Source organism: Saimiri boliviensis, chromosome 1 (genome assembly GCF_048565385.1).
Source record: "Saimiri boliviensis isolate mSaiBol1 chromosome 1, mSaiBol1.pri, whole genome shotgun sequence".
NCBI lineage: Eukaryota > Metazoa > Chordata > Mammalia > Primates > Cebidae > Saimiri > Saimiri boliviensis.
This window is the reverse complement of record NC_133449.1, coordinates 56,321,555-56,898,270: the sequence shown is the minus strand read 5'-3', so window position 1 is coordinate 56,898,270 and position 576,716 is coordinate 56,321,555. Positions and strand designations below refer to the sequence as shown.

Here is a 576,716-nt window from a genome sequence, read left to right as displayed (position 1 = left end):
TTGCCTCCCAGTCTTTCATTTAAAGATGAGTCAGATGGGTAGGGGAAGTAGTCTTTGTTCTTCAATTACATTCTGATTTTGTGTTTCTTAAACCCTTCAGCTAATGACTAAAAAACAAAGTGTGATCTTGCGATTAACCTTTCTATGCCTTATTTTCCTCATATATAAAATAAAAATAATAATAGCATTCACTTCTTAGGGTTATTTGAAGTAGTAAACTAGTTTATGCTTACATTTATAATAACAGAGCCTAGGAAGAATTAAGGAAGTGTCAATAATTGTTATTATGGCCCACTTGTGTACTTCGTGAGATAGCCTCTACTCCAATTGCAGCCTCCTGTCTTTATGCATTGTGTATGTGTGTATATGTGTCAAAATCACTAGATAAAAATAGAAAAAAAATATATGTTTTTCTATTATTAAGAATAGGCTCATCAGCCCTTCCCAAATGAAGAAAGATATTGAAGGCTATTCAAAATCAATATGATTGTCAACATACTTAGACAGATGGCCAACCTGCCTTGTGAGAAGCACAAGGAACAAATCAATGAAACTCATTAGAAGGCACTTAAGAATAATAAGTTATAAAGGAATAAATAATAATTCAGCAATGGCTTGGTTCCAGGAGCTTGAATTGAGGGTGTTAGTACTGGAAACCACTTGAATAATCACTATATAGGTTAGGACAAGGTAAAATATATGAATCATTTATGAAACATTAAAACTTACCTGTATAAACAAAGCGCATTGGTCAATTTGTATTTAAGTCTTCTGTGAAGTGGCTTGAACATGCATCAGGAGCACTATTTTCTGTCTTCCAGTACAGTCACCCTCCATCCCACCTCCTAATTACAGTCATAAATGAAAAAACATTGGTTTAGGGTACTAAATTGTCATTACCACAGATGCATAAACAACACAGAAAACTGCCCTGAATTAGTGGTTAAGAATAAATCTAGCATTCTATTTTAGCATTATTACATTTGGCTGTTTATCTCTAGTTATGTTCCCATATCCTTTATGGTTAGTATCTTAATAGTAAAGGATCCAAGTCTGGGGTCAATGGAGAAGCTTATGCCACTGTAGCTAATTAGAAAGGACCTAAATAGTCATTCATATTTAAGTTGTCAAAGTTCTCAGGAAAAGTTGCATGTAAACAAGGGATAAGCCTTAAATCACAGAAATGCATCAGTGAAGAATCAGTTGGAGCTATAGAAGTCTGACCACTCTCCCAAAATTATATATTCTATTCAAGTAGCAGTTTTCTTTCCTACATACAGCTGGAGTTACCCTGGATTTTGGACAAAAATGCTGTCAATCTGCGCATTGCCTTCTGGAATTTTGTAACCAATTAAATCATGTGTTAGGGCCCTGGAGCACACCCATCTACAAGTTTCTCAGCTAATGAGTTGCTTGGTGGTTTTAGTAAAAGTGTTTCTCCTTGAGGACCATGCCTTACCCAGTTAAAAAGCCTGCAATACATTCCTAAAGCATAGAGAAGTACAAGAATATGTACTCTTTCTACATTAAAAGGTCAATATCAAACAAGTGTGCAAAAAGTGAGTAAGATCAGTTCAGCAACTGGGTGATCTCTTCACAGCTTCTATAAGTTTATCACTCTTTAGAAAGAAATTAACTTAGTCCTGGAATAAGTTTTTTTTGGTAGACTCTGTCTTCTTTGATATTCCTGAATAATGTCATTAAAATGCACCTTCGAATATGATCAGATTCTACTTACTGCTAAAAATTTACTTATGATTCATAGGAACCAGGCAGACAATGGAGAAATTATTTCCTAACCTATTGTGTGTGTGAGAAACTGACACATTGCTGGGAGAAATAGTGAGAGAGAGAGGTTGAGAGAGACAAAAACAAAAAGTAAAATCAAAAAACAAAAATCCACATGGAGTGAAAATAGCCATTCTAAATAGTCACTGGCCATTCTAAAAAAAGAGAAAAACAAAGATTAAAAAAAAGGAAGACAGAGAAGAAAGGTATAAATAAAAAAAGACTGAAGGGACAGGGAAAAAAGACTAAAAAAGGAAATCTTTTCTTTAACAAGTTACTAATTGAAGCTTTTGTTATTCTAGAAGTTTTTATACGTTTGTCTAGAAGACATTTATCTTATATTTAGCCTCAAGTAGTAAGGTAATTTAACAAATGTTTACAAGCATGTTCTCCCAACACATGATAGCAGATTATTTCTCAGAGACAGGTTTTTCTATATGCCAAGTATTTAGCCTTATCACTTTCTCTGCTAAAACTAATAGCATAATCAGTTCATAGGGTTAATGACTCACAACTGCCCTGGTTAGAGAAGAACTTTGTGACCAAAGAAAACTTTTCTGTGACAGGCTACATATTGATATTTATATACAGATTTTTCTTATATGCTAACTCTCAGAAATAGGCAGTAATAGGTAGTAATAGTCTGGGTGCTGAATTGAGAAGGTGAATGATGTCAGAAGAAAATGTGTGACAAGTCTTCCATGGGTACAGAGGAGGAATTGTATTATACATCTCACGTATGTGTAATCTGTATCCTAGGACTACATGGTCTAACAAAGTAGCCACTAATCACACGTGTCTATTGGCCACTTGACAAATGCTTAGTCCACAATGAGATGAGCTATATAAGTAAAATATGCCCTGAATTTTGAAGACTCAGTACCAATAACATATAAAATGTTTGGGTAACAGTATGTACATCCATTATAGTTTAAATGGTTTTATTTGTTTGTTCATTTGTTTGTTTGTTTTGAGACAAGTTCTGGCTCTGTTACCCAGGCTGGAGTGCAGTGGCACAATCTTGGTTCACTGCAACCTCCACCTCCTAGGCTCAAGCCACCCTCCCACCTCAGCCTTCCTAGTAGCTAAAACTACAGATGCATGCCACTACATCTGGCTAATTTTATTAGAGACCGAGTCTCACTGTGTTGCCCAGAATGGTCTCGAATTCCTGAGCTCAAGTAATACCCCTACGTCAGCCTTACAAAGTGTTGAAATTAAAGGCATGAGCCACTGCACCTGGCCTCAGTTTAAGTTTTTAAAAAATGTAATTGCTCAAAAAATTTTTTTCTATATATATGGATCATATTTCTGTCATGCAGGGATGGTTTAGAACAGCAATTCAAATAATGACCTTGTTGATGATGAATGAAAAACATGTTTTTAGTTTTGCTTGATGGGAATCTCACAGTACAATATACTTTGACAACTTGTTTTTTTTTTTTTTTTTTTTTTTTTTTCCTTTTTATTTAAAGACAAGGTTTACTTCTGTTGCCTAGGCTAAAGTGCAGGTGCATGGTCATAGCTTACTTCAGACTTCAAGACCTGAGCTCAGGAAATCCTCTGGCCTCAACCTTCTGAGTAGCTGGGGCTACAGATGCACATCAGGACAACTGGCTACTTTTAAAATTTATTATAAAGACAGGATCTTGCCATGTTGCTCATGCTGGTTTTGAACTCCTGGCCTTAGGTGATCCTCTGGCCTTAGCCTCCCAAAGCACAGGGATTGCAGATGTAAGCACCTGCCTACATCCAGACACTGCTGACTTATTTTTGTGCTAAGCAGATCTGTGTACAGAATATAAAAAAGTAACAGCAGTAAACATTTGCTAAGCATTTATGAAGTCCCATGAAGGATATACTATTATCCCACCTTATAGATGAGAAATTGAGACTTAAAGTACTTAAGGAATTCACTGAAGTTTATAGTCTTATAAACAGAGCAATTGTAGTTTTAAATCCTGGTAGTTTGACTTAACCATTGTTTCATACTCTTAGTCTTAGACTTACACAATGTGTAATACATGCAGAATTTTAAGAGACTCTACAGAATCCTTAATTAAATACCTCAAAAGAGGCACAACTGAGGTAAATCATGATTTCCTTCTTGAGGTATCTGATTTGTGAAGGACTTCAAAATATTATGTAAACATTCTTCTCAAAGGATGTTTACCCTCTCAGTGGATTTTTTTTGTCCTCCTGGATACCAAGAATTTCCTCGTGTTCAGTTTTTACTTATAACCAAAAGAATGGTACAGGATGACAATTGCTATGAAGAAAAACAGAAGTATCACTAATGCTTCTGGGTGAGTGTCAATTCCATGTTTATAACAATATAAGAGTAAGAGAATCATAAAACACAGTTGGTATCTCATTTGCTCAAACCCGTTGAGGATTGAATATAATATGTAATTTATGCTATAAAGAATTACAGTATTCTCATTTTAACCTTTTTTTTTCTTCAAAAACTCATCCCTAGCTTTTCCCCTGTGATATGGTCTGAATATTTGTATTCACTCCCTAATTCATATATCGAAACCTAATCCCCAGTGAGTCAGTATTAAGAGGTAGAGACTGGGAGTAGAATATGAGGGAAGAGCTCTCATGAATGAATAATGCCCTTATAAAACAGGTCCAGAGACTGGCCTCGACCTTTTTTACCATGTAAGTATGCAGTGAGATGGTACTGTCAATGAAGAATGGTCCCTCACCAGAAACAAATCTGCCAGCACCTACAGTATTATGCTGTAGCAGCCCCTATGGACAAAGATACCCTTTAAGCATATCTCACTGAGCATAATCTCTTGATGAGTAAATTAACACTTATAAGTGTCAGATGTTTCTGTGCACTGGCATGTAGGTAACCCTCAGGATAGTGTAAAATTTAGTAACATTAGTATGTCTGGGGATCGCACCTATTTTTTACTAAAGGTAATGGGATTGGAATTTAGCTAACAGAATAGGATAACTTTCTAGCTTTTTGTAGTGTGATAAGTTGCCCTTGAAATTTCCCCCCTTACCATGTATATGTACACACACACACACACACACACACACACACACACACACAGGTCATGGTTCAATTTGAGTATCCTACTTCTTATCCTTGACTTGGACTTACTATGAGATTATGGACACATGCAGAGAAGTTCACTATTCAATCATCTTTATATAATAGTATGTGTATACAATGGTTTAAACTCTATAGTAAATTGTGTTACACTCATTCCACTCACTTGGATGTAATTATGTAGAAATAAACCAAGGGGCATCTTTTCAAATTGCTTACTTACCACAGAATTATTCAACACACCAAAATATTATCCAGTATAAAGTCACCTAACCTACCTCAAATAAGCCATTCTCTAACTCAGATATTAATTTGCAGCAAGAGAGGAAGGACATGATCTCTTAACTCCTAGGTGAGTCTCCATGATGATCCAGGAGATGTGGATTCTCATTCTTTCCTAGGAAGCAGCCCAGGCCATCCTTGTAGATTAGATCCTGTACTAGGCTTCTCTCCATAACAATGTCAAACCCTCCCTCTGGAGCATCAGGGGAGGTGTGGATATCACTGCACTAGGAATAAATGTCATAAATCTGGAAAACTTCAATGTGGAAAACTCAAATATATTGGTTTTTCAGTGAAAACAGTGCACACATATTGAGTCTGCTCACCACACCTGTTTAGCTACAGGTTTTACATGTATGTACTCATGCAGTGCTAACACTTTGACCTTGATTGTTGCATATATATAAGCATTATAGATAGATACTGATAAGGTTCTGTGTCTAAAGCTGCAACTTACGGTCAGAATTTGTATACATAAACACTATGTATGTGTCTAGAGCTTGTTAAATTCCCACCCTCAAGTTCTATTCTAGCTGATTGTATTATGTTTTTATACTTTTGTCATCTCTTCTTTTTTCTCACCTTTTTCAATAGATTTCAACATATTCTTTAAATCTTATGTTTTCTTTTAAAAATCTCTGCTTTTGGGAAAGGGATCAAGATGGCTGACTAGACACAGCTGTGGTTTATGGCACTTATAAAGGAGAAGAAAAGGGTTGAGTAAATACAGCACCTTCAATTGACATATCTAGGTGCTCACATTGGGCCTGATTGAGAAAACAACTCAACCCACAGGGAATGAAGAAAAGGACAAGGCGATGGCCCATTTGGGAGTGACATGGAGCCAAAGGAACCCCCTCCTTCAGCCAAGGGAAATTCTAAGTAAATGTGTGACCCTGGGTAACCATGAATTTCTCATACATCTTTTCAACCCATGGATCAGGAAGCTCCCCTTCTGACCCCACTCCACCAGGGCCTTGGCTTTGTGTGGAGTCTCAGCAGAGCTGTTGCTCAGGAACACACAGAGACCTGGGAGTTTTACATACTCTAGCCCTGGGATCCCTGACAAAGGTAACTGCAACTCATACAAGGTGAGAGGTTTCTACCTATCCCTACAAAAGGGGCCGAATCCAAGAAGCCAAGTGGTCTCAGTTTGTAGGCTCCATTTACCAGCTACTACAAAAACACACTGAAATACACAGACCAATGATGCTGTGAAGCAACCACATAAACAAATCTACAAAATAACTAGATAGCATTGTGATGACAGGACCAAACCCACACATAACAATACTAACCTTAAATGTAAATGGGATAAATGCCCCAATTAAAAGACACAGAGTGGCAAGCTGGATAAAGAACTAACACCCATTGGTATGCCACCTTCAAGTAACTCATCTCACATGCAAAGACACAGATAGGCTCAAAATAAAGGAATGGGCAAAAATTTACCAAGCAAATGGAAAACATAAAAAAGCAAGGTTTGCGATCCTAGTTTCTGACAAAACAGACTTTAAACTAATAAAGATTTTTTAAAAATAGAAGGCATTACATAATGATAAACAGTTCAATTCCACAGGAAGAGCTAACTATCCAAAATATATATGCACCCAATACAGGAATATCCTAATTCATAAGGCAAATTCCTAGAGACCTTCAAACAGACTTAGACTCCCATACAGTAATAGTGGTTGACTTTAACACTCCACTGAAAATAGTAGATCATCAAGAAAAATATTAACAAAAATATTCAGGACTTGAACTCAGCTCTGGATCAAGTGGACATGATAGATATCTTCAGAAATCTCCACCCAAAACACCAGAATATACATTCTTCTCATTGCTACATAGCACTTAATCTAAAATTGATCACATAACCAGAAGTAAAACACTCCTCAGCAAATATAAAATAACTGAAATGATAATAGTCTCTTGAATGACAGTGCAAACAGTTAGAAACCAAGATTAAAAAAATCATTTAAAACCACACAACTTCATGGAAATTGAACAACCTGCTCCTGAATGATCTTTGGATAAGTAATGAAATTAAGGAAGAAATCAAGAAGTTATTTGAAACCAACGAAAACAAAGAAAAATGTACCAGAATCTCTCTGACACAGCTAAAGCAGTGTTAGGAGGGAAATTTATAGTACAAAATACTTGCACCAAAAAGCTAGAAGGATCTCAAGTTAACAGCCCAACATCACAACTAAAATAACTAGAGAACCAAGAGCAAACAAATGCCAAAGCTAGCAGAAGACAAAAAGTAACCAAGAGGAGAGCTGAACGATGGAGATGGAGGCATGAAAAACTCTTCAAAGATCAATAAATCCAGAAGCTGCTTTTATTATTTGAAAACATATGAAATAAACTGCTAGACTAATAAGAAAGGAGAGAAGATTCAAATAAACATAATCAGAAATGATAAGGGGGATATTACCATTGACTCCACAGGAATACAACCACAGAGAATATTAAAATCCTCTGTACACATAAACCAGAATAAATAGATAAATTCCTGGACACATATACCCTCTAAAGACTGGACCAAGAAGAAATTGTATCCCTGAAGAGACCAATAACAAGTTCTGAAATTGAGGCAGTAATAAGTAGCTTACTATCCAACAACAAAGCCAGGACCAGACAGATTCACAGATAAATTCTGCCAGCGGTACAAAGTACAGCTGGTACCATTTCTACTGAAACTATTACAAAAAAATTGAAAAGGAGAGACTCCTCCCTAAAGGCTGGTGTCATTGTGATACCAAAACCTAGCAGAGAAACAACACAAAAACCCTTCAGGTCAATATCCTTGATAAACATTGATGCAGAAATCCTCAACAAAATACTGGCATCAAAAAGCTTATCTACCACAATTAACAAAGCTTCATCCCTAGGATGCAAGGTTGTTTCAACAAACACAAATCAGTAAATGTGATTTATCACATGAACAGAACTGAAAACAAAGACTACAAGGTTATCTCAATAGATGCAGAAAAGACCTTCAACAAAATTTAACATTCCTTCATGTTAAAAACTCTCAACTAGGTATTGAAGGAACATACCACAAAATAATAAGAGACATATGTGAAAAATCCACAGCCAATATCATACTGAATGAGCAAAAGCTGGATGCATTTTCCTTGATAATCAACACAAGACAAGGTTACCCTGTCTTATTTCAACATGATATTGAATGTTCTGACCTGGGAAATAAGGCAAGAAAAATAAATAAAGGGTATTCATATAGGAAGAGAGAAAGTCAAATTATCTTTCTTTGCAAATGACATGATAATATATTTAGAAAACCCCATTGACTCAGCCCAAAAGCTTTTTAAGCTGATAAGCAACTTCAGCAAAGCCTCAGGATACAAAATCAATGAGCAAAAATCGCTAGCATTCCTATAAACCAGCAGCAGGCAGGCAGAGAACCAAATCACGAATGGACTCCCATTCATAATTGCCAGAAAAAGAAAAAACTACCTAGGAATACAGCTAACAAAGGAAGTAAAGGACCTCTTCAAGAAGAACTACAAACCACTGCTCGAAAAAAAAAGAAAAAAAAAAAAAAAAAAAAAAAAACTTCAGAGATGATACAAACAGATGGAAAAACATTCCATGCTCATGAATATAACTAATATTATCAAATGGCCATACTGCCCAAAGTAATTTATAGATTCAGTGCTATTCTCATTAAACTACCATTGACATTCTTCACAAAATTAAAAATAACCATAAACCATTTAAAATTTCACATGAAACCAGAAAAGAGCCCAAATAGCCAAGGCAATAGCTAAGCAAGAAGAAAAAGCTGGAGGCATTAAACTGTCTGGCTTCAAAGAATACCATAAGACTGCAGTAACCAAAATAACATGGTACTGGTACAAGAACAGAAACATAGGCCAATGGAGCAGAATAGGGAATCAAGAAATAAGGCTGCATACTTACAGCCATCTGATCTTCAACAAACCTTACAAAAGTAGCAACGGGGAAATGATTTCCTATTTAATAAACAGTGCTGGGAGAACTGGCTAGCCATATGCAGAGGACTGAAACTGTACCCCTTCCTTACACCATATACAAAAATTAACTCACAATGGATTAAGGACTTAAATGTAAAACTGAAATATATAAAAATTCTAGAGAAAAGTCTAGGCAACATCATTCAGGATATAGGCATGGGCAAAGATTTCATGATGAAGATGTCAAAAGCAATTGCAACCAAAGCCAAAACTGACAAATGGGATCTAATTAAGCTAAAAAGCTTCTTCACAGAAAAAGAAACTATCAATAGAGTAAACAGACAACCTAAAAAATGAGAGAAAATTTTTGCAATCTATGCATCTGACAAAGGTCTAATATCCAGCATCTACAAGGAACTGAAACAAATTTACAAGAAAAAACAACCCCATTAAAAAGTGGGCAAAGGACATGAACAGATACTTCACAAAAGAAGACATACAGATGAAAAAAAAAAAAAACTTATAAAAAAAAGCTCAACATCACTAATCATTAGAGAAATGCAAATCAAAACTACAATGAGATATCACCTCACAGCAGTCAGAATGGCTATTACTAAAAAGTCAGAAAACAGCAGATGCTGGTGAATTTGTGGAGAAAAAGGAACACTTTTACACTGTTGGTAGATGTGCTAGCTAGTTCAACCATTACAATGTAATAATTCCTCAAAGATCCAGAGGCAGCGTAACATTTGATTCAGCAATGCCATTATTGAGTATACACCCAAATAAATATCAATTGTTCTATTATAGACACATGCACTCAAATGCTCATCGCAGCCCTATTCACAGTAGCAAAAAAATGGAATCAACCTAAATGCTCATAAATGATAGACTAGATAAAATGTGGTACATATACATCATGGAACACTATGCGGCACTAAAAGGAATGAAATCGTCCTTTGCAGGGGCATGGATAGAGCTGGAGACCATAATTCTTAGCGAACTAACTCAGGAACAGAAAGCCAAATACTGCCTGTTCTCACTTAAAAGTGAAAGCTAAATTATGAGAATACATGGACACATGGTGGGAAAAACACACACACCGGGACTTGTCAGAAGGTTGGGGTTGGGAGGAGGGAGAGAATTAGGGAGAATATTAACAGCTAATGGATTCTGGGATTAATGCCTAGATGATGTAACAATCTGTGCAGCAAACCACCATGGCACATATTTATCTATAACAAACCTGCACATCCTGTACATGTACCCCGAATGTAAAATAAACCTGGAAATAAAAGATCAAAAATAATTTAAAAACAAAATTATCTATTTTTTAATTTTACAACCTTCTTTATCCTATGTGACTGTCACTTAGACTAGCACTGAAAAACTGAAACAGACCAAAATACAAACAGATAATAAAGCCTACAAAATCTTGAACTGCAATAGGCTGTATAAAACCAAGATGCTTAGTTTGAAAATTTGGAGATGGCTCACTTTCTTACTGATACCTGTTTTCTTTGATTGTCATTGCTGAAAATATTTAGGTTTATTTTTAATGTTACCAGTATTCCTGTATTACTACTTAAATTTCAATATCTTCAGTAAGAAGATTGCTTGAGAGTTTCACTGCAAGAAAACTCATCTCTTTCTTTATGAAACCAAACTACATTTGGATCCCGTTGGATTCCTAATAGTGTTCTTAAAAGGAGTTTAGCCAGCTGAAGCTGACACCTGTCTATATTGTACAGTTTGAAGGATATAAGGAAAGACTTTTCTACAAAAAAGACTGCTTTGATATGATCTCAGAAAGTATGCTATCAGTGATTTCTTCACTTTGTATTAAGTATTATGCTTTGTGGGCTCCTATTTTGAATGGAAAGAAAAATAAGTATATTTCAATTGGTATGAATTCACTGTTTTCTTCAGAACAGGTATACTCTAAACTGGTTGAAAGTACTGGTGCATACTAGGGGAGGGAACGAATGAATTGAATTTAGCTGCCAAAAAAAGGTTCCAGATCATTAGATACAATTCTTTCCATTTTACAACAAGGCAAATAAGAAGGAGAGAAGAGAGGAGTTGCTTTAGCTCATATGTTTGTCCAGCCACATGCTCAGCAGACATTGCTTTCATGGGCAAGTCTTTGTTTTTTTTGTTTTTGTTTTTTGTTTTTTGTAATCACACCAAATCCTAAACAAATTGTCCAAAATAAGAGTTTTGAGGTAAGGACGTGTCAATTTCACCTTACTTCCCCCCAGCATTAAAAAATAATAATAATAAATATCAAATTATAACTGAGAAAACCTTCACTTTAATTTTCTTTGGTACTATAATTTCTGTTGATCAGGTACTTCTGCTTCCCTTTGAATGTGCTGATTTATTTCTAAACTATGACTATCACCATCTGCTACTTTTCCTTTTGTCTAATTTATTTTCATCTTCAAAGCATCCTTACAGTAAACTCACTAGTAAATATAAAGCAGACACTGCCCTGTTGGCTACAATCTTGCCGCCTTTTTCCCTAGCACCTAAAGAATTGTTGTGGCTGTTTTCATTACCTTTCATCTCTGCTGAAAGTGAAAGTAGGAGGGGAGACAAGAGATGGTTCCATCACAGGCTCCACTTCAAAAGAGCCTTGATCATGAAAGGAGGTGAGGGCCGTATGAGTTGACTTTCTAGCACACAATTATCTTAACATAAGTAATTTACTCTGTAATTATTATGAAATCTTATGGCCTCTAAGACTAGGAACACTCTTAACATGAATAGATTCAATTCAAATTTCTTTCCACTTAAAACAAACCTTATACTGAGTTCATATCAAGGTTCAGATATTGTGATGGGAACCAAGCCTTCAAAGATTAAAAAAAAAAAAAAAAAAATCTAGTGCATTCTTGCAAAGAATTCATAATCTATTCTGTACCTCAGACAGCAAAGATATTTAGCATAAACACAAACACATTGGAGAAGAAAAAATATATATAAGTTTTGAATTTTACATATAGGATACAAATTGAGACAAGTATTTGGAAGTAAGTATAAAATGCATGGAAGTTCGGAGAAAGAGGTCAAACACAGCCTACATGTTTTTCCTTGTGTTTTTAACTTAATTCCTTAAATCTCCTTCTGACCTGGACACTCCCTGACCATTCTTGCCCCCAATGTACATAAAAATCCTCTATAGACAGAATCATTCTACCACAAGTCATTTCACTTGAAAAATGTGTTTATAAATTTGTTTATACTCTATCAAGTGGCCAATTTCATTGAAAATGAGATACAACTGGTTACTTAGATAAATTAGCCTTTTCTCCCAGAGGTAACCTGTGTGGTTTTTATTATTCATAAAGACACCTACCTCTCCTGCAGAAAATTGATGATAATCAAAGAACCTGGAACTCAACCCACTAAGTTAACATTCTGTGGGTTAGATTCATTTGTAGTATGCTGGACAAGCTATAAAAGGCTAGTGTGAGTTTGCAAACCTGTCCTTACTTCCTAGGTATAAGATTGTACAAAGATGGAGTACAAAAGTTACATGAGGAAAATAACAAGGCAGAAAGTGTATACAGCTCACAATGCCTCTCTAGCTCCTGACAGATGTGCAATTGATTCTGTATTCAGTGAAGCCCATGCAGGATGAGAAATTTACCAATGCAAAGGAACTAAGAAACCATAGACTCTCTCTTTAAGACAATCAGATAGAAGAGAGGTGAAGAGTATATTTACCTTCAACTATCTAAGACAATTTCTTATGTTGTCACACCATGAAAACAGATTAAACTGAGACTAAGAGACAATTGAATGAGATTCAACAACTTTATGCCTTTCAAACCTCTTATCCATTTTGAGATTACAGGTATAAAATGGCTGAAAGTTGGAGATTTAGAGTGAACCGATCCTGCCCCTCACCTGAAATTCAGGAAAAAGGAGCTTTAAGCAACCATTCCATATAATTATGTATTCGATCATTTTTCTGAATATTTTCAAAATACTTTTCGAAAAATGCACAAAAACAACAGACAGGCACACACACATGAGGGGGAAGTATACTAGCTTAAACATCTATAAAATTCAGAGTACTTTAGGAGATGATAGCCATAGTTGGCAAGATATGGAAGCAATATTAGGTGAGAAAAGTAAGGAGGTGACCACTTGACCCCTTGCCAAATTCAGTCTTCTCTTTAGCATTAAATTTCAGCTGGGGCAATGAACAAGTTTGAATTCTAATTCAAGTTTTAACTTTGAATTGTTATGAAAAGACATTTTATTTGCTGAGTTGATACGGTAGTCTGTATCTTAAAGTGACCAGTAAAACTGAATTACCTAAGCATCTAGTTTTTATACAGGGTATGAGGAAAACCTAGTGCCCACAACTATATGCAAATTGATAGAAGAAATCCATAATACATGTCTTATGATTCTATCTCATAAACTTGACTGCTTAAATGTAACAGTTATAATGTATTACTGCATGAGTAAGCCTACACCAAGCTGGCCATAACATACCACACTTAGTAACATTGATTTATTGAAGAGTCTCAACTCATGACAGATTTAAATGAGAAAATATTTTATGTTTCTGCTAACTGCTTGACAATTCTCCTATATAAACAGATCTCTCCATCGATCTTTTTATAATATTTTGATAGATTCCACACTAGTCACTTCAGTTTATCCAAACTATGTCATTTCTGTTTCAAAATCTAGTTCTGTTCATTTGTAAGTTTCATTTAAATCACTTCTCCTTCCCTCCCTGTTTTACAGGCTACAACTATCAGTGGAGTTAGCAGCTTGCATTCTTAGGATGGGGCGGACGTTGGGTGGGTGGAATGATCTCTTTACTTCCTTCACCTATTCACTTTCACATGTGTCTTCTCTGCTGTTGGGCAAGAAGGGAGAGTGAAACAAAGGTCTAAATACTTGGCACATTTCTTTCTCTATCAAAAAAGAACTGATTGGGCTTACTGCATAATGGGAGGGTACGCATCAGTTATTTTGAGGACCCGATGGTTCTTATTTAATGACCCTGAAGATCCAGTTTCATTTCATCTTTTTACTGTTTTTCCTGGTTCATGCACTAAAGATAAAATTGAACCATGACACCAAAACTATGTGTCAGTCAGATTCCCAAAATAGAGCAGATGGACTCAAAGAAGTAGTGAACATATTTAATGAATACACTGTTTACATAGCTGTGTGTTGAATTCAGTGAAACCACAATGGATGACGACATACCCAGTGATATACAGAAACCACTATGGATAAAGTCCTAAAGAGCAAAGTGAAGAAACAGAGTTACTGCATTTCAGTAAGAGCTGAAGTAGTTCAGGTGGATTTGTCTGGCAGGATCTGGATTTAGTTATTGGAGAGAGGGTCCTTAACAGGAACTGTGCTTACATAGAGGAACACAGTCATATCTTCTAGAGTAGAAAAGAGTAAAACTTGCATCTGGAGAGTGGACAGAGAATACAGAGCTCTCGGCCGCTTTTTGTCTCTTTCATTCCATAGGTAGTTTGCTTGGAAAATTAAAGGAAGGTGGTTCAAGTTTAGCTACTTTCACTAGTGTACAATTCACTATGGGGAAGACGCATATTTAAGCCATATTAAAGAGCCATTTGCTTTTCCCTGATGCTGTACCCTCTCTCAACTCCATTTCTCTATGCCTCAGAAGCTTCAGGCACTTTGAAGACCCAGACGTGCAGTAACTTTCAGAGTCGGACACTGAGAATTGTCCCTGATTTATCCCCATATATTACAAGTGATTCTGCTACATCACTGAAGAAGAACAGGTGAACAGGTCTGCTATTTTCTCTCTAAAAGGAGGCATAATAGGGTGGAAGAACCTTTCCCTAGGAATCTGCACCCAAAATTATTTGACATCTTTCTGAATACTGTTCTTATGTGAATTGAGGCATAATGGAGGGACATGGATGATATGGCATCTTTTTCTAAACTGGAACCACTCAGTAAACATTATAAACAATGTTATCCCCTGTTGGTGATTCTCTGTATTGTAAGTACAGGAAATTTAACATCGTTGTTCTTCAGGTAAAATGTTTAGACATCAGGAAAAGAAGAGTACTCTATAAGATATTACAGATTTAGAGATAAGCAGGAGAGATCTAAGAGCTGATAGTCTCAAAGGAGTAAGATAGAGAAAAAAAGGAAGAGGTGGGTGAATGCAGAGCTTTGGACAGAAGCTAATCTTTTCTTTTCTGATGTGTTCCATACCACTTGCTGTGTGTGAGCAGCCCTGATCCCACTGCTGTTTATATAATCACATAAAGTTAGAGCTTGAGTGCCCTTAGGGATACTCTAGTCTAAAACATTTTTAAGACAGATACTTTTAAATAAAAAAGAATTGTTTATGTTTGTGTTATTTCTCTGATAGATGCAGACCCTCACTCTTAAATAGTTCATTCTTCTTTTTTTATGTATGTGTCTTGTATTCCAGATGCAGACCCTCACTCTTAAATAGTTCATTCTTGTTTTTATGTATGTGTCTTGTATTCCAAATATATCATAAAATTCCTGAAGGAAGGACCTTCTTTTCTGTACATACTATTGTCCTTAGCCTCACTCTGGGGAGTGTAGTACTCAGTAAAAGCTGACCAACTGAATGCAAAGGAAATGAATAAGTTAATAATCATCCCAGCTTATAAGACTTTAGAGAATCATTTTTTATTAAATGTATCCTAATGGCCTCATCTTGCTTTACCTGATTTTAAACATTTGCTCTTAAACTTGGGATTAGGGAACATTCTTTTATGTAAAACCTTGCATACTTATCTATTTTTGAGGGGCAGATATTTATGTCTTGATTTAGCTTGTTTTATAATTAAATTTTCAGTGAGATTATCCAAAATATATTGACAATTTGTTGGTGGACAAACATTTTAGGGAGAGGAAACTCTACTAAAAATTGAGAGACTGAAAGCTTAAGATTCTATACTGGTACTGCAAGTAGTTAGTAGTTAGCTGTGATACTGGATTTTCTTCTTCTTCTTTTTTTTTTTACTTTCTTTTTCTTTTTTTTTTTTTTCTTTTTTTTTTTTTTTAGACAGGGTCTCTTTCTCTCTGTCACCCAGGTTGGAGTACAGAGGCATGATCATGGCTTAATGGAACCTCAAACTCCTGAGCTCAAGCAATCCTCCTGGTTCAACTTCCAACATAGCAGAAACTACAGGCACACACACCACCATGCCTGGCTAATTATTTTTAAATTTCTTTCTTTCTTTTTTTTGTTTTTTGTTTTTTTGTTTTAGACAGAGTCTCACACTATCACCCAGGCTGGAGTGTAATGGCACCATCTCAGCTCACTGCAACCTCTGCCTCCTGGGTTCACACAATTTTTCCTCAGCCTCCCAAGTGGCTGGGATTACAGGCACACACCACAACACTTGGCTAATTTTTTGTATTTTTAGTAGAGATGGGGTTTCACTATGTTGGCTAGATTGGTCTCAAACTCCTGACCTCATGATCCGCCCACCTCAGCCTCCTAAACAGTTGAGATTATAGGCATGGGCCACCACACCCAGCATAACTTTTCTTTTTTATATATGGTATCTTGCTATGTTGACTAAGCTGGTTTTGAATGCATGGCCTCAAGTGATTCTCCCTCCTTGGCATCCCAAAATGCTAGGATTACAGGTGTGAGCCACTGCAGTCAGTCTGGAATATATTTTGTTAAATAATGGTATTGTTTCTGCTGATCATTTAAACTTCCCAACCTATATTCTCTCCTCTTGGAGCATCACTAAGAGATTTGCTATGATGATTGCACATTCCTTGATAGAAGAGTCAGGGTCATTGTCATAGTGTTATACACAAAGGTTGCTAACTCAAGTCCTGACTCAGATTGAGGTGCTCTGCATTAAATGTTTACAAACTTCATGGCATAGAGAACTCCAAAACTTCTCTAAACTTTCATTCTTCTAAGGAAAAACAATAATGACTTAATACAGTTCTTCATTATCATAATCCAAAGGATTAGTACTGTAGAAGTTTTAGGTTCTGGGTTAGGATACTTGAACAGCATGAGTTCTACAATGTTGTGCTTTCTTCAATCCCCAGTTCTGCCTTAGCTATGACATGTACAGAATATTTAATGTCTCTGCTTCACTTTAACCTTCTATAAACTGAGATAACATTATAAATAATACTGTTATTTATAAAATTAAATAAATTTGGGGTTTTTTTTGAAAATTTTTAAAAAGTTAATAATGTAAAATATGTTAAATTGTGTCCAGGAATAGAAAATGCTCAAATGATTTTAGCAATAATCAGCTATATAATCATGGAAGTCTTTGGTTGTTCCAAAAATAATGTACCTTTACATTTAAGCACAGAACTAGCTTGGAAAGTCGCATTAGCTTGAAAAGCATGTGTATGATGAAAATAGAGATATGTCAAGAGTAAGTAGACCTAATGTATTAGTCCGGTTGCACACTGTTGTTAAAGACCTGCCTGAGACCAGGCAACTTATAAAACAAAGAGGTTTAATGGATTTACAGTTCCATGCGGCTGGGGAAGCCTCACGACCATGGCAGAGGGCAAGGAGGAGTAAGGCACATGTTATGTGGAGGGCGGCAGGGAAAAAAGAGCTTTTGTAGGGAAATTCTCATTTTTAAATCTATCAAATCTCTTGAGACTTATTCACTCTCATGAGAACAGCATGGGGAAGACCAACTCCCATGATTTAATTACCTCCCCACTGGGTCCCTCCCACAACATGTGGGAATTCAAGATGAGATTTGAGTGGGGATGCAGAGCCAAACCATATCACATAGGTTCGCATTTTAGAGATTTTGATCTTGCCATTTGTTCTTTAACAGTATGCCTACAGGTTCTCTCAAGCAGCGATTTACACATAGGTAATGGGTAACTATAATGAGTGGGTTTGGCTTGGTGATCTCTGTATAGCAGATTCATTTACACATCTAAATTGTTTCTCTTCAAACCTGTCTTGAGTCAGATGAAATTTCTTCAATGTGCCAGGCAGCGTGTTGGCTGTCTGTCATCATTAGAGTGCTAAATAGTTCCCTCTTAGGTCTCTTGGAGCTGTTCCTCTTAATAAATAGGGTGTTATTCCCATCCTTCCTGTCTTCCTTTCTTTATTCTCTCTTTTTTTTTTTTTTTTTTTTTTTTTTTTTTTTTTTTTTTTTGAGACGGAATTTCACTCTTGTTACCCAGGCTGGAGTGCAGTGGCGCGATCTCGGCTCACCGCAACCTCCGCCTCCTGGGTTCAGGCAATTCTCCTGCCTCAGCCTCCTGAGTAGCTGGGATTACAGGCACGTGTCACCACGCCCAGCTATTTTTTTGTATTTTTAGTAGAGACGGGGTTTCACTATGTTGACTAGGATGGTCTCGATCTCTTGACCTCGTGATCCACCCGCCTCGGCCTCCCTAAGTGCTGGGATTACAGGCGTGAGCCACCGCGCCTGGCCCTTTATTCTCTTCTAATATGTCTATAAAGAAGTGTGTGCCTTCTCTTTTATCTTTTCTGAAAACTTGAAGTCTTCCTTCAACTAGTGGATTTCTTACACATAAGTTTGTCAATAAAATTCAAAGAATTTCTGGACTGACATAGAGATTTCTTGCCCCCCGCAAAATGTACGTATAAGGAAAACTTTGCATTAAATACTCTCTTTTAAAGAGTGTCTCTGTGTCTCTCTGTTTTCTTTTGGTTTTGGTTCTATTTTCCTTTAATCTTCAATCATTTGTCATATACCTGTTTTTTACACTTCTCCCAAGGCTGTACTGGGGCAAAAGAAATTTATGGCAGGGAATGACACAAAACCTTAAAAGCAACCTCCGGGGGCAGTGAGCCAGGAAACGTGTACAATACAGTCAGGAAACGTGACTTAATTCCCAATTTGACCAGAAGAAGGCCAGGTCATTTCAATGAACCACTGACACTCTTTGTATCAGGGTAAGAAAAAATTAATCTTCAAGAAATAAATAATAGAGGAAAACATGGAGAAGAACAAATAGAGTGGTAGCATGTTTTTAAAATGGAGAGCAGTCAATACTGCTCCTCTTTTCACATGGTTAACCAATCAATCAAATTATCATTTTGTCTAGCTACAGGAAAATGTGAGAATTTTACTATTTTAGTAAGTTATGATTCTCAGTCTTTACCTCTCATTCACATCTGTATATTCTGCAAAATAATTTCTTTGCATTTAGTTGGCTTTGTAGAGACAATGGCTCTGTGTCTGTCCTCTCACCATAACCTCATAACCTATCCCTAAGACACAAAATTGAGAAATAGTACAATTTAAGCATTCAACAGTGAATCTATTTGCATATGACTTATGTACACTTAAAGTATGTCAATTTTACTTCCTATTTCTATTATTTTTATCAGTTTAAATAAGATAATCAGATTTTTTGTCAAACATCTTCTTCCTTATCTTTTATAAATTGAAGTCAATGAGCATAACCGACTATGAACCATAAACTATATTTCTTGTTCTATTAGATTTATAGCTGCATCCAATAAGAGATAACTCTGGGTTCAGTTTTATTGCAAGATAATATTTTTTTTTGTTTTAGGATTAAAGATAAATAGTATTCCTGCTCATTATTTTTCAAAAAGCAACTTAAGTGTAATAGAAATTAAAATATTCTTACTGTCAGACCAATTAAATTATGCATGATTTTTCCATTATGCATATCATATACAACATTCCAGTAATTTCTCATTAAAGATAGAAAAGTAGATAGCTAGATATAATGACTTACAGAAATAATTGAAAATATATCCAATATAGAATTTTTAAAAATGTTTAATTAATTCTAATTTCATTTTATGGAAGAAATAGAGAAAGATGCTTAATTGCTGAATTTGAGATAAATATTTCATCTCAAGGCATATTCTAAAATATATTTCTAAGATTAAGACAGATATATGATAGATTAAATATGAGTTTTAATTTTGAGTGGAACCCATTGATTCCCTGTGTATTAGTAGAATAATCATTCCCAATATGGTGTACATCCTAATTCCTAAGGAATGAGGAATTAGAGATGAAGTTAAGGTTGCTAATCATCTGAGCTTAAAATAAAATTATCCAGGATCATCCAGGTGAGCCTAATGTAATGACAGGGTGGTTAAATGTGGCAAAAAGAAGGCAGAAGATAGGGAGATGGAGAGAAAGCAGTGCCAGAAGAACTTGGGCTGATGTTGCTGTCTTTGGAAATAAGAATTTGTCTGAAATTTTCCTCATGATTAGCCTGGGGGTAATGTGTTTCTGAATGTAAGACAACAGAGGTAAGAGTTGTTTTATTGCATGATATCAAGGGAAGAGTCTATCAACATGACTTATTATTGATGTTAATCTTGATCAACTGATTGGCCAGGTTAACCCTGCTAAACTGTTTATTAGGTTTCCTTACTAGAGTGATTCTTTCTCTCTTTCCAAACTATTCTCTTTGGAAGGAAGTCACCATGCACTGTCCATACTTGAGAAATCAGGCATCATGCTCCTTAAAGGTGGATTGTCTACACAAATTATTTGTAATGCTTCTGCCTGGGAAATTTGTCTGTTTTTGGCCATTTTCTTATTTATTCGAGGATTTATATAAGTATGGACTCATGGATGTTTTTCTGATTCTATGAGTTTTAATCTAATGAAACTTTATTTTGTTCCTTTAACTGTTCTTTCAGTTGGCTCTTGTGGTTCTTTGACATATTCTCTTCTGAGTGTGTGTGCATGTGTGTCTGTGCCTGTATCTCTGTATGTGTGTGTTAGTACTTCCTTGCTTCCTGGAACTATAACATATTACAGGATTATTTTGTATGTTCTCTACCTCAGTCCTAGGATCAGCCATTCTCAAAGGAACAAAGGTGCTTTTTATTAAAGAATGAAATTAAAAACCAAGAGGGGGACACTGTGTATACTCATCGCTCCTGGGCTGTCATTGATTCTCCACTCAGTAAAGTGGCAGGAAAATGAGATATATTGTGTACATATATGTATATCTATAAATACTTCTGTATGTGTTCATTTGTGTGACTATATGTATGTGCATGTTTGCATGTATATGTTTCTGTGTATGTGCATTATATATATATATATATAGACACATATATACAAAGCTAAACATGAGTTTATACTGGTCTCCAATGTTAATCCAGCACCAAACAGACTATTCTGGCCTTCCTACATTGCTTATGTGTAACTTTTCATTCTAACATTGAGAAATCTGGATCCTGTCATCCCATCTCTTTGCTTGGTGCTGAATTCCAGTTGCATGTATAATGGTTTTATATTTACTAACTGCTATTCCCTGGGAAAACCCCTTTGTCAACTACAGTATACTGTTTTTGTATAGCTCCTTTTGCCTTTAGTATTATAATCTAAATGTTTTTCCAAAATTGCTTAGCAGAGTAATTTTTTCTACCTCCTTTAGTAAAGACATTTCAAGTACGTGTTATGTAGTTTGAAGGTTGTCATGGAATATCTGAGGCCAGCTGATATTGTGTCATGTTTGTGTTGCTTTCCTTTTATGCTAACTGCTTGAAATATACTTCTTTCAAATTTTTGGATCATTATGTTATCCACAGAATGTCTCATGGGAGATTTTCTATATTATTTTTAATTATGACATCTCTAAAATTCAAAATTTTCTTTCTTTATTTTAGAGATTTTTAATTTGGTTGTTATCGTATTGCATATGTCTTACAATTTGCCACAAAGTAACTACTAAACTTTAGGTATCAACTTATGGTATTAAAATATTTTTCATGTTTCATTTAAAGTACATCTTCTTTTAATCATATCAATTTATAAATGAACCTCTCAAATATTTGGCCTCATTCTCATGACTGTATCTTTCTCACGATTGTCCATTTGACTGTTTGAATGTTACTGTGGTTTGAATGTTAAATGTTTTTGTCTCCTTTACAATTCATATGTTGGAAGCTTAATCTCCAGTGCAACAGTGTCAGAGGCGGGGCTTAATGGGAAATGTGTAGGTCATCAGGGCTCTGTTTTCATGAATGGATTAATGCTTCCATAAAAAATACTTGTGGGAAAAAGTTTGCTCTTTTCTGCTCTTCTGCCATATGAGGACATAGTTTTCCTCCCCTCTGTAGTATGCAGTGTTCAAGCTGCCATCCTGAAGGCAGTGAGACTGGACTCTAACCTGTTGACACTCTGATCTTGAACTTCCCAGCCTCCAGTGCTGTGAGAAATACATTTCTATTCTTTATAAATTACACATTTTCAGGTATTCTGTGATGCAACACAAAACAGACTAAGATGAATGTTCTCTGTACTAAGCTGTTAACCTTCTGGCATGATTACTTAGTGGAAAAGTCTATCATTTTTATTAAGCAAGGACTTAGTAAGAATTTGGGCAGCACTGGTTCCTGAATTCTTTACATATTTTTAGTAAAGTAACTTCTGTGGTATGAAGCTCACAGTTCCATAACTCTGCCAGATAGAAATAAAAGCCTACAACTTCTGGGGATAAAGTCAAATACTCTCATGTTTCACATCCCTGGACATCCATTACCCATCTAGCATAATCCCGACTATCACTCATGGTTCTAACACAAGAGTGACTACTCTTGTTTTTAGAGAGGAATGTATGTATGTTATAGTTAAGATCGTTGCTGTATCATTAAATGTAGTTGGGGTAATGTCCTATGCAGTAAGAAGCTGACATGGAACAGCTGTTATAGATGTCTTACCTTAGCACAGTGTTTGAGGATCCTGTATAAACAGGTCAAAAGTAGAGACACTTTCATCTATCAGAATGTTCCAGAGATGACTTTTTTGTTTACTTACCAGCTCCTACACTGGTGCCCTTGGTTTACTTGGCTAAGGAATGTTGTGAAAAGTTACTGTGAAATTAGCACCTCAAATTACTCAGAATGCTTTTGTATATTTATATATATATGTAATATATATATACCATAAACTTACTATTATATATACTTTATTATAAACTATTATATACATATTCTATATTATATACTTACTATATATTATATATACTTCATATATATTATATATTGTACTTTATGTAGAAAATTCTGAGTAACATAACATGCTAGTATCTATATTATACGTGTATATATATATATATATATATATATATATATATGGCACAATATAGTTAGTATCCAAATACATTTTGAATAATTTGGCATCAATCTTTATTCAAAAAAAATAAATAAATAAAACAGAGCAGCAGTCTTCCTTTTGAGCCCTAGGAGCACTAACATATAGTGGAGCATATAGATAGTTTAGGAAAAATAAGATGAATAAAATGGAAAGAAGGAAAAGGCAAACCATTTTTTTTTTTTTTTTTTTTTTTTTTTGAGACGGAGTTTCGCTCTTGTTACCCAGGCTGGAGTGCAATGGCGCGATCTCGGCTCACCGCAACCTCCGCCTCCTGGGCTCAGGCAATTCTCCTGCCTCAGCCTCCTCAGTAGCTGGGAGGCAAACCATTTTTTAAGAGGTACAGAAAGACCAGTTTAGTTGGAGCAAAGAACTCATGTAAAAAAAATGATGACTTATGAAGTTTTCTTATTTCTTTTAAGAAATTGGAGACTGTTGTGTGAGTATAAATATCAGTTCTATTTTGAAGTCTGTGGGACTGAACTAATCCTGACACTGTTATGGATACTCTCTTTGAATTCAACCCTACCACTTAAACAATTCTGGGACCTGCATATTATAACTGTACTTTCTATAAAGTGCTTTTAGTTTCATAATCTGATTTGATGCTTCAAATTTCGTTAGGAAATAGGTATGGAAGGATATTGCCTTACCAATTTTCAGATGAGGGATGCAAGACACAGAGACTAGCCTATGATAACTGAATCCTGAAAAAAATGACCCTTCCTCCTAGGTCTCCCTGGCCCATATATATATATATATATATATATATATATATATATATATATGTCTTTCATATATATATATATGAAAGACATCATAAATTTTGAATTTTGGAGATATATATCTATGTTACCTCTCTCTCTCTCTCTCTCTCTGTATATATATATAATTTTTTTTCTAAGTTGTGTTCCCCAAGGCCATTTCTCTGGAAAGTTCTTCCCTATTGTTCATTGTTCTAGGTATTTGTGCCCATTCTTTCTCCTCAGCCAGTTATGACATAGAGTCCCTATGGAAGCAATATTTATAACACCAGAAAAACTACCCTATTCTAAAAATGTGCATCCTCATTCAGGACGCTGGTTTATCATTACTGAACATTTAACATGTGCAGGCATGGAGTATGTTCCACACTTATTCTGTCTTCCTGACCACTGAACACTGCTTGCTGGAATTCCACAATTTCTCTCTCATTACTTCAGTTTACAGCAGGGTCCATAATGAAATGGGAATACAATTGGGAGAGTTAATCTAATTAAACATCTAAACATTGTCAGTTATTTAAACACTGTCCAGACCCTATCTTGAAAAGAGATGTAGATAATGGGATAGAGAAGAGAGTATAAGTGCCTTAATCTAGCCTGATTCATTCATGACCATTCTGCCCTCTAGCCTGTTAGAGGAAATTCATGACGATGTTAATGTATGCTTGTTTGGAAATGCCAGTCTGCTCCCTCTTCTCCACAGTCTTCCAGCTGTAGCCCAATTAAATTCAACAGTTCACAGGTGTTCAGAGAAATGTTTTCAACATAAAACCTTAGTTGTCTTTGGGGCTCTTCACTCTTTTTAGTGCTCTTTAAATTTGAAATATTCTTCCAACACAACAAACTACATTTGCAAATTTAAAAAATACAGTGGATCATGAGGAAAATGTTAACAAATGTAAAAATATTGTCAGTAACAAAAAGAAAGATTCTTTCAGAACTAGAACTAGCTGGAAGATCCATGCATTTAACTCAAATATGAAGCAAAACAATATTTTCTTGACTAAAGAAGGTAAAGATGAGAATGGGATACCATGGTGTAACATGTATCAGGAAGGTTAAGAAGAAAATATAAGAATTTATGTTCCATCTTTTTCTCACATATTTATTTAAAGCATTAACCACCACTCCCTCTCGTACTTTCTATATTTAAACAAGTAGATATTATCTCAAACACACATACACTTTCCTATCTGATAATGACTGCATGAAGGACACACTCTCTCTGAGTATTATATCAATCTAGAGAAAGGAAAAACTGACAGCCAATGATTGTCTTTCTATTTATAATTACAAATACATTAACTCATTCCTAAAAATTTTGGAATAACTACAGATAACTAGGTTCCCAAAACATGGTAGCCAAAAAGATGTGACTCATACATTGTAAAAATCTGTTCATTGGGTAAACATATCCAGTATATGAAGCAGTCTTTGGCAAAGTCTGAATCTGGAGGGTTATCGCTGTATAAGAATTTATAAAATATATTTTTTTCAGGGTTAAACCAGTCTGAAAACCATTCATTTACTCATTCATTTAGCAAATATATAGCAAGTGCCTACTATGTGCCATACACTGTCCTATGGTATGACAATGAACAACACAGACTAAAAACCTTGCCCTAAGGAATCTTAAGATAGGTGGTAAACATTAAACATATTAAATAACTTAATAATCTGGTATGTTAAAAGTCAATACATACAACAAGGGAAAGAAAGAAAAGGAAAACTCTAGCAGAAATAGGGGAATCTGGAGTTCGAAAGCAGGGGGTAAGGGCGGAAAGGATGGGAACTAGCAAAGAGCAAACGTCATCTATTTCATTTATGTTAGAAATTCTAACGTTCGTTGGGTGAATCGTGCATTGAAAATAGACTTGAATTATTTACTGAAATTAGAACAAGGCAATTAGAAGTTTCACTTGGTGATGATTCTGATGACATTAATGATATTATTATCTTGAATACTTAATATGTGGCAAACATTGTGTTAAATCACTATCATATATGACTGAAAAATGTCATAGAATATCTGAAAAATAACCCTGACTTCTCTATGCTCTATACAAGTCCATCGAATTGAAAGATCACGAAAATATGGGTAAAAGAGGCAAAATAATTCACTTAGTTCCACATAGTGTCAGAACTGAGATAATCTTCGTCTGTATTTTAATCCCAAATGTATGCTGTTAATCATTACTTATGTTGCAGGTAGACCTGAGCCATGCAGGAGGGTGCTCTCCCCACTCTCACTAGGAATGTCGATGATGGCTCTGCAATTATTGCATTGCCACTCTAAAAATGATAATTTGGCATCGCGCAGAGAGAGGTCATTTCTTGTTGATCCACACCTATTAATATCAAAATGTTAACTGAACATGGACCCCAGGGAGAAGCAACTTCCTGGGTATGCATATTAAGAGACAACAATGGCAAAGCTGGGCACACTCCACCTGAAAAAGGAAGAAAGCCTCAGATGGGCATGCATAGAAGTTCCTAAACACGCTGTGTGTGCTGAATTCCAGGGAAAAGAAAAACACTGCACATGGGGAAAGCCCACCTCACGGGAAGCATCATGGGAAAGAAGCGAGCATATAAGGTCCTAGAGTCAATGTTAAGGGCCCCTTTTTTTTTTGCTGTCTCCTCCTCTTTCTTTGTCCTTCAGGCACCCACGTGGGTCTCTTCCAAGAGAATTTTCCTTTCTTTCCTATTCTAAGTATTTTTAAAATAAACTTTCACTCCTGATCTGAGGCTTGCCTTCATCTCCTTTTCTGGTTTATGCCCCTCAGTCAAATTCTTTCTTCTGAGGAGGTAAAAACTGAAGTTGCTAGGGACCCATAAGGACACACCGCTGGTAACTCAGGGTAACTCAGATCTCTGCCACCGCTAACACTTACATAAACATACTGTTTTATTAAGCACATACGACAGGCCAGAATTTGTTAACTGCTTTGGATATATTAATTCATTTTAATTCTCAAAGTAATTCTATATACAACAAACATTTAATGATCTAGAACTTTTCAGTAGACTAAATAATGGCTCCCCAAAGATATATTGTCTTAATCCCCAAACTTATAAACACGTTACTTTTCATGGCAAACGAACTTTATAGGTGTGAGAGATACTGCAATTGGGAGTTTATCTTGAGTTGTCTGTGTGGACTTGGCATAATCACAAAGATCCTTATAAAAAGCAAATGGCAGGGTCGGAGTGAGAGAAAACAATGTGAAGACAGAATTAGAGGTTAAAGTAGGTGGGACCATGAACCATGGAATGTCACCAGTCTCTTAGAAATTGTGAAAAGCAAGGAGACAGATTTTCCCCTGTGCCTTCCAGATGAAACACAACCTTTCCAACCCATTTCCAACTTCTGACCTGCATAAAAATAAAAATAACAAATCTGTATTGCCTTAACTTACCAATTCTGTAGGATTTTTTATAGCCACATTAGGAAACAAATGATTAACATGTAAAAATGGGGTGATGTAGCAAATATCTAAAATGTGAAAGTGGTAATGGATTTGGGTAAGGGGTAGAAGCTGGAAAACTTTGGAGGAGCATGATTGAACTGCTTTTTTTGGCTTGCACAGATAGTGTACAGAAACATGGATGATAATGACTTTGCTAGTAAGGTTCCGAACTGCAAAGCACAGTAGAGAAAATAGATATTGCCCTAGAGAATTCTTTAGTTATCAGAAACCACTGGTAGAAACATGGATAGAAATGGGTGAGGGCTTATAAGACAATGAAGAATGTTATTGGATAATGGAGGAAAAGGGACATGTGTATTTACAGTCAGAAACTTTGTTACATTGTGTCCTACAGGTATGTGGAAAGTACAACTTAAAGCAACAAGCATCAATTGTTAGCTGAGGAGATTTCCAAGCAAGGTGTTGAAATCAAAGCCTGATTTCTGCTCCCTGCTTATAAAATGTTGAACATCCCTAACCCAAAAGTCCAAAATCTGAAACTTTATGAGTAGCAACATGATACCCAAAGTGGAAACTTTAACACATAAGTACTGAACACAAACTTTCTTTTAGACACAAAATTATTGAAATTATTGTATAAGTTTATCTTCCAGTGATGTGTAAAAGGTATATAAAAAATATAAATAAATTTACTTTTTAGATTTGGATCCCATCCCAAGTTATTTCATTTTGTATGTTCAAGTATCGCAATTTTTTTTTAATCCAAAATCCAAAATAACTCTAGTCCTAAGCATTTTGAATAAGGAATAATGGGTCTACAGTAAAATCAAAAAAAAAAAAAAGAAGAAAAGAAAAAAGAAAAAAAAAAAAAAAAGGAGAGAAATTGAGAAAAGCACTGTTAAGCCAAAAGGAACTAAGACGTAATGATTTGGGAAATTATTCTTGGCCTGTCAAGATTGCAAAATATGCTAAACTTAAGAGATTCACTGTCAAGAAAACATGCTCTGGAGAAATAGACCAAAGACAGGATACAAATTTTGTTACTTCTTTGGAAGGATCCAAAGTTTATTTAGTCACAGGAAGGACTCTGAGAAAAATCAGGCTTGTAATTAATGTTTACCCTTAGCCACCTCAGTGGAAGACAAAAATAGAAGTGGAATTATCTACAAAGACCTTACTAGGCACTTCTTGTTCCTAGGCTGATGTTATATAAAATATCTATTATTAATAATCAATAAATCAAAAAGCAAGTATGTTTGAGATAGTGTGTTATGTGCTTTGGCAAATAGGGAAAAAGAATGTTTGATGATAACTTCCAAGGAAATTATAAATTGTTAAACATTTTTTAAAAATTAAAATATAAGAGAAAAGTTAAGAAAAATGATGTTCAAATGCATGGTGTGGTCTAACTTTACAGTAGGACTTGAAAGAAATAAATATATGTGAAGCAGTTGAGTCTTCCCATTGGGAGGTAATACTAAGCTAGACATTTAAGGATAAATGTTATTGTCATGTTGAGCAAAATAGGAGACAAGCAGCAAAGGAAAAATAACTTTAGGGTAAAAGATATAGGTTGGTTTAAGTAAGAAAAATTGTCTACTTAGGAACCAGAGGTGGATTATGTTACAGATGTAAATTGTAATCAGAATATATTGTAGGTGAAATTTACAAAATCTATTTTTTATTTGAGTAGTTGGGAATCACTGAAAGGATAAACTTACTAGAGGCTTTAATCAATCACAAGTATGTTTTATTTTAAGTTTTAAAAGTTTGTCTTTTATATTTCACAATGCACCAATTTGAGCAGATAAATATGTGAATTATTAAATTGATAAAAGAATTAATTAAAAAAGTAGTCTTTTTTATAATCACACATATTTAATTACCTTTATGTGATACATATTTATATTCAAGTGCATGTGCATTTATGCACATAAAACATTAAGTGTGTAAGAATTCCAAGTCTGTTTATAAAAAAGTGCCAGTAATTATGTTGCAAGTTCTTATAAGGTTAAGTCAGTCATCGGCCAGTTTCTACCTAGAGGTGAAGTGTGTCCAAATTTCAGGTTTTATTTGCTCTCGTTAAACTCCAAATATTTTTTTTCTATTAGTTTCTGGTTTTGAACAAATTATTCCATCAAGTTATTTGTCTTCTGGGAGACTTATCTTTGCCTAATTATTGTATAATTTTTTTAAATACACGATATCTTAGGTTTATAGACATTTTGAAGTATATGAGACAACTTGGTATAAAGGGTTAGATAATAAGGTCATTAAGCTTTGTTTCTAATTTGGGATAAGAGCATTATTACTGCTTTAAAATGTACTAATTAAGCAGATTTTAGATTCTTAAGGAGTTGAAATCTGAATAATCTGATTTCATCATCTTTGTTTTCTACTTAACATATTTACTTTGAGGCCACTTCTATATAAAACAGAGCTGATCACTGAAGCTTCATCTGATGCTTTTACCTAATATAGATGCTTCACTACAACTTGAGTTTTGTTATGGTTACACATTTATTACCCTTCCTATTCCTATCTCTTTTCTTTGCTGATTTCACTCTGGCTGAACTATTCTCTACTTCTCTTCTAGTTCATATTCTTCAATATAACCATGTTCCCCAAAATAGCTTTCTGAAATTACTCTCATTTCTTTCTGTGTTCTCTTTTAATTGATATATGATGAATTCTCAAACATATTGAAAAATTTCTAAATATAGTTGACCTTAGGCAACATGAATGTGACCTTCACAAGTCCACTTATCTGTAGATTTTCTTCCACTTCTGCCACTCCAAGACAGTAAGACTAACAGCCCCTCTTCTTTCTCCTCCTCAGACTGCAATGGAAAGCTGAAGTGAATGAGGTTTTTTATGATGATCCACTGCCACTTAATGAATAGTAAACATATTTTCTTTTCATTTTAATTTTCTTAATAACATTTTCTTTTCTCTGACTTACTTTATTTTAAGAATACAGTTTACAACACAGATGACATATGTGTTAATTACTAATTATGTTATGGATAAGGCTTCTGGTCAACAGTAGGCTATTAGCAAAGTTTTAGTGGAGTCAAAAATTATATGTGGATTTTTTACTGCCCTGGGGGAGGGTTCTACTAACCCCTATGTTGTTCATGTGTCACCTATAGTGAATTTTCTTACCTATTGTTATGTGATCTGAAGTTCAAAATTTTCAGAATGTTCTGCCAGTTCTATCAATCTGCCCACAAAATAGTCAAAGAAAATGTCATGTAACCAACATATAGAAAAGGTAAAGCAGTAACATAAAATGAAAAGAAAAAAAAAAAAAACAACTATAAGTAAAAGCTAATCTATACTCTCCTTTCTCAACCACTGTGATCCTATATAATACTGAATGTTGAAAGAGATAAGTTTATCTATTTTAATATATGAGTTTTAAACAAAAAACAGGTGTTAAAAATAAAGAAGAACATTAAAGCCAGAGAGGTAAATACACTGGTTCATGACTGTCTAACTCAGAGAGCCTGGATATTTGAGCCTATGGACATATTGCCTACCTGAATAAAGAAACCAGTTCTTGTCCCCATGGCAAAAGGAAAAGTTGAATCAGAGCAACTCTAATACTCTCTGGCTCTGAAATTACTTTCCCCACATTAAAAAGAAGCAAAAGCTTATTCTTCTCACTGCCTAAGGAATTTTTAAAAATACTCTTTTGCTATTTGACACAGTTGTGAAAAATTGCTTTCTATAAGAAATCAAAATTAGTTACAATCTTCTGCTTGTAACCCAGATAGAATAACCAGGACTAAATTTGCTTCCTGACCCTAGTAACTGACATAAAGAGACAGGCAAAATGTATGAAACAATTGATTTCAGACACTGAACATCAGGCAGCAAATGGTAGTGAACACTGAAGGAGAGCAAAACCAATGAGGGGAGCCATCTGACAGCTGTAGCTTACTGACTAGAGAGTTTCCAAAATGCAGTGCAAGAAGTGGAAAACTCGTTGGAGCTTGGCAGTCTCTCCAAGTTGAGAAGACAGATGTGGAAATCCAGATAGATCAAAGTCGCTCAAACTCACAGGGTAAAATACTGAAGAAAAGAGAGCAGCAGAGAGAGAATGGAAGGTTTTGAGATCTCCAGAAGGTCCCCCTTGATGTTGAAGCTGAGCATTGATAAGGACATTTATATTAAAAAACTACCCGAGAACTGAGAAATACCTATCCAAAAGAAGCAGATGAAACAATTCTCAGGGAGTCACTCTCCACCAGGACTATTTCATGTTCCTATCAGCCAGAGAAGACCTTAAAATTTACTGGGCATTGGGTGGAGTAGTAATTCCAAGGGAATTGACTGTATAGTAAGGCAAAGGTGGACCTAGATTAACACAATTCTGATTCTGTGGAAACAAGCTTAAAAAAAAAAAAAAAATTCTTAAAGAAAATAAGTTGCGTACACGTAACTTAACTATATCCCAGAACAACGCTCAATAATTTTTACCTAGGAATACGAAATAGGAATATAAAACTATCTAGGACACAGCAAGATAAAATTCACAATATCTGACACCTGGTCAAATGTTGCCAAGCATGAAAAGAGGCAGGAAACTGATCCATATTGCAGAAGAAAATAAATCAACACGAAAAGACACAATAATACCACAAACTTTAGAATTAGTATGCAAGGTCATTAAAACAGTTGTAACTCAATTCCATATTTTCAAGAAGACAGAGAAAAAAGTAAATATGTTAAGTGGAACATGAAAAAAATTTAAAATCTTGAATTGAACTTCTAGATATAAAATCCACAATATCTGATATCAAAAATACATTTGATGGTATTAGCCACAGATTAGATGATGAAGAAGAAAAGGTATTGACAATGTATATATATATATATATATATATATATATATATATATACATACATATACACACACTTATGTAATCATACATCTATAGTAGAAAAGATATAAGGGATAAAACATCTGCATTTTATAGTAATAAGTCTTATATAACTGAATGCATACAGGGACCTGGAAATGCATGATACTTATTTAAATGTTGCTGTAAATGTAAGTAATGTTCTTGCTGAAATAAGATTCCCCTCACCATCTCAGAGTTAGTATTCAAGAAATGTAGCAAAGTTGAAATGTAACACAGTGCATATAATCTATTTTGATAAGGCTTATTATTTTCAATAAATGGAGTGAAGATAAAAAAATAAATAAATAACAATTCTAAAAGTGTATGTACCTAATAAGATTACGTATTTTATGTTAAGCAAAAATTTATTGAATGAAGACATATATAATTCTACAATTTTATTCAGGCATTTAATATAACATTGTAATAATCAATACAAATAGAATATCAGTAAGGATACTGAAGACTTGAAAAACACTATCAACCGTAAAACAATCCTAAGCAAGTCCAAGAGTTAAATCATAACATGATATTATCTGATCAGAATGGAATTTATAATTAATAACAAAAAGATTTATAGAAAAATCCCCAAATATTTGAAAACTAAACAACATATTTCTAAATAATATCAGGGAAAAAGAAGAAATCAAAAAGAAATTAGAAACTAATATTAACAGAATTAAAATAAACTTTAACATATCAAAATTTGTGGGAGCCAAAAAAAGCAATGTTTGAAGGAAATTTGTAAACACAAAAACTTGCTGGAATACATATAAGAAAAGTCTCAATGTCATTACCTAAATTTCCATTTTAAAAAATTATGTAAAGAGGGGCACATTAAATACTAAATGAGTAAAAGAAATAAAATAATAAAGTTAAGATTATGCATTAATAAAATAACAAAAAATTAAAATTAAAATTAAAGCAACCAAAGGCTGATTCTTTGAGATGTTAGCAATACATTAGAAATAGCAAGAATATGAAAAAGAGAGAAATTACCAGTATCAGGGATGAGGGAGTTTGTGAGGGAATGTTATAAGTAACTTTAGGATAACAAATTTGACTAATTAGAGAAAGACCCTAGAAAGAAAGAAACTACTAAAGCCCATGCAATGAAAAATAACCCAAACATATTGTGTGTATTAAATAAAAATAAATTTTTGTTAAATACCTTTCCATAAAGAAAATTCCAGTACCAGATAGCTTCACAAACAAATAAGAAAAATATGAATATACTAAATATTAAAATGCAAATATAAAAATATTAACTTCAAAATATTTGTATTTGAGGCTGTACAGAACCTACTAATAGACAAAATAAGTATGAAAAACTTTAGCGTATAAAAATATCTTATTTATCAAATAGATAAATAATATAATTAATTAGTAAATAGTATTTCATACATCCAAATGGTCAGTGTCATTGTTGAAATTCAGATGGTGCCACTGCTCTCCAGCCTGGCCGACAGAGGAAGACTCTGTCTCAGAAAACAAACAAACAAACAAACAAACAAACAAACACAAAGAAATTCATTTATCTGGATTAATAATGTTATATTTTTCCAGAGAGCCTCTTTAAAATATCACTTTGGGTGCAGTGGCTCACGCCTGTTATCTCAGCCTTTTGGGAGGCCGAGGTGGGTGAATCACGAAGTCATGAGTTCACAACCAGCCTGGTCAACATGGTGAAAGCTTGTCTCTACTAAATATATTAAAAAATAAAAATGGCAAGACATGGTGGCAGGCATTTTTAATCCCAGCTACTCAAGAGGTGGAGGCAGGAGAATTGCTTCAACCCAGAGGTGGAGGTTGCAGTGAGCCTAGACCATGCCACTGCACTCCAGTCTGGACAACAGAACAAGACTCTGCCTCAAATAAAATTAATTAATTAATTAATTAATTTTAAAATATAAATATAAATATCTTTGCAAATGGAAAGATAAAATAGTCATTAATAGTTTAGTCTACATTAATCAAATTATTATCTGCATGAGCAAAAGGCATACATTCAAATTGCTATATTCTATTGCCATCATAGTTGAAGATTTTCTGTTGGATTTCTTTCCTCTAAGATAGATGGAAAAAATCCTAAGTGTATTGGGGAGTTGGTGTAAATTCCTAAGGTGGCATCCATATTATACAGTAAGCTAGTAAGCTTTTGATTTAAAATCAAGCGAAAATAGCAAGATAGTAATAACTTTTGTTCATTCATTTCCAATTTATTAAATGACCTTGCCTACTTTAATCTTCACTTTCTTGCAGAGTCCAAAAGAATAGAATGCATAGTAAATGTTACTAGACTTTTCACTCTTCATTCTGAGTGGTAGTGTGTAATTTATTTAAAAGATGTCATCTTCAAGTCTCTCAGGGTTTTAATTCTGGTTTTGCCTGGTTTTGTATCTTTGGACAAAAATATTCACCTTTCTGAGCCTCGGTTACTTCATCAATATAATAGGAATGAAAATAGAGGTTGACTCAAAGGTAGATTGTAATGATTAAAAAACAATGTGTACAGGACTTAGAAGATTTCCTGGCATATCTAAGCAATTACTGAATCTCAGTTGTGATTCTGGTTATCATCATAATGAAGCACATTTGTACCCTAAGTCAAACTTTGAGTCTATCTTCATTTTGCTAATCACTGGTCTACTAGTCACATCCAGTTAAATAAGTAATATAAAAAATTAGGTTCAAAGCCAGTATTAATCAAATTTTGAAAATCATCCTTTAAAAAAGTAAACATTCTTGAACATTAAAAGGAAATTGAAATGTAGGTTTCATATTGCAATTGATTGCTATAATCATATCAGCTAAGTCCCGTCAAAATCAGAAGTTTATTGTGTTTTTGGTAAATGTGAATCAGGTAGGTGAAAATCTTAATGAAAGCCTTGCTCAAGAGGTTTACAGAGTTATTTAATTCAGAAGCAGCAGGCATTGAAGCCCTTTTTAAATTGAGAAAACTAAGTCACCAAACATATTTACACATGTTTTAATGTAACTTTATCTGTTTGGGGATTGTATAGTATACACAATATATTTTATTATTTAATCCTTTCTAATTACCTAAAAAAATCATTTGGGGAATTATTTCGGCTATTCTATGCTTTCTGTGCCATTGGGGATAGATGTGTAACTTGTCTCAAATACTAAGTCAATTATAAATATCTGTGTTGTTTGAACTGTATTTTATTAAATAGTTGTTTAAATGATGTTAGGTAATTTATTTAAAAAGAAATAAAAGCCATGATATTCTAAATGGTACTGTTACAGCAGGTAGCTAGTCAGTTACGAGCAGGGCAGAGAGGGACCCTTCCCCGCCTATCAGGAATGTCAGGCAACCACCAGGTGATGGTCAGGCAGTTGTTACACTGTGTCTTTAAAATAATTGGTTGAAGCTGGCACAAAGGAAAGGCAGTCTTCCAATAGATAGAAAAAATCTGAAATTGGTCATCAGCAGCTTCCTGATAAGATCTCAGGAGTTGGATGAGTGAACTCAAGCATACACACTAAGAGACAACATGATGGATGCTTCTAGAAGGTCATATACCTTCCAGAATCATTCAACTGGTAAGGGAAGAATGCCTCAAGTGAGCATCCGTGCAATTCCAGTAAGCACACCACACATACAGCCCCTTCCAAGTGCTAGCAGGCCACTGCACATGCAGACAGCCCACCCCAAGGGAAGAAACAGGAGAGAAGTAATGTAAGAACCTGGATGCATGCCAACATATAAAACCCTAAGTCAAAAGTCAAACTGTGCACGTCATCTCTCAAGTCGCCCACTGGGCCCTCTTCCAAGTGTACTTTATTTCATTTCCTTTCTAAAGGTTTTTAATAAACATTCCCTCCTGCTCTAACACTTGCCTAAATATCCCCTTCTGCCTTCTGCCCCTCAGTTGAATTCTTTCTTCTGAGGTAGCAAGAATCGAGGTTGCTGAACACCCATACAGATTTGCCACAGATAACAGTCCTGGACTTGTCCTCCTACTTTAAACAACTTAACAACGCTTCAAAATATATGAAACAATTGTTTCTAGACAATCGGTGACAAGCAGCCCTGACTGTGATCCCTGAGAGAGGGCAAACAAGTTAATTACATGAGCACTGTCATCACACTAATTTTTGCCTTGGTATTTCTTTCAGTATGATAGAGAGCAAGTATGGAGGTCTTGTTGAATTGAGAAGACAGATAATAGCATTGGGGAAGTTTGAGATGGATAGATTTTACGGATTTTAGCAGGGCTAAAAAAGTCAGCTTCAAGGTCCCCTGGAGTCTTTAAGTACTAAGTTGTGCATGTGTCGGTTGACTCCATGGTACCAGGCAAATAACAGTTACTAGAGAAAGAACAACTGTCAGGGAGCTGCAAACCGATCGATTTTCAAAGGTCATCAGTTTACATTTCCTCCAATAGGATATAACAATTGTGTTGCCACACATCTTTGTCATTTGTTATTTTGACAATTTGGAAAATGATGCTTATCTAACGGGTATGATATAGACACATTATGTTATCAGCTATAATGGAAAGATACCGCTAAACACCTGTGGTCTTCCGTAGCATCCCCAGAAGATCCATGCCTTAGTAGATAGAATTAGAATAAAAATACATTAAAAATCTATTATAGATCTATTCAGTGACTTTTTTTTTTTAAAGAAAAACATGAACATAGTTTGGAAAGAAATGAAACTTATTTAAAAGAACCTGAAGTAGCATTAAAGTCTAGAAACAATGCAAAAACTAAAATGAAGTAACTTGACAGAATGGGCATATCCATGATAAGGGACATTAGGAGAGAACAGCTGAAGGAAACAACTTAGCTGATCAGGCAGCCAAGTCAGAGGCAAGAAAGCCTCAGGGTCTCAACACACTCAAAGCCCCTCTAATCTGGGAAGCCTTCATAGGAGAAATTAAGCCTCAGTGCTCCCTGCAGAGAGAGAATGGGCCATCTCTCAAGAGTACACTCCCTAGCCCTCAGGAGGGCCACTGTCACAGGATGGCAACTCCACTTGCCAGCCTCCAGCCAATGGAAAGTCCTTAGGTTCCTTCACCAAGCTTTTCCCTTGGGGAAGGATAAAACTTATGGGTGTGCCTAGAGATGGTTTTCAGGAGAGAACTTATTAGGAAAAACAGGTTATTAATGCCTGTGAAGTCTGTCTTAAAAAATAATCCCCTCAACAGGCGGCTCCTTCCTCCTCAAACCCAAAGGATGGTAAGCTATCCAGGGGAAGACTGGAAGATAATCTTCACCCACATGCCAAACATGAAGGGCATTCAATACCTCCTGGTATGGGTAGATAGTTTCACTAACTGTGTAGAAGCACTTCCATGCACACAGAAAAGCCCTCTAAGGTAATAGAGGTGTTAGTTAATGAAATAACTCCTGTTTTAGTCTACCTGAATACCTCCAAAGTGGCAATGGACCCTCTTTGAGTCAGCTGTCACACAGGGGGTCCAAAAGGCACAAGGCATACAGTATCATGTCCACTGTGCTGGGAGACCCCAGTCCCCAGGAAAGCAGAGAAGACAAACAGTATCAAAAGACACCTCAGAAAACTGTCCCAAGAAACTCACTTTACTGAGTCGCTCTTCTTCCCATGGCTTTACTGCACATAAGAAATACCTCTTCAAAATTAGTCTGAGTCCTTTCAAAATGCTGTTATTAATGGCCTTTTCTTACAAATGGTTTTCTATCAGACCAAAAGACCTCTGAATTGGATAAGCATGTAACTTCCCTAGCTCACGTCCAACAGGAATTAACACCATTAGCAGAAGCCCAATCCCAAGAAATAGGACCACCTTTATTTAACCCAGGAGATCTGGTACTGGTAAAGGCTCTTCCCTCTCTGTCTCCTTCCCTAAGCCCAAGCTGGGAAGGGCCTTTACACTGTTGTTTGAATCTTCTTGTTGGTAAAAGTTACGGGAATTTACTCTTGAGTACATCACACTGAAAAGCTGAGGGAGCAACCCCAGAGGGCCTAGAGGAATGTCCCAGATATCAATGCAAAGAGATAGGATATCTTAAGCTGAAAATTGTAAAAGATAAGTAAGTGAATGAGGGCTACTGGTCCTACTCATTCCCACACCTACCTTACCAGATACTTTCAGTCATTTCTACGTTTTCTCTCGAGATTGCCCATCAGATACGAGAACCTCTTTTTGACACCTACTTGCAGGGAGATTTTGGTTATCCATGGGATAACATTTGTGACTTCACAGTCCTTCAAAGGAAAATTCTATATCTTTGTGAGTAAATTTTAAAGGGGAATCGTTTATTATACTAGAGATTTTTATTATGCATGACATTACATTTGTGACTTCATAGGCCTCCAAAGGGAAATTCTATATCTTTGTGAGTAAATTTTCGAGGGGAATCATTTATCACACTACTTTTGTGAGACTGCTACTCTTACTCTACTGTTTTTAGTAAAACTATACACTGTGGCAACCACAATGTGGAATCCTAGTTGGAAAATTCTAAATGCTATAATATTCTGCCTAATTATCATCTTTATAATAGGATTAATAATTACAGAAAAGATTTTGTTGAAGTTAGCAATAAAGTTAATCTAGCCCCAGTCCAATCCCATGCATCCTATATTAAGAAAATGTTGCTTCTATATTAACAATGCTGATAAAAGTACAGCGACATCCGGTGGAGGAAACCAATATTACAATCCATCAAAATAGCTAACCGGTATCAAATGAACTCTGCTGTCATGGTTATAGCCTATAGCACCTCTGCTGGTAGTGGTGATCTTAATATTCATATTTGAATTCTATACCCTAACCTTTCTTATGAAATTAATCTTTTCTCACCTAGAAGCTATTAAACTCCAAAGATACCACAGATGGAACCATGCATGGACATGCTTTTCTTATGAGGACCCTTAGATTGACACCAGGAGGAGCCCATGCTGCTGTTCCCCACATGATGCCTCTCTGCAGCAGGAAGTAGCCAGAAAGAGTCATGTTCGACACCCACAACAGCAATTAGATTTTCAACTCCTGAGGAGGTAAATGATGAAGGAGGTAGAAAGAAATTACTTAGTGAGGGCAAAAAAAATCCTCAGCAGAATTTATTTTCTAACAAAAAGCAGCCCCCAAAAACCTGAATAAAAAATATACTGAAAAATCAAGCTGCAAACATAGATAAGAAAGCTGGAAGCCTGTACAAGGGGATGATGGCAGCTGTGCCAATAGAAAAGGGCTACCAGGGGCCCTCCATGTCTAATATGGAGGCTACCATTCTTCCCTTTTTATTTTGTTACCATATGTACAGTAATCAAGAAACAGGAAACATGGTATAGCTCAGGCAGAGAACCTGCCTGAGTAATAAAACATTAGGGTGGAGGCTACCAGAAATTTATATCTTATGCAAATGGCACACCTGGTCCAACCAGTCTTTCATGCCCTGTGTAAATTAGACACACCGTCTCTTCACCAGCTCAACTGTAAAACCCACTGCATTTCACTACAGAGCCATCAACTCAGTTTTCTGGGACTCCTGCCTGCAGCAGAGAACTGTTCTCTTTCTTTCGCCTAACTTCTGCTGTCAACCTCACTCTTTGTGTGTCCACGGCCTTGTGTCCTTGTTCTCTGTGGCCGTGAGACAATGAACTGCAAGTTTTACTCCAGACAAGAAGGCTGTTTATTAGATTTGACATGAAAGAAAAAGTAAATCAGGAAACTTGAAGACACAGTACAAAATCTTAATTATGAAGTACATGGAGAAAGAAAGCTTAGTGTGAGATATGCGTAGAAAGTCCTCAGCAATAAGTGGTCTAACATTCTTATAATTAGGAAAAAACACAAAAAAGAGGAAAGAAAAAAAAATAAGTTAAAGTAATATGTTCATACATACATACACACACTTCTTCATAAAGCACGCTGACTCATATTGAAATGCAATTTTACATAGCAAAGCCAAAAGAAAGTTATTACATGTTAAACTATCAAGAAAAAATAAGGCGAGGGCTCAGATTACATTTTCATTTAGAAATTAAGGGGCCATTTGTGATCTTAAATATAATTTCAATGTAGACATAAAAACTAAACAGATTAGAATGAGGAGTTGGAGAATATAAATTATGTGCACATTATAAATAAATTTTAAATAAATACATGTATAAAATTATACAATGAATACCCATATAATTAACCTATCTTAAACATTAAAATTTAGTAGTCCCTCTTAATATTAAAACTGCCTTTGCAAATATTGTATCAGTGAGAAAAATTATAACAGTAAGCTGAACTACCACCCTCATCCCCCCACATCTTGCCTCTCCTTTAATTATTCCTGAGCTATTGGACCAAGTTGCTCTTAGAGAACATTTAGGCTACAGTATAAAGGATAATAGGCCTTTCCCAAAATTTGACTGCTTTTGTAAAGCTAATGGGAGTCCATCAGGCTAGGGGGAGAGAGGAACCAGATCCTGGTAAGCTGCAGAGATAAACTATTGTCAGTCATTACTCCAGAGGTTACAAGGTCTGCAACTTCCCCGATTACTTCTGCAAATAGCAGCTGCTATTGTAGATCAGCTTTTGGAGACATTTTTTCTGTTTGTCGTTGTTGTTTTTGTTGTTGTTGTTGTTGTTGTTGTTGTTGTTTTGTTTTGTTTCATGTGTTTGACACTCATGGCTGCACCTGGACCAACCAACAAGCCTGCTCCTGTGGCCCCACCCAGAAGCATTTGGTCTAAAAAAGGACAGCTTCCACCCACTGTGATATCATTTCCACCCCACCCAATCAGCAGCAAGCACCTGTTACCAGATTTTTCTCTCACCTGTATATATAGAATTATTTAGCTCTAGGTTATACAAATCTCAAATTTGCTAGTTTCTTCCCAGTTGTAGGCTAGATTGGTTTAATCAATTAACACTTTCTCTAGAAGGGTGTAGCAGTTATGTTGCTGCATATCTTTGATACTTTTTATTTTTACAACTTAAAATGCTTGTTAGATGGGTATTGTTAAAAGAAAAACCTTAGCCAAATTAACTTTAACTGAGTTTGAGCAAAGAATGTGTCACAAATCAGACAGCCTCCTGAGTCACAGTAGGCTCAGAGACTCCCGCGCTGCCACATGCTGGAAGAAGATTTTTGGAAAGTAAAAGGAAAGTGACCTACAAAAAAATGGAAGTGAGATACAGAAACACTGGACTAGTTACAGCTCGGTGTGTGCCTTTTGTGAACATAGTTTGCACATCTGGCCACCTTTGATTGGCCAAAACTCAGTGATTAGCACAAGAGTAGAGTATAGTCTGTTTACAACTCCATTTACATTATAGTTCACAATGTACAGAGAAGCCTATAGGTCAAATTTAAAATCTGTAAGGAGGTAGCTTTAGGCTAAACTTGATTTGACAGTATGGAAGAGTATCTTTTCATGTTTTCTAATTAACAACTTACTATTTAATAGTGAAGCTGATCATCTCTTTTTTTTTTCAAAAATTTTCATCTTTATTTAAACATAAAACGCATTTACAGCATGCAAGTTAACTTAAAATTAAATGGTGTCTTCCCAAACCAAGTATTTCTGAACGTATCTTCAAGCACTGAAAATAAACCAACATATTCCACAGGTAGACTCAAACTGTCACCTCATGTAAAATGGAGTTAAGCACAAACTAAGAGTTATGCACAGTAGTTAGTTTTCTTAAGTTAGGGAAATAATTTAATTAACCACCATGAATAAATATTATTCTCTTGTTTCACTGAGTTTCTCTTCTGAACCATCTATCAATGCCATTCAGAGGAACGTTAATATATCCAATCAAAAAGACACTGCAAATCGAAATATGTCACTATCCTAGATGATCAGAAATTTTAGTTTTTAAGAGTAAGTGCTGTGTTTAATGATCTACTATCTTTATGTTTGATGGTAATTTAGTTATCTTCTTCTGTAGATTACCTATTTTCTTTTGCACGTATTTCTAAGTGTTTTGTCTTTGCTTTTTAATTTTTCTTTATAAGTAATATGGATTATAATTAATATTAACAAAAGTTGGTTAACTACATTGTAAATACATTTTCTTGGAATATGGTTCTATTTTAATTTTTCCCATTGACATTACACAAATTTTATTTTAACTATCAATTTAGAAATTCTTTTGATTTCAGCATTTTAATTTTGTGTCAAGAAATTATTTTCTTTCCAGAATTGGTGGATATATTATTGTATTTTTAATTCTAAAAGTTCCAACTTTATTTTCCATAACTAATAATTAATTTATCAGTAATTAAATTGTATATATGGCATAGAGGTCAAGGGAAAATGCCTCCTCCTCCTTCTGAAGGTTTGCTGAGAAATCAGCTGACAAAAGGCAGATAACAAATAGCATACAAATTCATCAGTGCGCAGATGAGCGAGAGCTGCAGAGGATTACTCCAACCTCCCCATTAGAGTGTAGAAGCTTGAGGTTACAGAAGCATGGGGACGTGGGTTGAAGCAAAATAGGTTATGGGAGAGAGAGAAGGGGAGGAAAAGATAACAAAAGTGTCTGTGTCATGTAGATACAATTTCACAGGTAGCAGCTTTCAAAGAGAATGAATGGTAAAATGTTTTAATTAGACCATTAATGTCTTCAGATACCTGGTTAATCTTTCTCAGACCTGAAAAGGGAAGGCCTCAGAGAAAGCTTGCCTTCATCAACACAGATTCTTTATGGATTCAAATCTCCCCCACAAAAGACAGCTTTGCAAGGCTACTTCTGTTTATTGGCTCTATGAATGGTCATCTAAAAATATGTCTAAGTAATATATTTGGGGATAAAATATTTTTATTTCTTTCATTAGTGTTAGGTGAGAGTTCAATTTATTTTATTATTTTCCCAGCAGCACTTATTGAACAGTTCATCCATCCCATGATGGTCTCTTATGGCAGATACATAAACTTAGGAGTCTATTTCCAAGACCCTTATTATCTTACTTCATGCTATTATTTTAGCTGAACATTACTTTTCTTTTGTGGGTCACTCCAAGTTAATGTCTAAGTGGAGGTATCTGTGACTACAAAAAGAAGATAAATGCAAATTATAAGCATATTTGAGGAATATAAGTGCCTCTAAATTCTCAAAAGATACTTTTTGAACCCATAGCTCATTTCAGGACCATCAATGACCTTGTCTTCTTTGCCAGTATGATGATTTTTCCACCTCATCCATGTGGTTAGAATTTCACTGGATGGGTTTCAGCTGTAGGTAAGGGTCCCGATTTGCCTTATTGCAGGGACACAACCCTGTCCTCTGCTGCTTGAACAACTGCTCCAGTGTCTCTGTAGGCTCCGGAGCAGCTTCCAATCTGCACTCCCTTATCTCCCTGGTTTTCAGCTCCCTTTTTCATCTGTGATCACTGACATTTCTCTTACTTTCTTGAGCATGAAGGACTGACTTAAAGCAAAACAAAACGAAGCCAAACAGAACCAAATAACTATAACCAACTGAAGAAAAACCAAAAACAGACATTTGCTATATACTCATTATTTGTGGGTGTTATATCATATATTGGGAGTTCTTTTTACAGGGCATCTAGTGTATGATACCAGAATTTAAAGTCCAGATGATTATTTGTAGGAGTTCTGATTGAATGGATAGTAGAAAAGGTGCTGGAGACAAGTCCTAAAGTGTGTGGTGGATTATATTTTTTACTGAGAACGGCAAGGAAAACTGAGGCAGCCACCAAACGGAAAACTGCTCAGAGCGTTCTAAAATAGTAAACAATGTATACATACCATACACTAGTTAAACCAGTTCTTTAAACATGGGATATGTGACCCTGTCCCCATTGCTCCCTCATGGAGAATGCTTTCCAGTTTGTCTTTGATCAGTGGTAAGCAGGCACCAGCTGTCTGCCTAGTTTATCTTTGTTCTATGAGAAGACACAGAACACCTCCTTGTTAATAATAATCAGCTGTTCACAGGGACTACCTACGTGGTCAGAGTCTGCTCAAGGCTCTCAGCGCTGAAGGCTGTTAGTCCCCTGATCCCACTTTACACTTTATTTTTCTTTTTCTTTCTTCATTCCTTCAGTGCTGCTGGGTTGGGATCTCCACAACTGAGCTAGTCTCAGCAAAAGGGAGCAGTCTCTGCATAGCATCTTTCCCCACACGATGTATGATTGCTCTTTATAATGGAATATAAATCCTTTCAGATAAGGATGTGCTCTCTATTTCCCTTCAGCTCCACACTCTCCCTGTTTTTTTCCCTATACTCTACGTGCCTCTTTAATTTGTTATCTTTCTGGTGGCTAAAGGCATTAAAGTTTGGAATACCTGATTTAAGCATTTAATTCTCTCTTTTTTATATTTATCCCACTCTTAAGTTTGAAGAGCTTTCTACTTGCTGGTGGTAATACAAGAAAAATTAGAGTAGGATAGGCTTCTGTCTCTTTGACATCTATTAAAATAACAGGACTTGCCTGAAGCAGTTGACCTTCTTTCTTGTTCATCCGTGCATTGAAAACAGTGCCTGAAGAAACAGTTTTCTGATGCTTATTACTCTCATAAGCCACAGCTCACTCTGAGCTCGCGTTCCCCCACTCTTCCACAGCTTTGTCACTCTCCTTTATTCTTCTATGGATATATTCATGCCTTTGAACCACCTATAATTAAAAAGGAAAATAAAGAAGAGGGGAGGGAAGGAGACAGGGAAAAGGAGGAAATAGGAGAAAAAGTGAAAGAAAGCCTCCAGAATTTAAAAAAAAAAAGACATTTTACATTATTTTTCTTTAAGTTATTATTCATGTTTCTTAATCAAAATTCCATTTTTTTACATGGTAATTATTTTGGAATCATTTTCCTATCAAAAGTTTCAAGTCATTGAATCATAGCTATACATAAAAATGTGCTTTCCAAAACTTTATGAAACCTGTCAATTGTTGAGCAATCTTTTATTTTGTTATTGTAAGCTCTCAAAGAATGTTGTCCCATCTAGAAAATGAATACATTACTCCTATTGATATTTTATTCTCCCTCAAAGTTTCAAATGATTAAATATATCTAAAATGTTTATGTAAGTAAAGCAATACTATCAAATCTACCTACATCAACGAAAGTTCCCAATTCTGGGAAGCGGGGGTGCTCAGAGAACAATAACCAAGTATAGTGCTATGGCAGGCTGAATACTTTTGAATTATGGAAAACTGGAAGGACTTAGAAGCTGATTCAGAATGAAGGCCTTGCCAACCTTTTTTTGTTTCTCTCCTGCCAAGTATAGGGAGGCATTCTCCCTGCAAGTTCCCTTGTCTGACTGAGAGAAAGTTTTTCCAAAAAAAAAAATAATGCAGTTGTCTTGAAACTTCCTTAGGAATATCACCAAATAACCAGAAAAGCTTAACCAACAGAGAATAAAAAAGACTAAAAGTCATCACCACGTGCAAACTTTTTACCTTTTCTTCTAAGGGCAGCTCTAAGAGATTTCTTTTGTTCACAGTGAAATTCCTCTTCTCGCCTTCTTAAGGTTAATTGCCACCTCTCCCAATGAGCTCAGAGAAACACTGTCATAGGCAATTGTTTATTCTTAAGGTCCCATTCAGTATTAAAAGAGAATTATTTATACACTACTGCCTGTTCTTTGTCCCAGATCAAGTCTTCTAAAAATCGTTTATCACCCCCTCAAAATTGCTTACACTCCTCCATCTCCCTCTCTTATGAAGAGGGCACTATTTAAGTTTTAATAATTTTGCTCTTCTCTGAGATTCATATTTCATATGGCTCCTGTACACATTTGTACATTAATAAAACTGTATATTTTTTCTCCTGTTAATCTATCGTCAATTTATTTCAGTAGACTTCAGATTTACCTCTGCCCTACCTTTTTCTCTGTGACAATAAAGCTTTTATAAAATAGTAGATGTTTGATATGTATTTCTCAATATTGAATTGAAACTAACTTGAATTGGGGAATTTATCAGAGTTATTGTTGATCTACTAAGAACAGTATCTTACAACCTTTCTTGCTACATCACCAATAGTGCAGCAAACAGGTGTTCAGAATTAACGTTCCTGTTAGAGTACATAGCTAATCAGGCATGAGCAGAACAGGAAAGGGTTCTCTCCACCCACCAGGAATGTCAGGCAACCATCAGGTGATGGTCCTGCAGTTGTCACATTGCTTCTCTAAAATGATAATTGGTCTCAGCTGGTGCCAGGGAGAGGCAATTTCCCAATAGTTAAAAACACCTGAAATTGGTGATTGGCAGCTTCCAATAAGATCTCAGGAACTGGGTGAGTGGGTTTGATCATGCACATTAAGAGGCAAAATGGCACAATATGACCTTCTGGGGGCATTGCACTGGAAAAGAGAAGAAAGTCTCAGGTGATTATGCATACAACTCCAGTAAACACATTGTGCATGCTCACCTCCTCAGTGCTAGCTGGCCACTGGGCAAGCGGGGAGGTCACTTCAAGGAAAGAATCAGAGAGAAAAGGATATAAGACCCTAGAAGTATGCCAACATATAACACTCCAAGTCAGAAGGTCAGATGTCACACTTGACCTCCAAGATGCCCAAGAAAAGATGACTTTTCTTTCTTTCCTCCTATAAAACATTTCAGTAAACTTTCACTCCTGCTCTGAAGCTTGCCTCAGTTTCTTTTTTCTGCCTTAAGCCTCTTGGTTGAATTCTTCCTTCTCAGGAGGCAAGAATTGAGGTTGTTGCACACCCATACTGATTTGTCATTGGTGACTTGGATATTCGCCACCACTTCTATTCAGAATGATGGTCCTGAGGACTTGCAGGACCTCAATCCTACAAGTTTGATCCTAAGTTTGATCAGTGATTTCATGACAGAGAAGCCACTAACTGGCTACCCTGGCTTTCAGCATATTAGGAAAAATGTCTATAGTAAAAACTTGTGTGTGTGTTGAGTCACCCCTCGGCTGATCAGAAAATTCATTTTTCTAGCTACTTGGATTTTCCAGATATTTTGATTGAGTATCTTCTCGTTTTTATATATGATAATTACATACATGTAAGCTTCATATTGTACTGATATGCATAAGCTGTTTTTAAGTCAAGAAAGTTCAATGGGACCTGAATCAACTGTAGCAATATCTTTATAAACTAAACTACCGATGTAAATTATTTAACCTTTTCTACTTATCTCTTAGTAAAAGATATTTTTAAAATGTCACTTCATATGCAAATCCCTTTGTATGTGGAGAATTTTAGTGTTGGCTTTCCATTTGAAATTTGAGGTTTGAAAGGCTAGCTCTCACCAGCTTCGGATTTTATTTACCTACCTATTGAGCCCTCATGTTTCAAGTTTGATACTCAAAATAAGTTACTAGGTAACTGGTATCAACTTGTTTGTGATTTTTAATGCCAAACAGGCTTTTCACAGTTGATTAGCTGGGTTAAATAAGCCATGCTATTTCATTCAATAGTTTGGGAAACAGGCCTAAAACAAAATACATGATCAAAATTACATACCATTGACATAGGAGTTATGGAGGAATTACTTAGGCCGATAGCAAGGGCCTAGGAGACTTTCGTAAGGCTTTTTTTTTTTTTTTTTTTTTTAATGAAAAGCAGCCTCAAATCATTTTCTAACAAAGAACAGCCTGCAAGCTGGAAGCTAGCACAGGTGAATTCTGGAAGGAAGTAAGGATTAGACGTTTTCAGATGGCAGCTTCGTCTTCCCTTCTCTGCCAGCCACATGCACAGCAAGAGGCGGACAAGATGGAACCAATTAACTGGAAATCCCATTTGCATAAGGAGATTAGGGCGGGTCCACCAGCCTTCCCCATGCACCATGTGAAGTCATGCCTGATCGAAGCAATCTGTGAGCCCTAGGTAAATCAGACACCCTTTCCTTAAACTGAACTGTAAAACCCGGTGCGTTCACTTGGCCGCCAGTCCTTTCTTCTCAGAGACCCCTTACTCTATAGAGGAAACTGATTGTCTTTCTCTTTTATTCTACCTATTAAACCTTCACCCCTAAAATCCTCATCTGTGTCTGAGACCTAAATTTTCCTGGCACCTGAGGACGAATCCCAGGTTCCTACCCCAAACAACGTAGCTACTTCGCTATTAAGAATATTCTAATTTAGTTGGCCTAATAGGACATTCTTATGTGAAGCAATACCTTTGAATACCTCTTACAAAGCAATATATTTCTTAATTTGCTTTATAACATATTCATACTTTACTAAGAAGTTAATAATATCATTTAATGAAGAGTGAGGTTAAACTAAACGGATACCTCTGCTTCATTTTCTAATACATTTTTAAATGGCAGTTTCGGCTTGGAGATGAACGGTTGTCCACAGTAGTGGACAAACTGCCATGGAATAGATACCCTAGGAACTAGCCACTTCTTATATATCTATTTAAGATATATAGATACATATATTTAAGATGAACATTTTGAGGCAAGAAAAAGCACAACAAAAAACGATAATGTGCTTCTTGTAGCAGCTAGCAGTCGTCTTATCAGAAGGAGTCAGACTTCAGGGTGAGGCTGGAGACAGCCAGCAGGCAGCCCACTTTAAGTAATTCCTGCCTGCAGCAGAGCTTTACAGCAATAGAGCAATTAGGAATCTTTTGCTTATTACATTTCCCACCACGTTGCACTGTCATTTTCAGGTCAGTCTTCAGGGAACTCTGTTTACTTACAGCAAGGATGGAAAGTGATTTCAGATCTGAAAAACAGTTCTCTGGTAGAAATATTTATAGACTATATTTAAACAAGAATTTGACATTGATTTAGATAGTCTGTGTTACAAGGCACCCCTAGGTTTTATAACTTCATGAATTTGGGTACTATTTGTCAGTTCTGTGGTTGATTGTTATATTTTGGTAAAGACAGATTTCTTCCTGTTGTCTAGTTTCAAACTCCTGAGCTGAAGCAATCCCCCAGCCTCATCCCTCCCAAAAGTGCTGATCACCAGGTGTAAGCCACTGTGCTTGACCTGAGATCATTGTTTTCTTTTTGGTTTTTTGTTTGTTTTTTGAGATGGAGCTTTGCTCTTGTCACCCTTATCTGTCCTTCCTGTCTCTCACTAATTTCCTGCTGACCCATCTCTAGCCATAGCATAAAAACCCTATTTCCAACAGTATGCTAGACATCACACCTGAATGTCACAAAAGCATCCAACTTAGGTTAAAATTGAATGTACAGCAATCCCACTTCCCGTGAATACTGATACTCATGTTTTTATACTCATATATATTATCTCTCATAGTTAATATTATTAACTGAGTTTCAATTTTTTTTTCTGACAAATTATCCTTGGGGATATTACTCATTCTTGGTGGAGTAATATTTTAATAAACCATATCAAATGGATGTGGGAACCCAATAGTAAAAATGTGGTATACAAGGTATAGAAAGAAAGGCTTGATCTTCAACATCTTGTGAATTTCACAGGTGAGCTCTGAAACAGAAACTGGAAGCAGAATTATATTATTCCACATTACAATTATTGAGTGATTAGAATAGCTAGAGTGAATACAGAAAAGAGAAGAGCCTCCAGCAAGATCATGGACAAGATACAACAAATTATTATTTATCCAAGTATTTGTTTTTAAGGAGTTTTCTTTTTTAAATATTAAGAGTGTGTATTCCAGTTTCTCTCCTTATTCTTCATTAAATCTTACACTTCTCAGTAATGCTTATGCAGAAGTGTATATTTAGAGAATATTTGATGAAATGCTAAATCCTGTGGCAATAATTATAAACTGTTATAATAATTAGAAACTATTAGTTATCTATTTTGTGCCAGTCACTTTAGGAGGCTAACATACATTATTTTCTGTTATTTTTACAAAACTTTATGAAATCACTATTAGGAGATAGTGAGACATCTCATAAAGAACTAACCAAAAAAGAAAGAGTGAGAGAGAGAATAGGGAACATATGTCTTCTCAATTATGCAACATTAAAATTCATCTAGTCTAAAAGGTTCTTTCTTTCTGTCTCTTCATCTTTCCTATCCAGCAAGTTACCAGCCACCATTGATACACTGCCATAAATGTTTAAAACTATCTCACAGCCACTGCCGTACTGTAGAATTTCATCATCTCCTTACCTGGTCTATTATGCGGTCCTGTGGTAGTCTATTTAGTATTGGGTATCAAGGGAATTATTACCATCAAGTCTGGTGAACAGTGACATACAGGGAGGCAATGCCACGCTGAGGATAAATTTCTATCTTGAATACAAAGTAGAAACAGATTTATGCTTATAAGTTTAAATTAGAACAGATTATACTCTCTCTTCTGCACTGTTGCCACAGAATATATAATACTGTGTAGTGAAGAGAACATGGGGAGCACAAAGAACACAGACATGTCATTCTAAAGAATTTATGGGGGAAAAAGTATAGCTTGTTATTAAGCAAAATAGGCTAACAGCAGTTTGTTAATTATATATAGAAATTAATTATTAGCCAGGCACAGTGGCTCAGGCCTGTAATTCCACCAATTTAGGAGGCCAAGGTGGGCAGGTCACTTGAGGTCTGGAGTTTGAGACCAGACTGGCCACTATGGTGAAACCCCATCTCTACAAAAAATACCAACATTAGCTGGGCATGGTGGAGTACACTTGTAATCCCACCTACTCAGGAGGCTGAGCCAGAAGGATCACTTGAAACCAGGAGGCGGATGTTGCCGTGAGCAGAGATTGTGCCCATGCATTCCAGCCTGGGCAACAGGCAACAGGGTGAGGCTTTGTCTCAAAAAATAATAATAATAATTAAGTATTTAAAATATTGTCCTTAAGCTTAATATTTACAATAAATATAAACTATGAACCATCTCTTTTGTACCAGTCACTTGAGTTTAGGAGGATAACATACACTATTTTCTGTGATTTTTACAAAGCTTCACGAAATCATGGTTATTATCTTTAGATTGTGGGTGAAAAACTAGAGGAAAGAGGTTAAATAATTTGCCTCATGTCTTATAACTGGCATATTCTAAAGCTGGAGTCTGAATGCAGGCCTGTCAGGTCTAAGGTTTACGCTATACCACCTCTCATAAAGTGACACAAAGGCAGGAGCCTTCTCATCCACATAACTTAACACAATTCTGTTGTATCAAGATTTATGTTTCAATGAATTTATTTCATTCATTTATACTTTTATCCCTTTTAAACATCTCCCAATCTAGTGAGTCTTCTATAGTGTTACCTGATTTATCTTGTAACAAATGTCGTTACATCATTTCATGTTTAAAACCTTCCTATTGATTGATTATAGCACAAAATCTATACTTCCTAGTCTGGCATTCATGAGCTTTGATAATGTAGCTCTAACATCTTCTGTGTATTCATTACCATGTCATAGTTGTTTATCCACAATTTCTCCTATTTTCTCATCCGAGCATGTCCTATCACAGTTGTGACTTTATGCGTGCTGCAGAGCTTTAATCCTTCAATATCAAGATAATTTTCTTTTTAAAACAGGGTCCTCGCTGGGCGCGGTGGCTCAAGCCTATAATCCCAGCACTTTGGGAGGCCGAGGCAGGTGGATCACGAGGTCAAGAGATCGAGACCATCCTGGTCAACATGGTGAAACCCCGTCTCTACTAAAAATACAAAAAATTAGCTGGGCATGGTGGCACGTGCCTGTAATCCCAGCTACTCAGGAGGCTGAGGCGGGAGAATTGCCTGAACCCAGGAGGCGGAGGTTGCGGTGAGCCGAGATCGTGCCATTGCACTCCAGCCTGGGTAACAAGAGCGAAACTCCGTCTCAAAAAAAAAAAAAAAAACAGGGTCCTTGTCACTTTTCCTTTGCCACAGACCTAAGTATCAGGTTCTTAGGTTACAGAGAACTCACTAATTGCCTCCAGATGTGTTTCTTGCCTCTTAGGTAAAACCTTTTATGTTTATTACTGTGGTTGTTTTGAATAATATGAATATGCTGTCTCTCTGCCTTGAACAGGATTTGAACCAGATTTGCCTATTCATACATTATTTAGGAATTGTGCTTAGCATTTGGTAGACAATGTTGGACTCGATAAAGATAGGCAAAACCTGCAGGTAGAATGGATGGTCTTAATGATACAAGAATATACATCACCAGAAGATCATGGAGAGCTTTCTAAGCAACACTGAGTAAATTAAGCTTCAAATTCAAAAATGCTAAATCACTAGAATGTTTTGAGTAGGAGTGTGAGATGTCAGATTTATTACACTCTGACTGCATTAGCCAGGTAAACCTGGAGAGTCATAAGCCTGGACTCTGAGGGACAAGTTAAAAAATGTTGCAAAAATCCTAGGAGGAATGGCAGTGGTTTGGACCATAATGACAATAAGGATGATAAGGAGCATTTAGAAAAGTTGGTAATAGGTTGCTTGTGAAAGTGAGTGCTTGGTGGTTGGATAGTAGAAATCATTTTCACACATTCTATAAATAATTCAGATTTATATTCTGATTTTCTTGAATCAGTATTTCAATAAAAGCAATGGTGACAATTTTCTAAAGCAGTGTATGGATGTTTCTTAGAGATTCTCAGCATCTTTTACTTTATAATCATTTATTTTTGCTGGTGAGGTGTCACGCAGAAATCTCCAAGGTGCTTTATTTTTCAGATGAGTTGTGAAAATATATGAGTCTTTGTTCCTCCACTACACAATTTTTCACTGAATTCATGATCAAGGTGAATAATGTTTTGCAAAGAAGTTTAATGTGGCTTTGCAGTTTCAGCATTCAGCAGCTGTGGAAATATGAGGTTCATTTTAATGATGCCTTCCCATTTATTTCTAAGGTCACATGCAGTCTATGGAAAGCCCCTACTGTCACTTCAGAAATTGCTCAATCTTCAGTTCTATCTTTCATTTATAAATATTTCTCACATCTAGCCTTCAATCTATTGGCCTCATACCCACATTATGCCTTATAATTTAGTTCTGGAAGGAGATAATTCCTTGCTTACGACTTAAAAACCAAAATGTTATCATTGCAGCTTCTTTCTCGGATTTTTATTATAAACTAGAGATGGAAAGCCTTTATGATGAAAGTACATTTCTGGAATATGTCACTTTAGTTTGGACCTCATTGATACTAGCTTATGTTAGTTTTTCTCTAAGTTTACAGCTTAGAACTATTAAGGAAGATTCATGATGATTCTGCATTAACATTTTAATAAGAGTTGAGGAGCCCAATCTTGCTACAATTCAAGATTAACTTTGAGTGAGAGAGATAAAGTGAAACTCAAAAACATCCTAAGAAAATCATGCTTTAAAAAATAGAATAACAAGAATTATAAGACCTATGTCCTGTAGATATTTCCTTCTTCTCTTCTCTTTTTTTACATTTGAGAAATAGCACAATGTGAAAATAGTTTAAGAATTTAGATTTTAGGAGGGCGGGCAGATAGTCTATATTTGAGTATGCACGTTATTTAAAAAACCTAAATGAAGATCCATATGCGGGCAACTGTTACTAGCGTGTACCTGTGGGCACATACAACCATGCAAATGGCTTAAGGAGCTACATGACCTAGGGATTTTTAATATTTAAAATCATGTAGAGCGTAAAATGTTTCACAATAAAAAGTGAAAGTTAATTCCTACAGATTAAAAAAAAAGGCAGAAAGATTCTACTTTAAGTAAAATAAAGACATTATTCCCTGTAAAATATCTTTTGACATTTGGAAACTTTTAAAACTCTCAAGAGTACATAGAACATTAACAGCAGTTTACACCAGTGAAAACTAAAGGATTAGCTCCATCATCACCTCTGGCCTGCTCAAACCTGGTTTCGTAAACAGACGGTAAAAGCATTCTTTGCTGGCACTCCATCTATAGACTGTTCTCTCACTAACAGCCCAGAATTTCTTAGAATCTGAAAGTGGGTGGTGATTTTGGACTTGATACACTAAAACCTCCTTCATCTTTTCAGTCTATTTAGAGAGAGAGAGAGAGAGAGAGAGAGAGAGAGAGAGAGAGAACTCGAAGAAAACAGTTTGCCAGAAAAATAAGCAGATCAGTGGTAAAGAGTTACATCTAGAAAGAAGGGAACTCACTGATAAAACTGTTCAGATAGAAAACTGATAAAATGAACTCAAATATCAGCCCATATTGTATGTTGCAGAAGCCTCATCTTTTCAAAGTATTATGAACTAATTAAGAAAGGGAGGGTGTAATTTTAGCTTTTAAGCAAAACTGCAATAAACAGAGTACAAGACAATTTGAAGCACTTGAATGTTTACAGAAAATCAACAAAAGGACTAAAAGGGAAACAATGATAAGCCAAAATGTAGAAATATTAAAGATTAAATTCTGGGCCGGGCATGGTGGCTCAAGCCTCTAATTCCAGCACTTTGGGAGGCCAAGGTGGGTGGATCACGAGGTTGAGACCATCCTGGCCAACCTAGTGAAACCCCATTTCTACTAAAATACAAATATTAGCTAGGCGTGGTGGCACTCACCTTTAGTCCCAGCTACTCAGGAGGATGAGCCAACAGAATCGCTTGAACCCAGGAGGTGGAGCTTGCTGTAAGCCGAGACTGCACCACTGCACTCCAGCCTGGTCCCTGGTGACAGAGCAAGACTCTGTCTCAAAAAAATAAAATAAAATAAAATAAAATAAAATAAAATAAAATAAAATAAAATAAAATAAAATAAAATATAAAAATAAACAAATTAGGAGTGCTCAATTCACCAAATTTAGAATATAATAAACAGTGAAATCAAGATACTTCAAATTATAAAAGCATATTTCAAAATATAAAAGCATACTACATATATAATATGAAGTATATATACTTCGTATGTAATATGTATATATACTTCATATTATATATATGTCCTTTTTTGTGCGGTTTTTTTTTTTTTTTTTCAGCTTTGTAAGCACTTATTTGCTTTCTGGCAGTAAAGCTTGCTCCAGGCTTGTCTAGAGCATTACCTGACCCATCCCTAAAATCAGCCATTTCTACAAAGAGCTCTTGTTCTTTTCATTGGATAATGGTATATAGAATACTCAATTGTTATTGCTTCTAGAATCTATTAGCAAACTAGGATAAGTATATGCATATATACTACTAACACACACACATGCACACACATACACACTATATATATATATATACACATATCTATCTTTATTTCTGTAAATATCCATCTGTAGCTATATTAAATTAAACCTAAATTTATACTGATGTCTCTTACACATGTCTAGTAACATCATTCATTCTAGGCTTCTTTCTTGCTTTTCTAAAACTTCTCTTTCCAAGACTGAAAAACCTGGGCTGGGCATGGTGGCTCATGCCTGTAATCCCAGCATTTTGGGAAGCCACGGTGGGAGGATGACCTGAAGTCAGAAGTTTAAGACCAGCCTGGGCAACACAGTAGAACCACATCTCTACTAAAAATACAACAATTAGCCAGGTGTGATCGCATGCCCCTGTAATCCCAGCTATTTGGGAGATTGAGGCACGAGAATCACTGTAACCTGGAAGGCAGAGGTTGCAGTGAGCCGAGGTCACGCCATTGCACTCCAGCCTGGGCAATAGAGTGAGACTTTGTTTCAAGCAGAGGAGGGAAGGGGAGAGAGGGGAGGGGAGGGGAGGGGAGAGAGGGGAGGGGAGGGGAGGGGAGAGAGGGGAGGGGAGGGGAGGGGCGGTCTGGCTCCTGTAATCAGCCACCTATTTATTTATTTGTCTTCTCCAGTACATATTTTAAGCAGGGTTAGAATTGTCTCACCATACCTCCATAGGAAACACATTTACCACTCATAATACAGTGTTTACGCACAGTTTCTTTTGTCTTTAACTTTATGGTTTTCAGTCTAAATATCACTTTTCCAGTATTAATTAGGTTGACCAGTTATCTCCACCCCATGCAGTGAGGTTATGCTGTGTTTTTTATTCAGTTAGATTTATTTATCATAGTCTCCATTCCATTTTTTGATCCTAGGAACCTGCTGGGTGTATGTTAATACATTGGAGTCTATCTTTAGGGATGTGCAATCTTATATAGGTTTCCACAAATGAATAAAGCCATGTAGCCAGCACTTCAGTGTCATACAGAATTGTTCCATTACTGCAAAGATTCTCTTGTGTATCCTTTTATAGTTAGCCATCTTTTCTCCACAACTAAGAAGCGTTGCTTTGTTTTCCATTTCTTAGTTTTGCCTTTTTTTTTTTTTTTTTTTTTTTTTTGAGACAGTTTCGCTCTTGTTACCCAGGCTGGAGTGCAATGGCGTGATCTTGGGTCACTGCAACCTCCGCCTCCTGGGTTCAGGCAATTCTCCTGCCTCAGCCTCCTGAGTAGCTGGGATTACAGGCACATGCCACCATGCCCAGCTAATTTTTTGTATTTTTAGTAGAGACGGGGTTTCACCATGTTGACCAGGATGGTCTCAGTCTCTTGACCTCGTGATCCACCTGCCTCGGCCTCCCAAAGTGCTGGGATTACAGGCTTGAGCCATCGTGCCCGGCCTAGTTTTGCCTTTTTAGAACGTTACATGACTAGAATAATACAATATTTAATTTGAGTCTGGCTTTTTTCAATGAGCAAAACACAATTTCATCCATGAATTCCAACACTGGGTGAGAATATATCCAAATAAGTCCAGAATATTTTGTTTTTGTAAAGAGAGGATGCTTTCACAAATGCCTACAATAACTTTAAAAAAGTATTAAGAAGTTGCCCTGTTGGAAAAATAAAAAAATACATATTTATTATAAATATAATAAACATTTATAGCTAACTAGAACCAGTTAAGTTTGTAAGGAACCATCAATTCATAATGATACTCAAAGTGAACAAATAATGTAAAATATACCAGAGAAAAAAATTATACTGATACAAATTATTCATGTTTACTCCTTGCTAAAAAAAAAAAAAAAAGGATTATTGAATTTTTAAATGAAATGCCAGTTTAATTCATACACTCCATACTCCCTAATAAATTGTTCAAATACTTATCATAATAGTAATTAAAACTTGTTTCTGCTATTTTGCCAGAGATATGTAGACCTATGCAGCTTATGTTCCAATTAAAATGGATCATTGACAAGGAAATTAACTACAGAATTGAATTTAACCAGTCTGGACCTTTGAGAGGCTGGTTGGTTTTAGAAAGTAGTACTGTTTAATTCACCTAGTCTTAAAATACACTCTGGAACTATTTTATAGTTCATTGTACCTAGTGAGCTCAGAGTCAAATAGTCATATTCTCTAGAATGATTGGGAAGGGGATTAGTTCTGGAAAGAAAAATAACAGAAAACACATTTGAGCAAACAGCAGAAAGCCTATGGCACTGAGTACAGTCCGCAACCTATTTTTTGTGTCAGCGCCTGTGTGTCTCTGTAATGAGCTCTGGAGTTCATAGGGTGTCTTTGTCTCTATTGAGGTTTGTTTTGTGTGGTTTGTTCCCTGGAAAATAATCTCCATCAATTTCCATGTCTTTTACCATTAAAGTAACTTTATGTTCAACTTTTGCTTCTTTTATTCTCTCATTAAAAATCTTTGCATTTATTCCACCAGATGTAAATTTTGATTACTGTACAAATATTATTTTTAAAAACTAAAGATGATAAAAATAAAAATAAACCAAAGCAAAGGAATGAAGTCCTCAAGAGGTATCAAGGACTTAGGGAAGAAACAAAAGGTTAACTGATAATCTAATGCACTAGCTGATATTTTAAATTCACAGAATTGATCAACCATTAGGAAGACTAAAAAACCATAAAAAAGGGGAAAAAATGGATAACTTGCAGTAAATTAACTGAATCTACAGAAGACATAAATATAAAATTATTGTTTGTCATTAAACCATTAATTATGCCTCATTAAGGGACAGAAAATCCACACCTATAAAACACCTTTGAAGAATTTGAGGCAATTATCTAAGGACAAGACTCCATCTCATGCAACATGCTCCTATTGATTCATAGGTGAATTATTTTTACCTATTAAGAAACTAATGGCCAGGTGTGGTGGCTTGTGCCTATAATCCCAAGCACTTTGGGAGGCCCAGGTGGGAGGACGGCTTGAGGTCAGGAGTTTGGGACCAGCCTAGGCAACATAGCGATACCCTGTCTCTTAAACAAAACAAAACAAAACAAAAAAAAACTCTTTTTTTTGTTGTTGTTTAATTAGCCGAGTGTGCAGTGCTGCAAGCCTGTAGTTCCAGCTGCTTGGGAGGCTGGGGCAGGAGGAGCACTTGAGCTCAGGAGTTCAAGGCTACAGTGAGCCAAGGCTGATTGTGCAGCTACACATTAGCCTGATCAACAGAGTGACAGCCTGTCTCAAAGAAACCCACTAACAATTTTTACCTAACTTACTCCTAAAATGAAGAAAATTTTATATTTTTAAGCCAGCATAACATGTATAAACATAAATAACAAAGATTGGAAAAAAAAAAAAGAAAACAGGTATTATTTATTAATGATATACAATATAATAAAAACTGGAAAGCAAAATCAAATGCATATTAATGAATAATTTATTTTGATGTTTATTTTGGCAAAATGAGAGTAGAACTCTAAGAGGCCTATTAATATAACTCAAAATTGAAAATAAGAGTTTCCTTAATATATGCTAAATGTTTAATATATAAGAGATATTCCTTATGCTTTTAGAAATTTCCTTGTTTTTTAGAGATATGGTCTTGTCCTGTCACCCAGACTGAAGCGCAGTAGCTCAATCATAGCTCAATGCAGCTTGGAACTTCTGGACTCAAGTGACCCTCCCATCTCAGCCTCTTGCATAGCTGGGACTATAAGCATGTGACACCATGTCTGGCTAATGTTTTGTAGATTGAGATTCTCCCCTTGTTGCTCAGGCTTTTCTTGATTTCCTTGCCTCAAGCAATCCTCCTGCCTCGGCCACTCAAAACATTGGGACATTTTAGAAAAATATGTTTATGCCAGTATATATAGATAATTGATTTTAAAATAATTGAAAAGTAATAAAAAAATTGGGATTAATTATGAATCATAAGAAATAGTCTCATAAATTTTAGGAAGAAAATAATTTCCCACCTATGGCATAAATATTTAATGTTCTTTTGGCAGTGAATGGCACATGTCAAGAAATATAAATTTAAAAAAAAATCAATGAATTATTCCATTATTGGTTTTGGGAACCATTTGCCCATATATTTAGAGGAAGTAAATCTTGTTTCTTATTCATTCTATACGTCAATCATTCCATATGAATACATAAATGTAATATAAAAATAATATACCTATGCATTAGTCAAATAAAGTGTGCATGTTTTTGGAGTACAAATTTTTCTAAAGAACCACATCTAAAATCCATAAAAGAAAAGACTGATTGATGACATACATTTTTTTGCTTAAAGATAACAATATGAATTACAATAACAAAAATACCTTAAATATTTAAAAAATTAAAAATGCAATGCAAATATGAACCAGATAGTTAACACAGACTTTTCATTAAAATATTCAAAGAAAACAGTAACCTAGTAGAAAAATGGAAATTTATATAAAACAATTACTACAAATGACAAATTGGCATAAGAAAATATGTTAAAACTTTTCAATAAAGAAGAAAATAGAACTGACAATTACAGTGAGATACTAGCTTTTATAGATAAGATTCAAAATCCTTACCATTTGATGATACTCAGAAAAGTATATGGAAAAATAGCCACTTCCATTCAATGGCAATAAAATAATAAATTTGCTAATTTTAGGGGACAATTTGTGAATGTTCATCAATATTTTAAATATGTATGCCCTTTAACACTACAATTTCACCTATTAAAATTTGTCTTAAATAATTATATATAAAGATTATAATAGGATTTATATGAAGAATTTACTAGTAACAACTGGAATGTATAATCTGAAAATGCCTAATTCATTTAAATATAGTACAGCTTCACAATAAAATACAATACATAAAATACAATGTATTGTATTTTATTGTGAGAATATGCCATAATTAATTAATTATTCATTTTTATTAATTAACTTTCAAATTAAGGAAACAAAGCTAATTGGGAACTAGTGTGTAGTTTAAACATTATAAACATAAATATATGTAATAATGAATAGAGAGAATATGGAACACACCAAATATATACATAGAACTGTAACTCCTATGCAGGGTAGAATTGAAGAGGTTGCAGTGGGAAATTTTACTTTTCCCTTTAGAAATAATAAGGTAAGTACTTACAGAAAATAATTTCAGAAGTATATGCAGGACGTAATGGATAATGAAAGACCTCAGCTGATGAAGAGGCCGGTGAAGGAACAGGAGAGAGAAGAAGGGAGAAACAAAGAAGGGGAAAAAAATCAGGCTCTCAGATAATTTTAATTTATTTTTGGAATGTCCTCAGTAATCTGTTTTAAAATTAAAAGTTTTGCTTTCATGATTTTATTTCAGTGCCCCCATTTCATTTATTTTGACACGCTATTTAAAGTTCCCCAAAAATAATGAGCTAAAAAAAAAAATGATTACTAAAATGCCTAGATCTGCAACTTTATTTGGGTTTTCTTTGCATTTGTACCAGGAAAAGAGATTACTAGCTTGGCTGTTAACTTCCCTCATTAGCTGCAAAACTTAGCAAAAGAATGTCAAGTAAATTCACACTGACCATTACCTTTTTCCATTCCTTTGGCATACTGGGCCCATTTTCACTTGTTCTTTATACTTTCCATGCTTTGGCTACGAATCTCATTTTGATCATTTTTAGTATTTTTTAAGGAAGGACAACTCTTGTCACTTTCTGCAAAATTCTGTCAGCTATAAGATTTGGGTTCTGACCTACAACAAAACAAATACAGGCTCATTTGTAAATATCTGGAATAATCCTACAAACTTCTGTACCATAAGAATTATAAAATTAAACAAAGAAGAAAGAAAACCCCTGAAAATCTTTTTCGTAATCAAAAACTGGCAACTTGTTCAGCCACATTTCAGAATAATTTTTCAAGGCTCAAATTTGTAAGGGCCACTTTTAGTTTTCCTTTTATTCATTCACTTATTTAAAACAAAAAATGAACAAAAACTAATTCTCCTCCCCAAAATATTAATAATTTAATTGATTTGGGATCACCATATATAAGATGTTTAGAAAGTTTTACTAGTTTACTAAAAGAAAGCAATTTGTGAACAAAACCAAACAAAATGCACACTTTTTATTAAAGTTTCAATTCTATCTCTTCAACTTTAGCCTGAGAGTATTTAGGAAAAGAGTACTGATGAGTTTGTTTTTCACTTCCATTGAAAATGCTTACCATTTGATGACGCTCAGAAAAGTAGATGGAAAAATAGCCACTTCCATACAATAAAATAATAAATTTGATAATTTGGGGGGACAGTTTGTGTCCATACAATAAAATAATAAATTTGATATTATATACAATAAAATAATGAATTTGATAATTTGGGGGGACAATTTATTCCATAGCAATAAAATAATAAATTTGCTAATTTTGAGGGACAATTTGTGAATGTTTATTAATACTTTAAGTGCATATGCCCTTTAGCAATACAATTTCACCTATTAAAATTTGTCTTAAAGAAATAAATATGAAGATTAAAATAGAAATATTAAGAATTAACTTGAGAAAAAAAATCATATAAAATTTTAAGAGATTGCTGGAGGTTAAGATGAAGAAATGGTCCAAACCAAAGAGAGAAAGAACAATTTGTAGAGTTTTGTGATAATTTGATTGAAAAGGAATAATTGTCTCAAATAAGTAGAGACGGTGGGAAGGGTTAAGATGGGATGTTTTTGAGTATTAGTAAGGAAATAGCATTTACTGGACCTAGTGAATGATTAAAGATGCATGATAGAGAATTATTTAGGAGTGGTAGACGTCCTAAATTGGCTGTGTAACTGAGCAGATATTGTATACAGTATTTTTGTTGTATTAGGGAATAAATAAAAAGGATATATATATTTGTTGTCAATATGATACAGGAGACAGCTTAAGGGAGTGTGAGAGAAAAGTCCAAGATGATGTGAGGGACAGAAGTTAAGGACACAAGTGGACATGTTTCCGTCACAAAGGAGAAGCAGGTAGAATTCCCTCATGTCTCTTCTCTGAACTTTGAGAAAAGAAGAGAAAGATAGTTAAGAATATAGAATTAAGTTTAATCTTGGTAGGAGAAAGGGGGTGTTTAGAGAAATTATTCATGGAAGCTCCAACACCCCAACAAGAAATGAAAGAAAGATTTTCTTCTGTTTTCTGAGAAGGAGAGAATGTGCTTGAGTAAGAGTCTTTAAGAGAATATTCAAGTTTTAAACTATCGATGGTGAAGAGTCAGAGAAAAACAAAAAGCAATTGGCGGGTTGTACGGAAGCTCTTACGACAGTAAATGAAAATGGTGTTTTCCTTCTGAAGTTCACAGTAACATGCAAATAGAGAATCCAGATTGCCACCTTCATCTGAGATGTTCTGTTGCTAGAATGATGTGGCACTTAGCAAGGGCAGGTGGTGGCATGAGGAGTGAGAGAGTAAGTCAGAGGCATTACTAATTCATTTGGTAGAACAACTATTTACCCCTTCACTTTACACCTGATATGGGATGGTAAAGTGATATACATAAAACAATTACTCCTCAAATTGTTGGTACCTGACCAAAAACATGATACAATCTGAGCCCGCTGTTATGTCAGTACATGGCACAGTCCTTCAGGATCTCGCCCCAACTTAACTCCCTAAGAATGCGTCCTAATAAGTTCCCTTTTTCATACTGTTATCATAGTGAATTATTTTTGAATGGATACCAATTAATACATTATCAATCACATTTTATGTCACATGATTCCTACGCATGATAGCCAAATTGTTTCAATCCTTCATGTTTTTTCATGCACAGCTTCCTTCATACGTAGCTTTCTCCTTCTTCTTAAGATTCCCTTCCCCTATCTGGGGAATCATAGTTCACCATCCACACAATCACTGCATATCATTCTCACAATCAAACTTTCACTTCAATAACTTCAACAGACTTTGATCTGTTTAGTGAATCACTCTTTCCTTTATACAAATGCTGTGACTAATACATACTTCTAATCATAATTTATTTCAGTTGCTCATTTAAAAATGTTCTCCCACTAGATTGTGGGCAGATTAGTATCAATGCCTTTGTGATGCTTCAGTATTTAGGGCAGTGTGTGAAACACAGAAATTAATAAATATGTGTTAGTAACAAGACAGTATGGAGTTGAACATCGAGGGAAAGGTGTGTGTGAAGAGTGAATGAGGATCCCATGAGCAATTCTGAAAGAAAGATGGCGTATTAGGCAATCCTTGCATCACTATAAATACCTGGCTAGGTAATTTATAAAGAAAAGTGGCTTAATTGGCTCACAGTTCTGCATGCTGTACAGAAAGTGTGGTGTTCGCATCTGTTTGGCTTCGGATGCAGCCACAGGAAGCATATCACCACGGCAGAAGGTAAAGGGAAAGCATACATATCACATGGTGAGAGTGGCAGTAAGGGAGAGAAGGGGGACATGACATACACTTTTACACAGCCAGATCTCATGTACTCACTCAGTATAGTGAGCACAGCACCAAGGTATTCATGAGGAATCCACCCCTATGACCCAAATATCTCCCACCAGGCCCCACTTTCAATATTGAGGGTCACATTTCAACATGAGATTTGGAGGGGACACATGTCCAAACCCTATCACATGGGAAAGGAAAGACAAGGCTGCTGAAGTTGGAAGATAATGACGGATCTGCCTTTATAGACTCCTTCAGAGAATAGAAGATCGTATGAATATAAAGGTCAGAGGAAGCAAGATGGTAGAAAACTTTAAAAACCATATGATGGAGATAAGGTGAAATGCTGATAATAATGAGAATTCTGATGATTTCAAAGTTATTCCATTTTCAGGAAACATGGGTTTAGGAGGTGAAATTGTTCAAAAATATTCCATTATGCTAAAATGTTTACCATCCTTTCCTTTACCACAACCATATGTTAAAAGTATTTTCTTTATTCACTTAACTGAGCTTTTAATGGATTAAATTGTTCAAAACACCACTGTTATGCTTTGGGGCCTTTTAGTCACCACATAATTGCTATGTACTCTCTTCCAGCTGTATATTAACAAAAAAATGCAAGCATTATTTTTGTAAATATTGCATACCATAGCTGAAATTTTGTTTGATAATAGAAAAAAATCATGACAAAAATACTTTAGAGTGCTCTATAGTTCACATGATTTGATGGCTATTTACATATTTTTTAAACTTGAAGACCCCAATTTAATCCTAAATATGAGGTATGGTTTAAGACTTTTGCTAATTAAATGAAGCAAAATCTAGCATTTAAATGAGATGAACTGATATGAAAAGTCAAGTTATAACTTGACAAGTTTACTTCAGTTATCATTGCATGCATCTGTTTTCATTATTTTAAAGTATTTACACATTCACTAAGGTTTGGCAATTTTAGGACTAGAAAGAGGCACATGTTCAATAGGGTACCACTGGAAACTTCTAAAGATACTACACCAAGTATCCGTTTCAGGTTCACACAGGCTCTTAATGTTTCAGTATGTTTCATCTCAGTGCACATATACTCAGCTTGCTTTCTTCTCTCATAGTATACCATCACATCTTCAGTTCCCCCTCTGCCTCTGAGTAAAACAAATTCTAGTGGCAAACTTAAAGGTAATCTCCTCAGTTACCAATTTACTTAATAGTCTCAAACATTGACAGTTTCTACTTAAGGACTTTAACCCCCCAAGGGAAAAACCAAAGGAGGGGAGAGTAAGCTAATTATAGGTAATAAGAAATAATTACTGCATATTTTTTTGTGTGCCAATGAGTATACATGCTTATGTAATCTCCACCCCAACCCTGTGGGAGAGGTCCTTTTAAAATCTAGTTTTTCAAAGAAAACAAATGAGTTTTGGCCAAGTAACATGCTCAGAGATGCACAGAAATAGTGAAACAGAGATTAAAACCTAGGTTGTCTCATATCAGAACCCGAAGTCTTAAATTCTACATTACAATGCATCAATAAATAATTAAACATTAAAAAAAATCTCACCTGTTTCTCAAAGATAAACTTTATAGCTCCTGAGGTGGTAAATCTGGGGCATAAAACATAGCATTCCTTTGATATTGCCTTTGATTAACTCAAATTCTAAAGATGAAAGTTAAGTAAAAGAACAGATTTATCCTGTCTCTTGAGGTTTCAAAGCGTGACAACATTTCCCTTAGTTTATCTCATATTTCTGCTCTTCAGGAAATACTGTTTATACTTTTGCCTTTAAAAGTATGAAGGCAATTTCATCCCCACTCTGCCAAGAATGGTCAGTGAAATTGAGAAAATGCTATTGAATATTGATACTTAAGATTTCTTGGTCACCACATAGCTGTTGAAAGGCATTGTCATCTCATTTGTTAATCAAGTGGATGACAAATTTGCTCAGGCCCCTTGATATTAAGATATCTTAAAATCAGAGCATTGACGGGAACTGTTTTTCCAATAATTGAGGAAGATCTGCTTAAGCCAATCTTTCATTGTCTACACTCCAGTGCTCTTTGTAATCAAATAGAGTTAGTTTAAAAATTGATTTACCCTTTGTCTTCCAATAACAAGTATCAGAGATCCCCCACTTGCTGTGGTTTCTCCAATAGATGTCAACTGCTATATTCTTCATTACTGAATGAGATATTCACAGCTACTGTACCTGTCAGTAAAGCTGAATTATGCTAAGTAATGTACTATCCCCATTTTTTGTGCATGGTTTATGCAAGAATATATTCATTTTTGATACAGCCAAAGGAAGAAGAGCCTTGAATAATTATAGATAGAGGAAAATAAACAGAAAAATTAAAAATGGGTAAGAATGACAAAAATATCCCCCAAAAATTGTATCACTGGATCGGTAACCTTTGCTGACATTTAAAATTTTAATTTTGGAGAATTTCCACTATGGGAGATTAAGGAAGGGAATAGGAGACAAAGAGCTCTCCTTCGACATGGAGATATATGTAGCTAGATGTCACAGCTACAGAGTAATTAATTGCCTAATTCTACAAGAAGAACTCAGAGAAACAAGCAATCAGTATGGGACTGGAATAAAATGATGATGAATGACTTTTTGGAATCAGTAAAAATTCAAATAGAATTTATTCAGTGAAATTTTAAAGTAATCCAAAAGAGGAAAGGCACTACAGGTGGAGTCCACACAATAAATAAAGGCTGGGAGCCATAAGGAAATAAGTTACACAGGTGAGGATAAAGTTAGACTAGACTGAGAAAGTGACTGCTGACTTCCAGCCTGTGCTGGCTGGGTGCATTACTTTCAATTGGTTATTTTAATTCACTTTCTAAGCTGAAGAATGGAAGTGTTAAATTTTGACCTCTTTAACGCTACAATAGAATGACTTTTTTCTTTGTATTTTATATCTTCAGGACCTCATGTTTCTTCTGAGCAAGTTGCTTCTCATTTTTAGATGGCTATCATCTGATGGTATCTGAAAATGTCTAAATGCAGTGATGCAAAATGTGTCATTTAGCTGATTCCAAATACGACCTCTACCATCCTGATGCCAGCAGCATCATTCTGCCAGTGTGACAACCAAAAATATTCCCAGACATTCTCCAATTAAGGAAAATTCCTCCTGGTTGAGAACCACTTTCTAGGAACTTCAAGTATTTTTAAGCATCTTTATAGGCCTCTCAAATATTCCTCAGATTATATCAAATCTTCTCTAGTTACCTCTCACAAAATCTAATTATTATGATCAGTCTGCCTTCTAACTACCACTTGTAACCTGTTTTTCACAATCATCTTTATTGACCATTATGCTCCAAATGTTTTAGTAGTATTTCTTACCATCAGTATGGGAATGTAGAAGATGGCCACTCAGCTTCTCAGGAATGTGTGCATACTTTTCTCCAGCATTGGGTTAAAATCACTGTTCTCTAGTCCCTCTCATGGGATGTACTCAGCTGGTGGATTTTCCAGTCTGATGTTGTTTATCCATACCAGCATTCTTCTAGTTTCTTTCTTTTTTATGCCACATCAGTTTCAGCATTTCAATTTCACTTTGTATGGGTATCACCTTACCCAAACTTTCAAAAACTGTGTGTCAATTTCATTTCCTAGCACATTGCCAAGATGTTAAATCCATATTATGAGAGAGAGCTCTCATATCCACAAACTCTTCCTCTTTCAATTTTGTATTCTCTTATCTTCTCCCCTTAATAGAGCCTCCTCAGTATCTAACCCTAATTCTAACAATAAATCTTGGCTGAGCCCAGCAGCAAATTCTAGGTATAATCTCCTCCTTATGGTACACCCTGAACTTTCCAGCTTGGTTATCCTGTAATTTAGTTCTAATTATTGATCTTGCAGACTGAAGAATGGTCATGTGGGTAAATTCTAATGAGGGTTCATGGTTTCTCGCAAGACAGCAACCTACACATTGATGTCAAGCAAGAAGAGTGCTCTAGAAATAACAGAGAGTAGTGGGCCTTTACTGTGGGCCTAGAGATTTCACAAGTATCTGAGCATTCAACAGTTTGAATTGCATTTACCCAGATAACTCTATAATATGCCTTTGAGTCCCACTTTTATGTAATCCGGATCCTGGTTTTAGTAAGGTAGGCATTCCAAGTTTGGAAATTCAATCCTCTTGATAGCTTTGCTGCTACTATTATTCTTAAGTCCTGGGCTTTGTCTGTGTTTTGTCTGCTCGTCAACTGCAGTAAAAGAGAATTTCAGTAGAAGCAACTAAAGAGGCCCTCTAGCATTCACTTTTAGCTTTTAATTAGTGACTAACTACCCTTAGCCTTTTCTTTATTGAATACATCATAAGTCCTAGTAAGAACCATTCAATCCCACCTTCCTAATGAAAATTACTTCCCCAGAATATCTTAAACACCAGAAATATGCCCCCATTGATATGTATGCCCAATATTACTTTAGCGTAATGGAAAGCTTAATGAGTACACTGCTAGAGCACGCGAGGCACTAACAGTGTTACACATTCTACCAGGGATGGAGTTCTCCTTGCTTGAAATATGCTGGCTAATCTAACTCCAAATTTCCACTTTCGAGTAGGCTTCCTCAGTGATTTTTGACATCCCCTGTCTAAGGTAAGTTTCTCTAAGATACATCTGGAGCTGAGATTTGTATGAAAAATGATTAAGTGAGGAATGTTTCCGGGGTCGACAATCGTAGGAGAATGAAAGAAGTAGGATGGAGCAGAGAGGATGCTGAGTTGTGATGATGTCACCACAAATCCTTCAGACGCCTCTGTGGGGAATTCTGGAGTGAAACACTCTCACAAAATTGTTTATGTAAAGCAAGGGAGGCAAGCCCTTTAATTCTTACCTTTATCCATCCTTGGATTTAGGCTGTTTCTCATAAAGGTGGTGTAGCTCTGGCTAAGCCAGCTTTCTTTTGCACACTACAATTACCAGGGAAGGACGCAGTTGACATTTTTATGCTGCCAACATCTCCAGAAGCTTGGAGAATAAGCAAGTTGGTCCTTCAGTGGAGAGTGGCGTCTGTGTGTTACCCCACACTCATTAGGCTGCTTACACCAACAAATGAAGATGTGATTGTAGAACCTCCTTCCCAGCCTCCAGTGAACTAGATTAATTTTTTTTTTTTTTTTTTTTGGCAGAGAGGAAGGCTTCTTGGCATCTAGATGGATGGCTTCTTTTCTTAAGGGACTCAGGCTCATCCTGGCTTAAAGACAAGGTGAATGGTTCAAGAGGAGAGCTAGTGAGATAATTGGCTGTCTCCCCTCTGCCCCCGACCCTGCTAGTTTTGTTATTGACCTCATTGCAGAGATTGCAATTAATCAGTGATGTTTCTTCTGATGTCTGGTATAGTGACTTTCCTAAGTGGCATCTCAAGAACTTTTTATTCTGAAGTGACCTAAAAGGCAATAATGGGAGCTTGAGAAATATAGCCTGTGTTGTTGTGGCCTTGAGCATTTGCTACCATAAATAATACATGATACAGTCTTCCACATGCACTGTAAATTATTAAGTGATGTGTGATACTTCTGAATTTAAATAGCACTGCTAACTAGATGCAATAGACTGTGCGCGTGCACACACACACACGCACACACACACACACACACACACAACTTTCCTAATAACAAGTAATGTCTGCAGTAGGAGACAATGTGGTAGTAGATAAATCAAGATTTTTAAAAACGTTCTGTTTAATTTTATGAGAAACTTTTTTAAAAGTGAAAGTTCATTTAAATGGAATGTGTTACCATTTGTAATTTTACTGGCACTTCCTGTCTGTGTAGAGGAAATTAATGCCCATTTTCACTTTCGTATAGAGACCAATCTCTTAAACTAGACCTGGAAAACACATGTTATGTTACATGCCACTGTTTAATAGTAGTTCTGCCTTAGGGGGACAGGTCATGCCTAATTACTGATTTTTTTTTTTTCTCTTCTTGTTCTTTCTCCTCCATTAAATCCACACTACTTTTCTTATGCCTGGCCCTTTATTCTCCTTTTTCTCAATACTCTATTTGTCTATTTACTTTAATGGATTGATTAACAGGTAATAGTAGATAACACATTTGTTATCACTGTGGTAATTTTATGTATTGTGTATAAAATATTCTTGGCAATCCACATTTTTTAATCTCCTGGGCTATGCTCACCAAGTTCATAACTAAACACAAAACTTATGAAAATACAAAAAAGTGAAAATATAATCGCTGCCTTTTAATTTTTCATTCTTTTACAAAATTGCTAAATTTTAATGAAAATTTAATATAGTATAATTGTGAAACACTGTGGAATATTTTCTCACCCAAGAGATATTTGTATATTCTATAACCCTCATCCACTGAAGTAACAACAAGAAATTCTTTAGCTTCTCTAATATATAATTTCACATTTTTTAGTTGATTATCCCAAATTCCTGTACTATTTCCTAGCAAATTGTACCACTCATTGTTTTATTCATATATTATGCCTATGAGCATTTCACACCTTATTCATTCTTCTTTTACTCAATTTCCCTTCACTGTTTCTTCCTAAAGAAAACTTACTTAGCCTGTGAGAGTAATCTCTTATGTCACCTCTTACCAGATGGAAACCTAATTATCCTTTCCTCTGCACTTTTATAACCATTTTCTGATGTTTACTAATATAGCAGTCATTAAATTTTATTTTCTTCAATGTGTTTCTTTACATGCTTAACTTGAGAACAGAGAATGGGTCCTTCTGTCAAATTTCTTACAGTATTTTGTGAAATTTTTAAATAAATGGCATTTTTGTTTCAATCAGGGATGAAAAGTAGATGAGAATGGAAAACTCCATTGGAACGATACTCTTACTTGGAGAGATGCATTGTCTATCAGAGGAGTAGTAGAGCAAATGAGAAAGCCCTGGGCTTGAGATCAGGAGAAGTTGCTTGCAGTGATTTCACTAGTATTCTGACATTATATACTTCTGGGTTTGCTACTTTGGTCTTCTGAGCTTCATTCTCTTTATATGCTGAATATAAATAAAAATCCCCATATCATCTTTATGCTTTATAGATGGATGACTTAGATATCACAATTATAAAGTGAAAGCCATAAGTAAAGTGTGTGAGCAACTATACAATGCTTCAGAGCACAGTCTTTAAAGACATACCTAAGTTTATGTCCATTCTCTGTCACTTGCCTTAGGCAATGATTTTGGTCACTTCTTCCCCACCCCAGGTGTTGGGAGAGTCCACTGGAGCCAACCTGGTCCTGGGGAAGGGCTTCGAATCTGAATCTGTAGGGGCTGGCCTGGCATAGGGGTGGATCCATAGCCAGGGGCCTTGAGGTCAGTTCTGGTGGTGGGGCAGGCCTGAAGTCTCTGGATACCAGCCTGAAGTCTGGGGCCGTGGAATAGGCCAAGTGTTGGGATCTGAGGCAAAGCCTCGTGCTCAATTTCCTCTCTTTCCCCAATCAGATAGTATCTTCTCTCTGGGCTATGCCACTTGGAGTTGAGGGAGAGTGACATGAATAATGTAAAAACGTTCTTCCTATACTTCTGTATGCATCTTCTCGTATTTCTGTGCTGCACCCAAGTACTGTAATCTCACACTTCTTGTGAAGGTACTTTCCTGTGTGGATAGTTGTTCAAGCTGATGTGGCTTTTTTGGAAGGGACAAATTGAGTACTTGAGAGTCCTCTTCTACCATCTTGCTTTTTAAATGGCCTTGAGCATATTATTAACTCCACTGAATTCTAGTTTTTCTTAAAATAGGGATAATATGCTCATCATAGATTGTTCTAAGTATTAAATAAGACAATACATACAGGGCACTTACTAAGTGCCCAATAAATGACAGTGGTGTTTGAAGCAGGTGGTGATTGTAGGGTGTAATTTCAGATGACATTTGGCTTCAAGTAAATAATACAGGGATGAGTCATATTTATGTAAGAAAAACTCCTTTTGCCTTTATCTTTTAATTAAAAATAAAATTTTATTAAATGAAGGCATGCATAGCAAAACAAATATTCAAAAAGCATATTTTTAAAAACAAAATTTAAAAATGATGACTTAGTACATCTTCAAAAATCATGAAATATTATCAAACTTCTTCAAATCATCTGTTTTAAAGAGTAAAACCATAGGCTCATCTCACTTATTTTACTTCATATAAACATTCTGAAGTTTCATTTCTGAAGTGTTCTTCGTAAATAAGGCCTCTCTACTATCAATGATTGATCCCAAAGCAGAGAAACAGGAGAATGGGGGAAAATGACAGTGCCTATCTTTTGCATCCAACTGTTAGAGTTGCCCTTAAGTTGTCTTGTATTTTAACACCAAAAACTGAGAGGTGTGCATTATATTTGAATTTGCTTCAGCATCAACCTCATAAATCCTCTGCTTTTTTTTTGTCCAATAAGAAAACAAAGACTGTGTACTGGAGAAACATGTTGGTGAAAGGCTTTGTAGAAAGTAGGTTACTTTATAAGTTATAGCCAAGGACTCTGACAAATCTTTTTCTTAACTTCTTGTTTTACTTGATATGATAAACCAAGAACATATACTGATATCCTTGGCATTTTATAACTTGCCACCATGTTCATAAACACTCAGAGAAATTAACATAAAACTGTTACATACTAAGGAATACCAACCTAAAGATTACTAATCAGATTATAAAAGGGGGAATAGCTGGAAGTCAAATCAATACAGGGCAATTTAAGGCAAAATACCACCCCAGTGAAAGAGATGATCTGGGGCAAAATATGTTTTTCTTTTCTTTTTTCTTTAATTGCATTTTATGTTTTGGGGTACTGTGAAGGACATGCAGGGCGTGGGGAGTTAGGGAGAGATAGCATGAGGGGAAATGCCAGATATAGGTGATGGGGAGGAAGGCAGCAAATCACACTGCCATGTATGTGCCTATGCAACAATCTTGCATGTTCTTCACATGTACCCCCAAATCTAAAATGCAATAAAAAAGAGCTAATTATTCTAAATATATATCTGGCATTCCCCCCCACCCCATGCTATCTCTCCCCAACTCCCCACCCCCTGCTATCCCTTTCCTATTTCCCCCCAACAGACCCCAGTGTGTGATGCTCCCCTCCCTGTGTCCATGTGTTCTCATTTTTCAACACCCACCTATGAGTGAGAACATGCGGTGTTTGATTTTCTGTTCTTGTGTCAGTTTACTGAGAATGATGGTTTCCAGGTTCATCCATGTCACTACAAACAACATAAAGTCATCGTTTTTGAAGGCTACATAATATTCCGTCGTGTATATGTGCCACATTTTCCCTGTCCAGTCTATCATCGATGGGCATTTGGGTTGGTTCCAGGTCTTTGCTATTGTAAACAGTGCTGCAATGAACATTTGTGTGCATGTGTCCTTATAGTAGAATGATTTATAATCCTTTGGATATATACCCAGTAATGGGATTGCTGGGTCAAACGGAATTTCTATTTCTAGGTCCTTGAGGAATTGCTACACCATCTTTCACAATGGTTGAACTAATTTACACTCCCACCAACAGTGTAAAAGTGTTCCTATTTCTCCACATCCTCTCCAGCATCTGTTGTCTTCAGATTTTTTAATGATTGCCATTCTAACAGGTGTGAGATGGTATCTCAATGTAGTTTTGATTTGCATTTTCAAAAATTCTTAATTAGATGCTGTGTAGGTAATTACATTTTTACTTATAATTGTTTTTTTTGTTTTGTTTTGCTTTTTTTTTTTTGAAAGAGAGTCTCACTCAGCTGTCCAGGCTGGCATGCAGTGGGGCAATCATAGCTCACTGCATCCTCAAAGTGATCCCCTCCTGAGCAGCTGAGACTACAGGCATGTGCCACCACACTGGCCTTTCCTTCCTTCCTTCTTTCCTTCCTTCCTTCCTTCCTTCCTTCCTTCTTTCTCTTTCTTTTTTCTTTCTTTTCTCTTTCTTTCTTTCTTTTTCTTCTTTTCTCTATTTTTCTCTTTCCCCCTCTCTCTTCCCCCCCTCCCTCCCTCTCTCCTCCCCTTCCTCCCTTCCTTCCAACTGTGTCTCATTATATTGCCTACATGGGTCTTAAAATCCTAGACCCAAGTGACCCTCCCATTGGCACTTCCAAACTGCTGGGATTACAAATTAAAGCCATGGTACCTGGCCTATGGCATTTTTTCATAGGATGCTATCATAGCAAGAATGACAAAAATACCATTACTTTCCTAGGTAGAAAAATTTTGGTACAAATGATTGTGAGTTGTAAACATAGGCTGGGGCATTTGTATTATCACCAGTTTCTAGCTAAGCCTATGTACCATCTTCAGACATGTCTAATTCTAAAAGAGAAGAGGGTTAGTATGAGGGTCGATTACGGACATAATTGATTTTTGTAGGTGGTATAATATCATATGTTGCCCTTGGTATGTGTAGATGACTACATGGGAGCCACAGTGATATTTTAGCCTCTGAGATGTGCTTAAATTTTAACTTTTCTCAGACTTATGGACGATTCATTTCAGTTTACCTATTACCTCACAAATTAAAGTCACTCTTTTGATATATTCATGAAGCCAATCTTACGTACATCTGCCTTTCCATAATTATATATTAAAAAATAAATTGAGTGTTTTCTACTGGATTGTGCATTTTGATTTTAATTGAAGTAGGAGAAGGAAATCTGAGATGACATTAAAATGCTTAGGGACATTAGTGGGTTGGAATGGCAATCAAATGCTTCAAAATAATAGTATATTTATCTTCTTTTCTTAATGCATCTTCTTCTGCCATTGGCCTAGGCTGTTGTAAATATAGCATCCATTGAGCTGAAATAATACTTTATAACTCTTGTTTTGTCATGATTCAGGCATAGGCTGAACACATAGAGGATAAGCAGTACCAAGTATACATTAGATGCCTTGCATTGTCATTCAAATGAAATTTAAAATGTATTTTGCTAAATTATTTTTCATTTTATTTGCAAAACTGAAGGCAATTACTTAATATGATTTGCTGTTTTGGGGTAGAATTAGCCCCTTAATTTTGATTGTTTATACTTTGCTTCTAAAATGGAGGTTAGGTGTGAACTGGATCGTTTCTGGCTTCAATTTTTCTCTTCTTCCTTTTGGTTTGCACGGACAATCAGGTTCAATAAGAATTTTGGACAGTTTAAAAAATGCGAATACACAAGAAATTTTAACTCTGCAGACCTGGGTTGTTCAAACATTGCATATCCCAAAGAAGGCCTGTTTTCAGGGCTGGCTTTTGACTAGCTCCTGTGAACTGAGCTCCCACAATTTTTTATTTGATGAGTGCTTTCACAAGCCTAAGGCTGTGAACTACAGTGTGCTAGTATTTCCAGATAGTTTTTACAAACAATATGATATATGGTGAGCACCTGCTTTTTCTCTGATGTTCTGGAGCTTGAGTAACTGAGGTCAGTTTCACTAGTGCTGCATGCCTACAGGGCTGAGTCCCAGTAAAAACCCTGGATATCTAGACTAGGGAGAGGTTTTTTTTTTGCATGTTTTATCTTCTTGGTGGAAGAATTAAATGTGATCTATGTGACTCCACCAGAAGGCAACACTTGGAAGCTTGCAACTGGTTTCCTACAGACTTTGCCTCATGCACCTTTTCCTTTTGCTCATTTTCCTCTGCATTCCTTTGCTCTCACTGACAGTAAATAGGATTAAAACACATCTAGGATATCACGTAACCTGAGGCTGGTCTTTTGGACCCCTGACACAGTGGGCTATGCTCCAGTTTCAGCTGTAGCAGTGCGAATACACTTTGGACATCACAGGCTGTCAGTTTTAGATTTCTAGTCTTTTATGGCACCTAGTCCTCTTCCTGTCCTCTTTTCATAAATCAGATAAGCCTCTTCTCAGCTTCTTATTTTTTCCATTGTGCCATTCTAATTTACTCTACTCATCTACTCTAGTGAAAGCAATGAAGGCTACAAAAATAACTGAGAAGAAAATATCAGAATCAATGGAATACCCCAAATGGGGTCATGGTTAATAATTTCCACTTTTAATAATTTCCACTTTCCACTTTTGTCCCTCAATTCATTCTTTTTTTTTTTTTTTTTTTTAACATACCCTTAGTCTGTAAGAAAGAATACTCCATCCGAAATCGGCCAGAAGACCCTCTCAGTTTTTTTTTTTTTTTTAGACATAAGAAGAGATAATGGGGAGGAAAGGTGGGGCAGAAGAAAAGGAGATTAGATTTTTTTTTTTTTTAATAAGAAAAAGAATAAAGAAGAGGAAGAAAGAGAAAGAGGAGAAAGAGGGAGAGAGGATGGGGGTATTGCTTTATTGCCCAGGCTAGAATGCAGTCTAAATATGGGTATGTCTATAATTGTCCTTAATAATGGAGAGATAAAAGAAAATGAGGGAAGAGAATAACAAACAAGGAGCCAACCAACATTTCGTTTAAACTTCTAAGTTGATATGATGTGGTACTGATAAGAGTGTATATTTTGTGTATTTAAAGTGGAGAGTTCTATAAATGTTAATTACGTTTACTTGTTCCAGATCTGAGTTCAAGTCCTGGATATCGTTGTTAATTTTCTGTCTCATTGATCTGTCTAATATTAATGTTGAAGTCTCCCACTATTATTGTGTGGGAGTCTAAGTCTCTTTATTAGTCTTGTATGTCTGGGTATTCCTGTATTGGGTGGGTATATATTTAGGATCTTTAGCTCTTCTTGTTGTTGAATTGATACTTTTATCATTATATAATGTCCTTCTTTGCTTCTTTTGATCTTTGTAGAGTTAAAGACTGTTTTATCAGAGGCAAAAATTGTAACTTCTGCTTTTTATTTATATATTTTAGCTCTGTTTGGTTGGTAAATCTTTCACCATCTCTTGTTTTGAGTCTTTGTGTATCCTTGAATATGAGATGGGTCTGGATGCAGCATACTGATGGGTTTTAGTTTTTTATTCAAATTGCCTGTCTGTCTTTGGATTGGGGGATTTTGTCAATTTAAATTTAGAATTAATAATGATATATGTGAGTTTAATACTGCCATTTAATATTAGCTGGCTATTTTGCCCATTAGTTGATGTAAATTCTTCATTATATTGATGCTCTTTTTGGTATTTTTTAGAAAGGCTGATACTGTTTGTTCCTTTCTATGTGTAGTGGTTCTTTCAGAAGCTCTTGTAAAGCAGGCCTGGTGGTGATGAAATCTCTGAGTGCTTGCTTGTTCACAAAAAACTTTATTTCTCCTTCACTTATGAAGCTTAGTTTGGCTGGATGTGAAATTCTTGGTTGAAAGTTCTTTTCTTTAAGGATGTTGAATATTGGTCCCCACTCTCTTCTGGCTTGTAGGGTTTCTGCTGAGACATCTGCTGTAAGTCTGATAGGCTTCCCTTTGTGGGTAACCTGACCTTTCTCTCTGGCTGCCCTTAGTATTTTCTCCTTCATTTCAACCCTGGTGAATCTGACGATTATGTGCCTTGGGGTTGCTCTTCTTGAGGAATATCTTTGTGGTGTTCTCTGTATTACCTGAAGTTGAATATTATCCTGCCTTACTAGGTTGGGAAAATTTTCCCAAATAATAACCTGAAGCATATTTTCCAGCTTGGATTCATTCTCTTCGTCACATTCAGGTATACCTATCAAGCGTAGATTAGGTTTTTTCACATAGTCCCATATTTCTTGGAGACTTTGCTCGTTCCTTTTTATCCTTTTTTCTCTAATGTTGTCTTCTTGTTTTATTTCATTGAGTTGGTCTTCAACCTCTGATATCCTTTCTTCTGCTTGATCAATTCGGCTGTTAAAACTCGTGCATACTTCACGTAGTTCTCGTATTGTGTTTTTCAGCTCCATCAATTTACTTATATTCCTCTCTAAATTGTGTATTCTTATTAACATTTCATCAAACTTTTTTTCAAAGTGCTTAGTTTCTTTAGATTGGGTTAGAACAAGTTCTTTTAATTCACAGAAGTTTCTTATTATCCACATTTTGAATCCTGCTTCTGTAATTGGAACACACTCCTTCTCCATCAAGCCTTGTTTCGTTATTGATGAGGAACTGGGATCCCCTGCTGAGGGAGAGGAGTTCTGATCTTGGGTATTCTCAGCCTTTTTTGGCTGTTTTCTTCCCTTCGTTGTAGATTTATCCACCTGTGGTCTTTATAATTACCGTCTTTGTAATTGGGTTTCCGAGTGGACGTCCAACTTCTTGATTTTCAGCGCCGAAATCTGAGCAACCCACTGCGCTGACTAAATCAGCAGTGTTAAGATTGATGCTGCTTTTCTGACTCTGTACCGACAACCAATGCTCCGAGGCACCGGCAAAACCACCTCGCCAGTCACAGGAGTGGCGCTGGCAACCCGTGGGGCTCCTCCGCTGGGAATCTCCTGGTGCATGAGCAACAAAAATTCATATGAAGGTGTGGCGTCCTCTCGATCTTTGTGCTTTCACTGGGAGCTACAATCCCGAGCTGCTAGTGATCAGCCATCTTGGATCTCTCCCCTCCCCTCAATTCATTCTATTCTTGTCATCCTCTTTCCTGGCTCTCTCTCCCCACCAAATAAAACTGAAATCCCTTTGCCTGGCCTTCAAGACAGCAAAAATCTAGTTTTCCGTCACCTGGTCTATTTTATTTAACACTACTTTGCAATTATAACTTCTTTTGTGTAAGCTTAGTTTGTCCACGTTATAATTCCCAGACTATATTCATTATTAGCTCAATGATACACTCAGCAACTCTCTTAATAAAAGTCTCATTTATTTATTAAATTTGGTGTGTCATACAGAGTTAAACATTATGAATATATAAATAAAAACACAGATATCTTGCTTTTATGGAGTTTACAGCCATACAATAAATATACAAATAATTAACTCCTAACAGTTATGGGAATGTTTTGAAGAAGAAACATAGCTTTGCTTAAGTCTCCTTACCTATATTTTTATTATTTATTTTCCCATTATCCAATGTCCTTCTACCTACAATAAGAGAAAAACTATTAATAGATGTGATATTTGAAGTTATTCTAAGAAATACTAGAAAATTTGTATACTTTGGCAGTATAATTTAGAATGAGTTCTCATATATTCACCAAAGTGGGAGCTAAAGGAAATCTCTCTGAAAGAGACACAAATCTTTTCAGATTTCTTCTTCACTGTGGGATAATTCTTCCCAATTTTATCCTTTATCACATTAAATACAACCTAGAAAATACGCTTCACCCAGTGGCCCTCTTAAAAATAATAGTGTGAGTCACAATTTTTTGCTACATATGTATTAACTAAAGAAAATTAAGGTGTATTTTATAATTTTTTTTTTTTTTTTTTTTTTTGCCACAGCTTCTGAAACAAAGTGGGATCTTATTGTTTGTGTGTGTTTCTACTTTTTGTTCTTTTTGTTTTGATTTTCTGAAAATGTATTCTTTTGCTGCTTGTGATATTATTAGTGCTTATACTTAATGACATTTTACTTGCTATATAAGATCAATATTATCATATATGTACAATTCAGCAACTCAAATTCTGCTATAAAACACACATGCACACACATGTATACACAAACACTCATACACTGATGCCATATGTTTAAACAATTATTTCTTGTCTAGCAATAAGAGGACCAAGGCAACTATTTCATCATATTCCTTATTTGCTTCCCAAATTTTATATATTTTAAATATTTCCAGAATTAGGAACTTGGCTAGCCCTTGGCAATTTGGCAATTTCTCTGCATAGTCTAATGTAATTTTTTGTGTAATACAAAGATAAGGTAAGATAGGATTCAATTTAAAATTCAGATTAGGACCCTCAACCCTAATATTTGAATACTAAAGAGAACTTCAAATTTATTGATTTTTTTTCCTGTTGAACACTTCCAACAACAGTAAAATAGCAACTCTAAAGGGAAGAGACTTAGCTTAGTTCATGTGCTTATTTTTAAAAATTCATTTTGCAATATGAATAGGGCACCATTATCTAAATTTCACAGATGAGGAAACTGGAAATCCCCTCTGTGACACTGAATATTAAGTCCAGGGTCACAGCAAAGGAAATTAGAATAGATCAAGGCCACTAACTACAACATTAGTGCCCGTTACATCATATTACTCCCACTTTCAGGTTCTTTTCACCTTAACGATGGCATTTCTATCTTTATTTCCTACTCTGAGTATTTACATCCATCTACATATCACTTTAACTTTATAAAAGGAGTTTTTAGTAAACAAACTTGTTAATTTCTTGTAAAATTTTCTCAATCCAGCAGATAATTCTGTTAGTAAATGTTGAGTTGATGATTTAAAATTCTTATTGATATTATCATGTGTTTAAAAATAGTTGGAGATGGCTTAAAGAAACACAGACAATAACTTGAGGGAGCATGAATGGACAGTAATTAAAAGTTATTAACCGATAAAAGAAAATCTGCTTGTGAGTGTCCTGTCTATTAAAATAAGAAGGTTGAAATAAATTGATCATCTTTTAAAAAGTATAATATTTAACCACATACTTATAGTTCAGTTGTTAAGAATTTGGGAGTTCAATCAGATAATCCAGGTTCAAATTAGAATATCAATCACTACCTAGCTGAGGGATCTTGAGAAAGTCACAAAACATCTGTAAGCTTCAGTGGAGTATCTGAAAAAGGTAATAATAATCGTATATTGTGAGGATTAAATGAGATTATGAATGTTAACAACTTAGTTTCCTACCTGGAACGTAGTAAGAACTTAATTATGATTATGTGTTGTTTTAAAATTACATATAAAGTCAACCAGAATAACAATATTTACTATACCTGCTGCAAAAACCTGTTAAGTGCATTGTCTCTTTTAATTCTTTACAACTGCACCATAAAGGAATCATTAGGGTGAAAAAATCTCCCACTAAAGGCTTCATATGTTGGGTAATATATGGCAGGGTTGGCTGGTTACTGAAGTCAGCTTCATAAAATAGTCTTAAATCCTCTGCTCAGCTTCCACATCATTCACACGGAGGCAATGAAATAATAAATATATAAGTTCCTAGTTTTTATTAGTGCTCATTTAGATACATATAAATTTTCTATTTACCATGCTGCATTTACATTAGTGATTATTTCTGGCTAAATTAAATGCCACACAACTAATGTTAATATTAATTTGAAAACATATTTCAGTTTATTACAGGTATCATGGTGGTTTCTATGCACTTCGTGGGGAACAGGGGTGGGGAGAAGACTCACCTACAAATTAATTAGGCTGGAGAGAGATTCTGCTAAATTCTTGAAGTTAAAGAACTGCTGTCAAAATAGGATCTGAGACTTGTTACTTTGACATTGTGAAGCACAATAGTGAGCCTTGATGACCAAGGTCAGATTTCAGGATCAGCCAGGAAATTGCATAGTTTCCCTATTTAACATTCTCCAGAGACAGTAACTGGCTATTGTAAAGCTACGAATAAATGATCATTTTAGCAACTCTTTTCATAAAATAACTGCAAGATTCACACGTGATGAGCAAAGTTACTCAGATAGTATGACCCAATATAAAATTATTGGAAAAACATATTTTGTTGATTCTCACATTGAATAAAACCAATAAAACTAATCAATACTTTATTTAATACACATTTTTGTTCCTACTGGTAGTATACAAAGGCCCACCGATAATTTTGGGAATCTGGAAATGGATTAGCAAAGTCCAGAATTCAAGGAGGTTGTAGCTTTGTATGAGATAAATACAATAAACAATAATAATACTAGTGTAATAGAGACAGTGAAGGGACACTCATATTTGAGCAGAAAGTCATTCTGTGCTCAGAGTGGTGTAGAGATATCTTATTATGTAGCCATAGTGAAGGATGATCATTAATATTTGGAAGGCAGCAGAGGTGTTAACACAAAGGACATTCAGTTCTAGGGAAGGTTTTCAGGAATGAAGATTTCTCAGTGAATGGTAAGACATTCCACTATATTGGGAGTGAAATGCTCAAACTTAAGGCAACGTCACTACAAAATTACAGTTGTTCTAATGTATCTTGTGTTTTGATGATCCTATCCAAAGCTAAGTCATATTTCTGACTAACTGAAACTCTATCTTTGCTTCTCTCACTCAAGTTAGAATATCTCAATGCAAGTGAGTAATGTAAATCTACCCTACTTCATTTAAAAATAAGTAATACTTTTAATACACTCACTAGCAGAGGATACTTGGAAATATACCATTTAAATCTCACTCATGGCCATTTAGTACATCAGTCTATTAACACTGGCAATAATAGCACTATGCAGACAGTTTGCCTCAGTTGACATGTTCAGAAACAGAGCTGAACATGAGGAGTGGCTAATTGCACTGGTTTTCTGAACTTATAGCCTTCAAACTTTCTAAATGGCTCTTCTCTTTAATGTAGGGACTAATGTTCTTTTGCAAGTTGTCCTGTATATCTATAAATTGTTTTTCTGCCATGCTCACTAACATAATGCTTTCACATCAAAGTTGAAGAAATAGGCAATTCTCAGGTGCACTGTTATGTCCCAGTAGTGGGTCTTAGAAAAGAGAAACATATAATTACTTCTATTCTGGTGTAAATGTTCAAAATGATACACAATTAGTGAATTGATCTGGCAAACTCCCCTAAGGAAATCCACTCCTCAGAGTGCTCATTAGCTCTCCAGAATTCAGCACTGTTTCAGCTCCTTTTCTTACTAAATAGCAGCTCCCCTAGGGTGAGCTCTAATATGTTTTCTGTTCCTGAATTTCTTTAGCAACAAGATTTGTGTATGATAACCACTGAAAATCCCTCCCATCTCAGCAAGTAAATGCTGACAATGTTACCTTAACCTGTTTATGAAGAATGGGACATGGCATTTACTCTTGTAGTTAGGGCACTGCTAATTTCTTCCCTGTGACTGGTCCTCATCCTTCGCGGAAACTTTACCTTTTCTGTCCTTCTCACTCAGTCACTGATTTTACTGATTATCCTGATTACTTTTAACCATAAATATCTGTTACATCAAACTTGTGCAACCTGCGACCTGTGAGCCACATATGACCCAGGATGGCTTTGAATGTGGCTCAACACAAATTTGTAAACTTTTAAAAACATTATAAGTGTGTGTATGTGTGTGTGTGTTTGTGTGTGTGTGTGTGTGTGTGTTTAACTCATTGGCTACTTATTAGTGTTAGTATATTTTATGTCTGGCCCATGACAATTCTTCCAGTGTAGCCTGGGAAAGCCAAAAGATTGGACACTCCTGTGTTAAATGCTCCTCCTGTACTATTAGTCATATCCATAAACAGAATGTTTTCAGTGATACTCTTCCTTGCATTTTGACCTCATATTTATTGAAATTTATGCCAACACTTGTAGCTATGTAAGGATTGTATGTTTAAAAGAATAGATTCTATTTAATCTCAAATTAAAGTAATGATAATAAAAACTTGGCTGTATTTTGAATATACTGAAGTAAGGGAAGACAAATGTGGAGTCAAACCTCCTTCTCCTTAGTACAAAAAATAAATATTTTGAAAATCTGTTACATTTCAGGGGAGGGGAAACCTTCAAATATGTACAACTTGACCCTGGACTTTAAATGGCTGAATTAGCAAGTTGTACTTTCCAGAGATTCAAAAAAATCAATAATAATGAAACATAACTCACATACAAAAGAAAATAAAAATACTCAAATAAGAATAGTGGAGCTTTGGAAATAATTTTTCCACTACTAAAAACTCCTCAAGTAGACCATATATGTCCTTACCCAGCTGAAAGCTCAACATAGGAATATAGGTTTTTGAAGTTGAGGAGAAAATTTAAGGTGTTCCTAATCTGTTTTCATTTGTCATATGAAAAATTGACTGTGACACTACAAAGAATCTTCAGAATATCTAGAAATTTTTTCAATAACTAAAGTACCTGTCATGCAAAAACCAAAAACTATAACATAAAAACTGATGCATGGTTTGACCTGAAATATAACATTTGATTAGAATATTTCATAGAAGCTTGACCTAGAAAATCTTAGGTGGACAATCATTTAAATATGGTACAGATATTACTATAACCTACATAATTTAATAATTATGTGTATACATATATATTCACTAACAAAGAAAAATCTTATGGTGATACCAGTAGAAGCAGAAAAAGCATTTCACAAAATCTAACACCTATTCATAATAAAAACTCTTAGTAAACTAGGAATGAAGGAGAACTTTCTCAACTTGATAAAGAACATCTCCAAAAAACCTATAACTAACATACACAATGATGAGAAACTCAAAACCTTTTCTTTAAAATAATCTAAAGCTTAGTTTGGCTGGATATGAAATTCTGATTTGAAAATTCTTTTCTTCAAGGATATTGAATATTGCCCCCACCCTCTTCTGGCTTGTAGAGTTTCTGCTGAGAGATCTGCTGTGAGTCTGATTGGTTTCCCTTTGTGGGTATGACAAACTCACAGCCAATATTATACTGAATGGGCAAAAACTGGAAGCATTCCCTTTGAAAACTGGCACAGGACAAGGAAGCCCTTTCTCACCACTCCTATTCAGCATAGTATTGGAAGTTCTGGCCAGGGCAATCAGGCAAGAGAAAGAAGTAAAGGATATTCAGTTAGGAAAAGAAGAAGTCAAATTGTCTCTATTTGCAGATGGCATGACTGTATTTAGAAGACTCCATCCTCTTGAAGTAGGAAGGACCACAAACAAAACTCTTGAACACCAAGCTGTGAAGGAAGTGAGGATTTATTTGGCCAGGAGCTGCAGTGGGCATGAATACCCCAATGGCTGAGCTCTGCAACAAAGAAAATCCTTGCCCTTTTAAAGGCTTACAACTCTAGGAATTACATGTGAAATGGTCTCAATCAATGAAGTAGGCATGAGGTATGTGACTTAGGTGAGGGTCTGATTGTGTTTAAGTAAAAACAATGCCTTCCAGAAAGATTCCTCCATACCATATTCGTGTTCTATAGATGTGATTGTGGTTAGCAGTAGGGTTCTTATCCTCAACCTGGCCAGAGGTGCCAACTGGTTTCTCCTCTGACTTCTAAATTCTTTTGAGATATAATGTATAAGGCTGAAGGGGAAATGGCCTTAGAAGCTGAAGAAGATTAAGGGTCTCCTTCCTCACTACCCCCTTTGAGACTCTCACTGATAACATTAGTGAGAGGTCTTACTCTCATTCTCATTTTCATGATCCTTTGAAGAAACTGATTGATAATGATGCATATAATATGCTTGTGATGTGGTTCTCTGGTTAACTACAGCAATGATGAATCTTTTAATCGTCTGAAGGAATGGGGAAGCAAACAAGGGAGTCGCAAACAAACACCTATTATTATTACAACACTTATGAAGACAGTCTTGAATCCCCCCAAGGATGAGAACCAACCTCCAAACAAGGACTCAGTTAAATCCATGCCATTCCTGCACAGACACGTGCACCAGCTTGGTCATGTCTCTTACAGTATCCTCAACCCTGGTCATCTATGTGTAGGCTGTAGTTGATTAGACTGAATTTTCCAGACTCCTCCTTCAGCTGCTAGCAAATAATCTAAGGCAACTGGTTCTGATAAATTGCATTTCTCATTTGAGTTTTTTGTTGGGCCAGAGTGGACAGAATTTTTCCTATTTCATTAGTGAGTATTTTCAAAACAGCCTGTAACCCGATGGTTCGATTGAACATGTAAACAGGAGTCCGGTATCCCCATGAGCCATCCTCCACCCACGTGGCCAGCCCATAATACTCAATAATTCTGTCCAGTGGCCATTCATTATCTTTCCATTCCCCTATCTTCAGACTTCTTTTCTCCCAGGTGGAGTAGAGTGGATAACCTAACATCTCACCTGTCTTAACAGATAATAGAAAAAAAGAAGGTTTGATGATGCCTATGACACAGCTACCTGGCCACCTTTCGGGTGGTTGTACATGTGCTCTATGTTCACATATCCAGTACAACCCAGCTGGTGCCGTCCAGTCTCTCCGATACCCAGGATGATTCCAAGTATCATGTAATGTTGGAAATTTTAGGAGGGGGTTTTTCTCTATGTAATTTGAGCTCCACCAGGTTACAGTGTCCACTGTTCCATTACACAGCTGTTGCCGTAAGCAGCTAAGCTTTCCTACTGGAACACTAAAGTCTTTTACTTCTCTATCCAAACAGTATTGTCCAATAATTGAAACCTTTAAAACCCAGAAAGTGTTGGTTTGAATTGTTTGAACTGAGGTCAGGTCAGGGACAGGGTCAGAAGGTACCAAGTCATGGACTTCCCATGGCCATTGATCACCCATACTATTTCCTCCACATATATAGCAAAAAGTTACATTAAGGGAATGGGCCATATTTTCAGCAAGACGAAGGAACACATTCTTTGTCTTTGTTGGAAGCTCCAGCACTGGCTTATTTAATATATTATAGAAGGGCTGGTACACTGGCTGAGCTGAGAGTTTTTTGATTTTTCTCTGAATCTAGATACCGACTCCAGGGTCACATCCTTTTTCATCAGTTCTTAGCATTACACTCCCCACTTTTTCCCATTTGGGGTCTTGGTGGTTTGTGATTATTAATTCTACTGGATTACAGTGTCCTGAGACATGGGGGATATTACCCTGTGGGATGGTGTCCCTCCCTTTTACAAAGCAAATGTGATCATTTTTATCATTTTTCCAAGTGGCCCAGGTGACACATGACCAATAAAGGCAGTCATAGTACCAGTAGGTTTTCTGGCACATATACTTCTGCTCTTTTGTTCCCATCTGAGGGAACCACAGCACCCCTCCCCCCACTGTAAGGCTAGGCATCCATGGCTGCACAGGCTTCAAACTTTAGGGTGACCTGTTTTGGGCTTCCCTTCTCTGTTTTAGCTATTAACTTAGTAGGATTCTTCCATCACCCTGTTATGAGTTTAATTTCAAAGGTCTTATGCATAAGGGGTTCTGATGGACCATAGCAGACATTGGGTTGTCCATCCCCTGGTTACACACCTTATACTGAGTAACATTATATAAACAGGTTCCCTTCTGTGTCCCTGTACACTTATAATAACTGTAGAACAAAAGAATGGCGGTAACTTTCCATCGTACCTCAGTAACCTGGTGCACACACTGACAGCATTCTCTGAAATCAGTTAATGTTCCAACTGTATAAGTCCAAATTTTAAGGAGAATGAATCCCACAATGAATTTCCTCATGCTTCAGCCCTGTGTGGACCAGCCAGTTTCTCGGATGTGGCTGGAGCAAGGCTTGTTGTCCTTCTTAAGGTGATTCTGCAGTCATGGTCTGGGTCTGGTCTAGCTTCCCAGGTTTCAGCTGCTGCAGGCTTTATGCAGCTGTGGTGCATCCAGGCTGGGATTTCCTCTGCCTTCACACCTGCGGGAGTGGTCAGGATCAAGATCTGGGGTCCTTTCCACCGTGGCTTCAGAAGGAGTACATTCCAGTCCTTTGTTCACATGCAATCACCTGGTGAGAGAGGGAGTGAATAAGCTTACAGGGCATCTTTCATTTACCCAAGTATAAATATCCTGAGTGCCTTTTTTTTTCCTAAGCTTGTAGCTGTTGTCCTAGCTCAGTCTCTCCCCACTCCTGAGGAGTTCCCAGGAGGGTGTACAGTATGGGAGGGGGCCTATGATATAAGACTTTATAGGGGGAATATCCTGTTTTCTTGAGGGGGTACATCTAATTTTGAATAACACCAAGGGAAGTGCCTGCACCCACTTTAATCCTGTTTCCTGGCACATTTTCCCTAAGCTATTATTAATAGTCCAGTTTATCTACTCCACCTTTCTGGAACTCTGTGGTCAGTAAGCAGCATGCAGCTTCTAGGTAATACTCAATGTCATTGCCATTTTCTGGACCAAATATGCCACAAATGCTGGTCTGTTGTCTGATCTGACATCCCGTGACAGTCCAAACTTAGGGATGAGATCTTGAAGAAGCATAGGGGTTACTTCATGGGCCTTTTCAGTCCTAGTCAGGAAGGCTTCTACCCACCCAGAGTATGTGGTGTGACATGTAGTGCATCGCTGTGCCACAGTTTTGGTCAGGGCTGATAAGTGTGAGATGTAAAAATACCAGCCTAACAGCTTCTCAAGTGACTCTTGGCATGAATGAGTGGTTTCGTGCATGGCCTGTATAACCACAGCCCCCAATAGCTGCAGCGCTGCTACTCTTCCATCTGGAAGCCAGATCCATCCCTCCGTAATTAGTTGCCCCCCTCTGCTTGGAGAAAGTTCTTTTCCTCCTTAGAGTAGGTGGGCACCAAGTCAGGCATCTGAGGAATCGGAGGGGCTGCAACTGCTGCTCAGTAGCAGGTAGATGCCGCCTTATGAACTGCTGAATCAGCTCAGGAATTTCTCAGGACTGCGGAGATACGGGCCCACTGATGTCCTTCACAGTGCATGAATGCCCCCTGTCTTGGCCTCCGAACTGCTTCTAGCAACTGCAGGATTTTGTGTCGGTACTTTATTTCTTTTCACACTGAATTTAATAGTTCTTTTTTTCTTTGTACAATGCCCCATGTACTTGAAGAGTTAGAAAGGCATAACAGGAATCAGCACAAATGTTTACAGCCTTATCTTTACTTAGTGCTAGGGCTCGGGTCAGAGCAGTAAGTTCAGCTTTCTGAGCCAAAGTACCTGGAGGCAGGGACTTGGCCTCAATTAATGTCCAGAGTTACCACTGCATAGCCTGCATACCTTTCTCCTCGTGGATTAACACAACTGCTTCCATCCACATGCAACTCCCTGTCTACAACTGTCCATGGTCGATCCCAAAAATCGGGCCTGCTGGAATAAACTGAGTCTAACATTTTGACACAGTTGAAAACTGTGTTGAAACATAACACAGTTGTGTTCAACCAGGCCCTCTGACATTGGGAGCAGAGTGGTGATGTTTAAGGTGCTGCAGACCTCAATGATGATGTAGAAATTTTCACATAGCAGGCTCTGGTATTTGGTTAACCTAGTATTTGTCAACCAATGATGTCCTTTGGTATTCATTAGGGTCACTACTGTGTGGGGTGCCTTGATATTTGTTTTGCCCCAGAGTTAGTTTATCAGCCTCTTCTGCTAGCAGAGCAGTTGCTACCAGGGCCCTTAAACATGGGGGCCATCCCTTGGAAACTCCGTCCAGCTGCTTGAAGAGATAAGCTGCAGGCCTGGTCCAAGGTCTCACTCTCTGTGTTAGAACTTCAACTGCCATTTTTTTCTCTTTCTGTCACATACAATGTGAAGTGCTTTGTGAAATCAGGTAATCCCAAAACCGGGGCTGAAATAAGTTTTGATTTTAGTTAGTGATAGGTCTGAAGCTGCTGGGATCCCCATTCAAAGTGTTCCTTGTCTCCCCACTTCCTCACTTTGTATAGGGGTTTGGCCAGTACTGCGAAGTTTGGAATCCACAATCTACAGAAACCCACAGCCCCCAGGAACTCCCTCATCTACCTTCTAGTCTCAGGTTCTGGCAGGTGGCAAATGACTTGCTTCCTCTCTGCTCCTAGGCTGTGCTCTCCCTGCCGGATGGTGAACCCCAGATATTGCACTTACTGTTGGCAAATTTGGGTTTTTCTTTTAGACGCTTTGTACCCACAGTCCTCCAGGTGCGGAAGTCAGTCATCTGTTCCTTTTGCGCACCTGACTTCTGTGGGGTGTCTCAATAAAATGTCATCAGCATATTGGAGCAACACACAGCCTAGTCTTTAGTAGGAAACTTCTGGAGATCACGGGCTAGTGCCTCCCCAAAGATGGTGGGAAAGTTCTTGAACCCTTGGGGTGGCCGGTTCTAGGTATACTGGGTGGTTACACCTGTTTCTGGATTTTCCCATTGAAAAGCAAATAGTTTCTGACTCTCCATGGCCAGTCTAATGCTCAAGAAAGCCTCCTTTAAATTCAAGCAGGTGAACCAACTATCCTCCACTGGCAATAATCCCAATAGTGTATACAGGTGGGTACAGTTGGGTGCAAAGTCACTGTAGCCTGATTAACCAAATGCAAGTTCTGCACTGGCCTGTAGTCTTTGGTCCCTGGTTTAGGAACAGGCAAGAGAAGGGTGTTCCATGGAGACTGGCAAGGAACTATAATTCCATAGTCCTTGGACTAGGGATGCCTTCGAGAGCTTCCCTTTGGACAGGGTACTGTCTCTGTCTGATGGGCAATGGCCCTAGCTTTACTTTGATAACCACAGGGGCTTGGTTTACTGCCAGCCTTGGGGGTTTGTCCTCTGCCCAGACCCATGCCCATTGTTTGGCTAGAGCAGTGATTATTTCTCCTCCTCAGTTAGAAAGAGTCTCCATTTCTCCTCCAGAGGGACTGGGAGAACCATGATAATCCCTGCCTGAGGCAGTTTTAGCTCCAGGGAGCCTTAACAGTGAACATAATAGTAGCTCTTAGTTTGCTTAACAGGTCTCTCCCCAAGAGGGGTAGGGGGCAGTCCAGCATGTACAAGAACTGATGTATAACCTCATGGCCTCCCACTGAACAGGTCCGGAGTAGGCAAAAAGACTGTTTTTCTGAAATTCTAGTTGCCCCAATTATGTCTATTGTCTTGCTGGACAAAGGGGCCATGGCTGTGTACCTTTACCTAGCCAAGCTGACAAATTAAATTAGCTAGCACAGCCTAGCTACCATAGACAGAGGAAAGAATTTTGGCATTAATTAGTAAATAACAATAAGCCTAACTTAAAAACTTCCTTTTTCTAGCATACCTGTTTATTCAAGAGTTCAACTATTCTCTCCCCATGCTATTTTCCTCTGGTTCATGAACATATTCAATATCTCTTTACAAATCAATTCCTTTACATACACATCCTCTAGTTTTTGCTTGTTTTCACTTTCCAAGCAGTCAGTAAAACCATGTCCATAGAATGCACCTGCATAGTCTCGTACAGAGTAAGCCTCCAATAATGATTGGAAGTTATTAGAGTTCTTTCTATGATTTTAATAATTATAAAGATAGCATATATATTTCTTCAGATTATTATTAAATTGTCTTGAAATCTTGGACTTCTCATTCTTCCCTTGATTGCTGGCTGTTGCTTATGGCGAATTTTTTCAGTTTTTTTGTTAATTTGTTTTTAGGTAAAATTTGGAAGATTTCTTTTTACTGCTGGGAATTTCTTGCAGCCTAAGTTGTAAAAATGTCATTCCATTGTGCTAGGAACCGCAGTAGTATTAACCACTTGGGAAAACTATTTTTGGTAGTATTTTTGCTTGTGATTTTCTGCTGAAAGCATTAGAATAAATTTAAATACCTAATGTGTACGACATTTAGTGATCTTCCCTGGATAGTACATGAGTCATACAAGTGGAAGCAGAGACCTCCATAAAGCCAGCGTTGCACAAGGAAGGGCTGTACCCATGGTGAAACATTGGACTAGTCACCAGAGAAGAAAGTCAATTAATCAATATCTCTAAGTCAGTGGTTTATAAACTGGGCTGCACATGAGAATCACTTGGGCGGCTTTCATACAAACAAATGCACAATAAAGGAACAAAATCCAGGATGCATAGGTCATTTCTAGCAGAGTAATTAAATCAGAATATCTGTTGGCACTAACATTTATGTAAAGCTTCATAAGAAATTCCAATGTGTATCCAAGTTTGAGAACCACTATTAGAGGTAATCTGTGAGAATCTAGAACCCTAGTGTTTATTATACTTTTTGTTTGTGAAACTGTGGTTGAGAAGACACTAAATAATTTGTTGCTCCCTAATTATTACAGTGTTAAGATATTTACGACACGGAGGCTAGAATCTGTGCTTTACACCGCAGTAGCCATTCACATGTGGTTATTTTAATTCAACTTTAATTACTTGTTAAACAAATCAGTTTCTCATTCATGTTAGCCACATTTCAGAGGCTTAATAGACACATATGTTTAATGGCAACTGTATTGAATGGCACAGAAATAGACTATCCATCTTTTTAGAAAGGTCTATGGGACAGCATTAAGCTAGAAAGCTAGAATATCTTCTTGAGGCAGTCAGCTCTATTACTCTGGAAAATTACCCAAAGGAAATTGTTAATTCTCAAATGTAAGTTTTGAACAAAACTGTAATTAAGGCATATAAGACAAAATAATGTTAGTTTATGTCCTTTATTATAGAATAGTTACACAGGATTTTGTGTCTTAAGACTTTCTACATGATTGTATCACATTGAAGTTTCTCATTTTACAATTAAGCAACCCAAGAGAAGTTTCGCAGCTTCTCCCCAGATGGCTAGTTGAAATAAGAAGGGGTAAATTGCGATAGAGAGAGAAATGAACCCAGAGCCAGGCTACTGCTCCACAGAGTAACCATGTGCAGGTGGGTATACTAAAATTCACAAATACAGTTCCAGAGTACCTGGGGCTAAGACGCAAGGATGGCCTTTGTCCCTCTATAAGCCCAGCATGGTATGAATGATGTGTAGATGCAACATCTATAAAAAACAAGGTGGCATCAAAAATTCTGACTAGGCTTGCTGCTAGAGTAAGATTCTCGGGAGTCTTTGGCTTAAATTAGCTCAGTACTTGCAAAGCTGCAGCACAGTTACCTCTAGTGAACTATTCAGCGTGGCCATAAATCAGTGCTTCTTTGTTCCTCCAGTTCTCCACAGCCTCCATGGACTGAAGCAGCCCAAGATGTTTACATTCCATTCCAAATGCACATGCTTTTACACAGCTCATAGTTATGAGAATATCTTTAGATATTCATGGAGTTAACCATCGAGTAGAAGGAGTTAAATTCTGTTTTGTAATTATTATTGTAGAAATTCAAGTAAATGCCAGAATAGAGTTTTTAAAATATGCTCCTCTGGAACACTCTCTCTTAAGTTATCTGGGTCTTAGGCAAATCATTTATTTTGTAACTCACGTTTTTTATTGACTTTGACTCTTCAGTGATTTGTTTGAAGAAGCTCACTACAGAGACATTTAATATAATAGATATACTCCCACCTCCAACACACATATATATTTCTCCCTTAAGATAAATAATAGACTAGTAGTACTCATCAACAGAAAAAAAACTCAGATTTCTTTTTTAAAAAATATAAATCTATTGACTCATTTTTCAAATATTATGTCAAAGAATTGGCAGCCATCAATTTATTGAACAAAATTATTTATGTATTTGTTTTTCTATATATCGACCTATTCAGATTAAATTTGATTTGTTGTTAAGTGTGAAAGGTCCTTTCATATCTACCTGGAAACTTTCTTTAGGTGTTATGAGCCTCAGAATCATCTTTAAAAATATACTTACTCTCGGGAAGGTTACCATGTTAGTACAAATCAACATCAATGGCTTTCTCTTGGCACCATCCTTTAGATTACAAGATGAGGACTTTGATATAAACTAGACTGAAAACAATTCTTTTGTGTCTCCAACAGTTTAGCGCATACTAATTTGTTGAGAATGACATGCCATGATTCTCACAAAAACCTGTCTTCCCTAGTAGTACTCTCAGAAGATACAAAGTAGAAAAGATTATTTGAAATAGGTGCTTTAGCCATCCTTACGTAATGAGAAAAAAAAGGGCCTACGGATATATAAATGGTGAACAAGAGCACAAAAGGGATGTTCAGAATCATTAGTCAATTAGAAAAATGCCGATCAAAACACCAATAAACCTATGGTAATTGTATTTGGCATTTTAATTTGTTTTTGTTTTGTTTTAACGTTTTTAACAGTTCTCTGTCAAGTCCTCAAAATTTATTTTGAAAGTTTGTTGATCTGGTAAAAGAATCTTAACATTGCAACTCAATAAGACCAGAGCAAATATCTTTTTCTTCTTCAGCGAAATTTGAATATCATTCTGGGATTCATGACCTAATTGCTCTGTAACTAACTCAAATTAGGCAGTCACTTGCAGAACTATGATGAGACAAAAATAAAGGCAAACAGTTTCATTTTTTCTTCACACAGAGGTTATAAATTGGTAGCCTACAGTCCCTACGTAGCCCACAGGTATACTGTGGGCAACAGCATGGTTGTTTTAAAACTAAGTTTTACCCCAAATTGTAAAAACCCTGGAAGACAACCTACGATACTATTTAGGACATAGACACAGGCAAATATTTCATGATGAAATGGCAAAACCAATTGAAACAGAAGCAAAAATTGACAAATGAGATCTTATTAAACAAAAAAGCTTCTACATAGCAAAAGAACCTATCAACAGAATAAACAGACAACCTACAGAATGGGAGAAGTTTTTAAAACTATGCATCTGAGAAGGGTCTAATATCCAGCATCTATAAGCACCTTAAAAAAATTTACAAGAGAAAAAATAATCAACGCCAATAAAAAGTGGGCAAAAGACATAAGCAGACACCTCTCGAAAGAAGACATTCAAGTTGCAAACAAATATATGAAAACAAGTTCGACATCACGGATCATTACAGAAATGCAAATTAAAGCCATAATGAGAAACCATCTCACACCAGTCAGAATGACTGTTATTGAAAAGCAAAAAAATAACAGATGTTGGTGAGGTGGAGAAGGAAAAAGGAACATTATACACTGTTGGTGGGAGTAAAGATTTGTTCAATCATTGTCTACGAAAGTGTGGCAATTCCTCAAAGACCTAAAGACAGAAACACCATCTGACCCAGCAATCCCATTACTGGATATATAACCAAAGTAATATAAATCATTCTATTATAAAGACACATACACCTGTATGTTCATTATAGCACTATTCAGAATCAGTCTAATGACCATCAATGATAGACTGGTTAAAGAAGCAAAGACATGGAATAAACCTAAATGCCCATGAATGATAGACTGGATGAAGAAAATGTGGTACATATATACTACGAAATACTATGCAGCCATAAAAAATATGAGATCCTGTCCTTTCCAGGGTCAAGGATGGAGCTGGAGGCCATTATTCTTAACAAACTAACACAGAATAACAACAACAACAACAACAAAAATATATATATATATATATAGCACTTGTTTTTACTTATAAGTGGTAGCTAAATGATGAGAACACATGAACACATAGAGGGGAACAACACACACAGGAGCCTACTGTGGGCTACAAGGAGGGAAAGTATCAGGAAAAACAACTAATGGGTACTAGGCTTAATACCTGGGTAATGAAATAATCTGTATGAAAAACCCCAAGACATAAGTGGGTAATGAAATAATCTGTATGAAAAACCCCAAGATACAAGTTTGCCTGTGTAACAAACCTGCACATCCTGCACATGTACTCCTGAACTTAAAATAAAAATTAAATAAAAACAAGTGAAATAACTCAGGAATAGAAAACCAAACATCACAGGTTCTCACTTATAAGTGGGAGCTAAGCTATCAGGGCACAAAGGCCTAAGAATGATACATTAGACTTTGGGGATTTGGGGAGAATAGTAGAAGGAGGCAGATGAGAGGAATAATAATAATAATAATAATAATAATAATAATAATAAAAACCTCGCCTATGATTGCACCAAAATCTCAGAAATCACCACTAAAAAACTGATTATTGTAACAAATCACCACTTGAAAAATTTTTAAAGTGTCATCTAACTCAAAAGAAAACCCACAAATCTGAGTTTTAATGGCCAATTTTTAATGTAACATTTTACATTAAAACTTGCATTTCTGGATAATCTTTAATAACCCTGAACTCAGCCTGACATGGGCAAGAGCAGCAGGAATTCCATCTGATTCAGGATGCATTTACCATTGGACCCATTGCTCCCCACTTTCTGTCATCTCTTACATTTGTCCCACTTGACTCTTGTTTTATTCCTATGGCCCTCTGTCTTCACACCAGCTGAAATGAGATAGTTGGATTGAAAGAAAAATTCTCTAATTAAAGATATCTCCAGTTCATTCTTTTTCAATGCTCTTCTTAGCTTGTCTTACAAACACATTGATAGTGAAAATATTCCCTTACAAAAATAGAACAACTATTTTGAAGCTTTGTTTGTATTTAATTACTTACTTTTTCTTCTTGTTTTCTAAAAGTTGAATTCAGGACAAAAGAGGCAGAAACCTGTACTTTTGATTGTATAATTCAGCTAGTTTTTCAATATTTTTTTCCACCATACACCTAAAGGCCTATCTGCTTCCATTGGTAACAGTAGATCAACTGGGATGCATGTGTCTCTCACAGTAGAATGGACTTAGCAAGGAGAGGGGCTCTCAGGGTTCAACAGAAGACAGATGTTATATAATTTTTTTTTTAATCTCAGCAATTGATACGACAAAACTTTTCCTCCAATACCAAGAATTACTCCCATAGAGAGTTATTTATTTTGAGCCTTTCCAAACTTGTCTGGAAAAGCTTGGAAATCCCTGCTGATTGTTTAAAAATACATGAATGGATACATCTAGGGCATGGCTAATAAAAATCCATATTATTAAGAGCTTTGGTGAATGGGAAATTAAATTAGCACCAAAAATGGGATCAAGCGTCACAGTAAAAAAGAAAGAAAATATTTTCTTCTTTCTTCTCACCTCTCCTTAGTGACATTCCATTTCTTTTAACTCAGAATTCAATAAAGAATAGAATGATAAACTAAAAAAAGAAAAGAAAAAGAAAACCACCCTGAGTGAATTAATTCATATAACTTAAATGAAATGTTTTATATCCTGAAACATTGCCCCTTTTGTATTTATCCTGCTTACATTCTGTGACAATATTTTTTTCTCATTTCTTTATTTTCCTTATGGTTAAAATACCATTCTCCCATTTTAAGCCTTTTCAACATGTCTTTTCACCTATTCTCTTATAATACTACAAATTAATCACTTCAGTGAAAAAGATATAGCCTTGAAAATTACTATTCATCAGCCATACTTTCCCTCCAACCCAAATCAATATATTGGCCCATTTCTAACTTATTTTTGTTCCACTACTCCCAAACCCAGGTCAACTTATTTTTTCTCTCCCATTTAAGTCCTAAGTTTCAAACAATCTGGTTCCTAGAGCTGATTTTGCCTTTTAATAAGCTGGATCATGTCTTTGAGCCTCAGTTTCCTCATCTGTAATCCTCAAGTTTCACTCCGTTGCTACCTTTCTGTGACTGCCTAGAATCACACACCTGTCATATCAAATGTTTCCTGTACACTAACAACGTCCCAGCTTTGTGGAACTGGAAAAGATCTTGCCCTAATTTAGATGAGGGCACATATTACATTGTGCCAAGGGTATTATGGGGGTGGCCAGAAGCAACTTTAAATCTGTGTGGTACATATTATCTGCCCTTTCCATCTTCTCCATTTGAGCATTAGTTCTTTTTTATTTTTATTTTTTATCAATTCATTCTTTGAACATCCATTCTATGAATGCATACTATCTGTTAGATATGTTGCTAGGCACGCCAGATTTAAAGACAATGGCAGAGACAGATAATTTAAATAAACGTTGCCAATATTTCAAAATAAACAAAAAGCAAAATATTTTTGTTTACACATCACCTGAAATGAAGGGAAGAGATGATCTCAAAATATGAGGATGTCAGCCTTAAAAACTTTAAAAAGTAGATGTACATGGAAGTAAAACAAGTCTTATTTTCCCAAGAGTGGAAAATCTTTTCCAAATATATAAGCAAATTTTAAGTGGATTACTACGTGAAGATATGAGTATTTAGTAGTTAGAATAACATGGTGAAGACCTCTAATGTGGAAAGATGACTCCATGGAAAGCTTTCTTAACACCGTTTTCTTATGCCCTCATCAGATATAGTTCCTCATTGGTGGAAATATGAAACTTAGTTTTAAGGCCGTTTCTGATGCCAGAGTATACTGTACTTACATAGCCTCATTCTGCAACATTCTTCACTTACAGTTAATATTCCTGCTGTTGGAATCCTTTCCCATTTCCAAACACAACTTCTTGTCTCTTAACTCTTTGTCTTTGCAAATATTCTTTCATATGCCCAAAGTACCTGTTTTCTTTTGTCTACTGGGACACATATAACTCATTTATCAAGAGAACCTTAAAATTTCCCATAAGAAATTTTCATTGACCTTTAGTCTAAATAAATTGTATCCTCTGTACATAACAATAGCATGTAGTACATTATATTTCATTCCTTACATTATTGCTATAACGTAGTAGTCTTTTAACCCCTTCAATCCTAAAAAATGATGTCAAATTCACATTAATTTAAAATTCTTGTAAGCACTACCAGATACATATTTGTATATGTTTACTATATTTATGTGTGTGTGTGTGTGTGTGTGTGTGTGCACGTGTGGGTGTGGGTGTGGGGTGTGGGGGTGTGTGGGGGTGTGTTTTGTGAAAGGTATGAACAAATGAATGAAAAAATTAATTCAGTGTCTGCTAGAAAATTTGATTTTGCTGAATTTATTGACTGCTTTGATGAGAAAAGAATATCTAATGAACTTTTTGTTTGCTCTATAGACTAATTGTTAAATTGTCAGCTCCTCTTTAGTGCTTTTGCACTGAAGATAGGAATTATATTAGCTTTATGGAGAAAGATTTTCATCCGAAACTCAGAAGAAAATATTCTTTTTTTTTTCTCACTTATAAATGGAAGCTTTATATAAACATTTGCTTTTCTCCACAATCTCACCAATATCTGAAAATATTCTTTATGTTGGATTTGGGATTGGTAAATATTGAGTAAAAGAAAAACCAATAGACAATTATTCTTTAGTTTAATTAAACAAAAAATATCTCTTGCCTCACATAGTTGAGGCTTAATGCTTAGACATTCATAATTATACCACTTCTTCCACAGTCCTTTAAATACTTGAGTTTATTTTTAGCAGCTAGGTTGCTAATCTCAAACACCATCCAGGGAGAATAAGAAAAAAAATGGTTACTACTATGGGAATAATATCTCTTTGCATTCCTGACTTTTCTTATAAACTGGAACCATCTTAATGTTCCACTGTTGCAAAAGAAAGGGAATGTTTGCATATAAAATTACCTAGAGTTCTTTTAGCTGTCACTTAGGAAGACTTAAACATTTTATACAGCATGATTTTAGAGAACTTTTGACCTTTTAAAATTTTATTTTATTTTTAAAATTTGTTCCAAATGCCAGGAACCATCAAGGCACTTGCTTGTCTTAAAGAAAAAGGTCACCCCAAAGAAGAAAGTCCTGGGGTAAGTGACAGTGTTTCTCTCTTTTCTAATACAGGATGTCCAGTACTAATTGCAGTGTGCCTGAAATGATAGCTTATTCTCCAAACTGATCTCAAATTCACAAGGTTTCAGGAACTTCTGCAGCTATTTCCAAAGCAAATCTGGTGAAATGTGACAATTATCCAAATCCAGCTGTCATGGTAAATGTAAGTCAGTTTCTTGAAGTGCACATCTTTTTGTAAAAGCCAGTTCTATATTCTCCAAATAGAACCCATATTTATTTGAAAGTTATTCATCACTGGCCCAGGTTATCAACATGGAAGTAACACTGTGAAGTATATGCAGTGTAGGAGTATAATTTTTCCTTATAACAATATATACTTGATTGAATATCATTCTTACTGCAATTATATGATAGAATAAGTATATAAATGCACATGTTTGTTGCAATGAAATAGAATCACATTCAAGAGTTTTCTTAAATCACCAATTCTAAAAGTAAATGACGCTATGGTTAACTAAATATCATGAAATTATTATAAGTATTATAAAATGCTATGGTTGTGATAAACCTTCTCATCTGTTAGTAAAGAACAGTTTGTTCATCAGAATAAAGCATGAAGGCCAAAGGAAACTGAAGCGAAGCAACTTGCTAAGGAACTACCACTCATTACTGACAAACTTAGGGCTAGAAACCTGTTTCATATCATTTCTGAAGTACATTCTGTCCCTGCACAGTTTGTGTCTACTACAATACGCAGGCAAACCAGGCTTTCAACTTTACTATTTGTATGAATTGTAATGATCTACTGGTTTCAGAAAATGTTGGTGTCAAACCAACTTATGGTCATAGAAGAATAAGAAAAAGAAATAAAGATTGTAAGACAGAATTTATAATTCAGTTTAATATTCGAAATTAAAAAAATTATGATTTGTAATCTCAGAACATGTACTATTTTACTAAATCCATGTTGCCAGGTTTAGAAAGTAAGATGTCAGTATTATTTACAATAGACTCTATAGTCAAATATATGACAAAAATAAAGTCTGAAAGATTAAAAAAAAAAAAAAGGCCTGTAATAACCACTGGCATGGAGACTCTGCTCATGTTCAGGAATTAAGGAAAGTAGGAACTTGCCATCCAAATAATAGCCAGGAGTCACCTCAGCTACCTGAAGTAGCAAACTGGGTAAAAACAAGAAATAGCTAATAAAACCTTACTCCTGCCTTCAGTCAAAGCCCCCCGCCAACCCCGTATCAAAGCCTTCGTATCTGTTCTCTGTGGGCCAGACAGCTGCCTTCCACTGTCTGGAAAGTAATGACTTCCCTTCTTACCTGCCTTCCAACCCTTGTGCAAATGCTTCCCATTGCTGCATTTTCCTGTAGTGCAATCTACCATGCAGGAAGAGGGAGTCTGTGGAACCAGTTTTTCAGCCCCCCAGTCACTGGCGATACAGAGAACATGGCAGAAATTAGGTGGATTCACACCTAGATGCCAACAAGCAATATAGCATGGATTCTCTCCTAAAGAAGACATAACTGGGTGTAAGCATTTGTATTCTTTATTAGCTTTGGCCCACCTTTTTGGGAATGTTTTTGTTACGTAAATAGAATTCAGTCTTATATTGTCAGACGTTGATTTGTTTGATTTGTACAAAAGGGATCTTCATTTTGGCTTCATTACTTTCTCATTTAGACATGGAGCATGAGCTTGAGCAAAGACAGGTAGCAGGAAGTGGTTACTGGAATCAATTTATTTTTTATTTGTGAAGACAATAGTCTAGGATTGAATAATTCTTACCTCTTAAAGTGTTCTGGCTGAGATCTGCATGTTGTGACTTTATTTTAGAAAATGCAGGCTTGTCTGGGGAACTGGACCAATAGGCCATTCTTCAGAAATGTAACTTTTAGTCAAAGTTGTGAGTGCTGATATATCTATTTTATAGCAAAAGTCAAAGTTTACCCCGTAGCAGTCATCCTTCAAGTGAGGTTCCAGGATCAGAAACATCAGTATCACATGAAGATATGTTAGAAATTCAAACTCTCATGTCCCATCACATATCTAGCAGACTAGGTCTCTGAGTTTGGACTCAGATATCTGTATTTTAAAATGCTCTTCAAATAATTCTAAGCCAAGATCAATTTGACAACTACTGGCTTACATGATGAGGAATTGGGAACATTGCTTCAGGAGCTGAGTTTAAGAGAGCAGGCCATTGCTATTGCCAAGTTTGCTATGAGCCCTGCAGAGGTAACTATGTAGAGGATATTACAATGAATCAGCACTCGGGATGTAACTGTTACCACAATCCAAACTAAAATCTCCACTAAGATCCTCCTTTCTTTCTTCTGCTCTTTCTTCAGTCTCTCTCAGTGTTCAGATGCTGGCATTTATATTGAAGTGATTTTGTGGTTATGTTTTCCAACGAACTGCTATTGATGTACCCCTTTAATCCAAATTTCCAGGGTATAAGGATATCTGATACAGTGTGCAGATAAGCATAAGAATATTGTTTGACATGCTTGATTTCTAAATGATTGAAGATATTCAGTGGGAGACAATTTTTCATATGTCTTTCAGGATTCTGGACATCACACACATATATAAATTGATTCTTTGTTCTGGACTATCTTCCCCCCGCCTCCCCACCCGAGACAGTCTTGCTCTGTTGCAATGCACCAGACTGGAGTGCAGTGGTGCAATCTCGGATCACTGCAACCTCCGCCTCCCAGGTTCAAGCAATTCTCCTACCTCAGCCTCCTGAGTAGCTGGGATACAGGCGCGAGCCACCATGCCCAGCTAATTTTTGTATTTTTTAGTAGAGACGGGTTTTCACCATGTTGGCCAGAATGGTCTCGATCTCTTGACCTCCTGATCCTCCAACCTCGGCCTCCCACAGTGCTGGGATTACAGGCGTGAGCCACCGCACCCCACCCAGACTATCTTTTTAAAAATATGGTTACATAGTAAAAAGTTTTGGGATATATAGTGTCTCCATCTAGATCAAAATGCAGGTTTTCTTACAGTTTATGATGAAACAGATTGTGTCTCCCTACAAAGAAAATGGTAGGTCAGCCTATTCTCCTTTATAAAAATGTGAATTCCCTAAATTAATGAATCCTCTCCTGTAATACAATCCACTGCACATGCAGGCATTACCTGACCCTTTTTCTATCGCCCTGTCCGAATTGAGGTCCAAGGAACCGAGGTGAACACTGAGCCCTCTGGCTACTGATATCGTTGTGAATAATAAATCATGCTTTATCTCTAATGCAGAAGTCAATTATCTTGTTTTGGCACCCATAAACAACTTAACTTGCAATTAGGTGAAAAACTCTTAACAGTTCTTGGCAATGTTCTGTAATTTCAACATTCATATGGACCAGTGACTACTTTGTGCTTTCCAACTTTTCCCCTTTTGAATAAGAGTATCTGGAGCCATCATCCTAGGTCTGTTGCATCATTTCATGTTGGGCATGTGGAACAAATGACTTACCTGTGTATTTCACAAATCTCTGTACAGGAAAAAACAACAACAACAAAAAAAAGAATTCAAGTTGTTGGGCCTGATAAAATGTACCTAAGGAGCCTCATATTCACCTGGACTTGATTGAATGAACATAATTCTGGAACTGGAGCTTGATCCTGATGCCTACCAGGATATGATGGGGGCAGGGACTATCTTCAAAGGGGATAAATATGTTCTGTATTTGGGGAGGGCAGTTTTGATTTGCTGTGGCTGGAGGGCAAACTCTCACAGGATGTACTTTCCAAAGAAGGATATCACCATGTCTCCCATTCCACAGGCTCCTCGTGAACCTTGCCTGAGGATAATCAGCTCTAAAAACATTATTGTTAAAGGTCCTAATGGTTTTCATTTCAAACCTATAGAACCAATGACCTTAATTGCTTCTTACATATATATTTATAATCAATTCAGTAACAGTGTTTTCTCCAAAAATAAACAAAACTTTCTTTCCATCGGGGTGACTCAAGGCCCTTAGATTATTTGAAATACCAATTTATATTTCCATATGTAAGCCACTTAATTAGTCTTAGTGATTGAATTAGTGAAAATAGTTTCCACCATTACAATAAATATGAGGGAAATATGACAACAAGTTAAATGTGACTTATTTCAAGACCTTGCATAAGAATTCCATAAATATATAAAGTACTGCTATTAATGACAGCTCATCAAAGAGCAAGATAAACACTGGCTGGAATTGTCAGGGAAGAGATATCACTTGATGTGTGGAGATTAGGTGAGGTCTTCAGTGGTGATATATTATGAACAGTTTTCTAACTGTTAAACTCTTTCTTGGTCTTAATATATTGCATCACACTGACTAGAGAGGATTTTTCTTTTTTCTTTGATTCTTTAATGTCTACCATCCATCCTGGCTTGGAGGGACTTCCTTCTACCCCAAACTTGACAGCAAAACTTGACTGAAATACTTACCTTCACCACTCCCACTCCTTGGTGCTTATTTCCACTTCTTTCCTAACACTACAGAGTGGCAAAGCAGGCCTTTCTTATTTGCAAGATTTATCTCCAGTTACTGATGGTTGGTAGAGAAGAGAGTCTGAGAGTAATAAAATAAAAAATATGAGAGACATACAAAATCTAATGTCCATTCTTCTTTTCTCTCTGTCTGTGTCAACTGACACTTTTTTAGCAGTAGGGCTCAGAAGAATACTTTCTGATCTTTGTGTTACCTCTCTCTCTTTCCCTTCTCTCTCTCTCACATACACTGTGTGTTTCCTCCAAATTCACACATGCACCATACTGAGGTTATCTTCCTGTCATTACTATTAATTGGTTAAAAAACTTAAGAATCATCACAGTGAGCACTTAATAGATATTGAATAAAATTGAATGTAACTTGTATGTTCACTGTGTCTTTCCAAATAAATTGCAAATTTCTTGAGAGCAGGGTTCACATATCAAACACTATTGGTCCCATTGCACATACTCTTGGTCGTCATACACGTTGGTCCAGCATGGGGCTAGCAAGTAAGGATAGTTCATAAACACAAGCTGTGTTTCTGCTTACTTTCTGTTGTGAAGGACCCCACCATTCATTTATGATCATCTCAGCTTTAGATGAAACTAGTTCTCTCTCTGTGTAGCTCTGTCCTTGAGTGACTAGTTTGAAAATAAGATATCCATATTTGCATCTCACTACTGGAGCAAATAAACACATCTGTCAAATTTTACACAGAGAGCAAACTGAGCCAGAAATAATCATGAAAATATAATATACATTACGGTTAACTCTATGATGATTTTTCTCTCATTCTCTAAATATACATCTGTGTGTGTGTGTGTGTGTGTGTGTGTGTGTGTGTGTGTGTATGTATGTGTATTTGATGATTTTATGCTTCTGAAGTTTTGGAGATTTTGCTTGATTAGTTCCTAAAATCTTTATTAGCTAATACTCCAATTATTTTACTTATTAAGTAAATCATTTTTGATTCTGTTTTGAGTTATTCAGTAGTATGTAAAAAAACTTGCTAGAACACTCTAATAATTATTTCTCTGTGCTTATAGTCAATTATCAGTTATACTTGTTTTATTTGTATTCTACAATCCATGTTGAAATAGCATCCAACTGTTTTTATGCACAACCTGCATCTTAAATAGGTGTATGTGTATGTGTGTATATGTTTTGTGTGTGTCTAGACCCTAGACACTAGTCACTGCATCAGTGCTGTTTTATTTATCTAAATAACTGAACAAACATTTGTAATGCTTTTTTATATTTTACATACTTTGGCAATTATAAAATGAATGAGGTTTCCAGAATCATATAAAAAGTCATTACATACTCATTAAATTCAAACAAGAATAAGTGGTTTGGGATTTTGCAATCTTTCAAAAATTGTTAGGGTTTTGATAGGTGGAAAATAAAATGTTGGAAAAGAGCACTCTGAAGTTAAAGATATTAAACAATTAAGCTTTATTGCTTAGTCAATGAAGAGTAAAATTACTAGACTATCAATGTTTGACACTGAAATATATTTGTATTACAGTAAAGCTGGAAATACGTATCAGGAACCCAAAAAATATAAACATAGCTAGAGACATAGATGAAAATGAAGTGGCCATGGGAGAAACATAAATAAACAAGGAGGAGAGAGAATGGAGAGAAGTCTGAAGAATTTAAATCTTCTGAGCAGAAAATTAGAAGAAGCTGGGGAACAGAAGAGGAAGCAGCTGCAGCAGAGCCCAGTTAAAAGATGTCCAGATGCAAAAGGCAAGGGAAGGAAAACTGATTTTCAGGAAGAAGTGTGAGATTAAATAAAGTCAACGGGGGAAAAAAGGGGAATTGCATTTGTAAATTTCTACGTCAGCGGGACACTTTGAGGAACAGTCTGAGTGTAGAAAATGGGGATGAAGCTGGATAACAAATCTAGGAACTGATATCACATGAGTGGAAGTAGACCAGGTGGGGAGGTATACGTAAAGAATGAAGAATGCCATCATGGGAAGTTATTTTTCAGGAATGGGAAACCTTGACTGCATTTTAAATATGTTGAGAAAAGAAACCGTGAGGAAGAAATTGTAGATAAGATGGAGAGGATGACTGAGGCAACACATTTTCAGGGATGATGAGATGTGTGTACAATAATATCAAGGGTTCAGGTGGTAAATTTTTCAAAAAAGAGCAGAGATAATTATTCTGAGACAATCAAAAATAAATAGATATGATGGCCATTAGGAGAATTATTGAAATAGAAGGAAAGGTCGTTTTTAAACCGAGAATTGCTATTAAAGCTTTCCAGATTATTTTTAGTTTCTGGGGGGAAACTCAGTACTGGGAAGAGCTGTGACATGGAATCAACAATATCTGTTGTGATTTCCAGATCCATAACTTTCTATGAGACCTTGAACACATTTACTTCTCCTTACCGCTCTGGTTTTCATATTCTTCTCTTTTAGAATGATGTTATAATGGATGCAGAGACAGGATGCCCTGAATCTTTGTCAAAAAAGAAACAAAAATCTTGAGGCCCCAATTAGTGGTAGTAACATCTGCAGGCAGCATTCAGCTGTCAGCACCTTTAAAGATTGCCTCAGTTGCTGAAAGCTACCTTATTCAAGGCCAAGGACTTCAGGGAATAGCCCCATGTGCAGTGACTGATGGAAATGGACATAAAGGCCTGCCCATTTTGAGCCAAATGTGAATCAATCTGATGGGACACTTTTGTTTCAGAGCTACCTTGGGGTTGACCAACATTGCTGTTTGTGTCTGGTGTGCAGCTGGACTTCTTACAAATCTTGCTACCTCCTCCTCTCTTCCAGATGTGTTAATTCCACAGCAACCCCGTAATAAAACTTCCATCCTTTAAACTCTGCCTTAAAGTAACTTATAAAAAACCCAACTTGTCACCAAGTTTGCTGAGAGGATTCACGGTGGTCATGGCAAATATGAAACTGTTTTATACTGATTGATTAGATGCTCATAAATACTACAGATGATAGTTTATTTATAGCTCTTATTTCTTAAAAGGCAGGTCATATTCTTCTGAATATGCCAAAATAGCCTATTTTAACTAAGCCTTTTCTAAACACAGTTATCTTGTAATATCTATTTTGTAACATTTGCTAACAGTAGACTAATGTTACAAAATAGATATTACAAAATAACATAGCAAACATTATATAACAAAATAACATAACATTTTATAACAAATTTGTTACAAAATAATATAGCAAAACATGCTCGGTGGTGTTCAGGCAATTATTTTTCAGGAGTCTGAATGAGTAGTTTTGGAGGTATTCCTACATATTTATCCTTTGAGCATAGCTATCTATGGAAGGGGGCATTATACTAGTGTGTGGACATGCTTTAGGTTCAGTCTGCAGTTATAATAAGAGATCAGTCTCTACTAAGAGTTAGAAACCATTGTATCTGGGATACGGAGTTTTTCTGAGACATGACAAGGAATTTGTTTAGAGCTAGATACATGGGGGCAGCTTATGTCTAATGACAAAGGCAAGGAACTCAGGGAAGTTTCAGCCAAGTATCAATGACTATATCCCTTCTGGAAGGAAATGGTCAGAGGCTAATTACTCAGCCCTTTCTACTGGTTTCATTATCATACTTAGTATAAGCTCTAATTATTAAAACTCGTGGAGTTTTCTTTCTTTCACTCCTATTGCTAAAGATTTGCTGTCAATAGCAATCCATTCAGTGGCAGTGTCTAGTGCTTCAAGAACTACAGCGTCTCTGAAGTGAATGGAGATTCAGGTGATAGCAAACTATGGTCGAGAATGAGTTCACACCAGCAAAGCTATAACTCCATTCAAAGGACCAACAGTTCAGTCTGATAGTGTCCTCCTGAGAAGAATAGTTCCCATTTAAGAACCAGAATGTGATAAAAGGGTAGGAAATCATTGATTTGTCAATATTTCTCAATGGATTTACTTTGGATAGCACTGACCTACCTCTCCTTTATCAATCATCTCAAAAGTTAACTTTTGAGTTCATGCTGAAATATGTCTCTGCTGGGAATAATTTACCATTGATGTAAGAATTAACACAAAATATATATTTTTTCATCCTTAGTCAGGACCATCTCACTTCTCTTTAATATTTCCAACTATCTTTCTTGCCTTGGTCTGATTTCACCAAATGGACAAAGGAGTCGAGAAAAGAACCAGTTCAAGTAATGAATGTATTAGCATATAAAACATCATTTGGTTTTGTATGACTTAACCACAAAAGCCATCTGCAAGGATTAAATGAAGCAGCAACTTTGCTTTACTTTCCCTGGAGATGAAATCTTGAATGATGTGTACACAATTACAGAACAATTTGTCAAGTGAATGAATTAAGTTAATTTTCAGAGGGGAAAAAAAAAATACCAAGATAGATCTATTTAGTCTGTTTAGGAGGTTCAACAGTCCTGATAAAGCTAAACCTTGAATAAACCTAAAATTCTTGGCAGCAACTCATAGAAACCCCAGCCTGATTCTGCTCAATAAAAACCTAAAAGTTTATCCATTAATATCAGATTTTCTCTTTTTCTGTTTCCATCATAATTTGGCTGACTACATTGTGAACAATTACAGCCTAACAATTTAATTGAATAAAATTAGAATTAACATAGAGTAAAATTAATAGATTATAAAAGAGTATACTCTGAAAATTAAATCTCCCTTCTCTTCCTGGCCTAGGCCATACAATATTCCCATCAAAGGTACCCACTGTCATGGAGCTATTCTAGCATATGCACATTATGTGTGCATGCCTACATTCAAACACACAATTAATTTTTGTAAAAATATTGGCACATATTTTCTATTCTACATATTGCTTTTTTTTAAACTTACCAATATGTCTTTGATCACAGGATGGAAATTTTTAAAATGCTGCTATGTTGTTCATAAACATATTAAAACCGCTCTTGAGTGACTTTAAATTTGCAGCTATATCACCCAAAGTAAAGAAGTTTGCCACAAATAGAATTACGTCTCAGGTAGAGAAAATTTTAACTGTAACTGCTTATGTGCTTTGCAGATTTGTTGAACTACTTTGTTTAAACAATTCACTAATCAGTTTTACTAATCAAAGAGGCCTTCGCTAATACATCTCCACTCCAGTCCTTCCTTTGTCTATGATGTCAGTCCATGGCTTTATTCAATATCTGTTTGAAGAGTACCAGTCATACATCAGGCATTTAACTAAGTGGCCAGGATGTGAAAAACATGATGGACCCAGTCGAAGTTGGTGCTACTTTCGTAGAATTGATTCAAAGAACAGGAGGAAGGAGGATACCAGATTTTAAAAAACACAGCACAATTCAAGGTGATACACACACACAGACAGACACTCCACCACACATACACACTCCACACACACACACACACACACACACACACACACACACGTGTATATAAACATATATTTTATATATTTATTTATATATAAATATGTAAAAGATATATTGATCTCACAAAAGGGAGGAGGGGTTATTTTTCCTGAATAAGTCAGAGAAATTATGACAGAAAAAGCAGCACTTGAACAGAGTTTTGGAGAACGTTTTCTAACAATAAAAACAACAACAACAAAAATACATAAGAGTGGCATTCTAAGTGGGTGAAACCACCTTCAAAGAGCACACAGTTAGAAGGAGGAAGAGAAGCAGGAGCAGGAGGGGAGAGAATTTAAAGAAATAAGAAAGAAAGAAAAATGTGCTGTACATGGAAAGGTACACATATTTAGTAATGACTCGAGGTTAAAGTTTAAAGGTAAAAGACTGGAGAAGCAGATGGAGAGATGAGGAGAAGACAGCTTATTTAGCTAACAGGAAGTGTGCACAAATGTCATTTGATAGTGAAGTGTCCGACTGAAGTACTTTGAGCAATGGAGAAGGGATTGCTTTGTGTTTAAGTAAAGTAACTCATCTTGCTGAGTAGGGAACAGCCTGGAAGAAGAGACTCAAGGCAGAAAAAATATTTGGAGGATACTTGTCTTGGCTCCAAATAATGAAGCTCATAACCGTGGAAGCAGTGGGAGCATAGTGAGAAATTATCTGCAACCATATTTAACAAAAGCCACTGGGTTTGGTGGCAATTTACTGGTAATGGGAGTGAGTGAGTAGAAAGCAGTGGAAGATAACGCTCAGGTTTTGGCATTGGAAACTGGTGGGTGGTGAAGGCAAAAAAGCTTCTACTGCGAATACCACATTAAGTCAAATACATACTCCATAATTAGCATCAAGGTCAAACCACATTTTGGAAGGAGCTTTTTTTTTTTTTTTAATTTTTTTTCAGTAATTCTATATCATTCACTTTATTTCTGCTTTAGTCACTGTTTTTAAAAAATAAAAACAATAGCCAGAAATGATTGTTTACTAAATTATGACAGATATTATGCTAACCTTTTAAGTAATTTCTCTCAACAATCCTGTGGCCCTATTTTTTTATATTAGTTTTAACAAGAGCTGAAAGTTATTAGGCAATTTTCCAAGATTACACAATGAGCAAGTGGCTGGACTGGGTTTGTTCTGTTTTGTTTTGTTTTTGAGACAGTCTCACTCTGTCACCCACGCTGCTGTGTGGCGGCGCGATCTCAGCTCACTTTGGTCTCAACCTCCCCGGCTCCAGCAATCCTCCCACTTCAGCCCCCCACCAAGTAGCTGGGACTACAGGTGCACACCACCACACTCAGCTACTTGGTGTATTTTTTGTAGAGACAGGGTTTCACTATGTTGTCCAGGCTGGCCTCAATCGATCTGCCTGCTTCAGCCTCCCTAAGTCCTGGGATTACAGGTATGAGCCACCATACCTGGCCTGAGCTGGAGTTTCAATACAAAGTCCATGCTTCTAATCATTTCCCTAACAAAATGCCAACAAGCATTGATCTGGTGCCAAACAGAAAACAACATAAATAAATCTAAAAACATATCAACCAGATAAAATAAAATTATCTAATATCCTTAATATACAAAGTGATCTTACAAAGCAATAAAGTATATAATACCCCGATTAAAAAATACACAAATGACATAAACTGGCAACACATGAAAGAAAAAATAAGTTGAATAATTATGATATTTAAACTCAATAATTAAATAATAGAATTAAAACATGAATGACATACTAGGTTTCAAATATGACATGCTTCATAAAATAAAGAATGAAAATATTTATATTAAGAAAAGAGAGAATGGAAAAATGGAAACACCCATAAAATTCAGATGGAAATTAAATCAGCACAAATCTGGAAAGCAATTTGTCAGTAACTACTAAAAATGTTTATGACAAGACATGGAAGTACTCATTACCACTCCTATTCTGATTCTAAGCATTCTGTTTCTTAAAAATCAGAATATAAAGATCAAGTAGGTGACTTACTAAGAAAGAGCTATAATAAAACCCATAAAAGTTATTTTATACTAAATCTAGGTAACTCTTGATAATATGGCTTTGAAGTATAATGTAACACATAGAAAAAATTTTATAGATGGATGAGGTATTTTGTTAAGAAAAAAATTACTAATAATCTGGAAGCAAATTCTCAATTATTTTAAAGAAACTGAAAAGGCAAAAGAGAGGATAAGGCAAAATTACACAGTCATAACGCCACATAATGATATGTCAGTCAACAATGGAGCCACATACACAACAGTGGTCCCTAAGATTATAATGTCATATTTTGATTGTACTTTTTCTATGTTTAGATATGTTTAGATACACAAATACTTGATACTGTGCTACAATTGCCTGTAGTATTCAATACAGTAATATGGTATACAGATTTGTAGCCTAGGAGCAATAGACTATATCATATAGCCTAGGTGTATAGTAGACTACACCATCTAGGTTTCTATAAGTACACTCTGTGATGTTTGCACAATGACAAAATTGCCTAATAATGCCTTTCTCAGAATGTATTTCGATTGTTAAATGATTCATGACAGTGTGTATGTATATGTGTATGTATACGCACACACAGGGGCTTATCATATAAAACAGATTATATTTTTAAAAATATTCTTTAAGTATATAAGATTTATTTTTATGCAACAAACTGTCATTAGAAATTTGCTACACATCTGCCATATGAACTGAAAAATACAATTTAATTGAGTCAGGAAGAAAATAGTGTGCCTTATTTCATCCACTTAATTTACAGTAACAGGAAATTAAAATGTAGAGATATTATAAATGGCTTTACAACTACTATTAAATGAGCATATTCAATTGCTTACAGTCTTACAGTTACCAATCTTTGTATTGTATAAAATGCCCCAATACAAGCATATATTAGTTTATTGGATATTTGCCATGATTTTAATTTAGCTTTACCATTGGCTGATCAAGTTTTATATGACAAGTTGCCTAACTAATCTATATTTCAATTTTTTTATTATTTATGTAAAAGAAATAATAAAAACTTCCCAAGCTACATCAGAGCTCTGCAACTGAATAACTGGTAATACCATGGGAAAGAAACAAAATATTTGAGAGAACATTATTTATAACTGGCAAAGGCATTTTTTTCTGGTTATAGGCGTGTTAACTATGGGTCAAACCTGACAGTTATATAAACAAGGTGTTCAGTTAGCAGATTACTGATTAAGATGTCATTTGTTTTCAGTGTAAAAAGTATCTGAACCAGGAGGTGGTAGAAATTTATTGGAAGGAACTACAGGGCAGGAAAAAAATAATCGACATTAGGAAAACAGCAAAATCAAATATTTAACTCGATGTAAGAACTTTCTTGTAACTGGAAGGGATTTAGGTAAAATCTAGAGATCAACACAAATATTTCTTAAGAATTTGATAGTGGTTTCAGGAATAGTAGCAGACTCAGCTAAGATTCAAGGTCAGTCTCTAGTCCCAGAGGGTGTTTTGAATGTAAGTATTTCAGGCAGTAGGTACATTAAACAGATTGTGTATACGCAGAGTTCTGTAAAGAGGCAGCAAGTCAGTGTTCACGTAGCTACCTCTCCTAACATTTGCATTCAGCTGCCTGTAATAGAAAGTGAAAACACCAGAGACTTCAACAAGATAGGAGGTTTATCTTTTACTCAGATAACAAGATAAGAGATTTAGCTTTTACTCAGATAAGAAGATACTTGGGAAATAGATAACATAGGACTACTTAATGACTTAGGTATATAAAAGCTGGGACTATCAGCAGTGATATTCAACCTTTGAAACCACCAGTATGGCATGAGCATAGAACTAATCAGAATGGATACCTGGCCAATCAAAATGGGATGTGGGCAAAGGCAACCCATAAAACTCTACTAGGATATAGGAACCTGCTGTCATCTTTGTCTGTCATTCAAATTTTATATCAACGCTTCTGGCAGAAAAAAAAAATAAAATAAAACAAAAGGACATATGCTAACTGAATCAGTAGGCTTTCTAAGGCATTTCCCCAAAACCCTACCCAATGACTTCTGCAGATACCGCATGTGCCAAAGTGTATTCCAGAAAGAAACCCAGCTGCAAAAGAGACTAGAACATATACGGCTATTTTTGTTTCTGTTTAATTTCCTTGTTTATTTGCTTGTCTGTTTACTTTTAAATTGGGCACATTGCTCCCCACCCCTTGCCCCAAATTCAGAGGTCTCTTAATAAAGAAGAATTGGAGAAACAGATATTGGGTAAACACTTCTGAAATTTAGCCTTTTCTTCCTCCTGTGATGACTAGAGCAGAATCAGCCATCTTGACAAAATGACAGAAAATCTAAAAAACATTCAAACATCAGCCCTGACTCCTTTGAGTCACTGAATTAATGCCAGCCATCACTTATATGGGGATTTAGAGTAATACAAAAATAAAATAAATTCTAATTAATTGCTTTTGTTTGATTTATTCATGCTAGGAAGCAGAACACTGTCTCTAAGTAACAAATACACTATCTAAGAAGGGTGTGGTCAATTCCAAGAGTCTACAAGTAGGCTTCAGTATGCACATAATACCTAACTCCACCAACTGATATAATGCTAGACTGAGTTCTCCTTGTCTCAGGACAAAAGTCTGAGTCTTATAAACTAGGTTTTTATTGTCGGCTGCTAGGTGAAGTTTGAACAGGCAGAAGATGAAAAAAAAAAAAGTTTAAAACTTTAAATTCATGTGTAATCATGCACCACAGACTGACATTTTGGTCAATAATGGACTGCATATATGATAGTGATCACATATGATTATAATAAAGGTAAAAAAATTCCTATTGCCTAGTGATATCATAGCCACTTTAATGTAGTAGCACAACACATTTCTCATGAGTTTGTGGTGATGCTGGTGTAAACTACACTGCCAGTCATATAAAAGTGTGGCACATATAATTGTGTACAGTATATAATACTTGATAATGAAATGAACAACTATGTTACTAGTTTATGTATTTATATACTGTACTTTTAACTGTCATTTTAGAGTGTGATCTTTCTTCTATATATAAGAAAAGGTTAACTGTAAAAGTCTCAGGCAGGTCCTTCAGGGAATATTCCAGAAGAAGGCACTGTTATCATATATGAAAGATCCATTTGTATTATTTCCTCTGAAGACCTTCTAGTAGGGCAGGAAGTGAAGGTGGAACATAATGATATTAATGATGATGTCCCTGTGCGGACCTAGGCTAATGTGTGTGTTTGTATCTTAGTTTCTAGCAAAGAAAGTTTAAAAAGTAATAAATAAATAAATAAATACAAACAAAAGTGGAAAAATGTTTACAGAATAAGGACATGAAGAAAGAAAATATTATGTAGCTGTACAGTGTGTTTGTTTTAAGCTAAGTGTTACTACTAAAATGTCTAATGGTTTTCTTAAAAAGTGTACATGGTAAAAATATTATAATAAGCTAAGGTTAATTTATGACTCAAGAAATAATTATTTACAATAAATTTAGTTTCCCCTGAGTGTTCAGTGTTTATAAAGTCTACAGTAGTACACAGTAATGTCCTAGACATTCTCATTCACTCACCACTTATTCACTGACTCATTCAGACCAACTTCCAGCCCTGCAAGCTCCATTCATGGTAAGTGCCCTGTACCTATGTACCACTTTTTATCTTTTATACAATATTTTTCCTGTACATTTTTTAATGTTTAGAAACACTAATATCATGGTGTAAAAATTGCCTACAGTATTCAGGACAGTAGCTTCCCACATGTTTATACCATAGAGGCAATAGGCTATCACATATAGCCTAGGTATATAATAGGCTATCCCAACTAGATTTGTGTAAGTACACTCCATGATGTTTTCATGATGATGAAATCACCTCCTCATATAGTTCTCAGAATGTATTTCCATCATTAAGGGAAACATGACTGTATATTGTAAGGTCGGAGAACTGAAATTAGAAGCAAAAGATTCTATTGATTTGAAGGAATACAATAATACAATATGCAATAAAACAATTGAGGAGAAATATGAACTTCTAACATATAAATCAATTAATCATCAAAGATAAAAATATGCTGCTATATTTAGAGTATCAGTCTAGCCAAAAAAAAAAAAAAAAAAAAAAAAAAAAAAAAAAAAAAAAAAAAAATTGGTACTTGTGCAGTAAAAAGGACATTTAAAAGTGAGAGGGAAATTGGATTTTGGGAACTAAAAGACAGGAAAACTGGAATCCAGTGGCAGAATTTTCACCATTGAGAGCTGAGCCGAAGCAGTGAAATTTCAGATGACTAAGTATAAGGCAGAAATTAACAGAACAAGTGAAGGAAAAAAAGAAAAGAAATGTATTGAAAAATATAAGAATTAAAACGGAACCCAGTTGGTGTGGACTGGGATGCTAGGTTATATGATTCAATACCAAATACTCTTTAAGTTTACATCATGGAGCTCCTTGGCATTCTTTTTGAGTACCAGGGCTGACTCAAGAATTTCAAACAGTTGTCTCCAGATTTTTTAATGATCGCCATTCTAACTGGTGTGAGATGGTATCTCAATGTAGTTTTGATTTGCATTTCTCTAATGACCAGTGATGATGAGCATTTTTTTAATATATTTGTTGGCCTCCTGTATGTCTTCTTTTGTAAAGTGTCTGTTCATATCCTTTGCCCACTTTTGAATGGGCTTGTTTATTTTTTTTCTTGTAGATCTGTTTTAGTTCTTTGTAAATTCTGGATATCAGCCCCTTGTCAGATGGGTAGACTGCAAAATTTTTTTCCCATTCTGTTGGTTGCCAATTCACTCTAATGACTGTTTCTTTTGCTGTGCAGAAGCTGTGGAGTTTGATTAGGTCCCATTTGTCTATTTTGGCTTTTGTTGCCAATGCTTTTGGCGTTTTGGTCATGAAGTCCTTGCCTATACCTATGTCCTGAATGGTTTTCCCTAGATTTTCTTCTAGGGTTTTTATGGTGTTAGGTCTTATGTTTAAGTCTTTAATCCATCTGGAGTTAATTTTAGTGTAAGGTGTCAGGAAGGGGTCCAGTTTCTGCTTTCTGCACATGGCTAGCCAGTTTACCCAACACCATTTATTAAACAGGGACTCCTTTGCCCATTGCTTGTTTTTGTCAGGTTTGTCAAAGATCGGATGGTTTTAGATATGTTGTGTTTCCTCTGAGGCCTCTGTTCTGTTCCATTGGTCTGTATCTCTGTTTTGGTCAGATGCTGGAGAGGGTGTGGAGAAATAGGAACATTTCTACACTGTTGGTGGGAGTGTAAATTAGTTCAACCATTGTGGAAGACAGTGTGGCGATTCCTCAATGACCTAAAAATAGAAATCCCATTTGACCCAGCGATCCCATTACTGGGTATATATCCAAAGGATTATAAATCATTCTACTATAAGGACACATGCACACAAATGTTCATTGCAGCACTGTTTACAATAGCAAAGACCTGGAACCAACCCAAATACCCATCGATGATAGACTGGATAGGGAAAATGTGGCACATATACACCATGGAATATTACGCAGCCATCAAAAACGATGAGTTCGTGTCCTTTGTAGGGACACGGATGAACCTGGAAACCATCATTCTCAGCAAACTGATGCAAGAACAGAAAATCAAACACCACATGTTCTCACTCATAGGCAAGTGTTGAACAATGAGAACACATGGACATGAGGAGGGGATCACTACACACTGGGGTCCATTGGGGGAAAATGGGGGAGCGATGGGGCGTGGGAGGTGGGGAGAGATAGCATGGGGAGAAATGACAGATATAGCTGAGGGGAAGGAAGGCAGCAAATCACACTGCCATGTGTGTACCTATGCAACAGTCTTGCATGTTCTTCACATGTACCCCAAAACCTAAAATGCAATAAAAAAAAATTCAAACAGAAAAGAAAGAAACCATTCAACAGAGGTTAAATGGCTTAGTAATGTGAATGTGAGCAATTGAGTATGGAAATTTCAAGTAGGTCATTATGACTTAAGCATGATTTTATGACTTTCAAGATATTCAGATACAGAATAACCAAACATTTTATAATGCCTATAACAAGTTCTATTTTAGGTTAGCAGAGAAAGCAGTTGTATGTAAATTAAAAGATGCGGGAATTCATATTAGGATGAGAAACCTTAATGAGAAAGTGCTATACTATGTTGCTATTATCACTGAATTCCAATTTAATTTGATTTTTAATATTATTTTAGCAGTATTTATTAAGGCAAATAAAGCAGTAGAAATTGAACCTGTTAAGGTGTAATCAGAATTGATAACAGCAACAAATATAGGTCATGAAAGAATATGCCATGGAATGTTTCTATGCCCTTGTCTTAGAACAGTGGAAGAAATTATGGGAATGAAGAAAGTTAAAAAGAGACAGGAGTTTAACTATGGCTACAGAGAGATTTGTGTAAACAATATGAGATTGGGTGAATATGAAACAAGTATGTCATCCCCACTGTCTTTATAGTTCTAGTCTTTGTTATCTATTAGCATATTCTTTAAAGGTGAAAATGACCTTGAAAGTTTCACACTTTAAATTACAAGCCACTAATAGATCTGTGTGAAAATTACTTCAGTTAAATTCAGCCAACATAAATATAACAGTATGAAGTCACCTAGACACGCAGTTCCACCTCAGGCCTCTGTAGTATGCAGACTTCTAAAGTGGCCCACAACAAGAAGCATAACTTATTATTTAAGGCAGTCACTTTGTGTGTGGGCTGGCCCAAGTAACTCACTTTCAACCGATAGAATGAAGCAAAGGTGATGGATAGTCACTTCCATAATTACGCTACCAAAGCACTCTCTTGCTCTACTACCTTCTCGGCCTACGCTCTTTGATAAGCAAGTTGCCATGTTGGAAAGACTCACATGACAAGGAACTGAGGGCATTCTCTAGTCCAACAGACCTTGACAAACCAAATTCTGCCAACAGTTAAAGCTCTTGGAAATAGATACTTAGCCAGTTCAATCTTCAGACGACTTCAGGCCAGCAGGTACTTGGATTGCAGCTATGTGAGAAACCCTGAACAAAGGACCCAGCTAAGCAAGGCCCAGACTCCTGTCCCACAGAAATTGTAGATAATAAATGTATGTTGGTTTAAGCTGCTACATTGGGATCCTTTGTTTGCAACATTAGGTAACTAACACAGACTTTGAGGAGTAGAAAAAAGGATGAGAAAATGTCATCCAGAAATCCTCAGTGTAGGTGACATTACTGAGAACATCAATAACCAAAGTTCTGGCTAGAATAGGTAGATATGGGTCTATATAAATGTATATACACATTTATATATGTATATATGTGTATGTCTGTGGGTTTATTCGTACCTTTTGGAATCACTAAAAAGTGAGAATAAGCAAAAATAAGAAAATATATTGAGGGGTAGGTTTTCATCAAGTGTATTTAGATTTGTTGTAGAGTGAATAATTAAGAACTTGTCAAATGGGTAGAATTATAGAAGGGAAAGCACTTTTGGCTAAAGTGTGGGGTACTTAGTGGATGGAATAGTGGCATGCTAGAAAAGTAGGTCATGAAAGAAAATAGAACATCTTAAAGGTAAAATTGAATGGGTTAAGCCATACTTCTTAAGTGAAGATTGCTTTCCTTCTTGCTTGGTATCTGCAATCAGGCCAGGAAAAGAGGAATAAACAAAACTGACATTGTCTAGGCTTGACAAAATTCATACATATCAGCATGCAGAAATGAATGGCTCGTAAGTTTCTCAGTTGAAACTGAGAAACTAGAAACTGGAATAAAAGGACAATATAGTCACCAAAAAAGAATAAAAGTAACTTAAGGGATAAAAAGTTTGTATGGTCAGGCACGGTGGCTCACGCCTATAATCTCAACACTTTGGGAGACCAAGGCAAGCAGATCACCTGAGGTTGGGAGTTCAAGACCAGCCTGATCAACATGGAGAAGCACCATCTTTACTAAAAATACAAAATTAGCTGGGCATGGTAGCATATATCTGTAATTCCAGCTACTAGGGAGGCTGAGACAGAAGATTTGCTTGAACCTGGGAGGCGGAGGTTGCAGTGAGCTGAGATTGCGCCATTGCACCCCAGCCTGGGCAATAAGAGTGAAAATCTGTCTCAAACAACAACAACAAAAAAAGGTTGTAATCTATAATAAAATAATTCAGTAATACAAATAGAAAGAAAGAACATGTCTTCTCATGAAAATATTTAACTTTTCAATCTGCTTGTTGGAAACAACTACCAATGCCTTAGACTACAGACCAACACATTTATGGGAAAGATAATCTAATTGGTGGCACATCCCTTCCCAGTTACCCTTCCTCATTAGGGCACACACTTTTAGAGTAATACTAAAAAATACCATCAACATGATGAATAAACTCGAAACTGTTCCATCAGAAAAATTCATGAAATAGTATGAGATGGAGGGGCTGAATAACAAAAGATCAGTAAAATGGGGGACATTTTAAGTGTCCTTAAATATTCCAAAAGTTGTCATGTGTAAAACAGGTTAGCATTGGTTATGGGAATCCAATGGACAACGTCAGATCCAATGACACACATGTGACAATTCAATTTACAAACAATTAAAAGATATTTATGGCATATCAGGCCCTTGATAGATATGAGAATATAAAGATGAATGAGGTAAAGTTCTTGGCCTCAAGGAATTTACAACATAGCTGGATAAATGGCTAATTTGAATATGCAATAAATGAGAAGAGAGATTTAAATATTTACTGAAAGGAGAGAATAGGGTTGGGGTTAGATGTCATATTCCCATATACAGTAGACTAAAATGTAAAGGAATGGTTAGAAGCAGAGTTATTGCTTTGCAAAGCACAGAATCTGAGGAAGTAGCAGTATTCATGGTTAATCATAGTCCGTGTGCCAACTTCTTTTAGAGCAAAAGCTGTGAAGCAAATTGGAGAAATGTGGGAGAGGCCTGGAGACCCCTTTTTCTCCAGTTGGCATCAGAAACAGGTCATAAACAATGTGATGGGTCAACTTCTTGCTGCGGCAACCAGATAAAAGATTAGTCATCTATAAAGACTTCAGCAATAGTGAGAAAGGAGTATGGTGTATCATTTGCGTGTATCTCTTAAAGAGGCTGCCAATATAAGGTGTGATTTATCTGACTTAGCAAATCACCACTCTTTTCTCTCAGAAAGGTTGAATATATTAATAGCACTGTTTATATTTGGTGTGTATCTTAATCCCTTTTGTGTTGGTATAACAGAACACCTGAGACTGGGTCATTTATAAACAATAGAAGTTAATTTGGGTCACGGTAATAGAGGCTGGGAAGTCCAAGGACATATCACTGACATCTGGCCCTTGGTAGAAGACAGACGGCATCACATGGTAAGAAAGAGAGCATACAAGTCAGAGGAACAAAGGAGGGCAAACTCCACTCCTGTGATAACAGCATTAGTCCTTCAGAAGGTTAATGCTCTCATGACATAATCACCTCTTAAAAGTCTTACCTGTTAATACAATCACAATTGCAATTAAATTTCATCATCAGTTTGGAAAAGAATATTCAAACCATAGCAGTATGTATAGAAAGTTTTACCTAGGCTTCATGCTGAGATGACATGCCAATTCAACTTCTTCCCAAGGCTCTTTTCTCTAAGTCAAAAAGTACTTACTAGTACTAAAATGCTACACTTTAATCAGTATCCCTCTATTTTTTCCCAGAGTGAATGATTGGCAGCAAAATACTAAAACATCTCTGATATATGATAAAACTAATTTCAAAATGTCACTTTGATACCTATTACCTAACCCTCCTAACTCCATACCTGTTATCTACTTTTGAGAGTTAATACTAAGTAGACCCTGGATTAAACCTCCTACCCCAAATCTGATATTATTATCAGCTTCCAAGCTCAATGTCTACCCATTCTACAACTCTGCTATGCCTTCTCTCGACTCTGTTTTATTGCTTCAGCTTTGGGATCCTGAATCTATTTCCTTTTTCCACTGTCTGCCTGCCTGTCATCCAGAAACCATCATATCTATCTACTATAGGCACAGGAAAAACACTGGACTGTACAATCAGATCGACACTGACTTTAATCTCAACTTTTCCATTTCTATGCTGTGCTACATTGAGCAAGCCATGTAATTTTTAAACCTCCACTTTCTCCTGGGGAAATATCAAACATAGGGCACCACAGAGTACCTAGTAATTAGTAGGCACTTTATAAATGTGGATTATTTTCTTTCCTCATTTCTACAATATTATATAAATTAATCTGTAGAAAATGCTTAATGTGGGGAAGAAAAAGAGAGAGTAGTATCAAACAATTTCTAAAGAGCTCATCATTCTCTTGAACAATTTATCTGTCAGAATAAAGAATTGTGTTCACCACATTCTTTCATTCTGTGAAGTGGTAGCCCTCTAGATCTGGTGATGAAACATGCCTTCTTCTTCACTTGCACAGAACACCATGCCGCTGTCTGGCGAATGTTTCCATAGAAACAGCAGAATGGCTGCTGGGGCAGGAGGTATGCTGGAATTCTTTATGGAGTGTTTTTCTTCCCTTTAGCAGCCAGTGGCAGTCCTGGTTTGGTTGAGCTTATGAGCAGACAGACATTGATTTGAAGCTGCATGTTCAAGAAGAATCAAGCTCAAAGCAAACTTTCAACATGTAGTCGTCTAAGTTCAGGCAGAAAGGGGAGAGTTTCGGACATATGTTCTGCTGACACTAAATCAAAGAAAGTGTCAATCACCCATTACTCAGTTAAATTGATACTTGAGGCTAGTAGAACCAGCAGAACTGGCTGTGCATTTGTGATCAAATGATTGATTTAAATACTTTCGTACTTTCGTAGGTCTACCAGTCTATGAAAATGTCATAGGTCTACCAGTCTATGAAAGAATCTCTGCATTCTTACCAATAGATGACTGTACGAACTTCATCATTTCCAGGACTCAGAAGATCTCATTGTTAAAATAGTCAGTTCCACTGTTGGACAGCTTTAAGTCTGTTCTTCAATTTCACTGAAGTTAATTTTTCCCTCTATTTTTCAAGCAGAAGGATAACAGTAAAAATTACACCTATGGCCATGCTGAATTTAGAGGAAGGCATAGGTATGGAGTAAGAATTCTATTAATCTTAAATAGAGGATGTTGCTCAGATTTTTTTTTTGTTAGTTTCTATCATGAAAGAGGATTTTAATATTTTGCATTCTTCAAAATATTTAGGCTCTTCTGTGTCCTAGGATGTTGCTTTGCAATTTATGTAGCTCATTTCTTAAACAGCTTACTTGAACATAAACTGGGTTCTATTGAATTTTTGACAGTTTCTTATTTCTCACATTCTCACCAGCCTTTAGTAAAGAGAGATATAATGCAGACGTTTGGGGGGGCGGGGCGGTGAGAACCAGTTATGGATCAAGTGATTTGAAGAGTTTGAAAGATTTATTTGGGTAATCAAAGATAAATTAATTTTTAGAAGAAAGTGTCTGAATCAAGTGTTTCTGTACTCGTCTATATCAACTGAACATGCAAAATTCTAAGGGTTTTATTTCTCTAAAGCTGTGTATATAAATATAGCTATGTGTATGTGTGTGGGAGGCAGCTTTCAAATCATTTATTACAGAGAAAACAAGTTGAGTTACTTAGGAAAATGATACACTTCAAATAATTACATTGACTTTTCCTCTAAATTTTTACTTTAGTCACTTGCTTATCTGTAACCTGTCTCTGCAATAGTGAAAAATCTGGCTACTACCATTGTCATTCATTTACAATTGTTCATGTTCAATGTGTACATTAACACTCTTAACTGGAATATAGTGCTTATGTACAGCATCTTCTGTCTTTAATTTTAGATTCCTCCTTCCGAAGGTATTTAGGTTATCTGCTTTAAACCAACTTCATTTGGAAAGGTTGTTTGATATTTCTAATACTGTTAGATTTTTTTCATATTCTGTATTCCATCCTGGATTTTCACCAACCCTGTGGAAAAAAAATAGAAATATATCACATATATGATATATATTATATTTGAATATATACATGTGGAGAACTATCCAATATCACTAAGACCAAGGGACCATGCAACAAAAGACTCTAATTAATACAGTTTCCAAATTAATTTTTAGTCATTTTAATATGTTCAGAATAGTTGAGCCTCTTGTCATAAATAATTTTTTACTAGAATTGAAAGATTAAGAAGAACAATAAATAACCATTAGACCACCAACTCCATTTATCTCAATTTCAGAGTAATCTTTGGTAATAAGGTTTTATTTAATAATTTTGCATATTTGTGTTCACTATTTTCTTCCTCTGCACTTAGAAAGGTTTCCATGGATCTCAGGGTTTTTTTTCCCCCCATGAAATTAAATATCAGGTAACTACCTTGAATAATAATACCATTTTATTGTCATTACCCTCCTGCCTCTGACACCTCTTCTCTCTCCTTACCAAACTCAACCTCATTGTAATAATAGAAATAATAATACTGAGCATGAAACATGAATGAAATGAAAACACTTTTAGTAAGTAAAATAATATAACTTTGTATATCATAATTATCTGGGCTTGATTTCTCTATGCTTATATGTTTATACTCTTGAACATGGTCTTCTTTTCACCAGAAGAAAACAATCAAAAATAGATTACTTAAATTTAAAGTCATACTCTGTAGCCTGACTTAGCAACCATTTATACATGACTCAATGTGCCTAAATATGTTACTTTATTATAAAAAATAGTACATTCTTACTTAATAAAGATATTTAAATAAACAAAAAAATTTAATGGTATATAATCACATAATCACATGCCTGAATATTTTATTATTTTCACAAATAGTCTATGAAAAACATTTGTGTGATTATATTATGTATATGTGCTTATACATAAATTTAAATGAGTGCCTTACAAAATGCAATGATGTACATAGATATCATTTATATACACATACATGATGACATACATACATTACATATGTAAATTACCATCTTTATGTTGGCAAATAATTCGATGAAAATGCAATACCATATTTGTTTAATATCTATAGCTATTTAGATTTTGTCCCATTTTTTACAACTTTAAACAGTGATATACATTTTTGTATTAGTATTATTTTCCATTGTATTTTTGTTAATATAACTTACTATGTGTGGAATTTTGGAATCAACATTTGATCATTTTCTTATAACATTGAAAATATTTACTAAACAATTAGAAAGGATATATTTTACTGATTAGCAATCCTACTGGCAATGTGTGAGATGCCCCATCAATTAAAACTTTAAATTTTGACCAATCTAGAAGTGAGGTTTTTACATACCTCTTATTTTTGAGTTCTAATTCTGGTGATTTTGACTTTTTAAAATGCTAATTCAATATTTTTATTTCTTCTACACCACAAGCAAATTCTGAAGAGTCAGAACATATTAGAAAGAGGACATAACCTATGTATTACCTACAATATGTCACAAATTTTCTCCCCATATTAAGAAGATAACTAGTCAAAGTGCCTTACTGAGTGTGTGGAGAACCTGTTCCAACATATGCAATAAATGACATGTCAGACCAGGTTGACTTCATGTGTGTTGCAACAGGATTCATTTGGCCATTTTGAACTGACTTACTACCAAAAATATCTCCCGCTTTGTTGAGTCACTGTGCAGATATTTTTATTTTTTTACCATTCCCTTTAAATATATTGTAAGTAAGAAACTAGATAAGGAAATAAGGTAAGCAAGAATAACTCTGTGCTGCATTTAGCATGGAAATATTTATTATGCTTCGTGGAATATAACTTCTCTGGTACTGATGAAAGGGAATTCCATTTTTATGGTAGCTCTCAAATCAATAATTATGCTTTCTGAGAAAAGGAACAAAATTTAACATTACTGCTTTGATATATTAGTAAATTTTCAGTTTCTGTAGGAGGAGAATAGGTAATTTACTTTCTATTTATACTTCTTTACAGTAATACTAGAATTAATACAGTACTAGTAGTACTAGTATAACTTGTAATACTGTACTTCTAGTACAGTAATACTAGAAGTCTTAGTACAAATATTCAACTTATAGTACTTTTTGTCTTTCTTATAGGTTAACACCCTCCAAATAGTAAAACCAACCAATAAGTCTTTCACATCCAGTATTTTTTCATATATATATATATATGAAATATACATATATATGAAATATATATGTGAAAACAGAGACAATTTGACTCTGGCTTATTTTACTGGTATATATATTATATATTATATATTGTTATGTATATTATATATAATTATGTATATTTTATATATGTTATATATGTATATATATTATATATATTTTATATATATGGCAAACTGAATATATATTATATATATAATGATGGCCTTGCATGCAATAATCTTTTCAGATATTCCTCAACTAAATCCACACCTGGCCATAGTCTTAAGGGTTTTCAGGGCATTGACAACTTTAGATAATTTAAGTCTCACTAGTGCTACAAACTAAAGTCACTAGTATGAGAGATTTACTACAGTGTTGTAGATCCAGGTATTTTTTTCTCCTTCTAAAATGCCTCCATTTTAGGCAAACTTTCATATATATATATATATATATATATATATATATATATATATATATATATATGGTGTGATCTCTGCTTACCGCAACCTCTGCCTCCTGGGTTCAAGCAATTCTCCTGCCTCAGCTTCCTGAGTAGCTGGGAGTACAGGCATGTACCACCATGCCCAGCTAATTTTTGTATTTTTAGTAGAGGCAGGGTTTCACCATGTTGACCAGGATGGTCTTGATCTCTTGACCTCGTGATCCACCTGCCTCAGCCTCCCAAAGTGCTGGGATTATAGGTGTGGGCCACTGCGCCCTGCTAGGCATACTTTCTTAGTTTGAGAACAAAATATTACACAAACACATACACACAAACTTAAACACACATAGATATATGCAAGTGATTAAACCAATTAATATTCAGATTCTCATTCCAGATGAGATTGGGGTGGAGGCACAGAGCCAGACCACATCAGGTAGTATGATCGATTCACACAGTTGCCTCTTTTTGCTTATGTATGAAATGATTGTAATCTGTTCTTGCTATGATAAGTGATCCTCCAAACCCTCATTTTGCATTTTGGATGCTCCACTATCCCCTGTGTGGTCACTAGGAATGGAGGGAACCTACCAGAGTACACATACATTTGGGTTCAAATTAAGAGGCTTGTGTCAAGGAACTTCTCTTTCTTTAATTTTTAGTGTATTGTATTGACACCTGCAGACTTACTTTCAGTTTAGTAGAACCATCTTTGACTTAAAAAAATGTATTTTTCTAACTACCTATTGGGTAGTATGCTCAATACATGGGTGCAATATTTCCATATAACAAACCTGCACATATACCCTAATATCTAAAATAAAAGTTAAAAGCAAACAACATTAAAAAACAATATTGTTCAGCTTTTGTAGATGTTGTGTTTCACTGTTTTTGAGAACATATTGCTTCACATGTTTCTAGAAACAAATAGTAGTTTTATTAATTTTATAGAATTATAGCATCCTTATAAAGCTCTGATTTTTTTTTTTTTAATCTTCATATTGTTGAAGGTATAAATGTCTACACCGGACGGGCTTGATTTGTTTCTTGTAAGTAAGATTCTGAGGTCCAGGTGGAAAATTTTAAAGGAAATTAAAGACAGATGTTGGAACACACATATATTTATTTGCCTGGGTTTGTTGTGTGTTTGCTTCAACTAATCTATGTCTAGTCTCTTGTTGCATTTAATTTTCTTTTGTGGCCTCAGAGATATTTTCTTAAAAAAAATTCAGGATGTCATTGCCATGTGTTAAAAATAATGTGTTTTTCTTCTCAATCACCTGCATAATTAGTAGTCAAGATTGCATAGCATAGCCAATCAAGCAATTCAGTTTTGAATTCTCATTTTCTCTCATCCCTCTGTAGGCTGCAAATCCTGCACACGCTTTAGCCATTGTGAAACACAGGTAGGGTGAGAATCTGCGATTCTTAGTCACACACCTCTGTCTTTGTGCATTCTGTTCTGTCATTTGTAGTTTTTTATTGTGTTTTGTTTTTTTTTTGCTACTGAGTTGTGGGAGTTTCCTACATGTTTTGGATATTGATTCCTTATCAGATAAATGCTTTGCAAATATTTTCACCTATTTCATAGGTTATCTTTTAAATTTTATTATTATCATTATTTTGCTATGCAGAAACTTTAGTTTAATGTAATCCTACTTATTTATTTTTGCTTTTGGTGCCTGTGCTTTTGGTGTCATATCCAGAAAGTTATTGTCAAGACCAATGTCATGGAGCTTCTATATGTTTTCTTCAAGGAATTTTAGAGTTTTAGGTAATACACTTATATCTTTAATCCATTTGGAGTTACTTTTGTGTATAATGTAAAATAAAGAACCAATTTCATTTCTTTGTTGTATGTGGACATCTAGATTTTTAAACACTATTTGTTGAAAAGAGTAACCTTTCTTCATTGCATATCCTTGGTGACTTTGTTGAAGATGAGTTGACTATGCATTCATGAGTGTATTTCTAGGCTCTCTATTCTGTTCCATTAGTCTATAAGTATATTTTTATGCCAGAACCAAACTATTTTGATTACTATGCTTTTAATATAATTTTAAATGCAGAAGTGTGATGCCTCCAGTGTTTATCTTTTTTATTTTTCTCAAAATTGCTTTAGCTATTTGAGGTCTTTTGCGGAGCCATACACATTTTAGGATTTTTCTTCTATTCCTAGGAGAAAATCTTTGAAGTTTTGATAGGGATTGCATTAAATCTGCAGATCACTTTGTGTAGTATGACCACTTTGTGTAGTATGTTCTATTTATTGACACAGAATATATTTCTATTTATATCTTCTTCAGTTTCTTTCATGAATGTTTTATAGTTTTCAGTTTGCATATCTTCCACCTGCTTGATTAAATTTAGTCTTTAGTATGTTATCCTTTTTGATGTTATTGTATATTGGACAGTTTTTTAGATAGCTTGTTAGTGCATCAAAACATAACTGATATTTGTACATTCATTTTATATCCTGCAACTTTACTGAATTAGACTACTAGTTCAACAGGTTGTTTTTTGGTGGAATATTGAGATTGTTTCATGTAAAAGATGATTTCACCTGCAGAGGCAATTTAACTTTTCTTTTTCTGCTTAGCTGCTTTTTATTTACTTTGCTTGTCTAATGTCACAGGATCCTCTGGGTGTCGCTTCTCCAGCCTGAAATCACTGTGGCTGGCAGTGCCTCTACTTGAGTTTGCTTGTGCCCACTGGGCTCTTTCTGCCCACTTGGCCCAGCAGGCTGTGCTTGGCTCATGTTACTGGCCTGGATCCTACGCCCACCAAGTGCAAGCCAGGTGCAAATAGGTAAGCTGTGTGTGAGTGAGCGAGCTCAGGGTCAGGCCACCGTGCACAACCAAGTGCACCGGCTGCTGTGGCAGGGCAGGAAGCCCCAGGCACTGACACAGGCACTGGCTCTGTCTGAGGCTGCTGCTGGACCAGGCATACCATAAGCAGCTTTAGATGCAGGTGCCGGCATCTGGACTAAGGGAAGGTGGTGATGCCCCCAAACTCGGAGACACAGCAACTGGGGGGCCCCAAGGGGTGGGGGCACGTGCTACAGCTCTCTCATGCCTGCCACCCACAGATCAGCAAACCATGGGTGGGGGTTACGTTTCAGCTAGTTCAGTCTTGCCACCTAGCTCTGGACCTCAGCTTCTGGGCTGGCTGCAGCCCTGCCCCGGCACGTGGAGCAGCTGCCTGACACCAACGGAGGGTGAAGGATGTAGAGCATTACAGTTACAGTTCTAACCCAGGGAGTCCTAGGGTCTGGGCTTCCAGAAGGGTCGCGGCTCTTCCCTGCCTCAGTCCAAAGAACTCAGGAGTATGTCACCTCCCGCAGCTCAGGGAGCTGGCCAGAAACGTTACAGCCCCTTTGGCTCCTCCCGCAGCTGGGCGAGGCGGCCAGGGCAACGTTACAGCCCTTCTCATGCCGGCCATTCAGCAGGTCCTGACTTCCTGGGTCACATCCAGGAAGAATGAGGTTTCACAGACACCTGGGGGGTGAGCAAAGTGAAGCAGCCGCTCAGTGGAGAGACTGGAGTGGTTTCCCCTACCCGCAGGTGGGTCATCCCGACGCGTGGATTACCTGGGCTCAGGTTGGAGGAAGTGCATGCTGATTGATCCACGGGCTGGCCTGGAAAAAACGTTACTTGATTGGCTGAAAGGTATCCAGGAGGTTCTCACTCCGGCTTTCGGATTCTACTCCGAACTGTTGGCCTGGATTTTAGGCTTCAGGCTGTCTTTCGCTGGAAGGTTTCACTGGGGATGCACCCATTCCTCCTAAGAATTTGTCTGCCTCCTGCTCCTATCACTAAGTGTTTTCATTAAGACCGCAAGTACTACATTGAAAAAGAGTGGTGAGAGTGGACATCTTTATCTTGTTCTTAATTTTAAGGAAATAGTTTTCAGCTTTGCATAATTGAGTGATTTTAATTGTGGGCTTGTGATATATGGCCTTTATTGTGTTAAAATATATTCTTTCTATATCTTATTTATTCAATTTTTATCACGAGGGATAGCAAATTTTGTCAAATGCTTTTTCTGCATCTACTGTTATGACCGTATTATTTTATTATTCGTTATTTTGGTGTTCTGTGTATATTTGTTGATTTGCATGTGTTGAAGCAGTCCTGTATTCCAGGAATACATCCCACTTGATCTTGGTTTATGATCCTTTTAATGTGCTGGTGAATTTGGTTTGCTAGTATTTTGTTGAAGAATTTTCCATCTACATTCATTTTATATTGGTATATAATTTCCTTTTCATGTTGTCTTGCATTAGTATCTGGGTAATGCTGGCCGGAAAAGTGAGTTTGGAAGTATTTTCATCTTTTAAATTTTTTGAAAGAATTTCAGAAATATTGGCCGTTATTCTTCCTTACATGATAGGATGCACAATTTACTAGTGAAGCCATTTGTTCCTGGTCTTTTCTTTGAGGGAAGTTTTTGATTACTAATTTATTTTATTTTTAATTTTTTTTAAAAAATCTTTTATTTTGGTATTGGGGTGCTTGTGAAGGTCTGTTACATAGCTCAAGACATGTCATGGGGGTTTGTTTTTTTTTAGCAACTTATTCATTTCATCTAGGTTATCCAATTTTTGGTGTATAGTTGTTCATAGTAGTGTGTTAAGATTCTGTATTAGTCCATTTTCATGCTGCTGATAAAGACATACCTGAGACTAGATTTAAAGAACAAACAGGTTTATTGGACTTACAGTTCCATGTGGCTGGGAGGCCTCACAATCATGGCATAAGGTGAAAGGCACGTCTCACGTGGTGGCAGACAAGAGAAGAGAATTTGTACGAGGACACTCCCGTTTTTAAAATCACTAGATCTCAAGAGACTGACTCACTATCACAAGAAAAGCACAAGAAAGACCCGCCCTCATGATTCAATCAACTCCCACCAGGTTCCTCCCACAACACATGGGAACTAAGGGAGTTACAAGATGAGATTTGGGTGGAGAGGTGGAACCAAACCATATCATATTCTTTGCATTTCTGTGGTATCAATTGTAATGTCTCCTCTTTCTCTCCTTTTCTCTTAGTCAGTATACCTAACATTTTGCTGTTTTTGTTTATCTTTTCAAAAATTCAACTCAGTTTGTTATTTTTTTTTTTCTATTTAAAAAATTCTTATTTCTGCTCTGATTTTTGTTATTTTCTTCCTTCCACTAATTTTAGGCTTATTTTATTTTTCTGGTTCCTTAACATATAAAGATAGTTTGTTTGTTTTTTTTCTTTTTTTGAGACTTTTTATTTTCTTCATATAGGCATTTATTGCCCTATGCAGCCCCTTTAGAATTGCTGTTTCTGCATCCCATATAAGTTGGTAGCTTATGTTTCCTGTTTTGTTTCAAATTGTTTTTCCATTTACTTTTTGATATCTTAATTGACCCAGTGGTTTTTCAGAAGCATGGCATTACATTTTCACATACTTGTAAATATATTAGTCTTTTTTCTGTTATTAATATTTAGTTTTATAAAATTATGTTCAGAAAAGAAATTTTTCTGTTCTTAATCTTCTTAAATTTGTTAAAACTCATTTTGTAGCCTAACTCATGATCTGTCCTTGCAAATGTTCCATGTGTGCTTGAGAAGAATGTGCATTCTGGTACTGTTGGATGGAATTATCTTTATTTGTCTGTTAGGTCCATTTGGTCTAAGGTGAAACCATGTCCAGTGTTTTCTTATTGATTTACATCTGAATAATATACATATTGTTGAATGTGACATATAGAAGTCCCTTACTACTATTGTATCATTCTCTATTTCTCCCTTCAGAACTGTTATATTTACTTTTTATTTATAGATCCTTCAAAGTTGCATGCATTTATAGTTTTAATTATTATATTCTTTTTTATAAGTTGACTCCTTTATTTTTATATAATGACCTTTGTCTCTTTTTCAGTTTGTGACTTAAAGTCTGTTTTATCTAATATAAAGGCTATGGTTTAAATGCTGTTGTTCTCTCCAAAATTCATGTGTTGAAATTCTGCCCCCAAGATGATGGTATTAGGAGGTTGTGCCACTTGAAAGTGATTTAGTAATAAGAGCAAATCCCTCACAAGCAGAATTATTGCCCTTATTAAATAGATCCCAAAGAGCTTGTTCACCCCTTTATGAGGATGCAACCGGAAGGTATTATTCATGAGACAGAAAATACTTTGTTGTGAGGAAAATGGTTTCGGGTTGTCAGGACAAAACTAGAAAGTATTATTCATGAAACAGAAAATGGTTCCTCATCAGACATTAAATCTGCTGGTGTTTTGACCTTGGACTTTCCAGCCTACAGAGCTGTGAGAAATTAGCTTTTGTTACTTATAAACTTCCCTATTTACGGTATTTTATTATACCAGCCAAAATGCACTATAACAATAAGTATAGCTACTTCTATTCTCTTTTGGCTTCTATTTGCATGGAATATCATTTTTTTGTCCCTTTATTTTTAGTGTACATGTATTTTCAAGGGGGAGGTGAGTCTCTTGAAGGCAGAATTTAGTTGGATTTTTAAAAATCCATTCAGTCATTCTATTTTTTTCACTGCAGAATTTAATCAAATTACTTATAAGTAAATTTATCCATATCTTAGAATTATTGAAAGTTCTGTAGAGGAAACTAGATTTAACAACCTATTATATTTCATAAATCTCAATGTGAACATTTCAAAATGAAGCTTAAGGTGTTTATTTATTAAATATCTGACCTTACATTTGATGTGTCTTTCAATTATAATTTGCAACTTTTTGTTTTTTATTTTTCTCTTTCTCTTTTTATTTTCCTTTTTCTATTATGGTGGAATAATTTAAAATCAGTGGCTTTATAAGCTCAAAAAATTTTATAGTTTTCTATCAAATCAAATATATGTTTATATTTGTACATCTATATATGTTTACAAAACTGGTAGATAATGCCTGCTTGAAGAATTAGTTTTCTAGAAAATTATTGTTTTCAGTTATGTCCATGGGGATATAACATTCAATGCCTCCATTATTAACAAAGTTATCATATGGCCCAAGACTTTGATAATCAGCTGTAGTAACCAGCCTTTCAAATGGCTCCCCATGATCTCTGCCTTCTGGTATTCACATTCTCATGTATTCCTTCTTACATTTTACCAAGCTTGGTGGATGTGATCATTAGGATATGGTAGAATATAAATATAAGAAAACATTTTTATAACCTTGGAGATAGGAAAAGTTTTTAAAAGTTATAAGCAATACTCTGAAATGAAATAAAATATTTACTTGTCTAAATATAAAAGCATTACCAAATACTATGGCAAAACAAAATTAATAAGCATATTTTTCCATTTAAAGTTTAAACAATAGCACCACAATTTGAAGAAAATTTTTAAAAATATGTAAGAGAAATATAATATAGACAAATATACAAAAATGTGAGGTAAAACATAAAAACAACAAATGAACTAAAAGAAAATGAATAATTTCTTGAAGTAATGGCAATAAAATTGTATCAACAAATTAACATAAATGACCGTTCAAAATAAGGCAATAATAATATGTCATTTTTTGACCCATTTCAATAAAAATTAAAAATGAGAGATAGCAATTATCGCGTCAACTGGATGAGGAAAATGTTACATTATAAATAGCATAATTTTAAGGGCAATTTAGTAGGATATACCAAAATAACAAAGTGCATCTTCTCTTTTTAAAGCATTGATACTCTTTCTATTAACATAGTAATTTATACATATGAAAAAAAGACAGTGATATTTATTACATCAGAATTTATAAAAATAAAATGTTAGAATAATACAAATGTTCATTGATAAAGGAATGCATAAATTATTTTACATGCATGTTTTTGAACTCCACATAGAATTAAAAACAGTGATACAGATCTATATGTTGTGACCAGAAATTATATCTAATATTGAAAAGTAGATTATGTATACGATACCAAAAGTACAAGAAACTAGAGAAAAAATATACAAACTGAACATCATGAAAATTGAAAACTTTTGGCCAGCTTTGGTGGCTCACAGCAGCACTTTGAGAGGCTGAGGTGGGTGGATCACTTGATACGAGGAGTTTGAGACCAGTCTGGCAAACATGGTGAAACTTAATCTGTACAAAAAATACAAAAAATTAGCCTGGCATTGTGGGGTAAGCCTATAATCCCAGATCTTCAGGAGGCTGAAGCACCAGAATTGCTTGAACCGGGGTAGCGGAGGTTGCAGTGAGCCAAGATTGGGCCATTGCACTCCAGCCTGGGTGACAGAGCAAGACTCCATCTTAAAAATGAAAACTTTTGTTTATGACAGGACACTATGAATGGAATAAAAAAAAGCAGTAGCATACAGAATGAAAGAAAATATTTGCAAATTGTATAGCTAGTAAGAGGTAAATATCCAGGATGTACAGAACATTCCTAAAACTCAACAATAGCAACACAAACTCAATTCAAAAATGGGATTGAATAGACATTTCTCCAAAGGAAATACACAACTGGCCAATAAGCACAAGAGAAGATGTTCAATATCATTAATCATTAGGAATTACAAAGCATACTGTAATATCTCACAGTAATTAGAATGGCTACTACCAAAAGATTAAAAAAAAAAAGAAATAAAGAAAGAAAAGAAAAACCAATCAAGTATTGGCCTAAATGTGGAAAAATTGGAACCCTTGTACATTGCTGATGGAAATGTAAAATAGATACAGCTGCTATAGAAACAGTATGGTGGTTTCTAAAAAAAAAAAACAGAAAACTAAATTAGCATATGACCCAGCAATACCACTTCTGGATTGGGGTACATTTCTTTCTTATTTTTAAATAAATTAAAAGCTGGGTCTCAAAAAGATAGTCATATATCCATGTTCATCAAAGTATTATAGAATGATAGCCAAAACATGGAAGTAACCCAAGTGTTCATTGACACATGAATGTATAAACAGAATAGGATATAAACACCGATGGGACATTACTCAATTTTAAAAAGCAAAATTGTGACAAATTCTGCAACATGGATGAACCCTGATGATAATATGCCAAGTGAAATATGCCAGCCACACACAAAAAAATCAAATACTGTATGAGGTACTTAGAGTAATCAAATTCATAGCCCCATTTATTATTGTATCTAGATTAGTCTTACACAATTACCTAGCAACATGGAAGCTAACTTCCAAGTTGGAGAGAAAGAAAATAACTTCCTTTCCTATTCAAGCAACTGCCCAGTCCCTAATTTCCCTAGCCGTTTTTATGTTAGCTACCAACTGTGTTTCATCTGTAATCTTACCTTAAATAAACAAGGTGTATGGGAGTCCCCCAAACACTGTTATATTAATGAAGTCCATCCTAGTCTCTCAAAGAGGGGAAGTCACTCTGAAAGCATTACTGTTGGGCCTCAGTGGGTGTGGGGTTTGAGATAGCATTGAATTTATCTACAGAGTAAGTCCTGCACCTTGTTATAATGCTCATGCTTGTTCCTCTTCTATCTCATTTCAATATAGTCTCAATAAAGCCTCTTTTTTACGGACTATGCTTTCCAGAATAATTTGGACTTTTCTGTAAATAAAGTAACTGAGTTAAAAGGATATTAGCTAGGAGTGGGATATAAAATTTTTCTGAGAATGAGTATATTATTCATTTGAATTGAGCCTTCAGAACCTGTAAATCACAGCAGCTCTGTGGCAGTCAGGTCTACCAATGTACATGGCCTGCTAGAGCCAGGCAAAAAACATTACCATGTAGTATTTACATAATACTGATAATATGTTAATATTTATGAAGAATTTGCTTTATATCTTGTACTGTTTTAGGTGCTGTGCTTTGGAATTAGAGAGATCTACATTCTAAGTTTACTCTATCATTTCTAGTTGTGTGACTTGAGGCAGATTTCTAACTTCACTGACCTTCTACTTATTTCTAAAGTAGAGATATGGAAATACTTGCTTAGGAGAATTGTTGTGAGGATTAAACCTGTAATGCATTTCAAGTGTTTAGCAGAGTACCTAACACAAAATAAACATTTGCTAGCATTTTAATTACTTCCCATAGACTGGCCTCACTATGATTTTTGATATTCTAGTTTATGACTCAGAAAATCCAGCTATTTTGCTTCACTTTGGTCAAAGCATAAGTTAATGAAGTTTTATTTTCACACTCTCTTTAAAGCAATTAGATATAACTTCTGTTTCTTCTTTTCTTCTTCCCATTCCCTGTATATTTCTTAGTGGCATTAAGACTGACAACCAGGTGATGAAATTTCCATTTCAAAATGGAAAAAGCCATACTACTTACAAAGTGACAAAGAAAAAAACTTTTGATTCTATTATGTCAGATGCAATATAATTATTTCTTACTATTGTGATTTTGATGAAAATTGTGGTTCCACAACTTTCAGTATATAATAATGTCATCCTCCAATCCTCCTTTTATTAAAAAGTAAATGCTATGTGTAAATATAAATGATGAGCACATACACACATAATTTGTTCATTGATTTCCTAGTACCTGCGCATTCAGACACAATCAAAGCAGAGCAAAAGAAATTACCTGTAACCCAAGGTCACTCCTGTCCCTGCCACAGTGGGCTCTGTAAAATTGCAGACTAAGTGGCCACCTTCCTTGAGTGGAACAGATGGGACTCCTTAGCCTGAAAAACATCACCTCCCATTGTGCCTTGTAAGGTCATTGTTAGAATGCAAAACTACTTTGTAGGGGAAGGTATCAGATAAAGAGAGTTAAATAAAATGAGGGAAAAGGAATTTCCAGGACATAAAGGCCTAAACATTGTGATACTTTCAAATGTAATATGTTAATGTAAATGAGTCTTTTAGGGTCAGAAGGTGCATTTATGGCCGAATAAGGACTGAGATGTGATAAATGTTAAAAGAGATAATGCTCTGGGAACACATACTGTCTGTTTAAAATTAGTGCCCCCTCATTGCTGTAATATGAGTTATAAAGAGGGTTTAGGGTGAGATGGAGGTAGAGATTGGAGTGACCAACTGGAAATACATACTACTGTACGTATTTTCATTTTCTTTTGTTTGAATGGAGATACTGTAGTTTGTGGCCTTCATTGACCTCCTTATCACAATGCTTTGGACTCTGGTCACTCAGTAAGGTCTGGAGCACTTGAGATGTTTAATTTTATAAATCTGAAAGCTAATTACATGGTGATGTGGCTAGCTGATTTAGAATTGATGGTGTCTGTTTTATATAATTTCTACCACCTCTCAAGTAAAGCAAAGATATGTCACTTGACCCATTTTACTCATTCTATTTGATCTGTTGATGAGGATGCAACCAGGATCCTGAAAGCATATCTCAGGTTATTATTTTAGAAATTTTATAGTATAGCAAGGCAACAGACTAGATACAAGTAGAGTCATGTTCATAGTTGGTAATAAATGCATCTTTGTTAAAAAAATGAATAAATAAACAAATATCACTGCTACTCAGTTCAATGGAATATTATGTGGTATATTAGATGATATAATTCTTTTTTTTCTTGATGTGCATTGTGCAGTTTTGATAAAGACCAAACTTATATGAGACAGGAGGATAGGCAACTGCCCCATCATCTCTATTCTAAGGCTTTCAAGTAGTGCATCTACAAAAATCAAGAGCAAAAATAAGTTCTCTAAAATGATTCTTATGAATGACATTTTATCTCTAGAAGTTTCTATTCTTGGAATTCATAAACATCTTCTTTCTAATAGTAACTTTAAGTTCATTCAGTGAAGGTCTTGATTACATGTCTTGATAGATATTGAAAAATGTAAAACTGTAGTTTATGAAAATCATCAGCGAAAACGATATTGAAGTGATCATAACTTGTATAGGAAAATGAAAGCAAAAGGGAAATAATGTTCAGGTATTTGGTCATATCGGCCCAGAGAGAGAAGAGACCCTGTTTTATCAGAGTAGTCAAGTTGTATTAGTCCATTCTGACACTGCTATAAAGATAATTCCCCAAACTGGGTAATTTATAAAGAAAAGAGTTTTAACTGACCCACAGTTGTGCATGGCTGGAGATGCCTCAGGAAACTTACAGTCATAGGGAACGGGGAGGTAGGCATCATTCTTCCCAAGGTGGCAGGAGAGAGGAGAGCCGAGGAGGAACCTTGAAACACTTAGAAAACCATCAGTTCTCATGAGAACTCAGTCACTGGAACAGTATGGGGAAAACTGCCCCAGTGATCCAATTGTCTCCCTCCCTCAACTTGTTGAGATTACAGATCCCTCCCTCGACACGTAGGGATTACAATTCAAGAGGAGATTTCAATGGAGACACAGAACCAAACCATATCACAGCCCCCATTAGTAATTTAGTAATACATAAAGCTATAGATTTAACCGAATTCATAATTGCACACAAATTGCGACAGATCAATAATGAGTGCTGACAATTTTGTGCTTGGAACAATCCTAGAGTTACATTTGTATGTATCTTGAATGTCAATTATAACTAATTAATTAATGGGAAAATGGCAGCATAAAGGCTGTGTATACACTGTTGTTATAACCATGCATTGTAAGAAATGAATACGTAGTGTTAAGAAAAAGTTGACACAACTCCAGGCAATGGAATTAAAATGGCATGAAAAGGACAGCATAGGAAAGCCCAGTCTACCTTTCTGTCAGCTTTAACCTGTGTGCCCCTCCCTGGGCAAATGACAATGCTACAGATGACACCAGCCTGCAGTCTTGAGGGATATTTTCTGTGATGAATTGGCAGCAGAGCAGCAGTGTTCTCTACATTTTTACTTCTACATTTTGTATTAAATTGCACAACCTGAGGACAAGAATTCAGCTTTTTATCTGGATGTGTATTGAGGTTTGCTATGTGAAATGTCTTCATTATTCTCAAATAACCTTTCCCTTGAATATAGAAACTGTCACCCTCGACAAAACATAGCAGTCCAAAGAGATCAATATTCAGTCTCCTTTCCAGATGTTGTAAAGAAATGAGTGAGTTCCCAGAATGCTTTAGACTAATTTCACAGTGAGATGTAAAAGGAATAAATTTTTTCTCACCCCAGCCAGCAATCTGTTAAAGCTCTGAAGCGTAAGGCCCGGTATTTCTCACACAGTGGTTTCTGTCCTATTGACTATACATATGTGCCATTTTTATTCAAGGCAATGACTGACTCCAACCAGCCAACCAATTTTCTCTATAGAATCTTGAAGCTGCTAATACCTGATGGTGAATTTAACACCACTGGCAGGATACCTGCATTTATTCATTTTAAATATGTCTGTAAAATATGTGGCAATTTTAGCTTGGTGAGGGAATTTATCTTTTCTTCATCTGTGACTAACTTAACAACACACTGAACCACCCTCATGGCAGAGGTGGTACATCAATCCTGGTGTACAATTAGTCTGTGCCAGAAATTCCCAGTGTTAGTACCATCAAAGACTTCAGAATTCATCTTGTTGTCTTACTGAAACCTGGAGAGGTTATGTTACTCATAGGCTCTTATATAGCAGTACTAAATTTAATTGTAGACTAAGAATAATCTGTAATTATTCTTGATGTAATAACAGACTCAATTCCAGAAACCAAATCACCAAGTCAAATATTCTTTCTATTATATACTCACTGTTAACCAAAATCTCATCATCTAGTCTTTATTTTAAAGTAGGGAAGGGGAAGGAAGAGGAGAAACTACAATTTTAAAAATATTTATGGTGAATAAAATATTATGCAAAATATTTTCACACATATCTAATCCCCAGAATGCCCCTGCAAGTTATGCATGACTGTCACTAATTTTTAAATTCTAGCAAAATATAATCAGAATGTTTAATTACTATTGCCCAATGCTCTACTGTTAACTAAACATCGATGAATCTAGTTTGTACAAATCTGTTACTAAAGTTCAACTGCAAAAAATAGAAAGAAAGAAAAGAAAAAAGAATTGTCCTGGTTCTCTTTCAGGGTCACCCTGCAGTGTCCTCACTAAATACCAAAGATAAATACTGAAGTTATGTTTTCTGCTGCTCTTATTAGTCTACCTCCTGTTTCCCTTGCCCATATCAGTCAGGGGAACAAAAAGGAAATGGAGGTGAAATAGTTATGGAGAATGAATGTGCTTTGCCTCTCTGTCAGCTCTCCATGCCGTCACCGCAGAACCATGACTTCCATTTCAGTTCCCTCTCCTGTTTGTGATGGAGCTCACCTCTCCTCCTTGCTGGTGCTTTCTACTTGATTCCTCAAAGCCCTTCTCTTTCTCTTATGAATGTTCCAGGGTTACAAGTAATAGATTAAGCGTGGTCCCTCACTTTTGAGTCAACCTTGCTGGTTACTTTCTTAATATGTATGCTTACCTTTGCTGCCATCACTCTTTCTGCCTCTGCTATTGTTCATTTTAATACTAGCTCCATCAGAACTGCACCAAGGCTCACAGAAACACAAGAGTGTTCTCTGTTTCTTGGGTCCTTTCATTAGGATTTCACAAAGCTCTTCTCTTTCTCTTTTCTTATGGATGCTTCAGGGTTACAAATAGCATATTAAACCTGGTCCCTCACTTTTGAGTCTACCTACTGGCTACATTTTCAATATGTATGTCAACGTGGCAGAGAACAGTAAATTGATACCATAAATTGTTTCAAAGGAACACAGTTTTATCTTGTTATTGTCAATCCATCTCTCAGATCAATGTCAAGACCCTTCATCTCTTTTATTCCTTAGGATGAACGTTAAGGGCACAATTTCTGAATACTGGAAAGAGATGTGTGTACCAGGTTTCATTTGGGAGAGACTGTCTAGAGACTCACTCCACATTCCTTATATGATTTTTCAAAAGTTTTCCTAAAAGACTCGTTAAATGCTTATGCAAAGAAAACTCCTGTTATAACATCTGACTTCTCAGCATCTCTTTACAGTGTATGTCAGTTAGAATTCCTTCTGGAAGTCTCATAGCACTCATTCTGGCCAAAATGAAATAGAATCTGTCCTAGTAGGTTTTTTCTTCTTGTCATATATTTCACTAAAATTGTTCAATTCAACCAGTGACTACAATCACCTCTTAAGATAACACAGTGGTTTACCTCAGCAGTCACAATTACCCTGATGAGTAAATTTGAAGAGGTTGTTTAAATGAAGTTGCTAAGAAAATATTTCAATAATCAGAAGGGGCATGGGTCTCGAAAAAGCAGCCATTTAGGATGGATGTCATAACAGTGAGACTCAGAAAAGCATCATATGAAAGGATCGACAGAGATGATAGAGTCATGATAGAGATGATAGAATCATGAAAGAGATGATAGAGTCATGATAGAGATGATAGAGTCATGATAGAGTTAACGATAGAGAAATAAAAATGAAGTGAAAGATTGCAGGAAACTAAGAAAACAAGCAAAAGGACTCTAGCATCTAGATTGCAATATGTATGAATTTCAGTGAAGAGATAATATTGCTCCAGATGTGGGGACAGTGGTGGTCAAAGGTTACCACTTTCATGAATGGTCACAAATATTAATGAAGGCATAAGACGACAGGTTATTTTCAATTAAAAGTTGAAAATACTCCCAGGGTACATCAAGTTCATTGATTATTTTTCCTTCTTATTCTTTGCTCTTTCTACTAGTAGTCGTACTCTTGAGTATTTTTATGACTAGCTTATATCTTGCTATTGCTGTGGGCTGGATGACACTTGGCACCACCATATGGGCTCATTTACTTTCTGTTATTTTATTTTATCTTTTCCAGGTACCCAGCTTCAATCAGTGTCCAGTGTGTTCTAGATTATGAATATTTAATAATTATTCACTGGCAGCGGTTCTCCTACCATGCCGTAGAGAAGGCATGATCCCTGCCCATGTAGATGTATTATGAATTCAACTACCCTGCTCCTTAAATGGATCAGCATATATTCACACACCTGTCTGTAATGCTCGTTGTTTCTCTCCTGTCCTCAATCTGGTAGAAATACAATGACCACAGATATGGCCTAACAAAGCAGGGCTGAGTGTCAAAACATGCGCTTTTTTGCTTTTGTACATTTTTCACCCTTTGGTGAGAATGCTTATCATATCTACCACCTTCATACTCATCTCTTCTTCTGGCAAACTTTGTTCAATTTTGTGACTTATTGGAATCCTAGTCTGAAAAACCAGCTGGTTGACTGCTTATATGTTAATAATTTAATGATATACTCAATCCCCTTGGGAAAGCCCAAAGTCTTTTATAGTGAGCAAAAGAAGAGCTAATACCCTGGATCATTATGGGGTTAAAATCTAGGCCAGGCTATCAGAATACAATGGTTGGAAATGAGCGAAGAAGTCAGAAAGCTATCAATTCAAACCTTGCTCTTCTGCCTTCTCAATGAATAATATGACTTAGCTTATATGAGCTTCATTTTCCTGTTTATAAATACAGACATACCTGTGTATACAGCTGTTGTTAAGACTGAGTGAAAAAATGTATGTAAAGTTCTTAGCTCAGGCTCAGTACAAATGAGAACTAATTAAATCAAAGCTCTTATTATGATTAAGAATTTAACAGCATCCATTTTCAGGTTTTAGTGTTTCTCTGAATATTTGCTCTGCTTTCGCAAATACCCCCTTTGAATGTTGGTTTCTGATCATGGTTGGTGCAATCTAATATGATTGAGGCTTTCTCCCAACTGGGAGAGTACCAGTCTTAGGAGTGACTGAGCTCCTGTCCACACATGAGAGAGAGAGAGAGAGAGAGAGAGAGAGAGATTGAGAGAGAGAGATAGCCTTTGTGTGTGTGTGTGTGTGTGTGTGTGTGTGTGTGTGTGTGTTTGTTTGTGTGTGTAATTTTTCCCATGTTCTTTTTTTTTTAATTGTCCCCATTTTCTTCTAAGACCAAGAAAAACATGGATAGGTAAGATGAAAAGGACCAAGTAATAACTCATCCTGATTTATAGGCAAGCCCCTTTATAGAGCTTCAGAAAGATGCTACAAGAATTATAGAGCTGTTATATAGCTTACTAAACTACTCTGTTCTTCCGCTATGTCACACAGTTTTGGATTTAAGCCAAAGTTCTCAGCATTATTTGTCAGAATTACTTTTCTTTCTCTCTTAAGACCCTTTTAAAATTGGGTGTGATATTGTGTGTGTTTCATCACAGATTCATATTTCTGAAAACAGGATATAGTTCTAACATTTTATGATCAACAGATTGAAACAAAAGATTGTCGCTGAGCAAAATCAATGATAGTGGATTAAGAACTTTGTAAGTTCCTCCATCACTGGAAGTAATTGTGTTCCAAACAAAATCAAAGAGGTAATCATCACTGTCTCAAATTATGATGTTCACAGTTTTTTTTCTTAAGTTCAATTTAGGCTGAAACATTTGAATTTGTAATAAGCTAAATATCTTTGTGAAATTAACAGGCACTATCTAAGAAGATTTCACCAAAAGAAAAAAGAAAAGCACTTAAAACTTAGCATATGGCTTGAGATCCAGGAGCGAGAAAATCATTACCAGGGAACATGGAAAATATCAATTAAATTAAGGTTACCACCTGCCTGTTCTCAATCAGAATATTTCACAATAAAAGGTGTGTCCAATATCTTGATTGACTTTATTTCTATACCAATATTTTCCCTTGAGATTTGAAACTCTAGCTTTTACTATATCATTCAGCTTTTCTCTATACTTACAGCCATGCCTATCTTCAAAGAAACAATTTCTTTTTAGGATTGATAGAAAAAAATCTTTTTTTTTTTTTTTTTCTTTTGAGGCAGTTTTGCTCTTATCACCCAGAATAGAGTGGAATGATGAGATCTCAGATTACTGTTACCTCCATCTTTCACGTTCAAGCAATTCTCCTGTCTCGAGTAGCTTGGATTACAGGCACCCACCACTACGCCTAATTAATTTTTTTTTTTTATTTTTTTTTTAGTAGAGATGGGATTTCACCGTATTGACGAGTTGGTCTCAAACTCCTGGCCTCAGATGGCCTTGGCCTTTCAAAGTGCTGGGATTACAGGCATGAGCCACCACGCCTGGCCAGGATTGTTATAATGAAATTCTAATAGGACACCTACTTATAGTCTAATTAGGATACCTACTTATTCTCTTGTTCTCTTTCCATCTATCTACTGCATTTTTTTACAGAACAATTTTTCTAAATTGTATATATGATCATACCATTCTTCTAAATCATTTTAGTCATCCTGAATTTTCTTCTTGAAAAACTTCTAAACCCTTTTTCAAACTGTTAGTACAAGGCCTCCATTGGTTTTCTCCATATGCTGCCCCTTCTCCCACATGTACCTGTAACCTTGACCTTTCAGATCAGCTGCAATTTATTATCACCAGCATTCGATTTCTCTTGCTATTTTTGCTGAAGAGAATGTCACTCTTCTTTCTTCCCAAGTCTCTGCTAATCCCATAGGTCACTAAGCCATATGAGGGCAATGATAGTATGGTTTGGGCTTCCTATTTTGCTTCCAGCACTCATTAGAATGACTACTAAGTAGTTGGTAGTCAATAAATAAATTTTCTGAACAAATGACAGATTGCCCAATTTAACAATAACAACTTCCAGAAAATTATCTTTAGATTCTGGGCCTTACTCTTAGTATTTTGGTAACAGATAATGAATGTTTGTACTCACTGGTTGTAACTTTGTCTTGATTGCATACCACCACTCTCATGATTAAGAACACCTTCAAGATTGGCTACATTTATTTCTGTAACCCAAGTTTTAGCACGTGATTTATTTTTGGTCCAAATATTTTCATTCCATGTTCTGTACTTCATGTTTTTAGTTCTATCAAAGTGCAGGGGAGACAATTATTGGAAGTGCTCTTACCACATTTGGCAAAGTAAAATCTGTAGATGGGAAGAATTGAAGAAATAGCTCAGAAATAAAGAAGTCAGCTTATTCAGCCTGAGGCAGAAGTCAAAGTCAGGAAATGAGTTCAGACAACTCTAATCATAAAAAAAAAAAAAAAAAAAAGGACAAAAATGAATGGATAGTCACCTCACAAGCTCATTTATTCTTTCCGTGGTCATTTACTGAGCTCTTATCACATGTTAGGCATTAGTCTGGTGCTGGGACAAAGCAGTGATAAGCAGATAAAAATCTCTGCTGTGTTGGAGCTGACATTCTTGTTGGAGAGACTGATAGTAAAAAATAAATAAGTCAAAAATATAGAGCACCAGATGGTGAAGATTGCTATTGGGAAAAAAAAAAAGTACAATAAAATAAACCAAGGAATAGGGAAATTTATTACTAGAGAAAGAGGTTGCTTTTACATTAAAAAAACAAACAAACAAACAAACAAACAAACAAAAAAAACTAAATGTTGTCAGGGAAGTTCTTTCTGAAGTGACACTTGGCGGAAGAACTTAAGAAAATGTATATAATTCACAGTGATAGTCTGTGCTCTAGTAACAAATTAACTCAGCAGTATCAGTGGAACAATGCAACCAAAGATGATTTCTTGCATTTGTTGCATGTTCAGCAAGGGTTGGTGAGGGGTTCTGCCCCTCACAGTCAGTGAGGCATCAAAGCAAGTGGCAGCTCCACCTAATTTGGACTGCACAGGAGCATATGGCCCTAGATGTCTCTGTGCTGTGGGAGAGAAACTAGAGTCACACATCAGTTTTTATTGTATGTGCTTCAGTCTCAAAGTCATACATATCCCTTCTGCTTACAGCCTAGCAATCAGAACTAATCCCATGACTCAATCCTACACAAAGGGACAACCAAAGAAAACTTGTGGTATTATTTCCTCTGGCTGCTTTAACAAATTACCACAAACTTAGAGACTTAAAGCAGGACAAATTCATCATACTACAGTTCAAAAGATCAGACCTTCTAAAATGGGTGTTGGCCACTGTGTTTTTCCCAGAGACCCTGAAGGACAATTTATTGTATTGCCTTTTCTAGTTTCTAAAGCTGTCCTCATTCCTTGGCTTGTGGCTCCATTTGACATTATCTCTTCTCTCTCTGCTTTCATCATTGCATTGCCTTTTCTCCAACTTTGAGCCTTTTGTCTTCCTCTTACTGGGATGCTTGTGATTGTAATGGGCACTCTTGGATGATCTGAGATAGTCTCCCCATCTCCAGATCTTTAATCACTCTGCAAAGTCTGTTGTTATGCAAGGCAACATAGACACATGTTCTGACATGTTCTAGGGAGTATAATGTGGACAACTTTGGAGGGAGAGCATTGTCCTCTCTACCACACTTGATGTGATACAACAAAATGATCTTTACTTCCATGATAAACCTAGTATCAGTATTCTAGATCTGGGTCAAAAACAACATAGTTAATGGAGCAATGAATTCAAAAATCTCTGTGTTGAGAATACATTGAGGGATCACCAAGGACATGAGTTTGGATAAGCGGGACAAGAGGCAGAATAGCAGGAGACAAGATCTGAGAGGTAAGGGAGGAGTGAGTGGAAGGAGGTCATGATGAGCCTTCCCCGTAGGCCTTTATCTTAAGCAGGCTAGGAAGCCATTGAAAAGTATTTACCAAACGAGGAACATAATTTTAGAATGGACTGCAGAGTTAGAGTAAAAAACTGGAAAGAACACTCCAAAGTGAGTCAAAACAGAACATTCAAAGTGACAACAACAGCTGAGAGTGAGGTCCAATCCAACTAACAGTATTGACTGTGCCAGCTGATTTCTATTAAAATTCTGGTTTGTCTTTCAAGAGCCCTGAGGATTCTGGCAGCAAGAAAATTGTGTATGGAATAATTGAGACAATTTGCCTATCCAGCTATGTGGTAGAATATTAGGTCACAGCTCTTCCCAAACTTTTTATCATAATAATTATATATGCATAGTTATTTAGAACAGAATAAGTTTATTTAATGTCATATATATATATATATATATATATATATATATATACTTAGTCTAGAAGGTAAGTGAAGAAAGATTAATTCAACACTCTCAAGAGAAGGAATTTGTCTGTTATTTTTATTCACTAGACTCTAATTAATTAGAGACAACAAAGATTTTCTCCCCTTTGAGTTGATATTTAACCAACAGAGAACATAAGGGGGTTGGGGTATAAATAGCTTCACTAAAAGAGCTAACTTTTATAGGGTACTACTATTAGTGAGCACAAAATAGCTGCAGGTTATTATGATGCTAAGCAATAAATGGAAGAGGAGTAATCTTATCCTCAAGTTTATAGATGAGGAAACTGAGTTCAGAGATTAAGAACTGTTTAAACTCAACATCAACCACAGTGACTAAGTTGTAAAGCCAGAGTTCCAAACAGGCAGGCTGACCCCAGCATCAACCTTCTCACCACTGTATGTCTTCCATGATCTGAAGTCTGCTCCCATCTCAAATATACACAAGTATTTTCAGAATATTCAACCAATTATCATATTCATTAAATTAATCAACAATCATGAATTGGTAGCTTTTGAATTATCAAAGATATTTGATGTTCATATGTAATTCTGAGCCTTATAGAAAAGAACTCATTCGATAAATACCATATAATTCCTGGTGTTGTAGATATATAACACGATAAATAACTCATGTTTTATAAAGTTCTCTGGTACACCACAGTTGAAACACAAACTGTTTTCAAATTAAAACTCATTGTAACTTTTTATCCATAATTTTGTCTAAACTCTTAAAAAGAGTTTTTTTTTAAAAAAAGATATTTTTCTTTCTAGGTTCTTTAACCTCTTGGGAGTAGCAAACATCTTAATTTTGCTTTTTACTGTATAAAATTTGTGATTTATTTGACCTAATTTAGAAATCAATCTAGTATCTTGGGATTTTTATGATCAAGCTTATGCTATATCTCTTTTTCTCTCTTTCTTAATTTTATCCAATTAATCATATCCCCCTGGACTTCTTGTTTTCAGAATTCAGACTGCAATGTTTCTTTGATCAAGTGTTGGCATTTAATGTGCATTTGTGGAAGTATATAGGCATACCTGTCAAAACCACTTAAAATACTTAGACCCTCTCCCCCAATTACTCATGTACACATCATACCTGCCCATTAACATGGCAAAAAATATTTGACTAAAACATACCTCAGTGGATGTGGTATTGAACCTAACAGTAAATTTTATTTCTTGCTCTCTGTCCAAATATTGGAAAAATAATTTAGTAAGAAACTCCAGAAAAATAATGTAAGATTTTTTCCAAGTATATAAAATAATCTTTTGTGTGTGCATGTGTGTGTCTGTGTGTGTATGTTAATTCAGACCATTTTAAGTATATAAATTGAAGATTTAGAAAACAAAACATTCACTTTACATTTATGAGACAATAGGAAGCCTAATGAGAAAAAAAGAGTGTATATTCTGTTAAGAATCAGATAAATGTTTTCATAATTTTTTTATTATACTTTAAGTTCTGGGGTACATGTGCAGATCTTGCAGAATTGTTACATAGGTATACACATGCCATGGTGTTTTGCTACCTACATCCCCCATGTATTTCTCCCAATGTTATCCTTCCCCAATTACCCCATGCCGTGCTATCCCTCCCTTAGCCCTCCACCTCAAACAGACTCCAGTGTGTGATGTTCCCCTCCCTGTGTCTGTGTTCTCATTGTTCAACATCCACCTATGAGTAAAAACATAAGGTGTTTGGTTTTCTGTTCTTGTGTCAGTTTGCTGAGAATGATGGTTTCCAGAGTCATCCATGTCACTGCAAAGAAAATGAACTCATCTTTTCTTATGGCTGCATAGTATTCCATGGTGTATATGTGCTACATTTTCTTTATCCAGTCTATCATTGATGGGAATTTGGGTTTGTTCCAGGTCTTTGTTATTGTAAACAGTGCCACAATGAACTTATGTGTACATGTGTCTTTATAATAGATTGGTTTACAATCCTTTGAGTATATACTCAGCCATGGAATTGCTGGGTCAAATGGTATTTCTAGTTCTAGATCCTTGTGGAATTGCCACACTGTCTTCCACAATGATTAATCTAAGTTACACTCCCATCAACAGTGTAAAAGTGCTCTTATTTCTCCACATCCTCTCCAGTATCTGTTGTCTCCAGACTTTTTAATGATCACCATTCCAACTGGCGTGAGATGGTATCTCAATGTGGTTTTGAATGGCATTTCTCTAATGACCAGTGATGATGAGCATTTTGTCTTGTTTGTTGGCCACATAAATGTCTTCTTTTGAAAAATGTCTGTTCACATCCTTTGCCCACTTTTTGATGGAGTTGTTTGTTTTTTCTTGTATATTTGTTTTAGTTCTTTGTAGATTCTAGATATTAGCCCTTTGTCAGATTGGTAGCTTGTAAAAAGTTTTTCCCATTCTGTTGGTTGCCAGTTCACTCTATTGCTTGTATCTTTTGCTGTACAGAAGCTCTTAAGCATAATTAGATCCCATTTGTCTATTTTGGCTTTTGTTGCCATTCCTTTTGGTGTTTTAGTCATGAAATCCTTGCCTATGCCTATGTCTTGAATGGTATTGCCTAGGTTTTCTTGCAGGATTTTTATGGTGTTAGGTCTTATGTATAAATCTTTAATCCATCTGGAGTTACTTTTTGTAATACATGTAAAGAAGGGGTCCAGTTTCAGCTTTCTGCACGTGGCTAGCCAGTTTTCCCAACACCATTTATTAAACAGGGAATCATTTTTCCACTGCTAGTTTTTTCCCATTTTGTCAAAGATCACATATTAGTAGATGTGTGGCATTACTTATGAGGCATCTGTTCTGTTCCATTGGTCTATATCTCTGTGTTGGTACCAGTACCATGCTGCTTTGATCACTGTAGCCTTGTAGTATAGTTTGAAGTCAAGTAGTGTGATGCCTCCAGCTTTATTCTTTTTGCTTAGGGTTGTCTTGGCTATGTGGGCTCTTTTTTTTTTGGTTCCATATGAAGTTTAAGGTGTTTTTTCCAGTTCTGTGAAGAAGGTCAATGGTAGCTTGATGGGGATAGTATGGAATCTATGGATTACTTTCAGCAGTATGGTCATTTTCACAATATTGATTCTTCCTAACAATGAGCATGAAATGTTTCTCCATTTGTTTGTGTCCTCTCTTACTTCCTTGAGCAGTGGTTTGTAGTTCTCCCTGAAGAGGTCCTTCACATCTCTTGTTAGTTATATTCCTAGGTATTTTATTCTCTTTGTGGCAATTGTAATGGGAGTTTGCTCATGATTTGGCTCTTTGTCTGTTATCAGTGTATGGGAATGCTTGTGATTTTTGCACATTGATTTTGTATCCTGAGTCTTTGCTGAAATTGCTTATCATCTTAAGGAGATTTTGGCCGAGACGATGGGGTCTTCTGAATATACAATCACATCATCTGCAAATAGAGACAGTTTGACTTCCTCTTTTTCTAGTTGAATACCTTTTATTTCTTTTTTTGTCTGATTGCTCTGGCTAAAACTTCCAATACTATGTTGAATATGAATGGTGAGAGAGGGCACCCTTGTCTAGTGCCAGATTTCAAAATGAATACTTCCAGTTTTTGCCCATACAGTATGATATTGGCTGTGGGTTTGTTATAAATAGCTTTCATTTTTTTGAGATATATTCCATCGATACCTAATTTATTAAGATTTTTTAGCATAAAGGGCTGTTGAATTTTGTCAAAGGCCTTCTCTGCATTTATTGAGATAATCATGTGGTTTTTGTCATTGTTTCTGTTTATGTGATGGATTATGTTTATTGGTTTGTGTTTGTTGAACCAGTCTTGCAACCCCAGGATGAAGCCTACTTGATCCTGATGGATAAGCTCTTTGATGTGCTGTTTCATTTGGTTTGCCAGTATTTTACTGAAGATTTTTGCATCAACGTTCATCATAGATATTGGCCTGAAATTTTCTTTTTTAGTTGTATCTCTGCCAGGTTGTGGTATCCAGATGATGTTGGTCTCATAATATGAGTTAGGGAGGATTCTCTTTTTTTTGTGTGTTGTTTGGAATAGTTTCAGAAGAATTGGTACCAGCTCCTCTTTGTACGTCTGGTAGAATTCGACTGTGAACCTGTTTGGACCTGGACTTTTTTTGGTTGGTAGGCTATTAATTGCTGCCTCAACTTCAGACCTTATCATTGGTGTATTCAGGGATTCAGCTTCTTCCTGGTGGAGTCTTGGGAGGGTGTAAGTGTCTTAGGAATTTATCCATTTCTTCTAGATTTATTGGTTTATGTACATAGAGTTGTTTGTCGTAATCTCTAATGGTAGTTTGTGTTTCTGTGGAATCCATGGTGATATCACCTTTATCATTTATTATTGCATCTATTTGATTCTTCTCTCTTTTCTTTTTAATTAATCTGGATAGTGTTCTATTTTGTTGGTCTTTTCATAAAACCAGCTCCTGGATTTATTGATTTTTTGAAAGTTTTTTGTGTCTCTGTCTCCTTCAGATCTGATTTGATGTTAGTTATTTCTTGTTTTCTGCTAACTTTTGAATCTGTTTGATCTTGCTTCTCTAGCTTCTTTTTAATTGTGACTATAGGGTGTCAATTTTAGATCTTCCTCACTTCTCATATTGGCATTTAGTGCTATAAATATCCATCTAGACACTGCATTATAAGTGTCCTAGAGATTCTGTTACATTGTGTCTTTGTTCTCATTGGTTTCAAAGAACATCTTTTATTTCTGCCTTCATTTTATTATTTATCCAGTACTCACTCTGCAGCAGGTTGTTTAGTTTCCATGTAGTTGTGTGGCTTTGAGTGAGTTTCTTAATCCTGAGTTCTAATTTGATTTCACTACGGTCTGAGAGACTGATTATAATGATTTATGTTCTTTTGGATTTGCTGAGGAGTGATTTACTTCCAATTATGTGGTCAATTTTAGAGTAAGTGTGATCTGGTGCTGAGGAGAATGTATATTCTATGGATTTGGCATGGAGAATTCTGTAGATGTGTTATTAGGTCCACTCAGTCCAGATCTGCATCCAAGTCCTGGATATCCTTGTTAATTTTCTCTTATTGATCTGTCTAATAATGACAGTGGAGTGTTAAAGTCTCCCACTATTATTGTGTGAGTGTCTAAGTCTCTTTGTAGGTCATTAAGAACTTGCTTTATGTATCTGGGTCTTCCTGTATTGCTTGCATATATATTTAGGATGATTAGCTCTTCTTGTGGCATCAATCCTTTTATCATTATGTGATGCCCTTCTTTGTCTCTTATGATATTTGTTAGTTTAAAGTCCATTTTATCAGAGACTAGAATTGTAACCCCTGCTTTATTTTTGCTCTCCATTTGCTTGGTAAATCTTCCATCCCTTTATTTTGACTCTATGTGTGTCTTTGCACACGAGATGGGTCTCCTGAATACAGCACACCAATGAGTCTTGACTTTTTATACAATTTGCCAGTCTATGTCTTTTGATTGAGGCATTTAACCCATTTACATTTAAAGTTAATGTTGTTATATGTGAATTTGATCCTGCCATTGTGATACTAGCTGATTGTTTTGCCTATTAGTTAATCCAGTTTCTTCATTGTGTCATTGGTCTTTACCATTTGGTACGTTCTTGGAGTGGCTGGTACTGGTTGTACCTTTCTATGTTTAGTGCTTCCTTCAGGAGCTTTTGCAAGACAGGCCTGGTGGTGATGAAATCTCTCAGCAGTTGCTTGTCTGTAAAGAATTTCATTTCTCCTTCACTTATGAAGCTTAGTTTGACTGGATATGAAGTTCTGAGTTGAAAGTTCTTTTCTTTAAGGATGTTGAATATTGGCCCCCACTCTCTTCTGGCTTGTAGGGTTTCTGTTGAGAGATCTGCTGTGAATCTGATGGGCTTCCCTTTGTGAATAACTGACTTTTTTTCTCTGGCTTCCCTTAGCATTTTTTTTTTTTTTTTTTTCATTTCAACCCTGGAGATTCTGACGATTATGTGCCTTGAGGTTGCTGTTCTTGAGGAATATCTTTTGGCATTCTCTGTATTTCCTAGATTTGAACATTGGCTTGTCTTGCTAAGTTAGGAAAGATCTCTGGAAGAGTGTTTTCCAGGTTGGATTCATTCCCCCGGTTACATTCAGGTACACTAATCATACGTAGATTAAGTCTTTTCACATAATCCCATATTTCTTGGAGCCTTTGTTCATTTCTTTTCACTCTTTTTTCTCTGATCTTGCCTTCTCATTTTGTTGCATTGAGTTGATATTCAATCTCTGATATACTTTCTTCTGATTGATTGATTTGGCTGTTGAAACTTGTGTATGCTTTGTGAAGTTCTCATTCTGTGTTTTTCAGCTCCATCAAGTCATTTATGTTCTTCTCTAAACTGGTTATTCTAGTGAGCATTTCATCTAATCTTTTTTCAAGTTTCTTAGTTTCTTTGCATTGGGTTAGAACATGTTCCTTTAGCTCAGAGAAGTTTGTTATTTCCAACCTTCTGAAGCCTGTTTCTGTCAATTTGTCAAACTCTTTCTCCATCCAGTTTTGTTCCCTTGCTGATGAGGAGTTGTGATCCCTTGGAGAAGGGGAAGCATTCTGGTTTTTTTATGATTTTATCCTTTTTGTGCTGCTTTCTTCCCATCTTCATGGATTTGTCTACCTTTGGTCTTTGAAGTTGGTGAATTTCAGATGGGGTCTTTGAGTGGATGTCCTTTCTATTGATGTTGAAGCTATTTCTTTTGGTTTTTTAGTTTTCGTTCTTACAGTCAGGCCCCTCTGCTGCAGGACTGCTGGAGGTCCACTCCAGACCCTGCTTGACTGGGAATCACCCATGGGGGTTGCAGAAAAGCAAGGATTGCTGCCTGTTCTTTCCTCTGGTAGCTTCATCCTGGAAGGGTACCTCAGTTGGAAATGTAAAGATCACTTGCCTTCTGCATCACTCTTGCTGAGAACTGTGCTCCGGAGCTGTTTCTATTCAGCCATCTTGGCAGACTCCCTTCTCAAAATTTTTATAAAAGTATTTAAAAATTTTTAATATTTTTCAGAATAATATTATAGCACCTATGTTTTTATTGCACAAAACTTTTTATTATACAGAATTCTCATCACCAATTCCATATAATGGCACATATTCAAAACTACATTTTGCTTTTGTCTTTTTTTTGGTTGGTTGTTTGGTGTGTGATAATCTTAGTCTTACTTCAGTTTCTATGCCTGTTTCTTATACTAGCAGCAGTTAGATCATAGGTATACCCCTTTCTTGAATCCAATCCTATGATATGTGAAATTTAGACAGACAATTGTATTCCATGCTGTGATTGGTAGTCAGTTGCCAGTTTTAATCAGAGCTTTGCTGTTCTGCAAATGTTTCAAAATATTTTCTGAACAAAAAAATAAGGCCACATCAGGGCTGTGGAACTGCATATCTTTTGCCATATGACCATCCTATCTTCCTTCTTAGGCTATACAATAGCAGATACAAATCACTGACTGTGAAGTCATAAAAAGAAAAGGCGATTACAAATAAAATAGCTTTTTCTAAAGCTGTTCATACCCATATGTTTTCTTCATATTGATATATCTTTTCTTAGAGAAACAGGAACACAGGATTACTTTTTCTTTTAACAAATTGAACATTGAGTGAATAAGGGAAGAGTTCAAATTTAAATGTAATGGGGGGCCATGAGCAGATGTACCTAAACCTCCCCTCAGTGTTTTACATGTGAGAAATATCAATGGACACTGGAATGAAAGGAAGAGAATTTTCCAGAATCGCAGAATGACAGATCAGTTGCCCTGTTTGGACCTAAGTGATAGAAAGGGGTGAATTGAGAAATGAAATAAAAATAAACCAGTTCCACACACTGAATTAACTGTGCAAAGCCTATGGCTGAGCATTAATAAATTGCATGATGAAAAGCAAAAGAAAATTGTTATATCTAAACTAAAGGCCAATTTTTCAAAGATGTTAGAGAAAATTAAAAATAAGCAGGATGAGACAGTGAGAGACAATTGCCAGAATGCTGATAACTTGGAAGAAAAACAAACAATTCTGTAGTAAAGTAAAATCAAGGATTTACAGAATGTATCCCAATACATCTCTTATCTGGACAGAAGTTCAAATAATTTAGTAGATTCTGAAAATTTAGTTCTTTTTTAGTAAATTACCTTTCAGAGTAGGGGCTGTAATTTATTTCAGAAACTGTTCTGTGGATTGTGAATTAGAAAGGATTAGACTTTGCTCTTGCTGTCCATTGACAGCTATCTATTATTTTTTACTTTATAGTTACTAATACATATCAAAGGAAAGCAACCCAATTTTACTGAAAATATCAAAGTGAACGTTAATTTGAAAAATAACTACTGCTTCAGATTCTTGTATTTTTAAGTTTTCTAGGTGAAGGAATTTTGTTTTCCTACCTAGAAAAATGTTTTGACCTGAACCTGTTTGGAATTTAATATACCCACACATCCATAAAATTGCAACTTTTAAGCACTTCCAACAGATGATCCAGCTGATGGCAGGATGGCATTGATGATCTGTTTTTTTCAAATTAAACATTACCCCAGCTGCGACAGTTGTGCTGAATAGAAGGAAAAACTGCAAACAGTGAACCCTGAGGGATATAAAAATTAAGTATCTGTCTTCTTGAAGAAGAGGCTGATAATGAACCTTCTTAGCAGTTAGCTATGTGGACCATTCATTTGTCACTTTATATATAGTAGAATAAGCAGTGCTTTTACTGTTATTTATATTTCACATATGTGAATGACCTAGACAGCTAGACCAAGGGCTCGCAAAAGTAAAGAGTATATGCCAATGTTTATATGTTCGATGTTTGGCAAAGTTGCCTATGTTTAGTAATAGTGAGGTAGTATCAAACTCAAATACAGAAATGAATCGTTGAAATTAAAATGGTGTATTTGGGAGGGAAGAAATGCAATTCAAGGCATACACACAAACCAGGTGATCTTCTGTACATCTTCAGAAAAAAGCAGGAGGTTAAAGACTTTATAAAAAGAGGAAACCTTCAAGATAAAAGCATCAGTTGAAATATTCAGGGAACTATACAATTCTGCTTTTGTTTATTTAAATATATTAATATATATTTGTTGTGATGTATATTAAAATTAATATCTGAATTCCTTGAATTCTAATTTTGAATTTTATGCTTTTTAAAATAGCTAAACATGAAATATAAAGTATGTGAAGTTTGAAAATAAGACTATAGCAAAAGGAATCATGTATATATGACTCACCTCACATTAATGTGGTATATTGATAGCAAAGTAATAGACTTTATGACAATAAAAGATGTATTAAGAAAGAAAGTGATTGATGCATAAAAATACACAGTTTACCAAAAAATCCTCCAAACTCTTTTATGCCTAATAATATAGCTTCAAAAGACATAAAGCAAAAATATACCTAATAGGAGAAATTTCAAGAAAATATTATTGAATTTATCAACACAATGGAGAACAGTTTTCTAAGAAAGAAAAAAAAACATTACACACAAAAAGTGGTAAGGATATACAGAAGTTGTGAACAGACATTCTTGAACACAGAACTTGTAAATTAGAAAGTTAACATTTTTTTCTAACTCATACGTGACACATTTTCCTTAAAATGAAATATGTGGTACTTTATTATTGCTCAATAAATTTGAAGGATCGTATGTCATAAACTCATACTCTCTATAACTCATTTAAATGCTGAGAAACCAAAGATATTTTACAAAAGCTTTTATATTTGAGAATTATTAAAATTCCTTTTAAATAGGTATTGGATTCAATAATAAATATTGTACTAAATGTATTAGTCTATTCTTACACTGCTAATAAAGTCATATCCAAGACTGGACAATTTGTAAAGGAAAGAGGTTTAATGAACTCAGAGTTCCACATGGCTGGGGAGACCTCACAATCATGGCAACAGAGGAAGGCCAAAGGAACCTTTTAAATGGCAACAGGCAAGAGAGCTTGTGCAGGGAAACTCCCATTTATAAAACCATCAGATCTCCTAAGACTCATTTACTACCCTGAGAATAGTATGAAGGAAACCAGCCCCATGATTCAATTATCTTCACCTAGCTCTGCCCTTGACATGTTGGGATTATTACAATTCAAGGTGAGACCTGGGAGTGGGAAGGACCAGCCAGACCACATTACTAAAACATTTATAAATTTATTCAAAAGAAAAAGAAATGAAAATTCTACATAACATACCATGTGGGTGCAGCTAAAGTAGCCCTGGGAGATAATTTTATCTTAAATGCTTATTGGCATAATCATCTAAATTAAGAAGTTAGAATAAGGAAAAACATCCTAAAAACTGCAATAAGAAAATAAAGAAAGTGGTAGATATTAACTAAATAAAGAAAACATTCATATAGTAAAAAGGAGACACTGGCTGTAAGTATATTATTTAAAAGAAAAAAGTACATAGATAAGCCTTTGGAAGATTGACCAAGTAAAATGACCAAGTGATCATTATTAGAAAGGTCATATTTAGTTAGAAAAGAGAAGAGTTAGATACCATAAGAGGATAGTAATTAAAAAGAAAAAAAAAAAAGAAAACTTTGAAAACATGGATACTGGGTAATGCTCAGTAATTAAGGTGAGAGTGTTTTCCAGAATGTCCATTTCTATCATAGTGTCATCTAAAGAAAATGAAAAAGTTTGGAAAGAATACACAGGGCCTAAATTGCTCTATTCACAGTGTCACACAAATTTTAGGTAGAAATAATTCCTATATTATGCAAACTATTCCACTGAGTGAAAAGAGAGTAAAAATTCTTTTCAAATAGCTTTATAAGTCTAGAATAAACATATCCAAAATAGATAAGGACAGTAGATTTATTAGCTAGGGCTTTTTAAAGAAATAAATAAACAGGATGTATATATAGAAATAAATGTATTAAAAGGAATTCACTGTCATAATTATGATGACTGGAAAATCCCAGTATCTGCAGTGTGAGTCAACAAGTGGGAGCCCCAGGAAAGCCAAGGTTACAAATTCTAGTTGACCTGAAAAGCTTGAAGAACAGGTGAATAGATGGTTTAGTTCCTGTCCTGCGGGCAGAAAAGCTCAAGACCTAGGTTGAGCTGATGTTTCAGCTCAAGTTTGGAGGTAAGAAAAAGCCAATGTCCCAGTTTGAAAGCAGTAAGGCAGGAGGCATTCTCTTTTAGTCAGAAGAGGATCAGCATTTAGTTCTACTCAGGCCTTCAGCTGACTGAATGAGGCTCGTCCATATTAGGGAGAGTAATCTGCATTACTCAGTCTACAGATTTAAATGTTAATCACATCCAAAACACCCTCACAGACTCATAGAAACACTCAGGATAATATGTGGCCAACTATCTTAGCAACCAGTGCCCCAGTCAAGTTTATACATAGAGTTAGCCATTACAGTATACCAAAAAATTAGTGAACAATATTACTTATAAATATACATGTAGCCACTGGGCATGTTGGCTCACACATGTAATCCCAACACTTTGGGAGGCCAAGGCAGGAGGATCACTTAAGATGAGAAATTTGAGACCAGCCTGGCCAACATGGTGAAATGCCCATCTCTACTAAAAATACAAAACTTAGCTGGGCATGGTGGGGTGTGCCTGTAATCCCAGCTGGTCAGGAGGCTGAGCCACAAGACTCACTTGAACCTGGAAGAAAGAGGTTGCAGTGAGCAGAGATGGCACTTCTATGCTCCAATCTGGGCAACAAAGCGACACTCCATCTCAAAAAAAAAAAAAAAAAAAAAATTACACACATACACACACACACACACACACACACACGCAAACACAACCCTAAATTTGTAATCATCAAATCAAATCCATGAGGATCTATTACTGTATGTGTATATGTATATATACATATATATGTATATATAAATTTAACTTATTTATTTGCAAACAGTAGAAAAGCATATTATCATTATAAAATGCAGAATAATTGATATCATTTATTTAACATAGTTAAATATGTGTATAAATCTTTAAAAATTTAATTAGAAGAAAATATACACAGCCTGATGAAATACAAAATTAATCATCAGTTTTTATCTTTATGGTAAAATCTTAATGATTCTATGTTAAGAATCAGGAATAAGATAATAATAACCACTATTAATATTCTTTTTAACTTGTACTTTCCTAGATGTTCCTTAAGTGAACTGAAGCAAGAAAAATGAATGAAATATATAAAGATTAGAAAAATAGAAAATTCAATATTACTATCTGCAGGCATGATAATTATTTCTTCTACAAATTTAAACTAAGAGAATTTACCAATATTGAGCATGTAATTAGAAAACAAAATTATATTTTAAAAGAGCTAAAGCTATGTAATTGGACTCAAAGTTAAAATAAATATGAAACTAACATAAGCCTGAATGGATTTATGAAGAAAACTACTAAAAAAGGATTAAGATAAAAGAACAGATACCCCACATTCATGAGCAGGGTAATTATATTTTAGAAATGTCCATTATTTCTAAATTCTCTATAAATTTAATGCTATTACAACCAAAGAAAACTGCAAAACTAGTTCTAAGTGACATGTGGTTAAGTGCTAATAATATAGTGATTTTGAATAAGAGTAAGGTGCGTGTATCCTACTTTATTAGAGATCAAAATGCATCATTAAATGATAGAAATTAAAGGAAAATGACAGATACAAACCCATGTAACAAAGTCAAATCTAGAAACATTTTACATGCCTAAAACTTAATGTATAAATGAGCTGGTAATGCAGAAGACTGTAAAAAGAACATCGTTCAACAAGCAGTGCTAACATAATTGGTTTCCACATAAAAAATAATATTAAATTAAGTCATTCCCAACACACAGTAAAAATTCCATGTGAATTAAATAATAAATACAAAAATAAACTTCAAAATATGGGAGAATATCTATATATATTTGGGACATGAAAGAGTTTCTCAAAAAGAGACAAAAACACTTAGTATAAAATAAAACTGATTGCATTTAACATTAATAAAAAATAACCCAAATATAACAGAAAAAATGAAAAGAAAACCCATAATAGGGAGAAAATATTTACCACTTACTGCTATGAGGAAGACAAAATTCAGACTATATTAATACTGTCTACGAATCAATAAGACACACAAACAACCCAATAGAAAATACTCAAAAGATAGCAACAGGCTGGGCAAGGTAGCTCACGCCTTTAATCCCAGCACTTCGGGAGGCTGAGGCAGGCAGATCACGAAGTCTGGAGATCAAGACCATTCTGGCCAACATGGTGAAACCCATCTCTACTAAAAATACAAAAATTAGCTGGGTGTGGTGGTGCGCACCTGTAGTCCCAACTCCTTGGGAAGCTGAGGCAGGAGAACTGCTTGAACCCAGGAGACGGAGGTTGCAGTGAGCCAAGATCACGCCACTGCACTCCAGCCTGGCACCTGGCAACAGAGAGAGACTCTGTCTCAAAAAGAAAAAAAAAAAAAAAGATAGCAACAAGCAATTTATAGAAGCAATATAATTGGTTAATAAACACTTATCAAGATTCAGAACTTTAACAGTAATCATGGTAATGGAAAATAATAAAATCCTTCATAAAAATAAAACAACATGGAATATAATTTTATTATTATTAGATTTATAGTTTTATTATTATTTTTTAAGTATGCCAATTCCAAGGTTAGGGGAAGATGTAAAGCACTCTTTTGCACTGCTGAAGTGTAAATATAAAGAAATCCTCACATAAGCACTTCGGGAGAAATAGAAATAAATGTTCATACCCACATTGTTTTTAAAAGAAAAACGAAAACATCTAAAAGCGTCTCCCTAGGAGCATGGAAAAAAATAAACTGTTGTTTATTTTTGTAATGAAATGCTCTAGCATGGATCTCTCTCTCTCTCTGATTTTTTTTAAAATAATATTTTATCTCTTTGAGTTTAGTCACTGTATTAATTTTACACATTTTATATATTTTATAGTGATTATATTATGCTGGAAAAACAGAAAAACACAGCACTATTTATGGGAAACCAGGGCTTATATTGCACTTTTGAAGAGGCATGTCCTTCAGCTGAAGATTACTACCCCCATCAGGTAGCTGCTCTAAACAACTCTGTGTTCTCTGAATGCCACAGTTCCCAGAAAACAGCCATCCTAGGAGTACAATTCTCATTTAGTCATGTTTGTTTTTCTTCTGAATGGTGCCTGAAATCTGCTCATTCTTTTGATCTCTGCAGTCATCAGCTGCCATCGTTTTTCACCTGGATAACTAGAAAAGTTTCCTACTTGGTCTCTAGGTACCTATTTATGGTCATTTCTAATCTGTTCTCTACATTGCATTGCAGCTGAAGGGATAGTGTAGTTTAAAAGTCGACAGTTAGACTGTTAGGTGGCTTTCTGTTTCTCTGATAATAAAATATGTAATCTGATTTTACATGACTTTGTAATTGTATATGATCTTGTCTAGCTCTTGTTCACAGTACTTCCGTCACCACCACTATTTTAATTTTTAGTCTGCCATGTTTTCTTTGAAATCAGGACCTTCACACGTGCTGTTTTACTTCATGACTTTCATTCTCTCTTTGCTTCATAAATGTCTCATGTTTCTTCATTTCTTTACTCAGATTCACTGCTGAGGAAAGCCTTCTGTGAATCTCCAGACAGTATCTTTCCCTCCGTAATATGCTTTCATAGTTCCTTATCACTTTTCTTCATTGCACTAATTCTTTTTGTAATAATGATCCAAATATGTAATTGATCATTTGATTGATATCTCCTTTTCCCACTGTGTGGAATAACGATTATGTCTGCTACAGGCCTCCTGGTATTAATATCTGCTAGTACAGCACTCATAGAGCTGGTGCTCAATAAATAATTACTGTGTAAGCGATATAAAATGTTGACTTCATAAGAATTCCCTTTAGAGGAAGCCCTAAATTAAATAAAAAATAGAAAAATCTTTGAAAGGCCAAGGTGGGCGGATCACGAGGTCAAGAGATTGAGACCACTCTGGCCAACATGGTGAAACCCTGTCTCCACTAAAAATACAAACATTAGCTGGGCATGGTGGCATGCGCCTGTAGTCCCAGCTACCTGGGAGTCTGAGGCAAGAGAATCCCTTGAACCCAGGAGGTGGAGTTTGCAGTGAGCTGAGATCGTACCACTACACTACAGCCTGCTGACAAAGCAAGACTCCATTTCAAAAAAAAAAAAAAAGAAAAAAGAAAAATTTGATAAGTGTTCTGGGGTGAAACTCCTCTAGGGGTACCTGAACATAGAATATATTTCTATGAAGAAGGAGAAGACAGAGGAGAAAGAGAAGAAAAGAGAAGAGAAAGAACAGGAGAGAGAAAGGAGGAGGGCAAAGATGAGATGTAGAAATAAAATAAGGACTTTAAAAAATTGATAAGAAGATCAGTGAGGAAAAAGGCGAAAGAAGTGAAATATATATACTATTACTCACTTATTCATTAGTTCATGTATTTATTAATGACTTATTCAGCTAAGATTTATTGTATGTTCACCATATGCTAGCACAGGAGCTACAGCAATAAGGAAAACAGAATATTGTTCTCCCAGTTTATAATATAATGAATATAAATAATTTTAAAAATGAATACATAAGCAAGAGCATTTTAGACAGTTTTATACCCTGTAGAGCAAAACAGGATGTATTGCCATAAGGCTACATGGTTGATGGAGAAAGAGTGTGGGATGTACTCCCCTCTCAATACTGACTAAACTTCTTTTAGGAAGCCAACAATAACAACGTAAAAGCAGATTTCTGCACTTAAGTTATTATCAGTGAAACTGAAACTGTGCTAAATTAAAGATACATGAAGCAAAAAGGAAGAGAGAGCAGCAAGTCACGGGAAAGGTTAGAAACTGTGGCCAATTTTCTAGATGGACAAGGGATTAGAAAATGGAATTTGGCCAAGATCACCCATATTTGTAAGCAAAAAGCTAGCCTTAGCTGATTGTAAGTTCAACATTTGATTAAAAATAATATTTTAAATTATCTAAAATAAATCAAAATATTGTAATTCATCACTCAAGCTCACAGAAGAAAGGATATGGGTACATGTGACACAGAGGTTATGATTTTATGCTTTTTTTAACGAAACAATATAACATTTAAAAGCTGGATTTTGAGATCAGAGTTAAAGTGCAATATATTTAATCTAAAAGAAGTATGCTTTAGAGAACGTCTTATTATCTTGATCCTGTCTGTGTTTCATAAGCAGAAGAACAACAACAACAAAAAAAAACCTCTGTGGAAATTTAGAAGTAAATAATTTGTTAGCTGGGGAAAAAGAAGTACCATCTGTCGAAGATTCAATAGAAGAAGAAATGAAGTAATGGAGTAAGAAACAAATGAATTCATTGCTTCCTTATTTTTCTTTGAAATCAGTGAAAAAAACATTCGGTATAACAAACAGCTTCCATTTACCACTTCAGATGCATTTTTCCACTTCTCTACCTTGCTTTGTGTCCATTCTAGTTGCCCTATAGAAATTATGTCTAGAGTTCATAAGCCAGTAGGATTTCAGAAGGATTTGGATGATAAGGACCCTTCCATAAGATGAGAAATAAGGAGAGTGAGGTCAGATGTTTTTCACTAGCTCTCTTGCTGCAACACAACCTTGTTTGGGATTACCACACAATTTCCCTTCCAAATGGGAACAGACTTGAAAGTGAAAGAGGCACTGCTAATGGTTCTACTTGCACAAGGGATAAACCTCAACTAGCACAGGCAAGTCTATGCATATGTTCACCTTAGCTTACTTGGGCTATAATCCTCAGTAAGTCACATTGTCTACACAATTCCCTCCTCTTCTGGGCACCACCTGCCTCTGCTTCATCTAGTCCACTGTTTCTTAAACATTATCATGCATTGGAGCCACCTGTGAAAACAGAGTGCCACCACACCAATCTCAATTAGAGTTTCTACTTCAGTGGTGGATTCTTCAAATTTGCATGTCTAATAAATTCCCAGGTGAAGCTAATGCTGATGGTCCATGTTGCAAGCTTTTAGTACCCCTGTCCTCATTCTTTCAGCTTTGGTGCTACTAGCTATTGGTCTCTGCATGGTCACAAGGAGCCCTCTTATACTTGTTCATATGACCTCTTTTCCATATGACCTCTCTGTAAATAATTTTCCTTTATTTATTTAGGTTACTATGCAATGATGAAAATCAGAGCTTCATCATTATAGATTCTCAAAGTTTCTTTTAATGAAATGTTTTCACAGCTAACCCTCACCCCAGAGTGAAAAGGATGGTTGGTTGTGCAGGGCCTTATGGGATTCACAGACTTCAAGTATGTCCTCAGTGTGCTTGCTTCTTTGGAATAGACGCTACTGGAGAATTTGTAGTTTTTGGTCTGTCTGACTATATCTAGCAAGTCAAGGTTTATGAAACTATGATTAGGAATGATAGGAAAAACAGAGCTGTGAAAATAGATCCATACTGAGGAAAGGACTCATAGCCTTTGTATTATTATTACTAATTCTGCAAAGTTCATCCTCTTCAAATATCATAATCATCTAAGAAGAAACATATAGTACTATCAAGTTTTATCTGGTTATTTCAGTCACTTTAATGATCACCAGAACACCTCATTAAATGTTTCATTGATGTCTACTCAAACAAATCACTAAAACTTGAAAATACCTTTAGCTGAACCAGGGGCTTTTTTTATCTACTCAGAGAAGGGTTTGCAAATTTAAGCCCAAGTACAGGGAAAGAGGAATACAAAATATAAGGATGCACAATAATTTGTGTCTTCTAAGGGGCCCTGCTAATTGCCACTTCACAATGTGATTTGCATATCAGCCATAAGTAACACCAGTCTAAAATCACTTTGGGGTTAAATGTTGACTAGAATGGGAAAAGGAATTTAAATAATTCTACTTTATCTTCTTAAGGAAAAAAAACAAGCTCTAGAGCAATACTCAAATTTAATGATGCCAAATGAACTAAACCTAAACATTCATGTGTATAAGCCTAAATTATTTTAACATTACCTTTGCATCTCTGAGTGATGGGAATATCTTAATCTGCCATATAATTTCTAGATTGTCATAGATTTTGCTAGTACTAACATTTGCATGGTTTTCTGTAACTTGCTGTGCAATTTGATTGCATCAATGTAGTCTTTTCAGTGCTATCTTATACCTGTAATTCTTTCTAATACTCCTGTGCAGCTACGTTCTCAAGGCTAGCAGTAAACGACAGAACTGGAATTCAAACCTGGGTATGTGCAACTCCAAAGACAGAACTCCTAATCATCAAATGACTTTGTGTAACCATCAAATGATTCAGCCCCTATATGACTTTCCAGACCTCTTTCTTTCTCTTGTTCACATAGAATATGCATTCTATGTAATATACTCATTCACCTATTGACATAAAATTTGTGAAAATCATTCTAATGCCAGGTAGCATGTTATGACCACATCATCCAGTATTGTGAGCAAACAGAAAGACAACACCAGTTTTGAGGCCACAAACTCCTTGAGGGCACGGATGGGTCTTTTTTCTCTCTAAATCCCAGGTATCAACAGGACCCTCATAAAACTGTGGTCTAATCTCCATGACACCCAGGCAGAGGAGTCTTTGATGGGAGTAGGTCTCACAGAGGATGTGAGCTGTGAGTTGCAAACATGAATCAGGAAGGATACAGTGAGAACGAAACAAGAGAACTGACCACAAACACTGTGCTCTAGTTGGCACATCATCTTCTCACAGGGATGTAGGTTAGGAATTCCAAAGCCGTTTGATTTGTACACTGGGGTTGAATAAATAAATCATAAATAATGAAAGTAATGTTTCTCAATGCTGGAGGGAGAATCTACAATGAAGGAAGAAATAGGAACTAGAATAAAACTTGTATTTTTAGACTGGAGCTTAAGATATCAGTATAGACTGCATGAAAACATGCAAACACAGAAAGAGATAGATACAGATGTAAATATAGATGTGTATAGGTATGAGTTTATGTGTGCATATACATACAAATGAAAGTCCTTGTGGATACATTTGTCTTTCTCTAAAATGCCTTCCTGTGCTTCAAAAATGTAGTACTATCCACCAAGAGAGACTATAATTAGTGATATCCATTAGCAATGAGCAGAGCCACCACCCAGATCTTGACTTCTAATACCATTAGAAATAAGAATGTACTCAAAACAAACATCTGTGAGTTCATACTTATATGAATAAATGTTTAATAAATAAAAGTGGACAGGGAGGCTGGGTGTGGTAGCACCTGTAATCCCAGCACTTTGGGAGGCCAAGGCCAGCAGATCGTGTGAGGTCAGGAGTTTGAAACCAGCCTGGCCAACACAGTGAAACCCCATCCCCACTAAAGAAACAAAAATTAGGTGGGTGTGGTGGCAGGTGCCTGTAATCCCAGCTATTGGGAGGCTAAGGCAGGAGAATCTCTGGAATCTGGGAGGTAGACATTGCAGCAAGCTGAGATCGTCCTGCTGCACTCCAGCCTGGGTGACAGAGTGAGACTTTGACTCAAAAAAAAAAAAAAAATGGACAAGGAGATGTGACAAGTGTTTCTTGCAAGAAATTACAATTAATAAATATATAAATAATGAGGAAAATTGAAAATCACCGTGAATACATCACAGTAATAAATTCCTGGACAAGATCCACCAACAAATGCTAAAAATAAGTACGTGAAAGTTTCAGCAGAAACAGAATGTTTGCATAACCTCAAAGTATGTTGCCCCAAATGTTTAGTAATTACAAAGGGAAGAAGTATCTTAAGGTGGAGAATCCTGGCAGCCTTTGCCTTCGTCAAGTGCTTGCATTTCATACTGCCAGTAAAACACAACATCACAGACCCCCTTAAATGATGTGCACTGCACATCAGCTCTGTTATGTTCTTCCCACTAATGCATAGCTTTAAAACTCATAAAAATATGGTAAGCAATTTAAAATTGAAGGACATTCAGCATACTAACTGACCCTTCAAAAATGACTTGAAAAATATCAAAGAAGAAACCTGAAAAAAATGTTATGAAAGATAAGAAAGACTGATGAATTGTTATGAGTGGGAGACAGGACCACTAAATTTATGTGAGATCCTGGGTTGGATTTTGAAACAAACAAACAGTAACAAATAAAAAATTGATAGAAATAATGGACATTACAAATCTAATGACTATGAGTCACTACCTCACACCAGTTAGGATGGCTATTATCAAAAGTCAAAAGAGTGATGGGGGAAAGAAAGAAAAGAAAAAAGTCAAAAGATAACAAATGTTGACTAGAGTGTGGAGAAAAGGGAACTCTTGTAGTCTATCGGTAGGAATGTAGATTGGTACACCCATTATGAAAATAAAATGGAGGTTTCTAAAGAAATTAAAAACAGAATTATCATATGACCCAGCAGTCCCTCTTCTGCACATACATTCAAAGCAAATGAAGTCACCACGTTGCAAAATATTTGCACACTCCCACATTCATTGCAGCATTATTCACAATAACCAAGATAAACAACCTAGGTGTCCTTTGATGAACAAATGGATAAAGAAACTTTGTTACATATATTTAGTGAAATATTATACAGTCCCCAAAAAGAATGAGATCTTGCCACTTCTCACAACATGAATAAGCTTGGAGGACATTATTCTAAGTGAAATAAGCCAGACATAGAAAGAAAAGTATTACATGATCTCAATAATATGTGAAATCTAAAAAATAAAAGTCAAATATGCGTAGAAAACAAAACAGTAGTTACCCCTGTGAGGGTGGGAAGAGCAGAATTGGAGATGTAGGTAAGAGAATGCAAAGTGGCAGAAATGTAGAATGAACAAGTCTAGAGATCCAATGTGCAACATGAGGACTATAGGTAATTAAATTGTACTGTATATGGGATTCATGCTAGATGAGTTTCACACACAGATACACACACACACACACACACACACACACACACACAAATGGGTAACAATGTAAGGTAATGGATATGTCAATTTACTTTAGCAACCTTTTCACTATCTATATGTACCTGATAATATGTTGTGTACTTTAATTATACCCGATAGCATTTACTTTTTTAAAAAAAAAGAATATAAAAAAGAAAGAATGGACACATAGTTAACAGATTTCACCAAGTTTAATAAGGTAAATAAACATCCTGTGGTAATGTAAGTGGTTGAGTAAGAGAAACTGAATGAGAGATATGGGGCACTCTTTGTCATCCATTTGTAATTATTCGTGACAGCCCCACAGTCAGGACTATAGCTAAGAACTGTAGGACATGGAAAATTTAGAAATCAGATTTTCTCTTTAAAAGATACAAAGGAAGCATAAGCAAGACTCCCCATGAGAAGACACAAATGTACAGGGAAATGGGAATACACTTAATGCTCAGAGATCTCTGTAAGCCTGTTCGGACAGTCAGCAGGGAAAATGAAATCGTAAGACACTGTTTTCAAAGCCCTTATGATAGCACAGAGAAATACCCAAGCCAATGTTACAAGAAAACAAAAATAAAATATATGCTATATTATAATAACTGTGTGAAAAACAAATTTACTCAGCGAGGGGGAAAGATGAAAGTAACAACCACTGTTAACATTTCCTTATACATCTAGATGATGGGAATGGATGATTTATTTTCTTGTTTCAACTGTTCTGCATTTTATTTATAATTTTACCTTGTTCAAAAAATAAAAGATTTAAGGCAGCTTGATCTGAATTTTTCATTAATAAACATGGCATTTTTAAAAATGCAAAAAACAGATTGAGGATTTTTGAGGCACAGGAAGGCATTTTAGACAAACAAAACTTCATCAACAAAGATATGAAAACACACACTGCACATTTGGATAGTGGTAAACGGGTGTGATTGGAGCACAGGGTGTAAACAGGATAAGTAATGAGGCTCACAATGTAGGCTGACAAAAACTTGTGGCGAAATGTTCACAGACATATAGAAAAGCTCCTGGACAGATGTATTGGGTTAATTTTACAGTGTAGAAGTGATATAATCTGTATATTAGAAAAGAAAACCAAGGTGAGGGAAGTAGGGAGTAAATGATGTCGGGTGGGGATAGGACTCGTAGGCTGAGACCGGGAAGCTGTCTAGTGGCCTAGAATTGCCCTCTTAGACCTAAGATTCCAGCTTGAGTGCACCTCTGAACTTGGACTCATTAGTCTGAAGCAAATGATGCCATGCTGGAAAATATCTGATAAACAAATTCACATAAGGGCATTCAGGCATTCATTGTAGTGAAATTCAGTTATTACTTTCAATGACATTTCTTTAGGCTGACTTGAGTACCAGGATAACTTCACAAAGTCTATTAAAAATATCTTAAAATGTAAGTTGTCAATATCAACATCAGAATATTCTAAAGTATTACCATTGTTCTTCATAAAAAAACAAAATAGAATTACTATCATTTTTTAATTGGGAAAGATATAAGCTAGATGATATATTTTGTTTACTCCCCATAATAATTTCTATTGCCTCAGGCATATTAACAGCATTTAATCTTAAAAAAAATAGGAAGACATTTTAAAAATAGATTCTTATTTTAAGTATTGTTGATTGCTTGAATTAAATGAAACTGACATCACTGTGAATAAACATGGCTAATGTCAGGAAAGAAATATGACTTGTAAAAGGAATTAAAAAGTAGAATTAGTATGACTATATATTTTCTACATTAAAAACACACCAGTGATGAATTGAGGTCAGGGTCTTATGTATTATGTATTTGAAGTAGCTTATTTGCATAAATACGAAGCTCTCAGTCTCCATATATGCTGGAAATAAAATATACTTCACATCTATAAAGGGTGAGTTGATATGCCATTTGTGTACACAAGTGAGAATGATTATCTCCTCTAAAGTCAACACGTACTACTGCCAAATAGACAATCAAATGCCGGAAAAAGAAAGAAAATGCAAATTGAATCTAGCTCTAAGAAAGGGGCCGGATTTAGGAAAAAGAAGTGCCATTACCTAACTCTATTTTGCTAGGCTAGCTCTAGCTGCAGTTTTAAGAATAATCTGCATTAGTCTATCTAGGTAAAGAGTTAGGGCTTTTGTAATAAGTCAGGTGAGAGGCAATGGAAGCTTGGACTGGACAGTGTGTCAGGGTGATTCTGAGAAGCAGTAAAAAGATGAGAGGTTTTTTTTTTTTAGATAAATATGGCAAGATTTTCTGACAGATTGTATGTGAAATGTGAAAGAAAATAATGAGTCATTACTGAATGCATCTGGTTAAATTAAGAGACTTTGGTGGGGGGGAATAATCTGCATTAGAGAAACCGTATACAGGTACTTTCCCTAGGAGTCAAAATTAATAAAATTTTGTTCTAAAGAAGTGCAGGAGATTAAAATAATAAGGAAACTCGCTATTAATAGGAAAAGCTGGACACAAAAGTTTGATATTTTCTGATTCGAAATTTGATCTATGTCTGGCTTGATCAAAGATGATATAGATCATGGGAAATGAACCAATAATTAAAATATATATATATAAGTATTCAATGCCCAACAGTTGATAATGTTAAAAATATTTGTCTGTATTTACTTTAATTATAAACAGACATTTAAGTTATTAGTATTATTTTGAGACAGAGTCTGTTTCCTAGGTTGGAGTGCAGTGGCCTGATCTCAGCTCATGGAAACCTCTGCCTCCTAGGTTCAAGTGATCCTTGAGCCTCAGCCACCTGAGAAGGAATTACAGACACCTACCACCATGCCTGGGTAACTTTTTTTGTATTTTTTAGTAGAGGCAGTGTTTTGCCATGTTGGCCAGGCTGTTCTTGAACTTCTGGCCTCAACTGATCCATCCACCTCAGCCACCCAAATTACTGAATTACAGTCATGAACCACGGCACCCAGCCATTTAAGTTACTTTTCATGTTGATTTAATTACCATTTTTTAACTTAATATTTCTTAGATGTTTCTTACTGTTATTTGATATTATTTGCTAAGTTTAAACCTGAATCCTATTGCCTATTTCTTTTTTAAAAAGGTTTTGCCTGATTCCCAATTTGTCTATGTTTCAGACTTCTTTACCACCATAAATCTTAAAAGAAATAACTTCCAATCCCTGCTTCAGGCATAATTTACCGTGTTTCCTCTTAGTTCATTTTGCCTGAAAACTCAGAGAAGATTCACAGGTTTCCCCCGTCCACTGTGTGGGTGTTGAACTCTACTAGATGTTTGCTACATGTTACCCCTCTACCTGTGAGCCCCTGCCTCTTTCACCAGCCCACCCTTACGTTTTGTTCAGGTTTTTACAAGATATCTCCACTGAACTACCCTGAAAACTACACTTAAATAAAAGCATGTAACTCAAAAATTACCGCCTCTTATTCCTCCTTTTGGCCTGTTGCCATTGCAAAAGTACAGTCCTCCCATGAAAGGATAGATGTGGTGGAGGTTAAAGATCAGCATTCTCCTTGAGCAGCCCTTTTAAACCAAGCTGCAACTTTCTTTATACATATATATATATATATATATATATATATATATATATATATATACACACACAATTGCATTTTAGCATTTTAGGATCTGGGGTACATGTAAAAAATATGCAGGATTGTTGTATAAGTACATACATGGCAATGTGGTTTGCTGCCTCCATCCCCATCACCTATATCTGGCATTTCTCCCCATGTTATCCCTCCCCAATTCCCTACACCTCGCTGTCCCTCCCCTAGTCCCCTTCCGCACAGATCTCAGTGTGTGATGCTCCCCTCCCTGTGTCCATGTGTTCTCATCATTCAACACCCACCTATGAGTGAGAACATGTGGTGCTTGATTCTCTGTACCTGTGTCAGTTTGCTGAGAATGATGGTTTCCAGGTTCATCCATGTCCCAACAAAGACACAGACTCATCGTTTTTTATGGATGCATAGTATTCCATGGTATATATGTGCCACATTTTCCCCAGTCTATCATCAATGGGCATTTGGGATGTTTCCAAGTCTTTGCTATTGTATGCAGTGCTACAGTGAACATACATGTGCATGTCTCCTTATAACAGAATGATTTATAATCCTTTGGATATATACCCAGTAATGGATTGCTGAGTCAAATGGAATTTCTATTTTTAGGTCCTTGAGGAATCGCCACACTATCTTCCATAATGGTTGAACTAATTTACACCTCCACCAACAGGGTAAAAGTGTTCCTATTTCTCCACATAATCTCCAGCATCTGTTATTTCCAGATTTTTTAATGATCACCATTCTAACTGGCATTAGATGATATCTCAATGTAGTTTTGATTTGCATTTCTCTAATGATCAGTGATGATGAGGATTTTTTTCATATGTTTGTTGGCCTCATATATATCTTCTTTTGAAAAACGTCTGTTCATATCCTTTGCCCACTTTCGAATGGGTTGGTTTGTTTGTTTTCTTGTAAATCTGTTTTAATTATTTGTAGATTTTTGGGTATAAGTCCTTTGTCAGATGGGTAGATTGCAAACATTTTTTCCCATTTTCTTGGTTGTTGGTTTACTCTAATGATTGTTTCTTTTGCTGTGAGGAAGCTCTGGGGTTTAATTAGATCTATTTGTCTATTTTGGCTTTTGTTGCCAATGCTTTTGGTGTTTTAGTCATAAAGTCATTGCCTATGCATATGTCCTGAATGGTTTTGCCTAGGTTTTCTTCTGAGATTTTTCTGTTGTTAGGTCTTATCTTTAAGTCTTTAATCCATCTGGAGCAGCAATTTTAGTGTAAGGTGTCAGGAAGGGGTCCAGTTTCTGCTTTCTGCACATGGCTAGCCAGTTTTCTCAACACCATTTATTAAACAGGGAATCCTTTCCCCATTGCTTGTTTTTGTCAGGCTCCTCAAAGATTAGTTGGTTGTAAATGTGTGGTCTTGCCTCCGAAGCCTCTGTTCTGTTCCATTGGTCTATATCTCTGTTTTGGTACCAGTACCATGCTGTTTTGATTACTGTAGCCTTGCAGTATAGTTTGAAGTCAGGTAGTGTGATGCCTCCTGCTTTGTTCTTTTTGCTTAGAATTGGCTTGGCTATGCAGACTCTGTTTTGGTTCCATATAAAGTTTAAGGTAGTTTTTTCCAGTTCTGTGAAGAAGGTCATTGGTAGCCTGATGTCGATAGCATTGAATGTGTAAATTGCTTTGGACAGTATGGTAATTTTTATGATATTGATTCTTCCTAACCATGAGCATGGAATGTTTCTTCATCTGTTTGTGTCCTCTCATATTTCGTTGAGCAGTGGTTTGTAGTCTCCTTGAAGAGATCCTTTACATCCTTTGTTAGTTGTATTCCTAGGTATTCTATTCTCTTTGTAGCAATTGTGAATAGCAGTTCATTCTTGATTTGGCTCTCTTTAAGTCTGTTGTTGATGTATAGGAATGCTTGTGATTTTTGCACATTGATTTTGTATCCTGAGACTTTGCTGAAATTGCCTATCAGTTTCAGGAGATTTGGAGCTGAGACAACAGGGTCTTCTAAGTGTACAATCATGTCATCTGCAAATAGAGACAATTTGATTTCCTCCTTTCCTAATTGAATACCCTTTACTTATTTTTCTTGCCTGATTGCTGTGGTTAGAACTTCCAATACTATACTGAACAGGAGTAGTGAGAGAAGGCATCCTTGTCCAATGCCAGATTTCAAAGGGAATGCTTCCAGTTTTTCCTCATTCAGTATGATATTGGCTGTGGGTTTGTCATAAATAGCTTTTATTATTTTGAAATATGTTCCTTCAATACCTAGTTTAATGAGAGTTTTTAGTATAAAGGCTGTTGAATTTTGTTGAAGGCCTTCTCTGCGTCTATTGAGATAATCATGTGTTTTTTGTCTTTGGTTCTGTTTATGTGGTGAATTGCATTTATAGACTTTGGTATGTTTAACCAGCCTTGCATTCCCAGGATGAAGCCTACTGGATTGTGATGGATAATCTTTTTGACGTGCTGTTACAATCAATTTGTCAGTATTTTATTGAAGATTTTTGCGTCTATGTTCATCATGGATATTGGCCTGAAGTTTTCTTTTCTTGTTGAGTCTCTGCCACGTTTTGGTATCAGGATTTTGTTGATCTGATGGTATCAGGATGATCTCATAAAAAGATTTGGGAAGGATTCTCTCTTTTTGGATTGTTTGGAATAGTTTCAGAAGGAGTCGTACCAGCTTCTCTTTGTATGTCTTGTAGAATTTGGCTGTGAACCCATCTGGACCTGGGCTTTTTTTATTTGGTAAGCTATTAATTGCTACCTCAACTTCAGCCCTTGTTATTGTTCTATTCAGGCTTTCAACTTCTTTCTAGTTTAGGCTTGGGAGGGTGTAAGTGTCCAGGAATTTATCCATTTCTTCCAGGCTTACTGATTTATGCGCCTAGAGTTTTTTGTAGTAATCTCTCATGGTGATTTGTATTTCTGTGGAATCTGTAGTGATATCCCCTTTATCATTTTTTATTGCATCTATTTGATTATTCTGTCTTTTCTTTTTTATTAATCTGGATAGTGGTCTATTTTGTTGATCTTTTCAAAAAACCAACCCCTGGATTTATTGATTTTTTGAAGGATTTTTGTGTCTCTATCTCCTTCAGTTCTGCTCTGATCTTAGTTATTTTCTGTCTTCTGCTGTTGAGTTTTTTTTTAATCTTGCTCCTCTAGCTCTTTCAATTTTCATGATAGGTGTCGATTTTAGATCTTTACCTTCTTCTCATGTGGGCATTTACTCCTATAAACTTTCCTATAGACACTGCTTTAAATATGTCCCAGAGATTCTGGAACATTGTGTCTCTGTTCTCGCTGGTTTTGAAGAACATCTTTATTTCTGCCTTCATTTCATTGTTTATCCAGTCAACATTCAAGAGCCAGTTGTTCAGTTTCCATGAAGTTGTGTGATTCTTATTTAGTTTCTGAATTCTGAGTTCTAATTTGATTGCACTGTGGTCTGAGAGACTGTTATGATTTCTATTCTTTTGTATTTGCTGAGGAGTGATCTATTTCCAATTATATGGTCAATTTTATAGTAGGTATGATGTGGTGCTTAGAAGAATGTATATTCTGTGCATTTGGGGTCCAGAGTTCTGCAGCAGGTGCCTGTAGTCCCAGCTACTTGGGAGGCTGAGGCAGGAGAATCACTTGAACCTGGGAGGCAGAGATTGTAGTGAAAACCTCAGGTTTTCTCAAGAACAAGGGCTGGCTTTGTGCATGGATTGTCCTTTAGAACACAAAAACAAGAACAAAGCAAAACACAAGGATTTCCATGAGCCAAATATATCTCGGCATTTATCTTCATTGAATCCAGCAATTGTTGAGCTTCTACTAGAGGTCAGATACTGTGATATCCACATAAAGTCTAAAAACTTAGAAAGAGATAGCCACTTCCTTCAACTCACTATCTTCTAGTAGGGCAGAGAGTGATGCAAGCAATTGCAATATAAAATGCATTCTGCTAAGTTCCATAACATGTGAGAACCATGAAAGTGGGCAGGAAAAATGGGCTTCTTTTTTTCTTTTTTCTTTTCTTTTATTAAAATAAGATAGAGGCTGGAGTTCAGTGGCACAATCTCGGCTTACTACAACCTCTGCCTCCCAGGTTCAAGTGATTCTCTTGCCTCAGCCTCCCAGGTAGCTGAGACTACAGGCACCTGCCACCACGCCCAGCTAATTTTTTGTATTTTTAGTAGAGATAGGGTTTCACCATGTTAGCTAAGATGGTCTCGATCTCCTGACCTTGTGATCCACCCACCTCATCCTCCTAAAGTACTGGGACTACAGGCATGAACCACTGTGCCTGGCCTGGGCTTCTTTTCATTGAGAAAATCTGTCATGACTTTAATGAAGAGTAAGGAAAGGGAAGGTTGTGGTAAACCGAGAAAACATAGCAGGGAAATAGCATTCCAAGGAGAGTGAAAAGAAAAAATAGAAATAGAAACACTTATAAGTACATATCTGAGGAACTGAGAACAGTCTATAGTGGCTGACTTATGGAAGAAAGTAAAGAGAAATGACTATGGGTCATTTGGCACCTAAAGGAAACTTGTCTTCCACACGCGACATCCCTTTTCCTTTATCTTCAACCAATGGCATGGGCTTAAGAGTTTGGAAATGAGTTTCTTTCAGAATTACTGGTTAAATATGTTTTGTCTAGCTTTTTTTGAGGTGGGTGGCTCCCTATGAAGTGGCCCCTGAGTTTCTCTCATCTGAAGCTTAATTGATTATGTAAGGGACATGGTGGGTAGAAAACAGTAAGACAATTTGCTTTTTTTATAATCGATTTTTTTTTTATGATCTTGTTGTTCTGCATTACTTTCTTAGAAGAACTGAGGCAGATTTACAGTCCAAAGAATCTATGCACTAAGAATTATGTTAAACAATAATTTACCCCTGAAATATTTAACTCTATGTACCAGAAAATGCTGTAGGTCATAGTGGTATGCAAAATAATAAGACAGGCAGATCTCCTGCCCTGAGATGGCTTACACTGCATGCTTCTTATAAAAAACAGAATGATTATTGGATATTAGCATGAGTTCACTAAAATGTTATTTTTATGTAGCCTCCATCTGAAACACTCTGAAGCTTAGTCTCCTAAATATAAAACTCTTAGAAGCTTAATCTCCTGAGTTACAAAATGTATTTAATAAAGTTTGCTTAAAACATAAGGTTTTATTAAGTTGTATATTCATTACATACACAAAATATTTTACATGCTATAGAGTGTTATATAAATATAAGATATAATTAATAACACTATGGTTTATTTTTATTTTCCAGAATTTTATATTTTGACGAGTCATGGGCATCCCCTATAAAGTATATCTTAAAATCAGATAGATAATTATTTTAATAAAAAAGACTTCATCTTTGCCATTATGGAAGAGAAAAATCACAAATAAAACAACTAAAGGCAAAAGCATTGGAGTGAAAGTAGAACCATAGTATACACTGAATAAAAGTAAGAAGAATTTTCCAGAAAAAACAAGAGTAGATTCCATGAGGTCAATTAGTAGAAAACTCGCCAGAAAAAAATTTAATTAATATGTATTTGGACTGATTCTGTACCAAAATGGTCATTTCCATACCCACAAGTTCAGCAACAGTGTTTCCTTAAAATGCTTTCTCACCATGGTGAATCCCTGTCTCTACTAAAAAATATAAAAATTAGCTGGGCGTGGTGGCACGCACCTGTGGTCCCAACTACTCGGGAGGCTGAGGCAGGAAAATTGCTTGAACCGGGGAGGCGGAGGTCGCAGCGAGCCGAGATTGTGCCATTGCACTCCAGCCTGGTGCCTGGCAACGGAGCAAGACTCTGTCTCAAAAAAAAAAAAAAAAAAAAAAAAAAAAAAAAAAAAAAAAAAAAATGCTTTCTCTTTCTGTATCCATTGCCTTAAGTGTTTCCCTATGCAAAACTTGCAAATCTCTCTTCCTTCACCTCGGTCTCTTTTTTGTAGCCACTCGTGCCCTCTTCCCTGGGTCCAGAGGCACGCACTAATGTAGCTAATTTTCTATTCATCAAGGCAACCCTACTGTTAAATTGAATATTGTTTTGTCTACTATGTGCTCCAAATCACCTTTTCTTTTTATGTACAGTCCATGGTTCCTTCGGGAAAATTTAGACAGAATTACAATGTCTAACTTCAAATCCCCTATCTTCTAGAAAGGGGAGATGGGCAACACGGAACACTGCACTTTCTTACATTCAAATTCGTGCTTGCTCAGTGCTTCTGGATTAGGCTTGTATGCATAGACTCGTCAGTAAGCTTAATTTCTTCCTCATATACCTACCCTGGGAATTTAAGTTATGCTGATTTTTTTCCGAAACTGCTTTCCAAGCCCAGAGGCCAGATTTCAGCTCCAGTGTAGCTACTTGTACCCTTTTCTGGGCTGTAGTGAGAAGCCCGTACAGCATCTCCTGCCCAAAAACCAGGAGCAAACATCATGATGTTTAAATGTGTTCAGACCATCATTTATCTGGGACTGTGCTTTAACTGAAGTGCGTAGCATGCTTTACATGTAGTGATTTTCTCCATGTCATGTCGGATATACACATTAATTCATGCCATGTATCTAGAATAACATGGGGCCTTGGAATCAGATCCTCTGGTTCATTGCCCAGCGCTGCCACTTACTAGCCTATGATCTTACATAAATGAGCTCACTTTTCTGTATCCAATCCTGTGTCTTCTAAGGTGTGGTGGGGAAGGGCAGAAACTCAGCTAACAATTTAGGTCCCTCTAGATGAGTGAAAAGGTATGGAAGGAAATGAACTACAGGAAAGGGTAGCATAGGCAGTGCAGAAGAAAACCTGTGGTCAAGGGCTCACCTTAAACTCCCTGGAAACGGCCTATTGGCAGGAGGTGGTTAAAAATAGGTCCTAATACACCTGACTTCCTTATAATCTGAAGGCTTTCTTGACACAGCCCGTATGTTTGGATGGGAAGGAGTGGAAAGGGTGACAACATGAGTGGCTGACATTGATTTCTCAGTCGGCTTTTGCTAAGCCCTAATTCTACCCACTGCAAACCTAGGCTTTTGCTAACAATCTCTGTGTGGAAAAAGGGCCTGCACTGGCTCTTTTAAGGTAACCCTAGGAAGTGGTAAAAGCTGAACTTAACAACACCTCCAATCCCCTCTACTGTTTCCACCAGACCTCAACTGCAATCACCTACTACCGACCTCATCTCTAAAATACATACAAATTCAGGACAGCTATTAGTACCTTTCCTGCCTTGCTTTCTTTTTCATTCTCTTTCTATCCCTTTCTCTCTTGTTTCTCTTCTTTCTTTGCCCTTCCCTTCCCTTTTCCCTTCCTTTTCCCTTCCCTTCCCTTCCTCCTTTCCTTTTTCTTTTCCTTTCTTTCATATAGTTTCTCAAATCCATACCTCTCTTTTTCTCTTTAGTTTTACTGGAGTTGATTGTGGGAGGAGGAGCCAGCCACATGTATGATTTCCTCAACAAGAAATTGCCACTTGCTTTTCTAATTCTATGCACATGCTGCCCTGTCAATTTTATCTGAGTCCTTCTTTTTTGTTTGGAAAACTGCTTCTGATTTTTGCATCTCAGTGTATTTGTGATGTAGTCTTGGAAAGATTTTCACTGCAGATAAGTAAGTCTGTTTCTTCCTTGTGCTACTCCAGCACTTGATGGAAGACACGTCATTGCCCTTTTGAATTGTATTGCCATTTTTTTTCTTCATTTGTGTCTCACCAAGGTAAGAAAGCATTTGTATTTATCTTAGTATCCTGAATTAAGTATAGGACCTGACTCATGGGATGTATTTACTGTTGAAGTGAATTTGAGATGAAAACCTACATTAAAGTGTTTTATGATAGAAAAGCTTGGACTAGAACCTGGATCTCCTGCTTCTCCTGTCCATCTTCCTCAGAATGATTTATAAAGTCTCCAAAATGCTATCTTGAAACGCCAGTTCAGTTACAAGGGACAAAGCATGCCACAAGGGCATTTGGGTCCAAAGAGGCAAGCTGTGCCACACATTTTGATTCGAAAGAGCATCTTCAATATAAACAAGTATTTTAAGAACTTTAACAATTCACTGATAATGGAATTATAAGTATAAATAATTTACACAGAAGTGATAAAGAAATTAAAAGGATAGCAACCAATATGAAAGAGGTAGGGTAATTGACATTAGAATTCAAATTCACAACATATTGGAAAGGTAGATGGGACCCAGGGTCATAGACAGGCTGTTACAGAGTCTCAAGACTTTAGAGGAAAAGGCTGCTACTCTAAGTATGAAGAACATTTGTGGGCAGATGGAAAAGAGGCGAGTGCAAAGCAAACAGTCGAGATAAGAAATATCCTTCGGAGGCGAAACCAGTGAGCTAAATTCAATCTGGTTTTAATCTCTTTCTATTTTAACATTAAGTTTAATATCAAGTATTTGGAAGGCAGTTTAAGCAGAAAAAAAAAAAAAAACCCTGTGTATAGTTTTCTGCAAGTTTGTTAGAGGATAGAATAATGTAGTCACACTCCAAACTCAAGAAAACAGAGAATAGGCAGTATGTTTCTCTGTCTCTCCTCTAGAGTAATGAGTGGCCTTGTTCCTCTGGGCCTGAGTCACTCCGTTTATTATTAATCATTAAAAATGTGCATTCTATTCAGATTCAGTTGTATTAGTTTCCTGTAGGTTCTGCAATCAAGCTGGTCAGGAAAGAGTTAAAGATTAATCCTTACTTTATAGGTGAAGATGCCGAGCTGTGGAGAGTAGGGTTTTGAATGGTCTTGGACTTAGACAATTTTGGTATGACTTGGTTTTTTGGCATTCTGGTATTGTGTTCATTCACATAACATAAATCTATCTCTTAGCATATTTTGACATTGATGAGACATATGTTCAATGGCCAAAGCCTAAATCTATTAAGAGAAATTTAGGTCTATAAGTCATCTTAAGGTATAGCTGTACTTAAGTCATCAGTTAGAGATGAGGAAACTGAGGCTTCAAAAGGTTAAATGACTTAACTGTAATCTAATCAGAGTTGGTTTGTGGTACAATCAGGCCTAGAACTCAAATCTGCTGATTTTCAGTTCTGTTTTCTTAGAGACAATACTACCTCCTATGTCCTGATTAGAAAAGCATAAGTCACACTCCAAACTGACCCTCTATTATGACAAAGCTGACAATATAATCTGCTTAGATTGCTGTGAAGTAAGTGATGCTAAAAGATCTGTCAATGGAATGAAATGAATTATAAAATAAACTTTAAAACATAACTTGGCGTGCTTGGATTTTTGTTTAATATTTTAAATAACGACTTCAAAATAGCCCTTCCAAAGGAAAGCACTTTTTTTTTCTAGAAAAGAAACCCATTAGTAACTTAGAAAAAAATTAATTTATTGCATCTCAGTCATTGGCTCCAAAGAAGACTAAGGAGACAAGATTTGGCATTTGGAGGTGTGGAATCAAGAAAAGACACAGAATATGAAACATTGATGAAGAACAATATTTTACTAGCAGCAAAGGACTGTGACAGTTCTCCTACTTATGGATAAATAGACCCAATATTCTGATTTTTTTCCCATATTTTAAATTTTAGTAAACACTAATATTCTTATTTTCTAGCAATATTAATATCTTGAGTATCTTTCACTTAAAAGTTATTTCATGTGTCCTTAATCTTAGCCTGTACAGAGAAACACTATAATGTTAGGAATTATAGTTGTCAGCTTCCAAGGTGTCCCCCAATAATGCTAACTCTTGCTTTCTCTTATCTTGTGTAATTCTCTTCCAACTTGTACCTCACAGGGTTAACCTGTGTGACTGATAGCATATGGCAGAAGTGAAGATACTTCTGAGATTAGGGTATAAGAGCATGGCTTTTATCTTAGGCTGTTTCTCCTCTTCCTTCACTTCTTCTCCTCTTTCTCTCTGCTTCTTATTTTTCTTGTTCTTTGTCTTCTTCTTCTCCTATCTGTCCCTCTCCCTTTGACATATTCACTCCAAGGAAGCCAGCCTTTCTTGAGGACACTCGAGAAGCTCTGTTGACAAGGCTCATGTTGACAAGAACTGAGATTTCTAGCCACAGCCAGTGAAGAACTGAGAACTCCAGCCAACTGCAATGTGAATGTGTTAGTCTAGAAGTGTATGCTACCTGAGTAAAGGTTTTAGGAACCTCATGAGAAGCCTTGAGTCAGAACCATTCAGTCTCTGAATTCCTGATGCTCAGAAATTGTTAGTTAATAAATGTTGTTTTTAAGGCATTATATTCCAGGGTATCTTCTTAAATGCAGCAATAGATGACTATTACATAGGCATAGTGGGTTTGAAGAACTCATTAATATGTCACTCTCTACATAAATAAACATGTTGTAAGGACTACTTATTGGCCAAGGAATGCCTTCTACCTTACCCTATAGCAATAGTTTTGCAGCCTGAAACATAAATGCAATGGACTAAATGTTTGTGCCCCCGCCCCCCTACCCCGCCAAGCTCTGTGTTCAAATCTTATCCCCCATATAGTGATGATAGCAGGTAAGGCCTGTGAGCATTAATTAGATCATGAAGGTGGTACCCTCTTGAATGAGATTAGCACCCTTAAAAGAGACACCAGAGAGCTCTCTTACCCTCTTACCACAAGTAAAGATACAATGAGGAATCAGAGAACTTTCACCAGAACTCAACCATGCTCCCTGCTCCTGGACTTTTAGTCTCCAGAATGTTAAAAAACAAATTTGTATTTTTTATAATCCACTCAGTCTATGGTACTTTGTTATAGCTGCCTGAACTGACTAAGCCAATGCCTTCTCAGAAAAACACAATATTTCTTTGACTTCCCTTGCATTTAGATTTGGTATTTGACTAAATGTCGGGCAATGGTATATAAGCTGATGTGTGTATATATATATATATATATATATATATATATATAGCTTCTGACTCATCTTTAACTTTAACGTTTTGAATGTGGCCTGGACCAGTCTTTTCTTTTCTTTCCCATAAGATGCAGACTACCTGGGGATAGCAGAGTTTGTAAATGAATAGAAACAAAGTCACAGGATGACAATTAGGTGATCAGGACCAGCCCTTGAGATTGTTAGTGAGAAGGGAACAAGTTGCTTTTCTTTTTGAATTTACTGATAGTATTGTGGGGTACTAATTTACAGCAGGTTAGTCTTTCCCCTTATTAATAGAAGGTATTGAAAAGTTACCTAATGCATAAATCATTATAATCTGTAGGTATGAGAATGACAGGAAGAGCAGATGTCAAAGAGAACTGAGAAAACTGGCTAAGGTGGTCGGTTGAGGAAGGGAAACTACAAATAAGAGTGAAATTCAAGCTAACTCAGTACCTGGAGTACCCTATTCAAATGTAGGAGAAAGATCATGTAAAGTATATACTTTGGAGTACCACTTCCAGACAAGGTGACTTCCTCTGGAAATTTACTTGTAAAATAATCAACTGTTTCTTGAGACCAAATGCAAATAAGACCCTGAAATAGTCTCTTTTAAGTTAAGTCACTTCCTTTGAGAAATTCCTAATTCTCTTAAAGCTTCTGTCCTTTTCCCTTTCTTTGCCAACTTATTTGTACCTCCTTTATGCACCTAAAATGTTATGTCTTGTAATCAGCTCTGAGTTTAATACTGAGGCTGGCTAGTCCAGTGGCTGGATTCCATGGGTCAGCCTAGAATAAAACTGCAAAGTGGGTTTCTGTCTTCATGAACTACCACTTTACCACTTTTTGCTCTGTTTTTTTTATTTTTTATTTTTTATTTTTTTATTTTTATTTTTATTTTTTTTTGTAACTCAAGTGGGAGTATGGGAGTAAGGGTATTTTGGTCATCTTTAATGACAAACAGGTTAAATTAACTTAAGAGAAAACTAAAAGGTGCTGGAGAAGAAAATGATAATAGCAACTTGAGGTGCTGTAATTGGACAATAAGAGGCATCAATCTGACATAACCACAAGACTAATTGTTATTTTTCCCCTGAAATCATGTCTCCATAACTAAAGCCTGTTTATAAGGCATGTAACCCCAGGATTCGTTCATCATAGAATGTTCAGGAAGTACTGTAGTCTTCTTATTCGTTGAAACAATGAGAATCAAATCTCCAACTGTTACTGACTAGTAAAATCTACTAGGTTAATTATTATTTTTTAATTGCCTTCATCAGATAACCCATTATTTTTCTGGATAATTTGGAATTCAGAAGTAACCTTTGTTTCCTGGTTAGCAATTCTTAACATTTCCTTTTTCATTGTTTGTCTTTGTTTGAATATAGCAGCAGAACAGAACACAATTACTTCACACAGAGTGGCTCACTGTCACAGTGCTCTTAAATACAGAGAGCACTGTGACAGTCATGTCTGTCTCTGCTCATGTCTGCCTCTATTGAGAATCGTTGTTCTAGGACTTCCAGTCAGCTTGGTTATACCGATAATTAAGAGCATCTCGGGCTAGTAGAATCCCTTCCTTCATAGTTTAAATTTCCCCCAAGCTATTCAGAGCTTGCTCATCTTTTTGTTTTGGCAGAGGCTATGCAAACTCTGTAAAGTTTATCCCAGCTCCTCTTTTTTCCCATTTGCATTTCTCATGTCCAGATGAGTTTTGCTTTTGACCAGTGGTATGGATGGCATGCTTTATGAACTCTATGCTGCTTTTTATTTTCTTCTCATCAGTTCTATGACCCAAGGTAACAACACCCTGTCCCACATTTAACCTTTATTTATTTATTTATTTATTTATTTATTTATTTATTTATTTATTTTCTGGCAGGCTTTAAGGATAGTTGACCAGGGTGAGGAATACAAATATAATGTGTCACAGGGTTAAGTTAACTAGCTCACATTCAGGTGGAAGAAGAGAGTTCATTAGAACCAAGTAACATAGCTTTTTGGCTATGTTCCCTTGGCTCTGCTTTTTAAGTAATAACTCAACTGGTCACAGGCACAGTACTTACTAGTTGAATCTATAGGGCAGTGTCTCTCTAAGATGATCTTAAAAGCTTTTTTTAATTCCTGAGAATTAGGTGACTCCATTTTTCTGGTGGTTTTAATTATTTATTTATTTTAGATAAAGGGATAGAGTATCAATTTTCTGAGCCCTTATATGCCCTGGACTGTTTGATGTTCACTGTCTACTCTGACACTTCTACCTAGAATCATGAATCTTTAGTAAAAAGGACCCATGATATACCCTGTCTCTTAGCTGATTCTACATCCACTGATAAATGTTGTAAAATGCTCTTTCAAATTTAGAAAGATTATGATTAACATGCCCATCTGATCACTCTAACATCATTTCTGTGAATATCAAGAATACATATTTAATCTGTTTGATTAGGGCAAGATGGTCAGCCCATCTAAGCAGGCAAATGTAAGAAAGTCATTTTAATTAGGAGCGCATTAAAAGCAAAAAACAGAAATTTTCAATGGGCTAATGTCTCAAGCATCATCCGACTCCATGGATGACAGCAGGGCTGCTCAGACACCAATCATTCTTGTCTTTAGCTACAGCTTATTTTATTTTTCAGAACCATCTCTAATTAGACTTTTGAAATGAGACCCTATAAACAAACTCTAAATTATATTTGACAAACTAGAGATTCAATTCCAAATATTCTGCATGTTCTAATACACAGCGAGCATCCATAGAACATGACCAGCATAGCAAGTGAAGTCAGGAAACATGAACAGAATGCATAATGCAAAATCCATACTCAGTAGTTAACTATTTTGTTTTTGTTTTATAATTAATGTATACTGGAAAATTCTGTTTGTGAAGAAGTTGGATTAAAATCATAAATTATTATTGAAGCAGCTAGGTAGAGGTTTGACATTATTATGCACAGTGAGAGATGTTTAAACATTAACTGTTTGAGGCACCATTATCAAATAATTTTAGTTTGAATTTGTTATGTTTTAAAGATCCAGATTAACACATGTATTTCTTTGAAGGCCATCCTTATGTCATATTTTATATTTTCCTTAATAATTTCAAATATTATGCTTATATTACTTGGAATTTTAGCTTCTAGGACTCTTCTTTCTAAGAGTATAGTAGGGCTTCACCCACAGTCAATAGCTGCTTTAAGAAGTTGGTATTGTAGAGACTTTTTGGAGACATTTGGTATTGTAGAAACTGTGTTTCAAGTGTGGAAGTAACATTGTTGAGGTAGATTTCCGTATTTTTCTTTTCTTTTTCCTTGAGAAGGAGTCTTGATCTTGTTACCCAAGCTGGAGTGCAATGGCACAATCTTGGCTTACTGCAACCTTGGCCTCCCAGGTTCAAGCAATTCTGCTGCCTCAGCCTCCCAAGTAGCTGGGATTACAGGCATGTACCACCATTCCTGGCTAATTTTTGTATTTCTAGTAGAGATGGGATTTCACCGTGTTGGCCAGGCTGGTCTCAATCTCCTGACCTTGTGATCCGCCTGCCTTGGCCTCCCAAAGGCGAGACTTAGGCAGGCGGATCACAGGCATGAGCCACCGCACTAAGCGTAGATTTCAGTATGTTTCATATCATGTCATATAAACAAGCAGATTCTTCACTTGCTCACGTACTCTTTTGAAGAAATGAAATTTGATCAGAGTGGGAAAAATATTACCTGAGCCACGCGACTTTTGTGATTTTTTCGTATATTTCACAAACACAGGACTTAGTAGAATATTGACTAGGAAGCAAAAATCACTAAAATTTTTACAGCAGAATTTTGGAAATTCCAATTCCTCTCTTCATTTTGCAAGTGTTTATTATGTACTTATTATGCACTAGGCCATGTTCCTTGAACTAGGAATAAAATGAGCAAGAAAGGCCAAGCCCTTGTGTTCATGCAACGTACATTTAGCAGAGTTAAGCATATGATAAATAAGTAAGCAATAAAATATTGTAAGTTCTACTTCTAGTGAATGCTATGACAAAAAATAAGACAAGTGAAGGGGATGAAAAGGGTGAGTGGTGTCTATTTTATAAAGTGGTCAGAGGAGATCTTGTAAAGGTGAGAGTTAAGCGGTCTGACATCGTGGAGGGGGCATTCCATAACAAGATAACAATGGCAAACAATATTCAGCCACTTTCTCTACTTAGCCACCTTCTAAGTATCTTACACAAATAAAGTAATTTGATACCCATCACATCTCTCTGAAGTAGATGAAACTATTATCCTCATTTGACTGAGAGTCACAGGCACTAGGCAGTTTTCCAAGGTCATGTACTTAGCTGGTGTCAAAGCCAGGCCTTTAACCCAGCAAGTCAGGATTCAGCATCTATATTAGTAACTACTGCACTGCCTTGCTGAGAGAACATGTCTCTAGACAGAGAAAACAGTCGGTGTAAGGTTGTAAATATATCAGAGTTATAAAAGGTCAGTATACTCAATGAATGACAGGCATCCCAGTGTGGCTGAGAAAGGTGAGGAGAGAAGTATCAGATGAAATTGCAATACAGTGTAGCACGGTAAGTCTTTGGTGTTTATTTTGGGAACCATGAGAAACTTTGCAGTCTTTTAGGTAGAGAAGCAACACAACTGGTTTGAAGTTTTGAGAAAGTCACTTTGGCTGCTTCCTGACAGGCAGATTTTAGGATAGTATGTTGAGAATAATGAGGGGTGTACGGCTGCAGGACAGAGATGTTAGTGATTTGGGCTAGCACAGCTATATTAATGAAATGTGATGAGATTGAGATACATATGAAGAATGAGCTATCATGATTGCACAGATCATATGTGGGAGAAAGGCAGGTAAAAATACATCCAAGTGGAGTGGTTTACACATGTTGAACATACAAATTAAAGATTAAGACCATGGATTAATTTGATCCATGAATATACCAAAATGCATATTTAACAAAAGTCCAGGACAAATATTAATATATCATATTTCATCATTCTAATATGCAGCTTTTTCAAACTTTAATATATCTGGAATTCCTATTCTCTTATTATTGATAAGAGTTTAGATTCAATAGGAGAAATACCTAATGTAGATCATGGGCTGATGGATGCAGCAAACCACCATAACATGTGTGTACCTATGTTAACAAACCTCCATGTTCTGCACATGTACCCCAGAACATAAAGTGTAATCCTCATAATAAAGAGTTTAGGTTCAATAAAATATTATTAATTGCACTTTCCTTTCACATAGAAGAATTTGTTAGCATTTGCTAAGTTATACCTTTCCTTGATATTTCCACATTAATATTTCTCTTTTCCAAGAGTCTTTACCAGAATATATGGCAATTTGTTCAACTCCTTTACACTGTTTTTTAAACATGTGTTGCATGTATGTTATGCTTTCAATATTAAAAAAGAAACCATTTTGGAGCAGGAGTTTCTCTTCTGCGCATTTTGGAATTCCATAGTTGTACCCAGGCCTAAGTTAGAAATGAAGTAACAAGCTCAATAAATTACTCTTGAGTTGACTTGACAGGTGTCAGTGGGGTGCTACACTATTCAGAATTTCCTTTTCTACTGACAAAATTCAGCTAAATGTCTATTTTTTGAGTCTCTCTGTTTTGTTGGCTAATTGTCTATTAGAGTAAACAGAAATATCATCTGTATAATAAAAATTCCAACAGGACAGGAAGGGACAGGGAAAATGTTCCTTAAGGAAATGATGAATTAAGAGTGGAAAGGTTACTGAAGAAAAAGACACAGAGAAGAAATGTCTTCACTACAAACAGAGCGTTAATAGACATGAGCAGGACACGAGCTGCCTAAATAATGTTTATTGCTTTTCCTCTTCTAGATGAGCTCTTTCCTTTTTCTTTTCCTTTTCATACTAACTTATTGTATACCATGACGAAATAGGTAGAAAAATAACATAAGAAACATGTGAGGAATTTCAGAAGACCCACATTATATAATAAGATGAGTTAAAAAATACATTTTGAAATCTGCACATGTAAAACAAACTTGCCAAAATTCTACACTGAGTTTTCTTTTGACATAATAAAATATACATATATATTTTATACTGTCCAGACAATAATATCAGTATGCTGAAACTACCATCAGGAAGAGAACTTTTGGGAAAGTGAGTACCTGATTATTGGGAACGTGAGTACAGTGATTTTTCCATAGTGGCATGGTAATCAATTAAGGTAGTTTTGTGAAAGAAGTTGGGATAGACAGAAATTAATAAATCAAGAAAAAGCAGAATGTGGCCACAGTGAAATAGCAGTATATATATATATATATATATATATATATATATATAGGCATGAAACAACAACAGCATGAAACAACAACAGAGTTCTTTAGTCTGCATACTTAGCAAGTTGATTTAAAAATTTAGACTCTCAGACTTTGATCTGCAGAAGAGTGTCCTGGTCCTGGACATTCAGAGGTAGCCAGACCTCCACGCTTTTTGGACTTGGGTAATAACAGACAGCTGGAAACTAACCCTTCCCTAGAAAAATTATGTCTGCAGTTCCCTTAACACTTCTAATGTGTATACAAATCACATGAATTATCTTAAACGAATGGCCACAACTTGTATAAATAAATTGCCAGAAATGAAAATCAGAGACGTTTTTCATAAATTTATTCCTGTTAAATCTTTGGTTCAAAAACCATTGGGAATTTCAAGAATGTATCACGTAACATAGTCAGTACTATTTATAGTAATTTATAAAATACCGTACCTAAGCATATAATATAGGATATTACAATATAAAGAACACATCACAATATTTGCCATGATTCAAAACAAAAGGAATAAATGGAAATTCATAGTTTTTCCTTGTACAGAATTTGTCTTTCAAAGGCTCAGCAAAGGCACAACTGGTCTAACTCAAGATAGTGTCTGGAATTTTTCGGGAATATTTATGTATGGCACAGTTTATTCCAGAGACTATCACACGGAGCAAAATACAAAATAAATGGGGAAGCTACTCTGCACAGAGCTCTGTAAATTCGGGAATGCTGCACTAAAGAAATTCCAAGACAGCCCTCTGATATCCTGCCCCAAGAACACCCAGTTCAATCTGCTAAATGCAAATTTCACTCATAAAGGCTATATGGTGAAATGAGAAAAGATTAAGACAATATCTGAAAGGAAACCAAAAGACTAGGGAAGGAAATTAAACAAGTTCCAGAACAATCTGCAAACCAATGATTTAGGAACTGCTGCTACGTAATTTGGGTAGATATAAAAGCACAAGCTCTCTGGAAGTCAAAGGGAGACAAGGTTCAGAAATAAGGTGTGTGGAGACTTCAGGAAGGAGCACCTTTCAATTACTTCTTTTACTTTTTTTGAAATGGTGTCTTGCTTTGTTGCCCAGGCTGGAGTGCAGTGGCATGATCTCAGATCACTGCAACCTCTGCCTCCTGAGTTCAAGCGATTTCCAGCTTATTTTTGTGTGTTTAGTAGAGACGGGGTTTCACCATCTTGGCCAGGCTGGTCTTCAACTCCTGAACTCAACTGATCCACCTTGGCCTCCCAAAGTGCTAGGATTACAGGCACGAGTCACCCTGCCTGGCCTTAATTACATCTTTTATTTTGCTTTTCTTACTTTCTGAAGCCCACTGAAATGATTAAAAATTAAAGACACACACAAAAAATCTGTATTCATCTTCAAAATGTCCATAATTTCACACCATATATTCTGAAAAATATTGCCTGATAGATACAAAAAAATGAAATAAAGAAGTTAAAACATCTTTAAAAGCATCCATGTAGGCAAGTCCACGCTATGGTATTGTGAACTGTTTGGCACCCAGGACACCCTAAATCTCTCTTTATTGCATGAAGAACAGCATGATTTGATTTGGACTATATGTAATCCCAGAACAATGTAGCATTCTGGAAGTGTTAGCTCTAAGAGGTCTCATAAATATCTTCACGTAGGGTGCGAGAGACAGCTGTGGAGTCACATCAATGCAAAATGATGTTGCTCGGATTGAGACAGTTTTCACTAAGTCTAACTGTAGACAAAATGGGACTGAAGATGAGATCAGGCCATTTTTCTCCACCCACCACCCAAGTCAGAAGAGTTATCAGAGAAGGTTGAGGTAGCGGAGGTAGGAAAGAATAAGCCAAAGCTAGTTGGGTGGCTGCTTACAGTTAACTAGGCAGTCTCCTGACATTCAGCAAAAGGCTGGTCAGGCAACTTTAAAACAAAGACCTTCCAAAAAGAGCTATGTTGGCTAAATTATTTTAAAGTTTCAAGAAACAGATAACTTTCTTGCTATTTAAACTATTTCAATTGCTAAAATAGAAAGTGTTCCTAATTTGCTTCTTTACAAAAACATATCGTGTTAGTAAACCCCAAGCACAGTGATATTAACTCAATACCTGACAAAAAGCACTTAAGAAAATTAGCAGTCTTTTCTAGTGACAAACAAAATAGTACCTTTAAGTGATGGAGATGGAGATGGGGAAGATGTTGGGGTGGGGGAGGGTGGACATTTTCTTAAAAGAAAATAATATGAATTTTAAAAAAAGTTATCTTCATTGAGAAGCATTACCACCAAAGTATGGTGTAAGTATCCACTGTCATTAATACTACTTAACATTATTTTGGAAGTGTCACCAATGGCAACTAAGATACTTTGTAAAAATATATTAGTTGTATGTTGATGACTTCATATGCATTTTTGGAAAACCTAAGATATTAAACTAAGACAGCTGTTCATAAAATTAAAATGACTATTAGTATTGTTTCTCCATATATTTAACTGCTCCTATATAAGATCAGAGTCACCTTTTCACTACCAAAAATAGTGTAAAATGCCTATAATAAATTCTTAAAAGAAAGGCATGTACATAAGTTGTACAACGCTTCTAGGGACATTAAAAAAAGATGAATAAATAAAGGATCACATTTCATTCTTTGATAATAATCTATAATTCAAAAACTTTGTTAGCATATATTACATTTTTCTCTAAGCTAATTTACAACATCAATGATAACATCTACAAAATGTTACTGTGTGCAAGGTGGGTAGTTTAGTGATACAAGGGAATAATTGATAATATAATCCCCATATAATTATTTTGTAATTGAATTAAAATGTAATTATTTTAATGCCAAATGATACAAAAATCAACTTATGAAAAGTAACACGTTTTTCCAAGCATCTGTCTCCAATGTTGTGCTCTACACATAATCATTCCTGTTTATATTTTTAATTTCTATATTTAAAAAATAAACCCTTTAAACAAGGAGATTTTACTATTATAAGTGGACTCATCTGCTGAATAAACTATTGCCTTTTTACAATGATGGGTGAGAATTTAGCTCACTTGCTCAATATCACTAACATCCTATTTGTACTTCTTATATTGGTTATCAATCTGTAGCTTGGGCAACTAGTTTTCTTCCTAACATCTATTTTTCTCTCTTCCCTGGGGAAAAAGGAATCCCTTTTGTGATAAGAAAATTTTACTCCAGTCTGGCAAGAGAATAAGACTCAGCCTCAAAAATAAAAAGAAAGTTTTATGCTTTTTTTAACAAGAGAGTTTTATTCTTGTGACCTCTCCTTACCTTCTCCATTTTGACCGCCCAACCTCTGTAACTTGAATATTTATTTTCATATATCAAGGTTGATTATACTTACATTCAGTTTGCCACCCCAAGCACTCTATATTTAATCTATAGTTTTATTTTAAAAGAATAAAATCAATAATTAGTATTTATATTTTTATACTTCTGCAAATATTGTTTACTGTGGTTAAGTAGAACATTGTAATTACCTGTCATTTTCTTGGTCTTTTAATTTTTTTGCTGCATCTGTCTTTAAAACCCAACTCTCTTCAAATTTCTCAAACCTATCCTCTAGCTCAGAGGAGCCCCAACTTTTTGGCATCTGGAACCAGTTTCATGGAAGAAAATTTTTCCAGGGATGGTGGGTGGTGGGCATCAGGATGGTTTCAGGATGAAATGGTTCCACCTCAGATTATTAAACAGGCACTGGTTAGATTCTCATAAGGAACACACAGCCTAGATGCCTCATGTGTGCAGTTCACATTAATGTTTGTGCTCCTGTGAAAATATATGTCACTGCGGAATCAACAGGAGGTGGTGCTTCGGTGGTAACACTCCCTCCCTGCCACTTACCTCCTGCTGAGCGGCCAGGTTTCTAATGGGCCACAGACCAGTACTGATGTGGGCCAGGGATTGAGGACCCCTGCTCTAGCTCATGGCATGCCTTATTCTTCCAAGACCTTCCTTCTGAAGTCACTCTCAATGTGCCTGGATTTAATGCTCTCAAGTCCAGCTGCACAGGTGGCATCCTGGGTCTTCACTTAATCTGTGTTTAAATTCACTCTTCCCTGGATCATTTACAGTCAGTATCTTGATTTACTCTCTTCTTTCAATGATTTCCTATGACTAAGCAAATCTTTTAGATAAACTAAGAAAATTTGCATCTTGGTAAATTTCATGATATTGCTCTCAGACATCTAATAGTAGATTCAAACTAATCTCAAAATCGTAAGGGAATTTCCCCCATTACATTGTAACAACCAAAATATTCAATTAAATATCTAATCCTTGTCTTTATTTTTATTTTGTAAAGGTGTTCTCTATTTTCATCAGTATGCGAAATTTTAAAATATTGGAATATGGGTCTTTTATTATTTGTCCTATTTGAAAGTTGGTATAGTTCTTCCAATTTTTGATGTGTTTCTCCATTTCACTTTGAAAAATAATTTCACATTGAATCTTTGATAAATCTCTTTTTTTTCTGTTTCTCTTTCTGAAACATCAATAAATCCAATTTTGTGAATCCTGAGTTAATGTTCTTTTCTATTATCTGTTGTATATTTTCATTCTCCTTGATATTTGATCCACATTTTGGGAAGTATCCCCAAGTTTGCTTTTTAGATTTCTATCATTATGACTATTTTGAAAATTGTATTCAAATATCTAAGAACTCTTATTTTTTCTCTACTTTACTCATCACATTATATTTTTGTTGTAAGAATTTTGAACAATTTTTTGTCTGTATTTTTCTTACTTTCTCTGAAGATAAAATCAGAACTTTAAAAGTTGACCTTTTATTCCCTCAGTTTTCTGTTTCTTTTGAGAAACTTCATTTATCTTGGTCTTTTTCTTTCAAATGTCAGATTATAATCAAATATTTGCTAACTATTCATTGTGTATAAGATGGTGCAAATAAAGAATAGGAAATAACTTGACAAATTACATTTTTTTTAGGTGAAAAAGGAAAAGCAAATCAAGATGTGTGATTCCACAAATTCTAGAATATACGAGATTTTACTATAAGACTTATTGATTCACTTGGTATCAGAGATAAGTTATGAAATTTATATAGAAAGTAATATTTTGTTGCTGTTATCTCATAGATTAAACTATATTTATTTATTTGTTTTGTTTTGTTTTTAATGTGCTAGCCTCTGATCTAGTCATTGGAGATACCACTGTGATTATTAATAGACCAAATTTTCTGCTTTTATAAATAATAAAGAAAATCAGAATATATATAACACATTTGCTGCATCAAACTGAAAAGGAAAGAAAAGAGTATAAGAAATGTCTGTCGGTATGTACATTGAGGAAGTCAGGCAAAAGCTTTGTTTAGTTGTGTTTTACTTTTGCTTCTCATTGTTTGACAGATAGTCTTTGCTTAGGGAGTAAAGATTTGCCTACAGAAATTACTTCCCGAAATGCAGGTGGACAGTTTTTCATTAAAATAGACATTGACGCCGGGCGTGGTGGCTCACGCATGTAATCCCAGCACTTTGGGGGGCCAAGGTGAGTGGATCACGAGGTCAAGAGATCGAGACCATCCTGGTCAACAATGTGAAACCGCGTCTCTACAAAAAATACAAAAATTAGCTGGGCATGGTGGCGCGTGCCTGTAATCCCAGCTACTCAGGAGGCTGAGGCAGGAGAATTGCCTGAACCCAGGAGGCGGAGGTTGCGGTGAGCCAAGATCGCGCCATTGCACTCCAGCCTGGGTAACGAGCAAAACTCCGTCCCAAAAAAAAAAAAAAAAAAAAAAAAAAATAGACATTGACTTGAAAAAAATGGCAGTAGTAAAAAAAACTAGCTCAGAAAAGATTTACCATGGGTCAGATGCTATTTTAATAACTTTACATTTTCCTATAATTTGCTATGTAACTCATTTAATATTCATATTAACCTTATGATATAAGTACTATTAATTATTATTACCTTTTAACTGAGATAAACCTTAGATTGAAAACTAGCTCTATGAAGGGGGATAAGTACTTGAGTATTATACATTAGTCATACTCCCCTACAAATAAAAAATAACTCATCCTCATAAATATTTATTAGTTTATAGATTGCATACCTATGCTACTGTAATGAATCTACATGTTAAATGTTTCTAGTTTTATTAGATGCTAAATAAAATAGAAGGTTTTATTCCTCTTCATTAAGTCCACTTGTTTAATTTGTATACACACCCTGCTGCTATCTAGTACTTTAGAAAAAGGAGAAATATATTCAGGAAAAGTACAACTAAGTGAATCCCTGTAATCAGAGTTTTTTTCAGCTGTGTCTTGAAGAATTAGTAGTATTTCAATGTAGGGACATGATCAAAATGCCTTCTGCATTAGAAATGTATCATCAAAACCCTGATACAGGAAAATGAAAGAATTATTTGGGAAACACTAACTCAACCTGAACAGAGCAGTATTCATAGAAGAGAATAATGGGAAAAACCTGAAAAATGGATTAGAAAAATATTACTGAGGTTTCAGTTCAAGAGTATATGGATTTTATCCTTTAACAATGAAAGTTAAAGAAATGTTTTGTAAATGACTAGTGAGAGAATCAAATGATATTTTTAAAATGCCACCTCATTTTTCATAGTAAAAGCTGCAGTTATAAACCAACAGGGTAGAAAGAGATCTTTATTTATTTATTTATTTTTTCGTGAAAACAGCAAAAATGTATTTTAGACACCATGGGATGGACTCCTCTTCCTCCCTTGATTCCATTCTGTCTACATAATAGTTTTCTTTAGTAACTCCTAAGAAAAAATTTTCACGTCATAGATGAACATGTTTAATAATTGAAAGATGTGCCTCATCCCCTGCAGTGACAGACGCATCCTGGAAGTCTGGTTACCTGACTTCTAGTCCGGGACTTATCATATATTGTTTCCGACTACCTTTGCCCAGTTGAATAGTAAATGCAGAGGCCAGTTTGATATACAATAATGAAACCCCTGTATGCGTGCCCAAATCTGTCCATTTTATTTCTCCCTCCTCAGAAATTTCAACCCAAATATTTGACAAAAATATGTATTTGATAAAGTATTTGAAGTAATTTATATTTTTTCATATAATTTCCATACATATGAATTACAGAAATAAAAATTATGATTTTTTTATATATTGCTACATATAACTGGCTAATTTTGTTTAAGATTTTTCTTTCATGTTAATGGATGTTTTTTCCTTGTACTATCAATGGTTTTGCTGTCAACATTTTATAAGCATCATAACATACATTGAGTAGTATTACTTCTCTCTTCATTTCTTCTCATTTTTGTACATTGAGTACTATTTCTTTTTTCATTTCATTTCTCTCCTATTCTCCTATATGATTTTGTTTAAAACTGGAATTACCTGAGAACATATAGTTAAACTAAATTATAAAGCAACTGCTCCCTGTTGTTAATTTTCTTTTTCAGAGCATGTTCTACTTATTTTTTTTTCTTGTGTCAGTTGCAATAAGTTGTATTTTTCTCAGAATTTATGGATTGTATCTAAGTTTTCAAATGAATCAGCGTAAGACTTTTTATAGTATTTTATGGTTTTTAAAATTGTCAGTATTGTTTATGCCTCAATCTAGCTGACTGCTGTTCATTCTACTATTAATTTTTATGAAACTTTTGAATGTATTAGTTCCTCATTTGACTTTTATTTCAATAAATTCTACAAACTTATTATTTTATTTCCTTTCTCCCCTGTTTTGCTTCTTTGAGATGATTCCAAATTTTCTCTTTTTCATATTTGAAATTGGTTATTTAGTTTAATCATTTGAGTTTTTTATCATTTTGAATGCATATACTTGAGACTATAAATTTCATTTAATTCCTACCTTAGCATTATCCATAAGTTGTAACTATACTAATTTTCTTATCCCAATTGCAAGTATTTTTCATATGTATAATAATTATTTAATTCATGAATTATTAGAATTATGATTTTAAATTGATAACCATAATTTGTGTAATTATTAATCAAAATACATTGTTGTTAGACTTCTGATATGTAGAATTTCAAACCATTGAAATTTGTAAGATTTGTTGTTATAGCCTAGCATACAGTAGATTTCTAACAAAGTTTATGAATTCTACAATTGTTGGTTACAATATTTATATTCATTCACTAGTTAGGTTAGTTAAAATAATTGTTTAAATATTCCAGATTGTTTTTTATATTCTTGTTTGTTGAATCTATTAATTAGGAAAAAAGCTAAAACATGTATCATTTTCTCCTTATAGTTTTATCAGTTTGTGTCCCAGGTATTTTGATATGTGTTGTTTGTGTAGATTAGTTTGATTCATTGTTTTTAATCATCCAGGAAAGCTGAAGATTTAACATTATGAAGTAATATTCTTTATCTCTACTATTTAGTTACTTAAAGTTAATTAGCTAAAGTTAATTTAGTTAAATAATTCAGTTACTTGGTTAATTAGCTAAAGCTTAATAAACTTAAGTTTATTAAAATAAAGTTAATTTATTTTTGTTAAATAAAATAAACTCTATTTTACTTTTTACATATAAATATTTGTTTAATGACACCAACTTTTTTAAGTTAGTATTTGCCTAATAAATCTTTTTCATTATTTTTCTTATTATTTCTCTTTTTTATTTTATGTTTTAGGTTAATTTCAGCTGATTGCATTTAGAATCTCGCCTGCTGTTCCTATCTTTTAAACTAAGATTTTAGTTAAAGTCTATTATTAGTCTGTAAAAGCAGTCAGAATATAGAAGTTCAGAATTCTCAATCTTCCACTTATTAGCAGGTGCATGTCTTTGTGCAAAACACAAAGATTTTCTATGTCTCTTCATTATTTGTTAACTTAGATTTATAGTGCCAGTTCTCTCATGAAGATATTGTGAAAACTAAATATAGTAATAGTTGTACATTCTTGTTAACATTCTCTGGAATATAGTGGGTTCCATATGATGCTGTGTTACTGTATTTCAACTAAATTTCTCAACTTCTTTTGCTCATTATTTGCAGTAATTTTATACTTCTTTATTTCTACCTATGATTTTCTTCTTTATACCTTTTGTTGATTTATTTAAAAATATTTTAATCACATTTAACTTTTAAAATCTCTCCTTGCTTTATGATCTTTTTTCGAAGTTCATCATGGTTTTCCCAGCAAACAGTAAAAAAGTATATTCAAGAATGAAGGCCAGGCATGGTGGCTTGCACCTGTAATCTCAGCACCTTAGGAGGCCAAGGCAGGATGATTATTTGAAGTCAGGAGTCTGAGACCAGCTTGGGCAACGTAGCAAGACATTGTCTGTACAAAAAAAATTAAAAAATCAGTCAGGCATGGTGGTATGCACCTGTAGTCCTAGCTACTTGGGGAACTGAGTTAGAAGAATTGCCTGAGCCCAGAGGTAGAGGCTACAGTGAGCTATGACTGTACCACTGCACTCTAGCTTAGGCAGCAGAGTGACAGTATCAAAAAAAAAAAAAAAAAGACCAGCAGATAAGATAGGAAATCAACTAAAGTACACATTAAAATCCAACACAAATTATGGTTAGCAAATATCTTGTTTGGCAGTTTTCAAAGACTATATGTATAGTCATTTCTCTTTTACTAAAATTCAGTATAACTTTTTTTTCAACTGAATATTAGAATAAATATTTAAAATATAAGCTGGAGGAAGGAAAAGACATACTTCATGATGGGGGTGATACAATGATTCAAGTCAGAATTGACTGATAAGGAATTTTGAAAAGCTTTAGTTAGGCAATCGATTAGAGGTTGCCTTTTTGACAGAAATATTTTAGTTATAATACATTAATATAGGAAAGAAAGGACATTGACCATATTCCAAAGCTATCAGTGAAAAGGTGTCATATTTTCATTGATTTATGTACCGGGCTTTTCTGATTTTCAGATCAAAGGATTTTCTTTCTCTGTCATTTTTAACATGCTATTAATAAATTCAGTGAATCAAGTCTTCATCAGTCTGGGAAGCCTCACTGCTGTCTCCTGTGCCTTGGGTTGCCTGTAGGCATAGGTCACTTTCTTTCTAGGTGTTCTCAACATCCAGGCATTAAATGGTAATCCTGTTTAAGCGTCACAGAATGCTGGAAGGCTCTGAATGAATGTACATTTACCTTTGATGTCTAAAACCAAATGCTGAATCTGTCCAGACTCAGAGCTAATACTTGGGTATACTACATCTTAAAATGGAGAAATTAAGACTCAGAAACATCATTGCTGTGGATAGGATGAACAACTTCTGAAGATAGGAATATCAGTACTATCATGTGCTTTGTAATTCTGAATTACAGTTTTCCAGAGTTTGTGGGAACCTTGGATATTATTTGGTCCGATCTCTCGTTTTACAGACCTGGAGCCTAAGACACCAAGAGAGAATAAGTGACTCATTTATTGCCTTAGAAATATAAATGCCAGTTCAGAGAAACAGCATTCCATGTAGTTTCTTATTTGGCAATATTACAGGTTTGACATGATTAGCTATATTGATTGTTGTTTTTTGTTTGGCTATTTTTTGTAGGGGGCGCATTTATTACATACAGCTTTGCTGTCTAACTGGATTGTAAACTATTGAAGAGAAGGATTATATCTTGTTAAAATCTGTACAATAGCATCAAATGCTTTCTTAAATTGATGCCTAATCCCAAGTCTAATAGTTATTAAGAATATATTGCTGGCTGAATAATTCATTTCTGGAAGAGCAACTGTAGAAATTTTATGTTTTTAAAACAAAAACCAATAGAAACAGATAGTAATGTCATAAATGCTGGTGATAGAGGTGAGAGAGTAGCAAAACCATTTCAGGGAATACTGCAGAATTCATCCATAGTGCCATTTCATATACAGAGCTGCCTAACAGCAAAAATGCCCAGATGTAAGGAAAGAACATGTTAGGCTCATTTTATGAGTAATTAAGGAGAATTCTGCCTAAGGAAAACTGAGGCTTCAGTTAATTTCTTTTCTGAGAAGATGATATCAAATTAAACTTCTGTTTGAAAGTTGTTTTGTTTTGTCTTTTTATTTTTTTTTAAATACATATTTTATTGCATTTTAGGTTTTGGGGTACATGTGAAGACCATGCAAGATCTTGCATAAGTATATACATGGCAATGTGGTTTGCTGCCTTCCTCCCCATCACCTATATCTGGCATTTCTAATTCTTGGTTTTCATGTATCTTCTCATGAATCAGCTATTTTATAACTGTAGCATATATAAGAAAAAAAAAAAAACCAGCTGGATGCACTTAGTTTGAAAGTATGAGTCACTAATCACCTTTCTCAAAAAAAAAAGACGGATAGGCAGGAGGATACTCTGGAAGCTACTGGAGAAAGTGATTATATAAGTCAGGATTTACTTGCTTGTACCATGTAAACAAATGAGCTTCCAAATATCAATGATTCAAAAAAAAAAAAAAAGGCTTATATTTTGTACACTCTTACTGTCCAGATCAATTGTCCAGCTTGGAAAAGTGCTGCTTTCCACCTCCGTATCTGCCTGGGCTTTTGCAATCCTAAGAGCCCTTACCTCAATTGTTTAGAACTGGAATATTACTCCATATCCACTCAGATTTTACTAGATAAAGCACGTCATGTGATTCTACTTAACTTGAAGCTGGTAGGGAGGTACCTTTCCTTTTATGCCCTGAAATAGAGGAAAACTGAATATTAGTGAATAATGTATTGCCTGTGACAGAGATGCATGTATATTACTGATTTTATGTTTGCTCAGGCTTGAGACGAGAGATGAAGGCAACTATTATTCTCCTTAAAGGTAGCACATACCCTCACACGGTTAAAGAACAGCGACCTCAGATTGATTTTGAAATGAAGAAGATAGCCTTTCGTTTCTCAGTTATAGTTCAAGCCTGTTTATAATTTCATGGCATTTCTCGTGAAGATAAAAATTACTTTTTGCATGTCAAAGGCAAAGACTGTTGGTCCTCCTTTGCTCTAGAAATGCTAAATTACTTCAAAAATGGCAAAAGTAGGTTCTTAGTAATTTTTATGACTCTAGTTTCTCAGGTTTCCTAATATGATGTCACTATGGCTAGAAAGCAATCAACTATTAGAAATCAGATGAACTGAGTTTTAATATGGATGTCTGTGAGTGTGTGTATGTTAAACATGAACACAAGCCCAGGATCAATAAGTTTAAAAAAGTGTAAAGGAAGAAGATCTCTCTCTCTCTTTTTTTAATCACCCCATTAAAAAAAAAAAAAAAAAAAAAAAACTTGTCTTACACTAATACAATCAATATTTACATCCAATTTTTTTTTTATGGGTTTGCCTCCATCTTTCTAAGCTTTTTTTTTTTTTTTTCATTTTTTTATTGCATTTTAGGTTTTGGGGTACATGTGATGAACATGCAAGATTGTTGCATAGGTACACACATGGCAGTGTGCTTTGCTGCCTTCCGTCCCCTCACCTGTATCTGTCATTTCTCCCCATGCTATCTCTTCCCACCTCCCCACTCCCCCGCCCCTCCCCCATTTCCCCCAACGGATCCCAGTGTGTAGTGCTCCCCTCCCTGTGTCCATGTGTTCTCATTGTTCAACACCCGCCTATGAGCGAGAATATGCGGTGTTTGATTTTCTGCTCTTGTGTCAGTTTGCTGAGAATGATGGTTTCCAGGTTCATCCATGTCCCTACAAAGGATGTGAACTCATCGTTTTTGATGGCTGCATAATGTTCCATGGTGTATATGTACCACATTTTCCCTATCCAGTATATCACCCTTGGGCATTTGGGTTGGTTCCAGGTCTTTGCTATTGTAAACAGTGCTGCAATGAACATTCGTGTGCACGTGTCCTTGTAGTAGAATGATTTATAATCCTTTGGATATATACCCAGTAATGGGATTGCTGGGTCAAATGGGATTTCTATTTTTAGGTCCTTGAGGAATCGCCACACTGTCTTCCACAATGGTTGAATTAATTTACATTCCCACCAACAGTGTAAAAGTGTTCCTATTTCTCCACATCCTCTCCAGCATCTGTTGTTTCCCGATTTTTTAATGATCGCCATTCTAACTGGTGTGAGATGGTATCTCAATGTGGTTTTGATTTGCATGTCTCTGATGACCAGTGATGACGAGCATTTTTTCCTATGTTTGTTGGCCTCCTGTTCATATCCTTCGCCCATTTTTGAATGGGCTTGTTTGTTTTTTTCTTGTAGATCTGCTTTAGTTCTTTGTAAATTCTGGATATCAGCCCCTTGTCAGATGGGTAGACTGCAAAAACTTTTTCCCATTCTGTTGGTTGCCGATCCACTCTACTGACTGTTTCTTTTGCCGTGCCGAAGCTGTAGAGTTTGATTAGGTCCCATTTGTCAATTTTGGCTTTTGTTGCCATTGCTTTTGGCGTTTTGGTCATGAAGTCCTTGCCTACACCTATGTCCTGAATGGTTTTGCCTAGATTTTCTTCTAAGGTTTTTATGGTATTAGGTCTGATGTTTAAGTCTTTAATCCATCTGGAGTTAATTTTGGTCTAATGTGTCAGGAAGGGGTCCTGTTTCTGCTTTCTGCACATGGCTAGCCAGTTTTCCCAACACCATTTATTAAACAGGGAGTCCTTTCCCCATTGCTTGCTTTTGTCAGGTTTGTCCAATATCAGATGGTTGTGGGTATGTTGTATTTCCTCTGAGGCTTCTGTTCTGTATCATTGGTCTATATCTCTGTTTTGGTACCAGTACCATGCTGTTTTGATTACTGTAGCCTTGTAGTATAGTTTGAAGTCCGGTAGTGTGATGCCTCCTGCTTTGTTCTTTTTGATTAGAATTGACTTGGCTATGCGGGCTCTCTTTTGGTTCCATATGAAGTTTAAGGTGTTTTTTTTTCCAGTTCTGTGAAGAAGGTCATTGGTAGCTTGATGGGAATAGCGTTGAATCTGTAAATTACTTTGGGCAGTATGGCCATTTTCACGACGTTGATTCTTCCTAACCATGAGCATGGAATGTTTCTCCATCTGTTTGTATCCTCTTTTATTTCGTTGAGCAATGGCTTGTAGTTCTCCTTGAAGAGGTCCTTTACGTTCCTTGTTAGTTGTATTCCTAGGTACTTTATTCTCTTTGTAGCAATTGTGAATGGCAGTTCATTCTTGATTTGGCTCTCTTGAAGTCTATTACTGGTGTATAGGAATGCTTGTGATTTTTGCACGTTGATTTTGTATCCTGAGACTTTGCTGAAGTTGTTTATCAGTTTCAGGAGATTTTGGGCTGAGATGATGGGGTCTTCCAGATATACAATCATGTCATCTGCAAATAGAGACAATTTGATTTCCTCCTTTCCAATTTGGATACCCTTTATTTCTTTTTCTTGCCTGATTGCTCTGGCTAGATCTTCCAGTACTATATTGAATAGGAGTGGTGAGAGAGGGCATCCTTGTCTAGTGCCAGATTTCAAAGGGAATGCTTCCAGTTTTTGCCCATTCAGTATGATATTGGCTGTTGGTTTGTCGTAAATAGCTTTTATTGTTTTGAGATACGTTCCGTCAATACCTAGTTTATTGAGGGTTTTTAGCATAAAGGTTGTTGAATTTTGTCAAAAGCCTTCTCTGCATCAATCGAGATAATCATGTGGTTTTTGTCTTTGGTTCTGTTTATGTGGTGAATTACGTTTATGGACTTGCGTATGTTGAACCAGCCTTGCATCCCCGGGATGAATCCTACTTGATCATGGTGGATGAGCTTTTTGATATGCTGTTGCAATCGGTTTGCCAGTATTTTATTGAAGATTTTTGCATCTATGTTCATCATGGATATTGGCCTGAAATTTTCTTTTCTTGTTGAGTCTCTGCCGGGTTTTGGTATCAGGATGATATTTGTCTCGTAAAATGATTTGGGAAGGATTCCCTCTTTTTGGATTGTCTGGAATAGTTTCAGAAGGAATGGTATCAGCTCCTCCTTGTATGTCTGGTAGAATTCAGCTGTGAACCCATCTGGACCTGGGCTTTTTTTGGGTGGTAGGCTCTTTATTGCTGCCTCGACTTCAGACCATGTTATTGGTCTATTCAGGGTTTCGGCTTCTTCCAGGTTTAGGCTTGGGAGGATGAAGGTGTCCAGGAATTTATCCATTTCTTCCAGGTTTACTAGTTTATGTGCATAGAGTTGTTTGTAATAATCTCTGATGATGGTTTGGATTTCTGTGGAATCTGTGGTGATATCCCCTTTATCGTGTTTTATTGCATCGATTTGGTTATTCTCTCTTTTCTTTTTTATTAATCTGGCTAGTGGTCTGTCTATTTTGTTGATCTTTTCAAAAAACCAGCTCCTGGATTTATTGATTTTTTGAAGAGTTTTTTGTGTCTCTATTTCCTTCAGTTCTGCTCTGATCTTAGTTATTTCCTGTCTTCTGCTAGGTTTTGAGTTTTTTTGATCTTGCTCCTCTAGCTCTTTCAATTTTGATGATAGGCTGTCAATTTTAGATCTCTCCTTTCTTCTCATGTGGGCAATCATTGCTATATATTTTCCTCTAGAGACTGCTTTAAATGTGTCCTAGAGATTCTGGTATGTTGTGTCTTCATTCTCATTGGTTTCGAAGAACATCTTTATTTCTGCCTTCATTTCATTGTTTATCCAGTCAACATTCAAGAGCAAGTTGTTCAGTTTCCATGAAGCTGTGCGGTTCTGAGTTAGTTTCTGCATTCTGAGTTCTAACTCGATTGCACTGTGGTCTGAGAGACTGTTATGGTTTCTGTTCTTTTGCATTTGCTGAGGAGTGATTTATTGCCAATTATGTGGTCAATTTTAGAGTAGGTGTGATGTGGTGCTGAGAAGAATGTATATTCTGTGGATTTGGGGTGGAGAGTTCTGTAAATGTCTATTAGGTTTGCTTGTTCCAGGTCTGTATTCAGGTCCTGGATATCCCTGTTGATTTTCTGTCTGGTTGATCTGTCTAATATTGACAATGGGGTGTTAAAGTCTCCCACTATTATTGTGTGGGAGTCTAAGTCTCTTTGTAAGTCATTAAGAACTTGCCTTATGTATCTGGGTGCTCCTGTATTGGGTGCGTATATATTTAGGATCGTTAGCTCTTCTTGTTGCAGTGATCCTTTTACCATTATGTAATGTCCTTCTTTTTCTCTTTTGATCTTTGTTGCTTTAAAGTCTATTTTATCAAAGATGAGAATTGCAACTCCTGCCTTTTTTTTGCTCTCCATTTGCTTGGTAGATCTTCCTCCATCCCTTTATTTTGAGCCTTTGTGTATCCTTGCATGTAAGATGGGTTTCCTGGATACAGCACACTGATGGGTTTTGGCTTTTTATCCAATTTGCCAGTCTGTGTCTTTTGATTGGGGCATTTAGTCTGTTGACATTTAGGGATAGTATTGTTATATGTGAATTTGATGCTGTCATTTTGATGCTACCTGGCTCTTTTGTGGGTTAGTTGATGCAGATTCTTGATTTTGTTGATGCTCTTTTACCATTTGGTGTGTTTTTGGAGTGGCTGGTACTGGTTGTTCCTTTATATGTGTAGAGCCTCTTTCAGGAGTTCTTGTAGAGCAGGTTTGGTGGTGATGAAATCTCTGAGTGCTTGCTTGTACACAAAGGATTTTATTTTTCCTTCACTTATGAAGCTTAGTTTGGCTGGATAGGAGATTCTGGGTTGAAAGTTCTTTTCTTTAAGGATGTTGAATATTGGCCCCCAATCTCTTCTGGCTTGTAGGGTTTCTGCTGAGAGATCTGCTGTGAGTCTAATGGGCTTCCCTTTGTGGGTAACCCGACCTTTCTCTCTGGCTGCCCTTAGCATTTTCTCTTTCATTTCAACCCTGGTGAATCTGACGATTATGTGCCTTGGGTTTGCTCTTTTTGAGGAATATCTTTGTGGTGTTCTCTGTATTTCCTGGATTTGAATATTGGTGTGCCTTGCTAGGTTGGGGAAGTTTTCCTGGATAATATCCTGAAGAGTATTTTCCAGCTTGGATTCATTCTCTTCATCACATTCAGGTACACCAATCAGACGTAGATTAGGTCTTTTCACATAGTCCCACATTTCTTGAAGATTTTGTTCATTCCTTTTTGTGCTTTTTTCTCTGTTCTTGCCTTCTCTTTTTATTTCATTGAGTTGATCTTCGACCTCTGATATCCTTTCTTCTACTTGGTCAATTCGGCTGTTGAAGCTTGTGCATGCTTCACGAAGTTCTCGTGTTGCGTTTTTCAGCTCCATCAATTCACTTATACTCCTCTCTATGCTGTCCATTCTCATCAGCAGTTCGTCCAATCTTTTTTCAAGGTTCCTATTTTCTTTGCGTTGGGTTAGAACATGTTCTTTTAGCTCATTGTAGTTTCTTACTACCCACCTTCTGAAGTCTGATTCTGTCATTTCATCACCCTCCTTCTCCATCCGGTCTGGTTCCCTTGCTGGTGAGGAGTTGTGATCCCTTTTAGGAGGAGAGGTGTTCTGGTTTCGGGAGTTTTCATCCTTTTTGCGCTGGTTTCTTCCCATTTTTGTGGGTTTATCCACCTGTTGTCTGTCTCTGTCCCAGGGAGTTGGAGCTCTATGAGTTTCCGTTGCACTACTGCCTTTTTTGATTTTTCTTTCAGGTTGGACCGCCCAGCTAGCAGCACGCCTAGCCTATGCCTGCCCGCAGGGGCTTTGCTGAGCTGCTGTGGGCTCCGCCCAGCTGCCCTGAGCTCTTCCCTGTAGTCCTTTTTATATGGGTGTAGTTAGAACTGTCTCGGCAATGGTGGCCCCGCCTCTGTTATGGTGGACTCTCTCTGTTGTGGCAGGTTGCCTTGGCAACGGCGGGTTGCCTAGGCAATGGCAGCCTGCCTCCATAGCGGTGGAGAGTCTCAGTAATGGCAGAAGCCCCTCCCCCACAGAGCCGGAATGTCCCGGTTCAGCTGTGCTTGGTTTGAAGGGCTCAACCCAGAGGGTTTCCAATTACTGTTTTTGTTTTCATTGTTGTTGGGGGTGGAAGGGTGGGACCAACCCAGCCTGATCACCTGGCTCCCTGACTCAGAGTCTTTTCTTTTAAGTTGAAGGACCCCACATTCTGATCACTTGTTGAAAAGGCACCGGGATCTCCCGTGCTGCGACTCACGGAGTCGGCTCAAACTGTGGCGCCGGCTCCTGGCGGATTTTTTGCCTAGGAATCTCCTGGCCTGACTCGCTATTTCAGCTGAATGGGCAGCTCTGCCGTCTCAGGGCTCTGATCGCCAGCTAAGAGGGCTCCCAGACCAGTGGCTTTTGTCCGGAGAACCGCAGCAACAGGGAGTGGTCACAGCAGCCGCGCGGGCGGAATCAGCCCCATGGGGGCCAAAACAGCAGCACCGGCTGGGACTGCGACGCTGGCGACCCCTCTGCCTGGGTATCTCCTGGTCTGTGGGCAATAAGAGTTCGTCTGGAAATGCGGCGTCCACTCACCCTCTGCACTTTCACTGGGAGCTGAAGTCCTGAGCTGTTCTTACGCGGCCATCTTCCCAGCATTCCCTACATCCAATTATTAATAAGTGAACCATATGGTACACCTAGAACTTTTTATTTTTCTTCATTTTTGCTGTGGTTTTCTCCTATCACTTTCCCAGTTGTGTCTCAATGTGCTGTTAAATCCTTGCTATGATCTCAAATATTAATGTAGTACCTATAAAATAATAGAGTATATTATAGAGTGTCTCTTATTTGGGTCTATGGTCAAAATTCATAGTACAAATTTGTAAAAAATATATGCCAAATATTAATAAAAATAGTATGTGAAATATGCAGCTCTGAGAAATTACATAACTTGGCAGAAGTTCCTTGGGGAGTAAGTGGCAGAGTTAGGGTTTGAACTCAGATCTATGGCTGTATCTGGGAAACATACATTTAGGAAATATTGACTTCAGCTTGTTTAAATATTTTTTCCTTTTACTATCCTAAGACATGTTATACCTTTCTTTTCTAAAAATAAAATGACATATTTTAAAATCTTTAAAAGATATTTTCCTTGTATAATCAAATGGTTATTTTTTGAGCTGTGTAATTTTATATTTCTTGTCTTTATAATAAAAGTAGCTCTCACTGTATACTAAGAATAAATGCCTCCAAAGGACATAAAGAAGAAATATATATGACATGAATTTCTTTATATTTGCTACTTGTAGCCATCAGAGATTTTTGAATTTGTGGAATGAATATTCCAAATTCCAACCATTCATAAAGTAATGAAATTGTCAATCTAGTCGAATAATTCTCCTAAAGGGTCATAACATAATAATTTCATTCAAATATTATATTTTACTTGCTTCAGTTAGGTAAAAATGGGATATGAAATTTATTTACTTGCTCTTGCCCAATTACTATATATTGAAGTATATATTTAAGTAATTTAAAGAGACTTTAATTGAAGTTTTAAGTTACTGTGTGAAAAGAAAATATGATGACTATTTTTGGATGACAAAATCAATTTGACAAAGGAAAGGAACACGGCTTCATAAGTTTATTTTTGTGTGTTCTTCTCTGAGTAAAGACTTTGCAGGCAGAACTTATTTATGTGTTTGAAATTGCATCTCATTTCTCACCTCAGGTGTCTCTCCATAGGCTCCAACTGTAATACATCAGTAGCTGAACAGCTCACTGCCCTAAAGCATTCTTGCTCATGCGTGGCTGAGTTACTGAAGAAATTGCTCAAATCTCTAGCCCTTGTAGATCACTGGTCCTGGTAGATATTGTAAGTTTGGTTTCTTCTCAGCTCCTGTGTCTTCCATCAAAGAGCCACTGTTAGTTGATGCAAAAATAGATGGTAAATCAGTCAATTAACAATCTTTGCTGTCTATGTAAAGAAGAAAAAAAAAAAGACTCATTATTATCCCAGTATGGAAATCCCTACCATCTATTTGAATCGAATGATTCAAGATCCCCAGTACCTATTTTGTTGATCTTCTCAAAACACCAACTCAGGAATTTATTGATTTTTTTGAAGTTTTTTGTTGTGTCTCCTTCAGTTCTGCTCTGATCTGAGTTATATCTTGTCTTCTACTAGCTTCTGAATTTGTTTGATCTTGCTCCTCTAGCTCTTTTAATTTTGCAATAGGGTGTCTATTTCAGAGAATTCCTAGCTTCTCATATGGGCATTTAGTGCTATAAATTTCCATCTAGACACTGCTTTAAATGTGTCCCAGAGATTCTGGTATGTTGGTCTTCATTCTCATTGATTTCAAAGAATTTCTTTTTCTCTGCCTTCATTTCATTGTTTACCTACTAGTCACTCAGAAGCAGGTTGTTTAGTTTCCATGTAGTTGGGTAGTTTTGAGTGAGTTTCTTTCTTTCTTTTTTATTTCTAATTGCATTTTGGGTTATGGTGTACATGTGAAGAACATGCAAGATTGTTGAATAGGTACACATATGGCAGTGTGATGTGATGCCTTCCTTCCCTTCACCTATATCTGGCAGTTCTCCCCATGCTATCTCTCCCCAAATCCCCACCCCACACTGTCCCTCTCCTATTTCCCATCTACAGACTCCAGTGTATGAGGCTCCCCTCTGTGTCCATGTGTTCTCATTGTTCAACACCCACCTATGAGTGAGAACATGTGGTGTTTGATTTTCTGTTCTTGTGTCAGTTTGCTGAGAATGATGGTTTCCAGGTTCCTCCATGTCTCTACAAAGAACATGAACTCATTGTTTTTGATGGCTACATAATATTCCATGGTGTATATGTGCCACATTTTCCCTGCCAGTCTATCATCGATGGGCTTTTGGGTTGGTTCCAAGTCTTTGCTATTGTAAACAGTGCTGCAATGAATATTTGTGTCCATGTGTCCTTATAGTAGAATGATTTATAATCCTTCGGATATATATCCAGTAATGGAATTGCTGGATCAAATGGAATTTCTATTTCTAGGCCCTTGAGGAATTGCCACACTGTCTTCCACAATGGTTGAACTAACTCACTCCCACCGACAGTGTAAAAGTGTTCCTATTTCTCCACATCCTCTCCAGCATCTGTTGTCTCCAGATTTTTTGATGATCACCATTCTAACTGCCGTGAGGTGGTATCTCAATGTAGTTTTGATTTGCATTTCTCTAATGACCAGTGATGATGAGCATTTTTTCGTATGTTTTTTGGCCTCATGTATGTTTTCTTTTGTAAAGTGTCTGTTCATGTCCTTTGCCCACTTTTGGATGGGCTTATTTGTTTTTTTCTTGTAAATCTGTTTTAGTTCTTTGTAAATTCTGAATATCAGCCCTTTGTCAGATGAGAAGATTGCAAAATTTTTTTCCCATTCTGTTGGTTGCTGGTTCACTCTAATGACTGTTTATTTTACTGTGCAGAAGCTGTGGAGTTTGATTAGGTCCCATTTGTCTATTTTGGTTTTTGTTGCCAATGTTTTTGGTGTTTTGGTCATAAAGTCCTTGCCTACACCTATGTCCTGAATGGTTTTGCCTAGGTTTTTTTCTAGGGTTTTTATGGTGTTAGGTCTTATGTTTAAGTCTTTAATCCATCTGGAGTTAATTTTAGTGTAAGGTGTCAGGAAGGGGTCCAGTTTCTGCTTTCTGCACGTGGCTAGCCAGTTTTCCCGACATCATTTATTAAACAGGGACTCCTTTGCCCATTGCTTGTTTTTGTCAGGTTTTTTCAAAGATTGGATGGTTGTCGATGTGTGGTGTTGCCTCCGAGGCCTCCTTGAGTGAGTTTCTTAATCCTGAGTTCTAATTTGATTGCCCTGTGGTCTGAGAGACTGGTTGTTATGGTTTCTATTCTTTTACATTTGCTATGTGTGATTTAATTCTAATTATGTGGTCAATTTTAGAGTTAGTGCAATGTGGTGCTGAGAAGAATATATATTCTGTGAATTTGGAGTGGAGAGTTCTGTAGATGTCTATTAGGTCTGCTCAGTCCAGATCTGAGTTCAAATCCTGGATATCCTTGTTAATTTTCTGTCTCGATGATCTGTCTAATATTGACAGTGGAGTATTAAACTCTCCAGTATTATTTTGTGGGAATCTCAGTCTCTTTCTAGTCATTAAGAACTTGCTTTATGTATCTGGGTCCTCTTGTATTGGGTGCATATATATATATATATTAAGAGAGAACCTGTGAAATTTGGGAAACTGCAAAAAAAAAAAAAAAAAAAAAAAAGAAAAAGAAAAAGAGAAAGATAATGGCATACTATCTTTCAAAATTTATTTAAAATCAAAGAAAGTCAGAAGCGTTATAATTCTGTTTAGATGCTATTAACAGCAGGAAGCTGGGAACTCCATCCCAACTGGTAAATCCATTAACAAAACTTGTGAACGTGTGCAAGTATGAATACTGAGGTTGAAAGGGCTTCAGGGTGACTCAACCCAGTGTCTCTGGTCCTATTTCTTTAAGACTCCTTCTTTTATACTCTTCTGTCTAGATTTTGTTCCAACTGATGCTAGATTCTTCAAAGGGCAATAAATGGGTCTAGAATTCCACAACATCCAGATACATTTCCCTCACAGTATCCCCCATATTTCACTGGCTTAAATATGATTTTATCTCCATACATAAGCCAATCTTTTTATTATACAACACAGGGAAGTATCTTGTTGATCAGTCAAGTTGTTGGTTAGGCGAACTAATGATTATGATAAAGGGAATAGAATTAACTTGGGACTAATTAGGTAAACCTATTGATTGGCCAGCAAAGTGATGAAAGAAAATATTAGTTTCCTCAAACATAATAATATTCAGATAGAAGAAAGGGACATATAGAAGGTAATTGCTGGGAAGTGGGAGAGGGTAAATGGAAAGTGGACAAGTAATACTGTCTACTGCAACTCTCAGAAAATAAGTTGATATTTTCATTTTAGGAAGAGCACAAGGTCTGCAATGTGAAAAAATGTCCAGTTGAAGGAGGATGGAAAGGACTGAAAACAGAATATGTTAAGCCTTTTGCTTTGTCCACTTAGGAGTTGATGATACCTAAAATAATGTTATGAAAGAGATTGAGAAGCAATAATTAAACAATCAATTTTCTAACTTGCATTTTTTGCTGAGATACATGAGAGTGTCATGAATGTTTTTGGAACAAACATAAAAAAAGTCCTCTGTATCTAATTACATCTTTCATAAGATATGAATGTAGTTATTATTATATTTCCAAAGTATTTATACAAGACTATTGAAAAAAGTTTTGATATAGTTATATATTTCTATACAATTTAATCACATAAACATAATGTTTGCTGATATTTTACTGAAATTCTATTTAATAGGATTTCAATTGGTAATGTTGGATTATTAATATATTTTATTATATTCAATATTATACTAGTATTCCAGTTGTTTCTTTTCTCCTTTTATTTTTCCCATTATAATTTATCTTGAAAACATTTTCATGAATAATTTTTCCCTCCATATGCTTGTTTTCTTCATAGAGATTTTAAAAATTAATACAGTTCTGTATTTCTGCCTCTTACGACTCATTACAGAAGAATCCAGTTAATTATTTGGTAATTGTCCACTTGTATAAACAATTAGGGCCATAAGTATTGAATGCTCATATAACTGATGATGAGAATACATACTGACTTCTAGGTCAGTAAGCTATGAGGAAACAAGATTATTCCAGTAAATCTCAAGAATAATTTATAGTATTTTTTTTTCTCATATAAAAGTTAAGCTTTCTTGGAGAAAGAGATGTTTTAGAAAACAGTCCTCATCCCCCTTTCCAAGACTACTTAGTTTCTTGTGGCCTATAACTAACATTTAAATATAGTGGTTTTTTCCTAAGTGTTCCAAACAAAACATTTTACAAATTGTGTATATGTATATATATATATATATATATATATATATATATATATATATATACATATATATGTATATATATATTTGGAGCTGTATAAATTGCATATATATATATATTTGGAACTGTATAAATTGCATATATATGTGTGTGTATATATATATATATATATATATATATATATATATATATATTTGGAACTGTATAAACATTGTATGCCAAATTGCTTTCTGAAGGAGATATAATAATACAGGAGGTTTTCATCATAAAATTTTATATTCAGAAAGGAAAGCTTATCAATGTTTAAAAAAGCTGAGACTTAGGTAATCCAAAGAAACGTGCCATGATTCTTTGCCTTCCAGTATGACAGTTCAGAGTACTTGAAGAAAAAAGATATTTTTGTCTCCTTTCTCCCCACAAAAAATTAAAGTCCTGGTAAGACTGTCTGGTTACTGAGTGCAGACAAAATGTGGTAAGTAGAGACTCTCTAGTGCCAGTCAGCTGGTATGATCCTTCTTTCTCTTTAACAACCCAGCATAATTATGTTATCCTCCCCTTCTCTCTGGAGCCTCAGCTGGAGCTATTTCCAAAAGTTTATCTCCGTTAATTACATCAGTTTTGAATGTTGGGAATACAGTATGAATAGAAAAGTAACTTCAGGATCCTTGGGTAAGATGGCTGAATAGGAAGAGCTCCAGTACGTAGCTCCCAGAGAGATTGATGCAGATGGTGGGTGATTTCCACATTTCCAACTGAGGTTCCTGGTTTATATCATTGCAACTGGTTGGACAGTGGGTGCAGCCCAAGAGGGTAAGCCAAAGCAGGGTGTGGTGTTGCTTCACCAGGGAAATGCAAGGGGCCAAGGAACTCCCTCTCCTAGTCAAGGGAAGCCAGTAGGGACTGTTCTCTGAACTCCAGCCCAGATACTGAACTTTTCCCACAGTCTTCACAACCCACAGACAAGGAGATTCTCTCTGGTACCTACACAACCACAGGGCTCGGGGTTTCCAGCACAAGCACACAACTGGGCAGCTGTTTGGGCAGAAACCAAGATAGCCACAGCAGTTTTTTTTTTTTCTTGTACCCCATTGGCACCTGAAACATCAGTGAGAAAGAACTGATCACTCACCCTAGAAAGGGGGATGAAGCCAGAGAGCCATTTTGTCTGGCATGGTGGGCTCCACCTCCTCCAGAGACCAGCAAGCTAAGACCCACTGACATGAAATTCTCACAGATAGCACAGAAGTCTGAACTCAACTCGGGACATTTGAGTTCAGTGGGGAAAGTGGTGACTGCCATTGCTGAGGCTTGAGTAGGTGATTTCAACCTCACAGTGTAGAGAAAGCTACTAGGAAGTTTGAACTGGTTGGAGCTCAGCAGCTGCAGGCAGACTGTCTCACTAGATGTCCTCATTGGGCAGGGCATCACTGAAAAACTGTAGCAGGATGTCAGGGACTTATAAATAAAGCCCCCACCATCCTGGGACAGAACACCTGGCAAAAAGAGCAATTGTGGGTACAGCTTCAGTAAACCTAAACATTTCTTGCTGGCAGCTCTGAAAAGAGCAGCAGATCTCCCAGCAGTGTTTGAGCTCTGATAACAGATAGACTGCCTCTTTAAGTGGCTCCCTGACCCTTGTGTATCCTAACTGGGAGACATCTCCCAGCAGGTGCCAACAGATACCTCATACAGGAGAGATTTGGCTGGCATCTGGCAAGTACCCATCTGGGATGAAGCTAACAGAGCAAGGAACAGACAGCAATCTTTGCTATTCTGAAGCCTCCGCTGGTGATTCCTAGGCAAGCAGGGTCTGGAGTGGACTTCCAGTAAACTCCAACAGACTTGCAGCAGAGGGGCCTGACTGTTAGAAGGAAAACTAATAAACAGAAAGAAATAGTTTCAACATCAACAAAAAGGATGTCCACTCAGAGACCCCAGCCCAAGGTCACTGACCTCAAAGACCAAAGATAGATAAATCCACAAAGATGGGAAGAAATCAGCACAAAAAGACTGATAATTTCAAAATCCAGAACACCTCTCCTTCAAAGGTTCACAACTCCTTACCAGCAAGGGAACAAAACTGGACGAAGAATGAGTTTGATGAATTGACAGAAGCAGGATTCAGAAGATGGTTAATAATAAACTTCTCTGAGCTAAAGGAGCATGTTCTAGCCCAATGCAAGGAAGCTAAGAACCTTGAAAAAAGATTAGATGAAATGTTAACTACAATAACCAGTTTAGAGAATAACATAAATGACCTGATGGAGCTGAAAAATAGCATGAGAACTTCGTGAAACCTCCATACTGTTTTCCATAGATAGTAGCTTGTTTTCACACTGCTATAAAGAAATACCTAAGACTGGGTAATTTATAAATAAAAGAGGTTTAATTGGCTCATGTTTCCACAGACTGTACATGAAGCACGGCTAGGGAGGCCTCAGGAAATATATTCACAGCAGAAGGTGAAAGATAAGCAGGCACATCTTACATGGCCAGAGAAGTAGGAAGAGAAAGAACGAAAAGGTGCTTCACAATTTTAACAACCAGATCTCCTGAGAACTCACTCACTATCATGAGAACAGCAAGGGGAAAATCCTCCCCCATAATCAAATCACTTCCCTCCAGGCCCCTCCCCTCCTCCAACACTGCATATTATAATTTCACATGAGATTTGGGTGGGCACACAGATTCAAACCATATCAACACAGTAGATGCATCATTTTAATTCCCATTAACAGTACACAGAGTTTCTTTTCTTCATATTCTACACCTGTTGAAATTTAAAAAAAAAAATGCTATGGTTGTGGATGTGAAATAATATCTCATTGTGGTTTTGATTTAGACTTTACTGATGATTTGTGGCATTGAGCATTTTTTTAATAAACTTATTGGCTGTTTGTATGTCTTTGGAGAAACACCTATTTAATTTCTTTCCTCATTTGTAAATTGAATTATTAGCTCTGTTTTGTTTTGATTTTGGTATTTAGTTGTAGGAGTTTCTTATACATTTTGGAAATGGATTCCTTATCAAATACGTATTTTGCAAATATTTTATTCCATGATGTAGGTTGCCTTTTCCCTCTGTTATTTCATTTTTATGCAGAAGCTTCTCCATTTGATGTTGTCCTACTTGTTTAATTTTGTTGTTACCTATGCTTTTTGTATCATATGCATAAAATAATTGTTAAAACAAATATCCTGAAGCATTTTTCATATATTTTCTCCTAGGAGTTTTAAAATTTCAGATTTTACATATACATACTTAATTCATTTCGATTTGATTATTCATATGGTGTAAGATGAGGATCTCATGTTTTTCTTCTTCATATGGATATTCAATTTTCCCATCATGGTGTATTAAAATAACTTATTTTTTTTTATTGTGCATTATTAACTCCCTTGTGGAAGATCAGTTGACTATATCTCTATTCTGTTCTATTGGTCTATATATCTGTTTTTATGCCAGTATCATACAGTTTTAATTACTGTAGCACTTAATATATTTTAAAATTAGGAAGCATGATGCCTCCAGCTTTGTTTTTCTTTCTAAAGATTGATTTGGATAGTCATAATTTCTCAAGATTCCATAAGAATTGTAGAATTGTTTTCTTTTCATTACAATAAAATATGCCATTGAGATTTAACAAGGACTCCATTGAATCTGTTGATCACTTTGAGTAGCATATATATTTTAACAATACTAGGTCTTCCAATCCAGGTACACAGGATATGTTTTCATTTATTTGTGTAGTTTTAAATTTCTTTCATCAATATTTTATACTTTTTAGTATAGAGAGCTACATCTCCTTAGGTAAGTTTATTCTTAAGTATTTTATTCCTAAGTTGTTTATTCTTTATTCCTTCATTAGTGGGATTGTTTTCCTCATCTCGTTTTTCAGATTGCTTGTTGTTAATATACAGAAACACAATGACTTTTGTGCATTGATTTTGTAACCTGCAGCTTTACTAAAGTCATTTATCAGATCTTACAGTTTTATTTTTGTCTTTAATTTAGTCTTCAGTGTTTTCAATATATAAGATTATGTCATCTGAAAATATAAACAATATACTTTTTTTTCTTTTACATTTTAGAGGCTTTTCTTTTTTCTTGTATTTGCATCATTGCTCTAGTTAGGGCTTCCAGGACCATGCTGAATAGAAGTGGTGAGTGTGAGCATCTTTGCCTTGGTACTGATTTTAAAAGAAAATCTTTCTGATTTTCATCATTGAATATGATGATAGCTGTAGGCTTTTCATATATGTCTTTATTATGTAGAAGTATTTTCCTTCTGTGCCCAGTTTGTTGACAATGTTAATGATGAAATTGTTTAAATTTTTGTCAAAGATTATCCTGCATCTTTTGATAAAATTATGTGACCTTTTTTTATTCTTTGTTATGTCAATGGCTTAATTACATTAGTTAATTTTGTATGTTGAACCATCCTGTTATTCCTGGAATAAACCCACCTGGTTTGGTGTATTGATTATTTAAATGCACTGTTGGATCCTGTTTGCTAACAGTTTGTTGATGATCTTTTAAGATGTATTTGTATCAAGGATATTGGCCTATAGTTTTCTTTTTTGGTGGTGTCTGGCTGGTTTTTGTTTCAGAATAATCCTGACCTCATAAAATTAATTTGGAAGTTCTTCCTACCCTTCAGTTTTTTGGAAGAGTTTCAGAAAAAGTGGAATTTATTTTTCTTTAATGCTTGGTAGAATTCACTAGTAAAGCCATCTGATCATATCGTTTGTGATATACATTTGAACTAATCCAAGTACACTTTTGGATTTTGCAGGGTATAGAATTCTAGACCTTTTCACCCCCTTTCAGTGCAATTCACTCTACTTTTTGGCATGCATGACCTTTGAAGAAAAATCAGATATTATTCTTATTAATCATTGTTCCTCTATAGGTATGATTCTCCCCTACCTCTGGCTTATTTAATTTTTTTTTTTATATTTGATTTTCTGTAATTTGAAAATAACATGCTTAGATGTAGTGTTTTTGTTTTATTTTGTTTGTTTTGGCATTTATCCTGCTTGGAGTTTTCTGAATTTCCTGAATATATTATTTGGTGTCTGACATTAATTTAAGTAAAACTCAATCATTAATGTTTCAAATATTTTTTTCTGTCCCTTTCTGCCTTTCTTCTTTTTCTTAAACTTCCCTTCTGTGTATACCTTTTGTAGTTGTATCCTAATTCTTGGATATTCTGCTCTGTTTTATTTTTTTAGGTTTTTTTCCTTCTGTTTTTCAACTTTCATGGTTTCTATTGAGATATGTTCAAATTCAGAAATTCTTTCCTCAGCCATTCCTAGTCTACAACTACCCCCACAAAAGCATTCTTTATTTCTCTTACAGCATTTTTAATTTATAGACTTTATTTTTGTTATTTCGTCAGATTGTTATTTTTTCAGAAAGCTGATCTTTCTCTTGCCTATGCTGGTCTCAAACTCTGGCCTCAAGTCATCCTCCAATCTTGGCTTTCCAAACTTTTGGAATTATAGTATCTTTTTTTTTTCTTAATTAGTCTAACAAGCAGTTTGTCATTTTTTTTTTTTTTTTCAAAAGAAGTTTAGTTTTTTGGTTTTATTCATGTTGCTTTATTTTTATTTAATTTCATTCTGCTTAGCAGATTTCTCAGCAGAAATTCTACTCTCTTCAGATTTCTTAAACAAAACAATTATCAGTCAAAACTTTTGTAACCAGTGAAAGTAAGCTTCATAAATGAAGAAAAAATATTGTATTTTTCAGTTAAACAAATGTTGAGAGAATTTGCCACGACCAAGCCCAAACTACAAGAACTGATAAAAGGAGCTCGAAATCTTGAATTAAATCCACCAAAATAGAACCTTCTTCAAGCTTAAATCTCACAGGATATATAAAACACAAATACAATTTTTAAAAAACCCACAAGGTATTCAGGCAATAAATACCACCATAAATAGAATAGTACCCCATATCTCAATACTAACATTGATTATAAATGGCCTAAATGCTCCACTTAAAAGATACAGAATGGCAGAAAGAATAAGCATTTACCATCAAGTGTCTTTTGTCTTCAAGAGACTTGTCTAACACATAAAGACTCACATAAAGTAAAAGTAAGGCATGGAAAAATATATTCTATGCAAATGAATACCAAAAGCAAGCAGGATTAGTTATTCTTATATCAGACAAAACAAACCATGAAGTAATAGCAGTTAAAAAAGACAAAGAGTGACATTATATAATGATAAAAGGACTAATTCAACAGGAAAATATTACAATCCTAAACATATGTGCACCTAACACTGGAGCTCCCAAATTTATAAAATAATTACTACTAGATCTAAGAAATGAGAAAAACAGCAACACAATAATAGTGGGGAAACTTCAATACTCCACTGGCAGCACTATACAAGTCATAAAAACAGAAAGCCAACAAATAAACAATGAATTTAAACTATATCCAGCTGGGCATGGTGGTTCGCTCTTGTAATTTCAGCACTTTGGGAAGCTGAGGCAGGCAGATCACCTGAGATCAGGGGTTCGAGACCAGCCTGGTCAACATGGTGAAACCCTGTCTACCAAAATTACAAAACAGTTATCTGGTCATGGAGGTAGGTGCCTGTAATCCAAACTAATTGAAATGCTGAGACAGAAGAAGCATTTAAACCTGGGAGGCAGAGGTTGCAGTGAGCCGAGATTGCACCACTGCACTCTAGCCTGGGCAAAAAGAGTGAGACTCTATCTCAATATATAAATAAATAAACTATATCCTAGAATAAATGGACTTAATAGATATTTACAGAGCATTTTACCCAATAACAGTAGTATATACATTCTACTCATCAGCCTACGGAACATTATCCAAGATAGATTGTAAGATATTCCACAAAACAAGCCTCAAGTAATCTAAGAAAATTGAAATTATATGATATACTCTTTTAGGCCACAAGGAAATAAAATTGGAAATCAACTCCAAAAGGAAGCATCAAAACCATACAAATATATGGAAATTAAATAACCTGCTCTTGATTGATCACTGGGCAAACAATGAAATCAAGACTGAAATTGAAAATTCTTTTAACTGAACAATAATAGTGATGAAATCTATCAAAACCTCTGAATATGGCAAAGGCAGTGATAAGAGGAAAGTTCATAGCATTAAATGCCTACATCAAAAAGTATGAAAGAACACAAATAGACAATCATGATCTGAACACAAACAGATCCACCGTGATCAGGTGGGTCTCATATCAGAGATGCAGTGATGGTTTAACATATGCAAGTCATTAAATGTGATACACCACATAAAACAAAAGAATTTAAAACAAAAATTACATGATCATCTCAACAGATGCCAAAAAGGCATTAGACAAAATCTAGCATCACTGAGTGTTTACTAAAACCCTCAGCAAAATAGGCATAGAAGGGATACACCTTAATGTAAAAAAAGCTATCTATGACAAACCCATAGCCATCATAATAACTGAATAGGGAAAATTTAGTTGAAAGTATCCCCAATGAGAACTAGAACAAGACAAGGATGCCTACTCTTAGCACTTGTATTCAAATAGTATTGGAAGTCCTAGCCAGCACAATCAAATATGAGAAAAAAATAAAAGGTATCAAGATGAGTAAAGAGGAAGTCAAACTGTTACTATTTGCTGATGATATGATCATATACCTAGAAAATCTTAAAGACACATTTAAAAAGCTCCTAGAACTGATAAATGAATTCATCAAAGTTTCAGGATACAAAATTAATATATACAAATCAGTAGCTCTGCTACACACCAACAGCAACCAAGCTGAAAATCAAATCAAGAACACAACACCTTTCACAGTAGCTGCCAAAAACAATAACAACAACAAAAGGAAAATAAAATACTTAGTAATATACTTAACTAAAGAGGTGGAAGACCTCTACAAGAAAAACTACAAAACTGCTGAAAGAAACCATAGATGACATGAACAAATGGAAACACATCCCACGTTCAAGGATGGGAAATCGATATTGTGAAAATGAGCATATTGCCAAAAGCCATCTACAAATTCAATGCAATTCCCCTCAAAATGCCACCATCATTCTTCAGAGAATGAGAAAAAAAAATCCTAAAATTTATATGGACTCAAAAAAGAGCCCACATAGCCAAAGCAAGACTGTACAAAAAGAACAAATCTGGAGGCATCATATTACCTGAATTCAAACTATTCTATATGGCCTTCATCGCCAAAACAATCATCGTACTGGTATAAAATTAAGGACATAGATCAATGGAACAGAATAGAGAACTTGGAAATAAAGTCAAATACAGCCAAATGGTGTTCAACAAAGCAAACAAAAACATTAAGTAGGGAAAAGACACCTTATTCAACAAAAGGTGCTGGGGTAATTGGCAAAGCCACATGTAGAAGAATGGGACTGGATCCTCATATCTCACCATATATAAAAATCAACTCAAGATGGATCAAGGACTTGAATCTAAGACCTGAAACCATACAAATTCTAGAAGATAACATTGGAAAAGTCCTTCTAGACAATGACTAAGACAAAGACTTCATTACCAAGTACCCAAAAGCAAATGCAACAATAACAAGGTATATAGATGAGATTTAAACTAAAAGCTTCTGCACAGTGAAATAAACAATCAGCAGAGTAAACAGACTACTCACGGAGTGGGAGAAAATATCCATAAACTCTTCATCCAATAAAGGACTAATATCCAGAATTTGTAAGGAATTCCTACAAATCAGTAAGAAAAAAAAAATCAAAAAGTGGGCTAAGGTCATGAATAGGCAATATACAAGAAGACTTGTATACCTTCTTCTCAAAAGAAGATATACAAGTGATCAAGATACATGAAAAAATGCTCAACATCACTAATGATCAGAAAAACGCCAATCAAAACCACAATGTAATACCACCTTACTTCTGCAAGAATGGCCATTATAAAAAAACTTAAAAATAATAGATGTTGCTGTGGATGTGGTAAAAAGGAAACACTTTTACACATTTGGAGGGAATGTAAACAATTACTCCCACTTATTGAACACAGTGGAGAGATTCCTTAAAGAGCTAAAGGAAGAAATATGATTTGATTCGGCAATCCCACACCTGGGTATCTACCCAGAGGAAAATAAGTCGTTATACAGTAAAGATACTTGCACTTGCATGTTTATGGCATCACAATTCATGATTACAAAAATATGGAACCAGCCTAAATGCCCATCAATCAGTGTATAAAAAATTGTGATTACAGACAGACACACACACACACACACACACACACACACACACACACACACACACACAGGGAATACTACTCAGTCATAAAAAGGAAAGAAATAATGGCATTTGCAGAAAGCAGGATGGTATAGGAGACCGTTATTCTAAGTTAATTAACTCAGGAATGAGAAACCAAATATTGTACATTCTCACTCATAAGTAGTTGGTAAGCAATGAGAATGCAAAGGCATAAGAATGATATGATGGACTTTGGGAATTTGGGGGAAGGGTGGAACAGGAGTGAGGGATAAAAGAATACACATTGGGTACAGTGTGCACTGCTTGAGTGATGGGTGTACCAAAATCGCATAAATTACCACTAAAGAATTTAGTCATATAACCAAACACCACTTGTTCCCCAAAAACCTATTAAAATAATATAAAGAAGATAGACAATAAAAAATGTTGATGAGCATTTGGAGAAATTCGAATCATTCAATTTGCTAATGAAATATAAATTAGAGGAACTGCTTTGGAAAACAATTTGGCAGTTTCTAAAAACATTATACATAAAATTACACTTTGACTCAACAATTCCATTCTGAGTTATATAGCCAAGAGAAATGAAAACATAGGTTTACACAAAAACTTGTATGCAACTGTTAGTAGCAGCATTATTTATAATAGCCAAAAAGTGGAAACATGCTAAATGCTCTTCAACTGATCAATGGATAAAGAAAATGTGGTATATCTATATGATGGAATATAACTCACCTATACAAAGTGCTGATTCATGCTACAGTACTTGCTGCAGCATAGGAGAACTTTAAAAACATTATATGAAGTGAAATAAACCAAACACAAAAGGCAACATATTGTGGACTTCCATTTATATGAAATGTGTGAAAAAGGCAAATCTATAGAGAAAAAAAGTAAATTGGTGATTGCCTAGGGTGGAGCACAGGAAAAATGTGGGGATTGGAGGATGATAACTAAGCCTTATAGGACTTCTTTGGGGGATGATGATAATATTTGAAAATTGAATGTTGCGATTATGATTACACAGCCCTATGAATATACTAAAAACCATTAAATTATATACTAAAAACGGTAAAAAATAAAAAAATAATAAAATAATAATTCTGCTCCAATGTTTCTTATTTGATGCCTCTACAAACTTTAGGCTTCATTTGTTCGTGTTTTATTAGCTCCTTGAACTGTAATATTAGAATGTTTATATGAGATCTCTTTTCTTTTACTTTAGGTGTTTAGCATTATGAATTTTTCCTAGTACTACTTTTGCTATATCCCATGAGTTTTGACAGAACTTATTTTTTACTGTCTTGGGGTGATTTCTAATTTCCTTTTTATTTTTTTTTTCACGGAATTGTTCAAGAACATGTTGTTTAATTTATACACGTGTGAAGTGAATTTTCCAGTTTTCTTTCTACTCTTCATTTCCAGTATTACTACATTGTGTCCAGGAAAGATATGTAGTAGGTTTTTAACCTTCTTAAATTTTTTAAAATTATTTTGTGACTTAACAAGTGATCTATACTGAAGAAGTACTATTTGCAGTTGAAAAAACAGAATACTCATTATTTCCACTTCTGTTAAACAGTGGAAAACCTATAAATAGGTTATAGCCAGCACAGTACAGCTCAAAAGGGGGAAAAACTATGAGGACTGGGTAGAAATAAACCTGTCATTATTTTCACATGAAATTATTAGATAGAAAAATAAAAATCTACCCATAAATTAAGAGAGTTAATAAGTAAATTTAGCACACTTGAGGAAGACAGTTTTAATATAAAAAGAAACATTTTATATACTAAAATGTATTAAAAATTAAAATAATGTTGCCATTTAAAATAACATCAGAATTATAAACCACATAGAACCAAAACCTACCAAAGTTATGTGACAGAACTATACAGAAAACTATAATCAAACAAGCATGGTGACAAAAGTAATGCAGAGATATAGTATGTCCTTTGATTGGATGATTTAATATTGTAAAATATCAATACATGCTATTCCTTTCTTCTCCAAGTCCAAGAAGTGGAAACAGTGAGTATTCCTCAATGTTTCCAAACAGAAAGCGTTCAGCGATTCAAAAAGTGACTAGAATACTTGCTGTTTTTTTTCTACATTTTATGTAAATAAGACTATATATGTATATATAAAGATAAATAACTTCAATATCAAATTTGACAAATAGTTGAATTGATGTTGAATGTCTTTTAATTTTTTCTAGTTTTTTTAGGAATAGATTTTTTTTTTTTTTTAAATTTTGCAGGTGGGGTGCTAGGGGAGGGATAGCATTAGGAGAAATAACTAATGTAGATCATGGGTCGATGGGTGCAGCAAACCACCATGACACGTATATACCTATGTAACAAACCTCCACATTCTGCACATGTATCCCAGAACTTAAAGTATAATGAAAGAAAATAAATTTTTGAATGAGAAGAGACAGTTATTTAGAAGTGTAAAATAAAATTTGCATTTACGGCAAAAATGCAAATTATTTATATTATAATATTATATTTTAGATTATTATATATCATCTACATTGCTATCTACCTTAGTTCCTAATTTGGTTTGCTAATTTTGTATTTAAGAATTTAAAATACATATTTATATAGAGATTGTCATGCAAGTTCGTTGCTTATATTTTCTTTAGTTAGGTTTTGGTATTAAGACCATAGCATCAGAAAATAACGTAGGGAAGGTTGCCTATTTTATACTCTTTATATATGCTTCATAGAATTTAACCATTTGATTATTAATATTTTCTAGTGGCTACTTTACTATGCATTCAATATTTATTTATTTTAAAGAGCTTCCTGGATTTTTTATTTTTTTTCTTTCAGTTTTAGTAAATTTACTTATAAAGACAATTGTCAGTTTTATTTATTTAAATTATTGGCATAAATTTACTTATAATTATCCTATCTACAAGATTTCATGGTGATGTTCTCATTTTCATTCCTAACACTGTTGATTTGTGCCTCCTCTTTTTTTCCTCTTGATCAGTCTCATCATTGTTTGTCAGTTTTGTTATTTATTTTTTTCAAGTGAAGATAATTTGTCTTTGCTGATGATTCCTATTATATGCTTATCTTCTATTTTCTGTAGCTTCATTTCACCAATGAATTCAATTACTTATAATTATTTCATCTAATTTGTTCTTGTTTTCTAACTTTTCCTTTTCCTAAAGATCAAATATTTCTTAGCATTTCATTGTCACATTGTCTTTGATTAAGGAGTATTATTTTGTGGACATTTCTTAACTTCCAAACATTTAAGAAGGTAGGAAAACTTGCAATTTGTTTGATTTCTGAGTTAATAGCATTATGGCCTCAGAAAATTTTTTGCAGTTGAAATCATTTGATATATGTTAAGATTTATTCTATTTCCCATTAAATAAATAATTTTTCCAAACATTCCCTATGTGCATTAAATCCCTTTTCTCCTGAATTTGTAAAAATGTTTCTCTGAATTTTTCTGTAAGGTCAATTATGCTAATTTCCTGATTCATATCTTCTCTAACCTAAATGATATTGTTTTTCTGTTCTATCAGCAGCTAAGAAACATGTTAAAACTCTTCATTATAGTTTTACCTCTTTGGCTTCTTTTAAAAATTCTTGAAGATACGCTTCACACATTTCAATTTAGGTTATTAAGTGCATTCACATTTAAACTTACTTTAGCTTACTAGTAAAATATTTTTATAATGAACATGATTCCCTTTTTATTTCTAACAATGCTTTATGACTGAATGTTTATCTTATTAGATTAATGTAGCTATACCCCTGCTATCTTTTGCTGGTTGGGATAATATTTTCTGTCCTGTATTTTTAGGCTTTAACAGGCTAATGTTTCATATAGCTCTCACAGGAAACATTTGAGTTGAGTTTTATTATTTTACTCAATCTGATAATATTTGATTTTTAATTGGAAGAACTTAGTTCATCTACATTAAGGTGATTGCCAAAATTATGATTTTGAATCTATTATCTCAATATGTACTTTCTATTTCTACTTTCAGTTCTATATACATTTACCTTCTTGACCTGTTTAAGGTTGTGTGTTTATATGTGTGTAAGAGATTTTATTTTTCAGAGAAGTTTTAGGTTTACAAGAAAATTGAGTGAAAGTAAAAATTTTTCCATATACCTATTGCCTCCACATATGCATAGCTTGCCCATTATCAACCTTCCCCACCAAGGTGATAGATTTGTTACAATTGAAGTATATACATCATTGTCATCCAGAGCCTATAGTTCATATTAGCGATCATTCTTGCTGTTGGACAAATGTATAAAAACATGTATCTACTTTTGTAATATCATAAACAGCAATTTTACTGCCCTCAAAAGCAATTGTGCTTCACTTATTCATCTAACTCTCCCACAAATTCCTGGAAACCACTGATCTTTTTACTGTCTTCATAGTTTTATCTTTTTGTAGAATGTCATATGGTTGGAATTATACAGTATGTATTCATTTCAAATTGGCTTCTTTCACTCAGTAATATTCCTGTAAGTTTCCCTCATGTCTTCATATCCCATATCATTTTAATACTGAATAATATATTATTGACAGAATGTGCAGGTTTGTTTATCCATTCATTTCCTAAAGGACATCTTGGTTACTTTCAAATTTTGCCAAAATAGAAAAATAAAGCTTCTATAAACATCTACGAACAGATTTTTGTGTGGACATAGATTTCAACTCCTTTAGTTATATGTCAAAGGAATGTGATGGCTGTATCATGTGGTAAAAATACATTTAGTTCTGTAAGAAACTGTCAAACTGTCTTCCAAAGTGGTTGTACCAGCCATAAATGAGAGCTCACCAGCCATAATTGAATTCTCACCAGCCATAAATGAGAGCTCCTGCTGTTCCACATCTCTGCCAGCATTCGGTCGTTTCTAGTGTTCTAGATTTGGGCCATTTTAATAGGCATGTGGTGATATTTCATTGTTAGTTTAATTTGTATTTTTCTGAAGACAATGTGAAGAGTCTTTTCATATGATAATTTTGGCCCATTATAGAATTGATTTCTGTGTTTCCTTGTTTTTGAGTTTTAACAATTTTTTTATATATGTTGGATTGCAGTCCTTTATCTGGTATTTTGCAAATATTTTCCCCAGTCTATGTCCAGTCTTTTGATTCTCTTAGCAGATTTTTTAGAAATGTTAACAATCACCAGCTTATCAATTCTTTATAGATTATGTCATTGATGTTGCATATAAGTATATAATATATATTTGTATATTGTATATAATTTTATATATCTTATATATACAACTGTATATATTGTATATATAAATATACATAAGCTTATATATGTATATATAAAAATTTAGATCTGTGATTCATTTTGAGTTCATGGTTGTGAAGGGTGAAAGGTCTGTTTGTAGATTCATTTGTGTGTGTGTGTGTGTGCATGTAGATGCCAGTTGTTTCAGCATAGTTTATTGAAGATTTATCTTCTTTCCCTTGTATTGCCTTTCCCCCTTTGTCAAAAATCAGTTGACTATATGTCTGTGGGTTTATTTCTGAAAATTCTGTTCTGTTCCTTTTATCAGCCTACTCTTTCACTAAAACTACATTCCCTTGATTACTACAGCCGTATAGTCTGTTTTGAAGTCAGATACCATTGCTTCTTCCACTTTGTTCTACTTCAATCTTATGTTGGTTTTTCTGGGTCCTTTTTCTCTGTATATAAACTTCAGTATAAGTTTATTGATATCTGCAAAATAACTTCATAGGATTTTTAAGTCTTTGATACTTAATTGTATTTAATGTATTAATAATTTCATTTATTTATAAGTCAAGTTGAGAAGAACCAGTATTGTGACACTTTTGAGTCCCCCTCTCTATAGTGGGAATATAAAATATAGTCCTACTTATTTGGTTTCTCTTTAATTTCCTTCATCAAAGTTTTATAGTTTTTCTCATATCTTATACATATTTTCCTAGACTTATACTTAAACATTTAATTTTGGGGGTTAATAATGTAAATGACATTGTGGGTTTTTTATTTCAAATTCTCCTCATCTATTGCTAGTGTATAGAAAAGTAATTTATTATTTCCAGGACTGTTTTTCTCATTTTTTGGTAAATTTTTTATCTTCTACATAAACAGTTATTTCATTTTTGAAAAAAATCAGTTTTATTTCTTTTTTTCTCAATCTATTTACTTTTAAATGTTATTTTCTTGTCTTATTTCAATAGTGAGAATGACCAACACAACGTTGAAAAGCAGTGATGAATGGGGACTTTTGTCTTGTTTCTGATCTTAGCAGGAAAGTTTTGAGTTTCTTACAGTTAGGAATTTTGTCAGATTCAGTTTTTTGTAGTCCTTAACAAGTTAAGGAAACTCTCTTCTATTTCTATTTTACTGACAGTTTTTGTTATGAATTAAATTGCATTTTGTTAAATGCTTTTCTGCATCTATTGACATGATTACATAATTTTTAAATTTATTCACATCACTAAACTGTAGTTTAGTTACATTATATCAACAGATATGATGGATTACATTAGTCAAATTTTTGAATGTTGAGCCAGCTTTGCATAAAAGGAATAAATCCCACTTAGCAGTGGTGTACAAGTCTTTCTATACAAGTTGGATTCAATTTGCTAATATTTATTGAAGATTTTGCATCTATGTTTATAGTAGATGTCAGTCTTTTAGTTTTCATTTCTTGTAATATCTTTGGTTTTGATATTAGAGCAATGCTTGCCTCTTAAAATGAATTAGGAAATATTTTCTCTACTTTTATTTTTGAAAGAGATCATAGGAAATTGGTATAATTTCTTCCTAATATGTTTGGTAGAATTCACAATTGAACCCAAATGAGCCTCGTGCTTTCTGTTTTTACATGTTCTTATTTATTGGTTCAGTGTCTGATATAGTTGGGACGTTGTCCCTGCCCAAATTTCATGTTGAAATGTAATCCCCAATGTTGGAAGTGGAACCTGGTAGAAGGTGATTGGATCATGAATTGTTTCAGTACCACCCATGTAGAACCATACTTAAGTTAGTGATTGAGTTCTAGTGAGATATGTTTGTTTAAAAGTGTGAGGCACCTTCCTTGTTTTTCAGAATTTTTTCCCTTTGCTTTTCAATATTGTTGGTTTCTATTGAGATATCCCCAAGCCCAGAAATTTATTTTTCAGCCATTCCCAGTCTACCACTAAACCCACCAAAAACATTCTTTATTTCTCATACAGTGCTTTTGATCTCTAAAATTTACTTTTGTTATTTCCACAATTTTTAATCTCTATGTATATCCATCTGGTCTTGCATGTTGCCTCTTCTATCCACTGTGGCTCTTGGCATCCTAATCATAGTTATTTTAAATTTCTGTCTGATAATTCCAACATTTCTGCTGTATTTAGGTCTTATTCTCATGTTTGCTCTGTCTCTTTAACTTAAAATTTTTATTATGTCTTGTAATTTTTTCTTGTTGGCTAGATAAGATGTACTGAGTAAAAGAAAGGCTATCAATAGGTATTCAGTGCTGTACTATAAGGTCTGGGAGAGTGGAAGTGTTCAATAATTCTATAAGTAGGTCTGTCTTTTATTGAGTTTGTAGTTTGTACCTCTAGGCTGTGAACTTCACATGTGTTTCTCAGGGTTCTTCCCTTACCTGTTCCCTTACTTCAGTGGGACATAATCACTAGAGTATTTCCTTTTTTTTTTTTTTTTCCATCTAGATTGGTAATGCTGACTAGAGCTGAGTAATTTTCCTTCTCCAAGGTTAAACTTAAATAAAACTCCAGCAGGTTAGACTCTGGATAGGTTTTTTTTTTTTTTTTTTTTTTTTTTTTTTTTTTTTTTTTTTTTTTTTTTTTTCTGAGAGCAGAGCTTGTTAAGAACAAAATTCTCTAGTATATTTTTAAATGGTTCCTTTACACCTCTCCCTCTAGAGTTGCAAAGGTTTTGCTATTTTTTTTTTTTTTCAATATTCACTGTGACAACCTGGTCCATTTCTTAGAGATAAAATCTCAAAAATATGGGAGCTCCTGATGACTGCATCTCTTTAGAGATTCTCCTGCTTCGACACTCATTCCTGCAGAGGTTCATGCTATCAGTCTTTCTATTTTGATAGCATTTTCCCTGTGACCACTCGCCTCTAATAGAGCTAAAATTAGTTGATTTTTCAATTTGTTCAGTTTTCACTTGTTTTTAGAATGGAGCCACAACTCAGAGCTTCTTACATGCCAAACCAGGAAAAAAAAATGTGTGTCTGTTTAAATTAGTTTATTTTTTAAAGTTATTTGGGACATCACATACACTTCTGTTATCTTATTGATTACTCTGAATTTAATGCTCTGCAATAGAGCTTTATGCCATACAGAAACGCTCTAGGTCTGTGTTGTCCAATAAGGTAGTCACTTGCCACATGTCTACTGAGCACTTGAAATGTGGCTAGTGTGACTTATTAAAGTTTAATTAATCTTCATTCAAATTTAAATATATAGTGACTATTGAAAAGAATAGTGTAGAAACTATAACCTGAATCCTTGACATATCATAATCTAGTGCAATTTTGTTTTTTTTTAGCTTATTCACTGATAATACTTAGTCCTTCAGAAACTTTATTTACTGCCTTTCTACTAATTTAATTTATATATTTACATAAATACCACCACATGTGCAAACATATATATATATGTGTTTATAAGATAATTTTGCAGTTTCAATAGCATGTATATAAACAAAAATGTATATAAAGCATATATATGTATACACACATATGCAGATATGTATGTATATGTATATATATGTGTACATTATTATTTGCAATTTCATTGTGGTTAATTTCATTCTTCATCCCTGAACTTCCATTTGGTGTCATTTTTCTTCCACTTAAATAACATTTTATTATTATTTTTTTAATGAAATTTTTCTTATGGCAAAGTCCTGTTAACGTTTGTGTGCCATCTTTGTTCTGAAGTGATATTAGCCCTAAGTATACAAGTCCTGGGTTGGCAATCATCTTCTTTCAGCACACTGTAGACTTATGTTTTATATTCTCTGTTACAAAGTCTAAATATTTATCCTCTGAAGATAGTCAACAGTTTTTCCTTTTCTTAGATGTCCTACAAATTTTTAGTGATGTTTATGCATGTAGTTTCCATTTTTTTGCCTTGAGAATTTTTTTCATTTAGTTTTGTTTGTTTTTATTCTTGTTTGTTGTATTCAATATGTGCTTAGATTTCTTTAACAAATTTTGAAAACTTCAGTTGTTACTTCTTCATATATTACTTCTTTTCCATTCTCTTTTCTCATCTTAGCTCTTTGAATAATTAGACACTTGAGCTTCCTATTTTATGTCTTATCCTTTTAACATCCTCTACTTCATGCATTTATTTCCTTTGGCTTTATTTTGGATATTTTCCCCTCATTTATATTTCAGTTCACTAATCCTTTTTCAAAAATATCTATTATTTTCAATCAAGTTTTATTCTTTATTGTGGTTACTATTTTGTTTATTGTTCTAGAAATCTTACTTGGTTCTTTAAAATATCTGAAGTATTAAAAAAATTGTTTACCACTCCCTAAAACCTGCTTTAGTTTTGTGTTTTATTTTGCAAACATAGGAAGCATAGTTTTTCCAAATACTGTGTAGTATAGCTCTAATTGCTGGCTAGCTATCATTATTGTCTATTGTATATAATGATTCTTATTCATATTGCTTGCCTTTCTGTGTCTCTAGTTATTTTTGGTTAAGTTTGAAAAATTGTGACAAAACATATGTGTCCTATGATGCTGTTTGTTGAGAACTTTTATTTGTTCCTTTTTGGTCCCCAGATGTGCTAAAACCTTACAGAATACCTTAATCCAGTTTTGAAGATTGAACTATTTCTATGGTGCCCTAGAAACAAGTTGCTCAATATTAAGCTGAAGTTCGCACAAGTGCCTGCTTATTGCTATTTAATCCTGTCCCAATCATGTAATCGTTTGGATCTCTGTACAAGGTATGAGGATTTTAATAAGACACCACACAGGTGTGCCTTGAATGCCAACATTTATACCCCGAACAGATGACACTGTAAAAATCCAATCTCTCAGTTCTACTTCTGCAATGGCAAACAGTGAAGAGCAGCAGTAGCCACAAAAATCATGGATTACTAATCTGGGTGTTTCTCTTCTGCCTTCTGCTTAATCTTGGCCTGATAGCTTTGGAAACAAAAACAAACACACATGAACATATAAAACTTTACACACTCTTCTACTAAACCCTGTTGATGCTGAAGCCTGTACCTAGAACACATATTAGAATGGAATTATATTGACTGATGGGATACCAGCATAATCACTGGAGCTGGGAAAAAGATGAACTACCAAAGATTCCACACTTTCCAATTTTTCTCATAGTAATGGTAATCTAAAGGCTGTCAAGCATATGACCTGCGGGATGAATAAAATATCTTAGTGTCTTACTTTAGATTTCACTACTTTTAACATCTTCATTTATTTCTTGAGAAGATAATGATTCGTGGAAGAGACATTCCACCAATCTCACATTGCCACTATGATTTTGACATGAGACTCGTTATGCAACTTTATTAAAATTATTCTCTGAATGGATAGTAGACTTTTATTTTTCAATTGTCTGCTAAATCAAAATGTTCTTTCTTATTCAGACAAAAGACTTCTACAATTTATGTCAGATTTTTTGTGTTTTGCTGATGTCTCTTATTTTATTTCAAAAACAATTATATTCTAAATATAAAACAGAACTTATATATGTATATGTATAAATATGAAAACATTTTCTGTGCATCGAACACGTAGGAAATTTAAAACTAAACCATTTAGGAAATTATAATTTCAAAGACAAAAAATGTAAAATTAATGGTAAATCTTCCCTCTACCTTTTGTTGAAGCTCATTCCAAAGCAGAGACATTAATGATTTTAATTGGACAATATAGCCCACATAGTAAGAAATTATTATGTACAAAATTCAAATGAGTAATGAATTAGGAATTACAAAAATAAAACCAGAAAAATTAAAAAAAAAAAAAAAAAAAAAAAGAAAAACTTCTCCTTTGGAAGGACACCATAGTGAAGTCCTTAAAAATCCCCATAGTGGTGCATGCCAGGCTTGCTCCACTAAAATGCAGTTGTGATTAGATAATCAAAGCTTTGAAGATATTATTCTGCCAAGTGGGAAACTTTAATAGTATAATGATATAATTGATTTTCATTAATTATTTAAAGGTTGATCAAAAAAGGCAAGATTATGCAATCAGGTTTGAATTTTCTGAATGAAAGCAGCCTTTGACATATATCCTTAGCAAAGCAACATGTGTCAAAGTAATCCTGGGCTAGTCTGTCCAATATTTGGTCAGCAAACTATTAAAAAAAGGGCCTTTTTCAAAAAAGGGTCGGGGGGCGCTTTGACAAAGGTTGGGAAGCAGAGTCGAAAAAGCACTATTTGCTATGATTAAGGAGTTCCTACTTAAATATTATGAAAGAAAAAAGTTAATGTATGTTTGCAATAATGTGGATTATATAATAGTGTGGATTATATAATGTGCAGTTCTAGAACAAAATGCAAAGACAGTAGTCAGCCTCATGTATTCCAAAGTGTTGACATAGGTGGTAATTACAGCATTTATTGTGTAAAGCTATTAATGCTGATTAACTCATTTAATTTTTAACATGGCTCTCCTCTGAGTTAGAAAATGCTGTTCCTTTATTCTTATATAAAAATGAAAAACATAGAAGCTTAATAAAATTGTCTGGTGCCCTAAAGTTAACAAATACAAGAGCCAAAATTGGGATCCACCTAATCTTGCTTCAGAGTCAGCTGTTATAAAACTGCATTTAAGTTATTTTTAAGGAATAAGAAAATGTATAATAAAAGATCAAGAGAAAGCCACCCAGGCTTTCTTGAGAAGGGACAGCTAAGGTCATGAAGAAGTAAGATTCCAGAGAGTGGGGTCAGAATTCACTGGGCATCATCAGGAAAACATCAATGCTGCTTGAAGAAGGAACAAGCAATCTCCAGCTATGTGAAGCATTTCCTCAGGAAGGGTCGTCAAGGGTATAGGGGGACTTGGAGAAGAAAGGAACAGCATGAATATTCAATTGACTTTCTAGCTCTCTGACTAAGAAGCATACTTTGGATTTTTAGTATCATTTGGGAGGTTAATAAGGAGCAAGTTGTTAATGAAAGCAACCAATTTCTCTGAGCTTAACTTCACATAAACAAAACCTGATGCAGATGTAGTGCTACATTTCAGTACAGTCCCAGTTCATCTCCAGAACTCTTTAGCTCATTTGGTTATAGCGCAAACTCTGGGAGAACACAGTTTTTCTGGCAGAACAGCAGGTTACGCTGAGGTGAGTGCATGAACACAACAGAAATATATATATATATATATATATATATATATATATATATATATATATTTTTTTTTTTTTTTTTTTTTTTTTTTTTTTGAGACGGAGTTTCGCTCTTGTTACCCAGGCTGGAGTGCAATGGCACGATCTCGGCTCACCGCAACCTCCGCCTCCTGGGCTCAGGCAATTCTCCTGCCTCAGCCTCCTGAGTAGCTGGGATTACAGGCACGTGCCACCATGCCCAGCTAATTTTTTTTTGCACTTTTTTTAGTAGAGACGGGGTTTCACCAGGTTGACCAGGATGGTCTCGATCTCTTGACCTCGTGATCCACCCGCCTCGGCCTCCCAAAGTGCTGGGATTACAGGCTTGAGCCACCGCGCCCGGCAGAAATATATTTCTAACACACACTCACATCTGACTTGGATGAGCTGGGGGTTTCACTCATCATAGTTACTCTGGAATCTAGAATATTAGAGGCTTCATTTTGAAATATATTTATAAGACTATTGAACTAGGAGGATAAACTATGGAGAATTGCATACTACGTCTTAAAAGCTTCCATGTAGGAAGGAGACCCACAATTTCTTTGGCCAAAGGAAGTCATACGGTCATGCCTACCTTCTAAGGGGGCAGGGAAGTGAAATGCTCTAATGCTTGAAAATATATGGTCAATGATACAAATGTCTGTCACACAGAGAGTAAGTAGAACACAAAAGCCCTGGAGATTTTGTGGCTATTTCTCAGACAATCAGGCATTAAAAATGGGTCAGAAAGTGATTTTATTCTAGGTAGCATAACTTAATGGGTTTCCTTTCAGAAATAGCATATTATAATACATTGGGAGTCTTTTTTCTTTATTTTTAAAAACTGTAAAAAACTTATTTTGAAGTTTTATATCATTTCTACATGTAATATCTCCTCTAATACTTTGTAATTAATTTCTTCAATTGTTTTCCATTTTTGCAGATCTCATCAGTATTTTTTTAGATTTTTTTTTCTTTAATTTTACTTTAAGTTCTGGGGTACATATGCAGATCGTGCAGGATTGTTACATAGGTATACACATGCCATGGTGGTTTGCTGCTTCCATCCCCCTGTCACCTACATTAGATATTTCTCCTAATATTAACCCTCCCCAGTCTTCCCACACCCTGATATCTCTCCCCTAGCCCCCCACCTCCCAACAGACCGCAGTGTATGATGTTCCCCTCCCTGTGTCCATGTCTACTCATTGTTCAGCACCCACTTATGAGTGAGAATATGCAGTATTTGGTGTTCTGTTCTTGTGTCAGTTTGCTGAGAATGATGGTTTCCAGATCCATCCATGTCCCTGCAAAGTACATGGACTCACTCCTTTTTATGGCTGCATAGCATTCCATGGTATACATGTGCCATATTTTCTTTATTCAGTCTATTTTTCATGGGCTTTGGGTTGGTTCCAGGTCTTTGCTATTCTAAGCAGTGTTGCAATGAACATACATGTGCGTGTGTCTTTATAGTAGAATGATTTATAGTCCTTTGGTTATATATTCAGTAATGGGATTGCTGGGTCAAATGGAATTTCTATTCCAGATCCTTAAGGAATTGCCACATTGTCTTCCACAATGGCCGAACTAATTTAAACTCCCAGCAACTGTGTAAAAGCATTCTTATTTTTCTACATTGTCTCCAGCATCTGTTGTCTCCAGATTTTTTAATGATCGCCATTCTAACTGGCATGAGATAGTATCTCAATGTGGTTTTGATTGGCATTTCTCTAACGACCAGTGATGATGAGCATTTTTTCTGTTTGTTGGCCACATAAATGTTTTCTTTTAAAAAGTATCTATTCATATCTTTTACCCACTTTTTGATGGGGTTGTTTTTTTCTTGTAAATCTGTTTTGGTTCTTTGTAGATTCTGGATATTAGCACTGTATCAGATGGGTAGCTTGCAAATATTTTTTCCCATTCTGTCGGTTGCCAGTTCACTCTAATGATTGTTTCTTTTGCTGTGCAGAAGCTCTGGAGTTTAATTAGATCCATTTGTCTACTTTGGCTTTTGTTGACATTTCTTTTGGTGTTTTAGTCATGAAGTCCTTGTCTATGCCTATATCCTGAATGGTATTCCGTATGTTTTCTTCTAGAGTTTTTAGGTGATAGGTCTTATGTTTAAATCTTTAATCCATCTAGAGTTAACTTCTGTATAATGTGTAAGGAACGGGACCAGTTTCAGTTTTCCGCACATGGCTAGCCAGTTTTCCCAACACCATTTATTAATCAGGGAATCCTTTTCCCATTACTTGTTTTTGTTAGGTTTGTCAAAGATCAGATGATTGTAGATGTGTGACGTTAATTCTGAGGCCTCTGTTCTGTTCCATTGGTCTATATCTCTGTTTTTGAACCAGTACCATGCTGTTTTGATTACTGTAGTCTTGTAGTATAGTTTGAAGTTAGGTAGTGTGATGCCTCCAGCTTTGTTCTTTTTGCTTAGGATGGTCTTTCCTATACAGGCTCTTTTTTGATTCCATATGAAGTTTAAGGTCGTTTTTTTGTTTTGTTTTGTTTTGTTTTTGTTTTCAGTTTTGTGAAGCATGGCAGTGGTAGTTTGAGGGGATAGAATTGAGCCTATAAATTACTTTGGACAGTATGACAATTTTCACGATGTTTATTCTTCCTAACCATGAACATGAAATGTTTTTTCATCTGTTTGTGTCCTCTCTTATTGCCTTGAGCAGTGGTTTGTAGTTCTCCTTGAAGAGGTCCTTCCATCCCTTTTTAGCTGTATTCCTAAGTATTTTATTTCTCTTTGTAGCAATTGTGAATGGGAGTTAACTCATGATTTGGCTCTCTGTTTGTCTGTTATTGGTATACAGGAATGCCTGTGATTTTTTGCATATTGATTTGTATCTTGATACTTTGCTAAAGTTGCTTATCAGCTTAAGGAGATTTTGGGCTGAGATGACAGGGTCTTCTAAATATACACTCATGCCATCTGCAAATAGAGACAATTTGATTTCCTTTTTTCCTAACTGAATATCCCTTATTTCTTTTTCTTGACTGATTGCTCTGGCTAAAACGTCCAATACTATATTGAATGGGAATGGTGAGAAAGGGCGCCCTTGTCTAGCACCGGTTTTCAGAGGGAATGCTTCCAGTCTTTGCCATTTAGTATGATATCAGCTGTGGGTTTGTCATAAATAGCTCTTATTATTTTGAGATACGTTCTATTGATATCTAGTTTATTAAGAGTTTTTATCATAAAGGGCTGTTGAATTTTGTTGAATACCTTCTCTGCATCTATTGAGATAATCATGTTTTTGTTTTTGATTCTATTTATGTGGTGGATTACATTTATAGTTTTGCATATGTCAACCAGCCTTGCATCCCCAGAATGAAACCTACTTCATCCAGCCTACTTCATCATGGATAAGCTTTTTGATGTGCTGTTGTATTCGACTTGCCTGTATATAACTGAAAATTTTTGCATCAATTTCATAATGGATATTGGCCTGACATTTTCTTTTTTAGTTGGATCTCCACCAGGTTTTGGTATCTGGATGATGTTGGTCTCATAAAATGAGTTAGGGAGTATTCCCTCTCTTTGTATTGTTTTGGAACAGTTTCAGAAGGATTGGTACCAGCTCCTCTTTGTACATCTGGTAGAATTTGGCTGTGAACCCTAGACTTTTTTTGATTGGTAGGCTGTTAATTGCTGCCTCAATTTCAGACCTTGTTATTGATCTATGCCGGAATTCAACTTCTTCCTGGTTTGGTCTTGGGAGGGTGTAAGTGTCCAGAAATTTATCCATTCCTTCTAGGTTTACTGGTTTATGTGCATAGAGGTGTTTGTAGGAACCTCTGATAGTGGTTTGTATTTCTGTGGAATCAGTGGTGATATCCCCTTTATCATTTATTATTGCATCTATTTGATTTTTGCTCTTTTCATTTTTATTAGTCTGGCTAGTGGTCTTGGAGCCGAAAAACACAGCATGAGAACTTCACAAAGTGTATACAAGTTTCAATGGCCAAATTGATCAAGCAGAAGAAAGGATATCAGAGATTGAAGACCAACTCAATGAAATAAAACATGAAGGCAAAATTAGAGAAAAAAGAGTCAAAAGAAATAAACAAACCCTTCAAGAAATATGGGATTATGTAAAAAGATCTAATCTACATTTGATCAGTATATCTGAATGTGATAGGGATAATACATCCAAGCTGGAAAACACTCTTCAGGATACCCAGGAGAATTTCCCCAACCTAGCAAGACAGGACAACATGCAAATCCAGGAAATATAGAAAACAGCACAAAGATATTTCTCAAGAAGCGTAACCTCAAGGCACGTAATCATCAGATTCACTAGGGTTGAAATGAAGGAAAAAATGCTAAGGGCAGCCAGAGAGAAAGGTTGGGTCACCCACAAAGGAAAACCCATAAGACTCACAGCAGATCTCTCAGTAGAAACACTACAAGCCAGAAGAGAGGGTTGCCAATATTCAACATCCTTAAAGAAAAGAACTTTCAACTCAGAATTTCATATCCAGCCAAACCAAGCTTCATAAGTGAAGGATAAATAAAATCTTTTACGGATAAGCAATTGCTGAGATATTTCATCACCACCAGGCCTGCCTTACAAGAGCTCCTGAAGGAAGCACTAAACATGGAAAGGAACAACCACTACTAGTCACTGCAAAAGCATATCAAATGGTAAAGTCCTCGACACAGTGAAAAAACTACCTCTACTAATAGGCAAAACAACCACCTAGTATCAAAATGATAGGGCCAAATTCACACACAACAATTTTAACCTTAAATGTAAATGGGCTAAATGCCCCAATCAAAAGACACAGACTGCGAAATTGGATAAAATGTCAAAACCCATTGGTGTGCTGTATTCAGGAGACCCATCTCACATGCAAAGACACATATAGACTCAAAATAAAGGGATGGAGAAAGATTTACCAAGCAGATGGAGAGCAAAAAATAAATAAATAAATAAAAGGAGGGGCTGCGATCCTAGTCTCTGATAAAATGGACTTTAAAGCAACAAAGATCATAAGAGACAAAGAAGAGCATTACATAATTGTAAAAGGATGAATGCATCAAGAAGAGCTAACGATTATATGTATGTATGTATATATATATATATATATATATAAATTTCACAGGTTCTCTCTTAATTCAAGATGTTTGCAAGTACCACGACCTTTATTCTTAATTAAGTCCTACATCACCTTTTTGTTTAATCTAAGATTGTTTTTCTAATGCCTTATCTAACTCCCACTTTTCTACAGACTCTCATGGTACACTACTAATAAAGGAACATAAATGTTCCTTATTGAATCATTTAACAAGAAACATCATATGGAACTGCATTTTTACTGCAATGAGATGACATCAAGCTCTGTCATTCATTATCCTAGTAGTCCTGTTTCAACTATTGGATTTAGAATATAATATCTGAATAAATAATATGGAGTCAAATGTACATAAGTGAATGAATGAATAAATATATGCACATTAAATATTAAATTATGTAAGTTGTTGAAGCATGATGTCATTGTTAACTCAGAAGAATAATTACTTCCTTGGCATAGATTTATATATCCTACTCTCTTTGTCAGTGCTAGATAATACCTCGGATAGCAAAGAAATCAGTGCCATATTCCCTTCTCAGCCTTTTGTCAATTAAGTCTCCAATGGCAATAAAAGCACTTCAAAATTTTTAAGACAGTGACCAATATTGTCTGCTGATAGAAGCTCAGGGCAATATTATCAATAACATCTCCTGAATCTTCAGTAGTGATAGACAACTGCTCAAAACACAAAATGAGTTGTGTGTACAATTTATAAACGCGTATGTGATTTATGGTAGATATCTTTAAATAGCAATTTTATTCATTCTGTAATGCGTGCTTTTATTGAATGAATTTATATACTATAGATTGATTTGTAGATGTTTATTAGGGGAAAATAGTATAAACTGAACAGAACATAAGAAACAGACTTGGGAATTTCTGAATAGGAGCTGCTTGCTCTCTAGTATTTCTATTATGCATACCCTTGGGCATATGAATCTGTTTCTTCTAAATTATGAGCTTATGATTACTGTATGATTTTTCTAAGTATTAGAGATAATCTATGTAAAATATTTAGGACAGTTCCTTCTACCTAATGAGCTTTTGATAAATAGTAGAGTTTATGATTGTTTTTATTGCTGCTGTTGTTATTATTAAAGATCACCAATATGTTTAAAATTATTGCCAGGCTTACATTCTTTAATTTAATTATTCTAGAGGTTTTTAAAGAAAAAATATACAATGGAATTAAGCATCCTTGGTTGTCAAAGTGAAAACAACATTTATCTCTGTTTAGTTTCAGCTGTTTTGAAAACGTGTGAGGTTACAGGTTGAGGGGTGAGCAGTTTGCCAAAAAAATGTGAAGATAGGGTAACAGGAGTTTGAGGTTGCAGTAACCTATGATCATGCCACCTCACTCCAGCCTTGGTGACAGAGTGAGACCCTGTATCTGAAAAAAAGAAAAGGTGAGATGTAGGTGTGAGAGGGAAATAAATTAGCATTCAATTTGCATTGCCATGCATTTTACTTGTGCTTTTTCATAACATACTTCAAAATAAGAATTATCATCATGAAGAAACTAAGGCTCAAGCAATTAAAATAACTTTTCTAGATCACTCAGAAAGTAAGTGTTGAAATCATAAGTTAAACCAGGACTTTTATAAACCCCCAAAGCTGTGCTCTTCCTGCCATTGCATTTGTCTTCAAACTAAATACTAGCAGTCATTGTCCCTTGAACTTTCATAGTAAATGGAGATAAATGTATCAGAAATATTAATAGCTTTTCAGAAGTTAAACGGAGAAAGCAGTGCTGGCAGCCATCTTGACTAACTGCCCACCTAATGTAAAACTAATATAATTTAGCAAAAATAAAACTAATTTTCTTGATACCAAACTTTTCATGAATGTGTCTCTTACATAACAAAAACAAAATTTTCATGGAATAATTATTTTCTCAAATGAAAACACAAAACTATAAAACAAACTTATTTGTATATTATAATTATAAAAATATAAGCATATTGAATTTAAAAAATGAAATTGATGGAGTAGGACAAGAGAGCTATGATTTATACCTTTTTCTTCAAAACTGAAGTAAGGTTAAGATATTTCCTACATGATAAAAAGTAAAAGTAAAAACAAAAATGTTACAGAATTTTTCAAAAAAGAAACAGAAGAAAACTTACCAAACAAATCAAATTTCATGGGAAAAAATAGTATCTAATCCCCATATGGTAGCATACTTGCAGATGTCATAAAGGATGTCACATGATGGTCTTAACTCTTCTCTTTTATCTTTAAAATTCTGAAACAATGAAGGATAAATACGTTCAGGAATTTTCTCATTCATACCTTAGAGAACATCAAAACTAGCAACTGCTTGCAAATTGTTCATTCATTCACTTATTCTTGCATGTTATGATCACTGATTATTTTCTATGCACACAGCACAGTGCTACTCTCTGTTAGGACATAAAACAAATGCAAACTTGGACCAAATTTCAGAAGTCTAGGAGCCCATTGGAGCTGATATATAGGGGCCTGATTACATAAATCTAAGTGTCTTCTTGGTAATTAGATGAGATAGAATATTATCAGTGCTTAAAAGAAATAATGCAGATAATAAATTCTAGAGTAAGTCAGAGAATCAAGATATTGTTTTGGGCTAGCATCTTCAGAGACGGCATCACAGAAGTAATCACCATAAAAAACAAGCTAGACATCCTTGGAGAAATATCAATAACTCTCTTAACCAAAAATTAAAAGTAAGAGCTTTTTTATTGTCATTCCACAAAAAAAATGCAAACCTAGTAATGATCTTTCTGATACTATTCAAAAGTGAATTATTCAATTAATCATACTGTTAGCCATCCAGTAAGCCAATTAGTCATTCATTTCTTTCTACACATCTTTACTGGCACTAGTTTGGTTTAGGGTATTCTTCTAGGAGAAAAAGATTATGCAGTGAGTTACACAGACTAGTTTTAGATTTAGTAAAGTTAACAGTCTATTGAGAAATAGAAGATTTAAATAAATTATCAGCCCAATATATTACTTCCAATTGTATAAGGATTAGGAAGGAGAGTTACAGGCTGATAAAATGAAACATTAGAAGGAAGTTCTATCTCCTCAGCATAGCCTATGCAAGCAGTGCACTGCACAACTCTGGGGCATCTTTCATAGAAATTGCAGCATAAATGTCTTTGAACTTTATTTAAACTGAATGGGAAGTTACTGCTAGTAGTGACATAATCAGCTATGCACTTACGAAAGATGCTCTGGTCAAAGTGTGAAGAATGGATCTGAAATTGCAGACAAGGGTTGGTATGGAAAGACTAACAGCTTTTTTTAATGATCCATGAGAAAAATGGTAATGGTGAAGAGAATGGAGCCAGAGAGGAATAAATGAATATATGAATATATTTTTAAGACAGAATTGACAGGACTTCCTGCAGGTTGCATACAGAGGCTGAAAACAAGGAGGATGCAAACTTTACAAAGTGTTATTTACTGACAAAGGTCATGGTGTTAAGGACACTAATTTGGTGGAAATATTAAATAATTCTTTCTATTCACTTCGTATAATTTGTCATGAAACCCCTAAGTGGATAAATCTATTGGCATGTGGACACAATGGGCTGGAGATTTTTACTTGAGACTTTTTTTTTTTTTTTCCTAAGACTGGATAAGATGTTCTGAAGAGAAGTAATATTGACAAGAGAAACTAGGATTAATTTCACCTCCAGATTTTGCAGTGGATGGGTGAACTTCATCTGTCTTAGCACATTAGATTGACTCCTTAGTTTACATTCATTAACTTCATGGTTGATGCTGAAATCTTTTTCTGTTCTCAAGCCTGTAGCTCAATTCCTGAGATAGCCTCAGGGCTAGGCCTCTTGCATAATCTCAGCAGTCACTCATCATCATTGAGTGCCTTGGTTCTCCCTCAGGAAGTCCTTGTCAGTATCTGGGGAATCTTCTTATTTTCCTGTATGTTTAGCTCAAGAAAGTACCCAGGAGCTGCTGCTCTCTAGCTCTTGCTTTGATTTCATTTATCTGTACTGATAAACAGACAGACCCAGTTTAAATTCTGGCTCTACTTGCTTTGGATGAGAGATTCCAGCTATCTTACTCATCTACTTTGTGAATGTTAAATGTAAAAATATGTAACTGTGCCTAACTTATAGAAGGTACACAATGACTATTTCTTACCATTTTTCCCAAATGAACAATTCTTACTCTGCTTTTATTTCCTTCTAGTCTGTATTTCTGGTACCTGCCTTCTTTTTCTCCAGAAGGTTGCTCATGTTTGTAGTTTCAGACTCAGGATATCTATGGCTCCATCATGATACATATCCTGCATCTATTTCTAAGTGATCCTAGTTTGGGGAAAATGTGTGGTGGGAACAGTACATGCACATAGATTGCTGTTCGTTTACCATGTAGAGCTCTAATTGCTATGTACAAAAAATTGGGGAGGGCTCAGTAATCAAAACCCAGTTTAAGAAAATAGAGTGAAATAAGGATAATCTTTGATGCCACAGAAAGAAGAGGGCTCTGGGAGGTCATGCACTAACAATATTTCATATTAGTATGGATACTTTTATTTATCAAATGCTTCTCATCATGATTTTTGAAATTACTTACAATAAATGTATGAGGTAAGAATGGATGATATAATTCTCATGTTAAAGAAGAGAAAACAAAGCTCAGAAAATTGAATGGATTCAGGGGTAACCCATGGTGACTCCAAGATATCTGAATTATCGACCAGACTTATCAAACTAGCTGGGGCAGTATATCACTTACACTCTCTGAAGTGCTGAGTCTTCAGTGGTAACAGAGAAACAGGATTTCTCTAAGATCTATTCCAAACTTAAAAGCATGAGATGCTGTATCTTATCTAATATAAAGGGATCATTGGCAGAACTGAAATTAAGGAATTCTATTCCTTAATTCAAAGCATCTCCAATACATTACTTTGCCTTAAGACACTTCTCTGGACTCTGAATGGATAAGAATGACAATTTGATCCAAATAATACAAATATTTTAACAGCTACATGGGGAAAATGGAGAAGAGCAGACAAAGGAGTATTAAAATCTTCGTAGTCAAGTGTAAGAGCAGGTGATCAAGCTATTGTGTCAGTAAGATTAAAATTAAAGTAAAAGACTATGGCATACATACAAATTATAGTGGATAAAATATAAGAGTGGTCTCTATCAGTAGTTTTGGAATAGCTGAGACTTGTGTCAGGAAATTGAGTTAATATGGCCTTTTAAATAATCTAGGTGGATTACAAAGAGAATTATGGATGGCCAGGAGAGAGTGTGTGGAGATGAAGTGAAAGGATTAAAGTCTTGACTGGATGTAGAGGGATTACAGGCTGAGCCTCAGTTTTCTGGATTGTTGTGATTCTCCACAGTGTTCTAAGAAGGCACCATGCCAGTATCTTCTAACTGGGAATCTGTTGAAACTAAGTAACACTTTTGTTCACAAATTTGAATTACTGGGGTGAGGAGAGACACCAAGTTATGAGTAATATATTGTCAGGAAGCTAGTCAGCATGCATAAATCATCATATTTGCTTACTTTTACTCTTATGAAGATTCTAAGATATTTTCATCTCAGATTCAATAAATACAGGAAGGATTGTTTGGGTAATATAAATGGGTTCAGTTATGATAGAAATACATTTTAAAATCTTTCTGCTGAAAAGCTGTCACAGTAACAGAAGATATATATGATTTTATCAAAAATTTGTTTTGGTTTACAAAAGAAAGTATCAATGCTGAGAATCATTTGCAGAAAATCAAATTTGTTGTGTAATTCATTTAGCAAATATTTAAGTGCTTATATCACAGACATTTAGTTTGATATTAGATATGGATGTAGCTATGGATATAAATAGATGAATATAGATATAGACTAAAGTATTACAGTATAATGACGGGACAGATATGTAAAGCATAAGAGAAAATAATTCTGTAAGAAATTTTCAGATGCAAATTTTCTCTTAAAATGCAGGCATAAAAGAATTTACTCTTCCTGGGGAAATCAGGGAAGAGCTCATGAAGTGCAGACTTCACATAAATACTTCCAGAATGACCAAGAATGATCAGAGATACGCATGTGTAGCTAAAACACTACTGAATAAAAGAACATGTAATGGAGATTTTTCAAAAATCTCTGAGGAGTTTAATATTTCCGAAGGCTTGCACAAGAGATACATTGGTAGAAGAGAATTTTTTTTTTTTTTTTGAGGAGGAGTTTCGTTCTTGTTACCCAGGCTGGAGTGCAATGGCACGATCTCAGCTCACCGCAACCTCTACCTCCTGGGTTCAGGCAATTCTCCTGCCTCAGCCTCCTGAGTAGCTGGGATTACAGGCACACACCACCATGCCCAGCTAATTTTTTGTATTTTTAGTAGAGACGGGGTTTCACCATGTTGACCAGGATGGTCTCGATCTCTTGACCTCGTGATCCACCCGCCTCGGCCTCCCAAAGTGCTGGGATTACAGGCTTGAGCCACTGCGCCCGGCAGCAGAGAATTCTTAAAAGGCATAAAGATTAGAGCAGAACATAAAGTGTCTTATAACCTGTGAAAATAAATTCAAATTACATCTTGGAAGTCATGAGCAGACTGATGAAATTTAAGAACAGGAATAACATCTGAGGTGTCTTGCATAGTGCTTTTCTATAATGCTGAAATCCAATTAATTTTTAGATTAGGAAAGCATCTTAGAGATAGTGATCAAGTTGAGAGGTCTTTTATTCTAACCCAGACAAATAAAGAGAAAAGCCTGAGCTAGGGAAGTGACCATGAAACTAAAAAGGAGAAAGTATATGCAAGTGACACAATGTGTGTATTCTGACTTCCTATGTCTTCCCAAGACATTCCTGCCTTGGGAAATAGAGAGGTAAATGACACTATTTAACAGAGTCTTGATATCTGAGGCAGTGATGTGGAGGAGATGAGGCATTTGGATTTGTGGCTGTCTGGGTCTTGCCTGGAATTTCTTCCCTGATTTTCACAACCTTAAGTTAAAACGTAAGTACCAGAGGAAAGAGGTCACTGAAGGAAAAAATCAGATTTATTATATACTACAGATATGTGCTAATTTTAGATAAGGGCAATCAATTCATCAACTTAAATGTAATTTAAATTACTTTGGTATAAGGTATCATTTTTAATGCAAAGCTACATTGCATAGTTTGGCAATCACATGACTGTGTCCAAATATAAAATTGTGTTGTTTTGAGTATTTGGATAAAAAAATGTTTATTTCAGGGGACCTATTATATATTACTATCATTAACTATTATTGGGATGTCATCCAAGATATGCGTAATGTATACAACTATTACATTCAGGGACAGAACACATAAACAAAATCCACGATGTAAAACTTCTTATGTGGACCAAATGTCATCATGTTCTGGAAGTTTCTTAAGAGCAGAACCAGAGAAAGAGTTAACAAGTTGCCCTGAAGTTAAACAAACTTTAATTCCAGAACCCCTTGCTTGCCTTTCTCTCTTATAAGGAGCCCTAGCAATGTATTTACGTGTACTTGGTCATCTATTGTAGTAAAATTTGGCCAAGTGTCATACTTTAACCACAATCAGTTAAGCATAGGCTATCACATACGAGTGGCCTCATCACACGTGTCCTCCAGTCAGCTGTTGTGATGGCCACTGGCGTAAAGAGATGGACTAAAGAGAGATTGTCAGAAAATTCAGAAGCCAGTGAAGGCAACGTAAGATATATAATACACAACCACAATAAGACATCAGCAAGAAACTTGTTAACAAGTGACAGCAGTTGTGAGTATTCAGATTAGTCACTGGAATAAAACTTGTAATGTTGAAAAACTCAGAGCTCATCTGTAAATGAAGCTCAATAGACATTTTCCTAAATTTGACAAGCATACTAAAAATGTTTGTGATATCAATAAGAATGACTTGTGAAGTAGAAACAAATAGACTACAGTGAATAAATAAACAAGTACCATGGTAAAATAACTCATTATTTTCTTTTATTCTGTATAGAACTTGGTATAAATGTCTTGTCCTATAAAGGTGTGATTTCATGGCCAAAAATGTAGGACAGAATAGGAAGAATGGAATAGAGCATGGTCAGGCTATTAATGCATGCAAATATTATGTCTGTGGTGTGTGTGTGTGTGTGTGTGTGTGTGTGTGTGTGTGTAAGTCGTTGGTGACATTGGTTAGCTTTTTCTTTGACACCCAGGCTGGAGTGCAGTGGTGTGATCTTGGCTTACTGCAACCTCCGCCTCCTGGGTTCAAGAGATTCTCCTGCCTCAGCCTCCTGAGTAATGAGACTACAGGTGTGCACCATCACGCCCGGTTAATTTTTGTATTTTTAGTAGAGACAGGATTTCACCATGTTGGCCAGGATGGTCTCAAACTCCTGACCTCATGACTGACCTGCCTCAACCTCCCAAAGTACTGGGATTATAGGCATGAGCCACCACACCCGGCTAGTTAGCTTTTTAAAATTTGTAGTCTGTTGTGATTACTGATTATAAATATTTAATTTCATATCTGTTTAATCATTTTGTATAAAAAAGGCCTCTAAAAGTATTTAAACTTTATGCCACAAAAGCACTGTAATATTTCTCTCAAGATCCCTAGCACCAAGCTAAAAACTGTAGAGAAAATTGCCCGGTAAAGTTCACTGTTAAATAAACAAGAGTGTCAGAAGTAATTAAATGTTAAGCAAAGAACAACAGGGAACACAGCTTCTTCATCCTGCTGTAAAAGTAAGGCAAAGTGAATTTAGGGAAAGAGAAATCTCAAAATAAAAGTTTATTCTCAGCTCTATTCATGAACTTTGGACTGTTTACAGCTGATAAAATTACCTTCATAAATTACATGGGCATAAAGAAAAACCGACATAAAGATCTTGGAGATGAAGGACACTAACTCTTACAAGATAATCAACAATAACAGAATGATCTTTGCTCCTCATTTTAAAGAGCTAAAGGCAGAGGAGAAGGGAAAGATGAAAGAGGACACATGCATAGAAAAAACGAGAAGAATAAACAAAGATACATTGTGTAAGGTGGGAAATGATAGTAAAATTCCCCTTACAACATGGAGGCTGAAAACTATTTTAAAAATGGTGAAACCTTCTATTCAATTTGAAAAATATTTTGCTACAGTAAAAATATTGTAGCCTTTACTCATCCGTCCCAATTCCTTCCTGACTGAAATGTCAGCAAATTCTACTCTACTCATAATGTATTGCAAAAAAAAAAAAAAAAAAAAAATGTGTTTTCCCCTTTAACTAAAAAACTTAACTGAATTTTACATATGAGCCAGAATGGATAATTCTACAAGAAAGCAGAACACTAACAGAAAGAAGAATAAATGACAAAATGTGAAACTTGCAAATTGATAGAAATGATACAATAGGATCTATATTTCTGCAGGTCACTGAAGTGAAGAGCTTGACGTTCTTTCTAGATCTTCATAGACGTGGAATTGCCTATGTAATCTCCTTATCTCACTAGTCTGTCCTGTCTTCCTTCTTACTAGATGAGAAATAAAGAAAACAACAAAAACAAGGGAAGAGAGAAAAAAAGAAGTAATGCAGCAAGAGAGAAATAAAAGGAGGAGAAAATGAAATAAGTTACTAAAGGGAGAAAATAAAAAGAGAAAAGAGAAAGCAGAAAAGAAGTTAATCCCCTAGTGAATTTTTCACAAGCTATCTGGAACTCAGAAGCTCAATCTTTATCCATCTATCACTAAGTCAATTCTGGGACCTCTTCTTCTAAAAGCAGTTAGGGAAGCCACTGAAGGAGGGTTATAGGACAAAATATATTTTGGTGTGAACTTTAAAGAAATAATTTGTGTTTAAGGATGAAACTGTAATGGTTTTGCAATTGCACTAATCACATTTGATTTGAGCTTAATCAAAAGTAGAAAAATCAGAAACTTCTACATAAAAAAAAAAAACTAAGGATGAGGAAGAATAATCAATTCAGAAAATCTAGTGGAAAAATAATTTGATTAGTAATATAAAGATACAGAGAATTGATGATATTGGAGTTTACAGAAAGCATTGAGGCAATAGGTAGCTATGGAATTTGAAAAAAAAAATGGTTCATTTTTGGAAGATTACTTTGACAGTCATGTTAGATTAATTGAAATGAAAACTGGTGTTATAAGGCTTTAAAAATACTCCAACTGGAAATTATGAAAGCTTGAAAAGCAGCTTTGAAAAACAAAGACAGAGGGGAAAGGGATAAAGATAAATATAACTCAGATTTAAGATATAAAATAGCTGAAATCTGGAACTAATCAGCTGTGAAAATCAAGCAACGAGAAAGAGTTGTAAGTTATTTTAAAATATCTGGCTTGATCAATTTTGCCAATTTTAGAGCCAGTCTTTGCAAAAAGGGAAGACCAAAACAGGCAGGAAAGGGACATCCAGCATGCTGTGAACCCCCTTAGACTGGCCCTAATCTCAAATAATCAAAGTCCATCCAGGGAACCTTTTCTGAATCATAGCGTCAGACCTCCTGCTCTTTTCAATTCCCTTGTGGTTTTTTTTTTTTTTTTTTTTTTTTTTTATCTCTACTGTATTTCAGCAATCTACTTCCATGGACACATATTGAATGTTGACAGTACCCTAAATTGTGCCATTTATAAGATCTCTGACACACCATACACTCTCTTATAGCTCTCAATTATGTATATGACCTCTGCTTTTTCTAACATGCTTACAGATTATACACCCCTGATATTGATGGCAGTGGCTGCTGCTATCATGGCCTGCTGCAACAGGGAGGCTGCAAACGGGGCTGCACATTCCACGGAGCTGTTGGGATCCCTGCCCCTTCTGAGGCGGGAAGGAGCTCCCTGGGTGCCCCTGCATCTGCCCAAACTGCAGCCGTGAATTGGAGGCTCTGGGTTGGCAGGTTGCGAGCTTCCGGGTGCTGCTGCGACTGCCCTCCAAGGGCCCCTCCCAGGTGCAAGACCCAGGCATCTCTGCAGCCTCCACCCTCAGGGGCCCCGGAAAGACCCCATCCCTGTAGGCTCCGAGGTGTCTGCTCCTGCTGCCTGGCCTCTTTTGGATCCCCGTGCCTGCTCTGATCTCTGAGCGGGGTTGGTGCTGAGTCCTGGGGCCAAGAATGGCAGCAGGAGGCAGATTGATTCCTGGGCAGAAGGGGGCGGGTCCCCAGTAAGGCCGCACCTTCAAACCAGGGAGGCCTGAAGGCTGGGTTCCTGGGCTGCCAGTCCCACCGACCAGAGTGGGGATTTGTGGCCACTTTTGGACCACCCACGGCCACCCCTGGACCACTCAGCATGCACTTTCTCTCCTCTGAGTTCCATAAAAGCCCTGGGTTCAGCCTAAGCAGGGCAGAGAATGGCCCAGGGAGAAGAGGTCAGAGAAACAGCAGGACAGCCAGCTGCGAAGAGAAGTACTCCCTCTCTGCTGACAGCTAGAGATGATGGGAAGGCCAGATGCAGAGAGGAGCTACCTTCTCTGCTTGGAGCTACAGGGAGGAGCTACCTACCTTCTCTGCTGAGAGCTGCAGAGGACCTGCCGGCAAAGAGGAGCGAGTTCCAGTGGGTCTCCTCTGAGTCGCTGCAACACTGAATAAAGCTCCTCTTCATCTTGTTCACCTTCCGTTTCTCTGCATACCTCATTTTTCCTGTACGCAGGCAAGGACTTGAGCAAAGGAATCACCAGCCGCAGAGGTTTCTGGCCAGAAAATCGGCACCCCAAATTCCTGCAATAATATAATTCTAAAAGCAATACCGTCTTTTCTCTTCAGTGTAATTCTAAAATAATTGGGATTATTTTATTTAATTTCAGGATCCCTCCCCCCCACCCCCGAAGAAAATCAACTTACAAAGGGAGGCGGCTCTTAAGAAAAGTACTTAGCAAGTGCTGGTACGTTCTAGGCAATCGATATTTGTCAATGTTGACTAATTGTAAAATTGTACTAGAGAAAATAATTCCAGGGGCTTAAAATTATCTTATACAAGGATTCATTTTATTATTATTTTTTTCTTTCTGTTTGTTTCGGATAAATTACTGACTCCATATCTCATTTATGCTGTGTGTTAAGTGTTCACAGTGTAATTTTGTTTCTCTCAAGGGCTTTTGTTAGAGTTTTCAATGAGATACCTTAAAACCTCTGAAAAGAAAATGAATGTTATAAGTAAATAAAAATAAGTCTGAATGGCCAAAAATATGTATCTGTTTGTTCTTATTATTTATCACCAAGGACACCAGTTCATTGGTCTTTTTTTTATAGCAATGTGTAACTCAAACTGCTGGTTTATTTGCTTTAGGCCTGAAAGATACAAATTTATTTTTCCATTTACACAGCAAGTTGAAGTTGTAAGGACAAATACATTAGAATCTGTTGATTTCTACAGTCTCTAGAAACTGGCATTTCTGTTATTTCTCAGTTCAGAGATTTTTAATTCACAGTATTTCACATTAATGTTAGACTTGCTCTGGGGTTATTTCTTAAAATACCTTATGCCTTAAGGAAAACATTAGCTTGCTAGCTTTCTGGGGTATTACTCATTTGTACACTCAAAATGATGACCAATGAATATATCAGAATGGAGATCCATCGAGAGGCAGCATGCCATAATTCTGTAGTGACGGAAGTGTGTGACTAGCCAGCTGCCTTTCTTACTTATTGTTCTATAGCAAATTTTAAAGGCACTTGTGAGAATGATTTTTTTCAGATCACTCAAATTTGTGTATGAGCAAATGGAGTTTGTTTCAAGTGATCTAGGCACATGAAATCAAATTATGTTTTAAATTACCTATTGAGAATGTCATTCTATTCTTACATGTAAAAAAATACATGTAACTACATAATAATATATCCCATAGAACACTTTGAAAGTTATAAGGCTCTGGGATTGTAATATCTCACTATATTCTAAAAACAAGTTCAGTTAGGCAGGGATAGATTTGTAGATCTCCTTCCAAGAGACTTGCTTAAGATGTGTTGAATATATAGTAGGGGACAATCATGGATGTTCAGTGTTATCACTAAATCCATTTGAGATTAAGTAGGATCTGTCAATAAAGAGTTCTGTTAAGGCTTTGATGTAGCCCTATGGGATAATGTGAAGAACATAATCACTGTAGATGTTTTTATGATGCACAACACAATATTATGCCATGATATTGATGAATTTGTGATTATTACTTTTGTTTTTTTTGAGATGAAATCTCACTCTGTTGCCAGGCTGAAGTGCAGTGGTGTGACCTTGGCTCACTCTGACCTCCGCCTCCCAGGTTCTAGCAATTCTCTGACTCAGCCTGCTGAGTAGCTGAGATTACAAGCACCCACCACCTTGCTCAACTAATTTTTTTTTTTTTTTTTTTTTGTATTTTTTTTTTTTTTGTATTTTTAGTAGAAATGGTGTTTCATCTCTTGGTCAGATTGGTCTTGAACTCCTGACCTCGTGATCCACCTGCCTCAGCCTCCCAAACTGCTGAGATTACAGGTGTGAGCCACCACACCTGGCCTGAATTTGTCATCATTATAATTGGCGTGTCTTTTGTATTTTTTCATCATTTCAGTTATACATCAAATAAAATATCTGCAATGAATGGAAAAGTGTTGTACCTACTGGTATAAAAAATGCGAATATTGGGATTAGACAAAACTGGGCATAAATCTCCAGGCCATCACTTACTAGCTTTCTGTTCTTCAGCAATGTACAGTCTCTCACTGAGACTCCGTTTCTTATTCTTAAGGACAACAATGATTTCATCATACGTTGGCTATGAAAATTAATTGAAATAGCATGTATAAAGGGCAGATACAGGTTAAGAAATGTTCTTCTTTTCCTCTGCTATCTTCACCCTAGAGAGCAGCAGGGATGAAAATCACATGGCAGTTTAACTACATGTCTAAAGTTTCTATTCCTTTATTGCATGGCCCATATTATGCAACTCTTGTATACAGAAAATCTAAAACATTGCAAATTGCAAAGAGAAACTGTGCAGTAAAAGCCTACAAATATCAAATACATCATTCACTTAACGTTAACATTTTAAGAGAATCAGAGAGAAAACTTGTGTTATTGTGCTGAGCTGTAAAAATTATACCCTCTCTAAGCCTATATGGAACTGTAATAAAGTATTTCATTACTGTAGTCCATCTAGGTTTGCTTTCTTCTCATGAAAACAGTGGGTCAATGTATTTGACACTGTATAATGTAATTCAACCATTAGTTAACTTTTAATAAAGCAAAATAACCATTTTTTTCCCAGTTCAAGTGACTTTAGGTGAAGCAACACGTAATATTTTGTAACAACTGTTATACATTCATCTCTGATATTTGGACATTACTTGATAATAATCATGATTTTATAAAAGAGGTTAAAGATGTGTTTGTTCTGGAAAACAAGGGCAAAAATGCTGAATAATATCTGAAACTAAATTATTTAATATATTTAAAAATATTTCAAAATGCAGGCAGCTCTCTGTTTACATAACTCCAATTTGCATACATGTCTGTTACAACACTTTAATTAAATAACACCGGTTCCCAATGACATGGTTTCGGTAAACGTGCCATGTGCACTGTAATTGAATAGAAGTAAAACCTTCACTCCTGTAGCTTTTCAGTCCATGAATCACTACACAAATGACGATGCACATCACGAAGACTGACCAGTCATATAATTTCTTTCAAAGACTGTTGGTTATCAGTCACTGAACATCTGTTATGTGGTTTTCACATAGTCAGCAAAGTGTGTGCTTGTGTAAAAAATGCATTTGAAAATATTTTATGACATTGAAATTACAAGAAATTAAATTTTAGAAGCTGATCCAAACTTACAAAGGAACATGACACTTTGCCAAGGCATAGAAAAGATACCTGTCCTTTATCATGTTGTACAACAACAGGCAGGGAAGCAATGTTCAAACTATTCTCTTTTTTTTAAATCTTTATTTATTTATTTATTTATTTATTTTGAGATGTAATTTTGCTTTGTCACCAGGCTAGAGTGCAGTAGGGCAACCAGGTTTTTTCTTGGGTGCTGGCGAGGCACAGCTCCCAGTAGAGAATGCTGTGGTTTCTTGGCCTCCTAGCTCTTAAAGAATGGGACCACTGCAGGTGTGCCGTATGCTCATAAAAGTAAATATAAGACCCAAGAAGTGTTGCAGAAGGTGATTTTATTTAGGTAGAGAAAACAGAAGGAAAAGAGAAGAGAAAGACTTCCATGAATAATGTGGAAGAGGATTCCAGGAGGAAATCCCAGAGGGAGCTACCATCATGTGTGAAGGGATGCCCGAAAGCTGGAAATCTGGTGGGTGAATGAGCATGAGAATTTATCCTCGGAGAGATTCCCACCTTCCCAAGTTCCTCTGGCGAATGAAAGTAGTTCCTTAGAACTTCCCCTGGAGTGACTGACTTTTAGTTTCTTCCCACGCCCTGAAATTCAAACATAAAGCATTAAATCTCCTGGATAGAGAGAGACGGGAGGGGGGCATGGTGCTGTGAAATTCTTGCCCTTAAAACTAGGCCCCCTCATGGACCGGGAAAGAGAACACATTCCCTCAGTAGCACCATCTCAGCTCACCTCACTGCAATCTCTGCTTCCCAGGTTCTCCTGCCTCAGCCTCCCGAGCAGCTGGGACTACTGGCGCACACCATCACCCCCAGTTAATAGCTTGTATTTTTAGTAGAGACCGAGTTTCACCAGGTTAGCCAGGATGTTCTTGATTTCTTGACCTCGTGGTCTGCCTGCCTTGGCCTCCCAAAGTGCTGGGATTATAGGCATGAGACACCACACCCAGCCTCAAACTATTCTTAAACTTTAATTCCCATATTTCTAATATTTTAAAATATAATGTTCAAAAATATTAGTTCTTCAAATTTTTTTCTATAAATGTATAACTGACAGTGATTTAATATTTTGATAAAAGTTGTAAAAGTCATGGAATAATCAGAATATTTCACATTGATTATTAAGATCCTTTTGTAGATTTCAGGTTTTATTAGCATTTTTACAGTCTCATACTACTGTGCCAAGTGATGACTGCTTGTAATTAAAACATTAAAATTATAAAACAGAACCTATGCATTGGTTTCCTATTTTAGATGAAAGAGATGACTAAATCTAGGATTTTTTTTCTTCCATGAGTTATGAGAAAGCCAAAAATATACGTGGGTATGTTCATATGTTTTTATTTCTTCATGGTTATCAAATGGCTTAATTGAGGCAAAAATTCAATGCTAATTTTTCTTTTTATCTACAACAATCTTCGAACTTAGAAATAGAGCAACAATAATGCCTTTCATCTGAGAATGTGGTCATTTTCATTGTAATGCTCTGTCAGCCAGAGTTCAACCTTTTAGCAGCACATCTGTCCACGAATAAAGTTGAATATGAATGGAGCTGAAATAAATCCCAGACAAGCAAGGCTAACTAATTTTGTAAGTTCAAGACTTTTCACGGAACCTACTGATCTGGACTATTTCCTTCTCTTTACTCCAAGTTCATAGATTGAAATTTTAATTGGATGCTATGAAAACAATTGAGGAGTCACATTCTTTTTTTTTTTTTTTTTTTTTTTTTTTTTTTTTTTTTTATTATTATTTTTGAGACGGAGTTTCGCTCTTGTTACCCAGGCTGGAGTGCAATGGCGCGATCTCGGCTCACCGCAACCTCCGCCTACTGGGCTCAGGCAATTCTCCTGCCTCAGCCTCCTGAGTAGCTGGGATTACAGGCACGCGCCACCACGCCCAGCTACTTTTTTGTATCTTTAGTAGAGACGGGGTTTCACCATGTTGACCGGGATGGTCTCGATCTCTCAACCTCGTGATCCACCCACCTCAGCCTCCCAAAGTGCTGGGATTACAGGCTTGAGCCACGGCACCCGGCTCACATTCTTATATAAGTCCTGGAGGTGTTGTTTTAACTTTCCAAGTCATATGCAGACATAACACTTTCCCTGCTCTCTCTATCATATCTCTATCTGTTGCCATTCTGCTTTTCTGGGTTTGATCTGAAGCCTATATCCCAAGGTTAAGTGAGGTATCTTTTTCTTCTTCTTCTTCTTTTTTTTTTAAAGACATATCAAGGCAAGAGAAGAAGAGAAGGTAAAGTTCACACAATTTTTTCATGGTAGGATTTTCAGAATATGTGCAACTCATACGTAAGGCTTTTAAAAGGCTTTCATTCCAAAAAGATTTCAAAGTAATTTAAGACAGAGCTTTTGTGTTTTGGTTATAAGTAGAGCCAAGTAAGTACAGCTTGGTGACTGTTTTCCTGACTTGTATTGAGTTGAAGTAGGGTAATTCAGTAACAAACATCTCTCAAAGTTAAATTGTTTAGCACAAGTATGATCTATTTTCCACTGAATTTGGTGTCTATTGGGTCCCCTGGAATTGAGAAGGGTTGGGGTGAGGTTCTGCATCATGTAGTCATTGAGGGTCCCAGGTCCATCAATCTGGAAACTCAGTCTCCTGTGTAACCAGAAGATGGACCAAGCCAAAGAGAAGGCCCGCCTGTACATTGTCTTCACTTGCAGGTGACCACCTCACTTCCAATCATGTTCTGTTCATGAGAATTCACTACAAAACTTGTCTTCACGCAAGGGGCTAGAATATAGTCTATTGATATACCCAAAAAAGAAAAGGACCAAATATTGGCAAGCACATGAATGTTGCCATATAGCCTTATTTAGACCCAGGCTACTTAGATAAAAGCAATTATACATCCAGGGCTAGCCACATAATTTGGACAGCCCAGTACAAATGAAAATTCAAGGCTTCTTGTTGTAAGAGTGGGGAAAATGGTTATAATGCTGTTTTTTTGGCAGGGTGTTTATAATATATTTGTATACTAAAAACATAAAAAGTACTAAAACACAAAACTTTTTTTCTTCTAACAACTCTTTTTGATATTACATTAAAAGAAAAAGTTTCCATTTACCATAACCCTCCTTGCAGCATGCAGATACTTGCAGAATTATGTAGAGTCTCCCATGTACCCAGAACACTGGCCCATGAATCCATGTCCATTTATGCCTTAACAGCTGCTGAGTTCCCCTTCCTTCCAGCTGCTGAACTGAGATTTTTATTGGCCATGGATGGGGAAGTCAGTCTCCCTTTCCCTCAGCTTATCATCCCAGCCCATGGTAGATAGTTGATCCTCAAGGGATTACAAAGCAGACATGCTCAGTACCTGCATCTGGAATGGATCAGGCCAGACTCTCATCCCCTCTAAGTCACTTTCCCGACAGCTGTGAGGCTGCTAGCTTGGGACAGGGATCATGTCACCCTGAGGCACTGTGGAGTGTGCATATCCAACCCTGAGTTTCCTCATAACTTTGCCCAGGCCTCTGCTAGGGTTGAAGGACCATGACTGCATACAGGTCTTCTCCTGAATGCAATCCCTACTCTAGGAGGAGAGCTGTATCAATCCTTGGGCAGGGGAGAAAAGGTCAAGGCTGGGCAAGCCCAGACCTCAGGGTGCTGGAAGCCAGTGGTTGAGAATCTGTGCTGGAGAGGCAGGGAGTTGATGGGAGATGGCCTTGCCCATGAGCCAAGATTAAAAGCCAACATCTGTTCCATTGTCCCATCAGGTTTCACTCACAAACCACAAATTTCAAAGATGAAATCATTAATACTTCCAAGACAATGGCAGGGCATTAACTTGTTGAGTGCAAGTCCCGTAGAACTATACTGGTCACACACCCATGAAGCTGGCTCTGTACATACCACATTGGTTTACCCATACCAGTGTCTCTTACAGAGGTCAGTAAAGAGGTGGCCTTGCATAATATCCCTTCTCCTTTCCCATTCATTACACTAAAGCCTAACTGTATAGGAGGTACATTGACAAGGGCTTTTAAGGTAGGTGCCCTCTCAAAATCAGTGATCATGAACTTTCTGCCCTGTGCTTTTGAAATTGTCATTTATTCTTGTGAAATATGTACTTTTTTCTTTTCAAAGATTGCTTTGTTTGAAATACTTTAAGGAATTATTTCCAAGTTACCCCTTTCTTAAGATCTTCTATAATCACCCCAGACAAAAACAACTCTCCTTCCCTTTAATTGACTGGTTTACTACAGGTGAGTGTGCACTTATCAGAATCACCGTGGGATCATTTTAAAAACTATCTTTCCTTAATCTTATTCTCCACACTGAGAATTTAAGCACAAGAGGCATCTATAAATTGAAAATGTTCTCTAGATTTTTATAATATAGTTTCTACCTCCATTAAAGTATTTACTTTAAATCTAATGCTTTATGCAGACATTTTTTTTTAAAAAACTAAAGTATGACTTATGTTTCCTATTATGTTTGTGAACATGCCAATCTCCCCTAGATTGAATATAAGTTTTGCACAGGAGAAGGTCTTATTTGTCTTTATTTTCCAAAACACAAGTAACCTTAACTAGTATATAATGGGTACTCAATAAATATTTGTTATTTGAATCATTGGATTTAGATTACTATACATTTTTGTATATAAAACCTCAAAACAGAGTGCCTACATAGGAGTTTACCACAGTCTACCATGTTAAATGCCTGGTGGTGTTTCAGGATGACTAGATTTCTGTGCCCTGTCTTAAATAAAATAAGACATTCTTTCTATATGAGAAAAAAAAAGCCAGTGTGGACATCAATGTTGGGGGCTTAAAACTCTTCATAACCTACCTTTTTAGAGAAGTATAAAACCTGAATCCTGTGGGATCTTTCTGGGTGGCCTGTTAATTTTTTTTCTTTCCAACAAGTATTTTATTATTGCTCTTGTAGGCATTAAAAGAGAATGCATCCACTTGACTAGAATGGTGACCTTGAAATTGTTAAGTTCCCCAAAGCCAGACTACAAATATTTACGTTTCTTAACTCAGAGTTATTTAGCCAAATGACTGTAGCTTCTACTTTGGAGCTGGTAAAGCCCCTGGGGATACCACTGGCTCTTGCAATTCCCATAGAAGCCAAAATGGTTTCTTGACTTTTCATTGCATTTTGTCCACATGCATAAACCAAGCACAGCTTTGGGCTGATACTACTTTGCCTTTCACTTTATCAACTAACTAAAATATGCACATGAATGAAATTCGTAATGATATACGATGGTTCTCAAAAAGCATTGCTCAAAAATGTTAAATTACAATATCATAATACATTGTCATAAAGCTGGAACTTTTATAAGAATAACTAGGTGATTTGGCCAAATTTGTTATGATGTTCTCACATATAGTAAAATATCATTTTTCTTAAAAGGAGTAATTGCCATTTGTTTTTTCTGTTTATTCAAGGCCCTTTAAAACTACCAACATAATGAAGAATTATTTAATTAACTCTGACTGACCATTTGTCTCCATCTCCTCACTTGTTATAGTTTAAGCTTCTTTACTCAGAATGTTTTGCATTCTTTTATAATATAAAATAATCTAACACAATACCACATGATTGACATATAACATATGCAACTTGGCTGTCACTTATTATATATCTAGCATTGATACATGCTTTTCATAAATTACATAATTCAGTTGCCATAAAAAGTTGGTGGTATTAATATTGCTATTTTATATGTAAGCACATTGAGACTTAGAAAGTTGTTTATAGCATAATTATTAAAGCAGATTGATAAACGTGGAAATTACAGGAAAACACAATGGAACTACTTAACGCTAAATTTTAAAAATAATGCCCATGGTTCTACATTTTTCTAGCATGCTAGGTGGTTCCTAGTCATTCTAAAAATTGAGAATCACTGAAGTACCTTTAAGTATATGTTTGGCTTCCTCAACTAGACTTGAAATTTCTGAATGGAAAGGAACACAAGTTATTTTCTCTTCCCAATTTCACAATTACTACAATGAGATGTTGTGAACCATGAGATAGCACTTTGTAAAGGCTTTAGGGTAAGACAATTTTAAAAAATGTCGATTTTTCAGGGTTCTAGTAAAGGAGACTCATCAAGTCAACTGCATACCACTACTGGTTGGACTGATGACATCACATGGCTCTTGAAGATATTTGACTATTGGATTCCATCTATTGACTATTAAAAGGAAAAACTGATTCTTTACCTAGAAAAAATTGTCTAGAGTTAGGTCCATGTAACCAAATTTGGGGCATGTCACCTTTTAATAATTCCCCACATGATTTGCAATGTCATTTGAAGCCAAATCAGTGAAGGGACTAGGGAAGAGCTAAAGAGACAGAAAACACATGATCAGAAATCAGTTCTACAATCTGTAATCACTCAGTCCCAGTACAGATGTAAGCCCATTGGAGGATGGTAGAGGGAAGAGTTAAAATACTCTGCTTTACCCTCCCAAACACCAAAGCTGGAATATAAAACAGTTTGAATTGTTCTCTGAAAAGTTCTGCTCTTATTGGCAGAGTGGTTCCCATAAATAGGACGCATATTGAAACTACCTGGAAAGATTTAAAGAGCACCAATGCCTTAGCCTCAGCCCTAATTCTGATTTAATTAACAGGGAATGTAATGGAAATGGGGATTTTATAAGTGCCAGTGAAGAGAATTTGCCTGTAAGTTTGGAAACCATTGCTAGGGGATTGTCCTTTCCTTTTTGTATTTTTATTTCAGCAAATAGGTAAAGCCGAGTCTATTCACTCAGACTTGCCAACATTGAGCAGACGTTGGCAGTAGGTGAAAGGCGTTTCTCACTGTCATTGCCCTCATTATCACTCTCTGAGTTTACCCACTTTTCTGGGGGCTGGTCCAGGGATTCTGTACTTCCTCTCGTACCTATTGCCATTTGAGTTATCTCCCTAAGGAGCATCTCTGCTTATACTCTTTTCCTGCTGAAAGTTTTCCAGTGAATTGGGTGAATGAGTGAATGGCACTCCTAGGCAAGGAAAAATATCTGAGAGTAGACTAAAAGTGCTGAAGCTGCCCACAATAACCTTGGTTTTTACAGTAGATGGACCTTGCTGTGATCACATGATGACTACTTTTACCCATAATCAAATCCCTGTCCTGCTACAATCTGTTAATGTATGCTTAGAAAGGAAGATGAATAAAAATTAAATAATTCTTCAGGGCTATGGGATGAAAGCTTCACACAGTGATTCTCCACTCTATCTGTATTTGGCATCACCTGAGGAACTTAGAAAATTGTCAAGGCATCGCCTCTGCAGGTTCTGATTTAATTTAATGTCACCAGGTCCAGATATAGGCCTTTTTATAAGCTCTCTGGGTTATTTCACTAGGCAGCCAAGTTTGAGAACCATAGCTGTAATGAGAAACTCTTAACATAAAGTGATTTACTTTAACATCATAATAATTAAGGTAGGAGGCAGTCAGAAACAACCGAGGTGAAATGTGAAATATTTAGCAGGAGGAAAGGACGTTGCTAGGCAATGGGATACCCTAGGCTGGGAAAGGAATAGTAGAGTGACTAAGAAGAGAAAACAAAAGCCATACAAAAAAGACACAGGTTGTCAGACATAATCAAGAACATTCAAATCCTAAATTGTGTAGTTTGTGGGACATTGGGAAAAACCCCTAACAGATGTTATTCCAACTGAATATTCAAATCTGCCAAACCAGAAATTACTTTTTCTTCCTGCTGAGATAATTATGAAAATAAATAATTTGGGAAGAGTAATGTTTTCAGCTGTTATTATTTTTTTCAAATTTTGTAAATGATGTTTTCAAGACCTATGGAGCCTGTGGGAAAATATCAAAGAAGAGAACCTGTTGGCTTGACATGGGTCAAGTCAATTTTTTATTTTAAAGAGGGGGATAAATTAGACAAAGGGATCTAAAATTTTAGTTGACATACACACAGACACAGACACATAATATAAATGTTGCAGAAATTCTTTGCTTCGGATAGGACATAATAATTTAAAATACATCATGTATTAAATTAGACAATTGCTGTTCAATTTAATATACAACGTATTTTAAATTATTCAATAAAACAGTGTTCAAAGTAGTATTTCATCACTTTCTAGCCCTTTAATATTTTATTTTACTCATACAATTAATCAATATTAGATATTAGCTGTTTGATTACTTTCTATCTTTATAGTACTTTTTATTCATAAGACATATAGAGAAGCAAAGAAAAGTAATTTGTTATTAAGTTAAACAAGCTAACTTTTTTTCCTCATATGATATTGTGTGAAGAGCATGAAGGTCTATTCACACTTTTGGTTCCATGACTTAGGATACATCAGCTGCTAATTCTCAATCAGAAAACAAAATCTTGTTTCCTTCTCCTTGGTGTCTGTCCTATCCATTACTGGATTAAATTTTAGTTGTTCTTTGCAGGTTATTTTTGTTTTTGTTTCAAAACTTGTCCATTTAACTCCTTGTCTTTGACTTGAATACCTCTTCAATAATTTAGATGGCCTAAGCTTACCTAATTTTCAAACGACTGTGCCCAAATTGGCTGCAGTATAAGTCTCAAAGAGCTGTCAGCTGAGATTATAAAAAGAAAGGAAGAAAGTAAAAACGTTCTATTTTTTATTAGGTATTTCAATGTTCTAAATTGCTTTAAAAGATGTACTAGGTAAGAAATTATTGAAGCTGTAATAGTGGAACCTGAAACATTATTCTGAATATATGAGAGGGCATATTTGGGGAGCTGAAGGCTTTGCTATGCATTTTTAAAGTTTACCATGTATGTGTCCATACCTTTGTTCATAAAAGCAATTCTGTTTTCCTCCCCAGAATGGCGAATGGCTGCTGTTAATTTTATGATGCATCTCTGGTTTTCTTGATTAATTTTAAAATCTGTTTGTTTTTATCTTGGTTATTCTTCATTATTTTAGAATGTATCTGGCCCTATGAAAAGGAAAACTTAAACTGAGGACTAGCTCATCTGCTTTAAGATGGGAAGGGTTTTCAGCAAGCTAGACAATTTTTAAATTAAATTAAATTACGGGAGAGTATGTCTTCAAAGAGAGCCTCACAGATAGATCATGGACCAATTCTAAGGTTCAGCAGAAAGCCTCATACAAAAAGATAATGGGTCACCCTCCTTGTTCTGGTATATATATTGTAGACCTTATACATTATCATCCAATTCTCAATTGGGTGAAAAAAATCTGAATGAAATAGGTATCAGCTCTTCTAATAATAACAGCAAAGATATATAGTTTTGATTATGTGAAAGGCATTATCTTAAATACTTTCCCCATGTTAACTTATTTTATCTTGATAATTATTTTATGAACTGGGTAATAGAATATTCTTCACTTTATATATTAGGAAAAATATGTAAATAGAGGTTAAATTACTTGCTCAAAGTCACAGAGCTGGAGAGTGGGAAGAAATCCTAACACAGGTAATTGAAACTGTACTTTTTTGTAAATCACTATGATTGCCATCACTTTTAATAAAAGTTTTTGAATAAATTGATGAGATCTATAAAATGTCATACATATTATACAATTAAGCAAAATTAAATGATTTGAATTTCTAGAGGTTTTATTACAATCAAACAAAACTTTTTAAAATACTTTAGTAGGGTTGTCATATCCATCGAACATTTTTAATAAATTAAATAAAAATGCAATATTTCAAACTTTTATATTGGTGTACCCACTGTCAAAGTATCTTCCTACCTACCAATGAAATAATCAGAAAAAAAGATAATATTCAAAAAGAGAATTTGGAGAAAGTGACAACTGGTATTTCTCTGCACTTCATAGGTATGTCACTACCCAACAATTCACCTATCCAAGGATTAGTCCCTATGAGAGGAGGACAGACTTTCAACGTGAGAATTAAAGCCTAGAACCTATTTCCAATGAAATAACCCTAGAGTGGATTCCAGAGTGTAGGTTTGTGCTCCCAAGCAGCCATTTTCAGCTTCAGAATCCTTGCCAAATCGACTGAACAACAGCCATCAACAAACAAATAAAATCCATTTGGGCTGAACTAATTTGTTATACTAATATGCAATTACCTAAATTTACAGAAAAGTAGACCTTCATTTTAGCCAATTCTGGTGCTTAGAATAGTGACATCTTGCCTAAACAGAAGTCAATCATAAGCATGCTCAGCTGTCTGGAGCAAAGGAAATCCTGGGGTGGGGTGAGGGGGGCGGGAAGGAACATAACCATCCAAGCAGTCAAAATGATGTCTAGTTACCAGAATGACCAGAATGTCATTATAGGTTTAGTAAGGCCTTTGGTCAAATTCAATTAAATTTTATTCATATAAATAAGTTTTCTGCTTGTCTGATACTGTATTGGATGAAATAAGCACAATACATTTTGGCCAACATCAGAGATTATGTTTGAGAAAGTACAATTAAAAAATAATAGAGTATGTGCTAGGTAGAGTAATGCCTCCCCACCTCAAGGTACCCATGTCCAAATCCCCAGAAACTGTGTTAGATTACCCCACAAGACAAAGTGGAATGAAGGAAGGTTACTAATTAACTAATCATGAACTACCCAGGTGGCCCAAAGTAACACTAGCATTCTTGAATGGGTGGGGCCTTAACTGGCCTTTAAAAGGGAAGCAGCAGAGTCAGGTCAGGTGGTCAGTAGGACGGAGATTCGTTGGCTTTGAAGACAGAAGAGGCTCCGGAGCCAAGGAATTCAGACGGTGTCAGGAAGAGGGGACAGGCAAGGTTCCTCTACGACCTCCAGAAAGGAATCCAGTCCTGCCCGCACCTTGACTTTTAGTCCAGTGAGACCCATCTCAGACTTCCAACCTCCAGAACTGTGAGTCATGCATATGCTGTATATTTGATGCAGCAGTGATAGGGAACGAATACAGGTTATTTGGTTCACAAAAAATTCAGTTTAGGTGATTTGGTGATGGGGTCGCCTCCATTCAAAATGGCAGCTTTCATTCGAAGTTTGTTGTGTCACTTACTCTGCTTGTCTTTGGACCCTCCTCTCACTGTTTCCCTGCTCTGCTCGGTGGGGCAAGGTGGGTAAACCCTGGGTTTAGTTCCCCAAGTTACTGTGTCGGTTGGTTTCCTGATAAAGCCTTAGTTTGCTGCTTTGCTCCTGAGGTCAGGAGGAAGGGGGAAGATGGAGCGTCACTTCCCAACACTCCCTGCCTCCTCTGGTGTCTCTGGAGGTGACTTGAGTCTTTTTTGTGCTTCAGCTATAACTGTGGGGTGATGCTTGGCAATTTTACATACCTTTCTGCAGTACCAGCTTTCACTAATGTCCCCGGCCCTGGTTTAAGTCATTGTCAGATCGCCTCAAGTTTTCAGCTACAAAAACCACACTCTCTCACCGTTGTCTTTTCGTCCTTTCAGCTGTTGCTTATCACAGAGAAGCCTCATTTTCACCTGATAGTCTCCCTAGCTTATTCATCACCTGTGTAACCAAGTATTTTGCTTAAATTTCCTCTGTTTGGAATACCTAGGGAGCTTTTGTTTTTCTCACTGGCACTTGTAATGAGTAATAAGTATCCCAGAAGTATAAGATTCTTTAGATAAATTGAGTATAATTCTAACGGCCATAGTTCTTGGTGAGGAACATTATGTTTTGGATGACTATCAGGAATAGAAACGTTGAACAGCAAATAAATCAGGGGACAGTATCTGTGTAATAAGATTAAGATGAATTTGCTGCCACTGCTGCTGCTACTCATTATACAGATAACAGTATCAACAATGACGAAAGAATCAAAGAAGTGGAAAACTGCTATTTAATGGTTTTGAGCTGAGCCTTTATCAAAACAAGTTATACCTGGATAGGCTATTTGCTACTTAGGAGCTATGACCCTTGTATAAGCCACCTCACTGCTCTGTCTTGGTTGCTGCCTATGTAATGTGAGAATGATAGTAATATATATGTATTACTGACACTAAGGGGGCATGTAGAAAATGCTGATAACCTGGCACAAGGAGCACTCACATGTTGGCAATAATCTTGATCTCTTACGTTGAACTTCAGTATTAAAAAAGAATTTTGCCTTTTTTAAAGATGAATGCTCACTTTTTAATCTGATTCCTCTAAAATTTATCTAGGATTCACCTTTTCAGTTATTTTACTTATGTATCAAATATGCTGCTCGCATAGAATAAGGAACTCCAAATATTGCCTTTTCCTAGTTCTTAGCTTGCCCTATTCCATCTGCCTGATGGATTTCACTTTGTAAATTCAGACCTGAAGCTGCTCCTGCCACCTGTCACCACATACCCTCAATACCAAGCTCTGTCTACCTGGTTGGACTGTTTCCAGTTACTTGAGGCTGGGCTGCACCTACACCAGGGAAGCACTTGACTCATTTAACCCTTCTGTGCCTAGCTATAGAAGAGAACAGAACAGGAATCACTTTACATATTATTTGTGAGCACTCATGTGCTTGAGGACAATGATAATACTCCTCATTTAAGGTAAAAAGATATACTTCTGCAGAACACTTAATACTACTGAACAAATTGTTGTTCCCCTTGTTCTATAAAACAATGACTAAAAGCCATTTTCTGAAAATGAGTATTGTTAATCATTGCATCATTAACCTTTACAATGTCAATGTGTTCTCCATATCAAATTCAGTTAAATAACTGCTGGAGGTAACAGTTAAAGGAGCATTTCACATAGATAACATATTGATGCTTTATTTAGTTCTAAATGCACTGTGAAGGATTTAGGTGAGAGCTAATCTGTTAAGAAAGCAAAGTACCAGAAAGAATAATTTCACAGCAAGAACGTGGAAATCTGACGGGTAAAATGTAGCCTGCCTTCTAATCTTTCACATTGTTCTCTAGTTTCCATTGTTTTTTATGTTACTTTCTTACCTTCTTTCAATAGATAACACACACTCTCAAAATTGCATACGTAGTATAGACATAAAAGAATACCTTGTGTGTTCATGGTGTGTAATGGTGTGTGTTTGTGCATGCACATTCTGAAGTCCATTTGTGTGAGTTGCATCTCCTCCATTGTGGCTGGAAGCAATTTGTCTCCTCATGCCTTCCACTTGTGGGCAGGTGGCTCAGACTTTCATCTTATACCTTTTGTTTTTTCATTGTTCCAATGCTCCACTGGTTTAGATTACATTGGAATGCACGACTTAAATTTAAGAAAGTCTTCTGTAAGAACAAGTTGTTTCTTGGATTAGCTCCTTACGTTTAAATTTTATCAGAATAATTTTGTAGTGACTTCTGTACATTTTAATTTTACCAAAGTGTCCATGTTGAAAATCAAAATTCTGTTTACTAAGCATCTAGTGTGTGGCTAGCTTCCTATCAGGTAGGGACAGAATGGTAGAAGTCAGTCAGATATGTTAAACTTGACTGAAATTAGAGAACTATTTTCTATATTGGCAAACCAGCCTCATTCACAGAAGGCAACTACTAAATAATTTGGTCATGGTGAGTTAAGACCTACAAAGCTGTGTAAATTGTCAGTCCTCTAGAGTGTTTTCAACATGTCTTCAAAGGAGGCTCTTAAATTGATGTAACAAGATTATGGACACCCATGGGCTTTCATCTCCCTCAAGAAAAATATATATAAAACAAAGAACAGATATTACCTTTTATAAGGGACAATTTGAAACCATATTTAATTTTGTAATGGTAAGTCATCTGCACATGTACATATTTTTAACTAATATTAGTAACAAATTACTTAGGGCATGGCTCCCAACAGTTATTTGACACTTGGTATGTCTAATCCCTCACTGAGAATCTTGGCTCCAATACCTAACAAACATGGAAACATTGAAGATTGGGATCTGTGAGTGAGGCTTCTGAGATTTTCTATTTCAAGAGTCAATCATCAAAGACTTTGACTTTGTGAATACCATCAATCAACTTCAATTTCTCCTGCCATATCCCCATCATTGATGTTAGGTTGCTTCCATGCACTGCCAGATTAACCAGTCAGATTCACCAAGTGAATAAAAATGTCTGGCAAACCAATCATTCCAGGCCATTTAGACAAGACAACTTACTGATTAATTTAATATTTCACTCTTCAAAACACTGCACTGGTATCATAAAGACAAAAGCTTTTACACCTTGGTTTGACGTCTTTTTATGTAAAACTATTTCCAGCCCCATGGGTGTGTGGACAATTTGTCTTCAGTTAATTTCACTTCATATTTGTGCCCTGTTGGCTTTCTGTGGGAACACCTGGGCCTCTTTTTTCACTTTAAAATCCAATCCCAAAATTAATCATCTTTACAATAGTTATATCACACTGATCAAAATGTCTACTAATGTACATGCAACTGAAATTTGAATATGGCTTCTGCATGATATACATCAATAAATGCCTTAATTTTAACATTCTGTCTCAGATATCAGATTAGGAGAGGTATTTTGAGGACTGAACATTCTGTCTGGTGGCCCTGAAATCACTCTGTGATGAGAACAGGCAATCTCACCTACGTTGAAAACCTTCCATGCTAGTAGATTGATGTGATCTGGTTTATCATTAAGGGCATTTCTTTATTTGAACCTCTGCAGTGCTCTAAACCTAGTACTGTAAATAGGCCTGTGGCGAAGAAAAACAAAGCATTGGAAAAATTATGTGATGGTCAATATCTGACTATCTAGCTAGTGACTAAGCTGGGGCTGGAATTTGACATTGTAGCCTATAGCACAGATTTATTTCAATTATTTTAAACTTTCTATATCGTTTTGGGACAGATTGGAACATAAAGGCATAGTTATATGATCAGGTTGAAGTAAGGTTCTTATACATCTCAGTTTGCTGGGATGTGTCTACTTTATGTCATTGTTGAGTGTTATTATCTCCACCTTTCATTCACAGACATGTCAGGGTTTCACTATTAAATAATTGCCTTCAAGTTTTTGAAAAAGATTTTTCTTGGAAAGTGAGGCCTCAGTTTTTTTAAATTCTATTTTATTTTCACCAAACTTTCAGCAAGTGTAAAACCTAACTTTACTTTTTATTTATGACTAAAATCTTGACTGAAGGTGTTTGTGTTTTTGTTTTTACAAATCTTGAATGTTAAAGTTTTCATCTTGGACTTGGAATGTGCAGTTGTGAAAAATGGACAACTATGCCTGGATATGACCCTGCCTCTGTTTTCACCTGTGAGTTCTGACATTCTCTCTTTTCTGGCTCTAAAACTCCTCCAACTCAAGGTTTGGTTTACCAGGGCACTGATGGCAGGAAACGATGCAAGTCAGCATGCTGTTTTATTTTCCTAACTCTTAAATGACTGTTTGAGAATTTCAGAGGATTTAGAAAATTTCCTATCACTTTTATAGGCATGGCCTCAATTCTATAGCTTCATGATTCAGCTTGTTATGAGCAATAGTCTAGTTCATGAGATTGACATTTCCAATAAATTTCTGCATGCAGCAGCTGAGGGGTTTGAATGTGTAAATATTAGTGATCAAAATGCTGTCAAAACTTCCCAGTTGGACTTCATCAGTTCATTTGGCAATTAGAAAGGGAAAAATAAATAAACCAAGCCCTTTCCCAAACTGTAATCTCATCAGTACATACGTTATACCTTCTCATCATGTTTACAATGATCTGGAGGATGATTGCTTTTTTCTTTTGAGACAGAGTCTTACTCTGTCATCATGGCTGGATACAGTGGTGCAATCTCAGCTCATTGCAATCTCTGCTTCCCAGGTTCACATGATGTTTATGCTTCAGCCTCCTGAGTGGTTGGGATTACAGGCACATGTCACCATGCCTGCTATTTTTTTGTATTTTTTTAGTAGAGACAGGGTTTCACCATGTTGGCCAGGCTGGTCTTGAACTCCTGGCCTCATGTGATCCTCTGACCTCAGCCTCCCAAAGTGCTAGGATTCCAGGTGTGAGCCACAACACCCGACCATGGAGGATGCCTTCTGGATCAATTTTAAGATGAGCTGGAAACTAACAAATGTTTTGTACCTGAAGCCTCACTGTTTAAGCTCAAATTGCATTTCCAATATTAACTATTTAATCTTCAATACAATGCTGAATGTCACTATGCCTCAGTTTCCCCATGTGTAAGTTGAAGATTGTTTAAATAATCTGTGTCACAGTTATTGGGAGGATTGAATGAATTACATTATGTGAAGCACAAAGTATATACTACCTATTAATATTTCAACCTAGAAGAATTTACTTGGTTGGAAGTAGCTAACATTCTATGAGTACTGGTCAGGTCATATCTTTGCTTTCAGGCCAAGTTTAATACATGCCCAAGGCTAATACATGCCCAAGGTTTAATGTAGCATAAGCTCTGCTTTTTGAAACAGCCATGCTCTCTGATTTTAAGTTGTATGTTCGTTCTGCTCAAAGAGAAATGGACATAGCTGATAAAAGGGCCAAAGGAGAAAAGGCTAAATTTACATTGTAGAAAAGATGGCCACTCTTTGATGTCCCTCTCTTATTAGAGAAACTAAGAAAACTGAGTAGGCTTGCATTAATCTAGAGATTAAAACAGTAGGAGAGATTGTCTGTTACCCAAAAACAATGCACTGAAGCTGAGAGAATGTAAGGAACCAAGAGGAAAATGAGAGGGCCCTGAAAGCTGTAGGACACAGCCCAGGAATAAAAAAGTGTGAGTCTGATACTTCTAACCTTGATTTCTCGTGCATTTGCAGATTGCAGGTAAAGCCACATGTCTCTGAACAGTTAGGAATAAACAAAGAAGCTTCTTTAGGATAGGCAACCTCACTTAGGGAACTGCTGTTGCCCTCTCCTAAGGAGACTACTGGAATAGCCTTTGAGACTGATAACCCCACTTCCACGTATAATATCTTGAAAAAAGAAATGAAGAATTCACTCACTGATTCTTTTATCTGTTTCTTGCTTGGAAGTCTCTTGTGAATGTAGAGATGCAGTAAAACACAATCAGATGCTTTTATATAAAGAAAGCATGTGAATTAAATGTTCACATATATAAACAGAAAGGCCAATGTATAAATACTATGTCAGATCATGTTGGATGTTGGTTTAATGAATCATTTATGACTACAATTGACAAAATGGAATATATGACACTGCATGTCTGTAATAACAGCACAGATGGCTAATAGAAGCCTTTCTTACAGAAATTCATACTTAATCACACCCTAATGGCTTAGAAGGACAGATCAGCAGAAAGAAATCCTATCTGGAAAATGGAAAGGCCATCCTATTCAAGGTACAAAGTAGCAAATAGAAAAATGTTTATAAGAACGAAGAATGGAGAAGACATGGCAAATTTTTTATTTAGGTCGGTGAGTGGCAGAAATACTTTGCAGCTAATATCTGCATTAGCTCCACCAAAATAATATCTAAGACAAGTAGAAGTCCACTCAAACTAGTTCAAATAGAAGTAGTATTGCAAAGACACAGGAATTCTGTGGTATACAGTAATGTAAGTAATGGAATAGGAAAGGAAATGAGGAATCATTAGGCAGGTATTCCCTTTGTGTTTTGAGGCACAGAGACATTTTGTAGATTTGTTCACTTCTCTTTTCAGGATGGTTTCCTCTTTTGTCTCTGGGACTCTCAGCTTGCATATCACATGACATTACTATAAGGCCCATTCTGGATTTATCTCCAATGATCTTGGAATTTAGCTACCAGAACAACTTAATTCAAATTGTTTGGGGTTTTACATCTAAATTCCCTGGAAAGTGGATTAGAACATTTTTATTTTTTCTTCTTTTCTTACTATAAATTGGTTTTCCCTAAGTCATTCGTCTGATCAACTATGAATCAACCCTTTGGTTATATTGTACAAAGATACCCAATATATACAGGGTATGTTGAGCCATCACATTCCAAAGAAAGGGAATGTGAACTGTGTGGGTAAGCTAACTTAGATCCTTTACTTATCAAAAGTAATAACCTCTTCTCCTTCTTCTCAAGTTCTCTGTAAAATTAATATAACCAATTCCCTTTTCTTTCTAAAGCATATTAAAATATTCCATGAATTTTAATTTCATGCATTTTCCTGGTTCTATTCCAGGCATTGTTTTCTGGGATTTCAACTTATTCACCCCCTAGTAAGGGCAATACCATTGTCAGTTTTTTTTTTTTTTTTTTTTTTTTTTTTTTTATTGCATTTTAGGTTTTGGGGTACATGTGATGAACATGCAAGATTGTTGCATAGGTACACACATGGCAGTGTGCTTTGCTGCCTTCCGTCCCCTCACCTGTATCTGTCATTTCTCCCCATGCTATCTCTTCCCACTGCCCCACCCCCCGCCCCTCCCCCATTTCCCCCCAACGGACCACAGTGTGTAGTGCTCCCCTCCCTGTGTCCATGTGTTCTCATTGTTCAACACCCGCCTATGAGCGAGAATATATGGTGTTTGATTTTCTGCTCTTGTGTCAGTTTGCTGAGAATGATGGTTTCCAGGTTCATCCATGTCCCTATAAAGGACGTGAACTCATCGTTTTTGATGGCTGCATAATATTCCATGGTGTATATGTACCACATTTTCCCTATCCAGTCTATCATCGTTGGGCATTTAGGTTGGTTCCAGGTCTTTGCTATTGTAAACAGTGCTGCAATGAACATTCGTGTGCACGTGTCCTTGTAGTAGAATGATTTATAATCCTTTGGATATATACCCAGTAATGGGATTGCTGGGTCAAATGGGATTTCTATTTCTAGGTCCTTGAGGAATCGCCACACTGTCTTCCACAATGGTTGAATTAATTTACATTCCCACCAACAGTGTAAAAGTGTTCCTATTTCTCCACATCCTCTCCAGCATCTGTTGTTTCCCGATGTTTTAATGATCGCCATTCTAACTGGTGTGAGATGGTATCTCAATGTGGTTTTGATTTGCATTTCTCTGATGACCAGTGATGATGAGCATTTTTTTCATATGTTTGTTGGCCTCCTGTATGTCTTCTTTTGTAAAGTATCTGTTCATATCCTTCACCCATTTTTGAATGGGCTTGTTTGTTTTTTTCTTGTAGATCTGCTTTAGTTCTTTGTAAATTCTGGATATCAGCCCCTTGTCAGATGGGTAGACTGCAAAATTTTTTTCCCATTCTGTTGGTTGCCGATTCACTCTACTGACTGTTTCTTTTGCCGTGCAGAAGCTGTAGAGTTTGATTAGGTTCCATTTGTCTATTTTGGCTTTTGTTGCCATTGCTTTTGGCGTTTTGGTCATGAAGTCCTTGCCTACACCTATGTTCTGAATGGTTTTGCCTAGATTTTCTTCTAAGGTTTTTATGGTATTAGGTCTGATGTTTAAGTCTTTAATCCATCTGGAGTTAATTTTGGTGTAAGGTGTCAGGAAGGGGTCCTGTTTCTGCTTTCTGCACATGGCTAGCCAGTTTTCCCAACACCATTTATTAAACAGGGAGTCCTTTCCCCATTGCTTGTTTTTGTCAGGTTTGTCGAAGATCAGATGGTTGTGGGTATGTCGTATTTCCTCTGAGGCCTCTGTTCTGTTCCATTGGTCTATGTCTCTGTTTTGGTACCAGTATCATGCTGTTTTGATTACTGTAGCCTTGTAGTATAGTTTGAAGTCCGGTAGTGTGATGCCTCCCGCTTTGTTCTTTTTGCTTAGAATTGACTTGGCTATGTGGGTTCTCTTTTGGTTCCATATGAAGTTTAAGGTGTTTTTTTCCAGTTCTGTGAAGAAGGTCATTGGTAGCTTGATGGGAATAGCGTTGAATCTGTAAATTACTTTGGGCAGTATGGCCATTTTCACGATGTTGATTCTTCCTAACCATGAACATGGAATGTTTCTCCATCTGTTTGTAGCCTCTCTTATTTCGTTGAGCAATGGCTTGTAGTTCTCCTTGAAGAGGTCCTTTACGTTCCTTGTTAGTTGTATTCCTAAGTACTTTATTCTCTTTGTAGCAATTGTGAATGGCAGTTCGTTCTTGATTTGGCTCTCTTGAAGTCTATTACTGGTGTATAGGAATGCTTGTGATTTTTGCACGTTGATTTTGTATCCTGAGACTTTGCTGAAGTTGTTTATCAGTTTCAGGAGATTTTGGGCTGAGATGATGGGGTCTTCCAGATATACAATCATGTCATCTGCAAATAGAGACAATTTGATTTCCTCCTTTCCAATTTGGATACCCTTTATTTCTTTTTCTTGCCTGATTGCTCTGGCTAGATCTTCCAGTACTATATTGAATAGGAGTGGTGAGAGAGGGCATCCTTGTCTAGTGCCAGATTTCAAAGGGAATGCTTCCAGGTTTTGCCCATTCAGTATGATATTGGCTGTTGGTTTGTCGTAAATAGCTTTTATTGTTTTGAGATACGTTCCGTCAATACCTAGTTTATTGAGGGTTTTTAGCATAAAGGGTTGTTGAATTTTGTCAAAAGCCTTCTCTGCATCAATTGAGATAATCATGTGGTTTTTGTCTTTGGTTCTGTTTATGTGGTGAATTACGTTTATGGACTTGCGTATGTTGAACCAGCCTTGCATCCCCGGGATGAATCCTATTTGATCATGGTGGATGAGCTTTTTGATATGGTATTGCAATCGGTTTGCCAGTATTTTATTGAAGATTTTTGCATCTATATTCATCATGGATATTGGCCTGAAATTTTCTTTTCTTGTTGAGTCTCTGCCGGGTTTTGGTATCAGTATGATGTTTGTCTCGTATAATGATTTGGGAAGGATTCCCTCTTTTTGGATTGTCTGGAATAGTTTCAGAAGGAATGTTATCAGCTCCTCCTTGTATGTCTGGTAGAATTCAGCTGTGAACCCATCTGGACCTGGGTTTTTTTTGGGTGGTAGGCTCTTTATTGCTGCCTCGACTTCAGACCATGTTATTGGTCTATTCAGGGTTTCGGCTTCTTCCAGGTTTAGGCTTGGGAGGATGCAGGTGTCCAGGAATTTATCCATTTCTTCCAGGTTTACTAGTTTATGTGCATAGAGTTGTTTGTAATAATCTCTGATGATGGTTTGGATTTCTGTGGAATCTGTGGTGATATCCCCTTTATCGTTTTTTATTGCATCAATTTGGTTATTCTCTCTTTTCTTTTTTATTAATCTGGCTAGTGGTCTGTCTATTTTGTTGATCTTTTCAAAAAACCAGCTCCTGGATTTATTGATTTTTTGAAGAGTTTTTTGTGTCTCTATTTCCTTCAGTTCTGCTCTGATCTTAGTTATTTCCTGTCTTCTGCTAGGTTTTGAGTTTTTTTTTATCTTGCTCCTCTAGCTCTTTCAATTTTGATGATAGGGTGTCAATTTTAGATCTCTCCTTTCTTCTCATGTGGGCACTCATTGCTATATATTTTCCTCTAGAGACTGCTTTAAATGTGTCCCAGAGATTCTGGTATGTTGTGTCTTCGTTCTCATTGGTTTCGAAGAACATCTTTATTTCTGCCTTCATTTCATTGTTTATCCAGTCAACATTCAAGAGCAAGTTGTTCAGTTTCCATGAAGCTGTGCGGTTCTGAGTTAGTTTCTGCATTCTGAGTTCTAACTCGATTGCACTGTGGTCTGAGAGACTGTTTGTTATGATTTCTGTTCTTTTGCATTTGCTGAGGAGTGATTTATTGCCAATTATGTGGTCAATTTTAGAGTAGGTGTGATGTGGTGCTGAGAAGTATGTATATTCTGTGGATTTGGGGTGGAGAGTTCTGTAAATGTCTATTAGGTTTGCTTGTTCCAGGTCTGTATTCAGGTCCTGGATATCCTTGTTGATTTTCTGTCTGGTTGATCTGTCTAATATTGACAATGGGGTGTTAAAGTCTCCCACTATTATTGTGTGGGAGTCTAAGTCTCTTTGTAAGTCATTAAGAACTTGCCTTATGTATCTGGGTGCTCCTGTATTGGGTGCGTATATATTTAGGATCGTTAGCTCTTCTTGTTGCAGTGATCCTTTTACCATTATGTAATGTCCTTCTTTGTCTCTTTTGATCTTTGTTGCTTTAAAGTCTATTTTATCAGAGATGAGAATTGCAACTCCTGCCTTTTTTTGCTCTCCATTTGCTTGGTAGATCTTCCTCCATCTCTTTATTTTGAGCCTTTGTGTATCCTTGCATGTAAGATGGGTTTCCTGGATACAGCACACTGATGGGTTTTGACTTTTTATCCAATTTGCCAGTCTGTGTCTTTTGATTGGGGCATTTAGTCCATTGACATTTAGGGATAGTATTGTTATGTGTGAATTTGATGCTGTCATTTTGATGCCACCTGGTTGTTTTGTTGGTTAGTTGATGCAGATTCTTGATTGTGTTGATGCTTTTTTACCATTAGGTGTGTTTTTGGAGTGGCTGATACTGGTTGTTCCTTTATATGTGTAGAGCCTCTTTCAGGAGTTCTTGTAGAGCAGGTTTGGTGGTGATGAAATCTCTGAGTGCTTGCTTGTTCACAAAGGATTTTATTTTTCCTTCACTTATGAAGCTTAGTTTGGCTGGATAGGAGATTCTGGGTTGAAAGTTCTTTTCTTTAAGGATGTTGAATATTGGCCCCCAGTCTCTTCTGGCTTGTAGGGTTTCTGCTGAGAGATCTGCTGTGAGTCTAATGGGCTTCCCTTTGTGGGTAACCCGACCTTTCTCTCTGGCTGCCCTTAGCATTTTCTCTTTCATTTCAACCCTGGTGAATCTGACGATTATGTGCCTTGGGGTTGCTCTTCTTGAGGAATATCTTTGTGGTGTTCTCTGTATTTCCTGGATTTGAATATTGGTCTGCATTGCTAGGTTAGGGAAGTTTTCCTGGATAATACCCTGAAGAGTATTTTCCAGCTTGGATTCATTCTCTTCATCACATTCAGGTACACCAATCAGACGTAGATTAGGTCTTTTCACATAGTCCCACATTTCTTGAAGATTTTGTTCATTCCTTTTTGCGCTTTTTTCTCTGTTCTTGCCTTCTCTTTTTATTTCATTGAGTTGATCTTCGACCTCTGATATCCTTTCTTCTGCTTGGTCAATTCGGCTGTTGAAGCTTGTGCATGCTTCACGAAGTTCTCGTGTTGCGTTTTTCAGCTCCATCAATTCACTTATACTCCTCTCTATGCTGTCCATTCTCGTCAGCAGTTCGTCCAATCTTTTTTCAAGGTTCCTATTTTCTTTGCGTTGGGTTAGAACATGTTCTTTTAGCTCATTGTAGTTTCTTACTACCCACCTTCTGAAGTCTGATTCTGTCATTTCATCACCCTCCTTCTCCATCCGGTCTGGTTCCCTTGCTGGTGAGGAGTTGTGATCACTTTTAGGAGGAGAGGTGTTCTGGTTTCGGGAGTTTTCATCCTTTTTACGCTGGTTTCTACCCATTTTTGTGGGTTTATCCACCTGTTGTCTGTCTCTGTCCCAGGGAGTTGGAGCTTTATGAGTTTCCGTTGCACTACTGCTTTTTTTGATTTTTCTTTCAGGTCTGACCCGCCCAGCTAGCAGCAGGCCTAGCCACTGCCTGCCCGCAGGGGCTTTGCTGAGCTGCTGTGGGCTCCGCCCAGCTGCCCTGAGCTCTTCCCTGCAGTCTTTTTTATATGGGCGTAGTTAGAACTGTCTCGGCAATGGTGGCCCCGCCTCTGTTATGGTGGACTCTCTCCGTTGTGGCAGGTTGCCTCGGCAACGGCGGGTTGCCTCGGCAACGGCAGCCTGCCTCCGTAGTGGTGGAGAGTCTCAGTAATGGCGGAAGCCCCTCCCCCACGGCGCCGGACTCTCCTGGTTCAGCTGTTCTTGGTTTGGACGGCTCAACCCAGAGGGTTTCCAATTACTGTTTTTGTTTTCATTGTTGTTGGGGGTGGAAGGGTGGGACCAACCGAGCCGGATCACCTGGCTCCCTGACTCAAGAGTCTTTTCTTTTAAGTTGAAAGACCCCGCATTCCGGTCGCTTGTTGAAAAGGCGCCAGGATCTCCCGTGCTGGGACTCACGGAGTCGGCTCGAACTGTGGTGCCGGCTCCTGGCGGATTTTTTGCCTAGGAATCTCCTGGCCTGACTCGCTATTTCAGATGAATGGGCAACTCTGCCGTCTCAGGGCTCTGCTCGCCAGCTAAGAGGGCTCCCAGACCATTGGCTTTTGTATGGAGAACCGCAGCAACAGGGAGTGGTCACAGCAGCTGCGCTGGCGGAATCAGCCCCGCGGGGGCCAAAACAGCCGCACCGGCTGGGACTGCGACGCTGGCGACCCCTCTGCCTGGGTATCTCCTGGTCTGTGGGCAATAAGAGTTCGTCTGGAAATGCGGCGTCCACTCACCCTCTGAACTTTCACTAGGAGCTGAAGTCCTGAGCTGTTCTTAGGCGGCCATCTTCCCAGCATTCCACCATTGTCAGTTTTAACGGCTGCCTTTTCAAGGGTGATTCTTTCTTCTCTGCTCTCACTCCTAATGCTCCTAAAATTCAAGCCAACTGTCCATTTATCCACTGTCAAATACCTTTGAACATGTTCTCCTGAATGTTTCTCAATTTAACGTGTTCAAAATGTACCTATATCATTCCAACTTGTTTTTATCTCATATTGAATGCAGAATACAAATGAAAATCTTAAATTTCTGAATCTTAAACATTTCCCAAATATATTGTAAATCTCGTTGATAGGCGGTAGAGCATCAGAGTTATTAAGCACTTAGATGTCTAGAGCCAAACTTTCCTACTTCTAATCTCAACCTTTCTACATGTTGGCTTTTGTAGAAAGAACCTAACTTTTCAGTTTCTAAATTTTCTCCTCAGTAAAATATGAATAATTATAGAAACTATAGACATATTGTCAAGATTGACTAGCTTGCAAGATATGATCTGCTAACCTTCCTATTTCTATTGGAAATGATTAGTTTCGATATGTTTGGTAAATGGGAAAGTGTATTATACATAATTTTTTTTCATTTTTTAAATATCCTATAATATGTAAGAGCTCATTGGAAAGTACAGTAGCACAGCTGAGCACCCCAAGCTGTACAGAAACTGAAAAGTAAACAAAAACTCACTCCAATCCTTCCTCTTAGATCAATTTGGCCACAGACTTTGTCTTAGAAGCTCTCGATTCTTCTCAAATTCTGAACAATTCGCTCTTCATAATTCAGATTCAAACCTACTTTTCACCCTTTTTCATAAGCTGCATTCAGCATTTTTTTTAAAAAGACAAATTCTGTGTTTACTATGGTTTTTTTTTTTTTTAGAAACAATATTTCTTTTCAGTAGTTCTTGGGTATTTGAAGATTTTTACCATTTTTGTTTTATTGGTTACAAAATCTCAAAGGTTAAGTGATCCATTCCAGCTTTATTTTCCCCCATGGACTCTGTTGTATTTGTGCATATGATTTTTAGGAATGCAAACACCTGTACAATAAAGTGTTTAGAATAGGACATGGCCACTAAGTATATTTTAGAAAATTTCTACTTTGTCAATAGCTAGGATTTCTACCCTAAAATGTTCTTATTTAACAGTGGGATGGACCACATTTTCCCTAAAAAGACTCTTTACCTAGATTATCAGCAGGGCAATACCCTTCTTGCTTGCTTGCTTCTTAGCTTTTAAAAGATGTTGACAAACTAATGATAAAAGGAAATGATAAAGGCAAAAATAAATTCAAAGCAATACAGAAAGAATGTTTCCTAAAGCTTAGCCCTGAATCACCTCTTCCTTGACCCTTCTACCTAGACACCAGTTCCCTACCCCAATTCCAGACACACAATTCTTTTGTCTTCTTTAGGAATTGAGAGAAGTCTATTAACATTAATATGCCATTTGTATGAATGATGAAAGAAAGGATTGTAACGTATTAACAAATGCAGTCAAGAGAGCACATGCAGCACACTAGTGTTCATTCCTCCTCTGGGAAGCTTCAAATAAGCAACATTATCTTTGGAATACCCACTTACCCCACTTCCATATTAGATTTTCTTTACCTACCAGGGATATATAGATATAAGGACAAAAGGAAAATTTAAATCCCTCCAATGATTCCAGTGAGGGGTTTGAACATTCTTCATCTAAATTCAAGAACTGTCCCAAGGTGCTTACTGATTTATGGTATCTGCTCTGGGGTCTGAACTTAACTGAAGCAAGATTGTTCTCAGTATTTTGATACTCTTTGTTGAGAAACTCTACTTATCTCTAATCAATATTTTGTGTAAATCTCCTCTGTCTCCTATATCTTCTACTTCAGCAAATGACATCTCATAATTTCAAAAACTCAAACTTAAAATTTCTTTATCTTTACTCTGTGACTTTCTCTCAATTCCCTCATCTCCAGTCAGTTGGTAAATCCATAGTTTCAATTCTGCAAAATTGCTTAAATTATCCCATTTTCCCTCAGTCATTCTATACTGACTGCAAAATTTAGTCACTTCTCATCTAAAAGATACTTTTGTTTCAAATCATCCTTTCTTCCTAGTTCTCAACAATCAGTTTTCAGTTCCTTTTCTAGAATTCTAATGATGATTAGAGTTATATTGTATTTCAAAGGACTTATACAGTCAATATATTCCCTTTATTAAAATGTATATATGGGATAAAAAAATTCTAAAACATGGGTATGGATTTCATATGGATTTCATATAACCCTAATACCCTGTGTATTAGGGTTCTCCCAAGAAACAGAACTAATAAGAGATATGTGTGTGTGTTTCGGTGAGAGATTATGAGAAAGCAGGTGAGTGGGGATGGGGATGAAAGAGCTTGGGAGAAAGGAGAAGAGAGATTTATCATAAGGAATTGGCTCATGCCATTATGCAGGCTGAGAAGTCAGAATCTTCGGTGTGGGCAAGCAGGCTCAAGACACAAGCCAAGCTATGGTACAGCTCCAGTTTCAAGTCAGTCTTGCTCCGGAGGTTGGTCTTTTTCTATTCATTCCTTTAACTGATTACATGAGGTTCACTGACTCACATTATGAAAGACAATCTTCTTTACCCAAAGTTCACAGATTCAAATGTTAATTCCATCAATAAAACACCCCTCAAATTGACACATAAAACTAACTATCGCACCTCCTGAAACTTGTAAGTGGCCATTCAGGCTTTTTATGCCCTACATTGACTGCAATTTATGCTGCACTCTAGGTACACTAAATACTTTCTTTTTCTCTTTTAATTTTGACATATATTTGTTAAGCACCTACTTTATTCTAAACACTGAAGACAATATAGGACAAGATATAACCTTTATTTTTTTTAATTTATTTATTTTTTACCTCTGCTCATACTTTCCTTTTCTTGGAATTTCTCCCATTTCTCTACCCAAGATCAGTGCTAGCAAGTAAAACTCTGCTCAGCTATGGAATATGCCCACTGCTGTCTTTAAAGCTTTTACAATTATTACCATATTATAATGCCTCTTTTGCAATTGCATATTTAAGCTATATATTGTTACAAAAAATCTTATTTTTTTGTTGTTGTATGTGTCTGAATACATACACTTCTATTTAAGTATTTTTTTTCCCCTATCCCATCGTGAATAGCTGAGGAAAGAAAGTTTACACTCCACAGTAACCAACCCAGCCCTTGGTATATGAGAAATGTTGAAAAGATACAAATAGATACTAGAGAAGAGGGCCTTTGTAACATTGCTTTTGCCTTATTAAGAAAATGTATACATTCAGGGCTTTTGCACCCATGAGGAACATGCACTAGAACAGAGGAGTGATATTATGTTGTTTGTACAATTTTGTTTCATTAAGTCTATGACCCTTAAAGAGCAACTCCAGCCACCTCAACACAGGGAAGATTAGATGGCATTTTTTTTTTTTTCTAAGATGATTTTTCCCCCCCACCCACCGGGGGTGATGCTTAAGAGGAAATAATACTCTCCATTTTTTGGTCAAATTTTCTTATGACATGGTACAAAGATTTCATTGCCTCCTTTTGTGACCATTCATCTCTTTATATTTTCTACATCATACATTTTTTTCCTGCTTTTGGTAGCAGGTGATCAATGAAGCTGAGAATAAAACTGAATGAGGAATCCTTATTCAGGTAATTTTTCTCTCTTCCCCAGTCAAGTTCTTAGACTTTATAATTTTATTGGGTTGTAGATATATTCCAAATTTTACTAATTTTCAGAACTGGATGCATTATAATGTTTTGAGAAGTTGATTTGAGAAGTAAAGATACCGTGAAGTCTCCATTTTATCCAACAAAACTCCATTTTGTTGGATAAAATGGAGACTTCACGGTATCTTTACTTCAAAACTCCATTTTGTTGGATAAAATGGAAATTTCACGATATCCTTAAGAAAAAAGTTTTTTCACTATTTTTTGAAAGTTCTGAGGTACACATGCAGATCATGCAGGATTGTTACATAGGTATACACATACATGCCATGGTGGTTTGCTGCATCCATCCTGCTGTCACCTACATTAGGTATTTCTCCTAAGGTTATCCCTCCCCAATCCCCCCACCCCGTGCTATCTCTCCCCTTGCCTTCTCACCCTCCAACAGGCCCCAGTGTGTGATGCTCCCCTCCTTGTGTCCATGTGTTCTCATTGTTCAACACATGCTTATGAGTGAGAACATGTGGTGTTTGGTTTTCTGTTCTTGTGTAAGTTTGCTGAAAATGATGGTTTCCAGATTCATCCATGTTCCTGCAAAGGACATGAACTTGTCCTTTGTTATGGCTGCATAGTATTTTATGGTGTATATGTGCCACTTTTTTTTTTTTTTTAATCCAGTCTGTCATTGATGGCATTTGGGTTGGTTCCAAGTCTTTGCTATTGTAAACGGTGCCACAATGAACATACGTGTGCATGTGTTTTTATACCTACATATTGTTTTATAGTACTTAACGATTCTGCAGCTTAACACATGTCCCTGATCTGGTGTATTTTCTGGCATCTGAGAACTACTGATGGAGTTAAATTTCTTACCTTTTAAATGAGGAGACAACGGAGTCAGTTAAACAGCGTTAACAGCTGCATTTGAACTAGGCTCTCCTGATTGCTGGTCTGAGAGTCTGCTGGTTAACATTGTCTCTTCTATTCAATAGATGCCTCATTTTATTAACCTGATTAATAAAGAGGCAAACTTATTGAACCTCACCTTGGCAAAAACTATGGGTCCTGAGATCCAAATATTTCACAGAAACCACCTGTGTTTGCATTTTCCTGGGCAAATCATTAGCATGATAAAACTGCAGTTTCTGTAGAGGGAACAGAGTGATTAATTTAAAATAAAGCCAGAAGAATTAGCCTCATATACACGGTGTTATAATCAGCTTAATTAGGAGGTAAGCCAGGATGTGTAGCATCTCATCTTTGTGCAAATACTCAAAAAGCAGCAGGAGGAAGGAAATAGTGTCACAATCTGGAAGGACCAATAGAGCCAATAAAATTTAACTGACACCAAAGCCACACATCAGGTATAATTTGCTAATGGACTGACACATTGAGCACCTTGAAGATAAAATTAGAAACCAAATCCCTTTGCATTCAAAAGGTACAAGGAATTAGCAGAGTTAATAGGTTTTATGGAAGCATTTGCTGGTACTTTGCTCTGGCTGAATGTAAAGGCTAACCCTGTAATTGCAGAATAATGAAGCACAAGCCAAGGTAGGGATGATAATGTCTATGAATGGCAATAACTTTGTCAGCTAAGAAGAGATTTTCTAGAGCTGCTTGATCCAACAAGATGATTTAGCTAAAGGTGCACATATTTTCTGATTATGATGGCCTCCTGATATCAATGAAGAGAGTAAGATAGGAAAAAAAATGTGCAGATGAACAATAAGATACCAAATTAAGTGTTAGCTGAGAATATATTAATAATGACCAAAGGAATATTGTATCTATTCAGTTAACAAATCAGTTAATGTTGTCATTCTTTGGCTATTCCCAGTGTTTTTTTCTTAAATTACACAGCATTTTTTTTTTTGTCTTTCTAAATTACTTTTGGTTTATAGGGCAACAATGAAATACAGATTATACCCTTTGTGAAAGTTATCTTGCCTTCCTCCCCTAGGTGCAGGATTTCTAATTATCAAACATTAGACTTGAAGGAGACCTGAGTCATCTAAAGATGTGGTTCCCAAGTGCTGTAACAGGAAGCAGAGCTTAATGGGAAGTTTCAGATTCAGCTAGGGAATTGAGAACACACAGAAACCTGGGACCCATTAATAAAATTATTGATTCAGTAGGATTGAGATTGGTCTAGAAATCTGAATCTCTTCAGTTGATTCAGATTTACAGCCATTTTAGAAACTTTTGTTGGATAAAATGGAGATTTCATGGTATCTTTAAGAAAAAAGTTTTTTGACTCTTTTTTGAAAACTTCCCATGAAAAGGAATTAACACATAAGTCACACTTCAGAGACAAAATATCTATATTAAGTCATTAGTTTGCTCCGTAATAACAAATCAACCTTCGTTCTGACCTCTAAATCACTTTATACATTATCTTCCCAATACAATTCGTGTATGTGTCACTTAATTCAGGTGTACAAACACAAAAAATGCAATTGAGCCCTCTTTGCATTCATTCTCATTTATATCATTTCCAACTTATTGTTTACAATAAAATATATATATGGATATTTGCCACATAAGCTGTCTTAGCGCACCCAACTATCAAGATATGGCCAAGTTTTTGCCTATACATAGCACCACGTCACATAAACTATGGTGATTCACCAAGGCACATATTTTTTTCTATGAAAATTAATGTTTTTTTTCTGCATTGGAGAGAGAATCTAGATATTTAGATGGAGAAAAATGTCGCTAACACCTTCATTATCTCACAAATAAACTGAGACCATAGGAAAACAATATCCAAAATAATCACATTTAATTTAAATAAAACAGTAAAACTGTAGCATGTGAAAAGCTGTCTTTATGCATACGTGTGAATGTGTATCTAGGGTACATGGAATAGAGAAGAGTTGCTGAGAGTTGTCTTAGATGGTTTTATGTATCCCTTTTTAGTCAAGTGAAATCAAGGAATTAATCTAGAGAAAAACATTGTATCACACTGACATTCAATTTATTAGACTCTAAAATATTCAGTTGGCTGTTTTGAAAGGGAAGAGAAAATAAAAAATATGAAAAGTCTCATGTTCAATTGGAATTTGATCATTTTTAGATCTGTAGTTTAAAAATTACCCCAAAACTTTTTTTCCCTAGTGGGGATAGTATCAAATAAACTTTGATTAAATTCATGTAACATAAAATTCAGATAAGATTTCTGTGCCAAAAAATAGGAGCAAACATGAAACCAGGTTTAAAAGGGACAGTAATGATGATGATAAAAAGACAGGGAATGCCAATACCTAAGTTAAATGTACTTTTTCTTCTATTTCTCCACATGGAGCTCTGAGCAAGATAAATCTTTGCAAAATTATGAAAAGTTGTGGCATCTTACTTTCACTGTGTCCTATTCTGAATAAATACTACCCTTTTTCTTGATCCATTCACCCCCCACCTCCTGATTTTTATGAGCACCTATAGTGTAGGCATCATTCTGACTCAAGCCTAGTTGATTGAAAAAAGCAAAAATAATTTACTTTTCATGTGGTTTTCTGCATTTTTGCAAGAATCAAGTTTCCTTAAATGGATTACAGTTTTACTATAGAATTTTAGGCTTCTTGCTCTCCCTTGAATTACCAGTCATTTACTGATATCTTATGTGCCAGGACGTGGTCTAGAACTTTAGACTATGGAAATGAATAATAATGCTAAGTGTGCCTGCCATTAAGGTATCCACAATCATGTATGGTAGACAGATAAGTAAACAATTATGAATTGCACATAGTGTAAGTTGATCTGGGAGCAGAGAGAAGGCATGTTTAACTCGGTATGGAAAGGGTTTGTCCCATGTGCAGGGCTGGAAGATTTTTTTTTTTTTTTTTTTTAATAGGCTGAAGACATGAGTTTGTCTTAAGGATCTTAAGGATCAAGAAGTATTTACCTGGGTGAATGTGGTTGATGGAGAAAGGGTAGGAGTACAATATTCCAGATAGAACCAAGATGTATGCAAAATATGGAGGGAATAGAAAGAGTGTTTTGAGAAATAGTACATTAATTGAAGGGCCAAATGAATGGGCTAAGAGATAAAGGAGCGTATTAGTTCGTTTTCACACTGCTATAAAGAACTACCTTCGACTGGATTATTTATGAAGAAAAGAGGCTTAACTGACTTTCACAGTTCCACAGATTTAATAGGAAGTGTGACTAGGAGCCTCAGAGAACTTACAATTGTGGCAGAAGTTAAAGGAGAAGCAAGGACCTTCTTCACATGGTGGCAGGAGAGAGAGAATGAAGGGAGTCCCACTTTAAAACCATCAGATCTCATGAGAACTTGCTCACTATCATAAGAACAGCAAAGGGGAAATCCACTCCTATGATCCAATCACCTGCTACTAGGCCCCTCCCCTGACACCTGGGGATTACAATTCAACATGACATTTGGGTGAGGACCCAGAGCGGAACCATATCATTGAGGAAAAGTGAACTACAAATGAAAACCGCCAAGGGTTTTAGCTCGTGAAAGCAAACACATGGAATTGCATGAACAGTTTTTGTTTTTGTTTTGCTTTGTGCTACTAAGTACCAAAGCAATGTATTCCTTTTTTTGCAGATCAACTAGAAAACAGACCAAATGATAGAATAAGTATGGTATTGGACCATATCCTAAGCCCTTTATCTGATTAAGTTTCTAACATTATCCCCACTCCTAGATAATATATTTGATTGTTTGCTTTTGTATTTCATTATAGGAGTAAAATGTTAAATGCTTTAGGGGCCAGTTGGGTAACATAGGTGATCAAATTGTCGGAAATGAATTGTGGGCTTAAGCAACCCTACTATGGGAGACCACTATTTATCTCTTAGACACTGCTATGAAGACGAACCTTTTCTAATATAAGCCATATGTCCTGTTTATAACATAAAATCTTATTTTCTTATGATCACATCATTTAGGTTTAGAGAAAAAGAGACTGTATTGACCAAATAAACCACATCTTTGAACAGGCTTCACGCTGAAGATGGCCAGTTTATGATCTGAGTACAGCTACTCTCAGTCTTAGAAAAACAACCTATATATCTGTCCAGCAGCCTGAAATAGTCACATTTGAAATCGTTGATTTTCAAAATAGATATACGTAAAGGAAACAAATAATTTGGCTGATTTAGTTGTGGTGAGTAGATGTGATAGAACAGAAGAAAAAGTGAGTTTCTTGTTTTCACACAGCAAAGGTGTAAGAAAAAATCAAACCTGTTGACACTTAAAAAATGCTGTTTAGCCTTTTTAAAAGATAACTGACAACTTGAGTCATCTTTTTTTTTCTACTGCCTTCTTCCATAGTATACTATATAATTAAGTAGAATTCAATTATTGGAACATGTAGCCATATCTTTATGATTTCCGGAAGAAAAACTGAGAGTAGGGGTGGAAATAAATCACATTTTGGTATTTGAGATAAAGGATAAATTGAAACATATGTAAGCTTTCTCTCAATGTCCCATCCTCGTAAACTGTTGTCCCAGAACAATTTTGAATAGTCTTTTAGTTTTGATAATAATGTAGCTATGTGGGCATAGATTGAGGTATGTGACTAATTAACCTATTTCAGTTCTCCAAACAAAGCAAGCACCATTAACCCACGTTAATCATCAAGTTTGACATTATGCTCTATTCCAAGGAGCAATGAGTGCGAATAATCAGAGCTCTAGAAACACTGGTCAAGTCTCAAATCTGAATAAATCAAATGGATGCACTTAATATTCTCAGATCAAGGCAGGTCTGTAGAAATATTATATACTGCATTTGATTCCCACTAAGTGTTCTATATGCATATATAAGAAGTCATTGATTCATTCTCACTGACTTCAAACAAAGCTAGAGCACAATTCGTAGTAGACAGCATTGTGTTTACCAGAGATCTATTCATGTATTTGCTGGTTTCAGGCCCAAGTATGACTTCAATATTAATGAGAACTTTTTATTTTGTTAATTTAATCAAAAGTATACATGTACACACTTTGAAACAACTAGTACTAAAATGTATATTACAAAGTACAACAGTATCTGCTTTGATTTTGTTTTCCTATTTTTTTTTTTTTTTGCGGCGACACCTGTCCTGATCTTCTGGAGGCCACCATATTCAGTTTAACCTCCATAGATTTGTCTTCATATTTGGAAATAATTTGCTTAAAATTGATATTCTTTATTGATACACCTAGATTATATTTGCTGACTTTCATGATTGTATAAAACTGACAATTTTATACAAATTCCAATCCTCCATCTTTAAGCTAAATATGTCCTAATTTTTATTTCAGTTCTTTATTGACATAATTTTATAAACATTCTTCACTGATAAGCTTAGTAGTATTTTCATATAAGACTTACAAAATTTTACAAATTGATATATTAATAGTTATTCCTAAGGTCAAAAATGGTAGCAAATAATTTACTATTTCCATTGTGTTCTTGAAACTTTCCCTTCAGTCTGTCTTTTGAGTGTTTAGCTCTGAGAAACTTATGTCATATTATATTGTAGGCAAACATTTATTCTAGGACTAATACATATGTATAAGATATATAATTGTATTAATTCATTGTTGCCAGAATATTGAATTCATGGTTGGAATAGACTTCTCTCAGATTTTCAAGTTACTATCTCATCTTATTTTTCAAAATAATGTGCTATTGGTAAGAAATAGAGCTCTTCATAGTCACCTTTCTTTTGTGATCTGTTTCTTTTGCTATTCTGGATGCTTTGGGGATCTTTTAACTTATTGAAAATCTTCAATTTCATAAGGATTCGACTTGCTGTGAGCTTTTTAATCACTCCCTCAACATACAGTCTACTTACTAATACCTTGGTCAGAAAATACACGTAATTCAGTTCTTGCCTGTTTATTTCTATTGTATTGAAGTTTCTCTACCTTTATTTTTCCCTCTCTAAAATTCCTGTTTCTAGTAGTGGGACCTCCTTTTAATGATCCTCTTTTTATTCATTTGTTCTTTCTGTTCTAGTTTCTAGGAGATCTCCTTGACTTCATATTCAAAACTTTTGACCTGTTTACTTTAGTTTTACTTATTTCAAATGGTCTTTTTATCCTTAATGTATCTTAGTAGCAGTATTCTCTTGCCTAAATGTTATAGTTTACTTTATATATGTGAATCTATTAATTGTATGTATTTGTATCAGCTTCCTATACTGTTTCCGTTGTTTCATTTTTTAATGTCCTCCTTATCATGTAAGCACTCTCAAACATCTGGTGATCATTGACTCTTTATTATAATTAAGAAGAAGACACTGGGAAGCTGGCTGTGAGCGTAAGTTAACAGATGGGGCATGCTGACTGGATGCCTTGACTGTAAGGTGATTGGGTGGACAGCTTTTGTTTTTTGTTTTGTTTTGTTTTGTTTTTTGTTTTTTATTTAATGGAACACTACATTATCAGCATCTCAGATTTTTAAAGTTATTTTAATCATGACATTGAGTTTCTCTAGAATCTGTCTTTCAGGCTTCAGTTTGGGGAGGATACAGAAAAACTTACTGGCAATTGAAGGTGCCTGAAAATATCTCATCCTTCAGTTTTCAGTTTCCAATTTTATTCCTGAGTTTCCTTTGTCATTTTTTAGGTGTACATGTCCCTCTCTCCTGCCACTGTAGCCAGAAACCTAGAGGCTCTGAACTTACTTTAAAAAATATCTGCCAACAAGCTGGATGGAGTTGGTTATACAGCTGTCTACTTGGGATGAAGCAAATGACTATAGGAGGGTACCAATAGATGTTACTCCTGACAGGTTTTAACTAATCTGGTTATAGCTTGATGCCTTGCCAAATCTTTTCTGGTACCCTGTACCATCAAATTCCAAGTTTACTCACTATAGACTCTTAAATTATATTCCGTTCCTTTGACCTTCTAAGTCAATAATCCTCTACTGTTAACTGCTGGCTAATGTCTCATTTTTCTCAGTCCTTATTGATTGTACCTTCTTTTTTCTGTTGCCATAATGAAATATTCAGAGAAATACATTTCTGCTTTTAATTCATTAGGTTTTGCTCAGTCAAAATTCAGTATTTTTCTCTGTATTTTGAAGGAGGACTAAAGTGGCTAGGCATGGCAGCTCACACCTGTAATCCCAGCACTTTGGGAGGCCGAGGTGGGTGGATCACCTGAGGCTAGGAGTTTGAGACCAGCTTGACCAATATGGTGAAACCCCCGTCTCTACCAAATGTACAAAAAGGTAGCTGGATGTGGTGGTGTGCGCCAGTAGTCCCAGCTTCTCGGGAGACTGAGGCATGAGAATCGCTTGAACCAGGGAGGTGGAAGTTACTGTAAGCCAAGATTGCACCATTTCACTCGAGCCTCCGTAACAGAGTGAGACTGTTTCAGTTTTACTACTGCTTGTTCAATTTTTTAAAAAATCAGTACTTTTGTTTTCTGAAAGCAGTACTAAGGTGACTAATAGCAATTTATTTATATGACTTTTAGTACAATCACTTCTCTCAGCATTAGAGCAGTCGCTAGATTGTTAGACTGTCTAAAATGACAAGAAAGTACCCAAAGGCAAAAATATCTAGTAGGAGAAAGGACCCTAGGATTTCTGCCTAACATAATGGCTTTTTATTTTCCCTCCCACTGACTATGTGAGAAAAAAATCACCTCAAAACTGACAAAAAGGTAGCAACAATTTTTATTAAAAACACATTTATGTCAACATTAAGTAAGCTCCCATCAATTATAATGGGACATTTATGAATGTGCAGAGTAAGGAAATAGAAACAGAACAATGAACAGCACATTATAATCCATTTGGAAGTTCACCATTTCTATAAGAAAATGATAAAACATTTCAGATGCATGACTTATCACAAGATTACTAGAAAGAGTTCCCCATTCTAGTTTTCAAACTTTCTATCCAGTGCTTTGGTGTCCAAAATGCTTTCCCATTGAACATTTAGAGGCAGAACTTGTAGGAGAAAAATAAAAAACAACCTTGGCAGGAGATGTTCCATGAGAATACAGAAAACAATATTGATTAGAAACCTGTTGACACTTTCCAATTTCTATCCCCAAAGCACCATTCCTAAAAGTATTAAGATAAATAGCGACCTATGGTTTGTGCCATGTGAGAAATTAATATGTGAAATGAAAGTAAACTTTCCAAGCCTGCGTATTCCCTCTGAAGTCTTTCCAGGCCTTTCTGGCACTTGAATTAGATCCCTGCTTTTGAGCCCACTCATATGGAGCCAGATAGATACCTGCTTATCTGATCCAAGGACATCTAATACATCTTATCTTTTGTGTCGTTAAGCAGTTTATTCTTACAGAAATCCAACTTGACAATTACAGCAATCCCATTACTGGGTATATATCCGAAGAATTATAAATCATTCTATTATAAGGACACATGCACACAAATGTTCACTGTGGCACTGTTTACAATAGCAAAGACTTGGAACCAACCCAAATGCCCATCAATGATAGACTGCACAGGGAAAATGTGGCACATATACACCATGGAACATTATGCAGCCATAAAAAACGATGAGTTCGTGTCCTTTGTAGGGATATGGATGAACCTGGAAACCATCATTCTCAGCAAACTGACACAAGAACAGAAAATCAAATACTGCATGTTCTCACTAATAGGTGGGTGTTGAACAATGAGAACACATGGACACAGGGAGGGGAGCATCACACACTGAGGTCTGTTGAGGGGGAACTAGGGGAGGGATAGCAAGGGGTGGGGAGTTGGGGAGGGATAACATGGGGAGAAATGCAAGATATAGGTGATGGGGAGGAAGGCAGCAAACCACATTGCCATGTATATAACCTATGCAACAATGCTGCGTGTTCTTCATATGTACCCCAAAACCTAAAATGCAATTATATATATATATAATCCTTTGTATAGACCAGATTTATATATATATATATATATATATATATATATATGTGTATATATATATATAAATATATATATATATATATGTAAATGAAGTAAAGGAAAAAATAGTTTATTCTTGATATACAGGACATTCCTATCTTGGGTTAAAATAAAGGACAAGATGAATTAGTCACTGAGATGAAGAGGCAATGAATATTGAAATTTAGCAGCAAGCCTGTATTTCATTTCTTCCTACAAAACCTTCACTCTTGGAAATAAATATTTGGAAACATGAGAAATGATAATAAAAATAAAAGCATTGATATATGTGGGAAAAGTACTTCATAACTTTATTGCTGTTTTATATCCATTATCATATTTGATCCTCATCTTAGCTGTGTGGAGATAGAAAAGAGAAGGGCTGGGCTTATTTCCACTTTACCTAATTTTATTGAGGATAAGGGACCAAATAGTTGGAGATACACAGAGGAGTTATTTTTATAGAGCATACCTCACACATTGCTTCAAGGATTTATTCCCATTTTGATTAGTCAAAATTTCTGATGCCCAAGTGATTACTTAACCTTTAACTTAGTTTCCACTTCCATTGACAAATTAATCATTTTTCTTTTTTATTAATATTGATGAGGAAGGTGGATCACATATCTCTCTACTCACACTAGAAAATTTTCTCACCCATTTTGATAATATATAACATGTCTTATCTAATGTCGGTCTTATTTCACAGGAAGGTATCATATAAATATAACATTCTTAAAATACAAGATGGTTTTATTATTGTATTGATGAGGGTATATGAACCTGAATACATTTAGCATTTGAATTTATTGAACCTTTCATCTAATATTGTCACCACACAAATATTTGGTTATTACTTGGTGTCCCCCATAGGTATGCCTATCCTATTGTTAGTCTTTAAAACATTCTACTTTAATGAGAAACTCAGTATTTGTCAATTTTTCCAATGATTTCTTTTCATGTCATTTAAAGCTAAATGGCTCACTATTATGAGTTCTAAAACAATCATTGGGATGCCTGACTTCAGTTTGGTTTTGCTACTGACAAACTGCTTGACATCAGGCAATTTTTGTCACTTCTGTAAGTTTTACCTTTTCTCATTCAATGAAATGAGAGAATATTAGAGTAAATGATCTTAAAGTTTCTTTTCAACTCTGATACTCAAGCACTTGCATGAAGTGCTGAAGTTTGTTCCAGGTTATAAGATAAGCTAGCAATGGAATTGGAAATTAAGCCCCTAGGATATATCTTTCGTTATAATCAGATGACCTAGAGAAAAGATAAATATTTTAAGAAGAGAAGAATAAATGAATCAAAGGTAATATGGAAAGTAAGGTAAAACACAATAGAGAAGATTGGCTGAAAAACAGCCAAGGATAAAATAAACACATGACATGACTGCATAATTGTCTTCAGACTCCACTGGTTTACAAAACCCACATTATTTAATTTTGTCATTCCTTTACCACTAAAATTATGCTATGCAAATATCTACCATGTTCAGAAATTATTTTTCTTTTATTTTTGTGTTCCTTCCCCAGCATCCTCCTGCATGATATTTACTTTTTCCAGTACCCTTATACGCTATTGGCCACTCTAAGCAATACTTGTGTTCCATCCTGTCCCACCTGCTTCCTAAACCCTGGCTGGCTGGAATCTCTGCCCTGGCAGTATCAGTATATAATGTAACCACATCATGAAATCACTTACTTTTGCTTATTTATTTTGAGATGGAGACTTGCTCTGTTGCCCAGGCTGGAGTGCAATAAAACAATCTCAGCTCACTGCAACCTTGGCCTCCTGGGTTCAAGTGATTGTCTTGCCTCAGCCTCCCAAGTAGCTGAGATTGCAGGCATGCACCACTATATCTGGCTGATTTTTGTATTTTTAATAGAGACACGGTTTCACCATGTTGATCAGGATGGTCTCGAATTCCTAATATTGTGATCCACCCTCCCCCCTCAGCCCCCAGAAGTGCTGTGATTACAGTCATGAACCCCCATGCTGGGTGAAAGAACTTTATTTTAATGTTAAATATTTTTATTTCCTGACTGTGGCCTACCAGAGTCACAAAGACCTAAAGTCTCTTTGCAAAGATTGTGGAGCAACAGCATCTTTCAAGAAGACCTTAGATGTGGCTAAATGAAGTCTGATAAGGTGCTGATTCAGGAAACAAAAATGAAATCAATATATTACAAAAATAAATGCCCTATATCTTTTTTTTAATATAATATGATGTAATTTAATAAAAAATGGAAAAAGGTACATCCTGTGGGTTTTGAAGTCTTCTAACTTGATTTAATCTAGCTGCAAAATAATTCATGGTTATTAACAGTAAAATCATCAGTTATGTGAACAACAATATGATTTGCTAAGAACACAGAAGAATACAAAAAGCATTTGGATAATTCTTGTAGATATCCCAGGTTTGGTTCCAGACCACATCAATAAAGTGGTTCACACAAATCTTTTGGTTTTTCCAGGACATGCGAAAGTTATGTTTATATTATACTGTAGTCTCCTGTTTAAAACAGCATTTTGTCTGAACAATGTACATAACTTAAAAATTACTAAAAAATGCTAATCATCAAAGCCTTCAAAAAGTGATCTTGTGTGTGTGTGTGTGTGTGTGTGTGTGTGTGTGTGTGTGTGTGTGCAGGATTTTTTTTTTTTAATTTTCTTGGAAGCCCAGTTTACTGTGAGTGTTTTTACTCTTCAAGAGTTTTGGATGGGGTGGAATTGATCCAGAATGACCTGTTATTCTGAAAATGAGAAATTTGCTGAATATATTTTCTTTGAAAAAAAAGTGTTTTTTTTTTTTTTTTTTTTTTTAATTATACTTTAAGTTCAGGGTTACATATTCATAAGGTGCAGGTTTGTTACAGAGGTATATGCTGAGACCAGCTCAGTCATGGGGACCCTAACCCAGGTGATGCAGAAGGAAGTAAGAAACAGACACAAAGATAGAGTGCAAAAGTGGGAAACAGAGTGGGATGTCGGGACTGACGGCATATCCCAGCTGAAAGCCTAGAGCAGATTCTGACCATGTATTTATTCTCTGTGAACAAGTGCTTATTTTTTAATAAGTCAGTATTCAGTGTTTGTTCATTGAATAAAGATAGACTAAACAGACAGATAGTGCCTGTTTTCTACTGAAATAAAAATAAGCTAGGAAGCCCTCCTTTGTGAGTCAGCAATGGTGACAGGGTCATGTATCCCGTGTTTTGTAAACTGGTTTACGTAGTGCATGACTGGTACATCTTGCTTACTATTCTAGCAGTTTTCTGCTTGGGGACAGCTGGGTGTTCCTTCCCATCGTTTCTTAATAAACAATATGTAATCCATCATGCATACATCAGGACCTCTTCCCAGCAGGTATTCACATGCCATGGTGCTTTGCTGTACCCATCAACCCATCATCTACATTAGATATATCTCTTAATGCTATCCCTATCTTAGCCTCCCCACTCCCCAATAGGCCCCAATGTGTGATGTTCTCTTCCCTGTGTTCTTGTGTTCTCATTGTTCAACTCCCACTTATGAGTCATAATATGCATTGTTTGGTTTTCTGTTCTTGTGTAGGTTTGCTGAGAATGATGACTTCCAGATTCATCCATGTCCCTGCAAAGGACATGAACTCATCCTTTTTTATGGCTGCATAGTATTCCATGGCATATATGTGCCACATTTTCTTTATCCAGTCTATCATTGATGGGCATTTGGGTTGCTTCCAAGTCTTTACTATTGTGAACAGTACCACAATAAACATAAGTATGCATGTGTCTTTATAATAGAATGATTTATAATCCTTTGGGTAATAAGATTGCTGGGTTAAAGAGTATTTCTATTTCTAGATCCTTGAGCAATCACCACAATGTCTTCCACAATGTTTGAATTAATTTATACTCCCACCAACAGTGTAAAAGTGTTCCTATTTCTCCAAATCCTCTCCAGCATCTGTTGCTTCCTGACTTTTTAATGATTACCGTTCTAATTGGCATGAAATGATATCTCATTGTGGTTTTGATTTGCGTTTCTCTAGTGACAAGTGATGATGAGCTTTTTTTCATGTTTTTTGGCTGCATAAATGTCTTCTTTTTAGAAATGACTATTCATATTGTTTGCCCATTTTATAATGGGGTTGTTAGTGTTTTTCTTGTATATTTGTTTTAGTTCTTTGTAGATTCTGGATATCAGCCCTTTGTCAGATGGATGGATTTCAAAATTTTCTCCCATCCTGTAGGTTGCCTGTTCACTCTGATGATAGTTTATTTTGCTGTGCAGAAGCTCTTTAGTTTAATTAGATCCCATTTATAAATTTTGGTTTTTGTTGCCATTGCTTTTTGTGCTTTAATCATAAAGTCCTTGCCTACGCCTATGTCCCGAATGGTATTGCTTAGGTTTTCTTCAAGGGTTTTTATGGTTTTAGGTCTTATGTTTAAGCCTTTAATTCATCTTGAGTTAATTTTTGTATAAAGTCTAAGGAAGAGATTCAGTTTCAGCTTTCTGCATATGGCCTGCCAGTTTTCCCATTTATTAAATAGAGAATCCTTTCCTCATGGCTTGTTTTTGCCAGATCTGTCAATGATCACATGGTGGTAGATGTGTGGCATTATGTCTGAGGCGTCTATTCTGTTCCATAGGTCTATATTTCTGATTTGGTACCAGTATCATACTTTTTAATTACTGTAGCCTTGTAGTACAGTTTTAAATCAGGTAGCATGATGCCTCCAGCTTTGTTCTTTTTGCTTAGAATTGTCTTGGCCTTGTGGGCTCTTTTTGGGTTCCATATAAAATTGAAATTAGTTTTTTCCAATACTGTGAAGAAAGTCAATGATAGCTTAATGGGGATAGCATTGATTCTATAAATTACTTTGTACAGTATGGCTATTTTTATGATAATTGAGTCTTTCTAACCATGGCCATGGAATGTTTTTCCATCTGTTTGTGTCCTCTTATTTTCTTGAACAGTGGTTTGTAGTTCTCCTTGAAGAGGTCCTTCACATCCCTAGTTAGTTGTATTCCCAGGTATTTTATTCTCTTTGTAGCAATTGTGAATGGGAGTTCGCTCATAATTCAGCTCTCTGTTTGTCTGTTATTTGCATATAGTAATGCTTGTGAGTTTTGCACATTGATTTTGTATCCTGAGGCTTTGCTAAAATTACTTATTAGTTTAAGAGATTTTGGGCTGAAATGACGGGATTTTCTAAATATACAATCATTTCATCTGCAAACAGAGACAATTTGCCTTCCTCTGTTCCTAATTGAATATACTTTATTTCTTTCTCTTGCCTGATTACCCTGGTCAGAACTTCCAATACTATACTGAGCAGGAGTGGTGAGAGAGGGCATCCTTGTCTTGTGCTGCTTTTCAAAGGGAATGCTTCCAGTTTTTGCCCATTCAGTATGATATTGGATGTGGGGTTGTCATAAATAGGTATTATTTTTGGTATGTTCCACCAATACCTAGTTTATTGAGAGTCTTTAGCATGAAGGGCTGTTGAATTTTGTCAAAGACCTTCTCTGATCTATTGAGAAAATCATGTGGTTTTTAACTTTGGTTTTGTTTATGTGACAGATTACGTTTTTTGGTTTGTGTATGTTGAATCAGCCTTGCTTCCCAGGGATTTGATCATGGTGGATAAGCTTTTTGATGCGCTTCTGAATTCTGTTTTCCTGTATTTTATTGAGGATTTTCACATCGATGTTCATCAGGGATATTGCCCTGAAATGTTCTTTTCCTGTTGTGTCTCTGCCAGGTTTGGTATCAGGATGATTCTGGCCTCATAAAATGAATTAGGGTGGATTCCCTCCTTTCCAGTGGTTTGGAATAGTTTCAGAAGGAACGGTACCAGCTCCTCTTTGTACCTCTGGTTGAATTTGGCTGTGAATCCATCTGGTCCTGGACTTTTTTTTTTTTTTTTTTTGGTTGGTAGGCTATTAATGGCTGCCTCAATTTCAGAACTTGTTACTGGACTATTCAGGGATTCAACTTCTTCCTGGTTTAGTCTTAGAAGGGCGTATGTGTCTAGGATTTATCCACTTTGTGTAGACTTTTTTCTTGCATAGAGGTGTTTTAGTAATCTCTGAGGGCAGTTTGTATTTCTGTGGGATTGATGGTGCTATCTCCTTTTTCATTTTTTATTGCATCTATTTTATTTTTCTCTCTTATTTATTATTAGTCCGGCTAGTGGTGTATCCATTTTATTGATCTTTTCAAAAAACCAGCTCCTGGATTTATTGATTTTTTTTGAAGGGTTTTATTGTGTCTCTACCTCCTTCAGTTCTGCTCTGATATTAGTTATTTCTTACCTTCTCCTGGCTTCTGAATTTGTTTGCTCTTGTTTCTCTAGTTCTTTTAATTGTGATGTTAGGGTATCAATTTTAGATCTTTCCTGTTTTCTCTTGTGGGAATTGAGTGCTATAAATTTTCCTCTACACACCGCTTTACATGTGTCCCAGAGATTCTGCTATGTTGTGTCTTCATTCTCATTGGTTTCAAAGACCTTTTTCATTTCTGCCCTAATTTCATTATTTACCCAGTAGTCATTCAGGAGCAGGTAGATCAGTTTCCTTGCAGTTGTGTGGTTTTCACTGAGTTTCTTATCCCTGAGTTCTAATTTGATTGCACTGTGGTCTGAGAGACTGTTTGTTATGATTTCCATTATTTTGCATTTGCTGAGGAGTGTTTTACCTCCAATTATATGGTCACTTTTAGAATAAGTGTGATGCGGTGCTGATAAGAATATATATTCTGTGGATTTGGGGTAGAGAGTTCTGTAAAAGTCTATTAGGTCCACTTTGTCTAGGGCTGAGTACCAATCCTGGATATCCTTGTTTATTTCCTGTTTCATTGATCTGTCTAATACTGACAGTGGAGTGTTAAAGTTTCCCACTATTACTGTGTGAGAGTCTTAAAAGTCTCTCTGTAGGTCTCCAAAAACTTGCTTTATGAGTCTGGATGCTCCTGTATTGGGTGCATATATATTTAAGGTGGTTAGATCTTCTCGTTGCATTGATCACTTTACCATTATGTAATGCCCTTCTTTGTCTCTTGTGATCCTTGCTGGTTTAAAGTCTGTGTTATCAGAGACTAGGATTTCAACACCTGCTTTTTTCTTCTTTCCATTTGCTTGGTAAATATTTCCCTATCCCTTTATTTTGAGCCAATGTGTGTCTTTGCATGTGAGATGGGTCTCCTGAATACAGCACACTGATGTGTCTTAACTCTTTTTAACCAATTCGCCAGTCTGTGTCTTTTAATTGTGGCATTTAGCCCATTTACATTTAAGGCTATTTTTGTTATGTGTGAATTTGATCCTGTCATTATGATGCTAGCTGGTTGTTTTGCCCATTAGTTGATGCAGTTTCTTCATAGCATTGATGGTCTTTACAATTTGGTATGTTTTTTTGCAGTGGCTGGTACTGGTTATCTCTTTACATGTTTAATGCTTCCTTCAGGAGCTCTTGTAAGGCAGACCTGGTGGTGACAAAATCTCTCAGCATTTGCTTGTCTATAAAGAATTTTATTTCTTCTTTGTTTATGAAAGTTACTTTGACTGAATCTGAAATTCTGGGTTGAAAATTCTTTAAGAATGTTGAGTATTATCCTTCCACTCTCTTATGGCTTGTGGGGTTTCTGCCAAGAGATCTGCTGTTAGTCTAATGGGCTTCCCTTTGTGGGTAACCTGACCTTTCTCTCTGGCTGCCCTTAACAGTTTTTTCTTCATTTTAACCTTGGTGAATCTGACAATTACATGTCTTGGGATTACTCTTCTCATAAAGTATCTTGGTGGTGCTTTCTGTATTTTCTGAATTTGAATGTTGTGCTGACTTGCTAGGTTGGGGAAGTTCTCCTGAATAATAACCTAAAGAGTGTTTTCCGACTTATTCTCTTTCTCCTGTCACTTTCAGGTTTTTTCTTTTCACATAGTCCCATATTTCTTGAAGGCTTTGTTCCTTTTCACTCTTTTTTTTCTCTGATCTTGTCTTTCACTTTATTTCGTTGAGTTGATCTTCAGTCTCTGATATCTTTTATTCTGCTTGATTGGTTCAGCTATTGATACTCATGTATGTTTCATGAAGTTCTCATGCTGTGCTTTTCATTTCCATCAGGTCATATATGTTCTTCTCTAAACTGCTTATTCTAGTTAGCAATTCATTTAACCTTATTTCAATGTTCTTAGCTTCCTTGTATTAGGTTAGAATATGTTCTTTAGCTCAGAGGAGTTTGTTATTAGCCACCTTCTGAAGCCTACTTCTGTCAATTTGTCAAACTTATTCTCCATCCAGTTTTGTTCCCTTATTGGCGAGGAGTTACAATCCTTTGGAGGAGAAGAGGTATATTTGTTTTTGAAATTTTCAGACTTTTTGTGCTGGTTTCTCTCCATATTCATGAATTTATTTACCTTTGGTTTTTGAAGTTGGCGACCTCTGGATGGAGTCTCTGAGTGTACATCCTTTCTGTTGATGTAGATACTATTCCTTTCTGTTTGTTAGTTTTCTAATAATCAGGCCCCTCTACTGCAGGTCTGCTGAAGTTTGCTGGAGGTCCACTCCAGACCTGGTTTGCCTGGATATCACTGGTGAAGCCTGCAGAACAGCAAAGATTGCTGCCTGAACCTTCCTCTGGAAGGTTTGTCCCAGAGGGACACCTGTCAGATGCCAGCCATAGCTCTTCTGTATGAAGTGTCTGTCAGCCCCTACTGGGAGCTATCTCCTTGTCAGGATGCATAGGGGTCAGGGACCCACTTGAGGAGGCATTCTTTCCCTTATCAGAGCTCGAACATTGTGGTGGGAGATCTACTGTTCTCTTCAGAGCTGTCAGGCAGGGACAATTAAGTCTGCTGAGGCCATGCCCACAACCGCCCCTTCCCCCAGGTGCTCTGTCTCAGGGAGATGGTGGTTTATCTATAAGTCCCTGACTGGAGCTGCTGTCTTTTTTTCAGAGATGTCCTGCACAGAGAAGAGGGAATCTAGAGAGGCAGTCTGGCCACAGCAGACTTGCTGAGTTCTGGTTTGAACTTCCCTGGTTTGAACTTCCTGGCAGCTTTGTTTACACTGTGAGGGTAAAACTGCCTACCTAAGCCTCAGCAATGGCAGACACTTCTCCCCAGACCAAGCTCAAGTGTCCCAGGTCGAGCTCATACTGCTGGCAGTGAAAACTTCGAGCCAGTGGATCTTGGCTTGCTGGGCTCCATGAGGGTGGGAACCACCAAGTCATACCACTTGGTTCTCTGGCTTCAGCCTCCTTTCCAGGGGAATGAATGGTTCTGTCTCACTGGCATTCCAGGTGCTCTATGTATGAAAAACAAAATGCCTGCGGCTAGCTGAGTGTCTTCCCAAATGGCAGCCCAGTTTTGTGCTGGAAACCCAGGGTCCTGGTGGCATAGGCACCGGAGGGAATCTCCTGGTATGCAAGTTTTGAAGACCATGGAAAAAGTGGAGTATTAGGGTTGGAATTCATGGTACAGTCTCTAATGGCTTCCCTTGGCTAGGAGAGGGAGTTGCCCGACCCCTTGCACTTCTTGGGTGAGGCGGTGCCCCACCCTGTTTTGGTTCACTCTCCTTGGGCTGCACTCACTGTCCAACCAGTCCCAGTGAGATGAATTGGGTACTCCAGTTGGAAATGCAGAAATCACCTTCCTTCTGCATCAATCTTGCTGGGAGCTGCAGACTGAATCTGTTCTATTTGGCTATCTTGCCAGCAACCTTCCTGGAGGGTTTTTTGATGTTGATCACTGCTTGACTGATTAGGATAGTGATTAGTAAATCATGCAGTACACTCATCTGCTGTCATTTAGGCTTTGTTCCATTTATAGAGCACAGGGAGAGTAGATCTAGTACAATTCTGAAGGGCCCTAGGATTTTCAGAACAGTAACTTAGCACTGGCTTCAACTTAGTCACCAGCTACATTAACCCCTAAAAACAGTCATCCTGTTGTTTGAAGCTAGGCATTAACTTCTGTTTAGGTATGAAAGTCCCATATGGCATCTTTTTTTCCAATAGAAGACTATTCTGTCTATAATGAATCTATTTCATGGAGCCGCCTTCATCAATTATCTTAGCTAAACTTTCTGGATGACTTGCTCCAGCTTCTGCATCAGCACTTGCTGCTTCACTTTTTCCTTCTATGGTTATAGAAATGGCTTATTTTCTTAGACCTCAAGAACCAAGCTCTTCTAGCTTTAAACTCTTCTTCTGCAGCTTCCTCCATCTCTCTCAGTTTTCATATCATTGAAGAGACCTAGGTCCTTGCTCCAGATTAGGCTTTGTCTTAAAAGAATGTTGTAGTTGGTGTTTTTTGTTTTGTTTTTTTGTTTTTTTTTTTCTTTATTATTATTATTATTTTGAGAAGGAGTTTCACTCTTGTTATCCAGCCTGGAGTGCAATGGCACGATCTCAGCTCACCGCCACCTCCGCCTCCTGGGTTCAGGCAATTCTCCTGCCTCAGCCTCCTGAGTAGCTGGGATTACAGGCATGCACCACCATGCCCAGCTAATTATTACTATTTTTTAAATCTAAATCACTCAAACTTTCTCCATCAAATGTAAGACCATTACATTTTCTCAAGATTCTTATGTTTTCTGGAGCAGCAGTTGTAATTTGCTTCAAAGACTTTTCCTTTGTATTCATAAGTTGGCTAACTGGTAGAAGAGTCTAAGCTTTCAGCCTCTCTCGGTGTTTGAAATTCCTTCCTCACTAAGCTTAATTGTTTTTAGCTTTTGATGTAAAAGGAGAAACATAGGACTCTTCAGCTAAACATTCAGAAGCCATCGTAGGGTTATTATGTGGCCCAATTTTAATATGGTTTTGTCTCAGGCAGTAGAGAGGCCCTAGGAAGAATGAATCAAGGAACAGGCAGTTGATGGAGCAGTCAGAACATACAGTGTTTATGGATTAATTTTTCCATTTTATATGGATGTGGTTTATTGCACTCCAAAACAATTGTAATAGTAAGACTACAGATCGCCATAATAAGTAATGATAATAATTTCAAATATTGCAAGAATTACTGAAGCATGAAACAGATACAAAGTGAGTACATTTTGTTGGCAACATGGCAGCAGTAGACTTGTTTAACACGTTTGCAACAAACCTTCAATTTCTTAAAAAAAACCCTGTCTGTGAAATACAACACAGCAAATCATAATAAAATGAGTTATGCTAGTATTTGTATTTCAAAGGGAAATACCTAGAATAAACCAAAGTAGGTAAAGACAAACTCTTCTTGTGTAACCGGAGTAGAACTGTGTGAAGCTCTATTCTCCTGATCCAAAAGGTTCAGTCCGTGGCTCTAGTTTCTTCCAACCTGGAGCTGTATGATAGCTTCCATGTATTTAGAACCTGTAAAATGTTAGGAAATATTTTATGTAATTTATATTAAGATTGAAAACAAATGTTTATAACCACTCTTCATTTCAGGTACTCACAAATTAGGAAATAATTAAGTTAAGTGACTTCTCACAAAATCCGTTACCACTGCTAGGAGCTAAATTTGACTGACTTTAAAATCTAAATCCATAATCTGAACTCAATCCAGCACTGTCCCTTATAGCACATGGATTTCTCTCCTTCATAATTAGCACTCCTGATTTTATGAAGCTTGGGAGCTTTGAATACACATTATATAGATTCAAACTTGGGTTCAGATACCAGCTCTACTACTCAGTATTCATAAAATGGGGAATGATAATATTTATCTTGAGGATCATTGCAAATGAGAAGAAACACACACACACATATATATAAATATAAATATAAATATAAATATATATATATATATATATATATATATATATATATATATAATTCTTCCTTGCTGTCTAGCATATTGTCACTATTCAATTCATGGTGGTGGTGGTGATTTTTGTTTGACATTAAGTAACTTGACATCACAAAGATTTCCTGGAGTATTCCCTAAATTTCTCTAATATCAACCTACTGTCTCACCAGGAATAGTTTGAACAGCTCTTCTAAACTCTAGAGTTGAGTATGTTTTTGTTTTTACACCCATGGTGCACTGGAAAATGCCTCCCAAGGACCTTTCATAAGGATATAGTTTAGAAGCTAGGAGCCCAGACACTTAGAATATGCAAATCATAAAATTATTAAATACACCTCTGCTTGGATGGGAGGATGTTGGGAATAGAACAATTTCAATTTAAATTTACATAGATATTTGTAAGCACTATGTATAGAAGTTGTACTTATTAATAGAGTTAATAGAAGCATTTTATTCCACTCCACTGCAAAAAAATAAATAAATAAATAAAAAAGTTGTTAAGTATTGATATTACTTGTTTCAGGATTCAAAAAAACACTTTGAATTGGGCATGGTTGCTCCTGCCTGTAATCCCAGCATTTTAGGAGGCCGAGGTGGGTGGATCACTTGAGGTCAGGATTTTGAGACCAGCCTGGCCAACATGGTGAAATCCTGTCTCTACTAAAAATGTAAAAATTAACCAGGCATCGTGGCGCATACCTGTAAGCCCAAGCTACTCAGGATGCTGAGGCAGGAGAATCGCTTGAACCTGGGAGGTGGAGGTTGCAGTGAGTTGAGATGGCCACTGCACTCCAACCTGGGAGCAACAGAAGGAGACTCCATCTGGGAAAAAACAAGCAAACAAACAAACAAAAAGCCTGAGGCTGAGATTAAAATTATTTCATTAGTTCTTTAGTATACTTACATTTGAGCATTTTATTTCCCTGTTTTAATGATTGGTCAGTTGAAAGAGCACTGGTGTCTCTGAAATATCATATTCTATTCATCCATTTAAGAAGAAAACTGTAGGTAGGTGTCATAACCATTAGAGTAAAATTTCTCCTTTTTAATCAATCTTAGTAATTTTAAGAGTCTAAATTTTGTTAAACTTTTCTTATGAAATGAAACCTTTAAAAAGAAGGTATTTATGTATGTAATAATATACTACATATATATTAGATATAATAGTGATATTCACATATATACTAGGTAATAAATTCTATAGAATCATGCATATGCATATACCTACAATGGAACGTGAATCAAATTTGATATATCCTTTCTTATTTTATTCCATACAAGTTAAGATTTTTACATTTCTAAGTTTAAAACATCAAAGTAATAGTACCTTACACATTAAAATTACATAGAATCCCAATTTCAGTATCCACAAAATTAAATTTTATTAAAACTTTGCCATGTTCTTTTATGAATTGTTTATTACAATTTTTATGTTATGACAAAGTTGAACATGTCTCACATTTCTCCTCTAATATGCTCATCTGAACCTTTATGAGAAGTTTTGCCATTTGATTACTGTAGTCTTGTAGTATAGTTTGAAGTCAGGTAGAGTGATGCCTCCAGCTCTGTGGTTTTTTTTTTGTTTTATTTTGTTTGTTTGTTTGTCTTGCTTAGGATTATCTTGGCTATGTGGGCTCTCTTTTGGTTCCATGTGATGTTTAAGATAGTTTTTTTTGTTTGTTTGTTTTCCCAATTACCTGAAGAAAATCATTGGTAGCTTGATGGGGATAGCATGGAATCTGTAAATTACTTTGGGCAGTATGGCCATTTTCACAATATTGATTCTTCCTAACCATGAGCATGGAATATTTTTCCATTTGTTTATGTCCTCTCTTATTTTCTTGAGCACTGGTTTGTTGTTCTCCTTGAAGAGGTCCAGTATGTCCTTTGTTAGTTGTGTTCCTTGGTATTTTATTCTCTTTGTAGCAATTGTGAATGGGAGTTTACTAATGATTTGGCTCTCTGTTACTCATGTATAGGAATGCTTGTGATTTTTGCCCATTGATTTTGTATCCAGAGACCTAGCTGAAGATGCTTATCAGCTTAAGAGGATTTGGGGCTGAGATGATGGGGTCTTCTAAATATACAATCATGTCATCAGCAAATAAGGAAAATTTGACTTCTTCTTTTCCTAATTAAATGCCATTTATTTTGTTTTCTTGCCCATTTGCTCTGGCTAGGACTTCCAATACTATACTGAATGGGAATGGTAAGAGAGGGCATCCTTGTCTAGTTCCAGTTTTTAAAGGGAATGCTTCCAGGTTTTGCTCATTCACTATGATATTGGCTGTGGGTTTGTCATAAATAGCTTTTATTACTTTGTGATACATTCCACTGATACCTAGTTTATTAAGAGTTTTTAGCATAAAGGGCTGTTGAATTTTGTCAAAGGTCTTCTTTTCATCTATTGAGATAATCTTGTGGTTTTGCATTTGGTTCCGTTTATGTGACAAATTACGTTTATAGACTTGCGTATGTTAAACCAGCCTTGCATCTCCAGGATGAATCCTATGTGTTCATGATGGATAAGCCTTTTGATATGCTGTTGCATTTTATTGAAGATTTTTGCATCTATATTCATCATGAATATTGGCCTGAAGTTTTCTCTTTTTTTGTTGAGTCTCTGCTGGGTTTTGGTATCAGGATGATGTTAGTCTCATAAAATGATTTGGGAAGAAATCCCTCCTTTTAGATTGTTTGGAATAGTTTCAGGAGTGGTACCAGCTCCTGTTTGTACATCTGGTAGAATTCACCTGTGAACTCATCAGGTCCTGGATTATTTTGTTGTTGTTGTTGTTGTTGTTGTTGTTGTTGTTGTTGTTGGTAGACTATTAATTGCTGGAACCCAGGAGGCGGAGGTTGCTGTAAGCCAAAATTACACCATTGCACTTCAGCCTGGGCAACAACAGTGAGACTCCATCTCAAAAAATAAAGAGCTAATATAGGCCTAATATGTGTGCCTGTGCTTGCATGTGTGTGTGTATATATATATATATATATACACACAAAAACTTTTATTCATTAATCTTCTAAGAGCCATTGGCAAGTAGCTTAAGTCTCAAAATGACCAAAAGAATAAGCTGTTTTCTGGATGTGGTCACCTATATATCCAACATCACTATAGGATATGGTTTTCTTTTGACATGATGCTCATTCTCTATAACTTTAAGATAATTTATTGAGCATTTATTATGTTCCGGAAGTTTGCTACATGCTTTGCATGGAATGTCTCATTTTAAGCATAAGAACAGTCTTAGGGAAAGGTGGGCTATTCCTTATTATAGACAATAGGATCATGAAGCTAGATGAAGTCATATTATGGACCCAATTTCTAATACTTGATAAATGGTAGAGTAAGGATTGAATATTTCTAATACAGATTTATAGAAAAAAAATATATAATATATATAAAACCAACAGACAGTACTGCCTCATTCTTAAGTCTGTAGACTTCCTTAAACATCATCATCATTTAAATGTGGTAACAGGCAGAGATGTGGTTCCTGCAGCGTCCTTACTTGCCACTGCACCCAGCTTATCGTAGCTCTTTATACGTGCTAACACTAGAACTATGTCAGTGGTCTTGTCTGACACTGAATTTACTGTTTCATAGCCAAATTCCAAAATAAATACTGACTTTCCATTTCTATTGTGATGGCCCTTTAGTGCATCAAACTGGGTACATTTACAACTGTATTCGATCTCAAACAACCACACATCTCATTTTGTTTCACCTTATAATTTTTAATTTTTCTAAAATCACTGAAGTTCTTGTAACATAAGAATCATGTCATCTTCCAAACCTTGCTCCCCACCTCTCAATACTATTTATTTGTTCCTACATTATAATTTATTCCTCTGCAACCCTTTCTATTTTTTATTATGTATTAACAGAAAATATTATTGTTGCCTTCTATTAAATGCACATGCCCATAGTTTCTGAATAGCAGTCTTTTCACAGGCAGAAGGATGCTCTGTCAGAGCATCCTTCTGACTGGATAGATTGTTTTGAAAAATACATTTTAAGAAAGGCTGTCTATTTGATTAGAAAAAAACAAATGATTTCCATGGACATGGTTCTCAAATCCTCTAATCGCAAAAGACTGCTCATTTAAGGTGAGGTTCATACCACTTTTGAAAATCCTGTACTACCTGACATGTGGGCTGGTCCAAGATAAAAGCTTAAAATGTGTTTTCGGTAAGCATTGAATGGGATCCTTGATCTACGTTCTTACTCAAGTCACTGCTCCTGTATAATCACCAAATATTTTCCTTCATCCCTACCTGTTTTAACAGCCAACATTTAGCAAAGTGCATGGCTAGAAGAAATAGTCAGAAATGAAGAGAAAAGTGAGCCATAGAGACAAGAGAAGTTAAGACACTTCAGAATCTTTTCTCCCCATGTCTTATAAATGAGGACACCTCATTTGTGCAATTCATTATTGTTCTCAGTAGTATTCAGAATTTCAGTATTGCATATATGAAACCTAGCAAAGCTTAAGAGAGTAATAGGGTAAAAATGGACAGTGTCTGCCAGAATCTACTATGTAAAATCTAAAAAAATGCAAAGAAATCATTGGTTTTGTGTCATATTTTATGACATAATGCTATACAATAAGTCTAACTTTCTTTTTTCTTCCAGGCACACAAACTTTATTATCCCTAATATAAGGCAGGTAGGTAAAGTGATAGTTAACACTATAGTTAGATAGTGATAGTTAGGAGAAGCCAAACTTAATCTGCAACTGATAGGCATTGTTCATTGTGCAGGTGTATAAATTGTACCTCTCGAACATTTCCTTGCTATTTTCTCTACTCTGGCTACCTTAGTTCAGGCCACTTGTATCCTAAACTATTGTATCAGATCAGTAACCTATATATCTACCTACCTATACAACTAACTATGCATTTTTCCCTCAGATTTTCAGAGGGTCCCTTTCCTGGAATCTTTCACAGACATATTTATTTTTTCTACTGGAATAAAAGGCTAATATCTTTTAGTGGGCATAGAGCCCCTCAAGAATGATCCCCAAGTTCCTGGCTAATTTGTTAAATGCTAAGAAAATTATTCTTCCCCAAAGAAAGGCAATTAAAAATATATCCCCTAGGTTAAAAACCCCAGAAGAGTTTGGATTTGAAAGTAAAGGGCTAAGACATTGTTTTGTGCTTATTGTCATTTCTTACCTAACTCTTCTTGGGGCAGGAGGTCCTTAAGACCACCTTCATATTTGGATATTCATTAGAAAGATGCCCAGGTCTGAGTTTATAGTCATCTCATGGCTAAGATTCATTTTAATGGTGTAAGAATATACAGCCATAAAAGACATAGGTGGAGTCTGAGTCATGCTGGCTTCCTTCTTTTCTCTCTCTCATGAGGATTTACATGAAGCATACTCCTCCAAGCAACAAATGCAACAACATGGATATGATCTTTCTACCCAGAGAAACCAATTACTTACTGTCCAATTGCTGTCCAAAATATGTATTGGAGCTTGGTCATGCAGGCACCTTCTAACATATGTGTACCAAAATTTCAGACCCCAGAAGGAAAGCAAGTATTCAGGAGAAATTACATTGTTTGCATGAATAGTCTAAGCACAAGTGAACCATCTTTATCTATTAGCTATTGACTGGGAACATTCCAAGTGTTCTCAAAAGCCAAAGGATCAACTTGCAAGGAGATAATTCTAAGAATAGCTATCTCAGTCTTGCTTTGTTAACTGTTTTCTGTACACTCTCTGAGTCCTTTATCTGAATAAGATGTGTAGAAAAGTGAGAACCTGAATGCATCAGTCATGGTGATCTAAAACTGAAGAAGCATGAGGTAAGTTGCTGTCCACACTTAATATAGCATAGAAGAGGTGACAGCTGAAAGAAACCAGAGGATGAATATAATTTAGAATCGCTGGTCCTCCATTAAAATAGATAAAGTCAACATCTCTTAATGACAAAGCTGTGTTATAAAAAAATTGTCATTAGGCTATGCCATCATTGCATGGACATCATAAACTGTACTTGTAAAAACATAGATGGCATAGCCTGTTGCTGATAGACCACAAAACTGTACAGCATGTTATGTACTGAACACTGTAGGCAATTTTAATACAATGGTAAATACTTTCATATATAAGCATATCTAAATGTATAAAAGGTACAGTAATTAGGTATCATAACCTTAAGGGACCACCTTTTATGCAGCACACAACTATACATGAAAATTTACATACCTGGCATTGATATGTGAGAATTGTGACTGTAAACAGACCATAATATGCCTGGTAATAGGACGAAGACACTATCATGTACAGATGTACCTAAGGCTATAGTAAGAATCACAGATTCCTCCGGTTGTTTCTAAATCCTACTTTAAACATCCAAAAAGATCAACATCTGTGTGTGTCTGGGAACAGATATTATCATCTATTTCACCCCCAGATAATACTTTACTCTAATGCCACATGACAGAGCAAACCTCCCTTGTGCATTTAAACTCTACCTTGAAAGTTGACAGGACAGGGTGCGGAATAGTGAATGAGCACTTAAAAACAAACTAGATCACCCAAGTCTCTCTGTTTCCTGATGTCTGATGTGAATGAAGACGGAATATTGAATCTGGCATTCTTGATGAAAGGAGATGTTAAGTGACCAGTCTAAGTTGCAATGCTATTGAATCGGGAAGGTCAAGAAGTTCATTAAAAAAAAGGATTTTATGAGGTTCATTAAATGAAAATCCTTTATAAGCCAGGTACAATGGCTCATGCCTGTGATCCCAGAACTTTGGGAGGCTGAGGTGGGTGGATCATGAGGTCAAGAGATTAAGACTATCCTGGCCAACATGGTGAAACCCTGTCTCTACTAAAAATACAAAAATTAGCTGGTCATGGTGGTGCACACCTGTAGTCCCAGCTGCTTGGGAAGTTGAGGTGGGAGAATCACTTGAACCCCGGAGGTAGAGGTTACAGTGAGCCAAGATTATGCAACTGCACTCTAGCCTGGTGACCGAGTGAGAGTCTGTCTCAAAAACAACAACAACAACAACAACAACAACAACAAAAACCAAAAAACTTCCTTATCTTGGTATAATCTTGTTCTACAATTCTTTCCAAACTCTCAATACAAATAGTTGAAAAATATAATTTTGGCAATACCTCTTTCTATAAACATAAAAGTGGGATAATATGATAGTGACTTGGGTGGGCAGCTTTCATGAAAATTAGTTGATTAGGAAGGGCCTCATTAATGAATGAGAATCACTTTGAGACTTGATGACAAAAGAGGGCCTCATAATTTAAAGTTCTCCGTTCAAGGTATTCAGGTATAGGACACAACTAGTGCTGAATATCCAAGTATGGAACAACTTTTACAAGATAGAGGAAATAAAATATGTAAACAATGTATAGTTTAGATGAGATGCATTGGTGGCAGTGGTAGGATCATTTTGGCACGTGGAATGAACTGAATATGGGATAGAAAAGGGGAAAGAAAGGAGGAGTCCATGGTGCTTTGCAAATCTCTTCTCTACTTTGTATGTTAAAGTTCATTTAAGATGACAAATAATTAAATCCACCTGGCTAGTTCAAGTACATAAGAAATGTAATCATTTAATAAAACGATAGTGTTACTACATTCAGTAAAAGAATTGCAAAGCAGTGCTTAGTTCTCTTATTTCTTATCATCAGGAATTTTATTGCTATAAAAATGCTTTTAAGCTTTCAGGTGAAGAGTAGAACAGAACATCTAATGTTTTTTATGTTCTCTTACGTATTTACATATGTCATGGCCAAGGCAGATAAAACAATTGCCTTAGCGAGAATAAGCAGATGTGTATAAACTCAAGGCAGAGAAAACAGCTACTTTGGCAAGAATAAGTAGAACTGTATAAATTCCACTAGTTTCTGAATTACTGACCCCTTTATAATGTTTATAATAATGAAGGTATAATGAACAGATACCTGGATGAACTGCACTTCCTACTTCAAGAGCATCCTCTTAATTGAGATGCAATATGTATTGGGCATTAGTATGCAAGAAAATAAAAAACAAACTTTATCCTATTAAAATCATGACATGTATTTAAATTTATAAGCCTTTAATCTTGGGATACGTAGGTTCATTTTTGCTCAATCTATTTCAGTGTACTTTGTATATGACTTGGATGACTTGCCCAGTATTTTCAATAAGATAACTTAAAACACCCTAACCTCATCTTTAATTTCATAGTCAACAAAAATAAAATACCAATTATCTGAGATAGGAGGCAGAGCAAGATGGCAGAATAGAAGGCTCCACCAATCATAAGAACAAAAATAACGTGAGCACTCATAGTGCTTAGCTTTTAACTTTGTGTCACTGAAAGAGATGCTGGAGAGGTAGAAGAAAACAGTCTTGAACTGCTGATCACCTCCCTAGTTTGGCCACAACAAGATAGGGTGCTGATCAGAGTTGTGAGGCCCTCTTTCCAGGCCCTTGCTCCTGGATGAACTTTTTAGAATGCCCTGGGCCAGAAGAGAACATACTGCCTTGAAGGAAAGGACCCAGTCCTGGTAGCATTTATTACCCATTAATTGAGGAGCCTTTCGGCATGGAATAACCAGCAGTGATGCCCAGGTACTATGCTGAGGGCTGTGAGTGAGATTCAAACTTGCTGACTTCAGTTGAGACTGAGCACATTCTCAGATGTGGTGGCCATGGGAAGACTTCTGCTTAGAAAAGCAGAAGGAAGACTAAAGGGAACTTTGTCTTGCACCTTAGGACCAGCATGGCCACAAGAGGATGGCATACCAAGCAGGCCCTCGGGTTCTCTAATTTTAAAACATGGCCCTTGGATGGCGTTTCTGGACATGCTCTTGGCCAGAGGGGAGCTCACTGCCCAGGAGGGTGAGTCCCAGTCCAGACAGTATTCCCTACAAGTTGACTGAAGAGGCCTTTGGACTTAAAGGGACATTGGCAATAGGCAGGCAATACTCTGCATGAATCTCTAGTGGTGGTGGCCATAGAGTGAGCTCCTCTGCCTTTGGAAAGGAAAGGAAGAGTGGGAAGGACTGTATCTTTTGGTTTGAGTGACAGCTCAGCCACAGTACAATAGAATACCAGATAGACTTCTAAGCCTTTTGACTCTAGTCCCTGGCTCCTAGATAGTACCTCTGGACACACTCAGGACCTGGGGGAACTCACTGGATGGAAAGGAAGGACACAAGTCTGGCTGGGTTTGCTACCTGCTGAATGTAGAGCCCCAGAGCCTTGAGTGGAAATAAGCAATAGCCAGAAAGTGTTTACAGCAGGACTTGGGTAAGATCCAGCACTGTACTGGCTTCAGGTCTGACCCACTGCAGGCATAGTAATGATGGCCACAGGGTTGTGTCATTCCACCACTAGCTTCAGGTGGAGAGAGAGAGACTGACTCTGTTTATTTGAAAGAAAATAGGGCAATAATATAAGAGTATTTGCCTGGTCATCCAGAGAATTCTCCTGGATTATGATTAAGACTCTCAAAGTGGTACCTGTATGAGTCTACAAGAACCATGGCATTACTGGGCTTGGGGTACATAGCTACAGCTTAGATCACAACACTCAAATCCATTTGAATATTTGGAAATCCTTCACAACAAATACACATACAAACAAGCCCAGACAGCAGAAACAAATAATTAACTCTTCAATGCTTAGACACAGACAAATATCTATGAATATCAAGACATTCCAGGACAATAAGAACTAAATAAGGCATCAGATACTAGTCCTAGAGAAACAGGTATGTGACCTTTTAGAGAGAGAATTCAAACTAGCTATTTTGAGAAAACTCAAATTCAGGATAACACAGAGAAAGAGTTCAGAATTCTATCAAAGAGACTGAAATAATTAAAAAGAAACAAGCAGAAATTCTTTAGTTGAAAAATGCAATTGACATGCTGAAGGAATGCATCAGTGTCTTTTAATATCAAAATTTACTAAGCAGAAGAAAGAATTCATGAGTTTAAACACAGGCTATTTGAAAATATGGGGTCAAAAGAGTTAAAAGAAAAAATAATGAAACATGCCTATATGATCTAGAAAATATCCTCAAAATGGCAAATCTAACAGTTGTTGGCCATAAAGTGGAGGTAGAGGCAAAGATAGCAATAGACCATTTATTTAAAGGGATAATATCAGAACTTATTAAACCTTGAGAAATATATTAACATTCGAATGCCAGAAGATTATAGACTACCAAGCAGATTTAACCCAAAGAAAGTTACCTCAAGGGATTTAACAATCAAGTACCCAAAGATCAAGGATAAAGAAAGGATCACAAAAGCAGCAAGAAGAAACAAAAACACACAATTACACTCCAATACTACTGACATCAGACTTTTCAGTAGAAACCTTACAGGCCAGTAGAGAGTGACATGATGTATTTAATATACCAAAAGGAAAAAGCTTTTACCCAAGAGTAGTGTATCTGGTGAAAACATCCATCAAGTATAAAGGAGAAATAAAAACTTTATCTCAAAAACCAAAGCTAAGGAATTATATCAACACCTCACCTGTCCTACAAGAAATGCTAAAAGGAGTTCTTCAGTCTGGAAGGAATGAATGTTGATGAGCAAGAAATTATCTTATAGTACAAAACTCACTGGTAATAGTAGACAGAAAAACAGAATGTTAGAACACTGTAGCTGTGGTATAAAAACTACTCTTATCCTAAGTAGAGATGAAACTAGAGAACAAACCAATAAAAAATTACCACAACTTTTCAAGACATAGAAAGAACAATAACAAATAGAGTGAAAAGTTACAAAGTGGGGGAATAAAGTTAAGTCATAGTTTTTTATTAGTTTCCTTTTTATTTAGGCAAACAGACTAAAATAAGCATTATAATATTTGAATGTTTCATAGTAACCATAAACAAACAAACAAAAAACGTACAATGGATAAACAAAATTAAAAGGAAAATAAATTATGTCACTAGAGAATATCACATTCACTAAAGAAAGATAGGAAAGGAAGAAAAAAAAAAAAAAAAAAAAAAAAAAACCAGAAAACAAATAACAAAAATGACAGGAGTAAATCCTTATCAATGATAACATTAAATGTAAATGTTAATGAACTAAACACACCAATCAGAAGACAGAATGGCTGAATAGATTTTTTTTTTTTTTAAAAAAAGGAACCAGTGATCTATTGCCTACAAGAAACATGTTTCACCTGTAAAGACGCATACTGATATGATTTGGCTGTGTCCCCACCCACATCTTATCTTAAATTGTAACTCCCACAATTCCCACTTGTGGGATGAATGTGGCAGGGGCTAACTGAATCATGATAATAGGTCTATCCTGTGCGGTTCTCATGATAGTGAATAAGTCTCATAAGATCTGGTAGTTCTAAAAATGGAAGTTTTCCTGCACAAGTTCTTTTCTTTTGTCTGTCACCATTTGAGATGTGTCTTTTACCTTCCGCCATGATCGTGAGGCCTCCTCATCCATGTTGAACTATAAATCTGGAAGGAATGAATGTTGATGAGAAAGAAATTATCTTACAGTACCAATTTAACCTCTTTCTTTTATAAATTGCCCAGTCTTGGGTATGTCTTTATCAGCAACATTAAAACAAACTGACACACTATATAGGTATCAGGAGAGTGGGGTGCTGCTGAAAAGATACTACAAAATGTGGAAGCAAATTCGGAACTGGGTAATAAGCAGAGGTTGGAACAGTTTGGATGGCTCAGAAGACATAAAAATGTGGGAACGTTTGGAACTTCCTAGAGGCTTGTTGAATGGCTTTGACTAAAATGCTGATAATGATATGGAAAATGAAATCCAGGCTGAGGTGATCTCAGATGGAGATGAGAATCCTGTTGGAAACTGGAATAAAGGCAACTCTTGCTATGTCATAACAAACAGACTGATGGCATTTTGTTCCTGCTTTAGAAATTTGTGGAACTTTGAACTTGAGAGAGATGATTTGAGGTATCTGGTGGAAGAAACTTACTAAGCAGGAAAATATTCAAGATGTTACTTGGGTGCTGTTAAAGGCATTCTGTTTTAAAAAGGAAACAGCATAAAAGTTTTAAAAATGTGCAGCCTGACAATGCAGTAGAAAAGAAAATCCCATTTTCTGAGGAGAAAATCGCCAGGTTGCAGAAATTTGCAGAAAGTAACAAGGAGGTGAATGTCAGTAACCAAGACAATTGGGAAAATGTCTCCAAGGTATGTCAGAGGTCATTATGGCAGCCTCTCCCATCACAAGCCTGAAAACCTAGAAGGAAAAAATGGCTTCCAGGGCCAGGCCCAGGGTCCCCATGCTGTGAGCAGCTTAGGAACTTGGTGTCCTGTGCCCTAGCACTCCAGCCACAGCTGAATGGGGCCAACATAGAGCTCAGGCCATGGCTTCAGAGGGTGTAATCCCCAAGGCTTGGCAGCTTCCACGTGGTGTTGAGCCCATGGATGCACAAAAGTCAGGAACTGAGGTTTGGAAACCTCCACCTAGATTTCAGAGGATGTATCAAAACATCTTTATGTCCAGGCAGAAGTTTGCTGCAGGGGTGAGGCCTTCCTGGGGAACCTCTGCTAGAGCAGTATATAAGGGAAATGTGGGATTGGAGTCCCCGCTTAGAGTCTCTACTGTGGCACCATGTAATAGAGCTATGAGAAGAGGGCCACTATCCTTCAGAGCCCAAAGTGGTAGATCCACTGAAAGCTTGCACCGTTTGCCTGGAATAGCCACAGATACTCATCACCAGCCTGTGAAGGCAGCTGGGAGGGAGGCTGGACCCTTCAAAATCACAAAAGTGAAGCTGCCCAAGACTATGGGAACCCACTTCTTGCATCAGCATGACCTGGCTATGAGTTATGGAGTCAAAGCAGATCATTTTGGAGCCTTAAGATTTGACTGTCCCGCTGGATTTCAGATGTACAGGGGGCCTTTAGCCCCTTTGTTTCAGACAATTTCTCCCATTTGGAACAGCTGTATTTACCCAATTCCTGTACCCACATTATATCTAGGAAGTTACCAACTTGCTAGTAATTTTACAGGCTCACAGGCAGAAGGGACTTGCCTTGTTTCAGGTGAAACTTTGGACTGTGGAGATTTGTGTTACTGCTGAAATGAGTTAAGACTTTGGAGGACTGTTGGGAAGGCATGACTGGTTTTGAAATGTGAGGACCTGAGATTTGGGAGGGGCCAGGTGTGTAATGACATGGTTTGCCTGTGCCCCCCACCCCCAAATCTCATCTTGAATTGAAAATCCCACAATTTCCATGCATAGCGGGAGGAATCTGGTGGGAGGTAATAGAATCATAGAGGTGGGCCTTTCCTATTCTGTTCTTGTGATGGTAAATAAGTCTTATGGGATTCGATGGTTTTAAAAATGGGAGTTTCTTTGCATAAGCTCTCTTCTCTTGTCTACCACCATGTGAGATGCGCCTTTCACCTTCTGTCATAATTATGAGGCCTCTGCATCCTCATGGAATTGGATATCCATTAAACCTTTCTTTTGTAAATTGCCCAGTCTTGGCTATATCTTTATCAGCAGTGTGAAAAAAAAACTAATACATAGACTAAAACAAAGGGATGGGAAAAGATATTCCATTTCAATGGAAATCTAAAAAGGAGCAGGAGTGGCTATACTTATTTCAGACAAAGTAGATTTCAAGGCAAAAACTATAAAAAGAAAGGTCACTATATATGAGAAACGAGTTAATTCAGCAAGAGGATAGCACAACTATATATATATATATATATAGTTGTGCTTAAAATATATATATATATTTTAAGATTGAAGTATCCAGATATATGAAACAAATATGTTAGAGATAAAGAGAGAGAGAGGCCCAATACAATAATATCTGGTGACTTCAACACTACACTTTTAGCATTGGATGGATCTTCCAGACAGAATATCAATAAAGAAACATCAGATTTAATCTGCACTATAGACCACACGAAACTGATGGATATTTACAGAACATTTTATCCAAAGGCTGCAGAATACACATTCTTCTCAGTTCAAGGATCATTCTCTAGGATAGGCCACATGTTAGGCCACAAAACAAGCCTTAAGATACTCATAAAAACTGAAATAATATCAAGCATCTTCTCTGATCATAAAAGAACAAAACTAGAAATGAAGAACTGGAGAAATTCTGAAAACTGTATACATGAAAATTAAACATTATGCTCTTGAATGACTGGTGGGTCAATGAAGACATTAAGACAACAATCTAAAAGTGTCTTGAAATAAATGATAATGGAAACACAACATACCAAAACCTATGGGATACAGCAAAAATGATACAAACAGTGAAATTTATAGCTACAAGTGTCTACATAAAGAGAAAAAAAATCAAATAAACAAAGAGATCTTAAAGAGCTTAAAAAGCTAGAAAAGCAAGCACAAACCAAACCTAAAATTAGAACAGAAATAATAAAGATCAGAGAATAAATGAATGAATATGAAATAAAATAATACAAAAGGTCAATGAAATAGTCCATTTTTTTGAGAAGTTAAGCTAAATTGACAAAACCTTAGCCAGACTAAGGAAAAAAAATCAAATGAATAAAATTAGAAATGTAGAAATGAAAAAGAATTAATTACAACTGATAATACAGAAATGTAAATAATTATCAGTGGCTACTATAAGCAACTATATGTCAATAACTTTGAAAACCTAGAAGAAATGAACAAATTCTTAGAAACATACAGCCTACCCAGATTGCACCATGAGGAAATTCAAAACCTAATCTTAACCAATAACAAATAACAAGATCAAAGTAGCAATAAATTATCTTCAAGTAAAGAAAAACCCAGGAACCAATGGCTTCACTGTTGAATTATTTCAAAAATTGAAAAAAGAACTAATAACAATCCTACTCCAAATAAAGAAGGAGAGAATACTTTCAAACTCATTATATGATACCAAAATCAGACAAAGAATAATTAAGAAAAAAACACTATGGCCAATATCTTTAAATATTGATGCAAAATACCTCAACAAAATACTAGCAAACTGAATGGAACAATATATTAAAAACATCATTCATCATGACCAAGTAGGATTTATGCCAGTGATGCGTGGAAGGTTCAACATATGCAAATCCATCAGTGTGATACATCCTATCAGTAGAAGGAAGAATAAAAATCACATCATTTCAATTGATACTCAAAAAAGCACTTGATAATATTCAACATCCCTTTATAATAAAAAGCAAAATATAATCGGTCTAGAAGGAACATACCTTAACATAATCAGTTTAGTCAACACAATCATTCAATGTCTGACAGACACACAGCTAGTAGCACACTGAATGAGGAAAAACTGAAAGCCTTTTTTCCAAGATCTGCAACATGACAAGGATGTCCACTTTCATTACTGTTATTCAAGATAGTACTGGAAGTTCTCACCAGAGCAATCAGACAAGTGAAAGAAATAAATAATATCCAAATTGGAAAGAAGTCAAATTATCCTTATTTGCAGATGATATAGTGATATATTTCAAAAAACGTAAAAACTCCACCTAAAATCTATTAGAACTGATAATCAAATTAGCTGAAATTGTAGGATACTAATTCAACATGCAAAAATCAGTAGCATTTCCATATGCCAAGAGTGAAAATGAAATTAAAAAAAAAATCCCATTTAGGATAACTAGAAAAAAATGAAATGCCTAAAAATTAACCAAAAAAGTAAAAGATATCTATAATTAATAATATCAAACCTTGATTGAATAAACTGAAGAGAACTAAAAATAGAAATTTCATATTCATGTTTAGGAAGAATCAATATTGTTAAAATGATCACACTACCCAAAACAATCTACAGATTCAATGCTGTCCCTATCAAAATAATAATAATAATAATAATAATAATAATAATAATTTTCAAAGAAACAGAAAAAAAAGTCCTAAAATTTATATAGAACCACAAAAGACTCAGAACATTCAAAGCCATACTAAGCAAAAGAACAAAATTCTAGGAATCACATTATCTGACTTCAGTTTACACTACAGAGCTATAGTTACCAAAACAGAATGATACTGGCATAAAAACAGATACACAGACCAATGGAACAAAATACAGAACCAAACAAATCTACACACCTACAGTGGATACTTTCTTTAAAAAAAGTATTTTATTGTGTTTTAGGTTTCGGGATGCATGTGAAAAACATGCAGGAATGTTACATAGGTACATACATGACAATGTGGTTTGCTGCCTTCTTCTCCATCACCTATATCTGGCATTTCTCCCCAGGTTATCCCTCCCCAACTCCCCACTCCCCTGCTGTCCCTCCTCTAGTTTCCCCAGGCAGACCTCAGTGTGTGATGCTCCCCTCCCTGTGTCCATGTATTCTCATTGTTCAACACCCACCTTTGAATAAGAACATGTGGTGTTGGATTTTCTGTTCTTGTGTCAGTTTGCTGAGAATGATGGTTTCCAGGTTCACCCATGTCCCTACAAAGGACATGAGCTTATTGTTTTTCATGGCTGCATAGTATTCTATGGTGTATATGTGCCACATTATCCTTGTCCAGTCTATCATCGATGGGCATTTGGGTTGGTTCCAGGTCTTTGCTATTGTAAACAGTGCCACAATGAACATTCGTGTGCATGTGTCCTTATAGTAGAACGATTTATAATCTTTTGGATATATAACAAGTAATAATGGGATTGCTGTGTCAAATGGAATTTCTATTTCTAGGTCCTTGAGGAATCGCCCCATTTCCTTCCACAATGGTTGAACAATTTACACTCCCACCAACAGTGTAAAAGTGTTCCTATTTTTCCACATCCTCTTCAGCATCTGTTGTCTCCAGATCTTTTTATAATTGCCATTCTAACTGGCATGAGATGGTATCTCAATGTGGTTTTTTGATTTGCATTTCTCTAATGACGAGTGATGATGAGTATTTTTTATATGTTTATTGGCCTCATGGATGTCTTCTTTTGAAAAGTGTCTGTTCATATTCTTCACCCACTTTTGAATGGGTTTGTTCATTTTTTTTTTTTTTTTTTTTTTTTTTTTCTTGTAAATCTGTTTTAGTTCTTTGCAGTTTCTGGATGTTAGCACTTTGTCAGATGGGTAGATTGCAAACATTTTTCCCCATTCTGTTGGTTGCCAGTTTACTCTAATGATTGTTTCTTTTGCTGTGCAGAAGCTCTGGAGTTTAATTAGACCCCATTTGTCTATTTTGGCTTTTGTTGCCAATACTTTTGGTGTTTTAGTCTTGAAATCCTTGCCTATGCCTATGTCCTGAATGGTTTTGCCTAGGTTTTATTCTAGAGTTTTTACGGTGTTAGGTCTTATGTTTAAATCTTTAACCCATCTGGGATTAATTTTAGTGTAATGTGTCAGGAAGGGGTCAAGTTTCTGCTTTCTGCACATGGCTAGTGGATACATTTTCAACAAGGCTGCCAAGATCATACCTTTGGGGGAAAAACAGTTATTCAATAAATGGTGCTAGGAAATTGGATATTCACATGCAGAAGAATAAAATAGACCTCTAGCTTTCACCATATACAAAAAACATAACAAAATAAATAAATTACTTAAATTTAAGATTTCAGACTATGAAACAACAACAAGAAAACATTGGAGGAAATCTCCAGAGTATTGGAGATTTGAATAATACCCCACAAGCACAGGCAATCAAGACAAAAATAGATAAATGAGATCACATAAAGTTAAAAAGCATGTCTACAACAAAGGAAACAGACAACAAAACAAAGAGACAACCCACATGATGGGGGAACATATTTGAAGTCACCCATCTGACAAAGGATTAATAACTGGAATATATTAGGAGCTCAACAGTGTTATAGAAAAAAAAAATCAAATAAACCAATTTAAAAATGGGCAAAAGTTTTGAATAGACATTTCTCAAAAGAACACATACAAAGGGCAAATGGGTATGTGAAAAGGTACTTACAATCATTGAACACCAGGGAAATGTAAGTCAAAACCACAATGAGGTATCATCTCACCCCAGTTATCCAAAAGACAGGCAATAACAAATGCTGACAGGGATGTGGAGAAAAGGAAACCCTTATACACTGTTAGTGGGAATGTAAATTTGTACAACTAACATGGATAACAGCTTTCAGGGTCCTCATAAAATTAAAAATAGAGCTACTATATGATATAGCAACCTCACTGCTGGTATATACCCAAAAGGAAGGAAATAAAATATTGAAGAGAGATTTTCATTCCCTGGTTTGTTGCAGCACTGTTCACAATAGCAAGAATTTGAAAGCAACCTATATGTCCATTCATATATGAATGGATAAAGAAAATGTGACACATATACAAAATGGAGTACTATTCACCCATTAAAAGGGATATCCTGTAATTTTCAATAACATGGATGAAACTGGAGAGCTTATGTTAAGTGAAATAAGCCAAACACAGACCAACGTTGTATGTTATTATTTGTGAGATCTAAAAATCAAAATAATTGAACTCATGGAGACAGAGTATAAGGATGGTTACTGGAGTCTGAGGAGGGGTTTGGGAATGATTGATAGGCACAAAAAATAGAATAATACTTAGGCCGGGCCTGGTGGCTCACGCCTATAATCCCAGCACTTTGGGAGGCCGAGGTGGGCGGATCACCTTAGGTCGGGAGTTGAAGACCAGCCTGACCAACATGAAGAAACCCCATCTCTACTAAAAATACAAAATTAGCTGGGCATGGTGGTGAGTGCCTGTAATCTTAGCTACTTGGGAGGCTGAGGCAGGAGAATAGCTTGAACTCAGGAGGCAGAGGTTGTGGTGAGCCAAAATCATGCCATTGTACTCCAGCCTGGGTAACAAGAGGGAAACTCCATCTCAAAAAAAAAAAAATAATAATAATAATAAAAAAAATAGAATAATACCTAGTATTTGATTGCACAACAGAGTGACTATAGTCAATAGCTCAATTGTACATTTGAAAATAAAAGTATAATTGAATTGTTGGTCACACAAAAGATAAATGCTTGAGGAGATAGATAAACCATTCTCCGTGATGGATTATTATGCATTGCATGCCTGTATTAAAATATTTTCTTTACCCCATAAGTACATATATACCTACTATGTAGCCATATAAGTTAGAAAGAATATTATATAAAATAATGTAATAACATAAGGTTTGCTCTTCATTAGCAATTCAAAGTATGAAAATCCAGACATGTAAAACTGCTAAACTGTGCTTGAAATCTTCTCAATAAAAAACACAGAAACAACTTAATTTCTTACTCTTGTTTTCCAAATTGATTAGACTCCTTTTCTTTTTTAGCATAAGTATCTAATTCCTTCTAATGGGAACCCAGTTGACATTTCTTTATCAGTTTGTGAGTGATGTTGTGCTGGGTGTTGTAAGTGTAGGGAAGATGATTTCTAACCACAAGGTAACAAACATGGGGACCTGAGGGAGAGACTCCGGATATATTGATTCATCTGTTAATGCACAGCCAGTCTTCCCAGGGGAATTTCTAACCATTAGCTTCCATAACAGCGGAAGTTTGGGGGAGGGTTGTATACCTATTTCAGTTCCTCAAGGGAGGCTCAAATATCACTGTACCTGGAGGATGGTTTCTTTCCACTCAATACTTCCATCATAGTAATACAGCATGAAGGTGTTCACTGTCAGAGGCGGATGGCATGTGTTGTAATGGAATTCTTACATCTGAATGTTTTCCAAATGGGAACCTGCGACATTGTCATGTCTCAATATGGGTAAGGGACTCCCTAACACAGAATATTCAGGAGAAAATGCAAAAGTGTTTTTTTCCTCTAAAATGCTATATGTATATTGCTTTGACATAGTTAAAAATATTCACACCTATTGATTGTGTTGAGTGCTGTGCAAAGTGGGTTTCATTGGTCACCTGACCAAAATTTCTTTTCCTATTTTCTGGAACTCCCAAAGTACCCCAGAAACTACCACTGAATTCAAAAGCCTAATATTTCATAATTTCCTATGCAGGTAGAAGATAGCAGAAAAAAGAAGGAGGTGTCAGTGAACTCGTGAGAGCTCCTGGAAAGTCCCATAAAATAATTTAATCTACTGGCAGGGATTATCTTGCTCTACTGAATTTTTGGTATGAAGACTGGTGCTACAGAAGCTGTCACTAGCTAACTCATGTCCCATCTGAACCTTGGTTTTGACACAAACTATATGAAACTTTTCCAACAACTTCTGCATTAACTTGACATTTAGTTTGTGGCTAAGGATCTCTTCAGATACTGAAGAAGACCTTAACCCCCTGTCTCTGCTTCTCATTCTAAATTATCCCAGTCTCTCTTCAGGCCTTGGCTTCTATCTCAGCATTCTCTCTTCCCCAGCTTTGGAAGAGAGTTGCATTATTCAGGGACTGGGTACAGACTATAAATGCTGGTCCTTTAAACATATGAGCCAGGGGTTGGAGGAGTGGGAAGGAAAGTACATATGATTGTTCCTGTCTGTATTCCAAGACCAGTGGTCTGAGGTCTTATTATTTGTCTTAGATGCTTTCAAACGAATAATGGTATAACCTGCATAGATCACCTGAAAGAGTTCAACTCAGCCATTGATGCAGTGTGGATAGAGATGAGGTACAATAGAAGGGCAATAGGCAATATGTGTAACTGTCCAAATATGTATCATTTGAATCCAAGAATTTTGAAAATTTAACATGATTAAGAAAAAATCATTGCTATCTGTGTAAATTTGTACAAAAGTATTTTTTTTTGATAAAGGAAAATCTGACATACCTAATGAGACAAAGATTTATGTAACTTAAATCCATAAGTTGAAATAATTTAGAACGTTAAGTCAAATTATGCCACTAGTGACTCAAAAGTTAAAAAGCAAAACCAGGTAGCCACAGCTGGGTGGGGGAGTGGTCATGTGCGCTGTGTGCTGGTAGCATGATGTAGTGTTCTTTGAAAGATGTTGTGAAAGTGTCACAAGACCACCCTTTCTTCACTCAACCCAAAGTAGTTCTTGTTGGTGCTGAAACAGACTACAACAACCAGAAAATTGCAGGTGGAAATTCCCCAAAAGACTCTCAACAGACCATGTGATGTCAACTGACTGACCACCTGAAATATTCAATAGAGACTGGTGATTTGAGAATCCCTGGATTTTCTCTCTTCCCCTGTGGTTTATTTCCTTTATCATTTCCTAGTCCTGGACTCCTTTTCATGGAGCACACTTTAGTTTTGCACCAAAGGCTGTCTCTTCCAAGTCTGCCGATTGCTATTCGAAAATGAAGTTCTCTTTTGGCCTCTGCAGGTCTCATTTTACAAGTAAAAATATTAATAACTTGATGGAATAATTACCTGTTGTCAGGAGTAGGTATGATATAATGCTGACAAACAATAAGCTCTCATTTAAAGAGACATACAGGCAAATATTTAAATATAAATATCATATATAAAAAAAGACACTCATCTCTAACTGGTAGTATTATTCCTCCCTACTCTTAGATGTCACTACTTCAACATTTAAGAAAAACATAAAGGTCACTTCCCCAGAATCTAAAGTATAATAATAATAATAATAATAATAATACCTTCCTTTTCTCCTTTTCAATGACTGTCTTCCTTATTCACTTTCAGCTGGGGCAGGGAATGAAGAGAACAGGTGAAAGGGTGTGGCTCATGTACTTTGAAAGGGAAGTGAGAAGCAGGAGAAAGGTTCACACTAACCTAGGGTTTAGGCAGTCCTCAGGGAGATGTGATCTATTTAAGTTTTAGGAATCTCTTAGAAGCAACTTCCAGCTAGAAATTCCTGTTGGGACCAGGATTGTGCCATATTTTTGATTTTGAAATAAAATAACTCATTGTTTTGAAAAATTCTTGTTGGTTTCTGTTCGGAAAAAAAAAAAAAAAAAAAAAAAAAACTTAACACGTCAATTCTGTGGAATTAAGTAAAATTAGGTATTTTTTTTTTTCCTTATGGCCATTGGAGAAATAGATATTAAAGTAGGGCATAACTAGAAAACTCATTTTATAAAGACTTTAAAAATTCTCATTGCAATATGTCTTCTTTTTCTCTCAACTTGATATTTTTTTTTAGGCTAGTTCATGGTGCCATGTCTTAACCTACTTTTGAGTGACCTGATAATGCTTGTTGACCAATAGCCCCTCATCTCAGTTCTACATCCATTTCCTATGGGGAGGACATTTCCTGGACTCCTCATATTTTAGAGTCTTTTCTAATCTGCCTAGAATTATCTTGTATCATTCCTTAGTACTATTTCTGCTTGCTTTCACTAATTCTTTGCTGTGTCCTTTTATTTTACTTTAGCAAGGATAACAAACTAGAACAGCTCCCAAATAGCTACTTAATTAGTTGTTGCTTTGTTTATTCTGTTTCCTTCATCAATGATTTATATTTCCTCCAGAGGATAGAACTGCTTAGGCTGCAACAGGCCTGACTGATACTTCCTTTGGAAGATACACTCATGTAAAATAGTTATTTTCCTGAAATAGTTTTTTCAAGTTTAATCACACTGGATAGCTCTTATCTTGAAACAAAATTCACTTATTTTGCTGAATTGGACTCAGTAGGAAATGCAGCTGGTAAAACAACTTGAGTTTAAGCTGCAACCCAGCAGCGTTTTTTTTTTTTTTTTTTTTTTTTTTTTTTTTCAACTCCCCAATTCCTAGAAGAAGAAAAAAAATCTCTTAACTTTCGCATTATTTTATTACAGAATCAAAATTTATGATCTACAAGAAGGAGGAAACTCATTAAATTGCTTTAAAAGCAAACTATAATTAAAATTTTTGAATTCCAGTAATAAGATTCACAGGATTTAGGGTCTTAAATTATTTACACTATGTAGGCTCCAATTTTCTACTCTGAAATTAAGAATCCCTACCCCACAGCATTCTTGCAAAATAAACTAATTCGGGCAATATGACTGAAAATATATAGATAATAACAATTATTTTCTTAACGTGTTACATACTACAAAAAATACATAACACAGATCTTAATCAATTTAGAGGTTTGTTTTGTCAAGATTGTCCATGACAGAGCCTCAGGAGGTCCTGAGAACATGTGCCCAAGGTGGCTGGCTTACAGCATGATTTTACACATTTTAGGGAGACAGAAGTTACAGGCAGATGTCAGTCAATACATGTAAGGCATACATTGGTTTGGTGTGGAAAGGGAGACAGCTCAAAGTGGGGAGATTCCAGATCACAGGTGGATTCAGAGATTTTATGATTGGCAATTTGGTTGAAAGGGTTAAGTTATTATCTAAACACCCGGCAGCAATAGAATGCAGTATCTGAGTTAAGATTGGGGGTTGTGGATACCAAGCTGCTTCTATGCAGATGAAGCTGCCAGGAATCAGGCTTCAGAGAGAACAGACAGCTAATGTTTCTGATGAGACTTTAAAAAGTTCCAAGTTTGTAGTTAATATCTCCTAGATCAGGAAAATACATGGAAAGGGAAGGGGATTTTCTACAGAATGTAGATTTTTTTTTCCTGTAAAAGACAGCTTTGCAAGGGCATTTAAAAATACATTGAAGAAATATATTTCAGGGTAAAATACTTTAATTTTTTTCAGGGCCCGCTGTCTGTCATATAATTATCTTATTGCTATACAGAGTCTGTTTGGTCAGTCTTGAGATATCTGTTTTTTATTTTGTTTTTTTTTTTGTTTTTTTTTTTTGTTTTTTCAGATAGAGTCTGGTTCTGTTGCCTAGACTAGAGTGCAGAGGTGCGATCTCAGCTCATGACAACCTCTGCCTTCCAGGTTCAAGTAATTCTGTCTCAGCCTCCCTGGTAGCTGGGATTACAGGCTTCTGCCACCATGCCTGGCTAATTTTTGTATTTTTAGTAGAGAATGAGTTTCACCATGTTAGCCAGGCTGGTCTTGTTAAATGTAAAATTTTTGGTGCTGCAAAAGAACAAGTACTCAAACATAAATTCTCTCAGCAAGGCAATTTACCACCATAGCAGGGTGCGTCACACAGATGAAGCAATCGCAAGTGCATACCTGAACAAGGGAAGGGAAGGGTTTCTTATTCCTGATGCAGGTAGCCCCTACTGCTGTGTCATTCACCTATTGGCTAGGGTTAGACTACACGGTCTAAGCTAACTTCGATTGTCTGTTTTAAAGAGAGAAGTGGTACAAACCAGAGTGGTGGGGTGGGTAATTTAGCAGGAAGGATGGTTATGGAAAAGGTCAAAGCAGGTGACTGGAGCAGGTGACCAGGATAAGTCAGGACAGAGCAGGGGACCAGGGGAACAGATGTGAACTACTAATTAGAACTGATGGGAAAGGGCTGTTTACTGAAACTACAAGGAAGTTAAACTTTAAAATGAGAATTAAAAAATAAGAGAGCTGAACATAACGGACATACTAATTCTTTGAAGGGAAACTTGGAATTCACTATATCTAACAGTCTCAAACTCCTGACTTCAAGTGATCCACCACCCTGGGCCTCCCAAAGTGCTTGGATTACAGGCATGAGCAACCACATGACTGGCCTAAGATATCTGTTTTTGTATGAATGCTGGTCAGTTGTGCCTGAATTCCAAAGGTAGGAGGGTATAATAAAGCAGTCTGGACTCCCCGTATTCCTGTCATGGCCTGAACTAGTTTTTCAAGTTTACCTTGGAATGCCCTTGGCCAAGAGAGGAGTCCATTCAATTTGTTGGGGGGTGTTTGAAATTACATTTTTGGTCCATAATACTATAACATAGATAGATGTTCCTGTAAAAAAAGATCCTGTGGCATAAGAATTCTTTATAGGGCTGAAGTGCAGGGTTTCTTTCCACCTTCTGAAGGTTCACTAAAATCTAACTGACAATAAGCAGATTAATAGGAAAAGGCATATCAAGGTATTGTGCATACACATAGGGGAATTGCAGAAAAATGATTACCCAATTATTCAATAAGATCCAGTTGCTTATATATCCTTTGCAGGGGAAGGGGAGATGAGGGGAAAGTGACAATTTTTAGCAGTATAGGAAATGACTTTAGGGAATGTAAATGGACCTGGAAAACAGAAATTAGCTTGTAAATGATTGTCTTTGAAATTTGAATGAATCCTAGAGACGGAAGTAGCTTATCACAAAGTCCATCTTGGTGTGGTTGTATTCCTTAGACTGTTTTCCTGGGATAGATAATAAAACTTCAGGGAGGGGATGGAAGGCAATTGTCTTCTCTTTGAAGGATTTGATCATTAGGTAAATAAGAGAACAGTGAAGTAAAATTCACCCTGTGCTGGTGTGGAGAGATAGAAGAGGTCGGGAGGTTCTTGATTCTGAGACAGTTTCTAAGGCCTTCCCATTTGAGTTCAAGGTGCTCAGCATGCCAAATGCCATACTTGGAGGTATCATTTTCTGAGCCCCAACATCTTCAAGTTATAAGCACAGGTCCAGTAAGTCAGTAGGACTATAGGAATATGTGTGAGAAATAAAGGAGAAAAACAGTCTTGGGAGAGTGTTACATTTCATGCAGAATAACTTGTAATCAGGAATAATAATTATTCCTTATTCACCTTTTTATTAAGGCTGTAGGTATCACAGCTTCCATATACACTACTAAGTAATTACCATATCAGATGTTATATCAGACATACCTATCACTGCCTTAGTGAATTTTGCATTCTAGGAAGAGTAGAGGCAAGTGAAAGAAACATAAAGATGTAACCTCCCAACAGGCTCATTTTGCCCACCCACTGATCACATATAGCTGATTTATCAAGACAGAGAAATTGTGATAAAGTTTAATTCACACAAAGACAGCTGAACAGGAGAGCAGAGTTTTTTTTATTACTCAAATCAGTCTCCCCAAATATTTTGAGACTGGGGTTTTTTGAGAATAAGTTGGTGAAGAATGTCAGACCCTGAAAAACATGCAGCGGCTGAAACATATTTCGAGCACCATTCTGAGGTTTCATAGGTATGTTATCCCTATGAGCAATTAGGGGAGAATTAGAATCTTGGGGTCTCTAGCTGCATGACTTCTAAACTTAATTTCTAATTTTGTGGCTAATTTGTTAGTCAAAAAAGGCAATCTGGCCTCAGATAAGAAAGGGGTTTATTTTGAAAAAGGGCAGTTATGATCTTTGTTTCAAAGATAAACGATAAGTTTCTCTCAAAGTTATTTTGGCATATGCCCAGGAATGAACAAGAACAGCTTAGAGGTTAGAAGCAACAAGGAGTTGGTAAAGTCAGATCCCTTTCACAGTAATAATTTTCTCACTGTTAAAATTCTTGAAAAGGTGGTTTTAAGCAAACAAACAAACAAACAAACAAAAAACAGTTTATCTTAGATGTAATGAAGAAAACAAGGTTTGGAGTATTATATTGAAAAACAAAAGTGACAGCAACTGGTCAAACATTATTTTATTAAACATGTTAAATCTTTGAGTTACATAATCATATTTGTAGCTCCATCCTCTAGATAATAATAAAACTTTGTTCACATATATCTTTACAGATCCTTAAGATTTTGGGGTTATTGCAAGTTTTAGATACCATGTTGTGTTGATCATATACTGATAGTCATCAAGTCTCGGTGTTACAATCAGGGAATTTAGAAGATAGGGCAGTGTTTTGGCTGTATTGACAATCCCTTTATGAGACAACAAATTCATTTATTTATATATTTCATTCAACAGATATTAAGCATACTTTGTTTCATACATTTTATAAGTAAAGGAGTTTTAGTGATAAATATGACACAATTTTTATGTTTAAACTGAGTTTATTTGAAGAAGAAATACACAGTTTGTAGATTACCAACATTATCATAGGCAGATAGTTAGACATGAACAGAAAAGGAAGCTCCTCATGGAGAAAGTTCTGAAAAATCTTACACCGCAGAGACCACCTGAGATATGCATGCTAAATATGAGCAGAAAAGAAGGGAAGTACCTGTGCAGACGGGAATGCTCTGAAATGCCCTTAAGATGGCCCCAAATCACTTATTATGCAGTTAACCTGTCTGAATATGGCAGCATACTAACAAGAAAGAAATAATGACAAAAGGGAAATTCCTAGGACATATGCAGGCACAATAAGTACAGATTTAACCATTACATGACCTTCTTGGGGTGGTGGTCACAAGTAATGCTGCCATGAGGTAGAATTCATATTGATCCTGGGGCCCCATGCACAGGTATCAACTGACAGTAAGCTGTCTTAAGACAGAATAAACTAGACAAAGACAAAGCAGAGACTTAAGGAAGAGATGGGAACTTAAGGACTCTGACATAATAAAAACCACAATGCAGAACTCTTCTTATAATTCCCAGCCAGATCAACTGCTTTTCTCTTGGAGTATACACTTTTTTCCTTAATAAACCTTTTGCTTACTTTATTAATTCATCTCTTTGCTGAATTCTTCTAAGAAGACTAAGAACTGAGGACCCCACATTTCCTAGTAACATAAATATAATAAAATAAGATCTATTCATATTATCTCTTTCTCTGTCTCTCTCTCATATGATGAGAGCCTCGCTGTGGCCATGGTGGGAGGATGTCATGGGGAGTGTTTGACCCTGAAATTCTATGTAGGGGAGGAAATATTTTCTCTTTATCCTTTAAAATTTAGTAAGTAGGGATATTAAACATTAAAGTTACAAAAGACGGATTCACAGGAGAAAAAAAAAAATGTGATTATGTTTGTATGGATGTTCATGAAGAAACATGATTCTAAGTGATTAGAATTGGGGGCTTATATCCTAATAAGGGATGGAGAGGGCCAAGAGGCACTGCTGGAAGAACACATGACTTGGAAAAGAGAAGAAAGGCCACCTGTGGAAAAACAAATGACATTTTGTAAAAGTAAATGGGCCCTTAGGAGAATAGATGAGGGATATGATAGTTCTGTGACAATGTCTCTTTGAGAGTGGTGCTGAATACATCCTCAGCTTGAGAAGAGAAGATTATAGTTGCTCCAAGGTAGGAGATTTAGGATACTTGAGTTCTTTTGAAGGATCTGCTTTTAGGCAGATAAGAATTTTCAGGAACTTGGCCAGGCGCGGTGGCTCAAGCCTGTAATCCCAGCACTTTGGGAGGCCAAGGCGGGTGGATCACGAGGTCAAGAGATCGAGACCATCCTGGTCAACATGGTGAAACCCCGTCTCTACTAAAAATACAAATATTAGCTGGGCATGGTGGCGCGTGCCTGTAATCCCAGCTACTCAGGAGGCTGAGGCAGGAGAATTGCCTGAACCCAGGAGGCGGAGGTTGCGGTGAGCCGAGATCGCGCCATTGTACTTCAGCCTGGGTAACAAGAGCGAAACTCCGTCTCAAAAAAAAAAAAAAAAGAATTTTCAGGAACTCAAATGCCTTCAGCTCCAATAATTTTTATGCCACAGTGGCTTATTCTGGACTCCTTTACTATCTTTAGGAATAGAGAATTTTAAATTGAATTTGGAGATAGAGGGGAAGATTATAAATGGGTGGTACGTGCTAGGGGCTGTTTAGTTTCACTGACCAGGGGAAAAAGCAAGGATGCACTGGATTGCGAAAGAAATTCAGAGAAGTGTTATAGTTAGACAGTAAAAACAGATTTTTATTCAGGGACTATTACAGTATTCCAGAAAAGTCCTCAGTATAGGAATGACCTCAATTTTAAATACTGTAAGAACAAACAAAGATTTATAGCCAAAGATCAGAGTGGGGGTCAGCAGATGGACAATCACTAAGAGCAAATAATAGGAGTAAGGGGGGATTCTGGCTAAAGATTGTCCAGAGTGATCAGATATTAAGGGTGGGAACTGAGGAATTTTATTAGATATCTAGGGGGATGAGACATCAAGAATTGGGGGAATCTCTTCTCCCTAAACTGACTTAGCAGGATTCTTGCCTTCAAACAAAAAACAAGAAAGAAACAAGCCCAAAGTGCAGAGCTTGGTAGAAAAGAGGATTCACAGGAGCCTGGCTAAACTTGACTCAAGGAGAGAATCACAGTATAAAACCTGGGAATGGGAATCAATGGTGATAGTGATAGAAGCAAATTGCAAGTAGGATGATCTCCTGGAATTCTTCATTTATAAGCAACTTAACTGCCTCTGATTTCATTTAAAAATTTTTAGATTTAGCTTTAATATCACCCACTATTCTATGTAACTAGTGATGTTTACTGGCAGAGATGTTATGCCTTTAGACAGCAAATAATTAAAATTCAAACAATTGTTTGGAAGAAAGTTTCCAGTCAAGCAGGACTAACTACTCTGATGAGGTCAGGGCCTTAGTGAAGAACAATATTGATCATTAAGAGAAAGCTTTGTTGTGGTTGATCTTGAATGGACTGAATTGCTCAGTGAGAACATTTTCTATTGAAAAGAAGTTGTCAGAGTTCTTGAAATTCTTCTTTCCTAATTAAGCGTTTGAATTTGAACTATAATCTCAAACAAAAAAACAAATGTGTATGTGTTTGGGGGTGGGGAGGGTAATGAAATTCTGTAACCAGCAAAGAACTGTGAATGGAATGAAAGGATAATTTTAAAATCTTAATGAAAACAGAAAATAACAGCAATTTAGGGAGCTCATTGACATCATTTTACTGTTTGTAATTGGTAGGCAATTAGCATGCAATTGTCCCATCTCAGTTGGTTTTCAGAAAGTTTTCTCTTTTGCCATACACACACAAATTCTTCATATTTTTTTTTTTTTTTAATCCAGACTCTGTTGGCCTTCTCTTACAGGACTTATTGTTTTCACACTCTTTAAGCATATATGCCTTAGTAACTACATGCATTTTCCGTAATAGTGTTGCTAAACACTTAAATTCATGTGTCCAAGGATACAACCTCTTGTGACTTTTTCTTGGAAATCATAACTTGACTTTTGTCAGTGGAGTAATACTTGTTAAACTGTTTAAATTTAAGGGTAATGAAACTTTTTTTTTCCCTCCAGAATACTTTTTGGATGAATGCTTGAAATCCCTTCATAAAAGAATAATTCCTGGCATTTAGTATAAATTTCTTCAGCAATATGTCTTTTTTTGTGTGAGATACATTAAATAAAATCCGTACTTAGAAAAATTTTCTAGTTGTTTTCATGTAAATATATTTTCAAAAATGCCCTCTTCTACTATAATATATCTGTTCTGAATATAACAAAAATGTCCCCTTCACCCCAAGGCAAAACATACAGATGGATATGCACTTACCACATTCTACACCAAGGCCTGGATTTATAATCCAGATTTATTCTACATGATTTTGATGTCAATGGAGCAATGATCATTGAAATCACAACAAAATTCTGAGTATTAACAGAGGGAAAAGAGGATAACTTAAATAAGTCTTCTCTCTTGCCATGTTTATACTGTAGCATACAGATAGCCTGTCTTTCTCTTACTTTAGTGATGCTACTATTGGCAAACTTGGGTTTGGTTGGTCAACCCAACACTGAAAGTACTGTAGCTGCTTTATGTGTCAATTCTAGTGTACTCCATTGGTTCATCACCAGAAATTCTTTTGAGTAATGGTCCTTAAACATATATCCTACTTTTTGCATTTTTAGTCTCCTGTCATTGATAGGTGGCTTAGATCTCAACCAAATGTCTCTGTGCTTGTACTTTGCTCAGACACAAAGTGAAGGAAGCATTTGGCTAGAGCAGCAAGGCATTGGCAAATGCTCTGCTATTCTCCTGCCCCCAAGGAAAGGCACTTTCAGTTGAATCGCTACCTTTTTAGATCATTCGGTGCTCTGCAGGAGAAATTTGGGAGGACTCAGGGAACTGAGGTTCCTCTTTTTCTCTAGCTCCTCAAATGTCCATATCTTATCAAAACTCTGTTCCTCCCTGTTCTTCCCAAATTGTTCACTTAGAATCTTTCTCTTTTCTGTTGAATATTTTGCAAGGATGTGAGAGGCAGCCTACAGACTCCAAATTTCTGGCTATTACAACTCAAGCATCTCTGATGATGTCTTTGAATGCTCAAGCATTGATAGTTCGAACATGATTCAATAACAAGGATCATTATCATGATCACTTCTTATGAGTAAAGAAATTTTTGTTTCCTGCCATCCCATCTACACCCAGTTAATACTTTTTACCTCTGGCAGCATGGTGTTAGAGTACAAGCTGCATAAGAAGGAAATCTATTCCAAGGAAACTAAGGGGAAAAAAGTTGAAAATGCATTAACTCACTTACCTGAGGAGAAAAGGGGTTGAGTTGGCCTCTGAAACATTACAAATACAAAACATGTAATTAAAAAAATTATTCTGTCATTCATTTGCTCTCCAAGATCCTCTGGACTTTTGCCCTTATTTTTTCTTCATTTTATAAAGGGAAACCTGACTACCACAAAATAAAGAGTTGTTGTTGTCTGAGTTTTATAAACTAGGAGAAAAGGGGAAGACTTTCAGGGAGTCAGTGGATAATGCACCCATACCTTTATCAATCAATGTGAAAGTAGAAACGAGGGAGAAGGATATAATGATTAGCAACTATTAGGTTGCATTCCTATTTCTATAGATAAGACACTCAAATGGTAGCCTCCTCAGATCTACGTGGAAATGAGGAAGGTAAATCTCCCAAAGGAATAAGTGTTTTGCATTGAGAAGAGACTGGTATGATTAGCAGAAAAATACAATAAAATGGAACAGATGTCCACATTGTATGGCTTTTCTCTGTTTCCCTTGAGATACATACATTTAGTTTCAGATTCTTGAACCAAAACAGTCACTTTCAGAAACAATTGTCTTCCCTTTTGTTAACTGTAACATAAACATGTCTCCAGGGGTACAGGCTTTATATTTTAATAGTTTTGCCAGGGAAAAAAATTTAAAAAAGGAGCAGTTGGTTGGAACCACTCACATTCCAAAATATTTTTCTTGCCATCCTGAGATTCCACCGTCTGTAATTCCATTGTACAGGCCATTAAAATGTTCTACAAAAAGCCTCGTAGAATTGTGATTTTATGACTGAGAACTGTAAAACCATTAAGTCAGTCTTCCAATCCATTCAAGAAATACTGCTTTTTAAATGATTAACCACTGTTTACACCTGACCTTCAGCGACCACCAATCCACTGTGTACTAAGACAGCCCATTCTGATATTGGACATTTCTGATTATTAGAGAAAAATCTGAATACATTGTGAGAAGAATCAAAGAATAAATACTTTTTAAACGCTACAAAGTATTTTTTCTAATATTGGGATGAAGGCTACCACTGTGCAATCTCTTTTCATTTAGGTTGGAGTCAAATCAAACAAGTAGAATTTCCCTTTCCTGAGACAGCCCTTCACATATATTTAGAGACAGCTGCATGCTCCTTATTCATTGCTCCTCCTTCAAGGCAAATATTGCTAACTTCCTCATTTTTTTCTCATTTAAACAAGTCTAACTCATACCTGTTCAAAAATAATTTCAATTTTTAAGAACTTCTGAGACTTAAGATGAAAAAATCATGAACATCTTTTTGTTTTTTAAACAACAGAGATTATGGCAGTGAAGAATTTTGACATTTTTGAAAGAGTGAAAGAACTGATAGACACTAGAGAAGATATAAATAGAGGTAGAAGGGAAATTGCTGTCTAAATTGCTTACTACATTTTGTTTTTGGTCCTCTTGGCAGATAATTCTGGTACAAAGGTCTCTTCATCACAAATCATATTCAAAATATAGTTAAAACTTTCATTAGTTAAGATCAGACTGAGGCTTAATTTTGCTGAATTGTCACAACAATCCTGAAAGTCAGGTATAATTTTCTCCATTTTGTTGATGAAGAAATTCTGTGCTTAAAAAAAGCAAATGTGGCTGGGCGCAGTGGCTCATGCCTGTAATCCTAGCACTTTGGGAGCCTGAGGCAGGTGGATCATGAGGCCAGGAGTTCGAGATCAGCCTGGCCAACATGGTGAAATCCCTTCTTTACTAAAAATACAAAAATTAGCTGGGCATGATGGCACCTGTAATCCCAGCTGCTCCAGAGGCTGAGGCAGGAGAATAGCTTGAACCTGGGAGGCGGAGGTTGCAGTGAGGTGAGATCATGCCATTGCACTCCAGCCTGGGAAAGAGTGAGACTCCATCTCAAAATAAATAAATAAATAAAAAATAAAATGTATTTTCCAGGAGCCAAAGGTCAAATGCAATTACTTCTAATTGTGAAACCTATGCTCTTTCCAACTGTTCTTGGGGCATAGAAGCCTGACAATCTGTCACAGAATGGTGTGGTGCTAATTATCCCAGTTGTGGAAGTATGCATTGATTCTAATAGAAGCTATAAAAGGAACCTCACTATTATGCTAAGTGAAAGAGTTTGGACATGAAAGACCGTATATTTTAATACTCTACATATGGAATTAACAGAAAAGACAAGTCCAGTAGTTTTCTACGTTTCTGTAGGAAACTAGGAATCAGCAACAAATAAACACACATTTTCTCGGAGTGGTAAAAACATCTTTTAAGTAAATTTTGATATCTATAATTTTTAAAATGTATGATAAATTGAATTGTACATTTGAAAAGGAGAAATTTTATGTTATGTAAAGTATGCCTCAGGGAAGCTGTTAACTGAAAGGCAAGACTATTGCAAATAAAAATAAGAAAAGTGCTGCTGGAAGCAAATTGTAGAGATTGTACCTTAATAGTACTGTTCTTTGTATACTTAGACGTTATAGATTGTCATATCATTATTTTGTGTATATCAAGAAAAATCTGCAAATTAATTTATGACAATATATTCTTACCATGTTATTTAAATTTATTTTAAAAGTGCTTTTAATTAAATCTATACTACATCACAATGTGCACAACTATGAAAAAGTTCACATGTGTACTGATAACTAAATCATCACTGCTGTGCAGCTGATTTTAAGACTTTACCGATGGAAAGGTGCATGTTGATTTTAAAAATCTTAAAACGTAAAAAACCTCCACATCTTAGACTCTGCGATGAAACAGAGAATGGAAAGAAAACCAAAGGCCCAGAGTAACCAATATCTGGGACATCCACAAGAGTTGCTTGGGTTAAGATGGGGAAAAGTGATGCTTTACTTGGGAAAAACTTGGTGACGAATGGTCCTGGATACAACCGGCTACAGAGAGGCAGGTACAGAAACTGCTTGAGGCTGAGCCAACATGTAACGTCACTTGTGCCTCATCATTTAAGGATTCATTACATGCATCTCCATGAAGGAGTTATATCCACTGGGTAGCCTCTCTATCAATATCTGTTAATACAGATATTAATAATAGTAATAGGCTATAACCTGTTAATAACAACAGGTTAATTTACAAAGGAGTGGACTGCTTATTCTTTGAGAGTTGCTGAGCCCCATGTACATTGGTGTGGTTTCTCGTCTTAACAGTGATTCAGAATACTCATAGTCACTCACCCCGAAACAAAATACGGGATTCCTGCTACTCAGAGAGAGGTCTTGGTGTAAAAGGAAGAGTCCTAGTTCCCATGCAGAAAATACTCACCTTTCTTTCACTTATTCTTTGTTTTAAGGGGAAAAAGTGACAACTGGGTTTTATTGTGACTTATGCCAGCTTTAGACAACATACTAAGTATGCTGTAATAAAAGAGCATGACTTTTGAAAGCCAACAGATTCAAGTGTGAATCTTACCTTTGACATTTATCAGCAGCTAAATAGTGCACAAATTATTTCAGTTTTTACAGTCTCAAGTTCCTTCATCTAAATTAGAGGTGATGATTATGTTTTTAGAATTTTTGTAATAAATGAGATTATGTATAGTACACATAATACCTTGAGTACAGGAAACTCCCAAGTTTATCACTATGATCACCATCACCATTCCCACCATCATCAGTATATCAGCATCATCTTCATTGTTAATTTTGTTACTCAGGGTCAATTTGGAAAGCATGCATTTGTATGTAGAATTGTTTTTCTAATGTTAGGCAGTTTCATGTAAGGGGGAAGATACTTTGACTTGAAGACTATCCTTGCTTAGACAAGTGACTATTATCAGCTTCAATCTAATTACTGAAAGTATACAAATATCTAACCATTGCCATTCACTTATTTAGTGAACAGTATAGGTATAACATAATATCTTAAGAGTTGTGAAATAGTCAGTGTATTCCATCTGGGTTCTAAATGTTAGGATATTTCTCTGGGACCTTAGCATAAACTCAGTTGATAATTTCACTCTGAACCACAGACATAAGGTACGTCGTAGCTAAAACCTAGTGTACTTTAAGTTCACTGCTGGTTATATCTTAAGTACCCTTGCCTGCAATATTTTCAGCTATCATGCTGATATTTCATGTGACTCATCATTGCATCTAGATTAGGCACCTCATTGCAAAAGTTCTGTTTTTAGGATTGTAGCACCATCCCTCAGCATCAGCTTTTCTTCACCTTGGTTCAGCAAATATGGACCTGATTATGAATTCTCCCTTGTGAGGTTGGTTTCTGGAAACGTTGGTGCACTGAAGCTAATACATGCTTAAGAAACTGACATTACAAGATGTGAAAAATATTAATTACATGTATGTGTATGCATGACTATACGTCTCTATCTCCTCTCTCTCTGAATGTACATCTTAGCCACAGAGAAACTGGATTGAAGTATAAGGGGGCATTTGAGCTGAGATTTCTATCTTACCGAGATTTCAGGTTGAATTAGAAATTTCTCGGTAAATACTATGCTGTGTGGGCAGACGACTGAGGAGGTTTGATACGGGATATTTTAGTTAGAATAAAGCAGTCCTCAAAGGCAATAGATCTCAAAAACAGTTCACTAATTGTTTCCATTGTGGAATATAAAATGCTCTATTGTGCTACTTCAGAAATCATACTAAACATATCTGCATATAATTATTCCATGTTAATTATTTTAGTCACATAATTTGTTTCTATTCTGACAACACTCTTAATTACCAGCATAAGTTAAATTTTTCATTTTTAACAAATGAAGTGAAATACATACAGCAAGTCATATTTAAAAAAATCAAGCTACCTTAATGACTTAATTTGAATTAACATGTTTACATTTATTAATCCAAATATCAGTGGCAATTGATAAAGAACTGACAAAATATGAAAAAGTTAATAATTCTTAGCTAATATTTTGCTAATCTTTCACTTTTCACAATTTTCTTCTCAGTTTTATAAGAAATAAAAAAGTTAGACTTATTTTTCCACGTATACTATTATTATCCGAACATTATTTAATAGTTCATTCTTACCCAGCTGATCAATAGAAGTTCTGATACACAGTTAGGGAACTCTTAATCCTATTCCCTTAATCTCTTTGTATATCCCTTCATTATTATTGCATTTTTAAATTTGCTGTGGCTTTAAAATATGTCTTAGTTCTACACCTACCTGGTTCTTCTTTAAAAGACTTTGATTCTTTGACCTTCTAAAATTCTGGAATAACTTACTAAAATAAAATAAAGAATGAGGTGGAAAAAAATGAATCTCAAGTTAGGCAGGATTATTGTATAAATCCTTCACAGTATCATAAATAGGTACATTAAAATTTGTCATTTCTGGGAATATATTCTTAGTCTTCTATAATTGGAAAGAGAATTCTTTAGAAAAAAAAGCTTCACAATACAGATTAGGAAGTAGATTTCTCTGTCTCTGTGTGTTCGTGTGTGTGTGTGTGTGTGTGTGTGTGTGTGTGTGTGTGTGAAAGAGAGAGATTGCACAGAAACATTCATAGTGTTTTTGTTTGCTCCTTGGTCTCTGATGTTATAGGTACACCCTAGCCCTAATTTCCTTCTGCTTTACTTCCACCGAAAGTGACTGAGCAAAGAAAAGTGAGATGTAAGTTCTCACTAGTAGGGGCCAAAACAACATTTCTTAAAAGAAAAACGACCCTCATCAGAACTCAGTCCACCTGCCTTATTCTCTGTATCTTCCAAGACTCACACTTGGATGCTTGGTAAAGAGAGCAATATGAATAAAAAGAGATGATCATCAACACAATGATTTAGTAAACGTATTTGATGTCTTCATCTGATCTGTTATATAGACCATTATTTTTTGCAATAGTATTCTCTGAGAGGTAACACTAAAGCTAAAATTATATTTAAAAACTTGAGTAACTGTTTTCAAAATAGTAAGATGTTTGACATAGACTTTTTCCTTACTACGTTGTCTCTCTCTCAGTAGAATGTGGCCCTGCTGCTTACCAGACAAGTCACTAATCCTCCTGAGATCTCAGTTTTTCTGTTTGGAAATGTGATAATGTATTTATTCTGTGACTGTAGGGGTTAAATAAGATGAGAAATGTGGATGTTTAGCTCTGTGTAACACACATAGAGCTAAATTTTCTTTATCCATGGTTTAACACACAATAACATAGTGGGTAAAAACATGAAAGAAGATTAAGTAGCTAGTCATCCAGAATGTTCTAATTATCAATCAAATAAAGATAGATAACTTTTATTCCTGCTTCCACAACACTATTATTTTGCAAAATTTCAAACCTATAGAAAAGTTGAAAGTGTCTTAGTAAATATTTGCACATCTTTCTTTAATGTTTTGTCGTTAACATTTTGCCACATGGGCTTTATTTACTGATGACTCGATAGGAAGGTAGGTAGATGGTTTTTTGCTAAGCTATTTGATAACTTGTAGACTTGAGATTTGAAATAAATATTTTAACATGCATCTCTTAGGAACCATTAAGTTTTTAAGATAACAATTATTTTTTATAAAGGCAGTAGTTTTTTATGATTGTTTGAACCAAAACTCGGTGAAAAATATAATATTATCAATGACTTTCCATGTGAGTACAACATTGTGCTTTTCTAAAGTCATGTGCATCTACTGTCTCATTGATTCGACTCTAGTGCCATGATGGATTAGGGAAGAGCATGCACTATTGTACTGTCCATGTTTACAACAGAGAAAATTAAATCTAAGAGCATTAAGTGAGTTGGTGACTATCAAACTTGTTTTTAAAAGCCAGCTCCGTAACTCTGATTTACCCTTTTTTCAAGTGAATAAAAGGAAAGTGCTTCATGTTAGGCAGCGTGCTAAATGTTTAGAATCATTATCAACTTTTATTAAATGAATATCTCTATATGGTAGGAATCATCTTCTTCAGTTTAAAGATGATGATTCAGAAACTCAGAGGAAACACATTCTTTACCCAAGGTAATAGAAGTAGGAATTAAAGCTTACTCTTTCTGGCTCGAAACCTATGCTACTTATATCTGCAAATTGAGAGCCCCTGAGTACCTTGCACTGCTCAGTGCTTGACCCTTGTCACGGACAGTTGCCAGTTTTAGTTAGAAAGTATAGTAGTATCATGGATGCCTTTTTTCTCTGTCCTTGGTGAAAATAACACAAGTGGAAGACGGCAAACAAAATTTGCCTGAGAAATAAATTTAAAGTACGAAAGGAAATAGCACTTGGATACATGCTAACTGACATCCACTGAGCTATTATCTGTAAGATTAATTCTTTAAAGAACCCAATGAGAAAGTATTTCCGTCATCACATATGAGCTACAACTGATAAATAAGAGATAATGTAAACATTCAACTTTGGAACTGTGGAATGTGTGTACATGCTGTTTTACTTGAATGTTATAGTTCAAAGGCAAAATTCAGCCACGGGTATGTTTAGAATGTTATTGTGTATTAAACCATGGATAAAGCAAATTCAGAAGTGTAGTCACTATGTGGAAGCTCTCTTCCCCCTTTATATGCTTCTAATTTTCTTCCTTATACTATGTGCCCTCTTGCTCCCTCTCTGGTATTTTACTTCTCCTGATAATGGTTTAATAGTAGTAGTATGGCAACTTTATTCTACAAGGAAACAATTGTATTTGTATGAAATCTCCAATTTGGCAAAATATTTATCTTAATGGAAAACCAGTAGGGCTGGGACGTGGAGAGCTGGTGAAATACAATTCACAAGCAGTTCTTTGATAAATTCTTACAGTATATAATATCACTGACAATTATGATATAAAGGACTATGCTGAATTAATATTTGAGATTTCAAAGAGAAAATAATTCCAGTCCACATTTTTTGTTTATTATTTATTTAAAAAGTTGGCATCCAGGATCAGATTAAACAAAATCTGCTACTATCTCATGGATGCTTTTGTTCTCTGCCCATTTCCTCCTAGATGCCCATCCTCCCCATCCCCTCTTTAGAGATCTGATAAGCCCCTAGGCTGCCTTTCCTTACCTTATACAAAATTTGATCTTAGATATAACCTAATTTAATAGTAATTTATCTCTTTATGTGAATGTAATCGTAGCAACATTAGTAACATTATGTTATATTTATATATAATAATTTACCTAAGACAAGTCATTAATTTTTAATTTCTAACAATTTAAAACATTAATTCAAATTTTAGTATAAAAGTAATTGTCCCCATTATACAAATCTCTGGCATCACTAAGTTTTTGTATCTAGTTGCTTCTTAGAGATTCTATAATAATATCTCACAAAGGGGTCACCTACTCTACTTACATATAAGTCAGCTTTGATTGTTATACAATCTCTGGTTGGAAATAAAGTAGATTGCATGTAAATGAAATAAATTATGTTTGGTTAAGTCTAATAAACCACATCTCTCTAATAAGGAAATACAAAGAAATACTATATATTCACATTCTAGAGACACTGAAAAAGAATCATCTTCCTTAATCTCTAAAAACATTCACCTGTCAAATCAACCACCCCTATAATACTTCAGGTTTCATTAAAATAGGAAGAAGCCCTTCTTTATCTCTAGCTGCACATTTCTTTACTCAACATGTTTATCATTGGCGTCAGTTTTTAGAGTGCTCAAGATTATATATAAACACAAGAAAGAGACAAGAGACAAATACATTACTAAAATTAGAAATAGCTACATGTTAACCTCAATCTACTTTCCAGGGAGAATATGCTTAATGTTCTCGAAATACATATATGTAGATTGGTACAATTTCTATCTCATCTTCCTTGCACAGTCTAAGTTTCCACCTTACTTTGAGGCGTAAGGCTTATTCTGAAGCTTACACTATAGAGCTAGAAACCTAATCCAAGTCCATAAATACAAAAGATAATCAAGATTTAGTATTTAAATAGGTGTTTTTATTAATATCACCGTATGTTTTTAAATTAACTTTGCTTGGTACTTCCATAAATTTCTTCTCAAATAAAAAAGAAAAATGTCACTCAATTGCAACAACCTGACGTGTGGATAACAGATGGCTGTGGGGAATTTTTAGAGTAAAAAAGCAGTAAGAACGAGGCATATCATCTATTATTTTGCCTTGGCCTCTTTATCACTTTCAATCTAAACAGAAAAGTGATGTATTACAGGAAAATGGTCTGTTTTGTGACATTTCTGATGTGACTATGCAATTTCAACACCAGGGTGGTTCATTTTCTGAAATAAATGAGACATACTTTAACATTTCACGAATTTCATGTTTTGGAAATGAATCCTACAGAAATTCATTAAGCTACCCTCATAAACTCTAAATATCAGGAATTAACCTATTTCAATGACAAAAATATCCTAAGAAATACCCTAAAATATACATGTGTGGAGGATAATGGTTATAGCATGAACACTCATTAGACAATAAATACTTCCATGTTCTGCTAATTGCTAAAATAAAAAAATTGTCTCTTATGCAAAGTTGACATCTGTCTCAGTGGTAAGATTTCAAAGTATCTATAAAGATGCCTTTTTAAAATTGTCCCACCCAGATTGCCTCAGTGAAGACTTGGTTTTATTTTTCAGCACAAAATAGCAATTACTGTGACTTATTTTATGCTTATTAAATTAATCATAAAACTAAATGTTTTTACAAAATTTGCTTCATAAGCTATCTCCATTATATAGATAAGACATAGAAGGATTAAAACACATTTTTCCAAAAAACATACTTAATAAATTATGTGGCTGAGGGTAGACTGCAGATCAAACACAGGCCAAAATTTTAGAAGTTTATCTAGCCTTGCTGTTTCAGGATTTGGGGTAAAAAAAATGTCACCTTTAAAGCAACACCACTTACAATATAGTGTGTAGTTTATGACTAGAGAGAAGCAGTGGTTATACAAAAAAAATACCAGTGTTGACAAAAATGTTTTAAAAATTTCCAATTTTCCAAATGTTCTTATCATTCTTAGAAACAAATAGATTATTGTCATCATTTTCAAAGGAAACCACTTTTTCTAGTCTTCAAAAATTATACAAAGTCACAGAGCAATACAGCACCTTTGATCATTATGTTCAACCAGAACATTCTTAGGCCTCGTTAGCCTGTAGAGGAAAAAGTAAGATGACATTAATCAGTGTTTTATTTCCCACACAGGAGCACCCTCATTGCTTGGTAAATACTCCCTGAACACATCTGCCCCCTCTTCAGGCTGACTCTCCTGCTGGCGGTCACTCTTTTCAGCCACCGACCACAGTTCAGTAGTGCCTTGCTTTAAATCTCTGTGGGTGATGCGTCTGTGAAATGCTTTCTCTGGCCCACTTCTTCAGGTTGTGCTCTACGTCTTGGCATTGTTGAAAGTGGGGAAATGGCCACAACTCAGATTGTTGTTTTAGTGTAAAATGGCTAATTTCTTCCTTTGAGGCCATTTTAGTGACATCTCATAGCAAAGACTTTTATGGGTCCTGAGACTGATAAAATATGTTAATGTTATGTATACACAATCCTCTTTGCTCTAGGAATCACAGATCCCCCCAGAGTGACTGGATTACAAAGTTTTAATAATAATTAATAGGCTTTAATAAAGACTATTTCTCACCTCCAATAATAAGGTCCTGCTTTATACATAAACTAGATAAAAATACACCTGCTCTGGGTGAAGTGGGGATTGAAAAAACCTAGCCACAATTAACCCCCCCAGTCTTGCTCTCTGCAGTAACATTCACCCATATTAAACACAATTTATAAACCGCTAGTCTATAATATCAGTTACTTAGTGTTTTAAAAATATGTACTTTCTTTCTATATGCAATTAAATGGTATTCTTATAGAATCAAGGATCATGTCTTATAAGCTCATGATATGAAGCACTACATACACAGAGGCACAATATGTAGCTGATTATCTGATCTAAATGCATGATTAACATGATTCTGAAATAACTTTCTATTTATGGTTTTCATACATATACAAAACTGAAATCATTTTTGCTAAAAAGCACTTAGATATCTTGTGAATAAGTTATTTAAAAAAAACCATAAACATGTAGTTAAACAATGTAAAATATTTCTACTGTGTCCTAATTAATTAGAGTGGCACACTTACGTTAAGGCCATTTCAAAATTAGGTGTTGTTATTTCAAAAGTAGCATGTTATAACCAATTCTTATTTCGCAGTTGAACTAAAGACCAGAAATGAATAACCCGTGGCCCATGGCCAAGCACCCATAGGAGAGATGAATAGTTCTGCCATCTGGCATCCCTGGGGGGCCTTCATAAATAGCACTGGTCTGTCAGATTTAAACCAAGTTTAAAGAGGGACAGCATGGCAAAAACAGGAGAACATACTGGGGGCTTGGGTATAACTGGAAAAAAGGCTGAAAAGATAACTTTTTCCGTAAATGCTCAAGTGAGACATAAATGCACATGTCATCTATGCTCTGAGAACAGGGCTCAGCCTATTTCACAAGGAAAACAAGCTCTGATCTAAAACTTTCAGACTTGATTCTGCTACTAATCATCCATACAAAATGAGTATCATGTGAATTTCCTAGACTTCCATTTATTTATTTTTAAATACATAAATATAAATATGTGTGTATGAGCACTGTCCTACGATCTCTTCTAGAAATATTGTTCTCTGATAATAAATGAAAATCCTTTTCCTAGAAGATATTTCACTAACATTTCTGCCTACACAAAATCCATTGTCTTTTTTTGTTTGTTTGTTCCATATCATTATGTTGCCCTGTTGTGCTTATGTCTCATTAAAAGGTGATACTGCTTGCTGCAATAGAAAAAGTGCATTTATAAATTATTCTAATTTGGAAAATATGGGCATTCAGCATCTATCCTTGGGTAATTATTCAATTGAATGTGATATTGCAAAATCATTAGTCAAATAAAAGCATCAAGTGAACAAGCAATTTCATTTGGTCCAGCACTAGCAAGCAGTATTGCTCACAGGAAGGACCTTCTGGGTATGGTATGTGTTCTGCAAATGATAAGTCCTGTGGTAGAAGCCATAATTTAATGCTCAGGGACTGACGTATATCAGAGTCATTTGCTGTTGCAACAGAGTCAAGGCTCTGTTGCTAAACATGAAGAGGGGGAAAATGGGAAAATGTATTCATGTGAGGAGGGAACATTCAGGTACAGCCTGTCATTTTCAGTTCCTCAAGTCAGCTTAACTGTGATTATTACCCTTCTGATCACATGTCCAGAAGGACTGAGGGAGCATTCTCTGCCAAAGGGTTTCAAAAATCACCTGGAAATGTTGAGTTTGAAAAAAAATGATCATATTCCTGGAGTTCAGGGTGATTTGTTTTCTCTTGAAAGCCCATAAATTAGAAACCTCACCATTTCTGAATGTGTTCAAGAGGAAGTTGAATGTATGTGTGGTCTAGGATAGTGTGGGTTTATCAAGAGATAAGCTTTGAAGACCCTTGACATTTGGGAGGATCTATAGTTCTGCCGAACTTTAATTCTATGGAGTAAGATATTTTCAGCAAATTTATCATCTTACAGATATTTTCCCTTGCTTTTTAGTTTGCATTCTCTGAGCACACATCAACAAATGCATTGAACAAAATTGTAATTAATATTAATTGGAGAATAGAAAAAAAAACAGCAGGATTATTAAAACTTTGCTATCTCTCAGTGAAATGTAACTAGAAATATTCACACACGCACACACACACACACACACACACACACACAATTGTGGTGATAACAAGCATAAAACAAGCATTTTGAATGCATATTTATCATACCATTTTAGACTTGAAAGCATCTTGGAAATCCTTTCAGTATCTTCCCCTAAAGGGAGTTTTTGAATGAACTTGAGCTTTAGAAATTATATATTATTAAAAAAAAAAAGAAATTGTATATTATTGTCATTATAAATGTTTCTTTCCATCTTTATACTATTGTTAATATTATATTGGATAAACTATATTTTTATTATTTTTATTTCATGATAAAGCAATTTCATCATAAATTTGAGGCAAAAAGAGTGTGTTGGGACTTGTTAGGTTAGAACCAATGAAGTTTCCCAAACTTTTTCCCTGTAAATGAAGAAACTGAAGTTCTAAAAAACAAATGACTTGCCTCTTATCACAGGAAAAATATTAGAAACACAGCCACAACTAGAAAGTGGGCATCTTGTCTCTTAGTTCAGCACTTTTATAACTAAGCTACCCTCTTATTAAACTGAGAGAAAATGAGATATAAAGTTTAAAAGAGTCTCCTGAAGTTGTATTAAAGAAGAATAAAAAATTGCAGTTAATTATATGTGTTTATTCTGTTATTGGGGAAATCAAAATAATTGGCTGATTTCAGTTCAGTTATTCACAGGATCTGCCTTTTCCTACCTATTTTTACCTATTGCTTATTTTCATCCCAACCTCAAACTGCTCTCTGAACATCTCCAAAAGGAATCTGACTATAATGCAATAATTTAATTATCTAAAAATTTCCACAGCTTGTTTTTACCATGTTAACCTTTGTACATAATACATTAACAGGGTAGCTTTGGTGCTTGCCTTAAAATAATAACACTAAATTTTTTTAAAATTGTAATGTATACTTTGGATAAGATTTTAGCCCTACCCGGAATTCCTCAAACATTTTATTTAAGCAAATACTACCTTAAAAAGAAAAAAAAAAAAAAACACGCTTTCATAACTCAAAAGGAAAAATTGTTGCACATTTTCTTCTAAATGCTTTTAAGTTTCATTTTTAACATGCATATGTTACTTTCACTATAATGGGGATATATATGTTTATGTCTTTATCTGATATATTATCTGATTTATTAATTGCTTGATCTATGTACTGAATAACTCAGAACAATTAAATGGCTACTCCATCCTTTTCCCATTTTCTTTCATGCTGTCTCTGTAATATGCCAAACAATTCATAGTTTCCTGGGCTTCTATTCTATTCTATTTTATGAGATTAGTCCCTCCTTTTATGAATATATCACTTTAATTATTGCAAATCTTTTAATGTATCATCAGACAACTATTCTTATTGGCCTAGTGATCTTCCACATGATTTTTAAAATCACGTTATCAAGTTTATTAAATCCCAGTTGATGATGTGATTTCATTACTATAAATTAGAAATTAATGTCAAAATACTTCTTAATGATATTGACATTGTCTTTCCATTAGACATCCATGGAGAAATAGCATACAGTTTTTCTGCTGTGGGCTTTGATAATATTTTGAAATATCCTCACGAAGTTCTTTTTAAAAATAGATTTATTTTCTCATTTTGTATAAACGTTGTAGCTATTTTGAATGAGTGTTAGTTTCTGTTATATAAGAATTCTATTTTTTTAGTTAAACTTTTATTTTGAGACAATTGTAGATTCACATGCAGTTATATGAAATAGAAAGAATCTTATGTACCCTGTATTCAGATTCTCACAATGGTATCATCTTGCAAAGATACAGTACAATGTTCAAACCGGGACAGCGCCATCAATACAGTCAAGATAGCATTTCCATCACCACAAGGATTCCTCCTTTTGCCTTCGTATAGATATACCTAGTAAGAAACATTGCTTTCCTGTACCTACCCTCTCCTTAACCCTTGTCAGCTGCTAATCAGTTGTCTAGTTCTATAATTTTCTCATTTCAAGAATATTATATAAATATAATAACAAAATATGTTTTATCTAGGGTTAGATAATTTTTCCACTTCACATGATTCTTTAAACATTCATCTACATTGTCAAGTGTATCTGTAGTTCCATTTCATCTATCAGTAGTATTTCATGGAACAAATGCTCATACGTATAATTGCTGGGTTGTATGGTGGTTTCATGTTTAGTTTATTTTGTTACTGTTTTATTTAAGAAATTACTATTTTCTGTAGTTGTTACAGTGGCATTTTTATGAGCAACATATAAGTGATACAGTTTTTTCACACCCCACACCCTTGTCAGCATTTGGTATTGGTATTGACACTATCTTTTTTTTTTTTTTTTTTTTTTTTTTTTTTTACAATTTTACCCATTATGTGTGTGGTGGCATTTCATTGTAGTTTTAATTTGCATTTTCCTAATAAAAGACATTGAAAATATTTTCATATAATTAGTTGCCATTTGTATAGCACCCTCAGTGAAATGTCTCTTTACAAGATCTTTGCCCATAATTGTATTGTGTGATTTTTTTACTGTTCAGTTTTCAGTGTTGTCTTAGCTCTGGTTACTGTAACAAAATGCCATGGACTGGGTGGCTTATACAGTGTTTCCATTTGGTTCATTTTCATTCAGTTTGACACATAAACATAGCTACACGTATATTTTTATTTCCCTTGAGGTTTTCTCCTTAGCCCATGAATTATTTATTAGTTTGTTGTTTTATTTACTGGCATTTGGAGGTTTTCCTGTTGTCTTTTCATTATTGATCTCTGTTGAGATTCTATCCTGGTCAAAGAAGATTTGTTTTGTGGTCCAGGATGTAGTCCATATTGAAAGATATTCAGAGGGCACTTGGAAAAAAAAAGTGTATTCTGCTTTTGTTGGGTGTTCTATAAATATATTTTCATTTATGGTTATGCAGAAAACTATAACTTAGCAGTTCTAGGTTGTTCAAACCATGCACATTTCTAATTTAGGCTCATATTCAGGACTGGCTTTGCTTATTCCTGGGAATGAGCTCTGAGTCCTTGAATATTCTGCCTGACAAGGAGATTTTTGTATTTCTGAAGCATTCAGCCATGAAGTATATTTTTGATCAGATACATTCTTCTAACAATAAAGTTTGTAATGAATGCCTATTTTGCTCTGGGTAACTGATCTGCCAACAAAAACCAGAAATACCGTGATTCACTGAGCTTCCCTGATTGATAATATTTGCCAGTGTTTTTGTCTATCATAGTTAGATGATTTAAGCATAACTGTGATTATCCTAAGAGAGCTACCTGCAAACTTGCACCTGGCCTCTCATGGACTTTATTTTGTGCATATTTTTCCATACCTCTGTAAGCATTAAGATTTATTTTCTTTTGAATTGCATATTTAATAATATCTACTCTCACAATAGAAAAGGCTTTTATTTTTTGTCTCAAAAGAAAAGCTGAAAACCAGCAAACTTAAAAAAAATCAGATTATTGGCAGAAGCATTTCTAATTATGATAAATGTAAAATCAGAAAGTTAAAACATAGAACTTAAAAAAATTACTCAACAAAAAAGTAGCTTTCTATATAAATTACACCATAAGCATGAGTTAATATATGGAAAACTGAAAAATGTTACAAAACAGGCTTCTAAAAGGTATTACAGATATTTAAAATAAAATTTTCATAGTCAATTTATACATAAAAACAATTATGAAGCTGTTCACTGTTTTTACATAAATAAAGGTGCAATAATTCACAGTGCCTTTTGATGAGGATTTGTTTTTGTTTTGTTTTAGTGGTAAGGATACTTAAGATCTACCCTTTTAACAAAATGTTAAGTGTACAACACAATACTGTTAACTGTAAGCCCAATCTTGTATAGAATATTTCTAAAACTTATCCATCTTATTTAACTGAAACTTTATTCTTATTTATTCTTTTTCCCCTTCTTTCATCCTCTGGCAACCACTATCTAATAAATTATAATGTCTATAGTACGAAAATTAATCTACAGATTCAATATACCTGTCAAAATCCCAGTATTTTTTTTAACAAATAGAAAAAGCTCCTAAAATTTATATGAACCCTGAAAGAACCCCAAATAGCCAAATCAGTCTTAAAAAAGAACTAATATGGAGGTATCATACTTCCTAATTTCAAAATATATTACAAAGCTACAGTAATGAAAACAGTATAGTACTGGCATAAAGATAGATATGTAGAACAATCAAACTGAATAAAACCGAGAAACAACTTCAGGAATATATGATCAATTGATCTTCAGAAAGGGAGCCACGAATATGCAATAAAGGATAGACTCTTCAAGAAATGTTTATGGAAAAACTGGATCTCCACATGCAAAAGAATGAAATTGAATGCTTTTCCATATCATTCAAGAATTTAACTCAAAATAGAGTGAAGACTTAAATGTAAGGCCTGAGACCATTTAAAACTTCCAGAAGACAACATAGAAAGACTTGTGACACTGTTCTTGTCAGTGCTTTTCTGAATATGACAATGAAAGCACAGGGAACAAAAGGAAAAACAGACAACTCAGGCTACCTCAAATTACAAAAGCTTCTGGGTAGTAATGGAAAAAAATCAACACAGTGAAAACAAAACCTACAGAGTAAGAGAAAATATTTGCAAGCCATATAAGTGATAAATGGTTCTAAGATACATAGAAACTCAAACCCTCAATACTAAAACAAATAAAAAAAAAACAAAACGTTAAAATAAAACCTTATAATGTAATTTTAAAATGTACTAAGGACTTGAACAGACATATCTCCAAAGATGTACAAATTGCCAATAGGCATATGAAAAGATATTTAATGTCACTAATCATCATCACTGTTAGAAAGACTCTTATCAAAGAAAAGAAGAAAATGAAGCCAAAGACAACAAATGTTGGTGGGGATGTGGAAGAATTGGAGCCCTTTTATAATATTGGTGATCAGTGAAAAATGTTGCAGGTACTATGGAAAATAGTATTGAGGTTTATTTTAAAAATTAAAATAGAAGTTACATATAATACAGCAATACAGTCATCAGCATAAATTTGGGCATTTATCCCCCAAAATTGAAATCAGGATCTCAGAGATGTTAGCCTTTCCATGTTCTTTTCAGTGCCATTCACAGTTGTCAAGACATGAAAAAATTGCTTGCATATTTAATACATATTATTTCACTGAAAAATATAAACGTGAGTATAACAGCTTTTTTAGTCTGTTCAGTCCTTCTAGAGATCATCAAGCCTGAGAGTTGTCTTTGTGGACCCTGACATTATAGTGTTTTTGTTTCATTTTTCTATTCCTTTGCTGATTATCTATTTGTTGTATCAATTATTGAGAGAGAAGGTGTTGGAGTCTCCAACTATAATTGTGGATTAGTCTATTTCTTTTTTCAGTTCTATCATTTTTTGCTTTACATATTTTGTGGCACTGTTATTTGGATATGTGTTTTCTATTGACCTGTGTTCTTGGTGAAACATTTTACATTACTTAATGTAACTCTGACTGTGGCTTTTTTTTTTTTTTTTTTTTTTGCTCTAATGTGTACTTTTTCTGATATTAAAATAGCTTATTCTGCTTTATTTTGAATAATAATTGTATGGTTACTTTCCATTTACTTTCAACATTTCTATATCAGTATTTTGGAGTTAATTTCTTAGAAACAGCATGCATTAGTTTTCTATACCTGCTATAAGAAATTACCATGAATTCAGCGGTATAATGCATACAATTGTAATATCGTAGAGTTCAAAGAGGCAGTAGTCTAAAATGAGTCAGCAGGGTTGTGTTTCTTCTTGAAATTCTACAAAAAAATATATTCCTTTTCCTTTTCCAGTTCTTAGAGGCTTTCTGTCTTCCTTGACCTTTGAGGGCTTTCCTCCAGTTTCAAAACAACTGCATAGCATCTGTGAATCTTTCTCTCTTATCACTTTCATCATCAGATCTGACTTTTCTGCCTAATCCTTGATGTAATTAAAACATCCGGATTGACTACCCTTTCATCCCCAGGTTTAAAAGCAATGATATCCATGTATACCCATTAGATAATAAATATTTTTTTGTATAAATTTTGAGTAAGATTCATCAGGGTAAGAAACTATGAAACAGTTCATATCATAAAACAGTGATGACAGTGTATTTCAGTACATTTCCAAAAGTATTGATAAAGAGCTTTAAAAATGGTAAGCCAAAAAAAAATGATAAACCAGTTGACAATGTTTTTGCTTTTATGATATACTATCAGATATATTCAGAGATATTTAATAAACTATCAGATATATTCATAGATATTTACATTCTATAACAAACAGCATCCTTATGCAAAAATGTTCAATTGAAGGATGTACTAGAGCCAATTTGCACATCTGTGCCAAGCTATGCATTTAGTTATGTCACATTGGTAGATTGAAATCATCTATGGTGAAACATTTATACGACTAAAATGAGAAAACTCTACAAATCATCTACAGCTTGCTTTGACAGTATGTTTTTTAAATGTTTATAAGAACATTAGCAATAAAAATAAGTTATAAAATATATCTAGAAACAGTGTACTGAAAAACAAAATTTTTTCAAGCAACATATAATTTAAAGAAAACTTCTTAATAAAATTATTGAAGACACAAAACTATAGGTATTCATATTTATAATAACACATTACAGACATACAGTATAGTAAAATTTTGAGTATATAAATAAAACAAAATTATGAGAACAAAATATATTTAATTTTCAATATATTGGAAAATAAATAATAAAGGCCATTTTCTCTAAACATAGGTTGTTTACATTTAGGAGAGAAAAATTTGTAGAAGTATTAATAAATTTTCAAACTGTGAAATAACTAATGAGTAAATCGATCAGCTTTTAATTCCTATAAAGTGTCCCAGATTGTAACTGATTACCCTATGCTGTTATTTATCTGTGGTATAAATATAACAGAGATTTATGAAACTAAGGAAAATAATTTTGCAAGAGAGATAATCTTGCTGTGTTGCCCAGGCTGGTCTTGAACTCCTAGGCTCAAGTAGTCCTCCTGCCTCAGTTTCCCAAGAAGCTGGAACTTCAAGTGCAGTGCCACAAACTATTCGACATAACTAAAATAAATATACAATGAAGAAATGACAAATAGTTAAAGCTTAGATCTATATGCCAATGGTGTAAGCTCAAATACAAAACTAAATAAAACATTCTTCACCATCAGACTTTTAATAACTAAAGCATGTTTTTATTAATTTATTAATTTATTCATTTATTTGGGGACAGGGTCTCACTCTCACTCAGTCTGCAGTTCAGTGGTGGGATCACAAATCACTGCAGGCTCAACCTCCCAAGCTCAAGCCATCTTCCCACCTCAGCCTCCTGAGTAGCTGGGACAGCAGGCACACACTACCATGCTTACCCAGCTAATTTTTGTTGTTGCAATTTTTGTAGAAAGAAAGTTCTGTCATGTTGCCCAGGGTTGCCTTAAACTTTGAGCTTCAAGCGATCTGCCTGCTTTGGCTTCCCAAAATGCTGGTATCACAAATGTGAGCCACCATGCCTGACCTTTATATTTTTATAAAAGAACAAGAAAGAACACTACACACAAGGAAGAGAGCAGTGCTTTGCTCAATTAAAAAAAAAAAAAAAAAAAAAAAGACTTAAAAATTGCCATAGAAGAAAGAACATTCCAGATTTTTAATATCTTAGAATTTTTTCTTTCATGAGAACAAAACAAAAATATTAAAATATTACCTCCTTGGTTTGCTGATAGGATACTTCTTGCTAACAACAACAACAAAAAATCTCACTTCAAATTAAATTTTAAGTTTCTTGGCTGCCTCTGACTGTTTACCAGATCTACTTACTGTGTTTTTTGCCATTTTCTTTTTTGAGGTGATCATGGCCACTTCCTTTTCCTTTTCTTCGGATTTTGAATATTTTCTTTCTCTAATTTGAACTTCTGGTTCATTGTATAGTCATCACAAAATCTAGATCTGAGTCTGGTTCAGTGCATCTGTTACCTGTGTTGGATGCAGATTCCAAAGCTGTCACTGGTATGTCCGCACTTTGCAGGTCAGCATGCATTGTCAGGCCTGTGTTCTAATGATCTATATTGGTGACCTATAGGTGTACAGCTGGTTCAATTTTCTTTCATTTCACATCCCTCTCTCTTTTCCCCAGTAGTATTCTTTAGTGTCAAAATTTTAATCTGCCCATTTTATAGACAACAATTTCTCTTTGGCTTAAGAAAACCATTTGGAGGAAAAAAAAAAAAAAAAAGAATTTCTCTATTACAATTTCTCTATTACATAAAATGTTTAAAAAATAACAAGAAAATGTTCTTTTATGATTTTCAGTTGGTTAGTGGTTCATCTGATAAATAAATATAAGCTTTGACACATATGTTTTTGTGTGTTTCTACTCCATTTTCCATGCTTCACTATGTGTTTGGTGAAGTAAAATGTACTAATTTTTCTCATTGAGTAATATGTTTTGTGAAACTTTCCCTGAAGTGAGCAGATAGAGAAATATTAATAGCATTTAGTTTTATTGTAAGCAAATAACATTATTTAGTCTTTCTTTACATGAAAAGCTATAAGAACATATCAAAATAAATAAGAATAAGATAATTTACAGCAATAAAGACAAAAAATTTTACAGTGATGGATAGCATCACTAAGACATAAACTTTTATACGTGTGTATATTTAGTAAAACTATCATCTGAGAAATAAAGACATGAAAAGAGGAAAATTTGAAAATAGGCTGTATGGCAGATGAGCCAACCAGATTAAGGAGAGACCACACAAGACCCTTTGTCCCTGCACTTTCCCCTCTGACATTTTTTTAATCAGTATTTTAAGAGGTACATTTAACTCTGTTCACAAAGTATAAAACCAAAATAGTTACTAAACAAACATTTAGTAAAACCAATCAACATAGGGGTATATACTTATTTGAGTGTCTGCCAACCAACCAACAGTTTGATATTAAATACCTACTATGTGCATAATAGTATTCTATACCCTGGCAACATTGTATTACATGGGCCCTGGTCCTTTCCCTCAAGAAGTTTACAATCTAGATTTATTTTTGACTTAGTCTCTTCAAATATTATAAAACAAAAGCTTAAATAACAGTACAAAATCATAATGCCAGAGATGATACATGGTGTCAAACATAATAAGCCACTTATGCAAACAGAACAAATATGCAATAAATATTTGAGTATTTCATCAATATTTGTGGTCTTGTATGCTTTCTTTCTTTCCTTTTAGGAAAACATACAAGACCACAAATATTGAAAGAAAAAGAGAGAGGGATCAGTATTGGCTGGGATGATTAGAGAAGGCACCATGGAAAGATAGGGCATGTGTTGGACCTGGAAAAACGAATATGTGGATAGCATATTCCTTATCCAAAATGCTTGGGGACCAAATGTGTTTTGGATTTCAGGGTTTCTTTTTCTCTTTATGTTTTGGAATATTTGCCTATATATAATGAGATATCTTGGAGATAGGACTCAAGTCTGAACATGAAATCATTTATGTTTTACATATACCTTACACACATAGCCTGAATGTAATTTTATATAATGTTTTAAATTTTATGAATAAAATGAAATTTTGACTGCATTTTAACTGCAACCCAACACATGAGGTCAGATGCACAATTTTACACTCAGGGGTCATGTTAGCACTCAAAAGTTTCAAATTTTGGAGCACTTTGGATTTCAGATTTTCACATTAGCAATGCACAGTCTGTAATATGGATAGTTGAGGAATATAAAATGTGTGCATGGGGGTAGGGGAGTGTATATATTGTTGTATAACATTAATTTCCAGAATAGCATTGTGAAAAGAAAGACCACAACCAGTCTGGTTTATTTATAGGAATTATAGAAAATATTTGAGTAGAGGAATAGGAGTAAGACAGTTACTTCTAGAGTTGAGAAGGATGTGAAAAATATCTCGGTAAATAAATAATTTTCCAAGGTGTTTCACTGTCCCTCTGTTTCTTTAAATGTGCAGCAAAGAAGTTTAAATATATCTAATCTATAACATACTCTACTGCCTCTCATTGTATAAAGCTGTGATTAAGTTCTGGAGGAATTCTAATAGCAGTACATAGTTCGTATTATGTAAGAGCCTTCTTGGGATTTGTGAATACTACGTCATTTCAGATTTAAAAGAATCGAATAAGGCCGGGTGCGGTGAGTCAAGCCTGTAATCCCAGCACTTTAGGAGGCCGAGGTGGGTGGATCACAAGGTCAAGAGATAGAGACCATCCTGGTCAACATGGTGAAACCCCGTCTCTACTAAAAATACAAAAAATTAGCTAGGCATGGTGGCACGTGCCTGTAATCGCAGCTACTCAGGAGGCTGAGGCAGGAGAATTGCCTGAACCCAGGAGGCGGAGGTTGCAGTGAGCCGAGATTGCGCCATTGAACTCCAGCCTGGGTAACAAGAGCGAAACTCTGTCTCGAAAAAAAAAAAAAAAAAAAAAAAAAGAGTAGAATAGGAAACCTCCACCATGAAGACACAACCTTGAAAATCATTTTTATTCAGAAGATGAAAATAAATACTACCATATATAATTTTAGCCCCTAATTTTGCCTCTGGGAAAAAGTCCTAATAATTTTCTAGTTAACAAATCAAATAAAAGACAATGACTAACTCTTAATGGCTTTTTAAATGGTTGCCCATAACTCTAATGAGTAATTATACCATTTGCTATAATGGCATTCATAAAATTAATTATAGATTTTTGAAGGAAAATATATGTGACATTACTATGAAGAAAAAAATGTGATAGGAGTGCTAGGCTAATGATGGGGAATTGTATACATTTTGTGTAATTACACCTTCATACAGCTTGCAAACATTTATCTTTTACATTTATTGGCTCTATTTTAGTTTTTTAAAGCACTAAAAAAACTCATTCTCAACATAGTTTATTGAATGTGTATACTATAAAAACTGCATTCGAACTCATTAGTAATATAGATTAGAACAATGGTTCTCATTAAGCTGAAAGGTCTTACCTGAGGACAGAAAGTGAATCAGTGGGGTTTTTTTTGTTGTTGTTTGTTTGCCAAAAGAAAAAGACCATCCGTATGGCTTTATTTCTATCCATATTTTTGAAATTCTATTTGTTACATGTAAGTTAATAGGATTTCTATGTTGGAGAAGTAGGAAACAATTCAAAAAATATATAAATGGAATTATTTTCCTGTCTATTCTAACATTTTACTAAGCATTTGTTGCTCATCAATGTAATGCTATAGATAATCAAATATGAAAAAGACTAGCCACACAAATCCAATGTGGTTCAACTTTTATGTAACAAAGTGTTCAGTTGTTTTTTTAGTTGCTGTGAACCCTAAGATCATATAACCTGAGCATACCCAGAGGAAGCAAGGATGCAATCCCAGGGGGAGCTTAAATGCTCAGTCTGAGAACTGGAGACTGAATTAAGAGCAGATACCACATGGCAGGATCCAGGATACAATGAGAGTCAGATCATGCCTCATTACCCTATAAAGCCTGACCTAGTCCCCTGACCCAGGAGACACTCCTTTGGGAACTACCCCTGGGACATTACCCCTACTCATTATAAGTCATAAAAATCTCCTTGCTAAAGTCTCCTTAGTTGTGATCATCGGGTTGACACCTGTCAAACTACCAAACTCACCTGTTGTGTAACAAGACTCCTTGGTAAACAGTAATGAATGAACTTTGCCATAATAACCTTTACTTTTTTGTAATATTACGTTTCTAATAACACATCTAAATTATAGTACACAATCTCAGAGAATGCATTTCTAACACTGCCATGTAGATCATGCATGTTGGTCAGTCTGGTTCTGCTCTAGCTGTAGGGGCAACAGTAGAGCATTGCCAAGTTTTCAGATCGTTTAATCTCAAATGCTCTTAATATCTTCTCAAATAGAAATTGCTTCCCCCACTACCAATTCATCTCCTCCAATCTTGTCATCCACTCATAGCATGAACAGAAAAAACTGACAAAGTTAGTTCTTTATCATCTGGAAGGATAACCTTCATGAATCTGCCTCTGAAGGAAAATAAATTTCTCTCTCTGTAGCTTTAGTTGGTTCCAGTTATACTTGTCATGTCAGGTGCCTCCTTAGTATTACGAAGATCTTGAGTTTCAATCAAGTTTTCACTGTTTTTCTGTGGAAACACAAAATAAGTATAGATTTGTTTCTAGCTTTCTTCAAAGGACATCAAAAGGGAAAAGAACATCTTGAGAATCTAAAATTCTTTTTCCAAAGTCATGTTTGTTCAGTGCCATCCCTTACACATGAGTTCTATAAGACAAATGTCTGATAGTAACACATGAAAGGTAAGAAGAAAGTTTTTTTCTTTAAGAGAAGAAAAACAACTTTTTAATAAAATCCTAGTAAAAACATTAGTTAACACATCATTCATAGTCTTTAGTTTTATGTCTAAGACCCATAAAGCTTTGATAGAGCTCTTTAAATAATCATCTGTTTTATATTGATGCTAATTTATTTTAAATCATAGTTCTTTACAGAATTTTCTTAAAACTAATAATTACAAAAAAAAAAAAAATTGTGAGAAGTAGAGAGGTACAAATGATCATTGGAACAAGCTCTTCAGGATACCCCTGTAACACAGACTTGCAATACCAGTATTCAGATGTGAGAAGGGCTTTCTTTTTATATATATATATGTTTTTGTTTTTTTATTTTTATTATTTATTTATTTATTTATTTATTTATTTATTTATTTATTTATTCTTTTTTCTTTACAAACCCTTGTGTGGAGGGCTGACTTTCAATAGATCGCAGCGAGGGAGCTGCTCTGCTACGTATGAAACCCCGACCCAGAAGCAGGTCGTCTACGAATGGTTTAGCGCCAGGTTCCCCACGAACATGCGTTGCGTGACGGGCGAGGGGGCGGCCGCCTTTCCAGCCGCACCCCGTTTCCCAGGACGAGGGGCACTCCCCACCGGACCCTGGTCCCGGCAAGGGGCGGGATACGCCCCGTGCGGGGCGGAGCGGCCCGCCGGTGGGGTCGGCGGGGGACCGGCTATCCGAGGCCGAGGCCAGCCGAGGCCAACTGAGGCTCCGCGGTGCTGCCGTATCGTTCTGCCTGGGCGGGATTCTGACTTAGAGGCGTTCAGTCATAATCCCACAGATGGTAGCTTCGCCCCATTGGCTCCTCAGCCAAGCACATACACCAAATGTCTGAACCTGCGGTTCCTCTCCTACTGAGCAGGATTACCATGGCAACAACACATCATCAGTAGGGTAAAACTAACCTGTCTCACGACGGTCTAGGGCTTTCTTAATTCGATAAAAATTTACTAAAATCTAGATGAAAAATAAAGCCACTTCAAGTAAGAATTTGATTTGGAAAAGAATTGACTTTACAGTGAAGAATTCTCAATGAATGTGACTCTGAAAACTATTTTTGTGGGTGGGATTAGGCACAACTCATGCATACAAACATAACGATCAGGGTCATGTAATATTAGGAAATTATGCATTAACCACTTACTAAATTAATCCCTCAGTTTAATGTGTAACTATAAATCATTAAAAACAAGACTTAGTGTGTTATGTCTAATGTTATTTGATGAGAGATCTCTTTTGCTTAGTCTTAAGACTCAGAGTATGGAAACCACATCTTAGAACAGTCTACTCAAGAAAAAGTAATAGAAAACTAGGCTTCTGAAGGCTTTTTATTCCCTCAAGTTTTCTAACTTTATAAAGTTACTCATGTTATATTAAGTGTAATTCTACGAACTTTACATATTGATGTAAAAAAACATTGTTGAATGCCTGTCATGTGACAGATGCTGTGATATAACCTGGGAAAAATGGAAAATTAAAGAAAATTCTCTTTTTATAATTCTGTAACACAGAAATAGGGAAAAGTTATTAAAACTGATTGCCATAGTGAGACAATTGTTATGTTACAATTAGTAATGTCATTTATTGAAGTATTTCTAATATCCCACATTTAATGTTCACAAAGTGCATGATATATTGATGTCATTATAGATGAGATAAAGAACCAGGATAATAAAGCCAAATCTCACAGTTGGTAATTAGAATATATATAAATGTGGTTCTATCCAAATATAAAGTCAGTTTTCTAAATCATGTTTGCTGCTTCTGAGGACACAGAGTAGAAACTGGTTTAACTTAATCGAATTAAGATTTTATGAATAGACATTAAAACATTAGAAAAAGCATTTGATCTGAGTTTCAAGAAGTATGAAGGGGAGGGGAGGGGAGGTTATTATAGACCAAAGAAATGAAAGTTGGAAAGGCAAAAATTCATGAAAAGAATGACGTCAGGAAATATACTAATTTAGTGTGTATTTAGCTTACAGCTCTTAACAAGAAATGATGACAGAGAATTTTTTTTTGAAGTAGTAAATTATCTCACAGGGCATGTCAAGGGTGATGAATTTTATTCGAAAGGCAATGAAGCCACAGCAAAAATAATATACTTAATTTGGAAAGTAACATCATCTGATTTAGGGTTTCAGAAGATAATTTTGATGAACAGGTAAGAACAGAAAACCATTAAGGATCATATTTTAGTAAGAGAGGGATTAGAAGTTATGACATAAATACTTTCAAGGTGCTATTGTTGGCCATGGAAACTAAAAACAAGCAACTGTCCATGCCAATTCATACCAAACTTTTCAGCTAAATTCCCAGGAGTTTCAATCAATGAGTACATTGGACCAGGGTATCATTGCTTCCAGACTAGATCTAAAACGGTTAGGAAAACATCTCAGCTTGTTGCTCTGTTTTTAGTCTTCCTCCATACCTTTCCAATCTGTTCTTTCTTTGCCCGAGAAATATTTTTATCTACTTAAGAAAACAGTGACTGTCTCTTAAATCAGTAAAAATTTCTGTAATTAACTTGTATATCTGGCCCTATGCATAAATCCCAACATTTCCCCAGGAAGCTATAATGCAGTATTTAGAAAACATTTGTAGTCACATATCATGCACATGTCCATGCTGATTGTACAACCAGCATTATATTTTCCCTGACATTCACACATCTAATCTCTACTTATTTGGGCTGAAGCTGCAGCCCTATCAAGTCTATGAAATCACCTCCTACTGCCCATATGCATGAGTGTTCTGATGCTGAAGTTCCATTGTACAGTACTAATAGATTATCACAATTTAGCACTGAAAAATTACAAGTGCACTTATTGTGCAGAACACCTGAAATGAAACTTCACATTTATTTCCATCTCTAGAATGAATTGTATTTGTTTGTAATATTGTCAGTTGGTAGAGAAAAATATGGCTTTCTACCAGGATGTACAATTTAAAATATCTTTACAAAAACTTATCCTTTAGCTTTTGCTGCATAATATCTTCGGCTTCACATGGTTTCAGCCTTGCAGAACACGTTTTGGAATTCATAGGGCAATCCAGACTTTCCCTTGATATTTCCTTTGAGCAGAATGTAAAATTCACCCCACAGGATTAGGGATTGCAGACACAATACCTTTGATTGGAGATAATCAATAATCAGCTTTGACTTCTACCTATTCTCTGGAAACATGATGTAAACAGGCAATCAGAAAGGACCAAGGGGCTAGGCATGAAAGCTATCAGAATCCACAGATTGACAGAAATATTTTCTCCCTCATTCCTAACATTGTCTTAGCCATCCTGTGCTACATGTAGGCAGCTGGTATTAGTATTACATTTATGTATGAACAGAAATAATGATGGTCATGGCTCCTTACAATGTTGGCTTCTTATAGGGAGATCTCAAGGCTGAAACTGCAAATATTGGGCAATGTGGAACATTTTGATAGGAATACATTAGAGGGGACAAAGCTTGCTAGGAAGGAAAGCCTGAGATGACAGAAGATACACTACTGATATTCAAAATATTGAAAGTGGAGAATGCATACAAGTCAAAGGACCTCAGGAAAGCTGTAGGTCTTTACACCCACTGCCATGAAGGCAGGCTGATGTGCTACAGGCAGGACGTACCTGATGACTGTTGTCAGAATCACCTTCAGCCCATCTTTAACTTGGTGCTGAAGACCCTGAAGATCTTGAGATTGCTCTTTAAATTTGACTTTCATTTGCTGCATTCTTATTGTATGTTTCTTAGTTCGCATTTGCCTGCCCATGTTTAACAAACTCAGACTATAACATATTTTGCTTTGGGGCCTCACACATATATGTATGTATCTATACAGCACATATATGGCACATATATAATTTTATTTTCTGGCTAAAACTAGAATTAATTTTTTTATAATCATTCATCCACAGTATGATGAAAAAGAGGACCAAAACCAAAGCTACCAAAAATGTAGATAATTAATGTAACTGTAATGTATAATTAATTCTGGTTATTTGCAATACTTATGCTCCATAAAGTCACCATGATCACTGAATTTTCAAATACTAAGGCATTGTTCCTAGTGGAAATAGTTATATTGCTCGATCATCTATTCACATTTAAAATGACCAGTAAGTATGTAGTCTTATTGTACGTGTGTTTTTGTTTAAAGATACCTCGTTTATTGTATGGTTTTGATTCATTAACATTGAACTTAAAGGCAACAGCACTGTAACTCATGGCTCAACATAGCTTATCTAACACAATCCTTTTCTGTTAGGCACATCACAGTTGTCTTGTGCTGAGCATACTAGACCGTGCTTCAGCACTGCAACTGGGGGCCAATTTGAACAACAACATCAACAAACAGCATGAAAATGTGAAAACTGTGAGGCTAAATAGACCACAATAAAGGATGCATTCATATTATGAGAGCTGAAATAAGAAAGCAGAGTGTTGCCTTTTTGACACCAGCTAAGAACTTGTACACTAGGTGACTCAAGTTTCTTGGCACTTGGTACATGCCCACGAAATGATGAAAGCGCCAGGAGAATTGACTTGGGGGATATAAATAAATTTTAGTGAGTAGGCAAATTCACAGATGTAGAATTCATGAATAATGAAGATCAACTGTATGTGAAAAAAGTCAGCGGTTTCATCTTGTCATATTTAGCAGAAAATCTGTTGGGCATTTATAATTATGCAACAAGTTCCCAAGTAAGAGACTAGAGGAGAAAAGTGTTGAGGTCAGTTGTTACAGCAGAGATAATTGATGCTGTTCCAAGTTATATAGGAAAGTCAGTTAGAGGAAAAGAGTGAAATTTAGGAAAGCAGAACATGTTGTACCAAGAATTGAAAATGCTTATCCAGATTATTTTCCTAAAGAGGGTATATCATATTTTAGACTGTGATATGATAGGACTTAATGTTAAATATTCCCAGAAAGGGTTATGCTAATGCTGAAATCAGAAGCTCCCTTAAGCTTGATGATTTCTTCATGAGGTTACTTACTTCAGAGTTCCAGATTGTAAATCTCAAACCTTGAATTTCTGGTTGTGCTTTTGATTCTCATAATTGCTCTGCTTAACTGCATTATGTCCCTATTTCTCTCTGGTCATATTCTCTGTGTCACATTGTCCAATGATAGAACAGGAAGCATGCACTACACTTTTGCCATTGTATCTAATATTTCTAACCCCCACCCCATCCAACTGCAGATCCTTCATTGTCATTAGGCCCACCAGGAGAATTTCCATTACTTTAAGATGCTAGGTTCTTAGTTTTTCGTACTTTGATTGAAGACTGCTATAACTTTTAAACACAGAATTTAGGCTTCTCACTACAATTTGTATTTTCATCCCAAGCAGCCCTCACAAGTCTCTTGGTGCCTTTTTCCTGTATTGTTTAAATCAGTGTCAGCCTTTTATCATCCCCCACTGAAATCCTAAGACAGAAATATATAAAAGACTTTTGAATTCTGTATTGCAATTCCATATAATAAAAAAATCTACTCATGTTGATTTTTGCACCTGTGAGATCAGTGACAGTTATACTGCATATTAGTTTGGTGAAGGTTGTAAACTCTTAACCATTTATTCTCCATGCCTCCTAGAGTCCCTTCTTATGATAATGCTCTTCACACTTGCGTATCTCACTGTCCTTTTACTTTTATTAAAATCCTTGTGAGCTAATATATTCATTCATCTCTAACTTTCTGATCATTTTTTGCCTTTCTTGGTATGAATGCTGATCAAGCCATGTTTCATGATCCCCCTGATGAGCTAAATATTTCCATGCAGCTTTGCTTTCTCTTGCCTCTTCAACTATTTATTGCCTCCATCACAGCCGTTTACTATAACTATACTGCATTCATTTTCAACAGCACTGCCCTAAATATGTGCATCCAACCAATCATCAGAGTTTTTCTAGCAGCATTCAATCCCTGTCAATCCAATATATGAAAATGATACATTCCTAACAAAGAGTTTGCTTACGCCAGTTGGCACTCTTTTTCAGGAGGTCAAATATTGTATTCAAAAGACCAACAATGTATTAGCTCCTTATTGCTGCACTTTCTTTAGCACTTAATCCTTAATTAAGGATTAATTTATCCTTAATTTCTTACTACCAGCCCAACTCCTGTCCTTTGCATTTCTCAATAATCATACAGCACCACTTGTTTAACGTATTTCATAGACATTTGGTACTTTGTGGTCTGAACTTTCCAGATTATTTACTGAAAAATATTCAGTGTAAACTCATGCTGTCTTGAATTTCATACCATCACTAACACTAATTCTTATTTTTGCCTGGTCCTGCCCTATTAAAATAGGCAGCATAGTGAATAGCAAAAAAAATACTGCTTGAGGACTATTTTCCTGAATTAATCTCTCTGCGTTCTGACAAAATTAGAAGAGTTTTATTAGCTCATTCCAAGTTTGGATAAGCTATGGATCTATAAGCATTCCTTTTATATTTCAAAACATTTGAGAACAAATGTTACCTATTATCTGGAGTACGAATGAAACCAAACATAAGTATACATTCAGAACCTATAATGCATCTGACACTGCATATAAGCAGTGTGTTTTAATACCCTAAAAACTTGCTATAATTATTTTTATCAGTTCTTACATATTAGAAAATTTATACTGAGAGAAGTTAAATAATGTAATAGTTAAATATGTAAGCCACACCTGGTCTATATAAATCCAAACCTCATGCTTTTTAAGATTCTCCATACTTTTGTGTCAATTCACGCTTGATCAGCAAGACTCTGAATAATTATACATTGTTGTTTATAAGTCTTAAATTCACATTCAAATCTAACCAATCTACAAATCTGCAATATTTGTAGAATGTCAGCATATATGTGGCTGCTGCAAATAAATTCCAAAACATACGAATGTTTAATTTATCAAAGCTTCCATGATAAAATTAAAATAACTTATTTTCTTTATACTCCATAACAAATTAGTCTATATTAATAAGTTAATAGTATGAAGTTTTAGCCTTATAAACTTGCCATTAATTAATTGACAGTCTTTTGGAATATTCACTCCTTTATCTTTGCCATCAGTTCAAATATTCTTTATTACAGCCTCACCTTTTAGACATGGTGACAGATAACCAAGTTGAAGGTACCAGTGGTTTGCAGTTGCTAAAAGTTTCCTCTGCTATACTTTATAAGACCTTACAGATATTCAATATCTTGAATCAAGTTTTGGTAAACCTACTGCACGTCTCAATAGGGTATCTTATAACCATCCCTATTCTAATTTATACATCAAATATTTCTGATATCTGTATATGCCAGAAACAGTGCAGAAAGCTCTGCTTTGGATTCATGCTTCCTTTGTCCAGGTCATTCTGTGTTGTCAATTCTCTTTCTCATGTAATAGTGAATAGTAAGTCTTAGATTACCGAAAGTGAAAATCATCAAAGCTGTGACAAATTCTTCCCTTTTTCTGAGTCCATTTAAAATCATTCTTGACTCTTCTACTATTGAAACTATTAATTTGTTTATTTCACCAGAGAGAATACAAGTTCCTCAATACTAGAAATACATCCTGTGTATTTAGTAATATGTGGCAACAATGGAAGCTTAATATAATCATTGAACTAAATGAGTAATTTTCTTTTCCCAAAACCAATGATGTATTAATAATTATATACTCATCATCTATTGTAAAAGCCATAGCAACTGTTTCTATTCTCTTTCTCTTCATTTCTTTCACTATGTTTCTCACATGTTTAAAATTGCAGATATAATTGGGATGGTTCAAAGACTGCTAGTTTCCAATTGGTTAGCCATACCTACCCCCAATTTTCTTATAAATATTAGGTTGGTGCAAAAGTAATTTCAGTTTTTGCCTTTTTTAAAAATGTCAAAATCCAGAATTACTTTTGTACCAACCTAATAAAACTTTATTACAATTATGCTAATAATTCCCAGCAGGAAAAAAAAAATGTTTGCCAGATTCTCATACAGTTATGAAAGACCATATGACTGTCCTACACAATGAGATGTTAAGCAAACTTATTCTAGGAAAGAACCTTAAAAGTGTTATCACTTTTTGTAACATTTAGAGCTCTGGCAGCAATAATGAATCACAAGGTATCTTAGAGATTGGAAGTCACTACTAAACTCAAAGGAATCTGAGTCTATGAATATCATCCATTGCTATGTTAGTTTTGGCCTACATGAGAGAAAAATAAACTTGACTTACTTAAAACAGTATTCAATAGTATTTTACCTCAAAAGTAGATGTGCCTAATCCTGAGTAGGTACAATAAAACAAAATTAATAATCTTGTAATAGTAATGGGTAACAAGAACATGTAAGAGAATGCTTTAGAAATAAGTAAGGAATATGTATGACTACTGACAATTTTATAAATGTGCAGTAAATGTAGGCTTTTGTTTGACATGTACAGAGAGGATAATGTGGGAGGACAACTAAAAGAAACATAGCTAGGATTTTGATTTACATGTATACATAGTTGTTTAAAGACCCTGGCTAATAGCCTAATTAGATTTATAAAGTAACAGTACACTAAAACTAAAGTGAATCTCCAGAATGCTGGTTTTGTTTCATAAGACCATCTTACTTTGTAATGTAGCAGGAAAAGCCAGGGGAAACAGATCTCCTGAACACCAAATACAGGAGGAAAGGGTTTATTACGACTGGGAGCTGAGGCAATGATTTGTCCAAATTCAGCTCATCTAACAAAGGAAGGCTCTGCGTTTATAAGGCTTATATTTTAGATGTTACACATGGAAGAATCTTAGGTTTATAGCTTTAGAAATAACATATGAAAAGGGTCTCTGTTTACAGCTTCAGGAATCATGTATGAAAGAGTTCCAGTTTACAGTTTTAGGACTCACATGTGAAAAGGTTTCTGGTTTGAACTTGTTTTAAGTAAAAATAGTGTCTACCAGAGAGTTTCCCCAAGACCAAGCATGTTATTTTTCAGGAGGCGATTCAGAAGGTACCAGCTGGCCTGTTCTTTCTTCTATTGAGATGCACAGTGGATGACAGTGGGGAAGGCAATCCCAGATGCCTGAGTCTCCTTCCTAAGTAGGGCTTAACACATCATCAATCCAAACAAACTAATATTGTGAAGTTGCATAGAAGAAACATTCTGAGTTTGTTGGCTATCAACAATCTAAAAAGATTACAAATATCTTGACTGTCTCGTAAGAATTTTCTAAGATTACGAATATGAATTACAAAGATACGAGGAGATACTATAATACACATGAAAATAAATGTTACGGCAAAAATGAAAGGTAAAAGTGGACATTATATAATGCCCTTCCTTGTCTTTTTTGATCTTCATTGGTTTAAAGTCTGTTTTGTCAGAAATTAGGATTGCAACCTTTGCTTTTTTCTGTTATTTCATTGGTAGAATTTCCCCATTATCTTGAATCTATGTTTATCACTATGTGTGATTGATCTCTTCAAGACAGCATATCAATGGGTCTTGGTTCTTTATCCAGCTTGCCACACTGTGTCTTTTAATTGGAGCATTGAGCCTATTTACATTTGATATTAGTATTGATATGTGCACATTTGATTCTGTCATCATAATATTAGCTAGTTATTTTGCAGACTTGTTTATGTGGTTGCTTTATGCTGATGCTGGTCTGTTTACTTTAGTGTGTTTTTGTAATAGCTGGTAATGATCTTTCCTTTCCATATTTAGTGTTTCCTTCAGGATCTCTTGTAAGGTATATCTGGTGATAACAAATTTTCTCAGCATTTTCTTGCCTGAAGAAGATCTCGATTCTTCACTTATGAACCATAGTTTAGCCAGATATGAGTTTATGGGTTGAAATTTCCTTAAGAATGTCAAATATTGGCCCCCAATCTCTTCTGGCTTACAGGATTTCAGCTAAGAGGTCCACTGTTAGTCTAATGTTCTTCCCTTTGTAGGTGACCTGCCTTTTCTCTCTATGTGCCAACATGTTTTCTTTCACTTCAACCTTGAAGAATATGATGGTTGTATGTCTTGGGGGTAATTTTCTATTGAAATATATCTGCATTTCCTGAATTTGAATATTGGCCTCTCTAGCTGGGTTAGGGATGTTTTCATGGATGATATCCTGAAATATGTTTTCCAAGTTGGTTCACAATTGCAACAAAAGCAAAAGTTGACATATGGTGTCTAATTACACTAAAGAGTTTCTGAAAAGCAGCTACACTGAAAGAAACTATCAACAGAGTAAACACCCTAGAAAATAGAAGAATAGTTTAGCAAACTATGCCTCTGACAAAAGGCTAATATATGGCAACTACAAGGAACTTAAACAGATCCACAAGCAGAAAGCAACCCCCTAAAAAAGTAGGCAAAGGACGTGAGCAGAAACTTTTCAAAAGACATACATGAGGCCAACAATCATAAGAAAAATAAACATCACTTAACATTAGAGAAATGCAAATCAAAACCACAATTAGATGTTATCTCACACCAGTCAGAATGGCTACTATTAAAAAGTCAAAATGTAACAGTTGCTGGCAGGGTTGTAGAGAAAAAGGAATGTTTATACATTGCTGGTGGAGTGTAAATTAGTTCAACCATTGTGGAAGACCCTGTGGCGATTCCTCAAAGACACAGAGATGGACTTACCCTTCAATCCAGCAATCCCATTATTTATCTTCTCTTGTTTCTCTAGTTCTTTCAGTTGTGATGTTATATTGTTAACTTGAGAATCAATATTGGTAAAATGGCCATATGGCCCAAAGCAATTTATAGATTCAATGCTATTCCTATTAAACTATCATTGAGATTCTTTTCAGAACTGGAGAAAAACTACTTTAAAATTCATACACAACCAAAAAAATTCCCAAATAGCCAAGGCAATCTTAACCAAAAAGAACAAAGCTGAGAGCATCATGCTACCTTTCTTTAAATTATACTACAGGGCTACAGTAGCATAGAATGGTACTGTTAGGGGGAAAAAAAAAAAAAAGATACATAGACTGATGTAACAGAATAGAGAACCCAAAAGAGGACCACACACATATAACGATCTGATCTTCAAAGAAAGGATTTCCTATTTGATAAATGGTGCTGGGATAACTAGCTAGCCATATGCAAAAGATTGAAACTGGACCCCTTGCTTGTGCCATATACAAAATTAATTCAGGATGGATTAAAGATTTTAAACCTCAAACTATAAAAACCTTAAAAGACAATCTAGGCAGTACCATTCAGGACATAGGAACAGGCAAATATTTTATGACAAAAATACCAAAAGCTATTGCAACAAAAGCAAAAATTGACAAATAGAATCTAATTAAACCAAAGAGCTTCTACAAAGTGAAAAAAATTATCCATTATTGGTGGGAGTGTAAATTAGTGCAACCATTGTAGAAGATAGTGTGGTGATTTCTCAAAGACCTAGAGGCAGAAATAACATTAAACCCAGCAATCCCATTACTGGGTACATACCCAAAGGAATATAATTGGTTCTGTTATAAAGACACATGCACACATATGTTTACTGCAACACTATTTACAATAGCAAAGACATGGAATCCACCTAAATGCCCACCAATACTATGCAGCCATAAAGAAAAAAAAAAAAAAAAAAAAAAGAGATCACTTTCTTTGCAAGGATGTGAATGGAGCTGGAGGTCATTATGCTTAAAAGAGTAATACAGAAACAGAAAACCAAGTACCACATGTTCTCACTTATGATGAGAACACACACTGGGGCTTTTTGGATGGTAGAGGGTGGGGGAAAAGAGAGGGTCAGGAAAACTAACTAATGCAGACTAGGTTTAATAGCTAAGTGATGAAATAATCTGTGAATCAAATTCCAATCACACAAGTTAACCTACATAATAAGCCTGTACTTGTAACCACAAACTTAAAAGTTAAAAAAATTTAAAAAATAATAAAAATAAGTCAACCAATATTTTTGGATGAAGAGGAAAACTTTTAAGACTGAAACTTATGGAAGTATTCTGTTTCTGCCACAGTAAGGATATAATTACTTTGTTGTATGAATAAGAACAGAAGAAAAGCTGAAACTCAATGAGTTAAGCATTTACCAAAATAAGTTAGAAACATAATGAAAAATAAGTAGAACATAGAAAGTTTAAAAGAGCCTAAGTTGACAAAAAAGATATTCCTAACATAATGGAAATTAATAACAAAACCAAAAACTGATTCTCGGATAAGATTATTAAAATTGATAGATCTTCACATTTGATTAAGAAAAAATACATTATATAATATTAATAAAAATAATCTTACATATCCTGAAGACAAATCAAATATTATTTTGAGTAAATGTCAACAATTGAAACTTTGAAAAAATTTCTAGAAAATAAAACTGTTCAAAAATTTACACAGGCAGAATTTGAAAACTTAAGCTTAGTTGACATCATCACTGAGTTATATTTAACATTCATATAAAAATAAATTCAGTATTTGCCCTAAAATTTCAGGTGATTACATATGAGTGTATATTTCAGAACTCATTTTATGAAGCCAGGATATTCTATAAAACATTGTCAAAAATGACAGTAGAAAAATGGAAAATATCTGTTTAATCTTCCTCATAGACATAGTTGCAAAATTCTTAAGCAAAATATTAACTATGAATCAAGTAATACATAAATAACATAACTTATTGTGTAAATAAGGGTTTTCCCATAGTTTGATTTATTATTAAACATTAGTCAATGTAATATATAAAAAGATAAATACAACATGATAATGTCAAATTATGTAGGAAAAACACCTATTGAAAAAGTTCAATATAATCTTAAAGCAAACTCTTAAAATTTTGAGAACAAAACAAATTTTTGGAAACTTGAAGTTAAGAGACATCTTTTATTTGATAGTTTAACAAGAAAATTCTAACTTGGAGTTAGGAGATATCCTTTATTATAATGATCATAATTAATATTGAGACATTAAAAGATTCAATTACCATCAGTAAAACAATAAAACTTTGTCTTGTTTTAGTTAAATACTAAATAGTAAATCAAGAAGAAATAATAGAATTTAAAATTCAGCTTTTATCTGCCAACATAATAAAAACTTATTTCCATCAAAAAATATCAATACAGTTCATCTTCCCTTAGCCACTGCTTTTACATCTGGAGATAGATTCATCCAACCACAGGTAGAAGATATTTAAAATAAAAACAAGTAAAATTATAATACAGAGAAAGTACAAATGTAAAAAAGCCTACAGTGTTAAGAACTACATAGCATTTACACTGTCTTTGATATTTTAAGCAATCTGGAGATGATTTAAAAGATATACGAAGATGCATATAGGTTATATACATATGCTATGACATTTTGTATCATGGACTTGAGCATCAGAAGGTTTTGGCATTGGGACAGGAGTGCTGGAACCAATCTTCTAGGATTACCAAGAGATAACTGTAGATGCAAAAAATAGTGAGTGAACGTTTCAAGAAGAACAGAGTGTTTTCATAGTCTTAAAGTACTTCCTCACAAAATACATTTTAGTTATAAAGGGAAAAGAAGGGTAATTTTTTTTTTACTTGAAAATCTGTCATATACCTTCTTAATCAAGTCACCAATTAACTTCAGCAGGTAATGAGCAAATCAAAATTGTAGACCACACAGTGTGATGCAATGAGAATAGTATAACAACACTTCTGGGATGTTCTTTCAAAAAACATATTATCTGAATGGTAATCATGAGAAAACATGAGAAGCATCGTTCAAAACAACTTGCCTATCATCTTCAAAAATGTCAGTATCAAAAAAAAAAATGTCAGTATTATAAATGTCAAATAAAGATTGAGGAATTCTTCCAAATCAAAGAAGTTTAAATAAATACAATAGTTCAATGTAGCTTTTGATCCCAGGTTGGATCTTTTTACATACATGACATTAATGTAGTAACTGGCAAAATTTTCACAGTCTATGGATTACATACCAGTAATGAACCATCGTCAGCTTCTTCATTTAGATGGTTATGTTACAGTTATATAGGAGAACGTCCTTGGTTATAGAAAAAAACAAAAAATAAAAAACAAAATACTTGGGGACGATGGGCTATTGTGTCAATACAATACTTCTCAACGGATCAGGACTGAAAAGGTCTTTGTACTAGTCTCCCAACTTTTCTGGGAGGTTGAAAACATTTTAAACAAAAATAAATAGTTGTCAAATGGTCCCCCAAATTTAATATGATATGTCTGCTAGTTTGGCTGGCAATAATTAAAAAGTGTAATAATATCAAGTACTAATGATGCTATAGATAAATAGAAAGTCTCAAATATTATCTTTGGATGTGTACAGTGGTTAGAAAATAAGTTGAAATTATGTGGTAAATTTGAAGATAGGCAAACTGTATTACCCAGCTGTAGAAGGCAGAATTCTGGATGTAGAATTCATGATTTAGAACTCGTGACCTTTGGTCCCTACTATTATTCCCATTGTTAACTTACATGGCAAAAGGATTTTACAGATGCATATACATTTACTAATCAGTGTTCTTAAGGAGATTATCTAGGTAGGTCAGTAAATCACATGTGACCCCATTAGAGTAGAGTTTTCTCCAGCAGGTGGCAGAAAAAGAAATCAGGGATTCAGAGCATGACAATAATTCAAAACAGGGATGTTCTTTGCTGTGGAAATAGGTAAATGTCTTGGCATGGTCTCCAGGACCCGAGAGAGACTCCTGACTGACAGCCAGTGAAGAGCCTTAGGAACCTCAGTTGTACCACCACCAACAACTAAAGCAAAATCTTCCTCAATGCTTCCAGATAAAAGTCAAGCTCATTGAAAACCTTGAATATGGCTCTATAATATCCTGAATAGAAAACCCAGATGAGTGCATGGAGGCTGTAGAATTGTGGAGTAAGAAATTTTTATTGATTTAAACCACTAAGTTTGTGATAATTTTTGACACAGAAATAGAAAATTAACTTATCAGGCTTCCTACCTCTAACTATATGCCAAAAAGAAATTTTGGAGCATGAAAATAATTGTATTTGTGTAGTATATGTTTGTGTATACATATACATACATGAATTACATGTTCTAATATCTAAAAATAGAAAAAACATATCTAATATTAATATATTTATATAAACCTATATATTCATTCAGTGTAATACTTCTGCACTGAAAGTAAGTAAACTGAATCTACAAAAAAAGTGGGTAGTCTTACAATATTGGGTGAAAAAAGAAAGACATAAAATATACATAATATGACTCTATTTGCATAAAGTTAAAAAACACACAAAACCAAGCTATGTTTTTAGGGATGTTTATATAGGTGTTTAACACTCTAAACTAAAGCAAGATGATATACACTAAAATCTGCATAGTGATTTTTTAATTGTGGCATACATAGTTCTTTGTGTTTACAGATAATGTAACAAACACAAAGAAAATTATAACTGTTTCAAGGAATTGTTTTTCAAGTCTAGTATTTCTAAAATTGTTTTTAAAGGAACATACTGGACTCTTAAATAAAAAAAAAATTAAGGATGTTTTGATTTAAGAAATTCCATACTTGGAATATTAGACAGGTCATTGGGACTCAGTGTATTTCTCTACCCCCAACGGTTACTTGCCAGTGATGAAAATTCTACCACTGTTGCCTTTTTATTTAGAATTTCCCTTTCTGTGATTCTAAAACAGGAATGCTTGTAACAATCAAATGTTAAACGAATCTTCCTGTATCCAGAATAACAGAACCACTTTTTTGAAGATGAATAGTTGAAACTCAAATACTAAATACTTATTGGATATTAGACACTGAGATGTTACAGTGGTAGCACATTGAAAAAATACAGGTATCACCAAAGTAAAGGAAGAAAATTGACTTAAAAGGGCCACTGATCCCATTAAGGTAGTACTTTACAGCACGATATTCTAATTTTTACTTATTACCCTCTAATATACATACAAAGTTTGGGTGCGAATAGTTCTTGTAATAGTGTAAAAAATACAGGATGAAAAGACATACTGAAAAAAGGTAGTTGACTACTTGGCTATCTGTCAACATGGGCCTCAAAAATAAACTTACTTTTGGAAAAGGAAGTGAATGACGGCAAAACAGAGAATACAGACTTTAAATTTTCATAAAGAAGTATTATTTACAATATAAAACAATATAAAAACAGAGGAAAAAAGTAGTAATTTTCTATACAATCTCCACCCCTGTAAAGCTATGAACCAAAAATTTGCTTTCAGTGTTTCATGCTATCAAGCTTTTTAGTATCTTTACCAGCTCCTGAATTGTTTATCTGCAATCAGGTTTATGTTGATAAAGGCAAGCAGATGGTTAGGAAATCATATGATTAACGGCACGCTAAAAGAGTTATCAGGATGAATGAACAATTAATTACCCATTGTTAGATGTATAATCCCCTATGAAAAATATACAATGACAATTTTCTTAAAAATTTCAAGAGGGCCTTTTAGACAAGTCACTGTAAATCCCCCCAGGGGACAGGATAACAAGACGGGCAGATGTTTACAGGAGGAAGACAAGTTGCAACCCCCAGCCCCTCTATTAATCCAATACTCAGAGCAGCTCCTCCTTTCATTGCAATGTATATTCAGGTGACACAGGGAAACAGTCTGGTGAAGCAATTAAAACATCAAGACATAGTGGCATAAGCCTGCAGTCTTAGCTACTTGGGAGGCTGAAGTGAGAGGATGGTTTGAGCCCAGGAGTCTGAGGCTGCAGTGAGTTACGATTATGACACCGCACACCGACACTCCTTACTACAACAGAGTCAGAGCCTGTCTCTAAAAATAAATAAATACTATAACATTTTTTTAAATAACTTTTTTTAAAGGTCAAGATACAATGCTTGTCAAAAAGGAGTTGAAGTTTTCTTCTCTATCAATTATCCACTCTAAGTTATCATATGAAATTCCTGGCTATGACACTCAGAAAAGCTGGGATTCATGGGCTAATTCTTCCCAGGTGAAGCACAGGGCTGTGTCTCAATTTCGAGTTGAGAAACATGATATTGTCCTTGTACTCACAGATGATGAATGTTAGGTAACATTCCTTGAAAAACGGAGTCTCATGTTCTTGACTCAACCTGCTTTCTTTTTAATCTGGGAAATCTATCAGCAAAATGAAATTGAGATTCTGAGGGTGTTTTGGGAGTGGGTGGATGCGTCATGGATATTAGTGAACTTGGTGGCCCAGCAAAGTCAGGAGGAAGGAGGACCTAGTTTTTAGCATTCTCAGGACACACTGTTTCCTTGTGGCCAGACCTACTGTCTGTCCTACCTCGGCGTGAGTCTAAGAAGAATAGTAGGGTAATTGGGATCTGTCATCACCTCAAGGCTCTGGGCTATGTGGACTGTAATCTCAGCCTGGAAGAATCTGCTGTAATCCCGGGACAATTCTGTTCTCTCAATTCTCTTTTTCTCAAATTACTCTTTCTGACTTCTGTCATGCCTTTCCCTTCAATGCTAAAGACTGCTGAAGTTGAAAGCTAGGACACTCTCCTGTTATTTGTACTTTCAGCCTTTCCCTGAGGCAATTAGGCATAGGTCCTACAGGAATGTGGGAAAATAAGAGAATATATTTGGAACATTGAGAAAAAATAAAACAAATAACATAAATTAATTAGTCCAGTGGACAGGTCTGATGCCTAGAATTCATGTTAGGGCCCACAGCCAAATGCAAATTACTCCACATTCTAAAGTCAACTCTAAATGTAACGTGTCTTCTCCCCCTGTGCTGCAAGAGTCCTGCCATGGCATCATCAAACACAGTGATTACAAAATAATAATTAATAAATTTTGTAGTCAGACTGCACTGAGTGGAACTGCCCAATAAATCAGTAACAGATCTTTCCAATTAACAATGAGCCAAATATTTAATTTCATCCTTCTTGCAGCTTATTCTTGTTTATGAGATCATTTCACATCCAAAATACAGAATCTACACACAAATTCCTCAGATACTTATATAAAATTGTGGCAAGATCTGCCTCAGTTGGTTATACTTAAACTGATTTAAACAATGAAATTGTCCAGCTGATGAACTGCAAGATGAGGATTCTTTCCAGGTTTGGCCAAATACTAATAGCGGGCTTATCACTTATTAACTTCTGTAAATGTCAAAAGGAAAGGGAGAGTGTTTGGCATGTAAACATTGCCAGATTTAACAAATAAAAATACAGAATGTCTAGTTAAATTCAAATTTCAGATAAACAGCTTTTTATTTTAAAATAAGTATACCACAAATATTGCCTGGAATGCATTTATACCGCAAATTAAATTTTATTTGAAACTTTAACGGGATGTCTTGTATTATATCTAGCAATCTTATATGTCAGATATCCCTTGTCATCAAACATTTTCATATAAGATGTATCTACAAGTGGAACCAGCTGTATCAGTAAGAAGCAAAGCATAAATTCCCTTTTGAATATGTTTAACAGAGCTGAATAGAAGAAACAAGAAATGTTGTACTGATTGAAACCATGATATAGTATGATCTTATGTTTCAACTTCTACCAATAATAGTTCATTTATTTGTTGCTTTTATTAGGATTACTTTCTAAATGTAAACTGTGGTGGGTAGCAGGTAAATGAATTCCTGGTGCAACTGAATGTAAAAATTCTCTTTTGTGTCAATTTCAGCTGAGTTCCACAGATGCCAAAACAGAGTGAGTACTTATATAGATGTACGGTGATCATCATCTATGTGGGTTGAGTAAAACAGCCTAAAATCAGTTCAGAAACATTTAACCAAATCCCCATCTTCAGAAAATAAAATTATTAAGCTCAAGTAGCTGGAGAAGAGAATATTTTTGTTGGGAGAGTTCTAAATATGCAGTAAGTCTTTACTCCTGTGGAAAATGTGGGGATTTGCTTTCTCTCATTTCAGCCTTAGTGAAAAGACTGCAGGAAGGCTTTTTCGAGAGCATAATGTATTCTCTTGGAGTGGACTTCCATGAGATGTGAGCATCACAAAATAAATACAGTGAAAATAATAAGACCACCATTGTGAGGCTGGCTAACATAGTCTGCGGAAGAAGGTTGTAAGATTATTTGGGGAAAATACTCTTTGACTGAAAGCAGGACATAGTTTCATGTTTCCAGGGAACCAGATGTGGTAGGTGTATTAGCCAAAGGAAGTTTTTAAAGCTTCAGAGGATTGACTGCAAAGGGTGAGTTCATCAGAGGCTCATTAGTTTATTAGAGGCTGAGGAAAGATAGCCAGCACACAATCTTAAAAAGAGACTGGCCATTTTCTAGGTGGTTCCAGCTAGAGGTGTTCCAAGCTGGACTCTAAGACATCCAGGAGAGCATTAGGAAAGGCAGACACAGCTTTAAGCAATGGCCAAGGGGAAAGCCAGCTCAAAGATTATTAGTCTCACATGATATTTTCTGCACTTACCTCTGAGTATTTCCTCTCTCAAACCTGCAGAAACAGGACCACCTAGTGAATGGGCAAAGGTAAAAAGAAGATGCCATAGGTAGTAAAATAGAAAATAGAGTAATCCTAGCTCATCCCCGAAGTCAGTTACCACCTAAAGCAGGCCGAAAAGGTCAGAGAAACTTCAAGCGCGATTCTGAGCTTCTCTCTGTTCTACAGAAATAAGTATTTCAAATACTGATTGAATCCCTTATTGGATAAAAGTAGCCAAAATACTTTTTATTATCTGAATAACTGGAGACATTCTACCACCTGCCCAAGATACATTATGCTAATTGATGAGAAGGAAAGGACAGATTTAGTACATTTGTAAGGTACGAGACATTTATGTTTGACATCTAGAGAAGGGGTCAACTAACTTTTTCTGTATAAGGCCAGATAGTAAATTAATGTTTACTATCTGTAGGCTTTAGGGGCCAAGAAAGACAAAAAATGAGGCTATTATGTAGGTCTTTGTAACAACAGTTAAACCAAATTTTTACTAAATTTTCATTAACAAATACAGAATGTAACAAGAATTGAGTAATTTTTTGGTAATACATGTCTGTAAGTAAGAAGAATTGAATTCTTTTGGGGTTGATGACATTTTGCTTAATTGGGTTTTAATGTTAGTGTTCTTTACTATCAAATAGATTACAGAGGTTCATCTTTAAAATCAAATTAGCTCACGAGCTGTACATAAACTGGAAGTGGACTAGATTTGACCTGCAGGCTATTTGCTTATCCCTCTTATAAAGCCCCAATGCTTTTATCAAAATGGTTACAATTGGTTGTGTAATTTCTCCAGGTTTCCCCTAGGTGAGAGTTTGAATGTAAATGAAGCCATCAGGCACTGGGGGCTGAGTAAGCCAAGTGAAAAGTAAGAGGAAGTGTTCAGCTCTCTTGGAGAGAGGGAAAAACTGTGGACATGAAGGTCCTCTCACTTTTCCTGCTTCTGTTGATTTCACTCAAGATACTAGTGATACTAACCCCTCATAGTGATCTTTCTGCGTTAGCACCTGCCCGAAGTACCAACACCAAAATCAATCAAAGAAAACCAATTTTCCAGAAGGAAAGAGAAGAGCTATCACAAAGATGGTCTTCTTATAAAAGAAAGCAGCCAAGCCGCTTGTTCCATATTTTTCCTTCTGTCTTCTTTCTCCTTGAAAGAATTAGTCAAGTTAAATTGATGCCATTTGTAAAGACACTGACGTAAGTAAATGAGAACTTGGCAATAGTGTTGATCGATAGCTGAAATTATGTTAATTTTTCTCTGAAATGGAGATGAGATTTCTTCAGCAGAAAACACACTACTCCATATAATATTCCATTTAGTTCTGTGATAGTTTAGCATTTTCAATACTTTACTCTGGAGCTGGGTACCCAACACTGAAAATTCCACAATTTAGCGATAAAATTTGATTCACTGCTAACCCAGCAAGGCAGTAGTTATTGTTTTTGTGGAGATAAAAGGATTTTGTTATTGTTTTCCGGAATAGAAAATGAGCAAAAAAGTAGCATAAACTCAACAGGAGCTCTAAGAAATACTGACATGTTATTATAAATCATTATGTGAGACAGAAAGCAAGGCATAGCCATGAAATCTTCCCTGGATTCCTTCATTTGGGTTGAGAAGCTATTTGGCTTGCTTTGATACATTCCTGATGTAGTGTGAAAATCGGTTTACTAGATATATAGGACATCATCTGGTTACCTGTAAAACAGAAGAAAATTATCTGGGGATCATTTCAAAGTCCTTTGGGAAATGCTATATGATGCTCAGTATCAGTTACTTGAAGATGTTAAGGAGACAATCCCTATCTTTTGGCAGTTTTACACATTCAGAATTTCTCAGATTTCCTTGACCCTTTCAAACCAGGGATGCCATTATCCTATTAGATTTTAACAAGGATCCAAATCACAGGGAGCAGAGTGGGAGACAGTAGCTTCTATGTCATCTGTCTAGCCTGGTTGAAGGAAGCTAAAGGTCATTTGTAAACCTCCTGTCAACTTCTAGAAGACCTGACGATGGTTGCAATCTCTGGATTCACAAGGGCCTTTTTCGCAGATGACCTACTGGTTAAAAGAAAAAACAAAAAGAGAAAAAAAAAAATGTTTTTGGCTTTTTAAATGATAATGTTATCAGGCTTGGTGAGACAAGAAGCAACTCTAATGTGTCTATAGTAGAGAATAATTTAAATAAAAAGTAATCAGAAATGTACTAAAACCCCCTTAAAAATTAAAATCTGAGAAATTTTGACAAATATGAATTCAAATATTTTTCTTAGGAAACAGAATAATTCACTGAACTTTACACTTTCCATTTTGCAAATGCTTTCTGAATGTCTATCATTTAGACATATATTAAAATTCAATTCACTTACATAAAGCTATAGTCAAAAAGGGAACATTGAAGTCATTGGGGTCAGCATTTCTCTGGCCTCTGTGAAATAAATGTCAGTGGCATTCTCTATCACATGTTAAATGAAAACCTTCACCTGTATCCCTAATTTTACAGATCAGGAAACTAAGTTGAGAGGAATTGGATTATAGCAGAGATATCACAGCATATCTCTTAGAAGTTCAATACTTAGTATTAGACTCACTCAAATCCTGGTTCCACCACTTGCCAACTGGCAGACCTTGAGAATTTTTAAAAATCTCCATCAGTGGCCGGGCGCGGTGGCTCAAGCCTGTAATCCCAGCACTTTGGGAGGCCGAGGCGGGTGGATCATGAGGTCGAGAGATCGAGACCATCCTGGTCAACATGGTGAAACCCCGTCTCTACTAAAAATACAAAAACTAGCTGGGCATGGTGGCGCGTGCCTGTAATCCCAGCTACTTAGGAGGCTGAGGCAGGAGAATTGCCTGAGCCCAGGAGGCGGAGGTTGCGGTGAGCCGAGATCACACCATTGAACTCCAGCCTGGGTAACAAGAGCGAAACTCCGTCTCACAAAAAAAAAAAAAAAAAAAAATCTCCATCAGTATCTATTTGGTCTCCTGTTGAAAAGAAAAATCACATAGCTCTATTTACCACCAATAGCTACTGTGGGATCAACAGATGAACTTACATCCTGTGAATGTTTTTGCTTGCTTTTCGAGTTGATTTTTTTTTCTTTTCTTTTTTTTTTTTTAATTGCACTTTAGGTTCTGGGGCACATGTGCAGATCATGCAGGATTGTTGTATAGGTACACACATAGCAGTGTGGTTTGCTGCCTCTATCCACTCGTCACCTACATCTGGCATTTCTCCCAATGTTATCTCTCCCTGACATCACTACCCCCCTGCTGTCCCTCCCTTGCCCCCTAAACATACCCCAGTGTGTGATGCTCCCCTCCCTGTGTCCATGTGTTCTCATTGTTCAAGACCAGCCTATGAGTGAGAACATGCAGTGTTTGATTTTCTGCTCTTGTGTCAGTTTGCTGAGAATGATGGTTTTCAGATTCATCCGTGTCCCTACAAAGGACAAAAACTCATAATCTTTTATGGCTGCATAGTATTCCATGGTGTATATGTGCCACATTTACCTTGTCTAGGCCATCATCAATGGGCATTTTGGATTGGTTCCAGGTCTTTGCTATTGTAAACAGTGCTGCTGTGAACATACGTGTGCATGTGACTTTATAATAGAACTATTTATATTCCTTTGGGTATATATCCAGAAATGGGATTGCTGGGTCAAATGCAATTTCTCTTTCTAGGTCCTTGAGGAAGTGCCACACAGTCTTCCACAATGGTTCATTCAGCTAGTGTACACTCCCACCAACAGTGTAAAAATGTTCCTATTTCTCCACATCCTCTATAGCACCTGTTGTCTCCAGATTTTTTAATGATCGCCATTCTAACTGGTGTGACATGGTATATCAATGTGGTTTTGATTGGCATTTCTGTAATAATCAGTGATGTTGATCACTTTTTCATATGTTTTTTGGCCTCATATATGTTTTCTTTTGAAAAGTGTCTCTTCAGATCCTTCACCTACTTTTGGATGGGTTTGTTTGTTTCTTTTAAATCATTTTTAGTTTTTTTGTAGATTCTGGATATTAGCCCTTTGCCAGATGGGTAGATTGCAAAATTTTTTTCCCATTCTTTTGGTTGCAGGTTCACTTAATGATTGTTTCTTTTGCTGTGCAGGAGCTCTGGAGTTTAGTTAGATACCATTCGTCTGTTTTGGCTTTTGTTGTCAATGCTTTTGGTGTTTTAGTCATGAAGTCCTTTCCTATGCCTGTGTCCTGAATGATTTTGCCTAGGTTTTCTTCTAGGGTCTTTATAGTGTTAAGTCTTATGTTTAAGTCTTTAATCCATCTGGAGTTAATTTTAGTGTAAGGTGTCAGGAAGAGGTCCAGTTTCTGCTTTCTGTACATTGCTAGCCAGTTTTCCCAGCACTATTTATTAAACAGGGAATCCTTTCTCCATTGCTTGTTTTTGTCAGGTTTGTCAAAGATCAGATGAGTGTAGATGTGTGGCATTGCCTCCAAGGCCTTCGTTCTGTTCCATTTGTCTATATCTCTGTTTTGGTACCAGTATCATGCTGATTGGATTACTGTAGCCTTGTAGTATAGTTTGAAATCAGGTAGCGTGATGCCTCTGGCTTTGTGCTTTTTGTGTAGGATTGTCTTGTCTATGCAGGCTCTGTTTTGATTTCATATGAAGTTTTTTTTTTTTTCCAGTTCTGTGAAAAAGGTCATTGGTAGCTTGATGGGGATAGCATTGAATCTATAAATTACTTTGGGCAGTATGGCTATTTTCACCATATTGATTCTTCCTAACCATGAGCATGAAATGTTTGGTAAGCCAATTTCATGATAAAAGCATGTGTCTTTTTCTGTTTTTCACAATTCTGCTCTTTCTCTACAGGAGACAAGACTATCATTCAGGGCAATCTTAGCAGATTTTGAGGCTAAATAATGCTTCTGAAGTCAGGCGACAAAATTCCTCAGTTTATTTTGTTTCATCACTTTGTTAACTGAACTTAGGAATAACCAACCAGCTTCATTATGTATCCTTATTTCTCCACATATGGTCAAAAGTATTATGTATAGAGTCACTAAACTCTTGCCTCTTACAATTGGTGAATCAGAAGTATCAAATGCATATATTTTGCATAACTCTATAAACAGTTCACATCAAGGACTGTCAGTGTTCTCCATACTATTAGAAACAGAGTCCTTAGCCTTTTGGTGCCTAATCATATTAAGCAGCCAACTCTAGAACCCATATATATATATATATATATATATATATATATATATATATATATATAATTACTTAATAAACACCCATATATATGGGTGTTTATTAAGTATTAACTTACAGGATCTTAGGGTCCCACAATAGGCTGTCTGCAAGCTGAGGAACAAGGAGAGCCAGTACAAGTTCCAAAACTGAAGACTTTGAATTCTGATGTTTGAAGGCAGAAAGCATCCAGCACAGGAGAAAGATGTAGGCTGTGGGGAGGCTAGGCCTATCTTGGTTCTTCACATTTATCTGCCTGCTTTTTTTCACTGGTGGCTGATTAGATGGTGCCAACCCAATTAAGGGTGGGTCTACCTTCCCCAGCCCACTGACTCAAATGTTAATCTCCTTTGGCAACACCCTCACAGACACCCAGGATTAATATTGCATCCTTAAATCCAATCAAGTTGACAGTATTAACCATCACATATCCTCAGCACTGTGAATCTTTGAGTTACTTAAATGTCTTTTCACTATAAATTGCCCAGTCTTAGGTATTTTTTTCTCAGAAGCATGAGAATAAGTGAATACAGTCATTATCAAATTAATTACTTGCCAAGAAACTGCATTACTCTTGCTCAAAATTCCTTTACTGGGATCAGAAGACTTCCTTTATATTCTGGGGGAAAAAAAAAAAAAAAAAAAAAAAAAAACCCTAGAAATTCAAATATTCCTAAGATTAAAATTCAAATAGAAGGGTGGAAATAAAAGTAGGTTGTACTAGAGGAAGAAAAGGGAATTGTGGCATACAGGTCTGTCTGTGTTTGACATTGCCGGTGAAGGAGTAAGCAAGATTACTGAAACATATTGCCACCTCCTCCATTAAGCATTTTCAAAAGTAGCAACAATTTTTTTGAGCTCTAGGAAAAGGGGTTAAGCAATTTAAATGTAACATTTTTATAATAACTGTATTCTTTGAAGACAGTATCTGTATCCCCATATTAGAGATGCAGAAATTAAGACCGATTTCTGTCCTGGAATTGAACCATCTGGAATTTGTAGGCTTCCAGTCTTGCCTAGATATCCTTAGTAGATGCACTCAACTCCCGTTTCAAGCTTCTACAGAGAGTTCATTCTCTCAACTGTAAATATTCTCAGATGTCTTCTGGTAAATTCATTTTTTGTGTTCTCTATTGCTGCTGTAACAAATTACCATAAATTCTGAGTCATAAGCAACACAAATTTATTATATAGTTCTGGATGCCAGAATTCCAAAATATCACTTGCTGGACTAAAATAAAGTGTCAGTCTGCCTGCAATTTCTTCAAAGACTCTAGGTGATAATCCATTTCCTCACCTATTCCAGATTCTAGAACCCATCTTCATTCCTTGGCTTGGGGCTCTCTCCATTGATTTATAAAGTTAACAGTCGCATCTTCAAGCCTCATTCTCTCACATTCCTCCTTTCCTCTTTGATTTATAAGGACAGTTGTGATTACACTGGGCCCACCAGAATAATTCAGGATAATCTCTCCTTTTTCAAAATTCTTAATCACATTTACAAAATCCTTTTCCCAAAAGATGTAAAATATTGACAGGTTCAAAGTATTAGCATATGGACGAATAATAGGCTTTGGAAGACTACTATTTTGCCTACACACTTCCTCTATCGTGCATAGTACAATTGCTTTGAGATTTCCTGTTTCCCCAACCAGGCTCCAAGTTCCTGCCAATAGAAGTATCTTTTATTCATCTTTGTCTCCCCAGGGTCTACAGTCATATCTGGCACAGTCAAGTTACGCAGTCAACATTAACTGAAAAAAGTCGGAAGAAAAATAATTTTTCTCTATCATTAATAAAAAAATGTAAATCATAGAAAAAATACTATCAATTTTACCTCTCAGATTAGTCAGGGTTTTAAAAGGCCATTACTCCATGTTAGTAGCACACAGTGAGTCATGTTCACATATAAATTAATGAAGAGAATGTAAACTAAAATGACTTACCTGAGATGGAAAATAATAATACATATCAGAATCATTTAAAATGAGAAATTTTCCACTTCATAAATCATAAGTATTTTCAATGGTAATTAATTAAAATTTGAAATTGCTAAAAGACTAAGAGAGGATGAGTTAATAAATTAGCATATAGTTAAATGAATGGAGTATTGTCTAAACATTGAATAATCTATTTTAAGACTATGACAAAAATATTTCAGATTTAATGTTAAAGTTCAAAACAAAACCAAAAAACAAAACAAAACAAAAAACAAAACAAAAAAGTTAAGAAACAAAATTTCGCACATATAATAGGATTCCAAATTATTAAGCTTATTTATAATATGAATAATACTTATATGTATAGTATAAATATTTATATTGTAATATGAATAATATTTATATTATAAACATTATAATTTGGGATCTTTAATATGCACCATGAAGGTTTTACTGAATATATTCAGTAAATATCTACATAGGTTTTACTGAATGTATATATTATTAGTAAATACACAAATACATTGTACAGCTTGATGCATGATCATAAACTAAAACTATGCCTTTAATCACTACTGAGGTCAGAAGTAAATTCAAAAGTAGATTCACAGGCCACAAAAAACACGCCCCCTAATCTGGTAACTAAACTAAGTCACATTTTTCCTTATTCCCAAAGGAAAAAATCTTACTTCTTTCTACCTCCACAAATTGTCCCGTTTTTGAATTATGTAAATCAAATTGCACAATGGATAATCTTTTGTGTCTTTTGCTCAGTATTAGTTTTTGAGATTTATTCATATTTTGAGTTGTAGCATCTCAGTTATTTTTATTGCTATATAGTATTTTATTAGATGAGTATATCACAATGTAGTCACTGTATTTCTGTTTTAAATTTACATTGTTTTGAGTTTTGAACACTTGCACATTTTCTATTAGTGTACATAAATGCACAATCCTGTTTGGTATTTACCTAGAAGTTGAAATGCTACACCATAAGAAATGTTTATGATTTTAGTATATATTACCAAATAATTTTCCAAATGGATTATACTAAGATATAGTATTACTGCAAATTTTTAGAAGTTCTAGTTGTTTTATATCTTCACCAAAACCTATTTTTGTTTCATTTTACATTTCTTCCGGTGTCTTGTGATACCTTCATTGTCTTTCTACTTAGCATTTCCCTGAGAACTTGTGAGATTGAGCACTTTTTTATCTATATACTCAATAGTTGGATATTATTTTTGGTAGAAGATCTATTCAAACCTTTTCTCACTTTTAAATATCAGGTTTCATTTTTATTTAATCTATTTGAGTTATTCTGCCATGAATATTTTGTGGATCATTTGTGCTACAAATATTTTCTCCCATTCTGTGACTTTCTGTGGCTTACATTTTCAACCCAAAAGTCCTTTGAAGAGCCCGAAGTTTTGTATTCATGCAGTGAAATGTGAAGACAGCAAGGAGGACAAAACTGGGAGACTGGAAAAATTTGAATTATTTGATACCTACAACTATAGCAAACATTTAACATAATAAAACTTTTAGCCACATTATCATAAAGCTCACACTAAAAACCTATCTACTTTCCTTCTAATTACCAGATAACATCATCTTTTCTTTCAACTCTCTCCCACAAAAAAAATTACAAAACATGCTAAGAACTAAGAAATAAAAATACATCCTAGAGAAGCAAAGTAAATAGCAGGACCCAACTCAGACATGTCGCGTATTTGGGATTATTACGTAGAAAATGTAAAATGATGATTAATATGTTAAGAACTATAATGGAAAAAAAGGTGGGCAATACACAAAGACATATGAATAGTGTAAACAAAGAGATGTAAATTATAAGAAAAATAAAATAACATTTGTATTAGGTTTCTCTATAGAAACAAAACCAATTGTATATCTACATTTATCTAAATGTATTTATTAGGGAAAATTAACTCACAGGATTACACAGTAAAGTCCCACAATATGCCATCTTCAACCTGGAGAAAAGAGACAAGCTGGTAGTGGCTTAGTCCACGTCCAAAAGCCTCAAAATTAAGGAAGTTGACAGTGCAGATCAAAGGCCTTAGAGCACCTGGGAAGCTTCTAGTGCAAGTCCCAGAGTTGAAAGGCTGAAGAACGGGAGTCTAATGCCTCAGGGAAGGGAGAGAGCAAGCAAATGTCTGACACAAAAAGAGATAGCCAGGTGAGCTTAGCTATCAAGCTTATCCTCACTTATTTGCCCGCTTTGTTCTAGCTGGAGTAAACCAAGAATAAGATTCTAAGCCCCCCAACCAATTGAATGAATCCCCTTCTCTCAGCCAAGGTCATTCCAAATTAACCTGAAAAACTAGTTAAAATCATGATGGGAAGGGAAGGTCAAATGTGCCTCATTATACATTCTGCTCCTTGGAATTCAGGCACAGCTGACTAGCATTAACACAAAATAGAGATATTAAGACTGACAAAACAGACTCTTTGCAGCAATAAGATACCAACAAGACAGGTAACAGGCCCTGAAAAAAATTGAAATATTTCATACCGAAATATGTATCTTTGACGTACTTTGAAATGGCCCTGCAAAGTCATCTCTTGTGGGGAAAAGCTACAGTCTGTAGAGCAGTGGTCCCCAATCTTTTTGGCACCAGAAGACAAGTTTTCCATGGGTCAGGGGCAAGGGGGATGGTTTCAGGATGAAACTGTTCTACCTCAGACCATCCGGCATTAGTTATTCTCATAAAGAGCATGCAACCTAGATCCCTTATGTGCACAATTTACAAAAAAGTACATGCTTCCATGAGAATCTTATGCTGCCATTGATCTGACAGGAGGCACAGCTCAGCTGGTAATGCTTGCTCCCACACCTCCTGCTGTGCCACTGGTTCCTAACAGGCCACCCACTGGTACCTACTGGTGGCCCAGGGGTTGGGGACCTGTGCTATAGAGAAACTCCTTCCCTTTCTGGGTCTTCTTCCTGATCTTAGAGAGAATTAAGAGACTGGCACCTCTTATAGTTTCTGATAACAAACATTTACCATCTACTCTGTCTGAAGCCTGCTACCTGGAGGCCTCATATGCATAATAAGAACCTTGGTCTCTACGACCCCTTTATTTTAACCGAAATACTCTCTTCTGTTGATTCCTTGTCTTTGGATAAACTCTTTCAACCAATTGACAGTAAGCAAATCTTTTAATCTACTATGACCTGAAAGAACCCACTTCAAATTGTCCCACCTTTCTGGACCAAACCAATGTATAACTGTCATGTATTGATTGAAGTCTTATGTCTCTCTAAAACTTATAAATCCAAACTGCAGCCAAACCACCCTGGACATACGTTCTCAGGATTTTCTGGGGCTGTGTCACACGCAGGTCATGGTCCTAATATTTGGCTAAGAATAAATCTCTTGAAATATTTTACAAAGTTTGACTTTTATCATCAACACCATGCTTGAAGCTCATGCTTGAAGCTAATTGGATGGTGTCTACCCATATTGAGGGGATTTTTCTGTCTCAGTCTACTTACTCAAAATGTCAGTCTCTTCTAGCAACACCTCACAGATACACTCAGAAACAACAATGTAGGGAACCTCAATCCAGTCTAGTTGACATATATTAACCATTACAATATTCTAGGATTTTTTAAAAAGCACAATCAAAGTATGCTTTTGGACTCTTTAGTTAACTGGACCCTGAGAAAAGAATCAGCTAGCATAAAAATACATCAAAAGAAACTTCCCAGATTGAAATGTAAGAAGAATTAAAAAAAAAAAAAAAAAAAAAAAAAAAAAAAAAAAAAAACAGCAGTATATCCAATAACTGTGGAAGGATTTTAGTCAGAAAAACCTAAGTGTAACAAAGATATTAGAAGAGAATCTAAAAAGGCAAGATTTGAAGTAATAATGATCAATAATTTTCCAACTAATGATAAATACAAAACCACAAACATTTGAAGCACTGAGAAACACCAAACAGGATAAATGTACATTAAAAAAAAATTAGCCTTATTTAGTTCACATTTAGACTGCAGGATACCAAAGACAAAGAACAAATCTTTAAAGAAGCTGAGAAAGTGGGCAACCTTACCTGGAGATAAACAAGGGTAAAAGTTAGAGCTCACTGCTCTGTAGAAAACATTCAAGCAAAAAGGACAGGGTAAAATATTTAAAGTGTTGAAAGAAAAAATAAGCCAACCAACATAGAATTCTATATTCAATGAAATTACTATTCAAAAGTGAAGAATATATTTGTTGGACAAATCAAAACTGAAAATATTTATTGACAGAAAACCTATCCTTTAAAAGATGTTTAAACTTCTTTAGAGAGAAAAGGGAATCAGAAGAGTTAAATAACTGAGATGTTTAAAAATTTTTCTTATTCTAAATTGACCTAAGGATAGTCATTCACAGTATTGGGTGACTGTAGCATATGGATAAATGGAATGAATAGCAGTGATGATGTTCAGGGCATGCTAATACAGGTGTTAAAAGGAAATTACTTAGGCAGACAGTGAGGGTATGAAAGTCCTTGGCAAGGTTTCTCTTTTAATTAAAAGCAGCCCCGAATCATTTTCCTTTCCAACAATTAGTAACCTGTAAAATTGAGCTGTAGACATAGATGTCAGCAGCTGTACTAATCATGTTCAAAATGGCACCTCCCTCTTCCCTGCTCTGCCAGCTATGTGTACAGTAAGGAATAGACAAGATGGGATGGCCAAGGGAAAAGTTTATTTTCATAAGATTATGGTGGGGTGGCCAGCCTTCCCCACGTGCTATGTAAACATGATACCTGATTGAACCAATCTATGAGCCCTATGTAAATCAAACACATGCCTCCTTAATCCTGACTATAAAATCAGGTGTATCTGCCAGTGGCCAGTCTTTTCCTCTCAGAAGCCCCTCCTTCTCACTAAAGACAGATGTTTTCCTTTCTGTTTCTCTTTCTTTTGCCTAATAAGTCTTTGCTCCTAAACTCCTCTTGTGTGTCTGTGTCTTAAATATTCCTGGAGTGAGACAATGAACCCCAGGTTTTCACCCCAGACAATGTAGCCACTTCATATTGGAGTCTCATTCAGGATACCATGATACAACATTCATCAAAATGGTAAATAGAGGAGTGGACTCCAACTCTGTCACTTTATTTTGGGGCTTTTGCCTCCATTTTAGAACCCCATCAAATCAACAATGAGCATCCATCAGCCAGCTAAAAACACGGTTAGCGTGGCTGCTGTTCTTAAAGACTCGGATGTGAGGCTTGCTGGAGAGAACATGGAGAATTCCCCAGCATCTGCAGATTGCTGGGCAAATTGGGCATGTTTGGACTAGCTTCCTTTCAAAGAGGAACTAGCTGTTGTGTGGGACTGGAAGGGGTTTTGGAGCAACTGAGAATATCTGACTGGGGTTACCCTCCAGTGTTACCCAAAGGCTTGTGGACTGACTCCAGCCTCCAACCACCTGATGGGGTGTCTGCAACAGAATCTCCAACTTTTCTATCACAATTCCCTCCCTTTGTTTCTGTGACTGCCATATCTCCTATCCTCTCTGTGTATGCGATATGTGGAAAATTTCAGTTCAGAGAAGTAATCCTGTTTGGCAAGACCAGGGAATATCATAGTAACTGGGGATATAGCTCAAGGGAAGGTGTCTATGATTTTCTAGGAACAGAGGCTTCAGCCCCAACAGTGAGTGTCACTCTCTGCCCTTAGTCTGGATAGCATGTGGCATTTGTAGGTTTCTCTCTGCCCTTGGTCTGGAGAACACATGGCATTTCCACGTTACTCTGTCCTTAGTCTGGAGAGGACATGGAAAGTCAAGGTCAACAGTACCACCTAGTGAAATAAGGATCCTCTCCATGAGGCACATTGTCAGTCATTTACTGAGACACCCTACCATCCCAATTCTCTTCTCTTTTTGTTCTTCTCTACTAGAAACCAGGCTTCATGCTGCTTCTGTGAACTGTAACATTCTGCCTTTAACAATTAGAAGTAAAGTATTCATTCATTCAGAGCCAAATTTTAGTCTCTTTAGTCCTGTCCTATCAGCAAGAAAACAGCAATTTGTCTCTTTATTTTTTTAAGGTACATATCTTCCTCAAGTTAAAATGGTACTTAATTAGTAAGGGTATTTTAAGTTCGGAAATTAACTGGACCATTCTCTAAGGGTACATGCTTTAGCACAGTTCACAATAGCAGAATATAGAGCTCAAACCAGCACACTCCGTCCATTAAGAAGGGAAATGGAACTGGTGCATAGTTCCTCCCAAGATCCATTTTTCAGGGAGCTAGACAGGTCACACAAGTCTAGGAAGTCAAAGGGGAATCAGACAGAGGACTAAAGCTGTATAGGTGAGCATGACTAATTCCAATCACTTAGTTTCTCTGGTTCCATGGCTGGGGCCATACCTGCAACCATGGGCAGCATATTTAACAAGGTGCCAGGGCCCAGGAACCCCAGAAGGAAAACAGCAGAGGGGATGTGCCTGCTGTCTTTCTCTTTGCCCTGGGTCACAACAAAAAGGAGACAAAGGGATGCCTTTTTCTCACTTGTCTTACTAGATGGGTAACAGATCCTCTTCAGCTTGCACTCCTCTGGAGTGCATTCTGAAGCACAGGGACTTCTTTGACGCTAAGAATTTATAAACCAAAATGGCTTATTTTCTTTTACACAAGGGCATGGGCTTTTTACTAGACATTTGCAGGGGTTACAAATAAACTTTTAGTAGTCATATCAGGTAGGCCTATAGTGAATGATTCTTCAAAGTTAGAGAAGCAACTTCCATGGGAATAATCTGATGATCCCCCATATTCAGGGACCTCTGAAGTTTCTTTCTTATTACAGGACCTTAGGTGAATAAAGGGTGACTTAGGCCTATTTTCAGTATATAGAAGCTTTCCAAAATTTAACTCAGGTATTTGACCTCTCATGAAGGGGTGTTATGCTGCTTCTAAGCCAAACTCTAACTGCAGCTGAAAAACAGGCAGCTCTGTAGGCAGTACAAAATTCTGGAGATGAGCAATATGCCTCCTATAATAGGCAAAAAGAGAAAAGAGAAAATAGGACCGGGCGCGGTGGCTCAAGCCTGTAATCCCAGCACTTTGGGAGGCCGAGGCGGGTGGATTACGAGGTCGAGAGATCGAGACCATCCTGGCCAACATGGTGAAACCCCATCTCTACTAAAAATACAAAAAAATTAGCTGGGCTTGGTGGCGCGTGCCTGTAATCCCAGCTACTCAGGAGGCTGAGGCAGGAGAATTGCCTGAACCCAGGAGGCGGAGGTTGTGGTGAGCCGAGACCGTGCCATTGCACTCCAGCCTGGGTAACAAGAGCAAAACTCCGTCTCAAAAAAAAAAAAAAAAAAATAGAAAGTTGAAGAAATAGGGGAAACACTGTTGTGAACAGGAAGGGAGGTGATACCTCTTGACAACTCTAATTGGAAACCCCAGACTTTTCTATGGTATTTTTTCTTCTATCATGGTATAAAATGTCTCTTATCTTCTTTTATAATGTTCTTCCCACCAGTGAAAAGTTAATTTTCCAAATTTTAAAATGCCTGCATAGCATTGATCTATGGGGGAGGGAACCCAGAAGCTTGACATGCTAGCAAAAGAGTAAACATATTTTACCAATCAGGCTTTTGGTCTCTCTCTCCCTGTGTAAACTGGTAAAAGGGATCATTGCTTTTATTCTCTGTAAATTTTAATTAAAGAAAAAGGATTTGCAAGTTTGGTCATAAGCTGTAGCCAATCTGGTGTGCTCTGTGTGTCTTTCTGTATGGTTCTGTCAAAAGAAAAGGTACCTCAGATGAGAATGCAGACCCAGGACCCCATAACCCTGCTGTTTAAGCCAGCCCAACAAAATGATCAGTAACAAACTTGGCTACAGCCCTCCATCTTGTTTCATGTCCTTGGGAACATGACCTGTAACCACATGGTAATACATTTTTAGTCTCCACCATTGTACAATGGTGGTTGTCTTGTGCTAAGTCAGTTCCTAGGTGAGGGACACAAAAATCCGATAAACCAGTTTATCAATCTGGGTGGTGCCAGTTGATCCATCAAGGTCAGGGTTTACAAAACATCTTAATTAGTGATTTTGAGAGCAGTTTAAGGAGGGTCAAAATCTTGTAGCCTCAGGCTGTGTGACTACTAAGCCATGTTTTCTAATCCTGTGAATAGTTTCTTGGTCTGGTCCCTAGGCAAGAGGGAAGCATATCATAGGAAGGGGCTATCCCATATTTGTTTTAAACTATAAACTGTAAACCAGGCTCCTCCCAAGATTGGTTGGGCTTACACCCAGGGATGGGCAAAGACAGCTGGGGGGCTGGAAACAAGATGAATTTGGTTTTGTCAGAACTCTTTCTTTATCTCAGTCACAATTTTGCAATGATGATTTCAAAAGCTGTTTATCATCCCTTTGAAAATACCTCATACACTCGTAGTTAAGTCATAACCTAATTAAGGCTTGTTAGTTTCACCTGTGAGGTTACTTTTTGTGGCATTCAAAAGCTGAAAATCTTAACTGGAGTGGCTAATGTTGAGTAACAAAGGATTTAAATGGGTTTTCTTAAAGAGAGCTCAGCTTAATTGAAAGTGGATATCCAACTTATAGGTATATTTTAAAGGCCTCTATGATTTTCTCGTCTTGCATTTTGTTTTCTGGAAAAGGTTTTCATTTTCAGTCAACTGAATTATTTTTATCCATTGTTCTGTCTTTCCACTCTTAATGCACACGAGAGGACCTAATATAACTTCTGACGACCTGGAAATCCTTGGGAAAAACAGAAGATGCCACAGACCTTATTTTGGAGAAAACTAACAGACAAAAAACCCTCTGTTTTCTTCATAAAACCCCAGGAATTAAAACCAGATAGTTTTCTCTCAAAATCAAAGGGTCTTTTCTATTTTGCATTGTGAGTTTTGGGGACATCAAATTACTTCACATTAGGAGAGAGCTTTGGTGTGTAATAACCAGGTAGGAAATATACTTTAGGGGATGGCTAATACTAGTAATGGAGTGATACTAAACTCTTTGTGCCTTTAAATCAGAGAAGCATACTCTCACTCTCAATCACCTGAAAAACATGGAAATATCCCCTGCCCCACACTGAGAGATGAGACTCCCATGGGGGATGGGCTGATTACAAAATAAGCCAATTGGCTCTGTGTTGCCTTGCAGTGAAATGCATGGTAAGCCCCGCCCCAAAAGGACAGGCACAAAAAAGTCCAGACTGTGGAGAACACAATAAATACCTAACTCTTAATGCCCAGGCACTGATGAATATCTACATCACCACTATCCAGAAAAACATAACCGCACCAGATGAACTAAGTAAGGTAACAGGAACCAATCCTGGAGAAACAGGGTTACAGGACCTTTCAGATAGATAATTCAGAATAACTGTTTTGAGGAAATTCAAGAAATTCAGCATAACACAAAAAAGAATTCTGATAGAATTCAGAATTCTATCAGATAAACTGAATGAAGATTAAAATAATTAAGAACCAAGCAGAAATTCTAAAGTTGAAAAATGAATTTGACACGTTGAAGAGTGCATCAGTCTGTTAATAATAGAATTGGTCAAGCAGAAGAATTTGTGAGCTTAAAAACAGGCTATTTGAAAATACACAGAAGAGACAAAAGAAAAAAAAATAATAAAGCACACCTACAAGACCAAGAAAACAAATGTAAGTTGTTGGCCTTAAAGAGTGGGTAGAGAAAGAGATAGGGGTAGAAAGTTTATTCAGAGGGAAATTCTCTGATATTATCTAGAGGAGGAAAAGAAAGACCTGGAGAAAAATATCAATATCTTAGTACAAGAGGGTTAGAGGACACCGAGCAGATTTAACCCAAAGAACACTACCTCAAGTCATTTAATAATTAAACTCCAAAGAAGATAAAGAAAGGTTCACAAAAGCAGCAAGAGGAAAGAAACAAATAATGTACAATACAGCTCCGTTACATCTGGCAGCAGACTTTTTAGGGGAAATCTTACAGGCCAGGAGAGAGTGACATGACATATTTTAAGTGCTGAAGGAAAAAACTTTTACCCAAGAATAGTATATCCAGTGAAAATATTCTTTTAGCATAAAAGAGAATTAAAGATCTTTTCAACAAGCAAAAGCTGAGGGATTTTATCAATTCCAGACCTGTTCTTCAAGAAATGCTAAAGGGAGATCTTTAATCTGAAAGAAAAGGATACTAATGAGCAACAAAAAATAGTCTGAAGGTATAAAACTCAGTGGTCATTGTAAGAACACCGAATAATATTACACTGTAAATGTAGTGTGTAAACTAGTCTTAAATAGAAAGACTAAATAATGAACCAATCAAAAATAATAACTACAGTTTTTCAAAACGTAGATAGTATAATACGTAAAGAGAAACAACAAAATGTTGAAAAGCAAGGGACCAAGTGTAATTGTAGTTTTCATGAGTTTCTTTTTGCATGTTTGTTTATGCAATCAGTGTTAAGTTGCCAATAGTTTAAGAAATGAATTTTAAGATAGTATTTTCAAGGCTCATGGTAACCTTAAAAAATATGCAACAGATACACAAAAACTAAAAAGCAAAAAATTAAAGCATACCACCAGAGACAATCACCTTCACTAAAAGAAAAACGGGAAAGAAGAGTAGACCACACAACAAATCAGAAAACAAATAACAAAATGACAGAAGGCTCTGCTTATCAATAATATTTAATGCAAATAGTCTAAAACTCTTTAATCAAAAGACCCAGTGGTTGAATCCATGAAAAAATAAGACCCAATGATCTGTTCCCTACGAGAAATCATAATTCTAACCAATATCAGTTGGTTTGATTACCAGGACAGCTTCTTGCAGGAGTCACCCTGTTTTGTTTTTTGTTGTTTGTTTATTTTTGAGATTAAGTCTTCCTCTCTCACCCAGGCTGGAGTGGTTCAGTGGCGTGATCTTGGCTCACTGCAATCTCGACCTCCCTGGTTCAAGCAATTCTCTTGCCTCAGCCTCCTGAGTAGCTAGAATTACAGGTGTGCACCACCATTACATCCCACGAATTTTTTGTATTTTTAGTAGAGATGGGATTTCACCATGTTTGCCAGCCTGGTCTCAAACTCCTCACCTTGTGATCTGTCTGCCTCAGCCTCCCAAACTGTTGGAATTATAGGCATGAGCCACTGTGTCCAGCCCTGGCATGCTGATTTTTAAAGATAAGCATAGTTAAAGCAGTATAGAAATTTAGTTTTGTCATGTAGGCATCCCACTGAGAAACGTTTTGAGACAAGTATGAGTCTACCTGCAAAGTAAATAAAGCAGGTGTGTTTGACATGTCTACTAAGATGAATTTTGTTAAAAATATACGATAAAGATGTTGTATATACAACCTGTCTTTTATATCAATTTTTTTCCATCTCTGCTTCCAACAATATAGGAAATGAAATCCCAATAGAATTTGCTAAGCTAATGCATGCCAGTAGTCTTTAGGTATTCAACAAGTCACAACATTAGTTTTTACTTTCTGTTGTTAATTCATTCAACTATTAATGAACATTTTAAACACAAAGTAGGACATAAAGATGACATAGTCAGATGTAGTTTTTGAAAGTATTAGAGATAAGCGAATAGATCAACTAACTGACATTTAGAGTTTATTCTTTAGGAAATGGGTTGTCATTTAAATTCTATTAGAAGCAAAGTCATACTTTAAAATCTATACTTTAGTTCTCTGCTTCCCAGGATAGACTTCTCAGAAAGAGTGTATGAAAAAGAGAAAAAAGACAAAATTGCTGTCACAAACTATGATTACACATATTATAAAGTTTTTTAAAAGCTCCTTCTGTGAAATGAGTGCCTAACTTTCCAACAATTGTAAATAATCTTAGGATCAGCAGTGCCCTCCAGGGTAAATATGCAGCAGCCAGCATTGCAGCCTTCTGGAGGCCAAAGGAGAGCAATTTATCACTTATTTACTTATCCAAGAGGTAAATAGAAGTTATAATCAAACCTGTACCGTTCAGTACACTTCAGGATATTAGAAATCATCCCCATAGAGAATACTCTGTATGCAGAATGCTTTTTTTAAAAAAAAAAGTTATGAGGTAGAATTCCATCTAGAAATAAAGGCAAAAAAAAAAAAAAAAAAAAAAAAGGGAGGGTTTGGTTATGTAAAGATAAATTTATTTCAATCATTACAGCTTGCACGTGTTTATATGTCTGCATATGTATGCTATAGTGTATTTCACAGAGAAGTTGGTTTAACTGCCTGAAAAATAAGGTAATTTCATAATCAATAACAAAGTCTGACAGGAGGGGGAAATTTGTATGGCATTCACAAGTATCTTCAAATTTTGATATGCTCTTCCACTATAGTTACATGTACACATTGAAAGTATGACTTCTTGTGGGCTCTGTTGAAAACTTGTCTTCCCTATCCTATTTTTAAAAATCTCAGATTCTCAAAAAATAAAAAGATATATTGTGGAGGGTAAAGATTAGAATGAATCAGGGTGGTTAATTAATATGAGGAAGGGCCAGAGACGGAAGCATTTGAAGAGTGTGCAATGCAGGCCTGCCTGTAGAATAATAATGCCTGTAACATATCTGTGAGAAATAACCTTACTCAGACAATGGAGACCAATGCAGAGCCTTGAATGTCAGACCGGTATGCAAAATAAATAGGAATAGAAAATAAAGAGCTCACAAGAACAACTGTTCTTGGAAGACATCATGAAAAAGTATTAGCAAATGAGATTGAACCTGATGTTTGATCTCCACCATTCTGGTTTTGAGTTGGGTGCATTCTTCCTTTCTCCTTTAAAGTTGCCTTCAAGAAGGTAAAAAGTAGAAAGACTTTTTAAAATAGGTGCATCTCAAACTTTAATGTGCATGTTAAATCTCTTGAAGATCATAGTTAAACAGACATTCTGATTCATTACTTGTCAGTAGGGCCTGAAATTCTAAATAACAATATTTCAAGCCAATATCCTTGAACTACATATTGAGTAATGAGACTCTAAGAAAATGAATTTTCTTCTCAGGAATCTAGTAAAGAAATGAGAAATATACTCAAAGCCCAGATCATCAAATAATTTCTCAAAATTAAAAAAAAAAAAAAAGTAAGGCCAGGCATGGTGGTTCATGCCTGTAATTACAGCACTTTGGGAGGTCAAGGTGGGCAGATCAGTTGAGGTCAGAAGTACAAGACCAGCCTGGCCAACATGAACGAGTTCTATCTCTACTGAAAATATAAAAATTAGCTGGGCATGGTGGAGCACATCTGTAATCCCAGCTACTTGGGTGACTGAGGCATGAGAATTGCTTGAATCCAGGAGACAGAGGCTGCAGTGAGCTGAGATCCCATCACTGCACTCCTGTCTGGGCAACAAAGCAAGACTCTGTCTCAAAAAAAAAAAAAAAAAAAAAAAAGTCAAAAACGGAATTGCAAATCTATTTAAATATTTATTCACCTTCAGTTTATTCAAAGAGAAGGAGAATTAATATTGATAGATAACATGGTCTGCTAGTGACTATAAACACATTATATGTCCTACGTAAAATACACAGTCACCCTATGAAGGCTTAGTTATTTTCATGGTGAAGAAACTGGAGACTCAGTCATTAATATTCTGACAACAGACAGGGCAACTGAGGGATACCTATCAGGAGAGTCTTACTAGTCCCTTTAAACCACATCATTTTGATGCCATACTCAAGTGTCTGCAATAACCAGTTTCTGCTCAGAGCATTCATGGCAGATGAAAGGCCAGTGAGAATTTGGAAAAAAGGAACATCTTTTAAACTTCAGAATGAGGCATATTTAGAGTCAGCCTGTTAGTTGGGACTATGGTACTCCATATCCCTATTCTGAGTTCATTAACCTTTCTTTCAAATGGAAGGAGTAGAGTTTGCTGGGCAATAGAATATTGTCATTTAAGATGTATTTACAGATGTAAATCTTGTAGTTAATTATGCAGTATGCCATGGATCTGTCCCTCTCATTTATTTAACATAGTAAAGACAGAAAATAGAGGCAATTGCTAAGAATGTAACTTTAATTTTATAATTCATTCATTTATGCCACGATCAGAAGCCATGTTGAAGTCACTAGGACCTATTATTAATTCCTCCAGTGTTCCCAACTCCTTCCTGGCCTCAGGCCTTTGTTCACTGTTGTTTCTTCTGGAAAGTTCTCATCTTCTTGCCTACTCTCACTTTCCTTAATTTAAATATTTAATGTATTTTTTTTTCTCATTCATCAGAACTCAGCTCTCATTTTACTTTCTTAAGAAAGACAATCCTGGTTTTTTATACTAAAAAGGGTCGTAATGATATCCTACAATTTAGACTTAGAGCTTTTTCAGTTACATTAGGGTATTGATTCCTTATAAATTTACTAAATTGTCTAAAATGTGAGTAAAAGTATTCACTTGAGTCAGATTTATTTTTAAATACATCTGCTTTAATATAAAAAGGGCCTTCAGAACAATGTTTATTAATTAGTGATCCATAGTCCAAATGTACCGTGTATACATATTTGTTGGGCAGTTAACACAGCATTAAAAAAATGTAGTCGCCAACTATGTAAATAACTGAGGAGTTCACATTAAAAAATCATTTTCTCTTTAGAATTTCAGTAGATCTGGAACATCTAGAGTTTAATTTGCTGAATGACAATAATCGACTAGAAATATGTGGCTTCTGTGTAGTTTTGGATAGGACACTTATAAAAATACGTTTCTTATTCACCACTACTCCTGGCTGGTTTTGTATCTACCTTTCTCCTCACATTTACTTTCACTCCCTGGCCAGTGCAGTTGTTGGAATAACCAGCTTCATCCTTGGAAGTTTATATCTGAAACTATTATCTACCACTACCACTCCTGGTCCAGTGCTTCTCAGTCTTTAATGTACATTTGAAACCCAGAGGATCTTATTAAAATGTAGATTCTGGTTCAGTAGGTGGGTACAGAAGGTTCTGAGAATCTGGAGGTTACACAACCTCCCAGTTGATGCAGAAGCAATTGCTATGTGCGTCGCACATTGAAAACGAAGGCTGAGATACACGTCCTTAGGTAAAAAACAGAGTCCACGTGGAATCACTCATAGAACAGGTTAATTTTGGTACAAGGCAAGATAATGACATTGGGTTTATGGCTCCCTGTCCTGACTCAGGGAGATTGATTTGAAGAATGCATTGGGTTAAGGAGCCCTAAGCTATGTGAATAGAATCATGAAATGAATGGTATGGAAGGAAAGCTATACTCTTCAGCACTTATGGTAGAGAGCCTAGTTCACAGGTTTATATCCTGTTTAGACAATGGATTGAGGGCACTAAAAGGTCTGGATTTTTAAGAAAGCTCTAAAATCCATGCCACAGGTCACTAGATATGGTAAACTGTGCCTCAAATTGCATAACTAGATTCCATTGATAGAGAAATAGAGAAAGTAGATGAATGTGTTTTCTCTGTTGATCTCCCAGATTACTTGATAATTTAGAATTATTAGTCTTTGATTACTATTTTATATTGTAAATAATCCTGAGTCTAGTTAGCAGTGGTATGGTTTAGCTTCCATGTTTCAAGAAACCTCTATAAAAGTTCACATTCGTGGTGGTTATTCCTGTGTCCTATCATGGAATGGAGTGTGGTGAGAGAGAGAGTTGGAGGTGGGGGTAGATCTTAGCAGTAGCCTGTGCACCATCGATGGTAATGCCTCAGGCAATAACCCAATTGTGAAAACACAATACTCACACTGGAGGATTCCCTTTCCAGGGTCTCTCCACCTAGTTTGTTTGTTGCCTAAGGGATTTACATTAGAAAGAATTAGGAAGTAATGCATCCAGAAGATAGTTTAGTAATGGTGGTAGGTGGAAAAAAGACAGGGGAAAATAAGGAAGAACAAATGGCTGCATTGAGTTGAGGATTAACTGTTGTGATTAATAGAGCATTAGGGCAGAGATGTCTAATGTCCATTATTAAACGTGTTTCAGAGAATAATCAATAATTGATGCCCTCGCTTTGCTCTTTAGAGAACTTCAGTAGACTTAACCTAGCTCTTCAATGCTTAAAATTAAAATAATTTTTCTTTGTATTATAATTAGAGCACAATGGTACTTAGAAGCAATACAGCATTATTTTACTGATTTTACATAAAAGCATATTTTCATATATTTCAAATGTAAAATGTGTTAGTCACTAATTCAGGTGAGTAATATTTTCATAGCTCTGACAGGATTGTGCAATAGCTAATTATTTCTTGCAAACTGGCGTTTGATGTTAAAGTTTGAAAAACATTATGCTTAAAGCTAGAGACCCTTAGTCTCAAGATATGGATGGTATTACTACCATCACAGGAGATTTTGTATGCCTGCCTGATATTGACAAAGCTAATCTCAAATTGTCATGGAATTTTAGAGCTGATGTTCATTTTGCTATGTACATTAATATTAAGTGTTTTATTTCCTATAGGAAGTGTTTCCAAATAACACATTAAATCAGTTTATAATCGTTCTACATAATAGAACACATAGAAAGGGATCTATTTTTGAAATACAAAAAGATAAAAAGCAAGAAATCTGTGAATTTAATGTACAGATTCCAGACAAATCAAGTCCTGAGTCTTGCTGATAATGAGAGAAAAACAAATACACACACACATATGTATATACTCACGATGTTGGAAAGAGCAACAGCTAGAAAGTAAAATAGGGTCTGTAGCGCAATATTATATTTTTATTCTAGGTATCCTTCTCTAGAAAATTACAAACAGATTTCAAGAATACTGAAGGAAAGTTTATCTCAATAATTGCTAGAATATCTAAAGGACTATTTCCTGCTGCACTTAAAAGCCCTATCCCTATTTACTTTCTCTGTTGGCTTCTTTACCTCTTCTTCCAAGTCCCTTAATAACCTTTACCTACAAGTTGGTGTAGAAATCAGCCTTGACAGAGACAAGAAGTGTAATACAGAGTCCTCAGTCTCTCACTGCAAAGAATTTAGAACTCAGCTACTTATCTTGCTTGTTGGGAGCCTGGTGCATGATAAACACATAAATATTTCCTGAAAGAGTAAATGAACAAATAAATGAATTTTTATAGCATCATTTTATTCTTGAGTAGCCTTTGCTGACAATTAGATGTGAAGTCCTCTGATGCTCTGGAATTGAGTTCTGCATACTATATTGCTCCGTAATCAAGTTTGTTCTCTTGGAAAGGTGTAGATAAAACTCATGATCAGAAACATCAAGACCAATTGCTCTCTCAATACAAGATGGCAATTGCTGAATTAATCCCTTAATCTTCTTTTAGATTTTGTTGTTCTATTACCTTTAACATTAGAATCATCCCCCAAATCTTAATCTATTATATTTCTTTTTCCAACATGACTGTAATGATGCATTTTTTTTTTTTCATTCAGATCTATGCTGGTAAGCTAGTCATCCAGTCTCATTAATAAACCAAAGACCTAGGAGAAGTGAGCAAAGTAAATTATATCATAACATCCACAGATTCCCATTTGAAGTCTAGATATGTGAATATTTTCTGTGTTTCTTTTTCCTTAATTGAATAACTGATTACTTTTATTTGAAACAATTCACTATTAGAGACATCTGGGAAAGTGTGAGAAACTCTATGAAAAGTAAAAAGGTAAAGAACTTGAAAAAGGGTCAGAGGTAATTCAATCATTAGTCAAGTTTTGAGAACCTCATCCAAGAAATAGTCCTAACTCTGTTACTCAAGTGGAAACTAAATGTGCCATCAGTAAAATATCTGAATAGAAGTTACTAATATTTTCCTTGACCCAACTCTCATTTTGTGACAGTTCATCTGCTGTTTGTTAACTGATAAGTGTGTATGCAGATACATGTGTGGGAGTGGGGATTTGTAATTATATGAATAAAATTGGCAAATAAATGATAAATGGAACAAAAACACAGCAAAAGCCTTCTTTGTGGAGAAATATATTGCAATTAAATGTATGAACTCCTTTTGAAAATTTGATTAAATATTTTAAAGTGCAGAGAACTTCATGAGGCAGGAGAGAGACATGACAATCTATAAGAAGCAGTAGCTGACACCTGTAAGCCCAGCACTTTGGGAGGCTGAGGCAGGCAGATCACCTGAGGTCACGAGTTTAAGACCAGCCTGGCCAATATGGGAAAACCCCATTTCCACTAAAAATAAAATAAAATAAAATAAAATACAAAAATTAACCAGGTGTGGTGGAGGGTTCCTGTAATAATTTTAGCTACTTGGGAGGCTGAGGCAGGAGAACTGCTTGAACCCAGGAGGTAGAGGTTGCAGTGAGCCAAGATCGTGCCATTACACTCCAGCTGGGCAACAAAAGCAGAACTCCATCTCAAAACAACAACAACAACAACAACAACAAAACAAAACAAAACAAAACAAAACAAAAAAACCAGAAGTGTGTGGTTCTTTGTTATTTGTTTTGGTGGAGACTGATCAGTCTCTTTCTGGAATATTCAAGCTCTTTAGGATGCTTCTTACTGGATGTCTCCTACAAAAGACAGGCCAAGGTTTCCATCATTGCCATTTATTCAGTGATCACTTGTTTTCCAGCTTGTCCACCATCTCAATTTTAGTGTTATCACTGCCGAGTAAATTGTCCTAAGGCAGCAATCTGTCATTCTCCAAAGACAACTCAACCCTCTCAGAACTTTATAGGGCATAGCTATAGCTCTCAGGAATGTAATTTGCAAAATGACATCCTGGGATGATCCTAAAATCTTTTATTTTTTTTCACATGATAAATCATTTCTCTGTAGTGGTTATGTCATCATTGCACTGTGGCAGAAGGCCAAGGGCAGGCCATTTTAGCTAGTTGAGGTCACTTGGTAAGTCTGCTCACAATTCCTGGCCCTGGTGAGATTCATTCCTGTGATGAAGTAAGTCTTCATTTGACAAATAAAGATATCAAGTCCTGTCGACTAGAATTTATTAAAATAGTCAGATATTCTCTGCAAAGTTCTATGATAAAAAAAAGAATTTGTTCAATATCCAAATAAATTACCATAAAATATCATATAAATATTGAATGAATAATTGATTCATTAAAGATTTGGACTCCAAACTAAATTTATAGGATGCCATAGCACTGCATTTGCTATAAAAGAAAAAGATTAATCAGTTAATAAGATTTCTTGCCTGTCAGAATTGTGATATTTGGAGGAATATTTAGAAAGAAACAGAAAATAATTTCCATGAAACTAAGTATACATCAGTGAGGATATATGGTCCAGAATTTTTGAATATCTGCTTAATGGGATATTCAAAAGAATCAAGTTATAAGATGGGAGACAGAGGGGAAGACATGATGGGAGAGACAATGGCATTTGCCAAGGCCTGTAAGCCCACTAGACTAGTAAGAGCATGAGAGAGAGAGAGAGAGAAAGAGAGAGAGAGAGAGAGAGAGAGAGAGAGAGAGAGAGAGAGAGAGAAAGAAAGAGAGAGTGGGAAAATGAGAGGAGACTACTAGTCTACTGAGACATCTTCTATTCTGATTACTGGAGGATATAAATAGTCTCATGAAAGATGGTAGAAAAAACTTCACTTGGTTGGAAGTTAGACATATCTTGATAAGTCTGTACCACTTACCATTTGAGAAAGTTGTTTCACCTTCATGAATTTCAGTTTTCTAGTGTTTAAAATAGTAATGAGTTGTCATGAGGATCAAATAGGATGGTACATGTAGAGTTCTGTGTCTGCAACAGATCCCAGGGAAATGTTAGAACCCTTCCTAAGCCCCCCTTAATCTAGAGGAGTTGCTATTTTTATTTAATTCTGAGACAACAATCACCACATAGCCTACAAAAAGTTGCCTATTAATTTGTCTCCTAGAAACCAAATATATAGAACTGTGAGCTGATGTCATCTTGCCTAGTGCCAGATTTCAAAGGGAATACTTCCATTTTTTGCTCATTCATTATGATATTGGCTGTGGGTTTGTCATAAATACCTTTAATTGTTTTGAGACACACTCTGTCCATATCTAGTTTATTGAGAGTTTTTAGCATCAACGACTGTTTAATTTTGTTGAAGGCCTTCTCTGCATTGATTGAGATAATCATGTGGTTTTTGTCTTTGGTTATGTTTATATGGTAGATTATGTTTATAGACTTGTGTATGTTGAACCAGCCTTGCATCCCTGGGATGAAGCCTACTTGATTGTGATGGATAAGCTTTTTAATGTGCTGTTGCAATCAGTTTGCCATTATTTTATAGAAGATTTTTGCATCAGTGTGCATCATGGATATTGGTCTGAAGTTTTCTTTTCTTGTTGAGTCTCTACCGGGTTTTAGTATCAGCATAATGTTGGTCTCATAAAATGATTTGGGAAGGATTCCCTCTTTTTGGATTGTTTGGAATAGTTTCAGAAGGAGTGGTACTATCTCCTCTTTATATGTCTGGTAGAAGTCAGCTGTGAACCCATGTGGACCTGAGCTTTTTTTGGTTGGTAGGCTATTAATTGCTGCCTCAACTTCGGCCCATGTTATTGGTCTATTCAGGGTTTTGACTTCTTCCTGCTTTAGGCTTGGGAGGGTTTAAGTGTCCAGGAATTTATCCATTTCTTCCAGGTTTATTGGTTTATGTGCATAGAGTTGTTTTTGTAATCTCTGATGGTAGTTTGTATTTCTTTGGAATCTGTGGTGATATCCCCTTTATCACTTTTTACTGCATCTATTTGATTCTTCTCTCTTTTCCTTTTTATTAATCTGGTTGGCAGTCTGTCTGTTTTGTTTATCTTTTCAAAAAACCAGCTCCTGTATTGATTCAATTTTGAAGGGGTTTTTATGTCTCTATTTCCTTCAGTTCTGCTTTGATCTTAGTTATTTCTTGTCTTCTGCTGGCTTTTGAGTTTTTGTTTTGATCTTGCTCCTCCAGCTCTTTCAATTTTGATGATAGGGTGTCAATTTTATATCTTTCCATGCTTCTCATGTGGGCATTTATTGCTATAAATTTCACACTAGACACTGCTTTAAATGTGTCCCACAGATTTTGGTACATTATGTTTTCATTCTTGTTGGTTTCAAAGAACATCTTTATTTCTACCTTCATTTCATTGTTTATTCAGCCAACATTCAAGAGCCAGTTGCTCAGATTCCATGAAGTTGTGTGGCTCTGAGTTAATTTCTGAATCCTGAATTCTAATTTGATTGCACTGTGGTCTAAGAGACTGTTTGTTATGATTTCTGTTCTTTTGCATTTGCTGAGGAGTGATTTACTTCCAATTATATGGTCAGTTTTAGAGTAGGTGTGATGTGGTGCTAAGAAGAATGTATATTCTGTGGATTTGGGGTGGAGAGTTCTGTAGATGTCTATTTGATTTGCTTGGTCCAGATCTAAATTCAACTCCTGGATATACTTGTTAATTTTCTGTCTTGTTGATCTGTCTAATACTGACAGTGGAGTGTTAAAGTCTCCCACTGTTATTGTGTGGGAGTCTAAATCTCTTTGTAGGTCATTAAGAACTTGCTTTATGTATCTGGGTGCTCTTCTATTGGGTGCATATATATTTAGGATCATTAGCTCTTCTTGTTGCATTGATCCTTTTACCATTATATAATACCTTTCTTTGTCTCTTTTGATCTTTGTTGGTTAAAAGTCTATTTTATCAGAGACTAAGATTGCAATTCCTGCTTATTTTTGCTCTCCATTTGCTTGGTAAATATTCCTCCAACCCTTTATTTTGAGCCTATGTGAGTCCTTGCATGTGAGATGGGTTTCCTGGATACAGCAAACTGATGGGTTTTGACTTTTTATCCTATTTGCCAGCCTGTGTCTTTTGATTGGGGCATTTAGCCCATTTACATTTAAGGTTAATATTATGTGTAAATTTCATCCTCCCATTGTGATGCTAGCTGGTTGTTTTATCTGTTAGTTGATGTAGTTTCTTCATTGTGTCAATGCTCTTTACCATTTGGTATCTTTTTGGAGTGGCTGGTATTTTTTCCTTTCTATGTTTAGTGCTTCTTTCAGGAGCTCTTGTAAAGCAGGCCTGGTGGTGACAAAATCTCTCAATTGCTTGTTTGGAAAGGATTTTATTTCTCCTTTGCTTATGAAGTTTAGTTTAGCAGGATATGAAATTCTGAGTTGAAAGTTCTTTTCTTTAAGGATGTCAAATATTGGCCCCTACTCTCTTTTGGCTTGTAGGGTTTCTGTTGAGAGATCCACTGTGAGTCTGATGGGCTTCCCTTTGTGAGTAACCCAAACTTTCTCTCTGGTTGCCCTTAGCATTTTTTCCTTCATTTCACCCCTGATAAATCTGACTATTATGTCCCTTAGGGTTGCTCTTCTTGAGGAATATCTTTGTGGTTTTCTCTGAATTTCCTGGACTTGAATATCATCCTGCCTTCCTAGGTTGGGGAAGTTCTCCTGGATAATATCCTGATTCATGTTTTCCAGCTTGGATACATTGTACATCACATTCAGGTACACCTATCAAATGTAGATTAGGTCTTTTCATATAATCCTATATTTCTTGGAGGTTTTGTTCATTTCTTTTTACTCTTTTTTCTCTAATCCTGCCTTTTCATTTTATTTCATTGAGTTGATCTTCAGTCTCTGATATCCTTTCTTCTGCTTAGGTCAATTCAGCTATTGAAACTTGCATATGCTTCACGAAGTTCTCGTATTGTGTTTTTCTGTTCCATTAAGTCATTCATATTCTTCTCTAAACTGTTTATTCTCGTTAGCATTTTGTTAAACCTTTTTTCAAGGTTTTAGCTTCTTTGTATTGGGTTAGAACATGTTCTTTTAGCTCAGAGAAGTTTATTATTACCCACCTTCTGAAGTCTGTTTCTGTCAATTCATCAGACTCATTCTCTGTCCAACTTAGTTCCCTTGATGGTGAGGAGTTGTTATCCCATGGAGTAGGAAAGGCATTCTGGTTTTGGGTGTTTTCATTCTTTTTGCACTGGTTTCTTCCCATCTTTGTGGTCTTTGTAGTTGGTGACTTTTGGATGGGGTCTCTGAGTGGATGGTCTTTTTGTTGATGTTAAAGTTATTTCTTTCTGGTTTTTACTTTTCCTTCTGACAGTCAGGCCCCTCTGCTGTAGGACTGCTGGGGATCACCTGCAGCAGCTACAGAACTGTAAGGGTTGCTGCCAGTTTCTTCTTCTGTTATCTTGGTCCCAGAAGGATACCTGCCAGATGTCAGCCTGAGCTCTTCTTTATGAGGTATCTCTGGATATATGGGAGTCGGGGAGCTGCTTGAGGAGACAGTCTGTCCCTTATAGGAACTGAAATGCTGAGCTGTGAGCTCTGTTCTTCTGTTCAGAGCTGCTGGGCAGGTATATTTAAGTCTGCTGCAATGGAACTCATAACCACCTTTTTTCCTAGGTGTTCTGTCCTGGGAAGGTGGGGCTTTATGTATAAGTTCCTGAGATGTTGCTGCCTTTTTTCAGAGATGCTCTTCCTAGCAAGGAGGTAGCCTAGTCACAGTCCACCAGCAGAGGCATTACTGAGCTGCCGTGGGCCCTGCCCAGCTGCTGTGTGAACTTCCATGTGGTTTTGTTTACAGAGATATAGTTAGAACTGCCTCAGTAATGGTGTTCTGCCTCAATAATGATGGTCTGCCTCAATAATGATGGTCTGCCTCAGTAATGGCAGACTACCTCAGTAATGGTGGACTGCCTCAGTAATGGTGGACTGCCTCGGTAATGGCTGACACTTTTCCCCCAACAGAGCTGGACAGTCCTGGGTCCAGCTGCACTTGCTGCGAAACTCTCAATCCAGAGCCTTTCAGATTGCTGATTTTTGTGGTGGTGGAATCTGCCTAGCCAGATCACCTGGCTCCCTATTTCAGCCCCATTTTTTTTCAGTTGAATGGGCAGCTCTGTCTCCCAGGCATTCCAGGTGCCAGTTGAAATGGTTGACCAGATTTGTGTGAGTTTTTGTATGGGAGACCCACTGCGCTGGCTGAAACAGCTGTGCTGGAAACTCATGGTGCTTTTCAGCCCAGGAATCTCCTGGTCTGTGGGCAGTAATAACTCATTTTGATTTTTTAAAACATTGTTTTAAATATTATTTTGTTACTGATTTGGGTGCACATTCTTAAATTATGTGCCTGAGGCAAGTATCTTACTTGTCTTGCCCTAGTCTTGGGCCTGTAGGAGGTATTTTCAGATGTCTATTGAGAAATTTTTTATTTTTTATTTTTATTTTTATTTTTTTTGTTTTTGTCACCTTACAATAGAATTCATGGTCAACTTCATCATAATGTATTATGTCAAACAAAAAAGAAGAATTGACGTGAAAAAAAATCATCAGCAGAGTGGGCATCAGATTACTGCAACCAAGGAGATGGGATCTATAGACCACTTTCTCTCTCATTTTGTTATCATAGATGTGGCTCTCTCATGGTCCATGTAGTCTAGTGCTCAAAAGCCACTTCAAGGTGTTTGGCATGAAGTCAGTGTCACTGGAAAACTAGGCATTTCTCTTTGTGCTAATGACACTTCTGCTGATTTATGCTTTTCTAATTATAAATTATAATTCATTGAGCACTTATAGCATGCCAGACATTGGAATGTGCATTTATATTTCTCCACCAGTTTTAATTCTCTTAAAGGAGCACAGGGAAAGTTTTTATTAACATTCTACAGATGATGAATCCGAAACTGAGAGATATTGGCCAATCTCTTGAAAGCCTTTTCTTAGAATTAAGTTCCAAATATGGCAGCCTTTCTCAAGAGATAAGAACATGAAAGAGATAATACAGATTAGAGTTAGGACTCTGAACTTTAGATATAAATATAAATTAGACTAGAGATTACTAAATCCATAGTTGAAAGATCTTTATGATTGGCATAATGCCAAAAATAATATCCTGATTGGAGTCATATAAAATTGAAAAAATAATCAACAAAGCTGCAACAATACACACACACACACACACACACACACACAATCAAAGTATCTTCCTTCAAAGTATGGAAAAGATATGAAGCTAGGTTATTACTGGGGAAGCAAAAAGAAAAAAAAAAGGACCAAGCTCTGGGAAAATTTTAGCAGTTCAGATTGGCAGAGTTTGGAATACAGAATACAATACTAGAATTAGTCTAGAAAAGTAGGATAGAAGTTATGAATCAAATAGCATTTGGTAAGCACTCAAAAGTCACATCAGGAAAAGGGCATAATTATTGGATAAAAAATAAGCAGCAAACCATCCTAGTTTACCTGGGACTAAGAAAGTTTCTCCAGACATAATCATGTAGGGCTAACATGAGGACAATCCCAGGAAAATTGTTGAATCCCAGGAAAGCCAACATAGTTTATCACACTATAGAGTGAACTAGGAGTCCACAGTCTAAGCAGTCAATACTCATAACGGCCTAACTGGATGAGGCAAGCATAGTCAAGTGGTGGGTATGCTAACCGTAGAGATGGAAGGTAGACAGTCAGGTGGTAAGATGAGCTAGATTCAGAAATGTAAGTGTAGGCAGGAGAGTTAAATTTCTCAGTTTTTTTACACTCTGCCAGTCCAATGGATTAAATAATACATGTGCAAGGAGTTGCAAAGTAAATGATAATACATTTCATAATGTAAAAACAGCACAAGTATCATGGGGAGTTAGAGGATAGAAAATTGCCAATTGCAGTGAGATGAGTGAGCGGAGATTGAAAATGATATTGTAAGCGTGATTGATTTGTCATTAAGCATATTTGGAAGAAAGCAGATGGAAGATGTGATATCAGAAGGTGCAGGAGATGTACTAATTACATACAAGATGCACACCTGATATGCCCTTCTGTTTGAATGGAATTTGGAGCAGAAATGGTGTTGTAGAAAACTGAATCTAGAATTGGTATTAGGATGGGTCTTAATATCAAGATAAACATTTTAAATTGTATTCACCAAATATCAGTGAACCAACCACTCAAAAACATTTTATTAGGAAGATGGGCAATGAAGCTGAGCTGTGCTTTAGAGAAATTGTGCAGACAATGGTAAGCTTTGGAATAGTGAATCACTGTGTATGTAGACTCCTGCAAGGTGTAATGATAACTGCCCAGAAATGGTAGGAGACAGAAGTTTGAGACAATGAGAGGAGGATGGAAAGAATAGGATAGTGAAAAGATGAGAATTCAAGGCAGTGTGGCAAAGTGGGATAAGTTCAGGTTTTAGAGATAGACAGACCTCAGGTGATTCCCCTAATCCTTGACTTGGTGGCAATATGAACTCAGGAAGAAATCTCAATCCTTCCAAGCCTCAGATTCTCACCTGCAAAATGAGAATAATACTACTTACATAAGAAGCCTGCTTTGAATTATCAAATATGACAACAGATGTAATATCCATATTACAGTGCCCAGCACCTAGACCTTCAGTAAATGGGGACAATAATACCATTTTTTTTTTTAACAGAAATTGGCAGTTGATTGCAGATGGGAGTCAAGGGTAAAGTATAAAAATATTGTCACAATTTTATATTAGAGTTATGCAAGAGTTTCCCAAAAGTTAATGAGATAGCTATTAGGTTTCTCCCTCTGAAGTTATAGTATATTTGCCTTCAAGTCCCATCTTTGCTAGCCCTGTAAACTTGAAAATTTAACCAACTTCTCCTGCAATTATATTTGAGGGGGAGAAGGGATGTATAAGCACACAGACAATTATATATCATTTACTAGTTGGTAAATTGCCTACAGAATGCTTACATTCTTATACATTTCTTTAAATTAGATTTCAGTGTTGGGTGTGCCAAAGAAACACATGAATTTTCCTGTAAAGAAATTGATTCAACTATTTTCAACATGAAATAGATGATAGGATTAGGATCAAGCATCCTGAACATAAATTTAGGAGCTGCTCAGATAAGAAAGATTGTGCTGTGGATAGATATTCTAACGCGCAGGTTCACAAGGAATGCAGAATTTGAGCAGCAATGAGTAGGATTTGTTGGATGGGATTCTTCAAAAGGAATCTGGAACTGTTTATGGAATACTCCAACCTGTTCCATTAGAGTACAAGTGCCTTGTTCTTTGATAAAAGCCCCAGAGTGTCTTCCTTTTCCAAATTCATGAGCTGGTTCTTCTTACTGCTTGAAAATCTTGATGATTGGAATTTGCATATTAAGGGGTAAAGTGGGACCAAGCGTTTTCCAGGAGCAGCCACCTGGTACCAAGTTATAAAAATGTCTTGAATGACGGCAACTTAAAAGACCTAATGATCCAGCCTAAATGGAAAATAAACGTAAATGTAGTATGGAACCATTTCCAGGAAATTTTGGCATTGAAAGGAGTTCATTTTGCATGCTACATTGGTCTTCTCTGAAGACGATTTCTTTAAAAAAAGGCAAATTGAGGACACTCTATGCTTCTCATGCAGCCCATGGTAAGATTTGAGAATACCAGTGCTCACATTGGAATTTCCATAATGACTAGAGAATTTATGTCCATATGGCTTGGGAATGTCCCTCAGCTAATAACTCTTAGAAGGAATTGTAAGTGTACTAAGGGGCATCATTAACAATGATATTCTCTTAACCTTACAGCAATGTATTTCAGTTTATGGAACTTATACCGACATTTACAGACCTTTGGGGAAAGTACTGAATGTGGGTTTAATCACCATGGTTAGATATGTGACTATCCAGTCTGGCTAGACTGTTTTTGAAAGCATCCTCCTTCTTTCAGTTTCAACAGGTGTTAGAAAAATAGATGAGGCTAGAATATTCATGCCCTTGTATGCATACCTGTATCTATCTAGTGAAGAAAATGAAACGTACTGCTGTAAGAATTCATTACCAATATGACTATATTAAGAAAACCAAATTGTTGGTTGCTAGCATAAAATCAATTGTGCTTTATTACAGAAAGTTGAATCCACAAAAATATTGCGAAGACATTCACAGCACTGTAGTCACTTATTGGCTTAAACAGCTCAAACTAACACATTTTTATTAGAGGTGGATATGATTCAATCATTGGCTGGGAAGTAACGTTTTCTTCCCTCCTTCTGTGTAGAAAACTGTTGCCCTAGCAACACAGGTGCCCAGATGACTTATGCATATTGTTTTGTCTTTTCTTCTGCTTTGATCTGCTTTCTAATACATGAAGTTAAAAAAAAAAAAACTTAGAAAAAAGACCTAAAAATACTTTGATAATATTAATCAAGAAAATACACTAGGAAAAGGGAGTTTTTGATATTATTTTTCTCCACTGCTGGGCATTTGATGATGTCATCAGTGCAGTAGGGTGTATCCTCTCTGCTTCATCCCCTGTCCATCCTCAATGCTTAGTTTAACTGGCACTTTGGTGAAGTTTCCCTGATATCATATTTATTCAAATTTCTGCCTCTCCAAAATTTTGTAACAATTCATATTTGAACCATTTACTTGGCCTTGTTCTGTGGCTATTATTTTTTGTATTATAATGCTGAATTGTTAAGGATATGATAGAAACAAGAAAAGTGTGCAGTTATAGCATAAAGGAGTAAAACCTAACTCAGTAGATTCAAAACTTGCTCTATGCTTGGAGGATAAGGAACAGTTATCCCAGCAGGAAACAAGCCATTATTGCGTGTGAATGTTGCTAACTTACATAAGTAAAAGATTATCTTCATAATTCTCCTTGCTAGCTGACAGAAATAGGATCTGAATTGTAGGTACACATTTCTAAAATAATTTTAGCAGAGGTTATTTCTAGAAAGGACTAATGGAGACTGAATTTTACCTATGTTGATGATACTTAACATAGATTGAATTAACTGTCTCTAATCAATTGCCTGTACATACACTATACAGACACTACCCTTAACAAAGACATAAGATGGATAAATACCATTTTCAGCCCAGCTCTATCCTATCTCCCTTTCACTTCTTCCCCACAAAGCTGCTGTAGTAATTTCAATGTTTTCCACTGTGACAACTTCCTATGCATTTTCTCATTGGCAGCATCTCAGGCTAACCATGTCTCTTACTTCCCATGCTTGTTTAATGACTGCATCATCACCAGAGTGGCTATTTTTTCCATGACAGTTTACTGTTTGCTGGTAATGCTCAGTGCATTGTATCTCAGATGTTACACTTTTATATTAGTAAATGTCTAAAGGCACAACTGTAAGGTATGTTTGATATATACCAAAATAACATTTTATATAATATAATTTGGTATATATCAAAGTATACAAGGTAAGCAGCCTTCTCTGTCACCAAGCTACTCTCTTTGCCTGGCCTCATATCACAACTAATAAAACATCAGTTGTTTAAGGCCAACTCTCCTTAGGAAGATAAACATTTGCATTTTTCTGTCTTTTTTTTCCCCTAGAAATAATCACTTCTCTCACATGAACCATATAGAGTGCTTTTCTTCTCTGGAGACTCAAATACCACTTGGGATTATAATTTAGGATGTGTTGCAAATCCTCTTTATCAGAATAGATGGAAGCAGTGAGATCTTTAGAATGCATTTTCTTTCCTCACTACTAAATCTGTGTGATAATGTTATAGACATGATACTGACTTAGATTGCACATCTTTGCAATTCAGGGCCCTTGTGATTCATAAATCTTACATGAATATATTCTAATGATATTTATAAAGAAACAAACACTTTTCATAAACCAGCATAAACAGATATTTGTATAGGATTTACTTAAAAATATAAAAGGAGGGGTGGGAGAATTCTACTGCATCACTTCAGAATGCTTGAGAATGACTTCCTTGCTCAGTTGGTCAACTCTCTCCCCAGTGCTCATTTTTGGTAGAAGAAACAATCCATACCATTGTTACTGAGGTTCTCTTTTGTGACCCTTTATAAGTTCCCGCATACTTTATTTTCCTTCTGCTTCCTGAGGAATGTGAACTCTAGAGAAATAGAAGTATCGTTACTCATGCTACCTGTCCTTACTTTTCTACACCCACTCATAGGAATGTGTTTGTACATCAAATATGATGCCACTGTTAATCTCACAAAAAGATAGGATGTTATGATTTTAGTGGTATAATACCACCCTTAATGCTCCCAAGTATGAAGGGGGTGCCACTGGTAAGAGGACAGATTAAAGTGTTGAGACATCTAACCAAAGGAATTCTCTGGGCACAACATTAAATGTTGTGGCTGTAAGGTCGGCTCCTTTCTTAGATTCTTTCAACTGTTTTAGTTGACGGAGTAGGAAAACTTAGTTAATGGCTAGTACGTCCTTAACATTTTTCTACCACTTACGAACTCTTCATTTTACAGTTTCCTTATCCTTAAAGGAGGGATAATAAAAGCTCCTACCTCAGGCAGTTGTTATGATCAAATGTGGCATTGCACATGGATAAAGCACTCAAGAAACAGTCATTCTCATATGATAAGTTCTCAAATTCTATTACCCATTATTGACATCATTATTATTTTCCATTAAAATGAAAGGAAAAGCAAACTCCAGAATCAGAATCTTAGGCTGGTGGGCATTAATATCTTGCTAGAATTCAAAAACTTGCTTTGCTTTTAGTTTATTTTATGGCTTCCTACTATGAAAGCATGTTTCTGTTTGTGGATATGCTACAGTGTTTATGAATAAATCTATTAAAGTACAAAAAAGTGTCAATTTAAAGAAAATACTATTCATATTTTAGATCATGTACCAGTATATGAAAATCTGACAAAAATCAGGTGAATGACCCACTCTTGGGACTACGAATTACTCTGTGTGCGTGTTTCGCCATGCACACAGGGTTGTTAGCATTCCACACCCCTGCCTCTCTTAATCATGCTGCTTTCCTGTCTAAAACATCCTGCTTTCCCTCACAATTTGGGTCATTTTCTCCAGGAAACCATCCCAAAGTACACTGACCTATAATTGTCTTCATTAACAAGTTTTGTTTTTTGTTTTTTTTTGTTTTGTTTTGTTTTGTTTTGTTTTGTTTTGTTTTGTTTTGTTTTGTTTTGTTAAATCAATTATTGTAAAAGAGCTTTGCAGTGAAACAGCACTATAGTCAGTCCTGACTCTGCCACTTCCTGGATATGTGACTCTGAAAGAGGTTCTTTACTTCACAATTTCATCATTGTTACTATGAACAAATTGTGAATAATAACTACCGGTATGTTAGTGTGAGGATACAATAAGATAATTGGAATACCTCCTCAAACTCAATAAAAGTTCAGGGGTATGAAGGCTATGCTTGCATTTTAGAACATTTTAGAACATCTGTCTTTACTATCTCTTCTTTCTTCCCTCCCTTTCACAACTACTCTGAGCACATTCTTAGATGAGGGCCTTTTCTAACTACTACTGTATATGATTGTAATAAAGACAGGTCTGGTCTCTCTCCCAGAAGCTGTATTTACTCATTTAATTTTTGTTTGTTGAAGTATTTTTTTTTTTTTTTGAGAGGGAGTTTCACTCTTGTTACCCAGGCTGGAGTGCAATGGCGCGATCTCGGCTCACCACAACCTCCGCCTCCTGGGTTCACGCAATTCTCCTGCCTCAGCCTCCTGAGTAACTGGGATTACAGGCATGCGCCACCATGCCCAGCTAATTTTTTGCATTTTTAATAGAGACGGGGTTTCACCATGTTGACCAGGATGGTCTCGATCTCTTGACCTTGTGATCCACCCACCTCGGCCTCCCAAAGTGCTGGGATTACAGGCTGAAGCCACCGCGCCTGGCCTTGTTTGTTGAAGTTTTAATTTATATTTGCTTTAAAGGCTTTTGAGCTTGCTTACAATAAGGGAATTTAGAATAAGACCACTTACATGTAAATATTAAATTCAAATACATAGAGGGAAAGTGATGTAAATATGCCAAATGCTTTAGCTAATAGAGTTACTGTAATTTAACATAAATTCAGTTGTGTAGTCTTGGCAGCCAGGGCTTAAGGGGGATTGTGACGGGTTATAAGGAGCCCGATGAGTAGTTTCAAAGTTGGGCTATGTCTGACTCCATGCCCTGAAGGCTAAAAATTGCCTTCAACAAGTTAGATCAAGGGCAGTTGAGCTATAAATATATTTCCCTAAGTGTTTTCTGTTGGAGAATGTTTGTCAAATAAACGTGGAAGAATTTCATTAAACATGACTAAGTCAGGCTACGTATTTTGCAAGACAGTATTCCAGTTTGCCACTATTTTTTTAAATGTAACATTCAACTATAAATTGGAATTTGATATATTGCCCACCAAGTGACCAAACTGAATGCATAACACAGTGTTTGGAGCTAAGGGATTATTTTTGGAGAACTGGTATATCAACAGACTAATTCTGTGGATTTGTTTAGTATTTTACAGTTTATAAAACGCCATGAAATATATTATCACTTTTAGATACAGCGATAAAAGATATTAGAAAGAGCTCTGGGCTTGAAGTTAGGTGATTTGCATTCAGTTCTGTCCACCACAACCTTATGATGGCTTCACCTACTTTTGGTAAGTTTTTTTTTTCCTGACTGATGCCTTAACAGTGATTCTGAAGATAGGCATCTCCAGGTTAGCAGGACTTTTGATTTTTCATTCATTGATAATTAGTTCTACCTAGACAGAAATGCTTGTATAAGCATTACAAAAAGGAAACAAGTTAGTAGCCAATCATAAAATGACAGAAAATGTGTCTTACTTCCCTGAGATTATTTTCAGTCAGTGCATAGTTTTTGGAAATCCCTTCTTTATCTTCTGCCTTTGTTTGCTTATTTCTCTGTGCCCCCTACCCCTCTGCACTTCTGACTCTACTCCATAGGCAAGTAAAAAAAACTGCCATAAAGTTTGATGTTCATTGTTAAAAAAAAAAATCAACCACTCTGGTATTTCAGATAATTTTGATTACCTCTTTTTCTATAACTTCAGTGTCTTAATTTATTAAAATGTTTCTATCTGGTTTTGCTGTATCACCAGTGATAACTTCCCTTCTTCCTCAGAATTAAAGGAGGGAAACCAAACAATAGCAAAGAGAAAAGATACACATGTGCCCCCAACGGTGGGAGAGAGTTTGGACTAAGAATGAATGCTATTTTAAAATGCTGGTTTTATCATCTAAGTAGCCCCAATGAAGCGAATTGTCTATAGTGTCTCTCACCAAAAACTCAAAATAAAGAACCAGTGAAAGGAATCATGTGCTTCATCCGAGGAAAAATAGTTTCTTTGGCTATAAATAATCTGAAATTTCATAGATATGAAATTTTTCTATTTCTGATTGCCTAATCAGAAATATAAATAGGTAACCAGAAATATAAAACATTTTCATTTTTATCTTTGAAATTTGCTTTTCAGTGGCTAATAACTAAACTTATAACTTTGGACTATCTGTTCCTATATTACCCTCTCTCAACTCCACAAACTTCAAATCTTTGAAAAACTGATTTTACCACTTCCCTTGATAATCTCAAGATTGCACTAAAAGTTTAAAAGCCTTGTCAGCCTGTGATCCTTCCTTCTAGGCAGGAGTTCTGAAGAAGAAAACATACTGATCTCAAAACTAATGGGGTTATATCTGCATGATGCCAAAATAATAGATTGATTTGATCAATATTAGTGAAGAGCCTGCCAACCCGGGTTTTAGTGTCATATGAAACCTAGGAAAATGTTAATAATAAATATCTAGAGAGTAAGACTTACGGGAAAACACGGCAGTTCCATCAATTATTTGAAAAACTCTCAAGTACAAGGATTTGACTTGTTTTGAATTGCCTCAGAGGAAAAGAGTAAGGAAGAGAGTCAAATTTTCTCTTAATTTAAGAAATAGTATTCCAAAGCTAGAGTAGTTCAACAGAACTATGGACTGAGTCAAAAGACAGTGAGTCTGTAATAAAAGTCAAGCTGATCTTGGAATCTTAGCATTAGGGTCTGGAAAGGAGAAGAGCAAAATGGTAAATGGAAATGAACCAAAGAAAAAATAATTGGTAATTTTATTTTCATGGAAGGAGCTTGTCTTTTGGTGAGATCAAGAGGTAGGAGGATTAGGTCTTGCTGATAATAATGTATAGTGCCATGAACTCCATTTTCTGCACCTCTTCTCCCCATCCACTTTCTCCAGAGTATTAAGATAGCCAGTGGCCAGGCGTGGTGGCTCACACCTGTAATCTCAGCACTTTAGGAAGCAGAGGTGGGTGGGTCACAAGGTCAGGTGTTCGAGACCAGCCTGGCCAATATGGTAAAACCCCATCTCTACTAAAAATACAAAAATTAGCCAGGTGTGATGGTGGGCACCTGTAGTCCCAGCTACTTAGGAGACTTAGGCAGGAGAATCACTTGAACTCAGGAGGCAAAGGTTGCAGTGAGCTGATATCACGTCACTGCACTTCAGCCTGGTCAACAAAATGAGACTCTGTCTAAAAAAAAAAAAAAAAAAGATAGGCAGTGTACTTATTCAGCTTTGTTCTCATTTCTCTTCTCCTACTTTCAGTAAATCTCATGCACATAAAATAATCTGGAATTAAATATATGAATAATTTTTTAAAAATATATGCATTTTAACCAAGATGTAAGTATCACATTAATTTAGAAAAATGTAATGTTGAACTTTCTGGCATTGTTCATTGAAGTTGGAGCTATTAGAGGGAACCCAAATACCCACAAGTAAACCCTAGGTTATTTTAATAATGGGAACATAGTTTTAATGTTTAACAAATTTAACCACAGTAAAATGTATCTTTCCTTATGAGGTCATGCTTATTCACTCAGTCCCTGACACCCACATACACACCACCCTCATTCTCACAGAAACATCCTGTTCTTCATATCTAATATATAATTACCATGGAATTGAAAATAATAACTGGGCAAAACTGCCTGTTGAAAGTTCTAAATTTCAGAAATTCTTTAGAGTCAATACATACCATTTGTCTAGATCTCTTAACTAGAAAAATTTGAATCATGTCAGAATTCTCACTAAACCTGAATTGATGATTTATTGTTTATTTTCAAATATTGATATTTCTGGAAAGCTTTAGATCGAATCCTTTGATTCCTTTGGCTCCATGGTGACTTGCCATTTAATGTGATTATGTTTCCAGAAAATTCAGAGCAGCGGTGTAGAAAAATGTTCATTTATGTAAAATACTTTTGACTCGTTTTTATCTAACTCTAATTTCCAGTGATAAATGTTAAGGATAGTTTTTACTTAATGGACTTCAGAAGAACATCCTAAGAGCGATAGGGATCAAATTGACCAGGAGGGGGAGCTAATGAGAACTTGGAAGGTGGGTGGGGACTTTTAGGGGCTGAGTGAAATAGCTCTCAAATACTTAAAAATTTTACCATGTCCAAATGTGAACCAAGACAACTTGAACATAGTTTAAAATAAAGCCAAATAAAAAGATTAAGCCAAAGATTGCCCTTGCAATCTAAGGGCAAGGGAAAACATAGCTTTGAAAAACTCCAGGTTGATGGGAATATCAAGGTCCAACCCAAGACAATTTCTAGAAAATAAAGCGCAGTATAATAAACATGGAGCTCAATCCTCAGCAAAGCACCAGAAGAGACAAGGTGAGAACAGCGCATAGCCATTTAGCTGGATATAGAGGAGCATCTCCATGGTGCTGGGTTACAGAATGGGAAGAAACAGGCAAAAGAACCTACATTTCTAAGAGACACAGATATAAAAAGAGTAGGTAATAAGATCTGACTTCAATAAGAGATGCTCAGGAGGGACTTCCAGGACACATTTCTTGACACATTCAACACAGCAGCCTAGTAGGATTTTCTAATCAAATACTATTACTATGTGGGCTAATTATCACTGTTTGTTCCTGGAGTGGAACAGGTACTCTGCAGGTACCTGGGTGTTCATTAGACAAAAGCAGGTGAATTCTAGGTCAAGGCAAGAATTTATATTCTATTTGTGCTACTTTACACAGACTTTTTTTTTCACCATTTTAATAAACCCATTTTGTTTATATATATGTTATTATACAATTTTTTTTCTCTGTGCAATGATAGTAATTGTAGCTTTATCTGCTAATTTGTAGCTTTTACAATCAACTCTATATAATCTCATATAGGAAGAAGCTTAAGCTTTACTATTAAGTCTTCCTGTGTGTTTAACAGGTCAATTGTGAGCCAATTATAATTTTGGCTCACAATGATTCCCTTCCTTTGGCCCAGGGAAATATAAACTAATCAAGTGAAGTCGGCCACTAATCAAGTGGCTAAGTATCACTTGATTTTTAATTAGTCATAAAGTTATAGAAACATAGATTTCAGATTTTTTCCCCTCAAGACTATAAAGAGTGTTACATTGTTATTTTTTAAAAACTGTTATCTAAATTACCATCTATTTAATTATGGCCAGGAGTCCATAATATTTCATTCTTTAGGACATATTAATCAACAAAACATCTCTGAGGAGGAATATTTTGGAATCGAATGTGCAAAGCCTGAGAATTTAACCGGTTAGAAATGAATAATAAGAAAAGTAAAAACATGGATACAAATAATTTGCAAATAATAATAATACAAATGACTTTTGTTGACTTCATTAATGGATGTGGATTTGACTCTAAAACAGTCACTCAGCATAATTCTGCTGGCCTGCTGTCATTCTCTCTTCCTACATCAATGAGGTCTGAGCTCCCTGTTGGGGATAGGTTGACCTAAAAATGAGTTAATAAAAGGCTGAATCCAAATCATCATCTTTGCATTTTGTTAGTTATATTGTCAGGAGATGGCTTAAGGAGTGGGAATCATTGTGGTTCTCATGCTTATTAATGATGTGGTCTTTTCTCCTTTACCCAGAATCAATATTTTAAAGTCACATTGATACCCGCTTCTTCCACTTCTCTTCACATCCGGGCAAGTTTTATTTTTTTTTTTTTGTTCTACATATATTATGTCTCTAATATACGTTATCTTTCTTCCCCTAACACTAAACAATGAAATAATAATGTGTATTAATAACAAGCAACTATTGAAAACTTGGTAATTGCCAATCACTTTAAATAAATCATAGGAATCATCACAGTAACACTGTAAGGGAGGTGACGGTATCTTCATTCTACCAGTAAAGGAAATAAAGCTCAGAAAAGTTTCAATTGCTCCATATTACACAGCAACAAAGTATATTAGGATTTGAAATAAGACAAGTCTGAGTTTCTGACTCTACTCCATACCACCTCTTCCCAGGTCACACCTTCTAGGCTACATCTTCTTAACCACCGACTCCTGACTAATCTTCCTGATAGGCATGTCCAGTCATGTCAGTTCCCTACTCAAGGATCATTCTCAAGTACTAAGGGAGGCAAGGGAGTGATTTTGACTGTGGCCTGTGGCAACTATCTTGATTTGAAACTGTTTTCATTATATCAAATCCTCCAAACTCTCCTTTGTTCAATTTTAAGCTCTTTAAGAGTGAGACTGAGGTTTATTGATCCACATATGTGTGATAAGTACCTGGTTCATGGTCTTACCCACAGTACTCACCATGTAGATATTTATAGGAAGAAGGTTAACTGAATAAGTGATCACTATTTTAAAGATAATTTTGATGACATAATTAAAGGAGGCTAATATTGCTGCATTTTTGAATCCTTATAGAATTAGTGAGATGAGACAATCAAATCTTTTGTTAAGTAGTGTCAGAGAATAATACAAATAAATATACAGTAATGCAGTATGGTGATCCAAAAGACAAAATGAAGTCCACCTGTAATTTTGTCGTGAAAGGATACAGTCTGTTAGACAAATTGAGTTCCTTTGTCTAAATCAGGATGATTCTAGCAGAACATTCTCATCTGAATATCCTGTATTCCAGCACTCTCTCATTCTATTCTATGTTTCTTTGCAATCACTTCATCTACTTCATGATTTGTAGGATTCTCTAAATCATAAAATCTATTTTACATCTTCCAGAAGCTCCATCATCTATTTTTGGGTTCTTGTGGTAGAAAAGGAATTGTGTTCTCTCTGTGCTTCGGCCAAACTAGAAATTCTGTTCAAGAACTAGGGGTCATGGATGTAGTCTCGCCTCACAGATGTGTTACGCTGGACTGCCACTTGACTGAGACAGTGCAGCTGGGACAAGGCATCCCTCTTATGCAGAACGTAGGGGAAATTACTTCTTGAGGGAAATCTACTTTAAATTCAAGGATACATAATTGTCCTGGGAAACTTGAGAATACAGAAACAAGTTAATCTGCAAAAGTGGAATTTAAGCATGTGTCTACAGAGATATGGTCCTTTCATCCAGGGTACTAAAATGAGACCATTTATCCAGTATCACCCCCTGCCCTTTACACTCTGAATGATATTGAAAAACTTAGTTTCTCCATCCCTCCATGTGTAATATGGAACTAACAATCTTACTCATATGCTAACATTATTTCAAAGATTTGGATGCTATAAATTGTGGTATCTCCAAACACATAAAACGTTCTCAATGGAATGATAGCTAGTAAATTTGCTATTATTATAAAGTATTACCATATCATTATTCTGAGCTCGATTCTACATGGGGTATAGCCAAGAACCTTCTAATGGGATTTTGAAGGCTATGAAAAAGCCCTTTGCCTCTATACCTAGTGCTAGTATAATGAACTGGTTTAAGTTTTATAGAGGAAGCATTTAGAGGAAAGGGAAGATCTGGCTCACAGAGCCAAGCTGGGATAAATTGTCATAATGGAGGACATAATTGTTTATACAGAGAGAGCATATAAAATGTACCAGGTAAAAAGCTATGTAGACCTAGATTGACAATTAAACCATCAATACCAGCGCATTAAAGGAATATGTGATCCTTTCCTAGAGAAAGACAAGTCAGAGAATGATTGCAACACAATGGCATAATTGTGCTAACATATGTAAATAGAACTGTAGAGAATGAAGTAGCTAATATTTTCAGGCTAAGTATGAATGCTTTATAGGAAAGATGACATTGTCTATGCACACCAATGACTGAGAGCCAGTTAGTCATGCAGACAAAAGAAATCAGCATATGTAGAGACAACAGAAAGACTAAGCAAGGAGCCTCTAGAGATTTGAAATTAGTTTGGACTGTGTGGCCAGAAGGCACCTTGAACTCATTTGTTAAGGGATGTCTCACTCTGCCAGACCAACAAAAACTGAGACTGAGGTCGCCAGTCCTGAAGAAGCAGGCTTGCCCCCAGTGGAAACACTCTTTTGTCTTCAGTGGCGTAATCCCAGCTCAGCTGAGGCAGTCAAGCCTGGAGTTAACCGTTTGGGACCAGGCTCTCCTTGGAATGAACGACCACTTGCTTGGGGGAGCCAGACTTGGTTCAAAGGGAGACGCAGCTGGTAGCGGGGACGCATGCTCACAATTGAAGCTTCAATGGCAGAAAGTCCTTTCCAGCCCCAATCTGTGGACAGACATGACCCTCATCCTGCACTGACACGAAAGCCACAAGGTTCCAGGTTGCAGCAGGTGTGAAACACTGTGCCCCCAGAGTGGGGCCCCAGCTGGAGACTCTTTAAACCTTGAGCAGTCTCCATCTGCAGTCCTGCCTGTGGCTTCAACGCCTATGGGTATCTCCGGGTACTTAAATACAGCAATTGTGTTACCGAAAAAAAAAAAAAAAAAAAAAAAAAAATTTACAGTGTATGACAGACGGTGTCAGAGGGCATCATTAGTAGTAGGAGAGACTAGAACAAGATGCTGGGATTTATTATTAGACATCCTACATGGGAAGCAGTCTGTTCTGAATTCTGCCTTCGGAGTGTGATCAGGGACTGATGTTACCAGCATTTAAAGTTGTTTCTGACAGCAAAGTAAAAAGAATGTGGGAGAAGGTAACGAACACACCCTGATGGTCTACACAGTACTCCAACTGTGGTCCCCAGACTAGTAGTATCAGCGTAACCTGGAAACTCAACTGAGAAATAAGAAATCCAAATTCTTATTTTTGTTTTTAATCCCAGAAATCCTGAATCATAAAGTCTGGGGCACAGTCACTGGTCTTTGAACAAACTCTTTGGAAAATTCAGATGTTTGCTAGACAAATATTTTCCCCTTATTCAAGTAATGATGTGCTATTTCCTTCCAGCAGAGCCAGTGAAGATAGACGTGAGAAACAAGTTTGAAAATAGTTATGAGTTTAAAGTGGACTATAAATGAATGATCAGGTGTAGGCAGTTGGTGAGAAGGAGATGCTAAGAATAAATTTGTTTAGACAATCAAGTCTATAAAGCCTAAAAAGCAGATAAAGAATAAAGGGTAATGAAATTAGATGATTTGGAGGAGGAAAGTGGTTTTAGAGACCTGTAGAAGCAAAACATTACAATTAGAACATGGCACATTTGTCAGGAGGAAGTATCTACAGTGGGAATGCAGAGAGTAAAGAGAAAAGCAGTTTTATTTACATCCTGGTTTTGATCTAATCTTCGCTACAATTCTCATGAGCTTCAGTGGTTTTGGAATTGGTCCACATGAAAATAATTGATTTAATAGGGAAGGACTAGAGCTGGGAAGAAATTGGTAGAGACAACCTAGTCCTTGAAGTACTGATACACAATAAATATAACACATTCTCTTCCATAAATTACTACTAAAAAATATGTGAATCCTGTCCTCCATCAATTTACACAAGGCCAGATATTTGTGAGTCCCATACAGTTCAGACCAAAGTTCTTTATTTCTGCCTCTCACACTCTCGCCAATTCCAGCTTGACAGTGTTCTTTTCCCAAGTAATTTGAAGTAATTTTATACATAGCATCATAAAACACTTCATCAAATTATTTGCTTTATTCCTGATATATAGCATCCACTGCACACTCTCAGGCACTAGTCCTGTAATTCTCAGTGAATTTTATTGCTGTGACGTTCTTTCTCCTCCAGCTTCACTTCAAGTCCCTATGAAATTCCTAGGCTCAGAACAGCTGGGGAGTAGGTTGGGAAACAGGCAAGAACAGGAACAGTAATTAGGATGAGCATCTGGGGGACACAGGGGAATTCAGAGCATCCGTAAAGGACAACAACCCTAATGAAGGAATATGAAGTGTAGAGAAGAGAGGAAAGGACACCGCATTGCTTCCACAAGATGAATACCAAAGATAGAAGTAGTTTTAAATTGTCAGCCTTAGGGATTATAATGAAAAGGCAGACCCTCATTTTCAGTAATCTCCCTTAAGCCACCGGAAGTCCAGAAACATTTTTGTCTTCTTCACCATGCTACCTTAAATACCCACTGCAAACTTTGCTGAAAATTAGGCACTCCTTAAAAATGTGTTGTAATGTATGAATGAATGGAACTTCACTGATTCCCAGGTCCATCTCTCTCCATACCTGGTGTTCTAACTGACATCTCCAAAATCACTGTGATGTGTCTATCACCTGCTGGATACTTCTAATAATCCACTACCCGACCTTGGTCTAAAAATCTTTCACTACATTTGAAACCTAGAATGTGAAAAACTTTTCGTCCTCAAGTGCAAAAGATTTATACTTCAAGTGATTCAAGATAGCAATAAAGTCCATACGAGTCATTAAATATTTATAAAGGCCCAGATAGTAAATATTTTGTTTTATGGTCCAGTCTCTATTACAACTACCCAGTTCTGTGACTGTAACACAAAAGCAGCCCTAGATAACATGTAAACAAAAGAGCATGGCTGTAGTCTATTAAAACTTTATTTCTAATAGACGGTGGGCCTGATTTGTCCCCTGGGTCTAAACTTTGCTAGCCTCCTGAGACATAAGTCTTTCCATGTGTACCTGAGTAGTTCTGGTACTATTGCAAGATACCTAGACAAAATATTGTCATCCATGGTACAGCTGAATATTGAAACAAACAGAAATCTCTGAGCCTAATATAATGGTAGTGAAAATAAATTCTGAAGTCAGACTGCCTAGAATCACACTCAGCTTATCTATTTACTCTAAGTTCTTAGACAATAGATGTGTTTTCTTTAGCTTCCATTATATTTTTCGTAAACTGGGAAAATACCACCTACCTGTAATTTTGGGTTCTTGTGAAAACAATCCATGTGAAACATGACGGTGACTGGCACAGAGTAAGAATTCAAGGACGAGAGTGCTAGGAAAAAAAAAAAAAAGGGAAGATCAAGTGATTTGCTCAAGTTTTAACAGTTTTTTACCATGTTCCGTAAATATATAATGCTTTGACATACTGAAATGGAGCCACCAATATTAGCCAATGATGCCCTGCAGTTTGAGGTCAGAGATATGTGTTTGCCCTTCTTATGTGACATGTACCAATGAAATGGAATCTATTCCAGAGATTTTAGAGTGCGGATTGATGAAGATACCAATTTAATCACTTATAGCAATCTGCTAAGATATTGTGCTGTCTTTCTAGGTAATGATCAATGGTAGGCAGAATATTCTTTAGCTTTTTTAACATCTGCTTTCAAACTGGTTAAGTGTATATCCCTAGTGTTAAATCATTTTATGAAAAAAGTTCAGGGAACATGAGTAGAGATAAAAAAAATTGCTGATTTACTATGCAGCATACAATCTGCATGCATTACTCTGCTTCCTGCATCACAATTACTCAGAATTCATCATTTAGTTCATTTCCAACCTGACCTTCAAAGACATCTGTTAACAGATAGCAGGTTCAAGTTGATTTTTGAACATATAACATTTTTCAGTGTGTGCTTGGCCATATCATAAAAATGTCAGATGATGGAACTGCCCGTTTGTTGACCTAAGTAGGTAGGTAATGCTATGTGCAACAAAATCAGTGCAAGCCTGGAATTAGTGAGACAAGACATGACTTGTTGGTAAATGAAAGAGAAGCAAGTTTATTCTCATAGGTACATATTAGAGCTTTTTAAAGCAGTGTTTTACGGAATTATTAACTATCAAATGAGCAGTTTTGCCTTTAAAGACAAGTGCAAAGCAGAAACAAACCCACAAGGCAGATCACATAACTCTTTGTTTTGTTTTTGTTTTCCATTAAATTACGCTATCACATGAATCATGCACAACTATATAATTATCAGGTATAATAATTTAGAGCTCTTTTTTTACTCTTCATTTAATTAGACTCTATAAAAAGCCATGTGAATTATTCCAGATCATTTTATATGTGCAAAATTGTTTAGTATCATGAAAATACCATTGCAGATCTACAGATTGTTTACTCCCTTTATTTCACAATTGAATCAGTTTTCTAAGAACCTTATGCTCTTAAGGCTGAGCTATTACACTATCACCCAAGGAAAGAGAAGGAGAAGACAGAGTCCCTGAAGGAAAAGAGATTACTACTCCATTGACTTAGTTGACGGCTTTTGATAGTTGATAGTTTTCTTCTTTTTTTCAGCCAACATGAAAGTGTAAGATAAGACATAGTAAGTTTGAAATCTAATTAATGGCGTACATGTAAGGCCATATTACATGTTGGAGATGTACACCTGCCAGAAAAGACAAGTCCCTGGAGAAAACCTGGCGTGTGTAAAGAATCTGCCCCTGCTAGATCAGAGATCCGAGGGAAGCAGAAAGAGACCGGTACATATGAGCAGACATGTCTTCCCTTTTTTCTGGGGGTGGTAGGGAAATAAGAGAGAGACTCAGGTGATAGTGGGATATCTGAGACCTTTGCAGATCAGGGCACCCAAGCCTTAAGAGAAACTGTGCAATTACTACATCCAAAAGAGTTGAGAAGCCTCGGCAGGAACAGTGCTGCAGGTGTGAAATGTTTGTATAAATGAAACTGAAGCTTTGTCCCTGGCTTTTCCTTGGCTATGTGTGGAATGCTGGCCACCACAGGGGCCTGCATCTTTGATGAATTTGCTGAAAGAGGCTCAGCTTCTGGTCCAGTAGGTCAGGGTGTGGCTAAGCAATCATGAAGAATTCCTTGGACTGAGTAATCCAGTGAATGACAACAAATTACTCAATATGCAGTAGAGAACAGTGAAAATTAAGAAAAACTGAATCCTTATAAAAGCCTGTTTTCCCCAAAACTACAGAATATGTTAAGTCCCTATACATTAATGTGTCCGGATGCCATGAAGGGTTCTAAAAGAAGATAACAGAACTCAGAGATGAGTAATTTCTCTAAATACACTGAATCATCCGTACAAGCCTTTTTCTGATAATTATGTGAGGGATAAAACTTTCAATAGGCTAAGTATGCAAACTTAAAAAAGATTGAACTAAAAGGGAACTGGGATGCTTTTGACTGGGGAAGCACACTCTCTCATCTATTCAAGATAAAGATTCAAAAGGAAGGTAAGATCAGCTGCAGAGATTAATAGGGGAATATGATAAGTTCAAGTAACACAAAGAAAGTACATGAGCTAGATACAGCTCTTTTGAAAGGCTCTGGAAATTTCATAAGGCATAACTGGATCCACAAACTAAAGTACCTTAATTTAGGGAAGAATAAAAGGGATAAAAATCAAAATGTAATTCTATGAAATAAATTTGTTAGACTGTATCTAGGTAGCAACATTTATCATTTCTATTTTAAACATGAGGGAACTGAATCTCAAAGACGTTTAAACAGTGTTATTGGGACCACCTATCCAAGACTATAGGAGACCTGAGATGATTGCAGAACTTCTGATAGTGTAAACCTCAATAATCTCTCTGCAGACTACATTTTTTGAAGAAAAATAAAGTACCCCCATCAACAAAACTAATCACATATATGTATGCTGTAACTATATTTCAAAATCAGATGGGTTTTAGATGATTCACTCTATCTGAATTAATTTAAGGGGAAATATTAATATTGACCAAATTACAATATTGTTCCATTTTCTGAAAAATTATTCATTAAATATTTAATGCTCAAGAAAATGACTGGAAAAAGATAATAGAACTCATCAGTCAGCCTTCAGATGTAGCTCTACAACCTATAAGCTAGCATTCTATTCATGGACCTCAGAAGTTTCTGATGCTTCTTTTATTTGGAAGTTCTTAAAGAGGCCAACCCCAAGCTTCTCTGAAAACTTCCTAGAAGAACTTGGAAATAGCAAATATGATAATATAATGATGAATACAGCTTTGTGTCTTTCCTCATAAGCAAAATTTGGAGAGAAGGATAAACTTACTTCAGAACAGCAAAAGATAATCTACCAAATTTGATAGGAGGCATGCCACTTTAATTTATGAATTGTTTCCAGAATCAAAACAGTACAATCTTTATGAAGTTCTGTATCTCTTCAACCTTACATTTAATTTTCAATCGCAGGAAATATTAATTTGTCTTAAATATTTTTTTATTTTTTTGATGGAGGAAGGCACCTCAAGCCTAGTTATTTGTAATTTCTGTGTGTATATTAATGAGTTCTATTCTTGATCTCTGTAGTAATAATAAATTCTTTATAGAATTTCTAAGGCAAGCTGAAATATCCAGAGAATGCATCTTTTTCTTTTAATTTTCATCTCTTTTATGAAATATTTTTGCTACCTTTTTATTGTACTGCCATCTTTGAATCAGGATCCTACCAGGCTGTTTTACTATCATGTGGCATGAATAACATAGAAGATGTTGCTCACAGGTAAAGGCGAAATCTTTGGAAAGCATGTAACTGACTACTATAGAGAGGAAAACTGTTAATATTATAAAAAGTGTCCACATGTATTAGTAGGATTTTAATAATCTCATATCTTTTCACAAAGGCAAAAAATAATTCCATAGACACAAAAAGAAAAAGGCCAATATCTGCTTTAATTTTATATTTGTAAAGACATCAATTTAGTTATAATTACAAAATGCTGAAGTCTATCAATGCTGTAACTTCTCAGGATATAAAAAGTGAATTCTTATCAACTGAGATACTTTAGAAATTCAGCTTAAAGAGTTAATATCTATAGATCAGAAGAATATATAGATTAGATATATCAGGTTCTCTAGTTCACACCAAAAAATGTATATTTAAGAGATATGAAATAGAAAACCAGTTATGTGCTTAATTATGCAGCTAGAAGGAGAATTATATTCTCCATGGGCAGAAGAGTTCATCTATCCTTCAGGACTTTAAAGCATGAAACAAAAATAACCTATTGCTTTCAAACTGAAATTGAAGTTAGAAAAATCAAGTAAAAATGCAATGGTGTACTACCAAAAAATATGCAAGGTCTAGAAACACACATTGCCATGGGCCTAATATTTTTTTCCTATTTAGCTGTGTGGTTTTAAAAAATTGTATTAAGCCCTCTAACCCTCAGCTTCACCACATATAAAGCCCTTGTTATATAAAACATAATTCATGTAACAGAGGGGAATAATGTTAAATACTTCTTTAAAATGTTTTATAGTTTTTAATTACTTTTATATAAATTCTTATATAATTAATATGGATACATAAATCAATTTTCAAAAAAGTTCATAATTCCAAATTTGTTAACAAATTGGAATGACAAATAATAAAAACATTTAACCCACCATTTAGTCAATCAGAATTTTTCTATTTAGAAGTTGTTACCCCTACATACTAAAATGTTAAGTAAGTCTATTAGAGTAGAAATATTGCGGTTTTTTTACTCACTGTTCTTGCCTTAGCACAGATTGACCTACAAAATACTAATTTTGAGTAAAATGTATCACTCAGAATTCCCTAGATTATTCTGCAGTAAGTAAAACATCCAAATCTTACTCAGTGTGTACAAAAAAGTGTTAAAGTTTTGTTGACATTACTTATCTGTGGTGGGTCAGCAATGAGTTTCCCTAATGGTAGTATGATGGATGGAACTGTATTCCACCAAATTTATATAAATGTGTATATTTATATTTAATATCTCAAAGTGACACCGTATTTGAAGATAGGGCCTTCGGAGAAGTAATTCAAGGTAAAATGAGGTCACATAGAAGGGCTTTAACTCAATATGCCTGTAGTCCTTATAAGAAGAAGAGATTAGAACACAGACAGATGCAAAGAGATCATGTGGAGAAGACAGTCATGTACAAGCCAAGGAGAGAAGTGTTAGATAAAACAACTTTGCCAAAACCTTGGTGTAAGACTTCCAGCCTCCAAAACTGTGAGAAAAAATATGTTTTTGTTGTTTAAGTTGACCAGTCTGTGGTCATTATTATGACAACCTTAAAAAACTAATAGGAGTTGTTCAGAAATATGGGCTAAATGAGGTTTCCCCTGACAAGGCAAAGAATAAAATGTGGAGGATTGCACTCTGATTCACAAATCTTCTGTTCAGAAATGCCTCCTCCATTTAATTGTACAAAACAAATCTTACAGCCACAGTCAACTTCAAAAAGGGCTTTCCTACCATGTCTCCAAAAGAAACAGGGTATTCATGCACACTTATGGTCTCAAATTGAGGAGGTTTTTAATTTGGGGTAAATCCAATGGAGGCTGGATTAAGCTATCCCCTTCTCTTTATGTGAGTTATATACTTTGAAAAACTGCTTAATTTATCCACCTGTCCCCAAATCATAGCTTTGTTTCACATCTGTGTTTCAATTTGCAATGTTCTCTCTCCCTGGATAGTCTCCTTATGCTTTCTGCAAAATATTACAAATTAATAACCAAATTAATCTTCTTTTCTACCATAAATCTATACAAATACAAAACAAAATCAAATCAGCATGCCTGTTCGCTGTTGTGAATTCCTATAGGATTTGGCTCTATCGTTGGTTTGGCACTTGAAATACACTGCCATGAATTACATAAAGTACCATGGAGTCAAGAATATATGAGAAACATCTGGATGAAACACTGCCCTTCAAAACACACAATATATACTATATGACTTTTTAGCAATCCATGATATTGCAAACCCTTAATCAAGAATAAATGTCATGCAGTGCTCCCACTTTCAGACCATTACTTACTACTATATAGAGAAAGTATTCTTATTACTGTATATAGAAGGTACAAAGAAAATATTTGGTTGACCTCTGACTTTAAAACTCAATTATTATTTTATTCCTCATTAGTATAGTGGTGAGTGTCCCCACCTGTAAACTATCATTTTACATTGATATGAAATTATACTCTTATATTGCAATGTATATTAGTATGTTTGTAAAAATAATTCAGCAATATATGTCAGATGTTTTAAATACTATTACTTTCTGGCTAAGTAATTTCATTTCAATGTAAGTATTCTAAGAAAATAATCCTAAATTCTCCAAAATAAAATAAAATGCAAAATATGCTTTTAACAGCATCATTATACTAACAAATTATAAACAATATAAATGCCAAACTGAAGGGAAATAATTAAACTATGTTATAAACACTTAAAAACCAACAAAATAAGATAGAAATTTTATATAATATGATACAATTTTAAGTGAAAGTTTGTGTTTTGAAAGAAAGCATACAAAAGAATTATTCAATAATTAAAAATATAAAAATATCTGTATAAAATAATATGTAAATTAAATATATGTTATCACATATCAGGTTATGGAACTGCAGGTATTTTTTCTTTTTTCTTTTAAATATTTTTTATAATTATGAAATCTGTATCATTTGAATAAAGGAAATGATATTCTATGATGCAGACATTTTAAGATGAGCATTTTTTTATTAGCATCCTTGAAGTTTGTGTGTATTTTATAATTAATGGTTTTAATAGTTTAGTTAACAGTATATTTTCTTTGAAATTTGTATATTGAATAATGATGTATCTCATGAAAGATAGCACCTTACACTAAATAAAATAGTGATTTTAAAGGAAACATATCATAAAGGAGTATTTAAAAAGTGACATATCTTGGATGGATGTGGATAGCTGTGCTTCACAGCATTTCCCATCTTCTCCAACCACCTCATTTAGTACATCAACCACAATTCCTGTTCCACAGTTATATTTACCTGTTCATGTTTGATCCCATCAGAAAAATATGGCACATTTAAAAGAAGAATCTGAAGACAAGTTAATTTTAAGAATATTTCTAAAGTTTTGGAATAGGACGAGGAGAGAAGAAATGACTTATACAACAGGAATACCCGTAGCCAAAATTACTTACTAATCCTAAGCTTAGAAGGGTCAGAGAAGTTGACATATATGTGGGAATTAACATGCTACTAAATAGTGAATCAAATAAGAAATCATGAGAGAAATTAGAAAAATTTTGAGACACAAAAATGAAAGTAGAGCATAACAAAACTTAGGGGATGTAGCTAAAGCAGTGGTTAGAGGGAAATTTATGTGTCTGTAGTAAAAATAAGAATAATATCAAATCAACAACCTAACTTTCCATCTAAAGAAACCAGAAAAAGAAAATTATAAACAGAAGGTAAGCAGAAAGAAAGAAATAATAAGTATTAGATTGAAAAATAGTGGCAAATGGAAATAAATAGCTAATAAAAAACTGAGAAAATCAGCAAAATCAAGTGTTTTTATTTTATTTTATTTTATTTTTTTTATCAACAAAATAGACAAAATTCTAGCTAGAACTACCAAGACAGATCGACCAAATTACTACAATAAAGCATGAAAGAGGGCAGACATGGTGGCTCATGCCTGTAATCCTAGCACTTTGGGAGGCAGAGGCGGACAGATCACGAGGTCAGCAGTTTGAGACCAGCCTGACCAATATGGTGAAAACCCATCTCTACTAAAAACACAAAAGTTAGCCAGGCATGGTGGCATGCGCCTATAATCCCAGCTACTCAGGAGGCTGAGGCAGGAGAATTGCTTGTACCCGGGAGGTGGAGGTTGCAGTAAGCCGAGATCCTGCCATTGTTTTCCAGCCTGGTGACAGAGTGAGACTCCAACTCAAAAAAATAAATAAAAATTTTTTAAAAATTTAAAAATTGTAAGAGTAGATGTTGCCAAACATACAGAAATAAAAAAAGATTATAAAGGAATATAACTGATTCTTGAGCAACACAGGTTTAAACCATATGGGTTCACTTACATGTAGATTTTTTTCAACCAAACATGGATTAAAAACACAGTATTCTCAGGATGTTAAACCTCAATATATGTGAAGGGCAAACTTTTTGTATAAGCAGGTACCCTAGGGCCTACTTCAGGGCTTGAATGTATGTGAACTTTGGTATATGGGGTAGGGAGAGGTGTGTGTCCTAGAAACAACTCCCAGAGTTTAAAGGATGACTGTACTATAAACAGTTGGAAGCAACTTATCTAAAATGTTAAATAACTTGGATTGAATGAAAAAATTTCTTGAAAGACACAAACTACTGAAACTCAAAAAGAAATAGAAAATGTGAATACATGTGTAAAAGTTAAAGTGACTGAAGTAAAAATCAAGAAAATTCCCTTACAGAAACATCCATGACCAGATGGTTTCTCTGGTGAATGCAACAAAAAGGCCACCAAATAATTGGCAGCAATCCTTCATAAACTTTACCAAAAATGAAAGACAAGTTTACAATTCTAAAATCATTCTGAGGCCAGTATTAGCTAATAACCTAAACCAGGCAAAGAAACCAAGAAAACTACTGACCAATATCCTTTATGAATGTAGACACAAAAATGTTTAACAAATTACTAGCAAATAGAATCTATCAACTTATAAAAATAATTATACACAATAACCAAGTGGATATATTTCAGAAATTCTGGGTCAATGTAATATAATATAAAGTCAATGTGAAATACCATATTAATAAAATAAAAGTTAAAAATTACATAATTCTCTCAACTGAAACTTAAAAATATTTGGTAAAATCAGCAGTTTTTCATAACAAAACCGTTTACATGCCAGAAACTTTCTCAGCTTGATGAAGGGCATATTTAATGATGAAAACTGAACTTGATCCCTAAGATCAGAAGAAGGACAAGATGTCTACTCTTACCATTTTTATTTGACGTTGAGTTTCTAGTCAGAGTAATAAAGCAAGCATGGAAATGAAACAAAAGACATCCATATTGAAAAGAAGTGAAATGATCTCTACTTGCAAAGAGCATGAGATACACATGGAAAATTGTATGAAATACACATATAACTGTCAGACCAAATAAACAAATTCAGCAAGGTTGCTAGATACAAGATGAATATAAAAAATAAAATTTTTCTATATATTAGCAATGAACCATCAAAAAGTGAAATTAAAGATAATTATATGTACAACATAAAAAAATAGGTAGAAATTTAAGGAAGAATCCCATTTGATCCAGCAATGCCATTACTGGGTATATATCCAAAGGATTATAAATCATTCTACTGTAAGGACGCATGCACACAAATGTTCACTGTGATGAGTTTGAGTCCTTTGTAGGGACATGGATGAACCTGGAAACCATCATTCTCAGCAAACTGACACAAGAGCAGAAAATCAAACACCGCATGGTCTCACTCATAGGCGGGTGTTGAACAATGAGAACATATGGACACAGGGAGGGGAGCACTGCACACTGGGGTCTGTTGGGGGGAAATGGGGGAGGGACGGGGGGTGGGGAGGTGGGAAGAGATAGCATGGGGAGAAATGACAGATACAGGTGAGGGGAAGGAAGGCAGCAAACCACACTGCCATGTGTGTACCTATGCAACAATCTTGTTTTTCACATATACCCCCAAACCTAAAATACAAAAATAAATAAATAAATAAAATTTTAAAAAAAGAAATTTAAGGAAGAAAATGCAAAATGTGTACACTGAAAACCACAAAACACTATTGAACAAAATTGAAGACTAAATAAATGGAAAACCATTCTAAATTTATGGATTGAAAGGTTTTTTTTTAAGGTGGTGAATTACCTAATTTTTTAAAAATCATAGATTCAAGGAGCGGGTACTTGTGCAGGTACAATTGGTACATGGATATATTGCACAACATTGGTAGTTTGGGATTCTAGTGAACCCATCACCCAAACAGTAAACATAAAACACAATAGGTAGTTTTTCAGCCCTTGCCCCGCTTCCTCCCTCCCTCATTTTGCAGTCCGGTGTCTACTGTTTCTATCTTTATGTCCATGTGTATCCATTGTTTAACGTCAACTTATAGGCGAGAACATGCAATATTTGATTTTCTGTTTCTGCATTATTTCACTTAGGATAATGACTTCCAGCTGCATCAATGTGGCTACAAATGACATAATTTTATTTTTTATAACTGCATAATATATCTTTGTGTGTGTGTGTGTGTGTGTGTGTGTGTGTGTGCGCATGCATATACACACATACATGTCAGATTTTCTTAGTCTAATCTACCACTGATGGATACTTAGGTTGGTATTGTTAATAGTGCTCTTATAGACACATGAATGCTGGTGTTTTCCTGTCTGTCTGTTTTTGTTTTATTTTTATTTATTTATTTTTTGGAGATGGAGTCTTGCTCTGTCACCCAGGCTGGAGTGCAGTGGTGCAATCTCAGCTCACTGCAACCTCTGCCTCCTGGGTTCAAGCAATTCTCCTACCTCAGTCTCCTAATTAGCTGAGATTATAGGCACACACCATCATGCCTGGCTAATTTTTGCATTTTCTTTTTTTTAGTAGAGACAGGGTTTCACCATGTTGGCCAGGCTGGTCTTGAACTCCTGACCTTGTGATCCAACTGCCTCTACCTCCCAAAGTGTTGAGATTAGAGGCGTGAGCCACCATGCCCAGCCATGTGCAGGTGTTTTTTTATCAAACAATTTCTTTTCCTTTGGGTAGACACCCAATAGTATGATTGCTGGGTTGAATGGTAGTTCTGTTTTTAGTTCTTAAATAAATCTCCATACTGTTTTCCCTAGTGATTGAATTAATATACATTCACACAGTAATGTATAAGCATTCCTTTTTCTTTGCATTGTGGCAAGTATCTGTTATTTTCTGATAATTTAATCATAGCCATTGTGACTGGTGTGAGATGGTATCTCATTGTGTTTTGGATTCACATTTCTCTGATGATTAGTGATCCTGAGCATGATTTCATGTCTGCTCAAAACTTGTATGTCATCTTTTGAGAATTGTCTGTTCATATTTTTTGCCCACTTTTTAATGTGGTTGTTTTGTCTGATTAAATTCCTTATATATTTGCAAATATATTCTCCCATTCTATCAGTTATCTGTTTACTCTGTTGATTGTGTCTTATGCTGTGCAAATCTCTTTAATTAAGTGACATTTGTCTATTTTTGTTTGCATTTGCTTTCTAAGACTTACTCATGTATTCTTTGCCAAAGTAAATGTCCAGAAGAGTTTTCATATTATTTTTTCTTAGGATTTTTATAGTTTTAAGTTTTACATTAAAGTATTTAATTCATCATGAGTTAATTTTTGTATATGGTGAAATATAGAGGTCTATTTACATTCTGCTGAATGTGACTAGCCAGTTTTCCCAGCATTGTTTATTTAATAGGATATCCTTTCCCCATTGTTGATTTTAGTCTAATCTGTTGAACATTGGTTGCAGGTGTTTGAGGTTTGGTTTTATTTCTGGGTTCTCTATTCTGTTACCTTGATCTGTGTTCCTATTTTTGTACCAGCACCTTGCTGTTTTGGTTACCACAGACTTATGGTGTAGTTTGAAGTTGGGTAATGTGATGCTTTCAGCTGGCTCTGTTCTTTTTGTTCAGGAATGCTTTAGCAATTCTGGCTCTTCTTTGGTTCTGTATGAATTTTAGAATTATTTAATGATACTGTGAAAAATGATGTCAGTCATTTGATAGGAATTGTGTTGAATCTGTAGATTGCTTTAAGCATCACGGTCATTTTAACAATATTGATTCTTCTAATCCACGAGCATGAAATGTGATTCCATTTGTTTATGTCATCTATGCTTTCTTTCATCAGTGTTTTGTAATTCTTTTTGTAGACACCTTTCACATCCCTGGTTAAATGTATTGCTAGATTTTTAATCATTGCGTATAGCTATTATAAATTGAGTTCCTGTTTTGGTTCTCAGCTTCAACATTATTCGTGTATAGAAATACTACTTATATTTTCACATTGATTTTGTATCCTAAAACTTAAGTTGTATATCAAGTCTAGCAGTGTTTTAGAAGAATTTTTGGAGTTTTCTAGGTATAGAATCGTGTCATCAGTGAGCAGAGATAACATGACTTTCTTTTTTCCTGCTTGGATGCCTAGTAGTTCCTTTTCTTGCCTGATGGCTCTGACTAGGACCCCAGTACTATGGCAAATCGGAATGGTGAGAATTAGTATCCTTGTCTTGTTCCAGTTCTTAGGGGAAATGTTTTCAACTTTTGCCCACTCAGTATGATGTTAGCTCTGGATTTGTCATGAATAGTTCAGGTATATTCCATTGATGCCTAGTTTATTGAAGGTTTTTTTTTTTTTTTTTTTTTTTTTTTTTTTTTTTTTTTTTTTTTTTTTTCATGAAGGGATGTTAGATTTTATCAAATATTTTTTTCTGCATCTGTTCAGACAGTCATATAGTTTTTAATTCTATTTATTAGTCAATCACCTTTATTAATTAGTGTATATTCAACCACCTTTGCATTTCAGGAATAACGCCCAACTGATTTTGATAAATTATCTTTTTATGTACTATTACATTTGGTTTGCTAGAATTTTGTTGAGGATTTTTGCATTCCTACACATCAAGAGCATAGGTCTATTTTTGTTTGTTTGTTTGTTTTCATTGCCATATTTTGGTATCAGGATAATATCGGTTTCATAAAATTAGTTAAGAATAAATCTCTCATCAATATTTTGTGATAGTTTTAGGAAGATTGGTAAAAACTCTTCTTTGTACTTCTGAGAGAATTTGGCTGTGAATTCAACTGGTTCTGGGCTTCATTTTGGGGGGAGATTATTTTTACTACTGAATCCATTTTACTAGTTATTGGTATGTTCAGGATTTCAATTCTTCCTGGTTTAATGTTGAAAGGTTGTATATTTCCAGAAATTTATCCATAGAGATGTTTATAGTGGTCTTCAAAGATCTGTTGTATTGCTTGGGTATCAGCTGAAATGTCTCCTCTATAACTTCTGACTACGATGGTTTGAATCATCTGTCTTGGTTAACCTAGCTATCATCAGTCTCCCAAATTTATTTATCCTTTCAAAGATTAAGCTTATCATTTGGTTTCCTCTTTGTATAGTATTTGTGGTCTCAATTTCAGTTAGTCTTGCTGTAATCTTTTTAGTTTATTTTCTTCTTCTAGCTTTGTTGTTGTTGTTGTTGTTGTTCCTGTTTTTTTTTTTTCTTCTTGAATTCCTTCAGATGTGACATAGTTTGTTAATTTGAGAGTTTTCTATCTTTTTGCTGTAGACATTTATGCTATAAACTCTTCCCTTAACACTTTTTTTTCTGTATCCCAGGGGTTTTGGCATGTTTTCTCTATTTTCATTTATTTTAATTTTCTTATGTCTGCCTTACTTTCTCTATTTATCAAAAGACAATTCGGAGAAAGTTGTTTACTTTTCATATACTTGTGTGGTTGTGAAATTTCCTCTTTTCATCAATTTAAAACTTTTATTCCACAGTAGTGTGAGAGGATGCCTTATAATTTGATTGTTTTGAATTTACTGATACTTACTTTATGACTAGCAAGTAGTCAATTTCAGATAATGTTCCATGCACAGATGAGAAGAATATATTTTGTGTGATTGTTTGCTGGAGTATTTTGTAGGTGTTTTTTAGGTCCATTTGTTCAAAAATCCAGTTTAAGTCCAGAGTTTGTTAATTTTCTGTCTTGATGATAGTGGGATGTGGAAATTTCCCACTATTATCATATGTCTTTTGATCTCTTTTCTAGGTCTAGTAATATTTGTTATAGGAATCTGGGAGCTCTGAAGTTGGATGCATATATATTCAGAAGAATTAAATATTCTGGTTCAATTGAACCCTTTATCAATATATAATCACCCTTCTCTTTTTTTTTTCACTTTATTTAAAGTTTGTTTTATATGATATGAGAATAGCAACACTCTGTATCTTTTAAATGGAGCATTTAAGCCTATTATGTTCAAGCTTCCTATTGATATGTGGAATTTTGTTTGTGTCATAATTTGGTTAACTATTTTGTAGTTTTATTTATGTAATTGCTTTATAAGATTTCTTAGCTTTCTATTTATGTGTACTTTTATGGTGGCAAGTATTGTTCTTTTGTTTCAGTGTTTAGAACTCCTTTGAGCACTTCTTGTAAGGTCAGTCTGGTGGTGACAGACTCCCCTAGTGTATCCTTGCCTTCAAAAAGTTTTTCAAGACAAGTAAATGGGGAAGAAATACTCTTTTTAGTAAATAACGCAGGGATTACTTACTAAATAATAACTGGATATCCAATTGCCAAATCGTTCTACCTCACATCATGTGCAAAATTTAACTCAAAATTAATCAAAGAACTGCATTTTAAGAGCTAACACAGTAATACTCTTAGTGTAGATATGTTGATGAACATAGATTATATAATTATTTCTTAGATATGACACAGCCATCAAACAAAAATAAATTAGACTTCATCAGGATAAAAATTTTGTTCTTCAATGATACTATTGAAAGTGAAAATATAAGTCCAAGAATAGTAGGAATATTTACAAATGATTTTTCAAATAAGAATCTAATACCTATTGTATATTAAAGAACTTGCAACTCAATAATAAAAAGACAAATAACTTTATTTAAAATGGATGTGAATAGATGTTTGTATAAAGAAAATATATGGATGGCCAATAAGCTCATAAAAAGATACCCAGTATTATCAATTAATAGGAAAAGACATGTCAAAACCATAATGTTATACCACTTTAGTCACAATAGCATCAAAAAATAGACAATACCAAATCCTGGCAAAAATGAAGAAAAACTGGAATCTTTTTCTAGTGAAAATGTAAAATAATGCAGCCCCTTTATCAAACAGTCTGATCATTGTTTCCTAGGCTAAACTCACCCTATGATTCAGGATTTCTGCTGGATACACACACAAGAATTTAAAACATATTTCCACACAAAAACTTGTACATGAATGTTTATAGGAGCATTACTCATCATATCCAACATGTGGAAACAATGCAAATGTTTGTCAACTGTTGAATGGTTAGAATATGGTACAGCCATAAAATGGAGTATCATTCACACACACAAAAAAAAGAGAATACTGACTCAGGCTTCAATATGAATGAACACTAAAAATTGTACACAGAGCGAAAGAAGCCAGACACAAAAGGCCATATACCATATCCTTTTATTTATATGAAATGCATAGAATAGAAAATCTATAAAAACATAAAGAATGACTGGGCAGAGTGCCTCATGTCTGTAACCTCGGCACTTTGGGATGCCAAGGCGAGCAGATCACGTGAGGTCAGGCGTTTGTGACTAGCCTGGCTAACACGGCAAAACTCTGTCTCGACTAAAAGAAAAAAAAAAAAGCCGGATATGGTGTTACAGGTGCACACTTAGAATCTCAGCTACTCAGGAGGCTGAGAGAAGAGAATTGCTTAAACCTGGGAGGCAGAGGTTTCAGTGAACCGTTATTGCACCACTGCACTGCAGCCTGGGGAACAGAGGGAGACTCTTTTTCAAAAAAAACAAAAAAACAAAAAAACAAAAAACATAAATTAGATTAATAGTTGAAAGAGGAAGGGGCAAGAGAGAATGAGGAGTGACTACTGAGAAATATGAGATTCTCTTAAGGATGATAAAAATGCTCTGTGATTAGAGAGTGGCGATGGGTGTACAACTTTGTGAATATACTATAATTCATTGAATTATAATTTTTAAAAAGGTGAAGATTGCTACATGAATTACATATATTAATATGAAAATGATGAAAGGGTAGTGCTGGCTAGATTCCCAGGGAAACCACAAATGTAGGAGAGCAGCTGTGACCTATAGTAGGACTAGTCATCAATCCACAGTGTGACAGGGAAGGAAGAATAAATAGTAAGTCCTTTCCTCCTCCGTCTGATCTCATGCCAATGTTCCCAATCAGTTAACTTCATCCAGAATCTGGACTTGAAAGCCTTAAAGATGCAGTCAGGCTTCCAAACATGGAGAAGAAACAGAAATGTAGTGCTTAGACATAGAAAGGCAATTGAGAATATCTGTACCAACTCTCAAAGTCTGGACAGTCTTCCCTCTGTCAAGATGCCCATTAAAATTACTTGCAAGTCAGAATATTCCCAAATTTTGTATTCTCACTGAATTTTATGACCTTATTATAGTACAATTAGTCCTGTATTCAACACTGATTACATATATATATTTCCCAATTAGAGAATAAAAAATGATGATCAGAAAATGTTGAAGATTGTGATATGAGGAGTCATAAGAAATGATAGATAAGTTGGTGTTTTATGTTGTGTAGGGTATGAAAAACTGGAGGGAGTCACTTCAGGTATAGCCAATAGTACATTTAGAGAATGAAAATGGAATTAGATTAAATAAGCTTTCTCAATTTGTAGCTAACAGTTACAACATATATGAGAATTTAAAAAAAAACAATTCTGGTCCCACCAGGCATGGTGGCTCATGCTTGTAACCCCAGCAGTTTGGGAAGCTAAGGCAGGTAGCTTGCTTAAGCTCAGGAGTTCGAGGCCAGCATGGGCAATAGAGTGAAACTTCATCTCTATTAAAAAAAAAAAAATGCACACGCCTAAATCTAACTCAAGTTAATCAAGTTAGAACCTGTGTAGGAGTCATTGTTACAACTAGTATCCTGTATAACAGAGACCATGCCTTACTCAAATATTTATCTTTCAGACCAAGTACGAGCAATTTTCTAATGTAATATGAACTAAAGCTCTCTCCATAATTGTATATATGCATAAAACAGTAAAAGTAACTATTTTGCTCACTCTGTGACCATCATGGCCAAATTATATCAAAGATGCATAAATTATTCATTAATATTCAAGACGAATAGGTAGCCAATTGCAAAATTTTTAGGGATCTTGTCAAATGACTCAATTTTTATAGGCAAACTCTATTGATTTGGCCTCTTTCTGCAGTTCTAAGTATGAGCATCTATAAACCTTTTGCATCAGCTTCGATATTTCAATGCAAGTCATTTTATGGGAACCTGTCATTAACAGTGTAAAAACTAATTGCAAGTTGCATGCTACATTAATTTTTCCCATAAACAAACATCTGAGAAGTAAAACATATGCTAATAACGAACTGATAATTTTATCCACATACCTGCCAAGACAGATGGAGGGCACCGCAGACTCAGAATTTTGATAAGCAAAGGATTGCAAACCAACACACGCTTTTGTAAGGTCTTGACTGGTTTCGTGATCTGGTGTCACATGTGTACCTGTAGGTACCATTTTCCTACATCAGCTTGCTGTTAATTTTGAACTCATATTTTTGATAGAATATGAATATTGAAAGTGAGAGACAGTCCTGTGTGATTACTGTAATCTCAATCAAGCATATGGCTTTGAGTATTGTGCTCCTGTGCTAATATTCATCTGAAGAAATACCTAGTCCTTCCTGTGGCTTCATACTTCAGGATGTCTAGATCAGCTAAGACAGATGGCTCTCTTTTCTCTTCAGTTAATTAATATACTTTCTTTGATTAATGTTTTCAGGGGATTCTCTAAGGATTAAATCTCATGTACAAACTGATTCAAATAAAGGGGTATGTGATAAGTGAGTGCCCTACAAATATTTTCTAGGTCATGTTAAAACAAACAGAAGCTATATCCATTTTCAGTTGATAAAAAAAGAACTCTAGTTTGGCATGTCCTTATTTTCCTTTTTATCATTGAAAACCTAAAGAATGTATATAAATGATATGAGGAATAAGGTGGCAGATAGGAGGCAGGACCAAATTGCAGCTCCCACTCAAACAGACAGAGCAGTGTGTGGAGACGCACATTGTGAACTTTTGCTCTAAGAACTACTGCAGGAACAGGCCAGGAAAGCTAAGAGAATCCACAGACCCTTAGAAGGAATTGGATTGCTCCTACTGTACCCAGGAGACAGCCCAAATACTGTGAGAAATTTGCATAAGTAGCAAGCAGGAGTGGCTATTCTTACATGAGACAAAACAAACTTTAAAACTTTAAAGGAACAACAGTTAAAAAAGACAAAGGGGACATTACATAATAAAAGACCTTGATCAACAGGAAAGTACTGCAATCCTAAATATATAGGCACTTAAGTCGGGGCCTCCCAAGTTTATAAAACAATTACTACTAGATCTAAGAAATGAAATGAGATAGACAGCAATACAATAATAGTTGGGGACTTCAATACTCCACTGACAACACTAGACAGGTCATCAAGACAGAAAGTCAACAAGATACAATGAATTTAAACTAGACCCTAAAACAAAGGAATTTAACAGAAATTAACAAAACATTCTACTCAATAACTGCAGAATATACATTGTATTCATCAGTACATAAAATATTCTCCAAAGTAGACCATATGGTAGGCCATGAAACAAGTCTCAATAAATTTAAGAAAACTGAAATTATATCAAGTACTCTCCAACCACAGTGGAATAAAATTGGAAACCAATTTTACTTTGTACCTTTAAAATCATGCAAATACATGGTAATTAAATAACCTGCTCCTGAATTATCATGGTGTTAACAATGGAATCAAGATGAAAATTAAAAAATTGTTTGAACTGAACAATTATAATGCAATCTATCAAAACCTCTGGGATACACCAGTGACAGAGTTAAGAGGAAAGTTCATAGCCTTCAATGCCTACATCAGAAAGTCTGAAAGAGCACAGACAAACAATCTAAGGTCACACTTCAAGGAATTAGAGAAAGAAGAACAAAACCCAATCCCAGTAGAAGAAAAGAAATAACAAAGATCAGAGCAGAACTAAATGACATTGAAACAAACAACAACAACAACAACAATGAAAAAGGAGGATATATGAAACAGAAAACTGGTTCTTTGAAAAAATAAATTGATAAACCGTCAGCAAGATTAACCTTGAAGAGAGAAGTTCCAAATAAGCTAAATTAAATATGAAACAGGAGATATTACAAACATCGCAGGAATAAAAAAGCTCATTCAAGGCTGCTATGGTCTCCTTTACATATATAAACTAGAAAACCTAGAGGAGATGGATAAATTCCTGAAAATACACAAATCTCCTAGTGTAAACCAGGAAGAACAGATCAATAACAAGCAGTGACATTAAAACGATAATAACAAAATTGCCAACACACAAAAAAATGTCCAGGACTAGTTGAATTTATAGCTAAATTCTATCAGACAATCAAAAGAGAATTGGTACCAATCCTTTGACACTATTTCAGAAGATAGAGAGGGAATCCTCCCTAAATCATTCTACGAAGCCAGCATCACCCAGAACTAAAACCAGAAAAGCACATAACAAAAACAACACACTACAGACCAATATCCCTGATGAATATAGATGCGAAAATTCTTAACAAAATGTTAGCTAACCAAATCCAGCGGCATATCAAAAACATAACCATGATCAAGTGGGTTTCATACCAGGGATACAGGGATGGTTTAACATACACAAGTCAATAAATGTGATACTCCACATAAACAGAATTAAAAACAAAATTTACATAACCATCTCAATAAATACACAAAAAGCATTGGGTGGAATCCAGCATCCTTCATGATAAAACCCTCAGCAAAATCAGCATAGAAGAGACACTTGAATATAATAAAATCCGTTTATGACAAACCCACAGCCAATATAATACTGAATAGGAAAAAGTTGAAAGCATTCCCTGTGAGAACTAGAGCAAGACAAGGATGGTCACTCTCACCACTTCTATACAACGTAGTACTGGAAGTCCTAGCCAGAGCAATCAGGCCAGAAAATGACATAAAGCATCCAAATTGGTAAAGAAGAAGTCAAAGTGATGCTATTTGCTGATGATGTGATTGTATATCTAAAGATTCCTCTAAATAGCTCCTAGAACCAATAAATGAATTTAGCAAAGTTTCAGAATATAAAATTAATGCACACAAATCAATAAATCTGTTAGAAATCAAAAGCAACCAAGCTGAGAAACAAAAAAAAATAACCCATTTTTACAATAACTGATGAAATAAAAATAAAATATTTAGGAATATACCTAAGGATGTGAAAGACCTATACAAGGAAAGCTAAAAAAACACTACTGAAATAAATCATGGACAACAGAAACAAATGGAAACACATCCCATGCTCATGGTGGGGTAGAATCTATGTTGTGAAAATGACAATACTGCCCAAAGCAATCTACAAATTCATTGTAATTCCCAACAAATTACCACCATTATTCTTCACAGAACTAGAAAAGACAATCCAGAAATTCATATGGAACCAAAAAGTTCCTGCATAGGCAAAGCAAGACTTAAGCAAAAAGAACAAATCTGGAGGCATCACATTACCTGACTTCAAACTATACTGTAAGGCCATAGTCACAAAACAACTTGGTACTGACATAAAAACAGGCACATAAACAAATGGAACAGAATAGAGAACCCAGAAATAAAGCAATATACTTAGAGCTGCCTGATCTTTGACGAAGCAAACAAAAACATAAGTGGTGAAAGGACAACCTATTCAGCAAATTGTGTTGGAATAATTGGCAAGCCATATGTAGAAGAATGAAACTGAATCCTCATTTCTTATCTTATACAAAAATCAACTCAAGATGAATCAAAGACTTAAATCTAAGACCTGAAACCATAAAAATTTTAGAAGATAACATCAAATAACCCTTTCTAGATATTGGCTTAGGCAAAGATTTCATGACTAAGTATCCAAAAGCAAACGCAACAAAAACAAGAATAAATAGGTGGGACTTAAGTTAACTAATAAGTTCATGCACTGAAAAAGGAACAATCATCAGAGTAAAGAGAAAACCCATGGAGCAGAAGAACATCTTCACAATGTATACATCTGACAAAGAACTAATATCTGTAATCTGCAAGGAACTTACACAAATTAGAAAGAATACAACAATCCCATCAAAAAATGGGCTAAGGATATTACTAGACACTTCTTAAAAGAAGATATGAGAATGGCCAACAAACATGAACAATGTTAAACATCACTAATGATCAGAGAAATGTAAATGAAAACTGCAATGCGATACCACCTTACTCCTGCAAGAATGGACGTAATAAAAAAAATAATTAAAAAGATGTTGGCGGGCATGCATGAAAAGGGAACACTTCCATACTGCTGGTGAGGATGTAAACTAGTACAACCACTATGGAAAACTGTGTGGAAATTCCTTAAAGAACTAAAAGTAGAACTGGAATTTTATCCACCAATCCTACTATTGGGAATCTACTATGAGAAAAAGAAGTCATACAAAAAAGACACTTGTGCATGTTTATAGTAGTACAATTTGCAATTGCAAAAATATGAAACCAGCCCAAATTCCCATCTATCAATGAGTAGATAAAGAAATTATGGGGTGTGTGTGTGTGTATGCATATATATATATATATATATATATATATATATATATATATGGGGGGTGTGTTTGTGTATATATATATATATATACATACATATATATGTATATATATATATATATATATATATATATATATATATATATATAAACAATGGAATACTATTTCACCATAAAAAGGAACAAAATGATAGCATTTGCAGCAATCTGGATGGAACTGGAAATCATTATTATGAGTAAAGTGACCCAGGAATGAAAAACCAAACATTGCATGTTCTCACTGATAAGTGGGAACTAAGTTACGAGGATGCAAATGGATAAAGATAATACAATGGACTTTTGGGCCTTGGGCATAAAGTTGGAGGGGGATAAGGGATAAAAGACTACAAATTGGGTAGAGCATATACTTCTCAGGTGATGGGTGCACCAACATCTCAGAAATCAACCTGAAGAACTTATTCATGTAACCAAATATCACCTGTTCCCCAGAAACCTATGGAAATAGAAAAATATAAATATATCTATATACATTATCTTTCTTTTACATAACCTGACAGTTTTGACTGATACTATTTTTTTTTTTCTCTATTGGATTGAACAATTGAGGAAAAATGACTGAATTGGCCATTGGTTACAGTCACCCAGTTTCAGGAATCAAATATAAGGGATCAAGTTGACAATTTCCAAATTTCATCCAACCATTCTACATAGCTGCAACTAAAAAGGTAGAAATATCCAAACTGTAATTATTGAGAGCCAATTTTAGTTGAACAGTATTCAGTGTACATGTATCCAAATACTGTTCATGAGACATACATGTGCTTTTCCTCAATGTCCAGCCCCCTAAAGTTGTGGGTCTATGTGACAGGTCTTGCCCATTACCTCTGGGAGATAGTGGCAAGTATCACATCTGAGACGGAATACAGAAGATGGGTATAACTTCTTCAGGCACTCTCCGCTCTTGCTCTTGTCATCATGGAAAACTCAAACAAAGATGGCTCAGTCACAAAATGGAGGATTTTTATGTATTAAGTTCCTGAGATTTAAGGATCAGTTTCTTAATTCAGCATAACCTAATATGATATAAATATATAGTAAATTTTGAATTTAAAAAAACAATTTTTAATCTCAGTGCCTTCATTAGCTTTCAGATCTTGATTGTGTCAGGTAACTTAATGACTCCTCCATAAATTTAGTGCTCACCAAATATCCATGTTCCTTCCTATGTTTCTCACTTTTAATTATACTTAGATTGGAATCATATGATCAATTCTGGTTAATGCACTAATGAAAATAATGATTTACATTTCTTATAGTAAAAGGCAGTCAAGAATTAGTATTCCTCCATCTTTCTTTTTTCCTCTATCATGAGGATGGGAGGCCAAGGATCCAAAGCGGTTTAAGCTATAAGATAGAAGACCACAGCCTTGAATGATGCAGTAAGAATGCTCTATTAGTTTAAGCCACTAAGATTTTTCTTTTAACCTCAGCATTTTAACTAGATGTACTCTAAACAATATCATGCTTTAGTTCTTGTAACTACTCTATTTTCTAGAACAGTGGTACTCAAAAGTGTAGTCTACAGACATGTGCTGAACTCTATGTGTTACCAGTTGGCAAGTGGTAGAAAATTAGGATCTTAGAAACTTTTTAAAGCAATTCAATATTTCCATAATATCTATATATGTGATATTTTTAATAGTTTATTGTTTATCCTATTTCACATGTTTACTATTATCTTATTCTATTGCATTGTTCCTTGACAGATTTGAGGGGGAGAAAAGAGAAACTGTCCTTTATGACATATCAGTCACGTAAACATGTTGAATGAATGAGCTATGTCTGTTTTCTTCATTTAGACATACGTAGTTTGGCATGACGTTAAAATGAGATTTATCGTTTTTGGTAAATATGACATACTCATTTTAAATGATGTAAATATGTGAAAATTATAGAGAATAGATCAAGTCAGTAAAATGTTTTATCATTAACATTTTGGTGAGTTGTAGAAATCTACTCACATGTGAGTTAGACTTTTATATTAGTTGGATTATAATAGACAAATCATGCAATATGTTTTTTTAGTCAAATATATATCATGGAAAAATTTATATGCCAATAACTTCACTTGTACTCATTTTTTTTTTAAAGAAGAGGAAGAAAGAGAAAGAGGAAGAGGGAGAGAGGATGGGGGTATTGCTTTATTGCCCGGGCTAGAATGCAGTCTAAATATGGGTATGCCTATAATTGTCCTTAATAATGGAGACATGAAAGAAAATGAGGGAAGAGAATAGCAAACAAGGAGCCAACCACGATTTCTTTTAAACTTCTAAGTTGATATGATGTGGTACTGATAAGAGTGTATATTTTGTATACTTAAAATGGAGAGTTCTATAAATGTTAATTACATTTACTTGGTCCAGATCTGAGTTCAAGTCCTGAATATCGTTGTTAATTTTCTGTCTCATTGATCTGTCTAATATTAATGTTGAAGTCTCCCACTATTATTATGTGGGAGTCTAAGTCTTTTTATAAATCTTGTATGTCTGTGTATTCCTGTATTTGGGGCATATATATTTAGGATCTTTAGCTCTTCTTGTTGTTGCATTGATCCTTTTATCATTATATAATGTCCTTCTTTGCTTCTTTTGATCTTTGTTGCTTAATTGTAACTTCTGCTTTTTATTTATTTATTTTAGCTCTCTGTTTGGTTGGTAAATCTTTCTCCATCCCTTATTTGGAGTCTTTGTGTATCCTTGAATGTGAGATGGATCTGGATGCAGCATACTGATGGGTTTTAGTTTTTTATTCAAATTGCCTGTCTTTGGATTGGGGGATTTAGTCAATTTAAATTTAGAATTAATAATAATATATGTGAGTTTAATACTGCCATTAGCTGGCTATTTTGTCCATTAGTTGATGTAAATTCTTCATTATATTGATGCTCTTTTTGATAATTTTTTTAGAAAGGCTGATACTGTTTGTTCCTTTCATATGTGTAGTGGTTCTTTCAGAAGCTCTTGTAAAGCAGGCCTGGTGGTGATGAAATCTCTGAGTGCTTGCTTATTCACAAAAAACTTTATTTTTTCTTCACTTGTGAAGCTTAGTTTGGCTGGATGTGAAATTCTGGGTTGAAAGTTCTTTTCTTTAAGGATGTTGAATATTGGCCCCCACACTCTTCTGGCTTGTAGGGTTTCTGCTGAGAGATCTGCTGTAAGTCTGATAGGCTTCCCTTTGTGGGTAACCTGACCTTTCTCTCTGGCTGCCCTTAGTATTTTCTCCTTCATTTCAACCCTGGTGAATCTGACGATTATGTGCCTTGGAGTTGCTCTTCTTGAGGAATATCTCTGTGGTGTTCTCTGTATTACCTGGAGTTGAATATTATCCTGCCTTACTAGGCTGGGAAAATTTTCCTGAATAATGTCCTGAAGCATATTTTCCAGCTTGGATTCATTCTCTTCGTCACATTCAGGTACACCTATCAAGCGTAGATTAGGTCTTTTCACATAGTCCCATATTTCTTGGAGACTTTGCTCGTTCCTTTTTATCCTTTTTTCTCTAATCTTGTCTTCTTGTTTTATTTCATTGAGTTGGTCTTCGACCTCTGATATCCTTTCTTCTGCTTGATCAATTCGGCTGTTAAAACTTGTGCATACTTCACGAAGTTCTCGTATTGTGTTTTTCAGCTCCATCAATTCACTTATATTCCTCTCTAAATTGTGTATTCTTGTTAACATTTCGTCGAATCTTTTTTCAAAGTTCTTAGTTGCTTTAGATTGGGTTAAAACAAGTTCTTTTAATTCACAGAAGTTTCTCATTATCCACATTTTGAAGCCTGCTTCTGTAATTGGAACACACTAGTTCTCCATCAAGCCTTGTTCCGTTGCTGATGAGGAACTGTGATCCCCCGCTGAGGGAGAGGCATTCTGATCTTGGGCATTCTCAGCCTTTTTTGGCCGTTTTCCTCCCTTCGTTATAAATTTATCCATCTGTGGTCTTTGAATTCATCATCTTTGTAATTAGGTTTCTGAGTGGACGTCCGACTTACTGATTCTCAGCGCCGAAATCTGAGCAACCCACTGCACCGACCAAATCAGCGGCGTTAAGATAGATGGTGCTTTTCCGACTCTGCACCAAGAACCGTCGCTCCAAGGCGCCGGCAAAACCGCCTCGCCGGTCACAAGAGTCGCACTGGCGACCCGTGGGGCTCCTCCACTGGGAATCTCCTGGTGCGTGAGCAACAAGAATTCATGTGAAGGTGTGGCGTCCTCTCATTCTTTGCGCTTTCAGTGGGAGCTACAATCCCGAGCTGTTAGTGATCAGCCATCTTGGATCTCTCTCCCCCACTTGTACTCATTTTTAATGGACCTCTAGGTGTTTCATTCTATGCACATATCATAGTTTATTTATCCTGCCTTGATACATTTTTATTTCAAATCATTTTGCATCACAATGAATTTTCCATACTTGGAAATATATGCTTTCACATGTGTACGATGTTTCTTAGAGTAAATTATAAAACATGGGATCCCAGTAGAAATTAGTATGCCTAACGTCTGAGAGTGACCCTTTTCTCAAACTAAGACTTAAAATACAGTGTGGCGATTCCTCAAGGACCTAAAAATAGAAATCCCATTTGACCCAGCAATCCCATTACTTGGTATATATCCAAAGGATTATAAATCATTCTACTATAAGGATACCTGCACACGAATGTTCATAGAAGCACTGTTTACAATAACAAAGACCTGGAACCAACCCAAATGCCCAACGATGATAGACTGGATAGGGAAAATGTGGTACATATACATCATGGAATATTACACAGCCATCAAAAACGATGAGTTCACGTCCTTTGTAGGGACATGGATGAACCTGGAAACCATCATTCTCAGCAAACTGACACAAGAGCAGAAAATCAAACACCGCATATTCTCACTCACAGGTGGGTGTTGAACAATGAGAACACATGGACACAGGGAGGGGAGCACTACACACTGGGGTCCATTGGGGGGAATTGGGGGAGGAACAGGGGTGTGGGGAGGTGGGAAGAGATAGCATGGGGAGAAATGACAGATACAGGCAAGGGGAAGGAAGGCAGCAAACCACACTGCCATGTGTGTACCTATGCAACAATCTTGCATGTTCTTCACATGTACCCCAAAACCTAAAATGCAATAAAAAAGAAAGACTTAAAATAAAAGTTCCTTACAGTTTCTGTATTAGAGATGTACCTTCTTTTTGCGCCCATAAAAGTGATCACTTCTTAGCACCCACATATGTGTAACATCTGATGCTGCCAATTAATATAATTACTGGGAGAAAGCCGAGGACAAACCCAGCTCATCAGCACGGGCTGCAGAACTGTTCTCTTGGATGGTTATAAGTATACAAATTGGATAGTGTCTACATTGCATCTCTCCCTTGGCTATCAGATGTAATGGGATGAGACTAAATTTTCCTTGGTGAGCCTACACTTTTATGATCCATCTGTTCAAGTAGGAGAGAATGAAGCAGGTGGGATTCCTCGTGCTACAACAGGGCCTAGATAGAAGCAAATGGAAACAATGATTTTAATCATCTTTGCGGAGCTATAATTCATATTTTCTGATTCATATTAAGACTCTGCATTTATACTGCTATGAAAGCTATGACTAATACAAGGTAAATTCTAAGACAAAATGTTATCTTACATTTAATATATGAAACTTTTTAAATGACACTTTCCAAGGGTACGCTTTCACACAGCCTAGTTAGTTCATTCCAAAAGCATGCTATATGTTAGAATCGTAATAATACAATGGACTTCAGAGACTTGGGGGAAACGCTGGGAGGTGGTGAGAAATAAAAGACTACACATTGGGTACAGTGCACACTGCTTTGGTAAGGGGTGCAGCAGAGTCTCAGAAATCACCATGAATTTACTTACTAATGTAACCAAACACTACCTGTTCCCCCAAAACCTATTGAAACAAAAAAAAAAAACAAATTTTAAAAAATAAGGTATTATTGCTATCCTCTTTCAATGCAAGAGGTTGTAAACTGTCTTTCCTTAGGTTCCATAGCACATAAGGAGGTACTCCCGGTTTTTCCCTTTAAATTTCAGGGGGCTCTTTGCTACTACTTTCATTCTGTCAATCCTGTTGCTTCCAGTGGTAATTGGAGTAAAAAAGAAAAAGCCTTGACAGGAAATACCAGAAACAGGGACTTCATTCCATAGGAAGGAAGCATTTAATGGCTCAGTAAGTCACTATAGGTAAGTTTCATAGCTTACACGTGTATGTTAATAAAAGTGAGGTCATTGATACAGGAGTGCTGGGAAAGAAAGAGCATGGTCCCTTTAAATGATACAGAAGAGGGAAGGGAAGTTCTGGGTAGAGGAAGGTGTGGTTGGACAGGGCTCTAGCCCCATGGACCTAGGTGAGGACAGTAACTTCTGCCGTGGAGCCCAAATGTTGCATTTTCCAAGACCACCCTGTCCTGCCATGCCCCCATCCTGGGCCTGTACAAATCCAAGACCCTAGCAAGGCAGAGACAGAGGCTACTGGATGGAGATAGGAACACATAAGTGGAAGAAGACAGCAGCTGGACACCAATAGGACATGGAAAGGAGCATGCCTGCAGACAGTACACAGACAGACACCAGCGTATCCACAGCCTGCCTGTCTATATGCTCCCCTAGAGGTTTGAGCAGCAGGTCACTGAAGAAGTGAGTCACACCCTATCATATCCCCTGCAAGAGGGACAAGGGAACCTTTCCTGTTTTATTATCCCTTTGGCAGAAATAAAAATACTTAGATATGAACTTTACATTGGGCTAAGAGTACACCAGGTATGATTGAATCTTTAGGATTCAATGGTTATATCTAAAATACCATGAATCTTTAGGATTCATGGTTATATCTAAAATACTGTTTTCCAAAGCATCAAAGAAAGGAAATGTCCCATTTTGTACCTGTGAAGATGATGGTGATGGGAGGAATATTTTTGAAGGAAGGAGGTTCCCAGCAGTTGTAATTGGAATGGTTAAAGGCTCTTATCTGGAGACTAGAATCTTATTGTTGGGACTGTCTATTAGGAAAACATGAATTAGAGGTGAATTTGGTTAATTTTAATGTTTTAATGGGTAGAAAGCAATGGGCAGCCTGGAAGCAAAAAGACAAACAGGATCTAGCTCCAAAATGGTTATTTTGAACGTGGATTACGCAAGAAAGAGAACACAAAGTACTCTCTTCTCCAATAATTCTTGTTTAAGGTGTGTTGGGGGGAGGGGATGTGTGTGTGGGCACATGTGCACGTGAGAGAGAGAGAGATGGAGAGCGTTCCATACCTTTAGCATTGGGGATAGGGCTTGGGTAGGGACTAAAGGGCTTTAGAGATTGGACAAGTCTCCAGGAAGGGCGGAAGTCAGTTTTTCATTGGGATTTCTGTGTCTCAGATACTTCTGATAAAAGTATCATTATACCATTTGGAAAAACCTAAGGAATAATATTTAACCACAATAGAAATTTTGGGCACCACTACCTGACACTTCTTAACAGCGGCAAGTGTGTTTGTGTAGGTAGGTAGAGGACAATGGAAAATGAGTACTGACTGAATTGTGTAGCGTTGACTTGAGGAAAAATACGTTCGATAGAATTTCTAGGGGAAATAGAAACCAATGAAAGTCATTCTTTTTTTCTTTCTTTTTTTTTTTTTTTTTTGAGATGGAGTTTCGCTCTTGTTACCCAGGCTGGAGTGCAATGGCGCTATCTCGTCTCACCTCAACGTCCGCCTCCTGGGTTCAGGCAATTCTCCTGCCTCAGCCTCTTGAGTAACTGGGATTACAGGCACATGCCACCATGTCCAGCTAATTTTTTGTATTTTCAGTAGAGACAGGGTTTCACCATGTTGACCAGGATGGTCTCGATCTCTTTGACCTCGTGATCCACCCACGTCAGCCTCCCAAAGTGCTGGGATTACAGGCTTGAGCCAGAAAGTCATTCTTAAAAATTGTCAGTGTCATCCTAAACTGCCTTTATGTTAAATTTTAGGTATGTAACTGCTGGTTAAAATGACATATAGTTAGGTCAAATCTACATTCTTTAAGTATGGATAGCCATGCTTCTCTCTCTCACTCCTTAACACATCTTCCAGACCTTGATGATGCTGTCTATACTTTTCATCTCCTTCATAACTGTATCAACTTTGATTTTTTAATCCTTCTCAGCATGGGTAGTAACAAGTTTTTAGTCTTTTCTAAGCAAAAATCTATCCAATCTTTGCCAATAATCTCACTCCAGTGTTATCTATTTTCGTACGTTCTTCTTATAGTTTTGTAGAGTCCCTGTGAACAGCAGACAAAGGGCAAGTGTCCTTAGTAACTTCCTTGCCTTGAATAACAAAAGAAAAAAATCATGAATTGAACCCCCACCCTAGCATGTGGCTGAAAAATGACTAAGCCTGGACTGAATTCTGAGGTTTCTGAAAAGAATTCCGGCTGGAATTCTGATGAAATCAGACTAAGCATTAAAACCAGAGCATTCTTCAATTCAACTTAAGCTTTCTGTTTCCCAGGAATAGCTTTCTTGACAAAATGGTGCTGCTTTGGATTCTGCATCCAGATGGCAATGCAAAATGAGGAGAATGTGTCAAATAATTTCAGAATCTTCCAAAATGTTTGTTTTGAGTACTAAGAAATAAGTTCGTAAGACTGAACATGTGGTAGTGAAGGCACGAGTAGGTTTTCTAAATTGATTCTCACTTGCATAAGACAAAACTGTTTGGCATGTGACTTTTCAAACCATTCAATGATTTTATGAAGCAAATATTTCTCTCACTGCAGAAGGATTGCTCATCACACTGTGATCCGAACATATAATCCCAAATTACACTCCCTCTCCTGAATTTTGGGGTTACAGACACACAGAAGCATGACATATTAAAATCAATTCTAAAAAGCTTTAAATTGAGAAAGACCCCCTCTTATGTCTTAATTTGAATAATCCCATACCTATTCATACCTGTATATCTCTTAGTATGTAACCACAAGGCTTATGTTCTAAAGTCCTAAAGAAAAAAAAATCAAATTATCAAATTCCATAGACTCTACTAGATTAGCAAATGTAACAATGCTTATTTGTAAACTATGCTACAAACACAAAAAAATGTTGGCCTAGATCTCTTAGCTATTCAAACTCAAGTGTGAATCTATCTTCACCCCATTACTTTTGTTTCCCAAATTATAAGACTAAGTCATTGAATATTACTATATCTCTAGTGATAAGTTGTTTCTCCTTCAAAAATATAGTTGTACAGTTAAGTCCAGCAAGCAGCAAGAATTCTCTCTTTGAATTGCAATTACAAATTTGATGCTTGCTGTAACTGGAATCTCATGCTCAATGAACCTAACTAAATACCGGAGTAACAGTGGAAGATTGAGTAGATTTAGTTGAATAATAACAGAAATATTTAATTAGAAAGGAAGAAGACACTCATATGCAATATATGCCTGTGGGCTTGGGTTATAGTGGCACATATTTGTGTGCATGCATGGGTGCTAGATTCTATTATGATATAGCAAATCTTCACCTCCCTGCTGACCACAATGGTACGTTCCTTTGTCACTGATACTGGGTTTTGCCAGTAACCTACTTTAGCCAATGATATGTAGAACTTGCTTAAAATGGCTGTGCAGCTGTGTTTACTTTTCTAAGCTCCTGCATTTTGCCATAAGAACATGTTTCAAATAAAGGCCGGTCTAAATAAGATGAGAGTTACATAAAGCAGAACTTGATCCACCATGCAGCTTGGAACCTAGTACAGTAGAGGTTAAACCAGCCATACCCCAGCTTATCCACAGACACGTGGGTGGAATGATGATTATTACATATCAAGATATTTGGGGAATTTTTTATTATACAGAATTATTGTGAAAATAGCAAATAAATATGCTGCAGGTGTGTTTACTTTCAATAATTCTCTTCCAATACCATTTGCTCTAATGGCATATCATAGTTGCGAACATGAATATTTGAGTCAAATAAACTGTGCTTAAATTCTTGCTCAGCTGCTTATTGTTCAGTCTCTGTGGAACTCTTGGACAATCTAAGCCTTAGAGTTCTAATTCACAAAATTCTGAGATATTTACCCCATGGCATTTTCATAAATATAAAGTATGACAATATATGTCAAGTGTGAATAAAATATCTGATACATAGTTAGGACTCAAAACATAGTAATTATTATTTTAATTACATATATTCAGTGCATAATGATACAGAATTAAAATAAAATATATTTCAATACAGCACTGCATCAATACCAAATGCTCCGAACTCTTGCTTAGTTACCTGTCTATTGAGTAATCAATTTGTGTGCACATACGCAGTGTCAACCAGCAGCTAGTTCAATTGCCAGAATAAGTCCTGAGAGGGATTAATCTGCATTAAGGACCACTTCTAACAAGTTTAATACATCTACAAAGCAGCAAACTTGCCGGGCCACTTTTACAATCACAAAATTTAGACTCTTAGTCTCTTCAAGGGAATAATAAGTGATATCACTGTATCTCAAGACTCATTAATGCATTAGAATTTTATTAGAATATGTATTTTTTTACTGGGAGAGTCAAATCAATTATTTTTCTATTGGTGATTTGTTAATAACTGTTGAACAGATAATGTAAAACATTCTGTTTATTCTTACAGAATTTATAATTTTAAATTCCTAAAGTAGTTTAAAGGGAAAGCATACTTAGAATGCCAAGTAAAGTAGAAATTAAAAAAAAAAAATGGATTCTAATTCCAAGTACTATTTTGTCTTCATAATGCTAAAACCTGTTCATTATTTAACTATTAGAACTTACAGTTGTGGAAACAGAGAGGGATAATGGTTAGGTAACCATCAACTATTAGATATATGAAATACAGAAAATAAAATTTGAGGATTTAGAAACTGAAGCATGGTAGTGGTGAGTAAGGTGCAATAATAACACTCTGAATAATAGGCACTCATTCTTCCACATGCTTTATCCCTCAGGATACATAAGCAAAGTCATGCATAAGTTAATTCTGAGATAGTTGACTCATATATGAAACTATATAGACAGTTTTGAACATAAAATTCATAATAAAAAGTTTATTTCCATAACAAAAAGTAGCAAAAATCCCATCTGTGATATCAGTTCATTTATTTTAATAACTTTTTAAAAAGTTTTTAATGGACTATTTTATTTTATTTTTTATTTTATTTATTTATTTATTTATTTATTTATTTATTTATTTATTTTTTGAGACAGAGTCTTGCTGTGTTGCCCAGGCTGGAGTGCAGTGGCATGTTCTTGGCTCACTTGGCTCACTGCAACCTCCATCTCCCAGGTTCCAGCGATTTTCCTGCCTCAGCCTCCTGGGTAGCTGGAGCTGCAGGTACAGTCCACCAGGCCCAGTTAATTTTTTGTATTTTTAGTAGAGATGGGATTTCACAATGTTGGCCAGGCTGGTCTCGAAGTCCTGACCTCCAGATCTACCTGCTTTGGCCTCCCAAAGTGCTGGGATTACAGTTGTGAACCACCAGTTTTATGTTTACAGAAAAATTGTGCAAAAAGTATAGTGTTGTCATACACACCCCTCTCCATAAACACAGTGATATACCTGGTTTCTCTATTATGAACATCTTGCAATAGAGTAGTAAATTTACCAATATTGATTTATTAACTAAATTACATGGTTTACATTAGAGCTCATTTTTTTGTTATTCTATGGGTTTTCAGAAATGCACATTGCTATGTGTTCACCATTACAATATGATACAGAATAGTTTCATTGCTCTAAAAATGCTCTGTGTTCCACGTGTTCATTCCTACTTCCCTTGCCCTGAACCCCTGATCTTTTCATTTTTCCACTTTTTGTAATTGTTTCAGAGTGGTCAGGCATTGTGTTTCATGTTTTTCATTCTTCTTTTCTTTGAGAAGTTTCTGTTGCTGTCTGCTCAAGCTCACCGATTCTTTTCCTGTCTGTGTCTGATGTCTATGTTATCTTTCATCTCTCTTATGATGTTTACAATTTCTGTCAGTTTCTTTTGATTACCTCTCAGTCAATTTGTCTTCTTACATTTTCCATCTTTTTGGGTGTTGTACACATTTTAAGATTAAATTCTTTAGTATATAATACTTATTTTAATTTCCTGGTCTCATAATTTCAAAATCACTGTCATACCCGACTCTGGTTTTAATGCTCGTCCTATGTTTTCAGACTATTTTCACCTGTTAGAATGCCTTATACATTTTTGTTGAATGCAAAAAATGATATATTGCCTACAATGATCTGAGGTAAGTAGGACTTTACAGTGATGCTTTATGTTTACCTACTAGGAGTTAGGCTTACTTGATTATTTGCTGATTCTGCAGGTGTCAGAGGCTAAAATTTACTCTAGTGTTTTTTGTTACCCTGTTGATTCTATTTCCACAGGGATTTCTTAAAAACAGTCTGAGTTTGCAGTCATTTTCAGCTGTAATCTGTTATTATACAGGAATCCTATTTTTGTGGTGATAAAAATGTGGGGAAGAGGAAACAGTCTGCAATTCTATGATTATCAGTCTTGGGACTGCCCAAGTGCACTGACCTTTCTAAATGTTTCTTGTCTTTTAAATTTTACCCTGTAGGTGAGAGAAAAACTGGAGGGAGCTGGAGATAGCTATTATAAAGGTAGCAGAAGCTGGAGTTGGGTATTTCTCTTCCCTCATGCTGAACGTTAGTGAGGTCTAGAGTTGGGTATTCAATTCCCCACATTGTTTAGGATCTGTAGAAGAGGTTCCTTTGAGGAGATCTTTCTAAAGAACTATCAACTGTTTTGGTCTTATTTCTAAATTAGCTACTTTTCCCCTTTCCTGCTGAAAGCAGAGAGGGTTCTTTCTCACATCTTTATAGTTAGAACCTGGTGGAGTTCCTGAAAGTAAAACTCAAAAAAATATGGGAAAGCTCCCAAGATCAGGGCTCCATGAGTTTTTTTTTCTCCTGAGATATCCCACAGTTCATCACCAGCAGTTAGTCAACTATCCTTTAAGCATTCATACCCAATGCTGGCGCTGCCTTTTGCAGAGGTTTCTACTCTGGTAATATGTGCTTCTCTATATATGGCTGTTACAGGTTTGAGGGCACTTACTTGACTTGTAACCTCTGTTCTCTTATGGATCTAAGAAGTTGCTGATATTCAGTTCTTCATTTTTCTTTTTGTTGTAAGGATTAGAGTGATACATTTCAATCTTCTCAGATTGAGAAGCAGAAATCCATTTAAAAAAATCTTCAAAGAAACAAGACAAGAGTGAAAATTGTAGAACAACATTTTAGAGGGGAAAATGAAAAACACTAAAACTTACAATTCTATACCCAGCAAAAATATCATTTTAAAAGAAAGCAAAAATAGAAGCATTATCAGACATACAAAAGCTGAAAGTATATATTACCAGCAAACATCAATTTCAAAAAAAATATTAAAGTCTTCTAGACAAAAAAACTGTTACTAAACAAAATGGAATAAAGTACACATGAAATGGTAACAAATGGATAATTATTTAGTTTTTGATGTATGAGGTAAATATCGTTGAAGTATAATTGAACAAAAATAACAGTATGCTCTGGAATTTATAACATATATATTATAAAAAGCTATGACAACAATGATATAAAGGCTAGGAATTGAGACACAGAAGTGTATTACTGTAAGATTTTCTTAATGGGATGTATCACATTTACTAATTTGCATGAGTTAAAACATTCTTGCTTCCCTGGAATGAATTCCACTTGATTATGATGATCTTTTTAATGTGTTGTTGAATTTGATTTGCTAGTATTTTATTTTGTATTTGTGCATCTGTGTTCATCAAAGATACTGTCCTGTAATTTTGTTGTGTCTCTATCTGGTTTTGACATCAGGGTAATATTGACTTCATAGAGTAAGTTTGGAAGTATGCTCTCCTTTTAATTCTTTGAAGAGTTCGAGAATAATCAGTATTAGTTCTTTAAATGTTTGTAGTGTTCAGCAGTGAAGCCATAGGACCTGAGGTTTTCTTTGATGGGAGAATGTTTACTACTGATTCAATCTTGTTACTCATTGGTATGTTCAATTTTTCTATTTCTTTGTGATTCAAACTTGGTATGTTTATATGTCCAAAAAATTAACAATTTAATCTAGATTTTGAAATTTTTTAGTGTATAGTTGTTCAATAATATTCTCTTATTTTAGTTGTCCAATAATATTCTCATTATTTTTGTATTTCCATAGTATCTGTTGTATTCTTTTTCTTAGTCTAGCAATAGATTTGTTGATGATTTTATCATTTTAGAAAATCAACTTTTTGTTTTGTTTTCATATTGTTTATTCATCTATTTTATATCTGCTCCGATATTTTCTTCCACTAATTTTGTGGGGATTTTGTTGTTGTTCTTCTTCTTCTTGGTTTTCTAGTTTGTTGAGATGCAATCATCAATTTCTTTATCTGAGATATTTCTACTCTTTTGATATGAATATTTATTGTTATAAATTTCACTCTTAAAATAGTTTTTTTGCATCACAGTGGTTTTTGTATGTTGTGTTTCTATTTGCATTTATTTTAAGGAATTTTTAAAATTTACCTTTAAAGTTCTTTGTTGATTCATCTGTTCAGGAGAATGTTGTTTAATATCCATAAATTTGCTTATTTCCAATATTCCTTCTGTTACTGATTTTGCATTTTATCTTATTTCAGTCATAAAAGCTACCTGATACAATTTAAATAATTTAAAATTTACTGACTTGTTTTGTGACTTAATATATGGACTATTCTGGAGAATAGTCTATGTGTTACTGAGAAAAACATATATTCTACAGCTGTTGGATAAAATGTTTTGTAAACATCTAATAAAACCATTCAGTCTAGAGTGCAGTTTAACTGATAATTCTTTGTTGATATTCTGTCTGAATCATTTGTCTATTGCTGAAAGTGAGGTGTTGAAGTCCCCTACTTTTTTGTGTTATATGCACTCTCTCCATTTAGGTCTCTTAATATTAGTTTTACATATTAAGTGTCCCAGTGTTGAGTATACATATGTGTAAAATAGTTATATCCTTTTTCTATACTGATTTGTTTATCATGATATATTGGCCTGGTCTTTTTTTTTAAATGTCTTTCTTGGCTTAAAGTCTATTATATCTATTATAATCCTATTCCTTTTTGGTTTCCATTTGCATGAAATATCTTTCTCTAATGCTTCACTTTCAGCCAATATGCATCTTTTTAGGTGAAATGAATTTCTTCTGGACAATATATAGTTGGAACTTGGTTATTTTGTTTTGTTTCAATCAATTCAGCTACTTCATTTCTTCTAATTAAATAATTTAATTCATTTGCACTAAATTTGTTATTATTAAAAGGTAATGATTTAGTCCTGCCATTTTGATAATCGTTTTCTGGTTGTTTTGTAAGTCCTCTCTTTTGTCTTCTTGTCTTTTTTGGGAATTAGGTGATTTTCTCTACTGGTATATTTTGATTCTATACCATTTCCTGTGTCTATTACTGGTTTTTGCTTTGTGATCACAAGGTTTATGAAAAATTCTTGTAGTTAAAACATGTTATTTGATCCTTATAATAACAACTTTTATCACAAAGAAAAGTAAAATATATATACCTTAACACCACTTCCCCATTTGGACTTTTGATGTATCAGTTTATATTTTTTAATAATGTCCTTCTCCTAACCAATTATTTTAAGTATTACCTGGAATAATTTTGTCTTTTGGTCTTCACACTTAACATGTAGTAATGTATATACCCGAATTATACTATTATTTTCAATTTGTTTGTATTATGTTTACCACTGGGTTTTATACCTTCAGATGTTTTATTGTTATATGTTTGCTTTCTTTTCTATCATATTGTAAAACTCCCTTTACCATTTCTAAGATAGGACTGGTGTTGATGAACTCCTTCAGCTTTTGTTTGACTGAGGGTCTTTACCTGTTTTACAATTTGGGAAGATAGATTTGCAGGGTACATTATTATTGGAGAGTAGTTTATTTGTCATTTTTGTGCCTTCAGCATTTTACCATATCATCCCACTCTCTCCTGTCCTATTGTAGTTTCTGCTGGGAAGTTTGCTAAAAGCAATATTGGGGATCTTTTGAATGTGATATGTTTATTTTCTCTTGCTGCCATGAATATTTTTTATTGTATTTGATGTCTCGTAATTTGATTTAGATGTACCTTCAAGCATTCCTACGTAACCCATTCCTGGGTTGAATTTATTAGTGACCCACGAGCTTTCTGTACTTAGCTACTGTTGTCTTCCTCCAGATTCGAAAAATTTTCAGCCATTTATTTTCTTAAATATGCTTTCTAAGCCTTTTTCTCTCTCATCTCCTTTTGGAACTCCTATTATGCAGAGGTTAGTGTCCCATAATTCTCATAGGTCTTCTTTACTCTTTTTTGTCTGTTCTGCTAATTGGGTTATTTCATATGTTTGTCATTGTTCTCACTGAATCTTTCTTCTGCTTAATCAAATCTACTGTTGAAATTTTTTAATGAGTTTTTCAGATTAGATACTATATTCTTTATAAAATTTCTATTTGGTTGTTTAAATGGTTTCTATTTATTTTTCAAGTTTCTCTTTTTGTTCATGGATTGTCTTTCAAATTTCTTTTAGTGTTATTCATATATTCTTGTGATTCTTGTGATTTTCTGAAGTTCTTTAAAATATTCTGAAATCTGCGAGACAGTTCATATATCATTAACTTTTATAGGTCTATTACTGGACCTTGGTTGGTTCTTTTGGTGATATCATATTTCCCTTATTTTTCACCACCCTTGCATTTTCACATTGATACCTGCAAATCTGTGGAGAAAGACACCTTTTCCAGCTTTTTCAGGTTTTCTTTTTCATGGTGTTAGGCTTATACTACTTAATATTAGAACTTAATTTCTAGCTTGCTGTTGTTTCCAGGCTTGGTAAGATTTATAGTGAGAATCAGAACTTAAAAGCTGCACTGAAATTACATAGTAGTGCTGCTGTTATTTCTTGCCTAGGGGAAGTTATAGTAAGAACCAGAACTTGAATGTTGCCTTGCCATTCTTTCCCCATTGTGTGGGGAATATTTATGCAAGTACTGAAACTCAATTGCAAACTTTTTAGTTGTTTCTAGGTCAGAGATGGTTTCCACATGAGCAAGCAGGCTTTGTGGAAAATCTGGCCATGAATTCAGGTATTCCTGAAGATCATGTTCCTTGAAGAACAATGGCAGCTACCAGTCTCCTTAGAATGGCTGATAAAAACGCAAAGCAGTTATCAAGATCGACACACCAGTTGCTATGATTATTGCTTTTTGTCCTCAATTTGCCTCAGGTGGTCCAGCCCTTCCGGCACTAATAATGGCTTTTGTGAAATGAAACTTAAATGGGTTTCTCTCAAAAATTCCCAAACTGGTAGGGATATTGAGCATCCACCTCCAATTTTCTTCCCCTACCTCAGAAAACATGGGTCCAGAAAAATTCTCTGTTAGCCTCATTATGCTTGGTTGGGAGAGAAAGTGATGCAATTGGAAATGGCCATTCCTTTTACTAATTCTGGCTTCTCGTGATTCTGAGCTGCCAGTGGATTTCTCTACTTCTTTCCTGAGTTCTCGTGAATTCAGGGTGGCATTCTTGTCTTTGAATAAATTTGACTTTTACTTTGGTGGTGGGGAGTGATACCAGGAGATTGTCTATTCTTCCATTTTCTAGAGAGTTTTAAACTTTAAGTGCTGGAATAACTTATCATTGATAACACAGCTAGGGTCCACATATACCATTTGTGAGAAATGACTGATTGATTTCTGCTTTAATACTCTCAGCACCTAAAACCTAAAGATATGCAGCTGTAACATCAGAAAATCTATGTTCAATTAATGGAGCACTATAATTTACTAAAAGTACATTTTATTTGGAATTGAAATTTATCTCTGTGTAAACTTTATACATCAATCTTAATCATATTCCCTTGAAATATCACAAAACATAATATGGATTAAAAAGTGTGGTCTCTGGTTTCAAATCTCGAGTCAACTATTTCCTGGTATTTTGACCTGTGGCAACATGCTGAACTTTGCTTTGCTTGAATTTCGGAGTTGTTCTGATAATTAAAAGACATGACTGGGTAATTTATTTAGATCAATTGGTTTGTAAGCACTATTCTCTGATTCAGATTGATAATCAGAAGTGGTTTTTTAATTTTTTTTCATAGTTTAAGGAAAGCTATTATTTTAATAACTATCACTTGATGGCTAGCTTAAGAAAACAGTCCTGGAGTTTTTCTTCTATAGCAGAGGCTGATAATCTTCATTTTCTATGGAAATCTTGTTTTGCACCTCCAGAAGCATATGCAAGTGACCTTTTGCACTGAGTAGGACAACTTTTTAGAAACTGTTTGTCTAAGCTGGTAACTGCAATGTGATTTCTAGTTTACAATTGTTGGTGTCTCCCATTGTGTGACCTCTCCTATCTCAGCTAGGCCTCCCCTGGGACTTCAATGGGACACTTGCTTAGGAGAAAGCTGAGACAGCCTATATAAGTTAAGGAGCATGCCCACGATTGGAACTGGCTCAAATGACTTTCCTTCTAGACTGGACTCTAACCTCACCTACTGGGATCTCACTGGGCATTCAGGAAGGATTAGACAAATGTATGACTGAATGAGTAAATACAATTCAACAACAAAGATTCTTTTCGTTAAAGAAGTAGACCTGTGCCAAGAAGTATTTTTGAGTATTTATTATACTTTTTGTTACCTATTTGAATAAATATGGGCCTCTTGTTTTGGAACAACAAAATCGTAACTGAATAATGTTAAGTTTTCATCAGTCGGGCCAGTCAGCATCATTTATAATCTAGACCATCAGAACTAAGAATTATAATGCTTATGATATTTAGACTTTATAAAGCTTAGAACAGGTATTTTTATTATTATTTTAAATTTATTTATTATACTTTAAGTTCTGGGGTACATGTATTGATCGTGCAGGACTGTTACATAGTTATATACATGCCATAGTGGTGGTTTGCTGCATCCATCACCCCATCATCTACATTAGGTATTTCTCCTAATGCTATCCCTCCCCAATCCCCTTACCCCCTGCTATCCTCCCCCTAGTCTCCCATTCCCCAGGCCCCAATGTGTGATGTTCCCTTCCCTGTGTCCATGAGAACAGGTATATTTTTTTTAGAAAGAGGAAATGTTACTAAGGATTTTATTAAAAGTGATTCCAATTGGCTTTCTCCTGTTATGAGGAGTTCTCTTAGTTGTCAGCAGAGCATTTTCACAATAATTTTTGTTTTGTCCTGGCAAAATAACCACATGGTAGTTTGAACCATATTTCATTTTAATCCAGCTCTTCTGGTGGATGTTTTATGAACCCATGACTATGGGATGAGATTCTCCCAAATTTAAGTACAAAGTGTAAGTGAAGATTTATTATCCCATAAATAAGTAGTTGATTGTCTACATAGAAAACCCCTGACATGAAAGAGGTCATTTATATTTAAGTCTGTAAAGTACATCTACTCCATTCTTCACTAAACAGAGGAACCCATTTGTTTCACTTACTACACCTAGATAGCTTCTTTTTGCATTTCTTGTATGAATAATAAAATGGATAACCTGCAGTGAAACAGTGCTTACCAGCATTTTTACCACATACCTTTCCAGATGCCTTGTTATATAAGAGTTGAATCACTGAACAGTTTTAAATTTCATTTAATTTTATTGCTTTCCAATCTAGAATTTAGTCATTCAAAACTGCACTGTCTGAGCTAAAGACGGCTACTTCAGTAGTTACAGCATAATTATAAATTCCTTGGTATCTGTAGGAATTTGTTATAAAATTTGGTGTTAGGTGATTTTGAGAATGAACCAAAGAAGTGGATCTTGTTTCCTACAGCCTCCAAACCAAAGACAAGGTGAAGTTTATGATTAGGTACATCATTTTGTAATTTAGAAACGGTAGGTGCAGTGTAGAACTAAGGCCGTAATTGATAAAGACAAGCAGTCACTCATGTTCAGTGGAAAAAAGAGACGCTCGTTCACTTCTGTCATTGTTCAATGCTAGTTTTTGACTGTGCTCTCATATAATAATGTGTCATTCTGTTTGGTCTCAATGCATTGTCACAATACAGAGTTATTCTTTCTGAGGTTGATGTTCTGTGACTTACTGCTGTTGAATAGTGACCACCATGGCCAAGCTCCTAGGGCCAGGCTAGGCACCAGCTGGCAGCTCAGAAAGTTGAAAAAATCTGGTGTAGAAACCACAGTACTAACCTGGGGAACTGAAGTTAAGAAGAGAGCTGGGTCAATTATATTGGCTAAAACAAGAAACACAAACAGAATAGAAAATAATCTAAATTCCAGGAGGATTCTGATTTAACAGTAAATCAAGTATTTTCAAACTGCTTTAGTTTTATAAATAATTAAGAATAGGGCTTGTGGGATCTATTGCTAAATCTTTCAATGAGTCAGTGCTATTTTGAGTACCTGAGCTATCAAGCAACATACTTACTTTGTGATACATAGTCAGAGTAAAACTTTCAGGTGGGAGAAAAATCTAATCCTTAAAACATTCAAGTATCTAGTCAATTTTATTTTGGGTACACAAGACACCTACTATCCCATATGTTGGGAAACAAAAAATATCTAAATTACAGACAAAATATCAGTTTCTCATTTAGTTACTAGGTCTACATTTGAGTAAAGTCATGGTCCACCCTGAAATTATAATATCCATTTAAAATATCCTATGTCAATCACCCTTTAAACAAATTAATGCAATATTCCTACTCTTGTCTGATCTCTAGAAGAATGAAAGATAAAATTGGTTGATGTTTCTTGATTTTATAACCATTTGGCAGCTAATCCAAAATGCAATCTGTGTCTATTATACTGTTCTTCTAAATCTATTCACACCTTTCAAAATGTCACAACTAATCACCCTGCATCTCCAGCCTCCAGAGAACAGAAACTTCACACCCTCTGTTTCTTCAGTCATAGAGCTCTGTACAGTCAAGCATATAATCAGCTGTTTGTTATATACTTTGGAAATTTCATAGTCAAAACAAAAAAGCCTAGACAACTAAAAGATTGTTAAAAAGAACGAAGTTTCTATTCAAATGGATGATCACATTCTACATGTCCTTTCAACCTCACACTTTCCCTTTCTCTAACTAAACGTCTCAAATCAACACACAACTATGTCCATTTGTTTTTAGCAGCATCCCTTGATCTACTTTGACACTGATGTTCACCCAGTCTATAGTAGGATGGAGTAAATGGCGAATGAAATCAACCAATGACTTCAGCAGAGGGACCGTGTGCATAAATATTAGACCATGATCCAAATAAAGTTTAAACAAATAAATATTAGCTACTCATGCCTGTAGTGTTCATGTCTGAATTATGCAAGTCCTTAGTATAATGAGATCTTAGAGGGTCAGAAAAAAAAATTTATATCTTAATAAACTTAAGATCGAATTTATCTATTAATACCAAATTCTTTATTTCTACCACCATTATAGTAACAAATTATACTTATTGTGACTTCAACCGAATTAGGTAATTAGGAAAATATAAGAGATCTTGACCTAGACGTTTAAAGATTTCCCAAATCTGTTCATGTCAGATCCTTGTTTCCTTTGTCCCCTGAGAACTTAGGAATTACTTACTTACCTGATGTCCCAGAATAGCACATAAGTTACCCTGATGTGAGCCAGGAGGTCTGACTCAGGGGCACTCTCAAGCAATCTGTCTTTCATTTCTTGGAATTTTTTGTAGGTCTGTCTGTTATTCACAACCTAGAGGTTGACTATATGGCAATCCGGAAAAGATTTATTTCCTGTTCTGTATCTTGCTATCTAGATGGTCTTGAGTATATCTTTCACAGTGATACAATTGGGTCCACAGTCTGTTTTTTCTTTTCTTTAAACTAAAAATGATATAGTAGAGTCATATTGATTATTCTAAAACTAGGGGTAGAGGAAATGCCCTGGAACAGAAGAGCTGTGATATGAGAATTTCAGGAAAGCTTGTGTATGGTAAAAATAAAGCAGGAAAGAGATGCTTTGTTTGATTTATTCTAGCAACATTTAAATTTCAAATGTTAAGTAAGGCCATAGGGTATTTGTATTTAACAAGGCTAGAACTGTACATAGATTGAGAACCACTGGACCAGGGAAACTTTAGGATATCTTCCAGTTCTCTGTCTCTCTCCTCTTTTGGTAGTTTGTATAATTTACTTCTTCTGGTCTGCATACTTGGTTTCTTATTTGTAGTCTTTTTTTTTTTTTTTTTGACTAACTTTTTTTGAAGGCAAGGATTCATCTTCCCTCTTTTGTACATACTAATTATATCTTGCACACTGCTGGGGTTCAGAAAATGATACCCAAGTATCTTGCTTTGACATGCTGAGTACAGTAAGCAGAAAAATATTGAGGCTGGGCATGATAACTCATGCCTGTAATCTCAGCACTTTGGCAATCCAAGGTGGGAAGGTCACTTGAGCCCAGTCTGGGCAAAGACTCTATTTCTACAAAAAAAAAAAAAAAAAAAAAAAAATTAAAAATTAATCAGGCATGATGGTACATGCTTATAATACTAGCTAATCAGAAGGCTGAAGTAGAAGCATCACTTCTCCCACCTTTCTGTGTAAAAGCTGGCCATAAAAAAATTCTCTGACCTACTTTATCTAACAGGTCATAAACCTTCATTCTGAAAGTGTCCTGCCATATACCCAAGAGGAAGGAATTTCACAAAGAAAGACCAAGAAAAATCTGAACAGAGGCCTTGTTGAATGTCCTCATGTAGCCTGTCACATGAAGACATTAGATTATTTACTTTTTTCAATTGCATTCCTACATGGATGTCCATTCTTCAAACCTATGCATAAAAATAGACAATTTTCTCTGCGTCTTGATTAAATACATCTATTATGCTTTTCTCTTGTTAACCTGTCTTTTGTTTTAGGAGTGTGAGCTGTGACTCCTGTAATGGCAAGAAAAGGAATCACACTTTTTCTATTCCTAAAAATTGATCACTTGGTAAGGTTTCCTGGAGGTCCCCTGGTGTGTTCCTCTGAGAGGCAAGCAAGATTTTCTCAAGGATGAAGGATGAAAACTCTGCGGGTGGAGTGTTTGCCTTGACTCCCTTATCTTTTTCTATTTTCCCTGAAGTTGATTATTCATTGTGAATATCTATGTTTAATTCTTTCCACCCTTTCTCTGCTTCAGCAAATTTTCAGTGTCTTCACTTGTCCTTAATTACTTAACACTTAATCTAAGGAAATAACTGATAAATTCATTAGCACTGAATTTTAAAAACTAGTAAAAAAGCAAAGTGCTAACTCTTTCATGGGGTATTTTAGCTTTCTAACGAAAATTATTCACACTAATTGAGACAATGTTCCAATGGTGAGATTTCAAGGATAAGTAAGGTCAAAGGAAAGAAAGTTTTGCAAATACAGAGGACTTGCTGAAAATTCAGAAGTGATAGGCTATAAAAAATGAAAAAAATCTGGGATATTCTAGGACAATTTATTGTTAATCATACATTTAATTATTATTAGTGAAAATAGCTTTTTATTTCTACTCCAGAAAAACCCTAAGAAACTGGAATTCGTGCTAGAAATGTTAAAGTCCTAAGAGAAATATTAAATGAAATGAGATAAGAATTTCTCTGTTTGGACATCCTTAACAAAAATGTAAGTGATTATAATAAGTTTTATGAACCAATGTTACATATGTTTAACTCTTTCAAACATGTATTTGATATCAGAAAGCAGATTTGGAGAGCTCCATGTGTTTATTTTGAAATTCTGATGGGCAATAAGCCAGAAAAAAATTGTATAATATAGTATTTGTAGACATTTTCATTGCTTTTTAAAAACATTTTTATAAAATCTACCAAATTTTATGACATTAACATTTAAAAAGCTTAAGATTTCTAAATGATCTGTTAAAAATGTATAAGTTCACTTGGGAAAGTCTCTGTATTAAATGCCACTAAGGACTTAATGTGCATAATTTATCAGATTAATTGAGATTGAGCTCTTTGTGAACCTTAATGAGAATGGAAAATTGAAATAGTAAAAGAAAAATAAATGTGTTGGTTGAGATGTTTTAGTTACCTGCAACGTAATAATAATTATCATCATCATAACTCCAAATGGCTTAAGCAACAATGTAAGTTTCAGCCTCTGAAACAGTAAAGACTGAGATCAGGCTGGCCATCCTCTAATAGTGGGCTTCCCTCTTGGTGGCATTTGCAGGATCTATTCATATGCATTAGTAATGCCCAGAAACAGAGATCTATTCTCCTCTGAAAACTACTGAAAAACTGCTGCACTCTCCTCTGATCCCTACCTATGACCAGGGGAATATCAAATTATCACCTCCCCCTAAACTATGCACTGATTAAAATAGATATTTATTTGGCTTAGCAAATCGAAATTCTTGCCAAAACTAGGTAAATGTGAAGACTGGGCTTTAACTGAAAGGCATGAGACACAGATGTGTGGTAGGCAATCTCACGTCTACTACACACAGTATAGATTTCTGAAGATGGCAGCTGATAGAAGGTGGTGAGAAATAGAAGCAAAAAAAAAAAAAAAAAAAAAAAAGGAAAAAAAAAGCCCTGGGAAAATGGAGAAAGTATCCTTTTCTTGGTCTCTGGGCTAGAGACTTGGGAACACTGAAAGAAAGATTGTCCCTGAGATGAGCAAGTTTCTTCATCATTTTAATTCTTCTCATGATGATCTCATTTGTTACTAAAACTCATGTGCAGCAACAATAAGTAAATTTGTCTTGGAAACAGCCCTGAGAGTATTGTGATTATCTTTAATGTCTTAGCAACAAGTTGGTCTCACTGTAAACAAATATATTAGTAAACAAAAAGTCCTTCATTTTCATAAGACATAATCAAAGAGCGACTTTTTATTTTGAACTAATTTTCACTTGAAAAATATTAACCATTATGATTATAAAGGACTTGTGATAACATTTGTTGAGTGCTTAATATGTCAGATACTGACAGTTTTATTTTTTAATTATATATATATATATGTATATTTTTTATCGTGTTTTAGGTTTTGGGGTACATGTTAAGAACATGCAGGATTGTTGCATAGGTACATACATGGCAATGTGGTTTGCTGCCTTCCTCCCCATTGCCTATATCTGGCATTTCTACCCATGTTTTCCCTCCCTTAGTTCCCTGGCAAAAGACCTCAGTGTGTGATGCTCCCCTCCCTGTGTCCATGTGTTCTCATTGTTCAACACCTGCCTATGAGTGAGGACATGCGGTGTTTGATTTTTTGTTCTTATGTCAATATACTGAGAATAATGGTTTCTAGGTTCATCCATGTCCCTACAAAGGACAATAACTCATCCTTTTTAATGGCTGCGTAGTATTCCATAGTGTATATGTGTCATGTTTTCCTTGTCCAGTCTATCATTGATGGGCATTTAGGTTAGTTCCAAGTCTTTGCTATTATAAACAGTGCTATAATAAACATTTGTGTGCATGTGTCCTTATAACAGAACAATTTATAATCCTTTGGATACATACCCACTAATGGGATTGCTGGGTCAAATGGAATTTCTATTTCTAGGTCCTTGAGGAATCGCCACACTATCTTCCATCTTCCAATGGTTGAACTAATTTACACTCCCACCAACAGTGTAAAAGTGTTCCTATTTCTCCACATCCTCTCCAGCATCTGTTGTCTCCAGATTTTTTAATGATCACCATTCTAACTGGCACTAGATGGTATCTCAATGTAGTTTTGATTTCCATTTCTCTAATGACCAGAGATGATGAGCATTTTTTTCATGTTTGTTGGCCTCATATATGTCTTCTTTTGAAAAGTGTCTGTTCATATCCTTTGCCCACTTTTGAATTTTTGTTTGTTTGTTTCTTGTAAATCTGTTTTAGTTCTTTGTGGTTTCCAGATATTAGCCCTTTGTCAGATGGATAGATTGCAAATTTTTTTTTCTCATTCTGTTGGTTGCCGGTTCACTCTAATGATTGTTTATTTTGTTGTGCAGAAGCTCTGGAGTTTAATTAGGTCCCATTTGTCTATTTTGACTTTTGTTGCCAATGCTTTCGGTGTTTTGGTCATGAAGTCTTTGCATATACCTATGTTCTGAATGGTTCTGCCTAGGTTTACTTCTAGGGTTTTTATGGTGTTAGGTTTTATGTTTAAGTCTTTAATCCATCTGGAGTTAATTTTAGTGTAAGGTATCAGGAAGGGGTTCAGTTTCTGCTTTCTGTGCATGGTTAGCCAGTTTTCCCAACAACATTTATTAAACAGGGAATCCTTTCCCCATTGCTTGTTTTTGTGAGGTTTTATTATTTTTCTTAATCCTCATGACTATTTGATCAAGTAGGTCTAGTATGTCTCTCTTGTTCCAGGTGTTTTGAAGCATAATCCATTGTCATATAATTCATGCTTTGTTGGGGTACAGTTTTATGACCTTTGACAAATGCATAAAGTCATGTAATGACACTCCAATCACCAGTCTCATTAGCCAAAATCATTCTCTGATATCTCTTTGGAATTAGTCCTTTCTCCTCTTTTAGAGCTCGTAACCACTGATTTGCTTTGTGTCCTTCTGCTTTTGTTTTTTCCATTCCATATAGATGGATTAATACAACCTTTTATTTTTAGTTTTTTTTTTCATTTTGCATAATGCATTTGATATTTATCCATGCTTTTATTAATCCAAACATATTTGGATATTATTGGTAATTCATTTTTTAAGAAATTCTTAAAGAACATCACAGCATATGGACACACCAGAGTTTCTCACAAATTAATGGGTATATATATATATCCATTACTTTGAGAAAACATGCACACACACACACACACACACTATATATACACATATATATATATACAATAAACATATATAGTATATATACATATATATTGTGTATACTATCTATAGTATATATAAACAATATATACTGTATATATACTATATATACATATACTGTATATACTATATATAGTATATATACACAATATATACAGTAAAATACTATATATATATATTTGGTGATTATGAATAAAGTCAGAGTAAAATATTGTGTCAGGCTTTTATATAAATATATATTTACTGAGATTTTTTTTCATTTATCTTCAGATATTACCTATAAGTGGGATCACTGTGTTGCTTAGTAGGTATATTTTTCATTTAATAATGAGGAAATCAAACAATTTATAAGTTAAATAACTAGCACAGTTTCACATAGTAATTAGCAGAACTCAAATGTAAACAAAAGCAGTTTAGCCCAATTATGTCGTTTTAACCATGACCTCCACATACTTGATCTAATATATCATTTTAAAGAATAATTGTTTTAGTTTTTAGATTGAATGCAATTTTCCCTCTGATAACATATACCGTAAACATGGCTATATATAAGAAAGGACCACCAAAGATCAGGGTTTGCTCCTTTGTGGCAGATGCTGCTCTAGGTAGTTTTTTTTTTTTTTTTTTCTATACTAGAGTTTGATTACCTTAATGCGAATATTTCAGCTCTTTCCCCCATGTCTGGAATTACACGTTTTCTTTGTTTATATATAAGATTAACATCTTCTCAAGATGAAAATACATACACATACCCTTCCATGTGAAATCTTTCATTCTAGTGGCCACCCAAAGTTTAAGAAGGACCTCATGCCCAAAATAAATTTTAAAAAAATATCCTTAGATATCTTGGATTCCAAACTGCTTGCTATACAAATAGGAATGAGTGTCTTTTGTAAGGTTACTGAGCAAGTCCATAGCAGAAGTGACATTAAACTGAGGATTTTGCATGCCCCAACCCAGATTATTCTCCAAACTTAGTCATTTTCCTTCTTAAATTCAGCATAAGCCAATAATCAAATGTTTATTAATGTCTACTAATAGACTGGTTATTTTGAAAAATACCACCAATATCATCGTTACCACCATCTCCTGATAATGTTAATTCAGTAACTCTCATTATACCAAGATTCTTTAGTTACATTTTCTTGAGCCTGTCACCTCTGAAGAGGGCAATTTCAGCTTCATAGTAGGTATCATTACGGTCTCCAAAATTCTTGAGTTACATTCTTTTTCTTTGCCTGATCACAATACCACAAAGGAACTAATTATGAAATGATTTGGTCAGTTTGTTTATACAACAGCCTACATCTACTTACAATGGTTAAAATTCTGCTTTTCAACTGATTTTAAATGTGTCCTAGTAAACATTTGAAAAGATAAAGATTATCAATTTCTAACCTTCTTTTTCAATACATCTTTCCTCTTTCTTGTTTTTCTATTATTATTCCAGAACTTACCAACTGCTTTTGTGGCAGCTTTTGGCTCATGGACGCTACTGAAAATTTAATCATTCTCAAATTTTACTCAGTGAAAACATAATTGCTGACTATTTCTCATTCTAAGGGAACTTGTATATTATTTCAATAATGTTGAAACCAGAAAAAGACTTAAAATTTTCTAAAGCAGTAAGAAAATAATTAAATTTAGAAGTAAATTATAGGTAGCCTTGACAAATGTTCCCTCAGTAGAAATCTTTACATTATAAAGATAAGTGGATATTTGGATTTTTAAATGTCATGCATTTTATTATGTTTCGGAATACATGCACAGAATGTATAAGTTTGTTACACAGGTAAACATGTGCAATGGTGGTTTGCGGCACCTGTCAACCCATTACCTAGGTATTAAGCCCAGCATGCATTATCTATTTGTCCTGATGCTCTCTCCCCGATGCCACTCCTTGCAAAAGGCCCCAGTGGGTGTTTGTTTTTCCCCTCTTTGTGTTCATGTGTTCTCATTGTTCAGCTCCCACTTACAAGTGAGAGCTCGTAGCATTTGGATATTTGGCTTTTAAGGCTAGTTCTACTCCTGTTCACTTTTGTTATCCACTTATTTGTGGAAGATCTATGGGAAAATTTAAAGATCTTACCTTATTTTCCAATTTATCCACAGTCTAAACTGTCTCTTCTCCTTTACTTTTGTGCATTTTAAAGTATTCTGGTATAGTTCTTCAATAATTAGAAAATATATACACTAAGCTACCACTATCTGATTTAGGAAAAATTTTTGATAATATTTATTTATTCATTTTTTGAGACAGTCTCCCTCTGTCACCAGGCACCAGGATGGAGTGCAGTGGCGCAATAGCTCACTGCAACCTCCGCCTCCTGGGTTCAACCAATTCTCTTGCCTCAGCCTCCTGAGTAACTGGGACTACAGGCACATGCCACCATGCCCAGCTAATTTTTGTATTTTTAGTAGACACAGGGTGTCACCATGTTGGCCAGGATGATCTCGATCTCTTGACCTCGTGATCTGCCCGCCTCGGCCTCCCAGAGTGCTGTGATTACAGGCATGAGCCACCATGCCCAGCCGATATTTATTTTTAAATGTTTACTTTATGACTGTGTTAAAAGCAATTATGAAAAACAGTCACACATATGCTTATGGTTCAGAGTTCAGCAGATTAGGTTTTTATTTTATTTTATCTGGGTTCAGTGGTTAGGTCAGTGGAAGTTTCTACTACCTCCAGAAATATTTTAACAACTTTTGTGAGGCTAATGTAGGAATCAGACAAAGTTAATTTATCTTCACGGCTTTCTGTTCTTCTAGAGTGATACTTTCTCAGTTTGACTTCCATGTGGGGATCAAAGCAGTACACCTTAATTGGTCGTGAGTGGAAAATGTCTTGAGAAGATTATAACCTTCAGCTTGTTTAGGAATTTGGTAACTTATGTTTGCTAAACTTCACTTACTTTACTCCCCACCTGGCTCCTTAAACTCTATGTTTGTGAACAAAGTGGAGCTGGTTTATTATACCAACCTTCTTATCCCCATAACTAAATTATAAATCTATAAATTAGTATATACTAGTGTATATAATACATATGATAGTACTAGTATATATATAATAGCACTATTAGATCTAATATACAATGTTACATGTTAGTATATATAATATTCAGTGCCATATGGTCAGCACTGAATAGATCATAGTAAGGTGACTTGCTAGCTAGCATGGAAGATCATATTAATTTAGGCCATAGGAACACTGCACTATAAGTAACAGATCCTTAGTAATGCCCTACAGCTCTAAGATGATTAAGTGATTACAAAGCATTCACAGAACTACTGCTACTATTTATAATAATGAGAAAAATAGTAAATGATTTTTATGTGCCCCTGTCTAGTCATCAGGCTAAATGACTTACATTGCCTCATTTAATCTTTACCAAAATCCCATATTATGTATTATATTTTGTAATATAATATTGCGTTATAATATAATATTATTGCTATTTAATGGACTTAATATTTGTGTCCTCCACAAAGTTTCTGTGTTGAAGCCTGATATGATTTGGCTGTGTTCCCACCCAATCTTATCTTGAACTGCAACTCCCACAATTCCCACATATCATGGAATAAACCCAGTGGGAGGTGATTGAATTATGGGGTGGGTCTTTCCTGTGCTGTTCTCATGATAGTGAAAGAGATCTTGCAAGATCTTGATGGTCTTAAAAACAGGAGTTTCTCTGAACAAGCTCTCTTTTTGCCTGCCGCCATCCATGTATGATGTGACTTGCTCCTCCTTGTCTTTAACCATGAACGTGAGGTCTCCCTAGCCATGTGGAACTGTAAATCCAGTAAACCTCTTTCTTTTGTAATTTCCCACTCTCGGGTATGTCTTTGTCAGCAGCATGAAAACGAATATTCAAAGAAATAATGGCTAAAAACCTCTTAATGAAAAATATATAAATATGAACATCCAAAAAACTAAAAACACATCAGAATCGAATCAAATAAACCACACTACGACATGTTATAATCAATCTTTTGAAGGTTATAGACAAAAAGAGGATCTTAACAGCAGCCAGAGAGCTGACTTGTATACAAGAGATCATCAATAACATTATCCCCACATTTCTCATGAGACATTTTGAAGGCCAGAAGGCACTGGACCTTGAGAATCTCCCAAGTACTAAAAGGAAAAGCAAAAACAAACAAAGAAAAAATACACACAAAAACTCTGTCAACCAAGAATTTTATAGAAAATCTATCCTTCAAGTGTAAGAAATTAAAACATTTTTACATTAACAAAGCTGAGGGAATTTATTACCTACTCTATAGAAAAGTTTCAAGGGACTTCTACAAAGTGAAATAAAAGAACACCAGACAGTAACTTCAAGTAACATAGAGAAATAAAGATGTCAACAAAGGTAAGAACTCGAGCCATTATAGAACTAGTGTCATTGTAATGGTTGTACTTTGTAATTTCTATATAATTGAAGAAACTAATACATTAAAAATAATTTTAAAAGTTATTTTTGTAATAGCTTCAGTTTGTAACTCCACATTTTGTGGTTTGTTTATATTTAAAAAAAAATTAAGACTAGTACATTTAAAAGAATTATCAGTTGATGTATTGGAGCATCCAGTGTAAGTTTATGTTGTGTGACTAAAAGAGGTGAATACAAAACTGCAAAGGAGCAAAATTTTTTCATGTTATTCATGTTAAGTTGATACAAAGTTAACATAGAATATTATAGCTTTAGAACGTTAAATGTAATCCACATAATAACAAAGTTAATAGCTATAATATACGACAGGAAGAAATTTAAACGTATCACTACAAAATAAACAGAAGAGAAATAGAAAAAAAATCAATAAACTCAAAAGTTACCTCTTTGAAAAGTAAAAAATGAATGACCATTAACTAGATGCAGTAGAAAAAAAAAAAAAGATAAGACTCAAATTGCTAAAATCAAAAACCAAAATCGGTATTAATATTGCTGATTCTAAAGAAAATAGGAGAACACCGGACAATTACATATCAACAAAGTGGATAATCTAGATAAAGTGAACACATTTCTAGAAACACAAAATCCAGTAGGAGTAAGTCATGAAAAAAATAGAAAATCTAAATAAATCTATAACTATTAAAGAGATTGAACTCATAATCAAAAATTTTCCGACCAAAAAAAAATGCCCTAAAGCTGGAGTTTTTTTTTTTTTTTTTGGTGAACTTATTTCTTTGTTGAATTCTATTAAACAGTTAAAGAAGAAGAATACCAATTTTTCAGTTTTCTGGAAAACTAAAGAGCAGGAAGTATTTCCCAACTTACTCTATTAGGCCAGCATTACTACAGTATCTAAGACAATGACACTAATGAAATTATAGGCCAAGATATCTTATAAACATTAATGCAAAATTTCTCAGCAAAATACTAACAAATTCTGCAATATATTTAAAATTATTATATACCATGATTGAATAAAATTTATTCCTGGAATTCAAGGTTTAACATATGCAAATTGATCAGTGTAATAGACTACATTAAGCAAATATATATTTAAAAATATGTATGTATGTAAAATTTTATCTTAGATGTCAAAGTTTACAAATCTAATTCTTTTTTTTTTTTTTTTTTTTTTTTTTTTTTTGAGACGGAGTTTCGCTCGTTACCCAGGCTGGAGTGCAATGGCACGATCTTGGCTCACCGCAACCTCCGCCTCCTGGGTTCAGGCAATTCTCCTGCCTCAGCCTTCTGAGTAGCTGGGATTACAGGCACGTGCCACCATGCCCAGCTAATTTTTTGTATTTTTAGTAGAGACGGGGTTTCACCATGTTGACCAGGATGGTCTCGATCTCTTGACCTCATCATCCACCCGCCTCAGCCTCCCAAAGTGCTGGGATTACAGGCTTGAGCCACCGCACCTGGCTTTAGAAATCTAATTCTTAAACATGAGAGTTTTATTCTCCCTATATGTTATTTCTTTCTAATTTAATTTTATAACAAACAGTGAATATGATCTGGTAAGATAGGATTTAAAGTGTATTTTAGCTAGCTTTGTGGTTTAACTTGTGATCAACTTTTAGAGTCTATATTGTTAAAAAAGAACATATACCACCCATTCATAAAGATCAACATCCATAATTAGCCATTAAATCAAGCATGTTAATTTTGTTGTTGAAATCTTCCATAGCCCTTTTAAATTTCATTTTTTCTTGATCTATTAATATCCAAAATATATTTATTTCATCTCCCTTTAATTGCATCATATTTTACTGCTTTCTGAATGACTTCTACAGAGCTTTCAGTTTACTAGTTCATTCTTTACCTTTGTCTAATAGAAGTTTAAATGTGGTAATGATCAATACAACCATCTTACATGTGAGAAAACTAAGCCTCAGACTAACTTGGTTAAGATAGTACATTTGATATTTAATAGTTGAACCAGAGTCAAATTATACAGGGCTTGAAAACCTATTGAGCTTTATCCATTACACAATAAATAACATTTTTTTTCTAAAGAATAAGAAAGAATTGGATTGATAGTCTAGGAATCACACAGAGACAGATAAAATTCAGGATTCAGCTTCATTTGAAACCAGCTCATTACATTTGTTGCCATGAGGGTTTCTGAGCTAAACTCACGGCTTTGAACTCTGTGTGGACCAGTTTATTTGTTCAGGTACCCTGAAATTCTGTCAAAACTATGCACTAACAGGCACATGTAGAATCAGTGTAAAAGTGCATTTGGGGGATTTTGGAAGAGCTTATGGCATTTTTCCGTCAAATTATTCAATATTCTTGGCCTCAGAAAATAGAAGAGAATAGCAAATTTTTTAATGCTTGCTGCTCTGTAACTTCAAGATTCTTGAAAAGGGAAGATAAATTGAGACTTCCTTGGAGATTGCTTCCCTACTATTTTTCCTTGGTTAGTCAGTTCACAGAGGAAACTTACTAGCCTTCATAATAACAGACTCTTCATAGCTCTATGTGCAATGGAATTTTTTTACTTGAATGGAAATAGAAAAATATGTGATCTTAGCCTTTCTATAGAGATTCTATTAATTATAAAACAAACATTTGAAATAAACTATTTTCTGTTCCATTTAATGGTAAAAATTTCATTGGCTTGCAATTTTATTGATCTTAAGATTGCTTTGCATTTTGCTAGTATTAAGAAGCTTGGGGAATGAGAAGCTATTGGAAATTCTGATTTCATTCATCAGAAATCCACCCATTCCCCACTCTCATATTTGCACCTTCCAATACTTTTCTCATTTGTTTCAGAGGGTAATACAGTTAGACATCCTTTAGCATGCTATTCTTCATATAATTCTATCATCCACACAAACTTCTTTTTAGCATCCACACAAACTTCTTTTTAGCAGAAGCCATTAAGCATTATGAAGTTTCAACAGATGCCACCTAACATAGCAGTATTGTACTACAATATTAAGTTTATTGAAGACATCATATTTGCTGAAAGTGCCTTGTCCACTTGATATAAAAGACTGTGATAAGATATCAATATTCCCAAATTATGGCATGGGGGAACTATTCACAAATAAATATTCTGGATACTTTAATATTACCTGAAAAATCCACACTAGAAATGAAAGGTTTTTATTTATTTTAACCTATTATTTTAGGTCTTGACCCTTCTATTAGTCTCCATCTCCACCTGTGACCTTATTGTGTTTTTTTAAGCCAAGAGCAGAATGTAATCAATGTAACATGGTATTAAAGTTACTGTAATCACTGTTTTAAAAGTTATTTCACAAATATGGTTAGAATAACCAGTTCTGTTAACCCACTGCTTATAGATATCATAAAACGTTTGATTTACACATGTATTCATTTACTCACTAAACAGCATATATTGAATAGATTTTAGGTGGTCAGCACTAGGTTATATATTTGGAACACCAAAATTGTATATTACAATTACTTTGATAAACAGTGAAAGAAATTTAAGAAAAAGTGGAAATTTAAGGAAAAGAGTGGAAAGTAATTTATTCACTCACTTCTCTAGAAAATCCACAGTTGACCTTTGCTTCCAGCTATGACGAGATCCAGTTAAATAATACTCTCCAAAGTTTACCTTGTTTCCTCCATATTCCTGCTCTTCTTTCTCTACAGTACTCGGACAAAATGGCCACAGCATTTATTATCTTCCAGGATTATGTTTAACACATAATTCATAATCTCAGTTGATGTCTCTCATGATCATTCTAGAAGGTATCACGAAACATTTTCTAATTATTATTTTTCTATATTCAGTCACATGCTCATTCTTTAACAGATTGTTGTTATGAGGTTAAAATGTTCTGATGGTTCTATTTTGGTTCATGAGTTCATCTCTAATGTTAGTATCAGAAATGTACACATTCATAGTTCATAACGACTAAGAATGAAAGTGTTGGTTCTGTTAACTACAGTCAGCAAAAACAGAGCTTCAAGGGCTCCAGCTTTCATGGCATTCTTACACATATACACATTTACATACACAAAAAGAAGTAATAAATGCTAATAAAGTGTGTATGTATATATCAGTCCCTGCCTTGTTCTCAGAGATGTCAAAGAAAGCTTGCCTGGGGATGTTAATTTTAAGGTGACATATCATAAATTAATTAATAGGATCTAGCCAAAAAGGTAAATGTGATTGCTCATGAAAAGTATTACAGGTAACAAGAATAAAATATTTAAAATCCCTGAGGTTGGAAGGATATTGGCTCATTCAGGAAGCTTAATGAGATCTAGTAAATCTAGAATACAAAGCATTTGAAAGAGTATCACAAGGTGATGCTAAAGATAGAAAACTCTATGTCTGTTACACCAGGAAATTCAAATACTTTATATTTTCATTGGAAGAAGAACTAGTCACCATTTGTTATTTTAAATACCAATACAGCAATCAAATAAGCAATTTTGGAACAACACAACATAAAATGTAACATCTTTACTTTTAAGTATAGAATTCAGTAATGTTAAGTACATTCACATTGCTGTGCAACAGTTCTCCTGAACATTTCCTCTTGCAAAACTAAAACTCTATATTAGACTAAGCAGGTCCCCAGACAAACTCCAATTTTATTGGAGTATAATTGACAAAAATAATTCTAAATATTTACAGTGTACCATATGATGTCTTGATATACATATACATCATAAAATGATTAAATCAAGCTAATTAACTTACCCATCTCCTTTTATATTTTGTGGTGAGAACATTTAGCATTTCCTCAGTAATTGAGTATATAATTTACTATTATTAACTGTAGTAACCATGCTGCACAAATAGATCATCAGAGCTTATTCATTCTAACTAAAACTTTATATCCTTTGGCTAATCACTCCCCATTCCTTTCCCCTAACCCTTAGTCTCTGCTTGTCTTCTACATATAAGTGAGATAATATAGCATTTGTCTTTTCTTGTCTAGCTTATTTACTTAGTATAATACCATCAAGGTTCATCCATGAAGTCAAATAGGACAAGGTTTTCTGCTAAGGCTGAATAATAATACAATAATATGTATTGTATATATACATCACATTTTAAAATCTAGTATTGTTGATGGACACTTAAGCTGATTCTATATTTTAGCTGTTATAATACTGCAATAAACATAGGAGTAGAGATAAGTGTTTAACATCCTTATTTCATTATCTTTAGATATGTACACAGGAGTAGGATTGCTAGTTTGTATGGTAGTTCTAATATTTTAAGGAACCTCAATGCTATTTACAATAATGGCTATACTAATTTACCTTCTCACAAACTGCATACAAAGGTTCCCTTTTCTCTACATTCTTGCCAAGACTTTATCATTTATCTTTTTGATAATAGCCCTTGTAACAGGTATGAGGCAGTAGACTATTGTGTTTTTAATTTGCATTTCCCTGAGGATTAGTGATGTTTAGCATTTTTCATATACTTCTTAGCCATTTGTTTATTTTCTTTTGGAAAATACCTGTTCATGTCCTTTTCCCATTTTTAATTGGGTTGTTTTCTTCACATTGAGGTGTGTAAGTCTTATTTATTTTGGAAAGCACTGCCTTATCAGAGGTAAGGTTCACAAATATTCTCTCATATTCCATAGGCTTTTTACTTTGTTGATTGCTGTGTGGAATTTTTTTAAGTTTGATGCAATTTCACTGTCCATTTTTGCTTTTTTTACTGTGCTTTTGAGATCATGTCCAAAAAAGTCATTTCCTAGACTAATTTCAACAAGCTTTTCCCTTGTTTTCATCTAGGACTTCTAGTTTCAGGTGTAATAGTTAAGTATTTAATCCACTTTTAACTGCTGTGAGTTAATTGTCCAATGACATTCTTCTATACATGGACACTCAGTTTTCTCAGCATCATTTATTGAAGAGACTCTTCAAAAGGTCTTGGCATCATTGCCAAATATCAATTGACAGTAATCATGTGTATTTACCTCTTGGCTCTCTATTCTGTTCCAGTGGCCTATACATCTGTTCTTATGTCAGTACTATGTTGCTTTCATTACTATAACTTAGTATAGTTTGAAAACGTAATGTGATGATGTCCTTAACTACTATGTTCTTGTTTCTCAACATTGATTTGGCTATTTGTATGTGTGTGTGTGTGTGTATAGTTCAATACAGGTTTTAGAATTTTTTTCTATTTCTGTAAAACATGCCATTAGAAATTTCCTAGGAATTGCGCTGAATGTACTGATTACTTTGGGTGGTATGGCTGTTTTTACTGTATTATGCCTTCCAATTCATGAACAGAGTATTTTTCCACTTATTTGTATCTTTAACATTTTCATCAGTTCTATAAACTTCAGCTTCCAGTTTTTAACCCACTTAAATTCATTCCTAAATGTTTTTTATTATTTTTGATGCTATTGTAAATGGGATTTCTAAAAAATATTTTTCAGATAGTTCATTGTTAGTACATAGGGCACTAATTTTTACGGTTGATTTTGTATCCTGCAATTTTACTTAATTTATTAGTTACAGTGTTTTAGTGGCATCAATGATTTTCTATACATAAACCTGTCATCTGCAAACAGAAAATTTTATTTATTTACTTATAATTTAGATGCCTTTTTTTTCTTTCTTGCCTTGTTGTTCTGGTTTGTATTTCAAGTACTATATTGAATAAATGTTGTGATAATGGGCATCCTTGTCTTATTCTTGATCTTAAAAAAGACCAGCTTTTAGTTGTTGAATATGATGTTAGCTGTGGGTTTGTCATACATGACTTTCATTATGTTGAGCTACATTCCATCTGTATCTCATTTGTTGAAAGTTTTTTCAAAATCATGAAAAAATTTTGAGTTTTGTCAAATGCTCTTTCTGTTTCTATTAAGATGATCTTAATATATTAAGGTTGTTATTAATCTTAATTAATATTAATATATTATCTTTATCTGTTATCTATTAACATTATTAATATTAATATAATTAGTAATTATTATTACTAATTATTAAATAATTAAAATTATTAATATATAATATATATTATCTATTAATATTATTAGATATCTATATCTAATATCTTTTTTGATTGGCAGATATTGAATCATCCTTGTCTGCTAGGCATAAATCCCATTTGATCATATTATATAATCCCCTTTATGTGTGGATAAGTTTGCTGGTATTTTTCTGAGGATGTTGCATCTATGTTCATCAGGGATATTGGCCTGTAATTTAATTTTCTTGTGGTGTCCTTGTCAGGCTTTGGTATCAGGGAAACACTGGCCTTGGAAAACGACTTGGAAGTTTTCCCTTTTTTTTCAATCTTTTTGAGGAGTTTGAGAATAATTGGTGCTAATTATTCTTTAAATGTTTAAAGTAGTTTACCAGTGAAGCCATCAGGCCCTGGGGTTTTCGTTGTTGTTGTTGTTAAGTTTTTGCTTTCTGATCCGATCTGTTTACTAGTTATTGTTTCACTCAGATTTACTAATTCTTCATAATTTTGGCTTGTTAAGTTGTAGGTTTCTATTAATATGAATATATCCATTTCTTCTTGGTCAGTTAATTGATTGGTATATAATTATTCCTCTTATAATCTCTTGCATTTCTGTTATGTCAATTATAAAGTAATTTATAATTTTTAGGACTTTTCTTAGTATAACTAAAAGTTTATATATTTTGCTTATCTTTTCAAAAAAAGGCCTCAGTTTCCTTGATGTTTTCTATTGTTTTTCTAGTCTTTTTTTAATTATTATTTCTGCTCTGATTTTTATTATTGGATTTATTGTACTAAATTTTAATTTTTTTTTTCTAGTTGTTGTCTTGTTTTGAGACAGTCTCTTACTCTGTCACCACACTGTAGGGCAGTGGTACCATCTCAGCTCACTGCAACCTTTGCCTCCTGGGTTCAAGTGAGTCTCCTGTCTCAGCCTCCTGAGTAGCTGGGACTACAGGTACACGCCACAATACCCAGCTAATTTTTGCACTATTAGTAGAGACAGGGTTTTGCCATGTTGACCAGGATGGTATCAATCTCTTGACCTCATGATCCACTTGCCTCAGCCTCCCAAAGTGCTGGAATTACATGTGTGAGCCACTGTGCCCGGCTTCTAGTTTTTCATTTTATAAAGTTAGGTTGCTTATTTGAGATCATTCTTTTTCTTAATTTATGCATTTGTTAATATACACTTCTCTCAGAGCTGCTTTTGCTGCATCTAGTAACTTTTGATATGTCATATTTTCATTTTTGTGTGTCTCAACATTTTTCTTAATTTCTTATTTGTCCCATTGGTTGTTCAGAAGTGTATTGTTTAATTTCCACAGAGTTGAGAATTTTCCAGTTTTCCTCCTATTGATTTCCAGGTTAATACCACTGTGGTCAGAAACTGTATTCAATATTATTTTAATTATCTTAAATGTGTTAAGACTTGTTTATTGGCCTCACATATGATGCATTCTGGAGACTGTTCTGTGTGCACTTTGATTTTGCGTTCATTCTGTTTTTATTACAGACACCTTTTTTCTTTTAATTTTTCACTGTGTGCACTTGAAAAGAATGTGTATTCTGCCACTGTTGAAGAGAACACTCAGTATGTATCCAGTAGGTCCATTTAAACTGTTTAAATCTGCTTTCTTTTTAGATTTTTCTCCCTGAGTAATGTCTATTGTTTAAAGTGGGAGTATTGAAGTTCTCTACTACTATTGTACTGCTATTTATTGTTCCCTTCGGTTTTGTTTATATTTGCTTTTATATTTGGTTGCTCTGATAAGCTTTTTTAACAACTTAGGTTTGTGGGTACATGTGAAGGTTTGTTGTACATATTATCACATCAACCAAGTATTAAGTATAGTACTCAGTAGTTTATCTTTTCTGCCCCTCTCCCTCCTCCCATCTCAAGTATACCCCAGTGTGTTTCCTTCATTGTGTTAATAAGTTCTTATTTAGCTTCCACTTACAAATCAGAATAGGTTGTATCTGGTTTCCTGTTCCTGTGTTAGTTTGCTAGGGATGATAGTCTCCAGCTCAATTCACATTCTTACAAAAATATGATCTTTTTTATGGTTGCATAATACTTCATGGTGTATATGAACCACATTTTATTTATCTGTCATTGATGGGCATTTAGGTGCGTTCTGTGTCTTTGCTATTGTGAACAGTGCTGCACTGAACATTTGTGTGCATATGTCTTTACGGTAGAATGACTTACATTCCTTTAGATAAATTTCCAGTAATGGGATTGCTGGGTTGAATGATAGTTCTGCTTTTAGCTCTTTGGGGAATTACCATACTGTTTCCCACACTACCTGAACTAATTTACAGTCCCAACAACAGTGGAGGTGGGTTTCTTTTTCTCCACAACCTTGCCAGCCACTGTTATTTTTTGACTTTTAGTAATAGCCATTCTGACTGGTATAAGGTGGTATCTGATTGAGGTTTTTATTTGTATTTGTCTAATGATCAGTGAAATTGAGCATATTTTTTTTTCCATATATTTGTTGGCTGCATGTATGTCTTTTGAGAAGTGCCTGTTCATGTCCTTTGACCACTTTTTGTTTTACTCCTGTACATTTAAGTTCTTTATAGTTGCTGAATATTAGATCTTTGTCAGATGTTTAGTTTGCAAATAATTTCCCCCCATTCTACAGATTGTCTGTTTACTCTGCCCAGCAAAAGAAACTACCAAGTTTAATTATATTTCATTTGTCAATTTTGCTTTTGTTGTGATTGCTTTTGGTGTCTTTGTTGTGAAATTTTTGCCCATTCCTAGGACCCGGATAATATGGCCTACATTGTCTTCCAGGGTTTTTATGGTTTTGAGTTTTGCATGTAAACCTTTAATCCATCTTGAGTTGATTTTTGTATATGGTGGAAGGAAAGAGTCCACCTTCAATCTTCTCCATATGGCTAGCCAGTTATCCCAGTACCATTTATTGAATAAGGAGTATTTTTCCATTGCTTGATTTTAGCAGGTCTGGCAAAGATCAGATGGTTGTAGATTTATGACCTTATTTCTGAGCTCTCTATTCTGTTCGATTCATCTATGTGCCTGATTTTGTGCCAATATCACGCTATTTTGGTCACTGTAGCCTTGTAGTATAACGTTGGGTAACATGACTCCTCCAGCTTCGTTCTTTTTGCTTTTGGATTGCCTTGGCTATTCAGGCTTTTTTTTTGTTTCATATGAGTTTTAAAATAATTTTTTCAAGTTCTGTGAAAAATATCATTGGTAGTTTGATGGGAATAGTATTTAATCTGTACATTTCTTTGGGCAGTATAGCCATTTTAATAATAATACTTCTTCAGAATACAGAGAGGTAGAAGATCTCTATAATGAGAATTATAAGACACAAACAAATGAAAAGTTTTTTAAATGACCATTTTTTCTGTAGTGTGCACAATGGATTGGAAACATACTGGTTTCTAAGCCATTAGAATAGTCCCTAGAAACAGTGATAGTAGTTGGTTAAGTATACTGATAATGGGGATAGAAACAAAGACTTTTGAAGATATTTGGTGCAATATCTAATTAATGATAATAAAATCTGCACTTAACAAATACTATGTAGACTGTAAGAAGGCAAAAGGCATCAGGAAGGCCTTCAGTTTTTTTTTTTTTTTTTTTTTTTTTTAATGAGTATAGAGCAGGGGAAGGGAAAATGAATAAATTAGACTAATGGATCTAATTAATGATAAATTAGGTATGGAGGTTCTGTGAGCTGAGGATATGAGTAAAGCCTAGTGCTACTATAGCCCAAAATGTAATTTGGAGATTATAAAGAAAGACAACTATGTGACTAACTTTGAAAGTGGTCCATTTCAATTGAGAAGGCATACAGCACACTTACTGGGAAAAAAAAAAATAGCAAAATTGCACTGAAACGTGTCATTATTACAGAGGTAATAAATTCTTACTACTTATATAAATGGTCATATATTAAAAAAAAATAAGGAGAATGAGATCACCTTCTGTTTGGATGGTCAGAAAATTGTAGCTAGAAGAGCAAAAGCTCTTCAGACCCAAGATTTCAGAAATAAGTATAGAATATTGTGAAAGAGCAATTTTGTTATGAAAACAAATCAGATTCTGCAGAGTCAATGAGTTGATTAATGTTTGTAAAGATTTTAGACTGGGAATTAATGAGAGAGAAAGTTGAAAAGAAGTTTTAAGACCTCACAGTGAAGAAATCAATATGCCAGACACTAGGTAAGATTTTTTCCGTGAAGAGTGAGCCAATGAAAAATGGAGGTATCTAATAAGAATTATAATATTGGTCAATCTGAAGGAGTATATGTGCAGGGATATCAAGTCAATACAGATTGAGCCACATCACATCTACTGATGATAAAACATCTGTCTTCCGGAAAGAAGGATAAATGACTCATTATATGTACCTCACTAAAGTTTTGCCTCACTGATATGGTTCAGCTGTGTCCCCATTCAAATCTCAACTTGAATTGTATCTATCTATCTATCTCCCAGAATTCCCACATGTTGTGGGAGGGACCCAGAGGTAATTGAATCATGGGGGCTCGTCTTTCCCGTTATTCTCGTGATAGTGAATAAGTATGACGAGATCTGATGGGTTTATCAGGGGTTTCCATTTTTGCTTTCTGCTCATTTTCTCTTGTCCCTGCCATGTAAGAAATGTCTTTTGCCCTCTATCATGATTCTGAGGCCTCCCCAGCCACGTGGACCTCTAAGTCCAATTAGACCTCTTTTTGTTTCCAGTTTTAGGTATGTCTTTTTCGGCAGTGTGAAAACAGACTAATATACTCAGCATCCCAGGTTCTACTTCAGATAGCAGTTGAATTCAGATGGTACTTATGTATGTTTTTTTTTTTTTTTTTAAATAATCATAACAGCAGTACATAGGTCAGTAAGAATGTCTACATTCAGGGAAGTTTTATCTTTAGGTCTTTCCACATATGGGATTTTAGACATGTCAGCATCTCAGTCAGGGCCAAGATTAGAGTGATTCAAGTGAGGACAAGGTATTACATTAAAATATTATTTACCTCAATCAGTTTTCCACACATCCTTTTAAGCATAGTGTACAGTGACTTCTATACTGACATCACAGTATTGATAGATCCAGGAAAATTTGTGAAGTTTTGTGAAGCAATCTTTGACCAAGACATGCAGCAATAATATTTGCTTGTTCTACCTCTTTTGTGTGGTCATTTATGGCATGATCACTGCTGGTAAAATAAGCCTCTTCTTGACAATCACCTATTTTATCAAAGTCCTCTGGATCTATTGGCTGGGGACTCACAATTCCACCATGTAACAGTAAACTCTATCCTATTTTTCATTTCTAAATATGGCTCTTAGATTTCTAGAAACACTCAGGCTTCATCTCACCTATATTTTCTACTCTAGAAAATTAAAACAACAACAATGGCCTTTAGGAAAAAATTTTAAAAGAAGATTTATTTCTTATACTGAAAATGTAAGAGTGTGGTAAGCCTGGTATCTAAAAGTGTTTCTTTGCTAAATCATTAAATAATACATTTTTAAATCCAATGTCTACTATAAATGAAGATTCAAATGCATTATGTGGAGAATGTTTATTAGATTTTCACTAGCAAAAATGGAGAAGTGCCAGCATAGTTTATTTATTATTGTATTTACGATTATTTTTAAAAAAACACCAATGCATAGGTAAGAATGTCCACATTTGCCGAAGTTTTTATCTTTAGGTCTTTCCACAAATGAGATTTTAGACCTGTCAGCATCTCAGTCAGGACCAAAATTATGGCGATTCAAGTGAGGACAAGATATTACCTAAAAATATTGCTTATCTAAATCTCAGTTTTCCATACTTCCTTTTAATTTGATGCCGCAGGCAACTGACTCAATTCACTTCAGTCCAAAACAAAGATATTAAGAAAATGGCTTTTTAAGTTTGTCTGTGACGATCTCTCATACCTAGTGATTCTCTCTAGTCCACTGAGTTAGATGAACATCTTCTAGCAATTAGTGAGAAATCCCACTCTACATTCAGTCATTGTGCTTCTTCAGAAATACATTGGCCTCTGGTCTGAGAGTGGTACCTCCAAGCCACCATTTACAACATTAGCCTTGAATCTTGGAATCAAAGTATCTGTTTTTTTTTGTGGCTGAATGCATTTACACAATGTTCATTAGTAAAGTCACTGCTTAGAATGGGAAGTATAAAACAATGGTTATCAAAATTTAATGTACATAGTAATCACTTGGGGATTTGGTTAAAATACAGATTCTGAGTATGTAAGTTTGGTGTGTGATATGGTTTAGATATTTGCTCCTCCAAATCTCATGTTGAAAGGTGATTCCAAATGCTGGAGGTGGGACATGAGGGGAGGTGACTGGAACATAGGGACAGATGCCTCAGGAATGACTTACTATCTCCTTGGTAAGTGAGTTCTTGCTGGGTTAGTTCACATGAGATCTACTTGCTTAATATAATGTAGCACCTTCCCCCACCCGCTTAGCCAGGCTCTTGCCATGTGACTTACCTGCACCCCATTCACCTTCTGCCATGACTGGAATCTTTCTGATCAGAAGCAGATGATGGCGCCATGCTTCCTATACAGCCTGCAGAACCATGAGCCAATCAAACCTCTTTTCTTTATAAATTTCAGGTGTTTCTTTATAGGGATTCAAGAACACACTAACAGTAGAGGATTTAAATATACTTCTGTATTTCTAACAAGCTTCCATCTAGTGATGTCCCTTCATGGCTCATGCTTTGGGTAGCAAATCCCCAAAATCTGAAAGTATTAGAGACATTCCAAGATTTTGATTTTTTATTCCAAGTTACTATATCTCAAGCAGCATCTTTTTAAACTCAAAATGCTGATGGATAGGGGACACATGATATTGAATACAGACTATAGAATAAGACTGGATTTTGGCTACAAGTGGACAATATCCATACGTGAAAAATATCATTGTCTCCATTAAAATCTTTGTCTACCCTAACTCATGGCTGCACCAGGACAGATAATCTTTCCAACAACTAAGAATGGCCAACCTATCATTAAAAATCACCATGGCACATGTTTGCCTATGTAATAAACCTGCACATATACCCTGAAACTTAAAATAAGAAAAAAAAAAAAACAAAAACTCTCCAGCAAAGGTGATCTCTGCCTCTGGGACTTCTACTCTAGAGAATAATCCCTAACAGTACTGGCAACTGAAGGCATCATTATGGCATTACAACCGTATATCGCACTCACTGAAAATTAAATCGCCCACTCCTAACGAAGCAAAACCAAAAATTCTGCTCACATAGGAGCTTGTCTTGCTCAGTCAACAATTTGAATTCTGTTCGCAATGTATGGTAAACAGAAAGAACCAGCAAATAAACACCATAGCAAAAAAATGTGATAAAGCCTAATATATCTCATTTTTTTAAAATGCAGCCTTTTAACTGAAATTGAAAACACTCTGGTAGGAAAGAAAATACTGAGCCTAAGAGGTTATGTGTACTTCTCTAATCAAACAAGTTATACATGTGGTCCCCAAAAATATGTTGAGAACCTACAGTGAGCCAGGCAATTATATACTCTGGCGAATGCACCTACACGCATGTACTATGTTCTCAGTACCAGCATCCCTGTGGCGGGTTATTATATCTTACTCAAAACACTAGACAAGGTCAGTTGTGTGCTTTATGGGCATGGCACACCATACTCTAATATTCTCCTACCAAAAAGAGATTAAAGACTATCTAAAGACGATCAAAGAGCTACGGACACTAATGTTTATCCTTTAATAAATATAAAAATAAGATTTGGGGCTGGGCGCAGTAGCTCAAGCCTGTAATCCCAGCACTTTGGGAGGCCAAGGCGGGTGGATCACGAGGTCAAGAGATTGAGACCATTCTGGTCAACATGGTGAAACCCCATCTCTACTAAAAATACAAAAAATTAGCTGGGCATGGTGGTGCATGCCTGTAATCCCAGCTACTCAGGAGGCTGAGGCAGGAGAATTGCCTGAACCCAGGAGGCAGAGGTTGTAGTGAGCCGAGATCACGCCATTGCACTCCAACCTTGGTAACAAGAGCAAAACTCCGTCTCAAAAATAAAAATAAATAAAATAAGACTTGGTTTGATTAAAAAATATATCTACTCCTTAAACACAGAATGTCTTGGTGGCATGAGTGGTTGTCTCACAAAGGTAGCTTATTCCATCTCCTTCTTGAACTCTTAATTATCCCAGCTGCTTTAACTAAAATCTTTAATTTCAGTATTGAGGACTTCAGTACTCTCTCATCTCTATTTGCTTTCCTTGATTTACATCACTGTCTTGGAAAGTATGTTCTGGATCTATGTCTTTGCATGACGCTCCACCACACTTGGAATCTTGTCAAGACAGAACAAATCAGCTAGATTACACAAATATACTATCTTACATTTCTGAAGGTTAGAAGGTCTACATGGTTCTTACAGGACTAAAATCATTGCTTCAGAGTTTGAATATTTGAATGTTTTACTGGAGTTTGAAAGGAGATAATGTCTTTTTCTTTTTTTTTTTTTTTTTTTTTTTTTTTTTTTTTTTTCTAGTTGCTAGATGTTGCATACATTCCTAGGCTTGTGCACCATTCTTCTATTTTCAAAGAGCATGATGTAAACCTCTGCATTTTTCATCATATTTCCCTTCTGTTTTTTACCCCTATTTTCTTTCTATAAATCCCTCTTCTGATTATCCTGGATTATCCAGGTAGTCCCAATGTAATCTCTTCATCTCAAGACACTTAAGTTGATCACATCTAGAGTCTTTTTCCCTGCAAGGTAATATATTTGCAGGTTCTGAGCATTTGAACACTGTCAGCTTTAGGGGGCTATAAATTTTTCTACTACTCTACTTACTCTATGAAGTATTTGCCTTGTACTGAATAAGCCCTATTATTTCTAACTACATATAAATAATAACTACCTCTTTTAACATTTATTTCAATGGAAATTAAATGATTGAGTTGAATTCAACTCTATAATAATGTGAGGCAGGAGGTAGAGTGGGATAGAAGGCAGGTTTAGGAATCTGTTTCTATCTCTATTAAATAGATGGTCTGTATTAGAAATTATATCTTCTACCTTATCTGTTTCCCAAGTAAACACAAACAATAGTTTTGACAAATGCTTTGCCTTTTCAAAACATGGAGAGCATTATTCCAGCCTTGAAAATCAGTTTTCTTTTTTAATTCTTCACTCTGAGACTCAGGCTGATAGAGCACCTGCTATCTGGAGTTCACCAAGAGACTTGAAGAGAAAAAGAGCTCTGGGTGATTTTATACTGAAAAAGAAAGGTCTCGTATGTGACACACATTACTCCTGTTCACAAATTATTGACCATCACTAGTCTCATGGAGTTACACTACAACAAGAGTGCTAGAAAGTGTAATGTCAACGTGTTTCCAGAAAAGAGAAACAAACAAATACTAAACATCAACATTAATCCCTCCAGTAAGCATTTTATTCCCTTATAGGTATCTTTCAATCTCAATGCAATGTCTAACCTATTAATAAGTGATTTCTCTTAATTCACTAAAATGTTACAGACCATAAGCTCTGGAAAACTGGCATAGGTGCATATACTGGAAAATGTAAACAAAATGTTTCTTAGTCTACTCTCGAATCTTGGAGTCTTATGTTTTTTGGCAATGAAAAGCATAAATTGGATTCGACCAAGTACTGGCTTGAAGGAAAGTCATTTCTTTTAGGGTAACTGCTCTAAGGTCTATCAGTTGTTGAAATTTAGGTGCAGTAATGTGTTAATCTTCTACGCCTTTAAATATTTAGACTTTTTAAATACCATGGAATATGCAATTTATTCATCTTTACGGGTGCTGAAATGGACAAAAACTTGAAGTTTAACTCTGAGTATCTGAGTAAGACTAGACTATACTAGACTATATTAATTGATGTATAATAAATACTGAATTTTTTGTACTTTTAGATTTCACCTTCCAAGATAAACTTTTGATAGTTTTTACATTTATAAATTTTATATAATTTCTCCTTTGAATTTGATAAAATTAGAAGTTTCATGCTCAAATAAATGGCACATCGCTACAGCTGACATTATAGCTTGGGATTTCTGCCACTTAATGTATATAAGATTATATATGTATATAATATATATAAGATTATATATAAGATATATATGTATATAATCTTATGTAAGATTATATAATCACATTATATATAATATGTGTTAGCCAATATGGATAAAAATGAGCAAAGATGGAAATATGGTTTAATACAAAATGAGATCTTAGAGTTAATTTAAATAGATATTTTATTAGTTTTTTGGAATTTTTAGCCCAAAAACCAAACTGCTAACCCATGATTCCAGGAAGATTCATTAGTAGCAGTGGTTGAAATTGGAGATATTAACTCATTAAGGTGGAAGTAGTCTCTAACACTGATGACCTCTTCCTATATATGGGAAGACCTATCCCTGTTTGTTTTTAAAGTAAAAAAAAAAATTGAAGGAAATTTAGGGAAGTATTTATCCTTAATTCCTTCTTTTTGCTAGAAGAGACTTTTTGCTTGTGGAGAGTGTCTGTCTTCTGCATTCCGTTATTGAAGGTAAAAGATGCTGGGCAGGATTCAAGCTTTGCAGAATCTCTTATACAGAAACTAATTTTTAAGTCATAGTCTTTTGAATTCTTTTTTCTGCTTGTCTTTCTAGTAAACTAGGACAAAGAATTATTTTATTTGTATTTGCCTAAATCTATTTTTTTCAGACATCTGAAAAAAACTCCTGACCTAATATTTTCAAAAGTTTTTTTCAAGCATAGATCTGTTTGTTTTTGTTAAATCTGATCTGTCTTCATAAAAAGTTTTTATATCTGCTGTCAGATTTTATTCACCCACTTTTCATTCATAGAGATGCTGAGAGCAAAGACAATAGTGAGTAAGAAACAGAAGCACTTCTTGCTGATTCTCTACAACTAAAACTTCTTACACTGCCTATATTTCTGGAAGGCTGATCTCACCTAAATATTAAGTTTAAAAAGAAAAATAAGTGCTATAAGACTACTAAAATAACAGTGGTTTTAGAAGTCAACTAGGCAAAATTTCAATGCCTTCTTAAATCTTTTGGTTATAATTGCAGGCAATGGTGCCATCCTCAACCTGAATTTCTGTCTTCCTTACAATTATTTTCGAAATGTTCAGTTTATTATCAAATCACAAAATGTGTTCTTTTTCCTATTTCTCATTTCTAATATAGACCATCTATCTGATAGAGATAGAAACAGACTCCTAAGCCTGCATCTGTCCCACTCTACCTCCTACCTCACACTGTTAGAGTTGAACTCAACTAGATCATCTAATTTCCATTGAAATAAATGTTAAAAAAAGGCAGTTATTATTTATATATAATTAGAAATAATGGGGCTTATTCAGTACAAAGCAAATGCTTCACAGAGTAAATGACTACTTACTACTGGGTAGTAGTAATGTTAGCACTGCTAAGACCCTGATAGTTTGCTGTGAGAGGATGTTCTGCTATCTAATAGCTATTCTGCCTTTTACCCACTAAATGCCAGTAGGACTGACACAGTTGTGATAACCAAAAATATCTGTATACATTGCCAAATATCCCCAGGGAAGTGGGATAACAATCATCCCTGACTGAGATCCAGTAATGCAATAGGTTTTGTGTCTTTCCCATTCTACTAAGCAACTCAGATTGCTTAAAAAATCTTATATTCTTTTAGCCTCATTTGTAAATAAAACCAATCCTAATATACCACTGCACCAATGCACCAAATTGAAATGTAACTAGCAAGTCTTGAGCATATGAGGAGGAGGCAGAGCTTTAATTGAATGTCCGCATCCGGATGAAAAAATTAAAGCTGCAGTAGTGTGTCATTAAAAATCTCTCTGACATGTTAAATCACTGAGACTGCTCCTAAGGAATGTGAAGGTAAGATGTCTTTGCTAATTATTTGGCATATAATACCACACTTAGAGACTTGCTTTGCTCCTTCCTCTGTTTCAGATTGTTTTCCTGGAGCTCATTCAACAGTCTTCTGACTACCTTCATAAGCATTATTTATGCCATTTTATTTATGTTTATAATCAACTCATTCTGGTTTTCTCACACTTTCTAATGTGCAGCCATATTAAGTTCTGGCTGCCCTCCTAATCTCCTTATAGATTTATCATATCTACAATTTGTGACTCTAAAATTCCAGAGGGGATAAAAGGACATTGAACCAGCTCAGAAAATCTCCAGCCATTTTCAAAGAGTACAATCTAAGAAATTAATGCAGAAAAGCTTCAGGTGCCTTTGCTATTGAATAGATATTTTAGATAGATGTGTTTCACAAAGCCAAAGTCAATAACTGGAAACCAGGGTATTAATACCATTGATCAAACCTTAGTAATTTAAAAAAATATGAGGATTGAACTCATATTGATGTCACTTTTTTATGACTATTGATCATAAGGTGAGGAGGTTGAAGAGACTCAAAAATTATAGAAAACAGACTTAAACAATTTATGACAATAAATCTCAACTATTATTGAGTTACGTATATTACATTTTTTTCAAGAATCCTAGAAAGTAATTCCTATTTCTTAGATACAGTTGACAAAAACTGAGGTAAGGAAATATTAAGTAGATTATACAAGAGTGAATGGTTGGAATGAGATTCAAATTTACCCAACCTAAATTCTGAGTCAGTGCTCCTAAGATAGGATGGGGTTGACGTTAATATTCTTGTCTTTTGAGACCTTATTATTGCATAATTATGGAGATAGTTTCAACACATAGTGTAGACATTTAAGTACCAGAATCTGGTAAGGATAAAGTTAAGTTTCTTATGTTGAGTCAGTGAATTTTCTGGCAGTAAGTTAAAGAGGCTAGAGAGGGAACAGACAAGTTCACCAGGATTTTCAAAGTAAACATTTTTTGTGTTGTTTTGTTTTCTTGGATTTGATTTGTGTAATAGAGAAGATGGATATATACTTTAGAATAATAGATACAATAGTTTTTTAAAAATCTTAATGTGTTTTACACTTTGCCAAGCACTAACACATATAGACTTCTCTAACTTTTAATGTGCATACATGGCACTGTTTTTTTTTTTTTTTTTTTAATGGGGTTTCACCATATGGTCAGGCTGATCTTGAACTCCTGACCTCAGATGATCCACCCACCTGAGCCTCCCAAAGTGCTGGGATTACAGGCATGAGCCACCACGCTCAGCTACATGGCACTGGTTTTAATGAAAACACTAAATGAGGTTAAGATCTATGACTTCACCAAAATTTCAACCACCTTGAAATTCTACCAGAGACATTAATGATGGAATTATTATTCAGTGCCCAATTTACGCTTGTTCATTTTCCTAAAATTGCCTGCCTCCCCAAACACAAATAACCATGCAAACATCCCAATGCTCACATCTCCCTTTACATACACAGTTCCTGATGAATATATCTCTTTTCTCTTAGATCTTCTGCATGCAGGTAGTGTTAGGACTACATATGTTAGGACATTCTTACATTGTGATTAATAAATATCTGAGACTGAGTAATTTACTAAGAAAAGACATTTAATTGGCTCGTCGTTCTTTGCGCTTTACAGGAAGTATGGTGCTGGCATCTGCTCTGCTTCTAGGGAGACTCAGGAAGCTTGCAATTCTGATGGAAGGCAAAGGGGAAGCAGGCACATTACATGGTAGAAGCAAAAGCAAGTGAGAGAGAGGGTGGGTGGGGAGGTGTCACATGATTTTAAATGTCCAGATCTTGTGATAACTCACTACGGAAGACAGCACCGTGAGTGATCTGCTCCCATGAACCAAACACCTCACACCAGTCCCTAAGTCCCACATGAGATTTGGGTGGGCATAAATATCCAAACAATATAAAGATTCATAAGTCTTCAGTTAACAAAAGTGCACTTAGGTACCTAAGGGTTCCTGGGGTTTTTTGTTTGTTTGTTTGTTTGTTTGTTTTTTTGTTTTTTTTTACTCCTACAAAGCCTAGGTTAGGGGATCATCCCAAGTTGATATTTGGGTAATAGTTTTTTTTTTTTTTTTATCATCAAAGGTAAACTATGAAAATAATGGACAAAATAATCTGGAAGTATATTGATTGGGAATATGTCTGAAACTTTTGTAGACTAGATACATTTGGCCTTCTTTCCCCTCAAGAGCCTTTTATGGGAGAGCAGGGAGGGAGAAAATAAAAATCTCGTTATAGTCAATTGAAATGTCATAGCTAACACTACCACTGCTAACAACAACATGCAGTCTACACCATCTCTTCGAAACGTAGAACTGCCATTTGTCATCAAGAAGTTTCATTCCACAAAGGGTTGCCTGATTAAAGTGAAGGGCATTATATCAGGGATTGCCCAGGACTGGGGTTGGGGGAAGGGTGATGAGGATGGGTAAGGAGGGGGAGGAAGAGGAAAAACACAAAACCTGTAAGTACTATTTTAACAGATATTCATGACAAAGGCCCTTTTCCCTTATTGCCAAACCTCTAGTTACAAATCACTTATCCAATTCCACTGCTGTTACTAATATGATTACCAGTATCAAATATATTATAAAATATTATATTCAAAATAATAGGGATTGGCTTAAAGAGGGCTTAGGAAAGGTAGTCAAAGGTGAATTAGGACATTTTTCAAATTGAATTTTTTTTTCTTATTGATGTTAAAAGCCCTCATTACTCCTAACTACTTCCCTACTACTCTATATATTTGTCAAGCATTGCATGCCACATTTTACAACCAGATGATTTAAGCAAAATTTTATTAGGCTTCTACTTAGCTACTTCCTCCTCTTTGTCCCTAGGATTCTGGGCACGGACTGGCTGCTGCCAGGCATCTGAAAGCTCCAAGCAGGTAAGCCTATTTCCGTCCCACTCTTTCTGTCCCCACAGCTGGAGAGGTGTCACCATGATGGCTGCACTGGTTTTCCAGTATCCTTAGTATCATTCCTATTGAGCTCTACACACATATGAAATACTGCTTTAGTGGCTAATCAGAGAAGTATGGTTATTTTATACTTTCAAAGGGCTCTTTCAAATGAATTTCAATGAGACCTTGCATCACATTTATCAAACATTTTAAGCTTTAGCAAAGTTTTTAAAAATTAAAAAATCATATTTGATATGTTAAATATAAAAAAATACAGAAAACTTTTAGGTTTATGGAAGAGACAGTCTGAAATCTGACACCCAGAACTAAGAAAATCGAAGGCTACTTGAGTCCTAGAAAATAGCCAGGATTTAGGAAACAGATAAATCATACTGGAGTTGCAGGAATATCAAGGATTTATTCTGGAGGTGTAAGAATACCACGGTTTTGAGTCAGTCAAACCTAGTGTTGAAGACTGACCACATAACAGCTATATGATAGTAAGATTTCCACAGGTGATAGAAGGAAACACTAATAATGCTTCTTCTCTCTGTCTCACAATGCATACATGCCCACTTAGCTTATTACTGTTGTATAGGTTAGTGCTCACCATACATCATTATCTTGCATTTCCTGGGTTCCAGACATGTCTTGAAGATCAGTAGAGATATACTGTTAACCTAATTGTACCTAACCAACTTCACCAGGATCTGGACTACCTGAAGAGCTGTGGTCAAACAGTAAGTACGCCATTTTTTCTGGTCTCTTTTAAAGCTACCATTCTTATGTGTTTTCAGCAAGACACTGATGACACTTGAGAACAGCAATAGAAAATTTGTGACAGGCTCAGAGAACCCTCCCTCTCATTGATTCCATCTCTAATCATTGCCTTTTATTTTTCTCTGAATGTTAAATGTAACTTCAACCTTTTCTACCACTTATCTTCCAAGGCAGATGGTGCCAATTAATCAAAAATAGAGTAAGATACTGAGACATTTCCCTCATGAAACGTGCATCTTTCTGGATGCTGGCTAAAGGCCTCTTTCTCTTCACATACGGCTCTCCATGTCACTCCTTAAGGATTCTCATGCCATGTTTTCAGGCTTTCCCTAAGCCAGTGATCCAAAATACCAAAGAGGAAATAGAATAAGATATTAAGATGTATATATATTTGCCTTAATTTTATAAATTATATATATATAAAATATATATACCTATAAAATATACATGTATATAATTACATATAGAGAGAGAAAGAAAAAAATAGTTTTCTGGGTCTCACTGGGGCAAAAAAAAAAAAAAAAAACTGTCCTAGAAAGAATTTTACATGCTATTTCATTCTCAACTTCTATATATTTATTCTCAATATATATAGAGATACATATAATTGTGTATATATATATATATATATATATATAGAATTTTATATATATCATATATCGAGAAAACTATAGTTTTCTAGGTCTCACTGGACCAAAAGAAAAAGATGTCCTAGTAAGAATTTTACCTGATATTCCATTCTCATTGTCCACCAGTAACTTCCTGTACAACATAAAAACATACAATGTTAGAGCTGACATTGGTGTGTACGTGTGTGTGTGTGTGTGTGTGTATGTGTGTATTTATATATATATATATATATATATATATATATATATATATATACACATATTTAACATAGCACACAGATGGATTATTAAGTCTTAGCAGTTGTGAATACACTGACTTGGAGTATTTGTTTTTGTCTGGTTTGGTTTACATGAAGGCTTAACTGGGTCTGGAGGATCCACTTCCAAGGTGGCTCCCTCATGAAACATGCATCTTTCTGAATGCTGGCTAAAAGCCTCCGATTCTCTTCACATGCGGCTCTCCATGTTTAAGGATTCTCATGCCATGTTGTCGGGCTAGCCCTGAGCCAGTGATCTAAGATACCAACAGGAAGCTACAGCCTTTTATGACCTAGACTCAGAAGTCACATTGTATCATTCTACTGTATACTACCTATCACCCAAGGCTAGCCTTAATTCAGTGTAGAACGGAACTAAACAAAAGAGTAAATAAGAGCAGGGAGGAAAATTAAAGACCATCTTGGAGACTGACTGCCTCTTGCCTAATATGATAAAAAATATTTATAAAACACCACTTAAATTATCATTTCAGGATCTTTATCTTCTTGTCCAAATTTTATCTTTCAATATCATCTTCTTCTAATCTACTCTACCAAGTATCTCCTTCAGAAAAATGTCATGAATATTTTGCTGTTATTCCCCGTACCTCTAAGCCTTTCTCTCCTCTAAGTCTTTTTATGCTGCTGTGATTTGAATGTGTTTGTCCTCTCTAAAGTTCATGTTGAGATTTAACAACCAATGAAATAGTATTAGAAAGTGTGAACTTTAGCAGGGGATTGAGCATTGAAGGCTCCAACCTCATGAATTGTTAGGTGCTCTTATAAAAGAGCCTGATGGAAATCTGATCCTTGTTTGCCCCTCTCTCTTCTGCCACATTAAGGGCACAGTGTTTTTCTCCTTCAGGTCAGACAGGGTTCAAGGAGCCACCTTGTATGCAAACATCAAAAACCTCACAGACAACAAAACTGCTGGCACCCCAATCCTGGACGTCCCAGCCTCCAGAATTACGTGAGAAATAAATTTCTGTAAATTTGTAAACTACTCATTCTGTAGTATTGCCTTAAAGCAACAAAAATAGCTAAGACATCTACCCTTCTCTATAATTACAATTTCCCATATATATGTTTGTATTCATGCCTATATGCCTCTAGAAACTTTTCTAACTTTCATATTTATTCATTAATCTTTTTGCTTCTTAAGTTTTATGTCTTTTCTTTTTTAATAGCAATTTTTGTTTATAGTAAAAGCATTTATGAATATATTTCATATTGAATTCTATTTTAAGAGATAGGGTCTTCCACCATCACCCAGGCTTGCGTACAAGTTCAGTCACAGTTCACTGAATCCTCAAATTTATGAGCTCAAGTGATCCTCTCACCTCACATTCCCAAGTAGCTAAAACCACAAATGTTTGCCACCATTCCGGCTAATAGGTTTATTTTATTTTATCTTTGTAGAGACGGGGTCTTGCTTATTGCCCAGGCTGATTTCAAATTCTTGGCCTCAAGGGATATCCAGCCTTTGCCTCTCAAAATTTTGGAATTACAGTTGTGAGCCACTACACCTAGTCAGGACAATTTAAGATAATCATTTTCCAATTCATCTGTTTAATGTTTGCAGTAACTAGCATCACTGTATTTAGCATCATCACAGACTTTCAATAAATATTTGCTGAAGAAATTGATTTAAACTACCAGAGTAGATCAAATAGAAAAAAGAAAAGGTAGTAGACACCTCATTAAAATTTTACTTCAAAGAAAGGTATCTTGCCTTGTGCTACTTTAAAATAAATCTAAAAATAAGAATATTAACAGATTTAATATTTGATTAGCTATCTTATATAAGCACATAATCTTTTAATCTAATTCTCACAACATCTGTGAAAAGTATTAAATTTCGTTTTCATTATTAATGAATTAATGGAGACTAAGAGTTAGTAAGTGATAAAGTCCAAATATGACCCTAAGTTTTTACTGTTTTAAAATAGCATCCCAAGATTTTGTCTCATGAGATCTGTGCAAGAAAGCAGAACCTCTCATTATTCTCATAATATTCAAATACCTCAGATACAATGAGAAACTGATTACTGTTAAGTAATTACAAAATCACATTAGTTTTGACTTAAAAAGGCAGATTATTTAATTGATTAAGTTAGGTCAAGCTTTTGCTTCCAGTACATAAAACATTTAGAGGTGTTAGTGTTATAATTTTCAAAACCTGTTAAAAAGATTTTACTTACACAAACCAAATACTTTGTCATTATAAACTTTTAGAAAGGAACATATGTCTTAACCTTTAGAGTAATGAAATGACCTTTGTAGTCAAGAAACCTTTCTCTTTAAAACAGGTATTGTGTAGATTTCATAGCAAAGTAATTTATAGTCCCTCCTCTACTAAGCAGAATCAATAGTACAACACCAGCAGTAACTCAGGCCATATATTAGGGTTTTGTTTGCATACCTGCCAGGATCTGATTGTATTCTCCTATTTTTAGAGATGAAAATGTATTCTATGCATATCTAAAATAAACTGACAAACTGACATTCACAAAGCAATAAGGAGTCAACAGTGGACCCATGGCTTTTATGACCACAAGAAAGTCAGCCTCTAAAACGCCTTCCTGGCTGCCCTCTGGAAGTTGCTGCACCAACCACCGTGCAGTGGCAGGAAGATGTTTTCTTGGTGATCATGAAAGTCTGTAAGGATCCTTCTATCTGTAACACAGGTTTACTGCCAATGTGAATGTGTCATACTGGTAATAAACCTCCACAGTGGAGATTACTGCTTTGCATTTGACAAACTTATAAATATAAGAAATGAGTACACATAATGTGGAAAGGAAAAAATAGAGCATCTGCTAATTTCAGGAATGAATTCATAAGTAGTTGGGTGGGAGTAATGATATAAGGTTAAATTATTGATCAGGTATAGCATTACGGTTTATAAAACAGTATGACTATATCCTAAAGTAAAATCTTAAAAAGTGTACTTTCTGAAATAAAAATAAAACTAATCTAGCTTGATTGGTGTTAAGTTATATGAAAAACACATTTTATGGTCAGTTATTTGGGGAGATATTTGCTCTGATAAATGATTCAAAATATATTTGGTCTAGTTTTTGTTATTCTTTCACCTTTCTGCCATTGTTGTTTTCTCTAGCCAGACTTGTGCTAATGAGAGCTCAAAGGGGAAGTAGGTCAAAATTTCTATTGCCAGACTTCTCTGGTGGACATAAAAGCCATGGGTCCACTGTTGACTCCTTATTGCTTTGTGAATGTCAGTTTGTTATTGTAATAGTGTTGGAAAGCTGGCATTCAGCCATTAGCATAAGCATATAATAAATTTTCACCTCAGAAAATGGGGGAATACAATCAGATCTTGGTAGATTTACAAACAAAATGCAATATACAGCTTAGGCTACTGCTCGTGTTGTACTGACTAATTATGCATCTATCTATCTATATATAAATAGATATAAATATCTATCTCTCTCTATATATAGATGTATAACTTTGGCCAATTTGTCCCTTTTTACTTCCTAATGACCATAGAAAGATCTCTATATATTTTTAACCAGTGAGTAAAACGTCCATCTTTTTCATTTTGGGAGCACCTCATGTCTTTGAGCAGTTGTCTTAGCAATATCTACTTTACTTCATTTGTGAAGGGAGAGCACAGTCCTCCTTCTCTTTGGAGAAGAGAAAATCCAAAAGAAAATTTAGTCCTGCAAATTCCTTTCAAAATAGCTTTTATTTTTTATGTAGGCTCAAGATAGATCAGGAGAGATGATAGTCAAACCACCAATTGCAGCTGTTCTTATTATGTCCCACAGGATATGTTTGTAGCTCTATTTAGAATAGTTAACGTATTGATTTTAGCTTTTTAACTTTAACTGACATTCCAAGATAAAAAAAAATTACACATTTAAAATCCTGGTTTTTCTACTTTAAAATAATCCATTCATGTTCTAATATTTTCATTTACTTTAGGTTTCCTGCTTCTATATAATTGAGAGTTACTTCAATTAAAGTGCTTTTCATCTTTAAAGTCTTTTACAAACAGTCATTAATTACAGCTACATATGTAGTCAGGTAATGATTTTGGATTTCTCAGGGGCTTCTTGATTTGTGTTTCAAAAGACCTAATAATTAGCAATTCCTTCTAATTCAGGGTAGAAGGTGACTCGTGCCTAAATCAATATGCCAAAAATAAGTTAGTTTGGATGTCAAATACATAGGTTATTTTATCTTTTTTATTCTTCCCTTCCTCCCTCCCTTTCTTCTTTCCTTTTTCTTTGTAATCATAGAAAATGACAGAAAACAATTTGAGTTTTTCTCTTCCAGCAATAAAGAGAATATTTGATTTCAGAATATAAAGGTAGGAGTGAAGGCAATGTATGTTTCTTCTCATACACAGCCCACAGTGGTCAGAACAGAAAATCAAGTACTTTAATAGCAGGAGTTGTTTTTATACCCATATATTTCCTAATATATCTATCCCAATATTTCCTGTATATCTGTTCATCTCATCAGAAAGATGGTGACCATGAATAGTTGTGAAAATCATTGAGTTGTCTTTCGAACCAGACAAGCTGGTTCTAAGATACTCTGTTGGTCGAAAGCAGAGCATAGGTCATGGATAATTCTACTTCATATTAGATAATCAAATTTCCTAAGAAATAATAAGAGTAAACAATAGTACTATAACTACTAAAAAGTCAGGCCACTCAGTCAACCTAATGCAAAAGCCTGAGTGTGTTGCCATCATGGAGGGCAACTGACTGTTATCACAGAAAACCATAGGCTTATGTGCATCACGCTGTAAATGTTTTATGAAAACTGTGGAGGGTTACCATATGAGTTATAAAGTACTCTAATAAGTAATCAAGTGATTCAAATCATTCCTGCTTAGAATTTAGGCATTTTGAAACTACGAAAACCTCTGTGGTAACAATGACACTAACACAGGAATAGGTTTGGCATCCATTTTCTCTGATCATCACTCTTCTCCCTGAGTCCTACTTGTCAAACCTCTTTATCCATGCATTTTAAATCTACTAAAGTATGTTACTGTATAAGGAAAAAAAAGGTAAAAACCGTAGAAACTGTTCAGAATTCTTAAATACGGATGAAGTCAAATGACAACGTTTTATAACATACACTAAGGAGTGTGTCAAAAGTTGATAAACTATGTTCCATGATATGACATGGTTATATGTCCCCACCCAAACCTCATATTGAATTGTAATCCTCAGTATTGGAGGTGATTGGATTATGGGGGTGGATTTCTCATAATGGTTTAGCACCATCCCCTTGGGGCTATCTTTGTGATAGTAAATTACTTCTCATGAGATCTGGCTGCTTAAAAGTATATTGCACCTTGTTCTCTCTCTCTTGCTCCTACTGTATGAGACACCTACTCTCCCTTCTCCCTACACCCTCAGTTGTGGGTTTCCTGAGGCCTCCCCAGAAACTGAGCAAATGCCCCAAGCCATACTTCCTATACAGCTTGCAGAATCATGAGCCAATTAAACCTCTTTTCTTTATAAGTTACTCAATCTTGGGTATATCTTTTTAGCAATGTGAGAGCTAACTAATATACTCCATCACCTATTATATATGTAACCTGTGGAAGTTGACTTGACATTCCTTAGTCACCAATTTTTTGTCTATCAAATGGGAAAATTAACCTTTATCTCCTAGTATTTTGTGGACATTAATAAAGTAGAAGTCTTGAGGTAACATCAGCAACATGGCCGAATAGAAGGCTCCTGACTCTGTCTCCACCAGTAGGCACTCTAAATAAACATTTATTCACAGATTAATTTCATCTAAGAGAAAGTCAGAAATGAGTTAAGAGGCTTCTACTTATCAACTAAGAAAACATTAGTATCAAACCAGCAAAAGAAGCCGACGTACACTCAGGCATGGACCAGGGACCCAAGTATGTGACATAAAATCAGGAAGAAATCCCAAACACCCGGCTTCTCTCTGTGGAGAGGAGGGTTTGGACAACACATACAGCATTCTAACTATAGTTTGGCTCTTAATTCACCAACTTCAAGAGCAGAAGAAATTAGGCATATGTGAGTCTCTCCAGACTACAGATAAAAAAGCAGCAGTTTTTTATGGGAATGCAAGCATGTTCAGGAGCTTTGTCCCCTAAAAGCAATGCAGGGACAGGGCTTGAAAACAACTTCCTGTTTCTTTCCAGCAGGGGTTTATGATAGAACCTTCTAGTGGCTATTTGATAGCTTGGCTTCTAACTTGCTTTAGGAAGCTATACAGGGACACAACAGTAGCCCTCTAGCAGCCTGAGCGGGCGCTCAGCACTTGCTAAGCCTTTTCTCTGACTCACTCCAGTGGTAAATCCACCTCTATCCATTCTACCTGGAAACACTTTGTGCATGTACAAAGGCCAATACTTTAGATTCCACCTATGAAACTGTTTGCTTAAATATCCAACTCTGTGAGTCTACGAGACTTTGTCTGTCTAAGTCTCCTTACACCACAGAAAACAAAGGGTTGGACATACAATAGAACAATTTCCAGTAGCTGTTCCCTCAGGATCACATGGTATAATCTGAATATGAGTACAGGCCTTCCCCACATATTTTTCCCAGCTTAGTACGAAGTGAGAGACAAACACTTTTGTTTAGCTTCACCATGAAGATAGAAAGAACTAGGAAAATTTTATACTCCAACCTTTCCAGCTGTATCTAGAGAACCTGGTTTCTACCTTGTCAGTCTTTGGGTGCAGATAGAACATTGCACATCTTAATCTTCTGAGGACCACCAAAACCAGAAAAAGCAATTCAGACAAACACAAAGATTAAAGAGGCACCTTAAAATTTCTGGTCAAGTAGATTCCTGAGAACTTTCTTCTATACAACTACAACCTAAAAAGATTGAGAGAGCCACATTTCTTATATAATGTGCAGAAACCAACATGGGAAAATGAAGAAAAAGAAAGAAACATGAAATATATTCCAAATAAAAGAAAAAAAATAAATCTCTAAAAACCGCTACCCAACAGGGAACTCAAAATAATGGTCATAAAGGTGACAAAAGAAAAACTTAGGCCAAATTAAATTTAAAGGAGGTTAACTGAGCAATGAATGATTCACAAATTGGGCAAGCCCCAGAATCACAGTAGATTCAGACTCCAGGGCAGCCATTTGGCGGAAGAAGATTTATAGACACAAAAACAGGAAACGATGTTCAGAAATCGGCAGTGTGGTCCAGAAACAGCTGGACTGATTACAAGTTGGTATTGCCTTACTTAAACACAGATTGAACACTTAGCAGTCTATGAGTGGTTTAAGTATTGCTGCTGGGATTGGCCAATGCTCAATTTTTGTTACAGGCGCATACTCCTAAGTTAGATTTTCAATTTTGTCTGTTAAGCTAGGTTACAGTTTATCTACAGGGACTCAAATATAGAAGTACAGAGTCTTTTTCAGGCCATATTTAGTTTGCTTCAACAAAGATGACCTCTGAAGACAGCAGAGCAATGCAAGGAAAAAAATCCAACAATTTCAATAAGATAGAAAGTACAAAAAGTACCAATCAGATACCACAGAACTGAAGAAAACTATAACAACTAGAAAATTCAGTGGAGGGTTTCAACAAGAAGACAGATCGAAGAAAATCTAATCTGAATCAGCAGAAGAAAAAATAATGAGCGAAGATAGCTTTTGAGATATATGAGACATCATCAAGTGAAATGACATACATATATTTGCTTTCAGGAGAAGGAGAGAAAGATACAGAAATCACAATCAAAGAAATAATGGCAATGATCAAAACCAGGACACATCATAATTGAATTGTCAAAATTTAAAGACAAAGGGAGAGTTTTGAAAGCAGCAAGAGAAAGCTGAAATATTATGTACAAGGGAAACTTCATTGTATTAATGAGAAGATTTTTCATATTGATAAAAACATTATCAGACAAATGAAGGTGAGAGAGAATATCACCATTAGATCTACATTATAGGAAATGCTAAATGAGATTATTTAAACTGAAGAAGGACACTATAATATCTAAACATGAAAGTATACAAACAACTGATAAAAATATAGTGTCAAATCCAAAACACTCTAATACCACAATGGTGGTGAGTAAAACCACCATTAAATATTTAGAATTAAGATTAAAATTCAAAACTAGCTAAAAGCAACCAAAATTCCAACAAATTATTAAAAATTGCTAATTGTAACATCAAAAACATAAAACATGAGGGGTGGGGGAGTATAGAATCTGTATATACAATCACAGTTGTTATCAGCATAAAATAGCCTGGTAAGTATATGGTAATTATATAATACTCTAGATAACTGCAGAGCAAAAGCATATGATACACAAAAGGGAAGATCTAAATCATATTATGACAGAAAGCTATCAGACTACAAAGTAAAAGAAGAGTAAAGAAACAAAGGATACACATAATAATCAGGAAACACTTAACAAAATGACAGGAACAAGTCCTTACCCGTCAGTCACACAAACTGATATTTCCCAATAGGAACACATTTACACTGTTGGTGGGAGTGTAAACTCGTTCATCCATTGTGGAAGACAGTGTGGTAATTCCTCAAGGATCTAGAAATAGAAATTCCATTTGATCCAGCAATCCCATTACTGGGTATATATCCAAAGGATCATAAGTCGTTCTATTATAAAAACACATGCACACGTATGTTCATCGTGGAATTGTTTACAACAGCAAAGACCTGGAACTAACCCAAATGCCCATCAGTGATAGACTGGACAAAGAAAATGTGGCACGTAAATACCATGGAATACTACGCAGCCATAAAAAACGATGAGTTTGTGTCCTTTGTGGGGACTAGGATGAATCTGGAAACCATCATTCTCAGCAAACTGACACAAGAACGGAAAATCAAATACCACATGTTCTCACTCATAAGTGGGTGTTGAATAGTTAGAACATCTGGACACAGGAAGGGGAACATTACACACTGGGGTCAACAGGGGTACTGCTAGGGGAGGGACAGCAGGGGGTGTGGAGGGATAACGTGGGGAGAAATGCCAGATATAGATGAATGGGGAAGAGAGGCAGCAAACCACCTTGCCATGTATGTACCTATGCAACAAACCCTGCATGATCTGCACACATACTCCAGAAACTAAGTACAATTAACAAAAAAAAAAAAAGCAAAAAAAAAAAAAAAGGCTATTAAAACAAACAAAAACCAAACCAATGTAACAATAAGTTGCTGCCAACAAGAGATTCACTTTACCTTAATGAATACTTGTAGACTGAAGGTGAAGGGATAGAATGAAATATTCATGCAAATAGATACCAAAGGAGGGCAGGAGGGAGACACCTCCTCTTGCTATACTTTTAACAGGCAAAATAAATATTAGGTCAAAATCTATTTAAAAAAAAAAAGAAAAATAAGGTAATTACATAGTGATAGAGGAGTCAGTTTATCAAGAAAATATAACAATTGTAAATAGATATGCACCAAATACTGGAGCACTTAAATATAGAAAATGAACATTAAAGGATCTGGCTGGGTGTGGTGGTAATCCCAGCACTTTGGGAGGCAGAGGCCAGGGCGGGCAGATCATGAGGTAAAGAGTTCAAGACCAACCTGACCAACATGGTGAAAACCCATCTCTACTAAAAGTAGAAAAATTAGCAATGCCTGTAATCCCAGCTACTCAGGTAGGCTGTGGCAGAACTGCTTGAACCTGGGAGGCAGAACCCAGGAGGCAGTGAGCTGAGAATCCGGGAGGCAATGAGCTGAGATCACACCACTGCACTTCAGTCAGTGACAAAGTGAGATTCTGTCTCAAAAAGAAAGAAAGAGAAAAAAACAGGATCTAAAGTCAGACCTAGACTGTGGCACAATGAAAGAAGGGGATTTAGATTTAAGTAACCCACGTTCAACTATAGACAGATCACTCAGGCAGAACATCAGTATAGAAACATTTGACTTAAAACATACTTTAGGTGAAATGAACCTAGCAAACACAGGCAGAATATTTCATCTAACAGTAACAGAATATATATTTTTATCAAGTTCTTTTATCAAGTTCAGAAGAAATATTCCCCAGAATAGATTATATGTTAGGCCAAAAAAAAAAAAAAGTTTTTATACATTTTTAAAAATTGAAGTATTTCAAGCATTTTTTTTTTTTTTACCACAATGGTATAAAACAAGAAATCAATCACAGGAGGAATTCTAAAAAATAAATAGAAATTCAACAATATGCTTCTGAACAACTATTGAGTCAAAGAAGAAAATAAGAGAGAAATGTTGAAATACTTTGAGACAATTTACCAAAATATATGGGAAGCAGCAAAACATTTCTAGAAGGAAAATTCATAGCACTAAAAACTTTTATTAAGAAAATAAATATCTCAATAAGCAATCTAATGTTATACCTCAAGAAACTAGGGAAAAAAGAAAAAAGGCCAACTTCCATCATCCATTGATGTACAAAGAGCATAGGTTCCAGGAACCCCTATGTTTACAAAAATCTACATACTCAAATCCTGCAGTCAGACCTACAGGACCCTTGGTTACAAAATGTTGTCCTCTGAATGCACAGGTTTTATGTCTCACAAATACTGTATTTTTATCTGTATTTAATTTAAAAAATTATATACATTATCTGATCCGTGCAATTCAATCCCATGCTGTTTAAGGGTTAACTGTAAATGAAAAGTTAGCAGAAAGAAAATAAAGTTCAGAGTAGAATTAACTAAAATAAGGACAATAGAAAAACCTGAAAAATATCAACAAACTAAAATGATTTTTTGAAAAGTTGAACAAGGTTGATGAACCCTCAGCAGACTAACCCTTTGCAGAAATACAAAGAATCATAAGAAATTACTAGGAACTATTGTGTCAACAAATTGGATAACCTAGAAAAAAATGGGTAAATTTCTAGAAATATGTAAATCATGAATTTAATCTCATTAGGTTACATATTTCTAGAAATTTGGAAATCTGAGCAGAATAATAACAAGAACACTGAATCAGTAATTAAATATCTCTCATCAAAGAAAACCCCAGGACCAGCTGGCTTTATGGTTGATTACTACTACATATTTAAAAACTAATACCAAATCTTCTCAAACATTTTTGAAAATTGTAGACAAGGAAAACTTGCTAATTCATTTTACAAAGCCAGCATTAACCTGATACGAATGCCAGACAAAGACACTGCAAGAAAATAAAACTACAAGCCAATATCACTGATGAACATAGACGCAAAATATTCATCAAAATACTGACAAACTGAGGTCAATAATACATTAAAAGTATTCTTTACCATGATCAAGAAGAATTTATTCATGGTTTGCAAGAATCAATAAACATACTTTTGGTGGGAATGTTAGTCCAACTTCTATGGAAAACAATATGGAGATTTCTCAAAGAACTAACAACAATACCACCATTCAATTCAGCAATTTCACTTCTGACAAAATAAAAATAAATTACAAACAAAATAAATAAAAAGAAATTATTATGTTAGAAAGACAATTGTACTCATATGTTTATCATAGCACTATTTGCAATAGCATATATATGGAATCAACCTATGTGTCTGTCAATGGTTAATTGGATTTTTAAAAGAGGTATATATACATAATAATATGATACTCAGCCAAAAAATTAAAATTGTGTTTTGCAGCAACAAGGAAAAAACTGTAGGCCATTATTCTAACATCACTCAGAATCAAAGTGAAATGTCACATATTCTCAATATTTGTTTTTTTAATTTTTTAAAAATTGAGACATGTTCTCATTCTCACCCAGGCTGGAGTGCAGTGATGTGATCTCAACTCATTGCAGCCACCACCTCCTGGCCTCAAGCAGTCCTTCCACTTCAGCCTCCTGAGTAGCTGGGACCACAGGCATGTGCCACCACATCAGTTTTTTGTTTGTTTGTTTTTGTATTTTTGGTGGAGACAGGGTTTCGCCATGTTGTCTAAGCTGCTCGCAAACTCCTGAGCTCAACTGATCCACCTATCTTGGCCTCTTAAAGTGCTGAGATTACAAGCATGAACCACTGCACCCAGCCTGCATATTCTCACTTTTAAGTAGGGGCTAAACAATAAATGTACTGATGGCCATACACAATGAAATAATGAACACTGGAGACTACAAAAGGTAGGAGGATAAGAGGAAGGTAAGCACTGAAAAATTACCTACTGGGTACGATGTTCACTATTTAGGTGGTGGGTGCACTAAAATACCAGACTTCGCCACTACACAACATATGCACATAAGAAACTTGCATTTGTAATCATTAAATATGTTAAAAATTTAAAATAAATTTTAAAAAACAAATGGGATCTATTAAATCTACAGAATCAAAGACAAAAACCTATTATTATTTCAATTAATGCAAACAAGCATTTGATAAAGTTCAAAAACCCTTCATAATAAAAACTGTCAATATATTGGGTACAGAAAAAAAATATTCAAAATCATGAAGGCCATTTATGACAAACCCATGGCCAATATCATACTAAATAAGAAAATGTAAAGATTCTAAAAGTTGGAACAAAACAAAGATTTCCATTTTTAACACTTTTATTCAACATAGTACTGAAAACACTATTCAGAGGAATCAGACAAGCGAAATATAAAGAGCATTCAAATTGGGAAGGATAAAGTAAACTTTGCAGATAGCAAAATCTCATATATAGAAAAACCTAAAGACATCACCAAAAACCTTAAACTAATAAACTCAGCATAATAACAGGATACAAAAATAGGTGTTACCACATACCAACAATAAAATAGCTAAAAAGGAAATAAAAAAGCAATTCTATTTACAATAGTTACAAAAATAAAAAAGATCCTAGGAATGAATTTAACAAAGAAGGTGAAAGAACTGTACAATAAAAAACTGTAAAACATTGTGGAAAAAAAAAAGGGGGAGGGGACACCAAAAACTGAAGAGACATCACATGTTCATGGATTGGAAAAAATATTGTAAAAATGACCATACTATATATAATACCCAAAGTGAGTAACAGATTTAATGCAATTCTATAAAATGACTAATGTTATTCTTCACAGAAATAATAATAAGAATAAAAAACCCTAAAACCTTTATGGAACCACAGAAGACCCTGAATAGTCAAAGCAGTCTGCCAAAAAGAACAAAGCTAAAGACATCATACTACTAATTTTCAAAATAGCATGGTATGGCACAAAGGCACACTGACTAATCAAAGAGAGTTCCCAGAAACATACTTATACCTCTATGCTCAACTGATTTTTGACAAGTCAAGAAAACACAATCCCTTGAATAAATGATATTGGGAATACTGGATATCCACATGCAGAGAGTGAAAATGGACTCTTACCCTTTATATATGAATAAAATAAAATAAATTAAAGATATAAATGTAAAATCTGATACTGTAAAACTACCAGAAGAAAACATACCATACAAAACTCTATGACATTGGGACATTGGTCTGGGTAGTGATTTTTTATACATGATCACAAAAGCACAGGCAACAAAATAAAAAAAAAACACGTGAGATTGCATCAAACTAGAGAACTGTCTCACAGTAGAGGCAATAATTGAGTGAAGAGATAACACCTATAGATACATAGAAAATAATTTTAGAAATCATACATTGAATAAGACCCTAATATTCAAAAGATACAAGAAACTCAATAAAAAGTTAACCACTATTAAAATTGAGTCAAGACACTCAATAGACACCTCAAAATATGACATACAAATAACCAACAGATAAATGAAAAAAATAGTAAAAATCTCTAGTAGAGAAATGCAAAATAAAACCACAGTGAGATACTACTTCCCACCTGTTGGTTTGACTATTCTCAAAAAGATGAAAAACGCAAGTATTGGCAAGAATATAAAGAAAAGGAAAACCTTGTATACTGTTGGTGGAAATGTAAATTAATATAGCCATTTTGGAAGAATACAGATATTTCTCAAATAATTTAAAATTAATTTATTATATGATCCAATGATTGTACTTCTGTGTATCTCTGCAAAGCATTAAAATCTGTGTGTCAAAAAGATGTTTGTGCTCCCATACTCTTTGAAGTATTATGCCTAGTGAAATATATGAAAACAAAGTACCCATCAATGGGCACTTTGGATGAATGGATTAAAAATGTGGTATTTAGACACAAAGAAATACCTGTGTTTTAAACGTATAAGAAATTCTGTCATTTTCAACAACATGGATGAAACTAGGTGGATATAACACTGCATAAAATAAGCTAAGCACAGAAAGACAAATACCACATGATCTCACTTATATGTGCAAAGTTAAAAAAATTGAACTCATAGGAGAGAGTAGAAGAGTGGTTACTTAAGGCTAGGGAAATAGGTGGTCAGGACAAGTGGAGACATTGATTAAAAGCTACATAAGTTCAGTTAGAGTGGAAGAATTAGATTCTGGTGATCCATTGCATATCATGGTATCTATAGTAAAAAAAATATGTACAGTAGCGTCCCTTTATGTGTGGTTTCACTTTCCTTGGTTTCAGTTATTCATGGTCAACCATGATTAAAAGATATTAAATAAATTCAGACACAATTCATAAGTTTTAAATTACAAGATCTATTGAGCAGCATAATGAAATCTCTCATTCCACTCTCTTGCCCAGGACATGAATCATGATTTTGTCCAGCATATCCATGCTACATATGCTACTCACCCCATTAGTCACTTAGTAGCTGTCTGGATTATCAGACCAGTTGTGATATTGTAGACCAAGTAACACTTATAGCTCCAAAGTGCAAGACTAGTTGATGGTAGCACTTCAGATATGCAAAAGAAAAGTCACAAAGTTTGTCCTTTAAGGGAAAAGGTTACAGTTTAATGTAGGTATTTATTTATAGGAAAAAAAAAAAAGGGCATGTGGCATGTATACAGTTTGGTTTCAGGCATCCACTGAGGGTCTTTAAAGTTATCTCCTGTGAATGAGGGGGGGCTACTATATTGTGTATTTTAAAATATTACTAAAAGAATGAATTATAAATGTTCTCACCAAAAAAAACAGCAGTATTTGAGATGAATGATATGTTAATCCACAATCTATACATTTATAGAAGTATCACATTGTCCTTCACAAATATGTACAACTTTTGTTTATTAAAAATAAAACTTAAAAAGTAATGTAAAAGGCTTTAAGATATTTCAATAAATGTATTATGTAATGAGTTTACTTTGTAGTTCAAATTATAAAGTATACCTATTCCTCAAAAACAAATTAAATCCAAAACTGGAAGAAAAGAAATAAGAAAGATTAGAACTAAATAATATTGAAACCAATAAGCAATACAAGGTATCAATGAAATAAAAAGTTGATTCTGAAAAGAAACAAAATTTACCTTGATGGATTGATTGCTTTTGGTGTCATGTCTTAAGACTTCATTACCAAAGGCTTGGTCATGTACGCTATTTTTTTCCCCTCAATTTTTAAGTCTTGGGGTACATGTGCAGGATGTGCAGGTTTGTTACATAGGTAAACATGTGTCATGGTAGTTTGCTGCACATATCATCCCATCACCTAGGTATTAGGCCCAGTATCCATTAGCTATCCTTCCTGATGCTCTCCCTCCTAGCCTCCTCATTCTGATATGCCCTAGTGTGTGTTGATCCCCTCAATGTGTCCATGTGTTCTTATCATTCAGCTCTCACTTAGAAGTGGGAACATGAAGTGTTTGGTTTTCAGTTCCTGTATAAGTTTGCTGAGGTTAATGGCTTCCAGAGTCACTCATGTCCCTACAAAGGACATGAACTCTTTTTTTTTATGGCTGCATAGTACTTCATGGTATATATATTCCACATTTTCTTTATCCAGTCTTTCACTGATGGACATTTTGGTCGATTCCATGTCTTGGCTATTGTGAATAGTGCTGCAATGAACATATGTATGCATATGTTTTTATAGTAGAATTATTTATATTTCTTTGGGTATAGATCCAGAAATTTTATGGCTGGGTCAAATGGTATTTCTGCCTCCAGATCTTTGAGGAATTTCCACTCTGTCTTCCACATTGATTGAACTAATTTACACTCCCATGAACATTGTAAAAGTCTTTCTTTTTCTCTACAATCTTGCATCTGTTGCTTCCGGACATTTTAATAGTTGCTATTCTGACTGGCCTGAGATAGTATCTCATTGTGGTTTTGCTTTGCATTTCTCTAATGATCAATGATGTTGAGCTTTTTTTTCATTTTTTTGTTGGCTGCATGAATGTCTTCTTTTGAGAAGTGTCTGTTCATCTCATTTGTCCTCTTTTTAATGGGGTTTGGCTTTTTCTTGTAAATTTGTTTAAGTTTCTCATAGACTCAGATATGAGATCTTTGTCAGATGAAAAGATTGCAAAACATTTCTCCCATTCTGTAGGTTATGTGTTCACTCTGATGACAGTTTCTTTTGCTGTGCAGCAGCCCTTTGGCTCAATTAGATCTCATTTGTCAATTTTGGCTTTTGTTGCAATTGTTTTCAGCATTTTCATCATGAAATATTTGCCTGTGCCTATGTCTTAAATGGTATTGCCTAGATTTTCTTCTAGGGTTTCTACAGTTTTAGGTTCTACGTTTAATTCCGCAATTCATCTTGAGTTAACTTTTTGTATAAGATTCAAGGAAGGAGTCCAGTTTCAATCATTTGCATGTGGCTATCCAGTTCTCCCAGCACCATTTATTGAATAGAGAGAATCCTTTCTCCATTGTGTTTGTCTGGTTTGTCAAAGATCAAATGGATGTAAGTGTGCAGTCTTATTTCTAAGTTCTCTGATCTGTTCCATTGGTCTGTGTGTCTGTTTTTTTACAAGTATCATGCTGTTTTGGTTACTATAGTCTTGTAGTATAGTTTGAAGTTGGGTAGCATGATATCTCTATTTTATTCTTTTTGCTTAGAATTGTCTTGGCTGTGCTGGCTCTTTTATGGTTACAAATGAATTTTAAAAGTTTGTTCTAATTCTGTGAAGAATGGTCAAAGGTAGTTTAATGGGAAGAGCATGGAATCTTTAAACTGCTTTGGGCAGTATAGCCATTTTCAAGATATTCTTTCTTTTGATCCATGGACATGAAATGTTTTCCATTTGTTTGTGTCCTCCCTTATTTCCTTGAGCAGTGGTTTGTAGTTCTTTTTGAAGAGGTCCTTCACTTTGTTAGCTGTATTCCTAGGTATTTTATTCTTTTTGGAACAATTATGAATTGGAGGTCATTCATGATTTGGCTCTCTGCTTGCCTATTTTTAGTGTACATAAATGCTAGCAAATTTTGCAAATTGATTTTGTATCCTAAGATTTTGCTGAAGATGCTTATTAGTTTAAGAAGCCTTTGGGCTGAGACAATGAGGTTTTCTATATATAAGATCATGTCATCAGCAAACAAAGATAATTTTACTTCTTTTCCTCCTGCTTGAATAGCTTTTATTTCTTTCTCTTGCGTGATTGCCCTGGCTAGAGCTTCCAACACTGTGTAGAATAGGAGTGGTGAGAGAGGGCATCTTTATCTTGTGCTGGTTTTTAAGGAGAATACTTCCAGCTTTTTTCCATTTAGCATGATGTTGGCTGTGGGTTTGTTGTATATGGCTTATTATTTTGAGGTCCGTTCCTTGAATATCTACTTTATTGAGACATTTTAACATTAAGAGACGTTGCATTTTATTGAAGGCCCTTTCTGCATCTATTGAGATAATCATATGGTTTTTGTCTTTAGTTCTCTATGTGATGAATTACATTTATTGATCTCTATATGCCGAACCTTCTTGCATTTTGGGGATAAAGCCAACTTGACAGTGGTGGATAAGCTTTTTGATGTGCTGCTGAATTCAAGTTGCCAGTATTTTATTGATAATTTTTACATTGATGTTCATCAGGGATAATGGCATTAAGTTTTCTTTTTTTGTTGTTGTATAGTGGCCAGGTTTTGATGTCAGGATGATGCTGGGCTCATCAAATGAGTTACGGAGGTGTCCCTCCTTTTAAATTTTTGGAATATTTTCAGTAGAAATACTACCAGCTCTTCTTTGCACCTCTAGTAGAGGTACAAAGAGAAATAATAGCCTGCCAACCAAAAAAAGCCCATCTGGTCCTGCCTTTTTTTTTTTTTTTTTTTTTTTTTTTTTTTTTTTTTTTAACTGGCAGGCCTCAATCTCTTTCTAAAAATAATTTAAAAAACCTTTATTGTGCAAAAAACACTGTTAAGGAAACAACAAAAAAAGACACAGACTTGAGAAAGCACTTGCACATCAAATGCTGAAGAATTTGTGTCCAGAATGTGTAAAGAATTCTCAGAACTCAATAGGAAAAGATAAACAAAATTGGCAGACCATTAGCCAAGAAAAAACAGAAAATTCAAATAAGCACATTCAGAAATGATAATGATTACATTACAACTGATACCACAGAAATACCAAAGATTAGATATTTATATACTTCTCTAATGACAAAATCTAGGAAACCTAGAGGAAATGGGTAAATCCCTGGAAACATACAACCTCCAAAAATAAAACCAGGAAAAAAGAGAAGTCATGAACAAACCAATAATCAGTCATAAAATTGAATCAGCAATAAAAACTTTCCCATCCCCAACCAGAAAAAAACAGCCCAGGATCAGACAGATTGATAGCTATATTTTAACAGATGTACAAAAACTAACTGATACCAATCCTAATGAAACGGTTCAAAAATATTGAGAAGGGATTCATCCCTAACTCATTCTACAAAGCTGTTACTACCCTAATCAGTCAAGAACTCAACAACAAAAAGCAAACTATAGGTTAATATCCTCAATCTAGAATACTAGCAAACAAAATCCAACAGCACATCAAAAAGAATATGCCACAATCAAATGGGTTTTATTCCATGGATGCAAGGATGCTTCAATATACACAAATCAATAAATGTGATGTACAATATAAATATAATTAGAAAAACCATACATCATTTCAATAGATGCAGAAAAAGCATTTCACAAGTTCGGTATCCCTTTATGATAAAAGCCCTTAACAAATTACTCATAGAGGAAACATACCTCAAAGTAATGGAAGCCATATATAACACACTCACAGCCAACATTGTACTGAATGAGAAAAAGTTAAAAGCATTTCCCTTAAGAATTGGAACAAAACAAGGATGCTCACTTTTGCTACTGCTATTCAACATAGTACTGGAAGTTCTAGCTAAAGCAACAGTCTAGAATTAGGATTTTAAATTTGACTTTATAGGAAATTCTTTATATATGTAACCACCTATCTAATATACATTTACATGAGAATATGGATCAAGTCACATCACTGAAATACAGATGGTCAATACAGATGAGGAAAAGCTCAAGCCTGCTAATCAAATAAATGTAAGTTACCCACCCAATTCATTATATATTTGTAAGTACAATACCTATTGATGACTATGAAGGGAAACAGACAATTTCATCTTTTTCTGAGCAATGCAAGGTGGTAGTCATTTCCTATAAGATAATTTGACTTTATTAACTATTGGTAAAGTAATCATTTCTTTTTGATTCTAAGAATTTATCCTCAAGAAAAAAATGTATTTTCATATAAATATTTACTTAAACCAATTGGAAATGACATTGACATCCAGTGAAAAAGAATGCTGATGATTAATTGGCTGTATTTTAACAGAGCCTGAAATCTCAAAACGATACCACAGAATAATCTTATCTGTCACTGGAAACTAAAAGTCATTACACATTCTTAACTAGAAGAATGGCAGTTACAAAATACATGTGTAAAGTGAACTTGTTTTACTACACATTTATATGAATATATATGCTTTTTATTAGGTCTATTTTATAAGAACATATTGTATTTTCAGTAAAAAAAAGTTTTATAAAAATTATAAAATACCCAGCTCAATATTTACTTCTAGAAAAAGTCTGTTTATTACAGAGGATCCTGCTATTATAATACTCTAGTCATTTGTTCCTACATATTTCTTGCTCAATTTTATTTAAAAAATGTGTTTTTACTTGCCTATCTCCTTCTTGTTCATCTATAATACTTCATATGTTAACTAGTCTTCCCTCAATACGCCTGGAGGATTGGTTCCAGGAAACTGCGCCCCATTTCAAAATCCACAGGCACTTAATTCTCTTACGTAGGTTTGTATAGTGTTTGCATATGAACCATGCATATCCTCCTGTATATTTGAAATAATTTTTAGATTACTGTGTTTGTAATTCCTAATACCATGAAAATGCTATGTAAATAGTTGTTATATTATTTTTTATTTGTATTATTTTTAATTATATTGGATTTATGTTTGCTTCCCCATGGACACTTCAAATCTGCAGTTGAATTTGTGAATGCAGACTCCATGGATATAAAACCTGTAGATATGGAGGGTTGACTGTATGAGACACCCTGGAGAGGTTGGATTAGCCGAAACCATTCTCCTTTTTCCTTCCTTTCTCTTTTCACATTTCTATATTAGGTGACTAGGTGCCACTAAGAAAAGAAAAAAATCCAAAAGTAATAATAAATTTTAGCAGGAAAGGTGATTTTAATTTTGGAAATGTAAATAAAACTGTTTATGACATACCAGAGTTGTAATGTCTATTAAATAAATTTTAGCCTGAAGATGCCCTCTTAACATATTTTAAGTTTGGCCAAAAGTTTTCCCCATACATAATGAACTGTAACAACTGGATGAGTAAACAGACTATAACCCACCCTTGTACTAATCACAGAGTGGTCAAATTACAGGCAGCCAACTGTTCAAACCATGTTCAAAAGGGCAGCCACTGAGCCGTAACCGATCTGGCTGCTTTTGTACCTGGTTTCCATTTTCTGTACATCATGCATCACTCCCCTTTTTCTGTCCATAAATCTTATCTGACCGTGTGGCAGCCCTGGAGTTGCTCTGCATCTATCCTGGTTCTTCTGAAAGCTGTCAGATTTATGAATCATCCTTTACTCAAGCTGTTAAGTTAAATTTGTGTTAAGTTTTTAACATGTCTTTCTGACATACTTAGACATATCTGGATATCATGTTTTGAATTAGACATTGTTGAACTGACCCAAACTCTGTGATCCTGAAAAGCAGAAGGTCAAAAAATCTTTTCACAGTTTAGGTTTTCAGAAATGGCTTACTGACATGCACCACCCTTCCCAAATGACTTGGATAAGACTCAAACATGCTTCCTTATTTACCTATGAGAAGATCAGGCAAGGGTGCTCCAAATTCTCATCCTGTGCCCGGTAAAGAATTAGCAAATTCTTTGTCCCCACTGATCAATCTAAACAAAATGCTTGTTAACCAACCTTTGCTTAAGATTCTCTTTCCTTCAAGTCCTTTATCTTTGAGTAACCTTAGTCTATGACAACATACAACCCATCTAACTGTCACTCTCAATTGCCTGGCCTCAGGAAAACACTCCCTCATCTGCTGAATCATGACACTATTACACACTTACACAACTGGTTCTTTCTTTGTTTACTCTTTCCCATTGAAAAAAATGAACAAAACCCTTTTGCATAACTTTTGATAAACTTGTATTTTCTAGTTTTAATGTTCTTGCTACTGAAATAGCCCTCATTTTTCTATGACGATAATCCCTTCCCCAACCCCTTTCAAAAATCCTTTTGAATGAAGTATCTTACTGAGTTCATATTTATTGTATATTTAACAGTGTAATTAATGTATAATTGGCATGAGAAAACAAAAGAAGAGAATTTTACTAAATATGTAATCCTGAATATCATCAATATTTGCAAGATAGAATAAGGATCCAAAGTCTAGCAAATGGTTTGGAAAACAAAACACATACACAGGAAGAATACAATGGAAATTGGAGAAATGTATAGAAAAACTTTAAAGAGAGATGTGTAGCCCTCACCAAATCCAATATTGTTCTCTTGTCATCTAGAAGGGGAAATAAAAAGGGCCTGGGAGGAATCAGAAAGTATTTAGCACCTAATAACGTTGCTGAGATTTCCACTAATTGCTCTAGCATTTAACGCTCAACAAGAACACTCACCAATGAGTCTGGCATGGACTTTGAAGGCCAATGGACCTAGATCTAAATTTAGATGTTTCTGAGACACTGAGTCATTCAGCATAAAAATAGTAACAAAATAAAGTACTAAAATGATTAACATACTCAAAAAAACACTTATGTTTTTGCAGTTACTTCCATAGACATTATATAATGCAACTATTTTCAACACCTATATTTATCTATGAAGACACTGTGGTACAAGGAGGTGGTTTAAAAATCCTCCAATCTTAAATGATGAATCTGGGATTTGAACTCAGGCACACCTTTCCAGTCACTCAATCACCTAACTTCTACATTTGATTGCTGACTTTTGTAAGTTCGTTAAACTCTTTAAATTATATTCTATCTTACTTTTTTTAATAGAAGCCAGATAAGAGTACATAGGACAAACATTTTTTAGAAGGATTAAATGGTACAATAAAACAATTTGATCAGCATAATGTCCAGCACAAAGTAAGTTCTCAATAAATGTGAGCTCTTAATCTTTTGTAAGTGAGAATATCATCTCAGAAAGGGAAAAAATTCCCTTAAGATCATTCAGGTAGCAATTAAAATAATTAAAATTCAAAGCCATATCTCTGTAACCCAGAGTGTTCTTTTCCACCACAGCTTGCTGTCTCAAATAAGTGAGATAATTGAATCTTGATTAATAAATGAAACAGTGCATTTGCTTTTATCATTATGCTGTTTTGGGAAAGTATTTTTAACTAGTTCTCTTGTGATAAGGGCAGTGAGACCAACAGGACCTTATGTCTTAGTGATTGCTTCTCCATCTGGAATGATTGAGTAAGGATGCAAGACATTGGAGGAACACGAATTCACTCTCAGCTTTTGCCTTCTTTTCTTCTTACCAGAGTTTTACAACATCTGCTGATGCTGGTTTTTTTTTTTTCACACCCATGAATCGTAATCATTTTTTCCCAGTTTAAAATTACATTCTTCTCTAGGGGTGTCCTCAACACTCATTGCTAAATAATACAGTTCATAATGTCACACCATGTTCTGCTTCTGTCCCTGGTGAGTGGGCAAAAACTGAGCATATGTCAGACCCTGAAACAGAGATGTCAGAAGCTCTCCAAAGCTGCCTCCAGTAAAGGCCTGATTCCTTGGCCTTGTGTAAAAGGAGATTTGATCCAGGATAATAAGAATAGGAGCTACTGAGGCTTGGAATGGATTACTATGCCCATTCTCTGTAGAATAATGTAGAACACAGCAAACAGAGCTGCAAAGGCCCTTCTCAGTTGACAAGCTGCCATCTTGACAAGATGTAGAAATTGGATAAAAATCATCATAATGTATTTATGGGCTGGTGGTACAAAATTAGCAGCATTTAGTGGAATTTTTAAAGCGAATCATACTTATCCTATTTTTTGAGTCCATTGGAAAACAGAACCTATGAAAAACATTTAATTTTCCATGTGTATGAGTTGTGTCAGAGACAGAGAAAGTAAAACATGGCATCAATTTGGATTCACTTATTTCATGTTTATATTTCTCATTAGATTACAAGTTGCATAGTACAGAAAATATTTGGAAGTTGTCTTTATTGCTGTTCTATTGCCAGATAATAGCAAAATGCCTAGCGTTGTGCTTGGAGCATACTAGGTGCTCAATAAATGTTTATAGAATAAATCGATGAATAAATGCATGAGCATGAGGAAGGAAGACTGAAATCAAACAAAAAAGCTATATTTTGATTAAGTCCACTGACCACTGAAAAATGCAGGTAAAGAGATTTAAAAGGATGTTGTGAGTAAAAACTCATGGTTTACCCAGTTTCCCACATTTAATGCATGTTTGCTTTCTTTATAGGATCTTGGAGGTGGGGAAGCAGCCCAAGTGAAGAGGCAGCAGAAGGGGTATCGTTGTTTTACCAATTACTCATCTATAGGAGATGGTGCATTAAATGAAATATTCTCTGCTCTCTCCTAACATCTACTCCTCACCAGAGGAAGGCATGACACCTGAACCTTTGCAGTATTCAATTAAAGTTCTTTTGGCATGGTGTTGCAGTTGATTGCTTATCTTTCTTTCTTATTAGACTTAAAACTTCTAGAAACTAGGAGGCTGTATTACATATTTGCCTCAGAGTCCCAGAGGTCTACCAAATGGCAGATCTTCAATCCATGAATGAATGAATGAATGAATGAAATGTGAAGAAAAAAATGCAAGTTGTTTATTTTTGTTAAATTAATTTTTTTTCAAAACATTTACTGAGAAAATGACTCTGGGAAGACGGCAGAGTAGAAAGCCCCAGAAATGTGTTTCCCCAGCTAGACAACAACTCTACGGGCAGAATCTGTTTGATGTGACAATTTTTTTGAAGCTCTGAATGGAATAAATATGAAGAAAATGCAAAGTACAAGTCTTGTTACTTCCAAGGGATGGCTTGTATAGTAAATTGTTAATTTTGATGAGTTTCAGCTTTTGATTTGGAAGTGAGTACTTATTCCCAATCCTGGCCATGTTGAGAAGCTGTGTGCATGTTCCAGGAGCAGCTTGCACATGGTGTGTGGGAGCCAGGGTGAACAATAAGGATCCTAACCTTCAAATATCAGGTATCTGTTCTCTGATTACTAATTGCTGCTTCTGATTGAAGAGATACAGACACAGGTGAGAAGCCATTGTTGAAATCCTCACCAAAACTGTCATTATTCACAATAGCCAAAGGTAGAAACAACCCAAATGCTCATCAACAGATTACTGGGTAATCAAATTGTGGTATAAACATATCGTAAAATATTATTCAGTCTTAAAGAGGACGAAATAATTTTGACACATGCTATAACATGAACAAGCTTTGAGGACATTTTTCTTAGTCAATCTTTCTAAAAGACAAACTGTATAATTCCACTTATAGGAGGTATCAAGAATAGTCAGATTGATAGAGAAATAAAGTATAATGACTGGCAGGAGTTTGGGGAAGGAGGGTGTATTAGGCCATTCTTACATTGCTAAAAAGAAATACCAGAGATTGGATAATTTATAAAGAAAAGAGGCTCTTGATTCTGCTGTACAGGAAGCATGATGCTGGCATCTGCTAATACCTCATGAAGCTTTGAATAATGGCAGAAGGAGCCCTTCGTGGTGGATCACCCCTGTAATCCCAGCACTTTGGGAGGCTGAAGCGGGTAGATCACTTGAGGTCAGGAGTTTGAGACCAGCCTGACCAACATGGTGAAACCCTGTCTCTACTAAATACAAAATAAATTAGTCAGGTGTGGTGGTACATGCCTATAATGCCCACTACTTGGGAGGCTGAGACAGGAGGATAGCTAGAACCCAGGAGGCAGAGGTTGCAGTGAGCCAAGATTGCACCATTGCACTTTAGCCTGGGCAACAGAGCAAAAGTTCCTCCCCAAAAAATAAATAAAAATAAAAAGAGAGAAAAAAATAATAGTAGCAGGAGGCAATGAGGGAAGCCAGTGTCTCACATGGCGAGAAGGTGGGGGAGGTCCTACATTAAAAAAACAGGTCTTCTGGTAACTCACTGTTATGAGGATAGCATCAAGAAATGAGGGATCCACTCCCATGACCCATGACACAAACACCTTCCACCAGGCCACATCTCCAACAATGGGGATTACAATTCAACGTGAGATTTGGCAGGGGCATATAGTCAAACTATATTGGAAGGCATGAGGAGTTAATGTTCAATGGATATAGAGAGTTCAGCTTTTGCAAGATAAAGTTAGTTCTGCAGATTAATGCAGGTGATTGCACAAAAATACGACTGTATTCAACACTATTTATCTGTACACTTAAAATTGATTAAGATGGTAAATCTTACATGTATTTTACCAAATTAAATAAATTAAAAATATTTACTGAGCAAAGATTAAACACATACAGATATTTTAAATTTTATTATAACTAGATTGATTAAATTTTAATAAGCTTAATATATACTGAAATATGAGATTATACTAGGTTACATACTTTTTTCATACTAAATACATACAGTCTATATTCTTCACAATAAGCAGAGGTAAATACTGTTTCATTTTGCAAATAAAACAGACCAGAATATCAAGATATCTCAATAAAGATAATACCAAACAAGTATCAGGATATGAACCAGTTATTTCCCTAACATCCATTTACCAGTACAAATGAAACTCAGGTTTAAGTCAAGCTATTAAATTGCCTATAGTCATTGTATCTCCTTCATTTGGGCATCTTGCCACCACTTCTACAAAACCTTACTCTTGAAAACAAATGAGGTAATATTCAGAGTCAAGAAGAGCCTCATCAGGTACCCAACACAACACATGGGCGCCATTTTAACGCCATTCTCCAAAAGACAAACTGGATATAACTTCTGCTTCAAGAGACAGTTGAATATTTGTCAAGCAGCCGCTATCTCCCCATGGGGTCTGCTACACTGAGCAGTGCCATCCTCTGAACATGACTTTCAATGATATCTTTGTATTAAGGCAAAATATGTCATCTGGAAATAACATTTTCACCTTGTTTGAATCCAGATGTCAGGATGTTTATTTCTTCTCTGCCCTTAGCTATGTTGTTGGCGTCTCAGTGCATGAGCTGACGTATTGTGTGTCATGCTGCCACAATACATCAAGGTCCTAGGATGGGCAGTTTTAAAATCAAACTTAGAGAGTATTGATGTTTAAAAATGTTTCTGTTAGTCCAGAGAATATTTTCTTAAATATAGAAAAAAAAGGAAAAGAACCACGATAAACTAAGTATTCTCTTCTCTAAGAAAAGGAAAAAATATCTATAGATTCAAGGTAGGGAAGTAAATGTTTCCCTCAGGTCAATTTAGTAAAACTACAGACCAAAAAATAATGACAAGAGAAAATTTTCTGTATTTTTGAAATTTTTACTAAGAATAGGTGATATGCTTAGCCAACACCTGAACTTCTCCCCTAAAGCTATGAAGTCCCATACCACTTCTGTCCCTCTCTTTCTACCCCATTATCTTAACATTGCACTATTAGAAAAAAACAAAAACAAAAACAACAACAAAAAAACAATGCAAAACAGTAGACCCAAGGAGTAAGAACAAATGGAACAGTACACAGAAGGAGAAACTGAGGTTAAAGGCAGAGATGCTAGAGCTTGGTTATTTGCCAGTGGAAATGGTTTAATAGAGAAGAATGTGATAATGCAAAAAAAGAGGATGTCGTCAAGGTTTCCCAGAGAAACAATCAACAGTGCAAGGAATTGACTTGCATTAGGGAAGCTGAGCCCTGAGATCTGCAGTTAGCAAGCTGTAGACTTAGGAGGGCTGATGTATGTTTCAGTCCTGGTCAAAGACATGTGAACTAGGAGACCTGACTGCTTAACTTCCAGACGGAAAACCAGCAGGATGGAGATCCAAGAAGAGCCAGTGTTTCAGTTAGAGTCTGAAGCCTGGAGAAAACCGAAGTCCAGTTAAAGCAGTCAGGCAGCCGGAGACTCCTCTTACTCTTTTTGTTCTAGTCAGGTCTTCAATGGATTGGAGAAGACCCACCCACAGTAGAAAGGGCAATCTGCTTTACTCAGTCTACTGATTCTGATGTTAATCTCATTTAGCGAAAAACCTCACAAACACACCCAGAAGCATATATCAAATATCTAGGCATCCATGGCCCAGTCAGGTTGACACATAAAATTAATCATTGCAGGAGACAGATGAAGGATCTGAGAAGATAAAATTCAAATAAAATTCAGAACACTAATAAACACATTGGCCTTTCCTAGGAAGAGGAACAGTTTTTCCATTTTAATTGGTGGAAACTAGTGATGACTGTAAGGGCAGGTAATGTATAATGTGGAGTTTTATAGACTGGAGAAACAAGGAAGAAAAACCAAACAGTATGAAAATTGCATATTAAACAAAACTTTGTATTTTTCAGGTTTTATCATTGTATTATGATTCTATTTAAAATAACCTCTTTTCTATTTGACTATATACTATATTAACAAACACATTTTATTGATAAAATATGTCTTCAATTTAAGATATTCTAAAAAACTTATGTCTGCTAAAATTTAGGGAATGTGTTAAATGTAAAACTGAAATGTAAAAGAAGATATTAATTGATCCAAAGAGTTCATTTAAGGGATTTGATTTTGTCCTGCTTTGTACTCAATCCATAATGATTCCTGCCTCCTGGAACTTACACCTGTGTGTCCCTTTCCATATTATTCCAGTGTTGGTCTACGTGACCAGTCTGCATATTGCAGACCTGAAGACACCTCACCTCTCAGATTTAGCTCTAAATGTCTTAGGTGTTCTCATGTTTGTTCCCCCTCTCTTGTCACTTGCTTTGTGGGAAACAGTTTCAACACATAGTGTTGCTGTTATGGCCCAGTTGGTAAGAAACTGAATTCTTTAAGAGCTGTGGAGGAAAGCAAAGTCCTGCCAACAATTTTGTGAATTAGCTCAAAGTTGATCCTCCGGTCCCAGATGACTGTAGCCCCAACCTAGAATCTGATGGCACCTCAGAGACCCTAAGACAGTTTAACTAAACTAGACAGAGTTCAATTAAAAGTCAAAAATATCTGGAGTGTGAAAAAGTTTTAATATAAAAAACAAAGAAATGGGATATTCAGTTTTGTCTTACATAGTAACCACAACTTATGAGGAAATTAGCCTACATCTCTATACTTGATCATTGACTATCTCCAGCCATATATATTCAAATTTATGTAGTGAATTATATATTTATTTTTAAAATCTACTTGAAAACACATTTTCTTACAATATTTGTATCTTAGTTCTAGCTGTCTCTTAGTTCTAGTAGCTTGTCTCAAATTATACTGTCAGGCATCAAGATCATTTTAAAAAATTCAATACATACTTAATAATGATTTGGATGAATATGCAAACAACCAACCATCTTTGCTGAGAAAATGTCAAGATTTATAGCAAGAAAACATCTGCTACAATCCTATGTGCATGTATTTCTGAGCCCATAACCTTAGGCCTTGCACTCTGAGCCTCAAATTTTTATTTACAAAATGAAGAAAATGGTGATATCCATATCACTAATTGCTTCATTTGCTGCTGAGTAGACTAATGGAAAAGAAATATTTGAATAAATGGTGATTACACACAGAAACTAAAGTATTAAAATGGGAGCACAATAAAAGAAATTGTATTACAGCATGAGATATGTGTTGGCTAAGTTTTAATGTCTTCCTTAGTTAAAAATTGGTTTTTATAAGAAAATTACTTTGACTTTCAATAACGAACTGTTTGTTTTTTAATCTGCATCTTAAAACCAAAGTATATTTCATCTCATTACAGTCTTGGGTTCTCATGATCAGCTCTTCAACATTACTTCTTTTTTAGTTAAGATACTTGCTATACAGATTACTCTCCACAAGGGGATATGATTGCTTTAATGCACCATCCAGAGTTTTAATAACCATAGCTTCCCACAAACAAGCTTAGTATTTATCTACTTAATTATTCTTTAACAATAGATTTCTTTCTGAAACTAATGAACTGCAGGATATTTAAACATCATATAGAGTAAAATGTAAAGAAATACTAGTGTATACAATTAGGTGTCCTCAAAATGACAACATGAATCTTACTGATTTATCTCTTTAAAGGTGCTAATTATTTTTAGAAAAATCTATTTCTTAGATTATCAGACACTACAGAGGGTAATCTATGATTCTCATAACATATCAGAGTGATATATACCACTTTTTAAGACTTGTAGCCACAGTCCACTGTTGATAATCCCCAGAGAAAAATATCTTCCCATTAAAATCTTAAAATGAAAATATGTGATTATTCTCTTTGGACAGGAGTAGCATTCTAAGCTTTTTGGTCTGTTGTCTCGATAGGCTAGATTTAGCATTTCTTCTGCCCAATTTTAATGTGTTTGTCTTGTCTTTGCTTTTTAGCAGTTTTAATGTGATAGTCTCACTGTTTTTGTTTGTTTATATTTTGCTTAAGTTTTGTAGTGCTTTTTGAATCTAGCTCATTATGTTTCTATTTGTAAAATTCATATCTAATGTCCTCAAGGATTGCTTCTGTCCTGTTAAGTATTTCTTCTTCTGAGAATCTGATTACACATTTTTGAGACTAATTTTGTTTTTTTCTAAATGTCTTCTGTAATCAATTGCCTTTTAATTCTGTCATTCCATGATCTACTTTCTGACATATTTTCCAGTTTAATTTTGTCTTTAGTTATCTTTAATTTTTACTCATATTTTTAAAATTCCAGATATCCTGTTTAACCTTTCTCTACAGTCATTCCATTATCTCATGAAATTATTCATCTTGTATTTTATTTCCTAGAACATAATACTCATTCGTTTTTTGTGTCTGATCATTCTTTTATCTAGATCTGTTTTGTTTGTTGATGTTGTTCTTATTTTAAAATACCATGGTAGGCTGTGAACTATAATTTTTGTACCAGCAGCCCCACAAATCCAAATGCCCTACTCATCTTCTCAGCAACCATCCTCAGTATGAAAAATTATCTCCTGGAAAAATGCAAAAGTTAAGGGCAGCTATGCAAGTTCCCTCTGTTGATCTTGGCATCACAGTTTCTTACTACTGTGGATACATTTTGAATGTTTTAAAGCATGTTTGTTTTAATTTTTGTCTAGTGGTTCCCTCTTAGAAGGTTGATCAAACCAATCTCATCTGCTCCTGCTAGATATGGAATCTCCTCCACATCATTTAAAGATCTGATCTGTCTGCATGTATGGTCTTAGCCAAGTATGAACTTAAAGGATTTTACACATCTATTCCAAATTATAGATCAAAATTTTAATAATATAAAGGAGGAAAAATAATCTGCAAAAGCAGCATTAAAAATTCTAATGTTAACTCCTTATCTAATTACAGATTTTCCACTTTTTATTGTCTTTTAAATATAGTTTTCTTCTAGAAGCTAAAACCTCACTTTTGACAAAGCCATTAAATTTTTTTATAAGTTTTGGAACCTAATAATGCAGAGTGAGTTTTTAAACAGAGCTAAAGTGAAATGGCAAAGTTGGTTCCAATTTGTCACAGCAAATGTAGAGCTATAAATATGCTTGTTAAGTAGCCAAGATATAAGGGAAGATTATAAAAAACTTGAAGCCTAATTAACTTTCTATAGAAATATACTATATCTTTTTTATCTACAGATTTATAATTTTGACTGATTTAAATAACAATTTCAAGAAAGCAAAAGTAAAGTTGTTCACTAGTAATTTTGCTAAGTCTGCATGACAATTACTTAAGTATTTGGAAAGTAAATATATATGTTTACAGACACACAAACACATACATACATTCACAAGAAAATTTCTCAAAGTAAAAGGTTTTATAAACCAGATTCTTCTAATGGACCACAGTGATAACCTAATTGTGTTGGCTATATTTTAACTCCTAAGTTTGCACCTTAAGAGATGCTAAATCGCCTCTCCTGACCATGCACCAGTAGTAATCAATGATTAATTATAGACATCATTAAGATTCACAACTGACTCAGATTTGTGATGCAAACATTTTCAGAATCTGTGAAGAAAGAGTCCTTGTATCTGTCACTTAATCATATTGTGGTCTATTGTATTTTCCAAGGATATTTGCAGGAATATCTGTATTCTTTCTTTTCCTTCTGAAATGTGACCTTACAACTCTCATTAAGAGGCGGGAATTTAACTTTATACAATCTAAGTGGCCAACAGAGTAAAGAGAAAGCAATACTGGCAATCCTATGTATAGCCCTAAACTGGCCTAGAGTCTTCTGTTTCCTGGTTTTTGAAAACCCAGTAGCAATGTATGAGAACTCCTAGCCACATAGAGAGAACTTGTGAGTGTATTGTTGGCTGCTCTGAACTCGAGCTAGTAAAAGTAAAACCTTCTCCTATGAGCCATGTAGGCAAACCTTCAGATCTGACTCCAATCAAATAACCTGATCTGAATTCACCAATCCATAGAATTATATGATAGAATAATTTTTTGAGTCAAACATGTTTGGGTATATTTTGTTATGCGGTATATACATATTTTTACCCAGCAATACATCAAAGGCCAAGTGGAGATAACCAGTATTATTTTTTAAGAAATAATCTATCATGATCTAGGTGCGCTTACCTTAAATCTTTTCCTCCCCTTCTTGCAGCTCAATTCTGAAAATATTAGAGCTGGAAAAATATATCATTGTACTCTAGCTTGTTTTATAGGTGAGGAAACAACTGAGGATTTTACAGGAAAAAAAAAAAAAAAATGACTTGTCCAAGATCTTACCAAAGAAGTGGCAAATGCTTGATAGTGTTAAATCAAATTTTGAGGAGAGCTGCTTTCACACTTAGCAGAACTGAAACCTAACTTACAATTATATTGTTATAGCAGACAGCCAAGTCTCAGCCAATCATGTCAATCAACTTTCAGCCAATCATGTAAATCGAGTTTCAGCCAATCACAAATGCCTCATCACATCACATCCACATAAGGAAATGCTGTCATCAATCAAGCTGTTTTTGTATACCACTTCCTTTTTCTGTCTATAAATAGTACCTGCCTATGTTGCTGTATGGAGCCACCCCACCTGAACTACTACCAGTTCAGGGTGCTGCTCAATTTATGAATCATTCTTTGCTCAAATAAACCTTGCTAAACTTAATTTGTGTAAAGTTTTCTTTTTAAAGGAAAACAATAGTAATCTATAGCTTCTACCACCAATCTCAGTTTCAGTATGTGAATGTGATTCCGACCCCTACCACATGCACAATGAAGGAAGGACTCTTAGATTTCTTTGTTATTATAAAATTTAGTCTCATCTTCTCTTTTCCTTCTCTCTTACTCTGTATTTTAAATAATGTATATTATAATAGATAGGAATGGTTACCTTCTTGACTGTGGACTAAGTGACTTGCTTCTAATGAGTAGAATGAAGCATATGTAACAGAGGGTGACTTCCCAAGCTAGGCTATAAAAAGGTTCTATGGCATCTGTCTTGGTTACTATTTTTCTTCTGGGTCACTTGTACCAGGAAACACAGCTTCTGAATCTTGAAACCACAGGCTTCCCTGAGGAGAGGTCCATATAACAAGGAATTGGGACCACCAGCCAAGTGCCACGTGAGTAACCCATTGGAAAGCAGGCCATCCATCCTCAGCCAAGTCTTTAGATGACTGCAGCCCAGTGGACAGCTTATTGGAAATTATATGAGATACACCAAGCTACAGAGAAACTGAGATAATAAATGTTTCCAGTTTCAGCCACTACATTGACATAATTTGTTATGTAGCAATACATAACTAATTTAGCTTTCCCAGTTTTTCAGGATTAACAAAATTACAAGGTTAAAAAGAACATTTTCCTAGCATAGGTATCTACTTACTACTTGCTGAGCAAGCCTACTGAATTCTAGAGAAACTACATGTGACCTTTTAATTTCTTTTTCATTTGGTTTATTTTTCTATCCAGGTATTACTATAGCTATTTACATAGTGCTCCACACATATTGTTATTAGAGTTTCTGCTATACACAGTTCAGCATGTAAATTCTGAATTTCTATCTGTGAAATTTTGCCATTTGAAGCTCTACAGCCAAGGCAACATAGCTGGCAAGTATGTATAAGTTCTGGTTCTGCAGCAAGTTGTGTCTAGAAGTAATAATTTTACTCTCATGTGTCACAGTCCAGTTGTTTAGAGTTCTTTCTTTTCATTGTTCCCACTTCACTGTACCCTACTGGATAAAGCACTTCATGTGGGATCCTGAGAGAGCTCCCCTACTCTCTCACCTGCCTGTTTACACTTAGCTTTAGTTCCCCTGTATCTGCAGGTGTGGGTGTATGCCTGTAACAAAGTGAATCAGTTTTCTAATATCATAACATAGTAACATAAGCATGCTTTGAAAGAGAGGGTAGCAAGAAGATCTTAGCTATTTCCTCAAAAGCCAGACATATGGGAAGCACCTTCAGATCTCCATTATTTTTAATCAATCATTATTATAGTACTAGTGGTACTTAGTAAAAGAAAAGGTTCTCTGAGCATCTCAGTGTGAGGGGATGGTGAGTACAATTCTGAAGGATAATTTGTCATAACAGATCAAATGAAAATACATGAGAAAGAGGAGCCCAGAATGAAGAGGAAGCATGGAAATCAACATTTATTAAGCACCAGCTAAATATCCATTACTTTGAAAGTTCATATTATTTCAAATATTTCTTTTACAAATCAGAGAGTAAATTACAATCATTTTAACTTTATGGCTAAGGAGGGAGAATACTGGAAGTTCCAAATGGCACTTACTAGTTTGTACAAGTAATACCTAAACTGGAAATTGAGAACCACAACAGTTTGCTTCCAGTATTTGCTTATTTGAATATACCTTGATGATGGGATCAGAAACCAGGCCACAAGAAGAATATTGAAGGTGCTAGAAGCCCATTGTATGGGCTTCTCACAATATCTTAAGGAAACCGAATGATCATCATTTGTAACAGACTAAAATCCTCACAACAGGAGGGTTTCTAGGCTGGTAAAATAATAATCAGGACATTGATGGAAAAAATTCTTATGAAGAGTTTGGGCCAGAAGCTTGTGGAGGAGTGTTTCAACTCAAATAGTTTCCATTCTTAAGTTTTATCCGCATAATGACTTCACACAGGTTCAGCATTTTCATCATTACATAGATCTCATATTTGTATAACCCAGCCACTAATGAAGAAACAGAGATGCTGACTATGTTCTCTGTGCATTCAGTAAGTATGAGTCACTCCAAATTTTAGTTTCTCCCACTGGGGGTCTTTAACTCCTTTTTCCTCTGAATATCAGATATTTTATTTACTTTACCACTATATTCCAAATATGTATCTAATTTTCCAATTTCTTTAAGTTACACATTACATAAGAGAGATGAATCTTATATTGATTTATTTTCTCAGTAATTTTTTTTCAGTCAGCCTGTCCACAACACTTAGATAAGTCTTTATGCATAAACATTTGGGTAAGAAAGATTCCTTGACCTTAAGGCGCTCTCTGCCTAAAAAATAAGGCAGGCATGTTAAAAAAAATTTTTTGCAACGCAGTATGGTAAACCCTATGAACAGTAAAGATATGAATAAGAAAAAAATCAGACAGCTAATCGAAACTGGCACCACAGGAATAGTTTTGGGAGGAACTGGGACCTGAGCTGAATTGTAATAGACATGTAGAAAGGGAAAGGAGGAGGGGATATACCTCTTAAGGCACATAGGCAGTAAAAGGAATCCATATGTGGCAGTGATTTGAGATCTACTGTGCTTTTCTGCCATATAATTAATATGCTTTTGAGGCAGAAAGGATATGAATGAATCTTAGTTCAGCAGTTTTCCACAGGGAGTCATTTTGCCTTCCCAGGGTTAATGTCTGGAGACATTATGTGATTAGGGGCGGAAATGCTGCTGGCATTTAGTGGGTGGAGAACAAGGAAGCTGCTAACTCCAATACACAGCACAGGCCCTGATAAACAATTAACTGGGCCCAAATACGTATAGTGCCGAGGTTGAGAAATTCTGCCTCAGATGCTTGAAAAAGTTTAAAAACCTCTGCTTTAGACAAACATTATCACTGGAGATTTTTAAGCAAGAAATTAACATGGTACATCCTTTTCTCTCTTCCCCTCGACCGCTCCACCCGACCCCCGGGCCAACCTGAACACTGCTGTGGAAATAGTAGGCATTGCATACTATTCTGCCAAGTTTGCCATTTTTATAAAGTGCCTTGGGTTTGCTCTGACCTTTCTGCATGGGAGACAACCTTGCATTCCTAATTCTCTTGGATTCTTTTCTTAATCTAAGGAAATGTGTTTCTCGATTAAGTGCAAGATCAAGTGTATCTTCTTCCTAAATTAATGCTTCTCTTGACCAGACTGCTCAGTCATTTGTTAATGCTCCAAAAGGAAATGTGCATTTCTCAGACTCCATAAATCATGTAAACAGGATTTTATATTCACCATTTAAATGGAGATAAATCATGACTTGTCTGCAGTATCTGTGTTGTACTGCAAATATGTATCTCTGGATATATATCCAGGGCTTTGGTAACTCTATCATTTCCTCAGAGTCCCAGTCCACTGTAAGTCTTCTTTATCTTAAATAGGATTATCAGTTGCTCATGCAATTATACCTTAGAATATCGACAGCATCTTTAAACATATATCCAAATATTATAAGCACACTGAGCCTATATAACTCAAGATCTATATTTTGTTGGTTCTTACAACTTAAGATTTACATTGAACTTTCATATTTAATTTACCTAGAAATTAAAGTCAATTAGTTTGTATTTTATTCTATTTGGTCATCTTAGCACAAAATTACATTTAGCATACAATTAGTAGGTGCTTATGCATGAATATAATATATATACACACAAACATGCTTCTCAACTTTCAATGGGATTACATCCTGATAAACCCATTGTAAATTGAAAATATGGTAAGTTGAAAATGTATTTAATACACCTAACCTAACAAACCATGCCCTGGAACCTGCCAGCTGGTGTGGACTGCACCACCAGCGGCTTCCTGGCCTTGACTGCACTTCTCTTCAAGATGGAAGAAGCCAACCTGGCGAGTCGAGCGAAGGCCCAGGAGCTGATCCAGGCCACCAACCAGATCCTCAGCCACAGAAAGCCACCCTCAAGTCTGGGGGTGACCCCAGCTCCTGTGCCCACCTCTCTGGGTCTGCCCCCTGGCCCCTCCAGCTACCTGCTTCCTGGCAGCCTCCCCCTGGGGGGCTGCGGCTCGACCCCTCCCACCCCCACCGGGCTGGCTGCCACTTCTGACAAGAGAGAGGGCAGCAGCAGCTCCGAGGGACGTGGAGACACAGATTAGTATCTGAAGAAGCTGCACACGCAGGAGCGGGCAGTGGAGGAGGTAAAGCTGGCCATCAAGCCGTACTACCAGAAGAAGGACATCACCAAGGAGGAGTACAAGGACATCCTGAGGAAGGCCGTCCACAAGATCTGCCACAGCAAAAGCGGGGAGATCAACCCGGTGAAGGTGAGCAACCTGGTGCGGGCCTACGTCCAGTGCTACTGCTACTTCCGCACGCACGGTCGCAAGCCAGGGGACCCCCCAGGGCCCCCACGGCCACCCAGGAGCCAGGGCCCCCGGACAAGGGTGGCCCGGGCCTGCCCCTGCCCCCTCTCTGAGAGCCCTGTCCAGCTCTTCGCCCCTCGTCTCTTTGAAATTCTGGACATATTTATGGCTCCACCTCCCCACTTCCCCGTCAGTGGGATGATTGGGGGAGGGTTGCTGCAGGGAAGAGGAGAGCCCCCTGCCCTGCCCTGCCCCATACCCACATCCCTTGCCCCAAAGCCTGTCCCCAGTGCCCCTCCCTTCTGTTCGTGCCATTCTCCCCAATTTCATTAAAGATTTCATGAAACATAAAAAAAAAAAAAAAAAAAAAAAAAGGCATGCTACCTTAAAAGACATGCTGAAAACATATTAGCCTACAGTTGGGCAAAACCATTCAACACAAAGCTTGTTTTATAATAAAATCCGGGATATCTAATTTAGTTTATTTAAAACTCTATGTCATGCCAAAATTGTGATGGTTTTGCACCTTAATAAAGTCTAAAAATCTTAATTCGAACCATCCTAAGAGACTATTTATATATATTTTTCTATCTCATCCTGTTCCTGTGTGCCCCTTTTGTTATTAGACTTTTAACTCCTAACTGATTGGGGCTAAAATAAGAAGATCAAATATGCTTAGGATGTAAAGGAAAATGCCTTGTCTCCAGAAGCTACTGCAGCATCTATAAATAGCATATCTGTGCTGCCATTACTACTCTTGAGGGAATGTAGTTAAGGGTTGTAAATATGTTTTAACTCATATGCCAACTTGGGTCACATTCTAACTAAGGCTCTATCTACACTCAGAAGGAAGAAGTGAAACAATTGATTAGCAAGATCCTGAATGCTGAACACAACAAGAATGGCTGACATTGTCAAGCTGTTATTAGCCTAACAGGTAAGCCAACTGAGTGCTTCATAACAGATAAAAATATTAAGTATTTCAGTTACGGAAATTAGGTGATTCAAATGGGGAAAAATGAACACATTTCTGGGGCAGGTTCTATACATTTTACATTTGTATTATCTTATTTAATATTACCATAAGCCCTTTAGATTGCCATTACCTATATTTCAAAGATGAAGGAAACTGAAATTTGAGGAGCAGATGTTTATTCATCTTGTAAAGGGTAGGTTTTGGACTCAAACCTGGGCTTAATTGGCTTGGAAACCTATGCTGTCTTAACTTTTACAGGGCTTTAGTCAACCAGAAATACTTTTGCATTTGTATTTGGTTAGAAGTAAAGAGAAAATTGAGAATCATTCACTAAGAAAGAAGATCGTGGATCTGTACTAAGTTTAGCGAATACGAGGTATCTGTCACCATTGCTACCACCAATTTTATAACATTTTGTTTCAAATCCTTTGTTCTGAACCAACTGTCATTATACACATGTTCCGGTCCTCTTGGGCCTATTCAGATTGGACATTTTACTGTGTGCCCCAGAAGCTGAGTTAAAACGTTCTTCTTTGGCTTCTAATGCTATGTCCCCATCTGCAGTGATTTCCTTTCATCTACAATCCAAATTACCTATTTTAGGAAAACTCAAATTCAATATATTTCATATCAATGTCCCTAATAATTTAATCCACAAAAGTCATAAAACCTATTCAATAAAAGCTTCATTGATATTTTATTAGGTATCAGATATGAGAAAAAGGCAAATAAAACATTATGACCGTTTTATCAGTGTAAGGGATAAACTTGCAGGAAGTGTGAAAGTTGAGATAATGTATTGGTACTAGAATGAAGTGGAAGGTCAGATACATTTTATGCTCAATGAAGGCAAATATCTATGCCTGCCTTATTTAGCCTTACATTAGCAATGCCTACATAGTGTCTGGCAGAAAGCAGTGATTGAAATAAACCCATTTTGATTTAAATTAAAAAAAAAATCTATTGGTGAGAAAGGGGATTGATGCTGATGAATTTGAATTTAATACCAAAGGAGCAATTTTGGAACATGAAAGGTAGAAAAAGGGAAGGATATGTCACAAAAATGGGCACTCAAAATTGTGAATGTGCGACCCTATGTGGTTCTTAATGACAGCTACGGCAAAAAATATTTCGGCTGAACAGCTAGATATAAGACTGCACAAGGTGTCCAGGGTCAACTGAGGAAGAGACTTAGGTTTTAGTTTTAGGGGGTTACTTTTATCCAGAAAGCATGGGGAATCATTGAAGTTCTTAAAGTAGTAAACAATGAAATAAAATATTCAGGTAAGAAAACTCTACAGTAATTATATCAGCTTCCTCAAACTGTTCTAACAAAATATCATAGACTAGGTAGCTAAAACAGGTTATTTTTCAAAATCTGGAGCCTGGGAAATCTAAGATCAAGGTGCCAGATGATTTAGTTCTTGGTAAGTTTCCCCCTCCTGGGTTGCAGATGGCTACGTTTCCACTGTGTCATTGCATGACTGAAAGAGGAAGACCTGGTGTCTCTTCCTCTTCTTGTAAGTCCCCATCATGAGCCCCATCCTCATGACCTCATCTAAATCTAATTTCTTCCCAAAAGTTTTACCTCCTAACATCATCACATTGGGCGTTAGAGACTCCAGTGTGTTTAGTTTAAACTCCAATTTGTTTAATTTAAAATTAATAAAGGCCCACAGATAAAAATAATGGTAAAGAAAAAAGACTTAAAAAAATGGATGACTGATCATATGAAGTTTATATAAGGTTTCTGGCTGACTTGTTAATGCAATTAACATTTACCAAAGGAGATCATACTATGGAATTCTGTATTTTGGTTTTTGGGGATAAAATTCCTTGTAAAGGCCAGGCATGGTGGGTCACACCTGTAATCCCAGCACTTTGGGAGGCCAAGACAGGTAGATCACTTGAGGTCAGAAGTTCAAGACCAGCGTAACATGGTGAAACCCCATCTCTACTAAAAGTACAAAATTAGCCAGGTGTGGTGCCCCATGCTTGTAATCCCAGCTACTCAGGAGGCTGAGGAAGGAGAATCACTTGAATCCAGGAGGTGAAGTGCATCTTTGCCCTCCAGCCTGGGCAACAAGTGTGAAACTCTCAAAAAAAAAAAAAAAAAATTCTTGTAAAGATAATAAGTTTAGCTGTAGAGTTTAAGGTTCTTGTGGAACAGAGAGGTATGTAGCACAATTCACTATTTTTCTAATCACTTAGTGAACCACTGTGGATCTTAGGCTTACACACACTCTCCTACTCAGACTTATTTCAGAATACTATCCATTTTAGGATTGTCTGTATTGACTTCTAAAATAGTGTGTAATTTTCTTAAGGGAAGGGAAACAAATTATACTTGTTTTCTGCATTTCTTGAGATCTATTACAGCAGGAAAATCAATATATTCTCAGAAATCCCTACTGAGCTGTGAAAGCCCGAGTCTTGAGTGCAAATGATAGTAAGATATTAACTGGTTACATTTGTGCCATGCTTTGTGGTTATAAAGCACCTTCAACATTTAGAATCCAATCTTTGCAACAATCTCTTGTGTTAGGCAGACCAGGTATTCTTCCCTATTTCCATAGAAAAAGGAAGTAGGTGTTGAAAATTTTAAGATTTTATGCCAGATTAGAGAGGCATAGCAAAATCATAATACCATGTCTTCTGCTTTCCATGTAGCTCCTGCCTCATTAGGATTCTTGAAATTAATTTCTTCCATCCTTTGACCCCCACTCAGATGCCTTCTCCTTATCTAGTCACGTCAGGTCCTATTACTTCCAATTAATTTATATACTTGCACCTAAACTAAGATTCAAACCCTTAAGGATAAAACTGATTTTTGAGGGCAGGAACTTCAAAATTTACATTAAAAAATGATAAAAATGATTTTATTTTTGGAGATTTTATTTCCCTGTTGAATGGAGGACTGAGAGAAAACTTCATTTCTTGGAAGTAGAAAAAGTCTATCAAGATAATTGTACTTTGACCTAAACTATTGGTTCCCTCTTAAAAAACCATCCAGGTACTAGGTCGATTTATTTTCTTCTTCTCTTTGGTCAACAACAACATAGAAACTGTTTTTACATAAATTCCCCAAGTCTGGGCCTTATTAATCTTTAAATTCTTAATTTGATTTTGTTGTTTTCTTCCCCACCCCACCCCTCACCCCTGCCCAGCATTATTAGGTATTTCCAAATGCATCCAGGGTAAATTCACAAGCATGATTATGTAACAATAATAATTAGAGATTTTTCCTGGGCATCATCATTCATTTTACAATTAAATACATGAAGGCCCAGAGGGACAAAGTAACTTGCCCTAATCCAGTTGAAGCAACACAGTTGACATCATAACAACTATTGGAATAATGTTTTAAAACATTCTGATAAAATAAATTGGGGGTGCAATATTGAGATGCACAGAAGTGCATCTTTGTCTCACAGAAGGTGTGAGGCAAAACTTTATTAAAAAAAAGTAACTTTTGACTGTCTCATATTTTATATATTATATATTATATATATATTATGTTATATATTATATGTTATATATGTTTTATATATATATATATTTATTGATTTATTATTTCCCCCTCCCAGATTGAGTTCACCCAGCTCTCAGTATGTAAGTCTACTCCTTCAACAGCCTTCATATGTGTGATGGTTTGGCAACACACTTAACAGTCTCCACTACAGCAGAAACACTTGTGTCTTTGTTTTTACTCTAAATAAACACTTGTTTTAAACTCCATTTGTTCTTATTGGTCAGGTAGACATCATTATATTTCTTTAAATACTTTGCTCAAATACAACTACAGACATTCACATGTTCTTTACATGCAGCTATCTGATATTCTTTAAACAAATGAATGGAGAGCATCTGGATAAATTGAATCTTTGTTTTCCACTCCACGAGCACTCCTTTTCCCTGCAACACATTTACTTAGATTTTTTTCTGCATCTTTTTGATTTTTTTTGTCAACCTAAAAATATTCATTCTATTATACTTTCTAAGATTTCATGATCCAGTGACAATTTTTATAACTAATTTCTTCAATTCCTGGTTATCTAATCAGGACTATTTTTACACAAGAAAATGTACTAGAGCAATACCTGACTCTGAACTAGATCAGACAATTAAGGTTTGTTGTCTGGCTGCTCCCCAAGTGAGTGAGTAAGCAAGTCAAGAGGAAAATAGGGAAGATGTCTAGGACACAAACAGCGGAAAATATTTTCATCAGAAACTTGATTGGTGACACACTTTATAGCGTGATTGATTTTTTTGAAGGAAGAAAGTAAGAATTTGATAAAGGTAAAACAAGTCAATGAATGACAAAAAATAAGCATGGTAAATATGAACAATTGTAATTCTCAGAAGCGTTTTTAAAAAGTTGATAATATAGAATGTAAGAAACAGAAAAATCCACAGTTCTTAAAAAAATAAATAAATAAATAAAAAGGAAAGGACTCTAGACTATTATAGAACCCACTGGGGAGTTTTTCAGTTTTTGTCTCTGTATTATTTGTACTCTGTATTTTGGTATCTTTATGTGAACTTAAATATAAATAGTATAAGCTAGAAACAATATATTCTTTATACATATAGATGAGATAAGGATTTCTAGAACCAATAGTTGGAAACACATTTCAAAAATTGTGGCTATTGAATGGTTTTCAGGAGAAGAAAAAAGAGAATGATTTATACATTCATGTATATACCGCAGGTTTTGTTTTCCCTAAGTTGACATTAGTAAGTCACTTTAAGGTTACCTTTAGGTTAATAAATTTCATTAATTTTACCACTCAATTGATTATAAGACTCATCAGTAATTTATGCATGATTATGACCAAAAAAAATTTGTGAATTTAACCACAAAGAAACATGGCTGCTTTGTTTCTGAACTCTCATGCATAATCAGAAACATTTCATTTTAAAAATGACTGTGTAATCTTTCTGATGCCATTTTAAAGAGCAATTAAACTCAACATATATAGTAACAATACAGCACACAGAACAATTGCAATCAAGGATAAAATAGCAATTACCAGGTCTGTGAACATGAAAGCAACGACAACAACTTCATGACTCCTTATTGACTGACAAAGATTGTAAGACAACAATAAGATAAAAATCCATTTTATGTTTGATATTTGAAAGAGAATATACATCTAAAAAAATCAATGAAATACAGTACATCATATTTTACTTCCAGTCCACTGTCATCTTCAGGACTTATTCCTTCCAGTTAAAAAGGTTGGTCCAAAGAAAGGAGAAAAATTTAAAAAAGAATAGATTGTATTTATGCTGTGTCGTTGGTCAGACAATACACATGTATAAAATATAGAAATGCCTAAATTCAACTGTTTGTGGATTTAATTGCAGAATTACACATTGCTGACCCGGCTGTCACCTTTATTCTTCATATTTGACAGAGAGAAAGTTTGTCATTCATTGGTAAGTTACAGCCCCTGTTCCTCTACTTCTTTCTGTATAGTTGGAGAGCAATACAGAAACTTTTAATAGTTTTATTAAAAGAATTAAAAGCTATATTTAAATGCTTGAAAAAGGTAAAATAAGAATATCAGATGTGAAAATTTTACAAAACTAAAATCTTAGTGTCCATTAAAAAAGCTTTGTTAGGGTGGGCATGGTGGTGCATGCCTATAATCCTACCTATTCAGGAGGCTGAGGCACAGAATCACTTGAACCTGGAAGCTGAAGGTTCTAGTGAGCCAAGATTGAGCTACTGAACTCTAGCCTGGGTGACAGAACAAGACTCTGTCTCAACCGAAAACAAAAACAAAAACAAAAACATAAACAAACACAAACAAAAAACAAAAACAAAAACAAAAAAACAAACCAAAAAAAGCTTTGTCAGAACCAAGCTCCACCCATGCATTTACTTATTTTCTGACTGCTTTAGCACTACAACAGCAGCATTTAGTTGCTACAATAAAGAGCATATATGGCCTGTAAAGTCTACTCTAATCTTTTTTAGAACAAGTTTTTGGATATCTGCTCTGTGTAAGTTTCTTATGACCTCTGTTAATTTGTTGCAAAGTACATTATATCAGGATGATAGTTTGGAATTTTAGTAATTTTCCCTTTTCTAGTTAACGAAGGTATCCTCCCTTCAAATTTTTTTATTTGTGTTCAATTTTGTTCATTTCAGTATATTGAAATATACCAATGTGCTCTTTTTCCTGCATCTTTCTTGGAATTCATAATTTTCTAAATAGACTAGAATTACCATAATCAACTCTTCTTTGACCGATGAGATATTTGGAAGAGCTTTTTGTCTTTCTAGGTACTTCAAATGGCTTTTTTTTTTTTTTTTTGCTTTTTCTTCTGCTGTTTTTAATCTTGCATATTTTGCCCTGAATTCAGAAAATGTGGAGTGTATAATTTCTAACCCTCTAAAATGATATATAATCATTTGAAAACCAAGGATAAATTTTAAAAAGAATGTGCATTTTTAGTCATGTACAGAGTCTCAATGTGTAAGTCATTTTTAAATGTTAAAATAGATTCATATTCATTATATATGTATTATGATTACCAAATACTTTTATTCTTAATGTTTGCATAATTCATCTGTCAAAAGTGGATGGTGCTGTCTTAACACTTCTGACTAAACTCATTTTAATAGAGGTTTAGATACATACATGATTTTTAAAATTCATTCAGCAAATATTTCAGGATCACCTAATCTGTACCACTTAAAAAAGACAGAATACCTGCTATTATGAAGTGTTCATGATGGGAAATATTTTATGGAAACAAAAAGGAAGTGAAACAAACTCTTTACATAATATATAATTTCATTCCAATTCATTCAAGGGCTGCGAAGGAGACAGAGGGTACTTTGGATGTGCAATAATGGAAATTATCTGAAAAGTCAGAACATTCTTCCTCTGTGTTTTTGTGTTAGGTGCTCTATTTTTGTGTTAGGTGCTGTATTACAAGTTTCCTAGGACTTGTGCGCATTGAGGAAAAGATGGTGGCAGAGTAAGAATTACAGGACAAGAAAAAGCAAAAATGTGAAGGCCTTGAGCAAGGAGGAGCATGGAACTTCAGAAGTGACAGAAGTGAACAGTGGTAAAGAGGGTGGGAGTGGAGAGAAAGAGGGGAGAATGACAGCACACAAGGCTAATTCTCTGCCTGGAAGACAGACTAAAAGTTCTGGATTCTTCCCCAAGAACAAGCGAACAATTTTAAGAAATAATATGACCCCTTTTCCTCCTATTTCAAGTAGATCTATTTGCAATGTGCAGGGTAGCTTGGAGAAGACGGGCAAGATTGGATGTCAGAAGAATATTCAGGGGGCTAAAGCTCTACCACCATTAGGTAAATTTTTAAAAGGTTAAATTACCCCAAATGAATTTCTTTTTTTTTAGAAAATAGTTAAATTTTCATGTTGTCTAGAAAATTTCTCTAATTTGAAATTAAAGATTTTACTAAAAATAAATAAAAATTAAAAGTTAAAAAAATAAAATAAAATAAAAAAATAAATGAAGGGAGCTATTCTCATTTATGTCTCTGAAATTGAGATGTACTTACGTAAAAGTTAATATTGTGATTCCTTTCATTTCTCTGTGGTTGTGAAACAATACTTTTGCAAAGATTATGACAGTAAGAAATACAGCATGACTGACTCCTTTTTGCTTCTAGCCTCACAGGTTTCCTGTCCTTGCTCATTCCTGGGTGTAGGCCAAGTTAACGACAGGAAGAATTTTGTTTATAGTTTAACTTTGAAGCAAGGATGACAATAGTTTCTTCCTAAAATGAACCTCCTCCTTGGGGGACTGAAATCACTTTTGTAAATCGAATATAAAAACACTTAATTAGAATTATGGTGAGGCCTAAGTTTTGCTGAGATGTAGGCATAGTTTCTATAATTTCATACTAGTCATGAGTCATGTGGCCAGAGGTAACAAGATTTGTGACTTCCTCAATTGAGTGCTCCTATAAATAAGATCACTATTGTAGAATCTAGTATTGACATTTTAAGATTATTTTTTATACTTGTGCTTTCTAAGAACTGACTGACCTCACCTAGACCCATGACTCATGACTCAGCTGGTCCTGTGGCCACCCCACACAGAGGTGGACGAAGCACAAGATAACCTTGTCTCACACCTCTATGATTTCATCCCAAACCAATCAGCAGTACCCATTCTCTAGGTCACTGCCTACCAAACTATTAAAACTTCAGCCTCTGAGTTCTTGGGAGGTAGATTTGAATAATAATAAAATCTTATGCTTCCACTTGGTCAGCCTTGCATTAATTAAACTCTTTCACTACTTCAATACTACCATCTCAGTGAATTGGTTTTGTCTGTGCACCAGGCAGGAAAAACCTGTTGGGCAGTTACAGGTCCCTAATGAATTTACCCTGAATTTTCTGTTTATTTTTCTATGCCTTCAGATATGTCATAATTTCCTTAAAAAGCATATTGTTTATGAGTGCATACTTTCATGTAAATAACATTGTGTGATTTATCTCATTTGGTATTGTTGCACCTAACTCCTGTTTTCCTCTATATGAATCAGTCCTACTTTAGTTATTTATTCTGCTAATAATTGACAACCAACCCACTAAGCCCAATCACAGAAAATACCTCAGTAACCATAGTCATTCATACCCTTGAAAGGAGCTGTATGAGCTTTTCTTCACAGTATATATTCAGAAACAAATTTCTGTTACATACTCTATTTGCATATCTCCTGACTGCCTACCATGGCCTATATTCCATGAGAAATGGATAACGATGAGATGGATGAGCTCACCAACATTTCATATTATTTAGTTTTCCATTTTTTTTTTCTTTTTGAAATGTAGTCTCACTCTGTTGCCCAGGCTAGAGCACAGTGGCGCAATCTCTGCTCATTGCAGCCTTCATCTCCCAGGTTCAAGCAATTCTCTTGCCTCAGCCTCCCAAGTAGCTGGGACTATAGGAGCATACCACCATGCCTGGCTCATTTTTTGTATTTTTTTTTTTTTTTTTTTTTTTTTTTAGTACAGATAGGGTTTCACTGTGTTACTCAGGCTGGTCTTAAAATCCTGAGCTTAGTTTTCCAAATTTTATAATATATTTTATATAATTGATAACTTTAATAGAAGTATATTTTCAAACATACTTAAATCATTTAATAGTTCCTTATGTTTGCTTTATTTAAATTTTTAAAGTTATTTTGCTAAAATGCTTAATCCAAATATCAAGGTATTAGTTTTCTATAGCTAGTGTGAAGTATTATCATAAATTTAGAGCCTTAAACCTAGCAAGGATTTATTACCTTTTAATTCTGGAGGTCAGAGTTCAAAATAATTCTCCCAAGGATAAAAATCAAGATGTTGACAGGATTATACCACCCTGACTATATCACCCTGACACTGCAGATTTTGCCCTCTTTTACATTTAAAGGAACTTGTGATTAACTTTGAGCCCAGAATAATCTTTTAAGTGATCTGATTAGCAATCTTAATTTCACATGTAGCCTTAATTATCCTTTTTCAATATAGTACAACATATTCATGGCTGAGGAAGGGACATTTGGGATACAGACAACTTTGGTGAGCCATTTTTCTACCTGCCACAGAGAGATATCATCCATAAGTGACTCATCTCCAAAAATTAATGGCATGTTTTTATGTACTCATGATACTAGCAATTATTAAAAAAATTGGGATCCAAATAAGATCTACATATTATTTGGTTATGTCACATGAGTAATTTTTAATGTAGATAAGGCTTATTGTGTCCACTTTTTCTCATGCAACAGATTTATTAGAAATGTTCAGTCTACCCTTACAGAATATCCTACTTTATGAATTGTTTTTCTCCTGTTTTTTTTTTTTATGTCAAGATTTAAGATGCACTATTCTTTGTATTTTTTAACCTCAAGCTAGAACTAAAAGCCAAAGGCAATTCAAGATAAACGTATCTGAGAAAAATACTCATCAGATGATCCAATGTATTTTACGTATCATATGAGGAGGCTCATAACATATTCCTGCTCCATTATGGTCAAGTAAGGTTTTGTCATTTATTTATATGGTTGAAATTCTCTCACTCACAACAGCCATTTTATTATCTCTACCTTGCTACTGCTAGAAATCTTGGTGAAATTCTATTGCATTACCCACCCACCAATTATCCAAGTGTTTTCCTTACTACCACATTTAATGATTCCTAGGCAATTCTGTTCTCTTAATTTGGTCTTATCTGAACTATATTTTTATACATCTTGTTTGAAATTTTTGCTTGGAAGATGGTGTACTTGCCAGGTTCCCAGTACTGATATATAATCTTATATATGTGTTACACATATGAGAAAACACACACACACACACACACACATTTACTATTTTGAGGGAAAATGAATAAATTAGAAGTCTATAATGATTTGTAAAGACAGAAATCACAGTACTTCTGATTTTAGTAGATATTAAGAGAATATAGAGAAAAGACAGTATGATTAGTAAATCTTTTAAATATATGTGAATCTGTTTATTTCACATATAAGATTCACATGCTTTTTAAAAACATCAATTTATGTATACTAAACATTTTAATATTCTAAAAATGTTCTATGCCTGCATGGATTTATGAACTTCTTGCAACAACTCATGACCCCTGCTCTTCAGAAAACTGTAAACTTTCAAGTAGAGAACATGACTTTAAAGAATATGATTTCCAATTTGGAATTTCAGTGAGAGTTATTTTTTGAATTAATTCTTAATCTCTAGGCTATGGAAGTACAATTGAATATCTGAACATTAATATTTAAGTGAGTCATAAAATGAATTACTTTTTCAGCAACTAAATGTTACCCTAGAGGTGTAAAATATTTACCATATTTTTTTTTTCAAATTATCCATGTTTTATTCATAAAGGACTATATATTCAAAAGGGATTTATTTCATTATTCAACAAGTGTTTTATTTTTCTTTGACTGTATATCTTTTCTTATTGTTACATGTTAGGGATACAGTTGTGAGAAAAAATAGATGCTGTTATATTGTTCTTAGATATAGAACTTATAGTTAATTCTATAAAATTGCATTTGATTTTCTATACATAAGCCAGGATAAAATAGTAATAATTTTGGCATTAAGGGAAATTCTGTTATTTGGAAGTTTTAGAGAGCCTGCATATTACCTTTGACCATTGTCTGTGGGTAACAGACAACAGTAAATAAATAGTAGCTTAAAGTTTAAAAAATGTTTACTTTTGTCATCTCGAGATAATCAGTCAGTCCAGTTGCTGGTGTGGCTCCCTACCACCTAAGGAACCAACAGTTAATGTTTAACAAGGGGTTCAAGTGCTCATGCAGAAAAAAACTATCAGTTTGATCAAGGGACATACAATGAAAATTAGTTACTGTATCATTATGCAAAGAACTGGGAAGTAAATGTCTAGGAGAGGGTTGAGGGGGCATAGACAAAGTAGGTAGAGAAGCCTATGAAAAACCTTGTTTCTGTGTAGCTACCGTCTTTGTGGGTCTATTACCAAACTTCTGAGAGAGCCTAGAGCTGCTGCTGGTTAATTGGGCTAGGATTTAAGAATAAGCTAGATACACAGAAGAGGAGAGTGGGACAGGAGCCCACTGACACCTCTGCATCTGCCTGTTAGAGTGAGTGACTCTGATGACCATCTGGGAATAACAGCTGCTGACTAAATGCCCTCAAATGTATTGTCAATTCTTCTGGACAACTCTAACCCAGAGCCATGCAGAAAAGATGATTCTGGGAAACTAAACCAAGAAAACATCATGCAGAAAAAAAAAAAAAAAAAAAAAATCAGAGGTAGAAAAACCTAGTCAGGTACCCAAAAGCAAAACCCAAAGGCAGAGAATATTCATTTGGATGGTTAAAAAGGAACTTAAGGCCGGGCGCGGTGGCTCAAGCCTGTAATCCCAGCACTTTGGGAGGCCGAGGCGGGTGGATCACAAGGTCGAGAGATCGAGACCAACCTGGTCAACATGGTGAAACCCCGTCTCTATTAAAATACAAAAAATTAGCTGGGCATGGTGGTGCGTGCCTGTAATCCCAGCTACTCAGTAGGCTGAGGCAGGAGAATTGCTTGAATCCAGGAGGCGGAGGTTGCGGTGAGCCGAGATCGTGCCATTGCCCTCCAGCCTGGGTAACAAGAGCGAAACTCCGTCTCAAAAAAAAAAAAAAAAAAAAAAAAAAAAAAAAAAAAGAACTTAAACAGTTTGTCTGTGTAGGTTCACTATTGTGAGAAAACTTGGAAAATAAGATTAAGAAGGAAAATTGTCAAAACTCTTCTGAAACATTAGCAAAAAAGGAGAGATTATTGAATATACATGTAAAATGTAAAGAAAATGTTGACACTTGGGTCTGTTGGGGGGAAATAAGGGAGGGACAGTGGGGGGTGGGGAGTTGGGGAGAGATAGCATGGGGAGAAATGCCAGATATAGGTGATGGGGAGGAAGGCAGCAAATCACACTGCCATGTGTGTACCTATGCATCAATCTTGCATGTTCTTCACATGTACCCCAAAACCTAAAATGCAAAAAAAAAAAAAAAAGAAAATGTTGAGTATTACGATAATATTATGAATCAATTTATGAAATTTAGCTAGTGACCTCTGGATTCCTTTACTTTTTTAATCTTCATTTTAAATTATTGAAAAAATGGAATATTGAACTGTTTTGCCCTTTTTAGATGCAAGTGCTATCTGGATGAGTTTAAGGAATGAGAACTGAAGAGTGTACTGGGCAGAGATGGAGTATGTGTTCCTAAGGCATTTGGTAAATGCTCTGAGGGAAAATTACTTTGTTCTTATTCAGACAGATACCATCGTGTTCTCCCTAAAGAAAATGCCTATAACAAGCCGTTTGTGTGAAGAAAAGGGATTGTCAGTATTGAACAGGAAGCAAATGTTGTCTAGATTTACTAAAATAATGGTTAAACTGTGAAGAGACACACAGTGGTGCAGTATTTTCCTGGTAGCTCAGATGAATTTTGCATGCAGAGAACCAATTGGCTGTACTCATATCTATCCAAGAATACCACATAATTAGAAAAATGCCTCAGCTCCTAGGAGAGGACTGATGGGAGCTTTCAATCCAGACACTAGGTTTATAAAAAGCAGGTTCTCACTAGGTATGCCACTGAAAGAAAATATCCTTCAATGAAACCACCTTCCTTTCCATAGCCATCTGGCTCTATTCCATATTGCCGTTTCTGAAGAATATCCTACAGAGACAGCAGTAATGAAATAGACACAGCCTTTACCTGTGGACATTAAGAAAAACGTAAACTTTAAACATGACTAAGTTTTGCGGCAGAAACTTCTACTTGTCCAAAAATATCTAATAGCCTTCCTCAATAGAAAAATAGCCACAGCTTTGATAGCCGGGCACACGTCTGCTTGAATACTGTATTTTTCAGCTTCCTTTAGAGCTAGATGTGGTCATGCAAATAAGTTCTGCTAGCAAAAGAAAAACAGAAGTGGTGAGGAGAATTTTCAGTGTGTCTTTTGAGGAAAGGGTGTTCCCTTTTCTTTTTATTTCACCTTCTAGTCAGGTGCAAATATAGATATTTTATACAAAGAGGTCACATTAGGATGGATACCAATTATCTAGCTACAGTCATGTGTCATAACAATGTTTTGGTTGGCGATGGATTCTATATATGATGATCATCCCATATGATTGCAATGCCATATTTTTAATTTTTTCTATGTATAGAAATATTTAGATACACAAATACTGGCCACTGTGTTAGAACTGCCTACAGTATATGGTACAGTAACATGCTGTACAAGTATGTAACCTAGGAACAATAGGTTGTACCATATAGCCTAGACATGTAGTAGGCTATACGTCTAGGTTTAGGTAAGTACATTATTCTCTTATGTTGGAATAATGAGATCCCCCTAACAATGCCTTTCTCAGAAGGTATTTCCAGCTTTAAGTGAAGCATAACTCTAATAACTCTAGATTTCTGTGACAGGTGACTGCAACTAAATTACCACTGACCCCATCAATAAATGAACTTCCTTTTCTACTCCCTTGAATGTGAGCTGAGCTTGGAGCTTCCTTTAACCAAGAAAATGTGGTGAAGGTGACTTTAACTTCCATCATCAAGCTCTAAAAGACTTGTAACTTGCAGCTTCTGCCCTTCTGCAAAACTTCTTTTTGGAATGTAGTTGTCATGTAAAAATCTTATTACCCTGCAATTACTATTCTTTTAGAGAGCTCAAGATAACCATGTTAGATGCAACATAGAAAGAGAGAAGACCTGACCAGCAAACCCCTAGCTGTTTGAGTGAGCTATACACATGAGGCACAAAGCATGCCAGTGTGAAATATCCCTGGGACAGTCTATCCCTAGCATACACCATAAGGAGCAGAACTACCAACAAACTGAATCTAGTCCAGGATAAAGAATTATAAAAAATAATAAAATGGTTGCATTAAGCCACTAAATGTTGGAGTGGTTTGTTATGCAGGATGGATAACAGAGATACCGTCTACACTCTTTTCTATCCATCTGATGGAAGTGCACTTTCCTCTTTGAACACGACTCAGAGCAGCTCTGCCTAAACTAGTTTGACAACAGTATTCAGTAAGTTACATGAGATATTCCATACTTAAATTATAAGATAAACTTTTCCCAATTGTAGGCTAATATAAGTTTTCTGAGTACATTTGGGGTAGACTAGGGTAAGCTATGAGTTTTTGGTATGATTTTTGGTATGACTTAAATATTTAAGGCAAAATTACATTTAGTAAAGATAAAATCTTACTAAAGATTATATTGGGAATTTTAGAGAGATTTTTTTAGTTAATGATTTCACTGTTGTTTACTAAGTTCACATTTATTTAATTAGTTAGAAGCAAAGATATAGATCACATAAATCTTTTTAATAGTTCTGACATGGTCTACAGAAATGCCCAAAATATAGTATTTTGCTATGACCCAAAGCTTGAAAATTATCTTTTATCTTTACATGTTTGATGAATGAAAGTAACACAAGTATAATTATTACTATTGCTGTTATTTTAGTTTTTGTTATTGCATTTTTTTCCATCTTATAAATTCTTTTCTATATCCCTTTAAGTTTTGTGGTGCTTTGATAACTCTGTCCCATTCTAAGCACAGTCTCTTCGTGCATGAAACTTCTGTGCCTACCCCATTGAGAAGCAAGAATATTAAGGCATTGACAGCAATTTCCTTCCTAGCTCTATGGGAAGTATGAAAACATCACATATGGAGAAAAGAACCACATATCAAGTTAATGTTCAACAGTGTATCATGGTAAAATGCAGCCAGTGTCTTAAAGGAAGGAATATCTAGTCATTTTATGAAATGACATTTATAACGTAATAGTTAATGGCCCCAAGCCTTTAAATATTCTATTTATTATTCTAAATCCCCTCCCTCTTCTTTATTGAAATAAAAAAAATTCTAAGCAATTTATTCAAACATTTAAGATTCAAATGTTATGTGAAATATTTCCTATATAACATTAGTGAATATTTTTTTTCTTTGTGTAGACTTGAGTATTAGCATTTAAAAACTCACAAGGACTATAGAGAGAATTTTTCTCAAACCTCTTGATTTATGACCTCAAATACTTTTAAAGACTAATAAAAATGGTGGTCATACACACACACACACACACACACACACACACACACACACACACTTCTACTTGACCACTATAGAAGTCTAGAATCTCATTTAATTTTTGAAATATTTCATCGTATTTAATTGAAGCTCCTTAGTACTACATGTGTCACGCCATATCCACTCAAAACCTACTTTCCACTTTGTTATCCCCTATTCCCAACTAAATTCCACAATGCCAAGATCATGGGAATTAATCTAATATTAAAGATGATATAATAACTACTCAAGTTTGAAACATTTCTACTCATTCCAATAGAATCTCTCTGATCCAAAATGGTTCACACAATGCCTTAAATATTAACTCCATTTTAAAAATTTTTTGTCCCTTGAAACGTTTGGATTATTCTCATTTTTATTTATCAGTAACCCTAATAGATTATGAAATAATTCTCTTTTGACTACTCCAAATGCCAATCCTTCTGACTCAGTTCATGATAAATTTATTATCATAAATCCCTCCCTGATCATGATAACCCCATTTATTTTCCTTCCTATCAACTCCTAGAGATATTATTCACTAAGCACTTGAAACTGACTTTCTACTGCCTTGATATGTAATTTTTTAAACCTATTTTAAGATTACGTCCTTGACTAGACTTTGAACTTATTTATTGGAAGAAGTATTAAGTTACATCTTTGTTTTCTTCTACAGAATCTAAGATAGTTTCATAAAGTCTTAAATTAATAAATTTTCTATTTGAGAAAATATAGAGTTTAAGTAAGAAAAGAAACAAACAAAAAGTAACCCTGAACAGTTAACTTGGAGCTAAAACTCATCTTGAAGAAAAATAATAACAATGCTTACTGAGCACTTCCTATGAACTGAAGTAATGTGCATGGTATTTTACATTGTTTTTCATTCAGCTACTTAAATATTTACTTGAAATAAACTCTTGGTATTCAAAATAGCCTGGAATTCAGATATTTGAAATTATGAAACAGACTCTAGATTATTAGATTCCTACATTTTACAAAAAAAATTACCTCTTATCTGAAATGATTTCTTAGAGAACTTTTAAGGATATATTACAGATTGTACTAATATTAGGAGGGAAGGTGTATTATACACACTGGCAAAGGGTATGGTGGTAGGAGGGAGAGACAGGTGAGTGGTGGTGGGGAGATGCTAACAAACTTTTCAAACAAGCAGATCTTGTGAAGATTCCATCACAGGACAGTAGTGGGGGATGGTGCTAAACCATTAGAAACTGTCTTTATGATCCAATCACCAGGCCCCACCACCAACACTCTAGATCATTATTCAACATGAGATTTGGATGGGAACACAGAGTCAAACCATAATCAGCAGACACATAAGAAGACAGCCAAATCAATATGCTAATTTTGCTATTTGGATTATAAAATAAGACATGTAAACCTGCTTCTTAAATTCTGTTTGCTTGTGTGGGCCTCTCTACACACTAAGTGAAAATAGAATTTCTGTTTGTCTGTTTCTTAAAGCCAAGATATCTCTAAAGTTTGCCAGAAGCACTCACTTAAAAGTGATGGTATCCTTATGCTCCTTGTTTCTTAACTTCCATGTCTCATGATGAAATTCTTAAAAGTTATTTTAATGTTATTTATGTCATATTACTTGCTTCATTTAAATCCAGTTTAGTTTCCCAAGAGTCAGCACTTCTCTATCCTTAGACAATATATTTTCTTAAAAGAGCACAATTGCTAGCATTTTCTAACCCCTTTGTGGGTTTTTCAGGACTACAAATTCATTATAATAGAGTAGAACTCCTGTGTTGTGTGTCCATATTTACCCCACCAAAATTTAGATGTTCTGATTAACACATAATACAAATGCTTTATGCTCCAAATAGCCACCCAGAGGTAAGAATGCACATTTGATTATATTGCTCAGCATTATGCAAGATGAAAGGGAAATGTGTGTATAATTAAGCTACAAATGTCACTGGCTCTGGTCAAAAGTCTAGCTTAAAATAAAAAAAATAAAAAAAAATAATAATTGAGGCACTTGTGAATTTTGTGACCTTGTCTACTTGCCAAAATGGAGGCGATTCAAAAATAAACTGCTGAGCTGGGGACAGACAAATCTAAGCCATTGATTTCTTCCTGGCACAGAAAGATCAAAGCAGTACTATTTTTAGGGGTATGGAATGATGGCTCCTATTCCAAATTTTGTCTATTTTTATTTTGTTATACTAGATTCTGAGAGAATCATCTTTTAAGAAGGGTAAAATTCTGAGGTTTGGGTCCTTTAGACAGTGAGACAACTTAGTGTAGTGATTCAGAGCACAGCCATAGGACTCATTCTGCCTGGGTGCATATTTCAGCTCCACTACTTCCTATCCCTAAAAACTTGGGAGGATATTTAACCTTTCTGTGCTTCATTTCCCCAGGAGTAAATGATAAATGATAACGGCACCTACCTCCTGGGATGAAATGGGTAGACATATAAAATGGTTTAGGAGAATGTCAGGTATATAGTAAGTCCCTATGTGTTAGCTATTGTCATTCTTGTGTGCCCTGATACCACCCCAAGAATCTTAATTTTCTTTTTAATTATTCGGAGTCATCTTTTGCTTTCCTTGGTTCCTTATTAAAACTTTCTCTAAAGTCCTGCACATTAAAGGGACAAGTAAAGAATTAGCATCAGCATACAAGATGGCCAAATAGGAACAGCTCTGGATTACAGTTCCCAGCAAAAACTCAGAGGGCAAATGATCACCACATTTCCAAATGAATTTTTACTGCCCACGGACCATGAGATTCCTACGCAAAAAAGTACCGCAAGTCTCCAGTGCAGCTGTTTCAGCTGGCTCAGTGGGTCTCTGCACAAAAACTCAAACAAATACGGGTGCAATTTCAACTGATAACTGGAACAGATGGGAAACAGAGTCGCCTGTTCAACTGAAAAAAAAAAGGGGGGACTGACATAGGGAGCCAGGTGATCTGGCTCTTTCACTCCTACCCTCACAAAGACTAGCAATCTGGAATGCTCTGGATTGAGAGTCTCACAGCAAGCACACAACTGGACCCCAGACAGTCCAGCAATGTGGGAGGAAAGGCACCAGCCATTACCGAGGCAGTCCGCCATTACCGAGGCAGTCCGCCATTACCGAGGCAGTCCGCCATTACCGAGGCAGTCCGCCATTACCGAGGCAGTCCGCCATTACCGAGGCAGTCCGCCATTACCGAGGCAGTCCGCCATTACCGAGGCAGTCCACCATTACCGAGGCAGTCCGCCATTACCGAGGCAGTTTTAACTATACCCCTATAAACAAAACTGTGAGGAAGGTCGCACAGCAGCTGGGCAGAACCCATGGTAGTACAGCAGCACCTCTGCTGGCAGACTGTGACTAGGCTAACTCCTTGCTGGGCAGAGCATCTCTGAAAAAAGGTAGAAGCATGACAGGAACTTATAAACAAAGCTCTACTTTCCTGGGACAGAGCACCTGGGGAAAAAAGGCAGTTTTTCAGAGTTACTCTGCAGCAGACTTAAATGTACCAGCCCCACAGCTCTGAATGGAACAATGGAGGTCACAGCTCAACACTTGAGCTCCTATAAGGGACAGACTATCTCCTCAAGCAGCTCCCCGACCCCCGCATTTCCAGAGACACTTCATAAAGGAGAGCTCAAGCTGACATCTGGCTGGTAACCTTCTGGGACAAAGATAACAAAAGAAGAAACTGGCAGCAACCCTTACTGTTCTGCAGCCACTGCAGGTGATCCCCAGGCCAGCAGGGTCTGGAGTGGACCTCAGCAGTCCTACAGCAGAGGGGCCTGACTGTTAGAAGGGAAACTAAAAAACAGAAAGAAGTAACTTCATCTTCAACAAAAAGGATGTCCAGAGACTGCATCTGAAAGCCACCAACTACAAAAACCACAGGTAGATAAATCCACAAAGATGGGAAGAAACCAGTCTAAAAAGGATGAAAACACTCAAAACCAGAATACCTCTCTCCTCCTCCAAGGGATCAAAACTCCTCACCAGCAAAGGAACAAGGCTGCATGAAGAATGAGTCTGATGAATTGACAGAAACAGGCTTTAGAAGGTGAGTAATAAACTTCTCTGAGCTAAAAGAACATGTCCTAACACAGGGCAAAGAAACTAAGAACATTGAAAAAAGATATAAAGAAATGCTAATGAGAATATTGCTAATAAAGCTTGGAGAAGAATATAAATGAATTGATGGAGGTGAGAAACATAACATGAGAACTTCACGAAGCCTACACAAGTTTCAATAGCCGAATTGACCAAGCAGAAGAAAGGATATGAGAGATTGAAGATCAACTCAATAAAATAAAATGAGAAGGCAATATTAGAGAAAAAAGATTAAAAAGAACAAGGCCTCCAAGAAACATGGGAATATGTGAAAAGATCTATGTTTGATAGGTGTGCCTGAATGTGACGGAGAGAATGAATCCAAGCTGGAAAACACTCCTCAGGATATTATCCAGGAGAACGTTCCCAACCTAGCAAGGTAGGCCAATATTCAAGTCCAGGAAATACAGAGAAAATCAAAAAGACATTCCTCAAGAAGAGCAACCCCAAGGCACATAATCATCAGATTCATCAGGGTTAAAACGAAGGAAAAAATGCTAAGGGAAGCAGAGAGAAAGGTGGGGTTACCCACAATGGGAAGCCCATCAGACTCACAGCTGATATCTCAGCAGAAACCCTACAACCCAAAAGAGAGTTAGGGTCAATATTCAACATCCTTAAAGAAAATAACTTTCAACCTAGAATTTCATATCCAGCCAAACTAAGCTTCATAAGCAAAGGAGAAATAAAATCCTTTACAAACAAGCAATTGCTCTGAGATTTCATCACCGCCAGGCCTGCTTTACAAGTGCTCCTGAAAGAAGCACTAAACATAGAAAGGAACAACCAGTACCAGCCACTCTAAATTTGTACCAAACGTAAAGAGCATCTACCCAATGAAGAAACTGTGTCAAGTAACAGGCAAAACAACTAGCTAGCATCACAATGCCAGGATCAAATTCACACATAATGATATTAACCTTAAATGTAAATGGACTAAATGCCCCAGTCAAAAGACACAGACTGGCAAATTGAATGAAAAGTCAAGACCCATCAGTGTGCTGTATTCAGAAAACCCATCTCACATGCAAGGATACACATAGGCTCAAAATAAAGGGATGAAGGAAGATTTAACAAGCAAAGGGAGAGCAAAAAAAAAGCAGGAGTTTCAATTCTAGTCTCTGATAAAACAGACTTTAAAACAACAAAGATCAAAAGAGACAAATAAGGGAAGTACACAATGGTAAAAGGATCAATGCAACAAGAAGAGCTAATGGTCCTAAATATATACACACCCAATACAGGAACACCCAGATACATAAAGCAAGTTCTTAATGACCTACAAAGAGATTTAGACTCCCACAAAATAATATTGGGAGACTTTACACTTCAGTGTCAATATTAGACCAACGAGACAGAAAATTAACAAGGATATCCAGGACTTGAACTCAGACCTGGACCAAGCAAACCTAATAGACATATACAGAACTCTCCACCCCAAATCCATAGAATATACATTCTTCTCAGCACCACATCACACCTACTCTAAAACTGACCACATAATTGGAAGTAAATCACTCCACAACAAATGCAAAAGAATGGAAATCATAGCAAACAGTCTCGGTTCACAGTGCAATCAAATTATAACTCAGGATTAAGAAACCCAGAACCGCACAACTTCATGGAAACTTAACAATTGGTTCTTGAATGTTGACAGGAAAAACAATGAAATGAAGGCAGAAATAAAGGTGTTCTTCGAAACCAATGAGAATGAGGACACAACGTACCAGGATCTCTGGGACACATTTAAAGCAGTGTCTAGAGGGACATTTATAGCAATAAATGCCCACTTGAGAATCAAGAAAAGATCTAAAATCAACACCCTATTGTCAAAATTGAAAGAGCCAGAGGAGCAAGATCAAAAAAAAAAAAACAAACAAACAAAAAAAACTCAAAAGCTAGCAGAAGACAAAAAATAGCTAAGATCAGAGCAGATCTGAAGGGGATAGAGACACAAAATTTCCTTAAAAAAATAAAAATAAAAAAATTAAAAAAAATAAATCCAGGAGCCATTTTTTTTGAAAAGATCAACAGATCAACAAAATAGACCACTGGCCAGATTAATTAAAAAAAAAAAAGGAGAAATGAATAAAATAGGTGCAATAATAAACAATAAAGGGGATATCACCAGATTCCACAGAAATACAAACCACCATCTGAGATTACTACAAAAAACTCTATGCTCATAAACCAGTAAACCTGGAAGAAATGGATAAATTCCTGGACACTTGCACCCTCCCAAATCTAAACCATGAAGAAGTCAAAACCCAGGGTAGACCAATAGCAAGGGCTGAAGTTGAGGCAGAAATTAATAGCCTACTAAACAAAAGAAGCACAGGTCCACATGGATTCACAGCTAAATTCTACCACACATTCAAAGAGGAGCTGGCACCACTCCTTCTGAAACTATTCCAAACAACCCAAAAAGAGGGAATCCTTCCCAAATCATTTCATGGGAACAACATCATCCTGATACCAACACCCTGCAGAGACTCAACAAGAAAAGAAAACCTCAGGCCAATATCCATGATGAACATAGATGCAAAAATCTTCAATAAAATACTCATAAACTGATTACAAGAGCATATCAAAAGCTTATCCATGATGATCAAGCAGACTTCATCCCAGGGATGCAAGGCTGGTTCAACATACACAAGTCTATAAGTGTAATTCACCACATAAATAGAACTAAAGACAAAAACCACATGATTATCTCAATAGATGCAGGGAAGGCCTTAAACAATATTCAACAGCCTTTATGCTAAAAATTCTCAATAAACTAGGTATCAGCGGAATATATCTGAAAATAATAAAAGCTATTTATGACAAACCCACAGCCAATATAATACTGAATAGGCAAAAACTGGAAGCATTCCCTTTGAAATCTGGCACTAGACAAGGATGCCCTCTCTCACCACTCCTATTCAATATAGTATTGGAAGTTCTAGCCAGAGTAATCAGGCAAGCAATAGAAATAAAGTATATTCAGTTAGCAAAGGAGGAAGCTAAATTGTCTCTATTTGCAGATGACATGGTAGTATATTTAGAAGATCCCATCAGCTCAGCCCAAAATCTCCTGAAACTGATAAACAACTTCAGCAAAGTCTCAGGATACAAAGTCAATTTGCAAAAATCACAAGCATTCTAATATGCCAAAGACAGACTTAAAGAGAGCCAAATCAAGAATGAACTGCCATTCACAATAGCTACGAAGAATAAAATACCTAGGAATACAACTAACAAAGGCTGTAAAGGACCTCTTCAATGAGAACTACAAACCACCGCTCAACGAAATAAGAGAGGACACAAACAGAAGAATTAATATGAAAATGGCAATATTGCCCAGAGTAATTTATAGATTCACTACTATCCCCATCAAGCTACAATGACCTTCTTCACAGCATTGGAAAAAACACCTTAAACTTTATATGGAACCAAAAGAGAGCCCCCATAGCCATGACAATTCTAAACAAAAAGAACAAAACTGGAGGCATCACACTACCTGAATTCAAACTATACTACAAGGCTACATTAATCAAAACAGCATGGCACTGGTACCAAAACAGAAATATAGACCAATGGAACAGAACACAGGCCTTGGAGCCAACACCACACATCTACAAGCATCTGAACTCTGAAAAACCTGACAAAAACAAGCAATGGGGGAAGGATTCCCTGTTTAATAAATGATGTTGGAAAAACTGGCTAGCCATGTGCAGAAAGCAGAAACTGGATCTATTCCTGATACCTTACAGTAAAATGACTCCAGATGGATTAAAGACTTAAACATAAAACCTAACACCATAAAAATCCTGGAAGAAAACCTGGGCAAAACCATTCAGAGCATAGGCATAGGCAAGGACTTCATGACTAAAACTTTTAACAGCATTGACAACAAAAGCCAAAATAGACAAATGGAATCTAATTAAACTCCAGAGCTTCTGTACAGCAAAAGAAACAATCATTAGTGAACCAGCAACCAATAGAACGGGAAAAAAAAGTTATGCAATCTAGCTATCTGACAAACAATTTATATCCAGAATCTACAAAGAATTAAAACAGATTTACAAGAAAAAAAACAAGTCCATTCAAAAGTAGGTGAAGGATATGAACAGACACTTTTCAAAAGAGGACATATGTGAGGCCAACAAACATATGAAAAAATGCTCATCATCACTGGTTATTAGAGAAATGCATGTCAAAACTACACTGAGATACTATCTTATGCCAGTTAGAATGGTGATGATTAAATAATCTGGAGACAACAGATGCTAGAGTGGATGTGTAGAAATAGCAAAACTTTTACATTGTTGATGGGAGTGTAAATAAGTTCAACCATTGTGGAAGACAGTGTGGTGATTCCTCAAGAAACTAGAAATAGAAATTCCATTTGACCCAGCAATCTTATTACTGGATATATACCCAAAGGATTATCAATCATTCTATTATAAAGACACATGCATCTGTATGTTCCTTGCAGCACTGTTTACAATAGCAAACACTTGGAACCAACCCAAATGTCCATTGATGATAGACTGGACAGGGAAAATGTGGCACATACACAACATGGAATACTACGCAGCCATAAAAAATGACGAGTTCATGTCCTTTGTAGGGACATGGATGAACCTGAAAGCCACTATTCTTAGCAAACTGACACAAGAACAGAAAATCAAACACCACATGTTCTCACTCATAGGCAGGTGTTGAACAATGAGAACGTATTGACACAGGGAGGGAAGCATCACACACTGAGGTCTGCGGGGATGGACTAGGGGAGGGACAGTGAGGGGTAGGTAGTTGGAAAGGGATAACACAGGGAGTGATTTCAGATATAGGTGATGGGGATAGAAGCAGCATACCACATTGCCGTGTATGTACCAATGCAAGAATCCTGCATGTTCTTCACATGTACCCCAGAACCTAAAGTGCAATAATACACACACACACACACACACACACACAGAATTCGCACCACATGTGACAGGCACTATATTAGACTACATTTATAAACTTTCAAAAGTAATTATTGGGGAGATATAGCTAATGTAGATGATAGAGGGATAGATGCTGAAAACCACCATGGCACGTGTATACCTGTGTAACAAACCTGCACGTTTGGCACATATACCCCAGAACTTAAAGTATAATAATTTTTAAAAAAAGGTTTAAAAAATAAGCACTATAATTGCCCTAGCATTCAAACCCTAAACACTCCATCTTGAATAGGAGCTGGATATAATGAGGCTGAGCCTGCTGGGCTGCATTCCCAGCAGGTTTGGTATTCTAAGTCACAGAATAACATGGAAGGTGAGCAGGACTGGTACCACAAGATACAAGTTGTGAAGACTCTGCTGATAAAACAGGATGCAATAAAGAAGTTGGAAAAAATCTGCCTCAAGCAACATGCCATCAGAAGTGACCTCTGGTTATCCTCACTGTTCATTATACACTACAGCTAGTGCTCAACTTACGACCACGGTCGGGACCGCAGGACGGTCGTAACACGATTTGGTCGTAAGTTGAGTAGGCTATGTGTACAGTTGAAATGGTGCATGTGGAGATGGTAATGCTGCCAGAAGCTGGTCTGCACTGTCGTATGCCCAGCTGGGCAACGTTTGCACTGCCAGACGCGGAGCAGTCGTGGCTAGCGATTGTGGTCATAAAGTCGAATAGTCGTAAGTTGCATAGGTTGTAAGTCAATCAATACCTGTAATTATAACGTATTAGCATGGTAAAAGACACTCCCACCAGCACCATGACAGGGTACAAACGCCATGGCAATGTCCAGAAGTTTCCCCATATGGTCTAAAAGGAAGAGAAACCCTTTGTTCTGGGAATTTTCCTCCTCCTTCCTGGAAAACTCATGAATAATCCACCCCTTGATTGGCATATTATCAAGAAATAACCATAAAAATAGTAAACCAGCAGCCTTTAAAGCTGTTCTGCTTATAGCATAGTCATTTTGTTCCTTTGCTTTCTTAATAAACTTGCTTTCACTTTACTCTGTGGACTCGCGCTGAATTCTTTTTTGCATGAGATCCAAGAACCCTCTCTTGGGGTCTGGATTGGGACCACTTTCTGTTAACAATATTTCCTATGTATGAATGTGGTATCCCTTTTAGATGAGAAAATCGGGCTTTGGCGGGGCGAGGGGAAGTTTCTTGGACAGGATCATACAGCTAGCATGTGGTGTAACCATATCAGCCTTATGTGCCAAGTTTAAGATAAATCACTTTTGACAAGAATAAAAACTTCATCTGCTGGTACACTAAGGGGACAAAGAATGAAAATCAAAGAACCAAAACTTCAAGTCAACTCTGAAGTTCTAGAGAACTATAGGATACTCGGGAATAAATGATATTTTCACTTCTTTTGTGTGTGTGGAGTTTTCTCCTCCTAGATCTCCGAGTATAATGGTAGAAATTGTTTTCCTCCATCACATGGATTTCATGACCAGAATGACAGTCTCATGAAAAGAATTCAAAGTTTGTTTCTCCAAATCAAAGACCTAGTTTTATGAATGACCTGATATTATACAGCAAAAGCAGTATTACTGTAGAATATATATATTTTTTAACGGTGGCTATCAAGGTATTCTTATCCAAAATAGAATATACTGCCCACATAGAAATGAGATCTGTAATAATTAGAGAACTGAAATCTTGATAAGTCTACTGAAAATTCAGTTTATCGGGGCATCTCAACTAACAAATGTTGGCAAATTTATGTTTCAGAAAAAGAGGAAAACTGTTGATCAATATCGAATTCACATCAATAGGAATAAACAGTAGCATCACAAAAGACAACGATTATATCACATCTTGAGGTTTTTAGTAAAACAAAAAATACATATGCACAAAAGGAAGTAACTGAGATGCAGTTCACATATTCTTTATAGCAGAGAAATAATTTTTTAAAATTATAAAGATATCACATGACTGTCATCTGTTTATTGAACACTGAATTTGTCTAAGAGTGTTGTAGAAATATTAGTTCAAACAAAAATACTAATAAATTTCGAGGTGCACATTTTCATCATATAGAGAAAGACTCCATGACTCACAGAGATTATAAGGCATGTCCAAGTTTACAGGTATGAGAGCTAGGAATTCAACCTAGATCCAGATGACAAACCTGCTTATGGAATACAATAGTAAATGAGCTTTTCACCTGAAAAAAAAAAAAAAGGAATAAGACGGATACTAAAAGTACTAAAGAATAAAATTTACATTATCTGATAGCAAATAATTCCAGCAAAAAAAGCTAGGGGTGGGGGGTGGGGGGGAATTTGACCAAAGCAAACACTCAAGCCCTGTGGCAGTTCTGCAAATTATGAAATGTGTTTTATCCATGGAAGAAGATATAGATAAATGATTCCAGAATTCCAAAGACAGACCTGACCCAGAATGAATCAAAGTTTGTGAAGTATTAGAAACACTGTTCTTACACATTTTGTTTTTTATTTTGTTAAGAAGGAAAAAGAGACAGGTTCATTGTTTGAAGAAAAAAAAATGATGCAGCAATGTAGCATCAATAGAATATGGCATAATGACAAAATGATTGAGCTTCAACCTTGTTTTACTTTTCCCTTGCAAGAAGACTATAATGAAAGTTCAAAAAGGTTAAAAAAAAATAGAAAATTGAAATTCCATGTAATTTGGATATAATAAAACAGTTCCAACTTGTTTTAGTATGCAGGCTCAGGCAAAGGTTTGTCAGACTACTAAATTAATTTAAAAATGGAAAGCTAAAAATACAATTTCTACTTAAAAGTGATGAGAAAATAGTCAAAAATGACAACATGTTTTATTTCTAAAGCATACATAGTTAGAAGACAGTAAAAAAGAGGAGCATTGTTTTTGGAAAAAAAGATAAAGTGGGGCAATGGTTTTAAATGCCTGAAGGACAATTTTATGGAAGAAAACGTTGTATTTTAAATTATTATCTCCGTTAGAAAAATGAAAACAAATTAGGTTTTTAGAGAGCAATATTTTATCAAAGGCTTTAGCCATAAAAATTTTGGTAAAGTTTATGCACTGAAATGATTATCCCTTGTGGAATGAATCTATATGTGTTTGGTGTGGACTTACGTTTTTTTACTTCGTGTTCTCCTAAGTAATTTCTACCTTTTAAATCTGTGAACAAAACTTAGGGTTTTTTTTTTTTAATAATAAAATAATCAGAAAAGTAATGATCGACAAGTAACATTTAATTAAAGATCTGGTACAACGTAGCAGCACTGAACGGTATAAGTGGACGTATATCTAGAGAGATTTCCTGGCAAAACAAAACCTTTGAGATATGATTGACAAAAATTGTGTATATTTAAGCTGGTCAGTATAATTTGATATACATATATGTTGTGTGATGATTACCACAATTAAATTAATCAACACATTTATCATATCATCACACCGTTACTGTTATCTCGTGTGTGTGTGTGTGTGTGTGTGTGAGAGAGAGAGAGAGAGAGAGAGATGAGGAGGAAACAAGATCTACTCTTCTAGCAAATTTCAAATAAAAAATGTAGCATTAGTAACTATAGTCACTGTTCTGTACATTAGACCTCTAGAACATATTCATTATATAGCTGACTCACTTTTTGGAACTAAAGATAAAGGTAGATCCTTAAATGTTTTTTCATCAAAAAAGAAATTCATACTGATCAACGATGTAAATAAGAAAATTCAAAAAGTGAAAAAATAGTTGCCTAAAGAAAATATGGAATTTTATATAATATATAAATACTTTAATCAATATTTTATCAAATCAATGCTATCTAATTAACATCTAGAACAAAAATCAGATCACCATGTTAACTGCTTTTTCTGATCTGTACCTATATATTTCTATACAGTATTAATATGCTGGCTGAGCATGACTTATTTGAAATGCTTGGGACAAGAAATGTTTCTAATTTCAATTTTCTTTGGAATTTGGTGTATTTGCATATAGATAATAAGATATCTTGGAGATGGGAGCCAAGTTTAAACACAAAATTAGCTTATGTGTCATATATACTTGATATATATAGCCTAAATATATAGTATTTTCAGTAATCTACATTATCTGTCACATGAAAACAGGTTTGGGAATTTTTCGCTACTTGTATCATGTTGCTACTCAAAAAGCTTCAAATTTTAGACCATTTCAGATTAGAGATGTTCAATCTGTATTATCATATATGTTATTTTATCAAATATAAACACTTATCTATTTGCTTTCATTTCAAGTAGATTTATCTCTGACAAATCTTTTCATAATATCTTTATAGACCGTAACCCTCCCCATCTTCACAATTATGATTCTCCCCCTACATGTGGTATTTTGAAAATCTTCCTGATAAAGCCAGTATGTAAGCAGTACTTTCTATTGCCATTAGGTAATGATACCAAGTTAAAAAATAGCTTTTTATTGAGAAATATCTAAGTATTTGTATGGCAAGGTCTTTTTTCTAAAGCAATTTAGTTTTTCAAGATGACTCCCCCAACCTCCTGTCTGGGAGATTAGGATAGTTGCCTTGCTTCTAAAACCAAGGCAGAACATCTAGGGAGAAAGCCTGGGTGGCCTCAGAGTTCAGATTCTCACATACAGACCACACATGCAGTTATCACTTCGAGGCTGTTTTTCAATTACTGGGCTGAGACTCCTGAGTGTAGGTCTTTCTAGTTTCAATTCTCTTGAGAATAAATTGTTTTTCCTTCCTGACTTTTTAGGGTTAAGGCTAGAGGTATATCACTTTTGGGTCTAGGTATAATAAGCCTGAACTACCCAATTCTTCCACTTCTCAATTCTTCAGGCTTTAATTTTAGGTTGGTGCCAAAGTAATTGCGATTTTTGTCATTAAAAGAAATGACAATTGTTTTTGCACTAACTTAATTCATTTCCAAGAATATTAGCATATAGTCTACTATATCTTGCTAAACCAATTATCCTAATTTATCTAAATTCAGTCTTCTAGAAATTATTGAAATGCTTGTTTGCTCAAGTTTTTATTTTTATTTTTTTGGTCTTCAATTATAGTCTTTTCAAGTAAGATTTGAGGAAAGATAGAAGATGAAAATTTGTGCAACATAAATTTTAAAGGAAATGATTTAGATTTTCTAAGCATGACACTAAGGCATATTCTGCAAAACGGCAGATACACAGACCATATTTATAAGAAATGAAAACCATTTGTAAATGCTAAAAATCACCAATAAAGTCAAAAGTAAGATGACATATACGGAAAACTAACTTATGAGATTAAAAAGTGTTGTCAAGCCACACACATAGACTGTTGTAAATAAGAATATGAGTACACTAATAGAGCAAAATGTAGGCAAAGTGTATTAGCAAGCAGTTCAAAGAAAAGGTTACTAACATATGAAACATGATTAATCAATAAGAGCCAAATCTATAGAACAACGGTGACTCAGAAGAAAATGTTTGATATTCTCTGATCTAGATAAGGGTATGAAGCCCCTTTATTTTGCCACTGGAAGAAGTGTAAATTGACTCAATGTATATGGAGAGTTCACTGATACCATATATCAAAATCTAAAATGCCTTTTAACACAGCAACTCATTTCTATAAAGTATTCAGATATATAGAAGAAAGCAAAATTGCATATATAAGAAATATTTATAAGAAATGAAAACCATTTGTAAATGCTAAAAAAATCACCAATAAAGTCAAAATTAAGGAGCCATGTCTGGAAAAATAACTTATGAGATTAAAATGTTGTAAAGCCACATACATACATTGTTGTGAATAAAAATATGAGTACATAATAGGACAAAAAGTAGGCAAAGTATATCAGCAGGCAGGTCAAAGAAAAAAGTTACTAACATATGAAAGATGATTAGATACTCAATGAGAGCCTAATCTATAGAACAGAATTTGCTTATTTGTAGCATTCTGAAAGTATCAAAATAGGGTGTACCTAAAATATGAAGAAACATGATTATAAAAATGTAATGTATCCGTATGATCCATAAATATAATAATCAGTAATTGAGAAGGAAGTGGAAGATACACACACACACACACACACACACACACACACACACACAGACACACACACACACACGGACACAAATAGGCTAAATATCTAGGATTTTTAAATTGTACTTTTTGGCTACTTCATTTTGTCAAAATCTAGGCTTTTTTACATATAAATTCATGTTGTATATACTATGCACCAACTTGTTCATGTAAAAGAATATGTAGTTATACAGACGAATGCACTTAAAATTACAGGAATTATACCAAGAAAATATTATTGGCTTTGGAGGAAAGGACTGGAGGATAAGAGGTATGATAGTAAGTTCTGTTTACACTTTCTATTATTTTACACTTTTTGTAATAATATAAGAAAATGTACTTACAAATAATATTTAAAAGTTAATGGGAAAGGCATGTTATATTTTGCTGACAGACACCAAAAAATCTGTAATTATAAGCCCATTTTGTTTAAAACTAGGTATATGAGAGTACTAAAAACTTGGTGAATATGTGTATGTGCATAAGTATACAGAAAGAAACATACAGAGAATATTTGTTCTGTTTAGTTCTTTTTTTAAAGTATCTTGTTTGCTATATAAAGTAATAATACCACAAAACAAAGGAAAATTTAACAGTCGAAGAAGAGAGGATGAAAAAGTGTTTTTCCTCCTAGTAAAAATGCTAACTAAGAATCTCCTGCACCACTACAGGAAGATGAAGTAAATAACTTCTAAACTGTGACTATGCTGTAAATTGTTATGCTGTGTTTAGTATTTTGTGTTTATTTTTGTTTAGTGCAATTTCTAATACTTATGTCCTTATTTTGAAATAAAATGGCCTTAGTTTGACCCATGAAAAGTAATGACTCTTTAACCCCAAATTATGAATAATACACTCAATAGCTTTTTGGTTGAGGGTTTTTTATTTTACTCTAAGTCTGGGACACATGTGCTGATTGTACATGTTTGTTACATAGGTACACATGTGCCATGGTGGTTTACTGCACCTATGAATTCACCATCTAGGTCTTAAGCCCTGCATGCGTGAGGTATTTGTCCGAATCCTCTCCCTCCCCTTTCTCCCCAACCCCCAACAAGCCCTGGTGTGAGATGTTCTCCTCCCTGTGTCCACATGCTCTCATTGTTCAACTCCCACTTATAAGTGAGATCATGTGGTGTTCACTTTTCTATTCCTTAGTTTGCTGAGGATGATGGCTTTCCTCTAATAGTTTTAACTAGTAGATTTGTCATTAAAAACAAATCAACATTTATTTTAAACAGAAGGAGCATGTGGGGAGATTAGTTACCTGGAAATATTGTGTGATGCTGAGATCCTGAGTACAGATTCTATCACCATGATAGTGAGCATAGTACTGAATACTTTTTTTTTATAATTCCCCTTCCCTCCACTCTCTTCTAGTCCAGTGTCTACTGTTTCCTTATATGTCTATGTGTGCCCAATACTTAACTCCTACTTACAACCCTATTAAAATGAGAAAATGACATGAACAGACTTCTCAAAGGGAGGCATACAAGTGACCCACAAATGTGAAAAAAAAATGCTCAGCATCACTAATCAGAGAAATGCAAATCAAAACCACAATGAGATGTCATCTCATACTGGTCAGAATGGTGAGTATTTAAAAGTCAAACAACAAATGCTGGCAACGTTGCAGAGAAGAACACATGCTTATACATTGCTGGTGGAAATGTGAATTAGTTCAACCACTGTAGAAAGCAGTCTGCTGATTTCTCAAAAAACTTAAAACAGAGCTACCACTGGACTCAGCAAACCCATTACTGGGTATGTACCCAAAAGGAAATAAATTATTCTACCAAAAAGACACATACGCTCTTATGTTCATTGTTGCACAGTTCACAATAGCAAAGCCATGGAATTAACCAAAGTTCCCATCAATGTTGACTGGAAAAAGAAAATGTGGTTCACATATACCACAAAATACTACACAGTCATGAAAAAAGAATAAAATCATGTCCTCTACAGTAACATGAATGGAGCTGGAAGCTTTAATCCTAGGTAAATTAACAAAGGAACAGGAAAACATTCCTTGAATTGCTATCTCTCTTCAGATTCTTTCCAAGTTCCCCTGACGCCCATACTAATGCTATGGTATATACCAAACTCCAAAATTGACTTTACCGACTGCCTCATTAGCTTCATCTTCTGCTCAGCATCCTTGTAATGCTCCATCAGTACCACTGTTGGTGCAGCAAAGCACAGTTCTGCTTGGCACCCTTCTGCCTTTTTTCAGTGTGGCTGTGGCCTGAAAGGCTTTCTCCTCTCTTACTCCTGCCCCCTCCTCCACTCACCCTGTGTCTCAGGTGAGTTCCATTTCCATATTCAAACTCTACAAAGGAGTCCCATTTGATACAACCCTCACTTGCATCAGTCTATGTCTCATGGCTAGGTGGAAAGTCAGTAGTTGCCCTCTGACACCATTTCTTTTCAGTGTTGTACATTTCAGATGATTATTAACAAGTACATTTTTTCCAAGTCTTTAATCTTATTGAAATTAAAGTCTATGTTTGTTTACTATTATATACAAAGGTTTTTTTTTTTTTCTTTTAGCATACTATCAGGTAAAAGCAGGTCTTTCTAAACATTAGCACATTTAATAGAATATAGTTATTTAGTACCCCATGTAAATAAGGTCATTAGCTCAAATTTGTATTTCTATTTCAACAAACATATATTGTGCTTTTTATAGTTTATCATGTTTTCATTTGCTTGCCTGCAAATAAAAGAATCTCAAATTGGAAATTTAATGAGCAACTAGGACAATTTGGACCAGATGAAATATTAAATTCTAAAAAAATCTGAGTATATAAAATTTAACACTTCTTTTTTTACTATCATTATATTACTGTAGTCAACTATAACATGTTATAACTGTTTTCAATCATTTATTTATATTAGATAAGAGAGTCTCTTAAAATGCTTCAGATACTATCTGAAATTAAATGTGAGATATTAAAAACTATCCTCCTGGAGCATTTTACTTCATTTCTGTACTGATCACACCAGGCAAATCCTTAACACGTGGCAGAGGGAGACGCATCCACAGAATACACTAAGGAAGAAGTCATTTTTATGACAATCACTGTGGCAAATACACATACCATCAGGCCAAACAGAGTGCACAAAAGAATGAAGGATTGGGAGCCTACACTGCTCGGAGACCAGTAAGTACTGCCAGGCTATGCACTTCATACCTGATAACAGTAGAAGAAGCTAGTAAACACTTCTTTCCAGGGAGCAGTACCAAGAACTATGAAGAAACTGACATGTCTTCCAATGAAAAGCTGAAAGGAGATGCATTATTATTTCCCCTAAGACAAAAAGTTTAATTCTGCCAACAATGATTTGCTTGCACTTAAAGGGCCTCAGAAATGTTGTAATCCTTCACCTGCAACTATTCAAAAGCAGATAAATTAAAATGAGATAGTTCAAGCACGCTGTAATATGGGAGACAGCTTCAAAGGCTGTCTTGAATAACTTGTCTGGCCAGAAGTAAACCAGATTTAATGCAAATAATAAAAGATTTCCTCACCAAAGCTGGTGCGTAATTATCCTGAATTGCTGAAAGAAAACCAGTCAATTGATTTTGAATCTTAGAATTTACTGCTAAGTAATTTTTCTCATTACAAAATAGACAAGAAGATGTTGGATGTTGACTATATTCTGTCCAGTTATTTCTGTTTTGTTTCAAGATTCATCCCTCACTTAAAGAGATTACCACTTAGTACATTGTTTAACTTCTATGGTTTATATTATATTGCTTATATCTCCCTCCAAATATTGTGACATTCTAGAGGGTAGGTAATATTATCCATTTATCCTAGAGATAGGTGATGAATATTTTATGTCTATTAAAATCTGCAAATTGAGATTCTACCTGGGCCAATAAGTACAGCAAGAAAAATGGCTAACAACCTTAAGTCCAACAAGCACTAATTGCTCAAATTTTGCCAAGTTTTATTAACACAGTTTAGTTAGATAAAACCAGTCCCTTACCTTCACAATTCAAATCTTAGTTACCAAGGTATATTCAATACAAGTAATCACAAAAAGTGCAAAGTTTTCTGATAGCTCATCAGTACACAGATACCTAAAGAACAGGTAAGAATTATAATCAAAGCCCAATCATATCACTTCTTTCAAACTCTTGGTTTTGAGACCCATATATCTATTACTCAGTTTCCATACAGATAACACGTCATACAGTTGTCTTGTTTCCTAGTTATAAATTCATACGTCATCTTATAAAATTCAAAAGAAAATAGGCCAAGAAAAATGAAAACATAGGAAAGATAAGGGTGATAATATAGTAACTGAAATTTTAATCAAACATAAATATAGTTATAGAAGCATGGCTGTGAAAAAATTGACATTGCTGCTTTAGATATGTAGCTAGAACTTCCTGAAGGCCACCTTTTCAGCATAAATGAAGTAGATGCGACAAAGAATGTCCTGGAAAAAATGATACTAGCAAAAAAAAAAAAACAACCAAACTGAAACAACTTCACATTTTTAAAAGCTCTTGAAAATATATCGTAACATTGAAAGCACGAATGACAAAATGTTAGAAGCTGATCCTAATATAAGCAGCATGCTGATTCACCAAGGCATAGAAAGAGTGCTTATTCCATCTCAGATGGCAATACAATGCAAAGGAAGAAAATCATTGCAAAAAAAAAAAGAAATCAAGAATAGTTTTAACAAAGAACTACTTATTTTTCATTTCTCGTATTTTAAATTACAGTATGCTAAATAAATTATTTCTACTATTTTTTTTTAAATCTCCCTATGTATGTACAACTGACAGTATGGAGTTTTTGATGTTTTGTCAAATGGTTTTGAAAGGCCATGGAACAACCATATTTTTTTTCCATTGACTATAATCAACTTGCACAGGCTAAATGCATGGGCATGTTTATGACCTGGCACTAACATAGAAGTGAGAACTGCCTGTATATGTTATCACTATTACTCTTTACAACAATCATTTTTTTAAATGTGCTATACCATGAAAATTAAGTAGCAAGTATCAGTAGTATTCTCAATAAACTACTAGTGATAATTTTAATTTCGTTTATAAGATTGGAAGAATAGTTTCATATTTTAAAGTGATATTTCTGGCCAT

General features: G+C 35.5%; 1 long non-coding RNA gene and 1 pseudogene across 2 annotated transcripts; both read left to right on the top strand.

Annotated features, from left to right (window-relative positions):
- The first annotated feature begins 128,361 nt into the window (after positions 1–128,361).
- LOC141580635 (uncharacterized) lies at positions 128,362–527,221 on the top strand. 2 transcript variants are annotated; one of them, XR_012512909.1, is made up of 5 exons: positions 128,362–128,731; positions 503,736–503,840; positions 518,053–518,164; positions 525,226–525,315; positions 526,675–527,221. It is a non-coding gene; the product is annotated as an uncharacterized LOC141580635 (long non-coding RNA). The 2 variants fall into 2 exon arrangements; XR_012512910.1 differs by lacking the exon at positions 518,053–518,164 and having other exon boundaries at positions 503,736–503,857.
- Positions 527,222–539,291: 12,070 nt separating this feature from the next.
- Positions 539,292–539,968, top strand: LOC120367930 (splicing factor, arginine/serine-rich 19 pseudogene; annotated as a pseudogene).
- Positions 539,969–576,716: the final 36,748 nt, after the last annotated feature.